Source organism: Xyrauchen texanus, chromosome 18 (genome assembly GCF_025860055.1).
Source record: "Xyrauchen texanus isolate HMW12.3.18 chromosome 18, RBS_HiC_50CHRs, whole genome shotgun sequence".
Taxonomy (NCBI): domain Eukaryota; kingdom Metazoa; phylum Chordata; class Actinopteri; order Cypriniformes; family Catostomidae; genus Xyrauchen; species Xyrauchen texanus.
The window spans coordinates 14,834,380-15,339,901 of record NC_068293.1 but is presented as its reverse complement, the minus strand read 5'-3'; the positions used below and the strand labels follow the sequence as shown (position 1 = coordinate 15,339,901).

The 505,522-nt window shown below is 38.1% G+C and overlaps 11 protein-coding genes and 2 pseudogenes across 37 annotated transcripts; 9 read left to right on the top strand and 4 right to left on the bottom strand.

Annotated features, from left to right (window-relative positions):
• Positions 1-28,321: 28,321 nt before the first annotated feature.
• On the bottom strand, positions 28,322-45,463 carry LOC127658628 (peroxisome proliferator-activated receptor gamma coactivator-related protein 1-like; annotated as a pseudogene).
• A 13,963-nt stretch (positions 45,464-59,426) lies between these two features.
• On the top strand, positions 59,427-88,911 carry LOC127658758 (alsin-like). The gene is made up of 33 exons (XM_052148245.1): positions 59,427-59,514; positions 60,095-60,243; positions 61,980-63,311; positions 63,733-63,901; positions 64,008-64,104; positions 64,979-65,056; positions 65,359-65,547; positions 65,943-66,114; positions 66,408-66,597; positions 66,765-66,830; positions 67,146-67,308; positions 67,401-67,532; positions 68,745-68,873; positions 68,979-69,002; positions 69,522-69,592; positions 69,853-69,919; positions 70,050-70,249; positions 70,487-70,552; positions 70,648-70,746; positions 70,847-71,014; positions 73,885-73,996; positions 76,444-76,521; positions 76,647-76,774; positions 77,170-77,334; positions 77,420-77,537; positions 79,575-79,732; positions 80,560-80,676; positions 82,294-82,470; positions 82,619-82,664; positions 82,975-83,036; positions 83,133-83,282; positions 83,529-83,625; positions 83,861-88,911. Exons 1-33 carry the CDS (start codon positions 59,492-59,494, stop codon positions 83,897-83,899), a joined length of 5,031 nt encoding a protein of 1,676 aa, XP_052004205.1. The 5' UTR covers positions 59,427-59,491; the 3' UTR covers positions 83,900-88,911.
• A 1,483-nt stretch (positions 88,912-90,394) lies between these two features.
• LOC127658627 (MAGUK p55 subfamily member 4-like) lies at positions 90,395-103,130 on the top strand. Its single transcript, XM_052148004.1, has 20 exons — positions 90,395-90,422; positions 90,727-90,854; positions 90,986-91,063; positions 91,634-91,717; positions 91,883-92,014; positions 96,064-96,145; positions 96,649-96,734; positions 96,861-96,932; positions 97,570-97,766; positions 97,862-97,920; positions 98,264-98,281; positions 98,699-98,740; positions 98,856-98,876; positions 99,262-99,309; positions 99,392-99,568; positions 99,735-99,815; positions 100,206-100,299; positions 100,420-100,528; positions 100,628-100,762; positions 102,042-103,130. Exons 1-20 carry the CDS (start codon positions 90,395-90,397, stop codon positions 102,228-102,230), a joined length of 1,860 nt encoding a protein of 619 aa, XP_052003964.1. The 3' UTR covers positions 102,231-103,130.
• A 217-nt stretch (positions 103,131-103,347) lies between these two features.
• LOC127658619 (transmembrane protein 237A-like) lies at positions 103,348-112,180 on the top strand. 8 transcript variants are annotated; one of them, XM_052147997.1, is made up of 14 exons: positions 103,348-103,485; positions 103,897-104,045; positions 104,136-104,204; positions 104,949-104,984; positions 105,186-105,257; positions 106,289-106,423; positions 106,526-106,622; positions 107,111-107,265; positions 108,656-108,773; positions 109,004-109,195; positions 110,022-110,095; positions 110,213-110,300; positions 110,492-110,613; positions 110,768-112,180. In XM_052147997.1, the coding sequence occupies exons 5-14, from the start codon at positions 105,191-105,193 to the stop codon at positions 110,833-110,835; spliced, it is 1,116 nt and encodes a 371-aa protein (XP_052003957.1). In that variant the 5' UTR covers positions 103,348-103,485; positions 103,897-104,045; positions 104,136-104,204; positions 104,949-104,984; positions 105,186-105,190; the 3' UTR covers positions 110,836-112,180. The 8 variants fall into 8 exon arrangements, with proteins under 8 accessions (XP_052003957.1, XP_052003958.1, XP_052003952.1 ...); XM_052147998.1 differs by lacking the exon at positions 104,136-104,204; XM_052147992.1 differs by having other exon boundaries at positions 104,949-105,257.
• A 1,209-nt stretch (positions 112,181-113,389) lies between these two features.
• On the top strand, positions 113,390-168,064 carry LOC127658657 (abl interactor 2-like). 11 transcript variants are annotated; one of them, XM_052148049.1, is made up of 13 exons: positions 113,390-113,521; positions 141,404-141,571; positions 147,321-147,497; positions 147,711-147,728; positions 149,317-149,414; positions 152,375-152,524; positions 157,060-157,181; positions 158,051-158,071; positions 158,412-158,642; positions 161,960-162,118; positions 163,742-163,822; positions 164,555-164,731; positions 167,666-168,064. In XM_052148049.1, the coding sequence occupies exons 1-13, from the start codon at positions 113,405-113,407 to the stop codon at positions 167,839-167,841; spliced, it is 1,695 nt and encodes a 564-aa protein (XP_052004009.1). In that variant the 5' UTR covers positions 113,390-113,404; the 3' UTR covers positions 167,842-168,064. The 11 variants fall into 11 exon arrangements, with proteins under 11 accessions (XP_052004009.1, XP_052004008.1, XP_052004010.1 ...); XM_052148048.1 differs by having other exon boundaries at positions 157,057-157,181; XM_052148050.1 differs by lacking the exon at positions 147,711-147,728 and having other exon boundaries at positions 157,057-157,181.
• Positions 128,661-302,342, bottom strand: LOC127658656 (ras-associated and pleckstrin homology domains-containing protein 1-like). 5 transcript variants are annotated; one of them, XM_052148044.1, is made up of 16 exons: positions 239,636-240,219; positions 230,610-230,729; positions 229,324-229,426; positions 225,690-226,321; positions 220,577-220,651; positions 213,389-213,466; positions 205,750-205,909; positions 200,664-200,785; positions 200,139-200,204; positions 199,853-199,996; positions 197,517-197,627; positions 196,656-196,754; positions 196,432-196,552; positions 195,837-195,976; positions 191,892-194,052; positions 128,661-128,778 (listed from the first exon to the last, which is right to left on the bottom strand). In XM_052148044.1, the coding sequence occupies exons 1-16, from the start codon at positions 239,702-239,704 to the stop codon at positions 128,762-128,764; spliced, it is 4,218 nt and encodes a 1,405-aa protein (XP_052004004.1). In that variant the 5' UTR covers positions 239,705-240,219; the 3' UTR covers positions 128,661-128,761. The 5 variants fall into 5 exon arrangements, with proteins under 5 accessions (XP_052004004.1, XP_052004005.1, XP_052004003.1 ...); XM_052148045.1 differs by lacking the exons at positions 128,661-128,778; positions 239,636-240,219 and adding exons at positions 157,124-157,281; positions 302,072-302,342; XM_052148043.1 differs by lacking the exon at positions 128,661-128,778 and adding an exon at positions 157,124-157,281.
• Positions 302,343-306,006: 3,664 nt separating this feature from the next.
• Positions 306,007-308,571, top strand: LOC127659243 (uncharacterized). 2 transcript variants are annotated; one of them, XM_052148975.1, is made up of 4 exons: positions 306,007-306,139; positions 306,453-306,746; positions 307,087-307,202; positions 308,056-308,571. In XM_052148975.1, exons 1-4 carry the CDS (start codon positions 306,025-306,027, stop codon positions 308,131-308,133), a joined length of 603 nt encoding a protein of 200 aa, XP_052004935.1. In that variant the 5' UTR covers positions 306,007-306,024; the 3' UTR covers positions 308,134-308,571. The 2 variants fall into 2 exon arrangements, with proteins under 2 accessions (XP_052004935.1, XP_052004934.1); XM_052148974.1 differs by lacking the exon at positions 308,056-308,571 and having other exon boundaries at positions 307,087-308,010.
• Positions 308,572-309,185: 614 nt separating this feature from the next.
• LOC127659360 (cytotoxic T-lymphocyte protein 4-like) lies at positions 309,186-311,479 on the top strand. The gene is made up of 4 exons (XM_052149146.1): positions 309,186-309,234; positions 309,766-310,110; positions 310,816-310,958; positions 311,135-311,479. The coding sequence occupies exons 1-4, from the start codon at positions 309,186-309,188 to the stop codon at positions 311,216-311,218; spliced, it is 621 nt and encodes a 206-aa protein (XP_052005106.1). The 3' UTR covers positions 311,219-311,479.
• Positions 311,480-313,686: 2,207 nt separating this feature from the next.
• LOC127659135 (uncharacterized) lies at positions 313,687-319,792 on the top strand. The gene is made up of 5 exons (XM_052148802.1): positions 313,687-313,754; positions 314,071-314,406; positions 315,717-315,913; positions 316,970-317,008; positions 317,123-319,792. The coding sequence occupies exons 1-5, from the start codon at positions 313,700-313,702 to the stop codon at positions 317,243-317,245; spliced, it is 750 nt and encodes a 249-aa protein (XP_052004762.1). The 5' UTR covers positions 313,687-313,699; the 3' UTR covers positions 317,246-319,792.
• Positions 319,793-320,164: 372 nt separating this feature from the next.
• LOC127659023 (uncharacterized) lies at positions 320,165-337,467 on the top strand. Of its 3 annotated transcripts, XM_052148636.1 has the most exons (6): positions 320,165-320,906; positions 326,013-326,450; positions 332,209-332,265; positions 332,354-332,565; positions 332,659-332,818; positions 333,900-335,888. In XM_052148636.1, exons 1-6 carry the CDS (start codon positions 320,390-320,392, stop codon positions 334,001-334,003), a joined length of 1,488 nt encoding a protein of 495 aa, XP_052004596.1. In that variant the 5' UTR covers positions 320,165-320,389; the 3' UTR covers positions 334,004-335,888. The 3 variants fall into 3 exon arrangements, with proteins under 3 accessions (XP_052004596.1, XP_052004597.1, XP_052004598.1); XM_052148637.1 differs by lacking the exons at positions 332,209-332,265; positions 332,354-332,565; positions 332,659-332,818; positions 333,900-335,888 and adding an exon at positions 335,897-337,467; XM_052148638.1 differs by lacking the exons at positions 332,209-332,265; positions 332,354-332,565; positions 332,659-332,818; positions 333,900-335,888 and adding an exon at positions 329,531-332,170.
• Positions 337,468-337,531: 64 nt separating this feature from the next.
• Positions 337,532-364,035, bottom strand: LOC127658626 (fer-1-like protein 6; annotated as a pseudogene).
• An 8,699-nt stretch (positions 364,036-372,734) lies between these two features.
• Positions 372,735-388,825, bottom strand: LOC127658565 (tubulin monoglutamylase TTLL4-like). Of its 2 annotated transcripts, XM_052147923.1 has the most exons (19): positions 388,751-388,825; positions 385,511-386,877; positions 383,330-383,400; positions 383,138-383,189; positions 378,353-378,471; positions 378,074-378,184; positions 377,831-377,907; positions 377,445-377,639; positions 377,272-377,354; positions 377,057-377,185; positions 376,522-376,644; positions 376,202-376,300; positions 375,981-376,115; positions 374,431-374,556; positions 374,109-374,205; positions 373,746-373,956; positions 373,547-373,617; positions 373,079-373,152; positions 372,735-372,965 (listed from the first exon to the last, which is right to left on the bottom strand). In XM_052147923.1, the coding sequence occupies exons 2-19, from the start codon at positions 386,812-386,814 to the stop codon at positions 372,788-372,790; spliced, it is 3,255 nt and encodes a 1,084-aa protein (XP_052003883.1). In that variant the 5' UTR covers positions 386,815-386,877; positions 388,751-388,825; the 3' UTR covers positions 372,735-372,787. The 2 variants fall into 2 exon arrangements, with proteins under 2 accessions (XP_052003883.1, XP_052003884.1); XM_052147924.1 differs by lacking the exons at positions 383,138-383,189; positions 383,330-383,400; positions 385,511-386,877; positions 388,751-388,825 and adding an exon at positions 379,664-379,853.
• Positions 388,826-402,327: 13,502 nt separating this feature from the next.
• On the top strand, positions 402,328-413,046 carry LOC127658567 (uncharacterized). 2 transcript variants are annotated; one of them, XM_052147927.1, is made up of 7 exons: positions 402,328-402,988; positions 406,197-406,409; positions 408,152-408,322; positions 408,537-408,668; positions 408,800-408,969; positions 410,614-410,850; positions 410,972-413,046. In XM_052147927.1, the coding sequence occupies exons 1-7, from the start codon at positions 402,523-402,525 to the stop codon at positions 411,158-411,160; spliced, it is 1,578 nt and encodes a 525-aa protein (XP_052003887.1). In that variant the 5' UTR covers positions 402,328-402,522; the 3' UTR covers positions 411,161-413,046. The 2 variants fall into 2 exon arrangements, with proteins under 2 accessions (XP_052003887.1, XP_052003886.1); XM_052147926.1 differs by having other exon boundaries at positions 410,969-413,046.
• The last annotated feature ends 92,476 nt before the right edge of the window (positions 413,047-505,522 follow it).

Here is a 505,522-nt window from a genome sequence, read left to right as displayed (position 1 = left end):
AGACAATAGGACTTGTATCATGTGTTAAGCTGTTGTCTTATGAGAACATTTCCACCGTGTTCGCACTCGTTCTCCATTATAGCCCTGCCAAGTTCACATCTCTGCGCTCTTCCTTTGAATCACAGAGAAAGATCGGCGCTCTCACATAACACGCTTCTCTCACTATGTGAGGACACACCGACGTGCAGCTCAGTTTAATGAGGTGCTTCTTTCCTCTGAGGCTGCTGCCGATGAGTGTCGGCTGATTCTCTCTTTAAACAACATTATCTGGCACCATTTGATGTGAGCCAGCCTGTCAAACCACAATCCCACAGCAATCTGCATCCGAGCACAGAGCAGAATACTTATGGAGAGAAAAGGGCTCATCATTTGCTCTCTCTCTCTTTCTTCCTCTATCTCATGCATGCACACATCCACCAAACACACACATGTGATACTTATAAAGCTATTTTCACACTTGCATTTGCATACAGATTAAAATTCCATCTAGCCTAAATTAAGAACTGTGAATATATTATTACTTACTCATATATTATTACCTTTTACTCATAAAGGGTAAGAAACCAGACCATACCCTAGTCTAGAAACCAGAAATAGACCAAACCCCTGGGGAGAAAATCATCAAGCAGTTATCATGTGACCAACTGGTGGGGCACTTTCATCCCCAGCAGTGCCCATTAAAACACCCCAACACACACACACACTCCCACCCTCACACTGGTTTGTCATATTCAGAGTTTAGATTGGTTCCATCACACCCGTGGTGATTGTGAAGGCAAAACATGGAGTGCAAAGCTGTTTCACACCTTCTATCAAACAGGATTACTGGGAGGTGGTGGTTTGTGTGTGTGTGGGGGGGCTGTATGTAAATGTGTGCATACTGTTAAATTGAATTAACCACAAAAAGATCCATCATTGATATAGCAGGATTTGCCTTAAGCTGCATTCTGAATTCATTGTTAAATAAATAAATTTCTTATGATGGATGTCATGGGTTTCTGCATGTTAATTATCTAAAGGAACTTCAGCCTAATTGGACATCACCAGTGTTTCACCATTGTTTGATGTATTTTCAGGCTTTTTATTAGCTAACAGAGAATATTAGCATCCAGTGTGGCCCTCTGAATGAGAGGGAATCTTATCACCACAGGGATTCTTGAAAGCCACTGACTTGATTTGAGTTTTATCTAATTTTAGCTTTTGGAGCCACGCACTTTTATCCCAGAATAGCAACATTTAACTCATGTTAAAAAACAATTCTTAAGATGTCAAGCAGCTAATAACCATAATTATTGAAGGTTTGATGGTTAAATCAATAATTTGATGGTGTGGTCTATAAATAAGCTACATTAATATTGTTAGTACTATGCCTGTTTTTATTGGCATGATCAGTTTTAGAATTTACAATATAATAGAATTTCTTAGTTACTGCATAGTTCATATCCTTGAGATTTGTAAGCTTATTTTGTTATAGGGCAAATTTTGACTTCAGAAAGATTTTTATTTTAGCACATTTTGCATTGAAGTGACTATTGTGTGACTTTAGCCAGCTGTGCCAATCAAAATGCAACCAAAGAGTAGTGTTAGCTACTGGTAGGTGTTGTTTTTACCATTTTTAATTAAAAAAACATTTGCATTGTTTTACTGCTGTAAACAAACTTTGTAATTCTGCTACACTGGGTCTTGAAGGGATTATCAGCAGATAAAGCAAACTAAGACATGAATCTAGTCCCTTGTAAACCAGGAAGTAATCATGTTCACATAAACAATGGTGAGCAAAATTCAGAGGTTGGATTTTTTATCTGAAATATAATTTTTACTCAATTGACAGTTAGGTTTAGATTTGGTTGACTGTACTACATCATTCATAAAAAAATACTACATCTAAATTTTGGTGCTACCCTGTGGACATTTGACCTCAACTACACTTCCAGCTTTGGAAAAATGGGGGCAGTGGTTCAAATTTCTGTAAGCACAGACCGATTTCAGCAACAGAACTTTTTGATCTCCTGTCGCCGAATTCTTCATCATAATAAAAATTCCTTAATAAAAAGTCCTTTAGTATTGTCTAAGTAAGAAAGAAAAAAACATATTCTAAATCTTACAAAGTTAATTAAAGTTCTTTGAATAATCCATAACTTTTTCATCTTGCCCATTGCAGGCTGATAACATATGTGGAAAATATAAGTATGTGAGTATCTCTGGGCGTGTGCTTGTATCTGTTGCCATGAATGTGTGTCAATGAGAGACAGATAGAGTAAATGAGAATGAATACATATGAGTGCATGCTTTCATTTTCTGAAAATTAATTAGGCTTGCACTTTTTCCAGACTGTAGTGGTGACAGGGCCTGCCTGAGTCACGACACCCACTTCAAAGTCATGCCAGAGTGACGGAATATCCCTCACACTTCTCTCCTCATCTTCCTCTCTTGCTGTCTCACTGTCAAACAGACTCAAAAATATAATCAGAAAAACAGAGGAATAAGATTTCTCCTCATTAGCAGACTCAAAGTTTCCCAAAGACAGTAATAAAAGTGACTGAAAACTAACTGTTGCATAGTTAATGCATAACATGTGCATGAGTTTTTTTACCAACATCAAGATTTTGGGTTAAAATGTGCTTGAATATAGAAGGTAAAGTGTACATCCAAGAAAGGTACAATAACTGACAATATTTCTTTAAAGTTTTTCCAGTTCTTAAATAACCTTTTGCCTTCATAAACTTTCCATGTAGTCTATCAATTAATGTAAGGTCATAAAAGCTGCTTGCATATTTATGAAAATGATCAAAATGTTGTTTATGATAGTTTTAGATGTTATAAATGTATAATAGTAACAATAATTACTATATTTTCAACAACCATATTACAGACTATTACAGATTTACAGTATACAGGCCTTCTAAACTTGTTTCGCTCACATGCTTTCACTCACACAGATCTGTGCAAACAGATGAGTTAGGGGCTGTTCACACCAAAAAAAACATTTTGTGCATCTGCTCAGTTTTATTACTGTTCTCCTAATGCTCTGGACGAACGTCCTTGACTGCTGCTCCGTGTCTTGGTGTTTCTTCAGTGTCTCACACACTGACCGACACATTTGTAGACACTGTTTCAAATAACAAGAACACTGTTTCAAAAACACATGTCGAGACAGAAATATATTATCATATAATAAGTCATCAAAGTAATAATAATGCTGTATCATACAGTCTGGACAACAATAAATAGTTGTTGGGTTATAATATTAATATATACTGTAACAACAGAATTCCAAAATATTTCTGGGTGAAGTAGTTTTGAACACCCTGTTCACAAAAAAGAAAAAAAATATATATGTAGGTAAACCTTGCTTTTTTATCACTGTTTTGTGGAGAAATTGGAAAATATGCATTAATTATCTTGAACTAGATTTTTTTTTTTCATTAAACATTTTGAACGGCTGATAGGATGAATTTAAAGTTATGATTTAAAATCTATTTTATGTCATTTTTAAAGCAAAATATTTCGAAATTGGGCCCAGATTGGTCGGTTGCTTGGGGCCTCAAAAATCGTAAACTCGCCCCTGTCTGTTTTCTTGCACTCTCTCATATCTCTCCTCCTCCAATGTCATCTCCTCCTCTTCTGAGCAATCATTAATTTCAGATCTTATTTTGAGCAGAAATGCACTGTAAAATGCCCTTATATGGTATTGTATATAGCATACTAGACTAAGAAAGATGAAGATATGAATACTATGTGACTGTTCCTGCATGTAAAAAATGTTTCACTTTTAAAACCAAAGTCTAAGAGTAAACTTTTCAACTGTTCTTCATAAACTAAAATTAACAGTGTATTTTGAAATAATTTTTAATCTTATGGAGTGGTTTTTACAGCAGTTTTAAAATATGAATGTTTCATTTTTAATTAATGAACAAGTTCCACATTACTGTCAAAATACACACTAATTACAGCATCAAAAGTGGTAGCTTATACTTTGAAGGAAAGATCTACATGCCATAGAGACTGAGTGGATTTGCATTATCTCTCTGACATCACTGAAAGGATAAAGACTTAGATACATACACAAACATCAATATAGTACCCAGTGGTTTTGGTGATGATAATTGTGAAGAAGATAAAGAAAGAGAGACATACACGTCCCCTGCTCCTAAATAATTGTCCTCCTAATCTCTTTCAACTGGAACCAATTTGGCTAATAATCCTGTTAGAGCAGGCAAACACTTGGGATCCAATCCCCCGACAGGGGAGCACAATGAGATCTTCATATAGGGTCTTTATTAGGAAGACAATGTATGGAAGCTGCACTTGGAATATATAGAGTATATTAGTAAATTAAAGACTGCAATATTGACAACTAACATCCAGCTATTGACATAATTGTTTTGATAAAGCTTTATAGGAAAAGTTCACTCAAAGTACTGCCATTATTTACTTACCCTTAAGTCGTTCCAAGCTCATGTCACTTTCTTCCTTCTGTGAAACACAAAATCAGATATTTTTAATATCCAATTCATTTTAAAGGGATACTTCACTCAAAAATGAAAATTCTTTCATTATTTACTTAACCTCATGATATCCCAGGTGTGTATGACTTACTTTACACATTTGAAGAAAAATAGAAAAATATTTGACCTCAGTAGGTCCTTTAAATGCAAGTGGATGGAGATTTCTGTTTTGAAGCTCCAAAAATCACAGACAGTCAGCATAAACGTCATCCATACGACACCAGCTGTTAAAATAATGTCTTCTAAAGTGACACTGTCTATTTTGGTGTGGAAAAGTACTGTGAATAAGTACTTTTTAAACTCTAAATCATGCTTCCGTTCTGCAGCTGTATATGAATGTGATGTAATCGAATTGGCATTTGAACCACATGAGAACTGACACACATGCCTCACAAACTTAATGACAGCACTGTTTACAATTGAGGATGAATGCTGTACTGTAGCTTGGTTGGTTTTGGATTAGATCTGTATTTATCTGTTTATTTACTCACAATGGTGCGTTTGTGTGCTCATCCTGGATGTCTCAACCGAGAGGAGAGCATGAGATTACATCTGTATCATGCCAACAGAATACGTCACACGAGAGACTGCTTGGACTCCACCCTCTCGTGAAGCGATGGTTTATAGTTAAAAAGTACTGGGATCGTATTACTTTAGAAGACATTGTTATAACAGCTGGTGTTGTATGGATGACGTTTATGCTGACTGTCTGTGATTTTTGGAGCTTCAAATGAGAAATCTCCATTTTAAGGACCTACTGAGGTCAAATATTTTTCTATTTTTCTTCAAATGTGTTCTGCTGAAGAAAGTAAGTCATACACACCTGGGATATCTTGAGTGTTCCCCATCGGGGAATTAAGATCATTATTCAGGCATGTCATGAATATGTCATGGGTCTCATCACTCCTCTCAAGATATCCCTGTTTTGTTGGTCGATTTTTGCTCAAAATCATGTAGTGGGTGAATTTCAATACAAGGCATCATCACCATGCCCTACTCACTACGAAAGACAGAGCTCATGATGTGGGCACTCTGAAGGGAGCATGGCATCACAGTTTAAATATAGCCTTCTCTAAAGTCTTGTGAAAGTGTCCTTCATGAAAAAATTTACTTCTTTTGTTCGGTACAACATTTTGAGCAGTGTTCCCTTCCCGAGCGCCTTCAAGGGCACATTAATGCCGCTTTGGAAAATGCAGTGCTGGACAATTACAGTATGTGCTTGTTTATATAGAGCGGACACTACAGAATTGCTGAAAAGTGTTCTTGTAGAAACTTTATAACAGGGCTCAAGCACATTAAGCATATGCTTAAATCCTGTATTCTCAACGACTGAGTATGGTCGCATATCTGCAGCAGTATATACTCCTAAGGTGTTCATTATCGCTTTAACCCTGTCTGAGCTTTCACTGAGAGGCTGCTTGAACGGCTGTTATTGCTGTGGATAAAATCAGAAAAACTGTACTTAAGTAAACCTTATGCAGAGGGTAAAATGGTACAAAACGATATCTCTGTCACTTTAACATTTCATTTTCACATGATAAATAGACATTGACGGTAGTATTAAGATGTGTTTCGGGTGATCCAATCACAAGAGGTCCAATACAGGTCTAAACAGGTCTTAAATGGGGTCTAAAAAGTTATGTGATCGGATCACTAAAACCACATAAGAAGGTAATCAAAAACACATGTGACCACACTGCAGTCATCCTTCCTAAATGTCACCCTTTACCTGTCAATCAACCACTGCACAAAAAAAAGAGATTAAACTTGGCCAGATATGAACGGCTTTATAAGGAAATAACTGTCCAATCAGAAAATTTGAAAAAGCAGATACATACACAAGCATGAGAACTTCACAGATTTTCACACAGATGAGAAGCACGAACATCTGAAGCTCAGGTTAATACAGGAAATTCACTAAAATAATGGAAAATTCTGCTCGACATTTTGCGTTTGTGCTTAGATTCAATTCCATCTGTATCTGGGATAAACAGTGCACTTTTTCTGTGCTTTATTTGTCTTTTCTGTCATTATTGTGCTTTAATATCGTACAGTAACATAGTGATTGATGTATGTTATCATGAAATCAGAGACCCTCCCCTCAAAATATGAACACAAGTGGTAAGAGGAGATGCATTTAAGAGACCAGGTGTAAATACTGACTACTTTTACATGGACACAAGAAAGCGGCTATTTTGAGAAAGTGGGCCATTGCGAAAAAACAGCATTCAAGTTTACATGGATTGTTTAAGTGGCGTATTCTTTACACCAGTGCACATGCGGCTCAGTCAGTAGCAGCTTTCTCCACAGCAATGTAATTTTCCATATTAATAATAACCATATTAAGCCGCATTCTCAGAGAGAAACCTAAGTGTGTTCAACCGCTTTCTCTTAATCGTTTAAAAAGCCTAAGGAAATCAGTGTTCTTGTTTGCATGACGTTTCAGAGTGCCACTGTCTGCAAAACCCTGGAATAAACAGTTTTCTTAAGTGCATGTAAGCATGGCTAGTGATGTGTCTCTCCTAACCACATGTGACCGGATCACCCGAGACACATCTTAATACTAGGTGTAAACAGGGTCATTGACACATCCTCAATTAATTTAACTAAGTTTGAAGCAACAGGACTTTTAATTTCTATACCTTTGTTTTGTCTCTTGTAATGTGATGCTTCTTTTCAAAGCACCTCCTCCATCATCTCTCTGACCTCTGAGCTGGAGTGTCAGCAGAGGGACATTAGCAAAGAAGGCAGAATGATTTAGTCACCCTGTATAGTCTGATTCTATTAAAGAAGCAATGTGAAAATAGGTTTTAGTATCAGTGAAAATAGCTGTACTGAGAACCGTCTGGTGGTGGCTATGGTTCACAGCAGCTTTCCCTCTGGCTAAAAATTGTATGTGTGAAAGGAACTGCCCTTGCAATTTATCAGACAACTGACCACACTATTTAGCCACTAGGCCACCAACACAGGCCTAATCTAATGAGACAGAAAGCAGGCTTTCTTTGGACTGAGAGCTTTGTTGTCAGGGATGGTCAACAGATGTTGATTGGCAAGATTGTATCTATACTCAAAGCGCAAAGCACCATTTTCAAAAAATTCCACACCGTTTGAAGTCATGGGACATCTACTTTTTCAAACAAACAAGGTAAAAGCAGTTCACGGTATGGAGGGTGTAATACCAGGGAGGGAATTGCAATGAATCTGTCAGCTTATGATTTCACAAATATGTGTGTGCATACAGTATGTATATATTTGTTATCTGTCATTGCAGTCAAAATGTAAAAAATGCAGCTTAAGTTTGTTAGCATGGCTCCTCAGTTCAGTGTACAGGAGATGAGTGGTTTCTGGCTGCTGGAGACATTAGTATTCCTGTCTACAGATTCCACAACAAAGAAAAGTACCGCTTGTGGTTTTACCAAGGTACCTCTCCCCCACGCTATGATACCCCTCTTAACTCAAACCAGTTGGGGGAGAGGGAGAGAGAGAGAGAGAGAGAGAGAGAGATAGAGAGAATGATATGAGGACAGAATGAGTTGGTTTGAAAAAACTATTACTGTGAAGTGCTGCCAAATTTACAAGAGTAGTAAGAGATATCTTGATGTTAAGTAAACAAAATTAAATCTGACTATATTTAATTTAATCTAAAGTGAGACTTGATCACTTTATCAGGATCAACCAAGCTTGAAGTACAATCTGATTGGCTGACTTTACACAAAATTGGAATAATCAGTGCTAATTACTTAAGTGCAGAAGGAAATTCTTACTACACTACACACATTTTCCATTAAATTATTTGGTATTGTTTGTACAACCGTTTGACTGCAGCACCACTATTTGGACGAGCTGTGATTTTTTTATTGTGGTACTATTGATTTTAAATTTACCCATACATTTCACATAAAAAAACCTAAATGAACTGTTTTTGCTTGAAGTACATGTCAGCCCATTTTCTTTCTTTAGGTGGTTCTTAGCCAGAAAACACTAAAAAAGACTTTATAGTGATTGTGCCCAGTATGTACATTTTCTGTTTAAAATTTTCATTGCTAATATATAATGTGCTGCATGTCATCTCTATACTGAGACTACAATATATCAGTACTGAGAATCTACTGAAAAGTGGCTTTGCACAACATTTGCAGAGATCTCTCTGTCTCTAACTGAGTGGTATCTGTTTTAGTCTTTTTGCTAATATTGAGATTCATTATGTCCACAGAGGCTCAGTTACTAAATTCCAGGCTCAGGGAAAACATCAGTGAATATCGCAGGATAGTAATAAAGCCAAACAAAATGAGCTCAAACAAAGGATTTGCCGGTTATAATATAAATGATAGGCCCCCCCCCATGACCAACGAGGCCCTGCGCTTTTCCTCATTAGCCAAAGCTTTGCTTGTACAGTATGCATCCTCTCTGAAAGCCCTTCAGAGTGTAAAAAAGTCATGGGATGGAGAAAGTGTTGGAAAAGCAAGCATGATAGAAAGCAGAGTGCCTGCTAATTAGTAAAAGTAAGACCCAGTGCAGGCTGCTGGGGTGAGTGCAGGTTGAATGATTGCATATGCTCAAATGGCCTCCCTGTTGAAAAGACCAGCTTAATCAGCATGCGATTCCCATGCTGGTCTAAGCTGGTTAGAGCTTGTCTAGTGCTGGCCTAGCTGGTGGACAGCATAGACATGCTTTTGATCAGTATTTCCTTTCAGGTGAAGCTGGCTAAGCTTTTTAGGAGCCTGGTGATGATACAAGCGCACCAGCATCCCATGCTGGGGGACCAGCACACAAAACACAACATAAGATGGTGATCAGCGATGTTGGTCTTGTCAACAGGGTTCATTGAGTCTTAGGCTTTGACACAGGCATGACCCCCCCTCCCCTCGTGGGCTTCAAGCATTCCAAGACGGTGAGGAGACCATGTACCCTCTGAGTGACCATGTACACTCTGTGACTTTCTGCCCTGGATGTTCTCCAGAACTACTGAGGTGCTTATGAGCAGATCTCCTCTTCCTCCCTCCCTCCCTCCTTCTCTCTCTCTCTCTCTCTCTCTCTCTCTCTCTCTCTCTCTCTCTCTCTCTCTCTTCTGTTATGGCTCTGATGAAACTTTGCACAGATATGGCTGCAAAAAAACCCCTGGGAAACAAATATAGTTCTACACCAGTCCTACCCCCAAACTGAACTGATATGTCCAGTTTCCATGTGAGTATTTTCTGTAGCCTACATGTATGTGTGTGTGTTTTCCTCTGAGGCTATTCCCCGTTACATTCACAGAGTGTTTCATTTTTACAGAACAAAGGCACATGGAATAAATTGCATCCCTCCTGTTCCCATGTTCTAATGAATGACATGCTTGTTAAAAGAAAAAATCTGCATCCTTCCCTGTGTGCCATGATCACACTTATATATCTCAGGTGATGGAGTGGTGGTGGTGTAGTGGTCTAAGCACATAACTGGTAATCTGGTAATCAGAAGGACACTGGTTCGAACCCCACAGCCACCACCATTGTGTCCTTGAGCAAGGCAGGTTGCTCCAGGGGGACTGGACCTGTAATAAGGGCTCTGTAAGTCACTTTGGATAAAAGCGTCTGCCAAATGCATAAATGTAAATGTCCAGAGGGGGACGCTAGGTTTTAACATTAACATACGACTTCTGAAACATCTTAGTGCAATGACCTATTTCTCAGGAAAATAGAAAATTGCGCTTTGCACCACTTCATACGATACACCCACAGTTTGTGCACATGGACCTACAATAGTGCAAACGCTCCCACTCATGCTCACTTGTTCTTTGTGCTGGCACAAAAATTGCTATTAGAATTAGCGCTCTCACGAAAATTGGTTAAGATGTTGCGCACAGTCTTAGCATGTAGCGCACTCACGAAAATCGAGCCCGTAGTTTGAAACATTTGGACCCCATATATGATTATTTTTATTGATTGTGATATGGCTTCAGGTCTAACCATGAGAAGAGAGAGGGAAAAGTAAGAAGAATAGAGGGAGGCCAACAGGGGGTCCTCACCATGTTGTCTGTGTGGGTCCTAATACCCCAATATAGTGACAGGGACACTAATGTAAAAAGGCACGTCTTTTGGATGAGATGTTAAACCAGTGTTAAACCGAGGTACTGACTCTCTGTGGTCATTAAAATCCCAGGACACATCTCGTAAAAAGTAGGGGTGTAACCCTGGTGTCCCGGCCAAATTCCCCCCATTGGCACTTCTCAATCATGGCCTCCTAATAATCCCTATCAATTCATTGGCTCTATAACTCTACACTCTCCTCTCTACCAATAGCTGGTGTGTGGTGACCGTTCTGGTGCACAATGGCTGCCGTCAAATCATTCAGGTGGATGCTGCACACTGGTGGTGTTTGAGGAGATTCCCATTATACTATGTAAAGCACTTTGAGTGCCTAGAAAAGCACTATATAAATGTAAGGAATTCTTATTGTTAATTATAAAACAGATGACAATGAAAGACTGCTGGAGAAAGGAATGATGGAGAGAAAATAAGGATGAAAAATGACAAAATCTGAAATCTCCTTCTGTAAACTTGCAGCAAATTCATTACTGATTACAGTATTTTCACAGACAAATGAGCTTTGCTTTGTTGCCAAATGTTTGCCAAGTGTTTCCCAGTAGTGGCAAATTGTCCATTGTTGCTAAAGGTTGCTGCAGGTTCACCATTACCAGTGAAAAGCTGCAAACTATTGGCAAACATTCACATTAAATCACAGTAATGTGAAAATTATGAGTGGCAAATTTGCAGCAAGTTTGTGGCTAGTCTGCCAGAGCTCTAGATTTTTTGTAAGGGACATAGCAAAAGAAAAACATACGAGTCTGATTCTGATAAAGAGAGAGAGAGAGAGAGAGAGAGAGAGAGAGAGAGATGTTCACTTGATGTCTCTGGCAGGCTGTACACACACACACACACGCAGCTGTGATAATGAGATCTCATTAATATCTACCTTCTCCCTGCTGTCCTCTGCTCATTATCATAAATATGCTTACACTTATTTCTCCCAACTACAGAGATCTCAGACTCTCTCTCTCCATCTGTAATGATGGATTCATTATCCTTAGAGATACAGTCTACAGCATCTGATGAGCCTGCCATGTGAAATAAGCTGCTGTCACTTAGACACATCTAAGTGTCTGTGTGTGTGTGTCTTATTGCTTAATGTATATACACACAAACCACACAAACATGAAATGTCAACTCAAGTCAACTCAAGCATTTTGGGGCAATTGTAACAGCCGGCAGTGTGGGTAGCACTTCAAGAACACCAGCATATAGAAACCACTTGAAAACGGGGTAGATGGCAAAAGCATAGAGGTGCTGAAAAGGGTCTTATTCCCAATTCAGTAAAAATTCAGATTTGCTGTTACTTTGGAAACTTATAATGAATAAAACAAATATAAGTTGCAATTTTAGCCTAGTCAGAGTTTTAAAAATATTTGCTGAAGCTCATTAATGAAGGACTGATATTTTATTTATTTAAAGAAAGGCATATTGGCAACTATTTCACCATCAATATTATCATTAGCTTTCGTTGCAGTCTTTCTTAATCTGTGTTTGAATAGAGTACACTTGATGTTATTCAAATATCCTATTTCCTACAGAGGATTGCATGTGTTGAAACAGCCAATTATACATTTTGCCATGTAATGTATTTGTAATGCAGTCCACTGTGTTTTTGCAGGGAAAGTAGGTCTGTGTCCTCAGAAAGCCTGAAAAATTTAATTATCCTCCCAATAATCAGAACACATTTCGGCTGCATTTCTTTTAAGACAGAGCCCTTTTCCACCGACATGGTTTGGGTGCGGGTTCCTTGGCCGGTGCGAACTTTTGAACTGTTCCGTGCATTTGCACGTTCTGCATTCCACTGCAGAAATGATCGTTCCGGGCCTGAAACCCTGGTTCCGCACCAGCCCCAAAAGCTTGCTGGTCTCTACGCAGTCACTGATTTTGTCAGGGGATGGAGGGCGGGATAATGTTTTGCCTAACAACAACAGTAGCTACCATCTGGAGCAAGAAGTACTTCTTCGCTCTGTATCAACAATAAAAAACCCACAAAATTATTTGACACTAAAAGCATTCAGATAACACAACGAAACGAGTGCTCTAATTTCGATATGGTATTTAAGAATATCCAAGATAAATTAGAGAGATCGCAAAGGAAAAAAATACTCTACAAGAATGAAAATACAGCACAAAATGATGCACACCACCTTCAATCGGACAATTGATCAAATCATAAGCAAATTGAAAAACACTTAAGGGAGTACAGGCACGATAAGAAGGACAAAAGCGTCAGTGGACGAAGCAATAATGTTTTGGACTTGGAGACCGACCAACCTACTAACTGGGGCATTGAATTCAGCCAGTAACGCTCATGATAAACAGTGAATCTCAGTTGTCCTCTGAAGCTGAATGTTATTATATTTGCCAACTTTGTTGGGTTTTCTTACACTTTTGTCATCTTATTTTGTGCATTGTTTTGTTCTGTAAGGAGATTTTTACAGCTGCTAATAAGATGCATTTAAGATGATCTGATTGAAAATGGTCAGAGCTAAATATAGTTGTAAATGGGGATCAAAGTGTTTTGTGATTGGATCACAAAAAACACATATAGAGGTAGTCAAAAACCACATCGCATTTGAGGTTTAAAACACTGCACTGATGCATCCACATTGTTTCCCACAGGATTTTGTGAGACTGTGGTGGGTGGACCTCAGACTCTCTAGAGGGTCCGGGGGCATGCTCCCTCATAAGATTTCTTTGTAAATTTTAAAGTTAAATGCATCAATCTGGTGCACTTTGAGAGCAAAATTAAGAGGCTAGATCTATGAAGAACTTTGTGCTCTTGTAAACAATTTTGTGATCTAGTAGTAATTTAATTATAAACACATTGGTTGTAGAGATATGAATGGTGATGACATGGCAAAAAAGTCACACCCACAAAGCATAAACAAGATGGTGTTTAACACAGTTCACAAATGGTCAAAACACAAAATTGACTAAAGCATACATTTGAGCCAGGGCTTGATTTTCAGCATTGTCATGTGCTTCTCCTCCGGACAAGAAAATTAGTCATTCACTTGTCCGAGTAAAAAAGGAAATTGTCCGGAGAGAAACATTTACATTTAAGTTACATGCTCAAATAACGTGTCAAAGTTTATGTTGTATATTCTCTAAAATGATGACCGATGCCCAACCTAATAGTGTACCTATGCAATCAACTCAATTCTCTGTGACAGAAATGTAAACTCCACTTGGTAGGGGAGGAGGCTATTGTCATATGATAATTATTTTAGGTTACATATGGTAGTCAAATAAAGAAAATCCTCCATCACCACCCTTAACAGCAGGGATGCACATAGTTCTATGGAATGAGATCTTCTTTGTCATCATATTATTGCAGCAAGATCTACCAAGTACAATAAAGGGTATACATTATCACAATATCAATATTTAAGTGTTCGATAGTGACATTTGATTCTCAATACCAGCTTTAATACCACAACAAATAATAACACTAACTAATATGTTAATTATGGAAGAATCGGGCAGATTTGTCTTTGCAAAGGAAATCAAGCCATGTACAATGTTCTCCTGGAAGAAAACTTGCTTCTTTCTGCTCTGACACTTTTTCCCAAGTCTGAGGATTGGTGTTTCCAGCAGGACAATGCTCCGTGCCACACAGCCAGGTCAATCAAGGTGTGGATGCAGGAGCACCAGATTAAGACCCTGTCATGGCTAGCCCAATCTCCAGACCTGAACCTCATTGAAAACCTCTGGAATGTGATGAAGAGAAATATGGATGACCACAAGCCATCAAACAAAGGAGTGGCATAAATTCTCCAAACAGCAATGTGAAAGACTGGTAGAGAGCATGCCAAGATGCATGAAAGCTGTTATAGAAAATCAGGATTATTCCACCAAATATTGATTTCTGAACTCTTTCTTAGTTAAAATATTAGTATTGTGTTGTTTAAAAATAATTATAAAATTGTTTTCTTTGCATTATTGAAGGTCTGAAAACACTGCATCTTTTTTGTTATTTTGACCAGTTGTCATTATCTGTAAATAAATGCTCTAAATGACAATATTTTTATTTGGAATTTGGGATAAATGTTGTCAGTACTTTAAAGAATAATTCAAAAATGTTCATTTTACTCAAACACATACCTAAATCCAGAGAAACTGATAATTTTGCAGTGGTCTCTTAATTTTTGTCCTCATGAAATTAGACATGCTATCCTCAAAATCCCAACACGAAAAGAATGAATGGACCTACTCTGCATCAACAGCTGTGTTTACTTGACAATGGAAGTAATGCCCACATTTCGCGCTATACTTCACAGGACGTAGGAAAAAGGTGGATAATAAAAGTTTAAATGCTACATATGTGGGGGGTCATTTATATAGTAAATCTTAATATATTACTAAAATTAAAACTAAAAAGTAGTACTGACTTTTGTCTTAGCCTTAGATTCCCAAAGATCAGAAATGTTGTGCTTTTAACACTTTGTACTTTAAAACGTAATTTAGTTATTTATTTATTTATTCCTTTTGGCTTTCCGTAGTTCAATGTACATTGTGTACAATTGACAGTTTTATTAATTCACTGTGTATTTTAAATTAGTTTATAAGATAGAAGGTTTAGAAGGCTGTGAATAGCTTAAAAGAAGTGCTTATGAGATAAAATAGTTGATAGATTCGACAAAGTTTGCAAGGTTCGAGACATCATTTCTTAAAAAGAGTTTTGCGAAATGTCCTTACATATCAGTGGGGATTTCTTTAAGACTGCAAGGGAAGCTCAGCTTCCCCTATAATGTCAAAAAAATAATGGTCAAATATGTACCATTGTGTAAACAATTTATTGACTAAAAATGCGTTAGAACACGTTCATCTCGAAGACGAGTTCGTTCAGAATCAGCTACATTACATATAGCAGGTCGGCTGACTCGATTTACTTCTCATACATTCCCGTAGCGTCAGTGCATTTCCCTGTTGAAGCCGAGCGTCCATTGACTTCAATGGGGCCGCTATGAACAGTTTTTTCAGTGCTCCGAAAATAGACGGTCATTGGATAAATGCTGCGATTATGTCCCGCCCACGGACGCTCAGCGTCTCTGGGGGTGAATGAGGAGTGGGCTGGCCGGACTCCGGGCTTCAGCGTGATGATTGGAGGATCTGTCGAAAGACTGCATCTCCTTTTGATTGACAGCGAATCTGTACTATAAGAAGTCACTGAAGCTATTTGCGCTCAGTCCCATCGCGGATTTCTCAAGTGTAGTCGAAAGACAAACTGCTGCAACCTATTTCTTTATATTTGTTTGGCGAAATTGCTAGTCAATTTGCATAATACATTCACACAATTATACACCACATTCCTTGTTTCAGTTTTACCAAGTTTAATATATTTTGTTTTAGAGCGTTAGTTCGTTCGTTCGTTCATTCATTCATTCATACAGTAGGCTAGGCTAGCGTCGTACGGGTGAAACTGCGCACGATGGCAGACGGTGCTAATATTGTCGACCTGATTTTGGCGAAGCCATTTGAAAGTCTTCCTTACGAGGAAAAAATTAGAATTAAACAGCAGGGCAGATCAACACCTAAGATTGATTTAGTGCAAAAAATAGGGTAAATAAGTTTATAATGTAGGCCGAAAATGAGCTTCCCCTCTTTGAAAGACCAGCAGCCGCCACTGTTACATATGTCCTGGCTCGTGAAAGTTTGCAAATTCGTCAAGCACATCTGTAGCCTATATATTTCTCTTAGTTTTAAAGTTATTAAGTTGTCCAATATTTGTTACTTGCTGCGTCTTGATAGATCAACTCAAACCATTTTCCAATATCTCACCAATACAGGCATTTTGACCGGTCATACCCAGCCACCAACAAGACAAGTGTGTGGGTAGTGAACTGAGTCAGTATTTAGTATTATCAATAGTGTAGAAACACAGTCCTCCTGATATTACAACGATATTTATTACTGTGTTATTGGCTGTGTTAATCCCTTTTTTCTTAGAAAGAAATGTTTACTGCAGAACAGCTGTGTCTGACATGTCATTTGTTTTCCTATGAACACAAAATTAGCAGGTGAAAGGTAGGGATGTGCAAAACTACCAGTTTTCATAGTAGTATGTGTAGCCTGAGCAATTAGTTTGCTAGTCAGTGCTAATGAACACATTTATAATAGGGTTGCATTACATCCATGCAACTCTGATTAGATGCAATTGGATGCTATGCTCAGTCATTTAACTGTGTAACTAATGGATATTAATCAAATAAATAGACTAAATAACTATTTATAATATATTTATAACAATATCAATACAAGAAAAGTAAGAAAAAAGCCTGTATTCACCAGAAGAGGGTTTTTGGCCACAAAGAAACATGGATGAATATAAAAATGGTAACTATCAACTTTGAAGTTTAGCAGGTTTAACAATGTCAAACGTGACTGGTTCTTGTGTGTCTCACCATTGACATCCAGCCTGGTGTGATGCATCTTGATGCACCAATTTGGCAGCTGTTTTATAGGGGAACATTTTTCATCATAAATGTTTTTATTTCAGTCTGTCCCTCACATACTGTAAAGCTACAAGCTTTATGACAAGCATTTAAGATGCTTTTATGCCATTCTTGGAGCCAAACATTCACAATCCAGAATTAGATGGAAGATAGAAAATCAGATTTCGAAAAACACGATTAATTCTATTTTTGAGTGAACTAGCCTTTTAATGTTTCTCCTGGTGCAATGCCTTGCCCCACAGACATCCATTGAAAGTCCATTGCCGTAAACACACTTTTTCTTCCTTTTTAAAACTGGCGGATGATATTCATATTTGGAGCGCTGATGCAGAGGCCCGAACATCAAAGCAGAGCAACTGTGTATACCCAGCTGTAGCAAGTGTGTGAGTGAGTATGTGTGTCGTAGACAGATGCACTTTGCAGCGGGGTGCCAGCTGAGTGCTATGAATGACACAAGTTTCTCTGTCATCATTGAGTTAATGTTAACTTCATCAAAGTGTCAGCTGGTCAGAGATATGGTTGTCGCTTGCCTCTGAAGACCTGATGTTTTTATTTTTTAACAGTGTGGTGAATAAGGACAGAATTAGTGAGTATTCTGCAAACGCTTGTAATTATGAAAACTTTTCAGATATTTGAGTGTGAATAAAACTGAACAATAAAACCTGAGCTGTGTTGAAAAGTGAAACTGACGTTTATTTCAGCAACAAATAACTTAATTTCTGCAAATTCTAAGCTCAGCATTGCCGTGTTCAATCAGGTATCAAATATTAGTCATTCTTATTGTAATTGGACACTTATGGCATTGGCCCATATTCATAATTCAAGAATTTAACACAGATTAACACTCAATTTTGTGAATTGTTGCTTTCCAAAATGTGTCAGACCACAATTCATGACACAATGAAAGTATGAGTTGCAATCTCAGTGTTGTAGCAAGGTGCGCTATAGTGGACATTGATTGAACTGTCTGCTTCGATATTGAGTTTTCTCTTTCAAGTTAACTAGGCATAGGTGAACTAGGCGGCAGTGTTGTAGTACTCAAGACTTTTTGAAGCTATCGTCTCGGAATCAACCGCATTTTTACTCGGTCTTGTCTCGGTCTCAGACAAAGAGGACTCAGGATTTTATTTCAAGACCAGTCAAAACCACAACTGCTGGGATATCACTAAATTGCCTGTGCATTGTCTGATTTATATGTTAACATCATTACTGTGATTGGATGTAAATCTTCCTGCTTTCAAATGCAAGCAATAACTTGACTCATTTCTAATTTGAATTTTTTTCTTAATGGCTGTCACCCTTCTCCGACCCCCTTCACATGCACTCCAAGAAAGTGAATGCGGGAGACAGGAGAAGTGTGACTCTCTGAGAGATGTCAGACAAATCTTCTGTAATACAAATTGCCTACCTAAACCAGTGTTTTCCAACCACTGTGCCCACTAGTGTGCCATGAATGATCGTCAGGTGTGCCATGGAAAATTATCAAATTCCTCAAAATAAATAAATCGCTTTTTCCCGGTATTTTAGTGAAGGCATAGAGATGTAGAAGAGATTTAAAGTTTCCAATTCAGTATTTTTTCCATTACATTGTATTTTATGCAAACAGTTGAAATTTTTTGTCCATCATAACATTATTGTTATAACAAATTCTAGTCTGCTGTCAAATGCAACTCCTCACCTGCCCACAAATGACGCTTCATCATCACTCTTGTAAATACATTCAGTCAGTGAACCGTGGCAGAAAAAAGGTTAGGAAACCCTTACCTAAACCACAAAGAGTTCATCTGCAAAATAACATCCAAAAGAAAACACACAGCAGTATGTAAATTCTGCAATGCCATGCTAACCGAGACGGCTGGGACCATGTCAAAATTTAATTGGCACTTAGAAAGGTAAGCTAAGTGTAAGGGGTGCTAGCAAAGCTAGTTAGCTAATATTAGCAATCTGCCTCTTGCTACATTCCATTCAACTCGGAAAGTCAGATTTTCCAACTTCCTTCTGGGAAAAGTGCAATGGAATGCCACTTGAAGTCATAATTACAACTTGGAAAGTTGTGCGGAAATTTTTAACTCCGATTTCAACGCAGGTAAGTGACATCACACAATCTTGTCGGCACCCAGGAAGATGTACAAAATAAGTGATAAACATTCACTTTTATTCAATAAAATCTATAAATTAGTCAAAGTTCCTACATTTCATGATATTAAAACTGGTGTTCAAAACACAGTAAATTATACTCTTATTTACTTTTGATAATCATACACCTGTAGCACAAATGCTAGTGTTTCTGAATTGGGTTGATGGGAGAAAACGTATCGGTTACCTAACGTAACCTCGGTTCTCTCTAGATGAGGGAACGAGTATTGCGTAAGCTAGCTTACGCTACGGAAAGATTCATCTTTTCTGAGATATTGAAGCCAAAAAATTATCCTTAATTTTTGTATCCATTGTCAACGCAGTGCGGCAGCTGCAGACCTTGAGCGGGCTATCTAGCGAGCTCATAGGTTGCTCTGCGGCAACTGCTGCAGCCTATAGACGAGCTTGGGCGAACTCGCATCCAATGAGAGGCGTCCGCGCGCTCACTGCATCAAAGCCCGCCAAAATGGGCGTGACTAGAGTGCATATAAGCGTAGTTCGTAGGCTGGAACCCTGGTTTTCATTGACTGAAGCGAAAAGTCGCTCGTGGCGCGAGCACGGCCGGCTACGCAATACTCGTTCCCTCATCTAGAGAGAACCGAGGTTACGTTAGGTAACCGATACGTTCTCTTACAAGAGGTTCTCTCGTATTGCGTAAGCTAGCTTACGCTATGGGAACCCATTGTCAACGCCGTGCGCGCCAAGCATCCACTGTATGAGCCCCAGGGAATTAAGGGGGGACCTGGGGGAGCCCTTATGAGTGGGGAAATAATATTTGGCCGGCAAGAATGCGGGTCATTGATTGTGTAATACATAAGCACATAGTGGGAAGGGAACGACAGAGCGGCGGTGCCGGTCTGTGTGGAATGTGACCCATCAGTGCAGGTCACCAGGGGAGCTGTAGCGTATTAAACCGCTAGTAGTTTTGCCTGCAGAGCGGGCACTTCCATATTGTAAAATCTGACAAAGGTGGAGGGGAAGTCCATCCCGCTGCCACACATATGTCGTGAATGGAAATCCCGCTGGACCATGCCCACGAGGATGCCATGCCTCTAGTGGAGTGAGCCCTAATGCCCAACGGGCATGGCAGGTCTTTTGACGCGTATGTAGCAGCAATAGCGTCCACTATCCATCTAGATAGTGTCTGTTTCGAGCGGCGAGACCTTTGGTGCGCCCTCGAGCGAAACAAAATGCTGCTCAGAGCGTCTGAAAGCGGCGGAGCGCGCAGTATACAATCTCAGTGCTCTGCCCGGGCAAAGGAGATTGGCGTCGCGTTCAGCTATCGGGTGCTGGCAGCGCCGATAGGGAAATGACCTGTGCTCTGAAAAGGAGTACCGATCACCTTGGGAACATAGCCGTGTCTAGGCTTTAAAATGACCTTGGAGTCACTTGGTCCAAACTCAAGACACGCAGCGCTGACAGACAGCGCGTGAAGGTCTCCCACACGTTTGACTGATGACAGGGCAGTCAGAAAAGCGGTTTTGAGTGAAAGGTATTTCAAATCCACGGATTGAAGTGGTTCGAAAGGGGGCTTTCATAGTTTCGAGAACTATAGAAAGATCCCAGATAGGAACCGATGGGGCGCGGGGGTTCATCCTTCTAGCTCCCCTGAGGAAGCGGATGACCAGCTCGTTTTTACCCCATGACTGGCCGTGCAGGGGTTCAGCTGAACGCCGCAACGGCCGCCACATACACTTTGAGCGTGGATGGGGATCTGCCCTTATCCAGCAGCTCTTGTAGGAATACTGAGCAGCGACGACACCCCACATGTCCGCGGGTCCAGGTCTCTGTCGGTGCACCAATTTGAGAACACAGACCATTTTGACGCATAGAGTCTTCTCGTGGAAGGGGCTCTAGCGTGTATGATGGTGTTTATTACTCCTTCTGGCAGTGCGACGGGTAGTCGTTGATCACCCACGCATGCAGCGCCCAGCGCTCTGGGTGGGGATGCCAGATTGTGCCATGAGCTTGAGAGAGGAGATCTGCTCTCACTGGGATGGGCCACGGCGCTGTCAGTGACAGCTGCGTAAGCTCCGGGAACCATGTCTGATTCTCCCAATGCGGGGCTATGAGGAGCACCGAGTTACGCGTTTCCCTGATCCTCTGCATTACCTGTGGCAATAGCGAGATGGGAGGGAAGGCGTAAAGCAGGCGTCTGGGCCAGTCCTGGGCCAGCGCGTCCTCGCTTTTCGAGAAAAATATTGGGCAGTGAGAGTTCTCTTTGGACGCAAAGAGGTCTATCTCTGCTCTGCCGAATAGGTGCCATAACGTCTGGACTGTTTGAGCGTGCAGGGACCATTCCCCTGGGGAATATTGTCTCTGGACAGTCTGTCCGGGCCGTCGTTCAGGTGGCCTGGCACGCGCGTCGCCCTCAGCGAGCGCAGGTGGCACTGGGACCAACTCAGTATGCGTTTCAGTCAGATGGAAGAGGTTCCTGGATCTGACACCGCCCTGACGGTTTAGGTAGGATACCACAGATCTGTTGTCCGAACGGACCAGGACGTGGTGACCCTGAATGACCGGGAGAAAGCGCACGAGCGCGTACTCGACCGCTATCATTTCCAGACAGTTTATGTGAAGGAGCTTTTCCTGAACTGACCATAGGCCGAAAACCGGAGAGCCCTCGCAGACCGCGCCCCAACCCGTGTTGGACGCGTCTGTCGAGATGACTTTTCGGCGAGATACATGCAGTAAACCCAGCTGAAGTACTGCTGCGGCTGAGGCCATGTAACCTAGCACTCTCTGGAATTTCTTCAGAGGCGTGAGGCTGTTCATCTGAAAAGATGCGGCTAGTCGCTGAACACGGCGCGCGTGCTGTGTAGATAAGCGAGCCGTCATTGCCACGGAGTCTAGTTCTATTCCAAGGAAGGAAATTGTCTGACTGGGCTGTAGTGAGCTCTTGGTCCAATTGACTGCAAGACCCAAACTGTTCAGATGGCTGAGGAGAACTGCTCTGTGAGACAGAATCTCCATATGTGATTGTGCCATAATCAGCCAGTCGTCCAAATAGTTCAAAATTCGCAAACCCTGACTCCACAGGGTGCGAGCGCCGCGATCCATGCACTTCGTGAAAGTACGGGGTGCTAAGGACAGGCCGAACGGGAGGACGGTGTATTGATAAACCTGGCCGTCGGGCGAATCTCAAGAATGGCCTGTGACGGGATTTATCTGAATCTGAAAGTATGCATCTTTCAGATCGAGAGAAATAAACCAGTCCCTCTGGCGCACATGCGCGAGGAGTTTCCTGATTGTAAGCATTTTGAACGGTCTTTTGCAAGCACCTTGTTCAAAACCCTGAGATCTAATATTGGTCTGAGGCCGCCGTCTTTCTTGGGAACAAGAAAATAACGGCTGTAAAGCCCCGACTCGCTCAGAGAGGGTGGCACTTTCTATGGCCCTTTTGCACAGAAGGTTTGCTATTTCTGAACGAAGCATGCACGCTGCTTCCGTGTTCACAGTGGTTTTGAGCCGCGCTCTGAAGCGAGGAGGGCGGCGATCGAACTGTAGCAAATAGCCCTGTTGTATTGTGCTTAACACCCACTTGGATATCCCTGGAATAGCTTCCCACGCTTTGAAGCGTAACGCTAGAGGGTGAATGGCCAATTCGCTCTGATTGCCGCACACAGAGCGCTGAACAAAATGTGTGAGCGCGTTTAGTGTGTTCATGCATGATTGCTCGCAGACAGCATGAACAGGCTGTTTTGTGAGTGACTTCCCGATTGGAATGAATGGGGAAAGAGTCACATCTGTTACGTGATGCGTAAGCATAGTCATGGGCACGGGACTTACACACAGAGGAATGTTTGATGGCCGTGTAACAGAGCGGGCAGAGAATGGGCGCCGCGACGTATTCGTGGGCGCATTTATTGACTCTAGCGCCGAGCGGTTCAGTAATCGCTTTATGTGAGCGTGCTCTGGTGGGGACACGAGACATGCAGTGCTTGTGTGCAGAAGTGAACACTGGATTGTGGGCACATTTTCTACACATAGGGCTGGTCGTGGTGACAGAGCTGCCAGAGAATGGGCGCACGACGCATTTGTAGACGCTTTCATTGACTCTGACGCTCGAGCGGTTCAGTAATCGCTTTATGAGAGCGTGCTCTGATAGGGGCACGGGATGTGTTATGCTTGTGTGTAGGGGCTGAACACTGGGTTGTGGGCACATTTTCTACACATAAGACATGTTTGCTCTTTACAAGATTTATTTGGGTCGCCGTGAAAACGGCGTTTGAGTGCAGGCAAGCGGGCAGTGTCACCGGCTTGTTGGCTGCTAAATTCACCACTGTAGTAGCCTGAGAGAAGGGGACTGACAGGGGCAAAGCTTTGACGGTGGTCCGCCGCGGCGGACTGAGCCGTCGCTTGATCAACAAAGTTAGGAAGACTTCGGTTGCTCTGGTTTCAGCGCTACCTTAAATCGAGGCCCGCTGGGGCGGCGGTCTGCGGCGGCTGTCTGAGCGCTGATCGAGGGCGGCCGCCCTGTCGACGCTGAGAAGTCTGGAGATTGTTGAGCTGGGCGCTGTGAAAAGGCTCGTGCAGGAAGCTGATCATGTGAGCGGCCTGCAGAGGAGCTAGCGCGACGAGGCAGAAAGAGATTCATGGCTTGTGTGGCTTTTGGACCTCTGAAAACCGGTCAATGATACCACTTACCGCGGAGCCGAAGAGACCGGATGGAGAGAGCGGTGCGTTGAGGAACGTAGACGCTCTGCTTCTCCCATGTCGGCTAGCGTTAACCACAGATGTCTCTCGGTCACAGTCAGCGCAGCCATGCACTTCCCTATAGCTTGGGCTGCAGCTTTGGTAGCCGGAGGGCGAGGTCCGTAGCACTCCGTATGTCTGCAACCACCTCTGGATGCCTACTTTCCTCATCCCACTCCCGCAGAAGGTCCGCTTGGAGGATCTGTAGGACGGCCATAGAGTGCAGAGCAGATGCAGCTTGGCCGGGCGGCGGAATAGGCGCGCCAACACAGGCGGAAGTTGTTCTGCAGGCCTTAGACGGGAGCACTGGTTTAGACCGCCATCTCGCGGAGGGCGGGCAAAGGTGTGCTGCTACCGCGATCCTCGACCGGAGGGATGGAAGAGTAGCCCTTCTCAGTGGCGCCGCCCACCGAAGCAAGAGAGGTGGAGACGTGGGATCGGACCCTGGTCGAGAAAGGCGCTGCTCCATGATTTGGAAAGCTCGGCGTGGAGTTCCGGCAGGAAGGGAGCGCCCGGTAGCGGGTGCTGCGCGGGCGGCTCTGTAGAAAGCAGCCGCCAAGTCTGTTGGGTGCCTGCTCAAGGGCGGTGACCACTCGAGCCCGAGGCGGTCGACGGCCTGTGTGAGGAGGCGTGTTAGTTCCCCTTCGACTCGGCGCGGGTCCTGCTGGATTCCTGGGCCAAGGAGGAGGCGCGTGAGCCTGACCACTCCTCGCTGTCCGAAGCCATGATGGAACAGCCCTTATCCTCCGCTTCTCGTCCGAGATGGCAGCAGAGCAGCCGCCGGCGGCAACTGCGCGTCCCGGTGGGCGGGAGGGTGAAGGCGATGCTCGAGGGATGGGCTCCGGCGAGGCAATCGCTTCTACCATTGTTTCCGGCAGCCTTTGAGAGCGGCGCTTTTTCTGCACGGCTGAACGGAAGGCGCGCGGCGGCTTCGGTCCTGAGCGCTTCGAGTCGAGCCCGCAGGGTCGACATCGGCAGCTCCTCGCAGAGATCACATCCGCCGGGCGAGGGCGAGCTCTGCATGCCCCAGTCCCAGGCAGAGAGCGCAGATGATGTGGCGGTCTCCGGTGCTGAGAAGAGCGCGCATGAGGCGCAAGTGGAGCGAGGCATCTTAAAAAGACGCTCGATACTCTTTTGTGAAGTTCTTAAGAACTAGCTTGCTTTTAAAAGGATACGCCGCCGGATGGCGTAGCTCGCAGGACGGCTGAAGGTGGCGAAGACGGCCGGCTTCTTCGAGCGCTGTCCACGCTTGCTTGATGCTCCTCGAACGGCGACGCGGCTTCCAGTTCAGTGATGCGAAGAGCTTCGCTGAAGAGATGAAAATCAGGGTTCCAGCCTACGAACTACGCTTATATGCACTCTAGTCACGCCCATTTTGGCGGGATTTGATGCAGTGAGCGCGCGGACGCCTCTCATTGGATGCGAGTTCGCCCAAGCTCGTCTATAGGCTGCAGCAGTTGCCGCAGAGCAACCTATGAGCTCGCTAGATAGCCCGCTCAAGGTCTGCAGCTGCCGCACTGCGTTGACAATGGATACAAAAATTAAGGATAATTTTTTGGCTTCAATATCTCAGAAAAGATGAATCTTTCCGTAGCGTAAGCTAGCTTACGCAATACGAGAGAACCTCTCGTAAGAGAACTCTAGTGACAGTCAAACACCTGCTAAGCTAATGGGAGCGTTGCAGTTTTGTTTCCTTTAACGTCATATTCTGAGCATCATTGAAATGCCTTTAGTCGGAGATCGGATATATCAAGTGATATATACCACATCCTTTTAAATGGAATGCAGCATCTGTACCTAAACTCACCCAAAGATATTTAGCGAGAACTAGCTATACATATTGGCTACCTATGTATTTACTGTTTTTTTAGTGTGCTAGTTTCAGTTGCTTGCCAGATATTTGCCATCTAGCTTGGTTTGCAAGCTATGTAATTTAGTTAACATATATTGAGGGATGTAGCTAATGCAGATTGAGGGGACAGGGCATGTATTGACAAATTGTTGTTCCCAAGTTACATTTTTGCTTGTGATAAACAATGACGAGACAGGCCACATAAAGCTATGTAGCTAATGTATATAAAGTTACGTTACTTCAATGTTAGCAAATGTCAGCTCCGACATAAACGCTACATGCCATGGTAAGGCTCCCTCACTTGGGTGAGAGTCCCAGAGAAGTGACAACAGAGAGTGGAGACCGAGTAATGCGTCTCCACTTCTATGAAAAATGTACATTTTAAATAGGCAGCTGTGCTTATGTTTTCATACTTTGTTTTTTTTTGCTATGTGGTTAGCAAATTGCACACATTTATACATGGCTTGTTGCTGCTAAAAAGCTATAAAAAAATTGCTATATTATTTAAGACAGAAAAGTGAAGACTTAATTATTGAATAATTGTTCAATATTGAATATTCTGTACATAATGATGGTTATAGGGGACGAAATGGTTGGTCTAGGGGAAAAGATGGTTTCAGCAGAAAGCATGATGTGATGCTTGCACAAAAATTGTATTGTTTTGGGTGGATGGTAAAACTTGAAAAAGGTGTGTTGATGTGTGTGTGTGTGTGTGTGCGTGCGTGTGTGCCTGTGTGCCTGTGTGCGTGTGTGTGTGTGTGTGTGTGCGTGTGTGTGTGTGTGCGTGCATTATACAGAAAGTATTAGTAACTGTATTACACTGCAGTTACAAATGAAATAATTGGTAATAGTATACAGTCACATTCAAAAGTTATTTTGATTTCTGAAGAGATTACTTTGCATTTTATTGTAATTTGTTTCATTAAATATTTATTCCTTTCAGATGGAAAATATTTATACATATAAATGATTCGATCCAAAGTGCATTTGAACAGCGGTGAAACACTTTCTTATGATGTGTTACATTCATACGAGCAGACAGAGAAGTTAGTTTGACGTAAGTTTGGAGCAGAAGAAATAAAAATAAACCTTGTGTAAATTGTCAGCTATACGCTAAGCTAATATGCTATTTCTAGCCATTTTACATGGACATGTCATCAGCCACGATCATATTTTTTTATCAAGAAAATTCACGTTAGATCATAATTTCTTTTTTTCTAGTAAGAGCTTTTATATTAGGGCATAAATCTTATTCTTGATAATAATTTTTGTATTGTTTTCCTGTAAAAATATCTAAAATTCTTAAAACAAGATCAATTTGATTAATCTTGTTTTATAACTGCGTAAGATATTTAGGTTTTTCAGAGAATTAATTTTTAACATGTGTATTTTGTCTTACTGTACTGGCAGAGTTTTTATAGTCAAAACAAATTAAAAAATCTACTTGTGCTGAAGAAGTAATCCAAAGTATTTAAAATACGTTACTGACTTTGAGTAATTTAATGGAATACATTACAAATTTCATTTTACAGCATGTATTCTGTAATCTGTAGTGGAATATATTTCAAAAGTAACCCTCCCAACCCTGTATAAATGGCAATGAAGAGGAATCTTCATTTGTTTTCTGTGGGTGTTTTTATGGGAATGTGGATCTTTCAGATCAATTTGAGGAGTGCCTATGGTTTGCACATTCCACATTTTATCGTAAGTGTGTCATGAGTGTGGGAATTGCACTGGTCTGGTCTTAGTCTTGACTCAGTCTCGCCCTGTCTTGTTCTTTGTCTTGACTTGGTCTTAACCCCTCAAAGTCTTGGTCTTGTCTCGGTCTCAATACACTCTGGTCTCGGTTTAGGTGGTCTTGACTGTAACATTGCTAGGTGGTGTCAACTTACCTAAATAAAAACACATCACACGTGTTTATATAGAAAGATTTTCACAGGTAAGTTAGGGTGACCATATTCTGGTTTTCCAAAAAGAGGCCACCTTTTTTTTTTTTTTTTATAGGAATAATAGGGTTCAACACAGTGTTACTCTGAATGCAAATTTTAATACAGTGAAAAATACTCTATTAGCATAACATAAATATATATAAATAAATACAAATTATTTTGAATGTCCATGTACTAAAATCAAATATTTGATGCCATGAGTGTACCTTCATTTACTATTACTATTATTTTGAATGGACATGGAAAATTAAGCAATGTGATAATTTTACTGGTCGCAAAAAGTACTCCGTTAATTTACCTGATGAACTTTCACCTTTTGTTGACCCTTTTTCGTCGCAGAGCTAATGTGTGCATCTAAATCACTTGAACCTTTATTAGCAACTGACACATAAGTGCCATCTTTACATGTCATACATTCTGCTTCCCACGGATATCGATCTGGATGAAAGCATGGGAATATTTTGTGCAAATCTTCTGTAAATTTGCACTTTTGTTTGGCCATTGTTTCCACTTGTTTGACGTGGGAACTTTAAAGAGATTAAAAATGTAAATTATCTCATCATTTACTCACTGTCATGCCACTTAAGATGTGTATGTCTTTCTGTTTTCTGCAGAGCACAAAAATATTTTATTTTTTTTTTTTTTTTTTTACCACTGAAATGTTTGACATTTATTCTAAAATTCATTTACAGCTGCACAAGGGAGAAAAGACAAAGATAACACCACAAATTTTAAACACCTCATGAGAACCAGATAGTATTGCCAAAAAAAAAAAAAAAGATTACAAAACTTAAGACAGTTTAAGTCAAAATGTATCCTACATTTGCAATCAGATGTCCTGAGTGAATCAAGGGAGCAAGCGTCGCAGGGGACGTGGACTTGAACCTGTTGGGGCTCCCATATGAAGGCTCTTAAGTGAAGGCGGTGGTGCCCTTGGACCACGGGAGCCATTCTGCAGTGGGGTTGTACAGAGCATTGGTCTTTGCACTGAATGAGACCCCGGATGCGGCAACAGCCCTTGAGGGGAGTGGAAACCACGAGGTACATGGTCAAGAAGAGGGCTACGAGTCGGGGCTGAACCGCGTGGAGATGCTGGGCCTAGAAGTGGTTGTGGTTTGTCAAGAGCATGAGGGGCAGATAGCCCTCTACATGGTTGGGAAACAAATGAAGGTCCATGAGAAACTGCGGGTGCACGTGTGGGCAAAGGACCTTGGGGGGCAGTTGATCTGTGAGAAGATGGCTTAAGAGTGTGCAAGGAAAGCAGAGGTGGTGGTTTTGTCTTGGGATATGAGCCTTGTGATCCCATGTGATGGCCAGGAGGTACATCTCCTGAGGCTGAGGTTGGTTTTGTCCGCTCTCTTGGTGGTGGTCCAAAGCCAGCAGGTAGCAGTGGTGGGGGCTTTCCTAAACCTGGAGGAAGACTGTTTATCACAGGGGTCACCTCACTGTCCACTTCAGTGGAAGTTGCTTGCAGATGGTCCTGCCGGTTTTGAAGGTACTCTGCCAGTGTGCTGAACTCCTCTGGGTACAGGTGCAAACCTTCGGCCAGGAGAAAGAGCAGGTGGCGTGTGGCAGAGGGAACAGTGTGGCGCTCCAGCTTGGTGCGCACCAGGTAGTCCTCTGTGAGCTCAGCCGCCCGTGCCGCTGCCTCCGTTGGGTCAGTCTCCCGGCGTGAGCCACTCACGCGCCCAAACTCCGCCATCACAAACTCCATAGCCTGTTCTTTGGGCATGTTTCGATGAAATTAGTCTGCTCGACGAGAATACATAAGGGGGAACCGTCGGAGCGGACATCTTGTAGGGCCCGGGTCAGGCCTGATTCCGCCTGCAGGTAAAGCATTTCCACTGAGAGGCCACGTTCCTGCAAACACTGGCCTATTGATTTGGGGTAATCCAAATTCTGGTTGTTCACAGACAGGACGACACAGTCTGCAGGTCGTCTCGCACCATCTCCATGTAGCTGTTGATAGAACCACCCGTAAACAGCAGAGCGTTGATCTGATAGATCATAATCTTCAGAAGAAATCGCTGATAAAAAAAACACATTTACATTAAAGTGATACTCTGATAAGTGCTCACATTTGATTTAGGGATGTAGGTAGTTTAAAACATATCTCAGGATATTTAAAAAAAAAAAAAAAAAAGAGAAAAAAAAAGAAAAAGTCACATTTAAAAAATATTTTTTTTGATGTATATGTCAGCTCTGTAGGTCCATTCCATGTGAGTGAATAGTGGCCAGAACACTGAATGTCCAAAAAGGCAGATAAAGGCAGTATTAAAATAATCCTTCACACTCTAGTGGTTTAATCGATGTCATCTGAACAGATCCAATCTGTTTTGTGTGAGAACAGACCAAAATGTAACTCCTTTTTCACCATAAACCTTAGCACTCTCCTTGGCGATCACACTTCCTATAGCGCCATCTAGCCCATGGCACTAATGAGTGTATAACGATGGCTAAATGAAATAATTGACTGTTATAATTCTGCATTGCTGTACTAGTTTCTTGTCTGTCATATCACTCAGTCTTCTCTGTCTTCTTACATAATTAAATCATTTAAACTCAGATAAGTATTTCATGTCCATTTATTTGGCATCCTTTGCATAGCAACCTATTCATTTCCAATACAACCAATCACTGGTATGTTATATATTTATCATGTTAATACACAACAGTAATGAAATTTGCCAAAGCTTATACAGTTCATAAATCTGAATCATGATTATATGAATCAGAATTTCCTTCTTTTTTGTTCTGTAGTCCTGACCCCTAACCAGGCCATTGCTATCACTGGAACCTAGATTATTAATGTTGCAGTCATAAAGGAAAGATCCCTTGAAACATGAATCACTTGTAATGGAATTTACATCTTTGTAAGCTTTTGATATATTGCTCAGCAGCTGGAGAAACATTCTGCAAAGAATTAAGCCACAAAAAGAAGCCGTACTTAAATAATCCCCTTAAAGTGATAGTTCATCCAAGAAAGTTTTGTTTTCATTTACTGTCTTTCTTAAGTGGAACACAAAACGAGATTTGAAGCAGAATGTTAGGTACTGACAACCTCAGTCCCCATGTGACTAATATGTGAGCAATGCAATCTGTTCTTCACATTCTCATTTTAAATTCAGAATAAAAAAATAAATGTTTTAGAGAGCACAGTTCACAGTGCTCAGTGGCGGTATTCACTGTGAACTGAGCAAAGTGAATCTGAAACCTGTTTTTTCTCTGCTTTTCACCTACGCTTATTCATCCCTCCATCCTGCTCTTTCTTACTGCCCTGCTTTCCCAAAGGAGCATGAACTGAACACGTATTTTCTCATCTTGTTAGAGCAAGGGGAAAAAGAGCAATGGAGAGAGATGAGAGATTGTGCTTTAATTAGCAGGGGGAGGGGTTTACTGTGGTCTGGTATCAGGGAATGGTAGAAAGCCTCTCTGATGATCACATGACCATAAACCCAACTACTGATATTGCTTCATGCGGTAATGATTTTGCCAGTAATGCCGGTAATCCTTGTTTTCAGACCTCCAAAGTAATAAAAGAAAGTAGTAATATTTCATGCTGGGTCACTTCACATATAATCATGAGAAGGTGTAGGGTAAGAAACTAATTACTATTAACGATGTGTAATCACATGAATCATATGGACCATATTAACTTTCTTTCCTCTTAAACTTTTGTTAGAAACAGTTTTGTGAATGTTCTGATCCTTGAGCCTTTTGATTGAATGTGAAGATTTCAGAGTTTCGGTGGAGGAGAAGATTATCAGTGAATGACAATTTTGGTCTATTTCTTACACTAAATAACTTGAATATAGCTCACAAGTTGTATGGACTAATATGATGCTGTTATGGTGCTTTTTTGTCCTTTGGGGAGCTTGAAAGTTGTGCTGTCATTGTATAGAAAAGAGGTTCATAAAATTCTTCAAGATTTCTCCTTTTGTGTTCTGCTGAAAAATAAAAGCCTACAGATTTGGACCAGCATGAGGAAATTATGGCAGAATTTTCCTTTTTGGGTGAACTATTTATATAAATATGTTAATTTAAAGTTTTTGTTGGAGGAAAACACCATTCCAGTGAGGATGAGAGGTGTAAACTTAGCAAATTCAATGCATTTTCCACCAAAATCATATTACTGTGGACATGGCCTTAGAGCTCATTAATTGGGCAGGCAAGGTGTCTTTTCGTGTTCCTTTGTGAGCTCTGTTATATTTACATTTCTGAAACTGACTGCCTTTCTCTTCAGTAGTGATGTCTGTCAGGGTATGCAATGTTCCCTCTGCAGGGGGTCCCTTTAATTAAAACTGTGGATACAAAAACAGGGAGAAAACATCCTATTAATCAAAATCAAAGCGACCTGTATTAAAAATCTGAAACTGTCCCTCTCCCTTCTCTCTTCCCCCTTCCTATTTATTCCTTCATTCTCTTGTTCTGTCTTTCTTTCTTAGCCCTCCAACTCTTGCTACCTCTGAGCAGTCAGAAGAGCTTTGATGGCCACACAATATGCTGCGTACTTTCTCTCTCTCTCTCACTCTCTCTCTCTCTCTCTCTCTCTCTCTCTCTCTCTATTTCTCTGTTGAAAATGCATACAAATACAATACGAACACACACATTCACGTACTGTCAAACAACGTGCCATCTGGTTGTGTTGGGATTTTACTCACCATTCGAGCTGCCACTGAAGTAACTAAAATGAAAGCGATTTGAATTTCTCTGCCCCAAAGGATAGTCATGATGAATTTTTGAATGTTAACACAGCATTTCAAACACTAGTGGCATGTTTGTGAGAGTTTCTGCCCTCTTGATATTCATATAATTCAGCCAGTGAAGGAATATTGGTTTGTTTTTTACCATGTAGCAAGAAATGGAAAACTTGTGAATTCTATCCATAGGTGTGAAAGATACTGTATGTAAGACTAAAATCAACAATGCTGGTCATTACCTCATATTGTGTTTTGGGTGCTGGTCCCCCAGCATGAGATTTTTAATCTCTGTGATTGTTATGTATACCTTGTCTTGTTTCACTGTTGCCCTTTTGTTTGCCATTTTTGTCACTTTTGCACTCCTTAGTTTTCACTTTTGTCCCTTGTTTAACTCCATAGTCTCCTTTCGTTCGTGTTCTCTGTCATTGTTTTCACCTGCCCCTGTTAATTTGCCTTTGGTTTCTGTTAATCACCTTGTCATCTAGTTTGTGTTCTGTTTGTTCATTGGCCCCTTTGTCCCATGTTTTTGTATTTAAACACTGTCTGTCTGTTCAGTCTCTGTCAGTCGTTGAATGTTTGTGATGTTGTTACCCTGGTCTGTGTTCCCTGCCCGAGTTCTCTATCTATGTTTATTTCCCCACTGAGGGTTTTCCTTTGTTTTTGTTAACAATAAAGTAAGCTGCATTTGGATCCTCAACCTTCGTCTGCCTTCATTGCCTTACATTCGTGACAGTGATTTCCAATCCCTAAGGTTATGATTGGTCAGACTTTTTCAGTTGGACACTTTTGATGGAAGTGACACTTTTCACCTTGTTCCTTGTTAATGAGACCTTTTGTTTGACTAATTTTCCTCTTAAAGGAATAGTTCACTCAAAAATGAATGTGTATGACTGTCTTCAGAACACAATGAAGATTTTAGATACATGGGGCACAAAATTTTGTTTTGCATACATGCTCGGAAATGTGTAGATGCACCCCTGAAAATTGGCATTCTTCAAGCACATCACCACCTGCTAGGCAGGAAGGATAATTTATTGTAAAAAGGACTTAAATAATTATCTGTTTCTCATCCAGACCTATCATATCGCTTCTGAAGACATGCATTTAACCACTAGATTTATTTTGTGCTGCCTTTATGTGCTTTTTGGACCTTTAAAGTTCTGGTAACCATTCACTTGCATTTGTATGCACCAACAGAGCTGAGATATTCTTAAAACATTTTTTGTTTGTTTTCAGCAGAAGAAAGAACATACAGAACTTGGATGGCATGAGGGTGAGTAAATGATGAGAGAATTTTTGTTTTTGGGTGAACTATCCCTTTAAAGCATTTTCATGAAAGATGAACAGGGCATGATAGACATCCTAGCTGCAAAACTTGGTTCAGGTTAGGACAAAGAGAAGTTGCCCAATGAGTAACTTACCATACCCAGTGGGGAAAGAGATCAACAAATGTTTCATAACAAGATGGGTATTTCATACTGTATATTAGCTTTGGATCATTCAGTGGGTTAACATGAGCTCTATTAGGTGGTCATTTGTAAACAAAATCAAATCACCATCTGCCAAAAAATACATGTTGTAATTTGTAGTTACAGGAGGGTCATGATGAAGTAAATGGTTGGAAATTTCATCCCTTGAACTTTCTAATAAAGTTTCCATTACCACACTCGGATCTCTGGATGTGGGCTTACATAAGCAGAGTTTATAGAGTCACAGGACACTGCCTTTATTGATATGTAAAAATAAGAGTTTCGGGTGAATTTAGGGTGATGTTCGGACCTAGGCTCGGGCTTGCTGACTCCCTGCATAGGCCATGACAGTGAATTTGGGATTGTAGAGTTGTACTAAGTAATTTCCCCTCCATGTTCCCTCAGCTTCGTTCCTGGAGTCTTAAAGGAGCCCCATTGTGAGAGGTTGGATGTCACAGCACTTGGAGCACGGAATGCCCTGGTGCTTCACAAAGACGGCGCTGTTCATTCCAACCCCCCACTTTTCCTCTCTCTCTCTCCTTTACTCTCCATATGCTCAGAGTGGAGGCCTGCACAAATACAGACTAAGTGATAGATGTGCTCTGTTACATGATCCACGCTACACTCTGTTCCCTCTAATTCCAGCAGTATAGCACATTCCCAAATACAAAGAGAAATTGGGAAAGATAAAGTACATGCATCCAGACATACATAGAGACCATATACATGTCCAGAGAAGCATTGCTCAGCGGTTGCTCTTTCATAGCTCAGGAGTAGTTTAAATAAAATTCTGTACTTTACTAACCCTCGTGTTGTTCTTTTTTTTCTCCTGTGGTACACAATAAGCATTTTTAAAGAATATTTACACAGCTCTTTTTATACAATGACAGTTCACAGTGACAGCTTCTGTCAAGGTCTAAAAGGAAAAAAGCACCATCAAAATCAGTCCACCTTGTGCTACATTACAAATTGTCAAATTGTGTGAAAGCCATACGATAGCTTTAACAGAATTAAATTAATTCATTATTCACTGAAAATATTTCTCTTTCTGCTGAAACTCACTAATTTGTCTAAAATAAAAAAAATTGTGCATTACTGTACATCCAAGAACAAGTTTTGAACAGATTTTTCCCCCTAATCAACATTTTCTCAGATGTTTCTCCTAAAATTGCTTAGGAAAAGTGCAAATGCATTCAAATTATTTACATTCAGCAATAGAATAAAGATTTCAAATTACAGCTATGTAAATAGCACAGCCCAGATCATTTGGTCTTGGGAAAATGGTTGGATAATGGGTGAATTTCCTTTTTTTTTTTTTTTTACAACCGGATAAATCAAGAATGAAATATGAAGTAGCCCTCTGATAAACCCAGAACATTTTTTGAGAAGACAGATTAATATCTGCTTTGCAGAAATAACTATGTTTAAAAAGGAGACAAAATAATTTGGTTAAGATAATGGTGAATCTGCAATGCAGAGCTATGACAAACAATGCAGAAAATATTTCTGCCATTAATCAAGTTAATCCCACAAAACTGTGGTAAACCACTAGACACAAAACAAGCAATTAGCCATCAGGCAGTAATGAGAGGAAAAACACCCACTATTTGATGATTAATGTCATGGCAATGCTGTCCTATCCGAGAAACAGGGAGGAGACACAAGTGGTTGATTTTCCGTAATGCCTCTGTGGTAACTTTCACTCAAACTTTTTTTTTACTCGTTCTAGATTTGTCCACACAGGCCAGAATAGTGGAGTCCATCCTATATACATCAGAAAAGCTGACCCAATTTATATTAGGTGTCTTTAACTACTATGTAACTGATACAGTGTACTTATTATATACATGTGTTGTTGCATTGTACCTACATGTGAAGTACCTGCAATTAAGTACACTGTTAACCTCTCCCCTAACCGTAAACCCTAACCTAACCCTGCATCTAAATTAGTTTCAGTAATTCTAAGTAAACAAAACATTTTTAGTTTTGTAAAGATATCTTACCTATGTGAATAATCAGAAATACTCATGAGCAGTAACTATTTTATTCACGTGGAACACTTTAAAGGGGTTAAAAAGTCTTAGATGGTTGATATTTGGTTGACATTGCTGGGGGCATCAAAAGACAATTGGATTGGACCCCGAAAATTTTCTTTAGAATTTCACTCCATTACACTCCATATTGAGTCTATGTCATAGCAGGTGTTGGAAAACCACATTCACAGCTCATTTCTGATTAAGATAATTGATGTGAAGGTTTGCTAATTTATTTTGTACATCAACGTTTTCCAATGTTAAACATTCTCTTATTCATTTGCACATTTTCACACATACTATCCAGCCACACTCATAAGAAAATCACAAACACCAAACCACACGCAAACACATCTAAATGCTCTTGTGTACACAGTCACTCAATGTGTCAACTTTTCCATCCAATGGCCAGACAACCTCCTTCGATGAGATGTGGTCAGACTGAACTTAATTCAAATCATGTGTGCAGATAGAGTGAGTGACAGACAGAGAGAGAGAGAGAGAGAGAGAGAGAGAGAGAGAGAGAGAGACGGGCAGTGAAAGACATCAGAGTTAGTGAGAGCAAGGAAGAGCTTAACTCTAACCCTTGAAAAGTATCCAGTTTTTTTATTTTCTCTTTTGGATGATATCCTGAGCCCTCTGCGTTTGTGTCTCTGGGAGAGAAAGAGAGAGACAGAGAGAGCATTAGAGCGCTGGTTTGTTTGTGTGTGTCTGAGAGGTGTAAAGTCTTCTCCACCCTCTGCTCAGCTGGACAGGAACTGTGAGGCGTCTACACCAGGACTCCAGCTGTACGACACAAACAGCTTTGCTTCTTTTACACACACACTCAATTTACCATCACAAAATGTGTAGAAAGATATTTACAGATTATACACAGAGTGTCTTATGTTGAGGTGAAACACAGGCCAGACCCTACTGACTGATTCTTTATTGTTAAATGTTTGATTATCGTCCATCCGGAGGCCATGCATTGTTTTGTATATGCGTTTTGTGTGTGTGTGTATATATATGTGCCTCAAAGACAGTGTTTGGGCCTTTGCATCCATTGATTTTTCTGATGTAAACCTTTAGGCTAGACTTTTGATGTGTGATGAATGGCAAAACCTTTGTAGCTTAAAGAAACATGAAATTGCATTCGCAATAAACAAAGGTGAGAGTTTGGTGGGTGCCAGAGGTGGCCAAAGCTAAGATTGTTCAGCATTGCAGATAAGAAACATTTTTTGGAGATGGAGGAAGTACATTTTAATTAACGTGATAACCTTTTTTCTTTGGGATTTTATGCACTGATAAATTGTCTATGGTAGGAACAGGAATACACTGGTGGCCAGAAGTTTGGAATAATGTTCAGAATTTGCTCTAAAGGAAAGAAATTGGTACTTTTATTCACAAAATTGGCATCCAACTGATCACAATGTATAGTTAGGACATTGATAATGTGAACAATTACTATAAAAATTTGGGGAATTTTAACTACTTAAACTACTTCAAAGAGTTCTCATCAAAAAATCCTCCACGTGCAGCAATGACAACTTTGCAGATCCTTGACATTCTATCTGTCAATCTGTCCAGATACTCTTGTGACATTTCACCCCACTCTTCCTGTAGCACTTGCCATAGATGAGGCTGTCTTATCGGGCACTTCTCACACATCTTACAGTCTAGCTGATCTATAATCCCACAAATGCTCAATGGGGTTAAGATCCACAGCACTCTTTTCCAATTATCTGTTGTCTAATATCTGTGTTTCTTTGCCCACTCAAACCATTTCTTTTTGTTTTTCTGTTTCAAAAGTGGCTTTTTCTTTGCAATTTGTCCCTTAAGTTCCTGATTCTTCTCTTTACTGTTGAATATGAAACTGGTGTTGAGCATGTAGAATTCAATGAAGCTGTCAGCTGAGGACATGTGAGGTGTCTATTTCTCAAACTAGAGACTCTGATGTATGTTTAGTTGTACATCTGGACATCCACATCTCTTTCTATCTTTGTTAGAGCCAGTTGTCCTTTGTCTTTGAACACTTTAGTTTACACCTTTGTATGAAATCTTAATCTCTTTTAGCATTTTCAAGAATTGTATAGCCTTTGTTCCTCAAAACAATGATTGAGTGATGAGTTTCTAGAGAAAGCAATTTCATTTTTGCCATTTTGACCTAATATTGACTTTAAGACATGCAACTCAAACACAAATACAAAGACAATGTTAAGCTTCATTTAATGATCCAAATAGCTTTCAACTGTGTTTTATATAATGTAAAGTGATTTTCTAGTACCATATTAGCAATTTAACATGATTACTCGAGGATAAAGTGTTGGAGTGATGGCTGCTGGAAATGGGGCCTGTCTAGATTTGATCAAAAATGACTTTTTTCAAAAAGTGATGGTGCTGTTTTTTACATCAATAATATCCTGACTATACTTTGTGATCAGTTGAATGGCATTTTGGTGAATTAAAATACACATTTCCTTCCGAAACAGCAAAATCTGAACATTATTTCAAACTTTTGGCCGCCAGTGTATTAAGAGTGAATAGGGTACATTTTCATTTCATTTTGTCTTTGGGATTGTATGAACATCTAAATGCATAATGCATAACATACTCACAGTAAATGTGTATATTTATATTGTGTGTTTGTGGATATATTTATGTATTGTGTATTTACTGAATGCATGTGTGTACCTGTCCCTCAATAACAGACTGGGGAGCTGTTTTCCTGCCATCTCACCTTCTCCAAGTTCCCATGCCAGCTGTGAGTGAAACAATTTCCTGCCTTGTGTGCTTGAGTCCTTTCTACCCTACCTGGTTACTCTTAAATCTCTGTGGCCTGCTGTTAATGCTAATGCTTTGTGATGATTATAGACACATAACTCCCTAAGACACCAAACCCAAATTCTGTTAGCTTCTGTTTGAGAAACTGATACCTGAGCTATAAAAATAGACTTCTCTGATATCTTCTCCCACAAGAATTTATTCTTACTCAGTGGAAGATTCTAGGAACTTGTAGCTTTGACACCTTACTGAATAACATAGAACAACTCTATCAAAATAAAGCAAACTGGCTAGCATGCAGCTTAGTAGCTAAGTTAGTGGCCAACCTTTGTGTTGCATGGTCAAATGTACATACTATACAGCCCCCCTCCCCTCCCCCTCCCAAGCTTCTGTATTTTTAAGCAGTTTTACGTTTTAATTTAAGTCTTCCAATTTACAGTGACGAACGTTGGACTGTTCAATGTTTGGTCTGTTTTTGAAAGAGTGTAATTACCATTTGATGAATTTCATTTCAGCAGGATATCATTATATGTCAAACCCAGTTGCTCTTCATATATCCCCACCTCCCCAGACTTCATCTGCTCTTATGGCAATCGTGATGTCATGGGGAATAAAATGGAAAGCATGTGTGGCCCAGATCAAGTCCATGTGAGACAATGCAGGGGCAAGATATGGACAAGCGTGAGTTTGTGAATGTGTGTGCCATGTCGGGGGTTTGCGTGCCAAGTGAACGCTCTGTGTTTTGTGGTATGCGGAGTCCTTATGCATTTTTACAGAGCAAGCAGTTTGAAACGGCGGATGTGTGAACTGGCATGCAATGAGAATGGAACGCCTGTATAAAATTACACACATGCTTATGGCTGTGCCAAGCTCCTTCATAGCCTCGCTGGCCTGCCAGACGCCCTGAAAGAGAGGGGGCATAGAGAGGCATAGAGAGTGTGTGTGTGTGTGCACAAATGGATTACTTCTGTCTCTGAAGATTACAGAAACCAGAACAGTGGCTTTCTCCCACAAACACACAACCGTGACATGATACACGCAGTATGTTGAAGTAGTACACATTCATAAACCATAGCATGCTTGTTTTCATCACTTTCATGGTGTGCATTTGGCCTATGCAAGGTCTGTGTCATATTCATAACTTACCGTTTGATCTGTGTCATCATTTATGGAGAAAGCTGTATTTTCTCGAACAGCATTTTTTTTCTTTCTTCTTGTTTCTTTTTTTTTAGTCCTGTTGGTGTTTCATTATATATGAATGTACTCAGTCAACTTAGACCCATCCTCTGTGGTTACAGGAACAGCAAAACACATGACAGAATTTCCCCACAAAAAAAAGCATAAGCTGGTTTTCTGCTCTCACAGCCTGGTTCAGCTAGTTAGGTATGTTGGTTTTTAGAGGGGTTTTGAACACTTTTCTGTTGGCCAGGCTGGGAAACTAGTTTGCTGACTAATTTGCTGACTTGGTAATCAACTAGACTAGTTAATTACCAGTTTGGCCAGGCTGGGAGAACATCTAGAAAACTGTGGTGACATTTTTGCAAAATTATATTATGCATTTTATGCATTGTAATTATATCAAATCCAATAACTTTACTGTCACACGACCATATGCACAAGTGCAACAGTGGGTGAAAGTCTTGTGTGCAGTTCCAACATAGCAGTCATAACAGTGACGAGACATTTACAATAAACAACATATTTACACAACACAATTTACATATCTAATGTATCACTGCATATATAGTGGCAGTTTCAAGGTAAATGTCCACTGTGTGGTGCTAAAAGCTAAGTTTTTATGGTTAATACTCAAATGAATTTCAAATCAACAAAACATACCCTAAACCTAATCAATAGTGACATTAAAAGCAAATGTGAGATGAAAAACCAGAAGAGGTTTTTAATGTTAATGCTTTATCAGATTTAATAAATAAAACTGAACTCCCTACCCCAAACTGTAAAATTAAATGTAACCGATCCTGCTCGCCTCGCTCCGAACGGGACTCCAAACTTTGTCTCCGGCGTGGGAGGCAGGTGCGCTTACAAGGAGGCTAATGGCTACAGCCTGTAGCGTCAATCGCTAGTGCACCTCTTGACGTTAGGAGAGTGAGGTTTCCACACTGCACAGCTATCTACCAGCTGGCTTCCGTTACACTTACCCCCCTAAACCTCACTCCCATCCGGGTCACGGCACCAATGTGACGGTCTTGCCAGAGTGGTCTATTTACTGCATAATGGAGATACAAAAATGAAAATAATGGTTTCGTGGCACAGAGAATGAATCAGTCCCACAGCATGTCTCATTAGCTCTGCTCTGTTTTAATTAAAACAGTTATGTTTCCTTCTTAATCCTTTTAAATCTTTTAACTTTGTGATCATACAGTGATTCAATTCTTAACAAATCTTTGTACAATTTTAGCAAATTGACAGTTACAATAAACATTTTCACAAAATTCTTTCTAGAGTTCAAATGAATTCAATATGGAACAAAACGTCCCCACACAGGCAATTCAAATCTCTGCTCCTTTACATCGCAATTGCAGCACAATTGTTGTGTTCAAAAGCTGAAAAAGTCTGCCATCGGAGGCTGTAGACCAGTTTCCTAAGAGGTTGCTGGTTAAGCCATTAACTGATTAGGCAGCAAGGCAGCTGCCTTTGCTTTGGAAGGAAGCCTTGCTCAATTTGATCATGCAGCTTGATCGGGCAACCTGATCATGCTCGAACAAGCTTGTAAAAGTAGTTGGTTGTGTAATGCAAACGTAAAAGTGTTCTGTTGTCATAAAAAAGCATTGTGTGAGGAACAGGGAAAAAGTGTTTATGAACTGATGACTTTAATGATTTATGTGAAAGTGAATAAAAGTCTTTGTTGTAATGCCTCTAGTGTCCACTAGGAAACTGCTTTGATATATACAACTAGGCACTTACAGATAAGTTTGCCAAAAATAGGTATAGTAGTGTGATTCTATGAGACCAGGTTGCTTAAAAAAACAACTAAGACCAGCAAATCAGCAGCTTTGGGCTTTTTTTTAAGCAGGGCTGGCAAGGGAATACAATAAAATCAGACCTTGTTTTCTCTACCATTAAGAAAAACGAGTGTCTCTGTGTTGTTGAGGTTTCTCCATGTCATCACGCAGAATTGTAAACAGCAGAACTGCACACAGTATGATTAATGTGGTGCTCTCACACACAGAAATGTAAATGACAGGTTCTCATAAGCTGCATTTCCATCGAATTATTTTAGAAATACTGAATGGAAATGCTTGATATGCAAATAAACTAAAAAAATTTGAATAAGATTGAATGTGGAGGTTGATTTTGTAGAGTTTAGCATTAGTTAAAATGCTAATTTAAGTGATGGAAACGCCTTATTCGCACAAACGATGACGTGTCATGACCTTTTGTAAAGCGTGATGGCAATGCACTCATTGGATGGTATAGGTGTGCAAGAGCTTGGTTATTCGAAAGTGCTTCCTCAAAAAATCTTAGTTAAAGTGGGTCCTCACAATCCACCAGAACTGTTGAGTGCGCGCGGCAGTTAGAATCTAGGATGTACTAAGTGACTCCAGCCAGGTCTCCTAAGCAAACAAATTGGCCCGGTTGCTAGGGAGGGTAGAGTCACATGGGAAAACCTCCTTGCGGTCGCAATTAGTGGTTCTCGCTCAATGGGGCACGTGGTAAGTTATGTGTGGATCACAGAGAGTAGCATGAGCCTCCACATGCTGCGAGTCTCCGCGGTGTCATGCACAGTGAGCCACATGTGCAGATTGACGGTCTCAGGAATGGAGGCAACTGAGACTTGTCCTCCACTACCCGGATTGAGGTGAGTAACTGCACCACCACGAGGACCTACTAAGTAGTGGGAATAGGGCATTCCATATTGGGGAGAAAAAGAGGATAAAATAAAAAATGTATTAATTAAAAAACATTACAGCAGCACTTTAAAACAGTTGTTCTGTTGTACACTTTCAGAAATTAGAATGTATGCATTTTTTAAACAGCTTTATAAGTATATATTTGAAGTCAAAGAATAATCTGTAATATCCTGGGTATATAATGTCCAGGCCCACCCTGGCCCACCCTTAGCTACGCCACTGCCCCGAAGCAAAGAGGTCTTTCAGCTGCTCCATCACAAAAAGGTGGGCTCCCTCAAGATAATGCGCATTTACAGCTCATGGAAATGTGCAATGTTTCACATTTTCTTTAGTCAAATGTTCAGAAATGTGCATATAAAATGCTAAATATTTTGATGGAAACCCAGCTATAGAGAGGGAGAGAGAGACACAGAGAAAAAGGGAACAAGCTAACACAAGTGTTCTGAACTGAAACCAAAGAGAAAACAGTGCTTTACTACAATCCTGATTTCCTTTCAACAGTGGTTAAATTTAAATTTGTATTACTGTACTGAGCTGATGGTTGGGTTTGAGATGAACTGTAATTTAATCTCAGTTTTGGTTTGCCCAGGCAAAAAAAAAAAAAAAAAAAACATTGGCCATCTATGTGAAAAAAGTAACTGCACTTGGCTGAGGTTCTTGTGTTAACCGTCTCTAAGGGCACGATTGCTGCATTTCTAACGGAAAATAAATGCAAAACTGCAAGCAGGCCAAAACTGGAGAAAGGCTAGGGACATAAAATCCTGCTCCAATGATGTGTATATCTTCTGTCATCAAGGAAATATAACTGCTGTTGCTGCTGCTGAGTGGTCATAAATAAACTACCCGAAAACCTCAGAACTTTCACATTCAAAAGCAGCCGAGCCAAATGTCCAATAATGTAGAATTGTCTGTTGAGTCGTATATTTCCACGGAATATCATGTACTGAGGCTGTGAAGGCTCTTTTTCGACCAGTGCTCAGTAGGGGGCTCAATCACAACTCCAACAGACAGCTACAGCTGCCAACTGTATCCAATGGAAATCCACTCTCTGACCTCTGCTGTTCAATTGCAGAATTACACCAATAGCAAACATTATTTTCTTCTTCTTCTTCTTCTTCTTCTTCTTCTTCTTCTTCTTCTTCTTCTTCTTCTTCTTCTTCTTCTTCTTCTTTTTGTCTCTTTTTCCCCCATTTTCACTTTAGTACTATTTATAAATTTGTAAATTTCTTGCATATTAATTTTACAAAGAAAGGAAGACAATACTCCCTGGATGTGCTGACAGTTTGCAGTAAGTCAGAAAAGGCATTGATTTATTTGCAGAAGATTTGATAAATATTCTGCAAATAAAGTCATCCAAAAAAACATAAAGCACCTTGAACTTGCTTTTTGCTGTACAAATGGCAATGGTCATATAAATGATTGGTCATTTCATGACACCTTCAAATGCACGAGACTCAAAGGCAGACTTCAACTGGGGTCCATGGCAGTACTGTAGGGGGTCCACCAACTATAGTTTCATCTCAAAATAATTTTTGTGAGAAAAAATAAAATAAAAATATATATATACATATATTATTGAACAAAAATGCAATGTTAAGGGTAAATTCAGCTAAATGTTTCATTGGCTTTTCTACTATGTAACATGTGTTAAATAAAATTTAAACGTAATCTACAAGTAATATACATCAATACTTTTGTGTTTTACAAAATTACTTAATATTTCTCTTGTTTTCAAGTAAAAATATCTATACATCTTTAAAAGCAAGACACATTTACATGAGAAGCAAAATGACACAATAAGTGTTACCAAGTTTTGCTTAAAATAAGGAAAACTATTTGCCAATGGGGGAAAAATAAACATCCCATATGTGTATGACTTTCTTTCTTCTGCTGAACACAAATGAAGATTTTTAGAAGAATATTTCAGCTCTATAGTTCCATACGATGCAAGTGAATGGTGATCAGTAAACAGATCTCAAGTAATTATTTATTTATTTTTTTCCCAGAAATTCTCCTTCCTGCCCAGCAGGGGGCGATATGCACGAAGAATGTAAATCACCAAAAGCAGAAGGAGAAAGACAAAGTGAAGGAAAAAGGACTTAGACATTAATCTGTTCCTCACCCACACCTATCATATCACTTCAGAAGGGCCGGATTTGCACCAGAGTCGTCTGGAGTACTTTTATGTTGCCCTTATGTGGATTTTGGAGCATCAAAATTGTGTCACCCATTCACTTGAATTGTAAGGACCTACAGAGCTAAAATATTCTTCTAAAAATCTTATTTTGTGTTCAGCAGTAAGTCAAACACTTCTTGGATAGCATGAAGATGAGTAAATTATGAGATAATTAAAATTTTTGGGTGAACTAACCCTATTATTTAAAGGAAAAACAAGTTTATTTTTTGGCCAATACTATTGGCATTTTTATTTATTTTTTTTAAGCATAAAGCACAACACATTTTCTTAGATTGCTCTGAAAGCAAGACATAACATCTTATGTAACTTTGCTTGTCAGGTAAAAATATCTTGTTCTAAAAGAATATTTCAAGTTCAATACTGTCACAGTCCTGTTATCTGTCAGTTTGGTTTTTTTCTGACAGGACCGTGGCATCATTGTCCCATGTTCTGTCTTGTGTTTCTCTTCGGTCTGTCTAATTTCATGTCCAGAGCATGGTGACTGGATTCTGACTTCCTGTCTGTTTCGGTTTAGGTCTGTGTTGGGTTCCGGACACTCATGCTCCATGTTCTGTCTGTTATTGACGTGGGTGCATCACAATTATGTCATCTTGGCGGCATACACTTGCGTCAATAGTTTATGTCCGTCTCTCGCGAACACTGGTGCACCTCGCAATGTGCCCGGGTCGCGAGCTGTCTTGTGTTTCATGTCCACAGCAAGGAGTCTGGATCCCTGTCTGGTTCGGTTTCGTTCTATGTTGGGATTCAGACACTCATGCTCCATGTTCCGTGTCTGTCTCTCGCGGACGCGGGGTCATGAGGTGTTTTCACGTTGTGCTGAGGTTTTGGGTTTGTGTGTGGCCGAACTCTCGCACAGGTGTCCTGTCTTGTTTTTGCATGCTGTTTGCCTCGTGATGTACTCTCAAGTTTTGTTTAGTGTGAGAATGTGTGGCGTCGCTTTGTTTGCCGTTGCTATGTGTCCTCTCTCCTTGTTTGTCAGTTGGCATGAGCGTATATTGCATTATTGTCTTGGCGATGTGCGCTTATGCCATTCTGGTGTTTAGTTGTCTTGTGAGAGCACGTGGCTTTGTTTTTTGTTTCTGCATTGTCACATGTCTCTCTGCCTTGTGTCATACCCCGCCTCCTTGTTTGCTTATTATTAGTTCATTTGCATTACCTCTCCCTGTTAACCCGGTTGATTTCACTTCCTATTTTAGCCTCCTCGTGTGTGCTGTCCAGTGCCAGTTTGTCTTGTTTTCCAGTCAGTCTGTCATACTTTTTTTATCCGTACCTTGCCCAGTCCTGTTCCCTGCTGCCTTCTGCCTCAGCCCTGGATTAAACTTTTCCCCTATGGGGTAGTTTATATTAGTTTTTTCCCCCTTGTGGGAGGTTTGGTTTGTTTTTGCCCTTTTTGTGTTATTATTAAATCCTTTGTTTTTTAACTCAGCTCTTGGGTCCTGAGCCTCATTCTCTGATCCTAAAAAATAGTTTAGCACAATCAACAGCATTTGTTGCATAATACTGATTACCACTGTGATAGGATGGAGGGCAGGGCCGGGTCATGACCACGAGGGGAGAAGGGGCTCCTAACCGACCGGCTGGAGCAGTCAGGGCCATTGCCAGGGGCGGAGGAGTGACCTACCCGTGTCTGAGACCGCTGACTGCGAGTGGGGAGGGGCTCACTGCCGACCGCCTGGAGCGGGAGAACCGCTGCCAGGGGCGGGCGACACCCCTTCTGTTCCCCAAGAACGCGGAGGGGCGTTCCATCCGCCAGGGGCTGAAGGACTGCCTCCACCCGGGGTGGCGCGGCTGTCGTCCGTTAGAGGGTGGAGGAGTGGCCGAGGACCAAGCTACAGCGTATCGGAGAACCGGCAAGTAAGTGTTTTTTTTTTTTCTTTCTCTCTCTCTCTCCTCTCTCCCTTCCACTGCCATTCCTCGTTGGCCTTTTCCCTCTTGTTTAAATGTTACTGTTTTTGGGGGGGGGGTACTGCACTGTTACAGGTAGTACCCCCCTATTTTTCATTATTGTTTCCCTACCCCTGTCCCCTCCCAGATTCAGGAAGGCGGGGATGACTTGCCGGCAGACAGGGCATAAGGCGCGCCCTCCCCCATGGAAAGGGGGGGGGTGTACGTCATACCGGGGGCTTCCCAGCCTGAGGGAATGAGGGAGGAATGTGACAGGGTGGAGGGTGGGGTCGGGTCATGATTTTACACACCTGGCACCTTATCAGGCCGACTGCGGACAGTGGTGCGACAGAGAGAGAACGTTTACAGGCAGCTGTCCGTCCTATGTGTGTGTTTGTGTCTTTTGGTTTATTTCTTCATTAAACTATTATTTATATTGTCAAGCCGGTTCTCGCCTCCTCCTTTCCCTTAACCCGCTTTACAACCACAAAAAAAAATCTGGGTTTCAGTTAGGCACTTACAATGGAAGTGAATGGGGGCCAATTCGTAAGTGTTAAAATACTCACTGTTTGTTAAGTATAGCTACAAGACATAAACAATATGCATGTTAACATGATTTCAGTGTGATAAAATAACATACTAACCCATTCTGTGTAAAGTTATAGTTGATTTTACATTTGCTTTTATAAAATTATAAGCTTCACATTTCTTTCTTTAAAGCCTCCAAAAATTGGCCCACTGAATTGGCCCAAAATCATCCACTGAAAGTTGCCTTTATGTAATTAACATTATGACTATTATATATGATTTTATATATATATATATATATATATGATTATTACAAGAACAAAATGCTAAATAAAATGTTTTTTGTTTGTTTTGTTCTTTCAGTAAATACATTAATATAGTACTATAAGCATTGTAATAAGCCAGGCTTAAAATGCAATGCTGATTTTTTAACAAAATGTAACATGGGTTACCCCTGGTCAGACCCCTGCTCTGTGGTAAAGGTTGTTGAAGGAAGTTTCACAAAAAAGTGAAAACTCAAACTCAATCATACTTATATCTTTATACCCTGCAACAACAAAAAATGTCTTTCACACCCAAAGCTGCTAGTTCAAGTGCATTGCTACATAACATGCAGACAGATATAATACTGTATGTGCCAAGGCAAATAGAGGCCAGCTATATTGTGTGCTGGTGTCTTTGGACTTATAAGGAAATAAATGAGAGGAACAAAATCCGACTTTGGGAAGCCAACAGTAAAAGTACACAGTGTTTAATGTAGGCTATGAAAGCGTGTGCTTTGCAGTTTTGAAAATGACCGGAGGTATTTCTTTCTGTGGACCAAAATTCTTGCTGATTTATGGAGTGTAACTGAGATGTGCTTGGTTAACAGCATAGCTGTCATTAGGATGGACACTCACAGACCCAGTATAAGAGCACTGGAGGAATAAATTGAATGCAGGCCATGTATTTGCTTATCTTCATCATTTGTTCTATCGTCGTACATCAGTCATTCGGCCAAGTATTTGAAAGGCTCATAAATACGCAGTTGCTGGAGAGGTCATGATACAGATATCCAAATAAGATGAATGTGCTTGATGTCATTGCTGCAGTGCTTAGTCCATTAATTTATAAATGTGTGTGGATGCATGGTTTCTGCCAATTTATGGAGGAAAAGTGTGTCTTTTATCAGCTTCCAAACATATGTTTTCAATGTACTTGAAAGCACAGAGAACAAGTGTACTCGTGCCAAAAGCAGCCTCTTTATTTGAGCAGCAAGATTATTTGTAACAAAAGAGCTACTTTAACCTTTTGTGCATGTATCCTTATATATGGAAAGGACTTTGTCAAAAGTTACTGATTTGATTTTTGATCATGTGAATGGTCTTCTTTGAATTGTCAGGTTTCACCCCATGCAATTCTTAAGCAAACTTTGAGTTTGAGTTTGGAAATTAATATTAACTACTGCAGAAACACACTACCAGTTTTGTTCTTATTCTTAGAAATCTCTCATATGACTTGCATTTTGCTGTGAAAGGACTAGGCCTATATCATGTAACATTTGCATATATGCCTTCATGAATCTATCTGATGGATTTTAAAGTATATTTTAGTTCCAAGAGTGCTGATATTTTGAATATTATCACTGTGTATATGTTCTGAGAGTTCCAGACAAGCCATCTGCTATTACTCAATATTAACTTCTTGTTTACAGAAATGTTGTGTTAATGCAATGTCATACTCGCAATCACGGTTCGGTAGCATAGTTGTGATTTCCTGCAGCACTCAGCCTGCAACTTCGTGCCTAGGGCCAAATCACAGCCATGCTGATATTTAGTAAAACAACATGATTATGAGTATGATATCCATGGCATGGCTGAGCACTGTCCCATCTGTGTTTTTGTCGCATGCCTAATGACTAGCCGTGGGAAGACTGTTCCCTGCTGGGATGGGTTCAATCCCTGCTGGCACATTACTGCTCTCACACAGCACACACACACCACCTGACAACCTCGTAAAGCCCCTGCACTCAGGCGAAAGAGGGTTTGGACCAGCAGTTTACAAGTTTGGATGGAATTCTCAGGCATTGTGGGTCACTGGAAGAGAGAGAGAGAACGAGGAGAGAATGAAGGTTGTTCTGTTCATACAACCTCAGCTTTAATCAGCTCTAAATGTCATATAAATCACAGATGTGCATTCCAAATGTGAAAATAATGAGGTGGACAGAACAGAAACTTTTTTTTTACCTCTCTGAGCGATCTTGCTAAAACTCGTTTTTACTATTTTGTTATGTGTCTATACAGACCTTACATTGCTCAAAAATAAAAAAATATTTTTTGCATAAAGAAAATGAAGACTATTTTTATGACTATTGTATTGTGCCTTTATTTTCACTATCCAAAACATCACTACTGGAATATATCTGGACATTTTACCTTAAAGTTTCATATTCATATTATTTTCAGTGGTGATTCTCATTACTCTAACATAGTAGTTATTCTATTCTACTTTACAGTCATTTCTTATGATTCTGTTTATTTAAATATTTTTTTTTTTTTTTTTGCATATATATTAAAGGCAGCAAAACAAATACTAACATGATTTATAAATTCTTTACAATTTAAATTATATATATATATATATATATATATATATATATATATATATATATATATATATATATATATATATATATATATATAAATCCCTTTCCATTACATGACCGTACACATGTTCACCTACTTATTCATGTAATTGTCTAATCAGCCAATTGTGTTGAAGCAGTGCAATGCATAAATTCATGCAAATACGGGTCCGGAGCTTCAGTTAATATTAATATAAAAGAAAAGTACTGTGCAAAAGTTGTAGGCAGTTGTGAAAAATGTTGTATAGTTATGATGTTTTCAAATAATAACATAACTTTTTTATCAATTAACTATACAAAAGTGCAGTAAATATAAAAACTAAATCAATATTTGGTGTGACCACCCTAAAAACAGCACCAATTTTCCTAGGTAGACAGTATACTTGCAGTATTTCTTGGTTGTTGTTGCAAATGGGATGTTCCAAGCTCCTTGGAGAACTTGCCACAGTTCTTCTGTCTATTTAGTCTTTCTCAATTGCTTTTGTCTCTTCAAGTGATCCCTCCCTGACTGACTCAATGATGTTGAGATCCGGATCTGTTGGGACCATATCATCTGTTGTGGCCGTCCTTGTTCAACTTCTATTTTATTTTATTTGCAAAATACATTATAACAGAAGATATAATATTACCATCTTAAGACAAATGTTTTTGCACAGCACATGAGATTCTGTGTTCCGTGAGATTCACCCACTTACAACTACATCATATCTAAATGTTCTTTCAATTTATGACCATGTGATTTCACATTTCATTACCAGAACTAAAAAGGTCATGTGCTGAGTGCCTGATAGTAATTTATGACAGCTGGGCAATGAGATAAGACTAAAGCATGACCAAACTACTAACTGCTTTATGACAGGAATCTCTGGCAGGAAGTGGTGATTTATGATGGATTATTTAACCTCTGAAGTATGACTGTGCCTCAAGCACAAGTATAATTAAGAGAACATATGTCATGAATAAAAAAGAAACTCATATAGCCAAAGCAGGTAGAGAAGATGGCAATAGGAGACAGGAAGTTTTATAGGTGGAAAATCTAGCAACATCTAATAAAAATGACCAATATATGGGGCATCAATCGGTGTCCTCAGATTATACATCATTTCAGCAAATGAGACATAGTGTGAATGACAGGTGATTTTACATGGCCAAGTGAGACAGGGTCTGTGTGTTTGAGGGTGAAAGAGTGAGCGAGAGATAGGGCAGAGGCTCCCTGTTTTCAGGCCCCCTCTGTAGATTCTCTTCTTTCATCTGTGCACCTGTTTCTCATTTCCTGGTTAGGCATGTGAGGGCTGCACAGCTCGCCACACAGGGTCATCCAGCACAGCTGTCAGAATTCATCAGGAGATGATCACTTCGCCTTACACCAAGAAAATAGAGCAGCCCCATATGCTCTTAAAGGTGATGTGTGTAATGTGGCACCAAAAAGGACTGCAACACAATGGTTGAGCCAATGTTGTTATGGCTGGCCATGTGAGGCCACTCAAACAGATTACAATTCCCTTTGATGCCACTTTCTGAATGTTAAAGTGTACTTTCTCCAGTCCCTGTTTGATATGACAAGACAATTAAAAAGAAGCCTTTTGTAGGTTGATTTCCCTAAAACTATAAATGTTGTGACTGTCAGCATCATGATCAGTCTAATATAGCAACATTGGCTCAACTGATCGCATTAGTTTTGGGCGGGACTCTTTTTATATGACCAATGTTAGATGGAGGAAGTATAGAGCAAATCTAAAGTCACTATTTGTGCACTTCTGTTTGTGCAAACAAACTTTTTCATACAAAAATACTTTTTCATAAAAGTACTGATAAAAAAGTTCAAATCTGAACATCTGCTTTCTTCTTAATTGAAAAACTGCCCCAACCTATGCTCATTACATTTAACACTTTTGTGTCTCTCTCTTGCACACACACACACACATACACACCCTTGCCTTTACACACGTTAAAGCAATTAACACAGCAGCAGCCGTCTCTACGCATTTGTCCCCTCAATGTTGCCCTGAGGCCCCTGTTTCATCCTCCACCCCTCCACTCTCGTCCCTCGCCTGGCTTCACTACCTCCCCACAAAGCCCTTTCTCAATTCAGGTCCTATTGGAGTTCATCACCCTCCACCCATCTGCACCATGCAACCCAACTCAATTTCCCTCTGCCCATCACTCCAGCTCCACATGTCTGGCCTCAGCTTTGATCACTGATCCACCACTATGGGACTGTGATGGGTGTAGAGGTCTGGATCTCTCTCCCTGGTTTGCAAAGAGACCTCAGCGCACTTCTGAGCCCAGCTGCTTCCTCTGCCTGCAGGATGATGGAAACGAGCTGGATCAGAGTGTTCCATGCATCAGTCAGGAGCACCGTCTCTGATTTGCTTATTACAATGCTTTGTGAAATGATGTCTCCCATGGCTATTGCATCATGGAACTTCTAAATGCTTTGCACACCAGAGAATATGAATTGGAGTCGATTGTAGTGATAAATGTGCCATGAATCTATTGCTGTAAATAATACTGTGTTTTAGTCATTATTGAAATTGATTTGGTCCATCGTGTAATGTGAAATGTTGATTACATGTATTACACAATTATAAATTGTGGTTGTAAGTAAGATTATCCACAGTTTTCCTAGCCAAACAATCGGCGGCGGCATGGTGATTCTGATTGCCACTGGACTGTTTTCATGTTGGCCATGGCCACCAAACTGGCCACCCCACTCGCAAAAAACAACTAAAATGACTGTTCCAGATGGAGAGCAACAGCCATTTTAAGTGTTAGTAAGTTGGAGTTCAAACTCAACTTGTGCAGTCGTTAAGTAGTTAATGATATCAACGTAACTAATATCGCTTTATGTTATCTACCTATTACTTAAATCTTGACAGGTGAGGCACTGTCAAAAGAAATTAATTTGCAATTGGCACTCTGGAGAAACATGATTTTTTATTTGGCAATTTTTTACAGATTTAACATGCTAAACATCACATTCACTGCTAAGAACAAATGGTGATGTAAGTGAAAACACTGGAGACCATAAAACAAAAAAACAGGCTTCCATTATGAATCGTGAAACACTTTAGTGTTTAGGAAAAAGTACTGACAAAAATAGCTGTGTAATAAAAACAAAAAATTATTGTTATGCTGATTTGTGTATCACAGTGCTAGCTTACAAACATGCTAACACCAAACTGGAATCCATTGTGAGCATAATCTCCAATGTGCTTTGCATGAGGAGCACAATTTGTATTGCACACAGGGTTGCTGCCTATGTGGGGCATTCGAAATCAGTTAATTATGAGGTTCAGTTTTGGTAAGAATTCCATCTTAGATTGCAAGTATTTAGCATGCCAAAAACTGTATGCCAATGGAGTAGTATGCCTGAATACTCAGTACACATAAAAGAGTAAGCGAGAAATACCTGGATAACCTACTGTTTACTGGTTGGATTTAAAAGAAAGGCGGTGAACTGCAAGTCGGACAGCACTTTTCAACTATAAGTGCTATGTATACCAAGAAAGTTGTTCCTTGTGCTAAAACGGTGCTTGTTGAACAAAACGCAGATTATTTTAGCAGTTGTTGTTATTACATCATTTATTAGAGTCACAGGTCAAGACATAGGTCACCGGATTACGTATGCCTGAAATCTATACATACAACCCGCGAGCAAACCTAAAAGAATTTACTTTTTTCCTGGCCTAGAAGTGCATCCATCGTCGAATACATTTCATAATATGACAGTATGATTTCAGACACGGGGTAGGTTTTTATTATCACAGTTAAAATTAAAACTAAAACTCTTTTTTTTGTTTTTTTGTTGTGAGTTTGTGGGTGTCTTGGTCACTGCTGTCATGTCTGGGCTCTGCTGTCTAGAAGCTCTGTAATAAACAACAGCTGTTTCTTTTATGGACAATGTGCAATCTCTCCTGTTTTGCTTCCAAATCACTTCACCTACTCAGTGCACCATTCATCTAGCCTTCACCTACTCAGTGGACCTTATCTCTAATTATGAATGAAAAAAGAACTGTTTCTGTTTTTAGATAAGAAGACTAACAAAGACCTCCAGTAACCACCAATGAAAGAGCACAGGTTGGCTTTAGTGTTGGTTAAAGGTGCCCTTTTTATGTATGTTGTCTTGGACAGGGGCGCAAATACAATATGCAATATATGCAACACAAATGGGGACCAATGAAAGAGGGCACTTTGTGGAAACCCCCCTGGTTGGACTAAAAGGAAAGAGTTTACCAATGCTGATTTTGCATACCCACCTGTAAATGGGTAGTTACACCCCTGGACTTGGACTTACACTGACACCTTGTGTGGATGCAGTCATGCAAATGCAATAGTTTTCTGTTAAATATGCCATTGTAGAAATTCACTATTCACAGTCAGCCATGATTAATTTAACCCATGTGTGAAAGTGTCCAATAACAAACCAATTACTGAGATAAAGCAACTAGTATTCAGCTGGCGTTGTGATCCTAACATGGCAGAGTAAATGAGGGGACGCTCTTCATGTAGAATAAAACAGCTTTTATGAGGTTACTTATATTACTGGAGTCTTCATCTAATGTACGTGCTCATGATTTTATACATATGTTTCAAAACAGCTATTAAATTATTTGGGAGTAAAACTTTCTTTGATGAAGAAAAACAATTACTGAGCACACCTTTAAGTGTTTTAAATTGATTCACTCAATGTCATTGGTTCAAGTCTTTGTCAGTTTGGACCACAGTCAGTGCATTCATTACTGCAGTTCATTTAGTTATTAATGCCGAAACACTTTGAACACACATTCTGTTCCCAACACAGAAGAACAACGCGGCACAGGAGACCAGCTGCAGATAAGCCCCATTACAGTGGCTGTATTAGAACCACATGCTGGGGGTATAAAGGAGCTTGAAAAGCTGTGGGATAGCATAACAACAGTATGCAGTAAATGACTCAATGACTGTATAGTGGCAGAAGAGCGGCCTCACCCACAGCATGAAGCAGAAAATGATGTGACATTGATGAGTGTATTTAAAATGGCATGAAGGGTCTTCTGACCATTTCAGATGTCCACAGCACCCTTGTGTTCACGTTATATTCACTTTGGTGTAATTCCAAATGTTTTAGCCAAGTCATACTCACAGAGAAATCGTACTTAATTGTACAAGTTGGGTTGTAGGCTACGAATTCGTACAAGTTTTACAACAGCCAATCAGGTGACTCTCCTGTTCATAACGAGCTTTGTGGGTGCACACGCAAACACCGTTAACATCCCCATTCACTCTCTCTCACACACACACACACACACAACACTTCTTAACACAAGGAAAATAGCGTCAACACGTACCGAACACAGAACACGCACACATATTATATTTGGTTTACGTTATGTTTATTGTTAGTTTAGTAAGTTAATTTTGTTGTTGTTATAACTGTTTGTCTAGCGTGTCATGACTTGTCTGTTCATCTGTGTTATCCGGGTCTGCAGCGCCATCAGTCAAACGGGGCATCTTCTTCTTGCTGTTTTACGGCGGTTTGCAAACCCATTGGTGCATTACCGCCACCAAACGGTGCGTCAGCAGGCGGGCGGCTAAAGAGATGCCTGATCCGTTCGGCGCGTGCGCGTTGGGGCTGCAGCCGGTTAATCCGTTGTGTTATTGATGCAAACATTTATAACTGATATAACTGATATTGGAGAATAATGAGATGTATACAGATTTAAAATGTCTGTCATTATTATATGTATGCTTTTGCAAGAATGTGGCTTCAAAATGCATGTTTTAATTACCTGATGGGTGGTATGATCCGAAGTGGGCAGGGCCTTGGATGACAAAAAGCGCTCCGTTCGCTGAGACGGATATAGGGATGGGCGATACCACTTATTTTCTTTCTGATCCGATACCAAGTACTTTTAGGCCAGTGTCGCCGATATCGATATCAATACCAATACTGATACCTCTAATAAATTGAATTTTTAAGAATTATTTGGATGAAATTAGTAACTTCAAATATTACTTACATTTGTATATATATTTATAGACTTAAATAGACAATTGTTAGGCTCCTTTTTTTACCCTTTAAAAATGTGTAAGTATAAGCATCATATAAAACCACAAAATTAACCATAGATATTATTATATGGTTACTATTACTAAAACCAAGTTACAATATGAATACTACAGTAATGCTGTAGCAAAACCATACTTAATTGTATTAAACCTCGGTTACTGCCGAAAACAAAAAAAATATATGCGAGTGAAGCATCTGTGTTCTGCAACTGCTTTTGGGTCCTTGAATAACGTATAACGTGCAAGTAAGGGCAGCCGGTGGACTTTCTGGTGCCCTCCTATGGTAAGATGGTGCCCCCCTAGGGAGTTGGTGCCCTACGCATACCGTAGTAAGTGTGTAGGGAGCGGCAGTGTTGGAATAACTCCAGATGCTGTTTTTCTGATATTACCTTAAAAATAATGCTCCCTCTTTGAACGAGCACTATTACTGAAAGGGTGAGCATTGTCTGCTGGTGTATTTTAGCATTTCTGTGCATCAAGATAAATAATAAGAAAAAAAATTGTTCCAGAAGAAAAAAATTGTTCCAGTGCCATGCAACAATTCTCTAATATAATTATTCTTTTCCACTTCGAAGCTTATGAGATACTTTAATATTCATGTTATCTAAATAATAAGATGACCAGTTAAAAAAAACGTCAGAATTGATATTTTTGTGAGGATCGATATTCTTGGAAGTAGGCCCTATTGATATTTTAGTATCTTGTGTATTCTCGTGAGCCTTGATGTGGAAGGAACTCAGTGTGTACACAGAAGCATATCAAAGTTGGAATTATTTTAATGTATATATATATATATTTTTTTTTTTTTTTTTTTTGTTTAAATTATTTACTTACCTTTCTTTTATTCCTTTATGTATATACATGTTTTATGTTGTAAATAGTTCCGTGTCCTTTCGACTTTTCACTGAGCACTGAAATAAACACAATTGCACTTACGTGCTACTGTGGACTGAGCCATAATTTTCTAAGAACTGGAACTCATGTTCTATTACATATGATTTAATAAGAAATAGCCACCTCGTACAAATTTGTACAACTTTTTATGAGATTGGTTGATATTGCATTCAGCTACATTGGGATCTACAGTATAGAACAAGAAGTCATATGGTCTTTGAATAATTGAAATAATAATTATTATTATTTTCTTACAGAGGGAGGTTCTAATTAACTTATACAGGCATTTCTTAAAAGACTTGTTGTATAAACACTTGGCAATGTGTGTGGAATATTCCTAAATTTTCCATCAAATGCTTGTATTGTTAAATCAATGCTGAATTAACTAATTTCCCCCCATGTCTCCATAGAGCACAGATGCAGGAGTCAAACAAGGCCCAACACATGTTGAAAGTGACAGACAAACTTGACTAATTGGTCCAAACAGAGCGAGTGACCATCTGATGGGAGCACTTACAGAACCAGGACAGATGTGTTACAATGTTCAACTTACAAGCCCCCACCCCCCTTCTCTCTCTCACTTCAGCACTCCCCTTTCTTCTCCCAACATTTCGTGTTTGTGTTTATGACCACACACACTTAAATGTAGGGCCAAGTTCCACAGGGCAAAGTTTTGCGTTTTATATAGAAAACACTAAAAGTGAAAACAAGCAGAGATCACGAACGAGAGGTTGAGGAAGAGATGTGGAGGGTGTGCGTGTGAGAGTCTGTGCTCCTGCAGGTGTCCTGCAGAGATATCGTATACCTGCCAATCCTTCGCTGTTTTTTTAATACTGCTCGTGTTTTATCCTCCCCAAACCCAAGACTTTCTTTTCTTTTTTTACTGTTTTATGTTGCTTGCTGTTGACCTTTTTCCCCTTCAAACCAATTTTTATGTAATATTATGGTTTTTAATAATGTGGTTGTCTAAGGCTTGTTTTGTGAGTTTCCTTAATGGTAACTTGAGCCAAAACTGTCTGAGGTAATTTAGAAGCCATGACATTGGTAGGTCAGTGTATTATGTGAAGTATATGTAGAATATGTAGAAGTTTAATTTCCCCATTTCAAGTGAGGTGCTGTTGCCTCTTGACCTACCAAATCACAGTGGAGTAACTGTCACTACTTGAACCACTGCAGAATAAATAGTCCATGGTCAACTTCCATGTGAAGGAGATTCCAGCAAATATGATTAAACCAGTAATGTTCTTGTGCCCTCTTCTGGTTAGGGGAGCACATTGTTTTTCCACACCAAACTCTCACACATTCTTAAGCCAATTTGAAGACAATCCAAGTCTCACAATTTTGACACTTTGCTCCATTTTATTGACCATACCATGCTATTTATAGTAAGATAAATATAGGCTAGTTTTATTCAACGACTCTGTCCTGGATTGTCCTTGCACCATGTGTACAGAGTTTGCACTCTTTTGTGATCACAGGGTCTCTAATGGAATGTGAAGTGTAGAACATGGATGTTAAAAGCACAGAGGGCCTCAGAAACATACAGAATGTGGAGAATGTTGTGAGACTTAGAGAGTCAATATTTCAGTTTCAAAGACAGAAAGAAAAATACTTGCCAAAATATTTTGTGTTTTAAAATATTTTTTTGATCAATGATCATTATAAATGACGTTTTATTCTTGGTGTAATTACACATCTATCTATAATCTTTGAAACTTTAATGTAATGCTAATTATTAAATCTGACTGTAAAATAGGATGTACTTTATGTATACAAAATATGAAGGTTGATATTTGATATTCAACATACCCACTGATATGCATTATTATCTCTCTCTCTCTCTCTCTCTCTCTCTCTCTCTCTGTCTCTCTCTCTCTCTCTCTCTCTCTCTCTCACTCTCTCTCTCTCTCTCTCTCTCTCTCTCTCACTCTCTCTCTCTCTCTCTCACTCTCTCTCTCTCTCTCTCTCTCTCTCTCTCTCTCTCTCTCTCTCTCTCAAAGTGGGTGAATTTACACACGCTATGAAACTATACATTAACGTTGTTATATAGGTTGCTTTTTTTACATAACGCTATATAACCTGTTACGTTTCACATCATATAATCTAGGTCTCTATGTTCTTTACCCCTGACACATACTGTATACTGTATCTGCATGTGATATCTTTGTACAGTTTCTGAACTTAATACCAAATAATCTGTTAATTAAACCCATTGCCATCAATCAATTATCATTGTCTGCCGATTCAACATGCATCACTAATGTTAAAGCACTTCTAATGATGGAGAGATAATTAGAGACTTATCGGAGTCCTCCGCGTTACATAAATCTGTACAGTGAGTCTGTTTTTGACCCTCCGCACGCTCCATCCATACCAAAATAAACTTCACTCGGGTCGTGTCGGGTATGGGCGCGTCTGCTACTGTCCCGTCAAGTTGAGTTGCGAGGTTATTTGCGCATTTACGGACATCAAAATCAGACAGCGGTTCTCTTGTAACTCACTTCATAATGTCACGCTGTTAACGAATAAATGTGCGCAACGGTTTGTTAGTTCAGTTAACTAACCGCATTCGAACTTAACTTCTTTCTGTTTGCTCGAATGGGCGGTTTTAAAGACGAGAATGCTTGAATTGGAAAGATATTGACTTATTCTGGGTTTGCATTTGCGTGCAGATAAGCTCATGTGGGTGTCGGATTTGTGAGAGAGATCTCGCATCATGTGGCTGTTACTTTCGCTTGTGAAGTAGGTTCCGTTGATTTCATGTAGACGCTGAAGTGGCTGTTACAACGCCAGTCTAACATGGATTAAATCATGCTGATGGACGAACAGAGCAGGTGTGTACTCCTTTCTGTTAGTTATTTATTTTTTATAAAGTGTTACTTTCGTTTTAAAAGAATAGTTTACCTAAAATTGAAATTTACTCACCCTCACGCCGTCCTGAACCTGTGGTGTTGTTTTCTTTTTCTGTGCTAATGTTTTCTCGGGGGCTGCAACAGGAGAATTTTTGAAGACTCTTCACAAAGCTGTCAAATTGCATTTAGAATAACACTGATAAACTACTATAAAAGTCTCCATATGACTTGTTTACTGTATCTCAAGTCTTCAGAAGTCTTACCTTAGCTATGTGTAATGAACAGACGGTATTTTGTGTGTTCAATGGAAGAAATAAAAGCATGAGTGAGTAAATATGTGAGTAATGACAGGTATTATTGGGTGTACTATTTATTTAAAGTTCTAGTCACGCATTTGTTAATGTTTGATTGTAAGAACTAATGTTCTCTCATGCATTGCATAATGTTTGTTTATGTTATTAATGAACTAATAAAGTGTTACCTGGAACACACATTGTTCAAATATAATGACTACATTAGATGATGAATAAACAACATTTAAAATGTAATGTGTTCATTCCAGTTCTGGAGGAGAGGAGGGCTCTAGAAAGAAAGGTGTGCTCTATCGATGGCAGGGGTATTCCTGCAGTGTTACCCCAGAGAGATTGGTCCTGTCTAGACCAGTGATTCATGCTGCATTGGGGACGTCACATGGACTTCTGCTGACGGAAGGTCAGAAAAGGTTTTCATTATGTCAGGGCTGTGGGGCTAAAGTCATGTCAACTATTAGAAAAGTAAAGAAGTAAACCTCATTCATGTGATGGCAGTAGTATTTTGACATTTAAATATTTTGTACTACTAATAACAAGATATTGTCATAAAAACAACATCTTTTCTCGTAATAATGATATATTATGTCATATAAACAACATCCTTTCTTGTAATAACATCTTCTGTCATTTTAGTGTTTTATAATAATAATAATAATAATACATTTTATTTAAAGGCGCCTTTCTCGGCACTCAAGGACACCGTACAGGAATACATAAGACATTTAAAAGCACCAAAATTAAATAAACAACAACATTAAAAACAAAAAGAGGTAGAGCAATTGATATCATGTGAGATAGGCATTTTTGAACAGATGTGTTTTGAGTTGCGATTTGAAGTGGAAAAATGAATCGATGTTTCTAAGTTCGGGTGGTAAGGAGTTCCAGAGACGGGGAGCAGAGTGGCTAAATGCTCTGCTCCCCATAGTGGTGAGATGGGCAGGGGGGACAGACAGGTGTATGAAGGAAGAGGATCTAAGGGAGCGGGTGGATGTTGGACCATGGAGAAGATCAGACAGATATGGGGGGGCAAGTTTGTGGATGGCCTTGAATGTTAGCAGAAGGATTTTGTATTGAATACGGAACTGGACCGGGAGCCAGTGAAGCTGTTGAAGAACAGGAGTGATGTGGTGAATAGAGGGGTTCGAAGTTATGATGCGGGCAGCTGAATTCTGGACCAGTTGAAGCTTATGAAGGGATTTGTGAGGGAGGCAGAAAAGGAGAGAGTTGCAGTAGTCCAAATGGGAAGTGACAAGACTATGGACAAGAACGGCGGCAGTGTGTGGTGTAAGGGAGGGGCGAAGGAGAATAATGTTTCGTAAATGGAAGTAGGCAGACTGGGTAATGTTATTGATGTGGGACTGAAAAGATAATGTGGTGTCAAGGATGACACCCAAACTCCTAACCTGGGGGGAGGGTGAAACGGAGGAATTATCAATAGTGAGTGAAAAACTGTCTGTTTTGGATAAATTAGATTTAGTGCCAATGAGGAGAACCTCAGTTTTATCACTGTTTAATTTGAGAAAATTTTGGGAAAAACAGGTTTTTATTTCTGTAATACAATCAGTGAGGGAGGTGGGCGGGGAAGTGAATGAAGGTTTGGTCGAGAGGTAGAGCTGGGTGTCATCAGCATAACAGTGGACTTGAATGTTAAATTTTTGAGCATCTGACAATTAACTTGTATCACATTTTATGTCCCAGCCCACCTGTGCTTAAGAGTATAGTGTAGGCCACTCAGTGGTAAATGAGTCCTATACTTAATACATTTTTATTATTACAAGAAAAAAAATATTTTTATGACATATCCCATTATTACGAGAAAGATGACGTCTTTAAGACATAACTGAGTGAAAACATTGTGTCACCGTAGCATAGAGTTACATGGTCAGATGGCTGTTCCCGGATTCTAATGCATGCTGTATGCAACCTCTGTTAGTGCATCTTATACAGAGATGTGATTTTTGTGTGTTTTTTTTTTTCTTCTCTCAACACTATTCTGACCAAATTTGATTTATATTCATGTGCGACTTTATTTCCGGAAGAAACAGCATTTATTACTTCAAAAGATCAAGGAAAAGTCAGTTTCTCATTCAATGACCCCTTTAATGATTTGGCCTATCAAATATGTTTCTCTTTCAGATGGGGATGTTTATAGTTTTGGTGAGCAGCCATGGAAAGGAGCCAATTCTCAGCCTGTCAACCCTGTTTTAGAGAGCTCCCTGAGCGGTCAGCGTGTGATAGCTGTGTCGGCAGGCAGCTATCATTGTTCTGCTGTAACTGAAGATGGCCTCGTTCACATGTGGGGGGAGAATTCCCATGGCCAGTGTGGCATCTCTGGAATGGACCAGGTACCTAATCCCACTCCTGTTAGTGTGGTGGATGGTGAGAACCATCCTCCACAACTGGTCAGAATCCTGAATGTGGCTTGCGGAGCGCAACACACTCTGGCCTTGTCAGGGAAGCACGAGGTCTGGGCCTGGGGAAGTGGCTGCCAGCTGGGACTTGTCACCAATGTGTTCCCGGTATGGAAACCTCAGAAGGTGGAACACCTAGTGGGAAGATACGTGGTTCAGATAGCATGTGGTGGATTTCATAGTCTGGCTTTGGTTCAGTTTCTTCCTCCCCCTGAGTCCTCTCAGCAGTCTCTGGATAAATGTGGACAGTGCAAACAGAGCCTCTACACTATGACTGACAAGGATGACCATGTTATTATTTCTGATGACCATTACTGCCCACTTGGGGTGGAACTGGCTAATTCTAAACAAGATCTAAGATCAGGACAAAGCTCTCCAGCTCAGACACCACAAAACAAAAACATTGTGTCCGACTTCCAAGTATCCCCATTGACCTTTGAGAACATCTGTGTAGCACTGGAATCCTCAGACAGTTCTCTGCAAAATGATACAAAGCTAGAACATCAACCAGGCCCTGCAGAGCAAGTACCTCTACGACGAACAAAAAGCAATCCATACCCTGATGAGCAGGCTCTAAAAGACTACCTCAAAAGAATTTCAGACCAGACCCTCGCTGAGCAGACCGAGGCCGCCTTAGTGGGATGTTCCCATCCTCCGAGCCGTCAGACATCACTTACATGCCCTTTCAGATCTGACCAAAGTGAAGAGCTTACACTACTTCCTTCTTCACTAGCACTGAGTAGAACTGATGGTAATACACCTGCTGTCAGACAACAAAGTGCATCAAATTCGATTACAGACCAACAGTGTTCTCTCAGTTTATTACCAATAGTGGATTCTACTTCTGATGACACTTCACAGCACTCTAGTGTTGATGGAGGTATTTGTCTCAGTGACCTCGTAATGAGCAGTGGTTGTTCATTTGAGTCCTGTGAGGAGGGCAGAGTAACTGCCAATTCTCTCCAAAGCAAGAAGAGCACGAGTTTGACTGACATCAAGTTAGAGGACAGTGATGCACATGATAGCAGAGAGTCTTTAACTGGCCTTTTCTCTCCAGGTATTTCAAACCTCAAGGCTAATTTGTAAATAATATTAATTATATAAATAGTAATATTCTTAAAATTATGTACATTCATGTGAGATGAAGACTTCAGTCATATCAGTGGTCTAAAAAGGCTGATTTATTCAAATTAGGTCGCCTCATGGGGGCTGACATATAAAGATCATGTGACCAAATTAAACTTTCTTCATTTCCCCCCTTTTATTGGACATTAAATGAGTCATGGCTGACCATAAATATTTCTACAATGGTCACTGTAACTGCAAACAAGCTTTTTCAAAAGGGCAATTCCAAAAATGTATCAATGCACTTTTAAAGAACTGAAACTGTTATTTTGCTTGAGTAAAATGTTTTTTGGCTAAATGCATATTTGAGTTAATAACTTTTTTTTAATATGCTGTCACTCATTTCATTTTAGTTTCACCATCTGACAGTCATGGAACTGACCACATAAGAGCTGTAGTAGGTTCCGTGACAACAACCTCCACCTCTGAATCGAAAAATCTCCTCCCCTCCCTCTGCACTGAGGTGTGGAGTTGGGGGAGGGGCCAGGAAGGTCAACTAGGTCATGGAGACTATTTGCCCAGGTACAATAGAGCCCTCATAAACACAAGGTCTTTTATGTATGTTTAACTGTTGTGTTCTTGACCGCAGTGCATGGCTGGAAACACTTACTTTGTTTTCTCCTTTCAGGTTACAGCCTCTTTGCATCAAGAGCTTAAGAAAAAAGGAAGTTGTCAAGATCACTGCTGGAGCAAATCACTCCTTGGCACTGACAGCTCAATGTCAGGTAGAAAGGGACTTTTAAATATGTCACCATTTGATTTTAGACTGTGACTTAAGAATTCTTCAATAAAGAAGCCTTGAACAAAACCACTTACAACATTTGATTCAGAACAAAAAAAGTATCCAAAAATCTGTGTGTGCGTGCGTGCATATGCATGCGTGCCTGTGTGTTTAATGTATTTTCTTAACAAAAATCATTACAACATCCCAAATAAACAATTACCATTAGTTAGTGAATGTTGTCTAATTTAAAGGGGTCATGACATGCCTTTTTCTTCTTATTTGAATATGTTCCTTGAGGTTCACTTCTAATATTTGTCAGTCATGTATTTGTAAAACATAATAATTTTCCATCTTCATCAGAAACACTTGGTTTTGGTGCTTCTTCTCTGTTGTGATTTGCTGTGTGCTCTTGATTGACCTGCTCTCTTCTCTTGCCATCTCACTTTTTGGCTCAGAAGGGATGAGGGGAAAGTGAGTGTTGATGTGTTGTTGTGGAGGTGGTCAGATGCAAATGTCTACCATAGCCTGACATCACAATGTGGAGGAAGTAGAGAACAAGTAATTTTGCATGCATTCTTTTTGCACGATGAGGAAGTTTTGAGATGTGGAATGTCCAGTATGTTTTTATAGTACATTCACCTCTTATAAGTCAAAAGGTCATGGGAAATTTGATTCCTCATGTCATAACCCCTTTAAAAAAGGTAGCTTATGGTAGGTCTGTCTTGTAAAATGTATTAATTATTGCTAAATATCAACTTCTCTTTTGAAAGATTGTGAATGAGATGTTTATTTCTGGATCCCCACATGGTCTATTCTCTTTTCTTACAGTACCTCTTCTTGATAACAATCAGTGTGTATTACTCCTTCTCTCACAGGTGTATTCCTGGGGAAGTGACAAATTTGGACAGTTGGGTCATATGAACGCTCCCAGCACAGTTCCTAATCTTGCTAAGGTGTACTGTACACACTTCATGTTTTTAGTCAACTAACTGTATACCTTCCCTTTTAAGATCCTTGTGTAGAGAACAAATGGTATCTCATTGAAAGATTTATGCTTATATATTTTGTATAAGCATTTTGCTAAGAAAATTACTTTTTACTTAAAACAAAAAGGTGGAGTTGAGTTAGCCCAAAAGAATAAGGGAGTAGAAACCGAGCTCATGTTACAAAATGCTCTTAATTTCCACTTTTTAATACTTTAGGCTGTTGTTTAACATGTGAATGTTAGTCAGTGTTCCTGTGTATGTGGTGATAGATTTCCGACGGTATCCATGTGTGGGACGTGGCAGCAGGGCAAACTCACACTTTGCTGCTAGCTGATGGAGACTGTTATCAGCCCATACTTTACTACAGCGGAGAACAAGTGCTGGAGAACACCAACAGCTCTCATCCCCTCTCTGGGACATACACTCAGACGCCCACCCTACTGCCCTTCTGCATGAATGTTCGTAAAGTCTGATATTACCATTTTAGTTCTGAGTTTGTACAGTTGTTGGTCCTTTATAGTGAGAGTAAGCTGTGAGGATTAACCAATAGACTCAAGTTAACTAATGAGATTCTGTTTACCCACTGTCATTGTGTCTTAAAAAATGCATTTGGCCACCCTGCTTTTAAAGTTGCCATGCTTTGAGCTTTAGATAGGCAAGTCAGCTCTTTGGTACTGCTAATATTTTTTCATTAACTGGCTGCATAAGTTTGCCAATAAGTATCAGTGATTGGTTGATTTGTATGATACTCTGGAAGGTAGTTGCATTAATTTCAAAGTTTGTATTTTATTGTTTTATTTAAATACGGCAAATTGTATTGCCTTACACTAATTTGTCTATGTCCCTTGTTTAGATTGGGTATGTAAGCAGTGTGTTTGGAGGAGGGCTGAATTGTTTGGCTTTGGCTGATCAAAACGCTATGGGTTTCATAGCCACAATCCATGAGCTAGCTTCAGCCGAGAGAAAATTTTACTGCACTCTCAGCAAAGTGAAGAGCCAAATACTGGGCCCCCTACTGTCCCGTGGTACGTAACAGATTATTTTTAGGCAGGACCTGGAGAGTTTGGGTGGTGTCAGGAAAGATAAAGAGCATTTACAGTGTACACACATAGTAGTTTTGGGGGCATCTCACAATTTGTATCAAGTAATATTACTGACAGTGAAACAAGCTGTTATGCCATTTCACTTGTGAGATGTACATAATATTTTTTTTCTGTTTTTGCATTAAACTCGTTGAAAAAAATTTTCATTGGAATGTGTAGAATGTTATTGAGTTTTAGAATTAAGTACTGTTTGTATTTGTCCTGTCATTTTGTAGAGAGTTTGGCCGTGTCTCTGGGTCAGTCATCCACGTTGCTGTTTCAGGAGATGGCTGGTAGTTTCAGCAAGCTTTGCCATCTGACAGGACAGCACTCAAGATCCCTCATTGAATTCCTGCAGCAAGGCAAAGTGATAAAAACACTGGCCTTGATCAAGAACACAGCCATTTTCATAGACACCTATAAAGAGCAAGTATACAATTCTTACTTAATGACAACAGCAAGATTGATGGTCAGAGATGTACCACCCTAATGGGTCTTTAAATGATAGAATTTTCCATTAATCACTTTTATACATACTTTCCATCTCTATAATTAAACCAATTATGCTTTTTAACTCGACCCATTTAACCCAGGTACAGCGATCCAGTAGCAAACTTCCTTGTCATGGGAGGGTTCCAGGCATTGCTGAAGCCCTTACAGTACGTTGTTATGAGCAGTGTTTATGTATACAGTGTTTCTCAACTGGTTTTGCTTCAGGACTGACAAGTGGTGATAAACCTACAGTATTTATTTTATATCCTAATTTGATTATATGGTTAGTTGAGTTTTATGATTTAGCATTTTATGCATTTTTATTACCCAATTAAAACAGACCTGCAAACCATTTTTCAAAAACCACTATTTTAGAACCCCTGCATTAACACAATCTATGGGCATCATAATAACACATTACCAGTTATTTGAGGTTATAGTTGTGCAGTGAAATTTTCATAATGTGTGATATGTTCCTTCAGAGGATGCTTTGGGAAAAAATTGGAGTTGTTACAGGCATTGATGGAGTCAAAGGAGAAAAATCTGTCACCCTGTGACCTCTTAGTGAACTTGTTCTACATGCCTTTGCAGCATCTGCATGGGTATAACAGATTACTTCTGAAACTGGCTAATTGCTTTGAAGTGGTAAGAAAATGATCTATTTTCTCATTGTCCTTGGCTGCTCAATAATGGAAATTTGAAAGAAAACGCATAATATAATATTTTAATTTTTTTAGAACACTGCGGAATACCAGTGTATTCAAGAGGGCTGCTCTAAATATGAAGATGTAGCTCGTATTCTCAGCAAACAGAGAAAAGATGCTGAGACCACTTTCATTTTCTGGAAAAACTTTAAAGGAAAGAATTCGGTATGTTGCAGAATGTAATCTTATATTTATGTCACATATTCTAAAAGGGGCAGTGGTGGCTCAGCAGTTGAGGCTCTGGGTTACTGACCAGAAGGTCAGGGTCGCCACAAAGATGCCTTTGCCAAGATGCCACTTGGGCCCTTGAGCAAGGCCCTTGACCCTATCTGCTCCAGTGGCTCCATATCATGACTTAACCTGCGCTCTGTCCCCAGCTTAGTTAGGATATGGGGAAAAAAAAGAGTTTCACTGTATATGTTCAAAATGAATAATGTGTGACAAAAATAAAGGCTTCTTTAAAAAAGGCTTCTAAAAGAAAATAAATATGTTAATGGGTCTCTTCCAAAACCTAGTGAGTTGCCTTGCAGCCTCCTGCCCTCATAGGCTGCTGTTGACTATGGCAACATTCTAACTGAAATAGAGCATTATAAGAGTAGTCAGTTTATTATTATTATTATTATTTTTGATTGAATTATATTTGTAATCAAAAGGTATCTCGATTCGTCTGCTGTCTTTTTTTCAGAGCTCATCAGATTGCATTCTAGGAGAGGAAGGATATGTGCAATGCTACCTTAGATTCTGGCAAAAAATTGGTATCTTAGAAGGCAGCATAATTAAAGTACCTACCATTTGGAACAGCCTTTGTGTTGCGACGTGCCTATGGTGTCATAAAATGTTGGCACAGGAGATAGCTCACTAGGTTTTGTGTTACAAAATGCTGCAGTCAGTGTGAGAAATGAACTTTAATAAAATAATGTGCAAATATGCATTGTTATTACTTAACAGCAATTCTTTTCAAAGGCCAATTTTAGACAATTTCTGAGACAGTATAAAGAAAAATTCTATTCATAATTATTAGAAAATTCTTACAGGTTGTATGCCATAGTGACTGACAATTAAAGTAAAATAACTCTCCATTGCGAAGAAATATCCTCATTTTGATGATATTCATTTATCACCTTGGCTGTTGTACTTGTGAATGTAAATGACTGGCATTGTACAATGTGGTTAAGTTGACCGATATGCTATTTCCTTTGCATGCTGCAAGGCTAAATGGTGTCAGATGTGACCCCAGAATCTGCTGTTACATTTCTCTTTTGTTTGAATGTTTGTAAGTCTGTGGGTGGTCTGGTGGGTGCATGTGCACATGATGTATCTATGTGTTTGTATGTATGTGTTTAAGTAATCCTGTTTACGAGTCCTTCTCTTTCTCAGGAATCCCTGCGAAAGCCGTCTCGTCGTCTGGTTTGTGAGAGCGGTAATAAAGCTCTGACATTACAGTACGCTGGAAGATTCTCTGTCAGCTGGTTTATCCTCTTCAATGACGTGTTGGTTCATGCACAGGTTAATAAAGTTATTTAATGCACAATTTAACCACTCGATTGTTTTCAGTTCCCTGATTTTGTTTATTTAAATTATTTTATTTTTGTATTGTCTTTACTCATTTAGGGCACTATTCCATCAAAGAAGCTTGTGAGTATTCTTTGTTTTATTTCCTGCCTAAACAGAATTACACAAGCCCAAGGCTATGTTTGGAAAATCATACTAGCCTACAAGTCTTACTATTGCTGCTATATTTCTAAACTGGGCACAGTATGCAGTTCTTTTGCATGCATGGAATCCCTGGATGACCTACTTCATTTGCCAAAATGTGCAGTATTCAACAGAGCTTACTGTGTTAAATACTGTATCTCACAATCCATTACTGAAGTAATATCCACTTGAGTCTCTTTCTTGATTCAGTGTTTGATCAGACTGCCAAATTTAAGACCTTTATACAGAAAATTTGAATTAAAAAAAAAAGATAATATATCCAGGATAACTGGACGCCACTCCCTAAATTAAACATGCAACATGTTGAGGTCATGTGACAAACATTGCGACAACAGACTTTGCTAATTGCAAAACAGGAACAATATTTTTCCATATTTAAACAAGATAGTGGTTAATGTAACTTAATAAATTCTGTCTGTCCTCTCTATGTCTCTGTAGTTCTCATCTCACTATATCTACCCTCTCGCAACTTTATGGGTGGAGCCCATCTCAGATGAAAGTGTGGGCCTGTAAGTGACTCATCTGAACATCCTGTAATTCATTATATTTTATCTTTCATTTGGGTAGTTCTATAGACCCTGAATTTTACCAAATACTTTGTACATTTGAGTGTAAGGACACTATTCCCTAAATATTAAGCCATCAGGAATGCTGATGTGCTTCCTAACAAGTTGTGGGGGAGTTTCAATACTGTTGATATTTTTACCAAATATTATCAATCAAATAAAAAACATTTCTGTCTCTATTCTGTTCCAAATGTCATTGCTAGACTTGGCCTTAAGCTGACCACCCCTGAAGATAGCTTTGTTGTTCTGGCGTCCTCACCTTTAGAAAAGGTAATATGCTCCTTTATTTTTTTAAACATTCACTGTCGGTTCTTCTTACTTGTGTTCTGAGTCATCTAACAGAGTTTGGTTGAGTTGTTGGTATAGTTCAGTTCATTATTTGACTCTGCCCATCTGTTAGGGGAAGTGGCTGAGAGCCATTAACCAGGCCATTGATGACTTGCTTGCTGTGGGTCTGAACGGAAGGACTCATGTGTCCAGAGGCAGTCAGAAAGGTGAACCTCCTGTGTCCCGTACTGCCACCTACACTTTCAACAAAGAGGGCAGACTCAAAGATGCCTCATATGTGGGCCGCTGGCTGTTAGGCAAACCTCATGGCAAGTGAGTGATTGCATATACGTATCAATAGCAGACAGGGAGGAGTGTTTGGGAAACCTGTTTATTTTTGCAATTGGTGTTGCTATTGGTTACTGAAATTACACACATCTGCTTTAACCTAACAACTTAACCTTGTTTAACGTGGTTCGTGCATGATTGAATTCACTGTTGCAACTTGTTCTTAACTTCTTTACTGTGGTTCACATGCACGTACTTTCTGTTCTTCTTTTCCTCCAATAGAGGGACTCTGAGGTGGCCAGATGAGACAGTTTACTGTGGCACATTCAAGAACGGGCTAGAGGATGGGTGAGTACACACGGTGAATGATGGACATACTTGTGCTATCAGTTCCTTTGGCATTATATTATATACTTAGTAGTTTCTCTTTTCTGTGTCTGTAGATTTGGAGATTATATGGTGCCCAGCAAAACCGTAAACAAGTTTGAGCGTTACCAGGGGCACTGGAAAGAAGGGAAAATGCATGGCTTTGGCACATATTGGTAATGTGTGTGTGTGTGTGTGTGTGTGTGTGTGTGTATTTGTCGATATTGAACTGACTTTTAGTACCTTGATCATGGTTTCCCTGGTCTGTCTTTGCAGGTATGCATCAGGTGAGGTGTACGAGGGCTCATTTAGGGACAACATGCGTCATGGACATGGCATGTTACGCAGTGGGAAGATGGCATCTCCTTCCTCCAGTAGTGTGTTTGTGGGTCAGTGGTTCCAAGGGAGGAGAACAGGCTATGGGGTGTGTGATGACTTTAACAGGTATGCAAATTTCAGTTACCAAATAAGTAAGATATTATGTACAGTCACTGTCGCAGAATAAGCACTGACAGGTTGAACACAAAGTCAAGTCATTTTTATTTGTATAGCGCTTTTCACAACACACATTGTTTCAAAGCAGTATTACAGAAAATCATACTTATCAGAAAATTAAGCTGTGATGTCTGTCGTGTTTTAAAGTCATCATTGTGCTCATTTAAATGAGTAACGTGATTGTAGGTTATGCCTTAAAAAATTATTTGTCTTTTTGCTCTCAGTGAGCAAACCAAAGGTGACTGTGGCAAGGAACACAACTCCATCAGATTTTAGTTTACGGAGAAAAATAACCTTGGGAGAATCCAGGCTCACTGTGGTGCCAGTTCCCAGTGAGCCTTTTGTTTGGATTTTGTGTGAACTGTAGGATTAATGATTAAGTGTATTTGAAGTCCATCCTGAATGAACTGCGAAAGTGCACAAAGATGCCTTGTCCTTTGTTATTTGGAGGATGCAGGCTCTAGTTACATTAAGTTGTTGTCTATGTATTCCATTTTGAAGAAAGAGTAGTCCATCATTCTATGACCAAGATGTCGCAGGCAGTGGTTAGTGAGATCACAGTTCAGCTGGAAGTCCAAGGTACAGGAAATGGCCAGAGAAGTGGCCCATTTCTTACGATTGAGCATGGCGTCAGCAGTTCATCCCCTGTGATGTCTATCTTAGTAGATTGAAGTGATGTCTGGCTAGCATAGGCAGCAGTTAGTAGTCATCACTCAACAACACATATTAGTGGAAGTGAGAAGTATTTCCAATTTTCTGGTTCTAGTAAAACCCTAGCTGCTGAATTTTGAACCAAATGAAGCATAATTATTGAACCTGTGGGACCACCTCCCAGTAAAGCATTATAATAATCTATTTTTGAGGCCAGGAAAGCATGAATTAGTGTTTCTGCATCAGAAACAGAGAGCATGTGTCATAACTTAGCAATATTTCTGAGGTGAAAGAATGCTGTTCTGCAAACATTGGAAATGTGATTTTCAAAGGACAGATTGGTATCAAACATAACACCCATGTTCTCTACTGTAGAATACGACATGACAGTATAACTATCGAGAGTCAAATTATATTCTAGCATCTTATTTTTAGAAGTTTTTGGTCCCATAATTAAAGGTGTACTCCGTAAGGTTTTTCTCATTAAAAACTTTTATTCCTAAAGAAATTAACATAGAGCAGTGTAGTAAACAAAACGAATGACTACTGTGCATTCTTAAAGGAATAGGTCACCCTTCCTAACCTGTGACTTTCTTTGTGGAACATAGATGGAGATTTTAGGTAAGATGCCTCAGTCACCACTCACTTTCAATTTATTGAAAAAAGATGGAATAAACTTTCTGCCTAACATCTCATTTTGTGTTCAATAGAAAAAAATAAGCCATGCTAAATTGAAACGACAAGAATGTGAGTGAATGATGACAGAATTTTCATGTTTGGGTGAACTATCCCTTTAATGTTTAATGCTGTCTTAAAAAAAGAAAAAGAAAAAAAAGACAGACATAAAATGTTGACTATTTTGTGTCTACAGTGTAGACCAGTAATGGTAAGTTCATCTTGATAAAAGATATACACAAAATGTTATAAACATAATTTCCACATACACAGTAGGCTAAAGTTTGGAATAATGTACAGATTTTTCTGTTTCTGCTGTTTCGGAAGGAAATTGGTACTTTAATTCACCAAAGTGACATTCAACTGATCACAAAGTATAGTTAGGACATTAATGATGTAAAAAAACAAGCACATCACTATTTAAAAAAAGTCATTTTTGATCAAATCTAGACAGGCCCCATTTCCAGCAGCCATCACTCCAACACCTTATCCTTGAGTAATCATGCTAAATTGCTTATTTGGGACTAGAAAATCACTTGCATCAAACTCAGTTGAAAGCTATTTGGTTCGGTTTGGTAAATGATGCTTAACATTGTCTTTGTGTTTGTTTTGAGTTGCCACAGTATGCAGTAGACTGGCAATATTCAATATTAGGTCAAAAATGGCATAAAAGAAACTGCTTTCTCTAGAAACTCATCACTCAATCATTGTTTTGAGGAATGAAGGCTATACAATGCTTGAAATTGATTTCTGAGATTTCTTACAAAGGTGTACACTACAGTCTTCAAAGACAAAGGACAACTGGCTCTAACAAGGACATAAAGAGATGTGGAAGGCAGATGTACAACTAAACAAGAGGATAAGTACATCAAGTCTCTAGTTTGAGAAATAGTCACCTCACATGTCCTCAGCTGACAGCTTCATTGAATTCTACCAGCTCAACACCAGTTTCATGTACAACAGTAAAGAGAAGACTCAGGGGTGCAAGCCTTATGGGAAGAATTGTAAAGAAAAAGCCACTTTTGAAACCGAAAAAAAGGTTAGAGTGGGCAAAGAAACATTGACATTAAACAACAGATAATTGGAAAAGAGTGTTGTGGATCTTAACCCCATTGAGCTTTTGTGGGATCAGCTAAACTGTAAGGTGTGTGAGAAGTGCCCGATAAGACAGCCACATCTATGGCAAGTGCTACAGGAAGCATGAGGTGAAATGTCACCTGAGAATCTGGACAAAATGACAGCTAGAATGTCAAGGATCTGCAAAGCTGTCATCTTTGAAGTAGTTTAAGAAGTTCTGAAAATTTTAGTTAATTATTTGTTATTTTTTCAAATTGTAATAGTAATTGTTCACATTATTAATGTCCTGACTATACATTGTGATCAGTTGAATGCCACTTTGGTGAATAAAAGTCATCAATTTCTTTCCATAAGAGCAAAAATCTTTTAAAAAATTACATTTTATAAACATGCTTTCTAATTTTATCTCTCTCCAGAGGCGAGAAATACATGGGAATGTGGCTTGATGACCAGCGTCATGGAGATGGGGTTGTTATCACTCAGTTTGGATTGTATTATGAAGGAAACTTCTCTAATAGCAAAATGATGGTAAGTTGAGCTGGGGTCACTATCATGTAGGCTTAGCTAATTTAGAAGTAATAAACATTATATGCCTTCTATTACTTAAAGAATAGTTTATTGCATCTTAATTTACTCACCCTTATGCCATCCCAGATGTGTATGACTTTTTTTCTTCTACAGAACACAAATGAAAAACTAGAATATCTCAGCTCTGTAGGTCCATATAATGCAAGTGAATGGTGACCAAAATATATATGAGCTTCAAAAAGAACAAAGGCAGCATGAAAGTAATCTGTAAGAAAACATTGGTTTAATAAATGTCTTCTGAAGCGATCCAATTGATTTTGGATGAGATCAGACCAAAATGTAGCTACTTTTTCACGATAAATCTTGACTGCAGTCTCCTTGGCGATCATGATTTCAAGCTTGATTATATTTCTTAGTGCCATCTAGCACTCTACCCATGTGTGAGGCACTAGGAAGTGTAATCCATCTTGAAATCATTCAAATTCATTCAATCAATATTTTGGTCTGTTCCACACCCCCCCCAAAAAATCTCACCCAAAATTGGATTTTAACAACATGGATTTTACCACTGGAGTCGTATGGATTACCTTTATGATGCCGTTATGTGATATTTGGCCACTATTCAATTGCATTGTGTGGACATACAGAGCCAAAATATTCTTATAAAACATTTTGTTTGTGTTCAGCAGAAGAAATAAAGTCATGCTCATCTGAGATGGCATGAGGGTGAGTAAATGATGAGAGATTTTTGGGTAGGGCTGCAACTAACGATTATTTTGATAATCGATTAATCGAACGACTGGCGACCTGTCCAGGGTGTCCCCCGCCTTTCGCCCAATGTTAGCTGGGATAGGCTCCAGCCCCCCGCGACCCTGTACACAGGATAAGCGGTTGACGATGGATGGATGGATGGATTAATCGAACGATTATTTGACTGTTCTGTGGTTATTGCAATGATGAATCATTAGCTCTTAACCGATTATTCAGCTTGTGGCCTGGCTTAAAAGGTTGTATTAAATGTGATTACTAACAATAAAGAGGACAAACCATCTTTTAAAAATACTTCTAAATGACATTCACTGAATTAAAGGGAAAAATACTTTTTATAAGTTTAATTCAATAAAGAAATTCACTGCAAAATCCTATTTCTATCAAGTGTTTTTGTCTTGTTTTCCATTTAAAATAGTCTAAAAATCCTTAAAACCTGATACATTTACTTGAGAAGCAGCATATAAGATATTAAGACTTGCTTTAAGAGAATGTATCTTAAATATACATTAAGTGAATTTGTATAAAAGTAAATTTTTTTCACATGGTTATATTCTGCAAGTGCAGTAAAGACAAAATATACTTATATTCAAGATCTACTCCCTAAAAGCTAGTCTGAATATCTCATATGCTGCTTCTCAGGTGAATGCATCTTTTTTAAAGGATTTTTGATATTTTAAAATATTCGTATTTTTAATATTCTATTCAACATTCCCAGATAACAATTGTTTCTTCTGCAGTATAGTTCCTAAAGTAAATGTACATTATTTTAAATGAGTTTTATATATTTTTATTGGAAAACAAGGCAAAACAAATCATTAACATATTTTGTTGCAGTGTATAATGGGGCGAAGACTACCCTATGTCACCTTTCTGCTCACTTCAATCCATCTTTAACTCACAAAATAACAAACTCTCTCTTATTAATAAAGATGCGTATTGCCAATTTTCTTCATGATAAGAAATGCACAGTGACATATATATTATGATTCAATAAGTCGAGAGCCATCACATTATAATCTAGCTGAATTAAGCGTGCACGCTCGAGGGATGAGAATCTCCACTACAGAGTGTACATCAGCATGATGCAGTTTCAATCTCTCCCCCTCAGATCGGGACATTCGTGCAACTCATAGAAGAGGCGCTGACCGCACAGAGAAATTACAGTTTCTTGACTTTAATAAATCTATAACGCATTAAAACTTCATTAAAGATGTAACAACAGGATGTTTCCTTTAAAGAACTCGGACTCCACTTATTCCACAATGAGAGTGCTTCTGTGTTTACTTATTAATTCCCTCATACTTTGCAATCTACATCACTTGAAGCTGTTTGGAAAGTTTAGAGTGCATCTGGTCTGTGAGTTGTGTAATTCTTTCCTCAGTCAGACGTGAACTGCAGTGCTGCTCTCGTGCGTCATCAGAGTTTAATGTGATCTCATGTTATGAGATCAAACGACTATTTGACCACGAAAATTTTGTCGACGATTTTTTATTGTCGACGTTGTCATAATCGTTTCAGCCCTATTTTTGGGTGAACTATCCCTTTAACTATTCCCATTTCTTGTTTCTTCATTTCAATTCCTGAAATGAAATTCTCTCTACACTTGAATAGCTCTTTAAGTAAAGGCAAAATATGTACCATCATCTGAGCGATTTACTTTCTTTTGTCTGATACAGGGCAACGGGACTCTTTTTTGTGATGATGACACAGTTTTTGAGGGCGAGTTTTCAGAAGACTGGACTCTCTGTGGAAAGGTGATGAAATTACTGTTACCTGAGACAATACATTTTAGAAAACACATTTGTGGTTTTTGCTCAACATATATTCTATCTGAAGAATTAAACTGAAATTTATGTTCTGTGGTTTTATGTACGTAAAGGGTGTTCTGTCCATGCCTAACGGTGACTCTTTGGATGGGATCTTTGATGGTCACTGGGGTGCCGGACTGAGAGTGGCCGGAATTTTTACAAAACCCTTTGAAACATTGAGGAGAGAAATCAAGATGCCGTGAGTGTGTCAGTGACAAATAATGGATAGATAGAGGGCATAGAGGTGGACAGACAGAGATAGATAGATAGATAGATAGATAGATGGATGGATGGATAAAAAGTACGGATGGATAGATAGATAGATAGATAAAAAGGATGGATGGTTAGATAGATAGATAGAAAAAAGGAAGGAAGGACGGATGGATGACCAGATAGATAGATAGATAGATAGATAGATAGATAGATAGATAGTTAAGGATGGATGGTTATATAGACAGACAGATACTGTAGATAGAACAGACATATATGTATATGTATGTATATACTATAGATAGATAATGGTTTATTTATTTGTATTTTGTATAAATAAACTTGTAAAATAGTTTTTACTGTTGTTTTACAATCTTTGTGTAGTGTGGCTGGTCACAATGCAGTTCCTGCAGAGGAAAAGTGGAAAGCCGTGTTTGAGGAATGCTGGGGTCGACTGGGCTGTGAAACTCCATGTCAGGGAATGTACAACAAAGCCTGGGAGAACATTGCCATCTCCCTCACTGCCAGACGCAGACTGCAGAGAGATCAGTATGTGCACATACACACACACACACACTCACACATTAATGATTAATGCATTAAAAAAAGTCTTCAGTGATTTATGTTTATGTAGTCCAGAGGAGCTGAGCCGATCTCAGAATATGATGCTGGAGAGTCTTGAGGTGATACCTCAACATTTATGTCCTATTACTGCAGACTCTTTCAACAGCATACGACGATATCTTATAAAGGTGAGACTTTAAAAGGGTTAATTACACTTAGTAAATTTATTTTTGTTTTTTGTGGGAAAAACATGCACAATAATATTTCTCATAACTGTACAGCCATGGCCAAAAGTATTGGCAGTGACGTAAATTGTGTGTTTTGCAAAGTTTTCTGTTTCAGTTGTTGTGGTGTTGATTCACATTGTTTATAGATTATTGTGCAGAGTGATCAGATGCATTTTAAGTAATTGAAAAAAGCTTCATTGGCCAAAAAAATTAACTATCACAAAAACCCAAATTTCACAGTTTTTTGGCCCTGGCACAAAATGACCAGCTAACGTTTCACTAATCATATCAACGAGTACTAGTCAGGTGTAATCACTCATTCTGATTGGTTTATAAGAGCAGACTGTTTGCTATAAAAGGAGGAAAGAAGTGCTTCCAATCATTGTGTTCTTATTAGCAATGTTACCTCTAAAGATATACGTGCAGCCATCTTTGCTTTGCATCAGTATATTGCACCTGAAAGAACCATTTACCAGATCATCAAGAACTTCAAGGAGAGAGGTTCAACTGCAGTGAAGAAGGCTTCAGGACGTCCCAGAGTGTCCAGCAAGCACCAGGACCGTCTCCTCCTGAGGAGTCAGCTACGTAATCGTGTCACCACCAGTACAGTGCTTGCTCAATATAGGCAGCAGGTTGGTGTGAGTGCATCTGCACACACAGTGAGGCGAAGACTTTTGGACAATTGCCTGCTGTCAAGAAGGGCAGCAAAGAAGCCACTTCTCTCCAAGAAAAACATCAAGGATAGACTGAAATTCTGCAGGAATTACAAGGATTGGACAGCAGAAGACTGGTGCAAAGTTATTTTCTCTGAAGCCCCCTTCCGACTGTTTGGGACATCTGGAAAATTGATAGTCCAGAGAAGAAAATGTGAGCGCTACCATGAGTCCTGTGTCATGCTAACAGTGAAGCATCCTGAGACCTTCCATGTGTGGGGTTACTTTTCATCCAAGGGAGTGGGCTCTCTCACAATTCTGCCCAGAAACACTGCCATGAATAAAGAATGGTATCAAAACATCCTGCAAGAGCAACTTCTCCCAACGATCCAGGTGCAATTTGGTGATAATCCGAGCATTTTCCAGCATGATGGAGCACCATGTCACAGGGCAAGAGTGATAATGAAGTGGCTTGGAGATCATTACATTTGAAATTTTGGATCTGTGGCCAGGCAAATCCCCGGATCTTAATCCCATAGAGAACCTGTGGTCAATCCTCAAAAGGCAAGTGGTCAAGCAGAAGCCCACAAATTGTGATCAACTCCGAGCACTAATAAGGCAAGAATGGATCGCCATCAGTCAGGATTTGGCCAGAAGCTGATACCAGCATGCCAGAGCAAATTGCAGAGGTTATGAAGAACAAGGGGCAACATCGTAAATATTGACTCTTTGCATATATTGAATGTTTTTGCCAATAAAAGCCTTTAAAACTTGTGAAATACTTATCATTGTTTTCCAGTATACCATAGAAACGTGAAAAAATAATCTGCAAATTCTGAAGCATCAAATTTAGCAAAACACTAAATTCACTGCCAGTACTTTTGACCACAGCTGAACAGTGGCCATAAAAACGTTTTTGGACTCTTTAAGTCACACTTAAAGATGTATGAACTTTATTGCATTAGAATATCAAAACAATTGGAATCTGCAAATGAATGATGCTTAAACTTTTCTCAGAACATACATCACTTTTCAAAGCCATTTTTATTATTACTTTTAACCAACTGGTCCCGTGGTCATTTTGTTTTTAACTATGGGCATGTTCTACTAAGTTTGACAACCACATAGTGTCCTAATAGTGTAATGAACAGTATATCTGTTTTTTTTATCTACCTAACAAACTTATTTATATGAAATGTGCTTGAAAAATATGTTTGTGCTGTATTTCTTTCAAATGAATGCCAATTGATTTGATCTTATGTAATACAAAGACATTCATACATTATTAAGTGAGGCTTAAGTGTTGAAATGCTTTTTGTGACCACTGTAAAATAACTCCCTTCAGGCTTGTGATACCCCTCTGCACCCGCTGGGCTGGCTGCTGGAGACACTGGTCACTGTGTACAGGATGACCTATGTTGGTGTGGGCTCTAATAGACGGGTGTTACAGCAAGCAGTGGAGGAGATCCGGTCTTACCTAACACGCATATTCCAGATAGTCAGGTAGCACGTCCAGTAGGGATGGGAATCTTAAGGAATTTACCAATTCTATTTCTGATTACAACACCTCATCCGGTTTCCTTTAACAATTCCTTTTGTACTTTGAGGAATAAATATTTGGAAATAAGAAGTGCAATTCTTATGCCATTTACTGCCCTTAGTAGTCTGTTGCCAAATGTTGAGATCATTTCACAACAGATATAACAATTCAGAAATACATTTAAAACAACTCAGACTTCATAATGCAGCACATAAATGCAGTTAAAAAAATGAATCCTAATCCAACAAATAAAAACAAATTGGTAGCATATTTAAATGTGTTTTTTAAAAGAAGTGTTTTTATTAATTAGAAGTAACTTTTTAAGTACGTTTTTAAACTGACTACACTGGTCACATAGTATGTTTCGCTCTGTAGATTCAGTAGCAGCATCCCTGAATAAGAGACAGACTATTTTCGTACATTGTTCATTTGCATCAGTGGAGGAAAACATGTTTTAGAGCCAGTAACAACTGAAAGTAATGCTATCATCATGTGTTATGAATGTTATCATCGTGTCAATTCATTTGATTCTTTTATTCTTCAAAAATAGAGCCATTTCTTTAGAACTGGTTCTTGGTTCCCAACCTTAATATCCAGGCGTTTCCTGTGATTTGCAGTAGAATTAGTTCCCAAAAGCCACATTAAACAGTTTACAGGAACCAATTTTTATGTGAAGCTTTTTGTTCTTCTTTCCTTTTTACAACTTTGTGATGACATGAACTCTAGTGTAATGTAAAGATTAAGAAGTCTGTCAAGACCATTGGCTTACAAATAGAATTATTTGCCACAGGTTTCTGTTTCCTGGTCTCCCTGAGGAAGGAGGTTTCATCGTGGATTCATCCAGTTCCTCAGATGAGGGCACAGACTCTCTTAACAACAGTACACACTCAGAAACTCCCCAGCAGGGGTAAGGCAGCACCACTATGGCTGGACTTTTGTCTTGTTATTAGTATTGTTTTATTTAGTTGCTTTACTATTAGAAAAAAAAAGATGATGAACTATTATCTGAAAATAATAGATCTGTTCCAAAACCTTGTGAGCTGCCTATGTAGAAAGCATTTTAAGGCTGGTGTGTCCTTGATGCTTTCTCTCATTAATCTCTTTGACACAGTGTTTATATAGGGTAGGGCTGTAAGGATGAAAAGTGTGAGGCAGTGGGATTCCCTTGTGAGAGTATAAGATGAAGGTTCATCATCATCTTGGAATTTATTTAATTATTTATTTATTTTTGAGAACCTTGATTCACATTGTGTAATTTAGATGACTAATTTAGGTCTTAGGTCACTCAAAAACTACTAGCCAGTACAAAAATAGCTTCTGCTTTGTATAATACGGAATCGTCCTGTTTTTAAGCAAACAAAATTGCGTTCTGTAGTGAATCCATATGCGACGCTTTCTCTCATATGGCGTCTCGCCACCAAATTGCTGGGAACATTTCACATATCGAGAAAAATAGATCTGAAACAGACATCTTTCGCCTGAGTTGTGCGAGATATCAGCTGTTGCTTTAAGCGGACACTACATTTGACAGAGGCGGCCCGGGTAAAGTCACAATCAGCGCACGTCTTCTGACGTTTTTCCTTTAAAAGTATAAAACAAATATAGCATTCAAGTGCATGATATATGTTTCACTCTATTGTGATTCTAAAATACCTTGCATGCACTTATTCATCATGACATGGCATTACTTGGGATTGCATATGGCAGTGCTCGTTCTGGAAGAGAGACTGCAGCGCTTTTAATACAAAAGTACAATACATGTTTATTTAAAACACTTAATGTGATTTTCTTACATTTTCCTTGTGATAAGCACTATACACCACCAAAACGACGACTATGTGATCTAGGGAGAAACGGACAATGCTATTTTCATGATAAATGTTTTCTCTATTATAAAAACCCATTAAAATGCATGGTTGCATTAATGCAAGACATTACCAAGACTTGTAATAAGACTCTGGCTGTGAAAGGGAAAATGTATAGATATTTTTAAGCACACTAGGCATATACTATATACTGTACTATACTGTATTATGTATCATTTGTATACTGTTTACAAACTGATGAGCCCAATGTTAATTGGGAAACACGTTTTGTTGAGCTTTAAAAAATGAAAATACTTTTACAGGGAAGAAAATGCTTGACAGAAAATATTGTCTTTCTCCATTGATTGCGAATTGTTGCCTCAGTCTGTGCTATTTTTCAATTGTCTTCCTATGCAACTATGCTCTAGATGTACCTCTTTGATCGCTATGCTGCATTCATTACTTCAATTGTTAAAAATGCATGTCAAGACACCTGCGTTCTGCGTGTCTAGCTTTGTTTTAGGGTGTGGATGTGTTCTGTGTGAACGGCCCCTTAGAATGTCCTGTCAATGCAATTTTAAGGGGGGTTGTATGGTATTTGGCTGGTAGAAAGTTTGCAATCCTTCTTCTGCTGTCTAAATCCAAACCCCAGTGTATATATTCTCAGTCTGCAAGTTAAAACAATTTAAAGAGATGTTTGTTTGTGTGTTGTGCTGCAGTTGGATAGTGAGCAGCTCAAGTCTTCTACTGCCAGTCTTGTTGCCAAGGCTTTACCCCCCTCTCTTCACTCTCTACACACTGGAGAAAGAGAGAGAGGAGGAGGTGTACTGGAACTGTGTGTTACGACTCAACAAACAGCCTGATCTTGCCATCCTAGCCTTCCTTGGAGTACAACAGTAAGTCACAGAATAAAAAGTAACAAATACCAGTAATTTAATGAACAACCAAAGACCCAATCAGAATGTTCCAAACTCAGCCTTAATCGAAAGAGGTGTTTTTGTTAATTTTGAGATGTTTTGTTTTTTTGTTGTTGTTGTTTTCCAGAAAGTTTTGGCCAATTTCTATTTCTGTATTGGGAGAGAAAAAGCAGGTGACACTTCATGATTTCTAAGAAAATAATCAGTTGGCCCACATGGAATCTGAAGCTGCAGAACTCTGCAGTAAGCTTCACAGTTTTCTGTAGAATTTAAATACCAGTCAGTCACAAAGTTCCCCAAATCTTTGCCCCCATACATTTTTTTTTATTACGTATTTTGGATAATTTATGCTTTCAGCTACCAGAAAGTGATAATGCACAAAAATGCACTGCAGATTCCAGCGGAGCCTAATAATCAGTAATAGCAATGTTGCTAAGATATATAACTTTGTTTGTATTGCCCATGTTAATTTTCATTGGACAGGTCTTGCCTAACACTAAAGATGCCTGCTTTGCCACTGCTGTTGAAACCTTGCAACAGATCAGGTAAGACAGCTCTGTCTACAAGTGTAAAAGAAAGATGAAACACACCACCATTTTACCCACATTCTTATATTTGTATTTTTCGCTTTGATTCTGTAGCACAGCATTCGTTCCTTCAGACAAGTTGCAAGTGATACAGCTGACCTTCGAGGAAGTCACTCAGGAAGTGCAGGCTCTGCTTGGGCAGGAGTTTCTGTGGTGCATGGATGACCTCTTTCCAATCTTCCTCTACGTGGTGCTCCGTGCACGGTACTTTTCCAATCCTTTATACTATCATTCTGAGCTACTTTTCCCAAACTTTCAGTGCATATACACCTAATGGCAATAAAGTAATCAGTCAGAACATTCAATTTTGAGTCATCCAGCTTCTGCAAGCTTTGGAGAGGTGATCAAACAGCAACATTAGCTTTTTGTTCACAAACAACAGTTGTATCTGCAGTTCCTCTTTTTGTAATTCCTGCCTACATGAAGGATATATTGTTTGTGAATGTGCAGAATCAGAAACCTGGGTTCTGAAGTCAGTCTCATTGAGGACCTGACAGACTGCAGTCTACAGCTGGGACAGCTTGGATTCATGTTGACTACTCTCAAAGTAAGAATTAATTTACACGTGATCTTTTATCACACCACCAGCCTTCCACATCTACCGAGGCAAGAAATGATCTTATGTCTTGGGTTTCGAATATTGAGGACTGGTGTTATGAATCAAGGATTTAGTTTTATTTGGAAGGCTAACATTTATTGATATTTTAATGAATTTTAACAATATCTTCACTATCTCTATTTCTCTTTTTCCTTTACTGTTTTTCTTTTATCTCTGTCTGTAGGCCTGCTACAACCAAATTCAGCTTGAGAAGACTACATAGTGTGTTGTTTATAAGAAGTGCATTCACAGCTTTGCCAGGGAATGCCACAGGTTTATGGAGTAGGTGACATTTAAATAGATGAGGATTACAGGTCAAACCAAGATCCACTCATTTAATTCTGTTCTCAAAAGGGTGCTCAGTCTCTTCACATTCCACTCAAAGCTCATGTGCTATGCCGATAAAAACAATGACTCGTTTCAAATTTGTTTTATATATTTTCTAACAAAATGTATAACAGTAAAGTTAAAGAGAAAATTGTATTTAAACTGACTATATTCATTGAAAAGGCTGAAACAAACTTTTTTTTATATAGGAAGTCTTTCTACAACCAGAAATATTCAAGAAGTCAGCATGTTACAGTTCAGTAGGGGTGCATCAGTACTGATGCTGATACCAATATACTGTTATCTAGAGTTGCACTAATAAGGATATTTGAGGCTGATACCGATAGCAGGATTTATAACAATGCGATAGGCCAATACAGATCCTATTGCTGATCCAGTGTCCCAATACATTGTTATAAAAATGTAAAAACAATGTATTTTTGTATTATGATTAGCATTTAGAAAACTACTTTAAACTATAGCCCCAAGCTACTCTTTATTGAACTATATTGGTGGCCAAAAATATTGGCACTCTTGGTAAATATGAGCAAAGAAGACTCTGAAACAAAATCTGCATTGTTTATCATTTTGATCATTCATTCAAAAAATTCACAACAAATCTAACATTTAATTGAAGTAAACAATTGAAATAGGGGAAATTTTTCATTATTAAATATTGTTCTCCAAAACATGTTGACCATAATTATTGGCACCCCTAGAAATTCTAATGAATAAAGTATATTCCCAGTAAAGTAGTACCCAATGCCCACGGTTAAATGTGGTGCTGGATCTTTAATGTTATGGGGCTGTTTTTCTGCCAGAGGAACTGGACATCTTGTTTGGATACATGGCATCATGGACTTTATCAAGTACCAACATATAAAAAATCTAAACCTGGCTGCCTCTGCCAGAAAGCTTAAAATGGGCCCTAGTTGGATCTTCCAGCAGGACAATGATCCAAAACAAACATCAAAATCAACACACAAATGGTTCAATGACCACAAAATCAAAGTTCTGCCATGACCATCCCAGTCCCCTGACCTGAACCCCACAGAAGATTTTTGGGGTGAACTGAAGAGGAGAGTCCAGCAACATGGACCTCTGAATTTGAAGGATCTGTAGAGATTCTGTATGAAGGAAGGGTCTCAGATCCCTTGCCAAGTGTTCTTCAACCTCATTAGGCATTATAAGAGAAGACTCAGAGCTGTTATCTTGGCAAAGGGAGGTTGCAAAAAGTTTTGAATAAAAGGGAGCTAATAATTATGGCCAATGCGTTTTGGAGAAAAATATTTATTTAAACATGATATATTTACACTTAAAGGTTAGATTTTTAGATTTTTTTTTTAATGAAAGAACAAAAGGATAAACAATGCAGATTTTAATCAGAGCTGTATTCATCTGGTAAAGAAACAAGTGAGGGTCTTTAAATGAATTAACTTCTAAATTAGGGGGACAGGATTATAGACCCTCACTTGTTTCTTTAACAGATCAATACACCCCTGATATCATATGATAGATTTAAAATGGTCAATATGAACCGTTTGAACAAATTAATTCACTAAAATGACAAACTTTCCAATGCTACTTGTGAGAGCGAGGATAGTCGAGGAGATTATTTCCTCCACTGACTCTGTTATAAAGCTGTGTGTGCAACACAGTGCGACAAGTTTGACTGGAAAACATACACTGTTTTGAAAACAGAGTTACTGTAAAGAGCTAAGCTTCTGAAAAAAAGTTTCAAAAGTTGCTTTCGTACTTCGTTAAAGGGTCCTGTATTTGATGTTTAAAACATGATGCGACATGGCATTAAATGGTCATGAACAAACAAACTAACTAAAAACTGTCCTCGGATCATTATTTAACTGTACCATAAAAGTACCCCGATATTTCTTTTTGGAACTATCAGTTATTGGCACAAATCTATGTTGACAATTGTTGATAGTTTATAAAAAAAAAAAAGATTCCTCTTTATTTTTTTTTATATTCCTCATCAATAAACCAGATGAGGTAATTTATCACCTCTAATGTACTATACCTGAAAATTGCAGCTGTGCTTAAAATACTGGTATTGGTATTGTATACCAAAACTGAACTACTGGTAGTCAATGTTGTAATCAAAAAATGTTATTGAGGCATCCTTTGTTATAACCATCTTCTGGTTGTGTTACTGGTGTTGTGCTTGTTGCGATTTTGCACATTATAAAGGGCTGTACTGCCTAGGATTGAATATATACTTTTTAAATACATTTGGAAGTCTTGTGATACAGGTATTATAATCTGTAACTAGAGGTTTGTTACATAACAGTGTCACTTAATCTCCAACATTTGAACATGATTTGAAATGTTTTCTGTACCCTCTGCTGTGTATTCTGATATGGGCAGTTGTGAAGAAATAATGTAGTTTATTTGAAGTTATTTCATGACTTCTGGTTATGGTGCAGTGCTGAGTAGTAGTAGTATGGTTTCACTTTCAGAAAGGTGGCTTTATAATGTGTGTAACTCTGAAACATCCAGGATATTCTCAGAAGAATAGTTTGCATTTCAACATGAAAACACTGACAGCCCAATGAAACACTATTAAGTTTTGCTCGGTTTTAATTTGAAGAAATTATAACATTGTACTCCTACTGAAGTTTATCGAAGATTTAAGAGACATATTTTTATACAGCTATTACACTGGATGGTAAAGTAATATTTTATATTCATTTCTGCTTATTTAATTTTTAATCGACATTGACTGAAAAAGTGGCATTCAATACTATGCAATAAGGGAATAAATGACTAAACCAAATGTAAACTTTAAATGACGGTTCAGAATGGAATTTTTGTCCACTGGTTAATCTTTAGCAATAATATTAACATTTTGATAATTTCATGAATGCCCTTTAAATTTATTCAAGTTAAGTCTGACACAGGTCAGAGACTCGTGTAAAACTATTGTATTGATGCGTATGTGAGTGTTCCTCTAAACGTTTGATTTTTAATATTTTAACTTGCACTGAAAGAGTTTTGCTGATATGTTATAAAGTCTTAATGTTATGTCAAGTGGTCAACTGATAGTTTTTTTTTTTTTAATGGCTAATTCTGATCTAGTCAAATGGACTATTTACACAAGTTTAAATCAAAATGTATGAAAAACATTGAAAACTGGAAATGTTTATTATCCATTGATAAGACAAAATTAAAAATTATCGGCCGATGGTGAAAATCTCAAATTTCCCCTAATTGGCAAAATAATTGGTCTGCCCGTCATATTGGTTTATCAATTGATAGGTTATTTGCCAGGCAGGTTAAAAAGCATTACCTACAAAAATCATATAGAGAAATAAGACCCCAATTCCGAAATAGTTGGGACAGTATGAGAAAATGCTAATAACAAAAATGAGTGATTTGTAAATTATATTCACCCTATGCTGTATTGAAAGCACTACAACTACACATTATATGATGTTTTAACCTGTGAATTTCATTGTTTGTTTTTTAATGTAATTTCAAATCAGATGATTTCAACACACTCCAAAAAATCTGGGACAGTCGAGTGTTGTCCACTGTGAAACATCACCATTTGTTCTAATAACACTTATTAAGCATTTGGGCACTGAAGACTGTGGAATTTTTCCCCCCATCATCCAGTATGTAGGTCTTTAGCTGCACAATTGTACAGGGTTTTGTTTCTGTATTGCGTGCTCCATAATGCATCATACATTCTCAATTGGAGACCGGTCAGGACTGCAGGCAGGCCAATCCAGCACCCACACTCTCTACTTACACAGCCATGCACTTTTAATCTGGGCAGTATGTGGTTTGAAGTTGTCCTGCTGTCCTGTGTTCTCAAAGATGTGCGATTTACCCATGCCATGGGCACGGACCACCCCTGGCCCATACAGACACTTGGCTTTTGGACCGGACACTATCAACAGCTTGAATGGTCCTTTTCCTCTTTGGCCCGGATAACATGACAGCTACTCTTCGGACCAAAAAACAGTTCCACTGTTCTAATTTCCATCTAAGATGAGACCAAGCCCGGAGAAGTTGGCAGTGCTTCTGGACAGTGTTGATGTAGGGCTTCTGCTTTGCATAATAAATTCTTAATGTGCATCTGTGGATGCAGCGGTGAGTGTTGTTGACTAACAAAGGTTTACTAAAGTTATTCCATGCCCATGTTCATGATATCCATTACAGATGAATGATGTATTTTAAGACTGTGACGTCTGAGGGATCAGAGATCATGTGCATTCAGAAATGGTTTTCGTCTTGCCCTTTTTTGTACCGAGATTTGACCAGATTCCTTGAATCTTTTAACTATATTGTGCACTGTGGAGGGTGAAATGCCCAAAATCCTTCCAATTTGTGTTTGGGGAACATTGTCCTCAAGTGCTGGATTATTTGCTGAAGCATCTGTTGGCAAGTCGTGAACGATTCTTGTTCTTGAAGAACTAGGCTGTTTTTGGAGGTTCCTTATACAGTATACAGTACTATGACACCGTTGCCTCACCTGTTTAACATCACCTGTTTCACATCACCTGTTTCACATCACCTGTTTCACATCACCTGTTTAACATCACCTGTTTCACATCGCCTTGTTATTTCAACTCGTCAAATTGTTATTAGTCTTAAATTGCCCCTGTCTCAGCTTTTTTGGAGTGTGTTGCAATCAACTGATTTCAATTATACAGTTAATAAATAGTTTTGTTAAAAATAATTTGTTTTGTTTTCCTTTTACACTTTTCTAAGCTCTGATGGTTTTTATATTCACTGTACTGTCATTGTTGACAATTATTACTTTCACCTTGCAATTGAAAATGAATTTGTAAAAGACTTGTCAATAAAGTTCTATGTATGAGAAATTAATGATTGAAAAATGATTCTGAAAGACTACTTCACCTGCCTCAATAAATTTTGTTTAACTGGGACACTAAACTGATTATTTATCCTCTGTCTTCTGTGTATTTATGCATTCATAATAATGTAAATAATAGAGATTTTATGTACCATCTATAATTGCAGGAGTTCATGGATCTCAACCCTGTTCGCATAATACAGTAAAGCAATATGCAACAAATGAATATATATTAAACAAGTACATGTACTTGTATGCTGATCTGATTTTTATTCCCTTATTATTTATTGGTCTGTTCATTTACTGTCGTTAACTGCCATACATGGGTGCTTTTAAAGAGCTTTTAATCAGTGATTGTTGGCAAGTGCTCTGGCATAGTGAAATGTGTTTATCTTTGTCTATTGTGTAATGATAATGTCAGAGGAAAATCTGAGCTGCAGGACGAGTTAAATCCTTGGATTTATTGGTTGTTGTTTCATGTCTCTTATTTTCCATTTTGACTGTAAAGTGTGTGTGTGTGTGTGTGTGTGTGTGTGTGTGTGTGTGTACAGCAAACTCTAAAAGCAGAAAGAGGTAAGGAGCTTTGAGTGGCAGGCGGTCATATGGAAGTGCTCAGAGTGAGGCCGCCCCCTCGCAGGATTAAGTGGGATAGAAAGGGATTACAATCTGTGCTTCCAGAGACATTTAATAGTAAAATCACATACATGTTGGCAGGCCAGAGGCAGCACATCACCTTCATTTAAAACACAACTTACAAATGCTTCATGGCCACCTGGTCTAAACGTGGGATGTAGATAGTGTCTGTGGTTTGGAGGAACACAGCGACAGGAGTGTAAGGAGGTAAGAGAGAGATCATGATTTAATCTTGACATGCGGCCTCTTGACCTGCTTCTGCAGCACTGAATTAAGTCACACTCAGATTCAGGGATCGGAATCAGTTTGTCTGCTTTGATTTTTCGTTCTTAAAAGGGTGTTCACTACAATGTGGCGCTTTAATGTAAGGTTTTAAAAAATGTTGTTGTAGAAAACCTTTAAAAAAATGACTCTGGCCATCATATAGAGAAACAACAAGGTTAATACTTGTGTGCTAACAATCCTCGTTTTAAATTGCACATTTCTGAATTTGCTTTTTTCACATTAGGTAACAAAATTATTTATTCCATATTTGTGATTCTTCAGTTAAGGGTAATTTAAAAAATAAATAAAAAGGATCCATTTTGTAATCTATGTTGAAACATTTATCACATGTCTGGGAATAAAGATCTGATCATGGCCTTCATCATCCATTAAGTGTGTATTTGGTATTGTGTGTGCTGGTAATGACATTTTCTTAAGATTTTAGAGAAAAAGTTGGATAAACATGCCAAAGTAAGAAGTTGAATTTACAACAACAACAAAAAAGAAGTTGATTATTTCCTTTAAAAAAATATTCTCAAATACTTAATGCCTGTTATGTCCCTGAATTATTTACATTGGTTTCATTTTGATTGGATTGCAGTGATCTAATGAACAGAGAAGCTTGTCAAGCGGCAGTCAACGGAGGCGGAGCCAATGGCACAACCTGGCTATAATGACAATGGTGAGTTTTGGCAGAACATTGTCATGTTAACTTCAGTGGCATTTCAGACCGTCTGAGTAGTTCATATCTTGCCATAACATATGTTTTGAAAATATACTCAATTAGTTCAATGAATTTGTAGTTCTACAATGCACAAAGCTATATTGCACAAGACAAAACACAGTTACAGGACTTCAGTGAATAATGAATTTATGAAATGTAATATCAACTTTATTTTATTATATCAATAACCTCAAAAGGGTTCATTCATTACAGTTACGCATCTTTCCCATCCAGCTTTTAGTTCACTATTTTCCTTTCTCAGATGTAGGTCTGGCTCAGATCTTGGCAGAAGTGGTAGAGGAAGTGAGATTGTCCATAGACAGAGATGTTAATGGTGCTGATCTTCTGTATAGTCTGCTCAGTGCCCCCTGGCTGTACTCTCTGCTCAGGGTGAGACATAGTCTACACATTCAACTGTATTTCCAGTTCTGGCATTATGCCAAACTGATCATACGAATCTGATATGCAGTATTTAAAGATTGCATTTGTCTTGTGCATAAAGGATTTGTTTCTTTTCTCAGGTATATGAGTGTCTGGTGGAGCACTGTCGAGATGCCCCGACCCCATACATGCCTTATTCCTCAAGACTATCTCAGGAGGTTGGTGTCATGAGCTGATCAGCTGTTTCAGATATAATACGGACATTACTAGTAATAGTTCTCCCAGATATGAATATTCTTTCATCTTAACTCACCCTTATGTACAAACCTGTGCATAATTTGTTTATCTTCTGTGGAACACATAAGGAGTTTGTGAAGCTGTACTCCATCTATGGTGTGGTGCATTGCGCATCTGGCTGTGTGCAAACAATGACGTTTTCACATGTATTGTGAATGTGCTAGTTCTGATGGAAGGCAAGTTTTTCAGTGGATAATGACTTAAATTCAGTCTGTTCATTACCAAAATTATCAAACATCTTAAGAAAACTATATAGGAATATAGCACATGAATTGTATGGACCACTTTTATGTCATTTGTAGAGCATAACAGCACCAGTTCCCATTTTCTTGGAGCTTGGACATCTCCTTATATGTTCCACTGAAGAAAGAAAATCTTACAGGTTTGAAGCTAGGCCTATATGAGGGTGAGTAAATTATGACAGAATTGATGATTATGTGAGAGACCAATTCCAATCAACTTCTCATCAATTGTCTTCTTCTGTCTCCCAGATTATGGTCAGTGTGCGAGGACTGGCCGCCCCCTCTGCTGAGGCACAAGAATTATACATTTTGCTGAGAAGCCCTCATATGCAGGTTAGACTCTAAAGACTCCTTTCTCAGTAATGCTGTTTTGATGTAAAACATGAATTTGAGAATTCGGGTCGTGTGAATGTTAAGATATTAAATGCATTATTATTGGTGTAGATAATCTTGGTAGGCCTTTTTTTTTTTTACCTTTTATTATGCATTTCTCCCCAGGCTCTGCTCTCTTCCCATGATTCTGTGGCTCAAAAGGACTATGGTCCAGTGCTGCCCCCCATTCCTGATGACCTGCCTGAAGATGAGGAGGCCGTGAGAATTGTTTGCCTTGTGAAGAACAATCAGCCTCTGGTGAGAATCAGATCATTTTCAGCATTGCAATTTCATATATGTCATCAAACAGCTTTACTTTAATCCTGCTTACAGCTCCCTCATTGCACCTATAGTGCATATCACACTATATCATCTATAGTGGTGTAATGAAGATGGCTTTATTTAGAATAAATGGATATGGCAATTATTTTTGTGTCTCATCTATAGTAAGTGCTGTATTGTTACATAATAATGGGGTTTTGAAAGCTGCAGGACTTGAATGTGTGAGTCTCATATTGGTACATACATACAAATCCTATTGTACTTCAGTCAGGGTAAACACCACTTTTCATGACCTGAATTCAAACAAGACCATTAGGGGCCTGGGTAGCTCAGCGAGTATTGACACTGAATACGCTGAGTAACTCCAGCCAGGTCTCCTAAGGAACCAAATTGCCCCAGTTGCTAGGGAGGGTAGACACATGGGGTAGCCTCCTCGTGGTCACGATTAGTGGTTCTCGCTCTCAGTTGGGCATGTGGAAAGTTGTACATGGATCGCGGAGAGTAGCATTAGCCTCCACATGTGGAGTCTCTGGGGTGTCACGCATGATGAGCCACGTGATGAAATGCATGGATTGACGGTCTCAGAAGTGGAGGCAACTGAGACATGTCCTCCACCACCCAGATTGAAGTGAGTAACCAGGCCACTATGAGGACCTAGTAAGTTGTGGGAATTGGGCTTTCCAAATTGGGAGAAAAGAGGATATAAAAATAACAAGGCTGTTAGGGTTAGAAGCACAGTGTATGTAATGGGTTAAACTATTATGTAAGTTGGAACTGATCGATGAAACAACATGGTAAAAAGTGGGTTGCGAAAATTGTACCTTAAGGCAGTAAAACCTACGGAATGGACCCTAAGGTCCATCCATTGTGTTCATTAGTATTGTCACTTTGATGTGATTTACTATGCCACATATTTGTCCATTGACAGTTCAAAAAAAGTTTCCATCTACATGCATGACAAAACTGAAAACAAATTGCATTGCTTGACTCTTATTTTGCTTTCCGTTTAGCATTTTCTGTGTCATTGTTTGTTGATTAACACGTCCATTCCATTCTCTAACTTATACTGTAAGTGCGTTGGAGGGGGGAAGCCCAGTCGCTGGAACAGCCTTAGGAGACTCGCAGTGGAGAAATTGGCTTTAGCCAGGCATTCAGGCTCAGAAGTACCGAGCCTCCTGGGGGCTGCAGGAGGTCTGTGTTCATCCACAGGTCAGCTGTCCTCCATGCACCTAGGACAGCCATGCTCACTGCCCAGGTATCAGTCCACTGGGAGCTGCAAACACTGCTGCCAAACTTCCCTGCTCTCAAGGGGAGGGTTGAACCAGTCAGCTCCAGCGGTTTATGGCCCAGTGATTATGGGTAAGGGTACACATGTCTTGGAGACATCTACTGTTTGTCTGACGAGATCATGGGAACAATTTCCAGTGGGGTGACACAATAGCTTAATAATGTCTTACGGTACGATACCAGCTAAAGTATCACAATATTGTGTAGTATCACGATTCCACTCATGTTGTTGGAAGAACGTGTTGAAAGATGCAGCTATTCTTTTGTTGTATTAAAGGGATAGTTCACCCAAAAATGTATATTCTGTTATTATTTACTCATCCTCATGCCATCCCAGATGTGTATGACTTTATTCTTCTGCAGACACAAATGAAGATTTTTAGAAGAATATATCAGGTCTGTATGTCCACACAATGCAAGTGAATAGTGGCCAGAACTTTGAATCTCCAAAAATCATATAAAGCCAGCAGAAAAGTAATCTATAAGACTCCAGTGGTTAAATCCATGTCTTCTGAAGCGATATGATAGGTGTGGGTGGAAAACAGACAAATAATTAATATTTATAATTTAATAATAATTTTTACAATAAATTGGCTTCCCAGTATGCAAAAAAACAAAATAAGATTTTGGAAGATCTAGAAGTGTAAGTGGAGATTTAAATTAAAAAAGGACTTAAATATTGATCTGTTTCTCACCCACACTTATATTGCTTCATGGATTTAACCACTGGAGTCGTATGGATTACTTTTATGCTTAATGTGCTTTTGGAGCTTAAAAATTTTGGTATATTCACTTGCATTGAATGGAAATACAGAGCTAAAATATTCTTCTAAAAATCACTTTTGTGTTCTGAAGAAGAAAGTCATACACATCTGGGATGGCAAAATGAGAATTTAAATTTTTGTGTGAACTAACCTTTAATTGTTTACAGTTTCATACTGTTATTATTATTGTATGAGACATCACAATATTATTCTACAAAAATAATTTATAGTAACGTAATAATGTAGAAGTATTAGGCCATTGTGTCTTTCTCTTATATCAGCGTTTTCCACTATATGCACATCTCCAGAACCCTGCGTTCGGTTCCATTTTGTTTTGACCCATCTGCCATTCTGTTTGAACAGCTGCTATTGCTGTACTTGGCTCAGATACCTGCTGTTACCGCGGTTATATGGTTCTGCTGTTTAAAAAACACTGGGGTACCACTGTTATTTTGAAGCTTGAGTACCGCGATAGTAACATGGCACCTGTATACCATGCAAAACTACTTTCGAGTCATGCAACTATGCTACAGATTTCAGTCATACTGTCTTTAATTTTGACACCAAATAACCTGTCCTGTTTTTCTCCTTCATAACTTGAAGACAGCTGCACCAATGGCATAGACACTGTGATTGAAGACCAACAACGTAGATGGAATCAAAGTAGAACCCCAGCTTGCACCTCCAGACTCCATTCATCTCTTGCATACCCCTGCGCTTGCTGCCCACGTGAGTGTGGCTTCCGTTCCCAGACAGCCCCCTCCAGTCCTCTGCTTCAAAGGCACCACTCAATAGATGCAACCCACTCTCCTTATCCAGCTTTAGTGCTCACCAAGCAACACAGTCTGGATGAACTGAAGTTCACCGTCCATACTGTGGCCAGCAGTATGGAGCAGAGCACCAATGATGTCAGAGATCTCGGGCAGAAGATGGTAGCAGTAACCGAGAGAATAACGGATAGCGTTGGAGAAAACGCCCAGGCGTTGTGTCTGTTGGTGGAAGTGGTGGACAAACTGCAGGGTCTTATTGTAGCCAGCAAGTCTCCAGAAGTGACTCGTGCTGGCAGACCCCAAAATATATCAAAATCATCCAGTGTGCCCAACTCGCCAAAAGTGCCAGCCAAGAAATATGTCAGCAGTGTTTCTGCCACCCATCCCCGTGTTACATTCACCTTATCGTCTTCATCCTCAACATCATCATCGTTTTCCTCTTCTTCTCTCAGCTCCTACATGGATGCTGCTCATGTATCACCAAAAACTTCATGCAAGCCAACATTGAGTCTGACACGAAACAGGACAACAACACCAGAAAGTAAAAATGGACCTACTTCCCTCTCAAATGGCTTGACAGTTTCTAGACCAAATGATGACTATGGTACAGTCCTTTGCCTCTCTAGCAAGAAGAAAAAGTCAAAGTTGAGGAAATAAGTGTGACTGTGTTTCCCCTTCTCTCTCCTTATGTTACTTTTTGCTGACTTTGCTGGTTTTGTTTTTACCAAACATGGGAAAGACGTTTTTCACTTCCACGGCACTACACGACAAACAGGCAATTTCTTTATCTTTCTCATTGTATCCTCGCTTGTTCATTCATCAGTCATTGGTGGTAATAACTGTTGATCTTACCCTCATTGCCAAACAATTAATTCCTTGCCTTCAATGGTTTACCAATTCATTCTATCATTCTTTCTTCATCAGAAGCATATTCATCAATACTGTACAATCTGATCTGTCTTTCCACAGACTTTTTAAACATTAAGTTCCTCTTTGACCTCTGCTGCATTTTTAGTTAGGTTAGGGATTTTTCAGCTTGTGACAACTCTCATTACCTCTCATTTCATTACCGCAGTTTCCTTACTCCAATATTTCATCATAATGTGGATGTCCTTACAGTACCTCATGTGCAGAAGGAAGATGAGGTCAAGCCAATGATAATAATCTTGATGTTGATCATTTTGGTCTGCTTTCTCTCTTTTAGGGGGCAACTATTAAAAAGGATGAGAAAACAGGCAATATCTTGATTGCAAGGGTGATACATGGAGGACTGGCAGATCGCAGTGGTGAGTGTACTGTCAGAAGTCATAGTAGTAGTGTGTATTATTACTGTAGTAGTCGTTGTTCAATTCATGCAGACTGATTAGTTCAGTCATGTTAGTGTGCTTAATTAAAGGTGAAGTGTGTAATTTCTATGCCACTAACTGATTGTTTGAGCGGCCCAACTGGGCACAACATAAAAGTATTGGCTCAACTAATGGATTGTTGTTTTTATTGCAATTATGTTTGGCACCTTTAGTGGTGCAAAAACACTTCACGTTTTACACATCTTGTGATAATTTTTATGTTTTATAGAAGTATTATAGACTAACAATACTAGTCTCCAAGGCTGTTGGATGTATTCCCAGGGCCAGAGAAAAAAACATATATGGGTGGAGCCCCTGTTCCATGGACCCCTGAGTAGGCCATTCAATAGGAGACCTTAGTGGGATCCCCTTGTTAAAGGGCTCGGGACCCCACTCACCTTGCCCAGTCACTCAGATCAGTTGTATGTGTGTGTATGTTCCAGGACTCCTTCATCCTGGCGATAAGCTGGTGGAAGTGAATGGACACACAGTGCAGGGACTGCAGCCTGAGCACGTCATTCAGATTCTGGTGAACTCTAGATTAAAACAGCCTCTCAACTCTCAGCCCATTCCAAAATTTGAGACTTTCAAACTATTACTTATTTTTGTAATTCTAAAGGGTCCAACATGCAGTGTCCAACATTTATTGTCACAGGTGCGATCTCAGGGAAATATTCTTTTCAAAGTGATCCCTAATTCACCACAACCAGTCAACAGCCAAGCAACTGTAAGTGCACTTTAAATATCTGCATTCAATTTCGGTTAAACTGCATTAATGTCGAACCAGCAATTTTTCCAAAATATGAGTTTGAATAGACACTGGGGTCCAAAAGTCTCTAAGATTCAAAACCTTGTTAAACCTGTTTTAGGATTTTTAATACTGTAAATGTGACTAAGTTTTTTGTACAAAACATCAGATTTCCTTGCTTCCAGTGAAGTAGACATGGTGCTCTTTGTTTCATTCTCAAATCATGCTGGGATACATGGATCATCAGTTCTTGCACAAACTTGTGGAAACTTGGCTGGCATTAAAGCAAAATGGGAACATACCGAAAACTAAGAAATTTTAAACTCATTTTTAAGTTTTCCAATGAAATTGTTCACTTTTCAAGTTGTTATGATCATCTTGTTTATTATTAAAAAAATATATTAAATGAGAAAATTGCTAAATGAAAGCATTTCCTCAAGTGGTCTCAGGCTTTTGATTTCCACTGTGTGTAACACAAATATTAAGAGTTCCAGTCCATAACTAGCCTTCGAGCAGGCATTTCCCATTTTGAAATGAGTGAACAAAGACTTCTCTTGTGCATTAAAGGTAAGGTTGACTAACATCATGAAATTATTTTCTCTCTGTGTTTCATTAGTTATATATGAGAGCCATGGTGGATTACAGTCCCCATCAGGACCCTGCAATCCCCTGTCCAGATGCAGGCATGGCCTTCGGTAAAGGAGACCTGCTGGAGATTGTAGACCAAAGGGACACCCACTGGTGGCAGGCCAGAAAACTCCATAGTGCCTCATCCTGTTGTGGCCTCATCCCCTCCACTAACCACTTCAAATAGTCAGTTTTCATTTCTATCCCAAATTGAGTTCTTTGTAAATTACACCCTTCATCTATTTCTCATCAAGATCTAAATTATCTTTTTCATTCTGCAGCAAGCAAAGGGAGTTGTGGTGGTCACAACCTTATCATGCTCACACCTGCATCAGACCCTGTAAGTTAATAACAAACACACAAAGTAATGTATGAACTTTAGTCCACTCTTTAAGATGTTGATTGGCACCATAAGTATGAGTCCTCTCACCCTCCTGATCTAATTACTTTGAAGAAGCTTTAAAAGAATGAGCTGTTCTTGGCACAGACTAGGCACAAAAAGGTGGTTTGACTAGTCCTATCCATCTTATGCTCAACCAGTAAGGTGTACTGAAGGTTTTAATGCAGTAATTGCAATCTAATCAAATAAATACCCAGTAGCATTAATACTGTTTATACTACCTTTGTTTCATACTTGTAGTCTAATACTTTGTTTTCTTTGCTTTATTTGTGCATATTTATAGTGAGTGCAGCTGATGTTGGTATGTATCTCAGGCATGAAAGAGTTCATCTTGTTCTGTTTTTTGCTGTGTTAGTCGATATGTAAAGATAAAGAATTAGGCCCATGTGTGCTATATGTATACTTGCAAAAACTGTCAAAATGTGGCACATATTAGTTTTGCTTTCTTAAATACATATCTTCAATACTGAGCAACTAAAACACAAATTGCAACCCATTTTACTTCTGTAATGTGATGTCTGTCCGAGTGAAACATGATATTCCACATAACTGGAGCAAGTTATTACTATTTTTATTTTATTACTGTTTGTTTTATTGAAGGTTTTAATAACCACACACTGGTTATGAAATACATGCACAAATTAATTGTACACCTTAAATATAATGGCTAACTACTTGCATATTACATATGTTGAGTGTATCTCTCTTTGTTCTGAAGGAGAAGAAGAGGGAGCTGATGAGGACAAATGCATTGAAGCAGGTGATTATCTACACATTGATTCATTTTATTTAACTCCCCATGATATAGGGATGCAATTTTATGGGTTGTATGAAACATTTTGCACAGTGTTTAATTAATTAATATGTTTCCACAGATGAAGAAGAGTTTGAGTCTGGTAGGTAAGTCTTTTTTTGAGGAAAGATCATTTCAGTGAATGACAGAACAATTTATTTGTGATTTGATGATTTAAAGATTTGCTGTTAAAACATTAAAGGAGTGGATCATTTCAAGGCACAGACAATTATTCGAGTAGTAAAGGTACCTAAATATATCCATAGAACTGTCGGTGTTTCCATCGATTGTTAGGTTTTAGCTGCCAGCAAGGGTTTCATGTATATTTAATCACCTCTGGCACAGTAGATGATAATACTTTTAAATAATAAATTTAGGTTATAATGACAACATCATTTTTAAAAAAGTTTTTTTTGTGCTTATCATCTGTTATTATATATAGTCCTCGTCTTTTGTCTTAACATGAAACAACTGTTTGTTTTGTACAGTTTCAAAGGAGGTTGAGAACGGTGAACACATGCATGGCTTATACATAGGTATAGATTCTGAACGATTCACTTGATCAATTTTGTCTCACATTAATGAAGATCTCAAAAGTGAATTGATTGTTTCAATCAGCGGGGTTCCGGCACAGTCTGCGCGTGTGGAGGAGGAAATCCTACAGTAAACGAAAGCAGTCGTGCCATTCCTGCAGTGTCAGCAGCAGCTGCCGGAGCACCTCAGCCAACCTTTATGAAGAGGTGGTGAACTACCAGCGCCACATAGATGATCCCCCACGCCTCATAGTGCTCTTTGGTATGGTCCTCCATGTGTAGGGTTATATACCTCCTTGAAGGTCAATTCACAGTAATGAGATGTACTGTAATCATTTTTTATATATTGTGTTGAACTTAATTTGATTTAGCAAGTTGAATGTGTCTGACACATTTATACTCTGTTGGTTGTTCCATGTTTGCCACAGGTCCATCAGGAGTTGGAGTAAATGAACTACGGAGGAGGCTTATCAAAATCAACCCTAATACATTCCAGGGACCATTATCTCGTATGTGGTCTATTTAAGTTCTTTAATCTCTCACTTAAACTTCCTGTAATTTATTTTATTAACATGTACTTTACTACCTGACAGATATAATTGAAATAGGTGTCCTGAGATATCTCACCTGTCTCAGTGATAGCCCTACATGTTTTTAACTGCTTTGTAAAAGATTCAGGCGAGTGGCCCATGCCTCCAATCAAAGGACTTGCCAATCAGAAACTCTCTGTTTGTGAATCATTTTGCACATTCAGGTTTGCTGACATGTCTTTGGGGTTTTGGAGAAAGGGTGTGTGGTTAAAGTTAGTGCTTAAAGCACCTTAAATTTTCCATTTTGTAATTCACTGGTTGATTCACCTAATGTTTCTGTTGTTACAACGTTTATCTTTCTATCTCCAGACACAACACGGCCACTGAAAAATGATGAGATGAATGGACGTCAATATCACTTTGTTACCAAGGAAGTGTTTGAACACATGGTGGTTAATCACAAGTAATCTTATGTCTTATATTTTAAATTGTTTTAAAAGATTTTATTCTTCATCACTATATATAGTCATGTGTTATTCTGCTTTCTCTAGAATGTTTTAATCTGTGTTTTAAAAATGTCCAGATTTCTAGAGTATGGAGTGCATAAAGGTTACATGTACGGCACCAGCTTAAACTCGGTCAAAGATGTTTTGGACTGTGGCAAAATTTGTGTTATTGACATTGAACCTCATGTAAGTTTCTTTGTGTTTATTAAAATCAAGCTTTTTAATCCTAATCTTTAGTAAGGTTGCAAACAGTGATGTACATATATGTGTATTTCCATATCCCAGAGCATTCAATCAGTGAGAACCAAGAAGCTGAAGCCCTACATCATATTTGTGAAGCCTCCATCCCCTGAATACATGAAGCAAACAAGAAACGACTCAAATTTTGTTGCCAACAGCTACATTAAGCGATCATTCAAAGTAAGATATTGGCTGTGTTTGGAATAGTACACAACTTACTACTGTTACTATTTATACAATACTTCATGCATACTGTGTTAAGTATGCAAAATTTCTATATGCATAGAGCTACTATAGTATATTCAAAATATTGCAAATCAAAATAAATGATGAACCATATTGAGGCAAAATAGATATTTCAAAATTTGCAACGTTGTTTTCTGTCCATGACCATAAATGAAATGACCCATTAAACTTAAAAGGGTTCACTCAAAGTCCTTAAAGTGCTTGAATTTAGCTTTTAGAAATTGAAGTACTGGAAAACCTAGGAAATCACCTTGTTTTGTTGAAAAGTGCTTGAAATTAAAACAGGACGTTTCTTCCATGTAATGTGTGTCCATCAAAGATGAGATCCTGCACTACACTTTCATTTATGTGTATTTGAATATCCTTTCTGTTCTTTACAGTCAGTTGTTGATTAAAAAGTAAATTAAACATATTAATCACACATTGCTTGGATGCAGTAAAAAAAAAAAATATGTGTGCTTCTCTCTGATTCTGTGCTCAGCCGAAACTAATCTGTGATGCTCTTTGAACTGGCGGCATTCTTAAAGAGACAATACGTTTCAGTCCTTGTTACAGAAATGAATTTAAACTCAATGTAAATACTTGTAAATTGTACACATTATTCAAAACAGTGACTGGTCTTTGATAATATATACGCAGTTTCCTCATATCTTACATTAAACCAAATCTTGAGATAACCATATCGTCCCACACCTACAGGGTTCTGTATCTCAATGCAATGAACTTGACGTTACCTTCTGTTTCCAGTGTGACGGAAGCGATATCAGCTATAATTTTTAACGTTTTTTTCTTGATTTATTACATGATCGAATTGTGAAGAATTAAGACATTTTATATAAAATTGGGTTAAAAATACAAAATAACCACATTTATTTCATAGATGATAAATTATTAAATGAACACGCAACACGATTAATTTGTGTGACAATGTATTATAATGTTTGAAACATTTATCATTGTAAAATGCGTTCTGTTTCACATACTATTTTTTTAAATAGTAGGCATAATATAGTATATACTTTACAGTATATAGTTTGTTGTAAGCTGGTATTCCATTCTGAAAATATCCATTCATAATCTATGCTGTTAGAGTTGTACATTCCTTGCAATACAATCGTTGGATAATAGATTGTTGAGCAACTAAAAGAAGGAAAGTATTTTCGTGAATTTTAATTATAAATTTTTCCTAATATTTTCCCACTGATTTTCTCAGGAGAAGGACTTTGAAGAGATTGAGGAAGCAAGCAGGACTATGGAGGCCAAGTTCCGGCAGTTCTTTGACTGTGTGATAGTGAACGATGATCTACAGGATTCATGCATGTATCTATTCACAGCCATACAACATGCTCAAGAGGAACCACAGTGGATTCCGGCTAGCTGGCTTGCTCCTGATGAACACTGACATGCACACAGTGCTTGGTATAAGAACAAAGGCTCATAGAAGTGGAAGGGAATTGTTTGAATTGTTAGAATGAATATAAAGGGTTGACTTAATCTACCTAACATTGCTGTAAAAAAAAAAACAAAGAGACCGAACTCTGCAGGAAGTTTAGAACAAATTGAGGCATTTTGAAAGAGAATTAGTTATCAGAAACTCCCCCAAATGTGTACCTTGAGTGACATACAGTTTATGGCATTTCATTGTCAACATTTGGTAAATGTATAAATATATTTAGGCCATGAGAGTTTACACTAGTTGTCTTTTGGTAGGTTTTAGATCAATTGGTTTATTTCTTATAATTTGCATTGCCTGCATCCTACATGTTTACATTGACTTTGAAGTAGTTTTTAGAAACATAATTTAATAAAAGGCATTTGTTATATGAATAAATGTCATTTATATCTAATCAATAATAGTCACATTTACATTCAGTGATATTTCTGTCTCCACAATTTATATTTAGATTAATCTGATTGAACATTCCCTGTTAAACTGACATATTTTGTTGACTAATTGCATGTGTTGTTGAATTTTTAGATTATCTGCAGATTTTGGTTTATTATAAGAAGCCTTGCTATTTATTTATTTATTAATGTTCTTAACCAGTGGAAAGAGGGGAAAGTAATGTGTTTTTCTTGCAAAAGGACTGCAGAATATACCAAAGACATTTTAAATACATATTTAAACATTTAATACACTTTTCTAAGTCAGATCTTTCTGTCACTGATGTTAAATGCTCAGGGTATGTCAACTAGATTACTGTTAGTCACATTCAGTCTCATCTAAATAATAGATTATTACATTTCTGGAAGCATACTCTCATATTGTGATTATTATATACACTTGGCATGCCACCTGTACTAGGCCTATATGTAGTGGAAATGTATCACTAAAAAATAAAGCAAAATATATTTTTAAACCGAGCACTAGGTATCCTTATTTGTTTTACTTGGTGTTTTCTATTGGAATTAATTTAGCATGCCGAATAAATATTATGTAACCGCTGTGATTAATGGAGTGTGTGTGTGTTTCTCTCAGGGTGTCCTCACTCACCGATCTATGCCACACTAATTCCCTACTTGGCAGATGCACATCTGTGAGGATTAGGCCAAGGATTAGACAGGATGATGACAAAGCCAAGACTTCTTCCCTCCTCTCACACTATTAGCTCCTGCACCGTGACTCCAACCTGACAATAATGAGAGGAAAACAAACGGTAAGTCATCACACTCAGGATTATATTCGAATAAGAACCCAAAGAGCACTAAATAATATATGTGTGTGCTGTACTAGGCCTTATACTTAATCTAATGTCACATTTTTATTTATTTATTTTTGCTTTGATTAAAGCAAGCTGTATAAGATTTATTTGTAAATGTATATTATTTCAAATGCAGACTTGAAAAATAAGACCTGAATACAAAAGTTTTTGTGTATGTGGTACATGGCCTATGTTTTGACATTCCTCTTGTGTGACCATGTGACCTGATTATATTCTGCTATAATCAGATTGTAGTTGGATTGTGATCACAAATCACCTGTTTACCTGATGTAGCCTGGATGTTTTATTTTAAAATTGGATCAGAGAAGTGGTGACTTGCCACTGAGATTTTTCTTTTAAATATAGGGGAGACTGGAGCCATTGTTATGTGCTTCATAACTATTTTACTGTTCACTTGCATTGGATGAAGCTAAAAACCAGGGATACTTTCCTAAAAATGTTAAATCTTGTTCTGATGAAGAAAGAAGGTCATATACATCTTGGATGGCCTGAGGGTGAGTAAATTATCAGCAAATTTTCATTTTTCTGTGAACTTTTCCTTTAAATGTGACTGAAATGTTTATTAAAAAGTTATTTAATAGCAGGTATCCACAACTTACCCTGCTGTTGGTTTCCCTGGGTAATAATGTTGGAAACAATTTTTTGCCTTTAAGGTATGTGCCTATATAGAAATTAACTTTCTAAAATTCACTTAATTCATGAAATATTCACTGGAGTAAAAAACGAACTTGTCGTGCTCTCCCTTATATTATTAGGTGTTGATCTTAACCCATTTATTCTCTATCTGTTCAGTGTGGAATTCCTCTCATTGCATTGTCAGACACTCAATGAATTATTAAGGTCATATAAGGTCAATAAACAGAAGTATGATGCCACTTTAATGTTAATAGAGAGGGAGAAAGAGAGAGATTTATAGAGATAGATATAATGTAGGCCTACTCAAGGGTGTCTTATACATTTTTAGAGTGACATTCACACAGTGCCCTAACATGTCCAGTCAAACATTATTTTGAATATTTCATTAACAGATCCAGTAAATATTTACATTAATTTTGGCTTACATTAATATTATGAACATCTTTGTCATAAGCAAACAGACTTTGAGACCAAACCAATTATATTTACCTTCCCTGTCAAAGACTTGCTAATTACTTAAAAAGCTTAAGTCGGGCAGAAAGAGGCAGTTCAGTGACCTTTACCCTTGTTCGAATAATCCTCTCTCAGGAAAATAACTATATCCACTATGGGTTTAATTTAAAGCAACATACATACACTCTACACTCAACACTTTAGTCACACAATAACACCAGACTGCATACTCAATTAACTTAAAAAGATGAACTGAAAGAATTAAATGTTATCTGAATTTTATGAATTCTTTTTTCTGATTCCAACAGTGCTGATTTTGGGTGAATGAATTCAAGACATCAGAGGTCAGATTCTGTGCTTAAATCTGCTGAACACACAAACGGAAGGTTTAGCAAGTAGTAAATCTTGAAGCCCTTACTTGTGTATAGATTCTGTACTGCTTGAGCCCTGTAGATACTGTACCTAATCTAATGACTATATACACTAGATGGGACTGGTGTAACTGTGCACAAAACAGCTTGACCTATTTCTCCATAATACTGTAGCCAAAATGCCAAGTGTCAAACACAAGAAAAAGAAAGTCAAGAAGGAGATCAATGAAGCGGAGGAAACAGAAGGTAATGAAAGACTCTCATAAATTCCCTTTCTAGTGCAGGTCTTTGAACTATTCTCATTAATTACTTGGTACTCCTCTGTCATTGTAACTAAATCATTATTTCTGAATGACCATAAAAAGAAACTGTCCTTGTTGAAATTATTGATTTGTCTACTTAAAACAGAAACCTATTTGGGACATGTTAGGATGTAAGGTAACTGAGAAAATCAGGCTAACACGCAAGATGAGCAAATGAATGAATGAGATTACAGTAATAGATAGATAGATAGATAGATAGATAGATAGATAGATAGATAGATGTAATGTACTAATTATCTTAATTGAAAGTCAGTAACTTATTTGATTACAAGAGTTTAATGTGTTGCTCTACTTTTTGACTAACAAAGTAATTAGATTACAGTAATTTATTACTTCAGCAAAAACTATTTTCCCCACTTGGGCCAGTTGATCAGAGTTTTAAATTAAAACTCTGATTCACATGATAAATTTAATTTTTCTTTAAAAACACAAACCCATTTTCTTAAACATTATGTAGATTATTTGTTAAGAAAATAATGTAACTTCATGACAGCTTTAATTCCATTTTAACACACTTTACAGAATGGTGAATAGTGCAAATGGTATACAGTGCACAAAGGTATACTTGGCAAAACATAACTGATTTGTTTATCATTTTCATGCTAACTCATAATTTTCATGTTAACCATGTATAGATAAGGTTACCTTGGAGACATCTTTTTTGTTGGGCCCTTTCATACCATTCCATGTATCCACTGCTGAGCAATTGTAGTTCATTGGTGTAAGAGTAACCTCTGCTGGTAGAGATATATATATATATATATATATATATATATATATATATATATATATATATATATATATATATATATATATATATTTCAGCTCATAATTCAAAACAAAAATGTTATTATTCAAGTCTTACTGTTTCTTTTCTTGTAAAAACATGTGTGATCTTCTCCTCCAAATTTCTTTCTTTTCTTTTAAAATTCGATACTACTCATAAAATACCAGCTGGGCCAGAGCCAGCTGTAGAAATGGAGGGTCTTGAGAGTCACAGACAGTCTGATAGCAGAGAGCCACTGACCCCTGAACCTCAGGAGAATCCACCACTGAAAAAGAAGAAGAAAAAGAAGGCTCCTGCTTTAGGTCATCAATTTATCATAATGCAATTCACTTTTGCTTTGTGCAATTGGTGTTAATTTTCTGTTTTCAGACTAATGGTAATTTTGCTAATAACTGTTTTAAAAGATCATGTCAGTGAACAACAACAAGACCTTGCTAATGGAGATGTTCAAGAGACCCATATAGATGGTGAGGAAGTTACCAAAAAAACAAAGAGGAAACGGTAAGAGGCATAACATTTTAATAGAATATAATGCGAATAAAACTGGACAGGTGCATTATGGAGTTTGATTACGGTATCTAATGCCATCATTGATATTCATACTTAAAGGGATAGCTAACCCAAAAATAAATTCTCTCATCATGTACTTGCCCTCATACCATTCCAGATGTGTATGACTTTCTTTCTTCTGCAGAACACAAAGATTTGTTTTAAATATCTCAGCTCTGTTTGTCCCCAAACCCTTCATTTGTGTTCTGTAGAAGAAAAAAGTAATACACATCTGGGATTGCATGGGGCTGAATAAAATGGTTATTTTTGGGTGAACTATTCCTTTAACACAGGATACTATTTGTGTTTATTGGATGTAATATTTTCTTATATCTTCGAGTGGCTAAGAGTCAAAGTTTACTTGGTGAGCCGTAGTTTCATAGCAGTTGTGATTACTTTTTTTTTGTAGGAAAAGTAATGGCCTCCTCTATTTTATGAAGGAAGGCCAAGATGTTGGAGAACCACTCCCATAATGAGCTAGGTGTGGAAGATGACATCATCACTGATGTGCACGCACCGATTTCCCAATGTTCTCTATTCTCTGCGCCTCTGTATCACAGCCATCCAATCAGAAAAGCGTTTGTAGAAAAGAACCGTAAGTTTCATCTCAAGAAAGAATGGAAACATATACTTTAAGAGAGATATCATTAATTAAGGGATTATGTGTGAGCTTAGCTATTCATGCTTTTTGGAAAGTTCACGTTCCAAGTCCTAGTGTGACACGCTAAACCAAAGACCGTTTAGCCCAAGACAAATCACTGGCATTAAAATTAATCTGAGAAACTGGAACACCCAAAGTGGCAGATGTAGAAAAGGTAGTCCTGCCTTACAGGTAAAAGAGCCGATCATCTTTTAGATACAGACATCGCCTGTCAGTCAACACGAGAATGGGCATGCACATTAGCTGAACCAGCATGAAAAATACATTTTCAGTGTGATCTGAGCTAAAGATCACAATTCATGTTGCCAGTGTTAACCGCTGATTTGAAATATGTTCTTTGATTGCAATCTTGACCAACTGTTTTGGAGATTTTGGTCTTTCCCCATTCAAGTAGATAGAAGTTGCACTTGTATGCTGCTTGTTTACATAGAAAAATAACTGCCGGAAGTGCTTTAAAGACTCTATGTATACAGTGTGTGTGTGTGTGTGTGTGTGTGTGTGTGTGTGTGTGTGTGTGTGTGTGTGTGTGTGTGTACAAAACTGCAAAAGTCTTAGGTTGTTAAGGTGTTTCACAAAAGCATTTGTCTTAAGATGGTTATTTATATCTTCATCTTTAGTGTCAATAGGAAATATAAATGTTAGACTCACAAACATTACTTTTACAAATAGAAAAGATTAGAACAGAAGAACAGGGAGCTCTGCAGCAGATGACATGGGCCCCCCACAGACCCCCTACTGAACATTGTGCCAGTCTGTGATTACATAAATGGACAGAAGCAATTGAGACCTAATTAGATAGAAAAACTGTGGTGAATTCTCCAAGAAGCTTGGAACATCCTAACTGCCAACAACCAAGAAAAATCACCTGTGGTCAGGTGTTCCTAGGAGAATTGGTGCTGTTTTATTAGCAAAAGTGGTCACACCGAATATTGGTTTAGCTTTTATATGTTTACTGGACGTTGTGTGACATTAATGAATAATTAAAACTATTTATGTCATAATTTTTTAAGATATCCTCACTATGCAACATTTTTCACAAGTGCCTAAAACTTTTGCACTGTTCTGTTCATATACAGTACATTTTCCTTTTTCCATGGACAAGTTATGTGCCAACTACCCATTTATGGATTCAGATTATTGTGTGATAGTGAAATACCTTTATATTAGTTCTACTTATCTATTTTGTAATTCTTTGATAATACTGCACAGTGACGATTCAATATTATAAATGTTGCCAATACAATACAATACAATAGGAAAAAAGAACAATGAGAGTTTTAGACCACTGTTAAGATGACCTCATAAAATAATATCTCTAATGCAGGCCGGTTCCAGGCCAAAGATCATTTGGACTTATCCCATGACCAGCTGGAGGAGTACATGGAGGCCAGACCCATGTTGAATACACGAGATGTTGCCATGATGGTCCACAGTGGCTTCAGGTGAATTTAGTGTGGGAGATCACCTTGTCACAAACAGCCTAACATATATCTTCTCAACTACAATTCAATCAAATATGATAAAAAAGAAACCTTTCCGTTTCAAAACAGTCCTTAGTTTCTATGAATAATGAACATAATGAAATTGTGCCAATTAAATTCAATGGTTGCTTCAAATCAATCAATAACATTTTATCCTGAAATAGTGTTTTTCCTTTGTGTGGTTCCTGTAGGATCATTGGACTCTTCTCGCATGGATTTCTGGCAGGATATGCTGTGTGGAATATCATTGTTGTGTATGTGTTGGCTGGAGAGCAGCTGACCACACTACCCAAACTTCTCCAGCAGTTTAATAGACTGGCTTACCCAGCACAGTCTCTGCTCTACCTCCTGCTGGCTATCAGCACTGTGTCTGCCTTTGACAGGTGTGTGGAAATGGGTTGTAAAACCCCCAAAATGTTTATTCTCTCATGATTTACTCACCCTCATGGCATCCCAGATGTTTATGACTTTCTTTCATCTGCTGAACACAAATTAAGATTTTTAGAAGTATATTTCAGCTCTGTAGGTTAATACAATGCAAGTGAATGGGTGGCAACATTTTGAAGCTCCAAAATCCACATAAAGGGAACATTAAAGTAATCCATATGACACCAGTGTTTAAATCCATGTGTTCAGACATGATATGATGGGTGTAGTTGAGAAACAGATAAATATTTAAGTCCTTTTTTTAATAATAAATTCTCCCCAGCAGGGTCGATGTGCATGAAGAATGTGAATCACCAAAAACAAAAGGAGAAAGTAAAAGTGAAGGGAAAAGGACTTAAATTTTGATCTGTTTCTCACCTACACTTAACATATTGCTTCAGAAGATATGGATTTAACCACCAGGGTCATCTGGATTACTTAATGTTGCCCTTGAGAATTTTCATTTTTGGGTGAACTAACCCTTTAAGTATGAATATCAATGATTGCAATAGATACTACACAAAATAGCTGTAGTTAATCCTTTTGCTGACATGTAAACATTAACAGTACTATTGCTAATGCACATACTGTAGAACGATGGGACAACAGGTGTTTCATGTCAAAGCTGTTACTACATCATATATATTTCTATGGCTTGAACGCTGTATTGACTATTCAGCATTCAGGCTCAGAACTATATCTAAACCTATTATGCATTATATGCCATGGCATTTTACAGAATGCATGTATAGAGTCAGTTGTCTGTACCATCTTTTACATCAGGGTGAATCTGGCTAAAGCCTCCATGGCTCTACGAGGAGTTCTCAGTCTTGATCCAGTGGCTCTCGCTTCCTTCTGTAAGTAAAAATAAAAATCAATACAGCACAGCACTTGAGACAGCACAAGAGATATTAATGACTCAGTGTTTTTGAACATTTTGAGCAGTTCCTCAACTTTCTGTATTTTTGTTCTAGTGTACTTTGCTGCCCTTATTCTGTCTCTAAGTCAGCAGATGACCAGTGATCGTATACATCTCTACCCCACAGACAATGAGACACTTTGGTGAGTTTGCCAAACTATAGGCGTTATATAATACACTGTCATCTCCATAAAACATTACTGCCAGAATCATCACATCAATCTGTAAACTGAGTGATAGTCAGATCTGTATCATAATTGCTATATGAAGTTACCATACTTTGATAAATCACATGCAGCAAATCTATTCTGGTTAAATGCTGGATGTTTTTTAGGCCACCTGGTTCAGAACATCAGATTCTACAGCCCTGGATCGTAGTAAACCTGGTTGTAGCTCTGCTGGTTGGATTGGCCTGGGTGTTTGTTGCTACACGGCCAGACATGGACTACACTGAAGGTAAGCGCTCATAAAGTGTGTGTGTGTGTGTGCGCGTGCGTGTGTGTGTGTGTGTGTGTGTGCGTGCATGTGTGAGAGAGAGATACTCCAAGTAAGTGGATATTATACATTTCCATACTAATAAATGCTCATATTATTTTATCTTTACTGTCAGAGTTTTTAATGGCAATGGAAGTAGAGGAGTTTCCACGTCATGATGAGAAAATTGAGATCGCTGCCTGAGACTGATCGATGCTTTTCATTTATCAATGATAAAAAAAATATATATATATTTCAGATATTGACATGGACTGTATTAATAAGACATTAAACAGTTTTGTGTTAAACTATTTGAAGTAAATATTTTGCATTGTACTATATTTTTGAGCTTGCTATAGCTGTATTGATACTTATTGTGTTAACGGATAAGTAAAAATGTTTGTAAAGTTTCATGTTGCTCTTTGATCATGGTCTTTTACATTTTATTTACTGTGAATCTAAACTGTCTTGCAAAATTTGCCATTTTTATAATAGGAGTCATGAACCTGTCTTGAGACTATTATGTTTTTCTGGGTAGCTGACAAATAACATTTGTCAAACAACTATTTTTAACATCAAGATTTTAGGTTAGGATATACAGCATAAGGCACAGTGTATATTTTTAGAAGTTTAACTGGTCACTTTTTTAGTCAGCTTTTAACTTTAAACAGTAGTTCTGTAGTGTGACAAATTAATACTGACAAACATTTTTTAGAGCACAAACATTCCATGTATTCTCAAAATGCATCTGAGGTAATAAAAATATATGGATAATAAATATAGAAATATTTTAAAGATATTCAAGTTTTAGATGGAGGCTATAGCATGTCAATGCTTGAAATGTACAAAAGAGTCATTATTTTAGAGCACAGGTAACATACACATAAACACAACACAAATCTGCCATATTAGTCCAGGTGAAATTCTGTGATTAACTGTGCCGTTGAAATAACACAGGGGGCGCAATTTCCAAATAAAAGTTAATGTGATGATCTCACAATGTAATTACTTAATTACCTAAGACTCTTCTCAGTTTTGCTTTCTTGCAGAAATGTGCATCACGCCATTAATACAAATTAATTTGATAAGAAGACTAATTAATTCTGAGAGGGGTAAATTATGATTAAATCAAGGGATTATATTATATGATATCATATTATAATATATTATATACACACACAATGTAGCGTAGAAAATTATGTCTTCTATAAAATAACGGCTCGTTTGCAATGCAATTCATTTATATGTGTAGAGCATTGAACTCTACATCACCACTCCGCTTCTTTGAATGAGAAATTACGACTCCTACTATGGCGAAGTCTAAACTCATTAATATTAATCATTTGACGTATCTGGATGCTTCAGCAAAGCTACCGAAATATGCCAAGCGTGTTTAGAAAAAGTTATATATGGTTTTACTAATATCCTCTCAAATAAAAGGAAAGAATAATATATTATAAATGTAATTTATTTTCTTTGCTAAATTTAATATAAATGTAAGTACAGAAAACCCAACCTTTTGTTTTTGGTTGTTGAAAAATAAATTCAAATATATTTCAAAACTGTTTTTCATTCAAATAATAAGAAAGCAATTAAAACTGTTTTTGCAATTAAAAATGTTTCTTTATGTGATCCTTTAATATTTTTACATAATGTTTATCCTACCCCCTGGCTGTATGTTTGTCTCTCTCACTCTCTCTCTCTTTTATATATATATATATATATATATATATATATATATATATATATATATATATATATATATATATATATATATATATATATTGTGCAGTTTTGTATGTTTGAAGTTTAATTAATAATAAAAAAGAAAGAAATAGGACAAGCGTCGTCAGTCGATCCAATTAATGTCTATTAGCCAATCCTTCGTCATAGTATTATTCGTTAACGCGCTTCCCTGGTTATCGGTCGTGTCTAAAAGATATCCCTCTTTCGTCAAACACGCGAGATTCTACAGATTGTACACGGCGGTTGAAGTCGCACAGCAACGATGAGCGCTAGTAAAATGTTATTTTAAATAGACTGTTTTGAGAAGTAGTCATTCTTTATGATCAATTCAAGCTCTAAAATAAATATTTCACTAATAAATATGAAAACTTCATCTCTATGTGCGCTATTGTCTGTCATGGGATTGTCAGTGGAAAAGTAGCCTACATCAATCAGCATCGGTAGAAGTCTGACTGGTTGGTGATCTAGTTGTAATTAATTTGCCCATTGCATAGGAGGTTACATGTTCTAATCTGGCCATATTAAACTTTTTAAATTTTAATTTAAAAAATGGCATCTGTACCTCATTGGATGTATAGTTTGAGTAGGGGACACATTTGTTTGCATTTTTCTATGGGATTGGAGTGGAAACGAGCGCAAACTGCGGAACTCACAGCAACGAGGAGCGCTCGCCACCCATTCTCGATTCCTTAAGTACATCACGTCACTGCGGCAGATATGTTGCTATCCTCTACTGTATAATCAACGCTTATGTTGTTTAAAATAAAAAGCAGTTCATGAGCATGCCCTTGTTATTTGCTAACCATCTTGAACGGATGTTTAACTTTATATGACGTTCTTTTGATAAGCACAGTTAATTGATGAACGTAGTTACATATACTTAGACATACATAACAGACTGCACATGTGCGAGAAGTTGACGAAAGAGGGATCCCTTCTAGACTCTCCCCAAAACTCAGCGGGAGGTGAGGCCGCCTTACCACTTCCTGTCGCTCGTTGCGCGCGTGGACTGTGGAGGGATGTAAAGATGGCGGAGCTGCAGATGCTGCTGGAGGAGGAAATTCCAGCGGGTCGCAGAGCGTTACTGGATAGTTATACAAACCTCGAAAGAGTCGCCGAATACTGTGAAAGTAACTACGTGCAGGTGAGTAGGCCAAGCGTTTGAGAGGAATGCACATTGGATATGAAGTTTATGTGGGCAGCAGAAGTGTCAGCTATAAGTGTCTACACCGTATATGCTGTCTGTTGGTCATCTGTTGAGGCAGAGCACAAACTACATGCATGCAACTACGGCTTCCCAGCATTGAGATATGCTGTAAAAAGTTTACAACACTTGTTTGCGAGGTTGTAAAGTAAGGCGATGGCTACTTTTGCAGGAGATGGTTTGAGCAGCACAGATTTGTGATGAATCGCAGCACGCTGACAGTAACGCGTACACGATAATCTCGCGCAGTGGTAACTTCTGCTGTTCTGTCCCCCCGTGCGGGTGCAATATGCTTACATTAGAGTACAATACCGTACGAAACAAAAGGTTGCTTTTGCAGACCGATAACACTTGCTGTCGATGTTAGAAACGATCATGCCGATTTGAGAAACAGGTGGTGGAGAAATCTATATCGCTAAAAGTATATAGTGAATCTCCCTTATTGATACAGGTTGTATTGTGCATTATAAAACGTAAAAACCCATTTCATTTTAGTGTTGAATGTGTAACCATCGAAACAGGTTCACCTAAGGAATTTGCATTGTGTTTGAACACTGTCAAGTAATAAGCACTTGTGGGAAGTTTGCATGTCTTGCAGTGTGACTTGTTTTACTTCATCTAAAAAAATTATATGTTTTAACCTGATGGTAATTGAGAGACTTCATGAAATAGGCCTATTTGTACTTTAAAAAAAAGTATCACAATTAACCATATGGGGGCTGAAATATAATAAAACTTGTAATTAAAATAGAATCTTGTAATTATCCAAATGGTGACCAGTTACAGCACCTGTAAATTGTATATATTCTTTCCTCTATACACATCATGTTCAAATTGAAAATCTTGATGTTGATTTAAAAAAAAAGCTCTAGAACCTGCTGTCAACTAGCCATATGGCACTCTTAAGAAACTCAATATGTCATGTCTTTTGATATAGGCATTGGTTCCCAAACATTTGCCGTGACTTTCCTCCCACTGCACACTAACCACAAAAAATTCAATAAAATAATTAAACCAATATGCTATTGAAAACACTTAAAAAAAAAGGTTTAATATTAACAAATTAAATTAAAACAATGTATCCTTCAAGTCAATATTGCTTCAAGCATTTAACCTGTTTATACGCACACCCTTTTAGAGCACAAACCATGAAAATGACATACCTGAACTTAAATGGTTGTATTTTCTGAACCCTTTGGAGTATGGACACAGTTGTAGTATCTTTTGAAAGAAGACACTTTGGGCTTTATTTCCCAAGTTTCAGAATTAATGTTGTTATTTCTTAATGTTAGAGAAGCTGAAGTTTATAGTAATGGAAATATTTTGTTCCAAACATGATTTTATAATCTAAAAAACAATAATAAATGTGCCAAGACATCCCAGCAATACAATGTTCTCAAAACCACAAGTCTAAAGAAGTTTTGTTTCAAATTTGAAGATGATCTAACAAAAAAATTTGCTTCCTGCAAGCTTTTTTTCTCTGAAAATCACTGCCAGTATACAGAGTAAAATTAAGGCTCTGGCTTTCAAGACGGCACAAAATCTGACTGCACTGCTTGGCTATTATGAATAAAACTACAACGCATTTAAAAAAAATAGACTTTAGAGACAGACTCGTTTTGTATACGAGACTCTAATATGTAAGATCATATACAGTTTTACAACATGAATGTTGCTCAGATTGCATATTTTGTTGTAGAACGATGACAAAGGGTAATTCTTTCAGGCGAGATCTCATGTAAACAATGGAGAATATATCAATATTTCTCAGATTTATCACTTTAATGGACAAAAAGTCTATTGGATGTTTTCCAATGAACGCTTGTCATGGACAATAGACCCAAGTGTGGCAAACTGTATTCATCTGGTGATCGCGTTTTCATAACAAGGGTATCAAGTCCCATTTTGATATTGCATGTTTTCAATTGTACCCTGGCACAAATAACTAAATTGCTGTTTCTGGAGCATTGCTAACGTGAAACAGAGATTTGATATCAGTGTTGAACCCTTAGAGCTTTGAAAAGATGTATAATTTGTTAACATAAAATTTATTTACGTTAAATTATATATTAAATGTAAACAGAGTGACGTCACTCCCGAGTGCGAGCGATTGCAAATCAACATGTTAAAGTAATTATTCAAGAGCCAGTAATAAAATAGAGAACAGAGTAAATAGTGCTTTAGAGTTTTCTGTAACAGCAATTTGTTTTTCTTTGCAAACGTGCGCTAGAAGAACATCTTTGTTTTTGTTTATTTAGCATCTCGTGCAGGAGCGCTGTTTTAGATGCCGTGTCTAATTAAAAAAAATATTTAAAAAGTATATCGAGGCACCTGCTTTCTGTTAAACTGTATTTGTTTGTGCTGTGTCTAGCCTTTTTCAGTGCAAGAATTTGATCAATCTGAAGACATCGTCAGTTCTTGACACGCATCCAAAATTCTAATGCACAGTTTCAGCATTAGAATGTGCATATTTTTCTTAAATTCTACAAATATTCAAATTTTAAATTTTAATTTGACAGCCCTACTATGCTTATAGCATTGTACTGTAACTAATGTATGAGGGCAAGTACATAAATGGGTTTAAAGTCTGGACCTCCAAGACTCATCAACAATTATAGACAAGGTTTTCCTCCTGTCAAATATATGTTCTGTTTGAATTATATTTTATATATGGAAATAAGCTGGCCTTGTTTGCCTTCAAATATTCCTAAAGATTGCTTAATTAGAATAGATTCTGATGAAAGGAAAACAATATCTTTTATGGAGTCAGAAAAAAGCAATATCTTTTATGGAGTCAGAAAAAAACAATATCTTTTATGGAGTCAGAAAAAAAACAAAAGATTTTCACTAGCACAGTCCCAACTCGGTAAAATGTTCTATATGGGAACAGTCATATTATAACTAGTCTTGCTGTATTTATTTATGAAAATATTTGTTTACAGTACAGGCATTTAGTTGTGTGTTTGTGGCAGGGTATCCTATATCCATTCCAGATTGTTCCAGCTTGTTTTGATTATCTCTTGCTGAGGAGAGTTCCACTTGTAATTGGAACCATGTTCCAGCTTGTTTTGATTCTCTTGCTGAGGAGAGTTCCACTTGTTATTGGAACCATGTTTGATTGATGTGAGCTGACTCAGTGGGCTGCTCAGAATAATGGAATCTTGGAAGGTGGGATCACCATTCCAAAATGTTTGTTTTGAAGGCAGCCATGGAGACAATATAATGATGCACACATTTCTCAGACCTTTTGGTTTTTAAGTTGAGAAAGTATTGGAATATTCCCTCAAGGAGAAGGGTTTGTAGATGAAAGAGCAGGAGGAACTCATTAGATTGAGATTTTTTTAGGGTAAAAAGCATAGTAAAACAACTTTAGTATTAAATTCTAGTCCTGGATCACTGAGATTATAAAGACCTGGGTTGAAGAAGCTGTAGACTCCGTTGCAAGACTTTTGACTATCAGCATCCAGTTTGCAGCTTACCATACGTGTTCAATGGCGCAGAAAAAATCAGCTCAATTACGCTTGAAAGCTGCTGCTTTGGGGGATGTTTGCAATATGTAAAGCAAATGTGTATTGTCTATTATTTTCAGTAAGTAATCCAGCAGATAATTTGCATTAAAGGCATATTTTGAAGCACTTATTACAGACGTCCCGGCTACAGCTGTGAGTGGCTGCTGCCCAGCATTTTCTGCTTCTCATTTGCATAATGGTGTTGAGTATTTCTCAACTTTTTTGACTCCCTTGGCTGTTCTCAACGCTTCGATCTGCTGTCAATCCCAAAATTAGTAGCCTTTTTATCCTAGGTATATGGCCATGGTTACCAAGGGTCCTTTTGGAGTATCCAAAAGGCACTTGTAAAACGCCTGGGTGTACCCTTAGAAAAACAAGTGTAAAATATTCATTTTTTGTTGTATTGTTATGAAATTTGAACTTGGACAAGGTAAGGCTTCATGCTGTGATCCCATCAAGCTAATAGCTAAATTATAGTCATTTGCAGGCATCTGTATGCAAAAAAAATTCAGGTGGAAAAACAAACTTCTATTTCATTGTGTTCAAACTTCTATTACTCAAAATCAGTAGCACTTACAGTAATTCTGACTGCTGGGTAAAAAACTTCAGAGTATCACCTTTCAAAAGTGACCAAAAACATGCATGTACTCCAAAATGTTCAAGAACAGCTTTAAATTTACTTTGGGTATGCCTTGAGTTTTAGGATAATTTTACAGGATTGGGATGAAGTTAAACTTATACACATACAACACTGAGCTTTGATACATCAGTAATAAGCCATAACCAAACCCCCCACACCTCCCTTAAAGTGCTTAAGAGGAAATCCACTTTGTGCCCATACAGATAGCTCACTCTAGGGGGGTGGCAATTGATGTGTCTGTAATGAACCCTCTGCTTTATTTTCTTAATTGTGTGATTGTGACAGTTACCTCTATACTGATCTGGTGATTTAAATTATTATTCTTATTTCAATCACAGAATAGTTTAGTAGTATGTTGAATTAAAGCCCAGGCAGAAGAAAGTTTGGAGAGTTGATGCCAGCGTGAGTCTTTGTGAAGAATGCCTCTCCTTTTATGGGCAGAATGGCAGTTGGATTCTTTCATCTGGCACCAGGAGTCTTTTCTGTAAGGGCAAACTCTGAGACTGCTTACTGGAGAATAAATTTTTTCTTTTATGCGCTGCTTGAAGTTTGTGTATGCTGGGTATATAAATGGCTTTGCCATATTCTAAACTATAAATTTCCATTTATTTTTTTTGCTTCAAATCCAGTGAAATGTCATTAAAATGCTAATGTAATCACACCTTTTGTGATAATTTCTATCAAATTTGATCTCATAATTTTGCAACAGGTTGGGGCAGTAAATCTCCTTTTTTCCCCAAATGGTTCTTCCTCAAAAGTATTAAAATAATTGTTTATAGAACCTGAAATGAGGAGTCAGAACAAGAATTGTTAAATTAGTTAAGATTTCTTAATGAGCAAGATAATTAACAATTAGCTGATCATAATTGCAAAATTAAACTTCAAGGTAGGGTTGGGCAATATAGTGAAAATGAATTAATCATGATGTATTCGCAATGATCTTGCTCAAAGACTATTTAGCCCAAGACAAAGCACATGTATTAAAATTTAACTGGAGAAATTGGGATGCCCAATATTGTATGCAGATGTAGAAAAGGAAGTCTAAAAGAGCCAATAACCTTCTAGATACAGTCATTGCCAGTGTATCAACCCAGGAAAGTGCAAGCATGTTAAAAATAGCGTGTTAAAAAAATTAAGGGGAAGCTGTCTAATAAACATGCTGACGATTGAGACATTACTGCGAATCAAACAAAAAAAGGCAAAGAGAAAATCACTTACAGCTCTTGAATGAATAACTTCTGCATTAATAAGCATTAATCTAGCTATGATAAACTATGCAGTGTTATTTTACAATTGATTACTTTATTAGATTTCTTTTTAGACCACACCTGAACAGTAATGTTAGTAGACCTTCTACTAACATTTTTAATTTTTTTTATTTTCTTGTCCTCCTCCTCCACAATCTGTCTCTCACCCCTCTGCATATTTATATCTCACTAAATCAAAAGTCTTTCTAGCAAGTCAATCCACTGTCAGACATTTTTGGAATGACAGTGTAAATGAAAAAATTAAAAATACTGGAAAAAAAGGATTTTCATGTCTTTCGGTTTCATTTAGCAATTCTCCAACAAATATTCTCTAAAGAACATTCCTGCGCCTATGCGGACGGAAGACCATATTAAAATACACTGTCAATGTATCCTGCATTGATGCACTCTGCATGCGTTGATGATCCTGCAGCAGCATACAGTGTGAAACATACTGTAGATGTGCACAACCTGATTTCTGAACAAATGACTCATATGAGCCAGTCCTTTGAAATCTACAGTGCGGAATTTATAGCATGAACGGGGTAGCCAGATTCCCAGAGGAATGACTGATGTAAGCTGATTCTTTTGACTCCACAAAGCATGCAACACTTCCTCCTATTAATTGATTGATCATGACCTTCATTTGATCGATCTCTATATCGATTCTTAAATCCCAAGATCAATCTTTCACTCAATGCGCAACCAAAATCACTCGCATTTGCAAACAAATAACGTGCGATGTGACTGAAGTGAATATATTTGGCAACTGGCTGGTAAATGTTTACATTTTACTCACCAGTAACTGTGTAGTTTAGTTTTGAAGTGTTCAGCATCAAGATCCTTTCACTACATTTTGAGAATAAAAGTTGTTCCACGCAACCCATTTGTCATTGAATAATGTCTCTTTATATACCCTTTCTGTTCTTTACAGTCAGTTGTTTATCAAAAGCAGCTGCAAAAAAAAAAAAACATTTAAATCAAATCAAGCGTCGCACAGATGAGGTAAAGCCATTCAAGTCCTCTCATTATCATTTATATAATTGTATAAATTTTTTTTAAAGACACCGTAGTGGTTTTAGCATGTGTTCAATACAATTTAACAATAAATATGTAACAAACAAAAAAAAAGAAATATAAAATCTTATTTGTTGTTTGAATACATTGGAATCAGATTGAATCTAGAGCTTGTGAATTGGAATCGAATTAAAACAGAAAATCTATATCAATACCCAGCCTTACCACCTCCTGAATGAATTAGTCTTAACAGCTGCTTCGTTTTAGAGAATCAAACGCTTACTGAATTGTAAGTCATTAATTTCACCATGTCCAGCTCATAAATTCTTAAATCAGAGAAATGTTTGACAAGATGTTTATGACTGTGGCTACGTTTACATGGACACCAGAAAGTGGCCCATTGCAATAAAACAGCATTCCCATTTACATGGACCATTTAAGTGGTGTGCTCTTTACTCCCGTATACATGTGGCTCCATCAGTAAGCAGCTTTATTCACAACAATGTTATCTTTCCAGGGCACTTGTGTAAACATGGCACAGTGCATCTGAATAAGACTTCACTATTTTACTTTCTTTTGATTTGCTTTATTTCCAGATAATCCAGAGTTGTTGCTGTGTTTGTTTCCTTAACTTACTATTGCGATCTGCATCTGATTTGCGAGGCAGTATTGGGGGATTCCCTCTTACATAAAACTCTGGGATTCCTCATGTACAAGCGCATATTTGCGAATGTTAGACAGTCGATATTTTGCATTCGTGTATATAAATAGGTATAGTTTATAGTATGTGTGAGGTTTTTTTCACACTGTACTCCCAGAAATTATTATTAGAACTTTATTAATTGCCCCACGGGGATTAATATAGTGCTTCACACAATAACTAAACAAGAATTCAGCATACCAGATCACACATTCAGAATAAATATTACAAATAAATACATTAATAATAAGAAACTTTGATATCAACCATTATTTAGTCGAATAGCCACAGGCACAATTTATATTGATTTGTAAGGCGCCTTACACCACGTAAACACCTCACAATGGGCAAAAGCTCGAACTGAGAGTGCAAGGGATGTGTTTCATCTCCCATGATGCTATAAGGCCTTCTTATCACCTGTTGCTCATAAAATACATTTAAACTACTTAAGGTATATCTGTTATTTTTGAGCATATTTTAACAATGGCTTGAAGGTGGTTTTTGTTTTTGATATACAGTGAGGGAAACCAACAAATGAAAGCGAAACATAAAATACTCTCATTAAAGGAACTCTAAAAAGTTATAAAATAGGCCTTTGAACATCAGATGAGTTCAATTTCCTCAGTACATGTAGTCATTGCTGTGACTTTTTAATAATAGCCTCAGTGTTCTGTTCAAGCTTGAATGTTTTATCAAACATTGTCCCCAAGTGCTTGTATTCATCCACTGTGTCAACCTATACCCCATTGATGTGAACCAGTTCTGGCACAGGAGAATTTTTTTCTAAAATCGACCACCAACTCCTTGGTCTTTGAGACATTCAATTCCAATTTAATACGGTCACACAATGTAATAAATTCCTGCAGAGCAGAACCATGATTCTGCTCAGTGTCTGAACGGTTTACATGTTTACTTTGGCAATCATTTGTGTACAGAATAAACAAAATTGGTGAGAGTACACTTCCTTGGGGTGAAGTGTATAGTGTATCTGATAAAAGTCTGTTTGCCCTGACCTTCTGCTTTCTTCCTGTTAAAAAAAATCCATAAAACAAGTCATTGATTAAGATTAAACTCACTAATACTTTTTTCCCTAAAATATCAGGTTGCATTGTATTAAATGCTGATGAAAAGTCTAGCAAAGACCCCACCCTTATCCAAATGATGGTGAAGAGTATTTAACAAAAACAGTTATGCATCATCCATGCCTCTTCTAGCACGATATGCGAACTGCAACGGATCCAGAGCAGCACTAGTTAATGACATAACATTTTGAATTCTTTCTGTTGTTGGGCTTCATCCTTTGTCATTTGTTATGCCTGTCCATTCCACACATGCAAGCACACACTGCAAAAACCCTTCAGATTGACGCTCATGTATTTGTGACCACAATAAGCTGTGTTCTCCGGGAAAACCTTGGTGTGTTAAACCACTTTTTTCTTAATCCCTTAAACGCCATGAGGAAATCAGCGTTCTTGTTTACATGACGTTTCAGAACGCCGCTTTCTGTTAACATCTTAACATTAGTGAACAACGTTAGTTAACACGAACTAACAATAAACGATACTTGTCTTTTTCAGTGTTTATTAAAGGAGACCTATTATGCCCCTTTTTAGAAGATGCAATAAAAGTCCCCAGAATGTGTCTGTGAAGTTTCAGCTCAAAATACACGACAGATGCTGCTCCCCGCCCCTGTGCCTTTACAGCTCGTGCTTCAGATTCTGCAGCAGCAACAAATAAGAACCAATATGACTGACTGCTTAAAAACCAGAGTTCAGCCAGATATGTATGAAAATATATATTGGATATATGGATGGATGGATGGATGGATGGAACACGAACAGTTGGTAGTGATCCATGCATGAGAATCACATTTTTGGAAAATCCTGCTTAATATTGACACTCATTCACAAAGCAGTCTGGGGTAAAATGATTTGCACAAACATACACACATTTTTTTTATGTTTTGGGGCACATTACCTTCAAAAACAAAACTTTTCCACTGCGTCTTCAGTGACTCTGATGCCAGGAGTACATGAAGACTCTTATCTTCACTTTTACAGCCAACAACAGAACACTTATGACACTTACAAAGCTGAGACATTTTTCTTACTGTGTCTGCTCCAGTGAGGAAAACAATGCCAGACTGTGCGTAGTAGATCACTCAGGGGATCTATGATAATAGGGTGGAGTCCTTCACCAGTCGTGGGCGAGGCCTGATCTAACGTGACGTCACTTTAGAGCAGAAACGAAAACCATTCATTTTGACACACTGTTTTTGATTAATAGAAATATAAGAAAGGTGGACTTTTAACATTGTAGGGTGGTTGTGTACGGTACACACTGCTGACTCACATTTATGTACAAACACCATGTAAAAGTGAATTTTGCATAATAGGTCTCCTTTAATCCTGATTAATGTTAATTTCAACATTTACTAATGCAATTTTAAATTAAAATATGCAGATGTTAATGCACTATGAACTAACAGTGAACAATATATTTTTTTTTAATTAACTAACATGGAGAAGAAAAAAAAATGTTAATTGTTATTTCATGATACTTAATGCATTAACTAATGTACAAATGTAAAATTATTATAAAAAAAAAAAAAACTACCAAATGTTTATTAAAAAAATTATCATGAAATGACTTAATTTAAAAATCTTGTTTAATATTTTCTATTAAAATATGAATAATTTTGGTAATGTGCTGCTTAGGTCAGTAGGTCTGCATTTTTTCATTTTTAAATATTTCATCCTCCAAAAGTACTAAAAGAATTTGGAATGGAATCTTTATAGATACCGGAATTGTTAAACTGTCATTCCTATCCCTAACAATCAGGCATTTTATGCTGGCCCTTCTAAGACAAACTGACAGTTGAGCACTGGTCTGAGTATGTATGTAGCTGTTTCATCAACTGTCCCAAAACCAATCACACTGGTCCCTAGTTGTTAGATTAGATAAAATGTAACACAAATAATTACTTAAGATAGACAATTTCTCAACAAATACATTTATTGAACACTTGACCAATCTGCACTTGTACACTTAAATTAAAAATGTATAATGTAAAAACATATTGTATAAATAATGTATAACAAATATATTAAATAAAGCAGGTGTTACGAACTGCTCCGAGACACGAAGGTTGAGATCCAAATGCAGCTTTAATTAAATGGCAATCCAGACACGTGTATGTGTATATATATATATATTACACAAAGATAAACGTTATATAGGCACAGTGATTTAATTTCAGGAAGGTCTACTAACGTTACTGTTCAGGTGTGGTCTAAAAAGAAATCTAATAAAGTAATCAATTGTAAAATAACACTGCATAGTTTATCATAGCTAGATTAATGCTTATTAATGCAGAAGTTATTCATTCAAGAGCTGTAAGTGATTTTCTCTTTGCCTTTTTGTTGTTTGATTCGCAGTAATGGCTCAATCGTCAGCATGTTTATTAGACTGCTTCCCCTTTAAGACCGAGTTCAGATCTAATAGGCTCCTGATGCAGCATATTTTCTCCCAAATATTTCCATAACTCCATCCATTTAAGACATAAACTGTGTTTAAGTGAATCTCCAAGCTGGTCATTTTGACATATTTGTGTATATTTGATCGTTTAGACGCGCACATGAAACCCAAAGTAGCCTATACTTTGCTTGTCTCTTTGCGGTGTGTTTTGGAGCACGCGCCGCCTTAGGAACGGTATCTCTTGCGCTCTTTTTATTATTAAACACGTCCCGCAATTTTGCAACAGTAGCTAGACTGCATTTTACAACAATCACCGATCGTGCTGATTCTGACGTTAAGTTTGAATTTTAGGGAGAAATGTCAGTGCACCGCTGTGAAGGGAAGGAAGTTGTGCTAGACAGAATGCGGCTTATGTATAAATATTCTTTTTATAATCTTTGGAAGGCGAAATATAAAATAAAATCAGACTAATATCACAGATCTAAACCAGGCTATGTTTGGATGTTTAGTTCTGTCACTCATTATGCAGGGCTCATTTTGTGCTCGCTGTGGCACCGCGTGAGAGAGCTCTCTCTCTCTCTGACTGCGAATAGCTAAATTGCATCACAGACAAATGGTTTCATATTATTATACATAGAAATGGCTGGCGAGATAAAATAACTTTCTCTTTATAGCAATAAAGAATGTATTTTCTTAATTTCTCCAGTACCGACAGCAGAACCGGTAATGTCCGAGCTTACCAAAGCCAGTCCTTCACTAGCCTATAGTGCGTTGGTATCTTTTGTATTACTTATTTCTCTGCATTGAGTGACAACCCTCTCAAATATAAGACACACAAACAGAACAAATAAAAGTCTCAGATTCACTGTCTGTAATTGCAAAATTCTTGCTTACTTATTGTGACATGATAGCAACCCTTCTGCTGTGATAATGCAACTTCAACTACGTTATCAATATCCAAAGTAGCCGAATGTCATGTCACATTTTTTCTCGAAGTTGGCAGTAAAATATCAAAGGTTTTTAATTAAATATAAAGAAGTTATACAAATTTAATCCTTACCGTTTTCTCCAAGGAACTTAGCACTGGAGTCTGCTCACTCTGCTGGAAAATGACTCTAGGGGCAGCGTGCGTCGAACACGTGTTCCACAACAGCACACGGCTGCCCACAGATGCGCCTGCCTAATAATCGGCTTGATATACTTGGATATTTGCCGATTATGTTAAAAAATCGGCCGATTAATCGGCCAGCCTCTAGTATTGTCCATATAGTTCCCTTTATCTGTCTCTGAACCTGCTTGCTGTTCCCCAGGTTGCCACAGTTATTTCAAATGACACCCATAAATTTTACCTGCTCAAATCACTCTTACGTGCCATATTCAGTGACCGTATTACTCTCTGTGAGGAAGTCTTTGTCATCTAGACCAGCACTTGTCTTTTTTTTTTTTTTTTTTTTTTTGTGCTTGTGGGACAGGCAGCATTTATGGTTTCAAGATCCAGAGTTCTCTTACAGAATCGAGAGAACATCTGATTGAGGTAGAGACTGCTTCTTCTCAAATTCACCTCTGTGTTCATATGCTGGTGAAGATGAAAGGGTGACTAATATCTCTGTGTAGGAGGAGAGACGTGTGGGCTGCTTGATTTTCAGTTAAGTGTTCCACATCTGCGATACATCCTCGACCATGGTCACGTGACAACACACCAGTGTTGGGGGCTCTACTTTTAAACTGTTTGCTTGGCTAGTGACAAGCTACTTATTTCAAAGTTAAACAACAGTCAAGCTAGCCTTTTGGAAGAGTGGTATGCATGTTAAAACTATTTATGGGAGCTTTATCTTCCAAGTAATACAATTATCTGATTCATTGTTTTAATTTATATTTAGAAAAAAAAGAGAAATTAATCTGGCACAAAAACAATAAGGATCTTTATTAGCATAACAACATCAAGCTTCCAGTGAGTGCTGGCCTGTTCAAATCCGCCATGATGCTACAGTGTTTTGGATGCTTGTTACGGTTATCACTTTGTCAACCATCACTTTTGCTATAAATTTTAATCATGATTATTAATCAAGATTATTCTGCCCTTTTGAGGTTTCATTTAAATGAAAAAAAAAATTCATTTTCAGCAGGGCTGCACGATATGGACAAACAAAAAAAAACAAATACTGTTGCTATTGATTCTAAAATGTAAAAAAAATTACATTAAACAGCAACTCATGTTGAAAAAGATCAAGTTAAAACTGCAAACTAGTAAACGATTCCTTTTGACCAAAATGAAGTATTGTTTTGCCCATGCTTCCAGTATAATGGTTTTCACACTGACACCGATCAACCACAACATTAAAACCACCTGCCTAATATTGTGTAGGTCCCCCTCATGATGCCAAAACAGCGCCAACAACCCGCATCTCAGAATAGCATTCTGAGATGATATTCTTCTCACCACAATTGTAAAGAGCCGTTATCTGAGAGCCCATAGACTTTGTCCGTTTGAACCAGTCTGGCCATTCTTTGTTTACCACCTCTCTCATCAAAAAGGCATTTCGGTCCGCAGAACTGGCACTCACTGGATGTTGTTTTTTTTTTTTTTTTTTTTTTTTACACCATATCATCTCAGAAAGCTATTCAGAGATGCATGTTGGTGCTGTTTTGGCAGCTCGAGGGGGGCCTACACAGTATTAGGTAAGTGATTTTAATGTCGTGTCTGATTGGTGGAAGTTCTCTTTAAATTATTTAAATATATTATTGAAATAATAATAGTAATAATATTATATGTAATAATTTAGCAGGTGGCAATACCAAATGGTCTCCAGACTTTTTGATGTAAAAAATAAAACAGAAGTTTGAATGTTTCTGTTGACAACAGTTTTGACAGGCTATGGTGCTCCATTTAAACATGGTGAAATGCTCCCATCTACTCCTTGACCCACAAAACCCTTGTGCTTAAGTTTTTTAGACACTTGTAAATTAATGGCCAAACATAGCTGAAATTAAGCAAATGTTTAATGAGGTAAATCTGGAGTACTTTTTACACTGTCAACACACGTTAGCGATGCGCATGAACTGAACCGAACTTGTAGCACAGCTGTTCTGTGTATAATATATAATGAGAGCACGAGATGGAATTCATGCCTATTGAGCACAGAACCGTTCTAAAACAACTAACACCATGCTGCAACCGAAGTTTATTCAGCTGACTTGCTGCATAGTCAGTTGCTGCATAGTCAGTAAATTCTTAAGGAAACAGTTTGAAAGGTACCTGATTTTCATCATACCTCAGTATATAGTCTACAAAGGCAGCATGTTCCAGCTTTCTGATGCGAGCCTCATGTAAATCAATTAAAGAAATGCACAAACGAAACATACTTGTAAACATCTGGTGCTCCATGTTTCAGCACATGCCCTAAAGTGATTGGTTAGTGGCGAACTTCTTAAGAGCACGATTGGTGAGGTGAAAATAGACTTCAGAAGCGCTTGTGATTTGGTCTGGCATCTGGAGACGCAGACTATTATAAAAATGAGCAACAATTTGCAACTTTACCTCACTGATAATTTCCATTTGCTAGCTCACTAATATTGGAGACGGATATGTTTAATTAACCTTGAGGTAGAAATCGTGATTGGCCTAGGGCTGCACAATTAATCGTATTTTAATCGCAAAATATATTTAGATTTTCCACGTGCTACCACCACTTCTCGTACTCCGTGGGCTTAACACAAATTTGATCATTAGTACAGTATGCATGGACCAGTTTTTCCATTCACTAAAAAGAACTGGCAGATAAGAGTCATTCTTTTAGGATGTAGCATTGTATGTTTTGCTGGGTAAATTCAAAAGAACCAACTCAAAGTGTTTGTTAATTGGACTACACTGGTCACACACTGTATGTTTCATGCTGCTGATTCAATTGCACTGTTTCAGAGCTTCTGGATGTTGGTGCAGGAAACACTGTCAAGAGTGTTTTAGCTTGGTGTCTCATCCGCATCAGCGAAATAATTCACACTGAAGAATCATTAAGACTTTTTGCTTTGAAAACAGCTGAGCTACTGTCACACTTCGGAGAGAGAAAAAAAAAGACAAATAAGGAGCATCACTGCTTTGTTACTCCCCAACACACATGCACAAACCAGTCTGACACAGTGTTTCGGAGGCTGTTACTGTGAAAAGAGGCCTTTTTGAGAGGTTTCTGTTATGCTGAAAAAGAGCTGTGATATCTGTGTATTTACACGAGGAACAAAAGTGTCATTAGCATCTCTTGTTCTTGCCACCTGTTCATTTTCAGAGTGTAATTATTTGAGTCATTCTCTGGAAGATCAGTCAGAGTGTTTTCGTCTGATGTGGTCAGTGCTGTGAGAATTTTGCTGAACAGTCATTAGTGGCTTCAGTACTGTGTAATTACCCATGAGCCCTGCATCCATTTGTAAAGGAGAGATGTACGCTGTATGTGTCTATCAAGGAAGGATGGGCTGTAAATTACCTGCTCTTCTATTCTGTAGTGCTGTTCTCATTCAGTCCCATTTATTTCAAAGAAAAGAGCTCAAACAATGCAGTCATCAGTCAGTGCTGGACATAACCTCTCCCAGACTTGCCCTTCAGACCAGTTTCAGTCCTGTGGAGAGGTCAAGGAGAGCCTATATTATTAGACAACACCTGTTTGAGTCTGGTCTAAATACTTTCCTCAAAAACTCACCTTGGCTGCATTGCAAATGTAATAACAATGGTTAAAACCTTTTAAGATTTCATTTCCATTACTTTTATTACTGATCGTTGTATATAGCCCAATTTCTCACTTATAAATAACAAAGCAGTCCTCCCCTCTTACAGTATATAGCCATACAAATACACCCAGTACACCCAGCCCTAAGGGGGCCCCCGAGTTTAACCCTCTGGGGTCTGAGGGTGTTTTGGGCCCTTGAAAAGTTTTGACATGCCTTGACATTTGTGCTTTTTTCAGTTGCTTAAAAACATATTAATGGCTAAAGTCTAATAACACTGTATTCAGCAAAAACTGGGCTACAATAATATGTGAGCAACATGTTTACATATTTGTATTTTTGAGAAAATAAGGTTTATGTATGTTTTTTGAAAAAACTAAATGTTTAAGTCATTGAAATAAGGCCATATAACACATACTTTTGAGAACTGGATCTTGTAGCCTAGAGTTTTTGCTCCAAAATGATGTGAAAACCATCCTGATCACTCATTCATACAAAACAATATAGTAATTTAACTTTTGTAAGACACTTTTAGTGTTAGAAAGGTAATATGCTAGGAGGCGTGAACTACCATGAATATTGATTGTAATTCACACCTGAGGAGACAAAAGCCCCTCCCTGGGCCTATCAATGAGGAATGTGACAAAGAGAATGAATGTGAGGAGACTCAATGATCAAAATCAAGTTTTAAGTTAAAAGAAGTAATCTGACTACATTTTCTTTACATAAAGACTTAATTTTAGACCTACACTACCGTTTAAAAGAAGTCTCTTCTCGCCAAGGCTGTATTTATTTGATCCAAAATAAATTTATATTTTGAAGAACAGTTTTCTATTTGAATATATTGTAAAATGCAATTTGTGATCAAAGCTGAATTTTCAGCATCATTACTGCAGTCTTCAGTGTCACATGATCCTTCAGAAATCGTTATAAGATGATGATTTTCTAATATGGGCATATTTAAAGTGAATTTTACTCATTTAACCTGAACACATATTTGCAAGCACAAGCTTTGTTGATGATAATGAGGCAGCATAAACACTAGTTAAAATATAATCTAAACATTCATATTATTTTTAGATCATATTACATACCATATTTATATTATACAGCATACAATTTAAATACCTGCTTTAACCAAAACAGCATTTAAATGTAACTAAAACTTACTTATTAAGACATATTTCAAATTTCAATACTCTGAATTCTGGCTGGCAATCAAAAATACAAAAAATGTTTTTGCCTTACCATAATAAATATTATTACAATATAAAATACAATACCATATAATGCTTAAGAGATGCTTAAAAGAAACTGGAGTGCAGCTCATATCCACCATTGAAATTTGCTACTCTGAAGAACCACACAATTGCTTGCTTTGTGAAGTCACGGTAATTTAATATTTTAATCGACATAAATAATTGCGACTATAATATCAAGGGCAATAATCATACATTTGGATTTTTTGCTATAATTTGCAGCCCTATCGCAATATGCATTGCACAAATGTAAATATTGCGATAAGTATATCGCAAGGTTTGCGGTAACAGAATGATTTTAATATAGTAACACTCATGGTGATGCAGATAGCAGAGAACAGACTGGGCGTGAGTTTGTCATTTTAGTAGGGTAGGAAGGGGGGGTTCACCTGCACCCGAAAGGTATATTTTTTTAACCTAGTTTTTTGTAATCCTTAAGGTGTCTAGAAAAGGAATTTTGATGTTCCCCACGCAAATTGTTGTCCCATATGTGATTTTTTGTATCATCTTTTGTGTCCGTGCTTGATTTTTGGCTGCGGAAAATTAAAATTTTTGGCTACATAGAATCTGAACAATACATCCTACAGACACAATCTACCCCATTTTCTCTTCGTCTTTGCATGAGGAATTGATAGATATGAGGATTGTAATGATTAGATGATGTATAGTGCATAAAAACTAAAATAAACACCAAAAAATAAAAAAAAAATGGTGACATTGGATCACTGCAACTCCTCCCCTATGGACCCTATTGATATATGTTTTCTAACTTTTGTATTTTTACAGTCTTTAAGATGTCTAAGAAGCAAATGTTGATGATCCCCACCTGAAATATTGTCACATGTTGGTCCAAATGAACATCTCCCATAATAAGGAGTTACTATTCAAACCGTTATATTGGTATTATATTTATTGAAACAAAACAGAAAACCACTCATATAGTCAAATATGTGTACAGTATATATAGGGTATAACAAATCCCCATTATAATAAACTGAAATAGAAAAAAGTGATTCTAATCAAAGGTCAAAAGGTCAAGGGCAATGATGTCTATTCATCATAGAGCAGGTCTTCATAATCAATCTCTTGCTCCTCATCTTCTTCACCATCTCCATCCATCTCCTCGACTGTTTCCTTCAGCAAGTCAGTGAGTGAAGTAGGGAGGATAGGTCCACAAGACCACACTGGTTCCAGGGTACCCTCATCAGTCTTTTCCCAGCCTTGGCCAGGATCATGGGGCTTGGGACACAAGAATATTGGTGTGGCTGCTCTCTTGTAGATGGCCAGACGGTGGTTGACACGGTTGATGTGTGGGACCAGGTTGTCTCTGCAGGGCGGAAGCCGTGACAGATCCACCTTGGATCTGGTGGTAAGCGTATTATCCTCTCCAATCATTTTTTTCAGCATGATGCTGCGCACGTTGTTCACAGATTTTTCGCGGGCCTGGCCATACATTACACATGTAAATGCCTCGATGTCCTCCACTATATCTGGCTCCACTGATCACCAAGTTTTCTGAGGACATAAATAATTATAGTATTACAAAGTCACAATGTATCAATACCTATGTTCAGCATTAATACTAAGACTTTGTTGTTTGCTGTGGGCGGAGTAAAAACTGCTCCCTCAGGAAATTTGGGGCCGACTCGGCTATAGATATGGACGGTGTTTAGGGTCTCAGGTATGTCTACCTTAAGAGAGCATGTCTTGTTCCGCTCGTAGAGTGGGAGCATTCGTGGAATTTCCAGAGAGTTGGGGGCATCAAATCCAGGTTTCACCTCCTGTATCATGTTCTCACCGGTCCAGTTCAACACATTTGAGCCATGAATGTTTGTCGTTATTTTGTTCAGATTGTCCCACTCGAGATGAAACACATAGTTTCCCTCACCAGTAATAATTTGTGGGCCGAGAGAGATGGAAACCTCATTGAGAGCCTTGGTTAGAGCGGTCTCAAGTTCCAAGCCAAAGTCGTTAGTTTCACAGTGACCTAGCCTACTAAGAATAGTAGTCAGTAGTTTACTGCGATAAAGGTGACGTATAGTGGTACAGAGGAGGATATGCTTAGGCAACTTCCACTCTCCCTTTGTCACAGCACGGCAGATGTCCTAAAATAATAAAGAAAGCAATTATCATTGAAGTGTTCAAGCAACTATAGTGTACACAAAATAAAACATATGCAATATTGAAAAACAAAAAATATACCAAAGTGGAGAGTTGTCATACCTGACTTATAGACAGCACAAGGCGTCTTGTCTTCTCACTCTTCTCCAAGTCAGCATCACCAGAAATCATGAGGGTCAGGAACCTCATGAGATTAGATGGGAGGAGGTCATCCAAGGACATGACCAGATCATCAGCTGTGGGAGGCCAAGGAAGAGAATTTGACTTTCTGTATGTCTTCTTGATTGTACCACGAAGAAGAAGGGCCACATCTTCATACTTGTCCGTGCTCCCCATCTCATATGCATTTCTCACTGCATCTGAGATGGATAAGCTAGCACTGAATATCAAGCTATGGGTGATACAACCCTTCAAATCTGCTGTGACCATAGAAATGCCAATCCCCTCATGCTTCTCAATCCCCTCATGCTTCTCTTCAGTTTCTCACTTCTGTACTCGGGATTGGGGAAGCCATTTCTCTCCAACTCTTGGGTGTAGACAAGACGCAGTGATGCAAGCCGTACAATCTTGTTCTGTCTTATCACTTGATCTTGAATGACATCAAGTACAGCATTAAATGACATCTGATGTGCAGCAGCCATGGTAGTCTGCTCTGTTTCACTGACAGGGTTGGTAGCAAGGGCTTTACCTCGGGATGTGTTATGGTTTGCATATTTCAGGTTGAATGACTTGCGACATGACTGATGGTAATTTGCTTCTCTCGCAAAAAGGTCCTCACCTTGCACCATGCGATGTAGACGGTGAAGTCCAAGTTCATAGGCTTGAGGCATAATCTGTTTCCATGTAGGCTCCTTCAATACTCCGTCCTTAGCCTTATATACTGGGAACTTGATGCATCGTTCGGTCTTTCCCAATACTTTCACTTCCAGCTTTCCACAGAAGACACACTCTGGGGGGAACAGCTGCTTAGCTGAGGAGGACCCACATTTACGCGGTGAGCGTGATGTTGAAGCTTGCTGAGATGTCACAGTAGGTCTTTCCTGTAAGCGTCCCTGGTTCTTTGTAAACTTTTGGTAGCAGGCTCGATGATAGCCAGTTGTTTCTAAATTGGCACCTACAAGACTCTCTGGAATGAGATTACAGACATCATCCATGCAAAACGGCAAATCAAGAGCTTCTTGGAGACGTCTATCACGAATGCTATGTAGCAGAGCCAGCTTGTCAGTAGCAGACCCTTTAATCTTACTAAGTGGTGTGAAATCTGCATGCTCAAAGCCATGTACATGTAAAATACAATTTTCAGGACCATGGTCTTTTGATTTGACACCATCATCTCTTGGATTTCTTTGTAGCAGGATTGAACTCTTCAGACTCACTATCATTTTCTTCCTTGGGTTTCTTTGACTTAGACTTTGACTTGGGCATGATTAGCAATGATCACCAACTAGCCAATTAGCTATTATAGTATAACAGTGTTGACTTTCTTTTTCCCTAATGTCTTCAAGGCAGCTTCAAACTTGGTAGAGGAGTATATTTTTCAGACTCACCATCGATATCTCCCTTCTCTTTTTTGAGGATGATTAGCATGCACATTTGTAGGACTACTAAATCGTAGAGTCAGAAAACGTAAACAAATCACCCGTCTCCTTGACAACCTGTCACATCTCCCTGACAACCAACATAGTTGATACCGTAACGTTGCTCTCTTGATAACGAAATCCTGCTATTAAAATATGCTTTATATACTTTTTGTCTACACAAACTATACTATACATTGTGCACTTACCGTCAGAAGACCTCTTTTGTCACCTAATTTATTTACATACACTGCATAACAACAAAGCGGGATGCGATTGACAGTGGGTTGGCGACAATATGAAGTGCTGTATACATGTTGCTTCTAAGGCAAAAAGCCCAATAACCTTATTTTCTCAAACAAGTTGGGCATCATTTGTTCAGTGTGCCCAGAAATGGGTTAACATCAACACTGCTGAGAGTTTAATAGCTGAAAAAGCCATAGCAACATTTAACTTGGTTTACTCCAGATTTGGCAAATGCTTTACATGAGAGGAACTTAGCGTGGACGAAAGCAAGAAAAACTGGTTTAAAATGCGATTGGGATAATTTCAGAAAATTAAGAAATAAAAGTTCCTCTCAAATTAAAAATGCCAAGTCTAAATTCTACTTGTCAACTACAACTGATAGTCTTAATGACCCTAAAAGATTTTGGAAAACAATAAAATCTCTCACTGTAGAAAATAACTCACAGGTCTTGCCAAATTACATTGTCTATAACTCACCAAATATTTATGATAAAGTTGAAATGGTAAATTGTTTCAACCAATATTTTATTTTATCTACACCCTCCATAAATTTAAGCAACACTGGGACTGTTCCGGAACAACCCTCTGATGCATCAACATTTAGTTTTCAGCCTTTTACTTTGTGTCAAGTCCGCAAAGCACTACAATCATTGGATGCACGTAAACCACAAGGACCTGATTTAATTGATCCGTATTTTTAAAAAATTGCAGCAGATTTAATAGCAAAACCTTTGACTGATATTTTTAACTTAAGTTTGACTACTATGCACATTCCCAAAATTTGGAAATCAGCTTTTGTCACACCATTATTCAAAGGTGGTGATCGAAAAATTGTTAATAACTATAGGCCAATTTCAAAACTTTGCATCTTATCAAAAATTTTGGAATCTTTACTAAATGAACAGTTGAAAGAATTTTTGTATTCCAACAACATTTTATGCAAATTCCAGTCAGGCTTTAGGAAAGGTCATAGTACCATAACAGCAACATTGAAGGTGATCAACGATATCTCAACAGCTCTTGACAATAAGCAACATTGTGCAGCGCTTTTTATTGATTTGTCAAAAGCCTTTGACTCTGTAAACCACAGTTTACTCAAAGAGAGACTGATCAATATTGGATTATCTAAAAAGGCAGTTGGATGGATCTGTAATTATCTCACTGACAGGTCCCAATGTGTTAAATCAGATAATACCTGCTCTAATATTCTTTCCTTAACTAAAGGAGTGCCCCAAGGCTCTGTTTTGGGGCCACTTTTATTTACTATCTATGTGAACAATGTTGGCAAGGATCTTGTGGACACCAATTACCATTTTTATGCTGATGATATGGTTATCTACAGCTTTGCAAAAACTCTTAGTGCCTGTGTTCCTACATTACAAAATGCTTTTAACAAAGTTCAGAATATGTTTCTACAACTGGATCTTGCTTTAAATGCAAATAAGAGCAAGTTGATGTTATTCACAAATGCAAAGAGCAATCTGCACATAAGTCCTCCAATTGTCACTCTTCAAGGGGCAGAAATTGAAAGAGTTAAATCTTTTAAATATTTAGGTATTTTAGTTGATGACAGTCTTAGTTTTAAAGGACATGTTGAACATTTGGTTAGGAAACTGAGACTGAAAATTGGTTTTTATTTTAGAAATAGGCTATGTTTTTCTTTCAATGCAAAAAAGAAACTTGTAGCTGCAACATTTACACCCATTCCGGATTATGGTGACCTCATTTATATGAATGCCCCGACCCAAGTATTGAAACCACTGGACTCTGTTTACCATGCCGCATTGAGGTTTATCACAAACTGTAAGCCTCGCACACACCACTGTGAACTTTACACACGTGTGGGCTGGACAGCACTGGAGAATGGTAGACTCAGTCATTGGTGTATGTTTATTTATAAGGGTATTCTGCGTCTGCTCCCCTCATATCTGTGTGAATATATTCAACCAAAAGGAGCTGGACTGTATTCTTTACGTTCACAAGACTCACTGCTAATGTCTGTACCAAGTGTCCGCACTGAAGCGGACTGAAGGATATCTATCAAATCGAAAACTAAAGGAGAAAAACAGACTGCCTATGTAAATGTTCTTTTTTGCTTTTTTGGATATCCAGGGTGGCAACCAATATAGCCAGAAAAGACGTACATGTGACAATATTTCAGGTGGGGATCATCAACATTTGCTTCTTAGACATCTTAAAGACTGTAAAAATACAAAAGTTAGAAAACATATATCAATAGGGTCCATAGGGGAGGAGTTCCAGTGATCCAATGTCACCATTTTTTTTTAATATTTTGGTGTTTATTTGAGGTTTTATGCACTATACATCATCTAATCATGACAATCGTCATATCTATCAATTCCTCATGCAAAGACGAAGACAAAATGGGGTAGATTGTGTCTGTAGGATGTATTGTTCAGATTCTATGTAGATTTAAAATTTTCATTTTCCGCAGCCAAAAATCAAGCACGGACACAAAAGATGATACAAAAAATCACATATGGGACAATAATTTGCGTGGGGAACATCAAAATTCCTTTTCTAGACACCTTAACGTCGGTTTCACACTGCACGCGTAAGCAGCGCGTATTTTATTCGGCGCCCATGTTAACAGATTAGAGCATTTACACCGCACGCAGAGGCGGCGCGGCAGCGCGTAGCAGGAGCAGCAGTGCCGCGATCGTTTCGGCGTCCTGTCTATTTTTGACGCGCGGCTTACGCTGAATTAAAGTGACAATGCATTGATCATGGCAAAAATACACAGCAGTTACCAAAAGCGCATTGATGATATCTATTGTGTTTTAAACAGTCAATCAAATGACCTTCATCAATTTAAAAAGATAACAAATGTCCAAAAACAAACTTGTTGCCCAAACTACAAAAACAAGTTTAAATAATTTATACTGCCAGTTTAGTTTAAGTTAGATTAATTTAATGTATAAATGTATATACACATAACTAATATATATATATATATATATATATATATATATATATATATATATTTGTCATAAGGATGTCATGCTGACAATCATAAACAAAAGCACGTGGTGGCATGGTCGAGTGCACCTGAAAATATAATAATGGACGACACTCGTCTCATTGTGGAGGTTGAGAAACGTTCAGTTATTTATGATCCACGAAATATGCTTTATAAAGACTCACAGGCAAAGGAAAAGGCATGGGATGAAGTTGCAGTAGCTCTTGGTAAGTAATTTAAAAGTGTTTTTGACAACCTTTCCCTGGCCCAAACAACTTAACTCAATATAGAAAGTGAAATAGAATAGACATGTTATTATAGCACACATTCAGTATGCATGATTTTGTTGAATTTTCGAGAAACTGTGCTGTTTGTTATTACACACATTTATGAATTATCTTTAAGATGTTCATGATGGGTAATGTTTGTAAATTAGATGTGTATCAGACATTTCAACAATCTAAATAAAAAATCTTTCTCCAAGAAACAACAAATGTAAGCATTTATTTACATTTTGCACACAGTAAGCACACATAAATAAGAGAAGCAGATGTAACTGCAAGTCGCTGCTTGGGTTCAATGGACTGCCTGTAGTTTGTTGTTTGCCTTTAGTTGGCCTCCAATCAGGGAAAGAATGTGATCCACTTGCTCTGCATTCATCCTGAAGTAGTTTAGGTGTCGGTCACGGTCAAGACGGAGTTCGGCGACAAGATGGTAATATGCACCATATTCTCTCCTTCGTCAGTTCATGGAGTGAACCCAAAATCTGCGTCTTTTCCTTAGTCTTCGTGATAGCAAATACAGCGCGATGGCCTTCCTTCTATCAACAACTCGCACTACACGGTCAACAAAAACAAAGATGAACCAAAAGTTATATAATATTATATTAATATTATTATAATAATATAATATAAATGTATTTGAAAACGAAATAAAGCAATGCCAACATTATAGAGTAGCCTACTTTGTCTGTAAACACGCCGCACGCGTCAAACGCTGCCAGTATGAAAGCAAAACGCGCGTGTCCTGCTTCCGCTCACCGTACGCACTGCTCCTGCGCTGCTTACGCGCTGCTAACGCGTGCAGTGTGAAACCGGCGTTAAGGATTACAAAAAACTAGGTTAAAAAAATATACCTTTCGGGTGCAGGTGAACCCCCCCTTCCTACCAGACTATTTGGTGTGCGAGCAGAGAACAGACTGGGCGCGAGTTTGTCATTTGGTGTGCGAGCAATGTGCGTATGCGCTGATGAAGTTAGTACTTCTGGGCATTTTAAGGACCGACTGAGCCAAGATATTTTTAAATTTTTCTTCAGATGTATTCTGGTTAAGAAAAAAAATCATACACACCTGGGTTATCATGGGTAAATAATGAGAGAATTTTGTATCCCTTTAAGGCCCCGGAACACTTCATACAAAATCGAAGATTGAACAAGTGTGATGTCTTTTAGAAGATAGTCTGGCCAAAACAAAGGTGTTTTGGTGTTAGTTTCATCGGTAGGTGTGACCTGGAGCTCCATCTACTTTGAGACAACAACTAATTTTGTTTACGTTTATCAGTTACTATCAGTCAACATGAACACACAGGTGTGCAATAGCAATCTGATGCAAATGTACCTACATCTGTAGGATTGATAAGCTGCTTCACTCGTGGATCTGCACTGAAAACCATTCACACATCTGCCCAAAGTGAGATATGTCTATCGTCATTCTTTTGTCTGTATTCTGAACATTAACACTCAGTTATGCACCCATGTTTGCAGTAGTATCATATCAGTGTCATCCTAAATTACAATAACAGAGTATAACGGTGCATATAGTTGTGCATAGGATGTAGGTGCCTTAACGCCATGAATAGAGAATGTAAACATGACAAATTACACACAACCATCTGCATTTATATTTCTTTAAATCATTATCGAGTGGTTAAAACGGCATCTTTTACTGATCTCATGTGAATTCTACTCGTAGTGGGCATGACCAAAACAATTTGAGAATCACGGAGTTAAGGTTTTACATGTGATCTTATGTATCCTCATATTTACAGTAAATGCTCCTCTAAATGCCTCTCCCCCCCAAAGGTGTAGCCGGTGTCTGAATGTTCGCAAATGGTATGTCTTTGCTCAGTTGTTTCAAGCGTCTTTTTGACTGAGTGAAGAACAAGAAAGACCCATCAAATTTTAAAAACATGTCTTCAGACACCTATTTACGGTTCTATTTGTTGTGCTGAGTCTAGCTTTTTAGTGCAAGTATATGTTCAGTCTGAACGGTCCTTTTAGGTTCCACAAGATCTGTTGTCATTTGGAGTTAGCTGAATGTGTGTTACAGTAGCTTAACATCTACAATATAGACCATAGTCAGAAGTATGTGAGAGGTGACTGTTCCCTCCTGGCACTGCCCTGGGACAAAGACAGAAATTGCACGTACACGCACACACACACACACACACACACACACACACACTTTCTCTCTGTCAGCTTAGGGATCAAAGCCCATGTGACTGTGCAGCCTAATGTCACAGAAGAAGAAATGCTTAGATCCTGACATTCCACACACTCGACTGGCCTATCCAAACGTCCAGTTGATAATACAGTCAGTTTTTCATTGGCCTGTATCAGCAGTTCAAGTTTCAGAAGACCTCAGATGAATGGACCGATTCAATTTGACTTTTACAATGTTCAATGTCCTTCTGAAAATACAGAAAACAAAGAAATCTGTTTTTGAAATAGTTTTTGCAAACATCCTTATTGTGAGCATTTTCTACTACTTTTGTAAAAAATCTGCTTAAATATTGACGTATCGTACTTGTCAGTTCAATTTCATTCTGGTTTGATAAAATGTCTACTTATTCTGAGTGAATTAATGTTGTTCATTTATTAAAAAGAAGTGAACTGGGTTTCTGTAGAAAATTGTTCATCAAAGTCATAGCACATCCACATTGCGCAAGCAATGCTGGAAATATTTAGTGAAAATCTTTACTTATCCACTGAGACAAGGAATAGATTAAAAGATAAATATTGAGATTTTAAGAAATAATATATTTCAAAATATGTGTGTGTGTGTATTAGGGCTGTCAACGAATATTCTAAATTCGAATATATATTCGAATAGTTTTAAAAACAGAAATTCGAAGGTGAAAATTAATATTCGAATGTGGAAAAAAACAGCGCCCGTGGTAGCAGATGTCGCGGCTGTCTGCTTTGCGAGTGGGCGTGCTGCCTGAGGGGTCTTTGTTGTCACATTTCTCGGATTGTGTGCCTCATTTTATTTAACGTTAAACAGAAACATGACTAAAATGTAAGGCTACTGTACTGACTGAATAGATGTTGCATGAATAAGGTAGGTTAGATACAGCAGTTTCATGCACTGCAGGCTTCCACTGGTTTGATTATTTACCGTTTCATGTCAAGGAAAAGTTCCATGTTTACCACAGCACAGCTCGCTCGGAGCGTTCAATGTCGGTTCTATATACTGTAAAACTTCAATTAATGTTAATAATTTGTTTTAATCACTGAATGAAGCCTGCTATATTTGGGACAAGAGTCGCGACCTTATATTGCTTGCACAAAACTCTTGATCAGCACTCAACATTTGTTTATTGTTGTTGTTCTTTTAAACCGTTATGCTAGAGAGCGTGAGGGCGAGAGAGAGAGAAAGAGTGCCTGCGCGTGCGAGCGAGAGTGAGGTCTTGGCCATTAGTTGATTTACTTGTTTTTGTGTAGGTAATACGTTGTCAAATATGTTTAAACTTAAATAAACTACCTATACAAATAGTTATGTCTCTTTGTATTAATTTGTCCTGTTATTGACGTAATGCGCGTCATTGACCAAATGCGCAACCAGATATTCGAATAGTTCGAATATATGTGTTTTTTTTAGAGGGAATATTCGAATGTCATTTTTGAGCAATTTTGACAGCCCTAGTGTGTATATGTATGTGTGTGTGTGTGTATGTATATATATATGTATATATATATATATATATATATATATATAATATAATATAATATAATAAAAATATATATATAATATAATAAATATATGTATGTATGTATGTATGTATGTGTGTATATATATATATATATATATATATATATATATATATATATATATATATATCATATATATGTATATATATATATATATATATGTATATATGTATATATGTATATATGTGTATATATATATATATGTGTATATATATGTGTATGTATATATATATATATGTCATATTTTGAGTGTTTTTAGTTGATAAGGGTACTCTCATTCTTAAGCTGCTTTGATTGGCTGGACAGACTTTATAGTGTGCTAACTTAACTTTTTTTTCCCCTCCATCAGTCTCAAGATAAACATATCGCTCTAGAGGAAACCAAGAACTACACAACTCAGTCCCTGGCCAGCGTGGCCTACCTGATCAACACACTCGCCAACAATGTGCTCCAAATGCTCGATATTCAGGCATCCCAGCTACGCCGCATGGAGTCCTCCATCAACCACATCTCTCAGGTAACCTAGCCACACACCCACACCATTAACACTGTTTCACACTATGGGATCTTTTTACTTAAGGGAATAGAAGTTTAAAAAGTATGTTGGGGGCCTGGGTAGTTCAGCGAGTATTGATGCTGACTACCACCCCTGGAGTCACGAGTTCGAATCCAGGGCATGCTGAGTGACTCCAGCTAGGTCTCCTAAGCAACCAAATTGGCCCGGTTAACCTCCTTGTGGTCGCGATTAGTGTTTCTCACTCTCATAGGGGCATGTGGTTAGTTGTGCATGGATTGCAGAGGGTAGCATGAGCCTCCGTATGTGTTGTCTCTGTGATGTCATGCATAGCGAGCCACGTGATAAAATGGGCGGATTGACTGTCTCAGAAGCAGAGACAACTGAGACTTGTCCTCCGCCCCCAGATTGAGATGAGTAAAAGTGCCACCACAAGGACCAACTAAGTAGTGGGAAAATTGGTAGAAAGGGGATTAAAAAAAAAAGAGTATGTTGGGGGATAATAGGACTAATACTGATAAATGGAAAACAATTAACAGATTATGACTCTAAAATCTGATTGGAGGAGCCACATTCAAATTGGATAAACGTACACCAGTGCCTACAAAAATATATAATCTACAGTTAAAGGAATAGTTCACCCAAAAATGAAAATTCTCTCATCATTTTCTCATCCTCATGCTATACCAGATATGTATGACTTTCTTTCATCTGCTGAACACAAATGAAGATATTTAGAAGAATATTTAAGCTCTGTAGGTCCATACAATTTAAATGGACCTACAGAATAGTGAATAGTGGCCAGAACTTTGAATCTCAAAAGCACATAAAGGCTGTGTAGTTCAATAAATGTCTTCTGAAGAGATATGATATGTGTGGGTGAGAAACAGATAATTATTTAAGTCTTTTTTTTTTTACAGTAAAATCTCCTCCCTGCCCAGTAGGCGGCGACATGCGCGAAAAATGCAAATCGCCAAAAACAAAAAAGAAGAATGTGAAACTGGAGATTTATAGTAATAAAAAAGAAAGAAATACTTATTAATCTGTTTCTCACCCACACATATCATATCACTTCAGAAGATATAGATTTAACCACTGGAGTCTTATAGTTTATGTTGCCTTTAAAGCGTTTAATGTTTATTTTGACCCTGTTGACTTGAAATGTATGGACCTACAGAGGTGAAATATTCTTCTTAAAATCTTTGTTTGTGTTCTGCAGAAGAGAGAAAGTCATACAGATCTGTGAGTAAATGATGAGAGAATTTTCATTTTTGAATTAACTATTATTTTAAAGATGCACACTCGATTATGCCTGTAAGTGTAAAAGATTTTTCTTTGTTAAAATCAGCCGTCTTGAATTGTTTTTAGTCTCATTATTTTTGCTATCCCTTCACATTATTATTGTATCAATAATGCAATATTTAAAGTTAGTTTATTTAACAATGGTGACTTATTGCTTCAATAAAAGCTTGTCCAGTCACTTGGAGTAGCTGGATATTATTGAGTCTGTAAATAAACAGCATCTTGTAGTGCAACCATGTGCATGAAGGAGAAGAGATGTGAGCTTAAGTTCATCTGCACTGTAACTGTATGTTCTGTTGAAACTGCTTTTATAGTCTGTGCCAGCCAAATATATGACCAAAACACACACACTCTTTCTCTCTCTCTCTTTCTCTCTGGAAAATTCCTTGCTGTGTCTACACATCTGGATTGTTACATTACACACAAACATTGAGTTTGAACATCTTCCGGGCCTCTGGATACCACTGTAAACTGGACAAGGGACCACACACATGCGCCTTGTTCTATGACCTCATGTTGCTTTGTGAGGAGTTTAGGGTGACCGCTAAAAATGTAGTTTCTCAAAAATGATGTTTTAATTCTAGGGCTGTCAATCGATTAATTACATGACGTGCCGATTAATTAATCATAAATCAATATTTGCTGAGAGCTCTCCAAATAAAGATGATTCTGTTTAAATAATACATAATTGATATTCAGATTGCAGTGTATTGCAGTAATGTGGCAGACAAGTTATACATTTACTTCTAGCCACTTTTAGTATTGTCTAATAAATGCTTGTATTATTCTCATATAATCAATATGTCCTGTTCTCACAGGATGTATTTGGACATTCTGTCTGCATTATCTATTTATTTATTTATTTATTTTACGTAGTCTCGCAGCTCGCACCGCGTCAGATTCCTGCTATCACATAAATTGTATATGTACCTACCAATATTTTACTAAAACATTTTATTAAATGGAAAATACCACATAGGGACTTTCATGAATGTTTTTGGTATGAATCAGTAAATCAGAGCTATGAATAAATGTATCAATCAGTTTGAACTGTTGCATTGAATTGAACTTGCCAACTTTGACGCCATTTTTGGCACTGAATTTTAAACGAGACATGAATAAAACTTTAACGCTCTTACACACTTGAGGTGGGACACAAGGATTTCAAAATTAATCTAATGAGATGCTTTAGGAAACATAATAGACTATATTCAGTGTTGCTAACCGCTAAAGTGTGAAACCATTTTGGTGTTAAAAGACTTCTTCCCATGCCAGCATAATATGCCAAGATAACAAAGCCATTTGCAAGATAATTTTCTCAAAACTGTAAACACTGTCTCTGTAGTGCTTTAAAAATTCCTTTTTGTTTTGAGCCTCAGCTTAAATATTACATTGCCTTTGAGTATTTTATACAGACCCAACACTCAGCCTTAGAGAAGATGTGCCTTGGAAAAATCTACTTTTGTTCCACAGCATCTGCTCAAAAGAAAGCTTTTCCCATCATTTCACTTTTTAAAGCACTCTTTGTTTCCTTTTTTGCCATTCTCCCCTCCGTCTCTTCCTGTATTATTACCATATCACTGTAACTTTATGCTGAAAAACATTTATTTATGGGGGTTTATTTCCCTTGTTCTTTTTTCCTTTTAAATGTTTTATTTTTTTATTCAACAGCCGTCATTATACAGACAACATTAAACACACTAGCACAGCAGATCCTGCAGTAATCGGTCCTTCAATCCTTGTAAAATGCTTTTTACATGAAAATTGTTGTGTGAAATGAACCAGTACTCGGCCAATAGGGATTTACAGGCCTCTCACAGCTTCACTCTGGTTCACAGCATAGCATACTGAGTTTTGTGTGGCTTTCTTCCTTAAATATGAAGGGGCCATATTCTACACATTTTATATTGCATTTTGTTTTTTCCTCAAGTCCATTTATGTTGGTCAAGGGGTCTTGCGCCAAAATCAATATTTTCCTAACCAGGTGAAGTTTTCAGCGTCAGGTAATTTGTCACGTTAGGCAGCAGTTTCACTTCCAAAGAGGACAGACAGACAGACAGTCAGTAATGAGGAGCAGGATTTTGGACTAGTGAGATTTCACTGTGGCCGGTGCTACTCAGTGCAAATCCCTTAAAGGATTAGTTCACCCAAAAATTATTTATTCTCGTGATTTACAGTACTGATTTCTATATAAATATAATATAATATAATATAATATAATATAATATAATATTATTATTTTTTTTTTTTTTATTGAAGCAAAAAATGTATCCAACACCTATATCACCCATGTGAAAACTGCCCCTAAATTTAATAGCTGGTTGTGCCATCTTCAGCAGCAACAACTGCAACCAAACACTACCGATAACTGGAGATCAGTCTTTCACAACACTATGGTGGAAATTGGGCCCACTCTTCTATGCAGAACTGCTTTAGTTCAGCCACATTGGAGAGTTTTCGTGCATAAACTGCCCATTTAAGGTCCTGCAACAGCATCTCTGTTGGGTTCAAATCAGGACTCTGACTTGGCCACTCCAAAACTTTAATTTAGCTTCTTTTGAGCCATTCAGAGGTGGACTTACTCCTATGGTTTGAATCATTATCTTGCTGCATAATCCAGTTGTGCTTGAGCTTCAACTCACGGACTAAGGTCCGGACGTGCTCCTTTAGGATTTTCTGGTAGAGAGCAGAATTAATGTTTCACTCAATTATTGCAAGTCGACCTGGCCCTGAAGCAGCAATGCATCCCCACACCGTCACACTACCACCACTATGCTTGACTGTAGGTATGATGTTCTTTTTGCGGAATTATGGGTTTGATTTACGCCAGATGTAACAGGACCCCTGTCTTCCAAAAGTTCCTTTTGTGGTTAGTCTTGCAACTCCTCCATGAATGGCATTTTTGGCCAGTGTCTTTCTGATAGTTGAGTCATGAATAGTGACCTTTGATGCAAGAGAGGCCTGCAGTTCCTTTGATGTTGTCCTTGGCTTTTTTGTGACTTCCTGGATGAGTAGTCGCTGTGCTCCTTGGAGGACTTTTGGAAGTTCGGCCACTTCTGGGAAGGTTCACTACTGTGCCAAGTTTTCTCCATTTGGAGATAATGGCTCTCACTGTTGTTCTCTGAAGTCCCAGAGCTTTTGAAATAGCTTTGTATCCCTTCCCAGACTGATGTATTTTTCTCATAATTTCTGGAATTTCTTTTGACCTTGGCATAGTGTGCTACTGGGTTAGATCTTTTAGCCAACTACAAGCTGCTGAAAAGTTCTATTTAGGTGTTGATTTGATTGAACATGACCGGCAGTAATCAGGCCTGGATGTGTCTAGTCCAGCTGCATCCCATTATGAATTCAGTTTCATAGATTTGGAGAATCATTAATTAAGAGGTCAAATACTTTTTCACACAGGCCCAGTTGGTATTGGATATTTTTTTTTGCTTAAAATAACATTTATAATTTAAAAAGTGTATTTTGTGTTTACTCCAACTGCCTTTGTTTTATGTTAGAATGTTTTTGAGATATACACAAAACAGATGAAATCTGGATGGGGCCAATTACTTTTCCACAGCACTGTACTTCCCTTTAAGCCATCCCAGATGTGGATGACTTTCCTTCCTCAGCAGAACCGAAGTGAAGATTTTTATAAGCAGGTTTCAGCTCAGTTTGCCAATACAATGCAAGCAAATGGGTGCCATCAGGCTGCTGGCTGTTTGATGTCCAAAAGGCATATTTAGGCAGCACAAAAGTAATATACATGACTCCAGTCAATCAATTAATGTCTTCTGAAGCAAATCTATAGGTTTATGCAAAAAATTAATTGATAATTAAAACTTTATTAACTTAAAATATTGCTCCCTGCCAACAGTCGACGCATCAGTAACATAAGTGCAATGGCATGTTCATGCAAGAAGTCGGAAGCGTGAGCTTTGTATACAACAGAGGAACGAACATCATGCGAGAGTTAGTTCATTTCAACCAGAAAAAACGCTCTGGGCGGAAGCAATGATTTAAAACTAAAAGATTTGTAATTATCTATTTGTTTCTTACACCAAGCTAGTGTTTTGCTACAAAGGTTGATCGACTGGAGTTGTGTGAATTACTTTTATGCTGCTTAAATTGAGTTGAAATAGCTTATAAAAATCTTCACTATGGTTCTGCTGAAGGAAAGTCATACACATCTAGGATGGCTTAAAGGTAACTAAATCATGAGGGGATTTTCATTTCTGGGTGAAGTAACCCTTTAAATGTTAAAATCAATGGTTAAAATGGTCTGTTCATTTCAATGAATTGGCCAAATGAGTTTACAAATCTGTAACATACCGATCTGATTGAAATGTTATCCAGTGAACAAAAATAGATAGACAGATCATTGAAAATGCCCTATGTGGAATGTGAAAATTGGTCAAATATGGGAACACTGTGAATGTTTTCTGTTTCTTCTCCTCAAATCCAGACAGTGGACATCCATAAAGAAAAAGTGGCAAGGCGGGAGATCGGTATCCTGACAACCAATAAGAACACCTCCCGCACCCATAAAATCATAGCTCCTGCCAATCCAGAGAGGCCGGTGCGGTACATTCGAAAATCTATCGACTACAGTGTCATGGATGATATTGGCCATGGTGTGAAGGTAGGATACAGGCTTCTTAAGTTTTGGAAATGCGACTCTGAGACAATACACAGAGGCTTTGCATGTTGGAATGATTTTTTTCCAACTAACATTATTGCCGTTTTGCTTTTAACATGTCAATTTGTGACGTGGGTTTTCTATGACTCTGAAATCTGTCACTAACCTCTCTGTGCTTCCTCCTCACCTTGTTTTCGGCTTCGTTCTTGGTATAAGTGGTTGCTTAGGTTCAAGGTAAGGGCTTTTGTCTTGTGATCAGGTAAGATGAATGGAGAAAGAATAAGGTATGATTCCTTAGTTCCGACCGAAATACTGTCTGACAGTATTTGATTCATTTTAGGTTTATATTTTTGAAGGGTCATATCATATAATATTTTTTCTCCTGAGGTTCATTTGTCAGGGTTCCCATGCGTCATGTAAAAACTGGAAATTTGAAATTTGGATGAAAATAATGTTTGATTACACAATTATTAAAATTAAAATCATGATATGTCCTAGTGTTGATTTATTAAAACATAATAAATATGTAATCTGAATGTTTTGCGCACTTCAAAATTAATGTATGAAACCGGCAGCCCATACACTGAAAACACCCCCATCGTGTGTGTGTGTGTGTGTGTGTGTGTGTGTGGTAGATGACAGCGCACTCTGAAGTGCACAGCACATACAGACTATGTATTTATTGAATTAAATCACAGCTTTATGGGGATTAATCACACTGGGCCATGTAGCCAACTGCTTATCTGGAGGTGAGAAACTGCCATCAAAAAAGCAGAAAAGGCAAAATAAAAGCTCAAACTAAATGGATGTGTTTTGGCTTAAATATTAAAATTTTTGGGCACATAAAATGTCCTGGAAAATTGTGCCTTTAAAAGAGTGGGAATCCTGCTTGTATATAGTGAATTAGTGTCTTTAGTGTGTAATTTGGGTTTTAATTCCTCATCTATCATTAACAGCCTCTTTGCAAATCCTGCATTACATTGTGATAATCTAAGCTGAAATGTCACATTAATGAAAAGATCCGACTGAAATGAACAGGGATCTTGTTGGAAATGAGCTTTAGCCACTCAATTGTCAAAAGAATATTTAGAGCGGCATGTGTTACAAATATCACTGTTCTTGGGGTGCAATAATAAAAGTCATAATAATAGCATTTATCCAGCAGCTGCTTTCTCCTTATTACTTCATTGTATTGATTATTGATCTGTGTAACATCAGAAAGCTGCAGAAGTTCAAAACTAGTAATTTTTGCTGCTTAGTTTCAATAAATTGGGAGAAAGTTGAGTTTTGAAAGTGTGTGCATATACATGTGTGCGTGTATGGATGTGTGTGTATATATATATATATATATATATATATATATATATATATATATATATGGATGTATTAGCATGTCTGTGCAGCTCTTATCTCAAAAGAAAGGAAAATGTAATTTCTCATGCTATGACCCCTTTGAGATGAATCAAGCTGAAATAATACAATTTTGATTCCACAATTTATCAAGTCAGCAATTTGGAACAACTATTTAGAAATCATCCCTGTTTCTTCTTTCATCCTTACCATATTGTATTTGCATTTATCATCATTGCATATTGCTCAAATGTTTAAGCTTGTCAGTATAGATAGATAATATAGTTAAACTGGCCTCTCTCTCTCTCTCTCTCTCTCTCTCTCTCATTCACTGTCACTGTTTCTGTTAGTGTAAATTCAGATGGCATTGTCAACATTGAAAGTTTTTTTTAAATTTGTATTATTTCTATGAAAACTACTCCGCTAAAGGCTGTTTTTGGATCTGTTGATTGAGAAGTTGTCATTCTCACAGGTCAGCACCCAGAACATGAAGATGGGTGGCCTTCCTCGCACCACACCGCCCACACAGAAACCACCCAGCCCCCCAATGCCAAGCAAGGGCACCATAGGGTATGTATATGAACGGAGCCTTGTAGCATAATGGTTTTAGCTGAGGGTTTGTCCTGCCCTGTTCTGAACACTTGCTGGGCATGTTTCCTGTGTCCTCTGTGTTGGCTGGTCATTGCAGTCCAGATTGTGTTCTGCTTAGTGGACTGTCCAGCAACACTGCTAAAGATCATTCACACATGAGATGCACTGAATGTGTATTCAATGAGAAATTGTATGTTAAAATTGTGTACACACATTATTTGTTAATCTCACAAAGCCTGTCAAGACAATGTTAGAGTAATACTTCATCCCAAAATCAAAAGGGAAAAAATGTAATTCTGAACAAAATCAAAAGTTAAATGACCAGACGCTTTACAATAATGACAGTTTGGGGGGAAAATGTGCTTAAGGTCCATGCAAATACAGTCATATTGCATAAAGTCTTTGTCCTAAAATAGGCTTCATTTTCTTTAGGTAGAATCTTTATTGGTATTGTTGCCTGTTGAATTTGGGGTGTTAAATGACCTGGACCTGTCATTGTGTTAACTTGTTAATATCTTCTCTATGAGGATGTCTGTGCTGTTCTGTCTTTTTAAATTTTTTATTTTTTATTTTTTTTGTAATCTCAAACGTTTGTTGTTATGCTTATGGCTTAGCACCATAAACATTGAAGGGGACACCAATTCAGATCAGTGAACCGAAATATTTTTGTTTTTTATTATTTTTGGTTCCTAGGACTGGGCAAAAATATACATATTCCAATGCGTCATGATCTTCATTCGAACGATGTTGATATCGATTCTTAAATCCTAAGATTGATGTTTTACTACATACGCAACTCTCTTGAATGTGAGTAAATCACTTGCATTTGAGACGAGTTTTGCACTGTGCAACTAAAAATGCAAATTACTCACCAGTAACTGAGTAGTATATTGATGTAGAAGTTCAGAACCAAGATCCTTTCACTGCGTATTGAGTTCAAGTTTAATTCAACTTGTTCCATGTTATGTATCCAAAGAGCTCTATGCAATCTATTTGTCATAAAATTATGTCTCTTAAAATCCACTCTTTTCTATAGTCAAATGTTGATCAAAAAGAGTTGAATATAAATACAAAATATTTAAATTCGAATCACGAATAACACGGGTGAGGGAAAGAAACCGTTTGATTCTGCTCTCATTAATATGAGCTCATTTACAGAGGCTCTTTACAGAACTGCAAGTTTTCGTAAAGGGTTAATTCATCCAAAAATGAAAATTCTCTCATCATTTACTTACCCTCATGACAAAAGTCACCCTCATGACTTTTATTCTGCAGAACACAAATAATTTTTTTTAGCAGAATTTCTCAGCTCTGTAGGTCCACATAATGCAAGTGAATGAGTGTCAAAATATTGAAGCTCCAAAATCCACATAAGGGAACATAAAAGTAATCCATATGACTCCAGTGGTTAAATCCATATCTTCTGAAGTGATATGATAGGTGTGAGTGAGAAACCTCCTTTTCCTTTTTCCTTCACTTTCACTTTCTTCTGTTTTCGCTGATTCACATTCCTTGTGCATATCGCCCCCTGCTGGGCAGGGAGGAGAATTTATGACAAAAAAACGACTTCAATATTGATCTATTACTCACCCACACCTATTATATAGTGTCTGAACACATGGATTTAGCCACTGGTGTCTTGCAGATTACTTTTATTCTCCTTTTATATGGATTTTGGAATTTCAAAATGTTGGCACCCATTCACTTGTATTTTATGGACCTATAGATCTGAAAAATTCAACAAATCTTAATTTGTGTTCCGCAGAAGAAAGTCATTCACATCTGGGATGTCATGAGATTGAGTAACTGATTATACAATCTTTATTTTTGAGTGAACTACTCCTTTAAAGAGACAGTACTGATTTTTAGCATGTGTTCTTCCAATCAGTACAATTAATTGTAAATAGTACATATTATGCACATAAACAATAAACATGTAACAAAATATAATATATGCAATGCAATAACTTTTATTGATGGAATACATTGATTTGTAAATTTTTAAACTGCTAAAATGTGACAAAATATGAAAAACGAATACAATTTGTAAAATTAAATGTTTCATCAAGTAATTAGTTAGAAGGTTCCCTTTTTAATTAACAGCATTAGCTGGGTGAGAATTTCTTTCATATGTAAGAAAATTGACAATATACCTAAAATATACCCATATGAAACAATATCGAAATTGGTTTGAGAGATTGTATATTGGAATCGAATCAAGACATCTTTATTAATACCCAGCCCTATTGGTTCCCTTAAATCCTGAATATGTGGTGACATACTTTGTTTATGGCATACCTGAGAAGCACAGCCTTGTGGTAAAGCAGTAGTGTCCCATGTGTCGTTCAGGAGAAGGAAAGCAAGATTAAGCACTTTTCTCCCAAGTTTATTCAGGTAAAAAAAATGTACTTATTACTTGAAGTTGAAGAGACTGTTTAGCTGATAAAATTATGATCAATTGTCTTATTAATTATTTAATTAATGTTTGTAAATTCTGGTTTCCTCAAGCAATACATGTTTCCTTTTTAGATCAAGGAAGCAAGAAGGCACTGACATTTATATTTCCACCATATTTATCATGTGCACTTTCTTGACCTCTACACCAACGTGCTTTATTTTTGGTTATTTAAGTAGTTCTTATCCGCATTGTCTGCAAAATTCTGTACCAAATCTCATCCTTTCTTTTCAAGGAAAACGTCTAGTCTCTAGGTCTCCTAAAACTGGTTTACGATGAATAATAATTCTGGTTTGTTCTGTACTGTGTGTATACTACAACTCCTTAATGTAATAATGAGAACTGTATATAATTGTGAGGATTACTGGCAGTAAAAGTTTTGGCAATTTACATTGGCAGCTATCCTATTGCTATTTTAAATTAAATTTTTTTGAAGTTATAACAAGAATTCCCAAGGTTTTTAAACTGCTGTCACTCCTGACAGGAGGCACTCCCCCTACAGAACACTTGAACCCGTGCGTCCTCCTGTGGTTCCTAATGATTATGTCCAAAGCCCTCTGCGCAATATGGCGCCCATGCAGCTGCCAAGTCCTGTGCACACTGCGTCAGTTAATCAGAGGAATCGTACTTACAGGTACCAGTACCCACATCCTCTCCTCTCTGTCAGGGCAGAGCTCATCCTTTTCTTACTCTGCTCTCCATGTTTCTGTATCTCCTCTCTGCATTTTACTGACTTCAAAAGTGCTAGAAGCCTCATTTATAGCTATTTAAATATTGATTAGTTGGTTTAAACTTTAGTGGTTTGATTTGCAGTTATACCACCACAAACCTTTCACAGCTATTGGTTTCTCAATGGCACTTCCAAAAAAGCATCACTGATGGTCTGCACAATAGACCTTTTTCACACTCCACGTTTTGGGATGTGAAAGTAAAAGTTTGCAGGGTAAACTTTGACAGCAGTGAATGGGAGATCACAGCAAATATTATTTTCACTTGTATACCCATTTGCTCCAAGTCCAAAAGAAATAATCCACTATTGCTTTTGAATGACCTTTCAGAAGAGGAAAAAAATAGAGAGCGGTGGATTAAGACAAATTTACTGTCACTCTCTCAGCAGTTAGAAACCCCCTCACAGCTGTGGTAATTCATTTTTTAAAACAAATTCCAGGGTAATTCCGTTAGCAATGATAAACCGATCTTTGGTTATTGAGAATCGAGACGGCTGAATATGCTCTCAGATAACTGCAGAGCCTCTCTTTAAGAGATGCAGGGTTTTTCTATGACATCTCCCATCTAAAACTTTCCTTTCATCTTGTTTGTCTGGGATTTTTAGAATTTTAAAGAATTACAGACGTTTCTCTCTCTTTCCTTCTGAAGTTAATTGCTGTCCAACTGAGTCTGAGTTTATGTAGCAGCTCTCGCTTTTCTCTTTAGATATCTGTGCTGTCTATGAGTATGGTTTTAACTAGGGCTAATTTACTTGTTATTTTAGGGTGATTAAATGCATAAATAACTTCAAGCTTTAAACGTAATTTAATTAACGAGCATGTCATGTAATTAATTCAGTAAAAAAAATTTAATCGACTGGCCTACTTTTACATTTATGCAGATGCTTTTATCCAAAGTGACTTACAGTCATGCATTTAATCAGTATGCATGTGGATGTCGAGCCCATGACATTGCTGTTATTAGTGACATTTACTTCCAGTTGTTTCAGGAACAGTCTTTAATACTCTGTATGAAGAAACACTGAAATGAGAAACATTCAGGAGAGATTGTCAGGTTTTCACCCACAGCAGTGAATGTATGCAGAAATCCTCCCACATGCTCTGGATGACTGCCTCTTGTCAGTTAGCACGGGATCAGAAAAGAGCATTTGATGATATTTTTCCCAGCCCTCTTCCATCTGTCTGCCAGTTTGAAATGTTCTTGAACATCTTTCACATAAATGGCAATGGTTGTACTCTCCTTACGTTCAGATTGAAATATGTATATTATAAAAACGTTAAATTTGAGAACACTGCATGCTATTATCAGACATATATTTTGATATACATTCCCAGTTCATCTTTAGTTTTGTTCAGTTTAGTCTGACCCAGACATATCTTCACCCCCACCCCAATTGTTAGTGTGATTAGATCTTAAATATGCATTGCACAGCCCTTGAAGAACTAGCTAGATGCTAAGCAGAATTTATTTTCTTTGATTATTAGAGCCTCGGATATGTCAATGATGAACAACAACATTCATTTTGATGCTTTCATATTTTTTATGCAGTATCAGATTTAAAAAAAGCTACCACTTAGGTCCATAATGGACAAAAATGGCCATGTCAAAAAGTGTCATAAAAATATTATAGAATAATATTTTTTCTACTTTCACTGACTTATATTTTAACCAGCATCAGTTCTAATCATAGTTACCAAACATTCATTTATTTTCAGAATTTTAACACTTTAAACACTGGTTTGTTTACATAATGCCACTGTTGTTTTTTATAAAAAAATATAATAATTATAATTATTTTCAATTTAATAAATGCTAAACAGAAATTTTTTTATTTTTATTATTAGAGCCTCAGACACATACAAACCACACTCTGAAATCCATACCAACACACTCACACAATTATATATTCATAATGTATCTAATTGGCTCTATAATATGCATAAGCCAAAAACAGCAGAAAACAACAACAAAAGCGATGATATGCCAAACCTGAAAAAATGGCACGATCTGATAAAAAAATATTTAAAATGTACATTTTGAAGCCTTGCCAACATAATGAAAGCATGTTAAACAAGATTGCATAATTTTATAGTTAAATGGCACTGGGATTAAAAATCGCAGTTTTAATGGGTTTCAATGTGCCATTTTTGTCCAAAACGACGCAAAGAGGGAGTATTTTGTGTAACTAGTGCAAAAATTTTTTTTAAAGAAAATAGGGTGAAATATTAAAATTCCAATAAAAATTCACACCTGTGGAAAATTTTATGCAGTTAGCATTAACACAGACAAAGTTATCAAAAAAAAACAAAAACTGAAAAAGCCAAAAATGTCCACAAGGATGCACAAGGGTTAAAAGAGGTTGACGTTTTTCTTCTCCAACCATTTAAAAAGTGTCTCACTTGCTCCTTTTCATTTCCAACTGCTTCAGCTCTTTCTCTGCCTTTCTCCCTTTTCCATCTCTGCTGCAAAAGTGTGTTGCTCAGAAACCTTTATCTCATTGCTGATTGACTTGCGTGCTGCTTCCTGCTCTTTCTCTGTCTCTTAAACTCATGCTCTCATGCAGTCTGTGCTCAGTGTGGAGTTTCACCTATTCACTAGGACTTTTTTAGGTGTTTTTATTTTTTCTAGATGGAGAGATGGATGGATTGATTGAGAGATACATTATATACAGAGAAAGACAGGTTTTGTAGATAAAGGATGGATAAATAGATGATTTTGTTTTTTCTTTTTTTTATCTTGTCAAGGTCTTATTTCCCCCTTAATTTCACATAATCCATTCCCTGATTCTTGATGTGAGGGACAAAACTTGTTTCAAATCTTAGTATTTATTTGATAAAACTAAGTTAACTTGAAATGGATATATTTGTTGACAAAATGTCTCCACTAACGAACCATGTTAGGGAACAGGTTTTTATAAAACAAAATTAATCTTGAAAATGTACATTTATTCACTTAATAACTTATCTAATAATATATCTTACTGTCATGTGTGTCAACTCCGTCAGACACACAAAAAGCATGCTATTTTAATTTGATATTTACTTATATTACTTATATTTTTTATACAATAAATAGTAGTAGTAGGCAACAAAAAGTTAGATTTAGTCCTCCAAATTTAAGTACCTAGGCGCAATCATGATGGATGCCCGAAGTAATATCCATAATTGCTCAGGTAAAACTGAGGACAGTCAAAAATAAGACTGATGCACTCCTTGGTCAACTCAACATTCATCTACGCATGCGAGTCGTGGACCCTGACCGCTGAAATTGAAAAGCAAATACAGGCAACCGAGATTAGATGCTTATGCGTTCTTGGATCACATCACAAACGAAGAAGTGAAGAACCGAATCCGGCAATCCATCGCGCCTTACAAAGTACTCCTGACCGATTTTTATGTAGTGATTTTTCTTTTTTTATAGAAAATATAATTTAAAGTTTACTTTATTTATTGTTTGATATCTTACAGATCCCTGCCTTTAATTAAATTTTTATATTTATGAATTTGTTGAATTTTTTTAACACTTCGTTTGGCAGTTTAACATTGTGACCTCTTGCTGAGGACAGGTTAAGTTACATGAGCTTCCAAGTATAGTGCATGCATTTAAAATGTATTAAGTTATTTAATAATATAAGTAATGAATGCCTTGAGTATACATATATTTAACTTTTCCATTTATTTATTGTTATTTTTTTAATTTCTTGATTTTTAACATGGAGGACGTTTTGTTTTGTCACTTATCTCAAGAATCAGTGAATTATTTAATTCACCCCATTTATTTTCTGTATTGTCTGTTTTGGTAATGTAATCCCTGTACACTATGAACTTTGCCAATATAAATGCTGACAATCATGCCAGTAAAGCTTTGTTGACTTTAAGATAGATAGTAAAGAGTTGATGTAGATAGAGAGCAATAGAGTGGATACAGAGTTTGTCTGTAGATTTGTGAGCCAACATAAAGATGGAACTACTTTGTTTAATCTACCAAAATTTGCCTCTAACCAATAATCTTAAAATCCTCACATATTGGCCAATCAGTTGGTCTGGCCGATGTATTGATATAACACTACATATTTTAGTATTTCTCTCTTCAGTGGTTGTTTATTAGGTAAATTGTAAAATGAGGGAGCGTCCACCATGAGCGCATACTGTCTCTGCTGTTCCTTCTCAGTTTGCATTCATGCGGTCATCTCATAGAGACTGAAACAACTGATGTGTTTTCCTCTCCTGTCTTCTGTGAGCTGTTGTCCAGTCTAACAAGCTGTCTGCATGATGTTTATCTGGGAGCACTCCGATGATATGTCTCTTTGTTTTGTTATCGCTGTGTTTCAAGTCGATGGTTTTGTGTTTGGATGTCAGTAGTGTGTGTGTGTGTGTGTGTGTGTGTGTGTGTGTGTGGTAACATGAGGCACATGTTTAATATGTAGTGTATGTTCAGCAGTGGGAGCAGTGGCAGCAGTCACCCCAGCAGCAGTCACAGTAGCAGTCGGGAAAACAGCGGCAGTGGCACTGTAGGCATTCCCATCGCTGTGCCCACACCCTCTCCACCCAGCGCCTTCCCAGGTGAGATCTTAATCTCTGACACAAATCTGAGATGCGGTACATCAGTGGTTCTTAACTGGTTTGGCTTCAGTACCCAGATTGCTTTGGTCATTTAGGCAACCTAACAGAATACCAACAAAAGTATAGTCAAAGTAAAAATGTCCTCTAAAAAAACAATGTATTAATATATCTTTTAGATTGAGTGGTTTTGTTTATTTTTGTAAAGGAGGAGGACTTGTCATGTAACCTGTCCCTGCTGGCAACTGCCTAATTTGAGTAGCTTCTACCAAGAGACAGAAGAATTTGTCCCAAAATATCACAGAGTTTGATTGGTGACAAACTTGGATGCACACAATTTTTTATACAATTATATTTTTATATGCATTCATTTTATTTTATTTATTTATTTGCATGTAGCAATGTTTATCCCTTCTGTCTGCAACTGAATCAGAACAGACCTTGTAAATCACCACTAAAGAACCACTGGCTCTCTGGCTGCAACATACTGAACTGATTTGTTTTTAGACAGTTTGTAGGCAATGCTTGTTTTAAGAACTGTTTAGTTCACCCTAAAATGGCTCATGTAGTTTCCAACCCCTATAAATTTTATTTTTTCATGGAACACAAAGAGTTTTTAAGTTGATGCCATTGACTCTAAATCTTTCTTTTTGGTCCTAATACTCAAACATAATCCATGCTTTTATGATACACCTGAGATGCAATTAAATTAGCTGCTTCTCCTATGGTGTGGAATGCTCTGTAAGATGTTCTCTTCTGTAGCGTATAAATTCCAGATATGAATGCCCGGAAGTCAAAATTTTCATTGAATAAAGACTTAAGAAATGGCTTGACAGCCGTCGTTACTGTTCACTTTTGTTGCATTTTCACAGAACAGCTTGGACAACTTGAGGGTGAGTAGATGATAACATAGTTTTGATTATTGTGGCAGATTATTGTGAATTATTTCAGAATGGGTGAAACTCCGATTTCACTTTCCCCTCAAACAGCCGGTACTATTATACAAAATTCCTTATCATTTTTATGCTGTACTGTATGTTTACTTGTACATGATCTGCCCAAAAGATGAATTGGGAATAAATGTTTAGGACAGTCTTAGTTCAATTATGTAAAATGCTCTCTGAGACTAAAACAAGACTTCTGCATGACACGTCTCCCATTAGCTCCCTTTATCCAAAATGCTACAGCATTCCTCATTTGGTTTCCTCCCTCTCTCCTCTTTTTACTCTCAAGCTGCTGGTGCTGGTCTTTCCAGCACACCCTCAGCTCCAACTAACTCCACTGAGCCCTCTGTCACTTCCTCTAGTTTAACCCCCACCCAACCCTCACTCAGCCCCACTGCAGTCCCTGAGTCTCTCCTCAATCACCCTGACACCACTGAAATCTCTCTGGCCCCAGCTGAGGGCCCTCCACCCCTCACTTCAGATGCAGCTAGTGCTATATCCAACACCAACCCTGAAACAGGTGAGTCTGACACTGGCCAGCTATCTCCAACTCACCAGTCACACCTTCCACTCTTATCATGCTATTCCATTACTCCATTACTAGGAAATGTAACTATTACTTCATGAACAATTATTACACACTTATTACATTATTGATCATCGAGAATGCAAAAATAATGATTTATTCAGATTATTATTAATACAGTTAACTGCTTATTAAAAATTGGTGTCTTCAAATAGCTTTTGCAGAAGTTTTATAAAAGCTCTGTGCGTCATGCAGAATCGGTGTAACCCACGGCCTCTAAACGATTCACAAGGAGCATTGTTGTTGTTCATTTTGCTGTTTGTTGTAGTAAAACCAAAGGGGGTTTTGCATGCACAATGTCTTTGTCGGATAAATTGTCATGCAATTCCCTGGAAATGTCAGGGAATTTTAAAACTGTGGTTTCCAAGCTTGAAAAATTCATAAAATCTTGAAGCCATGGAAATTTCTGCAGTAAATGTAATTGTCTAATACAGTAGAAATACAATTGAAGTCAGAAAACATACACCATAGCCAAATACACAGTTTTTCACAATTCCTGACATTTAATCATAGAATACATTTTCTGTCTAAGGTCAGTTACGATCACTACTTTATTTTAAGATTTTGAAATGTCTGAATAATAGTAGAGAGAATTATTTAATTTAGCTTTTATTTCATTCATCATATTGCCAGTGGGTCAGAAGTTACAATTTGTTAGTATTTGGTAGCATTGCCTTTAAATTGTTTAACTTGGGTCAAACATTAAGTTGCTGGAATTTTGACCCTTTCCCCAGAAAGTTCTGCCCACACATTTTCTATAGTATTGAGGTCAGGGCTTTGTGATGGCCACTCCAATACATTGACTTTGTTGTCCTTGAGCCATTTTGTTACAACTTTGGAGGTATGCTTGCGGACATTGTCCATTTGGAAGACTCATTTGCAACTGAGCTTTAACTTTCTGGCTGATGTCTTGAGATGTTGCTTCAATATATCCACATAATTTTCCTTCCATATGATCCCATCTATTTTGTGAAGTGCACCAGTCCCTGTTGCAGCAAAGCACCCCACAACATGATGCTGCCATCCCCATGCTTCATGGTTGTGATGGTGTTCTTCGGCTTGCAAGCCTTACCCTTTGTCCTCCCAAACATAACAATGATCATTATGGCCAAATTCAATTGTTGTTTCATTAGACCAGAGGACTTTCTCCAAAAAGTAAGATCTTTGTGCCCATTTACACTTGCAAAGACTACAGTCCCATTTACTGTAGTCTTACTTTTTTATGTCGGTTTTGGAGAAGTGGCTTCTTCCTTGCTGAGCAGCCTTTCAGGTTGTGTGGATATAGGACTCGTTTTACTGTGGATATAGATACTTGCCTACCTGTTTCATCCAGGATCTTCACATGGTCATTTGCTGTTCTGAGATTGATTTGCACTTTTTGCACCAAACTACGTTCATCTCCAGGAGGTAGAATGCGTCTTCTTCCTGAGCGATATGATGGCTGTGTGGTCCCATGGTGTTTACTTATACAATTGTTTGTACAGATGAGTGTGGTACCTTCAGACATTTGGAAATTTTTCCCAAGGATGAACCAGACTTGTGGAGGTCCACAGTTTTTTTTATCTGAGGTCTTGGCTGATTTGATTTTCCCATAATGTTAAGCAAAAGGCACTGAGTTTGAATGTAGGCCTTAAAATATATTCACAGGTACACCTCCAGTTCAGTACACCTTCTATCGGAAGCTAATTGTCTAAAGGCTTGACATCATTTTCTGGAATTTTCCAAGATGCTTAAAGGCACAGTTAACTAACTTGTGTAGGTAAATTTCTGACCCACTGGACTTACAGAGCACTTATTACAGGGACAATCCCCCCGGAGCAACCTGAAGTTAATTGCCTTGCTCAAGGACACAATGGTGGTGGATGTGGGGCTCGAACCAGCTTCCTTCTGATAACCAGATTTCCAGTTATGGTGCTTAGACCACTACACCACAACCACTGTGGAGTGGTTAAAAAATGAATTTGAGTGACAACCTAAGTGTATGTAAACTTCTGATTGAGGTGTGTGTGTGTGTGTGTGTGTGTGAGCGTGTATTTATCACTTTGTGGGGACCGAATGTCCCCATAAGGATAGTAAAACCCGAAATTTTTGACCTTGTGGGGACATTTTGTCAGTCCCCATGAGGAAAACAGCTTATAAATCATACTAAATGATGTTTTTTGAAAATGTAAAAATGCAGAAAGTTTTCTGTGAGGGTTAGGTTTAGGGGTAGGGTTAGGTTTAGGGGATAGAATATAAAGTTTGTACAGTATAAAAACCATTATGTCTATGGGAAGTCCCCATAAAACATGGAAACACAACGTGTGTGTGTGTGTGTGTGTGTGTGTGTGTGTAATACACTTTATTTATTTATTCTTAGGTTAGTCTCAGCGCTAAAATATTTTGAAAGCTAAAATATGATCTTTGTGAAAGTGGCCTTTAAAACATTACAAATAAATCCTTATCCAGCTATCACAAATTAGTTTTAGTCCAAAATTCACTCATCAAATGTTACCTTACAACCCTGAATATACTATAATAAGCTAATTAAAAAAAGTCTTCAATGGCAGTTCACTTCTGCAAATTTAGCCAGATATTTTGGTAAATGCGAACTGTATTACATTCCTGATGAACCGTGCATCAGAACCCCTTTTTCGATGAGAAAAAAAGGCTTCCACACCAACTAAATGAATCAAACCCTGATGTCAAACGTACTCTTGTCCACACCAGGTGCCCTAATGTAAAAAAAAAAAACTCCCAGTGTAACTGCAGTATAAATACTTTTTATAAATACTCTGTGTGCTGCAGCATCTCGAACACACGTATGACGCAGATTTTTTTCTCCGCAATGTATGCGGAGGACAGGTTTTTCAAGACAGGTGTACAGTCTGCATTGATTTCACTGTGCTAAAGAGTGTACAGTACTTTGAAAGGCTTGGAGCGCTCCGCTGTACGCAAGGCATAACGGCATGTGAAAAAATGGAAGTATACCTAGGTTTACATCAGCATAACTGACATTTTCATGATATTCACACTTTCAGATCATTAATCCATTCATTATAGACACAAAATGCTTGAATGCATATCCTTAAATGGTCTGATTATGGACTTACATTCCTTTTCATTCAAGGCAATTTAATATAAACCGTTTTTGGGAGTTAAGATGGTATGTGTTGCAGGGAAGAAATTCTGGTATAGATTAACCACAGATAATTCTGGATGTTCATGTTAGTCATTATTTTCTCTCTCATTGCTTTGTGATATCCTCACAGGCGGTCCTCAGTTCTACAGCATGAACAGGCCCATCCCAAGACAGATCACACCCATAGTGGGCGGGTCTCTACCGTATCGCCGGCCTCCTTCAATCATGGGCCAGACTTCCATGCCTCCAAGCCAGCAGAACGGAGGACTTTATTACAATCAGAACCAAGGTACTATTCTTACTATACATGTCAGACCACAGAGGGAGTACAAAAAAAACACCAGGGACTGAACTATTATTTTCTAGTTTTTATACAAGCACAAGGTTTAGTATGTTCCCTTAGATTATGAGAACATCATAGACCCCCAACCTTGTGTATTACTTTATTTTTTTATTTTTTAAAGAAAGCTCTAAATGAGTCAGTAACATTTCTCTCATATTTCTAAAGGAATCTCCGCCAATTTTCCCTCTAATTTGTTTTCCTATTTTTGTGCAGATCTTTTGTCCACATGAGCAAAACATTTGTTTATACGTTTATGTCAAAGTCAATGAAATGGAAAAAAAATCCTGCTCACTTTCGTGGCTTGCAAAAAGTATAAAAATGTATTAAGCAATGTTTCAGTCACTCGACCTTCATCGGGAATTTCAAGTGACTGAAACGTTGCTTAATACATTTTGATACTCTAAGCAAGCCAAGATAGTGTGCAGGATTTTTTTTCTATTTCATTGACTTTGCCACAGCTTGTGTCCGACACACCTATCAATTACTTCTCAGGTGCGTGAGGTTAGTTGTTCATTGATTTATGTTTATAAAATAAATTTTGATTGCAAATTCAATTAGTACAAATAAATGAATGATTATACTTGTTATATGTTATATGTATAATATCAAAGGATTATATAAACATAATTAATTGATATTATTTAATTAATAAAAGGCCACTTGTTTTCTTTTGGAAGAAGAGTGACATACAGAAAAATAACTTTGCATGGCCTCTATGGGCTTTCATTTGTGTTGAAATGCCATCTAGTCATTTGCAAGGCCTTCTGCGCTTCTTTTTTGTTTGTTTTTTGTCTTTTTCCCCATCTGTATGGGAGCAACAGCAGAAATACGCAGTTGTCATATGAACAACTTAAGGCCCAAACATACTCTTATGTAAGTGCGTGATCGCAGACGCAACTTGTGTCAGAGCGCAATTCATAACCTAACACAAGTATGCTCTGTATTATCAGTGTTGCCGATTTGTTTTTTTTGTTTTTTTCTCAATCAACAACTGTCATTGTGGAGCAGCAATTTGAGGAGAGTCTTGCCGAGAAAGTTAGATTATACAAACATATTTTTCTGTCGTCTTTTCAGCAAATACAAAAGCACACACTCCTCAACTGACGACACGTTAACTCCACCACATTAGGTTTCATGGTGCCTAAACTCTTTCACCCCCTTGTGGGGTCCGAGGTTTGTAACTGCCAGAGCAATGCACGTGTGCACGTAATGTATGTACCATGGGAACACACGTTGGCCATGTGTTGGCAAAGCGCTCACGTCTGCTTTTGCGAACTTGCGTGAAGTATGTTTGGGCCCTTAGAGGGAACATCGATCTCCAGTTAAAGTAGGTGGGTGGTTTGTTCATGCATAAATGTATTAGTCTTTGAACTCTAGCTGGTGTAGGTCCACCTTTCATGCTTTCATTCTGATGTCACTTCCTGTTTGTCTCAAAGTGTTTGCACATTAAACTAACTGCCTACTTTCTTTTCCCTTTTCACATTTACTTTCTTTTGACCTTTCATTGCCCACTACACTTCCCCTTGTTTTCTCTTTCTCTCTGTGCTTTTTGTGGTGTTGTGGACTTAGTCGCCCCCCCTCCCCCTTCCATTCTGCAGATCACACCTCAGCTTCCACTGACGGGTTTTGTGGCTCGTGTACAGGAAACCAGTAAGTGGCTTTGAGCTTCTCTGATAAGCCCCTGCTGCCTTCAGACCACTCACACACATACACACTCACACATAACTTTGTGCGCCTTGCTTTGTGTCATAACACAATGACTCAAAATGTATGTATGCACTTTAGTTTGAATTCAAACGAACCACTTTTTTATTATATAATGGCCACAAAAAAGTATTTGGACACTGAAGCCACACTTAAATATGTACGAATTTCATTACATGACCGTTAACAAAAAATCAAACCAAGTTGCACCAACAAAAAAAATTATGCTACAACTTTCTTTGTACTACATTCACCTCTTTTTACCAACTGGTCCCATGGTAATTTTTAGTGGTTGTATGAAATAACCACAAGTGTAATTCATCACGTTATACGATTTTTTTTTAACAATACATATATATATATCTAATGTGATGACATTCAGACACAAGTGTGTTTGAGTCCAAAAGCTTTTTGGAGTTGCACTATATTTATGACGGCATGCAATTTTCAGTGTCCTGTTTCTATACAGGAGCACTTATTTGTGTATATGTGTCTCTCTGAGAATATTTGGAGTTAAAGCTAATCACTGTTCCTGTTTCACAGTAAAGCATTCAAACATCCATATCATTATTCTCATCTTGTGCTTCGTGCATGAATCCATGAGCTTGCTTGGCCATCCCATCTGAAGCATTCCTTGTTAGCTCTGAGTCTCCTGTTCATTTCTCTGCTCTCTCGTAGTTTCAGATGCACCTCCCCCACCTCCCCCTGCAGAAGAGTCTGTGTTTGAGGAGACTGCACAGCATCCTCCTCCTCCTGCTGAGGACTATGAGGAAGAGGAGTCTGCCGTGGTGGAGTACAGTGACCCGTATGCTGAAGAAGACCCACCCTGGGCTCCTCAAACCTACCTTGAAAAAGGTACTCTGAAGATGTCTTGACACTGGTTAAATTTATTTCACTTTATTATTTAGATATTTCATAAATATTTCAGTGCATTATTAAAGGTCCCAGGACTCAAAAAGTTAGTCACAGTTTCTTGCACATAAAATGTTATGTCCTTTTATGGGACTGTTCAACCTCTGTCTGACCCTTACAAAATTATTTTTACTGGTGTACCTTTGACTTGTTTTGATTGACTAGCCTCTGCATACCAGCATACACTGATCACCAACATTAAAACCACCTGCCTAATATTGTGTAGGTCCCCCTTGTGCTACCAAAACATTGCCAACCCGAATCTAAGTAAATTCTAGAGACTGTGTTGTGTGTGAAAATCCCAGTATATCAGCAGTTACAGAAATACTCAAACCAGCCCATCTGGCACCAACAATCATGCCATGCAATTATCTAATCAGCCAATCATGTGGCAGCAGTGCAGTACATAAATTCATGCGGGTACGAGTCAGGAGATTCAGTTAATGTTCACATCAACCATCAGAATGGGGAAAAATTTGATCTCAGGGATTTGGAGCATGGCATGATTGTTGGTGCCAGATGGGCTGGTTTGAGTTTTTCTGTAACTGCTGATATCCTGGGATTTTCACCCACAACAGTTACTCAGAATGCCCTGTACACTTGTGGTGAAGAATATAATCGCTGGTTGGTGATGTTTTGGCAGCACGAGGGGGACCTACACAATATTAGGCAGATGATTGTAATGTTTTGTGGCTAATCGTTGTATTTCATCAGGCTGGGCCAGTTTGCTGAATTCTGAATTGCCATTTAAATATAAAAATGAGTGATGTGCTATGTGCTTATACTTGTGACATCAATAAGGGCTGTCAATTTAACACCTTAATTCAGTGCAATTTAATTACATAAAAATAATGTGGTAAAAAGTGAACGCAATTGATTATGTCAGTGGACTTTAATAAGGAATATTCCTAGCATTGGTGTAATTTAAGCTTGAAGTACCATGTGTTTTCAGTAGGGGGCATTAAGCGAATCTCCAGCTGTATAGGCAATGCACAGCTATACAGACAATAAACCAGCAACAGCACAAGATGAGAATGCATTCTTGTGTTCAAACACAGCTGGATGGCGTACAATACCAAATGCTGGGATCTCAAGACATGTTTTTCCAAGTTTCAAACTATGTTTAACTTGACACAGCAGCCTAAAAAGCCTTTGCATTGTCTTATCAATGCTTTACTTCTGCTACAACAATGTAATGCAATTTAATTATCTATTTATATATACATGTATGTGTGTATCATACTGGCGGCCAAAAAGTTTGGAATAATGTACAGATTTTTCTGTTTCGGAATTAAATTGGTACTTGAATTCACCAAAGTGGCATTCAACTGATCACAAAGTATAGTCAGGACATTACTGATGTAAAAAAACAGCACCATCACTATTTGAAAAAAGTCATTTTTGATGAAATCTAGACTGGCCCCATTTCCAGCAGCCATCACTCCAACACCTTATCCTTGAGTAATCATGCTAAATTGCTAATTTGGTACTAATAAAATCACTTACCATTATAGCAAACACAGTTAAAAGGTATTTTTACATTGTCTTTGTGTTTGTTTTTGAGTTGGCACAGTTTGCAATAGGCTGGCATGTCTTAAGGTCAATATTAGGTCAAAATGGCAAAAAATAAACTGCTTTCTCTAGAAACTCATCAGTCAATCATTGACCTAACACATCTCTTTCTGTCCTTGTTGGAGCCTCTAGTTTGAGAAATAGATGCCTCACATGTCCTCAGCTGACAGCTTCATTAAATTCTACCCGCTCAACACCAGTTTCATGTAAAACAGTAAAGAGAAGCTCGGGGTGCAGCCTTATGGGAAGAATTGTAAAGAAAAAGACACTTTTGAAACAGAAAAACAAAAAGGTTAGAGTGGGCAAAACAAAAAACAGACATTTTACAACAGATAATTGGAAAAGAGTGTTATGGATCTTAACCCCATTTAATTTTTGTGGGATCAGCTAGACTGTAAGATGTGTGAGAATTTGCCCGATAAGACAGCCACACCTATGGCAAGTGCTACAGGAAGAGTGGGGTGAAATGTCACCTGAGAATCTGCACAAACTGACAGCTAGAATGTCAAGGATCTGCAAAGCTGTCATTGCTGCATGTGGAGGATGTTTTGATGAAAACTCTTTGAAGTAGTTTTAAGAAATTCTGAGCATTTTTTTCTAATTGTAATAGTAATTTTCCACATTATTTATGTCCTGACTATACATTGTGATCAGTTGAATGCCACTTTGCTGAATACATTTACCAATTTCTTTCCATAAGAACAAAATCTGAACATTATTCCAAACTTTTGAATACCAGTGTACATACATACATTTTTATATTATTTAGACATTTTATATTTAATTATTTTTTAGGGCCTTTCTCAGCAAATATTTATATATGCGATTAATTTATTATTTTAATTAATTGATTGACAGCCTTAGTCAAAATAGTACATAAAACTGTTTCATTTCAAAACAGCAAGGGAAGTCATTTTACATTTAAGTATCTAAATTTAAAGCTAAATATCAATGTCCTTACGCAATTAAAACGTATGGTATGTTTTGCTAACAGCAACAGGAGATAAAGAAGTACAAAGTAAAATCAGATTCATTCATCAGTCATTGATAGTCCAGAGGGAATCTGCAGACCCTTTTCACATAATCTGGGCTGATTTCAGCTGAAAATCTGTGGAAATTAATACTGTTGAATGGATTTAAACATGGTAAAATGTGTTAAAAAGAGCTTACCACATCTTATTAGGAGCTGAAAGCATAATCAAATTAGCAAAGACACATTAGCCAAGAGTTCTGCAGGCACAGATTCCATGTGGGCCTGGTCATTAGTGTACAAATATACAAGTCTCTATCTTTGTTTTTCCTCAGTGGTGGCAATCTACGATTACACGCGAGACAAGGAAGATGAGTTGTCTTTCCAGGAAGGGGCCATCATATACGTCATTAAGAAGAATGATGATGGCTGGTATGAAGGCATGATGAATGGCACTACAGGACTCTTCCCTGGAAACTACGTTGAGTCCATTATGCACTACACAGAATGAGAGTGTCCTCTGCTCTAACCCCCTGAACATCAGCGCTAATCTTGCCATGCATAAGAGTGTATGCATAATGGCAACCATGCTAATAACAGACCGTGTTCAGAGATGAGTGGTGCTGTCATGAAGCTGAACATTCAGACTATAAAGACTGAGGGCTTTACACTAAGGATATTGAGAAAATATATAGTACTAGATAAAGTATGTGTATATATATATATATATATATATATATATATATATATATATATATATACCAATCAGCCATAACATTAAAACCACCTGCCTAATATTGTGTAGGTCCCCCTTGTGCCACCAAAACAGCCCCAACCCGCATCTCAGAATAGCATTCTGAGATGATATTCTTCTCACCACAATTGTACAGAGCAGTTATCTGATTTACTGTAGACTTTGTCAGTTTGAACCAGTCTGGTCATTCTCTGTTGACCTCTCTCATCAACAAGACATTTCTGTCCACACAACTGCAGCTCACTGGGTGTTTTTTTGTTTTTGGCACCATTCTGAGTAAATTCTAGAGACGGTTTTGTGTGAAAATCCCAGGAGATCAGCAGTTACAGAAATACTCAAACCTCCTGACTCGTATCTGCATGATTTTATGCACATCCCTGCTGCCACACGATTGGCTGATTAGATAATTGCATGGATGATTGTTGGTGCCAGAGAGGCTGGTTTGAGTATTTCTGGAACTGCTGATCTCCAGGGATTGTAACACACAATGGTGCTATAAAAAAAAAAACACATCCAGTCAGCGGCAGTTCTGCAGATTGAAATGCATTGTTGATGAGAGAGGTCAACAGAGAATGGCCAGACTGGTTCAAACTGACAAAGTCTACTGTAACTCTGATAACCTCCCTGTACAATTGAGGTGAGAAGAATATCATCTCAGAACGCTGTTCTGAGTTACAGGTTGGCGCTGTTTTGGCGGCACGTGGGGGACCTACACAATATTAGGCAGGTGGTTTTAAAGTTGTGGCTGATCGATGTATACAGGTCCTTCTCAAAAAATTAGCATATTGTGATAAAGGTCATTATTTTCCATAATGTAATGATAAAAATTAAACTTTCATATATTTTAGGTTCGTTGCACACCAACTGAAATATTTCAGGTCTTTTATTGTTTTAATACTGATGATTTTGGCATACAGCTCATGAAAACCCAAAATTCCTATCTCAAAAAATTAGCATATCATGAAAAGGGTCTCTAAACGAGCTATTAACCTAATCATCTGAATCAACTAATTAACTCTAAACACCTGCAAAAGATTCCTGAGGCTTTTAAAAACTCCCAGCCTGTTTCATTACTCAAAACTGCAATCATGGGTAAGACTGCCGACCTGACTGCTGTCCAGAAGGCCATCATTGACACCCTCAAGCAAGATGGTAAGACACAGAAAGAAATTTCTGAACAAATAGGCTGTTCCCAGAGTGCTGTATCAAGGCACCTTAGTGGGAAGTCTGTGGGAAGGAAAAAGTGTGGCAAAAAACGCTGCACAACGAGAAGAGGTGACCGGACCCTGAGGAAGATTGTGGAGAAGGACCGATTCCAGACCTTGGGGACCTCGCGGAAGCAGTGGACTGAGTCTGGAGTAGAAACATCCCGCGTTCCCCAGGTCAAGCCACTTTTGAACCAGAAACAGCGGCAGAAGCGCCTGACCTGGGCTACAGAGAAGCAGCACTGGACTGTTGCTCAGTGGTCCAAAGTACTTTTTTCGGATGAAAGCAAATTTTGCATGTCATTCGAAATCAAGGTGCCAGAGTCTGGAGGAAGACTGGGGAGAAGGAAATGCCAAAATGCCTGAAGTCCAGTGTCAAGTACCCACAGTCAGTGATGGTCTGGGGTGCCATGTCAGCTGCTGGTGTTGGTCCACTGTGTTTTATCAAGGGCAGGGTCAATGCAGCTAGCTATCAGGAGATTTTGGAGCACTTCATGCTTCCATCTGCTGAAAAGCTTTATGGAGATGAAGATTTCATTTTTCAGCACGACCTGGCACCTGCTCACAATGCCAAAACCACTGGTAAATGGTTTACTGACCATGGTATTACTGTGCTCAATTGGCCTGCCAACTCTCCTGACCTGAACCCCATAGAGAATCTGTGGGATATTGTGAAGAGAAAGTTGAGAGACGTAAGACCCAACACTCTGGATGAGCTTAAGGCCGCTATCGAAGCATCCTGGGCCTCCATAACACCTCAGCAGTGCCACAGGCTGATTGCCTCCATGCCACGCCGCATTGAAGCAGTCATTTCTGCAAAAGGTTTCCCGACCAAGTATTGAGTGCATAACTGAACATAATTATTTGAAGGTTGACTTTTTTGTATTAAAAACACTTCTTTTATTGGTCGGATGAAATATGCAAATTTTTTGAGATAGGAATTTTGGGTTTTCATGAGCTGTATGCCAAAATCATCAGTATTAAAACAATAAAAGACCTGAAATATTTCAGTTGGTGTGCAATGAATCTAAAATATATGAAAGTTTAATTTTTATCATTACATTATGGAAAATAATGACCTTTATCACAATATGCTAATTTTTTGAGAAGGACCTGTATGTATATATTAGTGATAACAATAAAAAACATTAATGAGTTTACTGTTACTTCAGATGAAGGATAGGATGTCTATAAGCTAGAATTATGTGGGCACCATTATTGTTGTTTTTATTTTCTCGTATTTCATAACCTTTGCTTATTCCACATTGCAGAGTTTTGGGAGGTTGGAGAACTGGGGCTGACCGAAATGGATTATATATATATATATATATATATTTTTTCTTTTTTTTTCTTTTTTGTTGAATGGCCTGAAGTTGGTTCATGGTGTGTTAACAGTGAGGTTCAAAAAGGGAATTCATTACAATCATATTGTACTGGAGGCTGTGAGCCTTCATGAGGAACAGAGAAAGTGTGGAATTGAACATCTACAATGTTTTATTTATTTTGTGTTGTGACAAATTACTTGTTTTCTAAGTCTCCGTAAAGTATTGTCTGTTTTCTCTGGATATCTTTTCTTCCTAATTAATCAGCTTTAGCCAGAGATTTTACATTTTTATTTTTATAGTTTATATTTGTAAGACCAAAGTGCAAAAGGGTAAGTCATGGTGTCTGCATTGGGACGGACTCATTTGCACAAAAATCCCCCTTTGGTTACCTGTTTATAAATTGTGATATGGGTTGTCATTTTGGTGTTATCTTAAGATCCGGTCAGCCGCAACACACACACATGCAGTACTTCGTACCTAATTACCACTTGAACTGTATTTTTTTCTGTTGTTGTTGTACTTTTTACTTTTAAATATTGTGTTGTGACGTTAACCAAATGGGCAATGGTTAATATTTGCTATGTGGATGTAGTGCTACATAGACTGCATGCTTAATAAAAAACTTTATTCATTTACATTTCAATTTACACCCCCACACACACTTTTATCTACAGGGTTCCCACAATCATAGAAAACCTGGTAATATCAGGGAATCTTTAAATAATTTTCCACACTTGGAAAAGATTTGGAAATGAGAAAAATCCTAAATCATGGAACTTTTTAGACAAAATATTTTTCTAATTTTGCTGCTTTTTTTTTAAAGATATTTTATTGGCTATATATTGCTCTTTATGAATGATTGTGTAGAATAAAACTTACTCATTATACAGGATGTTTTGAGTGTCTTATTAGTGTAGAAGTGTCTTATATAAGTAGTAATTTAGTGGATGTTGTTTCAAAATATTGCTGCCTGGTATACAAATAAAAATTTCCTCTCAATATGTGTAAAATTATTTATAAAAAAAATCCTCATCCAATAATTATGAAGGACTTAAAATGTCTCCAAGTTGTGGAAAATGTATTTTTCAAAAAATGCAGGAACCCTGTATGTAATTACAACCCCCATTCTGAAAAAGTTTTGACCGTTTGGAAAATGCTAATAAAAAACAAAATTGTGGTGGTGGTGGTGTAGTGGCTAAAGCACAGGGCTGTTAATCAGAAGGTCACAGGTTCTAACCCCATGGCCACCACCATTGTGTCCTTGAGCAAGGCACTTAACTCCAGGTTGCTCTGGGGGGATTGTCCCTGTAATAATTGCACTGTAAGTCGCTTTGGATAAAAGCGTCTGCCAAATGCATAAATGTAAATGTAAATGTAAATGTTTTCAAAACAATTGTTTTTGAACAAAAGCATGGTGGTAAACACTCGACTGTCCCAACTTTTTTGGAGCATGTTGTTATCATCTGATTTGAAATGAGTGTATATTAAAAATAATAATAATTAAATTCACAAGGTAAAACATAAAATCTAGCACAGGATGAATAGGATTTACAAACCACTTTTTTTTTTCTTAACACTTTGTGGTTATAGTTTCTCATTACTAGATTGTTGTTGATGCTTGTTTTACCCATTTAATGGGATAGTTCACCCAAAAATGAAAATTCTCTTATTTACTCATCCTCAGGTCATAAGATGTGTATGGCTTTTTCATCTGCAGAACACAAAGATTATTGATGAATATTTCAGCTCTGTTGGTCCTTTCAATGCAAATGAATGGTGGCCAGAAAATTTAAGCTCCAAAAAACAGAGCAAGTCAACATGAAAGTAATCCGTAAGTCTCCAGTGGTTTATTAATCCATGTCTTCTGAAGCGAATCTGTTTTGTGTGAAAACCGACCAAAATGTAACTCCTATTTCACTACAAATCTTGATATCAGTGGTATCCTTGGCAATCATGATTTCAAGTTTGATTACACTTTCTAAAGTCCCATCTAGCGCTCTAATCGAGCTTGAAATCATGATTTTGCCCAGAGACTGTAATGGCAAGTTGTACTGTCTGTTCTCACCTAAAACCAATTGGATCACTTCAGAAGACATGGATTAAACCACTGGAGTCTTACGGATTACTTTATGTGCTTTTTGGAGCTTCAAAGTTCTGGCCACCATTCACCTGCATTGAATTGACCTACAGAGCTTGCTTTGAGTCCTGGAGAAGAAAGTCATACACATCTGCGATGGCATGAGTGATTAAATGAGAATTAACATTTTTGGGTGAACAATTCCTTTAAGACGTGATGTGGAAACTAAGTCCGAACATTACAACCTTACTATGAGTATTAATTTGGTTCTCTTGAAGTGTTTAAATATTTTGTTGTACAATTATGTAATGTTATTGAAATCTTTATATAAGATACTCTTTGACAATCACTCCACCTCCATTATGAACTTAAATTTGAATCCATTGTACAAAACATAGAGGTTCTCTATCAGGGTAGAATGAGGTGCTTAGGTATTCCTCGCTCTACCTTACAATAATACCTGACAAAATGTGACATTCAGAGGTTTTAGTGTCACTATTACCACTGTCTGAGGAAACCACCACATAGAAATGAAGAATATTTTTATTTTATCATTAAAAGTGATTTTTGTAAACGTAAGAAATATGATTATGGTTGAATTAACTTTTATTCTTGTGTGCAAAAACGTATACTTAATAAAAAAAATGTGGACATAAAGATTGTTACGTGTCAAAGTGAAACTATGAAGATAAATCCATTTACGTGTTAATCTTATCCTTTCCAGTACTCCATTAGCAGACTTATTTTGTTCATCTGAATGCTCTTTTTCCAAATGTTCTCGCTCCTTAAGGTGTTTCAGACCTCAGGTGTACAGGTCCAGATGGAAAATTGGTTTGATGTTATGTTGTTGGTTTTTCCCCACATTGTATATTAAAAGTGCTGTATGGGTGCACAAGCTGTCTGCAAAATTCTGTGCCATCTTATCAGACACATAGGCTATCATCTTAAGCTAAAGCATCCATTGCATTGAAAGAAAACATGTTCCTTCTGAGAGACAAGCAGTAGTGAATTAATACAGAAAGAAAGAAAATGGCATCAGTCCTCATTCGACTGATCTGCTTGCAATGCTGTGTCTCAGATAGGCAAACTCTTCATGACTTAACCAAGTGAAGCATCAAAATAGATTAATGTGACTGTTATTGCTTTTAATGTGGATATGGATTCGTAAGTGACAAGAAACCTCGTTCTTTGCAATGCATAATCTTTAATAATTGTCAAGCATGTTAATGCTTAAAAATGAGATAATTAGAGGTGACGTTGAAAAGTAAATGTCATGAAACTTCACACATTTTCACGTTATCATATTTGAATTGAACTGTTCGTTAATGATTAATTAAAAGTTATGAGTGATATCAATTGTCCTCATTAAACAGGACAGCCTCTGTTAGGCTACAAATTCAGACCTCTAGCTCAGTGGTTTTCAAACCCTGGGTCGCGACCCAATTAAAAAATGGGTCGCCAGTGATTTAAAATTTAAAAAAAAAAAATAAAAAAAAATTATTTCGTTTTTTTAATAATATTAATAATAATAGCTTGGATTAGAAGTACACTAAAAAAAAAACATTCAAATTCATGCAAAATAAATAATCCGCATGTCACCTGACCGGCTGACCGACCTACTCGTAGCCCTAGGCAACACAAAACAAAACAAAAAACCTTGTGCCAGTGTTGTTGATATGCAGCCATTTATTTTATTTTCCCATGAGATGATGAAAATATTCGGTACCGTGAAATTAGTAGCCCGTAATGAATTTATTTTATGCTGAACATGAGCAAACCAAAGTCAAAAACCATTTGTGATTTTTTTCACAAGAAAAAGAGGGTCAGAGACCGAGACCCCTTTAAATGAAGCAGCAGAAAACGCGGTTAACCATCAAACCCTGCCACGAACAGCGGAGATCAGCAGGGAAGATAATGAAGGCGATGCATGTCAACAGAGTAGCAGTACTTTCCCAGCAAAGAAAAAGCAGAAACCCGGAGTAAGGCAATATAAAGATGATTTTTTGAAGTTTGGGTTTGTCAACTGTTCGGACGCAGTCCATGCAGCAATACCAATGTGCGTAATATGCGGTGAAAAGTTGGCAAAATATGATAATAAAATAGTCAACTAATATAAAAATCACACTGCTCTGGTAAAATAGTCAGTAGTAGGCCTACAATTCGTAGCCTACTATTCAGCGTAAGCACGTACCGCTCCACGTGATGTTTCCAAGCACATTTTTTGCGCATGTGAAAAGGATGATTTTTTTTCCTGTTGATATTGCAACGTGATTCTAATGAGAGAGTTACGTGAGCATAATGCCCCTTACTTTTACTTTCGCTTTAAATTATTTCGTTTTGGCTTGTTTAAAGTTATTATTATTTTTTAATTCTTGTTCTGTTCTGTATATAATGAATATTACATTTAAAGAGTTTGTTGTGGAATATGTTTTGTGTATTTTTTAAGCATGCAGCAAACGATAGGCTATTAATTGGTTAACATTCCTGTATGTAGGCCTATAGCTTGATCAAATTATTTCAGAATCGACTTTGCGTTCCAATCGCGTCAAGGATCAGCAAGTGCACGTGCATCATCAAAAGTGGTTAAAAAAAGTGCTTTTTGTTCTGCGCACAAGCCTATGGGTCGCGTCAAAAAAAAAAAAAAAAAAAAAAAAAGGGTCCCTCTTGAAAAAGTTTGAAAACCACTGCTCTAGCTGATGTGACATTGAGGGTTTCTGTTAATGAAGTCAACAGTCAGTCCAGCTGTCTCAACCTGTACAGAGCAACCAGCAGAGGCGTTGCCTTTTTAACCCTTGTGCATGCTTGTGGACATTTTTGGCTTTTTCAGTTTTGTTTTTTTGATAACTTTGTCTGTGTTAATGCTAACTGCATAAAATTTTCCACAGGTGTGAATTTGTATTGGAATTTTAATATTTCACCCTATTTTCTTTAAAAAAAAATTTTTGCACTAGTTACACAAAATACTCCCTCTTTGCGTCGTTTTGGACAAAAATGGCACATTGAAACCCATTAAAACTGCGATTTTTAATCCCAGTGCCATTTAACTATAAAATTATGCAATCTTGTTTAACATGCTTTCATTATGTTGGTAAGGCTTCAGAATTTACATTTTAAATATTTTTTACCAGATCGTGCCATTTTTTCAGGTTTGGCATATCATCGCTTTTGTTGTTGTTTTCTGCTGTTTTTGGCTTATGCATATTATAGAGCCAATTAGATACATTATGAATATATAATTGTGTGAGTGTGTTGGTATGGATTTCAGAGTGTGGTTTGTATGTGTCTGAGGCTCTAATAATAAAAATAAAAAAAAATCTGTTTAGAATTTATTAAATTGAAAATAATTATAATTATTATATTTTTTATAAAAAACAACAGTGGTATTATGTAAACAAACCAGTGTTTAAAGTGTTAAAATTCTGAAAATAAATGAATGTTTGGTAATTATGATTAGAACTGATGCTGGTTAAAATATAAGTCAGTGAAAGTGGAAAAAAATATTATTCTATAATATTTTTATGACACTTTTTTGACATGGCCATTTTTGTCCATTATGTATGGAAGCCGGTTTCCGCCACAGTTAAATAAAAAAAGGTGATTTTGTAAGTCAATATAATGAGATACTAAGTCATTATTATGAGAAACTTTCTCATAATAATGACTTAGTATCTCGTAATAATGACTTAGTATCTCATAATAATGACTTAGTATCTCGTAATAATGACTTAGTATCTCATAATAATGACTTAGTATCTCGTAATAATGACTTAGTATCTCATAATAATGACTTAGTATCTCGTAATAATGACTTAGTATCTCGTAATAATGACTTAGTATCTCGTAATAATGACTTAGTATCTCGTAATAATGACTTAGTATCTCATAATAATGACTTAGTATCTCATAATAATGACTTAGTATCTCGTAATAATGACTTAGTATCTCATAATAATGACTTAGTATCTCGTAATAATGACTTAGTATCTCGTAATAATGACTTAGTATCTCGTAATAATGACTTAGTATCTCATAATAATGAGAAACTTTCTCATAATAATGACTTAGCATCTCGTAATAATGACTTAGCATCTCGTAATAATGACTTAGCATCTCGTAATAATGACTTAGCATCTCGTAATAATGACTTAGCATCTCGTAATAATGACTTAGTATCTCGTAATAATGACTTAGTATCTCGTAATAATGACTTAGTATCTCGTAATAATGACTTAGTATCTCATAATAATGACTTAGTATCTCGTAATAATGACTTAGTATCTCATAATAATGACTTAGTATCTCGTAATAATGACTTAGTATCTCATAATAATGACTTAGTATCTCATAATAATGACTTAGTATCTCATAATAATGACTTAGTATCTCGTAATAATGACTTAGTATCTCGTAATAATGACTTAGTATCTCATAATAATGAGAAACTTTCTCATAATAATGACTTAGTATCTCGTAATAATGACTTAGTATCTCGTAATAATGACTTAGTATCTCGTAATAATGACTTAGTATCTCGTAATAATGACTTAGTATCTCGTAATAATGAGAAACTTTCTCATAATAATGACTTACTGTGCGCATGCGCAATGTGCTCAGTCAGACGAATTGTGCGTTTCAGATTGAGACGGATCACACAAATGACAACAGCACAACTCTTTTGAAAGTAAGTGTAGTTTTATAGCAAGAGGTTTGCAAATAACAACAATTTAGCGCGATGTAAGTGCAGGGCAAGTGTGTTGACACGGTTTCACACCGCAAGCGAGGTGTGCATTATTAAAATAAATATATAATAATCTCGTTTGTAATACCACAGTGGTACACCTCAAGGCATTTTCAGGTTTTAATTCCTAAAACGCTCTTGTGAGTATAACTACACGTTCTTACGCCAGGGATTCAGGGAGTGAACCTCATTGCGCGCTGTTTTTAGTTCTTCACCTAGGGTCTTGCGTACAAAGTCTCCGTTACGGATTCGAAAGCGTCACTTTAGACCTACTAACGGAGGTTTATTGGAGTAACGTGTGTGTGCGTGCGTATGAGCGCTGGAAAGAAAGTGTTCAGACCTGCGTGTGTACCTGTGGGTTCGAGCTGTTCTGAATCAACTGGGGATCGTTTTAACTGTGGATGTGCGCTTGCACACTGTGGTAAAGTTATTTTTACGTATACTGTTACAATGTGATATGTAAATAAATAATAAAACAATGTGACAAGAAATACATCTTGGAAAAATGAACCTAACATTTATATACTTGCACTGTTTTAAAAAGATGCCCATCCAAAAACGTAGGTTTACATTCCATGTTTAAAAAAAAGTTACTCTGGGTGCTTTTGGATGTTATTTAAATAAAATACTTGATTTTAAATTTGTTATTTAGGTGATGGCTTAAATTTCATAACTGACATATGTTTGTCTACAGGATGGAAGATCTAAAGGGATTCTTGAGACAGAGGAACGTCCCTGAGGAAACAATAGAGACACTGGAACATGAAACGGTGAAACAGATACAGATTAACACAGATAATGTTCATAAAAGTTTAAAAGTATTGTGTTAGAGATTAACATTTTAGCTCCAAACTCAAATATAAGCCGCCAAATCCATTCTTGCACTGACATTGGTAGTATTACAACATGTTGCACAAGTAATTGATTAATCGAGTACTCGTTCAGCTTTAAACATTTGACTAGAAAAACTTGATTTTCATTTGTGCCAGCTGTGGGCAACAATGAAACTGCTTTTCTCACTAAAATCTTGCAGTTACAACTAAATGTTTTGGCTGGCACTGTACACTCCTGAGCACAAAAAAAATGGGTCAAGCCCAAAATGTCAAAACATTAAGTGAGGAATATTAGCAAGACTTAAACAAATGCTCTCCTGAGACCTTCTGTGCCACCATTTGCTCATTAACTGTTTGGGGGAAAAAGCTGGAAACGGGGAAATGCACTTGTTTTTTTTACCAAATTTGGGGGAAAAAAAAATTCTATTTCTTGTTGCTTAGTATCTCAAAAATATTATCGGTGAAGAAAAAACATATGTGTGAAAAACACTTTGTTGTCAAGTCACTTCATAGACTTCAATGTATTCTGCAGTGCTGATGCAAGTCATGTGAAAGATTCTTAATGTGTATAAATATCACTCACTTTTGCACATTAATCATTGTTCTTCACAATCACAAAAGTGACAGATTGTGGTTTCATAATGGCGAATTTCTCTGAAAGGTGAGCAGTTTAGATCCCTGAAATTATTATTATTTTCATGCATTTATTTATTTTGTGGAATTTGATCATTTTCCACGGCACACCTGACAATCTTTCACAGCACGTGGCACAGTGGTTGGGAAACACTGACTTAAGACAATTCAACTTTGAAAACATCAACATCAGACATCAAACAACATCAGCAAGATGGACAGTGCTGTTTTGTCACAGTATAAGCTTACATTAAGCAAAAAAAATAAACGGTAGAAAGGAATAAAGGTAAATCGTCCTCCACCTGCAGCCTTGATCTGTATTTGCTTTTAAGCAGGGTCAAAGCTGAAAACCCGCACTCACATAAGTAAGAGGAGGGAAGGGGATGAGGAATTTCATAGCCTTTCGAGAGAGCCTGCTGGAGATACGTCACAATATTTATTTCACAAAAATGTAACCTGAAAAATTTAATGAAATACAGAAATAAAGAAAGAAAATCTTAAAGAAAGCCCAAATGTTAGTTTGGGATTTTTTTGAAGCATTTACCTAACTGCAACAAGAAATATTAAAAAAACTATTTTGAATGTCTCAATTTACATGCTCATTTAATTGCAATTAATTTAAGTAATTTTTTGTACAATTAATCGCACTGAATTAATGCAATTAATCGCATGCCCACGGACCATAATAAGGAAGATTCCTGAGAAATGCAAGCTTGTAGTACCACCTAGTAAGTGAAATTTCAGCTGTATGAGCAACGCACAGTTTATACAGTGAAGAAAACACTTTAGTAGGCAGAACAACATGCGTTAAGTTCTTGCGTTCAAAACACTTGGAGCGCAAATGCAATCTAAGGGATCTCAAGATGTGTTTAAAGATTGAGTATTAAACTATATTTAACTTGACACAGTGACCTAAACATTTTATGTTTATGATGCAACACACCCGAGACATCTGATGTAGGTGTAAATTGAAAATTTTGTATGGTCTTATCTATGATTAACTCTTCTGCTACAGGAATGTAATGCATTTTAATTATCTGAATATTTGTTTATTTTATATATATATATATATATATATATATATATATATATATATATATATATATATTGTTTTTTTTGTTTATATTTAAAGATAACTATGTATCATTATTTCATCATTATTTTAATCAATTGACAGCCCTACTTTATTTACATCGTTACTGATTTGGAGTGCACACAAGTTAGTTTCGTTGTGTCTGTTATTTATATTTGTTTCAATTTGAGTTTAAGTTTACCGGTGATGAGTGGCGATGGTCTTCAGACAAGGATGGCAGAAGCAGCATATTGTGGTGACGAAAATTAGAGTCCGGGCAGGATTAAGAATTTAAGCATTATTGGTTCCGTCCGCACATACCATTTTGCTCAGATTGCATGGGGAGGAGGAAAAACTGATATCTTTATTAATTGACTTCTTTAGTTCTATATTTATGGTATCTTTATAAAATTTGCTTTTCTTCAATTTTTATTTCATAAATGTATTTGTTGATTTGATCATGATTTAAGTAGAGTTAATTGTTAAATGTAAAGTTACTTTGTTTTCCCTTCTTGTGATGTAATGGGCCCATCCTTTCCTTTATAAGCTGTTGCTTTGTTCATTACAGGGGACAGCTTTAGTTTGTTAGTTGTTTTCTATTGAATGTTGTGTTATCTTATTTTCTTTTTGTTTGTGGATTTTGTTATGTTGTAAGAAATGTATGAGTTTGTAAGTCCTTTTTTATTTGGGTTCAAATAAAGACCAATCTTTTCAGTTAAGAGCTTGTGTTCTTTGTTTCTGACCCTCTGTCCCTCACAGTAGGCAAGTTCACAGTAGTTTAATTTGCTTCTTATCATTCAAATTCTGTTAAAATTCACCTCTGGTGCCGTTCTAAATGCATGAATGTGAACCGAACTATTGAGCATCTACATCTGAGATGCTGTTCTTGAGTAGCGCCCAAATATTGCACACCACTGTGAAGGCTAAGTGACATTTTTGGAAAATGTTATCAAGGTTTTACATTTGCCTATAGTAAGACTATATAAGTGCATTTCCCCGTTTCCAGCTTTTCCCCCAAACAGTTAATGAGCAAATGGTGGCACAGAAGGTCTCAGGAGAGCATTTGTTTAAGTCTTGCTAATATTCCTCACTTAATGTTTTGACATTTTGGGCTTGACCCGTTTTTTTTGTGCTCAGGAGTGTACAGTGCCAGCCAAAACATTTAGTTGTAACTGCAAGATTTTAGTGAGAAAAGCAGTTTCATTGTTGCCCACAGCTGGCACAAATGAAAATCAAGTTTTTCTAGTCAAATGTTTAAAGCTGAACGAGTACTCGATTAATCAATTACTTGTGCAACATGTTGTAATACTACCAATGTCAGTGCAAGAATGGATTTGGCGGCTTATATTTGAGTTTGGAGCTAAAATGTTAATCTCTAACACAATACTTTTAAACTTTTATGAACATTATCTGTGTTAATCTGTATCTGTTTCACCGTTTCATGTTCCAGTGTCTCTATTGTTTCCTCAGGGACGTTCCTCTGTCTCAAGAATCCCTTTAGATCTTCCATCCTGTAGACAAACATATGTCAGTTATGAAATTTAAGCCATCACCTAAATAACAAATTTAAAATCAAGTATTTTATTGAAATAACATCCAAAAGCACCCAGCCTAACTTTTTTTTAAACATGGAATGTAAACCTACGTTTTTGGATGGGCATCTTTTTAAAACAGTGCAAGTATATAAATGTTAGGTTCATTTTTCCAAGATGTATTGCTTGTCACATTGTTTTATTATTTATTTACATATCACATTGTAACAGTATACGTAAAACTAACTTTACCACAGTGTGCAAGCGCACATCCACAGTTAAAACGATCCCCAGTTGATTCAGAACAGCTCGAACCCACAGGTACACACGCAGGTCTGAACACTTTCTTTCCAGCGCTCATACGCACGCACACACACGTTACTCCAATAAACCTCCGTTAGTAGGTCTAAAGTGACGCTTTCGAATCCGTAACGGAGACTTTGTACGCAAGACCCTAGGTGAAGAACTAAAAACAGCGCGCAATGAGGTTCACTCCCTGAATCCCTGGCGTAAGAACGTAGTTATACTCACAAGAGCGTTTTAGGAATTAAAACCTGAAAATGTCTTGAGGTGTACCACTGTGGTATTACAAACGAGATTATTATATATTTATTTTAATAATGCACACCTCGCTTGCGGTGTGAAACCGTGTCAACACACTTGCCCTGCACTTACATCGCGCTAAATTGTTGTTATTTGCAAACCTCTTGCTATAAAACTACACTTACTTTCAAAAGAGTTGTGCTGTTGTCATTTGTGTGATCCGTCTCAATCTGAAACGCACAATTCGTCTGACTGAGCACATTGCGCATGCGCACAGTAAGTCATTACAATGAGAAAGTTTCTCATTATTACGAGATACTAAGTCATTATTACGAGATACTAAGTCATTATTACGAGATACTAAGTCATTATTATGAGATACTAAGTCATTATTATGAGATACTAAGTCATTATTATGAGATACTAAGTCATTATTATGAGATACTAAGTCATTATTATGAGATACTAAGTCATTATTATGAGAAACTAAGTCATTATTATGAGATACTAAGTCATTATTATGAGAAAGTTTCTCATTATTACGAGATACTAAGTCATTATTACGAGATACTAAGTCATTATTATGAGATACTAAGTCATTATTATGAGATACTAAGTCATTATTACGAGATACTAAGTCATTATTATGAGAAAGTTTCTCATTATTATGAGATACTAAGTCATTATTACGAGATACTAAGTCATTATTATGAGATACTAAGTCATTATTATGAGATACTAAGTCATTATTATGAGAAAGTTTCTCATTATTACGAGATACTAAGTCATTATTACGAGATACTAAGTCATTATTACGAGATACTAAGTCATTATTATGAGATACTAAGTCATTATTATGAGATACTAAGTCATTATTACGAGATACTAAGTCATTATTATGAGAAAGTTTCTCATTATTATGAGATACTAAGTCATTATTATGAGATACTAAGTCATTATTACGAGATACTAAGTCATTATTATGAGAAAGTTTCTCGTTATTATGAGATACTAAGTCATTATTATGAGATACTAAGTCATTATTATGAGATACTAAGTCATTATTACGAGATACTAAGTCATTATTATGAGAAAGTTTCTCATTATTATGAGATACTAAGTCATTATTATGAGATACTAAGTCATTATTATGAGAAAGTTTCTCATTATTATGAGATACTAAGTCATTATTATGAGATACTAAGTCATTATTACGAGATACTAAGTCATTATTATGAGAAAGTGTCTCGTTATTATGAGATACTAAGTCATTATTATGAGATACTAAGTCATTATTATGAGATACTAAGTCATTATTACGAGATACTAAGTCATTATTATGAGAAAGTTTCTCATTATTATGAGATACTAAGTCATTATTATGAGATACTAAGTCATTATTATGAGAAAGTTTCGTCATTATTATGAGATACTAAGTCATTATTATGAGATACTAAGTCATTATTATGAGATACTAAGTCATTATTATGAGAAAGTTTCTCATTATTATGAGATACTAAGTCATTATTATGAGATACTAAGTCATTATTATGAGATACTAAGTCATTATTATGAGATACTAAGTCATTATTATGAGAAAGTTTCTCATTATTATGAGATACTAAGTCATTATTATGAGATACTAAGTCATTATTATGAGATACTAAGTCATTATTATGAGAAAGTTTCTCATTATTATGAGATACTAAGTCATTATTATGAGATACTAAGTCATTATTATGAGATACTAAGTCATTATTATGAGAAAGTTTCTCATTATTATGAGATACTAAGTCATTATTATGAGATACTAAGTCATTATTATGAGAAAGTTTCTCATTATTATGAGATACTAAGTCATTATTATGAGATACTAAGTCATTATTATGAGATACTAAGTCATTATTACGAGATACTAAGTCATTATTATGAGAAAGTTTCTCATTATTATGAGATACTAAGTCATTATTATGAGAAAGTTTCTCATTATTATGAGATACTAAGTCATTATTATGAGATACTAAGTCATTATTATGAGAAAGTTTCTCATTATTATGAGATACTAAGTCATTATTATGAGAAAGTTTCTCATTATTATGAGATACTAAGTCATTATTACGAGATACTAAGTCATTATTATGAGAAAGTTTCTCATTATTATGAGATACTAAGTCATTATTATGAGATACTAAGTCATTATTATGAGATACTAAGTCATTATTATGAGATACTAAGTCATTATTACGAGATACTAAGTCATTATTATGAGAAAGTTTCTCATTATTATGAGATACTAAGTCATTATTATGAGATACTAAGTCATTATTATGAGAAAGTTTCTCATTATTATGAGATACTAAGTCATTATTATGAGATACTAAGTCATTATTATGAGATACTAAGTCATTATTATGAGAAAGTTTCTCATTATTATGAGATACTAAGTCATTATTATGAGATACTAAGTCATTATTATGAGATACTAAGTCATTATTATGAGATACTAAGTCATTATTACGAGATACTAAGTCATTATTATGAGAAAGTTTCTCATTATTATGAGATACTAAGTCATTATTATGAGAAAGTTTCTCATTATTATGAGATACTAAGTCATTATTATGAGATACTAAGTCATTATTATGAGATACTAAGTCATTATTACGAGATACTAAGTCATTATTACGAGATACTAAGTCATTATTATGAGAAAGTTTCTCATTATTATGAGATACTAAGTCATTATTATGAGAAAGTTTCTCATTATTATGAGATACTAAGTCATTATTATGAGATACTAAGTCATTATTATGAGAAAGTTTCTCATTATTATGAGATACTAAGTCATTATTATGAGATACTAAGTCATTATTATGAGATACTAAGTCATTATTATGAGAAAGTTTCTCATTATTATGAGATACTAAGTCATTATTACGAGATACTAAGTCATTATTATGAGAAAGTTTCTCATTATTACGAGATACTAAGTCATTATTACGAGATACTAAGTCATTATTACGAGATACTAAGTCATTATTATGAGATACTAAGTCATTATTATGAGATACTAAGTCATTATTACGAGATACTAAGTCATTATTACGAGATACTAAGTCATTATTACGAGATACTAAGTCATTATTACGAGATACTAAGTCATTATTATGAGATACTAAGTCATTATTATGAGATACTAAGTCATTATTACGAGATACTAAGTCATTATTATGAGAAAGTTTCTCATAATAATGACTTAGTATCTCATTATATTGACTTACAAAATCACCTTTTTTTATTTAACTGTGGCGGAAACCGGCTTCCATAATTATGGACCTGAGTGGTAGCTTTTTTTTAAATCTGATACTGCATAAGCATCAAAATGAATGTTGTTGTTAAAGTGTTAAAATTCTGAAAATAAATGAATGTTTGGTAACTATGATTAGAACTGATTCTGGTTAAAATATAAGTCAGTGAAAGTAGAAAAAAATATTATTCTATAATATTTTTATGACACTTTTTTGACAAGGCCATTTTTGTCCATTATGGACCTAAGTGGTAGCTTTTTTTTTTAAATCTGATACTGCATAAAAAATATGAAAGCATCAACATGAATGTTGTTGTTAATCATTGACATATCCGAGGCTCTAATAATCAAAGAAAATAAATTCTGCTTAGCATCTATTAAATTGAAAATAATTACTATTTTTAATGTTTTCCTAAAAAAACAACAGTGGCATTATGTAAACAAACCGGCGTTTAAAGGGTTAAAATTCTAAAAATGAATGAATGTTTGGTCATTATGATTAGAGCTGATGCTGGTTAAAAAAATTATGTCAGTGAAAGTGGAAAAAAATATAAATCTATAATATTTTTATGACAGTTTTTGGACATGGCCATGAACCTATGTGAAACTTTTTTTAATTGATGCACAAGGGTTAAATTAGTTCTAATGGGAATGCCCAGGGGAGAACCGTCCAACAGGCGGCCAACGTGCATGAAGTGACCCCTAAAAATATGAACACATGGAAAGTTTATGAACAAGTTATGAGATTAAGATACAACGATAAATTTAAAACACGTTAGATTTCACAACGCAGTGACATAATTTTGTACAACGTGCGTGGACCTGATAATCACAATGATGGTGAAAAATAAAAACAGCATATTAAGCATAAAATGAGCTCTGAATAATCACTAAAAGACAATTAACTGAGTTACATCAAATAAAATAGCAGTATATCTAAAATCGGTAAGAAGTAAAGCTAGGCACACGCTAATCTGCATAATTTATTCATAACATAAAGCACTGGGGGAAACGGAGCACGACTTTTTATAACAGTATTATTAGACACAGGTCACACACCTTGCTGAATAATGCTCACGTCTGAAAAATTTAGGAAATAAGTTATGAAAAAATATTGCTTTTTGGCTATTTGAGTTATTTTGTGTAAAGGATAACAGAAACAGTGCTTGTCCAATCATTGGGACTTTTCATGGTCAATCGGTTGGGGAAGGAATGACACTGCCGATATAGGCACAAAAAAACAAGAAAATATGAGCAGTTAATCTGTAAAGACCTCTGTTCTCTAAGAGGTATGTGTTTTTTTCTTTACATTTGTAAACTTAAAATATGTAATTTTATTTATAATAATTTCTACAAATACTAGTCCATTTTTACCATTAAAAATTGTACAAGTTAACATTAGTTAATACAATATGAACTGAACAAACAACTGTATTTGTATATATTGACATTAGCCAAGATTAATAAATGCTGATTAAAAAAGCTTTATTATACACTGTTAATGATACCTAATGCAAATATTATTTTGTAGGTATCATACTTTTGTAGTTTGCATGACCTCATATTAAGGAATTGGTGTATTTGTACTTCTAGAAAAAAAATTGAAAGGCAATCAAAATATGGAGATAAAATGGTGACTTGTCACGTTATTTGGCATATATTGAGCATATATGAGAGAGAGAGAGAGAGAGAGAGAGAGAGAGAGAGAGAGAGAGAGAGAGAGAGAGAGAGAGAATTGCTTCTTTTTTTGGCCATTTCCATGATTTTGCCCAGGGCCCCACAATCCCATGGGCCGGCCCTGGGAATGCCATCGTAAACTGCAGTCTCAGCAACAGGAGACCTTTAGTCAATATTGTCATGCTGTTCCACAGTCAGTCTCACAGGACAATAACACCCTCTAGTGGATCTGGACATGTTTGTCAACTAATCCAACATAGTAATTTTGTCATTATTTACTCCCTTACATCTGTATGCTGTTTTTTCATGGAACAAACACACAGAACATTTATACAGCTCTTTTCAATACAATGACAATTCAGAGATCATGTCTGTCAAGCTCCGATAGACACCATAAAGCCCGATAAAAGTATTTGACTCTTGTGCTATATGACTACAGTCTCCTGAAGCCATCGAATAGGCTCTTATATCAAATCTGGCTCCATGTTTTATGTTTGGTCCTTGTCATATGTGTTTTCTGCTCTACATTTTAGAATGTGTAAATTTGTTTTTAAAAAAATCATTATTCCTGATACCAATGAAACAACATAATTCATCCAGTAAATATTTGCTTATATTCTTAATGAAAGATAATAGTAAGCCTAATGCAATTAGCACTACTGATTACTTTAATACATTTTCAGCTAGTAATTAGGTTCATTTTTAGAATAATTACATTAATAATTTAAGAAAGGATTATGTAATGTATTTTTGCAATTTTATCTCGTGTAGTAATAGTGTAATCAAACATAGCTAAAGAAATACATTTGCTGCCTTAATGACAAATTCTTTTGATATGTATTCCTACAAGATCACACTGATAGCAGATAATACTTCTGATATCCTGCTTGATTTCAGGTTAAAGGACAGTCTGTTTGAAATATCATGGGAGAACATATGCGGATAGATGCATTTTCAAACGGGGACCTTTCGCGGTAAGACAAAGCTTAAATGTTTACAGATTTCCTGTGGTTGTTGCAAAATCGTTGTTTTTGCAGGTGTATATCGGAATAATAGGGTACCTAAATCGTATTATCTTACACATTTGGGATGGCATAAAAGGTGAGTAAATGATGAAGCGATATGATGTTTGATGGTGTGGTTAAGAAACAGATCAATATTTATGTCCTTTTTTTACTAAAATTTCTTCTCCCTGCCCTGTAGGTGGTGATATGCCACCTACAGGGCAGAATGCCAATCGCCAAAAACAAAAGAAGTGAAAATGAAAGGGGAGATTTACAGTTCACAGCTCCTCTGGGTGTCAGCTGTATTGCTGATCTAGCTGCACTAGAGTCCAGCTCAGAGTCCAGCAGTGAGGACATTTTTATCCGGAGGACAAGACGAGCCCCACTGGGCTTTTTCTCACATGGAGTCATTCTATGTCAAAGAGCTTTAGACTGTTCAAGATTACTGCTGTGATTTCAAATAATGATTTAAAACAAACAAACAGATTACTCTATTTTTTGTTATTTTTCAAATAATTCCCAATTGCTGTTTAAAGGAGCAAAGACTTTTTCAACATAGCATTTCTAAACATAAGTTTATTTAGGCAACTTAAGAGTGTTTATAGTACAAATAGAAACAAAATTATAACCAAGAATAAAAAAAATCTACAGGTCAAAATGATTAGCCCTCTGATGTTAATAGTCAATAGTGTATTCCTTTTGCTTGATAACAGCCTTTAGTCATTTGTTGTAGTTCTCAACTAGTTTTAGGCATTTCTCCCGAAGTGTCGCAGCCCATTCCTCCTTAACAAATCTCTCAAGCTCCTCCAGATTTGTTTGTATCCTGGCATGGACTCTAGTCTTCAGTGTGGCCCACAGATTGTCTATGGGATTCAAGTCTGGGCTTTGTGCAAGCCAGTCAAGGACGTTCACTTTTCTCGTTTGGAGGTAGTTCTTCACCAGAAGTGAGGTATGCTTTGGGTCGTTATCATGCTGGAAGATGAAATGTCGACCCAAACCAAGTTTTGTTGCAGATTGCCGGAGGTTGTTTTTCAAAATCTTCTCGAAGTCTTCCTTTTTCATGATTCCTTCAACCCTGATGAGATTCCCAGTTCCAGACGCACTGAAACATCCCCACAGCATTATACTCCCACCTCCATGTTTCACAGTGGTAACGGAGTTCTTTGGGTTGAGCGTCTCTCCCTTCTTTCTCCAAACATAGGCAACATCTCTATAGCCAAAGAGCTCTAGTTTTGTCTCATCTTACCAAAGGACACATTTCCAGTATGCATCCTTTTTCTCTAGGTTGTCCTTGGCAAACTTCAGTTTAGCTTGGAGGTGTCTGTTCTTCAGAAGTGGAGTTTTTCTTGGCCTGCAACCTCACAGTCCATTCCTGTGCAGGGATCTAGTGACTGTCTTCGTTGAGACATCAATCCCAGACTTGGCTAAATCATTCACTAGTGTCTTGGCAGATGATCGTGGGTCTTTAGAAAGCTCTCGCACCAGTTTTCTTTCCAAGGTTTTTGAAATCTTTCGATTCCTGCCTCTGCCAGTCTTGTTCTCCACTGTGTGGGTCTCTTCAATCTTCTTGATAATACTTCTCACGGCAGTTCTTGACTCCTGAAAACGCTTTGAAAACGTGTATATCCTTCTCCTGCTTTGTGAGCATTAACAATCCATTTTCTCAAGTCTAAACAAATTTATTTTGTCTTTTCCATGATGAGAGTTTTATATTACTTCACTACTTGATTTGCACGACACTAATCCTCAGTTTTAAGTGTAACTTAAAGGCTTGGGGGATTAATTAGGTTAATTAGGCGAGTCATAGGATAACAGTAGTTGGTTCTGTAGCCAATCAAACAGATCATTTCTTAAGGGGGCTAATAATATTGACCTTGAAAGTTTTTAAATTTCTTTAAATCATTATTTTATTCCAGGCAAATTGAAATAAATAAGGCTTTCTCCAGAGGAAAAATATAATAAGAAATACTGTGTTAAAATCCCCTTGGTCTGTTAAACATCACTTGGGAAATATTTGAAAAATAATTCAAATTTCATAGGGGGCTAATAATTTTATAACAATTCTTAACTGTATGATAATTAAGATTTGGAAATCTAAAACTGTAGACATTTCTGTGGTAAACCATGACTTGTGACATTTTTCATTTAGGGTTAATTGCTGGGGTATTGTTGTAGACTATTGATCAGTGTTCTACCCAAGGCACATTATTTTTTAGTTTAAACATGATCATGATCAGGATAGTGTTTAATACTGCCCAAGCACATACATTTAAGAGATTAAGGTCTATTTTAAAACTAAGCATTTACAACTGTAAATCACATAATAATTCATAAGAAGCTTACAATTGTACTAAGAGTATGATGCTAAATAATAAAAAGAATAAAAACGTGGACAACATTGTGATTTACACATTTATATTGTTAAGTTTAAATGTAACAGACATTTAATTTCCCATTTAACTAACTATAATGTTCCTGACTTTAAGCAGCACCATTAGCTCTGTACATCTTCCTAGAAGAGGGCTCTGTTTGTGCTTACATTTTTGCATTCAGATTTCCAATTTCGATTTTCTTTTATTTTTATTTGGAGATGCAAAACGATCATGTAAATGCTTTGTCAACCTACGCATTCAAGTTCGATAGATGGATGACAATGACATTAGGCACACAGTGAATTTTTTGCATTTTAAGTCAAGTAAACTTGACACTTTATTTTTTGGCTATGATCCTAAAATTCTAAAGTGTGTAACAATGCTATGGAAGCATGCATGCAAGATTAATGTCAGTGAATGTTTTGGCATTGCCATGACATGAGAGATGTTCCTGACATGTGACACCTACACAGCACTGAGATAGAGGTCATCATGGGAGCATAGCAAGTGGTCAAAATGGGCAGAATGACAACTTCCTAGTGTGTGTATCACTCATACAGAGCTAATGCATGTTGATAAAGTCAGGAACTGCAGCTGTATTTACAGATAGATAGTAATGTAACCAACATAGACAGAGCACATCCCATCCCAGACACTGCCCAGATACACACAGAGATATACTCAACTGGTAATGGGCTCATTTGTTTTAATCTTCATCTAACATTTGAACATCTTCATGAAAATTAAGGATCCACAGGAACACAACAGAACATATTTATCAATCACAATGGTAATAGTTTTTTTCTTTCTTGACATTTTACTGAAAGGTTCTAAACCATTTAAATTAAATTTGGAAAATTTGGTAGAATACTTCATTTAAAATGTATGCTACATAAGTGCAATCCCCAAATACAGGATTTACACATTTAATGATGAGCAAGGGCGGCATTATAACCAGGCTCTCTCTTTTTTTTTCTGAGACTGGATCAACCAAATCACTCAGTCAAAATGCACGCACACACATACAAGCATCGGTTCAACAACCCTGATTTTCTATTCACGTTAAATGCTTACAGCCAAGGGTTTCAAAACTAAACTTTAAAATAAGAATATATTTCAGGTATTAAATAATTTCATATAAAAAAGGTACAAGTTCCCTCCCACCCCAGAGTTTCACATATATATTTTATGATACATGTACGTTATACCCTTTCCTTACAGCAGTGTCCATGCAGTACCTACTGTATAATAATAATGTCACTCTTTTTCTTAGTGCTTTTGTATTTCTGCTTGATACTTAATAGCAAATCGGCACAAACACGCAGAGAAGCTATGTTATAGATGGTTTGGCTTTTTCATATTGTGATTATAATCTGGTGTTAAAATGAGTATTATTTTAATGCAGTCATGTTTCAGCCATCAAAGATAAACAGAGTGGAAAAGGAAAGTAGCATATCTGTAATCGGCATGTGTGCCAACTACCACTCACTTGTCAGTTTAGTGTTTTGGTCCCGTTTGGGTGGAGCCGGTGGAGGTCCTCGCCGTAATGTTGCATAGCCTGAGATGTTGGTGGCCACGTAGCCGCCCTTTTTCTGCTGGCCCAGCAGCAGCTCTGGAGGAGGGGGAGGGAGAGCCATATCGTCCATGGTGGCTACTGGCTCCAGCTTGGCTGAGATTCGGGAGGAGGTGAGGGAGCCAGGTCGGGTCATGGACTTCCTTTTCAGAGTTCTATTCAGATCTTCCAGGAAGTTGGTCTGGATGGACAGATTGCCCTTGGGGGAAGTTGGAGGGATCTGAGAGTTAAAAGATGATATAGGGATTTGTTGTGGAGGTGGAGAAAGGGCAAGCGGCTCGGGTGGGCCACTACTACGGCAGTGCACAGCCACAGGTGGTGTTTTCTTCAATGAGCTCTGCTTCCAGGAGGATGTGCTGGAGGAGAGTTGGGGTTGGGGGTTCACCACGGCCACTCTGGGAGCCCCGGTGTGCAGTTCTGATTGGAGAGGTGGGGGAGGAAGGAGCTCTGAGTCTGGAGGAGGTGGTGGGAAGTCACAGTCCAGGGGGAGAGAGGGAAAGTCTGAGCTGGGCTGGCGATACTGACTTGGCTTCCCTTGGAGAGCCAGAGGCAGATTTACCAAGTTGATCTTACCTGGTTTTGCTGCCCGAGGTCCTGCAGAGGAGTCCTTGGAAGGTGATCCTGTTGTAGAAGATGGAGTTGAGAGGGAGTTGGATGTGGGTTGACTGGTTTGAGCAAACATGCTCACCAGATCCTCCACTTTCTTGGACTCCTGGTACTCGATGGAAGAGTTTGACTTTGCGCTGGAGTTTCGATGTGGGGTCGGAGGGGGCTTCTTCCCAACTGAACCAGTAGAGGAATTTGATGATGTTGATGGGGATTTCTTCATTGGTGACACCATTTTCCCAGAAGGGGCAGGAGGTGGACTTGGAGCAGGAGGTGGAGGGAATTCAAGGCTACTCTCCGGTGGAGGTGGAGGAAATTCAGGCGATTGGGGTTGAGCCTGCTCACCTGGCTGCCATTTTGGTTTGATTTTTACCACAGGAGGAGAAATAGGACCTTTGGATCCATCAGGGGTGTCGGGAAACTGGTTTACAATCTGCTTTACAAGAAATTGGGTTGGAGAGATGGGGGCAGATACAGGTGGAGCTTTGGAAGAAAGGCTATATTGCTTAGGAAGTGTGGGTGGAGGTTGATTGGGACTGTGGCCACTGGAGAGGCTCTGCTGTTTCCTTATGGTTGCTGGAGGGGTTGGAGACAGAGTCGGCGGCACAGGGGAAACAGGGGAAATGCTGTGACTAAGTTTCGGAGTAGTTTGTGGCGGAAACCCAACAGTGAATGTTTTTGGTGGGGCAGGTGGAGGACCTGCAAACTGCTGAGGAGGTGGAGAGAAACACACTGGAGGCTGTGAGGGTAGAGGAGGCGGAGGAAGCGGTGGAGGCTCATCATCTGGCTGGACAGGTGAAAAGTCATAGGTCATATTAGGGAACTTCTGAGCTAAGAACTGCTGCAGCCCGTTGGAGCTGAGGGGAGGTGGGTATTTTAACAGCTCTGAGGCTGGTGGTGGAGGCAGGATGCCATTACGGTGTAGGTTACTGGTTACTGCCATTACTGGGGCTGGCAGCTCATCTTCTTCTGGAGGTGGAGGGGGAGTATACTGGGGGCTGAGGGGGGCATGCTTCAACACCGCCATGGCTGACCCAGGCACTGGCATCTCTGGAGGAGGAGGGGGTGGTGGGGGTGGAGGGGAACTGATGTCAGGTTCTACAATATTATTCATCACAGGTTTGTGACACTGTGGAGGTGGGGTTGGTGGCACAAGTAGTTGTTGCTGCAGCTGTGCTGCCAACAAGGGGGTAAGTTTGTAATGGTTTGGTGCCTGGGAGATGTTTTGCAGCCTAGCAATGGTACTGTATTTGGTAAACATAACTGAGGTGGAGTGGTGGGTGGGGTTGGGGAGTGGCGGAGGTGGAGGAGGCAGAGGTGGTGGAGATGGAGGTGAGGGGGAGGACATTGGGGACACACCAGAGTAGCTGCTACGAGACTGGATAGACTGTGGCATCTGGGGTATTTGGGGAAGCTGCAGAGGGTATGAAGCTCTAGCAGGCTGTGTTGGTGGGGCAGAGTCCATTCTCATCTGTGAAAATGAACAAACCTAATGAATGAATGAGACCAAAAAAACAGCAGTGTCACACAAGTGTACAATATTCAAATTAGTTAAGTGCAAGAAGATATCCGGCAGCCAGTGCAATTAAACAAGTGACATGAAATGGCATGAACTATTATACAAAGTCTTAATGGAAGAACTATTAGTACAAACAAATACAAAGATCTGTTCTTCCAAAATCAGGACACTTTAGGGACCCTTTCTTATATCATAAAGTGCTTTTGAACTACCGGGCCAAACGCTTCTAAGCACAGTTAAGTAATGGTTTAAGAAGCATTTCTACTTGAGCACGATACGTGGTACGATACGATTACAAATCTTGGAAACACTTTACAATAAGGTTCCATTTGTTAACAACATTAGTTAATGAACAAACAATGAACAATACTTATTAAGCATTTATTAATCATTGTTAATGTTAATTACAACATATAGTAATACATGTTTAAAATCAAAAGTTGTTCTTGTTAACATTAGTTAATGCACTATGAACTAACATGAACAAACCATGAACAAGAGTATTTGTATTAACTAACATTAAGAAAGATAAATCAATTATGTACAAACATTGTTTGTTCAATATACCCAATGCATTAACAAAAACTTTATTGTAAAGTGTTACCGAAATGGTTCCCAAAACAAGAGCTGTCCTATGAGTGGTGCTTACCTTATCTGGGAATATCTCCCATTAACAGCACAGAACAAACCAATTAACACTCCAACCATTATGAAATGGGTTAATCAAACTACAACAACCGTGCATTGTCTGTTAAATAAAAGCTAACACAAACCAACACAACAGGTGTCCAACACCAGTCCCCAGTTACCCTGCATTCATGAAAACGACCATAAGATGAACCGCTACACACATATATCAGTGGTTAGTTGCTTTTGAGATTCACATGATATCAAATATAAAGGACTAGGGTGTGACAGTTTTCTACACTCCTAACCTCGATCACCACCCGTGCATAAGGGCAAAGACTTTCCAGACTTGACTTTCACATCCTGGGTAGACAAACAGAGAGGGGGTATAGGAAGACATAAGTTTAATGTCCCACAATCATTCTGACACAGATGGTCCTTGTCCTCTGGGATTGACCAATACACTGAGAAAAAGCATTCAGAAAAACTTTCTATTCAGACAGCTGTATGTGATGTCATATCCTGTTTTGCTAATTCTATTCACAGGCAATGGACATAACTTCGAACTACAATTAAAACACTAACACTATAAAACCGCACATATATCTTAGTTTCTTTCTGTTTGGTGTATAATAACATTTAATTATTTTCAAGTTGAAGTTACTATTACAACTATTATAGAATGGATTTTACCAATCATTGATGCTGATTGGTCATTACCATGTTAAAATATAGTAACAGCTACAATGTGAAACACCTGTTCACCAAGCTACTATGCAGCACCAATAAATATCTTCTAGCGGAAGGATGGTAATTAACGACTTAACAAAACAAGGTTTTATTGAAAAATTGGGTCTGAGATATTTTTACTATGGAGTAACAGCTTTATAAAAGCAAGCAGGCTTCTATGTTGTAAATGTAGTCACTGCCTCTCGTACGTTATTGCTTAAAAACAGTCCTACACAACAAGATATTTTAGAATGGATTTGGATAAAGCAGCCATCACAGAAAAAAAAGCTAAGGAGTAATGAAATGGCACTAGGATGAAGAATAAGAGGTGGAATGTAAAGCAGAGCATGAGATGACAAGTACAATTCTCTAATGGTTACCTTGGTGTCATCTGACTGATTGCCTCTCTTCCAGGCCTCAGAAAATATGGAGCTGACCACGCTCTGAGAACGCACATGACCGGAGGATGTGGTCTCTGACACACCGCTGTCTGATTGGCTGGAGTGGTTGGATTGAGATTCTGTTGGCATGAAAGAGTTAAACTTTATCAAAAATCACACTTGACTCATCTATTCAAGAGAATTGCTTACTAAAATGAATGTCCAAATTAAGAGACTAATATTGGGCAATGGGGTCTGGCTTGCATTCTATTTCTGAAACATCCCAAAGGTGTTTGGTGGGGCTTTGTGCCGGCCAGTCAAGTTATTCTATACCAGACTCACTATTTCTCTACAGATCTAGATTTGTGCACAAGTACATTGTCATTTTGGAAAAAAGGCCCACCCCAAACTGTTGTCACATTGTTAAAAGTACACAATTCTCTACAAAGCCATTGTATGTCTTCAATGGAATTAATGGAATAGCTAAACATGCTAAATAAAGGGGGTGTTCACAGACATTTGGCCATATAGTAAATAGAAGACTGTCTCATGTGGAAGTTTACCTGTGTTTCTACTGCTTTACTGTTGAACTCACCTGGCAGACTGGAAGAGCTGGAACCAGACTTCATACTGGAGCTGGACAGGGAGGACCAATCATGAGCCGCCTCTGTGCGCCTCATAGCCTCCTGGTAGTTCACATACAGCTGCTTGCCATACTGCATTTAAAATCACATAGATTCAGCCATTGCCACTTTAAAGCACCAAGCAATAGTCAATTTACACAAGGCAGGGTGATGTCATCAGTCAAAGAGTTGTTACCTTGGCAATGCGTAATCCGTTGACCCATTGATGCAGTGTTCTGACATCATCACAGCACAGGTACTTGATGTACTGTGATTTCTTCTGAATCTGAGGGTGCTAAATGAGGAAATCAGATGACATGTTACATGTATTGATGCATTTTATTGTCTGTGTGTGAAGCATAGACTCAAAATTCAGATTGTATGAGCCATGTTTGAATAACTGGAAATGGCCATTCTATATCAATACGCCAAGTACACACACAGTATATGTTTTGGTTAAACTAATTATACTTTTATTCCTGGTAACCTACATTTTAACCTCAAGAGTTTCATAGCCTCCAACAAGTAGAAAACTGAAATATTAGATAATGAGAAAATATAAATACAGATCAAGTTTATACTTGTGTCAAATGTTTTTCTTGTGCTTTGCGGTGTCAGCATAAACTCATTAAATATTTTTACAACAATGTTCAGACCCGAATAATACAATTTAGACTACAAAAATGTCAAGCAGACTGGGATCTGTCTTTTATAGGCTCAACTGCATCAAAATTCCTCTGGCAAAAGCCCTCTCTTCTGTCTGCTTTTACCGCAGAGGAATGGAAATCTGGAAAGTGCACGCATCTTATGACAAACACTAGAGATATGCAGAGTCACAGACATGTTTTACTGATTCCACAACTTATAAATGATTGTTTTAGTCATGTGAGGGCATTTTCAGACCATAAGACTTTAAAGAGCACAACAAAATGTGTGTCTTAAGTAATTGTGACTGATGTCTGATAATGACAGATGAGAATTTTAAAGCTTTACAGATAATAATTATAAATAGTTTACATGAAACATGAAAGTGGAAAAGCTGATAATTGTTCCTCACCTTCAGGACCATGCAGTAGTCAGTCGGTGCTTTATACTTGCTGCGATAGTCCTGACCCAAATACACATTAACATGATCCAGCTGCAGGAAGCAAACCAGGTCTCTAGAGGCCTACAAATGATCACAGATGAGAAAAAGGCAAAAGATTGCATTTTAGAACTTAAACAAGAAAAATCTGTCATAGTTTAAATGAGACTTTAATCTTTGGGAATGCACTTGTATAAAGCAATGCAAGACCATTGGAATACAATTCATCTTTAATTATTAGTAATCAATGTAGAACTGTGCAGGTCTTACTGCAGCAATAAAGACTTCTGAAATGCAGGTGCATAAAGTAGAGACATGCGATTTCTTTTCTAAGCAAATCAGACTTCATATTTTTGCTTGGCAAATAATAATATTCCAGGCATAAAACAAATCCATAGAGTTACAAAGTAAGAACTTGATCCATAACTACGGATCAGAATATAGTGACTTGGGTCAGCAAACAACCACCAAGAGCTCCCTTGCAACCACCTAGCAACAATCAAGAACACTCTAGCAACAGCACAGGAATACCCTAGGAACCACTCAAAACACCCTGCATATTGCATGGGCAAACACTACGTTCTTCAGAAAAGTAAAAACTAGTTATTATATTTCTATTATGAGAATATTTGAGGAATTTACATTTATTCATTTAGCAGACGCTTTTATCTAATGCGACTTACAAATGAGGAGAACAACAGAAGTGATTCATCCTAAGGGAGAGGGTAGGTAGCAATGTGCTGTTTTTTTTGGTTGCACTTACAGTATGTGTACTTTCAGTATACTTACAGTGTACCTGCCCAAGAAAGTACTGAGTAAAATTAGGTAACGACATCTACTTAATATGGGTTAAGGTTAGGGTTGGGTTTAGGGTTAGTACCTAGTAATTACTGCAGCTGTTGTAATTATATAGTAAGTAAATAAAAACAGTACTGTAAAATACGTTTTTACTATGACAACTTGGCCCAAAATAAAATTTTGTATTAAAAAAAATCAAAACTCCCTTATCTCAAGAATCAGTGATTTATAATATTCCATTATTTAATACAGTACTGTGGATCTGTTCTAATAGCCTTGTTTGCTTGTTTATATTGTCTTTGTGACAATTAACCTTAGAAATTTAATTCAGCCATTATTTTCACATAAATATTGTTTACTGATGAATCCACTAGGGGGAGCACTACATTTGAGGAAAATTACATGGAATAGTGGAAACGGACGTGAATGTTCTTGGATGGATTGCAGCAGGACTGAATTCTGTACACTGTCTGCTTTCAAGTCTGGCTGGTCAGATGTGCTATCAATGTTAGGTGTGAAACATCAATGCAGATGACCAACAGCTGTAAAGCCAGAGCGATGGCTTGAGGATGTGCAGCAGCTGCTCTTTTATCTCTCTCTCTCTCTCTCTCTCTCTCTCTCTCTCTCTCTCTCTCTCTCTCTCTCTCTCTCTTCATCACCCTCTGCTTCCCTGTTGTCTGTGGGTAATGAGCAGTCACTGGCTCATTCCTCCTCTAAACTTGCCCTCATTAGCGTATCTCTAAACAGGGAATTTGTTTGTGTCAGCAGAGAGGGTGAACTGAGCCAACATCTCTTGAAAAGCACAGAAATGATTTGATAGCAGCTGATAGCAAGTGTGTTCTTGCTAAAACAATTAATTGATCATGATCTCCCTTTGCTCTGTCGAAATGTAGAGACAGTATAGTAGTAGACGGACCACTCACATAAAAATGAAAGGGTATTTTTGTATGAGAACTACTGTGTCAGCTTTGTGTGTGTGTGTGTGTGTGTGTGTGTATCCACTCCTAAACGTGTTTACACTTAATGAGTATTCGATACGAGCATATGTGCACTCATGCACATAAAATCTCTCTCATGTGAGAACATAATCCCAGAATCTCTTTTTATATTGTTAATAGAGATCTCTCAGTCATGGAGAGGAATCTTAGGAAGATTATAGTGCACATGTGCATTCATTTATAGTAAATCTGACACCATACATGCTCACAGACAATAGACTAGTGCATTAGAGAGCGTTACTCATGTCTTGTGCGATTCTTATAATGGGCACGTTTTAAGTGGCATGCATTCTAACTAAAATGTAATATGTTAAAGTGGTATATAGTATGAGAGTGATTATGCATCGGTCAGCAAGTTTATGTGTGTGTTTATGCTTGTGTCAGTCACTGAGTGTGTGAGAAATTGAAAAGAGCATGAATTTCAAAATTATACAAACAAAGAGAGAGAGAGACAGACAGGTTATGAGATAAAGCATGTGAATGACAGAAGGAAAGAGACACACATTAACTGACCTTGGCTTTCCCCTTTGGCACATAATATATTCCAGAGGCTCGTAACAGAAAGTAGCGCTTCTTCCAGGATTTTTTGCCGTCATCTTTGAGCCAGAGCACCCCTTCCATCTCAGGCACACTGATAGAGCTACCACAAAAACACTCCTGCACACACACACACACAACTATTTATCAGCGACCTGAGAGAGCATAACATTTCTGACGTGACCTAAATAAGTCATGATGTTTAAAGCATTCAGGGAGAATGTGTGTATTTGTGTGCAAGTAGGTTCATAGTCTGTCTCACCTCCAGAAGAGCCTCTTTATTTCTGTCTGCCATCTCACACGTCTCCTTCCGCCCCAGCAAATAGTTCTGAGGAAACACATGATTTAGGGAGATAATGAAGTGTCTGGTGTAAGCAAATGATGTGTGACTGACACATAAACTGACAAAACACACTGATTTACAGATTTACTTTGGCATTAATCGCAACAAAACTTTTGAAAAAGATGGAAAAGTCAGTGCAGCAGTCTGGCCAGAGAACACCCAGAGACACAGCCTCCGCTCAGATCAATTATTCAGCTCAGTTCAACATTTGCATGACACTGACCTACATCACACACAACCCAATGAAACTACTGATCCATTGAGTATTTCACTACCAGAACATCCATACCAAACAAACATATATTTCTGTCACTCTCCAACTCTCTTTTATACCTAATACAAATAATTACAATACTATTCTGAAATAAACGCATGCACATGACCGATACTGATTGAACTTACACCAATTAGTGCCGAGTGTGTCAGAGATCATGTGTGTGTCACCTGAGGGTTCTTGAAAAGTGCATATTTCTCAATACGTTCAATGAACATCAGTCTGTTGGTGCTGTCCCTGGTCCAGTTCAGCAAGTTCTCCACCAGGTTCTCATGATCCTCAAAAATTCTCTCTGGAAAAACAAGGAAGAGGACAAAATGAGATGGGCACACAGCAGAAAAGAATGACCAGTTTAATTTCAAACCGAAATGCCGACAAGACAAGTCAGGTCAAGTCAAGATGCCGAGGACTTGATAACTCCCTGTCATCAAGGTTATGGCCTCCTTCTACCATTAACATTGTTGACCAGAAGTCACAAGACTTTTCTATAAGTGGTAGACTGTCAGAAAATGTATAGCCACAGATAAATTATCACATTTTAATTAAAAGCAATTTATATATATATTGGATTTAGTGTGAATGAGCAAAAAACATTTTATCATTTTATCAAATTTTTTTAACCATCTCAATACAATTTGTAACAAAAAAAATATTTTAAAAAATATTTTAAATAGAATTTCTATGACTGGCTAAATGTATATGCTGCATATGGTATAAATGTATCTACTGTACTACTACAAAATATTAATAATGTATTATTTTGAATTAACATTTTTGACAGATTTGTTGTTTGGCAGATTTGTTTGTTTAGTGCACATCCATCAAAACATTTTGACACAATTGGTACTCATTTGGATGGAATAATGGTTTGACTCATATGACATAATATTGCAGTAATTTTATTAAGTCAGTTCCATGCTGATCAAATACTGTACCTGAGTACAATCAGCACTTATTTTTCTTTCCTCATTTATTAAGGCCATCTCAGCACTACTAGTTTGAAACCTCTGTTTTTACTTTCCTAACGCTATTGTTTTCCAAAGTATGCAGATGTTGTGGACTGGGTTTTTGAAAGTCTCCATTTTTGGTGGAGGAAAACGCCATTCTAATGTAGAACACAAAAAGGATCAACTACACAATATACTGCATTTACAGAATACTTTGCCATTTCATTGAGCACTCTTATTCTGATTAGATTACACTTCATTTGTCCTATCACTGGGAAATTGATCTTGAACTAACACTTGTGTTGCAAAAACCGCATAAACATAAACATCACAATTAACTGATGAGGAAGAACACATGATTACAATCTAAGGGTAGGTTATTGGTCTGTGTCTGAATCCCCATGTAACAGCAGTAACACAGCATACAGGAGATCCCACAGTCAGTGATGCAAAGTGACATTTATCCAAATAACTATATGGGTTACTGGCCCTGCCTTGCTCTCTTCACAGACCACAAAGATACACGGGTCCATCTCTGAGGGAGGAAGTTCCCTGTAGCCATTTTGGACAAGAATTTATGTATAATTGTTTTGTATAATTGTGAGCACTACACAAATTTAAAATAAGTCAAAATGTCAAACCACTGAGGTAAATCAAATTGATACACTTAAAGATGATTTAGCAAAATGTGGGCCATAAGATCCATGAAAAATATTAAGTATTATTTCAAAAGACATTTAAAATACAGAGAAATGTTGGCCCAAAACTAAGTGGAAGTACACAGCATGTCTCAACTCGACAACACAATAATGTGCCCATTTTAATGAGCAACACATACTATAAGTGAACTGATGACTGTATGTGCATGTAAAAAGCTTCATTGACTATAATGGGGATGATCATGTTGTTCTGTAGCGTTGCTCAAGAAGCCCCGCTCTTTCGTCCTCGTACATTTTTAAACATCTGCACGGATGGCGAGCAGCAATATTTGCATGAAAGGTCATTTTATTGATTTTATTCTGTCAGCAAGGCCTATTTTTTATAAATAACTTATATCATTTTAGTATTGTTTGATGTTAATTTTATCAAGGAGCATCGCAATATAATTAATATAATAGAAAAATTATATGAAAATAAAACCACAAATAATTTTCAATAACACTGCCTGCAACAACTAAGATTGCGAATTGTATTCAGTAATTGCTTTTGTAATTTAGTTCGATTCAAAACGCGTAGCCTACCTTCCTAAAAATAAAGAAAACTAACTACACGGACAAGATAAAAATATGCTTTTTTCTTTAGACCCTTTTTGAGGGTATCGGCTCTGCCTTTTGTTCACACGGGATTGGTCCCAGCAATGTTTCAAGGTTCTGATCCAGGGAACAAATTTTCCTGCTTGCGTTCACACAGAAGGGTCCCCAACATTGATATTGGAATATCCCGGGATCAGAGCCCGGTGCGAATGAGGTTTTAGTGATATTCCTGAAGAAAAATTAAAATAATTAAATCCCTAATCTGTCAGATTACACGGGTCAGTCTATTAGGTGATTAAAAGTACTTGAAGAATTAACAATCCCTTACACTCTTGATCCTTATACCAGGATTAAGCCTGATTCAGTCACATCCCAACACTAAATGAGTGATCTTTAACCTGGACACATTCAGCACCCTAAAACAAACAATGAATAAAAACCTACTAGCTGCCAACAGCAAGAAATGTTTAATTTAAGAACAATATTAAAATTAAACACAAGAAAATTCACTTCAAGACATACTTTATTATTACATATGAAATCTCTTGTGTACAGTATATATGCACTCACTCTGAACAGAGGGACAGAAGCCACTCACAGACTAAGGATATTTATAAACTATAAACTGCAATAATTCATCAAAACAAAATACCTCTGTAAAAGATTCTGCTCTTGTTATTATATTAGTAGTATAGCTGTTTTAAGAATTTTTAGATATTTCTACAGAAAATAAAAATAAAATTAAGAATACGATTTTTTTGCAGTATATCTTAGCCCTAATATCAAAGGTCTTAGTAGACAAAAAAGTTATGCTTCAACATGGATTTTCATCATAGAATTAGTTATAAAATATAATTGTGTCTGCAAGTCATAGCAGACAGATAAATGCTAAAATATAAACTCTTCAAAACAGTTATATCCTATCTTTCAACACCTCTCATGACAAGTTAAAGCCAGTGAACCCAGTAAGTTTAGCATAATATGCACAAGGACACTTGGGTGAACAAAACATCTGACAGACTGCATATTCAAATTTGAAATGCAGAGGTTAGGGGTTCAGATCAGGTCTTAAAAATCCCTAATTTATCAAACCAGATTTCCCATAATTCCCCTAAATTCCCCCATTCCATCCACAACTGTCCGAGCACATCATTAATTCCACTGCCTTCTAGTAAAATATTATTGTCCTAATATATTTGGATTCATGAAATATTTACTGTATATAGTAATATGTCATCTACCTAGTCTCATGCTGCCCCTCCCCCAGACTGCACATGATTGCATGGGGTAATCCTATTGGGATTTCAGACATACACTTTGCTAATCTAAACTCATTGCTACTCTGCAGCAGTAATCAAATAAATCGAATAGGACCAATGTTATCTTTTTGAAGACCAGCGAAAAATAAAAAAGATGTGCATTATGATCCAGCTATCATTGAGCTTGATCTGATCTGCCATTAATCCACTTTTTTATTTGTCTTAATGTTGTAGCTCTCTTTGGATGATACTTAGAGTGGTAGAGGAAAGAAGATTTAGACTAGTCAGTAATGGCATAGTCTCATCAAGGGGCTTTGGCACTCTTTCCACCTGGTGATAAAATGCATTTTTGGTGATCTGATGGTTGGTTAGCACCAAATACAGGTGGAAACTGGGTCGATAACATTTTTTTGATCGGATTATTGGAACCACATATGGCGGTAGTTAAAAACGCATGTGATATAGAATTTCAGGTGTGAAACGCAATCCATTCTAAATGCATCCTGTGGAGTGCCTCCCCTCACCTGTCAATCAACCACTACATAAATAAAAGTGTTTAAACTTATGTGCGGCTTTAAAAGGAAATTACCATCTGATCGTAAAATTAAGATAAGCAAGATAGCAACATGGATTGTATTTAGTGTGTCTGATATCAATATGCTGAGACACAGATCACTAGATCACACATCTGAAGCTAATAACAGAGAATTCTACTCAAAATATAGCATTTGTGCTTAATCAAATTTCAGCGTCATCTGGGAGAAACATTCCCTGTATCTTTCTTTGTCTTTTATGACTTTATAATCATGCAGTAACACACTGACATAGTGACTGATGAATGTCATCCTGAAATCAGAGATCCTCCCCTCGAAATCCGAACACAAGTGGTCACAGGAGACACATTTGAGACGCATGGTAATATCGATTGGAAACAGCGATGTGTCTCAGCTGATCACTTGTGATCAATGCTGTATGATGCATATAGCACACAAAATTGACAAGCTTTTCAAATTTGCAAGCTTCAATCTGGCTGGCTGCCACGCAAATTCCGAGAGTGAGGGTGCAATGGTTTCTCATTATTATTATTTGTATGGGGTTTTGCCTTAATATATAGGATGGTGGAAAGGTGACAGGAAGGATGGGAAAATGACTGAGCTGGAAACAGATTGGGGTTGGATGCAGAATATGTGCTATTGTGAAAGCCGGCAGGTCATGACTCCACCAGCGCACAGGTTTTTATCATTCTGCTGGGAAGTTGTATACAAAGTATCAAGCTGATACAATGAGCAAATCCAAGGAAAGTCACTTGGTTAGCCAATTTTAGTGATGTTCACGGTGTGGCATTTCAAATCTTAAGACTTTCAAGAGTTCCAGTTAGCAGCTAGTAAACAAGATATCCACTAGCTCAAATGTATATGTATAAGATTTATGTCTGTTTATAATCAGTAATCATAACTTTGGGATAAATGGAAATTCTGACCACAAGTCTACATTTTTTCCCAGTTCATTTCTTCTGCATTGTCTGTTCAACCCTTTGCTGAGATTTCTGCACCATTATTTGAACGAATGACCACTTTGTTTAATATCTGATCCAATATTAAGAGATCATCAAATCCAGATTTCCCACCCCTTAAATGTCACAAAAAAAAACAAAAACTGTAGTTAGTCACCTAACATGATACTCAGAGACTCTTCTTCCTGTCTAAGTGGGTGGTTCTTGGCCAAAATAAGCTACAGTGTGGACCAGACTCTGGCTCTGTGAGAAAGGAAAGTATGGACCTTTCTACAGGCTCTTACCTATCTGGAGTTCAGAGAGGATTTCAACCAGAGACCAGTCCAGGCTGTAACCACAGTGGGATTTGTCTAGCAGGCTGTCCAGCACTTGACGCACCGTCTGTCTCTCGTCCACCATCATAGTCTTCGAGCTCTCGTCTGATAGGTGCACCCGGATTACCAACTGAAGGGAGAGATAAGACATGACAACAGCTATGAACTGTATGTTTGTAGGTTTTTTGGGTGCTTGAGATTAGGGCTGGGTGGTATGACAGTATATACTGTACAGTGCAATGGTAGAAATGTGTAAACCGGCTATCCAGTTTATACGGTGGTATGCTCGCTGTGTGAATTTAAAAATCTATCACCAAGCAGACAGCTGGTCTACTCTGCAAACTGTGTTGCATACAAGCACTTCAGTGCAGATTTTTTTTGTTTAGTACTATTATAAATTGAGTGATGTTGTTTTGAAGCATTGGTTTATGGTTGCCAAGCAACGTTTCAACTTGCTGTATTAATGTTGAATTTATTTGATATGCAGTCTAAGGTGCACTCTTAATTTTTCTGAATAATAATATATTTTGGAATGTGTCCATCAGGCTCTAAATAAAAAGTTATATCTATCTATATATTTGTTACCACAATATAACATAAATTGCAAATAAATTGAATAAATTACTAAGTCCTAACCCAGACTTTTCTCTCTCATCTCTGGGTCATGTCTTGACATCTGTTTTTATGACATTTCACTGGGGATTTTGATCTTTTGAAAGCCCCCAGGTATCCCTTCACCTCAGCTCTGAGATCATCATCAACAACAACAACAACAACAACATCTACATCCCACAGATGAGATGAAATGATCTAACCCTTCCACATCTGCATTTCCACATGCATATCATCTATTTAAGTTTCTATTTATGTCAAATAAAAGTCCTAGCAACAATAATCCTGTGAACACACATAAACCCCTCTCTCTCTTTCTGACCTACATTTTACCATACGGATGATCAAAGGCCAGATTCCAATCCAGTAAAAATGGTGCCCAGAATTCCAAGCATACATAGAAACACATACAAATGAGAAGGAAATCATGAATGCACCCCCAATGCTCTATAACCCGACAGCAATCATACAGTATTAACCTACACAGGTCATTAATCTACCATAATCTACTGCAGACAAGTTAAACCTCTACAATAAAATCTCATTTTTTCGCTCCTCCATGGATACATGTCTCTGTTATTAAATCCTGTACTTACAACTGAACCGAAACCTCTTTACAACACATTTGAAAAAAACTTTAACGTAAAATATTGTAAATAAAACACATTTTTAGATGTACAAAGTATGATTTCACCTTATAGTTAAGAGTAACAATGTATTTTTATAACAAGAAAATACATGTACTTTTACGATTAACTACTGTTAAAATTACGTTATGTACATTGTGTTTTTTATGTTACAGTTTATATTGTTTAGTTCATGTTTACTGCATTTTTTTAATGTCAAATGTGTTGTCCTGATGGTGTTTTGTGTTTGTGTGGTATGTGTATTGGTCTTTGACCACGTTTACATACACTTAAGAAAACTGATTATTCCAGGGTTTTTGCAGAAAGTGGCGTTCTGAAACGTCATGTAAACAAGAACACAGATTTCCTTACGCTGTTTAAGGGTTTAACACACCCAGGTTTCATGTAAACACATAAGCAGTTTTGTTTTAGGTTTTTCCAACATTTCTGGGAGTACAGTGGGAAAAGTGCATACACTATAAACTATAGTAAAGTAGTAAAATATTGTAAAACATCGACTGTCCCTCACGTTCACGTATATGTACTCATACATGTGGAAGTTTTACGTAAGAGGGAAACCATATTACAGCAAGTTGCGATTAAAACAAACACATCAACAACTCTGGTATATCTGGAAATAAAGAGTAACAACAGAGAATATAATAGCGAAGTCTTCATTAGATGCAATGTTTGTTATTTACACAAGTGTCGTGGGGAAATTACATGCTGTGGAGAACGCTGCTTACTGAACGAGCCGCATGTATATGGGAGTAAAGAGAAAGCTGCAAAGCTCATGTAAACGCATACACCAATTTATGAGCCTTAAGCAGCTTTCTGGTGTCCATGTAAACATGGTCACTGCACCTGCAAGGGTCACTCCTGCTGATCTTTAAGAGATCATGTGGCCTTCTGTGGCTTTTACAGTGATTAACAATATTTCTAAAGGAAAAGCACATTTTGGTAGTTCCAGTAGGTTCGTATTTTTACATTATATAATTGAATATGTAACACTTTACAACATTTGTTAATGTTAGTTAACTTAAAAATTATTGTTCATCGTTAGTTCAAGCATTTATCAATGCTGTTTAATGTGAATTTCAACATACACTAAAACATCTTTACAATGAAAAGTTGTATTTGCTATCATTAGTTAAAGCACTATGAACTAACAATGAACAATTGCATTTTTGTAAACTAACATGAACAAATATTAATATATGCTGTAAAAGTATTGTTCATTGTCATTTAAACGCATTAACCAATGTTAACAAATGGAACATTATTGTAAAGTGTTACCATTTAATGATTTGGCAGATAACCGTAAAATATACAGGCAACAAAATGACATTACGTGATGCCAGAGTTTTACCGTAAATTCAACAGATTTGCAGATTTTACTGCGTAGGGATAGGCAATATCAAATATTTAGAATAAATTCAATATTATTTTGTTGACAATATAAAATTAACCAATATCATGAACATGCTTTTAATTGGCCATGAAATGCCAAATATTTTGATAGGTTTGATTTATTCAGTGAATCATTTTGATCCTTTTGAACTGTCTGTTTCAACAAATCTCTTTAAAGCACAAATGTTCATTAATTAGTTTAAGCCATCATTAAGAAATTTGTAATTTTACGTGCTTTAAAATATATTTAGTAAAAATGTAAACAAAAATATATGTACATTCATATATATTATATTAAAAAATAATATTTTGGTAAATTATGTCACTTATTGGTCAATTTTAACTTTTATTGCTATGTATTCATATATTAAAGCATTTAAATGAAAATTATTCAATAAAATTCTTCCATGTCTGTGTTCATTTAGTGAAAAACACTATATTTTTACTTCTATACTTTATTTTTAATAGACCAGGCAACAATAGCTACTTGTTTAATCAGTATTTCCTTTGATTAAAAAAAGTTGAGACATATAGAATCAAAAAGTTTCTAAAGATATCATTATTTAGCTATATCATTCAGTTCTAAAAATATAGCTTCTCTCTTATTTCAAATCTTTCCTATGTTTTCTCTCTCCGTACATCATATTTGTTAACAATTTTGGGAGATTCTTTGAGCGATATCTCTGGTCACGTGACATCATTCTTCCTGAGCACTGCCGTTAATCCAGCAGCTTGTTAAATTTCTACATTCTCTCATTCCAGCTTAACTCTGAATTTTAAGAGCACATTTACAGAGATTTTACTCAGAGGAATATTCCAGAGCAGCATCTAAGAGTCACTGGTTCAGTTTGTGTGTATCGTGACCTGACCCAGAAAACATTTCATCAGGGCTGCTGACACACACACACACACACACACACACACACACACACACACACACAGAGAGAGAGAGAGAGAGAGCAGACACACACAAACACACTGAGAGAGCAGACACACGTGCATACAGCCAAATGCCTAATCCCCTCAATGTGTTTAAGTTGTTTTGATGATCCCATCTTGGCTGTTAGCATTAAAACAGCCTTGTTGCACTTCCCCAGATAACATCACTGAAACCTCACTGACAATGTCCTGACACAAGACAACCATTTATGATTACACTATAATGATTACACAACTATTTGGACACTTAATTAACACTTCAAAATGTTGAAATATCACTGCATTAGATACAAAATATCAAACCAAGCAGTGTTTGCAATCAATTGACGCTAGAACTTTTCTCAGAACTAATGTCACATTTCAGAGTCATTTTCTGCAATTACTTTTAACCAACTGGTCTCAAGGTGATTTTCAGTAGAAGACAGTTCCCCTCAAGTTCACACAGGTGTCCTAGCACAGAAACCACAGGTGTTGCTCATCGCATTAAATATATACATGCTCCACTAACTTTGACAACCTGAAAGTGTCCAAATACTTTCTCAATTTTGAACAATATACCAGCCACAACATTAAAACCACCTGCAAAATATTGTGTAGGTCTCACTCGTGCCACCAAAACAGCACAAACCCGCATCTCAGAATAGCATTCTGAGATGATATTCTTCTCACAACAATTGTACAAAGCGGTTATCGGAGTTACCGTAGACTTTGTCAGTTTGAACCAGTCTGGCCACTATACGTTGACCTCTCACGTCAACAAGGCATTTCCATCCGCAGAACTGCGGCTCACTGGATGTGTTTTGTTTTTAGCACAATTGTGAGTCAATTCTAGAGACTGTGGTGTGTGAAAATCCCTGGAAATCAGCAGTTACAGAAATACTCAAACCAGCCCATCTGGCACCAACAATCATCCATGCGATTATCTAATCAGCCAATCATGCAGCAGCAGTGCAGTACATAAAATCATGCAGATACGGGTCAGTTAATGTTCACATCAACCATCAGAATGGGGAAAGAATAAATAATCTAAGTGATTTGGACCGTGGCATGATTGTTGGTGCCAGACAGGCTGGTTTGAGTATTTCTGTAACTGCTGATATCCTGGGAACAGTCTCTAGAATTTAAACCATATGGTTACATATATGGTTTACAAAAAACCATCCAATGAGGGGCAGTTCTGCAGATGGAAATGCCTTGTTATTGAGAGAGGTCAACAGAGAATGGCCAGACTGGTTCAAACAGACAAAGTCTACTGTAACTCAGATAACCTCTCTGTACAATTGTGGTGAGAAGAATATCAGCTCAGAATGCTGTTCTGACATGCGGGTTGGACCTGTTTTGGCTGCATGAGGGGGACTTACACAATGGCAGATCGGTGTATCTATGATTTATAATTTGAAACCTATTTATATACTTTTTTTTTTTTTGGTGCAATACTTTGCTTAATTGTGTTTGTGCTATACTTTAAAAAATAAAAAAAATAAAAAAAAAATCCACTAGGGTTGATGGTTTGTACATAATATAATTCATTCATGCATACATTTTATGTGAGGCCAAATACTTCTTGGGGGCCCTGTACATCTAAACCTGCCAACATAGACTTAAACATCCACTAAACATCTGAAGTCAACAATCAGGACAAAACAAGAAAACATTTATCCTCCAAAGATTAAATACTTGCATTACTCTGTTAATATGTGCTACAAAATCATTCCGAGGTCACAGGAGACCTTAATTCAGCAGTGTAAATGTGCTGCATTACACTGCAATGACCCACTTCTACATTACACATATTAAAGTTGGAAATAAAATTACAAATGTTGTAGTATAAACTAGGAGTGGGTAAAAATATTGTTTTTCCAATGCATCACGATCTTCATTTGAACTATCTCTATTCTTAAATCCTAAGATCGATCCTTTACTCAATGCGCAAGCCTCCACTACAATGAGAGGAAATCACTTGCATTTGCAACCAAATTTCATGTGATACGACTAAAGTGAATATATTTGGCAACTGGCTGTTATACGTTTACAATTCACTCACCAGTAATTGTGTGGGTTAGTCCTGAATTGTTCAGCAGTGATATCCTTCACAGTGTGTTGAGAGTAAATGTTGTTCCGTGTAATGTGTGTCCAAGACGAGATTCACGCAACCCATTTGTCATTGAATACTGTCTGTTTAAAATCTTATCAGTTATTTTCATTCAGTTGTTGCTCAAAAACAATTACAAAAACATTATTTCTAATCATGCATCGCACAGATGAGGTAAAGCCATTCGAGTCCTCACTAGTTAACATGCACTCATTTAAAAACGCCGTTTACAGAAATGCAATTATTTGTTAAAGCTGTTTTACGTAACTTTGTGCTCTCTAGCGACATCTGTGGTTGAAACTTAAAATTGCACAATTTGCGGAAAAATACATTACATCAGTCATGTTCTGGTGCTGATCTTCAGGGGATGAATCTCCCAATTTGAGCTTACCTGGAAATCTGTGATCATGACTGAAGCCAGAGTCGTAATGTGCTATTTTCATGTTGATATTATGTTATACGATTTAACATTTGAAACGGAAATATTACTTGCTTTGATGAAGACAAACAACACTCTTATTTACATATATGCTATTCTGACACTACACTAAAAACACTTAAATAGAGAAAAAGGGACTATCCTCAGCCAACACCAGTAGACCTTAATAGGATTATTCAAGTGTTTTATATACTATTAATGTTTGAATTGTACTACAATTTTCAATTTAAGAGGTTAAATTTGTGATATGGTTGATACAAGTTCAATAGAAGATAAATAAATTTTATACTATATAGTTCAGCCTCAGTTGCTACAATAGTATATCTATGCAATGCATACAATAACACTATAAACTAAAAACATAAAACGAGGATTCAGTAATGATGAGTATAAAGTATACTTTATTCAACCTAAAAATAATATGATTAAATATGCAATATAACAATTACAAGAAGTACATTTCTGAAGTCATACATTTTAAACATGTAACAGTAACTTCACCGGACAACATAGATACATCGCGATCGGTTAACATATGAGTAATGTTTGATTTAGAAAAGCATAACAAGCAATATAAGCTTCAACAACCTAACCAGAAAACACATCCAATCATTATAATAGGTAAACAACTTCGTCAAATGGATAACAGATAAACATCCATCTAGACGGCAACGATGCTGTCCTGAACTGTGAGTGTTACTGAATAGCGCAGTTAGTTTCTCCAGCCAGAACACGAGACTGCTGGCACTTCTTTCCCGTGCGTGCGGAAATGACATAATGACGCAAAGATGAACGCCATAAGTCAGCGCCATATTGAACCCGGCAGCTCAAAATACAAATCATTTTTATAGGCTTACCATAGTGAATCAGTGTAAGGTAAAGGACATTGTTTTGAACACTGATTCTTTATGTACTCAATAATGGCAGTTTGTTCATTTTTAACAAAAAAATCTAACCTAGTGCAGATTAAAAGAGACAGTACTGTTTTTTTTGCATGTGTTTAACAAATCAATGTAAATACGTGTGAATGGTGCAAATTATGCTATTTAACAATAAATATGTAACAAAAATAATATATGAAATATATCTTATTTATTGATTGAATATATTTATTTGTTCATTTTTAAACAGCCAAAATGTGACCAAAATGATGAAAAAGTAATAAAATATTATTAGTCAAATTAATATTTTCCTTATGAGCCTAGTTAAAAGTCCCCCATATAATTAAATGCATTAGCTGGGAGTGAATCTCTTTTATACATAAGCAAAAGGGACATTATAACTGAAATAAACCCATATGAATCGATGTTGACTCGAACTGAATCGAAAGTGGAATTAAATCAAGAGCTTGTGAATTGGAATCTAATTGAATCAGGAAATATGTAATAATACCCAGTCCAAGTATAAACTGTAATGTACTACAGCTAACACACTAGAAAACATTTATTTCCAGGGTTGTGTTTGCACGTTCTGGTACAATTTTTATCATACCTTTTTAACCTGTGCTTCCTTTATCTTCTCCAGAGCCACTCGAATCTTCTCAGCTTTATATTTGGCAGCTTGTTCCTCCTAAATGCACACATAAAAACATGATTACCACATAAAAATAACACATTAATAAGTGCACCGTTATGCTTGGAGTGGGGCTCCTCGTGGCTTCCTGTGGTTAAACATTTGGACATATGATAATCTATGACAGTGTTTCCCAATCTTTTTGTCTTATGTACCACAGGCCCATCAGTAAAGGCCAAAGTAAACTTGGCGAGTCTGCATTGCTGATCGCTCTGCGCACAGTATGTGTGATGTACATTTCGTCATAATCCAGCGATCGTCGCCGCATGCACCAGCCATTGACTCTACTAAAAGAGTATCACAAAGAAATTGTAGTGGGTATGGGTCAAAAGCATTCGGATTCACTTGCGGTCTGAAGAGTATACGCACAAATGTAACGCTGTCAACTGGAACACGCAAAAACGAAGTATAACTTTGCCTTAAGGCTCCAGTTACTGCCCCTTTACTGACACCAAACCAGAAATGTGATCCTTTTACACATTTGCAATTATTAGACATATTAGTATTCATTCCTTAAAAATAAAAAGGAAGAAATCATGAGATTAATCATGATTAGTCATTTTAATCTTCAGACAGTCAAAGTATTTTTTAATAATTTCAGTTTGACAGGTTTAAGTGGCAAAATCGAAATCCACCCCAAGTACCCCCTGGGTGGTAATCAATATAACATCCAAACACATCACTCATGCATTTACCTGACTTTTCCAGCAAGATGCCATTGTAATAGTTTATTTTTGACCTCGCGGTAGAACACAAGCTTTGATTCTTTGGTCCAAAGGTTATAGGTGAAGCAGAACTAAGACATCTGTTGGTAAAAACAATCTGAATGCTTTTCCTCTGGATTTTGCCCCATTTGCAGTCCCTCATACAGATTCACCTGAACAGGTTATAGAAAGCTTATTTTCAATAGTCACATCTGGAATTACAGGTCCGGTCGCAGAGAATGACAAAATCCCTCAAATAAAAAGGCTTTCAGAACGGAAATTTTAAACAAAACAACCGCAGGGAAAACACAAATATATCCCATAGTATCCCATAGTGTGAAGCTGGTCTATGTCTGTCCATCACTGTTCTGATGATCCTTGAGGTGTGCAAACCCATGCTGAGAGCAGTTCAAGCACTGTACATTTAAAGACATAATAACCAAAATCCACCTCTAAGTCTCCACAGCACAGATAATTCCAGTAGAGAAGCTATTTTGCCCAGTGAGCATAAAACACATCTGCCACAACCACATAAGAGGTGGAGGATGGGTAGAACTAGCTACACTCTACTACCTCTCGTCTAATTGCTAATCTCTCTCTCTCTTTCTCTAAAACAAAGGGATTGGACCTCCCCTTTTTCTGTCAGACATGCTTCTGTCAAGCCCTCCCCATCTCGGTTTCTGTGTGTGTGTGTGTTTGTGTGCAATACATTTTGTGTTGGCTTTAGTTTGTATCGAGTCAGAGTGTATTATCCTCTCCACACTGCAGTGAAAAAAGCACATTAACACACATGAGAAAACAGCCACAAAAGGGAAGAGAAAGACAGACTCCTAGCTACATAGAATGACACAAAAATATGGTCACACATCTCATCATTTTAACTAATAAAAAGTAATTGAGGGAATTGTTGCGCAAGTCTCATAAGAGCATCCATCATCTCCAAACTAATGCGTTGTATGAGCACTAATGGTAGTAACATGCAAATACCATAACATTCATAATCAGAGCCATACGTTTTACTCAGCTTTGGGATTAATTCATATTTAGTCAGATTTAGACCAGTATTACAACTGAAATTGTCACTTACTGTATCTGTACTGAAATTTTAGGTCTTGATGACATTTTAACATCCACAGCATTTTCTGATTAAGATCAATTTTCTGATGTATACTCTTTTATTTTATTGTCTCCTACTCACTACAATGTATGCTTTACATATCACAACTGCTTTTTTTTTTTACATGCACAGATGTAAACTAATATTCCATTACATTGGATATTCCGAATATGTTTTTGACCCATAATTCCAAGAAACTGGAATACTGGCTTAATTGGGTTATGTGGTAGTCTAGTTAACATTTACATGATACATACAGTTCATAATTTGAAAACGATCAATTCAGAAAAATATCTGAATATTCCTGTGCATACAAATGCATGCAATCTATGGTCTGTTTTGGCAGAAACTATGGTAAACTCTGTCATTTAGATTTAAAAGGAATTGTCTTTTTCACTTTCAGTGAAACACAAATTAAAAAGAAGTATATGACCACATCTTCTTGTATAGAAATAACTGATCAAGGCTCAGAACTCAGAGATTGGCTGATGTTAGCCATTTAATTTTGTCTCAATGTAAAAAGAAAAACAAATCCTCAATGACTATATAAAAATAAAGAAAAATTGGTTTAACAGAGTAAACAAAACTGAGCTGATTACTAATTGCAGCAAGTGATCAGCAGCTGTTCTCCTGACCCATTATTTGACATTACAAAACACCTGGCCACAGATTAAAACTATAATTAACCTTATTACTAGGAAGTCAGAAATGTTTTTGGGAAATTGGAAGAGCCACATCAGTTTGTTCAGGGAAAGGAGACAGATAGATGCCTCTGTAAGCAGGTGTGGCCCCTGAGGTCAGGGATGAACAATGTTTCAGTTATCAGTGATTCAAATAAAAGTGAAGAGTGGGAGTATGACGAGAGACACCTCACAAACCAATGAGCAGATGTAATGACCTTACAGGCTGAACCTGAACAGAACCTCTGAAACATTTTCACAATACATGTTAATTCAAATATAAAGGTAAGACGTGCGCTACCAGAAAAAACTGAAACCTAGTAATTCTAACGGGGAGAAATATCCGATAAATTTGACTATTTAACAATGGAAAACATGAGGAAAAGCTGTTATATAGTTTTTTGCATTTCAGACAAAGTAAAATAACATTTGATTGTTTATCACCTTCCAACTGACAAACATGGAGGCCAAAAGAAGACCACTGTGGCTGCAGTTGATCATATGCTGGACATACTGTTCAGTGTGTTAAAACATCCGAGCAAATTCAAAGTGGTGAGTGGTGGCGGTGTAGTGGGCTAAAGCACATAACTGTTAAACAGAAGGTTGATGGTTCGATCCCCACAGCCACCACCATTGTGTCCTTGAGCAAGGCACTTAACTCCAGGTTGCTCCGGGGAATTGTCCCTGTAATAAGTGCACTGTAAATCACTTTGGATAAAAGAGTCTGCCAAATGCATAAATGTAAATGAGAAAAATCTATCAGATATTTCTCCCCTTTTTTTCCCCATAGAAATGAATGAGTTACTATGGTAACAGGGCTTTGCTTTCCCCCACGAGTGATTGGGGCTTCCTTGCCGACTGTATCAAGTTGGTTGAGAGAATTCCAAAAGAATGCAGAGCTGTAATCTAGGCAAAGGGTGTCTTTAATCTAGCTGTAATCTACAGTAGGTAATTAATCAAAATAAAAAAAATTCAAACAACTTTTAATTTGTCACTATAAAACTTCAATTCTTGTTATTTGTTTTGATCATTTTTAATCTAGGTTCTTCTAGCCACAAGCTAGAAAATGGTAATAGGCCTAAAAAGGAATGAGTAGGTGTGTTCAAACTTTTGACCTGCACAATATTTTGACCAAACCCTTCTGTTTCCACTCACTGCTTATTAATTTGCACGCTAATAAATAGGCATTGAAAGATTAAGGAATGAAGATCTGGGAGATGAATCTTCCCAATAATAAAGAGGATTATCAGACTGTGCCCATTCCCTCAGCTTGAGATCCTGCAACCAATCAGATCACCTCAAACCATCCAAGCCTTCCTAATGCCAACAGCACAACGTAACTGACGCAATTTACCCATAGCAAACATTGAGGCTCAGCATTAGTCCAATACATGAACAGTAAATAAACAAACACAAAAGACATAAATGGACAATTTAACTGTCGGCACATCAGTAAACATATTTCGTAAATATGTATATGGGTTACAAAAACTGCCGTGCTGCTGATTCAGTGATCTCCACCCTGATGACTCAACATGATATGCTTAGTCTGAGAGCAACTACAGTAAATGGATGAACACTCCCAATTCAGGGCTGTAGGCAACATCACAGGTCAGAGAGGGCAGGCTGCTGCGGGTCTCTGGGTCTGTGGACCATGGCAAAGTTTAACAGTATGAGCTGATCTGTGCTAAAAATGCTTAAGACATAAACATGGTCTATTGAATTTGATGGCTGTTTGGTTCACAGACAGCTTTTGCTGTACTTTTATCTTTCAAGGCTGAGTATAAGCTAAAAAAGGCAAGGAAAAAATGCATTATGTTTGAAAGTGCCGTATAGTTCAGTGGTTCTCAACTGGTGGTTTGTGACCCAAAAATTGACAGCAGGAAAAAACAATGCTAAATGCAAATAGCCATATAATTATGTATAGTTTGAATAGCAAAATAAATAGACTTCTCAACTTTTAACAGGAATGAGAAATGCTTCCTGTATCTATTGTTGTTGATGTTAAATGTCTTGCATCCAATCAAATTCTATAGTCCTTTGGCAACAGTCAAATTAGGTAGATGCCAAAATGGACAAGTTGCACCACATGCCCTTATCCCCATAAACCATAAACTATGCAAGATATAGGACAATATGACCCAGACTACATATTAAGTGTTCACTTGTTCAGCTGGTAAATCACATTTCTGTTGTTTTAAGCATTTAAAAAACTGTCAATTTTCCAATTCAGCCTATGAAACGTTTATAATTTTGCAAACTATTGGGCTTCTGCTAACATACATTTCTATGTTCCAAGATTCTTAGTACATCTTTAAACAATCTTTGTCCAATATTGGGTCACCACATTATGTCCAATGTAAAATCTAAGTCCTGAAGTAAAACCATTTGAAAACCACTGCTTTCGTTGTCTCTGTGGAAGCCCATCACTTTTTTGCAATGAGTCTACAACCTGTTGTTACCCAAGAAACTTGATCACTTCCTGAAATCCATCTTTTGTGCTGATGATTATGCCACTTGCTATATTGTGGGTTTTTCTGCCACCTGTCCTCAGCTAACAGATCTGGAGGTGTACCTCTCTAATGAACAGGTAAGTACAAACCCTGAGGGATCACACATTCAAGCATCACTTACAGTCACAGATGTTGTGTTATGTAACCAGTACAACCCAACTAATCAATCAAGTGCCAGCTTTCAAGAATGTATTGTAACACTAACTCAATGTTGATATATGATAAGTAGAATATTACCCTGTTGAAATCATGTCCAAATGTTTAACCCTCTGCATGTAAGACCCCATGATGTACACCAAAATACACTCACATATACAGTACCCATTTAATAGCATTTGGACATGCAGTCCTTAAGAGCTGCCGATACCACAAGGCTCAAAATATCAAAGCATGCATACATGTATGGTACATACTCTCCAGATACATTTTAAGCCAATAGTCATAGTGCATACTGTTCTGTAAACAGCCTTCACCGATGATGCGTTAATTGCAAAGTGAATTAAATAAAGTAAATTCACATAAATAGTCAAATAAATAAGACAACTAAAGGTCTATTCACACAAAGTCTGAATTTATTTGGGGAAAGAAAAACACAATCTGTGTTGAAATGACACAATCTATATAAGCTCTATAATTCATTATTCTCTATAATATTATCCAATACTCTTTAAGTTTTGAAATATTGTACTGAATTTGTAGCAATTATTTTTTTAATTCAGAGTCAGTGTAATTTTTATATTGTTAGAAAGCTATTAATTCTAATAATTACTATTATTATTATTCTCTGCTTTTGACGTAAAAACTCAACCTGGTCTCATAGTAAAAATTTTACTGTATAGATTTTTGCAAATCTTGTTGCATGTGTCTCAAGGTACAATTCCCTGCAGTTTCCAGGTGAAATGAACACTAGAGGAGCTACAACAACTGTGTGTTTTATTCACTTACACTCAAATCATGACTTTAATTGCTGATTATGATTAATACTTATTTTTCTCTCTATTACTCAGACCCTGCTATTTTATGCATCTTTCGAAAAACTACACATTTTAATGCTTGTATTACTGACCCACCTACATAAGTATATACACTTGATAGGGCGTTGGACTTTGAGTTGAAGACCGCGGTTTAAATACAGCCATGAACTCAAGCTAACACTCGACATTACAGAGTCAAAGAAGCAGCATGATATGACTGGTTCAGAAAATTAGATTTTTCATTTTGCGTCTGAATTTTAAAACACTATTGTTTAGATTAAGGCATTGATAAGGGTAAGGATGTCTTTTTTTTAAGTCTCATTTATATTTTAAAACACTTATGTTTAGGTTCAGCCAAAGGTTTTCCATTAGAGAGGTATGTTTTAAAAACATCCATCTAAAATTCCCCTTAAAACCGATTCTGAATACGAAATTCAGAACTTGAGAACTTGCTTTTGGCGCCCCCAGCTGGACATTTAACTGGAAACCTGCAGCCAAACGTGTTATGCATCACATCAATTTTGAATTGCAAAAAGGTTGTCATGTTTATGTAAATTTCATAAGATCAGGCTGCCAAAACTTAAACAGCCATGCGCACAACCCTTGTGCACTCTGGATAAGCAGGTAAGACCGGCGGTAAAGGTGTTTACATGTGATACGAAATCTAGAATTGGACTTCGTGTGAAGAGGCCTTAAAACTGCATAGCACCAAAAATGGAGAGCTCAAGTTAATACAGGGCTGGGCATTCCTGTTGTGTTATGAAACACCACAAACACAGTACACGATGTGAAGTAACCATGCACAATGCTGCACAACAGTGTCAGCTTATTTGTTGGTACACTGCAAATTCAGATATTCTTTGATTTACTGAATTGACTGGGGACAGGCCGAGAGTTAGCATGATCCCTGGGGCCAAGCAAAGATTATAAACCAGTATGAAATTAACAGAAATGCAATGAGATATAAGTAACAAGGTTATACAATCTCAACAACTTTATTTCAATCTCGTAATGAAAGAAAACAGGAAGTGATGAAAAATGAATCACGCTGGCATGCACAGATGGGTTAAGAAGCCAACAGGTGAAACTCATCTCATCCAGAGAGGGAAAGAGTGTCACCTTGGTCAGCAAGTGAGAGGGCTTTCCTGCAATGCTTTGCAGAATGAGAGAGGTCTCCCTGTCCAGATACGAATGCTTTGTGCAGAGAACGAGAGAAACAAGAGTCATTAGTGCTTTGATTAATAAACATATATGATTTTACATGTGGGAAATCAGCATGGGGAAAAAACAATAAATCACTGAAAATAGAAGGTACCATTTTACATATGTTGAATTTTGATGTAAATTGTTCCACATGAACAGTCTTGAAAACTAAAGCAATGTGGTTTAAGAAGAACTTACCAGTGAGATTTATATCTCACGTGTGTGTGTGTGTGTGTGTGCGCATGTTGGACTGTATTTTATTTGTTAGGGAGAAACAAACAAACAGAAAGACAGCTGTCTATCAAACATGTGTAGGTCAATCATGTTTGTCAGTGAGGGTAGAAGGATGGATTAGTGAAATCGCTCTACATCAGTCAGTCAGAGACTGTTCTACTGCACAGTCAAAATAAAGCATGCGATTAATTGACTTTACTGCAGCTAAAGTAAAGGGTAGGTTTAGAAGAATGGTTAAGAGTTAGGGTTTAGGGTCAGGTTTAGGTTAACAGTGTAACCACATATGTACAGTGCATCCGGAAAGTATTCACAGCGCTTCAGTTTTTCCACATTTTGTTATGTTACAGCCTTATTCCAAAAGGGATTAAATTAATAATTTTCCTCAAAATTCTACAAACAATACCCCATAATGACAATGTGAAAGAAGTTTGTTTGAAATCTTTGCAAATTTATTAAAAATAAAAAATAAAATCACATGTACATAAGTATTCACAGCCTTTGCCATGACACTCAAAATAAGGCTAGGTGCATCCTGTTTCCACTGATCATCCTTGAGATGTTTCTACAACTTGATTGGAGTCCACCTGTGGTAAATTCAGTTGATTGGACATGATTTGGAAAGGCACACCACCTGTCTATATAAGGTCCCACAGTTAACAGTGCATGTCAGAGCACAGACCAAGCCATGAAGTCCAAGGAATTGTCTGTAGACCTCCGAGACAGGATTGTATCGAGGCACAGATCTGGGGAAGGGTACAGAACAAATGTCTGCAGCATTGAAGGTCCCAATGAGCACAGTGGCCACCATCATCCATAAATGGAAGTTTGGAACCACCAGGACACTTCCTAGAGCAGGCCGCCCGGCCAAACTGAGCGATCAGGGGAGAAGGGCCTTAGTCAGGGAGGTGACCAAGAACCCGATGGTCAATCTGACAGAGCTCCAGCATTTATCTGTGGTGAGAGGAGAACCTTCCAGAAGAACAACCATCTCTGCAGCACTCCACCAATCAGGCCTGTATGGTAGAGTGGCCAGACGGAAGCCACTCCTCAGTAAAAGGCACATGACAGCCCGTCTGGAGTTTGCAAAAAAAGGCACCTGAAGGACTCTCAGACAATGATAAACAAAATTCTCTGGTCTGATAAAAAAAATTTGAACTCTTTGGCCTGAATGGCAAGCGTCATGTCTGGAGGAAACCAGGCACCGCTCATCACCTGGCCAATACATCCCTAGAGTGAAGCATGGTGGTGGCAGCATCATGCTGTGGGGATGTTTTTCAGTGGCAGGAACTGGGAGACTAGTCAGGATCGAGGGAAAGATGAATGCAGCATTTACAGAGACATCCTTGATGAAAACCTGCTCCAGAGCGCTCTGGACCTCAGACTGGGGTGAAGGATCATCTTCCAACAGGACAACGACCCCAAACACACAGCCAAGATAACAAAGGAGTGGCTACGGGACAACTCTGTGAATGTCCTTGAATGTCCCAGACATGAACCCGATTGAACTTCTCTGGAGAGATCTGAAAATGGCTGTGCACCGACGCTCCCCTTCCAACCTGATTGAGCTTGAGAGGTTCTGCAAAGAATGGGAGAAACTGCCCAAAAATATGTGTGCCAAGCTTGTAGAATCATACACAAAAAATACTTGCGGCTGTAATTGGTGCCAAAGGTGCTTCAACAAACTATTGCGCAAAGGCTGTGAATACTTATGTACATGTGATGTTTTTCTTTTTTATTTTTAATAAATTTGCAAAGATTTCAAACAAACTTCTTTCACATTGTCATTATGGGGTATTGTTTGTAGAATTGTAAGGACAATTATTAATTTAATCCCTTTTGGAATAAGGCTGTAACATAACAAAATGTGGAAAAAGTGAAGCGCTGTGAATAATTTCTGGATGCACTGTAATTGAATGCAGGTACTTTAAATGCAAGTATGATGCAACAACAGACTGTACATATTATGTGCATTGTATCAAATTCTTAAATACATAGTAGTTAAAGACATTAATATAAAGTGGGTCCAATGGTACCTTACTGTCACACACATAATGCATGATAGCCTTCCTCTTATTTAAGGAAGTCAATGAAAAAGAATGACAAACTGTAACTTCTTTCATGCCAATTTGAGAAGTCTTCATTCATCTGAGCCAGGGCTCAGAGTTCATCGATTCAATATTTAGGTCATATTATGTCTAAATACAAATAACTCCCAACTTAAAACAACAAAAACTGCTGTAAAAACACAAATCTGTTTGATTAAGTCTGCCATGAGGGTAAGAGGAGCTTTTATTTACTCTTTAATTCAAGGGCAAATCCCTAATGTTTAATCTGCTCTGCTAGAGACCTGTTGAACTGGATTTATGAAAACCTAGTTAGCTGCCTACATAGGCTGCATTTTAAGGCACATGCACACTCCTTTTTTCTAACTCACTAGCTCATTCATTACTGGGCTCACTAATTTATTTACCCTTATAATAGTTTTGTGTCATTAGATATAGCCACATGCTAATGCCAAACTCAATTAAAATTAAATGGTAAATTGAGTCTCGGGGTACAGTTCTGTGCAAAACTTTAGGCACTTTTCATTAATCAATTAACATCACAAAGTCAGACACATAAAAGCTAAACCAATATTTGGTGTGACCACCTTTGCCTTCAAAACAGCACCAATTCTCATACTTACAACTGGACACAGTTTTTCTTGGTTGTTGGCAGTTAGGATGTTCCAAGCGTCTTGGAGAATTTGCCACAGTTCTTTTATCTAATTAGGTTGTCTCAATTGCTTCTGTCTCTTTATGTAATCTCAGACTGACTTGATGTTCAGTGGAGGGTCTGTGAGGGCCATGCCATCTGCTGCAGGGCTCCCTGTTCTTCCACTCTATTCTATTTGCAAAATGTAAGGCAGGTGCCAGCAAGTCTGGACTACCCCTCGAGAAAACAAAAGGCTCTCATGAGAATTAACATTTGAACTCTCTCTTGCATATGTAACAGCAACATACGAGACGCAGCACACAGTGCAGCTCACACCTCACTTCTACAGTCTCATCATCTCCCCCTATTCCCCCCTTCTCCTCCTCACTTAAAGCTCACTGAAAACCTATGCAATGTTAAGTGTTTACAAAAAAGTAACTATACATGTTTGGTATCATTTAAATTGTCTCAGTGCACCTGGTAAACTGGTCTCATTCTCCCAGCCATAATGAAAAGCTAAAAGAAGTTATAATATATGAGAAATGTAGTGTGCCCCTTAAAGGTGTGCCCTCCCCAGATCCTCCATACAAACTACCTCCTATATGTAAATCTACAGGAATCAAGCCCCCATTCAATTACAAATTCTGATCCCACAGTTGTGAACCCCTCAATAGAGGACCAAAATCGAATTATAATGACAGACACCACCATTTGGTAAGCATAATGAATTATCTGGGTTTATAAGGAAAATGGGCAAAAGGTTCGGGGAGTCTGTAGGTAGACTTCCCACACGATCGCTGTGTGTAGTTTTCGTTGCCAGGTAAATATTTCTATAAATTCCTTGATTTCTGAATTGTTGTTATTATATTTGATTGATCGATGATTTTACTCTATGAATTCGATTTTGAATTATTGTTCTATTAGCTGGTCAATAAATGGTAAACATCTGATTTTATTCTGACTGAGTCTGAAATTGTTTTCCCAAGTAGATTAAATGATTCCTATGTTACCGCAAGTCTGCGTCAGATTAGTGACGACTAATATTTGGTATCAATTCAAGTGTACTTGGTTTGCAAAGAAAAAAAGGGAATTTCCGTTTAGAACAGCAAATGACCAATTTGCTTGACCAATCTAAATTCGGGTGTGTCTTACTTCTGTTTTAATTTAATGTTTCTCCAGGTAAGTGTACGTGGGAAACCACGCATGGCCAATCCAAAGCTATTATAAGAGAAGTTATGTTGGTCAACTTACATCTGTAATAGTGGCCGTGACCTCTACTGAAGAAAACGTTAAGTTAAATTCAAGTGTATGCAATTCCATGGGGGCTACACTTAAGTATCTTTGATTGTGTAAATGTGACCAATCTTAGGTATATAGCAATTACCTCTGTTTGATGATCAAAGACTGACTGATGAGCTTGTGATCGTGAGACCCGCGTAAAAGAGAAAAACACGCTAGGACCTCAAGCGACATAATTTCCTAATCTGACCGGGTAAAATATAATTAAAGAGTTAAAAAGAATAATCAGTTAGATGAAATAACGATGTAATACATAAGTGAAAATGTATTTCATTTGATCTTGTTGTGCTGCGTAAAAGGAAAGACAGTAATGCGCAGAGACCTTCACCCGTATTATTGGACACCGCCAACGGGCTTACAAAAAGGAATGTTTGGGAGTATAAAATGTATATTTCCTATTGACACACTAAAATAGCAGATATAAATAAACATCTGAAGACAAAAGTTTTTTGTGAAACATCTTGTGCCTAAGACTTTTGCACAGTACTGTGCTTTGCCTGAGGAGCACTCTTTCAATGTCACCGCCTTCGGTAACTTATTTTGGTTCTATTTCAGACAGGATCCTACTTTCTAAGCTAGCTGCCTATTTAGGCAGTAAAGAGCAGGGCAGCGTACTAGATTTGGAACAGAATCATGTCTCTGTCTTTTTTTCTGTATTATATTCATCACGTTCAGCCTAGCACCTGCTCTGTTCTACTACTATTTATCCCATTGACTTAACTTTAAAGAGAGTGCTCCTCTCAGACATCCTTATTGTTCTAAAGAGAACCTAAGCAGTACTATGCTATTAAGCATCGTTTACCTCCGAACTCTGTTGGTCCTGTCCATCCTGTAACCCGTCCTGATCCTTGGGTTTCTCAATGTCCAGTGAGTCCATGCTGGATGCAGAGGCTGAGTTAATGCTTGAGCAAGAGGAATGGACAAAGGGTCGCACCTCATGCTCGGTGACTGTACCCACAGACCCCGTCCTGCGATGATGATGATGATGGGAGGTCGTCCGTCGCACTGTGGAGGAAGAGTACGCTGTGGAGGGTGTAGAACCGAAAGATGTGGAGCTCTGCTGGGCTGCTTCGTCCATGCTCTGGGAGGCTTTCTCCAGCTGGGCAGTGATGTCATCTAGAGAGAAGTTGGATGCCAATGGGGGTCTGCTGCCGGTGCTGCCTACCCTGACTGTAGAAGCTGGCGAGGCGCGGGTGCTGCTGCTGGTGCTGCCTCCACTGCTGCTCGCCCCTCCACTGCTGCTGCTGCTGCCCGTGTGTTTAGTGCTGTGACTGCGGCCTGCCGGTGGTTTCTGACGCACTTTGGGTTCCCCGGACAGGCCAAGACGAGATGAACCGCTGCTGGGCTTACCGATGGTGCTGAGCTCCTGCTCGATGGAGCACAGGTCTGCCATTAGAGCATCTAGATCCACTGCTTCACCCTGATTCAGAGCCTCTGTACGAAAACCCAAATGTACACACGTGTAATCAGTCAAATAAACAAGCTTATTTAAGCACGTTAAACATTTACTATGACAGTACCATGTATGACATTTAATATGAACAGTAATATGTTTATGTCCCTGTGATCAAGTTTCTTGAGTTCCTTGCATATGCAATCAGCCCTTAAAGCCCTTTAAGACTCAGTCTTAAAGATTACGTATGTAATTTTTTTTTGTTAAATACTTTCTTGTATCCCAGCTTAATAAGAAGAGACAAGCATAATAAATGTTTTTTAATGTTGATTTCTCTGAAAAGTGAAAATAATTAGGCTTTGTGATGCTGTCAGATCATTGCTCTGTTTAAGAGGCCAGTCCAGCCTGGCACAGCAACTTTGGCTCATCCAATTGTGTGAGACATTGGGACGAGACTGTTTGATGACCAATGGAAGACGAGGGAATGTTTGTGAAACATGTTTGAAAACAATAATTTTTTGTGGTAATCAACATAATGCTACAATAATTATTGAGCTTAACCCTAGTGTGGTGTTCATATTTTTGTTATTCAGCCGGTGTTCGTGGGTCTGGTAGACCCGCTGCATTTGTAGGTTTTTAATTCAACACAATCAAACAATTATATGTTAAAATATTTATTTCATCCCAATTACAAGCGATATAAACTGCATGTATGGTTAATCTTTGCCCTTTACCTTTGTTAGATCACATTTATTAATTAAAGTGCTACTCGTTTTTTGTTCGTTTTTTAATAAAATGTAATAAAAAAAAGGAAAATCAATAATAATCAAGATATGAGTGGATAAAATTCAATACATTTCAAAATGAAGCAAGGTTTCTCATAACTATTGATTTTTATTTATTTTAACTTCAATAGAAATTTTACCTATTCAGGTCAGTTTACACAATACAAGCTGAACACATACCATGTCAGTCTAGGTGACACATCAGCCCCATTGAACAGATTGCCTTTCATACCAGCCTATACAACACATGAAGTTTTACTGTGTGTGTGTGTGTTGCATATGTACTTCTTGTAGTCAGACTTGTTTTTCCGTATCGTTCCCACCATGGTCAGCTTCCTCTTTAGGAGCTCCTGTCCCAGCCTGTGTGAGGTAAAATTGTCGCATGTGATGTTGTGTCCACTGAGTCCCTGAGTCATGTCCAGGACAACTCTCATTCCTTGATTTTTCTCTGGAGCTCCTCCATCAGGTTTCCCTGTGACTTGTAAGTTCCAAGCATATGAGGAAGTGGCATCACAGGCAGCCCAGATCTTTATACCATGCTATATACTGTCTAAAGTGGCAGTGGCCCCTAAATGGCATCAGCTGCTCATCAATGGTGACATTAGGCCCAGGGTTGTAAAACAGGGGGAGGCGGTGCACCCACTTGTCCCACACTGTCCTGATGGCAGCTAACTTGTCTCTCTGCCGTAGAGCTGGTCTGTCATCTCGGTTATCCAAGCGGATCATCCTGGAAATTATGTGGAAGTTTTCCAGAGACATTGTTGCATGGAAAAGTTCTCTGCATCCCACATAGATTCTTTGGACCGGAAAACTCCAACAAGGATAAGAACCCCAAAGTGGGCATGTAAATGGGTTTGGTCTATCTCCTACCACCTCTCTCCAAAAACATGCGTCCTTCTAAATTAGTGCAATCCAGAAATGTTTATGGACTGAATCTGGGATGAAAAGCTCAAAAGAAGACCTGATGTCCTGCATATGAGTAATTGCCATTCATTTTGGCACTGGTTGCATCCTTATTACATTGGCAGCCATGCGGGGTGGTTCCTTTCTTGGGCAAGAAGACCATTCAATTTCACAATATTTGACATCCATTTTTTTTCACTTGCGAGCTGCTGGCGGGCTTGTTTTGGTCGTGGAGCTGGCTGCTGACGGGCTGGTCCTGGAGCTGGCTGCTGACGGGCTGGTCCTGTGGCTCGTCTTCATTTTGGAACTAGCTGATGCTCAATCTCAACCTCTTCTTCAAAGTCATTGTCGGACTCTGAATTTTCAGAAATGTGATCCTCACATTCTGAAACCTCTTCCTCTACATCATCAAAAGCTTCTCTCTCTTCCAAAAATCAATTGCAAGGCCTGCTGAGCATCGAATCGTTTGGCCATCTTGATCAGTTGTGATAAGGAACAACACTGGCTAAGCTAAATTTATTGTGTCCCACCCCAAATTGCTGCTGGGATTGAGTATGAGAAAAAAAAGATCGGTTCCAGCAAGACAGAGGGTAAAATGTGCGGGAATGTGAGAGTAGGATGTAGGAGAATGTGGGAGTGTTGGTGCTTGAATTTTGCAACAATGTTGCAACCTTGTGCGGGAACGGCAGGGGCAGAAACACAAAACTCAAACACATACTCTCACACACACAGCAAGCCCAAACAGGAGGACAGAGTGAAGGTACACAGGACCTACACTTTCCACACTTTTATTAGCCCCCGGTCCAGTGGACCCGAACATCCTGTATGTAATATAAATGTGTAGGGGGGTGTACGGTGTGTGTGGTCATTGAAAATGTGTTCTGATATATGTTCTTCACAGAAAGCCAAGGCCAATGAGAAAAAATAGAAAAAATAATTAATCGTATAATTTTTCTTTTAAACAAAAATGTAAATGGGTCCCACAGACCCAAAAACCATACAAGGGTTAACTTGTCTTGAACTCGGAATATTCCTTTAAGGGTCTGTTTCATCACATGTCGGGCCTGTTGTCTTTTCAATCGTACCCTTTAGGCCGGCTGGTGTGGTTCAATGTGGTGGGGAATGTGTAGAAGTATGTGAATGATGGGCATTCCAATTCTGTTAAAAGCAGCAGGGCTTTCTGCAGAGTTCTGCACGTGCACATTCAATGTGACCTGCTAATGAGGTCATATTGATTATGGAATTGACCCCCATGAAGTCATAACTATTGCAGAATGTATGTTCCCCAAATGATGCCATGATGATATTATGAATTATAATAGATTTTTGGTCTCTTGATAAAGAGAAGCACTCACCGTTGATGTTATAAACTGAGAAGCGGTAGGCCGTGTTGGCCATGCTTGTTTCTTGTCTGAGAGGGGCTTTCTGTACCTTCTCTGGTCTCCCATCATCCAGACTCTAAAGATAATACAGACACACAGGGTGGCAAGACTGTACACATGTAGTCGCACCTGTGTCGGTACTGAAAATACTGACTACGTATTTAAAATACAAAATATATGTAACTGTATTCCACTACAGTTAAAATTTTAATAATTGGTAATTAGAATACAATTACATTCAAAAAGTATTTTGATTACTGAAGAGATTATTTAGCATTTTATTGTCATTTGTTTCATTTAATATTTAGTCCTTTCAGAAGGAAAATATTTATACATATAAATGATGTGATCCAAAGTGCATTTGAACAGCGGTGAAACAGTTTCTTATGATGTGTTACATTCATACGAGCAGACAGAGAAGTAAGTTTGAAGTTTGGAGCAGAAGAAATAGAAATAAAACTTGTGTAAATTGTCAGCTTTACACTAAACTAAAATGCTATTTCTAGCCATTTTACATGCACGTTACCAGCCACGATCATATTTTATTTTTTTAAGAAAATTCACGTTACATCATAATTAATTTTTTTCTAGGAAGACCTTTGTATATTCTTGATAATAATTTTTGTATTGTTTTCCTGTAAAAATATCTAAAAATCCTTAAAACAAGATCAATCTGATTAATCTTGTTTTAAAAACAACACTGCGTAATATATTTAGGTTTTTCAGAGAATGTATTTTTAACATGTGTATTTTGTCTTACTGTACTGGCAGAGTTTTTATAGTCAAAACAAATGAAACAAATCTACTAGTGCTGAAGTAATCCAAAGTATTTAAAATACGTTACCGACCTTGAGTAATCTAATGAAACAAGTTACAAATTTCATTTTACAGCATGTATTTTGTAATCTATAGTGGAATACACTTAAAACGTAACCCTCCCAACCCTGGCCCTCATCCCTCGTCCTAATCCCACCTGCCCCCTACCACCTCAAGTAACAAATCATGATTCTTGGCTGTGATGTAAAGCCTATAGGCAATTTAAAATAAAGGATTGAGCCCTTTGTTAGTGTACATTCCACCTCAACTTCATTTTTCAATAAAACAATGCATCAAAGAGAGTGATATCATGGGGTTTTTAAAGCCTCATGGGTTATGAAATAACAGAACTAATCTTTATTGACAGTCATGACAGGTAATTATTACATCACTGTGACAACAGAATACAGTATTTATTAAAGGACATCATCTCTCTGTCATACCTTTGTTAGTTTGTCCAGCTCTCCAAGCCAAGCTCCAAACATTTTGTCAAGGTCCTGGTCCTCTTTATCACTGTCCTCCTCTGCTGCATGATCAAGTTCATCATCTGAAAACTGTTCCATCTGAAACACAAGAAAATAGGACTGATCAGAAATCATGTGACATTAAACTTTATTGTTAAAATATAAATGGGAGTGTTTCCCATACAAAAGTCATGTTTTATTCAATTGTTAGTCTGATCACTAAAAACATTCCTAAATTAGCCACAAAAAATTGAGATGTCATTCACATCTGTTTCAGAAATGGTGCAGGTCAAATTATGTGCTTCAGTTTATATGAGTTACATGTTGAAAATACTTAGGGAATTGAACAACACCTAACCCCGAGTATACACAATATATCAAAGTATTAGCAATATTAATAGTGATGCTTGCCTTAATCATAATGTACAAAACTTTAGTTACAGCAGTACAACTTTATCAAAAGTACCAGACTGTTTTTCATTTAAATAAATGACATTCTTTTGCTGTTTAATTATAACACTTGGCCATATTGAGATTTTAATTTGATGAATTGTCCTTGATGTCATCTCAAAAATGTCACATCCCTTACCATTTTGCTAATAGCACCATACTGTAGTAAGGTAACGAATTTAGCCACAAGATGAAATCGTGCCATTTTTAAATATTTGGTATCACGATATTTCATTATTACCAGTAATGGTGTAAGATACATAAAACCATTTAATTTGAATTTTAGATATACATTTTCTATTTTATATATATATACACAAACAGGACACCAATGTTTTCTGATGTTGAAACATTTGAAAAGACAACACATGAACCTCAAATGTATGGCACTTAACTTTATTGCAAAAGCATTACTAAGGCATTTGACCTCAGATGTCATAATCACTGGCCAGAAATTGTGTATCATATACTGCCCTCTGGTGACAATGTAGGACACACCTTGCCTGATATCGTATGTTACAGAGGCTGAACAAACTATTGTTTGTCACTGCCAATGTTGTCACATTATAAATTATGAAGGGCTTTGTATTATAACAAGCCTAAATGATTAATTCATAACAAGGAATTCATCCTGAAGAATTTAACACACTGAGCAGGACAGATGGAGACCTGGTGTGTGTGTGTTTTACACATCCGTGTATATCGGTGTCTTATCTGTGTAAATATCAGATGGCTTGGAAATCATCCCTTCCAGTTGTAAATGGTTTTGGCAAGCTCAGCATAAACACATCTGAATCACCATTACAACAGAGCCAGTAATGCTCTCCAGTGTCTAATGTTCCTACTGCACGCACCAACACTCAAATATCAAATGGAAAATTCACACTTTAGCAATTAACAATAGTTTATCATTTGGTTTGTTATTTAGTTTCTAAAAGAATGAAATGCACATATCTGAAGTGTGCCTAAAGTGTCCAAATACATTTTGAGAACAGTCTATGTGCTACAGCCTCACTGAACAAAATTCACAGCAATTTAACTATACTGCGCGGAGCACAATGAAAGTAATCCTCTTAGATTATTAAAATTCTTCTCAGGTACTTTGGTCTGAAAATGGCTACTTCCAGTCACTGGTGAGGAAACCTCAGATAAAGGCTGTACCAGGCCACAGAACTCCCCACCATACAGATCAACCATGTTATGGAAAGAAAAGCTAGGCACAACAAAGTCATTATTTACAGTTGGTTCTGATGGATCTGTTGGAACGGGTTCCAGCCTAGTACTTGTGAAACCACCATTCCATAGGTTATGTTCGATACGGGGGATCATTTAAAATCTGGCAACCTTGTAACTGTGGGTCAATCCCTCTCAATCAAGCAGAAAGGAAACTGGACAGTGAGATGATGAAGTGCTGGCCAGATGTTCCACAGTTCAGTTCTTCATCAAAACAGCCGGTATGGTCATTAGAAATGCCACAGAAACCACTGCAAATCACTTCTACTCACTAGCACAGCTGAGGAATTATCAACATCAACTACAAGACCCTAACAAAAATACATGTGGTGGTACCATTGTACAGTAAAGGTATCAAATGATAATACTACGGCACTTTGATATCTCCCATGGTACTAAATGATAACCATATTCATACATCATCATATTTAAATGGCACTCCACAGCAAAATGGTACATGCCCAAAAATCCATGGTACCATGTCCAAAAAAACAAACAAACAAACAAAGCTAAACAAAGGTAATACCATGGTACATTTCGGTACTTTTCTATTAGTGCATGTATATTTACATAAATATTTTTAGGTCAAATGTTTTAAATATGATCAAATGTGCTCTGAGCTGAGAGTAACACTATAATTGGTAGCTGAAAGAATCATCAAATTAGCTAAAATATTTAATAACTAAGGGGCCATTTGCACCAAGTATGTTTTGGCATCCATCTGTGCTGTATTTCAATAATTTTTTCTGTGTAAACATGCACTAGATGGACGTTTTTGACCGTTGCACCACATCTTGTAGTTTTATTTTAATGTCTTGCACAGGAGTACAGCATTTTTAGATGACATGTCAAGTTTAAAAGAACTTCAGCTGTTAAAAACATCTTGAGACACCTACATACTGTGCCGCTGCATCTAGTTTTTTAGCACAAGGTGTGAATGCTCATTAGATTACCCTTTGTAGCAGACATGTCACCCTGTAGCTCAAGACCGGTTGCCCACTGAAGCAAAGCAGGATTGAGCCAAGTCAGTAACTGGATGGGAGACCTCCTGGGGAAAACTATTGGCACTTTTCCACTGCACGTTACAACTCGCCTCAACTCTACTCGCTTAACTTTTCTGAGCATACATTTCCATTGCAGTTTAATGCCACCTCAACATAGGTGGAATTATAGGCTGATCGTCATAGTTGCGCCGTCTCTACTGCAGTGACATCATCTGTGTCACACGACACAAACTGACCAAAATAATAACACAACCGCTAGCTGTTAGCTACTAGCTCATTGTGCTGCATAAACCAGCTGTTGCATGGTGATTTTACAGAAGTGTAACAGTTAAATTGACCTGGTTGTTTAGAAGCAAGCAGTCCAGGGCACTCTCCCTCCCATTGCTCGCCGGTTTAGATAGCATCCATTTGGTCTTACCACTTCCACTTTTAAGTTTTTATTTTTTTACATTTCCCTACACTGTTGGTATGTCCGGTGGAAGCCGTGTACGGCCAACAGCTGAGACACTTCCTGAGAGACTTTTTTGTTTTGCTCATCGCTAACGAGTGGACCATCTGCACCTCGTTTATTGACCATGGCGTGGCTTTGCGCACATCCATTTCCTTTTTCACAATTCGAAAGTCGCGTGAACAAATGATACCGTTATCGCTGTTGCTAACTTTAAAGCTAGCAGGTTGATGTTGCATGTCGGAAATCCAGTGATGCTGTTAGTGACGATTCTCCCTGACCAATCAGTGATCTGCAGGATTTTGACGTCACATTTAGTATTGGCTCACTTGGAACCTCAACCGAGGTGGTACTAAAAAAAGTATCAGGTACCAGGTACTATCCACAGTGGAAAACCCAAAAAAAGCGAGCCGAGTCGAGTTCAGTTGAGCTGTACCATGCAGTGGAAAAGCCACATAAGGTTGCTGCTGAAAGAGGTATTAGGGAGGCTAGCAGGGGGTGCTCAACCTGTGGTATGTGTTGGTCCAAATGCCCCAGTATAGTGAGGGGGACACTATACTGTAAAAAGGCGCAGTCCTTCGGATGAGACGTTAAAACAAGGTGCTGACTCCTGTGGTCATTAAACATCCCAGGGCAATTCTCGTAAAGAGTAGGGGTGTAACCCCAGTGTCCTGGCTAAATTCCCCCCATTGGCCCTTCTCAATAAGGGCCTCCTAATAATACCCATCCACTAATTGGCTCTATAACTCTACTCTCTCCTCTCCACCAATAGCTGGTGTGTGGTGAGCGTACTGGCACACTATGGCTGCTGTCGCATCATCCAGGTGGATGCTGCACACTTGGTGTGTTTGAGGAGAGTCCCCTGTTCATTGTGTAAAGCCCTTTGAATGTAGTGTCAGAAAAGCACCATATAACCTATGCGTTCTGAGCTATTTCAGCAATTGTTTGTTTTATCTGAGGAGAGAGTGAGCAAAACCTTGGAAAGAATTAAAGAGAAGCTTTGAGGAGCTGTGCTTCAATTAGCTTCATGCGTTCGCAGCCCTGTGCATATTTGTGACAAATGGCACAAGTAATCATATAGAGCAGCATCATATACCAGCTAGTCACTGTCTTTTGATAAAACTGCACCTCATACAGAAATGTGAAGACAAATGCTGATTTTCTTCATCATACTATTGTTTTCATTTCCTTTTCTACATAAACCTCTTATGGTAAATTTTGAACTGATGTAAATATAGTTTGAAGTAAATTATTAGATGGTTTGTTTACCTTTGATTCACTAACATCACTTACATCAGCAAGGGTTAGACTATCATTCTTACTGCTAAACTTATGCCATACATTTTGTCATAGTTTATGAAGTTACCAGTCACTGGGGAGTAATTTAATTTTATTTCTATCAGAAAGACTCGAGATTATTGGAATTATGTGAACAAAGAGATACTTCTATCATTTGGCATAAGCCCTGTCCTACAGTTCAGTGCTCCGATGCTACTTGAACTATCAGATCCTGTCAGAGGCGGTGACGGCAGAGGGGCGGAGTTTACCCCCACCCAGGACGGGATTTAAACTGGTGGAGATGGGGTGGGATGGGGGTGAAAACATGGAAGCATACGAACAATGAGAGGCAGCTGCCAGCCTTATAAATGGAGGCTGTATTTTGATTGGATGAGATGACTGATAGAATGAATCCAGAGATCTTCCTGCTAGAACTACGCTTACACGGAAAAGCTAGCTTTACTCACATTTGCCACAGTGTGTTAGTTTTGGGTCCTGGGCATAGAAGAGCAAGTGAATGTGCAGGAGTACATGTGACAATGACAACATCACCAAATGCTCTGTGATCGGAACTTTACACGTGCTGCAATGTCATGCCACGGCAGTCCAGACTAATAGAACCTGGACAGGGATTGCTTGGCTCACACTTTCTTTGCTTTATGCAGATTCAGTCTGGAGAGACAGTGGACACGTGCAGCATCAAGCCTGCAGAGGAGGCATCTGTTTCAAATCACTGCTTTACACATTCCAAACACAGCAAGCACTTCACTCTGATAAAGCAGGCAGTCCTGTTGCCTCTTCTACAGAAGAACCAGCAGTGTTAATATATATTAAACACATTATTTGTCCACATTCAGTGGATTTTGCTGAGATGTTTTGGCATTGTTTCATACTTTATCAACGTATCAACATAATTATCTTGTCATAGGAGACTCTAAATCATGGTAGTGCAAGCTTACCGATACTTTGATGCATCAGCTCATAAAACTAGTTGCTACTTGTTGAACAAAAGCCAAGGATTACTGTAGAAGTATACTCCTATGGCATAGTGGTTACGAACATATATTCTGACGAATACTTGTGAGCTGCTTGCCCATGCATGGCACACTGCCACAATGCTTGGTTGTCAGAACGTTGCTATGTGGTTGCTAAGGTGTTCTGAGTGGTTGCTAGGGTGTTTCTATTGTGTTTTGAGGGGTTCTTTACAAACCCGACTAACTGGGGCATTGAATTCAGTCAGTCAGGCTCACGAAAAACACAGAATCGCCAAACTCTTTTGTAGCTGATCCCGCTATTATTTTTGCCAACTTTGTTAGCTTTACATTCACTCTACTCCTCTTATTTTGTGCATTGTTTGTTCTGTAAGAGGAATAACTAATATCACATGCAAATGGCAAAAATCTAAATATTACCATCTGCAACACCAGCGATAAAAATTCCAATGTTAAAGATAATAGTATTACAAGTTACGCAACATTAAAAGGTTCATACAAAATAATGTATTTACTTAATCTGTCATCTTGAGCATAGATTTAATCTCTGGAAATAGTGTTAAGCAATGTAATAACGTTGAATTCCATTCTCCTCAAAAACAGGAGTTAAAGCTATACACAAACACTGTGACATGACATGTTCGCGGGCAGGTGAGGTAGTCACTCAAAATTAAGTAGTTAAGCAACACGTAATATCACTGTTCGGTTCTCAAGTCAATAGAAAAGCGTGGCTGGTTTGCGATAGCCCTGGCCGTGAACCAGCCGAGCACAAGCACCCGCACGAGAACCAGCATCATTTTGGTGGAAAGGGGCTATGTTATTCTTGTCCCATTCTGGTACCTAGATGTGGACTGGGTTCTCCCTTAATTCCAAATCAATAAGATTTTTTAACTTTTTTATAATTGTCCACCAAGGAAAGCAACAACACATTCTCCAAAACATTATCACATGGAAAGTTAACATGTCGGTACCAGAACATTCAGTAGCAACTGCATTCAGCCTTATTACTTACAAGCTCCATCCCCCTCCGTTCACCTTTTTCTGTAGTGCTAATGGCACAGCTTCAGAGAAACAACCTCTGGTCCCATGAAAATCAGTATGTTTTTCAGAGTTTTCATTTTCCCTCTAAGATTAAAATTTTACTCCACTGATAGTTAGGTTAGGGTTGAGGTTTGGGTGTAATATGCATTCCTGTTGACTTAACATTATTACATCCTTTACAAAAAAAAAAACAACAACACAGAAAATGCTTTTGGCACCACTTTTGACATTTCACTGGAGCTCACACAAGCCCATATGTTCAACAACACTTCCAGCTTTAGCCACTGGGGGTAGTAATTTCAACTTAATTAAGCACATACCGAGTGGAAAAATAAAATAAGCAGTTTTAATGAATGCCAGTTTGGAAGACAAGTAATTTACATTTGTACTGATAACAAACCACAAGAGGAAACAAATTTGAGGGCATTGTAGCAGTGTATGCGAGTAGGAGGACAGTCTGACATGAACAGGAACCGTGCAGGATGTAATAGATTCTTTCTCCCCCTCACGGCTTCTTGTGCAAGAAGATGATCATCCTTCAAGATGAGAGACATGCCAAATTTTTACAGTCACAACAAACATACACACCCAAAAGCAGTTAATCAAAAGAGATGATTCATTCCCCTCAATGATATATTAGATTATGTAACAAATTGCCCATCAAATCCTTAACTGATCCTGAGTCCGAATGTAGCATCATAATCAAGAACAACCCTACGTCTCCAACTATGGATGGCATTTCTTTCTCAACCAGGATAGAGTGCCAGAGGAAACAAAACTCTTCCTGAGACAAGTCAAGGAGTGTTTCTCTCTAATCCAAAAGAGCCAGATACACCCTAATAAATATGCACCTAAATCTGAAGAATGAATTATAAGAGTGATAGCCATTAGGCTTCTCCAAATGTTGTGTTGTAACACACGCTAGAAATACCAGTTTACTTACTCAGTGATGAAGTCTAAAACCAAGGATGGTATAAAACCGTCTGACCACTCAAAAGACCAACGAGATGATCTAGTAGTTGCAACAGAGTGTGAGTAGACACCTGGAACAGTGAGGCTGTATTCCCAGATATTCTGTGGTTCCTATGATGGCAACTTCATGCTGTTTGCAAATTAAGAACAACTGTGTGAATTGTGCATCCCACAGCTTGACCTTTTGATCTTTGATCTCAGGGTAAGAGGTCATGGGGCATTTGTGTAATGGAGGAATTGATCTCCAAGTACATCTGTCTGGCATATCTGTTAAACATTTACCTCTTTGCACAGACAGGGTGCCGGTGCAGACTATGTAGCAACATCAACTTAAATCAGTGGAAACCCTTATCTGAGCGCCAGCACCATTACAATGGAAAAGAGGTATGAGTATTCAAAATAATTTCTACAATAAGCACCAATTTATTATATGGTTAGTTACCAAATGCCACAGAAGAAGCTAAATAATGTAATTTAAAGTGGACTGATTGGATAAATGGGCCTATAGAGGCATTTAACTCAACGCGAATATGTTCTCATGCAAGCTGTTAAAAATGGAAATAAGCTTTGAAGTGGGGTTGTGACCCCTGTACATTCTTCACACAACACATGGCCTAGAACGAGTGTGTGTGTGTGTGTGTGTGTGTTGTGTGTGTGTAATGGGAGCATGGTAAAGCCCAAAAAATAGCAGACACACTAAGACAAACCACAAACCTCAGAGGTCTTTTCAAAGCCCAGCTGGTCTGCGGGAAGCAGCACATCAACACACTCATCAACTGTGAGCGCATTAAATTACCTGTAATACATCAATTGAGCCCTCAAAATATGATTATATTAAATGAAAAAATATCAACAGGCTAATCACGGCCCTGTGACAAATGGCAACATCAGTCCTCGCGGTCAGTCATCATTTAACAACATTGGCTGTTCGGCAACGAGATTTTCACACCACTGTGGGTTCAAAAAAGGGTGCATAGTGAATACCAAGAGAAGCGAACCCTTCTAAAAACGAAATGGAATATAGGATACCTTACAAACTCATGTCCTTTACGGACACAGATGGGCAAAGGCTACAAGACTGAAAGTCCACAACAAGTGCACCATTTGGGAGAACATTAAAGTCTTTTTTTCAGTCATGCTTGGATGCCTTTTACACAATTGTAAAAAACAAGAACATAGTATCTAGTTACACTGATAAATAAAAATGCTGAGTTTAATTAACTGCATGATCTTTCAATCACATGGCCTGAAGATTTGATTTCGGGGGAAAAGGTGGCAAAGAACCACTTCTGACTCTGCAACTCCTCAAATAATATGCAAACATCAAATTAATTTATTGAAATCTGTATTTGGCAGCAGACTCATGGTCTGCTTTATGAAACTGTGAACACATGGCTTAATCCAAGCAGTTCTGAATGATTTGCATTTATGTAACTCTTATCCAATTCCAACTACTGAAGCACAGAATGAGGAGAGGTAAATGGGGACAAGAAAGAAAAATAATTAAGCAAAACAAAAACAAGACATTTGCAGGAACTGCCACTTGCTAGCAAGATTGCTAAAATACCAATTATATTTGACAGTTACCTTGGATATTGAAGTTTCCTTTGTAAATTCATACTCATTGTTGTGATGGTAAGATCTGATCAGAAACATAAGGGTAGTAGGAACCAACAGAAAAAGTTATAATAATAAGATCAGTTCATTTAGGAAGGATTTTACAAGTCCTTTGCAAGTCCATTATTCTTCTAATACAGATGTGGTCCATTACAATGTCATTGAGGCTGCTTCAGTTGGCACATTTCTGGTTTATTCAGCCTCCACTTCAAGAGCAATAAAGATATCAAGACGGATTTGGCTTGTTTCTGGAGTAAAGAACAGTCTCCCTCCGATGCCTGGCCATCCTTAAAAAGAACTTTGGTTGTGTGAGAAAGTCCGTTGTGGACAATCAGTGACAAAATTACTCCGACCACATAACCAGTTGAAGTTCAATGACTCTCAGTGAAACAGAGGGAAGCATTGAGGAGCCTTTTCCCATGACTGTGACTATAGCGCAGCTGTCAAGCTCAGAGGTGGGTGACTCCGTTCACGACTGCAGTAAGAGTTCCTCGCACGAGGCAGATTCCAGCTGAGCTGTGGTGAGGATACAAGCAGAACATCAGGCAGAAAGAAACGGCCTCAAATCAAATAATAATTTACCTCCCCTTTGCCTTTGTTTCAAAGAGAAAAACAAATGTAGTCCTGGTGAGGATGAGCTGGCTTCAGCCGTCGAAGGAAAAAATGAAAATGAATCAACAAGAGAGTCCAACTCTCAACTTAGAAATCCAGATGTGAGTGAGGGAGCACGGAAACACACAAACACATAATGTCCTATCTTTCTTTCGGTTGCCTACAAAACCAAGTTTAAAATAGGCTGAAAACGATCAAAACAAGGGGCAAAATGGTTGACGAACAAGAAAGTTATTGGAACTTCTATGCACGTTCAAGGCAATTCATAATAAAATAATATTTTACCCCAAAAATTATAATTCAGCTGGGTGAAATATCACTTTAAGCTTGAATAACAGTTTCCTCCCTGCATACTTCTCTTTTCCTCCCTGTTTGTCTCTCTTCTTCATTGCAATCTGATTGAGATTACTCCCCAGACAGCCATCCACATAGTCAATATAAACAAAACCAGGCCAGGGTTTAGTTCAGGGCACAGTGACTTTGCGATTAAACTGTCTGTATCTCAATATAGATGGGGACCAAAATAGCTAAACAAATTTTAAGAGGGGTTTGTGGTTCTTACAGATAAAAATCAAGTGACTGCTCCGCAAAAGGTCATTACCAACTATAATGGATGAGCTGACTTATTAAACTTATAAGATAACATTCTCCACTTTCAACAAATGCAAGAAAGTTAAGGTCTTGACTGGCATCAAGGAACTTGTTTCAAGGTGTCCCAACAATGTGAAAATCAGTCTGGTGCTCAACAGATGGTCCAGTATAACATAAATCGTCATATTGAGGTGCAAGGATGCTGGTGCTCAGACAATGCCACTGTTTCTGGCACAATGCCTACACATGGGAGTAATCACAGACCGTATTCCAACCGATCCAAAACCACTGCTATGGCACTGAGATCCTTAAAAATGATTAAAACAGTCAGTTATCTCCAAGAGAGGCTGACAAAAAGCAAAGTCTGCAGAGAGTGCCATGTTAAGTTTTGGAAAAACAGATTGAATATATGAAGAGAGAGACTGTGGAAAAACTAAATAGCAAGAGTCCTTCTGAGGACATGTGGTAGAAATGTCAAGACATCTACAATGGGAGTATTTGCCAAAAAGTGATGGACTATGTCCTACTGAACAGGTTTGAAAAACAAAGTCATGATTGCTTTTCCATTTAATTCTGGAGCCCTGGATGGTTATTTCCATGAGCTGTTATTTTTTTTCTCATCATGAATATATGTTTACATTTAATTGCTCGTTCTTCTGAGCTCTACATTACAATCCATGAAAGCAGCTCCAAGCAAAGTCCCAATACATTTACATTTATGCATTTGGCAGATGCTTTTATCCAAAGCGACTTACAGAGCCCTTATTACAGGGACAATCCCCCTGGAGCAACCTGGAGTTAAGTGCCTTGCTCAAGGACACAATGGTGGTGGCTGTGGGGCTTGAACCAGAGTCCTTCTGATTACCAGATTACCAGTTATGTACTTTAGACCACTACACCACCACCACACTTCTATCAAAGATTATATTAATATAATAAATACCAACTTTTACAGGGTTCTGATACATGAAATCTAAAGTGAACATATTTTCTTTGTTAATCTGTCATCAAAATGTATTAACTAACTCCAACACTGAAACAACTTTTCTTTTTGGCAGATATAACCAAGGCTACACAGGAATTTGGTTGATATTGGTTAATGCTGTCTTGGGCATCTGCTGTAGGCAATGAAATGATGCCTGAAATCTTGCTAATAGTTGCCAGCAGTAAATTAAAACCAGTAACGGTTATGGGAATTGTATATAAAAAATAAATAAATAAATGGAATATGTCAAAATGGTCTTAAACGTTGAAAATGACCTTCAACCTTCATGTCCCAGTCAAAAAGCCTGTTTCTGTTATAAACTTTTCACAATCCAGTCAATTCTCAATAAATAAAATCCAACCCAACAATTTTTTCATGTTGAACATTCTGCATAAATGCCACATTACGGAAGTAAACTGGGTTGCGCAGGCAGTTTCATATTGATGATAAGTTAGCACTCCTTGCTCTATCACTTCTCTCTCAACACCTCAGTGGTTTTCCATAGTCACATTTACATTTATGCATTTGGCAGACGCTTTTATACAAAGTGACTTACAGTGCACTTATTACAGGAACAATTCCCCCGGAGTAACTTGGATTAAGTGTCTTGCTCAAGGACACAATGGTGGTGGCCGTAGGGATCGAACTGGCGACCTTCTGATTAACAGTTTTGTGCTGTAGCCCACTACACCACCACCACTCCATAGTCTCGTTAATCTACCATTGTGAGTCAAATTTGTTGAGCCAATTAGATGACAGAACTTCCTCCTTTCAGCACAAGGGAATGGGTATTGTGGAAGAGATTAAGAAAGCTGGTCCAATGTCTGCTTATCAAGTGCTGAAGGCAGAAATATAGACAAACCAAGTGTACAATATTTCCCAAATATTGGAAAATAGTTTCCAAATTAATTTTACCATTGGTAAAGACAGATCAGTGAAATAACATTTACAGACAACTCTGGCTAATAATTTCCCATGATCAATACTGTAAACACCATGCACTGTAATTGCGGTGTCATACCACCAGCCTCTGATTAGCTCCAGCAAATATCAAATCATGTGATGTAAACTAAGTGCAACTGGCAATTTAAACAAAAATGGGAAAAGCTCATTGATATGTCCAACAAGAAACGCATCATTACAGGAAAAAATGCGCACTTATCCAAACATATGTAACGAATGCAGACAAATGCTCAACATTTGTAAACAGATGTTCTAAAACAAAGCACGTTGTGGTACATTCATTCAGTGTCCCTTAAAAAAAAAGGTGAGTTCTGGCTTGCTGCAACTCTGCCACAAATTCGTCACTCAAGATTTTCACTAGCAAATAAGCTTTGCGGCAAACTCTTCATTGTCGACAAAGGTTTTCTGCAGGTTCACCACTACTGATGAAGAGCTGCAAACTTCTGATAAACATTTACTGCGAATTGAAAGCTCAATTGCAAGTGAAAATAACAAGTGGGAAATTTGAGGCAAGTTTGTCAGAACTTTTCTAAGGGGTGTCAACATAAGAAATATTTGTATTTTATTTAACCAAAAAGTCTCTTAAAATTAAATCTCTTTTTCAAGAGAGACCTGGCCAAGAAAGCACACCATTACAAAGTAACAAAATAATAAAATCAAACACGACAAAAACAGACATAGGACAAAAATGAAAACATTAATACAAACAAAGGACTAAAAATAAATAATACAAATCCATCTTCTGAATCGTAATTGCACTCTTCAGTTACACAGTTTATCATCAAAGCTTTGAACTCTATCAAGGAGACCAAAGGATTAAACTGTTGAGTGTTCTGAAGGTTATTCCACGACCTGGGCGCAAAATAAGAGGAAGCCATTCTACCAACTTCTGAGCAAATCCTGGGTACCCTGTAGAGTAGTACCCTCTAGAGGAGTGAGAATCATAACAGCTATTGCTAAGCAATTGAAGATTACACAGATAAAAAGTGAGTTCACAGTATGGCTTCGTAAATAAAAATATACCAATGCTGCTGTCTCCTTAAACTTAATGAAGGCCAAGAGACCAAATCATAAAGTACACAATGATGTATACTAGACAACGAATTGGTTAGAAAACATAGAGAACTATGATACACAGAGTCTAGGCAGCGAAGTATAGAGGAGGCAGCTTGCATGCAAATAATATTCCCATAGTCTAGAGCAGGGGTTTTCAAATTGGGTGAAAGTGAGCCTCCCCCGAGAGAACTTGAAGACAGCTGTGCCCCCCCCCCCCAACACCTCCACAACCACTAATTAGGCTATTATTAGTAGTACTACAAGGCTCCTACTATTAGTAGTAGTTATACTTTTATTAGTATTGCTTTAGGCTATGTTCCACCCAAAATTAATTTTATAAATATACATGATTTCTTTTTATTAAGAAATTTTTTATCAAGCTATCAACATTCCATTTTAAATGATTAGATTATATTTTTTCAAAAACATTTAAATACACATTTGTCTTTCTTTTTACAACATATTGTGAACACATACTTTGCAACACATTTTTAATACATTCAAGCAATTGGAAAACAGTTAAAAACAGCCTTCTGAACAGAATCCTCCACAGTCAAAAAAACTAAACTAAGTATTCTCAACAGCCCTATAACCAAAGAGCCAACAAAATCAGACATAGAACGAAATCTGCATGATGGACAGCTCTATTTACTGATCCCTGAACAGATAACTCTCAAATAACTAAACTGGAAACATGTTCATTAACAGCCAAAGTCTACTAACGTTATCTCAACTGAATAAGAGCTATTTTGTATATTTTAGGCTACTTAAGCCAATTCAACTTTGAAAACATCAACATCAGCGAGATGGACAGCGCTGTTTTGTCACAGTATCAAATGCGTAAAAATCTTTTCCATATAGGCCTATGTTAAGCAAAAACAAAAGAAAGAAAATGAAAAAAATAAAAAAATGAAAAAAATCTGTAGGCCGAATTTGGCTCTTCATTTTCATTGGCCCTACATCAGTGGGAACAATGAGTCTGACCTTTTGATGCACACAGGTGATCGATGCAGGGCTGCACGGTAGAAAATAATAAACGTAAATTGTCCTCCACCTGCAGACTTGATCTGTATTTTCTTTTAAGCAGGGTCAAAGCGGAAAACCCGCACTCACCGATGTTGTGGGGTTTACCTGCCTTCACTATACGTAAAGCAACGCGATAGGCTATGATGCTTCAGTCGCCTTAGTATTAACAGAGCTAAATGTCTGGATTACTCTCTTTTGTGTTTGCAATTCTTTTAGCTTTCTGTCAAAAAATTCCAGTCACTTGGGCACCAGGCTAGAGTGCTTGGCCTCAATGTGATGCCGGAGCTTACAAGATTTCATACTATCATTTGCTATTACCTCTCTGCAAATAACACACTGTGGCAGTGGCGCATCATTGTGACCGATAAACGAAAATCCCAACTTTAAATATTCTTTATCATACTTCCTCAGTTTTTTTGCTTGGCCCAGATTCTGCCTCCTCTCCTGTAGACTTTTGTATTGTAGACACTACAAAGCGATCCATTTTGCAACATGCATAACACACACTTTAACACGCAAGCTAACAGGACAGATGTGTACAGAAGTGAACCATTCTGTCCCCCCCCCCCACGCTGCGCCTCCCCTGGGGCTCTCTGGAGCCCCCCAAGGGGACACCTCACCAATTGAAAACCTCTGGTCTAGAGCACTTAAGAATGTAGCCTGTACAAGCCTTTTCCTAAATGCTAAATTAAGACCGGCCCTATTTGGATTAAACAAAAACCCAAGCCTAATCTTCAGCTTCTTCACTAGGTGCTCAATATGCACTCTAAAAGAGAGATTCTCATCCACCCAGATACCCAAGTACTTATAGGATGATACTTTTCAATTGAGTCCCCTCCCAAAGTATGAATGCATACATTTCTGAGGTATTTGGCTTTCTTGGCATTAAGTACCAACTTAATGTCATAGAATGAGACTTGCAGCTTTTGAAAAGCAGTCTGGAGCTCATCAACTGCCTGGGTCAGAGAACAAGCAACTAGCCTTGGCCCAGAAGGTGTTCCTTTCCCTGATCAGGTTAGATAATTTAACTGTGAACCAAGGGTTGTCCGTCGCAAAGATCCTACATTTCTTTATAGTGGCATGCTTATTGCAAATCGACATTAAATAATTATAAAAAATTTCCCATGCACAATCCACATCATAGATTTCACTGACTCTGCCAACACCACTATTGTACAGATCATGCAGAAAATGATAGTTCTTCAAATCTTTTAAAATACCTTTAAAAAACAATGAGGTTTTATCTTGGGTAATTTGAAATTTCTTACACAGGCAATGGCACAATGATCACTGACATCATTACAGAATACTGTAGTCAAGGTATATTTGTGGGGCACATTTGTGAGAATGAGATCCAGTATTGTAGATTTATTTAGATAGTAGTAGCATTAATAAATTGCATGAGATTTAAAGAATCACACAATTCCTTTGATGCAGAAGAAAGCCAATCCCAATTTAGATAGCACATGAGAATGAATTCAGAATAATTTAGACTGTTTAACGCATCAGAAAGAGAGAAGGCTTCTTTTGTAGCTGACAGCAGTCTATAACAGCCAACGACAGTAAAGTGAAATTCTTTGTGATATATTTAAGAAGCCTTTATTTTGCCTCACAGTATACATTTTGCATATTTTTTCCTCGCATATCCCAACTAAGCTGGGGTCAGAGCTCAAACTGTCTGGTTTTAGTCATAGACCATGACATGGAGCTACAAAGTTTGGATTTAACATAAATCACAACTGCACCACATTTACCAATTCGATCAGATTTATAAACATTGTAACCATCAATCACAATCAAATTGTCAGGTATTGATTTGTTTAACCAAGTTTCTGATAAAACCATAATATCCATGTCCGTTGTGACAGCCCAGAGCTTTATCATGTCCATTTTGGGGAGAAGACTTCTAACATTAAAATGCACAAGGCCAAGCCCAGATCTACTTTTAAAGTCTGCTGGCGTGAGTATATACAGCACAGCAGAATATCCAGGAATATCCTGTTACACTCAACCATGTGTGGTCACAGATGAACCAATAGCAATCCAGCAGGCAGGTTAGGTAATTAAATCAGGCCTCCGCCAGCTCATATACAGTAGGTCTTCTAAAACCCAAAAGCAATAACTTCAACTCACTTTTGGATTGTTGAAAAAAAAAAAAACAGAAGATGCATCTCTCTTGAGTAGATGTAAAAAGTAAATATCCTTAGCTGGATTGTCAGTATAAAACACAGAATGCACAAATACAATTTCAAATAAATATCTTAAATATATACTCTTTAAAGATGTGGAGAGTTTTTCTTTTACCCCAAGAAATGTAATGGATTAAAGTTTATAAAACTAAAGTCAAATAATATCTCAGCACAAACACAAAAAGTCCCAAATTGTTTATTACCTCCAGGTCAACTCTTCCAATGAAAAAGCATAATCCAACTGGAGCCAAACAAACAATCTAACACTGACAAGACATACGGTTGAGCTGACCAGAAAGAATATATGAACAAATCATTCAGACTATTTGTCTCACTCTCTTCGTAAAACCCATGATTAAACGTCAAGTTTGAAAGTTGCAATATGAAGCAGGAATCTGCCATATCCTGGCTTTCACAATAGAAGCATAAAGAAAACCATGTGTCAGCTAATTTGGACCAGGATTTTGACTACATCTTAACAAGAAATTTGCTGCAGACTTACACAAAATGCCCCATTTGCTACACATTAAAACAAGAAATGTAGTGTTTCTTTCCCCAAGTGAAAAACACATCCGTGCTGTTACCTCCTCTTAATTCACATTATTGCAACACTATCGTCAATCTTTCCCCGTCTGCAGATTTCCAGAGCACTTCAGACTGTGCTTAAATAATCATGCGAGTTAATAATCAAGATGACGTGTATTTATTCAGACAGATCTGCCATGCTTCCATTGCCTGCCATTTCCAAATAATCCAACCTGAATAAACAAAAAGCCATCCAAAACTCTCTCCTTTTAAGCGCCTCTGTGACACTCAGGACAGATGATGTTCCAACCATGATGTCAGAAGCATGCACGGAAAAGCACATAGCGACATCACCATGCAACCAACAGAAACCAAACTGAAAATTTATATCAGGCCATAATTTGTCTAAACGACTCAATGAAACAAGGGGGCGGCACCAGCAAAGAGTTGCTAAATCATTGACAGAGGAAGCTGAGCTTTGGTCACTAAATATGTGCAAAACCCGGCATGGCCAAGCGATTTTATTAATATCAGTTTGCACATGCAGCTTTTTACAGTATTGTCTGAAGCCCAGGTACAGCAAAACAGTGTACACTTATTAGAGGTCTGGGGACATGCTCCCTCAGGAGAAACTTTTAGCAAAAACAACACTAAACCATTTAATTCTGGTAACTTCAGGAGCAGCATTTTTTATATATCTTGTGTAGCATTAATGTAACTGCGGGCTACAAAGCATTGCTAAAAGACTTATTCAAACAGCACATCCAGCACAAGTTAAAGTTTCTCAAAATCAGCTATCTTTAAAACAAATAGAATGATGTGGCAGGACCATGGCATTGTGATGGTATCAGATGGTAATACTGCTGTACATTGATGTGCACCATGGTATTTACATAGTAAATAATGTACATGTAAAAAAACAAAACAAAGAAATAGGCAACGATACTTTTTTATACCAGTTTGGTTGGAAAAATGGCTTCACCTTGAGTTGTTCAAAAGCTGTGCATGCAAGACATTATTCATTGCTGTCAAACAAAGGATGCATTTGCAGGTTTTGATTCAAAATATTGCCGTCACCATATGAATGGGGAGACCCGTAAACTGACACCTACATGTTGCAAAATTGTCCATGACTGCTCTTAAAAAACAGCCATTTTTATCGTAATAAACACCACACATTTTTCATTCCAATAGGATTGATGAGTGTAAAACAAGTTGAAGATTAGTGGACAGGCAGCCAATTAATTATGTGCGGTTTCCTCAGAAAAGCAGTTTAGTGGTCTCTTGCCTCCTCGCCAGTGAACCACCATAAGAATGTCTATGGGACCCCTGTGTTATGCTTTTGCTAACGTTGCAGGCTCTCTTGGTAGAAGGGTATCAGGTTGTCCGGGGTCCAGGGTTGATAGGTTATGGAGGCTGCTCCGCCATTACTGAGAGTTGTATTGAGACATGCAGTTGGACTGCGCTTAATAAAGTTTCAACAGTAAAGTTTACCTTGTGTATCATGACAGTACATATTCCACTTGATTGTTTTTCTGTTCTGTTTATTTCATTTCTGTTTTTACGGAGTGAGAAATGCTCCAAACAATACAGTGCATGAGCTGTCTGAACAATACGGACCATTTTGCTAAACCGTTTGACTTATTCTTTAAAGGAATCGACTCAAATTACTAATTCATTCATAAATCGGTCATCATTAGTTCAGATTCTAAGCAGGCGACAGAAATACAGGACACACTGAGATTTCCAGTCCTGAAAAAACAACATAGAAAATTATCTGATTATCCACTTACCCTCATGCTATCCCAGATATGTATGACTGACTGTCTGGCTCTATTAATCTAACTCTAGGCTACATGATCCAGTTCTCAACAGTCTTGTGGATAAATGTTTAGTATGTGTTATATGGCATAAACATTATTTTCTCAAAAATACAGACCTGTACATACATGTTGCTCACATATTATTGTAGCCCAGTTTGTGCTGAATACAGTGTTATTAGACTTTAGCCATTAATATGTTTTTAAGCAACTGAAAAAAGCACAAATGTCAAGGCATGTCAAAACTTCTCTAGGGCCCAAAACACCCTCAGACCACAGAGGGTTAATCTTTGCCGGTTTTCTGATTGGAAACGTAAAAAAGCAGATCCTTACACAAACACAAGTACATCACGGACCTTCTTAAGTGTGTCTGATATCAATATGCAGGGACACTTATGAGAAGCACGACATATGAAGCTCCTTTAATAAAGGTAATCCATTTAAGTAACAGATAATTCTGCTCAAAATGTTCCATTTTTTGCCCTTTTTTTTTAATTGTCGTGCTTTAACCTTTCCATGAGTTGGGTCTAAATTCCTCTGCAGTGCCCCCCAGTGTGTGTGTGTGTGTGTGTGTGTGTGTGTGTGTGTGACAAGCACTAATGTAAACAGACTTGGCTGTGTGCATCGGTTAATCATACTCGATCAGCATGTTTCACTGCGAGTATACAAGTTTTAAACTGTTATCGTGGTGCTTTTGTGATTGTGTGGCTGTCTGTTTCAGAATACAACATATTATATGCCTGAGAAGACTGTTTTAGTTGCTGTTTGTGTGAATGAGTAGACGTGGCTGCGTGCATGGGAAGATCAGATTAGATATGATGGCTGTGCATATTCAAGCTGTGAACTGTTATCGTGGTACTTTGTTTGTTACATAAAATAAACATATTTTGTGCTTGAAGACTCAAGTAGCTGTCTGTTTTATGAATGACAACCACTACTAATGTAAACAAATGGAAGCACATATCAGAGGGAGATCGCATTTGATGTTTGACTTGTGCGTATAAGAGCTGTAAACTTTTTATCATAGTATTTTGGTGACGAGTTAGATGTAAATGAAATATACTTTAAATAAACACTCAGTGGTTTAAAAGACTGTATGAGTAACTATTTGAGCGAATAAAAATAACAGACGCTTGTCCAGCGCAGCCTGTTGCAGAAACACATATGTGACACTACTCTGCAGTGCCCAGTTATTAACCGTCACATACTGTATGTATGATGGTACGTATGAAAGGGTTAATGCCATGCAGTAACACGCTGACATAGTTATTGATATATCTTGTTATGCAACAGAAACCCTCCCCTCAAAATCCAAACAAGTGGTTACAGGAGACACATTTATGCAACCAGGTGTAAACAGCGACGTGTCTCACCTAACCACATGTGATTGGATCACCCGATATGCATCTGGGGTCAATGACTAGTCGGTTGTTAGATGTCAGGTTGATTAGTCAACCCTAGTGACCTCGCCTTACTTAAGAAACAATGGATGAAGAGATTGTTGTTTGGGAGGGAGCTTGTACAGCTGGTTCATTTTCCAGAAGAAGACCATAAATAACAGAACGATCCTCTCAAACAGAAGCTAAGCAGAAATAAAAAAAAGGTTGTTTCCAGTGTCTCCACAAACAGAACAAAGGTCATAAACCACTTGTGTGTGTGTGTATGTGTATAGGAGAGCAACAATGTTGATTTGCATGTCACCTCAACACCCTGTACCTGTGTCAAGAGCTTTTGTCACTTCACGAAAAATCGATGAAATACAGCAATTTTTTTTATATATGTGAAAAATGCTTCTAAGCAAGCAAGCAAATGACAAGTATAAAATTTCATAGGTCTATAGTTACTTCAGATGCAAGGATACTTAACACCCAATCTACCTGAAGTGAGCAATGAATTATGGCAATACGAGGACATTCACATCAATTGTGACAACCAAAAACATCAAGTAAAAGAGGAGCTCTGATAGCAACCAAAAAACAGGAGCCCATTTTCAGAATTGCCTAGTTCCAGGGTTGGGAGGGCTACTTTTGAAACATATTCCACTACAGATTACAGAATACATGCTGTATTGGGTTTAATCATAGAGCCTTAAAATAATGTGAAAAGGTGAAGAATACTGCACAGTGCATAATGTAATGCAGTAATTAACAGGTCGGCTGGGTTCCCCAAACAACAGTGTAAATGTAAAATGGACCAAGACAAAATTTGGCCCAAAAGAAAGACATATTTTAAGTATTTGTAAATATATTAAAATGTAAAATTACAATGGTTTTCATGCCATTCATATGATTTTAAAGCCTATATTTTCCCTAAAGGAAAATGTATCCCTATTTCATATTATAATTCCAAGTTAAATATTAATAAAATACTTTGTATGGTACAATAAATAAAAAATTGATTTATGTATTTCAAAGTAATGAGTAAATATCAACAAATTGAATTGAGTAATCTTTAATAAAATAAACAAAATAAATATGTATTTTAAGTTTTAGTAATTTAATTTAGTTAAAGATTGTTATGAAGCCAAAATATTTTTTGGTGAGTGTATGAAGCACACATACTCCTTTAGTATGACAATTACGAATGACAATTTATCATCATAAATCACAATTTCTTGTTTGAAAATTAATCATTGGCCATATTTCATAATCGTGACAGCACTACCCAAAACCATCCTTATAAAACAAAAATCTCCCTATCAATCCAACCTCATTCATATAAATGAAAATCCTGAAAAACCCATAGTGAAGATACTAAATATGGTAATTCATTGGAGTGAGGATAGATGAAGTTCTTTGGTCCTAGAACAGCTGCCTCTTCACGACCAAATTAAACACTGGAACCAAAGCTTGGCCAAGCACTCCAGCCACTTGTCTCTTATCAATCACAGTCAATTCACATTATTGAGGTTTGAAAAGTCAGGAGCAAAAAAGAGTTTCAAGACGTGAGATGTCCCAATATACTGCCTAGCATCACTAATGTCATCGTTCATGTGCATCTTAAGTGCAGTCAGCTGGAGACTTGCATGTAGACTCCCCAAGAAGGCGTGGCAACACACACACTAGGAGAGAGACTTAACAAGCGTCTCTGTCAAAAAGAAACTGGAGAGGAAAGAGCAGGAATCCAAAACAAACTCCAAATTAACACATTTGTTTCCAAATTATCTATTCTGCAATCATTAACAGAGAGAGGTTAGATGCGCAAGCTACATTCAGTTTAACTCATCTGAATGTTAAAGAGCATCTATTATGGTTTTTAAACATGCCTAATTTTGTCCCAATCCTGCTCTTTCCTCTCCAGTTTCTTTTTGACAGAGAGGCTTGTTAAGTCTCTCTCCTAGTGTGTGTGTTGCCACACCTTCTTGGAGAGTCTACATGCATGTCAACATGTATGTACAGGTTTGTATTTTTCAGAAAATAACATTTATGCGCGCTTTTTGAAAAAACAAAAATATTAAGTCATTGAAATTAGGCCATATATCACACTCAACATTTGTCCACAAGCCTTTTGAGAACTGGATCTTGTAGCCTATAATTTTTGCTACAAAATTATGTGAAAACCATCCTGATCACTCATTCATACAAAACAATATAGTAATTGAACTTTTATAAGACACTTTTAGTGTTGAAATGTCATGTGAGAGGAGGCGTGAATGATCATGAATATTTACACCTGAGAAGACAAACCCTGGGCCTATCAATGAGGGATAGAGAATGAATGTGAGGAGTCTTAAATGATCAAACTCAAGTTAAGTTAAAAGAAGTAATCTGACTATACATTTTCTTTAAATAAATACTTTACTTAATTTTAGACCTACACTACCATTAAAAGAAGTCTCTTCTGCTCACCAAGACTGGATTTATTTGATCCAAAATACAGTAAAAACATTGATGTTTTGAACTATTTTTACAATGTAAAAGAACAGTTTTCTATTTGAATATATTGTAAAATGCAATTTGTGATCAAAGCTGAATTTTCTTTCATTACTGCAGTCTTCAGTGTCACATGATCCTTCAGAAATCATTATAAGATGCTGATTTTCTAATATGGGCATATTTACTAATTTACACCTGAACAGATATTTGCAAGCACATGCTTTGTTGATGATAATGATGTTGTTGATGATAATGAGGCAGCATAAACACTATAAACACTAGCGCATGTCGGAAAGGAAAATCCCACTACCATATCAGAGTTTCAGCTCCGTCTGAAAAATTGTCTATTTTATCTTACCAATTTGAGCGATAGAAATACATCGGAAGATCCACCCGAACCACCATCGCAAGCAAGACGAGAACAGGACGTTTCACAGTGGTAAGTTTATATGTAGTTTTACAATAATGTGAGTTAGCCAGTTTGCAGAGGCTAATAGCGTGCACTGGCTGTACACGTATACAGACCAGAGGCCGGTTTTTTGTTACCATATTACATAGGTTAGTACAGGAAGAATGTCTGGAATTACTAACAACTCTATTCAGGTATTCATAAATGGTTCTTTCTTTTGGGAGTCAATAACTCCATTTATCGTGCACTTTGATTTTTGAAACTTTGCTGACTTTTTTACATTCACAAACAGCAATATAACACGCTACGTACATGAAAGGTAATATTTGAAAAACCATTATAGGTGCTCTTTAATTACTTGTTCAAATCGCAAACAATGGCAGACCGCTCTCAAATAGGCTGATCTGATGGATACGATCTCAAATTTTGAGTGCAAATGCAGCTCTTAAACATTCTGGATGACATGCAATGCATCTTCTCTCTTACTCCTTTATACATGGAAATCCCAGAAGGGCGTGGTGTCTGCCGATGACAGACATTAGCAATTCCCCAGACATAGTAACCAGCACAAATGCTCCAGTTTTTCAGTCCCAGCTTCACAGTAACAGGGTCACACCTGATAATGCACAGTACAAAGCAAGTGATTCAAAATAAAATATTTAAAAAAAACAAAAAAAAAAAAACACTAAACTAATACTAGGGCTGTCAATTTAACATGTTAGTTAATTGTATCAAATAATGAGTAAACAAATATGTACATTAAAAAAGAGACATAGGGACAAGGGATAAATATACAAGGGATTTCACTACCATATAAGGGATATAATACATATTAATAAGGGACATAATAAGGGATTTAACATAACAGCAAATCAAGTCATCCAAGGTAGCACCTAAATTATGTTTTGGTGGGTCTGCAGTCACCAAATACCCCAACCCACATACCTATTCACACAGGATGTGTGAACAATATTTCAATTCATCTTATGGTATCGATATCCTAATATATTCATATTAAATAATTGGTCAATACTAACGGCAAGTGTGTGAAAGAAAAACATTCCTTACATCAACGCACTAATATTGTAACGCCAGGTCACTGCTGATTCCCACCCCTACAGGCAAGATTCTATAATTTCACAGCTATCTAAGACGTGAAATATATTTATGACAAAGTCATCTAAAGGGTGTAGAGAGAGAGAGAGAGAGAGAGAGAGAGAGAAGGCTACGTGACGTGAGCATGCGCGAAGACTAGGCATGCCGGATAACGCCAGTCTCCGACAAATTTGACGAAAACTGTGGTAATGACAAATGATTTTCTGATGTAGCATGAAATTTGTTTAAAACCTGAGGTTCGTCGTATGCTATGCCCCCAAAGAAGAGAAAAGCACAAACAAAGCACGGAGAAGTGGACCTTGCTCAGCAGGTGATCGCTACAGACATGGCAGCTAAAGAGGCTAACATGGAAGAATTAACCTCTCTGATTCGCAGGATAATGCGAGAGGAACTTGATGAGGCGATTAATAGACTTCAACCGCAGCTTAATGCTGTTAAGGAGCAGGTGCTTGTTTGTGCTACAAAAATTGGTGAAATAGAGGCTTCATTGTGTAGCTTCGACAGCCGTATAACTAAACTGGAGGGCGTAAATGAAAGTTTACGTAAAGATAATGATGAACTTAAGGAGAAAACTGAGCGCTTGGAGAGTTACTATCGTAAATATAATGTCCGTGTTATGGGCCTGACCTCTGATGTCGAGAAGGGATATCCTACAAGTTATATGTCTCAACTGCTAAAAGAGTTGTTCAGTGATAAGCTCCAGCTTGAGCCAGGGGTGGAGGTGGCGCATCGTGTTGGATCTAAGAGTAAATCTGGGCAACGGGTAATGATAGTAAGACTGCAGAGGCTGGTGGTGAGAGATGAGATTGCGAAAGAAGAAAGGGTACTAGAGGTTCGCGGAATGAAACTTCGCTTATTTCCAGATATCTCGACGGAGATGGCTAAAATACGAGCGAGTTTTCGGGACGTGAGGAAGAAACTATGGAGTGCGGGAGTTAAGCATGGCATAATTCACCCTGCCACCTTGATTCTGACTTTCAAAGGAGATACGAAAAAGTTTCCCAACCATCTAGCTGCAGAGACATATCTAAAGACGGTCATAGAGCCTGAGTTGGAAAAACAAGACAAGGAAGAGGCTCGATAAGAGGTAGCAGGAAGAATTTTGTGAGACTGTAGAATGGAATGTTTCATAATAACTAAATGATTATAAGTTTGTTTATGTGTTCGTTACAGCAGAGTAATGTAAAAATAATTTATGTTTATGTCAGGAGATGGCGTGGCTGCCAATTGGTTTTACTCATAAATGTTGACAAGTGGGGTGTGTATAAGTGTGGGTGTGTATGTTTGTATGTTGTTTTGGTTGTTTGTATGTTTCTATGTGGTTTTGTTTGTATGTTTTTCTGTTAGATGTTATTTTTTGTTGTTGTACAGCTCTACTATTGACAGATGTTCTATCAGATACAACGGTTATGGTAAAAGATGGATTAAATATTAAAGGGTTACGCATAGCACATTTAAATGTCTGTAGTCTGAGAAATAAGATTCAGGATATTTCGGAAACACTAATAAATAATAATCTGCATATTCTGGCAATATCAGAAACTCATTTAGATACAAATATAGACAATTCATTATTGCATATAAATAGGTACAATCTGTATAGATATGATAGAAATGCATATGGTGGTGGGGTTGCAATTTACGTTCAAAATCAAATACCTGCAAAAATTAGAAATGATTTTAGTTGTGTGGGTGTAGAAGCTTTGTGGTTACAAGTACAGTTACCACATCTTCGGCCTGTTCTAATCGGTGTTTGTTATCGACCACCTATACCCATAGTTTATTTAGATAAGATTTGTACTATGTTAGACAAAGTTTGTGATACAAAATATGAAAAATATTTTTTAGAAGATTTGAATATTGATTGGCATTTCATTAGCAGAGATCTGTAATTTATCACAAGTTGTTAAAAAATCAACTAGAGTTTCTTATAGATCTGATGGCTCAAAAATAGCTACATGTATTGATCTAATTTTTACAAATGCTGCAGACTTATGTTCAAAAGCAATTTCTAGGCCGGTAGGCTTTAGTGATCATAATTTAGTTTCAATTAATAGGAAAATTAAGGTTCCCAAATCAGGGCAGAAAATGATTGTTAAAAGGATATTTAAACATTTTAATGAAAATGAATATTGTGAAGAAGTTAGAAATGTTGATTGGTTAAAGATATTAGTTGAGGATGATCCTAATAGAGCCTTAGAGGCTTTTACTAGTTCAATAATGCCAATCATGGATAAATATGCGCCATTGACACGAATTACTGTGAGAACTATTGCTGCTCCTTGGGTAGATTTAGAACTTAAGGATCACATTAAGCTGAGAAATGAATTAAAGACTGAAGCTATCGCATCAGGAAACAGTATCCTGTGGAATAAGTATAGGAAATTAAGAAATTTTGTTACTAAATTAAACAGAACAAAAAAAAGAAATTATTATGAAAATAAGATCAAAGAGGCAAAATCTGATAGTAATAAAATTTGGAGTATGCTTAATACAATAATGGGAAGAAAAACTAAAATAGTGCCATCTTTTATTGAAGTTGCCGGATCCTTTTTGACTAAACCCAGTGATATTGCAAATCATTAAGTTCTTATTTCAAGAATAAAGTTTCAACTTTAAGACAAGGTATGAATCTGAAACAAAAAAGTTATTTAAATAATAGAACAATATGTAATAAAATAATGGGAAATAAAACATGCAAATTTGACTTTGAAAGAGTAAGTACTACTACTGTTGAGAATTTATTAAAAGTAATTAAAGAGAAACCATCAGGTGCTGATAACCTTCATGCAAAATTATTGAAATTAGTAGCTGATGTAATTGCTAGGCCTATAAGTTATATAATAAATCTAAGTTTAGAGAAAGGTATTTGTCCTACTAGTTGGAAAGTAGCTAAAATTATGCCACTTATAAAGAATAATAAAGAACCACTGTCGGGAAAAAATAGTAGACCTATTAGTATTTTATCTATTCTGAGTAAGATTACGGAAAGAATTGTTTTTGATCAAATCAGTGTGTATTTTAGTATAAATGATTTAAATTCTGTTTATCAGCATGCATATAGGAAGGAACATTCTACAACAACAGATTTGGCTCAGATAACTGAGGACTGGATAAAAGATACTGAAAATAAAAAGATTGTTAGAACAGTATTGTTAGATCTGAGTGCTGCTTTTGATGTACTTGATCATGAAATTTTGTTGGAAAAGTTAATTTGTTATGGTTTTGAAAAATCTGCTACTGAATGGATTAAAAGTTATCTTGCCAATAGGGAATTTACTGTAACATTTAATGGGAGTAATTCTGATATACAGACTCTTGATCGTGGTGTGGCACAAGGGAGTTGCCTTGGGCCACTCTTATTCTCTATCTTTACAAATGATCTGCCTTTTGTTTTAGAGAATTCCACCATGGCTCTATATGCAGATGATTCTACAATTTATATGTCCGCGCAAACCCTTGTTGAACTTAATACAATTTTACAAGTTGAACTGAGACTAATTGAAAATTGGATTAGGGACAATAAAATGGTGATTAATGCAGAGAAAAGTAAATGTATGGTGCTAGGATCCAAGTATTTGTTAAAAGATCCGCTTGTGTTGAGTCTGACTGTGGGGGGTATTGTAATAGAACAGGTCATGGAGGTAAAGCTACTCGGTGTGACTGCTGACAATGTTAAATTGGAATAGTCATATAAATCAAATATTATTGAAAATGGGCAGGAGTCTGGCAGTTGTTAACCATTGTAGAAAATGTATTCCAAATCGAGTGATGAAAATACTAGTAGAATCATTAGTTCTATCACATTTGGATTATTGTTCAATTATCTGGTCAAGTAAACTGAAATGAATTTAAGAAAATTGCATGTTGCTCAAAATAAAGCAGCTCTGGTAGTTTTAATTTGCCCTTTCAGGACAAGTGTTAGAGACCTGAATACTAGGTTAGTTTGGCTAAGTGTAAAAAGTAGAATTATTTATTGCATTGTTAACTTTGTTAGGAAAATCATTGTTACAAAAATGCCAGAAATACTATATAGCAGACTGTCTTTTTTTAGTGCTGTGCATCAATATTCCACTCGTCAGTCAACAGAGAGTCGCTTTTTGTTACCTCCGTGTCGAACTAACCTTATACAAAAGATGGTGCTGTATAGAGCAATGGTGGTATGGAATTCTCTTCCGCAGTTTTTGATTTTGGGAATGAATGCAATGAATTTTCGTAAAAGATTAAGACTTTATTTATTTACATTTGAATAATTGTAATTATTTTATTTGTGTTGTTTTTTTGATATGATGGTTGAAAAGAGGAAAAACATTGTGAAAATTATGAACCCTATAGTAGTAGGGCTGTAACTGTGTATTGTGATTTTTTTTTTATTGTTATGTATGAATGTGTACACTCCTTTTTTGTCTATATAATGTATGGTTTTATGTTAAAAGACATTTTTTTTTATGTGTTGAAGTCTATAGACCCCAGTAAGAATAGCTACTGCATTTGCACTGTCTGCCTTCGGGCACTTAGGGAAATGAGGGGCCCTGAATTTGTTTCACCAGTGACAGTGCAGAGACCGATCAGAAGCAGTCCAGCCGCGATGTTACCATTACATTTAATGACTCAAAAGAAACAGGGATTTTCAAAGCAGACAGTGAATGTAATAATGAATGATGATTCCGGTGTAGGACGGTCCAGCTGAGACCCCATTTACACACATCATGGGGGTCAGTGTGCATCCACAAAGAGATAATTCACCACACTATAAATCAAAAATGTTGCCCATTCTCTTTTCAAGCAATCCCACAGGCCTTGAACTTGGGCCAGGCTGGCAGAAGTGACTGTTTATGTGTACACACCATAATGACCTGCAGTTCATTGAAGACTAATATGAGTTAATGCAAACACAGCTTGGAGCTAGTTCTCAAATGTAGATCATGTTCTAAGCAAATACTTCTAAGCAAGCAAATTACAAGAAAAGCAAGTTAAAAAGCAAGCATCTTGGTACAAGAACACCTAGTAAATGTAATATAGGTGGATGCCCATGGCCCTGTCTTGCTGTGGGGGCTCCGCAAGATGGCCCTCTCTGGAAAGCTAAAGCAAATAAATCACTGTCAGTGTAAACGCACCAAATTATTAGGGTGTACAATGCAAGTAAATGTGTGGATTATAGATATAAATGGAAAGAAACAGTTCTATTAATGTGGTAATGGATGGAGGAAGACAGGAGAAACTATTGAATGGGTAGATGAAAGCACACAGTAATCCTCCATTACACACCTTCCTGTGGGTGCAATGACATCACTCCATCACTTCCTGTACCCACTTGCTCTTTTCTTATCTCCAAGAACCCAGCACAATCATAACACTAATTTCGTATGCCTCTGAAAGGTCAATGTGAAACAGTATTCAGTATAAGTAGTCTGCTAAGGTCAACAACACTTCAGGAACTCCACCTGAAACAGATTATGAGCCAGCCAAAGGCCATTCTTCCCAACAAAAACAAAGATCCTGATTTGCACAGGAATAGGATCAAAAGTAGTCTTCAGAGCGACATTAGAGGGAGACACTTGGTCACCACAGCAATTGGTCCTTGACCAAATTTTCCATGAAATGTTCCATTGTGTGTGTTGTGTTGGAAGGTGTTGCTTAACCTTAAGAAAATGTCTGTCCACCAAAGGAGGTCAAACTAAATTATACAAGACATTTTATTTCCCATGTACTTACATGAGGGTTTTCAGATTGGGACAAAACAAAACAAGAATGGTTAACAGGGTAGCGCATTTAGCCTAAATAAAACTTTCACTCAGTAGGGACTAGCTAGTTTTGGACAAGAGGCCGGTTGCATAAACATATTCATTATCTTAATACTGCGTCTAACCATTAGTTTGACTAGCTAAAGATGCCATAGAAAGCCTATTGGATAAAACAAGCTCACAGTTATCTTTAGTAAAACAGTCTAATTTGCATTGCATTGTGAGACATGTAAGACACTGAACTGCTTTAAAAAATGGCCGACAGTGTATGCACAACACAGTTTTCATTCGCTAAAAATATTTGCTTATTAGAGGATTACAGTGCTCCAAAATTGATTCTAATGAAGAAATTTAGTGATTTTAACCCAAATAATAAAAAACACATGACATTTTGTTACCATCGTTGAAGTCAAAATCTTCTTCAAAGTCTCAACTCAAGCCACTTTCAGCCCTCAACTGAAGCCAACTGGTTCAGCTGACAGTTATTTTCCATGGCAACATAGAATGTCAATGAAAGTTAGCCTGAGGGTGTGCTGTCTTACATTTTGGTCTTAAATTAGACTGATCTAAGTTTTTATGCAACTGACCGAAAAAATGTAAGACCAACAGTTTAAACAACTAACTAGTAAGACTAGTCTAAAACAGTTTTATGCAACCGGCCCCAGATGTTGGTTTTTGGTTATTGATGAAAGATATATTTCCGATAAATTAGAGAACTATATCTGATTGTCAATTTTTCTTCCAATATCTTTGGTAACAAGGTTGTATTGTTGAGTGAAAAAATTGAGACTGGAATGATTTAATAATCATGAAAATTCTACAATGATTATACAATAATACAAATATTCTACAATGGCTGGAAAATCAGGTGGATTATGTCAAAATTATGACACGTATGTATGTTGTGTGGTTTTTATTGTTTTATACAGTTGTGAAGATCAAGACCAATGAGCAGGGACAAGCCTTTTTTTGGACATTTGATGTGTTAAACTAGCTAATTTACATGCTGTGCTAACTGTATGTTAGATTCATTTATGTAATAAACCTAATAGTATGCCTAATTCATTCAAATAAAATAATAACGAGATGCCAATTTGCAACCTATTTGTGGAAAGTGCTAAATGTGCTTGAAGCAGTTATTTGAGGTAGGCCTGTGTAATGCATGCGACTAGGTCATGTCAGCATTAGGTAGCAGCTGAACTCAAAAGTTGCTGCAGATGACAAACACAATATCACACAGAAGAAAAGCAAGAACTTTGGCTGCCAGGAGCTGCACATAGTTTCAGATTGTGTTTCAATCTAAACCATAACAATTAGAAAATAATCACCTCTGCACAGGCTGCGTGGAAAGCTGCTTCTTTGGCATGTGGAGAACTAAAAACATTCTGATTTCATCATGTCATCTCCCCTGATGCCTGTATGACTGAATCGTGTAATTATAATGGAAACAAACAACAATATTCTTTTACATTCTGGAAACGAGCACAGAATTCAATCAAGTCGAGTCTGGTAATTTGATCAAATACCAAATTATCTCAACTCAAAGGGTCAGAAACAGCAGGGAAAATACAATGCTAAATGTAATAACCATATAATGGTGCATAGTTAGGAAGGCAAAATGAATAGGCTAATCCATTTTTAAAAGGGTGGAAACACATTTCTCATATTTATTTATTTTTGACGCTGTACATTAAATAAAACTGTAAGACATTTTGCCACAAAGTCATCTGCCACTTTGTATAAACTAGCCAAATCAGGCAGATGCTAACATGGACAGATTGCTTGATATGTCCTCATCTCTAAAAGTAAAAGAAAATATGACCAAGAGTATATTAAAATGCATGTTTACTTGCAACAAGTATAAATATGGTTTGTGAGGTCCACAATGTGTTTTGTGAAATTAATTACAGCTGCCAAGAACATGAAACCATAAATATTTGAGAAACATTCTGAATCCAAACACTCAAACCATGAGGACAAGTAAAAAAAAAAAAATAATTTCAGAGTAATATTAAAGAATTACCATTACTAATATTTTATTATAAGGATATTTAATTTACTTTTGTACAATAAACAATTTTGATACTGTGTTGGGATGCCACTTGATCTGGATTTGACAGGAAAACCATTTAAAAACAATGGTATAGAAATCTAATCCAGAACCAAAACTCAACTCTTTCACACTTTCCCCCTCCACCACACTGATGGGAAAAATGACACTTTGTGTAATTATTGTTCCAAGAAACATGAGACTGTAAAACCTTTGCTCGAGCCCAAGGGCTTAACGTCCTCTCCTACTGCCACCTTCTCATTAGCACAGAGCTAAAACATTGATGAGATGACCACACTTCTGCACCTCCCACTGAAAGCGAGGAATCAAGAGGCACAAACTGAGAGGGCGGATAGGGGATCGGGGCACAGAAGTTTCTTCAAGGCAGAGTTTAGGGGTTAATGATAGTGTGGCTATGTGGACACGTGTGGTGGAATGTATGGCAGATAGCAGGTCTCGGACCTGATAAAAGGGCAGACGACACACAGGGATGTAATTCAGGAATATCAGAGTCCCTGTGGAGAGCAGTCGTAAAGCCTGGGTGTACTGTTTTCATTTAGCCCCACATGCTCACATTTAAAATGGAATTACTAACAAAGCCAGACTCTCTGGCGAGCACACAGGAGGATCTGAGCCTTCAACCAGCAATATTTAAGATTTTGCTAACTTCTGGAAGATTTTACTTGTTGAGTCTGTCCACAGGCATTATGTTCTTTTAAAAATAGTCATCTTGTGTCTATGGAAATATTTAGAGTATTATTAAAAATAAAAAGGAATGTTTAGAGAAAAAAGCCAATGAAACTTTTTCGGCAAAGCATGTATTTTGTGTATTACTAGCGGGACTAAATGGAACTGCAAATTAATGAGTGCTTTCAAACATGTTTACAAAGACTCCACCTGTTTGCCATTGGTCGGGTAGTTACTCCCCAAACCTACGCCATTGGTTGAATCAGTGTTGCTATTTGGGGGTTGCTCAAACAAACACAGCAATGTTTAGATTGAGCCACCTAGCCACAGTTTACACATTTTGGGGGAAATTGAACTATTAGTGGCTTCTTTTAAGCTGCCTCTGCACATTAAACTGGGATGGGATAAAGGACTCAATATGTGAATATTCAAGATGTAGCAAAGTTAAAATAGCATTACCTACTCCCTTGTTGTACTGATTGATATGGGTCCAATAGGTGCTGTGTGGTTAAAATAATATATGTTTTTTAATAAACCTTTCAAAGCACTAAAACACCAGGGAAGTTAGGGCAATAGGACGATAATCATATAGTTCCACAGGTTTGGAAATCTTGGGAACAAGTATAATGTATTGGAAAAATTGGAAAAGTAAAAAAACAGGAGATATTTGCTCACCACAATATTTCAACACATGACCACAGAAAATATCAGGCTCCGGGCACTTATGTATATCACAATTCTGAAACAATTTCCAACGTCTGACTCTTTAATAATATTACGTGTCGATAAGATTAACATCCCCAGAGCAAAAAAACAGGAAAAAGAAAAACGTGCAAATTTACACTGTGCACGACAGCGCCAACTGGAGTCCATCCCTCTAAACTCAAACAGTCCATGTATGCCTACGAGAGCCCCTGTGACGACTTTTCCATTGGACTACTCAAGTCCGTTGCTTCTGTACAAATTTTGTGAGACAGAATTACACCACAGAAAATAATCTATAGAACAAACTCCAGCCAATAGGAGGCATATGCACAAAGAGCACGTAGATTCGTCCACATAACTGTCCTGAAGGTGTGTTCCTCCACAAAACAAGCTCCAGCTGGTAGTGGAAACAGCACAACAAAAAAAAGCGGTTCAGTTTCCTCTGGCAGTCAAACGAATGTTCAGTGAGGCTGTTACATGAGTGCAACAAATTACCTAAATCACTCTAATGTCCTGCAAGAAATATTACACAAAACAAACTCCAGCCAATAGGAGGCATATGCACAAAGAACGTGCAGATTCATCCACAAACTGTCCCGAAGGAATGTTATTCCACAAAACATCAACCTTCCGTTGATGTAAGTGTTTCTTGCATTCCTTGAATCAATCATTTTTCACGTCACTCGTCAAATTCGCAAAGTCTGTGAACAATAAAATGCTGTGGTTCTTCCAAGAAAGCCTTCTTTTACACCTTGCCTCGCATAACACGAGATCTTTATTGGATGATCTCAGAAATTTGGCCAGAATTGATCGGGCCTGTCTCCCTCCGAAGATCTCCAAGACAGAACTCTGTGAGTTCGCTCCATTTACAGCTTATGGACTGCCTATGTCGCGCAGACTCGGGAAGAGCCCGTCTAGGAATTTCACCAAAGCTCGGCCTTCTTCGTCCTCAGGAATTTCAACAATTCAGACATTGTTTCGCCGATTACGATTCTCCAAGTCTTCCAACTTTTCCCAGATGCCCTCCAAATCTGCCTTGTCACTAGCAGGTTAGCAGCTAATTCCCTCTCTGATGACTCCACATAATCGATCCGTTTTTCGACATCCCCCACTCTCGTAACTAGGGATGTCCCGATCCGATACCTAGATCGGTATCGCATCGATACTGACGTTTTTAGACGGATCGGGTATCGGTCCGACGAGCCCGACCCAAATCCGATACTCTGTGTTAGTCATGTTCGTTACTGTCAAGCTTAAAAAATGACATAAAAGAACTGTTAAAACACCATTAAAGCGGTTCATATGACTAGTGCATTTTATTCAAAGCCACTTGAAGCCACGTGATAGCTCTGTGAATTGCAATAGGCTGTGTTTAATAAGTAAACATATATGTTCTTGCACGCGCAGCTTCAGCGCGGTAGTGAATGGTGCTTTTACACACACGCAGCACGGCTATTTATAGCCTTCACCCGTGCACAATATTTGTGCGCTACAAACGAACATCTCAGATGTAGATGCTCAGCAGTTCGGTTCACTTATAATATGGACTTAGAAAGGCACTGGAGGTGCATTTAACCAGAACTTAATTAAGAAGCGAATTAAACTGTGAATAAAAAGGGTGAGGGTTTAAAAGTTAAAGCTGTCACGGGAGACTCACGGAGAGGCAGAGATATGAACTCAGTAGCAGGGTTTATTGAGCAGAGAATTGAAACAGTGATGTAAATATTGTGAGTAAATTCAGTTAAGCAGAGTGGCAAACAGCAGGTAAGTAATATCCAGACAGTGTATAGATATGATGAAAGAGATAACTCAAAACAATTTTATGATACATGCAGGCAACAATGAAGACACATGATTGACATAGTAGAAAGTTCTGGATTCTCAGAAATACTATCGATGAGAACAGGCACAGAGTGAGAAAGTGAGTGTGTGTGTGTGTGTGTGTGTGTGTGTGTGTGTGTGTAGAGAGAGAGAGAGAGAGAGAGAGAGAGAGTGTGTGTGTGAGCACGTGCGAAAGCGGGGTATTTATTTATGCAGTCATTGATTAGCCACTAATGATATGCAGGTGCGTGTAATCAGAACTCAGGGAGTGCCAGTATGCTAGTTAATAATAAAGTGTTTCTTAAGCTATACATTTATATTGAAATAATGTGTAGTTAACAGTTTGTTTTTCTTTACATAGCCTATTAAAGAGTACACCCAATTATTTCCACACAATACTGTAAAGATATTATAAACTGATTATGTAAAAAACAACACTGTATCGGATCGGGATCGGCCAATACTGAGATTTCCGATATCGGAATCGGAAGTGGAAAAAGTGGTATCGGGACATCCCTACTCGTAACCATCTCGGTGAATTTCATCTCCATGGCAGTGATCGATCGATGTATTACAGCAAGATCCTCCAAGTCAGCAACGACCTTCGTCAGTATTGCCGACATGTTCATCAATTGACACAGAATGTCCGTCACCATCAAAATTGTCACCTCCCGGGCTTTCGGTCTGCTGCTGAGGGGCTTCAGCTTAATCACGCAAGTGTTTTAATAACTCCAGACCCTGAAGATTTTTAATTCTTTGGCATAATGCTTTCCTAGAAAAGTTAAGAATCAGGGTGTATCGAATCTCACTGGTTTATGACACAAAAGAATTCAAACTAGCAAGTTGCAGAGAGCTCACCGTTCACACATCGCACAGCGCCATGCTACTCCAGAACCTCTTCTTAATATATTTAACTTCTCGCTATCCCTAGGATATGTCCCAAGAAACTTAAAATGGCAGTTATCAAACCGCTTATTAAGAAGCCACAGCTTGATCCTGGAGAACTGGCTAATTATAGATTGATTTCTACAGAGAAATGGTATATATGAACAATTTCAGGCCTCATCACAGTACAGAGACTGCACTTAGAGTTACAAATAATTTGCTCTCATCATCTTGGCTGCATTTCACTTCTAGTGATCTTAGTGCAGTCTTCGACACCATAGATCACAACATACACTTGTATAGGCTAGAGAATTATGTTGGCATTTGTGGACTTGCATTAGTATGGTTTAGGTCCTATTTAGCAGACCACTACCACTTTGTCTATGTAAATGATGAAATGTCAAATCAAACATAAGTTAAAGAGTTACAGTTTCATTTTCTGTTAATGCATGATTTTCTGTAAATCTGTTATGAAACTGCTTTGAGCATGTTTGATTTGACTTGTCTAAATTTGAATATTCAAAGGTTTCCCATAAAGTACAAGGCATTCCTGCAGACACAGGATACTGTCGCAGTCCCAGATTGTAACAGTCTTGACCACAGGTTCTCTCTTTCTAAAAGTCTTTGGTATATTGTTCGGAGGTTGACCACACTGTGGTCCCACGCTTTTAACGGAGGCAAGGGAGAAGCAGAAAATGCACCTTTTAACAGTGCCATAACACATATTCAGTGTCTTATTCCTCCCTGTATAACAGTTCACATACTGATAGTATATCCATAGACAGTTTTTCAAAAGAACAGTTATAAAATCCCCTAAAACAAATTTAGGTGCATCGGGGGAAAGCATTTCAAGCCTTTGTGAAAGTTGATATAGCACCTCTGATGTTTTAACTGAGTTTGCTTGGGGATAAATATAAACAACGGTGAAAGACAGTTGTGGAAACTCCCTGGGAAGGTAGAATGGACATAGTGACACACAAAGTAGTTCAGAGGTGCCTTTGTATACCTTAAACATAGAAGTTTCTCCTCAAAATTATTAGTTCTGTGCAATTGTTAATAGTCGTTAACAACTATCATTGGCAAATATTAAAGTATCTAATAATAGGTCAGACTGAAGATGGTTTTGTTGGGTGAGGTGTTGTTTCTTGCATTACAAAAGGTATTTAAATGTTGTCATATTTAATTAGTAAAATGTTTTGAACAAATGTAGATACACTTATAATAATGCTGCCTTCATGTGCTATCGGCATTATCCTACTTCCCACTTCCCAGTACTTCACGTTCAAGTGATTTGTTGTAGGAAAGATTTTTATATTTTATTTTGACACCATAAAAAATACTTCTACGATTGTGGACTATAATGGAATTTGTGTCAAATATAAGCTATTTTTACGTTGTAAAAATGTACATGCATGAAATGTTTGCTGATATACATACAGTAATATGACCAAAACGGTAAGCTCTAACAATTAGCTGTATTTAGAAAAATTTATAAAACTTGTCATTAACTAAAGAAACTGTAATCTCCTCTGCCATGTTGAAAGTTTGGACTCCTTCAATCTCTGCATCTCTGGTATCATCTATAATTCAGAGTTTCCGACTTTCGACTTATGTGTCGACTTCACTTTCAATTATGTTCTTGGAGCTTGAAATTACGATATTTCCAAGTCTACTTGAAGGGAACATTATCTCAGAATTTCCCAGTCATAATTACAACTTGAGGGCTAGTTCATGTGCAACTTCCAATATGGAAACTCGTATTTATGATAATTCCGATAGCACGTGAAGGCAGCATAAGATAAAATCAGTAGTTCAAATTAACAATATCTGTTACACCAGTCATTATGTGTGCATTACACAGTGATTAAATTTTTTTTAATCATACATCCATGGCAGTGGCATATAATTACTCTTATTTCAAATGATAACTGTTAATATTGTTTTTTTTTTCACTTAATTATTTTCTAATCACTCCTCAGACTGTCTACACATGATAATACTGCCAAACAACTTGTCCAGCAGTTGAACTGAAATAATTTGTGAAGTGTCTCAAATGTTTTATATCTTGTTGAGCATAAAATGAATTATCATTTAGCGGCACCTATTGCAAAGTCGTGAATGTGCAGGTTTTCTATGCGTTTCTCTTAATCGCGTCACCTATGGAGTGAAAAAGCCTTAACACCTTGAATATGTCTAAAACATCATACAGGAAAATGTTTATCTGTAAGAATACATGGTATAAAACACAGTAAGAAACTTCCTGGTAATTGTTACCATAAGAGAAAATGCTTAGTGATTCAAATAAACCACAAATGTTCTTTTAAGTTGTTGAGTGAAATAAGCACCATTTCAACTATAAATAAACAATGAACTGTAGAGGTGTGTGTGGGTCAGTGGGTCAGGCTATTTATACATAGAATGGGGCTGAAACAATTTGATACACACACACACACACACACACACACACACACACACACACACACACACACACACACACCTCTTCATGCCTCCTAAGCAGCTGTTCACTAGACAACTGTGCTGTGCGTACATACTATTTAGGGAAATTGATAGACACAGCCAGTCTTTGTGTGTATGCTCGTGTTCCAGCAATCAGTATTCACACTTTGTCTTCAAAGAGGACAGCAACTAAATATACTGATATAGTTAATCCAACTCTTAAAGGTGAAGTGTGTAATATTTCAATGTTAAGATTCTCTCTCCTATTTCAAATACTTCTTTCTGAACCATTGCAGATTGAGTCTGCATACAGTACACAGTCAGCTAGTCTAACCTGTTCACCTATGAGCATGAGAAGTGCACAGATTTACAAACACAATACTGCACCCCCAAGTGAGGAAAATCACAACCATTTGCAATTCAAATGGTAGGTCTGCTCTCTTGATGCAGGAAGCCTAATGTTATGAGTTTGTTACGTCTTGTTCATACCGATGACACTACAAACAAAGAGCAATTATCAGTGTTGCCGCCTCCTCCTCCAGTGGCCTGCATCCCCGTGTCCATGCAGAGATAGCCAATTCACTTACCTTTTGCTAATGATTAATAGGCGAGTGTTACATGGTCCTACTCATATTTGTGTCGTTTCATGTTTTTTTTTTGTCTGATATTTATCTTAGTTTCTAGGTGACATGGTGAAAAGGGGATTCACCCCTATTTCTGAGCTTTCTGACGTCACTGAGGGATTCTGTATAAAACCACAAGGTTAATGGCAGATGCTCTCTCCGCTTCTCATATGACTCTCGTCTCTCTTGGGCGTCCTTCAGCATTCCCTCGTGGCAGCATTACTTGCTTTGTTCCTAGGACAAGGAGCAGATAGGGATTTATATATTTATTTTGAGCACGTTTGTTTAATCAGTGGAGACCATGCTAGGGAAGCAGTGGCCCGGAAGATTCACCAGTGTTTTTCCCTTTTCCCCTTCTTTGGGAGCGAGGTAATATCTTTTGAGGAGAACAGGGGTAGTTAGGGGATTTTGTTTTGGTTAAGTCTATCTGCTCACTAAGTTAAACATATCAATTTTCTTGTTTGATTTATGTTGTTATTTTTTGTAAATAAAACCAAAGACGTTGGACATCACAAACCCAAACCTCAAGCCTCTGAGATTTATAATACGTTTAAGGCCATTACCTTTAGGTGATTATAAAAGAACGAGCAAAGGGGTTTGCCATAACATTGAGCAAGAGAGCACAACCTCTCCCTCAACGTCAGAAAGACCAAGGAGCTTGTGGTGGACTTCAGGAGAAAAGCCAGAGAACACAGCCCCATCACCATTAATGGAGCACCGGTGGAGTGTGTCAGCAGTTTCAAGTTCCTTGGTGTCTACATTACTGAGGAACTCACATGGTCCGTCCACACTGAGGCTGTTGTGAAGGCTCACCAGCACCTCTTCTTTCTGAGAGGGCTGAGGAAGTTTGGAATGAACCACCACATCCTCACACGGTTCTACACCAGTACTGTAGAGAGCATCCTGACTGGCTGCATCACTGCCTGGTATGGCAATAGCACTACCCTCAACCGCAAAGCCCTGCAAAGGGTGGTTCGAACAGCCAGACAAATCATTGGAGGTGAGCTTCTCTCCCTCCAGGACATATATACCAGGCGGTGTGTGAAAAAAACTCGGAGGATCATCAGAGACTCCAGCCACCATAGTCATGGGCTGCTCTCACTGCTACCATCAGGCAGGCGGTATCGCAGCATCAGGACCCGCACCAGCCGATTACATGACAGCTTCTTCCCCCAAGCAATCAGACTTTTGAACTCTTGATCTCTCACGATCAATATACATCAGCACTGCACTTTCTTAATCTCACACTGGACTGTCATAAATTATATTCACTCTTAACAACACAACGGCAACTGACTATCAACTGGCAACCTGAATGTTAGTATAGAGTCACTATACAACCTACTGTACAATCTGATGTTTATTTTAGATTGGTGTCTCATCAATGTCACAGGGTTTTTTTCCCGATGAATCGTGATCTTCATTTGAACAATCTTGATATCAATTCTTAAATCCCAAGATCGATCTTTTACTCTATGCACAACCCTTCACAACAATGAGGAGATCACTGGTATTTGCAACCACATGTGACTATGTGGCAAATGGCTGGTAAATGTTCATATTTCACTCAAAAGTAATTGAGTAGTATAGTGGTGGAGTATTCAGCATCGAAATCCTTTCTCTGTGTTGAGTATAAAAGCTGTTGATATAAAAATAAATATTCTAATCAACCATAGCAGAGATGATGCAGATGCTCTTTACAGAAATACTGGTTTTGTTAAAGAGACAGTACCAGTTTTAGAACGTGTTCAACAAATCACTGTATATGCTTAATAAATAGTACAAATTAAGCAATTAAACAATAATAATTTAACAAAAATCATATATGAAATTTAATATACTATTTATAGATTGAATAACAGCCAAATCCCCAAACAGCCAAAATGTGACCAAAATGATGAAAAACTAATAAAATATAATTAGTCAAATTAATATTTTCATAACGTGCATAGTTACCAGGTCCCGTTTATAACTAACAGCATTAGCTGGGAGAGAATTTCTTTCATATGTAAGCAAAAGGGACTGAAATATAACTGAAATAAACCCATATGAATAGATTTCTAATCGAATTCGGAAACAACAAAACTTAAATCAACTTAAACACATAGACACACATGCATGTGGCTCTCTCGCTCTCAAATTGGCACTTCCGGCTCGTCTTTATCTCCCTCTGGGCTGAGGAGCCTGATTCAGGGCAAGGTGTGTGTGTGTGTGTGTGTGTCCTCATGGCCCAGCCCTGCCCTCCTCCTTGTCACACTCATCCCAATCAGAATTGAGTTGGAACGATTGTGACATTACAAACAAACAAACTACATTTACTCAGTGCCTACACTGAACCAAAGCAGTGTGTTGCAACTCAATCGCTCCAATTAGTCTAAGAAGCTGTCTCCACTTGAATCTATATATATGTGATGGTACGCAAAGCAGAATATCCTATAGTATTCCACTTGGTGTCAGATTTTTGTTTTTAAATCATGCTGTAATATATCATGCTATAAACTTTGAAACTTTTCTATAATCAAACAGTATGTATCGTTATACCGTCCAGACACAGGTATCCAGAACTGTGGCATACGGAGCCCAAAAGGGCCGATAGAGCTATCACCCAGCATCAGAGCAGGCAGGGATCACATGCATGCACTGAGCTAAAACTGCAGCTCTACTCACATGCTACTGCACTAGTGGAAGAATCTGTGCCACCATGAACTTTCCATTCAGAAAATAACAGGCAAACATGCTTGTTTTCTGTGCAGCAATGCTTTTGTCATGCTTTTGATGCGACAAAACCGAAAAACAAAAAACGCATTCTGTAAATGTAAGTTTTAATTAAAATATCAGTAAGTGGTATGGCGGGGCGGAATTACATTATACACCAGGTAATTTGAAAGTTTTAGAATTAAGCGTTGAAGTTATATTGCAATTTATACGTGTCATTTACCCGTACCATGATATGTAAAATCACAATGCGTAAAAAATACTCATACAGTGGTATAAGATTTGTCAAATTTCTCATCCCTAGCAGGTAAACAAACATGCTTGTGCCACAGAATCTTTGATCAGGTCATTCAGCTTCGCTGTTAATGCTTTCTTTTGCAGACGAGGCAGGCAGCTGTGTGTATTTGTTTTGTGTGCGTGTGCGTGTGTGTGCGTGCCTATCTGTGCACTTCTCTGTCCATACAGCTCATTTCAAAGTCAGAGCAGTGAAGAGGAAGCACCTCTCCCCCTCCGGACAGGCACAGAATAAAACGGGAAAGTAGGGCGCTGCAGACAGCATCTGACTGCAATACCAGGGGTTTTAGTGTGTCACCTGTCTTCTCGAGCTAGAGGACTCCTTTTCAAATTGAAATAATTAACCTGGCAGAACCTGTGCACAGCAGAAGAGCTGCTGGTCTTGCGGAGAGAGGCAGTGGAGGCTAAGGGCAATTATTAGGTCAGTAGGACTCACAGAAGGAAGAGAGGCCAGACTATGTCTTTGATATGTAATGGGTGTGTAACAGCGATATCAACTGTGCTATCTGTCTCTGAAGCCTGAGAGAAGAATTAACATCACCCATTGAAGAAAACACTCAGCATATAGCTAGTGGCGGTAATTAGAACAGAAGCATCTCACAAGAGAGAAAGGCAGGAGGAAAGTAGTGTACCGAAACAACTGGGTCATGCAAATGGTTGGAGGCACACTACCCTAATCTTCCAGGCAATTTTTTCAAATACCTCTTTTCAAGGTCTTATGATTCCGATGTGAGTCATTGAGTTCAGGAGAACAAATAACAGGAATGAGGCAATCTGCAGTTATTTTATTGACAACCAGTGAAACTGGGGCAGCAAGAGAGGATCTTATGCAATCCCCAAAAGCAATATTCATAAGTTGAAATATAAACAGTGTTTAAAGAGATAATTCACCCAAAAAGGAATGTTCTGTAATCATATATTTGCCCTCATGCTTTCCCAAACCCATAGGACTAATTTTGAGAGTCCATTCACTTTCACTGTATATATAAAAAAAGATGCATTAATTGTGACAAACTTCTCCTTTTGAGTTCCACACAAGAAACAATGTCATAGTTTCGAAAAACACCAGGTTGTGTAAATGAATTTTCATTTTCAGGTGAATTATCCCTTTAAGGTCTCAATCGGTGCACCTGAAGAATTCTAAATCTAAGCACGTTTTTGTTAAGTGGTATGAGCGAAATGATAAAAAAGTGTGCAACTTTGTTCTACAGGCATAAATGATGCATCATATTGTTTGGCTTCTTAAGGAGCCACACAATATATGTAAGAGCTTAAGGTGTGTTTTTACTTTTCTAAGTGATCTGACTTATGATATTGACTGAATGACATAAGGCACTTTCTTCCACCATCAGGCCGAACTGTTATAGTTGCCGAGTTGTGCCATTGCATATCAATCTGGACTAGTTGGCACAGTTACGGTTTCTTTTTCCATTGCGTTGCTAAGAAATCAGGATTAAAAAGGACGGACTGAGCAAGTGACCAATTGTGAGTCGCTCCACCAGCACAGTTAAGTTTGGTTGGCTAACCGTGCTCAGAAATCTGGACCAAGAATGGTTTGTCATACTCGTTTGGTTATCGTATTAGAGGTAGACCGATATCGGTTTTACCAATTAATCAGTGAAATAGTGGACTTTTGAAACTATCGATTATCTGCAAAAATGTGTGCCAATAGTTGCAAGTAAACTTTTACCCCCTCCATGTTGCTCTGTGACCGGCAGTGAAGGATTCTACAGTTAGAAATGCACAAATGCGTACTTCCGCTTCCGCACGCATGGAGCGAGCAGCTCCACAAATAAATAAGTGATTATTGCTCAATAGGCTAGTCAGCCATGTAAATTATTATAATTTTTGTCAAAGAATTGTAGCTACGTACCTTTCGACATGAAACCAAGCTCGTGCAAAAAGGTTATATCGATGATCCAGCGTAATATGAAGACAGAAAGCGGTGAAAGAAAAATGGACGAACATATGCAAGACGATGATTAGCCTATTTCATTGAGTGCACTCAGAACAGAACTACATACACACAGAGAAGCTATGATTAAAAGATTAAAAAAGTCGCAAATTGAAAACCTACATTTGGAGATGCAAAAGAATAGAGAGGAGGTGAAAGAGGACCTGCGAGCGGAAATCTTTCCCGAGCTGGCCGCCCTACGGCGCAGGCCGAATCGCCAAACGAGTGCAAGGAGATGGGGAAAGCGATGAGTGACACGATGGACAGGGTGGCAGTACTAGAAGTCTCACAAACTCATGGCCAAAGAGCACAAGAAAATGCATTAAAAAAGTATGGATTTGGAGAATCGTAACCGAAGACAGAATTTAAGATTCGTTGTGGTTCCAGAGTAAGTAGAGGCGGGAAGGCCGGTTCAATTCAAAGACCTGCTATTGGAGTTATTCGGAGCTGATGACTTGGGAGATTCCAGTATGATGATAAATCGGACCAAAACCGAAGCCGGGAGAGATGTCCCGAGCAATAATTGCTCATTTTCATTACTATTCTGGCAAGAAAAAAAATCCTTAAGTTGTCTAGAAATAAAGGCCGTCTCTACTACAAAGGATCCCCTGTGTACATCTTCCCCGATGTGAGTCCAGAGGTTGGCAAACTTCACGCTGCGTTCAATCCAGTGAAGGCCAAGCTGCGAACCACCGGGATAAACTATAGTTTGTTCTAGCCAGCAAAACTGGCAATCACCGTTAATGGAATTAGATACATGTTTGAACACCCTCGAGAAGCTGAGAAATGTATTGAGAAGAAAACTCAAACCTAGCTGTCCGAACTGTATGTCTAGACTATCTGCTAAGCTGAAATGCTGTGTGTTATCATTTACAGTACATATGCAAAGGCTCAATTTAAACACACTTTTGGACTCTTATAGCGATTAAGTATATATTAGTCAAGTTCACAGGGAAAAGAACTGTAACTTAATCACCAACAATGTTAAAATGAAAGAAATACAAGTGTAAATAGGTCTATCGAGCATTTATTTTCTTTAATGTTTTTAGTGAAGTCAAATTGTTTGCCAACCTATTTGTTGATATGATGGGTAAGAAGGGTTTCTAAATTTGCTCTGTTCTTTTTTGTGTGTAAGGTAAATGGAGCTATTGTTTAAATTGTTCAAGTTGTTTGAAATTGTTAAGGAAAACGAATTGGCACTTTTTCCGCTTTCCCCCTCCCTCTACAAATGCCGTTCGAGTCTTTGACCATGGCTAGAAGGAAAGTAAATGCTGTTAAGAAAAAAAAAAGAAAAAAGAAATGCATTGTCTCTCCAATTTCATTATCTTTTGAAAAATAATATAAAATTATATTATTTTAAATTATATTTGAATTATCATTCAGATCAAAATCATAATTGCTGCATGAACCTTACACTTCTGTCTGCTGTGTTCTAGCAATTAAAGTATCTTACTTCACAAAGCTACTGAAGAAGCACATGTAATGTGCTTGCAACTTGATGTTGAGTCTACTTCCACATACGAGACGTACATGAAGTAATGAGGAAAGAACGCATCTAGACTCAGAAACTATTCAGGCTGATGACATGGATGAGTGTTCACCCACAACCCACAAGGACCTCCAACAAATCTCACACAAAAGCCCCTCTGTGTGCTTCTGTTTTATGGGAGACTTATGTTTTGAGTGGCCCAGCTCCCATGACCACATGTCAGGCTTTTTTTACCCTGGGTATCTTAAACTGGGCCACATAAACTTACACAGCAGTCACCCACCTTCACTCTGAGTATACAAAAAGAAACCAGTGGATGTGTTGTGTTAGCATGGCCACTGACTAAAATAGCGAGGGTCAATAAGGATACTCTGGAGACAATTGATACAACATTAGATCATAGCAGGAAAACACAGCAACCAGAAAGAATGGTGTTAAAATGGTGCTGGAGGAGAAACAACACAAAGGAACAATATTGGTTGAAGCCATTTCCTGCTATACTAAAATAGAAACTTCTCCCGGAGGTTGAAGTGATGCTACTCATAAACTAGCAAGCATGTACAGACGGGAAGTGCTACTAATGGGCATGAGCAGAATGTTCGAACTTGTCTGAGTAAAAACGTTTTCCTCTGAATTAGATTTCTGCATCAATTCAACACAAAATCAGCAATTGAAAGACATTATGGCCAGAGGGAAGTCTTCCTCTCTGTCCCTATGGGTGGGAGCGTACTCTGAAAATACTCATCCTTATCGATTTCTCTGCAGGCTGCTAGCCTTTCCAGTAAAACTGCAGCTCTGTGCATTGGGATCAACCAGTAGACGTAGAATGGCGGTACAATTACGGAATTATTAAATGAATACATCACCAACATCTCCCAAACCACTGTCTCGTCATTATTTTCTTTATTTTCACCCGTTGTGTGCAAATCAGTGCAATTATGGGTGCAAGCTCATCTTTCATGTTGTTTGTTGGCTTCATATCACGAATAAACTCTGCCGTTAATATGTGCTTGGGTTTGTGAAAGAATGGTCATATTTTTGATACAGCTGGTCCGCAAACAGTTATGTTTGGTCACTTGACTTTAGTGTATGCACTTAACACGCATCTTTGTTTCCACATCTGTCTTTGGCCCGCACCACTGCTCTGCCGTGATTCTGATTCTTTTGAGAATTGATTCAGAATCGCGATACATTGCTAAAACGATTTTTTGCAACAGCTCTACTGTATACATCTGTATATAATGGACAATTTCAGTGTTACATCTGTTAATAAATATGGTTATCAATCCCAAACATTGTGTGAACATGGTAGGCCATTAGGTAGGTAATCTACTAAACATGATAAAATTAAAAGGACTGCAAGTCAATTAAGAATGTGCATTATTCATAAAGAAACATGATGATTTCCCAATATCTTATTTGAAAATGAAAGAGAGAAACAATGATGGGCTTTTTCAAAAGGAGGGAGTTAAAGAAATGCCATAGGCAAAAGTCTGGTGGAAACACATCAAATGAACTCCTCTCAACCTGCTTTGAAATTCTACACCATTGCCAGGAGGATTGAGCACAAATCCACTTTCACACCACAGTAGCAGTCTTTATCACATTTACACACACAACAGTGTGTGTGTGTGTGTGTGTATATGTGTATACGCATGTCAAGGTTCATCACAGGGTAGTTGATTACTTTCTGCGCACCATGGTCGGCGCTATTGGAGGGTCAGTGCGATCCAATTAGAAGACAGACATGGTGAGTATTAAGAAGCACGCAATGGTGGGAATTTTTCACTACATGTTAAAAGTATATGTAGTTAACAGTAATAAATGCCATTCGAACACTGTCTGTATGAACAATTAACTGAAGACAAGCCCCTCTATTCTTCCAATTGCTGTGACAGACTTCAGTTCAGTGACTTGGGCCACTCTAAGACAGAGATCATATATAGTTACATTTGCGTTGCTTTAAACACGGTCAACTTTGATTTTGGTTAAACTTTTCCACAAAATTATGCATTTAACTGCTTTGAATAAATGTTTCTTTTAATATAATTTATGTTATTTACAGTCAGCTGGTGCTCTACATTTAAAAAGATTTACTGGCACATGCGGACCTGAATTGAATTCTTCAGTGGATCTCTTCTGTGTTCATTTTAATTGTGATGGGATATCACATTATTCAGTAAATTTAAATATTACTGTAATTTATTATTACTAATAATAAAGTTATGTTTACAATAATAAAATTTCAGTCGTAATTTCTCAACTTTAAAACCCTCTACCTTTTATTTTGGTGGAACATACCAGAAAACAACAGTAGTGCTTCACAAGCCGTGCATGCCACAACGAGTATGTCAGCAACATTCACTGAAGTGTGCTGTGCATGCAGCCTATATATTTACTTAAACGCATCTTTTGAATATAATGCACAAGTCATATGGACTACTTTAACGGTGTCTTTGTGATTCTTTAATGTCATATTGGAGCAATAACAGCTATGATACAAAATAACACACATTATAAGAGTTCTGGAAAACCCTCTTCATTAATGATCAAATGATCAAGAGAGCAATCAATTCACTTCTGGGGATGTGGACTTTAATGAGCAATATAAACTATGCTTTTTCTCCATGTGAGCATTTTTTTTACCGGATTTTAAAGTAACAGTTTCTGTTCAAATTTTCGGCTAAGATTTTCAGCCTTTTTTCTCTTTCGGCCAAAAACCTTTTTTTTTTTTTGCCATTTCTCTGCATCCCTAATTAATTGAAATCACATATAGCAAGTGTATTTGGCTCTTCCTCATTAAGGAATGCACTCAACCAAAACACTTCTGTGAAACAAAAAAAGAATGTGGAATTTGTACATTTTTACAAAGCTAAAATGTGATGAATAAAAAAAATAATAAAAAAACGTTCAAATACTAACGCTTATATACATATAGCAAACTTTAAGTCTTATATGAATACTTTATAATAAATGCAATAAAAAAATACAAGCAATTTATATTGGAACTTTTAGATTTTAAATCTTTTTTTACTAAATGTACAGCATACAAACATTTATGTTTTTTAATTAATAAAACTGAAAACACAGAATGTCTCGTATTGATGAGTTCAGTTGGGCATAGGTCGCTTTTACTACACACTGGTTTTGACAAAGGTTTCCTCTTAATGGCAATATCCCGAAAAAAGAAAAAAAAAAAAAAAAACAGCTTTCTCCACACCGTTTGGGTTACACCAATTCGTGACACTTCCGTTCGGTTTGTTCAGGGCCCCGGCTACGTTTCAGTGCCTTATGGTCCAAGTCCTCAGACCACACACTGCTTACTGCCTATTTGGATGACATAATCAAATACAATAACAATTGGCAGCGGCACATGCAGAATCTGAGGGCTGTTCTGAGGTCCCTGCGATGAGTGGGACTCACAATAAACCCTAAGATGTGTGCAATTGGACTGGTGGAGGTACGGTATCTGGGGTTCCACTTGGGTCATGGGCAGGTGCGTCCCCAAATTGATAAGACTGCAGCGATTGTGACCTGCCCAAGACCAAAAAGGAGGTGAGAGAGTTCCTGGGGATGGCTGGCAACTACAGAAGTTTTGTGCTCAATTATTTGGACATCACCAGCATGTTGACTGATCTCATTAGAAAGGGAAGTCCAGACATGTGGACAGAGCGGTGTCAACAGGTGTTTACGCAGCTTTTACATTCACATGATTTATCTTCTTTTATTTTACAGGCAGACGCTTCAGACAGGGGGCTGGGGGCAGTGCTCTCGCAGATGGTGGAGGTGGAGGAGCAGCCAGTGTTGTACATTAGTCACAAGCTCTCTTTGAAGGAGAGTAAGAACAGAAGTATTGAAAAAAAGTGTCTTGCCATCAAGTGGGCCATCCTCACTCTCTGGTACTCTCTGTTGTGGTGGGCCTTCACCCTCTGTTCAGATCACGCCCCGCTCCAATGGCTCCACCACATGAAAGATGCCAACGCACAGGTCACCTGGTGGTATCTGGCTTTTCAGCCTTTTAAGTTCGAGTCTATATATTTAAGTCCCATTCCTTGGACTTCATGGCTTGGTTTGTGCTCTGACATGCACTTTTAACTGTGGGACTTTATATAGACAGGTGTGTGCCTTTCCAAATCATGTCCAATCAACTGAATTTACCACAGGTGGACTCCAATCAAATTGTAGAAACATCTCAAGGATGATCAGTGGAAGCAGGATGCACCTGAGCTCAATTTTGAGTGTCATGGCAAAGGCTGTGAATACTTATGTACATGTAATTTTTTTGCTTTTTATTTTTAATAAATTTGCAAAAAAACTAACTTCTTTCTTGTTGTCATTATGGGGTATTGTTTGTGGAAAATAATGAATTTAATCCATTGTGGAATAAGGTTGTAACATAACAAAATGTGGAAAAAGTGAAGCGCTGTGAATACTTTCCGGATGCACTGTATGTTGGGTCACCAACTTGGACTTGATGTCCAAAGTAAAATCTGGGGCCAGCAGCAAAATCAGTAGAGATTCACTAGGTTAAATTTCAACATTATATACACTCAATAGAAAGCTTTTCTGTTCATATTTTATTTACTTTTATTAAGTCTCATCTACCTGGCTCTATTGTTGTGATTTCACTGCAAAGAAACTGCCATCTTTTCTTTCTTCTCTATAAAACCAATAACAAATGTTTTTACAAGGCTACAACATACTAGATTCATTTGAAGCTGCCTGAAGTCTTGGTTTTGGAGAGCGTGCCCCTCTGGTGCCTGAGTCACCTTCCCTTACTAAACACACACACACACACACACACACACACACACACACACACACACACACACAATCTATCTGCCCCAACATGTAATTTCTTCATTACAATCTTCAGACATTTCTGCTGAACAGTCAACTAAATCTTGAACTTATCTCAGAGTTTCAAAAGAATTTCCATGGTAAAATTTCAAAATAGCTGTAAAATCAACAAAAATGAACTCTGTCAGAAGAGGCGAAACTTAAATTTTTATTCAAGGATTATAAATGAAATTGTATAAAGGTGTCAAAAGGAATAAGGCAAGACAAATTTTGAATTTCTTATGGCAATACAGGAACATTTGCCTCTCCTTCACCCATTCAGTGCCAGATGTGTCAGAGAGAAAAACAGCTAGGATGCAATTCTGTTTCTCCTTGCATTGTAACAGCTGTTCTAGGCATGTCAAAACGCGAGAGGCACGAAAGCCTGTAATGACGATCAAATGATTTTCTGAGCTCTCTGCACAGTAAGGAGTTTTCTCTTAGAGCTGGATATACTGAGGATACAGTTACTACTATGAAAAATGACTGATATGTCAATCTCTCTCCATCTTGATCTCTTTCTCAGACAAAAACAACACCAGAGTGAGAGTGTTCCGATCTTGATTCGCTCCCCCTACATACTCTCTCCAGCATGCGGTGAATGGTACTTAAAATCAGATTCAATGTCAACTGAAATTTTGATTCATAGCCCTCTTTACTGTGGTCTGAGTCAGCTGACAAACTGATATGATTCTGGCAATGCCTCTAGATTTCTCATTCACCTAATAAGAATTTGTTCTACCAAAAACGTATTTTCATTTAATGTTCCTGCACACTTCCTATGAAATCAAAGAAAGAACGAGTGTGACATCATTTAGAACAAAATCTGGCTAAAAAGGTGTTTTTTAGTTCGTTTTGGTGGTTTACAACAGCTCACCATAGCAAACTTTCAGGAAAATTTCATACAGGCTGCTAAAAACCTTACTGTCATTGGTCCACCTCATTGGTAGGTGTGACCTGAAACTCCGCCTACTTTGAAGCGAACACCTAATTCCCATTCTGTCAGATAAAATCAGTCAACATGAGCACACCAGCATGTAGAGTTTTAAGCAAGCTGGTGCAAATTTACCTACAGTACATCTGTACGATCGTTCATGTAGAGACATTTTTAAGAATGCGGCATGGGATTGTTTTGTTTAAGTACTCTTTAAAAAAGGAATCAAATCTACTCAAATACTCTCAAGAGCCCATTCACTCTGCTATTTGATGAGTGTCTGACGTTCACAAACATTTTACTCATTGCTCACATGTTTCGAAAGTCTATTTGGCTCTGAGCGAAGACCATAGAAGCACTTCGCCATGAGTGTGCAAGGAAATGTATTTACTCAACCATAGGGCTGTGTGCAAAATATCGATAAGACGATATATTTGCACAGCCCATAATCTGTGACTCTTCCTGTATAGTTATAAATGTGGCCTAAAATATGGGCTATAGATAATTTCAAGCATGTAAACAATAACAAGGAATTAAAATGCTAATTTTCCTGAAGCACCTCCGGTATCATTAACGGATCCTTTAAATAAGGCTCTGAGTTAAAACATTTTCCACAAATAACATCAAACGTTTACCTGAAGTTACTTATCCAGACATTTTTTTGATACTGAGCATCTATGCGAGAGAGGTGATGTAAATGTATCGTAGTTTAAATGCTCAACATTATTTCCTCAGCAGACAACTCTGGAATGATTGCTCCTGTTGTATAAAGTATATTCAGGCATGTCAGGTCACTCGGTGGACATCTTTGGAACACTCTCTGGCAGCTATTTTCTATGTAAACAAGCAGCATACAAGTGCAGCGCCGATCTACTTGAATTGGAAATGACCACAATTCCCAAAAAGATTCTTCAAGATTACCATCAAAGAATGTATTTCAAATCAGCATTAAAAACTGACAACACTGGTATCATAAATAGGGCCTCTTTACCTCAGATTACGCATATGCGTTCTCGAGTTGATTGACAGATGATGTCTATATCTAAAAGGTGATTGGCTCTTTTACCTGTAAGGCAGAACTAACTTTCTACATATGTTGACCGTAGAGCATTCCAATTTCTCCCACTCATTTTAATAGAATTGACCCATCTCTGTTAAATAGTCTCTGGTTGTAAATACTCATAGCCTGTGGACAAGGTAAGGATTTCTTTTTTTAATGATTAAAATACTTTTCTTGTCCCTTTCTTCTGGATAAGCGTCTGATGAATGACTAAATGTCAAAGTAAATGACTTGCCAGGCTAAGTAATCGTGTTCAAAACGGTTTCAAAAGTGCCTCAAGCTGTTGTTTTGAATGAGGGTGCGTTCTATTCAGAAGTAATCATCCCTATGAAATTTGAAGACAAACATTCACTGTGAGAGCTTTGAAAGGCTCAAATTTGTGGTGCTCAAAAATAAGGATCAATCGAAACTAATAAAGTAATTTTTATTGAGGGAAAAAAGGTAAAATGTTATTAAAATTATCAAAAGACAAATATAATCAAATGTACAATGTCGTATGATATATTGCGTGAAGTCATATGTATGAATACTATAGATATGAAGAAGCCCACTTCATGGTTTACTTGATATCTTTTTCAGTTTTCAGTTGCATTATGCTTACATGTCATCAAAAGTCTGGCAAGTATAAACAAATTTAATAGCCAATTGCGGTCCTTTCTTCAACTTGTCCATAGAAGGTTGCATAAACCATAGTGTTTGAAATGACATGAGGGTGAGTAAATGATGAAAGAATTTTCATTTTTAGGTGAACTATCAGTTTAACCAGCTGACAGTGCTCTTGGAAATTAAGCCAGTAAAACAAAAAGCTGAAAAAAATCCATCTTCTCATTCTTTCCCCAGTACACCACACAGTGAACAGAGCAGCACGCTTGGCATGCCAAGAACCAAAAATATTAACAGAAAGAACACTGAACTAATAGAAAATGAGGTTAGATTTTCCAAACATGGACTTCAACATTATATCAACAAGCCATTATTCTTATTTCATTCTTTTTTAACAATCTGGCTTTGGTAAGTCTGCAATTTTACTGCTTTGAAATTGGCATCTTTATTAAATATTCACAAAACCAATAACACTCTGGATTGCATGGTTACATCAAGGTAAAACTTCAGAGATTAGCCCTCTGAAATGACCCTTTATGGAGTGAAACAAACAGGTCAAGACAGAACAACTTGCGACACTCTGATTATCCTGTCAAGGTCATGCAGAGATTTGGTTTGAGCTGAGATTTGGGAACACAGATAACTCGGCAGTAATCATGAAGTCACAGATATATCTGCCACTATTTGAGCTGGCAGAGAGACAGAAAGCAGCAGTGATAGTTTAACATGAACTCTACATGTATTCTCAGTCTGTCGCATTTGCTCTCTCTGTCTCACATCCCAAACACACACTTGGATACTTTGAGATTGGTCAGGCCAAGCAACAGCTGCTAAGACAGAATTGGTTAGAAATGCGTTTAAGGCGGGCCTTAGTGAAGTTCTGTTCATGTTCTGTCGCTGGCCAGCAATTCCAAGTAAAATACCTGTCACCTTTGAAGGAATGTAATGTGTAGGTTGTGTACAAAAGAACATAAATCTTAAACAACACCATCAAAGTGGATAGCAGCCACAACAACACAATCTTGTTCTTGGGTCAAGAATTTCAGGAATGTGCGCAAACAGGGGAAATATCACCAAACAAACGCCATAGGCGGCATATAACATGCATTTCATCATAATTTTTGGTAAAAGAAGACTGTTTACACAACAGGTACAAACCCTAGGCCTAGCCTTTATTGTGGCAAATCAAAGTCTACCGTCAAACCTCATGCCCCTACACATGGCTCGGAACCCACCTTCATTGCAGGTTTATGGAATTGTTTTGCGTATTTTATCGTTCATCTTGTGAAAATCGTAAGTGCAACAACTTCGAAAAGTAATCATACACCTCTCCTAAACAAGCCGTATGATGTGAGGTATCATTCATGTCCATAGACCAAACTATTTTGGATGAGTTACTTGCTGAAATAATAATACATTAAAAAGCCTAAACCTAGCAAGCATCACTAATAATGTTTTCCAGCAGGTTTCCCCAAACACCCCAACCACCAATTCCACCCTACACCCTGTCTTTTGTCTGCTAATGGTGCAGAAATTTTACACTTCAGCTTCAACAGAGCCATACCTATGGCATTTTACGAAACTGTACAGCTTAACCCTCTGGGGTCAATGGACGCTCCAGCGCATCTTGCTGGATATTTTCATCATTACAGCAGAAACAACTTAAAAAACTCCGTCATTTTTGGGTATAAAGTTAAGTATAAGACATCATTAGAGACTATAAAGGGTAAACTTTTATTTGTGTACACTCACAATAACAACAAAATCTTGTGCTTTTGTAAAATAAAGAAAATAAAAAGTGTGAGCTTTCAGCAGTCTCTGTGTTCACGAGCATATTTCAGAAACACACGCCATTCATACAGTAATGTGCTGAGACGATCAAGGGAAATGGTAAACGCCCCCGACAGTGAGGATGTAAACACATTTCATTAATTTTTCTGCGCGTTTGCAACGATACAAAGGCGAGAAAGCTCCTGGATAGTATGGAAGAGTTAACATTTTCCGGGACTCTGATGAACGTTTGTATTTTGACGAGAGACTTGATCCAGCCGAGGATATACATATTTTACTAGTGGGACTCCTAATAAGCAAGTTTTAGTTACATTTAAATGCTGTTTCAGCTAAAGCAGGTATTTAAATTGTAAGCTGTATGATATAAAAATAATATGAATGTCTAGAATATATATTATCTAGTGTTTCTGCTGCCTCATTATCATCAACATCAACAACATCATCATCATCATCAACAAAGCTTGTGCTTGCAAATATGTATTCAGGTTAAATGAGTAAAATGCACTTTAAATATGCCCATATTAGAAAATCACCATATTATAATGATTTCTGAAGGATCATGTGACACTGAAGACTGCAGTAATGAAAGAAAATTCAGCTTTGATCACAAATTGCATTTTACAATATATTCAAATAGAAAACTATTCTTTTAAATTGTAAAAATAGTTCAAAATATCACTGTTTTTACTATATTTTGGATCAAATAAATCCAGTCTTGGTGAGCAGAAGAGACTTCTTTTAAATGGTAGTGTAGGTCTAAAATTAAGTATTTATTTAAAGAAAATGTATAGTCAGATTACTTCTTTTAACTTAAAACTTGATTTTGATCATTTAAGTCTCTTCCCATTCATTCTCTATCCCTCATTGATAGGCCCAGGGGAGGGGTCTTTGTCTCTCAGGTGTAAATCACCTCAATATTCATGATCATTCACGCTTCCTCTCACATGACATTACAAAAGGTAAATTACTATATTGTTTTGTATGAATGAGTGATCAGGATGGTTTTCACATCATTTTGTAGCAAATCCTCTAGGCTACAAGATCCAGTTCTCAAAAGTCTTGTGGACAAATGTTGAGTATGTGTTATATGACCTTATTTCAGTGACTTAAAATCTTTGTTTTTTCAAAAACCACGCATAAACATTATTTTCTCAAAAATACAAACCTGTACATACATGTTGCTCACATATTATTGTAGCCCAGTTTGTGCTGAATACAGTGTTATCAGACTTTAGCCATTAATGTGTTTTTAAGCAACTGAAAAAAATCACAAATGTCAAGGCATGTCAAAACTTCACCAGGGACCAAAACACCCTCAGACACCAGAGGGTTAACCAAATACTAACGGCTGTGCACTCTCAGAATCAAAGACGAAAGTTGATTGGCTTAAACATGCAGACTATTTACATAGGGTGTGCCATTGTTCCACAAAAACAAAAACAGCTCACACAGCAACAGAATGAATCAACAAAATATTATCATGGAATACAAGCTACCTAGATATATATTAATTTTTTTACATTTAAACAGGCAAACTTTTCACCACCTTCATTAATATAATCGATGGAACCTTCCCCAAAGAGATTTCTCAGAGATTTACGGCAGTATGACAGACACATTTACAACAACCAATCCTCTCAGCACTCTCAACAGTATTAGAAAGCACCACAGGCAAAATGGCCTCACAACAAAACATTTAAAGCCATAAATACTTAATACTAAGAGCAAATCACTTGATTCTGATCGGTCAATTTACAAATTCTGCAGTTAAAGGTGCACTCAGTAATTTTTTCCACTTTAAAATAGGTTTACTCCAAAATAAATTAATTGTAGAATAAGATCTGTTGGAGCATGGTCACTTGTTCATTGCTGCACATATGGTCTGAGCTAATGAAAATGAAAACTTCAAACACAAACAACACATTTTAGTAAAAATGCCTCACAGAATCATCCCGATTTATGAAAACGCACCAGAAAAAAAATAAATAATAATAATTATAATAAGAAGCTGCATTACCAGCAGCAAGAGTTTCCAAGATGTGAGAGGACGTTAGCAGTCGTAATCTTTTACCCAACAAAGAACTGTCATGTGCAGTCCTGTTGAAGGGGGGGACAATGCAAGGGGGCAATGCTAATTTTTCATAACGTTTGCGGTTTTCTAGTAAAGCTGTGCTTGCCTATCGAGAGGTCTCTCCTATTGCGCAAGTAGCTTACGCTATGGGAAAACTCAGTTTCCCGAGAAATATTGAAGTCTTTATGTAAAACGCATTGCAGCTGCACAGCAGACAGTAATGAGCGAGGCAGCTCGGTCATTGGCTGTGCTGCGGCAACTGCTCGAACCAATGACGGGGCAACTCTGAACGCGCGCCCATTGGTCGCGCGCCTCGCGTTCGCGTGCTCAGAGCCCGCCGAAATTAGCATAGCCAGGCTATATAATGGGCACCCCGTCATACAAGTTCCTTTAGATTTAATCTCCTTCAGCGAAGACCTCCTCTTCGCTGGATCCTCCGGATTGTTGGAGACAAGCCTACAGCAGGACTGCTAAGAGGACGCCGGCGCCTTCAGCCGCCTTCGAAGCCTTCTGCTACGCCATCCGGCGCGCATCACTATATCCTTTTTACTAAGCTACTTTGCAAGTGTTCACCTTTGCGACACTTTTTGTACTTAGTAAAAGAGCAAATTCGAGGCGTTGTTCCAAATGCCTTCGACCTGCGCCTCGTGCAGAGGCCTTCTTCCTGACAGGGACCGTCACATTATCTGCACTCGCTGCCTGGGACCTGACCATGCAGAAGCTGCTTTCACTCGAGGTGGATGCCCCGAATGTGACTCCCTGGGCCTCAACGAGCCGCGCGCTCGCTTCGCCGCCTTCGCCGCGAACGAGCCTGCTACCACCGTGCTGCCGTCCCCTCTGTTCGAGCCGCGCAAGAAAAAGCGCCGCTCACGGAGGCCGCCAGAGCACACGGACTTCAGTGACGTCACACCGGGCCAGTCCCCGCGTGCTTCACCACCACCCGAGAACTCCAGTCCAATTCACGCAGACGGACCAGCACCCCTCCAACAGAGCGGTGGGTCTCATCTCGTTCAGCGCGCCAGGGGACGACGGTGAAAAGGATGACAGCCTTTCCAATTGGCGCTGCATCCGACGACTGGCCGGGCTCGGCCTTCGACCCCGCGCCGTCGACATTAGCGGACAGGAGCACGGGCACCAGCACGGTAAGAGAGTTCGCTGAACGCTTCACTGCAGCGAGCAAAACATGTAAAACATTACCCAGTCCCCTTACAGGCGGCTGGAAATGTCTGTACAGCAGTCAATGGGCCAGTCACAGAACTCGCTCACCTGCAATCAAACACCGTTTTCACGGCAACACACAGAAATCACAAAGAGAGTCATTTTCTGCCTGTGTCACTAAGGGGTCACGTGTCCACACTAAAGTGCGCACTCCCACATATCAATACTGTCCAAACAGTGCCGAATACTTTCCCAGCTCGAGCTGGACGCCCCATAAATGTAGATCGTGTGCCTATTGTCATGTATGCACCACTACACACAAGCACTGTTCCCACAGTTATAAACACTCCCCCAGTAAAAGCGGGAAATACTATAAATGTAGTGCGCGTGCCTGCTGCCTTGCACGCACCCCTACACACAAACACTGTATGCATGGCCAAAAACCCCGCCGCTAGCGGGAGGCTTTATGAAAGTGGCGCGCGTGCCTACCACAGTAGATGCACCCCCATCCATAAGCGCTGCCCATACAGTTTCAAACAATTCTCTGGCTCATGTCGCGAGCATCACAGATGTGACGCGCGAGCCAAGAAACTCCCCGCTAAGAGCGGGAAGCTTTATGAAAGTGGCGCGCGTGCCTATTACAATGAATGCACCCCCACCTGTAAACACTGTCTATACAGTTTCAAACATTTCTCCGGCTGCGAGCATTACGGAGATAGCGCGCGTGCCTGTAATCTCACACGCACCCCTGCACTCGGCAATCAACACAGCTGCTCAGCGTGCGCCCGCGCCTCTGAGAGCTGTAAGCTCAGTGTTAGCACATTTTCTGCCTGTGTTACTAAGGGGTCACGTGTCCACACTAAAGTGCGCATTCCCGCAGTTACAAACACTGTATGCATGGCCAAAAACACCCACTGTCTATACTGTCTATACAGTTTCAAACATTTATCCAGCTCACGATGCAAGCATTACGGAGATAGCGTGCGTGCCTGTAAGCTCACACGCACCCCTGCACTCGACACTCAACACGGCTGCTCAGCGCGCACCTGCGCCTCTGGGAGCTGTAAACTCAGTGTTAGCACAAGGTAATTTGCCGGTGGGGCCCATACGTCACTGCTACATGCCCCCAGCCAACATTCAGCCCATATCTGTGCGAGCAAAATCCTGGGAAAAAATCCCTGACATGCCAAAATGGGTTTTGAACATAATAAAACACGGTTACTCACTTCAATTCGCTCGCAGACCACCCCGCTTTTCAGCGGTGGTCGAGACGAAAGTGAGGAAAGATGTGTCACATGTTCTACGCACCGAGGTGCTCAAACTGATAGAGAAGGGCGCTATAGAAACTGTTCCTCCCTCTATGAGTGAGGCGGGTTTTTACAGCCGCTATTTTCTCATCCCGAAAAAGGACGGTGGCCTCCGCCCCATCCTAGATCTCAGACATCTGAACAAAGCTTTAATGATTCGCTCGTTCAGAATGTTAACAACTAAACATATCCTCGCGCAAGTTCGCCCCGGGGATTGGTTTCTATCAGTGGATTTGAAAGACGCTTACTTTCACATTCCGATAGCGCCTCATCACAGATTCTGAGATTCGCTTTCGAGGGACAGTCATACCAGTACACAGTACTACCATTCGGCCTATCATTGGCCCCCCGTACATTCACGAAATGTATGGACGCGGCACTTTCCCCCCTGAGACAGCGGGGAGTGCGAATACTGAATTACCTCGATGATTGGCTAATCATAGCACAATCAGAGGGTCAGTTAACGACGCACAGATCTTGGATTATCAGCCATCTAGAATGCCTGGGTCTGAGAAACAATTTTGCAAAGAGCGTGCTATCCCCCAGCCAGAATATCTCTTTTCTGGGAATAGTGCTAGACTCAGTGCAGATGACAGCGCGCCTCTCATCAGAGCGCGCACTCTCTATTCAACGCCTTGCAACATCATTCAGAACGGGCGCACACGCCCCCGTCAAACGATTTCAAAGACTGCTCGGTCTCATGGCCTCGGCATCAGCGGTACTCCAGCTAGGATTGTTGCACATGCGTCCTCTCCAGCGCTGGCTCAAGAGCCGTGTCCCCACTCACGCGTGGCGCTCGGGCCACTTTTTGATCAGAGCGAATCACGGCTGTATAAAAGCCCTGATGCCCTGGAAAGCCATCAACTGGTATCAAACCGGCGTGAGTCTGGGCGTGAATACGTGGAGAAAAATGATCACGACAGATGCCTCCAAAATAGGATGGGGGGGCCCTTTACGAGGGCAGGCCTGTATCCGGCTTTTGGTCAAACCCGGAAAAGCGCCTACATATAAACTGTCTGGAAATGAAAGCGGTCGCCTTGGCTCTCAGAGCCCTGCTTGCGTACCTGAAAAACGAACACGTCCTGGTCCGAACGGACAACATGACGGTAGTTTCGTATATAAATCGCCAGGGTGGACTCAGGTCGAGCTCCCTGCACTCTATGGCCAGGGAGCTCATCTTATGGTCACAGCACCACCTGCGCTCGCTGAGAGCAGCGCATGTGCCAGGCGCCCTGAACCAGGGAGCAGACATGCTGTCCAGAGACAAGGTTCTCCCAGGAGAATGGTCTCTCCACCCCCTGACGGTTCAGTGGTTATGGCAAAACTTTGGCGAGGCAGAGGTCGACCTCTTCGCCTCCAGGGAAAACGCGCAATGCCCCCTTTTCTTCTCAAAGAGCACGGATGCGCTCGCCCAAGTCTGGCCGAGCCGCCCCTTGTATGCTTTTCCCCCGATCACGATGCTACCTCAGGTCATCAGTCGGATCAGGGAAGTGAGATGTGCAGTGCTCCTGGTAGCCCCACTCTGGAACAACCAAACGTGGTTTCCAGAACTGATGCAGATGATGCAATCTGCCCCATGGCCGATTCCGTTGAGGCTAGACCTCCTCAGGCAGGCCAACGGGATGATTCTTCATCCCCGCCCCGATCTGTGGGCCCTCCATGCATGGCCCCTCAACGGGTTCCCGAGAACCTCCCCAGTGGAGTTTTGAGAACCATCACTGAGGCGCGAGCGCCCTCTACGAGGCGCTTATATGCCCAAAAGTGGAAAGTGTTCAGTGACTGGTGTGATACCAAGAGCTTGAACCCCAAATCGTGCGAGATACCAAGTGTACTCGCCGTTTTGCAAGAGCTGCTGGAGGCAGGCCGCACACCCTCCACGCTCAAAGTCTATGTGGCTGCCATAGCGGCATCACACAATCCTGATAAAGGACGTTCATTAGGGAAAAACGACCTAATCATTAGTTTCCTAAGAGGCGCTAGGAGGATGAACCCTCCTCGCCCTCCCTCGGTGCCGATCTGGGACCTGGCCACGGTCCTGGACGCACTCAAGAGTGCCCTGTTCGAACCTCTCCGAACCGTGCACCTTAAACAGCTCTCGCTCAAAACTGCGCTCTTGCTGGCGCTCGCCTCAGTCAAGAGAGTGGGCGACCTGCACGCGCTGTCATCAAGCACTGCTTGCCTGGAATTTGGACCTAACGACTGCAGAGTTGTCCTTAGGCCAAAGCACGGGTATATTCCTAAAGTGCTCTCCACACCCTTCAGAGCACAGGTGATATCACTGGCAGCACTATCGTCCCCAGCAGACGAAAGCGACGCTAATTTACTCTGCCCGGTCAGGGCGCTCAGAGTATATTTGGAACGTTCTGCCTTGTTCAGACAGACGGAACAATTATTCGTATGCTTTGGCGGCCGCACTAAAGGTCTCGCAGTCTCAAAGCAAAGAATATCGCGCTGGATAGTGGATGCTATAGCGCTAGCTTATGAAGCCAAGGGCCTTCAATGCCCCTTAGGCGTCAGAGCTCACTCTACGAGGAGCATGGCCTCCTCGTGGGCTTGGTCGAGTGGGATACCCATTGAAGATATTTGTGCGGCAGCGGGCTGGGCCTCGCCTTCGACATTTATCAGGTTTTATAACCTACAGGTCCCCTCATTGCATTCCAACATTCTATCAGCCTGACTGTAGAATGGACTGGAGTATGTATATGCTGAGCATTATCTCCTCCCTTATAAGGTCCGTCTCTGACTGACTTAGAGGATTTTTTATGCATATCAGTACATAGAAAACTCAGTACATAAGATATGTGCTTGTGTTTGTACTATGAGCGCCCCACCATGGACCACCTTGGAAGGGCGCTCTATACTATCCCATTATGTAGCTCGCCGTTGGCCGGCTCGTGGAATAATCACTTTGCTTTAAGGCTCAGGCATCTGCCTCTGGCTTTATAGAGCAAAGTCAGCACGCACGGCGTTTTACATGGCGTTCCCATAGCGTAAGCTACTTACGCAATAGGAGAGACCTCTCGATAGGGAACGACTCGGTTACTAACGTAACCTCGGTTCCCTGAGAGGAGGGAACGAGTATTGCGTAAGCTGCCGTGCTTGTGCTTGGTCAGTTCAGCTTCAGTCGATTGAACCTAAAGGAACTTCGTATGACGGGGTGCCCATTATATAGCCTGGCTATGCTAATTTCGGCGGGCTCTGAGCGCTGGACGCGGTAGCGCGCCCATTGGTCGCACGTTCAGAGTCGCCCCGTCATTGGTTCGAGCAGTTGCCGCAGCACAGCCAATGACCGAGCTGCCTCGCTCATTGCTGTCTGCTGTGCAGCTGCAATGCGTTTTACATAAAGACTTCAATATTTCTCGAGAAACTGAGTTTTCCCATAGCGTAAGCTACTTACGCAATACTCGTTCCCTCCTCTCAGGGAACCGAGGTTACGTTAGTAACAGAGTCGTTTTAATTCGCACTGAGTGTTTTTGTTTTGTTTCATTATTATAGAGTGCAGGCCTTTTTTCTTTTTTTGCCTATTTGTATTTCCGTGGCCTATGCACCTAGCCATTTTGGACATCAAATAATGTGCAGTGAGTTTTTGGATATTTTTTCCATAACTAAATCTACCATTATGTCATCACAGTTTGAGATTTATGTGAAATTAATACACTTTGAAACACACCTAAATAAAACTTCTTTGGATCACAATGCAAAAGGTCAACAAAACGTAGGTCAACAAGCCATTTACAAACACTCTCGCATGAGTCACCTCTTTCTACCTTTACATGTTTGCAATACCTTTGTTAGTGACAAATCAATCTGATGACAAATCAGGCTTTGGTCTAAGGTCTGTTATATACAAGGGAGCAAACATCTGTATAGAAACAGAGGAGTGCCATTCATGAGTGAAACAACACTGATGACAGACCACAGACACCTGGCACTACATTAGAACTGTTATGCAGCAAATTTCACCTAAATGAGCGGATTAAAATAGCTGTGAAGTTGCTCACGAAACATTAGTAATATCGCACTAGTGCTGCTACAGTGAAGATTGATGCAAATAGTGATCTGTTACTGCACTAACAAAGGATGTTCTTCCGTACACGACTCATGCAGCACTATTCATTTAAATCACTTTACTGCTTCTGATCCTGCCGGTTTCCTCTTTGCCTCCATTTTTTCTCCCTTTCTCCATCCTGAAGTGCATTATGGTTGTTTCCAGTTTCAGTCCTGAGTCGAGGGATAGCTGGTCTTCCTGCAAAAGTCAGCTCTATTGAGATCCTACTGGATCTTTATCAGGACCATGTTTAAAGGGATAGTACACCAGTTCTCTCAACTTCATGCCATTCTTTACCTGATTCAAACACACACACACACAAGCACACAGGTTTGCGTGTGTGTGTTTGAATCCGGTAAAGACACACACGCAAGCACACAGGTTTGTTTGACTATTATTGACTTCACATCAGGCTAACAATATTTTCTATTCCCAAACTGTACCAGTACACCTAACAATCACACAAACATGTGCACATCACTAGATTTGAAGATCAACATCATTTGATCAATTTAAGTTTTTTTTTTTTTTTTTTTTTTCTGATGAGGATATATTGCCCTCAAAAGTGTAGACAAACTGTTGAAATATACCAAACATACCACACAGGTCAAAGTCGGAGTCTGAATTTTGAATTCTAAATGACCGGTGAGAAAATAATAACTGTGGCAGCATGCTTAGATTTTACAGCATATTGGAGCATCATTGCAAAACCTAACACAAGTACTTTAGAATTTTTTTTACAATTTGACAAATAATAGTTTTTTTTTTATAATGTCGAAATATATATCCAATGCATAACTTGTGATAATATCTAGAAATTAAGTTTGTTAGAACAGTTTTTTTTTTCAGCAGATTTCACCAGAGACCCCAAATGCTTGACAAATTGTGATGTTTTGAAAATTTCAATTTACTGAAATGAAGTTTTTTGTTTATTTTTTTTTATTGAAGTAAACATAAAAATGTACTTGTTTTATATGAAAATAAATGGTGTAATTTAGAGCTAAATAAGGTCTAAATAAGAGTATAAAAAAAAAAAAAAAAAAGGAAAACATTACACATATCTGTTCGGGTGATTTTTGACCCGCAAATATCACAAGTGTGACTCACCAATGAAAAGTGCACAAGGGTTAATACTAGAGCAGCTTGTGCAGAATAAGTACTCAATTCCTTGTGACATCCCCAAAAAACATAACTGAACTATTTCAATTTAGTCTATTTTGCACACAAAACTAACATGTATCTTCTGAACACTTGGAATATAGAGTACAAGTCATATGTACTAATTTAATGATACTTTAATTGTGCTTTTTTTAGCATCCTTCTTGAAGCTTTAACGTTTCAGTACTCATTCATTGTAATTGCATAGAAAAAAGAAAAAGTAAATTGTGCAAAATGTCTCCCTTTGTGTTCCAAGTAAGAAAAAACTGCATACGGGTCTGGGACAGCATGAGGGTGAATAAATGATGACAATTTTCATTTTGGTGGTAATTATTCCTTTAAGATCCCTTATTACAAAGAATCTGCTGAACAGGAAAAGTTTCAGGCTGCTAGACTCTGCATCTGGACCTAAGGGTCCACACAGGCAACATCCACCCTAATTTCACAATCAATTGATGTCACTTTAGTAAGGGAGGCCAGCTCTAGAAAGATCTGTTGGCGCATGGTTCATTGCTGCACATGTGGTCTGAGCTAATGAAAATGAAAACTGCAAACACAAACAACAAAAATGCCTCACAGAATCATCCTGATTTATGAAAATGCACCAGAAAAAAATAAAACATTATAATAAGAAGCAAAACGGTTTCATTGTTTTACATCCAGATATTCTACTGCTCCCACTAGACTAAAATGAGGTAAGAAGAAAAGCCTGCACAGAAAAATTATATAAAATGTAATTCAATGCATTATCAGCAGCAATAGTTTCCAAGATCTGAGCAAGCTTGTTAAAATACCAATAATATATATTAGAATCAATGTTTTGTGATTAAGATGCAAAATGTTGCCCTTCCATTCTGACTTAAACCTCTATTCATAATGCAGCCATTTAATTCAGTAATTTATCTGCAAGATTATCTACAATTAAGCACATTTTTATTAGATTGTCATTTATTAAGGTAGGACCTTATCACTTAAAGGTACAAAAAAAAAAAAAAAAAGAGCCATTAAAGGAATAGTTCACCCAAAAATGTATATTCTCTCATCATTTCCTCACCCTCATGCCATCCCAGATGTGTACGACTTTCTTCTGCAGAACAAAAAAGAAGATTTTAAGAAGAATATCACCGCTCTGATGGTCATCACACTGCAAGTGAATGGTGACCAGAATTCAGAAGGTCCAAAAAGACATGAAGGCAGCATTAAAGGTGTTGGTGAGAAACAGATAAATATTTAAGTCCTTTTTTACTATAAATCTCCACTTTTGACCAGCCCCAACCAGTAGGTGTCACTTGAAAGAAAGTCACTTCAATACCAGACTGCTGAAGTGAATATGAAGTAAACGAAGGACTTAAATATTGATCGGCTTCTCACCCACACCTACCATATCAAGTCAAGTGGTTTTTATTGTCGTTTCAACCATATACAGTTAGTACAGTACACAGTGAAACGAGACAACGTTCCTCCAGGACCATGGTGCTACATAAAACAACATAGGACAAACACAGAACCACATGAGACTACACAGATTAAATAACATACCTCTATAAAGTGCACGTGCAAATGTGTGCAAAAAGTACGGGACAGTACAATAAATTAACAGGACAATAGGCACAGTGAGAGACATTGCCGCGTGACCAGTACACAGTAGTGCAAAAGATGACAGTTTCTTAAAATGCCAAATGTAAACATAACATACTATGAGATAGTGTTCTATGCACATAGCGGTTATTGAGGTAGCAGCCAATTATAAAGTGACAAAATTAAAGTGCAACTCAGAACACGTGAGAGTGTGTGTGTGAGAGTGAGTGTGTGTGAGTCCAATCTCTGAGTATTGAGGAGTAGGATGGCTTGGGGGAAGAAGCTGTTACACAGTCTGGCCGTGAGGGCCCGAAATGCTTCCGTACCTCTTGCCAGACGGCAGGAGTGTGAAGAGTTTGTGTGAGGGGTGTGTGGGGTCGTCCACAATGCTGGTTGCTTAGCGAATGCAGTGCATATCATATCACTTCAGAAGACATGGCTTTAACCACTGGAGTCGTATGGATTACTTTTATTCTGTCGTTATGTGCTTTTTGGACCTTTCACCATTCACTTGCATTGTATGGACCTAAAGAGCTGAAAAATTCACCAATAAATCCTCGTTTGTGTTCTGCAGAAGAAAGTCATACACATCTGGGATGGTGTGAGGGTGAGTAAATTATGAAAAAATTTTCATTTTTGGGTTAACTCTTCCTTTAAGGTGTGATGATTGCAGCTAAACAGCTTTTGTGTTTCACGTAACAGATGCACCTATGCCGTTTTGAATCTTTTTTAACAAATTTACTGTTTTCCAAAAGAAGAACAGAATCAAGACTGATCTATCAAAATGAGAAAGGCTCTTGCCAGTCGATACACATACTCAACCAAGCAGTACAAATATCGGAGCAAATAGGCCTCCACTGCACAGGCACCAACACTGGCACTAAAACCAAAGCTGTCATGGCATAGGGTGGACTCTGGAGACTCAAAACGTGTGTGTGTGTGTGTGTGTGTGTGTGTGTGTGTGTGTGTGTGTGCTTACAGTATTTTCTACTGCAGAATATGCTCTACCTGGTAAGATGAATGAAAAAGATAAACATCAATAACAGTCAATAAAAAATAAATCACAGATGCAAAGGTCCTGGAAACCATAATGTCTTATCACAAATGAAACAATCTGAAAAAGGCATTCTTTGCCACCAAGAGCCTGAATAAAAACATTATGACGTTTAGAGCTGCATGATTAATTTTTAAAAGGTCACTATCTTGATTCAGACACCCACGTGATCTCATTTCTAAATGACAATGATTCTGTAATATACATTAACATTCCAGTGGCATGGTTTTGTTAGGCGATCAAATTTAAATAGAAAATTCACTTCAAGACATATATTTAAATGTTGATAAAATGTATATGGCATCTACAAAACGCAATGATCCTGCACGAGATGCTGAATAATCCAAAACGCAAAAGCCAACAACGTTTGTCCAGTACAGTGGTTTACAATCTGCAGCGTGCAGCCATGATTAGCTAGGAGTGTGACATAATCTCGGTTTAGTTCAACATTTTAATAGCCACTGACCGATGCTAAAAAAATACAGGTGTTCTGTCGCCTATATTTCGCCTTAAGTTAGTGTCGAAGTCTGTTCCCCCTTAACATTAGGGTCAAAGTCTGTTCCCCCAATGTTTCCCCTTAGGTTAGTGTTGAGGTCTGTTCCCCTATGTTTCACCTTAGGTTAGTGTTGAAGTCTGTTCCCCCTAAGGTTAGTGTCGAAGTCTGTTCCCCCTATGTTTCCCCTTAGGTTAGTGTCGAAGTCTGTTCCCCCTATGTTTCACCTTAGGTTAGTGTTGAAGTCTGTTCCCCCTAAGGTTAGTGTCGAAGTCTGTTCTCCCTATGTTTCCCCTTAGGTTAGTGTCGACGTCTGTTCCCCCTATGTTTCCCCTTAGGTTAATGTCGAAGTCTGTTCCCCCTAAGGTTAGTGTCGAAGTCTGTTCCCCCTATGTTTCACCTTAGGTTAGTGTTGAAGTCTGTTCCCCCTAAGGTTAGTGTCGAAGTCTGTTCCCCCTATGTTTCACCTTAGGTTAGTGTTGAAGTCTGTTCCCCCTAAGGTTAGTGTCGAAGTCTGTTCCCCCTATGTTTCCCCTTAGGTTAGTGTTGAAGTCTGTTCCCCCTATGTTTCACCTTAGGTTAGTGTTGAAGTCTGTTCCCCCTAAGGTTAGTGTCGAAGTCTGTTCCCCCTATGTTTCCCCTTAGGTTAGTGTCGAAGTCTGTTCCCCCTATGTTTCCCCTTAGGTTAGTGTCGAAGTCTGTTCCCCCTATGTTTCTCCTTAGGTTAGTGTCGAAGTCTGTTCCCCCTATGTTTCCCCTTAGGTTAGTGTCGAAGTCTGTTCCCCCTATGTTTCCCCTTAGGTTAGTGTTGAAGTCTGTTCCCCCTATGTTTCCCCTTAGGATAGTGTCGAAGTCTGTTCCCCCTATGTTTCCCCTTAGGTTAGTGTCGAAGTCTGTTCCCCCTATGTTTCCCCTTAGGTTAGTGTCGAAGTCTGTTCCCCCTATGTTTCACCTTAGGTTAGTGTTGAAGTCTGTTCCCCCTATGTTTCCCCTTAGGATAGTGTCGAAGTCTGTTCCCCCTATGTTTCCCCTTAGGATAGTGTCGAAGTCTGTTCCCCCTAAGGTTAGTGTCGAAGTCTGTTCCCCCTATGTTTCTCCTTAGGTTAGTGTCGAAGTCTGTTCCCCCTATGTTTCTCCTTAGGTTAGTGTCGAAGTCTGTTCCCCCTATGTTTCACCTTAGGTTAGTGTCGAAGTTTGTTTTCCCTTAACATTAGGGTCGAAGTCTGTTCCCCCTATGTTTCCCCTTAGGTTAGTGTCGAAGTCTTTTCCCCCTATGTTTCACCTTAGGTTAGTGTTGAAGTCTGTTCCCCCTATGTTTCCCCTTAGGATAGTGTCGAAGTCTGTTCCCCCTATGTTTCCCCTTAGGTTAGTGTCGAAGTCTGTTCCCCCTATGTTTCACCTTAGGTTAGTGTTGAAGTCTGTTCCCCCTATGTTTCCCCTTAGGTTAGTGTCGAAGTCTGTTCCCCCTATGTTTCCCCTTAGGTTAGTGTCGAAGTCTGTTCCCCCTATGTTTCTCCTTAGGTTAGTGTTGAAGTCTGTTCCCCCTATGTTCCCCCTAAGGTTAGTGTCGAAGTCTGTTCCCCCTATGTTTCCCCTTAGGTTAGTGTCGAAATCTGTTCCCCCTATGTTTCTCCTTAGGTTAGTGTTGAAGTCTGTTCCCCCTATGTTCCCCCTAAGGTTAGTGTCGAAGTCTGTTCCCCCTATGTTTCCCCTTAGGTTAGTGTCGAAGTCTGTTCCCCCTAAGGTTAGTGTCGAAGTCTGTTCCCCCTATGTTTCCCCTTAGGTTAGTGTTGAAGTCTGTTCCCCCTATGTTTCACCTTAGGTTAGTGTTGAAGTCTGTTCCCCCTAAGGTTAGTGTCGAAGTCTGTTCCCCCTATGTTTCCCCTTAGGTTAGTGTTGAAGTCTGTTCCCCCTATGTTTCCCCTTAGGTTAGTGTTGAAGTCTGTTCCCCCTATGTTTCCCCTTAGGTTAGTGTTGAAGTCTGTTCCCCCTATGTTTCACCTTGGGTTAGTGTTGAAGTCTGTTCCCCCTATGTTTCCCCTTAGGATAGTGTCGAAGTCTGTTCCCCTTAAGGTTAGTGTCGAAGTCTGTTCCCCCTAAGGTTAGTGTCGAAGTCTGTTCCCCCTACGTTTCACCTTAGGTTAGTGTTGAAGTCTGTTCCCCCTATGTTTAATTTTTAACCGTGCTACGGGAAACACTAACCTAAGGATAAACATAGGGGGAACAGACTTCGATAGAACATCGGCATTACCAAGATCTGAATAAATTTGCTGCCTATTCGCTGTTTGATTACAGCCGGCTGATTTCCAACGCTCACGTGCATGAGTCTGCCCATGCACTTGTGATGAATGCAGTGCTCCTTTATGAGACTGTTTTTAATAAAAAATACCCCTATTTAGGTGATATTAATGTAAACACAGCTGTTAATGAATTACAAGTGTAAACAGATGGGATTAAATCTCAGCTTGATGAGATATTAAAGCAAACACAGATGTTAATGTACCAGCAGACAGGATAAATTCTTCAAAATGTTAGATTTGTGTGATGTCTAAATGTATATAAGCTGCATGCTGTCTGTTATAGCCATTCAGGCATTCTTACTACATCAAATCAGCATTAATGTAGATATATCCCACAGTTAAGAGTGTCAAGTATTTAAGTATTTTCATTTTGCATTAAATTACTTTTTTTAATGTTTTATATATTATAATTTCTTTATGTTTAGTTGCTACTGTTGCTAAAAAAAACTCAAAGTACTGTTTACTCTGTTCTCTATTTAATTACTAGCTTTTGAATAATTCCTTTATAAGCTTGAAGCAATTTTTACAAGAGACACTGAAGGCCACATTGTTTTAATAAAATTATTATAATTTTTTTTACTTTTGTAAATGAATAGTGCTTTAGTGTATATTTGCTTACCAGTGGAACAATAGGTTAACATAGAACTGTTAATGAAGCTTTTTCCTGCTCGTTTTGCTTTTTTACTGAATTTTGTGCAGTTTTTTTAATAGTTTTGTTTTTGTTGCAATAACAAGGTGCTGTTTGGTTTATTATGTATTCGTTGCGCCCTCTTGTGGACTTAGGAGATTTTAAATGTATATATTTGATTTACAACTTGATTGCATTTTTGCATAGATTGAAGCAGAGAACATTTAATTCAGAATCTCTAGTACATTACAAGTTACTTTGTTTAGTACTCTTGCGTCCAGGTTTTGTATATCACTGAAATAAGCATTTTTTCTTTATAAAAATGATCTTTATTCTAAGCAAATAAATCGTTTTATAAATCGTCTCAATTTATCCAGAATCGTGCAGCTCTAATAGAGATGCACCTCGTCATATGTGACAGACTGATTAATCTGATTAATTCAAAATTCACTGATTCCTTATTCTCGCAGCAATTCCTGCAGCAAAAAGCAGGCAAGTCAGCATCTTCACAGGACCTCTCTAATCATTCCTTTATCGAATGAAACACAATACGGTTTTTACACATGAAAAAACATGGAGCAGCCCTGTAATTCAGACCTGAAGAAGGCACCGCACAGCTTTCTGAATTTCAGGGCTGCTCCTTCGATTTTCCTTAATCTCTCCCTGACTAATGAGCTAATAATTCCTCGCCAACGTGAAATACACAAGATCAATTCATCAATGTCTTTTTTTATTTCAAAGAGGGGTTGCAATTATCACCAGCAGCGAGTATAAATAAAGAGAAGCCGCTTACTGTCGCAAACCAAGCCGACGGTTCTGCGGCGTGTCTTTACCGAAGAAAACCGTAACAATGGGGAAAAACCACCGACGTGTTGCGCAAATCCAGAGCTCGAATCCTGGGTCTTCTTTGAAATAGATCGGGTTCTCTCCGCCCGAACCGACTCCTTATTTTTAATGATGACGAGACGAGCGAGCCTCCCGTTTCTCTCCTGCTTCCATTCCCGTTGTTAGTGTGGCTGCTGGCAGCTGCGGAGCGGACAGATGCGCGTTCCTGCCGTCTCCGTTTCCTGTCCAGCCCCGAAATCCATGTGATTGCGCCCTACCCATTGTGACGTCACAGAAAGCATGGAAATTCGATTCAGTTGGATTTTGACACTACAATAGCTTCTTTCCCATCGGAAAAAAACAGTATTTGCGGCTGACAACATTCAAAGAAAATAACAGTGATGCCAGTTATCAGTTGCCAGTGTTTGGTGGGGTCATACAGATGCCAAATGGAAATTTGGTTTTTGTGTGTCTGGTGTGGCGAAAGATAAAAAGACCATTGTCTCCCCACGATATTATCTCATTTTGATCAATTTCAGACATGATAGTAATAAAGCAAAACTGCATTGAATTCCCTGTTTCTGATTTGCTCAAATTGATTCCGGATTTTCTTAGATTTACATCATGCTTTATAATGGAGCCTGAATTTGGAATCATTCAATTGAAATGAACAGCAAAATCCCTCCTTCAGTAACATTTTTTTTTTTAGGTTTATTTGTATTTTGGGGCATTTACACCTATTAAAACTAATTTCTTTACACAGCCGAGTAGTTCGTAATGGCATTCTAGCATACTACTCTACTCTGCACTTACTATTAGTAAAGCCATCTTTACACTGCAAAGGTGGCACAGAAGCTGCATCTGAAGTGCATAGTGCTAAGAAAAGGTGTATTTACACATACCGTTTAATGCTGCACAGAGGTGGCATAAATATTCATTAATATTATGAGATTAATGTTTTAAATATAAAAGTATGAATTTGGAAATATGAAATGAATGCAAATATGGAATCGTATTTTTAAATCAGAGCTGCATTGGATACTAGCAGATGAGGTGGGTCAGAGCAGGCATAGTCTGGTTTATATGGGGCACTCAGTGCTGGGGAGTAGATAACAACAATTTAAATAAATATATAAAATGTATTTAATAAATGCATTATTTTGTTATTATTATTGTTGGTTTGACAGTAAAATTATCATTAAAAGAAAATAATAAAAAAATATGCCTCATTAATTGGATTCAATGTAGCTTGCTACTTTTTGATAGTAACTTGTGGTGAAGTCAACTTCTTTTTCAAAACGGTAACTTGACTGAAGCTTAACTACTTTAAATTATGAGTAGCTTGTAGCTTGTCAAACTACAGTTTCAAAGTAGCTTCCCCAAAACCTGGGCAGTGCAGAATTTTGACAACAATATATTCTGAAAATCTGAGGGTCTGCACATCTGCACATAATGACTGTAAACAGACTTGTAAATGCACTATTTCTTATATATGCCCTTTCGAATTAGCTTCTGTGCTGCATTTGCAGCTGTAAAGATGGTATTTAATAGCACTTTCTTGTATTTGTAGCAGTAACTTTCTAAACTGACTGCTTGCCATCTGTTGACCACAACAGTCTCACGTAAACCTTCCTACAACACTTTTTGTTAGTCACTCTGGATAAGAGCATCTGTACAATCATTCAGTAACTTTTTGTTCATGTCATCTTGGACTTACAGTGACACCTAGTGGTGTGGATGCAGCATCATTCAAACTCAATAGTTTTCAGTTAAAGATGCCATTGTAGAAATTTACTATTCACAATCAGCCATGATTAATTTAATCCAAGAGTCAAAGTGTCCAATAAAAAAACGTCCCTGCCCCATGTAGAATAAAACAGCTTAAGGTTACTGATATGACTACAGCCCTCATCTCATGTGTGTGGACAATATTACAATTCATTTCATTAGGAGTAAAACTTTTTAATGGGGAAAAATGTACACCTCACTTTTGGATGCAAATGTAAATAGTGAGGAAAATTAAATTACAGTAGTCATTCAAAGAAAGTGCCATATTCTAACCTGTCCAGGAAAACTGTACTTATTCCAATGCTACAACACATGTTTCTAGGTGACTCCACATGTGGACATATAGATAATGATGTTCGCTGGGGGCTTCAAAAGTGTATGAAAGGGGAGTAGATGAGTTTGAATATGAAAAGTCCCGAAGTCTAACCACATCAAACACGTGCGAGTCAATGACTCATCAATACTATGTGAAACTGAGACCACTAACCTCAGCAAGACCATATATCTGTGGTCTAGATTATCCTCTAATATTCTTAGTGAGGAGACTCCAGTATGTATGTAAAAGTGCATTGTATCATAAGTCCTTTGCATTGTGTGCGGTATAAAATCGGAGGAAATAATGTTTAGAAAATGTGTTCAAAAAGAAAAGGGTAATAATAGTACTAAGAAAAAATTATGCTTTAACACATGTATCACAGAAAGTAAAAATTGGATTTCACAGCCCCGTCACAGTAAACCGAGCAACAAGTGCTATAGTCTGTCAGATGCCATGTGTATTCTGCTATTTAGTGGCAATATCTGTTACTGCTCGTGAATTTCACATCTTGGTTTAATGCAAATATAAACAAGTAGCAATGATCTATATTTAAATGCAAGAATCATTTAGGAAGTCTGACATTATGAAGCCAGCATGCAACACACACACACACACACACACACACTCTCTCTCACACACACACACACACACATGTTGTGTTTCCATGTTTTATGAGGACTTTCCATAGACATAATGGTTTTTATACTGTACAAACTTTATATTCTATCCCCTAAACCTAACCCTACCCCTAAACCTAACCCTCACAGAAAACATTCTGCATTTTTACATTTTCAAAAAACATAATTTAGTATGATTTATAAGCTGTTTTCCTCATGGGGACCGACAAAATGTCCCCACAAGGTCAAAAATTTCAGGTTTTACTATCCTTATGGGGACATTTGGTACCCACAAAGCGATAAATACACGCTCACACACACACACACACACACACACACACACACACACACGCACACACTCTCTCTCACGCTCACACACACAAACATTGTTCAGAAATTGATTAAGCAATTTGAGTTACCACAAGTAATTCGTACTTGGAGACTGTGATGGCAGTGCCTTTTCTTATGAGGTTTATTTGTGTAGGCTAACACTAATCAGATATATACTATTTCTACATACATGTTTTATGCACATTCAATAAACAATTCATGATGCCAACAAACCACAACACTGCTGATAACACCTCTTCTTTCCTCTTGTTATCGTTCACTTCCTCTTACCGCTGCAATACTGCACTGCAGGCAATATGTATTTGCAGGTGTGTCAAGCAGAGGAGTGTCGAGAAGTTTCATTGCACAAAGAGAAAAAAAATAACGAACAAATATTCTCTCAATTATGTGTAAAGCCACAGCAGGGAAAATGACTCACTGCCGGAATGACTTCAGACAGTTTTCAGCCTTACACTAAAAGATCACGTTACACTTGAAGGATGGAAAATATCTAGTCTTTTTTTTTGTTTGTTTGTTTGTTTAGAAAAAAAAAATGTATTTGGTTATGTTGGAATGATGTCCATTCTAAGGAAATTTGGCCTTTTCGTCTACTGCCTGTTTACATTACAGCGAGGACTAAAGAAAATAAAAAAGAAATGGAAAACTCATAATTTTAACTTAATGCTTGCTGCAAATATTTCAGTTCCCTGTCATAGTTTAGGCTGCTTTCGTCAGTCCTGCATAGTATAGAATTGTGACGCAGGTAGGTGTCAGCCCCCACCCCCTCAGCAAACTGCCTGTCCCATGCGTCTGTGAAACCTCCGAAGTCATAATCCTGTGTTTTCACGTGCTCGGTGCAGCAGTGCAGAAATGTTTGAGCAGTGGATCATAGCAATGACTGTTCTCCTTACTCTCTTTCATCCAAAACTTACGGAATCCTCCTCAAACTGTGAGGATAATAAAATGTGTGACTGCCTCATCGAAGGTTTGCAAATTTCTGATGCTTCTTTATTATGTTTTTTTTTTTTTATTTAAACACACAAGTATTTTTGAAGTGCAACATGTGAATTTGTGTACTTGTTTATATTTATAACTGATTTATCCAGAATAGTTTTAAAAGAGATGTGTTGAAGTATATATACATTTATACTACAAAACACAACTTTGCATTATAATAACGAAACCAACCTGATAAAAACCAAAGGAGGAAACTGCTGGCTCCACTCCAAGTGCACCACATCCTACATCATACAGTTTTTCTCAAAAACAAAATGTACAATGCATCTTTTGTCTTTCAGACAGGAACATACCAATAAAAACAGTGGATAAAAATGCAACAGTCTTCTGCCCGGACTTGGAAGAGGATGAAGAACTCATATCTACCAGTTTACACAAGGGAGAGACTGAACTGCACTTTGTTGACATAAGAAACAAGAGTTACCAATCATGGCAGCGGTTTCAGATGTCCTTCCAAAACTCCACTGTCTTCTATATGATTCAGGGAACTGTAGATAATGATACAGGAATCTACAGCTGCACAATACACACTAAGATCAGGACAAAAACGAAACAGACTGTACTGCTCATTAAAGGTACAATGCAATTTTTAACTTAATACTTTAAAATTCACATTAAAATCTGCATAATCCCAGAGTTTATTATGATTTTACATTATGATATAATTCTTAATGTCATTGCTGTCTTGTAGTGATGGTCACTAAATGAAAATGAAGGCAACATCCTGAGAAATGTACTTAAATGTGAAATGTAAACAATATCTTTACAAATTATGAATGACTATTGTTTTTTGTTTTATTAGTTTGTGTTTTGTGCTTTGTTATGTTTTGCTTTGTTTTGCTTCACTTCTTCCTGGACACCTATATTTTGTTTGTTAATTTTGTTTGTTTATATTCTGTATGTGTATAATTTCAGATGCTCAGCAGCCCTCAGAACCATCACCCACCTGTCATACACTGCCATTGAGTGTTGGCTGTGGGGTTGTTATTTTATACAACCTGTTAATTACAGCTGTTGTCTTTTTTCTTAGTGTGAGTATCCATATCTGCAATCACACACACCCACACACACCCACACATGTTGGTGCGGCTATCCTTATGACGACTCTCCATAGACATAATGATTTTTATACTGTACAAATGATAGATTCTGTCCCATAACCCTCACAAAAAACTTTCTGCATTTTTACATTTTCAATAAAACATAGTTTAGTATGTTTTTTAAGTGATATAAATTACAGGGACACAAGAAATGTCCTCATAAACCACATTTATAGACTAAACCCTTGTAATTACCAGTTTGTATCCTAAAAAACAACTGGTAATTACCCCCACACACACGCCTATTGAAAAAACCAGCATAGCCTGTCACCAGTATATGTAGAGTATTGGAAGCTGGTTTTCATGGTGTGCCCAGCATGCTTCTTAACTATCTTAATAAGCATGCTTCACCGGAAAGAATATACTAGTTGTCCACCCTCACCAGCTAAGATTTCCTGTTGACCAGCATCAAACCAGCATAAACCAGCATGGAAAACTATGCTGATCTAAACAGTTTTTTCAGCAGGGACAACATGTCCTATATAATTAATACAAAGCATGTATTCTGCAACATGGTTCTATTAAAGTTTTGGCTATTAGTCCAAGTTTATTAGCTTTGAATCTAAATGCTAGAGAACTCCTGAAAGTTGACAAATGCAACCTTTGGTAGATTGATAATCTAAAAAGATTGTTTTCATGAAGATATACTATTTAAAAACTGCACATTCATTATATCTAATCATGTAAATTCATGTTCAGCTCTCATGTATCAAGATTTGACAAGACTGACTTTTTCAAGCAAATGTTGCACTATGAAATTGTTTAAAATGTGTTTTTATTTTAGTATAAAATCAAGAACCAGGAGCCACCTGAGAATCCCTACATAAACTCAAGACCAGAAGGATTCAGGCGATGCAGATGAGCTCAGCATTCAGTGAAGAGATTCCACAAAGAAATACATGCCATATTTCATGCACTGCTACCTTTGTACTGTGCTGGGTATCAATTGGCCACTTACTGTATAGTTTGTTGAATAGATCTTCTAATTGCTCTTGAATTACTGTAGGTTTTGTTTGTATTTTTTATTTTTTTTTACACTGAAACACTATGAAACTCTTTTATTGAAACCTGTGTTTTTATGATGCAAATGTCTCCCATTCCTACATTTCTACAAGGACAGGATGTGAATTCAGTGATTTATCAAAATGTTTCTAAAGAGTATATCTCTGGAATAATTACTGCTCTCTTCAATAAGAGTGGATAGATGTGTCATTTTCTCAAAATATATCATTTTGTGGGAAAATATTGTAAATTATTGCATTCTTGTTTTGAAGTAAAACTGTATTAAAATAAACTACATTAAAACAATAAGACATGTTTTCCTTTTGTGATCTAATAATTGATGCATCAGAGGGCTTCACATTGTGTCGAGCTAATCAAGATTCTCTTTTACGAGAATGAATGAATGTTATGTTGTACAACTGCATTACCACTATAAAATGTAATAAAACCTTGATACAATTAATAAAAGTCAGATTGAAAATTCAGAACTAAAAGCAGACAATATGCTGACATATTGCAAAACACAAAGTGTTTATCTATAACTAATTCTGTAATGCTTCAAATAGAGCGCATCTGATTTCTAATATTTTCCACTAATTCATAAAAATTATTATCTCTTGACCATTGGGCTATAATTGAGAGCAAGTCATACCCCACCCTAACCAAGTTTTCCAGTTCCATGTTACTGCTGTTTTTGCACAAGTCTCATTCTACTCATTCAATATTTTCCCCTTGATTACACATATTGTGCAAATTTGCTACATTACATGCAAAATTTTGAGCACTTTACGGGCATTTGCACTCAGCTTGAGGTTTCCTGCCTCGTTACTGATGTCACCAAGCTTTCCAGAACTCACTCAAGAATAAAAAGTATATAAAGACAAGGGGATCTTTGTGTTCTCACATGACACAATGATTATCATCCTTATTACAACCATTATATATCTCCCGCTGGGAATCGGTAAGTACCTGCTGGGCTTCAAATGTTTATTTGAGTGTCTTTGGATTTCAGGCAGATATAGTCTAGATGGCAACAGCTTACATCAGTAGGCTGGGTGACAGAAGATCTTGAAATATAAAGATCTGTAATCTAAACACCTTTATTTGAATGTATGGTTAGGTTTGTGTTCTCTGACAGTTCAGATGTTGCTATTAATCTGCAGCAAATGAAGTGAAGTGATCCAAGCTTTGGCCTACATTTAGAACTTGGAAAAGAGTTGGAACAAGTTCAGAGAGAATTCAGAGGCCCATTTTGGAGACGTTTAGTGAAACTTGTGTAGTTTTATGATAAATGCAATACTTGTAGATCAAAACTTGATCATGTCCTGTACTTAAAATATGCCACACACACAAAAAACTAAATTATTGTTATTGTTTTATTATAGTAATAATATTTGGTCATTAAATATCTATGGAAAGTTACTGATGTTCCATTTATCTTTAAATGATTTGTCCTAATGCAAACCTGTCACCCACTTCTTTTTGTCTCTAGCTCTGAGTGTGTCTCAGCCTTATCGTGTAGAAGGGAAAATGGGACAAGCCCCGCTGCACTGCTCCTTTAGTTCAAAGTTTAAACCAGAGGAATTACAGGTATCTCTGTATAAGGGCTTGCATGGCCAAGAGAGGATCTGTACTGCCTATGTCAACCTCTCTGAGCCCTACTTTATAACAGATGGTTCAGTCCATTGTAGAGGGAATATAAGCTCTGGAAAAGTGGAAATCATCATCAATGGACTCAATGGGGAAGACACAGACATCTATCGCTGTGAAATAGAGATTCTGTTCCCACCTCCATATCTCAGGAGGGTTGGAAATGGCACGGTTGTTTACATACAAGGTGAGACATATCAAATATTCTGCCTCATTCTCTGTCTGTCGATAAGTCTAATACATTTATTTTCCCTCTTTTTCAAGTAGTTTAATTGGAAATCCTGATACACACACACACACACACACACACACACACACACACACACACACACATATATATATATGGCCAAGAGAGGTATATATATACAGATATTTATTGTGTTGTTCAAATGTACTGTACAATATGAAATTTGATGTAAGTAGTTATGGAAGACTTGCGTACGATTCATTGTCAATACTATAGAGGGAGCCAGAGAGATCATTATATAATAGGATGAATGTTGTGGTCACCTCTGAACATGTGTGGGTGGAACTGGGGCCACCCCGGCACAGCACAATAGACTTTTCAGCGCTTTTTACCCTATAATTTGATATCGCATTACGCTGTGGAAACTTTGAATTTACGTGTGAATGATGTTTTTCTTTGAAAATGTAATTTTCTTTGTGACGCAAGTATGCAAAAGCAACCTTTAAAAAAACTGAAAGTTACACTACTAGCATCCTGTTTTCAAAAAGAACAAGGCTGTATTCACTAAATTATGTGAAAAGAAAACTACCATTAAATACAATAAATGGGTCACATGCAGTATATTTTTTCCGTGCAATTAAATAGTGGTGTGTGTGTGTTCCCATCCAGAGAGCATGTATAATAAATGGTCTTGCTGTTTCATAGAAACCCCAAACTGCCCTACTGCATTCACCCAGAGTCAGAGCCAGAGCCAAACTGCACAGCGGGCATCTGTCATCAGTGATGTGGGTCCACTTCCTCTGCTATATGCCATTCTAATTATTACTTCCTTTAGCTTTCTTCTACAGGTGAGAAACAAATTTCCATTAATAATTATTTTACTCCACTCGCTGTATGGCCATTTGTTTAGATCTGTTTTTTTCTACAACGGTTTACTCAAGTATTTTTTTTTTCCATATGATAATATTTAGGTTTTTGAGTGACTAGAATGTGAATGACCCAAATGTCACTTTCTATTGTACAGATCATGAAGAACATATGCAAATGGAGGGACACTGGATCCATGGCACCAAAGGTTTCTCAAAAAGAGAGCTATAGACAATTCTAGTGGCGTAATCTTCAAATGTTTGCATATACATGTACTCACATGTAATTTCCACCTAAATGTAATCACATGTACAGTATTCTAACCACATGTAATCACATGTAAGTTCCACCTGCATGTAATCACGTGTATTCTTATCTGCATGTACTCACATGCATTCTCATCTGCATGTATTCACATGTATTTGTATATTTGATTGTTTTTGTGTTTTTATTTCATTGTATTTAAATACAGTGTTTGACTAACTGCTTCTTCAAGGTTAAATAACGGGAATAAATAAATAATTATTCTAACAATTCTAACAACTGTTACATTGTAACATACTTGAGATGTTTTTTTTCTTATCAGTTTCATCAGCTATAATAATGGCTTGTGGATATAACACTGTACAGCAAAATCAGAATTGCACATTGCAAACTTTTTTCTCTTATAATTTAGCTCAACGGATTGGTATCAGAAAATTATGTACTCTAAATTCTGTATTTAAAAAAATAAAACTATTCTGTCACTGAAAATACCATTACAGTAAACATTATAGGCTTTTAAGCAAATGTAATCAACATGATCATGAAACACAAAACAATTACATAATTAAGCATAAAAAAAATATTGAACCATTTTTTGCCATAAAACATGTGGCAAATTGCCACAACCTGGCATTTATGAAAAATACCCATTTTGGGGAGTAACAGAATACATGTAACGGGAATATGTATTTAAAATATAAAATATAAGTAACTGTATTCCACTACAGTTACAAATTAAATCATTGGCATTTAGTTACAAAAAGTATTTTGATTACTGAAGAGATTATTTTGCATTTTATTGTAATTTGTTTCATTAAATATTTATTCCTTTCAGATGGAAAACATTTATTACATATAAATGATGCGATGCGAAGTGCATTTGAACAGCGGTGAAACACTTTCTTATGATGTGTTACATTCATACGAGCAGACAGAGAAGTAAGTTTGATGTAAGTTTGAAGCAGAAGAAATAAAAATATACCTTGTGTATATTGTCAGCTTTACGCTAAGCTAAAATGCTATTTCTAGCCATTTTACATGCACATGTCACCAGCCACGATCATATTTTATTATCAAGAAAATTCATGTTAGATCATAATTTCTTTTTTCTAGTAAGACCTTTGATATTAGGGCAAAAATCCTATTCTTGATAATAATATTTGTATTGTTTTCCTGTAAAAATATCTAAAAACCCTTAAAACTAGATCAATTTGATTAATCTTGTTTTAGAAACAACACTGCGTAATATATTTAGGTTTTGTTAAAACCCTTTCTTTAACTTTCAGTTAAAATGTAGCTTCATTATATATTTGACATTTGGCTGAATGAATGCCAGTGTGGTTTCATTGTGTTCACTTATAGCAAATATTTTATGATGTTGGTATTTTAGAGTATAAGTGGATTATTTAAGAGGATTTCTCCAAACCTCCAATGATGTACGAATCTCCACAGATGCCAACTCCTTTTAAAGAATAAAGTCACCTGATTGAACATCGCTCATAGTAATGCAGTTGGAAAAATGGTATTGATGTGTAATCAATAAAAACAAGTCAAGCATATGACACGTGTCAGTATGCCTGTGTTGTCTATCTTTGCCATCACCTAGAAAAAAACAGTTAATGAAATTGTGTCTCAAACCTGTGAACCTCAGCTGTTCATAAAAAAAGGACATGAGAATCCGATAAGTTGCTAAGCATTCATTTTTGCACCGCTTCAACATACTTCACAGGATGTGGAATGAAAATGGTCTAGTTTACTATAAGGATATCTGAATCACAAACGCTTACCACAACTAGGACATTAACTGTGATAAGTGCAGATTTCAGAGATTTAACTTTATTTATTTGCCTTATTGGTGGTGAAGATTATAAAATGTTGCTAACAGATGTAAAGAACAAACAAGATTTCCTTTACACACAATACTGCTAGAAAATATTCTGGTCACAACTAGTGTGAACTGGTGTTATTCTTTTATGCTGGACATGCCTATATACTTTGTAAATGTAGTATAAACCTAACTTGCATTTAAAAGCAAATAGATCAACATTACTTTATTGCTCATTTGATAGGATATGGGGTTTTCCATGGTTCAAAACATTTCCTTTCAACAATTTCATTTTACAAGAAAGCTACCCACTCACTCCCTCGCTGACAGATGTGTTTCTCAGATTCTCAGCTGGGACACCTTAAGCAAAAGGTGAAAAATATATCACAGTATTTAAATAATATCACACATTATTTATTTATTTCCACAGTAGAGAACAATCTTTTAAACATGTTAAATGCTGCTGTTTGCTACTATCACAAATTCTCACACCAGACTGAGAGACAAATATGATGTCTGTGGGTGATATTGATCACTTAGCACCCCACACACTTCCTGTGTTTTCTCTCTCCACCAAAAACAAACTGAAGAGCTTATGCCATCATCATGTCAAACGGACGAGGAAATGTTAACATGACTGACAGGTTTACTCTGCTCACCCTCTTCGTTTCTCTAATACTTCAGAATGGTAAGAGTCTAAAGACCTTTATCCTTTCTCATGTTGTTTCCAGTTACTCTTCTGCGTGCATGCCATGCCAACCATTGTTGGGCAAAACAATTTAGACCAGATTAGACCATTTAAGTATCAAGTGTGGTGTGGTGTTGGAATGGTGTGGTGTTGGAATGAGGTTTCCTTTTAATCGGCTATTTAAAGGATATTTCATCCCAAAAGGACAGTTTTCTCATTATTTACTCACCCTCATTTGTTGTCTCACATAATATACAGTAATATATTTGAACTATAAATATCTGTTTTCTAAATGGAGTTTCTTGTTTTACCTCAGTTTGTTGTTCAGATAATAAACTTGCCGTGAGTGAACCTCTCAATCACACGCTGAATGAAGATGGGTCAGTATCTGTCATATGCAAGTACGATGGACCAGGCACGGAATGGGGTGCTAAGCTGAAAATGAACAATGAAATTATTTGTGAGGTTTACAAAAAAAAAGAACAAAAAGAAGATAAAATGTGTGATTGGGATCATGAAAACAACACATTCAAGTTTACCTTAAAGAAGCTGGAGGCCAGGCACATAGATCAACTGTTTTCATGTGAGATAACCATAATATTACCATATCCAATAAGAACAAGTGAAGGAAATAAAACAAAGCTTTTCCCAGGTGAGTTTGCAAAATGGTCTTGGGGGATTAGAAATGAAATGTTTTGTGTGTTATGTACAGAAAGATAATTTTTACATTCCGGCTCTGCTGTTCCATGTACTCCTGTCCCATTGTTAATGGGTTACAGTGATAAAGAATGGTTCAAAATAGTCTGATTAAAATGAAAGTACACCGTGCTTATACATTTTCAAATGAAACAACAATACTAAAACAACTGCTGAATCTATTTAGAAACAGAAGCAGTTGTTTTATCTGATGCTAAAAATTTAATTACAAATTCTTAGTCTACAAAACATTTAAATAGTCAAGAAAAAAAAAGAAGATGAAAAAAAAAAAACACAGGCTACATGGCATCTACAAGCACCTTTTTTTTTTAATCCCATTTTCTCCAAATGTGGAATTCCCAATTCCCACTACTTAGTAGGTCCTCATGGTGGTGCAGTTACTCACCTCAATCTGGGTGATGGAGGACAAGCCTCAGTTGCCTCCGTTTCTGAGACCGTCAATCCACACATTTTATCATGTGGCTCATTGTGAATCCTTAACCCTTAATTGCGACCACGAAGAGGTTTCCCCATGCGACTGTACTCTCCCCGTAGCAACCGGGCCAATTCGATTGCTTAGGAGACCTGGCCGGAGTCACTCAGCACACCCCTGGATTCACGACTCCAGGGGTGGTAGTCAGCGTCAATACTCACCGAGCTACAATGCCCCCCTGCATTCCAGCACCTTAAAAAAAGTGTCCAAATCAGCAGTTTGCTGAAAATATACAGGCCTAATTATTCCTGTTTCTTAGCAGTTACTGTAAAAAAACAAACAAACAAAAAAAAAAACACCTTTGGGCATACGATTTGTGAAACAGTTGTCACACTTTGCTTGTAAGCATCAAGGAATACATTCTGATTGGATAAATTTTTTAGTTTTTTGCTATTCGGTTGTAGATTAATTAGGAGTGGAAAATGATTGAAAATACATGTGTAAAAAAGTCAATGAGAATGAGAAAAAAATATTTATTTATTAGGCATGTTAGGCCAGCAGATGTTTGCAGGCCCTGAGAAATCGTCACTCTTGGGAGACATCCAAAATGTGGGAAAAGTCTAAACTCTGGAGAATGGATTTAAATGGCCTTGAATAGCTTAAATCATTTTGATATACCTAGAAATGAAAGTATTTAGCAAGGAATTCTGGAATAGGCTACCTTTAGATATGTATTTTTTGTAGCCATTTAAAAATTGTACGGTTGTAGATTGATGTACAATATAAAACAATAACCATTATATAAATGTTTTTATTTTTTGGTTATTTCTAAGGAGTCAATATTCCTTTTCCTCCGCCAAGGAGCAACTGTTCAAGCATTAGGTATTCAGCTGAACTGATGAATTACACATCTCCGAACATTACCTCACCTGAAAACACCTATAATATTGTGATCTTGGGACTGAGTGTGGTGGTGGGACTGCTCTCTCTCTATAGCATTATTCTTACCTGCATCTACATCAGATTGAGGGTAATTCTTATTTATTTACTTTTTTTTTATAATTTTATTTGACATTTATTATTAATATCTCAACTAATTAGCATCATGTTATACATTATTATCTTGTTATTAACAAACGCAGTGTTACCTGCAAAAAAACATAACCTAAATATATAGGGTACAATGGGCTAAAGGCACCCCTTTCAGAAATTTTTATTTCTTTCTGGTCACAAAATGTATCAAGAAAAATTTTTTTATTATTTATTGAATATTGATAGAGCAACATCATTTGTGAAAAGAAATAATAACGGAAGGCTGTTTCAATTCAAATTCAGTGTAAAAAAAGTAAAAGTGGTATGGGAGCCATTTACAACACATGGGGTAAAAGGCCCATAAAGGGGTTTAAAGTGATATCATGTAGAAAACCGGGTCAATAGTTATAGGGCACATTAATGCAAATAACTTTTTTGAGTAATAAATTAAGATGATGCTTTCTCAAAATAAACACTTCCATGTCTCAATGTGAGCCCAGTTTTAAAAATTTTAATAACAAATCTATTCACCCCACTTAAAAAAAAACAACTGTGTTTAATACAGGTCTTTAGCCCCTACAACAGGGGCTTTTTACCCCAAATACAATCCAAACACTTATTGAACATTTAATGGAAAATGTTTGATTCAATAGTTAAATTTCAATGATTTTCATTATCTACAAAAAAAAAAAAAAAACATAAAAAAAAAAAAATACCTTGCCTCAGAATCAAACTTTAGATGCAAAGATTTCATGGATCAGGAAAATCTTGCAGTATAGTGTCAAACAGGTGTTTAGGAAAGTGCTATGGTAGATTTGTTGCTATTAAGTGTTTTGTGAGAAAATTAAATCAATGGAGCCTTTTGCCCCATTGTACCCTATCTATAGGCTGCTGTTATGTACATTTTTGTAAACTTTTGTAGGCTGGCTGAAAACAGATAGAAACATAGGAATCAAATATTTGTCACTCAAATCATGATACAAATACATAAATCATAATTTTATGCTTCATACTTACATTTATTTTGGTGTTTATTTATTTTTATGTCACAAAGCTTGATTCACCTGACACATTGACATTTGTGCCAGTGCAGGTAAGAACCCATATTCCCAATCTTTTAGCATTGGCTGAATATTCTGAAGATGATTATGAAGAAAAAAATAATGTATGAAATACTTAACATACAATTGCTTTTACTGTATTCCAGAGAGGAGTTAAACGGCATGATGTAGACAACACAGAATACATGGACATGCGTGAGGTGCAGAAACAGGGAAGATCCATCAGAGATATGAACCACAACTCTCATCCGATTGCAAATCGCAAATAGCATATCTCCATTGGCATGATCACGTTGGCAAATCAGAGCATACACTTTTCCTGAGACTCCCACAGCTGGATGAGATATAGTTCAATTACACTAAAGAAAATCACAGGACAAAATTATTGCCTTATACTGTACTTAATTGCCAGACAAAATAGTAATACGTGCCTTAATGCCAGAACATCTGCATATTGCTGTACCATCTCTGTACAAATATATTTGTAGAGCCTCGTGCTAATTATTATATTCAGTCATTATAGCTATGCAAAGCTGAAAGTATATAATGCATCATTTCATAATGTTTCTATCTTGGGCATTTTTCAACATTATTTTTATGTATTCAATTGACCATTAATCAGGGTTCGGAGGGTTACATTTGAAATGTATTCCACTACAGATTACAGAATACATGCTGTAAAATTTAATTTGTAACATATTTCATTAGATTACTCAAGATCAGTAACGTATTTTAAATACTTTGGATTACTTCAGCACTAGTAGATTTTATTCATTTGTTTTGACTATAAAAACTCTGCCAGTACAGTAAGACAAAATACACATGTTAAAAATACATTCTCTAAAAAACCTAAATATATTATTTAATGTTGTTTCTAAAACAAGATCAATCAAATTGATCTTGTTTTAAGGATTTTGAATATTTTTTACAGGAAAACAATACAAAAAATTATCATCAAGAATATGATTTTTGCCCTAATATCAAAGATCTTCCAAGAAAATAAAGAAATTATTATCTACTGTAACATGAATTTTCTTGATTAACTATTAAATTAGCATTTTAGTTTAGTGTAAAGCTGACAATTTACACAAGGTTTATTTTTATTTCTTCTGCTCCAAACTTCAAACTTACTTCTCTGTCTGCTCGTATGAATGTAACACATCATAAGAAAGTGTTTCACCGCTGTTCAAATGCACTTTGGATCGAATCATTTATATGTATAAATATTTTCCATCTGAAAGGAATAAATATTAAATGAAACAAATGACAATAAAATGCAAAGTAATCTCTTCAGCAATCAAAATACTATATTCTGATTACCAATTATATAAATTGTAACTGTAGTGGAATAGTTATATTTTTTTTCTCCAAAGATAATGTTTATCAGAAGCGTTGTGTATTTGAACTGCTTTGTTATTAAATATACTGAGACTACATGTATTTGTTCTTAAACTGACTAATTAGAATTTGTTCCAGAGATTTACAGATAAACTCAGGATATGAATGGGAGACCAGGGTTTGGTTGGCACACATTTCATACTTTGTTGAATGGCTCTGGTGGAACGAATGATAAAGGTACCCCAAGTATGTGCAAATGAAAGCTTAAGGTCTTAGGTTACAACAAACCCATTCAATGTCATCGAATATTTACTGCCTTTTGTTAATTAAGGGTCAAAGTCATGTTGTGCATCTGTGCCAACCAACCACATATTGGGGTTCATTGGCACAGGCAGCACACAGAAAAACAAACAACAGTTTATTATAAACCAGGACACCAGAACAACGCATGTTTGTCTTCTATCATTAATATGAGTTATGTTTACGTAATTAATATAGTATTTTATAAATATAATTATGATTAATAAATACAAATGTAGTTTGAAATTAATATGAACAGTTTTTCTAAATATAAACTTGTATAAATAGATAAATCTTTACTTAAATACAGTAAACTTGTTTTATATACTGTAAATGTAAAACATTTCAATCAAAGGAACTAATTGTATAATTTGCTGCAGTTGAACCATATGTGTACTAGGCCAAATAATAATAATAATGTATTATTATACATTTTTTATGTTATATATGTGTGTACTTAGAGGTATCAAATTGGTAAATATTGTGTGAAGGTTATGAATAATTCTTTTTTTTATACACAGTGTGATAACCCACCCAAAATTAATGTGCCAACCAACACCACTCACACTCTTTTGATGAAATATATAAGCCAGCTAGCATAGCTTATCACACTCTTACAGATGTTATATCAAAACATAGCTGATACTTACCACTGTTAACTGAAAAAAAAAATTTTTTTGGTATTATTTCTAACATTTTCAGCAGATGAGTTTATTTTTTGTTTTGACATAGATACAATGAAAAGTTGTCTTCACAATCACAGATTTTAAAATTCAGATGCCCTGACAGACTCAATCAGTGTAGATTAAGAACGTGAACATTTAGATGTTTCTTTTGTAAACATACCAGAATTACCAGAAATGAACTCTGTGCCAAACAAACCCTGTCTCCCCTACCTTTCAGGTCATGAGGTTATAACAAGAATAGTTTGATCTTTCTAAGAAATAGCAATTTGCTTCATCTATAGCTGGAAATAAATCATAATGAAAGCATAACAACTGCCTACAAGTACAAATGTGTGAGGTCACAACACAAGTGTGTCAGATCCCAATTTTCTACATAAACCATACAATCACAATTTCTATTTTACATTCACTAATCTTCATTTTGGAATAATGTTATTATCATGACACGTTCAACAATCAAGCTCCACATGAATAATATCAAGTGTTTGTATTTGTCCTAATTTTGAATTCCAAATCAATAAATTAATCATGCAGCTTTAATCTGCTTGTAAAGTACTCACATATCCCGTTGTAAAATAATTTTTATTTTAGTAATTTTTTAATCTCTAACATTGATTACCATGGTAGGCTCCCAAAATAAAAACAAAACAAATAATAACATTGTTCTATTATAGCGCTGATTTAAGTTTACAAGACACACAAATGTATCTGCCCTCACCCCATACTTTTGTGAACGTTTTATTTATTTAGCAACTACATAATTTGTGTGTTAAAAGTAGCACAGCAGCACTCAAGCATGCTTGCTTCCCACATGGGGTTAACGCTCCATGTGAACCGGATGCGATTCCTGCTTCGTCCGTCTCTGTGTGTGTTGTCGTTGCATTGCTCATGGCGGATTGAGCCTGGGCATTGTCTTGCAAACGTACTTTTGCACAAATATATTCGAATACCGACCGATCACTCTAAACTCTTTAAATTGCACTGTTGTCATCGACTCAGAAGCTGATCAGATTCCGGTCAGTCAACTCGCCGATCAGCCTGTTTGAGACGCGAGCGCCCATCATCATCATCATCATCATCATCATCATCATGGATGTGAATTTGACCATCTCCCTGATGCGGGGCCAGATGGGCGCCGTCATAGAGAAAGCCGTGAACGCCGCGGTGGAGACCGTTTTAGGAGAGATGATCCGAGTGGTCGGGCTCAAATTCGAGGAGATCAAACACGAGATGACCGCAAAAGAAAAGGAGAACGAAAACATCAGGAAGATTTTGGAGACGCACCGCTGCCAGATGAAAACCATGCGCAAGTACATCAGCGTCCTGGCTGCTAAAGACCCTAATAGTCATAGAATTCCGGAGGGAGATGAAGAAATGGCATTGCATTGCAGAGGGCCAACAAGCACTATATCGATGTGTGCAAAATCCCCAAACCCCTGTCCCAGACCAAGAGTCAAGGAACCTGCCCCTGTTGCTGGACCCTCATGGGCAAGACAGCAGATGCACACGTTCAAAGCTCAAAATATAGGCCAAGAGCCATTAAGAACTGAACATCAGCTTGCTGATCTGCACATTGAAGAGATTCAAGGATCATCAGTCCATAAAGGTATGAAAAATCTCAAGTTTGATGACAAAAAAAAGCATACTGATTAACATACCTTGAATGCAATGTACAGCACTCTGGATGAGGAGCCCCCCCTACCTACAGGTACACCTAAACAAACTCACCCATCATAAATAAATAACTCTTTATTATCAGTCATAACTGCTTCATAATTACAAAATGAAAGATGTTTTTTTTTTTAAACATTCATATATGCATCAATCACACACATAAATTAATAAATATCTTTAATGAAATTCTAAGACAGTGCAAATTAATAAGAATTAATACAATTACGGCAACATTTCTAGTACCAATATCTTAGCATTTATCTGTCAAATTCACATAATTATGATTTTTTCTTTTTTCATAGTTTTGACAGGTGCTAGCATACATATTTCCAGGCTGTGTGGCCATTGCTGTTTACAATTAGTGCAAATAATAATTTGTCTATGCTAGTTTCTTGGTAGGGTGCTCTCTGGTGGTACTCATCAATTATAGGAATTACAGCTATTCATGCCTTGCATACAGTATACAACCAGTGAAAAGTTTGAAAAACTTTCATTATTTGATATTGTAACCTACTCTTACAAATTAATAAATCAAAGCTGTGCAATAACATTTGAAGTATGTGAATGAAGTAATGATTAAAAGTTTATAAAAATAATTTAAAATACACAAATTAATAATTTTATTTGAATAATAATAAAACAAACCTTGTATGTTTTAGCTTCTTCAAAAACTGTAAAAATGTGTTGGATTTTCATAATTTATAGGCATATTTTGCATCACAAATCAACTCCTGGTCAGTTTATGTCAGCACAACTAGAAAATCTTTGTTAGATGTTCACTTTTGGTGTTAAAAAAAAAAGATCAAAATTTAAGTACTTTTTTTTAAACTCTAAATCGTGCTTCCAGTGAGCAGCCGTATGCATGTGTGACGTAATCGCATTTGAAACAAAGTACGTGTGTTGTTCATCGGAAGTTTCACCGTGTACCTCAAAAATGGCTAATTTCCCAATTTATCATTAAACAGTAAAACAATGTATTTTGGTGTAACATTCGTTTACTCTAATATGAACATCTAAGTCAGTCATACACACTATTTTCCATACAGTCTTTGCCCTGTTCACCTCGCTACATCAGATGATTCCAGGAAAAAAACTGTATTTAATGTTAACATTAAGTTTTTGAAACATTACATTTTCAGTTACTCCTACACAGTTTTCATATATAGTCACTACCTTGTTCTCCTTTCCATAATCTGGTGCTGTCTCTCTGCTCTATCTTTTGGCAAGCTTTATGCATGCGCTTGAGCACTTAATTTATATTTTATATGTTAGCAATGTTACATATAATATTCTGTCTCAGTCCTGGAACTCATACCATTTTCCGATGCCCTCCCCCACCCCCCGGTATATATTTAAGTAGTTAAATTAATATAATAAACGTGCGACTAGTCGACTAATGGCTTAAATGAAGGACTACTAGTCGACTAGGAATATCTTTGTTTGGGGCCAGCCCTAAAAATTATAAAAACAAAAGGGTTATGCAAACTTATGCACTTAAATGTATAGGCTATATAGTTTGTGAAAATTTATAAATATTTTATTTTAGATTTTGTTTTTTCACGATTTAACCACAATTTTAGCTTTTTTTTAAATGTACAAATTCCATGTACCCTATCCTATCCATATGATATCATATTGCATGTGTAATTATGAAATGACTTCTCAAAAATTCACAACATTGTAATAAAACATTCTAAATACAACCCCCACATCTGAACATATAAGTGTATGACATCATTGAAATGGTATCCAGATACATTTCAGTAGATTTTCAGAAAGACTAGAATGAAAGTATCGTCAAATCAACGTTGCAACGCTTCGAAATTGCTTCTCTTCTCTGCAAATTATACCAAAGTCAATAGCGAGAAGGAAAACGAGTATATCAAATGTAAGTAGAAAAAAAATCAGTGAGCCTTCCAACTGAAACCAGGACATAATTACAATGTTTAGAGAATTGTCAGGACACTGGGACATATCTCTTCAAAACGGGACGTCTGGTCACGCAACAAGAAAACAATACCTCATACAACATTTAATGCCATGACCTTATGAATTAAAGACTTGACCTTTTTAAGGCCTTTTTAAGACCCGTGGAAACATTGCCTACACATTTTTCATATACAGTCAAATTCAAAGGAGCTTTTTTGGCATGGATGTAAACAATACAATATTGCCAAAGCAGAGGTTGTGTAAAAACAGAACTACACCTTAATCTATAATTAAATTATAATAGTATAATTATAATTAATTATAATAATCTAATTACGTCCCTACCTTGCTCTCTCCATCATCATCATCACCTGTTGCTGTCTCTCTCCTCTCTCCATCTTTTGCCGCTCTCTCTCTCCCCTCTCTCCATCTTTTGCCGCTCTCTCTCTCCCCTCTCTCCATCTTTTGCCGCTCTCTCTCTCCTCTCTCTCCATTTTCTGCTGTTGCCATCTCTCTCTCCTTCTGCTTCCATCTCTATATCTCCTCTCTCCATTTTTTGCGGCTCTCTCTCTCCTCTCTCTCCATTTTCTGCTGTTGCCATCTCTCTCTCCTTCTGCTTCCATCTCTATATCTCCTCTCTCCATTTTTTGCGTCTCTCTCTCTCCTCTGTCCACCTTATGCTGCTGTCTGTCTCTTCTGTCCATCAGTCTATCTGTCAGTCAGTCTCTTTGTCTGTCAGTTAATACTGATAATACTGATCCACCAAAATAAATGTGTACCAAATTCTCAACTAGTGTTGTCAAAAGTACCATTACTTTGGTACCAAGTCGATATTAAAATAAAATTATGTAATGATTCCAGTGTTTCTGCAGTACCGGTAGTATTGAGTACCAACTCAATCCGGTATCAGCGTGTAGTACGATTGACACGTGACCGTTTTAAAATGCTAATTTTCAGCACATGCTCTGTTACTCCATACAATGAAATGGACAATTAATCAAATAAAAATTGTGACATGTCCTAGTGTGCTTTATTAAACCGCTAAAGGCTGCAATCTTAGCGTGGAAGAGATGCGTACTTTGAATAAATGCATAAATCTGACCGCTCATACTCTGTAAACTCCACAGACATTGAGAATCATTCACGTTGTATCAGATGGCTGAGCAGAGCACTAATCTTCTGTGAATCACGCAGCACATGTAAACTATATATTTCTATAAATAAATCACAGCATTTGTGCTTTCATCTCAACTTATCTTTATTTATAAAGCATTTAAATCAACAGAGTTAACCAGTGCTTCACATTAATACAACTTAAAACATAACTTTTAAAAATTACTACATACTCAAACACCAGTAATCTAAAACACAAAAACAAACACTCCAAAACGGTGTCCTACATTTCATTGGTCAGACTCAAAGACCAGCGACAAAATAAAAAGGGAAACGTGATTTGGTAAATAATAATTTCAGTAGGGCACTACTTAACACTTAAGCAATGCATCCTTGATTGAGAAAAACTTGAAGGAAATATGGATTTCTTTTAATTTATTATTTACATTGAAAAGTAACTTTTTAAATAGGCTAAACTGGTGTGTTCAATAGCACATTGTCATATTAGCATATTTATGCTGTGTTACCAAAATTGGTATCGAGAAGCGTGAAATTTCACTGGTATCGTACCGACTGCAAAATTTCTGTACCGTGACAACACTATTCTCAACATGTGTACTTTGCTTTTGATGATACAATATTTTATTCCATTTTATTTATGAATCAGAAATGCATTTTCTCAATACACTACTATTTTGGCTTGTTACCATAAGTACTCATACAGTCAGAAGTTTGCATACACATAGGTTGAATTCATTAAAACAAATTTTTGAACCACTCCACAGATTTTTTTTTTAGCAAACAATAGTTTTGGCAAGTCGTTTAGGACATCTACATTGACGAGTACATTTTCCAACAATTGTTTACAGACAGATTGTTTCACTTTTTCACAATTTCAGTGGGTTACAAGTTTACATACACCAAGTTAACTGTGCCTTTAAGCAGCTTGGAAAATTCCAGAAAATTAAGTCAAGCCTTTAGACAATTAGCCAATTAGCTTCTGATAGGAGGTGTACTGAACTGGAGGTGTACCTGTGGATGTATTTTAAGGCCTACATTCAAATTCCGTGTCACTTTGCTTGACCTCATGGGAAAATCAAAAGAAATCAGCCAAGACCTTATAAAAAAGACTGTGGACCTCCACAAGTCTGGTTCATCCTTGAGAGCAATTTCCAAATGCCTGAAGGTACCATGTTTATCTGTACAAACAATAGTTTGCAAGTATATACATCATGGGACCATGCAGCCATCATACTGCTCAGGAAGGAGACGCATTCTATTTCCTAGAGATGAACATAGTTTGGTGTGAAAAGTGCAAATCAATATCAGAACAACAGCAAAGGACCATGTGAAGATGCTGGAGGAAACAGGTAGACAAGTATCTATATCCACAGTAAAATGAGCCCTATATCAACATAACCTGAAAGGCTTCTAATCAAAGAAGAAACCATTGCTCCAAAACAGCCATAAAAAAGACGCATGGGGACAAAGATCTTACTTTTTGGAGAAATGTCCTCTGGTCTAATGGAACAAAAATTGAACTGTTTGGCCATAATGACCATCATTATGTTTTGTAGGAAAAAGGGTGAGGCTTGTTAACCGAAGAACACCATCCCAACCATGAAGGGTTTTCCTAGCTTAAGGGGTTTTCTGCAACTGGGCCCTGGCTTTTTTGTTAGTGAAAAGGATTTTATAAAAGACTAACAGGATGACAAGTGATATTGAGTACATACAAAACCTACAAATTAATTAGAATTAAAACAATATTACAATAAACAAGCTTTGTTTGAAACATTGTGATTAGAGAAAGTATATTTTAGAAGTTACTACAACATACAACATATGATATAGACAAGAAAATGTACTGCATAATACATTTAAATGGCACTTTTACACAATATTTTCTCAATTCACTAAAATATTTGAAAACTGGAAATAAAATGATTGTCACCAATGTTTTTCAACAGAAAGGCATTTTTTGTTGTTGTTTTCATAGTTGATAATTCAAGCCGTCATCTGGTGGACAATCAAGGCCTACTGTGTGAGACCAGTGACCCAATTTGGGGACAAAACCCTCTGATCCCTGCAGTGGCTGTGCCAACAGAAATGCCAGACACCAGTGTCCTCTCAGCACCCATGATGACCTTTGACCCAACCCAAACTACAACCACCCAAACAGTGGACTTTGGAGAAGCATCACTTAAGATCAAACAGGAGGAAGCAGAGGTTGAAATTGTCTGTATTAAAGATGAAGACTCAGAAGCAGCCAGCACATCTAGATTTGACTATTCCAACCCTGAACTTCACCAGCCATTGGTGGTGCCAGAGTTCGGGGGCTCACTAGATCTACCTGGATCCTTTCAAGCTCTTCAGAGTTCAGGCACTTCAGCAGAACTTGCTATCCCAGCCTACATCAATGTGGACCCGACCTCCTGTAAGTATTCACCCAAAGTCTTTAACACAATGCTCACATCACTGACTTAATTTCTCTGTTTATTTGGGTAATTAAGATCATGTAGACATCATTAATGTCTTTTCTAGTGCTTAGTCCCAAATAACAGACATACGTGTGCCAAGATGTGATGTGATGTCATAATTGTGGCATAAAATCATATATTTTTTTTAAAAAACAATTTGATTAACATTTTAAGATTAAATCTTTAGTTTTTTTTCCTCAAATAATTTTCGCTACAAAATGCTGAACAAGGGAATCAGAGTGACAAAATAAAGACCGCTTTTTACAAACTGGTTTACTGTCTTGTGATATTTTACAATACAGTAAAATATCAACCATTTAATTTATGTTGATTTAAGTTCACTCTTGAAAGTCCCAAACAGTAAAATGTTAAATAGGCAAATGGCAATTTCCACATTAAAACAGTAATAATAAACACCGGAAACTTGGACCAAAGCACTGCATTAAATGACCGTTGGATCAAATGTTTAATAATTTCATTACATGTTGTGTGGATTCCTCTTTGTTTTTGATCTGCAATATGTTCAGGAATCAAAAAGACATCGGAGTATACAGCATGTAGTCTATTTTTGTTGTTGTCTTTTTAAACTTAAAATGAACAGGCATTTTGAATGTTCTATAGAGCTCAATGCAAATTAAGCTATCAACGGTGTTTGTGGCATAATGTCGATTATCACAGAAATTTTGACTCGTCCCTCAGTTAAAAAAGAAAATTGGTTATAGAATGCAATTATAAATACATCTGGCAAGGCAATAAAGAGTATATTACTAATATTATAGTCTTATACATTATACATATATAGACTTAAACATTATACATGTTGGCATGAGAGAAGTATGACCAAGGATTTGTTGCCCTTTTGAGTCTCCATGATTTACTACAGATTACATAAAATAAAAGATACCGAAATATTCTGTTTTCACCTTTGTTAAATGTGTAACGCTAAAGAAACTTTAAATGAAACTTCAAAAATAATGGGTTGATCTTTGTGACATCAGATTTGAGAGAGTGACATCTAGGGTTGCAGCGGTATATCGGTTTCACGGTATACCCCAGTATGAAAAATGACGGTTATCATACCATGTAAAAACAAAATGCAACCGGACGGAGAATCTCACCTGCACGTGTGCATCTCCTTTCCTTCTGGACTGCCTGTCAGACACGTCAACTTGCACCACACACACACACACACACACACACACAGCAGAGAAAATGTCAGAGACAGGGGGTCTGACATAAGTGTGTGTGTTAAAGCAGTGTTTCTCAACTGGTGGGTCGCGCCCAAAAGTGGGTCGCAGTTCAATTCGGACTGGGTTGCGTGCGGACAGCAGGGAGATCTCACATTTTGGCAGCCGTCCAAGTGATAGCCTATTTAGGACTGCCGAGGAGAATTAATGATAATCTCGCAATCAGCTGAAGGCTTCTCATCTGCACTTTTGCACGAGTGAAACGGAACCAGCTCACGCTAATGATCTGCTCTTCTTTCAGCACTGAGGAGGAAAAGAGCAACACTGTGTTATGCGCTAAAACATTTAATTATTACACATCACCTTTACAAAATTGTTTCATGATTTTACATGAGTAAAAGTAACTGTTATATTTTCATATTAAATAATCTAAAGGTAGGGCTGGGTATTGTTAAAAAAACAAACTATATCAATACTGATATCTTGATAACGGCTCCTAAACTATACATTTTTCGATACCAATTTTATGAAATCCATTTTAACAAGATTACAAACTTTGGGTTCATTTTTTCAGTTTGTTGGCTTTTTTTTTACAGACTCAAATACTCATCTCCTGAGCCTTCTGGTCTCCTCATGCCAGGGTCAGCAGAGGCTATAACATTAAAGCTAGCTTTACTAAGGATAAAGTATGGTTTAGCACGATAACTAGTTTAATGTACGTAAAACTTGATCAGTTACTGTCACCCTTTAAAGCATTTTTAGCATTGATTTAGCTAGCTCTTTATATCCATGCATCCAAACAGTATCTAACTTTACGTAGGTTCCGTGATAATCTCATACCGTTGCAACCCTAGTGACATCCAGTCTTTTTGACAACATCAACTTACCTCTTGGTTTAAATAGAGGTAAGTTTCTCTTTGGCTGTTTTTCCCTTTTGGTTTAATTGCTTGGTCCGAACCTGAATTTGATGCCATCTCTGCTGCTACATTCACATTGTATTATATTGTTCTTAACTGTTGTACATTTGCATCAACCATTTGAGCACTAGCAGCACTTGTTTAGCAGTGTAGCTAGGAAACGACTCGAGAGGAGAAGGCAGCAAAAACTGAAAATGTATTGCCTTGTTTTTACAACCAAAATGTAACACACTCATCAGCTCTTGAGGATGTCTGCCATGGATGCATTTCAAGAGATGCGAAGAATGGAAGTCACTGACTGAAGACACCATTATATTTGCTTGTTATAGTTTAATGCAGTGAGAAATGCATCCAAATTTAATAGGCAAAGTATAAGTCATCAATCGTGGTTTCTTTTTCAGCAAATTAGACTGGATTGCTTTCATGCCAATTGTAAATTGTACTGTAGTCCACATGAATTCATGAACTGCCTGGCCCATGTTTGCTTTGTCAAATCAATATTCCCAACCACATACTCTGATTTGTGGAACAATCAGAGCGGTCTTTTTTTTATCTTGGCACAAAGTACAAAAATATTGATTGAATTGTGTGGTGTTGTGCCATGATATTTGGTAGATCAGGCCATTATATGCCATTTTCGCTCCAAACTTCAACCCTGTACCGTTCGGTTCTGAAACTTTAAATATAACAGGGTTGAATGGTCGTTACGTGGTTAAAGTTATTAAAAATTATAACATCTATATTCATAACAGGATCAATACTGATAAGTGGCCCTGTGGTTGTATATATATAATTATTCAACTCAATCTCAAAATTGCAAATAGCTTGTGACTGTACATATTATTCATTAAGTCATGCTAAGTTTTAAAAGCATCTATTCTTTTCGAACATGGAGAAGCTGAGCAAGTCTTCCTATTGGATTCCTTTTTTCAGACACCGTAATGGCAAAAACAGCTGCTGAAAGACAGAGAGAGTACAGGGCCAGAAGGAATGCTGATCCTGTACGCAGGGAAAAGTACCTCAGGAGTGAGAGAGAGAGATGGAAAAGGGATATTGATACAGGGAAAAAGAAGAGAATTGGTGACCTGGGTGAGAAGGATCAAAGGTGGAGGCGCAAGAAGTGGAGAGATGCAAAAGAACGGCAAAAGAAAAGTGAACCAATTTTTAAAATAATTGCCTCCCCAACAAACAACCCCGAATCCAGTCTTATGGTGTGGCTGCAACCCTGAAAAGGACACAGACATGCTGTTAAGCCAGAATACAGATATCCCAGGTGCATGGGAACTCGTCAGGGCACGTACACAGACCAGCATAGTCTGGGGAGATGGTTGATAAAGCCCTTTAAAGGATGCCATTGAACCTACCGGCGGGTCCATCAACAGTGAGGCTCTACCAGGTGGTATCCAATAAAAGTACTTGCCAATGCTGAAACGGCTGTGGACTTTAAAGCTGAAATATTGTGTATTGAAACACTTAAATGAAAGAGGGGTAGTACAGAAGAGTACAGTATGTGTGGGACATGGTGTTTGATAATACAATTCAGGAATCATCTTTGCCTCCGATGATACCCAAGTGCAGAGTCTGGCCAAGCATGTTCTTATGGCCAGGTTGTAAGGATGTGCTGGAACATATTCTTTCCCCCAACAATGTTATATTTTGACAGTATTTGTGGGCCATGCTAAATAAATATAGTTGCGTCCCAAAAGACGCACTATACACTGCAGTTACACTATGCACTTGGCCATCTAGTGAATGGATTTTCAAAGTGAAGTATCGTCTCAAATGCAGCACTAACGTTTTTTTATTACTCTGAAGCATTTGCCGTTCTTGCTGATGGAAGTGACATTGCACAAGCACACAATGTGTTCCTGGTCAGGCAACCTTTAGTCCAACACTTGTATCTCAAATAACAAACACACGCCTTTGATTACAATGTCAGGCCAATATTGCAGCCAGTAATATTGCACTCCACCCCTTCCACTAAATTGGGCAAGCTGCAAGCGCTAAAGTACATAAAGGGTCCAACATTCTGCAATGTGTTATTTTAGATACTCGTACACTTCTTTTTGTTGCATTTTTTACGTGAACACTGCTCACAACATTTGCACTATAAAATGGCGTAGAATAGTGCAGAAGTATGCAATTTGTTTATTCTTTGTATTGTATGTATGTAAATGTTTTACAAGTTAGTATGTATGAAAAGTAGTTGTATGTAAAAATCTTTTAACAAAATAAATTATTTAGCTGATTAATGTGTTTCACAAAAAAGCAGTCTCTTCAACCCTGTTATCATTTTTATCCCTGTTAAACTGCATTCAACCCTGTTACGTAGTTGTTTTTTATGCACACATTAATAAGAAAGGTGTAAAAATACTACTACATTATATATATGTATGTGATTGATCCAGTGGTGTACTACATTCTCTAGTCTATAAATTCTAAACATATTCTAAACATACTAAACATAAAAAAATTAAGATTTTGTTCACTCTTCTAAAACTTGGAGGTTTCATCATGATGCAGAATTTTTACCAAACCATAAGCCAGAACTGAACACTGAATACTCTGAAAGCTCCATATTTGAAGGCAGTTTGGAGTTTCTGTACAAAATTTTACATTCATGAATCTGACTGATTGAGTAAGAAACTAGAAGATTTATTTTCCCCCTACAAGGACGTGTATGATTTTTTTTTTAAGTGCATTGCCTTTATCTCAAGCCATTCCATGATGAGGATCACAAGAGACATGCATGAACAGGTGAGTCTAGCTGTTTTACTTAATCCTTAAAATGTATAATGTCAACCTAGTCTCGTATGCAGGCTATTTACCTTTTATTTATAAGGTGTTTTTAATTTATTTACTTTACATTTAATTAAACCGATAATGTCTCAACCAGACAGAATGTTAATAAATTGCATTGTGCTCAATCTCAAGCTAAATGATTGTGTATTGGAATATAAATGTGCCTTCAGAATGGTAACAGGGTTGACAGTTCAGTTAGACTTAATTAGCCTTTTGCTCAAGGTCATAACATACAGGACATACAGGGTGCTTATTAGAAAGAAAGTTTAATGCAGATATTTCTACAGATATTCACTTTTCAATTAGTTGTTTATTATTAAAAATCATGGTTACAGGGTTTAAGGGGCAAAACAATAAGATAAAGTAGAAATGTCCTTGCAGAGTTCACTTCCTGAAAAAATGAATTTGATGATTTTTATGACTTCTATTTATAGTATATAAATAAGAGATACAGTAGTTGTGATGGTAACAGGGTTGACACAAACTGGGGAAACCATTTCTTCAATATATAGAGTGCAATATTCAATATACATTTGCGTATAGTTTTTTGTTTTAAATCTTTTGTGTATTTGCAAATGCAGTAGGAAGAGAAACAGAAAATGTCAAAAAGGCATGAAAAAAAGTAATGGAATTTTGTTGAAGTGTTTGAATAAATGCCACAGTAAAATTCACGAGGGACACCAAATTCTAGGAAGTTTTATCGTTTACTATTTTCTCATAGAAAGTTATCAACAGTTGATATCCCTTATTCTTTATGGTGTTACACTTCTAAAATTCATCACATTTTAATTTGTGTATTTGTTTTACAGCTATGATTGATGGGAGACAGCTGAGTCCAGAACGTTTTGAAACAAATCAATTTACACGTAAGTTTAATTGCCTAATTACAATAAACAATTTAATTTGTTCATTTTACAGGTTGCAGTCTGAACTAAATGAACTGTGGTATTGCAGGTGTTGAGAGGGCTATTCTTGAGTCGCAAGGAGAGCTGGATATGAAAATCAACCACCTTACTGCATTGGTTCAGTCTTTTTTGGGTAATAGATTTGCACCCCCAATGCTGGTGGAGGATGGAGTAGGGGAATGTGTCTTGCCTCTCACATCAATGGAGGATCTTGACAGGTTGGAACGAAGACTCATAGATAGAGGCTTGATGCAAAAATTGGTAAGACTTATTAAATAATATAAATGAAGTTACAATTGCCAGTGTAATTTTTTTTTTAATCAGTTATTTATATTTATCTGTCTGTTGTTATAGGTGAACAGATTGTCTATTAGTGGAGGACAAACTATGAAAAAAACCATATGGAGAATTTGCAACAAGGTCTTTTCGTCCAGTGTGGCTAAACAGCTCAACTGGTGTGGAAGGGGAGACAAGCGAGGTATAAGAAGAACAAATATTGGGATACTAATAATAGGTATGTCTAAAATGTTGTACTACATTCATTGAATAGTAATTCAGAATTAAATGGTGCTTGGCCAACACGGAGACTGGTAGAACATACTTGAACACTACTGTGGTGGTAACAAACCTCAGAACTCAAGGGGGCGATAAAGTTAAGGGGTCATGAATTACTCTTTATTAGATTTTATTCCCTGAGGACTACTTATGATATTAGTATAGTTTTTTTTGCACCAAAACAGTTATAATTTAGTAATATATAATAATTCCCCACCCTGTCTCTGGCCCTTTGTCTGAAACGCCCAGTTTTAAGCTCTCTGGCCCTTTAAAACGTCAATGTAAATGGTCACTGTTCTGATTGGCTAACATCGTGCAGCCCCTCAATACAGACATATCTGAAACGCATTCCGAAGAAAATGTACAAACTCCACAAGACCACAACATTTATATAACTACATTTCATCTAACATATTTTATTAGAACATATTAAACTGTTCACGCAGCATCAGAAACTATCAAACAGTCATGACATATGGAATATTCATGAATTAAATTGTTTATTTACATTTTTTTCAGTCCAATACTGTTTTAACTGTCCCATCTTTCAATAAAAGCGACGAATGGCTTTGATGTCTTGCTGGAGACAGTTAAATGCAGATGTATTTGGTCCTTTTGACGTCACAAGTTCCACAAATTCTAAAAGGACCGTTTCTAGACCCTGTTTTAAATAAATGCTATTTTTCTAGTAAGGAAGTTTTCAGTTCTGCAACTTACAGTATGTTTTTATAGTACAATGACCTCTTTACATGCCAAAAGATCAAGGACAATTGTATTCCTCATGTCATGACCCCTTAACTAAAAATGGCAACATTAAACAGTACTTTTGAATGACACTTTTATTTGCATGTTGGGACAGTATTGTTGTTATTTAATGGTTTTGTTGTTTGATAGAAATGTCCTTGTTCCAGTGATTTATATGCAAACTAGAAGACTAAATATAATTTAATTGCCTTTTTATTATAAGTGAAATAAGAGTGTTGGTCTGTTATAAACTACTTTATCTTTTAACTATTATCTACTGTCTTTACAACATGCAGCTGCTGCTCTGAGGAACAATGTCCTTCTGGCTCCTAATGAAGCAGAGGCGGAGAAATGTATAAAAGATTACCTGCGTTTGGCCCCAGGGAGGGCATCGTCCTAGTCAGTTGTAAAAAATGTTAGTTATGCCTTATTCTTTAAAATGTGTTTGTCAAAAATATGACTGTATTGCATGCTCCTTATCCACTGTTAAATAAATCATTTTGTATCTAATTGTTTTCTTGTTCAGAAGTTGAAATGATTAAGTATTCAGTTTGGTTATTGCATGGTTTAATAGGCTCATATTTAGGACTTATTATTAATATTGTAAATTTTATTCTTATATTATTAAAAGATTTATCTACTTGTAATTGACACTATTTCAATAAAATCATTTACGACATCAAGCAGGAGGGATCGGAATACAATGGTGATATACAGGTATGAGCTACATAAATCAAATGCCTCATGAAAAGGCACATCTAGACTTTAAAAAGTAGGTTGTTACCATGTAGACACATCAGTCATCTTTCAAACAATAGAAAGAAAAAAAATGCATATTAAACTATATAAGAAATTGTCAGTTAAATTCATCTGCAGGCCTGTTTTAACATGCCAGCTAAGCTGACACAGGGCAAGGATTGGCATAATGTGACTAACTAACATGCGTCATCTCCTATCAGACATTTTTGGCAGTTTTTCGAAGTTTGGTAAGTACAGACAAATTTAAGGTTAAGGAAAGTCAACCTACTGTTTCCAGTTTAACTGTGAGATGGTAAAACTTTTGGATACACTCTGTGTTGTATAAAATGTCTTCTAAAATCCAGGAACGCCAAGAAAAGTATGTAAAGCAAAGTTACGAATCTTCTGTTTTTCAAAAAGATTAGAACATTGTATGACAAACTACTGATAATGTAGACCCAAAAACATTGATAAGAACATTCTTGTGGTCAGCAGTTATCAGGAGTTTCTGATAAAAACAAATTGGCAGTTAGCAAATAAAACTATTTTCAGGAAACCATTGTGCTACCCACATGTAGAAACTCCATTACCGGTACACACTGAATCACAACTGATCTGCTATTTCATGGGTTTAATATGAGGTGCTTCACAGTGAACTTTTGTGCCACTCTATGACTTGGCACAACTATAGTATGGTCTCTATAAGTAAATGCTGTCTATTGTTTGTTGTATATTGTTTTAGTTCACACCGACTTATATTCTGTTGTGTACTTCTCATAAAGTGTATATTAAAACCTGTTTGGGGGTGTTATGACATGGTTATAAGATAGCAGACACAATTTCTGGATTCATGTAATGTATTATCTGGCAAGGCTTGTCAGATATATTTGCTTTATATAGCTCTTACTCAAAATCATATTGAAATTATTGTAGTTTAGAGAGTGGCCACCTTCGGACTAAGCAAATTATTGAGTAATTATGAGTACAAATTCATTCATGAACATGAGACGCCTAATATCATTAAAGCTGAAGTGTGTATTAATTTGAACCATTTTTAAATACTTTTTCCTTTACCATCTTAATATCTAGTGACAACTGTAAGACATTTATTTGTTGATTTCCCAGAAGACAATTCTCTGGTTATCCAGATCAGCCAGACATGGCAACATTAGCTCAACCAATGGCATGAGTTTGGGGCAGGGCTATTTGTTTGAATTACAAAAAGAAAAAGAGAGACGCCGTGCTTGTTTGGGAAACCTGTTTAAAAATCTTTTTTGCAATTCCATTTAGTTACACTGGAGGCACAGAAATAACAAATTAAAGGGATAGTTCACTCCAAAAATTTAAATTCAGTTTTAGGTTCTTATACAATTAAAGGATCTTAGAAAAACATGAACCTAAGTAAATAATGCAAATATTTTTATAATCGCTTTGAGCATAAAATAAAAAACAAAATATTTGTAAAATGTGTTTTAACAGTTACCGGTACTATCTACTTATATATGCTGCCATTGTTTGAATGTATCTCATCTCTCTCCTGTCTGCTCGTATTTAGATGATGAATCTCAGATATCTATGGCAGGGGTGCAAAAACAGTTACGTCCAAAGCGTAAGGATCTGAACCTGTATGAAGAGTACAAACGTGGCCGGACTGATCTGAAACGTCGTAACACAAACCGACGGCATGAGCTGGAACAAACACTACCACAGGCTCTGATAGCAGACCTGGTAAGGGAGCGAAGGGAGAAAACCAGACTTCGAGTGGCCCGCTGGCGTGCCAAACGCAAATTGCAAGCCTGTTTAATGGCCTCACAGGCTGCACAGTTCAATGGCGCTCCCATTCAGGGTATACCTGCCCAGCGTGGTGGCATGATGCCTGTCAGCAGGCGAGGTGGGGCAACAGTGCAGCGTGGTGGGCATGGATTCAAAAGGACTGGAACATACAACCTGCTGTTGCAACTGGGCACTAATCCTTCCCAGTCAGTGCAAACACATGGCATAAATGACAGTCTGCTGCAGTCTGGTTCTGCAGCTCTGTCCCAGCACAGAACTTCTGGAACTAAATCAATTTACCAATAATACTGCATGTGAAAAAAGGGCAGTGTATTTATTTAGGGAAACTGACATGAATTAATGGAGAAAGGTAATTGGGTTTCAAAAGATCAAATGTAAAGGTCAATAAAGTTTGATATTTGGCAAAGAAATACCACTTTATTATTGAGTCATAATTTTTCTTTAACAGATGACATTTTTGGCTATAACCATGCATTTGTTGATTACTATTGAATGGCAGTACTTTCTAAATGAGAATGTTGTGCCGTGCAAAATGTGCTGTATGTGCAGAGTTGTGTTAGATTTTGACAAGATTGGTAGAGTTTTGCAAATGTGGTTGAACAGTCACTTGTGTGAAAGGTAGCGAATGCTGTTTATAGTTTCGGGAAATTAGTGTTTTGATTTTTTATTTTTTTTTGGTGGCTGAAGTGTAATGGGTTGGAATATTTTGCTGATATAACGTTTAGAATAGAAATGAATATAATTGGTGTCTCAGCAAATAAGAAAACTACCAAGAGTTGTAGCAGTTTTGATATTGGTTCACGTGTACCTTTTTTTTTTTCTTTTTTTTTTCAAAGTGACTTTCAAAATGAGTGCAAATAAGGTATTGTGACAGATTCTTTCATGATTCATGACAGGATTTGGCACATTGAGGATACGTATAAAATACAAATATTAGCTTCTTTCAAACTTGAGCTTGCTTGTTTTATGTAATTGTATTAAAACACGTTAATGTTTTATAATCTTCAATTGCATTTATATTATCATGTTTCAAAGCTCTACATTAGAGTAGGTTTATAATAAATTCCAAACGTTTACACTAGGTAGAACATTTGCTTCCTACAGTTATAAATTGATCATTTGAATATTCTATGTAGTGTTTTTATGATGTTTAATGGTTATTAACTATTAACGTCAACTGTTCACATACAGTGGTGGGTGGATATATATAACGTAAAATATAGGATTGTTCCTAAAATCAACAAAGCGAGATATGCTATGTTCCTGAGTAGTCCAATTACCAGCATTGAGAGTTTAATTGTGTGCTACAAGCTTTCATTGCATTAAAGCAACAACAAAACCAAATTAATTTGTGCTGCTTCATTGTGTCCAGTCACTTTATATTGGTGTGATATGCTCAACCATTGACTATCTTACTGCTGATTGCCCCTGGTAGGGTGTAGAAGAGAAGAACCAGGAACAAGGCCTGCAATGATGCATTTTTTTGTAGGTCCCCCAGATTAAGTGAAAGAAGCACTTAAAAGGATTCATAAACCAGGAGAAAGATGTGTCTGGCCGACTAGAGAAAAGTTAAAATTTGGTATTAGAAGTATTTCTTTCACAGAACAACCCACACAACACAAATTTTCGACTTAAGTAGGCAAATGTCAGCACAACATCAGCACTGTCTGAACTAGTGGATTTCAACTGGTTTTGCTTCAGATTTTACTTAAGACAGAACAAAACAATCTGTTATATACTGTAAAAGTAAATCAAAGATATATAAAACAAATATTGAATACATTTAGATTCAAAATATTAATAGAATTTATGAATATTAGGGTTTTCAAGGATGAGGGCATATCAAGCAACCTGTAAGTGTTGGCATTTGACTATCTTCAACCAAGTAACAGATGAGTTTGACTAGATGCATGGCATTTGATCAACAACTAAAGATATGGAAAGCATTTTCAACAACCTGGTTAATAATAGGTCCACTTATTTAGCTATCCTAACAATGTATGACTTCATGCTGAATTGTGCTTCATTTGCGTTTAGCATTGATGTGATTTTTCCTCCGTCTCTAACTGTCAGAACAGACCTGCAACCCATTTTTGGATCAAACACTGGTCTACACCACATCCTTCTGTCATACAAACTATAAAAACATGCAGTCTGCTACAATGAGGCCATGTATAATAATGTGAATACCCATTTTCAGACATTTTAACAAGTGTATTTGTTACATTACTTTGGCTTCTCCAGAGGCTCTGGCTCCTTGCGTGCATGGCCGACTGGATTTTTCTCTGCCTCTTCAGCCGTCCCCTAAATTAAAAAGAAATCAGTCAAATTTTCATTGCTAATTTATTTTATTTTAAGTGGAATCTGCTGATACATTGTTCAAAACCAAATCTAGTATTGTTTTGTATAGCACAAATGTGTATGGACAATTTTAATTGCATTTATTATTTACATAATTATCAATCTACTTATTAATCTAATCTAAGTGTCCATTAATTAAAAGAGATTAGCACATTTTGCCATGGAGAAAAGATGACAAGTTTCAAAGGTAAAATCCATAATTCTTGCAACTGTCTGGAATCAACTATGACAACAATAGATGGGCATACACTGTACATTCATACAAAGATACTTGTGTGTTTACCTCGATACTATGTTTTCAAACATAAAATGATGGAGCTTCATATTGGCAGTTTAATTCACACTTTTTCTTCAATCAAAATAATACAATAAACACACTGTGAGTTCTCCAGCTTTAATGAAGGGCCACCAGCCTTTGGAGTATTTCTGCTGGAAGATAGAAATGTTCTCAGTGTTTTCTGTCAGCATCTCCATCTTACAGGCTTTAGCTGATTTAGCACCATGTGGAAAACCATGCAGGTCCAACTCCACTGAGAACACAAAAATGACCATTATCATTTCCTTTTATATGTCAAAAAATTTCAGCTAGATTTTCCAGGTACAGTACAATTTTCTTCTAGCAATTCTAATGGCAGGTCTTTAAAAGCAATGGTGAAATCCCATCAGGAGAGGCTACCGAGCTGTCCTAGGGTGGACATTTTACATATAAACAGATGTAAAGGTAAGCACTTGTTGATGACACAACTGTCTTACCCAGGAAGTCATCAGAAGAGAGCCTCCCAAAGTCCCACACCTGCATAACAAGGACTGAAGGGTTCTTCTGCTCAGTTTTGTCCAGAGAGTAGATGTTTTCTCGTTTCTATACCACCACCACTTTCTCAGCCGGCAAGTAGTTGAAGGGGAACACAAAGCGCCAGTTGAAGTTGCCTTCCCCAGTCAGAGAATTGTAATGGACATCTGTCTCCTGACCATCATCTTCAAGACCCTTTAACCACCTGAAGACAAAAAAACATGACATGAAACATCAGTCATGGGCCACTCTTTACAACAACATTTCCATCTTTCATAATTTACTGTTAATTCTGATGTTGGGAAAACTGTTCTTAAAACACAATATTACGCATCTAAGGAATGTTAGAATGCACTAATTTTAGAAAACATATTCAGTGCTCTTATAAGCGTTTTTGATTTTTGAAGGCTGTATCCTAGATCAGTTTCTACATTAGGATATTTAAAATGAACACCTTAAAAGAAAATTAAACCTTTTTCTATGTTTATTGATATCCTTTAATGTTACACTTTGACGTAAATGTCGCTTGACTGTTGTCCTGTTATGAATTTGTGTCCTCCAGTATTATATCTTCAGTGTTCCAGATAATAATTCTCAGTTCATACCTGGATAAAAAGACAGAACAACTGCGCAACTCAGTAAAAGGGTTTTGTGGGTCTTTAACTTGCCCTTTGGGTTTGCGAGGGGAGATGTCCACAGGAGGACCAGAATGTGGCATATCCATTGGAAAAATGTCAACCCACATCTGCAATTGGCCCCGAGGAACATTCACACATAACATTCTAGGAATCACTCCAACAGAATTTCTCATAATTTTCTTATGATACTATATAATATATATTCTAATTGCTATACATTACCTGGTCCATTCCTGGTTTGTCTTTGAGGTAGAGGGTCCGTGTTTCAGTGTGCTCTGGGACAAGTTTACAGCCCACATTTTGCATCTCAGACCACCTGTGCAGCACCTTTAAAGCCAGGTGTTCGTATGACTCCACCATCTGATCTGTAAAGGGACAGCAAACACTCTTAGCACATTTCCCTCAGTTACTAATCAACAATCAACAGTTGTGTCATGATGTAAGAAGCAAAAAAAAAAAAAGTATTTACCTTCATCAGGAAATACGGTTTTACCCGTGAAGACTTTGTTTCCGATGGTAATTCGTCCATGAGTGAAGTGAGGGTTGTCCAGTCTGTTTTCCTTGCAAAGCTTAATCAGCAGGTCAGTTGGCTTGATGGAGTCCCTCCATGAGATACAACCCTCACTAAGTGACATGTGTGAGTGTCACATGAAAACATCAAGTGTCAAAAGGCATAAAACTATTTTTTAACTGTAAAATAAATGTTACCATATAACTCACATGACATACCCAGTAGGCAGACCACAGGTGGCACTATGCCTGCTGTAAAAACGGTTCTCCAAATCAATTTGCGTTTCTCCAACAAATCATCTCCACCAACAGTGTCATAGTCATAGATTAGAATAGATAGCAGGGACTCCTTAGGGAATGTGGCTTGAATTTCAAAGGATCTGATAAGAAGAGGGATATGGAGAGTGAATGAACCAATTCACTAAAAGAAATGTGCAGTTAGCTCAATTTTAAAATGAATATCTCTCAACACCCTGTCATGACACAAATCAATCTTTGTGCTTGTTCACCTGCCAAACACTGGGTTGAGCTGGTTTGGGATGTAGTTGACTCTGTCTTTGAATTCAGTTTTCCCAAGTTTCAGTACTATGTAAGGGTCTGCTGGGTGCAAGTTGAAGGCCTTAAAATACATAAGAGAGTGTCAAACTTCAGTATAATGTGGTGGTTTGTGTCAGCCTCTCTGTGATTGTAATAGTTTAGTCAGTGAAACTGGATCCAATGAAATGCATGGCTAAGCAAGAACTGTGTTTACAAGTGCAAATATATTTAGATATTAATCAGAATTTGGTTGTCATGTTTTTGCTTATTATATAAGTGTCATTTAAATGCATTTTCCAGATGCTATAACTAGATTTAGCCAATATTCTGTATTGTATCGTTTTTTATATGCATGTCATGAGACTTTTATATAACATTTTAAAACATTAAGTGAAACGTTGTGACCTTCATTTGTAAGAGTCTCATGAACTAGATTTTGTAATCCCTCACGCTCTTGAGTGTTATTAAAAGGGATACCCTTAAAGGGTTAGTTCACCCAAAAATGAATATTCTCTCATTATTTACTCACTCTCATGATATCTCAGGTGTGTATGACTTTCTTTAACAGAACTAATTTGAAGAAAAACAGATAAATATCTTAGCTCAGTGGGTCCTTAAAATACAAGTGGATGGTGATTCGACTTTTGAAACTCCGAAAAGAACAGATAGTCAGCATAAATGTCATCGATATGACTCCAGCAGGTTAAATGAATGTCTTCTAAAGCAATTTGATGTGAAAAAATATCAATATTTAAGTACTTTTTAACTATAAACCATTCCAGTAAGCTTCACTAGAGGGCGGAGTTCACACAGTCTCTTGTGTGATGTGCCATGCGTTCGCCATGATACTGAAGTAATCTCACGTTTTCCTCTCAGTTGAGATATCCAGGATAAGCACACAACTGCATCATTGAGAGTAAAGAAACAGATAAATACAGATCTAACCAAAATCAATGAAGCTTCTGTACAGTGTTCCTCCTACTCACTTTTAAACATCGCTGCTCTACAATGTGTGTCGCATATGCCAATGCAATTACGTCACATGCGCGTACTGCTGATGACCGGAAGGATGATGTAAAGTTAAAAAAAAGTTCTTAAATGTTGTTTTTTTCACACCAAAAGTGATCGTGTCACTTTAGAAAGACATTAATTTAACAGTCGGTCATGTGGATGATAATTATGCTGGCTTTCTGTTCTTTTGGAGCTTTAAATGTCCAATCACCATCCACTTGCATTTTAAGGACCTAGTGAGCTAAGATATTTTTCTTCAAATGTGTGCTGGTGAAGATAGAAAGTCATACACACATGGGATATCATGAGGATGAGTAAATGATGAGAGAATTTTCATTTTGGGGTGAACTATACCTTTAAGGAAATGGGTGAGAATTAATGAGTTGACTAAATTACAGTCCAAATTTACCAAAATGCAATCAAATAAATGGAAAGAGCAAGCATCTCCAGTATTTCCAGAGGAAAATACTTTGAAAAGAACACACATCTTTTTTTATTGGAATTATGCTGATAACATGTACTGTATACAGGGATATTCCAATAGCTATTGAGCAGGTAAATGTATTTTTCAGAATAAAGGCTTAACCAGAATATGGACCTTAATCAGAAAAAGATTTACATGTAAGTGTGACCAATAAGTAACAATCTAGGTCTGGGCGATAAAATGATATCGTTCACGATAAGCTTTTAAGGAATTTTCTATATTTACTGTGTGTCGCTAAAACACAAGCAGTTTGGTTTTCTCAGGCTGTGTTTCTACTGGGGCGGACGAAATCTGCTCAAAGGCACTCACAGCACTAGGAGAGAGCTTCCTCCGCACCGCTGCCAATCCTATGATCCACCTTGCGAGTATGACGCTCGGCTTTCATACACATGAATTGAAAACGCTCTCAGCTTCGCTCACAATGTGCCAGTGGTAATGTAGGGTCAGACTGGATGAACTTGCTAATGCTAGCTGCCTTGCTAACAATTAGGTTACGTCGGACATCAGATTGATTCCATCCGCACTGCACGACTTCATGGCAATGGTTGCGCCCTCTCATTGTCTCAAGTGAAGAGCACGACAGAACAACAGTGATGTGGACAACAGCTCTGATCTTTCTGCGCTGTAATCTTGAATATTGTTCTCTAGCAACAAACATGCATCATTTCTGCCCTGTCCCGCTCCGCACGTGTTGCCTGTTTTCCCTGCATGTGTGTAAACATGTAGACATCAAGCGCCGCATGAGTAAACGTGGTTTACTCAGCCACCACCATTGTGTCCTTGAGCAAGACACTTAACTCCAGGTTGCTCCGGGGGGATTGTCCCTGTAACAAGGGCACTGTAAGTCGCTTTGGATAAAAGCGTCTGCCAAATGCATAAATGTAAATGTCTTTTTGTTTCGTTTTTCATAAAAATATTATTTATATTGTCAAGCCGGTTCTCGCCCGCTCCTTTCCCTTTAACCCCTGTACACTATATCTTAATTTTTATTCTCCCTAATTTGGCATGTCCTATTCCCAATTCTCTCTACTTCCTCATGGTGGAGCAGTTACTCGTCGATCTGGGAGACTGAGGACGAATGTCAGTTGCCTCCACTTCTGAGATAGTCTTGATAGCCTTGGTGTTCATGCACAACTCACCATGATCCCCAAGGAAAGCGAGTTTTTAAGCTAGTTTGAGTGCAATCAAACGAGAGTTGATGATACAACTGATACTTAATTTAGTAATTACGCTTTTCATTTTACATTTGTTTTTTATGACACAATCAGTTAGGTTTAGGTTTAAAGTTTAGAGTAGGGAGGTTGTTTTATTTATTTAAAAGTCTGTTTGGGAGAAACTTCAACTCACCACAAATTTTAATTTAGCACCACTCAGTGGACATTTCATCCTGGATCTGCCGAGATACGTGTAAGTTGCCACGAAATATCATTTAGTCACCACAGCACGTAATTTTCACTAGATCAGATGCTAATATTTTCCCAAGAAATTAATTATTTGGTTGTAGTGGCATAAGTTTTTGTTCATTAGAATTTATGTTGTAGTAATTTGTTGTGAAGAAATTAATTTGGTGTTGAAAACCTTCATTGTTTTAAGAAAATGATGTGATGTGATTACAACCACTACTAGCAAGTTCTTTACCTGCTGAGTTTCTGGGCTCTGGTTGGGGCTGCTGAGTTAATGTGGGGATGTGTTTGAATAAGGCCAAGTTGTTAATCATGTTACTCCCCACAAGTGTGCTGTGCCCAAAGGCCCTCCAATCCACCACAGTGATGGTGAGAGGTGGGAGCAGGTGTTCGTCTTCTGGCAGCTCCTACAGAGACAATAGCAGCAATAGACATGCTGAGATTAGCAGAACACTATGGAACACACACATAAACAGTAAATACATGACTCTGTTTTTGTAGCAATTGACTTACCACATCAAAGACATCTAAGAGCATTGTGAAGTTTGGTTTTTTTTGTAACGCTGTATCACTGAGGAGTTGACGCCTGCTCCTACACACTTGATGAAAACTTGAGGCCGATCAACAGAAAAGAGTTGAAATTTCGTAAGCTCTCTCAGTCCCCAGAACAAAACCTGCAGTGAACATACAGTAAATACAAACTCAAAGTACAGAAAAAATGCCAATAGTGTCCAATTAAAAAGCTAATTCTATATACCAGTGAGATAAGATGGAAGATGCATGCAACTACACATTACAATTTTAAAACAATTTTGAGCACAAATTTAATAGTATGTTGAAGCATGTAAATATAGTTCAAGGAATAGTTCACACAAAAATGATCATTCTCTCATCATTTACTCTCAAACTCATACGACTAACCTCAAGCTCATTTTACTTTCGTTCTTATGCAGAACACAAACAAGATTTTTTTTTTTAAGAATGTATGAGGTATTTTTGTCTATACAATGTACATTAAAGTGGTCCGACACTTTCAAGCTCCAAAAAGGACAACAAGGCAGAAAACCACCTCATATCTCCTTTAAAATATCTTTGATTGTGTTCCACAGAAGAAAGAAAGTTATGCAAGTTTGAGCGTGAGTAAATGTGGAGAATTCTATTTTTTGGTTGAGATAAGCAGAATTCACAAGGCTTTTGGTAAATGAGAAAGAGATGTTAATATACTATGTTTAGTGTTGTTTAGTGGTTTGTCGTACATGTCAAATATGTGTACATTTAGCAGAAAGCCACTTTTTTAACCGGCAAACAAATCAACTTAGCAACTGTGAAAAGTGGTTTGTGACTTTTTTTTTTTTTTTTAACAATTTCTCTTAAATTTCCATATCCATATTCTCATGTGTTGTATTTGTAGGAATTGGCCTGGATCAGATTTACAGGGAAATGCACAATCTCAGCATTATATAGAGTATTATACAGTAGCCTATAAGAAATTTCATATTGTGGATTAACCAAAAAGTATTGATGCTATTGATGCCTAGAAATGCTTGGCTCAGCTTGGCAGTGACATACTATATTTCCAATTGTGTGTAAGAACTTCTATATGCATACACATTAAGTCAAAATTTGTTTACCTCAATTCTGTACATGCAGAGCACAGGCCGGATGTATGAAGGTACTGGAGAAACCCCTCAATCTGGCTCATCTACATCAGGGAGTGTGTCCTCTCCTGACTGTGAGACCTACAAGATCATGGGTAAGACAAGCAACAGAACGAAAATTTAATATTATATTATTACAATAATTATAAATGTATATGTTCTATATACAGTAAGTAGATCAAACCACTATGTTGCTTTGACAAAGGCAAAAACATACTATTAGTTTTAAACAACAAAAATACTGTACACATTTTAAAATTCCTGAGATCAAATTCAAAGTTTTCAAGATATGTCCACCAAACTTGGCACAATCCTTGTGACTTCCTTCTGACTCTATAATTTCCTTTTTTTTTTTAATTTATTTTTTTTTTGCTATACAGTGTCTTTTATAACTGATCAGATTTATGGAATACAATTTGTTTCAGAACATTTGTGAATTCAAATTTTGTCAAACTGTCAAACAATCTTTCTGTCTATCTTTGTTTCTGTCTATCTGTCTACATAAAGCCTGTACAACCTTTATACTTCAAGGATTTTTCTTTCTTTAAACATTCAGTTTTCTTAAATTTGTCTTGGCAAACTTGCCTTTTATAGTTATTATCTATTTTCTACATATTCTCATGTGTTGTGTTCATTTCAATTGACCTGAAGGAGTTCAAAAGGCTCCCAGTATGTCTCCTCCTGACAGGCTTCCACAGAACGGTGGGCTGTACTGCAGCTGAGGAGGGGAGTATCGCTCCTCTGACAGGCTGACCACTGGAAGAGCCACTGTCGACCCCAGGTATTCTGTACCCTGGAGGTGCAAACTATTGCTTTAGGTCACATACATAAATTTAAAGACCTCATTAAATCGTAATTGAAGTTTTGTGGCTTTTAATACATGTCTGTTAGCTTTGAGGCTATCTATATGCTTGTGTAATCCTAAAAGTTGCCAAAAGTAACTTTTCTAGGACTATATATATTTAAAATTTACAGTCTTTCTCTTTCAGGAAAACAGACCAGAAACAGATTCATATTGCACTTCACAGACTTCCCCTTCAACCAAATAGCTAGTAGCAAAACATGTTTGTGACATAAATATTGGCTCTTTTGTAAAGAAAAAACAGCCCTTTATCAGTCCCACACACATATCCTGTTTCAATTGGAAATAGGTCAATAACACAGGACTGAAAACTGCTTGTTTAGTAATTTAATGTGGTCTTTTAGGCAAATTGAGCTATATTGCAAAAGGAGAACAGAGAGTGGGAAAAAGAACTTAAAGCTGTACAACATGAACACAATTAAAGAACTAAACAAGCACAGGTTTATGTCCTGTGTTGTTGACCTATTTCCTATTGAAACAGGAAATGTGGGTGGGACTGATAAAGGGCTGGTTTGTTCTTTACAAGAGCCAATAGCAACGTCACAAACATGTTTTGCTACTAGCTATTCGGTTGAAGGGGAAGGGACATTCTAATTCTAGAGAGCATTTGATTGGACAGAAGTCTGTGAAGTGCAATATGAATCTGTTTTTGGTCTGTTTACCAGTACTTTATCAGTCCCACCCACATTTCCTGTTTCAAAAGGAAATAGGTCAACAACACAGGACTGAAAACTGTGCTTGTTTAGTAATTGAATGTGGTCTTTTAGGTAAATTGAGCTATACAGCAAAAGCAGAACAGAGAGGGGGGGAAAGAACTTACAGCTGTACAACATGAACACAATTAAAGAACTACACACACTAGGAGAAGAACTGCATATGTGGTTTGTTTACAATGCATTTTGTCATAATAAATTCAGTTTCATGAAACACTCACATCAATGTGACCGTTTTAATGAATGTGTTTTCCTCACCACTGCATCGTCATCGTACACTTCAATTACAACTGTTGGAGGCTCCTGGACTATTTCATGAAGCCCTCCACACAGAGACACATTACTGAACAGGAGCATGTGGTTCCAAGTGGGTGTCAGATTTGCTTGACAATCTGCAAAAGGTATTAATTTTAAGAACAATCCTTATGTGAATTACCTCAACAGAGCTTTTCACGTTACAATGTTTTTTGCTTTATGAGAAGCTTAACTAAAATATGTCTTTCTAAGGGCTTTAAATATGAAAAATTATCTAGATTCAAAAAGAGCAGGTATATGCAAAGTGCTCTCACTACAGTAAAACTTAACTAGTCTCTTTACCAATCAAAATGTATTTTGACTGATGATTCAGTAAAGAAAGGAAACTACTTTCGGTGGTGCTGTCAACAGCGCCATCTATATGATTTTTGTCAAGAATGGCCTTTGGTGTCACATAAACTCATGCTTAAACCAGTGCTTTGGCTACTGGACAGAAAAGACACCCAGGCAAAGGTATCTGAGAGGCCTGTTGCTGCTGCGATGAGACCATGAGCCTGGTACATATGAGCCCTCAGCTGGAACATGTGATGCTCTGCAAAACATTAAAATCTTACAGATAAGAAGAATAGGAATTAATGATGTGTATAAATCTCCCACTATCCGACTTGCAATTCAAAGACAATTATAACTTATAAGTAGTTACACTTATAATTAACCATATGTAGAGGGATTCCCCCAAAAAGTGTAAAAAATGTGGCACTATTAAAACATTGCTTTATATGTTTGAGCATCCAACCAGACTGATGTGGCAATATTAGCTCAACCTCAGGAGTGAGTTTTGGGGCAGGACTATCCTTTTTTTGAGGAATGGGAAATGGGGGAATTGTTTGGGAAACCTGTTTCCAATTCCATTTGGTGCCATTAGTGGTGTAGAAATTACAAACTTCATCTTTTAAAAATGTACAATAAAACCCCTCAGAGGTTAAAACTCACCAGTTTTACATTAACACACTTAAAAAAAGAAAGAAAGAAAGAAAAGAACACAGCATTTCTGTTGTACAGTTTTTTAGCAACACATAGTGCTGAGCTGCATTACCTGTGTAGAGTAAATTCTCAGGTGGAGGACCGCTCCTGTCCTCAGATGACACTCTTTCCAGCTCAAAGCCTGATGGGCGAATTTACAACATGTGGGATGAATCCTTGCAAGTTCCCAGCCAATCAAGTTTAGCCTGGACTGTCCAACCTGGTACACGTTTCCCTGGAGGCTGAAAGATCCCAAGAATTTGTATTTATCGCTGATGAATGTTACACGACGACTGGAAACAAAATGCATTAAAACATGTCAAATTGCCATCTACAGCTCATTTGATAAGGTCTTACTGTCCTTTCATCCTTGTACATAATAATTAATTAATCCATCTAGTCCTTACACTCAACACTTTTTTATTTTTTAAGATTTAAGCATTTCAATTTCATTGTAAAATTCCATCAAATTGAATTAAGTAAACTTAATTTGTATTTTTGTATTATTCAGTGTTTTATTTATTGTTTATTGTTTTTCTCCTACCCTGTATTAATTTCTACTGCTGTTAATACCTCAGTTTCACAGTACCATCCCATCCAACTGAGGTTTAGTTATCTTCAATCTTTTTGGAGAATTTATGTAAAAGCCAGATGGTTAGATTTGTATATTAGATTTCCCACCTTGAAGAACAGGGTCTTGATCTTTCCACAGTCTCTTCCTCTCTGTTCTGAGCTTTCTGAGAAGAGCAGGTGACAATCAGTGATTCTGGCATATGCCAAACGCTTGTTATTGCTGACCATGCACACAAACACATCTGGTAATGTGTGTTGAGCCTGAGGCAGGTGTGAGATGGAAATAATTTTAGTAATAACAGAAAATTACAATACATGCATTAGCATGTAACAACATGAAACACAATAATCACCTCTTCCACCAGAAATCTGTTTCTTTTTAATTTTCTGGACTTCCTGCAGCATCTCTTTGACTGTCAAAGATCTCCTCTTGGGCTCAAGTATTCCTCCTGCTACTTCAGTCTTGCTCTCCTTAAGAGCAGCATATCAAACAATATGTTAGCAAAATTTACATTTATTCAGTGTAAACGTCTGCTGCCTGTAGTAAAGAACAACAATTCAAAGTAAAAGCAATATAATCTATTTCCCTTAATGCAATGTGGTAACAATTCACAAGAATAGAAAAAGAATGAGTCCTGATGGTATAGGTGAAATATTACAGATAGGGGCCAACTATACAGTGCATCCGGAAAGTTATCACAGCACTTCACTTTTTCCACATTTTGTTATGTTACAGCCTTATTTCAAAATTGATTAAATTCATTATTTTCCATAATGAATTAAATTCTACAAACAATACCCCATAATGACAATGTGAAAGAAGCTTGTTTGAAATATTTGCAAATTTATTACAAACAAAAAAAATCACATGTACATAAGTATTCACAGCCTTTACCATGACACACAAAATTGAGCTCAGGTGCATCCTGTTTCCGTTGATCATCCTTGAGATGTTTGTACAACTTGATTGGAGTCCACCTGTTGTAAATTCAGTTGATTGGACATGATTTGGAAAGTCACACACCTGTCTATATAAGGTCCCACAGTTAACAGTGCATGTCAGAGCACAGACCAAGCCATGAAGTCCAAGGAATTGTCTGTAGACCTCAGAGACAGGATTGTATCGAGGCACAGATCTGGGGAAGGGTACAGAAACATTTCTGCAGTATTGAAGGTCCCAATGTGCACATCATCCGTAAATGGAAGAAGTTTGGAACCACCAGGACTCTTCCTAGAGCTGGCCGCCTGGCAAAACGTCTAGGTTATGGATGTTACCTCCGTTCCCTGATGGAGGGAACGAGGCGTTGTGTCCTCCCAGCCACTGTAGTGGCCGGACCATTTCCGGCTCCTGAATGAACTCCTGAAAATGAAATAGTATTTCCTCGCCTTTATACCCATATGTCTGGGGGCGGAGTATGCAAATACTATCTGCCAACTTCTCATTGGCCTTTTTTCATAGATCAGAGGCATGTTCGGCGCTCAAGAGAGACCCCTAGTGTCGCTTCTCCCACAGACAGGGAACTGAGTGATCGGGGGAGAAGGGCCTTAGACAGGGAGGTGACCAAGAACCCGATGGTCATTCTGACAGTTCCAACGTTTCTCTTTGGAGAGAGGAGAACTTTCCAGAAGAACAACCATCTCTGCAGCACTCCACCAATCAGGCCTGTATAGTAGAGCGGCCAGACGGAAGCCACTCCTCAGTAAAAGGCACATGACAGCCTGCCTGGAGTTTGCCAAAAGGCACCTGAAGGACTCTCAGACCATGAGAAACAAATTATTGAACTCTTTGGCCTGAATAGCAAGCGTCATGTCTGGAGGAAACCAGGCACAGCTCATCACCTGGCCAATACCATCCCTACAGTGAAGCATGGTGGTGGCAGCATCATGCTGTGGGGTTGTTTTTCAGCGGCAGGAACTGGGAGACTAGTCAGGATTGAGGGAAGATGAATGCCGCAATGTACAGAGACATCCTTGATGAAAACCTGCTCCAGAGCGCTCTGGACCTCAGACTGGGGCAAAGGTTCATCTTCCAATGGGACAATGACCCTAAGCACAGAGCCAAGTTGCTACGGGACAACTCTATGAATGTCCTTGAGTGGCCCAGCCAGAGCCCAGACTTGAACCCGACTGAACATTTCTGGAGAGAACTGAAAATGGCTGTGCATCGACGCTCCCATTCCAACCTGATGGAGCTTGAGAGGTCCTGCATGAAGAATGGGAGAAACTGCCCAAAAAATAGGTGTGCTAAGCTTGTAGCATCATACACAAAAAGACTTGTAGCATCATACACAAAAAGACTTGAGGCTGTAATTGGTGCCAAAGGTGCTTCAACAAAGTATTGAGCAAAGGCTGTGAATACTTATGTACATGTGATGTTTTTCGTTTTTTATTTTTAATACATGTGCAAAGATTTCAAACAAACTTCTTTCACATTGTCATTATGGGGCATTGTTTGTAGAATTTAGAGGGAAAAATGAATTTAATCCATTTTGGAATAAGGCTGTAACATGACAAAATGTGGAAAAAGTGAAACGCTGTGAATACTTTCCGGATGCACTGTACCTATTTATCAGCATACTATAGCATGCATAAGATTGACTCACCAGTTCTTGCTTGCATAGAGTAAGTCTCTTTTTGTCCAGTAAGGTCAAGTTGGTTCCCTTCACCTTTTCAGCAAAAGCAATAAACTCCCTGTAGTAAATCACACATATCATACCGTTACATCCAAACCAGCTCTATTATCATCTGATACAGATGTGTCATTTCTATAATGATATGACATGGTTAGATGTCAAAAATTTAATAGGTTCTTGTATTACTTAAACATCTCCTTTTGTCCCTGGAGAGGTCCCACTGGCTGTTGGCCTACCTGGCAGAACTCTTGAAGAACATGTAGCATGAGAGTCTCTGCCTCTGGATCCAACATTTTATTCAGTTCTGACACCTTAGCAACTCTTTCCTCCTGCATCGAACCTACATTAAGTAAAAATAACCACACAAACAATGAACTCTTCACATGGTGATGTTATAAACACATTCTGTGCTGAAGGATCTCATACAAACATCAGGGCAATTGTGTCCAGCATGTTGGAGTAATGGAGCTGGTATGCTTGATCTTCCCAGCTGCTATAAACATAAATGCAGGGCTTTCGCGGTGAAATGGGCAGGTACATGTAGTGCCTGCACAGACCAGATTGTGTGTCTAATTTTGTTCAAAACAAAGTATTTCCATTATTTAATGAAGGTCTAAGCCTAAATAATATTAGTGTTTGTTGTTTTGAGCACCTCTGCGGATCTCCAAAGAGGGGCTTCTCTGGTGCTGTAGTCGATTTGCTTGGCATTGTTGCTATAGTGTCTAGAAGAGGAGTGGCAACTGACACATCTTCTAACTTTTTCTTAGAAGGGAGTGGTGCAGCACCATCTATTAAGTTCCCAAAGTTACCTAAATAAAAGAGCACACATTTTAACATTCTTGCTTAATTTATAAAATTGTGTTGTTGAATCTAAATCCTACTTACCAATGGTGAACTCAAGCTGATTGGTCTGTCACCGATTCTTCCGTCAATTATAGAGGCCTCGAAAACAGAGCCAAAGAGCAGGTAGGTTTCCATGTCTTCATCAGCCATCTATATATAATGACAGTTAAAGTGATAGTTCCCCAAATTGGCATTATTTACTTACCCTCATGTCACTCCAAACCCATATTACATCCTTTCTTCTGCAGGAATATTTCATTTAAAGTCTTCTGAATCCATAAAATAACTTTGTGCCACGAACAGAACAAAATGTTATGCTGCAAGAGGTTTGATGTTAAAATATTTGATGTACATAATTTATTAATGATTTAATTTGATTTCAAAATACTTGGAATAGAGTACATGAGCCACATCGATTAATTTTACTGTAGTTTTAAAGTGTTTGTGTGTGTGTCCCTTTTAGAGCTTGACAGAATTGCATTAAATGGCAAATAAACTTTTAAAGACTTTTTTTGACAGAAGTCATACGAGTTTTAAACTAATTTGGAGTGAGTAAATAATGCAAAATTTTTATTTTGGGTGAACTAATCCTTTCAACAATGGTTGGTTGCCTTTGAAGTGGAATGAGAATGAAAGGACAATACCCTACAGTGTTGGTTTGCTGCTGGTCTAACTGGTCGGTCAGACTGATCTCACAGTGAAATGAGAAACAGTAGGTTGACTTTTATTTACTCTAGATTTTTTTTAAGGGATGGGAGATGGTGCTTGTCAGTGAGTGGCCGATCCTAGGCTGATCCTAGGGTACTGAAACTCGCAGAAACAACATGCCAACTTCCTGTGTGATCATGTTGGGTGGGTTAAGCTTCTTAAGAATCCTAGTAAGCACACAAATATCCAAGGCATCCTATACTAGGGACCAGCATCCAAAACACAACATATGATTGAGACTAGTAATCCTGTTCCTGTCAACAGGGGAGACAGAAAGAAAACTAAAAGGAAACTAAGGAAGAAACTAAGCAGGAAAAGGAGATAGTATTACAGAATGGGTTTACTTTAGTTTAGACACAACAATTCAATTTTACACATCCCATACTCTGGGAGGTAGGATGGAGTTTACCTGCCCAGATACAAGCAAAAGTGTGTGTGTGCGATGCCCTGGGAAGAGACGCAGGGAAAATCTCAGACATGTTGTGTGGTTGAGAATGCAGAACTGTCTTTTAGTTGCTCACTGAACCATTTGATTTTGGACTGTGTTTACCCATTTCACCCACCTTTCGGAACAAACCTCTGTCAAGGACTGAGCTAGCCTGGTGCCTCAGAGAAAACTCAGCCCAACAGCTACACATTTTCTAGCTAGGTATCCTTGAGCGAGGTAAGCAAAGAGAAACACACTATCAACCATGTTAAATGCACACATAGTTTATTAATAGAACTAGCTGTAGTTTAATGATCCCTAGACAAACGATAGTTTGAGTGGAATTATGTTTAAATGTTCTAGTTTACCGTTAGTGTTCGTAACAGTTGAGAGGTTCATCCGGGATTTGTTTGTTTTGTTTAACATTGGAATTTAGCATGTGTTGTGCTTAACATTATCTAGCAGTGTGGAGGTGTGTTGAAATAGTTGCATTGCTGTGGAAACTAGTAGAAGTGTTTGTGTTAGCTATTTAACGATCACTTTGAGTTTGTCCGGTTTATTGTATGTGACTGTTTGTCGCTAAAACTATTGTGTGTTTGCATGGCTCGCAAACATGGTTTGAGTATAGGTAGCAGTCGGTTGCGGGTTATCAAGTTGGCATGTGTTAACAGGGCTACTGTGTAAGTGGTATCACTAGCTAGCTAGCCAGATGTGTAACTGGGGTTGCATGCATACTGTGTGTGATTATTCACATTCTAATTGTAGTTACAGTAATAGGGAGATTTGAGAAGGTTTTGGTAGTGTGAAGTGTCTAGAATTTTGTCCATAATCAAAACAATGTTGAAATTTGATCCCTGTACATTTTTCAGGAAAGACTTGGTTCATGCTGATTTTGTCCAACTTACTGTTGGTCAGTTGAAAGTGCTTGCTATCTTTAGTGAACTTGATTTACCCCCCCAATTTAAGAAAATTGGAAATACTAAAAGCTGCCAGAGGTTAAGCCCAGTGAAGTCAGTTGGCCTGGTGACAACTAGGCAGGAACCTTCTGTGATTTTAGAAGGTATGGCTGAGTCAGTTTCAGTGGAGGCTAACATGATGTGTTTAAGAGTTTAGGAGTTGTGCAGTCACTAGCTGTAGAGGGTGTTACACTGCTTTTGGTAAATAATGTGGCATGAAATAAGGTTCAGGTGATCCCTGTAATTAGCCAGACCCCTTGTGTAGTTCCAGAGATCAAAGCCCTTGAACAAGACCACAAGGCCTATTTCCAGCTTGTGTCTACACCCATTCTCAACCTCAATTGGGCATCCCAAAGACAGAGGTGACAATTCCTTAGGCAGTAGCCCCAAACACCTCTGTTCAGTAAGACTTTTCTTGGTGGCTTGTGGGGGTGTTGGAAAAGCCTTTTCAATTCACTATGGAAGTCCTTGTAAAACAGCAGCGAGAAGACCCTGAGTTAACTCCCCTGTTGGAGACAGCAGTGTCTGTAGATGAGAATGATGAGATGGCTGAATGTTTTTATTTGGACCAAGAAGTGCTGATGAGGAAGGCGAGGTCTCCTAGGCCTACCTCTTTTTCTATGTGTGGAAATAGATTGTGTGGGAACACTGTCATGCACGTGGAAGGGTAATGAGTTTCTGTAAACAATCATGGATGGTCCAGTTCAGGAGGAGAGATGGTAGTATACATAGATCACAATCTTTTGACCTTCCTGGAGAAATTTGAGCTGACTAACAAACAAATATTTAAGTGGGGCCTAGTTTTACAGCCATTTAATCTGATGATTCAGCATATTGCCGGACAAGAGAATGTAATAGCAGATACACTCTAGAGTTACAGCTGGTAGTAGCACAGGATTTTTTTGGGGCCTTTGTTTATTTGTGTAATTCCAATCTCACGTTTCCCCTGATTTATGGATGCCAGGAGATGGTTTGAAAATAACATTTATTTAGTAAATATTTTAGTTTTTAATACTGAACAAAAAACAAAAAAACATTGTACTGTCATTTTTTGTTTCTTTTCTTCTTTGAGGTGAGAGAATTTTAGGGAAAAGGTTTACCTTAGATTAGACACCACACTTCCATTTTCCACATACATTGGGGGGCAGGGTGAAGCTTACCTGCCTGGAAAAAGGTAAAGCCCTGTGTAGAAGTGCGGTAGTGTGTGTGGTGGAGAACGCCAAACTATATTTTAGTTGTACATTGAACCACTGGATTTTAGACAGTGTTTACCCTTTTCACCCCCTTTCTGAACAAATGTATATCAAGGACTGAGCTAGCCCATTGGAAAACTCGGCCTGACAGCTACACGAGATGGCCAGGTGTTATGGAGCATGGTAATCTCACTGTTCCACAGTGTCACACACACAAACAAGAAGAACATATTGACCACCACATTACATGCACATTAAGTTTATGAATGGAACTAGCAGTAGTGTAATGATTCCTAGACAAACAACAGGCAGGTATGTTGAATGGAATTGTGTTTACTTGTTCTAGTGTACTTTTTGCATCTGTTTGTAACCATAGAGTAAAAAAACAAAAGATTGTTGCAAACACTACCTTCTCTTGGGGCTCCACTGGCAGGACCTCAGGTCCTATGGCCTTGGTCTTCTCCTCCTCACCTACTGCCCCTGCTCCAGTTTTGGTATCTTTGGCCACAGCTCTTCCTCCCTTTACATTTCAGATTGATCTTTGTCGAGTGCATGGATTTAGATTCAGCAGCACCTTCAGAAAGGATCTCCACACTTAGCTCTATGTAAACCCTGCCTCGGTAGGACACACCTTCCCCAACACCCTCATTCAGCTCTTGACTGTCATCCACCAGTGCAGAATTGCAAAGTGAGCCGTAGATGTTGATCCAGTCCGAATGTGGGCAGGAATCCTTGGGAGGTGCAATGAATGATGAACAAATGTGTTACTGACTAGCCACTGCTAGTGGAGAGAAATCTACTGAAGTGTTGACATTTATGGTACATGTGAAAGAATGTGTAGCTATGGATATTTTACAACAGAAGATGATTAGTTGGATTCTTCTGAATATACACTACATGTCCAAATATGTGCCTTTTGATCATTTAATTTCAAGGCACTGGCATTAACAAGGAATTGGTCCTCTTTAGCAGCTATCAGGCTTTCTACCAAATGTTGGAACATGGCTGCATGGATTTGCTCCCATTTAGACACAAGTGCATCAGTGAGTTCAGGTAATGATGTTGGATGATTGGGTCTGGCTCACAATTGGGAATCCAATTCATCCCATAGGTGTTAATTTGGGTTTAGGTCTGAGGCAAACTGTTGCCACAAAATTAGAAGCACAGAATTCTAGAATGTATTTGTATGTTATAGCGCTAAAATTTGTTTTCAATTGTTTGTCAAATGAAGATGCAGGAGTGCACATACTTTTGGCCATGTGGTGTATTTTAAAACCTCTTATTTCTTTTGGTTAAACAATGCTTTGAAATGACAAACCATTGTCTCCATCATTGTCATTTGAAATGGTGTGCAGATCAATGTAATGATTCCCAATGGCCACATCAATCATGCTTCCCTCATCCAGAACATGAATCTTCAGTCTTTGACACAGTGGAGAAAACATCTCCTTAAACACTAGCTGCTCGTTCCACTCTGGGTCTGATGTGCTCCTTTGAGTAGACGTCCTGCCCTTTCATGTAGGAAAGAAAGTAAGTATCAAACAGAAACAGAAGCACATTCATTTGGTATTTTTTACCAAGTAAACACTGGATTGTGAGCTTATGAAGGACACCTCTACATATGGATCTATGAGGGCTGTGGTGTCTCCAACAAAGGCTTTGGTCACATTGGCCATAATACTGGAGTTTATTCTAGGAAGACATTCTGCTCGGTATACTATCACATAAAATCTAGCCCACAGCCACACAGGGTTTAAGCCTTCAGGAAGCAAGAGGTTCCTGGAGGCATATAAAGGCAGAGTAATAGAGTCGCAATGAGATGTAGTGGAAACACAAAGTCTTTAATCTAACATGATATTAGTTTCAGTTTTTTCCCCAAAATTTTGGAGAAGTGCCACCATGGGACAAATAGTCCTTTAACATCACATCCCTTTATATCCCTAGTAATTGAGGTACTATATTCACAAAGAAGTGAAAGAACACTGTTATGTTTCACTATGTGCTGTTATGGAAAGGGTTAGGTTTAGGGTTTGGCTAGGGTAAGGAGTATATTAAAGTATATACTCAGTAATAAGTACTTAAATGTTTCCAAAAATCAAAAGCGTTGTGTTTTTCACCTCATATCTAATCAAAGATGTAAGTGAAAAAACAGTTTTGGTCTCAGTACTATTGCACATGTGCACAAGTTCCAGCCTCGGCCACTCAGGGGCAGTTCTGATTCAACATGATCACACCAGAAGGTGGCATGTTGTTTCCGAGAGTTCCTGTACCCTAGGATTACGCCACATTATGCCGACTCACGGACAAATGCCATCTCCTATCAGACATTTTAGCATCGGCTCCAGCATGTTTACCCCCCTTGTGGCGCAAAAGGAAACACGTTGTTTCTGCAGCGGGGAGATCCGTGGGATCCACCAGGAAGTAATCGTGTTCGCATAATCACTGACAAGCGTGATTCGGAGGATGCAATTTTTTTTACTGACGGTAAGGTTTATGTTTGGGGGTACAATTGATAAAATATGCATTCCTCTTCACAGCTGAAAAGAACTCACCTCACAACTCACATTTGGCACCTTTCCCTGGACATTTCACCCAAAAAATGGAGCTCACAAGTGCCCATACACCCAACAACACTCACCGCTTTGGCCACTGGGGGCAGTGTTTTGAATTTTGGTAAGGCCCATTTTAACCAAAGAAAAGTCAATCTACTGCTTCTGATTTCACTGTGAGATCAGCCTAAATGAATTTATCAGAAAATGATTGACCTCCTATCGCTTTAATAATTCACCTATCTTTTCTGTTTGTCTTGAAATATGAATGGCTTCAACTGTATGTCTATTTATGTCAAGCCAGCAAAATAATCATATCAGAGAATAGTAGGATAATTGTATTTCATTCAGTGCATTCAATGACCAATAAAGACCACAACAAAGGATTTATCATGCTATTATGCCACTGAGATCTTACATTTCTATCTGCTCCTCAGCATCACTGAACTTCTGGGATGGTGTCGCAACATCTCCCTTTCCTGAAATGCTAATGTCACACTTCAGGTGACCTTTCACTCCTGTATGAATGTCAGCTGGATCTGTGAGTGTGGCCCACTTGTTGATGAACTGATGGCCTGGCACAGCAAGGACAGCTTTAGTTGTGTACTAGCAGAATGTCAAGCAGACCAATAATGCAAATCTGAGATCAGATTCATAAACTTTTATCACACCATACCCAAAGGTTGAGGAAGAAATGGCAAGCAGCTGCAAACTAAAGTGTTTACCAGGTTGGGCATAAACAGTTCCAACATCAATCTTGAATGTACCCACACAGTAACTTTTCATGATCTTTGAGTGCATTACCTTTGGGAGAAGTCCATCAGTTTGTTAATGTCAGCTCTGCAGGTACCATCAAGACTATGATTATTTTCATACAGTACATAATTACTGAAAATTCAATGATTTTGTCAAAAAAGATATCTCAATGGCAAAAGAAGTCAAACACAAAAAACTGTTGAGAAGCGAGAAGACCACACTTATGAAATATTCTTGCCATTATAAATGAAAGCCATTATTTCAAAGTTTTGAAAAGATGGCATTTTCTCACCTCATTGTAAAAGGGATAATTTGTTCATTCTTTAACAGAGTTTTTTCTCATCTTCAAATTCAATCACAACACTCGGGTCTATATTGTCCCCAACCAGCTGCTTAGCCTCTGTTATATTGATGGAAATCTTAGGAAGAAGACAGCAGCAAATTTTATTTGACTATGCTTTCAACACTTAGCATGAACATTTCACCTTAAAACAAGAATGGACTAATTTTGTTTAAAGCTCAAGTTTGGCATAGATTCTACCTGGAAATGTTGTGGTTTGCTTTCACTTTCCAATATGGTTTAGACCTTGTAAGTACAAACATTTTATATATATCTACACACACACACACACACACACACACACACACACACACACACACACACATGTTGTGTTTCCATGTTTTATGGGGACTTTCCATAGACATAATGGTTTTTATACTGTACAAACTTTATATTCTATCCCCTAAACCTAACCCTACCCCTAAACCTAACCCTCACAGAAAACTTTCTGCATTTTTACATTTTCAAAAAACATAATTTAGTATGATTTATAAGCTGTTTTCCTCATGGGGACCGACAAAATGTCCCCACAAGGTCAAAAATTTCGGGTTTTACTATCCTTATGGGGACAGTTGGTCCCCACAAAGTGATAAATACACGCCACACACACACACACACACACACACACACACACACACACACACACACATGCATGAGTGAAAAGAAATACAACATTTGAGTGGAAAAGAAAGATATAATTTGAGATAAAAGCATTTTCAGGGTGTGGTACATCTAACACATCTGGGTCATTAGGATTTTTTCCAAACTCAGCCTCTATAGTGGAAAGATTAAACAAGATCAGGCAGAAGGCATTGATTTACAAGCATTTCAAACTTTGGGTAAAGTTTAAGCATAGCTGTTGCATGTCTGAATTTATGGATTAATGAAACCACCAAATTTAGATAGAACCACACTACTTAATCACATATTTGCTTTCATAGTCTTACCTAGAGCACCTTTGTTAGATGTTACAATACCCTTGTTTCCTTTTCTTTGTTTCTTCTTCACTTTTATTCCAAATACCTTTTTACTGCAAAAACACATTGGAATTTCAGACCACCTAAAATCACTCATAAATCAGATTACTAAAACTTTTTGGGTGTCGTGGCATATTGGTTACATCTGGGATAGGAATGAAAAGAATGGAGGTTCAAGCCCAGCAAAAGGCAATCTATGAACTGTCACCATTGTACCTATGAACAAGATAACTCCCAAATTCAAAAGTGTATTGTATTTTTATGGTAAAAAAGCATCTGATGATGACTACATATTTGTACATTTATATTCAATTTATAATTTGCTTGTAATACATTATTTTGCTTTAATCTTTGCTATTCAGCATGCCAGTAAACAAGCACAATCTTGAGAAAGTTCTGCCAGAAAAGCTTACCCAAGTGGTCCAGAGCATTCTTTATCTCGCTCCATTCTTTCAGAAAGTATTTAGTCAAGAGTTCCACATTCAGTTTATTCAGAAATTCCTGAAAACTTCCAGTTAAAAAATGGTTGCCGAAGTCAAATTCGTCACCGGGAAAAATAAATGTGGGGCCACAATACCCTGATGATGTCGTAAGTGACTGTAACCCACTCCATTCAAGGAGACATAGAAGACGAGGCAGTGAATTTACCTTCCTGAATGTGTTTGACTTTCTATTGCTGAGTGATTGCATTACAAACAAGGGTGGAAGACAGTACGTGTGTTTTTACGATGACTCAAAAAAGACCATGTACATCATTTTAAGTTTCAGAAATGTAAACAAGATTGTAAATACTTAACATTCACACTGTCAAATGTAACTTGTATCCTAGTGTTTAACATTTAGACCTCCTTTATCAGAATATCATGAGGCTATAAAACAACATTTGACACATGGCAATCGAGCACCGTGACATGTAATCTGGTTTCTTTTGGCTATGCTTATCAAAAATCAAACAAAGCAAGACACCAATAAAACAACAACAACAAAAAAAAAAGAATAAAAACAGAATTCACTTGAATTACTTGTGCACATGTCTTAATGGGATCGTTCATCTCAAAATGAAATTTCTGTCTTAATTTACTCACCCTCATTTGTTGCAAAAATGTATGACTTTCTTTGAGAGATGTCAGGCAGAATGACAGTCTCAGTCACCATTCACGTTTATTATATGGAGAAAATAAAACTGCATTGAAAGTGAATTATTACAGATGATGACATACTGCCTAAAAACTCATTTTGTGTTCCACAGAATAACAAAAGTAGTATGGTTTGGAACAACAAGAGGGTGAGTAAATATTGACAGAATTTTTAATTTTGGGTGAACTACCCCATTAGGACATTAGTAATTGAACCAGTTTGTTGTAAGTGCTTAAAACATTAGTCTTACCTTATCGCTTTTTGATAATGAGATATTTTATTACAGTGTTCAGTTTCTAAATATAGAAATATTTGAAAGTGTTCAAACTGGTTTGAAGTGCAAATTATGCTAATTAGGGTATTAAACTCCCACTTAGTAAGTCACTGTTTGCTGACTTAAAGTGAAAGCAGGATGTACAAGGATACACATCTGCTAAATATAGGCACCACAACAACTCAAACATTGAACTCTGTATTTGCCATTTGCATATATATATATATAAACTGTGAAATATTACTAATAATATTAAGCAATTTTACAAAATTCTTAATATAAATTATGCTGAAGTAAAAAATTTAAAAGCCAAGTAAAATGTAATATAAATGTATTCAAAGAGAACTGAAACTTAATGACAGTCAAATATTTCTCATTTTAGTATAGTAAGTAGCTCGTCCTCGGTAGATGTGGTTTCAACTGGAACATGCAACAGGAAAACTGCAGTAGGTATATGTGCCATCCTACCGCAAAGGCAGCTACTTTCGTATAAGAACAGCAGTTATTCAGGAGTTCTTTAATTTTTTAGAATAACTTAATATGGTTTAATTAAATGAAAAACACTATATGGAAAGTAAATTATATATCAGTTTATTTACAATATGAAGATGAGTCACGGTTTTCACAGAGAAGTTTTTATAGACTCATGTATACATTTTTGCAAAAAGGGATTAGCATTGTTAATGGTATGTAATAAAATGGCTAAATTGTAGACTGACTTAGAGATAGCACACTTAAATAATTAAGTGATAATTGTTTGATAAATTATTCAAATATAAAAGTAAAATAAAAAAATGTTTTAAGTGGTACATGAAATCCCAAAATGTCAGCGAAATTACTTCACATCTTCAAGTCTCAAGGTTTGCTTTGCGACTAATTTCTGGAAAACAGAATAACGCGGCACAAAAACTATTCTTTGTATGCGTTCATTAAGAAACTTTCTTGCACTCACATAAAAACTTATATCTACACTAATATCCATTCAGACACAAACAACTATCTGTCTTCTCTAACAAAGAATAAAAATAGATACAAGTACAAGCACTAGAGAAACATGACTACCATGCAGCAAAAGGATCATAAGATGGGCTGCCTAGCTGGTATGAGAAGGGACTTAAATTAGGACAGTTATGGAGAGGGGAGCCCTCCACTGGTATTAAGAAAAAGTGCATCCACGCCTGCAGGGGTCAAGAGAGCCAGACAATACCACATCCTCTTTGTCCACAAGCACAAGCCGGTGAACCTGACAGAATTATGATGTTCATGAGATTACTGAAATATATCACCTGTCATTAAAATCAAATGTGACCTCTGGAACAAACACATTTGTAAAAATCCTGAAGCCGATACTAGGAAAATATTCTTTTTTTTTTTTTTAAAAGGTTAATGAATAGTTTCTGTGCCTCTATAGTGACACCAAACAGAATTGCTAAAATAAGGTGGCACCCCCCGCCCCCGGTCAACAATTTTGGGGCGTTCATTTAGAATCACGGCGTGCTGAAGCGGGTTTCGGCCAGGGCGCCAGACAAGCTAGAACCGCTACTGTGTACAATGACCTCAAACCTGGAGTGAAGTGCCACAACTTTCCCTTAAGAGAATGAACTCAAAATATACAGTAAATATGTGGGGTGCAATGTCCAAACTTAAACTCTTTGGCATGGGCGCCTGTAGGATTTTATCTCAGGGTACGCACAGAAATCTACCCAAGAGGTCTGCACAGGCCTTAAAATGAAACCCGACCTGAGACTGTGTGGCCCGACCCTACCCAGCTCGAATGTTTAAGGACCAAGGTTTGAACTAGACTGTGAAGGCTGAATGTAGGAGAAGGCGGAGGACCCATGTTCCAAAGAGTCAAATAGAAAAATTATAAAGTAATTTATAAGTAATTATAAAGTCCCAAAATGTCAATGCAAAAATGGTTAAGTAATTCCAAAATATAAACTCCAAATAGTTCCAAGGAGTCAATACAAAAAGCCAAAAAAGGCCTAGAAACCTCAAAGTGTAAATGAGTGAAACTTTGTCTCTTAAACTGTGTGCCCATGCAGAAGCTTGGTTTGGTTTGATCTTCATCACCACTCTCTTTAAAAACTCAAAAGAGTACTTCATAGCTGCTAGGTACTCAAGTTTTACACAATAGATGATGCCCATAAGGCATGACACATCACTGAGGCTGTGTAAAACAATGGTCTCCACCACAACTGCCACATTGAAAACCTCCTCTGGAAGGGCGTTCTCCAGTGCACCTTCATTGTCTATCAGGATGTCGACTTGCATTCCCTTCATGGCCATATCTAGCGTCTCACCATGAGCCTTCAAAATCAGGAAAAACCAAACAAACACCCAAATAACATTATATCAGTGACTATTTTTGGTGTTTAAAAATTGTCTGGATCTACAGATCAAGGCTTTCCTTCTAAAAAATCTTAATTTGTGTTCTGCTGAAGAAAAACAGTCATACACATCTGGGATGTAAGTAATTAATAATAGAAATTTTATTTTTGGGTGTACTAATCCTTTAATGTTCTTGACGCAACGCAACACTTGCTAGCCCCAGTTTGCTGCACGCTTTCTACACTGCGCAGTTGAATAAGGCTGGTATGAAACGAAAGGGACCCCACCACACACAAATACATGTACAAACTCACAGTGGCATCACCCTAGAAGTTCAACAAAGGCTGTTCACAAGTGTGTATGCACAACAGAGAAGCAGGATACCTAATAAGAACTGTTGTATACAAATAATATCACACTCGCAATCGTTCTGTTGTAATGAATATCAGCATGGCTGTGATTACCTACAGCACTCTTGCCGAATCAAACATACTAATATTTAGAACAATAACCTGATTATGAATATGATATTGCTTAATTACATTTTTCCAGTTATATTTGGATTAAAGGGCAGTTCTGCAGATGGAAACTCCTTGTTGATGAGAGAGGTCAACAGAGAATGGCCAGACAGGTTAAAACTAACAAAGTCTATGGTAATTCATATAGCTGCTCTGTACAATTGTGGTGAGAAGAATAACATCTCAGAATGATATTCTGAGATGCGGGTTGTCGCTGTTTTGGCGGCACGAGGGGGACCTACACAATATTAGGCAGGTGGTTTTAATGTTGTGGCTGATTGGTGTAAACAGTATTCCACGTCTTCTGAAGCAATACGATAGCTTTAGGTGAAACAAAACAAAAAAAATGTAAGCACTAATTCACTTTAAATGTTGACATCCAGCCAAATCTAAAGAGTGATTTATTTTTTTATGCTGTGTTTAAATCCTTTTTGAAGCTTGAACGTTTTGGACCACATTAACTTGTATGTAACAAATTGTATTTAAAAAAAACAGCTGAGACATTTTGCAAAATATCTTCTTTTGTGTTCCAGAAAGTCATACAAATTTGAGACAAAATAGTGCATAAATGATGAGAGAATTATAATTTTTTTGGTGAACAATTTATTTAATCCGACCCCACATCACATCCAAACAAAATCATAGAGATTGTAGAATTAGGAAATATCATTATTTTTGGATTGCATATGTACTATTAAAGTATTTTAACAAATGTAAATCATGCATGGTTCATCCTTACATGGGTTTATGGGTTAGGATGCTGTAGTGGCATTATAAGATTTCAGTAATAGTAACTAGTTTGTGACTGGCCTGCAGTGTTGTATCAAAAATCACCAGTTTGGAACTTGTTGGAATGGCATCAAGTGACTCAACTTCAAGTGAAAAACGGAGTCGGGGTCTTGGAGAGGTTCTTTAAAGAGGGACAGAGAGGGAGACCCCTGCTGCAGGTTGGTCAGTCAGCAGTATGCATATGTTAGCATCTACACAACCAGAAAATATGGACACACCCACTTCTTTATTATTTCTATTTTCCACATTTAAGAATAATAATAGTCATAAAAATTAGGAAATAACACAAATGGAAGTATGGGAATTATATAGTGACTAAGAAATGTTAAACCAATCAAAGCTCTCATATTTGAACTCCTTCAAAGTAGACATGCTTTTTTCTAGAATACAGCTCTGCACCAACTTCATGAGGTATCCACCTGGGATGCTTTTTAAACAGCACTGAAGTTTCCATATATGCTGAACAAATGGTTGCTTTTTAGTTTTGTTTAGAAATTCATAGAAAATGTCATCACAATTAACTATTTAAATTTGTTCAGAAACCACTTTTAAGCATTTAAGCATACATTTTAAATCACAAGATCTTTTAGATAAGAAACATAAATTCAGTCATTCTGTCCACACGTTTGGCTGGTAGTGTATGTATAATCTTATGTAAATCAAACTATAAAAATCCATTAACACTCATATCATTGCAGTTTTACATTCTTAATTCTTTATTTCTTAATTCACAAGTCACTACTGAAAGCAGGACACAGTAGATGTTTACATTAAGAAACACACTTTATCATCAAATAGAAGATACTTGATAGGTTTTCTTAACTTAACCTGTTTTCTACACGGTGAACCTATCATCCTCCATAAAGGAGACCTAGACACAGAATAAATGATCTTTTACTATAATGGAAATTATGTTCAAACAACGTATAATAACTTGCCTGTTCCTTTGACATTATCAAAGGAAAATCTCAGCATCAGCTGGCTCATATGTTTATCCACCCCTATATAAGGACTTTCCTTCAAAACGGTTAATGACTATAGCAATACATCTTTCTATGTCAGTATCTATTAGCAGCATTGTTTATTCTGCACACTGTGTATGTTATGACTACACACCAAGCTTACACTTGTGTATATGGCACAGTGACAACAAAGTGATTTAATTTGACCATTTTGTATATACAGTGGTTACGGAAAGTATTCAGACCCCCTTACAATTTTTCACTCTTTGTTATATTGCAGCCATTTGCTAAAATCATTTAAGTTCATTTTTTTTTTTCCTCATTATTGTACACACAGCACCCCATATTGACAGAAAAACACAGAATTGTTGACATTTTTGCACATTTATTAAAAAAGAAAAACTGAAATATCACATGGTCCTAAGTATTCAGACCCTTTGTTCAGTATTTAGTAGAAGCACCCTTTTGATCTAATACAGCCATGAGTCTTTTTGGGAAAGATGCAACAAGTTTTTCACATCTGGATTTGGGTATCCTCTGCCATTCCTCCTTGCAGATCCTCTCCAGTTCTGTCAGGTTGGATGGTAAACGTTGGTGGACAGCCATTTTCAGGTCTCTCCAGAGATGCTCAATTGGGTTTAAGTCAGGGCTCAGAGTTAAGTCAGGGTCACAGAGTTGTTGTGAAGCCACTCCTTCGTTATTTTAGCGGTGTGCTTAGGGTCATTGTCTTGTTGGAAGGTGAACCTTCGGCCCAGTCTGAGGTCCAGAGCACTCTGGAGAAGGTTTTCGTCCAGGATATCCCTGTACTTGGCCGCATTCATCTTTCCCTCGATTGCAACCAGTCGTCCTGTCCCTGCAGCTGAAAAACACCCCCACAGCATGATGCTGCCACCACCATGCTTCACTGTTGAGACTGTATTGGACAGGTGATGAGCAGTGCCTGGTTTTCTCCACACATACCGCTTAGAATTAAGGCCAAAAAGTTCTATCTTGGTCTCAGACCAGATAATCTTATTTATCACCATCTTGGAGTCCTTCAGGTGTTTTTTAGCAAACTCCATGCAGACTTTCATGTGTCTTGCACTAAGGAGAGGCTTCCGTCGGGCCACTCTGCCATAAAGCCCCGACTGGTGGATGGCTGCAGTGATGGTTGACTTACTACAACTTTCTCCCATCTCCCGACTGCATCTCTGTAGCTCAGCCACAGTGATCTTTGGGTTCTTCTTTACCTCTCTCACCAAGGCTCTTCTCCCCCGATAGCTCAGTTTGGCCGGGCGGCCAGCTCTAGGAAGGGTTCTGGTCGTCCCAAACGTCTTCCATTTAAGGATTATGGAGGCCACTGTGCTCTTATGAACCTTAAGGGCAGCAGAAATGTTTTTGTAACCTTGGCCAGATCTGTGCCTTGCCACAATTCTGTCTCTGAGCTCTTCAGGCAGTTCCTTTGACCTCATGATTCTCATTTGCTCTGACATGCACTGTGAGCTGTAAGGTCTTATATAGACAGGTGTGTGGCTTTCCTAATCAAGTCCAATCAGTATAATCAAACACAGCTGGACTCAGTTGAAGGTGTAGAACCATCTCAAGGATGATCAGAAGAAATGGACAGCACCTGAGTTAAATATATGAGTGTCACAGCAAAGGGTCTGAATACTTAGGACCATGTGATATTTCAGTTTTTCTTTTTTAATAAATGTGCAAAAATGTCAACAATTCTGTGTTTTTCTGTCAATATGGGATGCTGTGTGTACAATAATGAGGAAAAAAAATTAACTTAAATGATTTTAGCAAATATAACTAAAGAGTGAAAAATTTAAGGGGGTCTGAATACTTTCCGTACCCACTGTAGATACTCACAGGCTGAAGAACTGATATCCCTGACAGCACCTGCCACAGTGACCTGCATAAGAGGGTTCATTATCTCAACAATATGAAATATTGATCTGTTTCTCACATCACTTCTTAAGATAGAGATTTAACCACTGGAGTCATATGGACTACTTTTATACAGCCTTTATGTGACTGTTTGAGCTTCAAATTTCTGGCCAACAATCACTTGCATTGTATGGACATACAGAGCTGAAATATTCTTCTAAAACTTCATGTGTTCTGCAGAAGAAAGACATACACATCTGGGATGGCATGAGGGTGAGTAATTGATGTGAATTTTCAACTTTGAGTGAACTATCCCTTTAAGGGTTCTAAACCACTATCACGAAGAATAAAACTAATTTTTAAGAAAATTTCAATTAATTTTGAAAATCTCCCATAATCTTTGGCAAAATATCAAAATGTTTGGCAATCAAAATGTAACTGAAATCAATGATACCATTGTCATTTTTGTGTATGGAATTCAGATTGATCTTAAGTACTAAATTGTGATTGGAATTTTCTTTGCAAATATTTATCCATGTAGACGTGTTTTTGCATTGAAAGAAATAAAATAAGATGCATACTGAATATCATAACGGTGAAGCAACTCTGATGCAGCAATTTATTTACTCAGAACCAAAGACTAAAACCTACAAATCAAAAATCACGTTCTCCAAACTAGTACTGGTTTTGGTTAGCATGAATATGGGTCATATAGCATTAATCAGGACCTCAATTAACGTAATAGTTGGATAAGAAGTACAGGTTTAAGATGACATGATCTTTACCTCTATTAGGGATTCTACCAGAATTTAAGACCGTTATGACTCGCTAACTTGAAAATAGCAGTCAGCAGTAAAGAATACTGTTGACATTAGACAACTGTTACTGCACTGAGTGTTAAACAGTGGTCACACCAGTAATAGATACAGCAACTAATCATCCAAAACCATCAGTATTAAACATTTCAAGACTTGTTTGCAGACTGTTTTGCCTCCTGTGACCAGATGATGCCTTTGGACCACTTGTGTTCACAATTTCGTGGAAATGTGTAATTAGGAGAGTGGAGGTAAAAAGAGGGGGAATGGGATCACGGTTTGGAAATCCAAACTTAAACCTGAGAGCCTATGTACATGTGCACTGCCCACTGCACCATGCCAAGATGGTGTTTTCTTGATTACAGTATTATGGAATGAAATATGTGCCATTGGGACTTGGACTTGAATTTGAACACGTTTACTTGAAATTGAATTTGCAGTTCTGAATTGAATTTCATCAAACTTGAAAATGTGGCAGAAATTCAGATTGTTAAATGTTAAAAACATTGTTAAAAACTGTTATACTGATTCAGGCTTTATATACAGATTCGGGTAGATTTGACATCCGTGGTACTCAGAAAGAGCAATCGAACTCCTTTTTTTCATCCCCTTTTCTCCCCAATTTGGAATGCCTTACTCGCCTCAATCCGGGTGGCATCAATCTGTCAAGCCACGCATCTTATCACGTGGCACGTTGTGCATGACTCCTCGCAGACTCACAGCATGTGGAAGATCATGCTACTCTCCAGGATCCACGCACCACATTGAAAGCGAGAACCTATACTAAATCGCGACAACAAGGTTGAATCTAACCTCCCTAGCAACCGGGCCAATTTAGTTGCTTAGAAGACCTGGCTGGAGTCACTCAGCATGCCCTGGATTCAAACTAGCGACTCCAGAGGTGGTAGTCAGTGTCGATCAAACTCCTTCTTGACCAATCATAACGTAGCTCACATTTCACATTTGGAAGAGTAAGGGTCCACTGTGGAATAGAGCCAACGTGGGATCATGGCTGAATGAGAGCCACCAACTCTCTCTAGCTTAAGTTACTTAATCTGCCCTGATGCAAACTCCAGATGTAATTAGTGTGATTGATAAACAGGCTGTTAGATACATTAAATAAATGTTTAATGCTTGCCATAGGTTCTAAAAGGCAGTAATATTTGCTATGTTTCACAAGCTAACCACCTTCTGTGTAATGTCATGCTTGCTAGAATCTACTCTACTTTTAATTTTTCGATGGCAAGTTGGACATGCCCCAAGTGCAGGTGTACAAATTGTAGCAACTATGAAGCTAACATTCATTTAACATAAGTAAGGTCTGGATTGGAAGATCAGCCAACAAAGATGAGTGTTTGTAAAGCATTATTAAAAAGTTAATAAAATAGCAGCAAAGATTAGCTTACTGCCTTGTAGTTACAACACTGGTGGCAAACGTTGATCTGATAATGAAAAGTAAACACTACAGATATCAGAAACATTTATTTAATGTATCTAACAGCCTGTTTATCAATCACACTAATTACATCTGGAGTTTGCATCAGGGCAGAACAAGTAACTTACACTTGAGAGTGGTGGCGGCTCTCGTTCAGCCATGATCCCACATTGGCACTATTTCACAGCAGACCCTTCCTCTTCCAAATGTGAAATTTGAGCTACGTTCGATTACATGCATGCTAGATTTCTCTTTCGGAGTACCCCGGATGTCTTTGTCAAATTTACATGAACCTGAATATAAAACCTGAATCAGTAATAAAAAAAACTTTAAGCTGAATATGTGCTACGTCCATTTGAATTTCAAGTTTGATGTAATTAAAGTTCAAAACTGCAAATTCAACTCCTCAAAATCAAATCAAAGTGGCACATATTTAATTCCATAAAGTTTACGTGTGTGTCTAAACATGCTATTTTAGCACTAGATTTCCACATTTTCTGAGTGGTATTTGCCACTTTACTGGCCACTGCTTGCATCACTTAATTCCCTTAAAATAGAACATACAATAAATCACTTCCAACTAGTTATAAACATTGCCTACCCGTTACATATCTTAATCTACTTAATACCTTCTATTACACAGAGCAAACTGCTGTATGCATTATATTCATGCTGTATACACAGAGAAGAACTGGCTCCCCCAGCTGGTCCTGGTTTCTCCCAAGTTTTTTTTTCTTCTTCATAAAATCTTTTTTATTACTTGCCACAGTCCCCTTTGGCTTGCTCACTTGAGGCTTAAAGACAAAAAAGTTAAAGCATGTTTTTCAATAAAAAAATGTTAATGAAGTATTCACAGGGGACTTAACATTTATTAGATTATTGACAAAATATTGTTTTCTGTAAAGAAGCTTTAAAACTGTTTATTTTGTAAAGAGTGCTTAATACAAATTAAAATGACTGGACTGGCAGGAAACGCAATCGCTTATACCAAGTATTAGCATGCCTCTTAATTTAAAACTACACGATTTAAGTCATCATTTACATTAGCTAAATATTAAGGGGGTTAAGAGTTTGTTCAAATCCCCATGAGCAATAGTAATAATGACACTTGCCTTAGCAAGCATCACTGATTATAATATTTCCCTAAACATGCATTTTCAGTATTCAGGGGTGACTAAATACACACAATGCCTCTATGCAACACTATTTTTATAGCCTATCCATGCCCTTGAAATGCCAGACTGCCAAAGTAGTTGTCAAACAGTTGTGACACTCCAAATAACCAAAATGCACAAGTGAGATTTTAAGTTTCTGTTGAGCAGAGGAACATCCTGGTCCACATGGTACAGTATTCATTGAACACTCCTAATATTCAACCTATAGATTCTGCTTTTAATGAGACACTCAAAAACATGGAACAAAACCACCATCTTATTTGAAACAGCAATTTTAATTTAAAATTCTTAACCCAAGCATGTTAATTCCCTTCAACAGGGCATGCAAATGTCATTAAAATACTTCTTAATTTCTATTCTCACAATGGTATCTCTTTTCCAAACTTCAAATTTTTCATTTCACACGTTTAAATACAACCAGCCAAACAGAAGCCTGAACCAACCCCAAGTTTGTGCAATGACCTGTGATGTAAACAAAGCAGAAGTATCCTACAGGCTCATACGGAAACAACATTTGTCCCAAACAAAAAGAGCTCTTTTCACCTGCCACCCACTGCTCCACATAAGGCAAACTTCCATGTATGAATACTCTGTATGTCTGGTCCAGAATTAAAAGTACTTAATTTAGCATTTAACGGAATAGTTCACCCAAAAATGAAAATTCTGTCATCATTTACTCACTTTTATGTTGTTCCAACCTGTATGACTTTCCATTCACCATTCACTTCCATTATATGGAAAAACAATGCAATGCAAGTGAATGGTGACTGAGGCTAACAATCTGCCCAACATCTCCTTTTCTGTTTCATGAAAGAAAGCCCTATGGGTGGGAACAACATGAGCAAATTACAGAATTTTCTTTTTTGGTTTAACTATCCCCTTTAACACACATCCAGTTGGCAATTTATTTCAGTCTGCTTTTTCACTGTTCTCTCCCTTCACAAGCAGACAATTATACAACAATGACATTTTTACTAGGTGCTTCAGCTGAGACATGACATATGCACACACCGATGTGTGAGTATATATATATATATATATATATATATATATATATATATATATATATATATATATATATATATAACACACATGTGTACATATACTTGTGCATTGTTTGAAAGCCAGCGTTTAATGGTCAAGCTCAAAGGTCATCGTGGCGAGGCAGACTATCACTGGCTAGACTGGAGCTGGAGGTGGGACTGGGGCTCAGGCAAATGGTACTCAACAAGCTAATGTCTGGAAGACTTGCAGATACTGACTGAACCTCATGATCAGACCAGTCATCATCTTCAGCATCAGATCTCTGACTGACCACCACTCTGAGGAGGAACAAGAGAGAGTGAGAAAGGAAAAATAAGGTAAAATCTAAGATGTTCAAGGCCTAAGGAACATCCTTAGCCAGAGTGAGATGGTTTTAGGTGTGTGTACATACCCAGACAGCTGACATCTGGAGGATGTTAAACTGTGGGTGTCAGATCTGTGTCCATGGTAAGACTTGGAAGACCACTATGAATACAACACACATATGTGCGACATTTAATAAAATAATTCAAACTTGAGACAATCTGAAAATATTTGAATGCAAGGAGTGAGGGATGTGTAAAACTTTATAAATGATAGGTGTTCATATTTTGTGGAAAGCTGCAGAGCTTAAATAATATTAACTAAATATATAATAGCCTAACTATCTAATAAAATTCCAGAGGGATAAAATTAAGAACAGTCTTGCATTATTTCCAGCCAAATGTTTTGCTTCATTCTGAAATGCGTTAGGTTACAGAACAGATGTTGTTTCATGGTTAAGTACATTTCTGTAGGCACTGTCGCTAATCACTGAACACAGTAATTTGACTCTTAACAGTGCAGACTCTGGAGCCGCTTTGCTCACTTCAATACTTACGTGATGAACAGAATCTGCAAGGTTACCCAGGTGCACCTTCTTCTCACACAGATCCTTTAATAGACTAATACCTAAACACAGCAAGACAAGATTCAACCTCAGTTACACAAACAGGGACAGTGGTAGGAAAAGCAACATGGCAAACACAAGCTGACAGTCTTCACAAAATATAGACTATGAGAGAAGTCGCATTACACACCTTTGCTCCTGGTGAGCCAGTATTTCTGCTCCCATTGGTTGAGGAGAATGTTGAGGTAGCGCGGTTGCTCAAAGAAGCGGAGGTAGCGGGAGGAAGCGTGAGAGGGAAAAACTCGCTCAAAATCTCCTTTACGACTCAACTCGTCCTCACTCTCTGCCAGGACACGCACATCATCAGGTGTCAGCACGTCCAGAACTGTGGCAAAGAAATCCTACACACACAAAAATACATATCAAGGACATAGAAAGTTTTCATTGAAATATTTCCAAATGTGCATGATATTGAAGGCAGTCATCAGTGAGCACCATGCCATCAGTCGTAAATATTTCAATATATAATTAAAGATGGGGTGTGTTTGAGTACCTGGTCTCGTAAGCGCTGAGTCAGATAAAAGGCTCTCTTTACTTTCTCGTCAACTGAAATGACTGATCTACATTTCTCTTGTGCTTCTCCACATAAACTGACCAAAAACAGTAAAACTTCCATTAGAAGGAGAAAAGATTTAGAAAATGAAATGTACTTACATGTGTACTGTGCATATATAAATATACAGCAATTAAGTCATAAAATAAATAAAATAATTTGAATAACCTGAAAAAATTCAAAGAAATAAATAATATTAATACTTAAAATGTTTTACTTTGACTTGTTTAACTGTGCATTACAGTGTAATACCAGAACTGACCTGCTGGCAGTGGAACTGGATGGAGCAACGTCTTCTCTCAATGGCAACACAAAGCCAGCAAGGTTCAGTAGGTCCCGTATCATCTGACCCTTAATACTGACATCCAGCGGTGTGTTAGAATGCAGGCTAGAGAGAGTTAAAGATATATAAGAAACAGAGGAAACTCTATGATAAAAATGATTGGTAAAGAAGGCAGGGTTTCATTGGAACAGAACAGCTAGGGAAAACTCTTTCATACATACATTAAGTGTGCAGCTGTTGTGGGACAAATTCTCAGGTTCAGTGAATTTACGATCCCATCACTGAAGAACATCATGATCTTATCGTATTGACAGTGTCTAGGAGTAACTAACTAAAAGTTGTAGACTTCACTTAATTTTTCAGCAGCATGACAACAGTTCAGCTGTTTCAATGTTTCCCAATAGTAACATAATAGAATTTCAGAGTAGTTCACTAGTTTGTTAAAAACATGAAGTCTAGAAATGACTTTTCAAAATAGTCATTTGACTGTTGTCTACCTATTCTTCATTAGCTTGTAGCTTGGCAAACTAACACTGAGAACTGGATTGTTTCAAAGTTGAGCTTATGCTTAAAGGATCTCTTTTACTAATATACTAGTATACTAAAGACAAAAAAAAATTGAAACAGCTGAGCAACTGTGCGAACATTCAGACACCGGCCATGCTGCTTGGGGAGGTGTTTAGAGTAACAATTAAAGGGCACACAAGACTACATGTAAAACATAAAATAATATAACATTAAAATGTGTCATCAATTAATTCATACCTCATTCTTGGAGTAGAATTCACACGAGATTAGTAAAAGAAGCCGTTTAACTGCTCGATAATGATATATAGTAATGTATATGCAGTAGATAATGTGTAATTTATGTTTACATTCTGTATTCAAGGCACTAATGTGCTATACCATAATATTATTTATGTAATGTATACCATCATTTTAGCTGACTTCAATCTGTTATTGTAATTTATGATGACTGATACTTCTGCAAAGATGCGAGAATAAAAGAGTGTGTTAATGGGCAGAACACAGACAAAAGAATGACCATAGACATATCTCACTTTGGGCAGATGTGTGAATGGCTTTCGGCTGCAGACAGCCCAAGAGTGAAGCAGCATGTGAAAAAATAGTGTGAATGGGCACTTAAGAGCATATGTAGACTAACTAAAAAATATAACATGACATGTTATAGGAAAATGTCTTAACGCAAATGACCATACAGATGTAGGTAAGTTTGCATCAGCTCATTAATAACTGTGCAGCAGTGTGTTCATATTGACTGAGCTCCAGGTCACACCTAACGAAGATGTGGACCAATGATGTGGGCAGAAAGGTGTTTAGCAGCTGGTATGAAGTTTTCCTGAAAGTTCTTGCTAGCGAGCTGTTACAAACAGCCAAAACAAACTTAAAAACACCTTCCTTTTGGCCCGTTTTTTTTTTTTTAAAAGACGTCACACCCCCTGTTTTTTGATTTTGTATGAAGAATGCCAGGGCTTTAAGAAGTGAAGGGCAGTCCTTGTATGATTTACCTGGGTGAGATATTCACCTCCAGCACCCACGGCTTTAGATTCTCATCCAGCATGATATCAAAGCCAAATAGCTCATGACAGCTATAGGGAGAACTGACATGCATCTTCACCAGCGAGTTCACATATGGGTCTGACCTGCCATGGGAATAGAGACATAAATGTGCACATACAAGGAAAGTTAAATAAATCATCTAAAAACACTAAAACTGAATGACACTTACGCAATGATGGTCTTGATGACCATATCTTTGATCTTCTCCCATATGAGAGTGGTGTTGATTCCCTGAGAGCCCAGGTACTGCCAAAGTGCCTTCAAAGCCCTGCATTAAATAACATTCACTTAATCAGAGTCTGATTAACAAACACTCCCAGTAGCATTATTTAATACTATCCTGAAACCAGTTTTACTATTTCACTTATAATGGTTATTATGAGGTCAATAGAGGGGCAAGCTGGCTGTTGATTATCATAAAAGGTCCATATCTAACCAGTACAGAACAGGCCCACCCTTAATTCCAAAATATTATCGATTTATTCTTACCATTTATGGCCTTGACAGGCCTTGTCATCGCTGTTACTCTGATACTCAGAGTTCTTCTTATTTACACTGTAGTTGGTAAGGTGCATAAACTTGTTGCTGAGGGTTTTCATAGAAGGGGAGTACCTGTGTCAAGTCAGAAGACACCTTAAATGAAATTTGAATTTCAAAATTTTCCCCTAAAATTAAAGAGAAATTTCTCCACAAAATGAGAACTCTTTCAGAGTTCAGATTCTTCACATCTAACTTCTCCATTAAATGACAGTTCATAGCGACCATGAGCTGACAAGCTCCAAAAATGACAATAAAGCAAGACAAGGTGACTCGTGCACTACATTCCAAGTCATCTGAAACCAATTGATAGCTTTCTGCATTGTAGTAAAAAAAAAATATTTAGTGCACAGAAATCATCAGCACAGGGTTTGGAACAACATAAGGGTGAGTAAATAAAGAGAGAATTTTCATTTTTGGGTTAGCTCTAAGTCCTATTTGTAAATGTTTAAATGCCATCACTTTTAGTGCAATTGAATATACTCACTTGCAGCTTGCAAAACGGACTAGTCCATCGTTAAAGATGTAAACACGGAGTGGGTCGTAAGCGGTCACATACACATAGATGCGTAGATCAAACTTATTCCCACTGATGAGGTAGGGCTTGTGAAGATATCTGCAGAAATACAGATCAGCCAGTTTAACAGTTAAAAACATACACGGTTGTCTCTCTCAACAAGAAATCTTCCTTTATCAACATACTTCTGCACAAGGAGTGGTCTCTTGCGTGGCATTTGGTTCCACTTGTGAATGACCTGAATGCCAATTCCACGTGCAGATGCAGGCTAAAAAGAAAATGGCAGAACATCAATGACAAGAATCTCAGAGAGCAATTTCACAACAGTTCTTGTGGTGTCTTGTTATTCTGATGGTACCGGTTTGACAATCCATTTCTGCTTGCTGCCTCCATCCTCCCAGGCCTTCCTCAGAAGCTTGATATCCTGTGGGAGAATGAAAGAGCGTGGGAAGAAGCCAAACTCTCTCCTGCCAAAGCGTGCCTGCATATTGGATAGGTTCCTCCACAGTCTGTCCTTCCGCCCGATCTGAAATGAGCCTGGAAAGTGGTTCAGCTGCCAAACAGAAACGCAAGCTTGTTGTCACTCATTTGAGAGGAAATATTAAGCAATTATGAAAAGCATCAAATTAACACCAGTAACTTGATGGAATAATTTTTTAGGTCATATAAAAATACACAACAAAATAATGTTAGTAGAAAGATGGAAAAACATCCCCATCTGATAGCAAAAATAATTTTACATACCTTCTGGTACTCTCTAATGGCCTTAAACCCTGGTGACTTCATATGGTGACCCCAGCAGCCCAGCCAATCATGACTCTCTAGAATAAAAAAACATCATATGATAACAGATTGCAGACTAAAGCAAGCAGTGTAAACTATGGCAGTATTGTAAATTACAAAATAGCTAACACAATGTTTTCAATACTCTCCCACAGTTTACCATCTCTAACAAAACAACATGAAATAAAAAAACTGTTAATTTACTTTTAGTGGCTTTAAAGTGTGATCTAGAGATGGTGTTTTTCACTACATTGGGAGTGACTGTGGTTATCTTCCATTTGAGTAGCTTCCTCTGTTCAAGAGGCAACGGCTCCACTGTAAAATGGGGAGAAAATATTACAATAATAAGTGTTTAAAATACAAGGGTTGTAATCTAAAATAGAATGACTTAAGGAATCATACTATAAATTAATCAAAAGATCCACTGAATTCATAGCTTTCAAGGTAATGGCCTGAATGGCTTGTGTGTATGCGTGTGCCAACCTCTTTCATTGGAAGTGCTGAAGTACAGGGTGGGGGGCATGTGGGGGAAGAGACTGGGCACAAGAGCGGATCTCTCCACCAGATCCCCCTCCACATCAGGACTCATAGGATCCTCAACACTAGAAAACGCAAGCACTAATTAGCTTCAACATTTTAGCACCCATTCACTTGCATAAAGCTGAAATATTCTTCTAAAAATCTTCATTTGTGTTTTGCAGAATAAAGTCACACACATCTGGAATGGCATCAGGGGGAGTAAATTATGAGAATTGTCATTTTTGGGTGAACTATACCTTTAAGGAAGCCCTGTATAATTTGGATCCACCAGAGCACAAAAGATACATTTCTACAGGCTAGGATTTATTTATTTATTTATTTTTTTTTCCACATGTGTCGTTCTGTCTCATGCAGTCAATCGCTCAGCCTTTCAAAGCATACTGTTTATCGTGAGCCCATACAGATGTGCTGGATGCCTGCACACATGACTGTTTTGTGATTGTCTTTAGTAGTCAACAGCAGGTGCAGACATCGCACACAGACTGTCCATGTTTCTAGAAAAAACAAGCTTCAAACAGACGATCCACACAGACTGTGCTGATGATGAAATTTGCATCATGTGCACTGTGTGTGAGATGTACCAGCAAGCAGAAAACTTTAGACTTTAGGGAGTGTTCACACATGACCCGTTCTTGCATAAAAAATAAAAAAAACTGGTCGGACTGTAAGACAGTGGAAATAAAGCAGGCATTTTGTGACAATTTTTAAAAGTAAAAATAACAAATCAAAAGTCTAAATAGTGAAAACTTAGTGCACATCATAGTTCTATTAAAAAAGGGAGACCTTCAGATAATGTATACAAACAGGAACATTAGGATTTGAGTCTGACAATAATTGTCTTTAAAATTAAAATCAGTAGATTTGTTAACCTAGGAGCACAACTATACTCTTGAGAGCTTTTAAAGTTAATAAGGCAACCATTTTTGCTCATCCCTCCAATACACTGCTTAAATTACAAAATAATTCAGAGCTTAGAAATATGATCAGAATTGGCTTGAGAACAAAATGGATAAGAGTCGCCGCAAACTAGTTTATAATTCTTATTTAAAAATATGTGTATACGCGGATGTTGTAGCCTTAAAACACAGTACAAGAAGAGTGTTGAAGCCAGTCATGTAAAACCCAATGATAATCATTTAGAAATAGATTCAAATAAGAAACTTAGATTTAACATCAACACATAATATATTGTGATAAGGCAACCTGATTACTTGGTTTAAGACAGCATACTGATATATGAACAACATAACTCACATGACAGTCATGTAGCCTGCTGAGGTCCTCCTATTAAAACTTTGGATACTCCTGGCACTAAATCTCAGAGTTTGAGGTTACACTCACTAACCTCATAAATGAAACCAGAAAACACCAACTAAAACAAACCCATCAGCTGGACGTCACCTCATGACAATGGTTCCACAGACCTGAAACAATTCACTACTGACTCATTTTCCTGTTATACTGGGACAGTTCTACCTTCTATTACACAAGCACAATTGAGGGATCTTTCTACTGGCCTCTGGCTTTAAAAGCTTTTCTTTGACAGCAACCGCCAGAACAAAATCAGGTACTCCTGTGTTCATGGTACTGTTACCATAGTAATGTCAGGTGATCAGAAGAAAGAAGCATGGAAAGTTATTAACTCTACCACTGTAATTTAACTTAAATAGTTAGTCTTCGTCTATATTGTACTAAAAAAAGTGTGACAAGAGTAGTGGTTGACCGATATATTGCCGAGGCCGATAAATTGGTTGATATTCTGAATTTTTGTATTTATGGGCATTGGCTGATAATTTTTCCCATTTGGCCGATTTATATGGTCCGCATATCACAGCCGTGGCAGACGCATTTGAGCTCAAAGTTGTTTCATTGTTCCTCTCTCTCATCAACTGTTCCCTGTAACTTTTAACTGTCTTGTCTAATGGTAAAAAAGCAAATATCAATAAAACTAACATCATATACAGTCTGTAAATATGCACATATCTCATAAACAGATGTAATAAACCAACAACAAAAAAACTGAGCCTATCCAGCATAATTTAATTACAGTGCATCCGGAAAGTATTTACAGCGCTTCACATTTGTAACATTGTGTTATGTTACAGCCTTATTCCAAAATGGATTAAAATAAATTATTTTCTTAAAAATTCTACAAACAATACCCCCATAATGACAATGTGAAAGAAGTTTGTTTGAAATCTTTGCAAATTTATCAAAAATAAAAAAACAAAAAAAAATCATATGTACATAAGTATTCACAGCCTTTGCTCAATAGTTTGTTGAAGCACCTTTGGCACCAATTACAGCCTCAAGTATTTTTGTGTATAATGCTACAAGCTTGTAGCATTATACACAATGCTACAACATATTTTTTTGGGCAGTTTCTCCCATTCTTCTTTGCAGGACCTCTCAAGCTCCATCAGGTTGGATGGGGAGTGTCGATGCACAGCCATTTTCAGATCTCTCCAGAGATGTTCAATCGGGTTCAAGTCTGGGCTCTTGCTGGGCCACTCAAGGACATTCACAGAGTTGTCCCGTAGCCACTCCTTTGTTATCTTGGCTGTGCTTAAGGTAGTTGTCTTGATGAAAGATGAACCTTCACCCCAGTCTGAGGTCCAGAGCGCTCTGGAGCAGGTTTTCATCAAGGATGTCTCTGTACATTGCTGCATTCATCTTTCCCTCAATCCTGACTAGTCCACCAGTTCCTGCCGTTGAAAAACATCCCCACAGCATGATGCTGCCACCACCATGCTTCACTCTAGGGATGGTATTGGCCAGGTGATGAGCGGTGCCTGGTTTCCTCCAGACATGACGCTTTCCATTTAGGCCAAAGAGTAAAAAATTTGTTTTATCAGACCAGAGAATTTATTTTCTCATGGTCAGAGTCCTTCAGGTGCCTTTTGGCAAACTCCAGACGGGCTGTCATGTGCCTTTTACTGAGGAGTGGCTTCCATCTGGCCACTCTACCATACAGGCCTGATTGGTGGAGTGCTGCAGAGATGGTTGTTCTTCTGAAAGGTTCTCCTCTCTCCACAGAGAAATGCTGGAGCTCTGTCACAGTAATCATCGGGTTCTTAGTCACCTCCCTGACTAAGGCCCTTCTCCCCCGATCGCTCAGTTTGGCCAGGCGGCCAGCTCTAGGAAGAGTCCTGGTGGTTCCAAACTTCTTCCATTTTACGGATGATGGAGGCCACTGTGCTCATTGGGACCTTCAATGCTGCAGAAATTTGTTCTGTACCCTTCCCCAGATCTGTGCCTCGATACAATCCTGTCTTGGAGATCTACAGACAATTCCTTGGACTTCATGGCTTGGTTTGTGCTCTGACCTGCACTTTTAACTGTGGGACCTTATATAGACAGGTGTGTGAATTTCCAAATCATGTCCAATCAACTGAATTTACAACAGGTGGACTCCAATCAAGTTGTACAAACATCTCAAGGATGATCAACGGAAACAGGATGCACCTGAGCTCAATTTTGAGTGTCATGGCAAAGGTAACGTGATTTTTTTTATTTTTTATTTTTAATACATTTTCAAAGATTTCAAAACAAACTACTTTCACGTTGTCATTATGGGGTATTGTTTGTAGAATTTTGAGGAAAATAATGAATTTAATAAATTTTGGAATAAGGCTGTAACGTAACAAAATTTGGAAAAAGTGAAGCGCTGTGAATACTTTGCGGATGCACTGTACCTCTAAAGCATGTATTATATCAGCCTCTCAACAGTTCCCGGTCACCATTCACCTTTATCTTTTCTAATGATAAAAGGCAAATATCAATACAACTTTTATTATATACCGTTTGCAAATATGTAGATATCTCATTTAAAGAGATGTAATTCACGAACCTCACAAAAATCCAAAGTCTTCTTCCTGGGAGCGCTCATCTACTATTTTTCTCTGAAGAGCATATTCAGAACTTCAGGAACAGGATAAAAAGTTCCTTTGATTCACAAAATCATGATGGGCACACCGTGACAATACAAGCAGGCGATCCAGGCTGTTTAAACTGTCATGAGATTGCTACTTACACTGGATCCGCATGAGCGCAAATTCAAAGTAAAAGTGCTTCACGTGTGATGTGTGTAAATTTCTTATTCACCATGTACTGTATGTACAATTGGTTTGATGCAGTATTTTTTGCGAAAATGCGATTGCTAATGTGGACATAGCATTGATGGTTGCTGGACTACGTGTGCAAACAAATTATTAAAATTTGATGACTACCGGTAAACAGAAATAAGAAGAAACAGCTATCAACCATTTAAAATACAATATAATTTTTTAGATCATAATTTTTTACAAAGTTAAAGTTTAGTATGACATTTTGTAAATATAGTGCAAAATAAGAGTTAATTTTAGCCATTTTATTTTTTATGTTATTTACTGTATTCATTTGTGTGATTCATCTGCATTGTATCGGCCTATTGGCCACCCTGCTCTCTGGATTTTGGCCATTAACAAAACCATATCGGTCGATTACTAGTCAAGAGTAAACCCTCGGCAATCGAGACAAAACCAGGATTAGCTAATAAAAAGATCTTTGAAAAAGCAAAAAGATGAAATAAATGGGGAATTGAAACATAGCTGAACATAGAAAAACTTAAAACCCTGTGTATTAGTATCAAGGAAATGCATTCATAATTTAAAACTCAAAAAACATCATATATAACACTGAGATTCTTGCAAGATTAAATGTTTTGAAGATAAGAGAATAATTGATTACTTTGACAAGGCTGCCATGGACGTTGTCGAGGAGATATCACAATCAGAGTCATCTGAAAAGCAAATAAAGCAACATTGGCTTTAATGAAACACAGTCAGACAAAGGCAAAGGGTAACCAAGGTTGACACTAATTAAGTTCTAGGTTTCCAAGCTTGCTGAGGTTTAAGTAACAGTAAGAGGCAGTTCTGTTACCATCGCCACTGAAGTTATTCTCCAGCTTATCCGGAAGCTCCTCCTCATCACCATCTATTAGCATTTCTTGTCTGAAAGTAAATGCAAGAAACATTTCAGACAGACATGTACAAAATTTGGGAGTTCTAGTAGTGATGTCCAAATTGCAAACCTTTTTTTCAGTTAAAGGGATAGTTCACTTAAACATGAAAATTCCATCATCATTTACTCCCCTCATGTTGTTCCACACCCGTATTATTATTTTTTTCTTTTATGGGACTCAAAAGGAGACACAACTTGTAAAGCCTTTGTAAACTACTCCACTGAAACTGAGAACTTTGAAAGAAAATGTAGGAATCACAAACAACTAAAAATAAAAGGCCAAATGTATCATTTACTAGCTATTAGTGGCATCAAACAGAATTAAAAAAATAAAGTATGTTTTCAAACAAACTTTGCCATTACCCCTCAGACTCATGCCATTCTGCACTCTTTGATTTCCTTTGAACAATTAGGCTATCCTAAAATAAAGGTGATAAAAACGTTGCAAATGCATACATATAATAATGTATATGTTAAATATGTGATAAATCTACCAGAAGTTGAATAAGGAAAAGAAAAAATATTCTCAGCACTTATCTTAATGTCGCTCTCGATCTGATCAGCTGCACATGTGTACGCTCCAAATGAATGTGACATGTTATCAACACGGAGACTGATTTAAAAGACAGCAGTATTCCCAATACGATTGTACACTATACGATTGTAGCTCAACTTCGTCCATCATGCATGTATACACCGGCTAAAGACCATAACTGGCCTTGGCGTGCGCATGTTGATGAACGGTCTCCATTCATTTTACCCATAAAAAAAGCGTTAGTTACATGACAGTTACAGGCGCTTCAATTCAAATCATATGGATAGGCTATTGCTTTGTTCTGTGATATGTTTCAATTGTACTGCATCCAAGCCAATATTTGGCAAGCGATAATTTTGACAAACTTTGTAATGATAAATTATTTCATGTTGCTGTGCTGCTCAGTGTGATCCCGTCTCTATCTGCAGGGATTTATGAATATACCGGTACACAAATTGTTTCATATACAAGGAGTACTTTCTAGATAAACATGATAATTTATAGATATTGATTTCTAGATTACATTTTTGATAGACTTGGTTTAGATATAATGATACCTACACTGGCTAAGAAGTATTTAGCAGTTTTCTCATTCTATTATTTCTGAACATCTGGGTTTATCTGAGCAGCATTACATTCATTCATTTATTTTACATTTGCACTCTGTTGACAACTTCGCCCTGTGGTGCATCTGTAAATTTTTCTTTCACTCCTTTGTTTCCTTTAATGAAAAGATTTCTCTAAACAGGTTGCCTTGCATTCTAATAAAGAACAAACAATGTGAATCATGTTGGAGTACATTTAAACATAGAAAAATATCTATCGTGAATAGTCCATAAGTAGGGCTGGGCAATATGGATCAAAAATCATATCTCTGTATTTTTAGGCTAAATGGGGATACATGATATATACCTCTGGATTTTCTACAAAGTGGGCTAAATGTACAGTTGTAAATTAAATGAAGCTTGCAACATGCTTTTTTTAGGGGCAGAAGACTTTGCGGCCAGGGTTGCAGCAGCAGAACAAAGTTTAACACACTCTTCAGTTTACGCCGCTGTTGTAAATGGTGGATGAGATTTGAAATGCTTCCACTTTTGGATGCAACCTGTTCATGGCATTCTCTACAGATGACATGGTTTTGCTGTTCATCTGATCTTTAAAAACCGAACCATCTCCAAATAATTCAACCCACTGTTTTCTTTTTACTAACCATGTCGTCTTTGGCAGTGTGGACTGGCACTGTGTCTCCCTCTATGTTGCAGGAGAACTCATGAGCAAGTGGGACCAGGTTTGCATACAGACGTAGAGGGAGAGTGAGGGCTGGGTTGCTCGGAGAGTGTGGGAGAGGAGAGATGCAAACACTGGCACGGCTTTATGAAAGTACTGGGTTATGTAATGCAATATCAAACTATATAGATATAAACGGTTTTGTCTCATCCTCCATCTCGTTTGAAAATATACTGATATACCACCCAGCCCAAGCATAAGCTTCATCAAAATCAAGATATTAATTTTTTGCAATATCGCCCAGCCCTATAGTGAAGTTAAATAATAAATGCACAAACCTCTGAACATCAGCATCATCCTGCTCGCCTATAAGTTCCATGGGGCATAGACTAGCGTCCTCATGAGATAACCCCTCCTTTGTGAGGTGAATGGCAGATATCTGGTTTGTCACCGTGTACACAGACAGTGACTGAGGAGAGGCCATATTGTGGCCTGTTATCTGTGGAATGGCACCATGGGCACTGTTGGTTTCAATGGGTGCAAAACATGATTCCTTATCTTCAGTAGTAAGGCAGATGGTTGCAGTACTACCTGTGGTTATTTCACCACCTAAACTGCTGAAAAGTTTCATGTTGGTTTCTGGTTGCTTGTTCAGGCCATTGAGTGTCCTGTGTCTTGAATGTACATTGTTTCTGGCGAGTTTTAGCACAGCAGCTTGACCGGTGTCGGGCACCGAACTGCATTCAAGGGTATGCACTTTTTCTCTGCAATTTTCCGGTAATATCTTCTCAAGCTGAAGCAAATCCTTGGCCGCCTTGCTATGATTCAAAAGCACATCTGTGCATTTATCTTTCAAATGCAAAGTTGGTTGGGTAAGTTTTGCTGCATCAGCTATGAGGCCTCTACAAATGGTTCCATTGCAGTGAGAGCCAGATTTAATAGTGGCAGTGCTGTGCAAGTCACAGGTCTCTTGTTTGGAGTATGAAGGAATTTTGGCATTGGGGGACTGTACAACTCCATTGGTGTTATCCCTGAGCTGATTGCTCGTCCAAGGCAAAGACTGATTAGCAGGCATGGTTTTATCAATTACTACCGAGGCTCTTTGAGAGAAGGACTTAGGTGGAGAGGGACAGGCAGGACAAACAGAAAGCTGAGGTGAAAAAGCCCGTTTTCCTAGCAGTCCTGTCTTTAACCTAAATGAAGCAAGGTTCCAGTGAGGTTGACAGTTGTAGGTAGTCGGCTCTGTTTGACTGAAGCTATGGCATGCAGTGGGAGCAGCATTAATATGTGGCAAGCTCTTAGATAAAAGATGGTATGCCCTTAAACCGTTACTAGCACCATTTAAAGAATTAGCACTTGTACTCTGTGCTCGGTTGACTATTACGCCTGAGGCGGAAGAGGCTATAGGCACATGTGGATAGGCACGTTGTGAGGGGATCCCTGAGACACAATAGGGCTGATCATACAGAACTCTCACATTAGGCTGAGACACCGAATCACCCGCAGCACCTTGCGATCTCTTTCTTTCAGTGTTGGAGGACCCTCGAACATTGGGTGAATGGACTACAGCAGACTTGGCTTGAACGATGAGGGTTGGCCGTGATGCCCCATTCCTCAAGTCTTCAACTCCACTGGAGGCCATTAATTGCCATCTCACACCCCCCTGGCATGGGCTCAGGCACACACATAGATGAAGAATCTGCAACTGTAATTGAGAGAAATTATTGGTCATTGATTAAATAGTCACTGATGCTCATGCGGAGTCTCTCACATTTGATTTCAACATGTAACCAATAGATGAAGTGACTATTTACAAATAAACGCTCCGTGGCAGCACTTCTGGGTTCATTTGGCACCCAAATAAATGTATGCTTTGAATGGGAGATTCACTCAAACTCAGCTGCAAATGGCTGGAAAAAATGTTGGGGTTGAAACAGATTTGGAGATTTGGGCTTCTTTACATTTTTATCAGGGTTAGTGGATCAGGACAAAATCAGGATTTGACAATTTATTATATTTCATAAATTCACATCGTTATATATATCTGCAGCTAGTGTTAATGTTTTTGAACTTTCTATAAGGGATCGTCCAACACCGATCGCAAACAGCTGTTATTAATTTCAAAGTGCAATCAATATGACAGATAAGAGGCTTCATATGATCCAATAATGATCTTATACCACTATTTAAGATCTAATAAGATGAATGGGACCTCGTGTCCACCACTGTGGCACATATGCTGCTGTTTGCGAAACGATATCCCAATATAATGTAATACTTCGAAAATGAACTTGAATTAACTTGTAAAGTAACTTGTTCAATAGAAACAGGCTGCTATTAAGTTTGAATATTGAAGAAATCAAATATTATTATTTACTCCAAGTAGACCAATAAAGTAAAGATGCATATTGCATGGCTGATGGGAGTTTTCATTTCAATATGCCACATTTCTCAGGTTTTAGAAGTGTGTTAAATGTGTATTCATCTACCATCATTACATGTATGACATATTTATACAGGCAATTTAAACCAAGTTAAAATGGTTTTGCCGACAAGTTCAGAAAGAACCAAAACATATTTCTTCACTGTAAACGAAAAATGTCCAATTATATAAGCTACTATTAACATGAACATTATTACATTAAATAACACTTATTAAAACTGCTCATATCCATCATTCAATTCTGCTGCTCAAAAGAACCCAGAAGCGCAGTTGCCTGCTGTGAGACAAATTAATCTGATATATTTTAAATAAAGGTTCCCACACTTTTGACCTGTGAATTCCACGTGGGACCATGAAATGTGGAGACCAAAACAGAGGTTGAATTACTAGGATGTCAATGATATCTGGCATCACTTTTTATTTTTTTAAAAATAATTCTGCTTCTGAAATTGGACAAATACTCTTTAATCGCCACTGCATTCGTATTAACTATGGTGATCAGTAAATTGGTGAACACTATATGGACATATATGAGATCTATGAGATATATTTGGTCAGCCAATGAAATGTAGTGCGACGAGGATGATCGATGAGCACCTAAAAAGCCCAAAAACGCTTTTAGGTGGGTAGCTCGTAAGGTTTAAGGCAGCCGCTGTTCTCAGGATATTCAAGGCTATCAGACATGCCAATACATTCAAATAGAATCCCATGAGACTAGCAAACACCAAAAACTTCCCTCAAGAAACAGCTTTGTATAGTTTTAGGCTTTCTGTATGGCTGGGACTGAGCAAGCTTACACACATCAACATGCGATTTTTCTTTTTTGTTTTGAAAGAAGTCACAGCAGACATAAAAACAGTGTATCAATATTTTGTGAGTTGCCTCCCTAGACAGCATTTCTGGGCAACGTATGCGCGTTATAAGCCATCTATGTAAACAGCGCTCTAGATTTTGAGCCACAGCCAAAGTGAGGCTAACTGTTAGCTGACCGTACAACACGTTCTATTAACATATACGATATTACCAGCACCCTTCTGTAGGGACAAACACGTATTTTTAACCCTATTATTTGGTAAAATACAAAGCCCGAAGTCTATTTTTGGTTAGACAACGGTTTAAATAAAAGGCGTCTTACCGGCTCGGTATGACGGTGATTTCTACTGTTGTCTCGCGCTCGAGAAACCCGCCTCGTGCTGCCTGCCTATCTGCCATATACACACTACATAATAAAAGTTTAATTTGTTCATAACATTTTGACATTTTAATTGGGTGAAGTGAATAATTTTAAATTTACACAAATGAATACATAAATGCATACATTCATGTATCTGCATAGTTCTTTCAACTATGCAGATAAATGCACAACGTATGTTTTAAAAACATACATTTAGTATAAATTCTGCAGATACATCTTTATACTATGACTATAATTATAATAATTATGAATTGAATCAAATCAAACATGAAAATATAAATATGTACACACACATATTAAGTTCTAAAAAAGCAGAATTTGTCCCCAAGATAGTAATCAAAAAGTCACTATAGTCACTTGCTTTGTGTGAAGGTTTAAGAATTTGATACCTTTATATATTAAACTACATTATCTCCCAATAAAATAGAGGACAGCCACTCCTTACAAACAAGGGAAGCTTTCTGTGTCCAAACCTGAGCTACTTAGTAGCTAAACAAATTCAATATCCTTTCCAGCTATTGAAAACTCCTTTACAGAATGAAGTAACCCAGTAGGGCTATCGCCATCTCACCTGCACTTAAAATTAAACATGCATTGTGACAAACCACCTGCAATTCAAACTCCCAGCAGGTCATCATGCTGTGCCCTTAACAACTGACATACTTACAGAACAAAGCAAACAAAGTTGCTAGAGAACCCACACTCTGTTAAACTATAGGTTGTGATGGCTTTACATTCAGCTCTGTAGTACCTTTCAGACAGAGTGAAGATGACTGAGGTTATGCCCTTCAGCGACCCTATTTGAAGTCCAATACTGTAAAGTAAGATATGGCTTAAATTCTCAGGTGAGAGAGGGACTGATCAGATATTTTCTTTAATGGGACTTAGACTGACATGTTATTGGATAGGGTTACATTTGCAGAACTGAAGTTGTGGTTACATCACTATGGAAAGTCAAGTTGCCAGTTCACACCCAGTAACTAGGCCATGGATGAAGTACAGTGGTCAGGCGAAAATATTTGAGAATAAAAACAGGGAGTCAAGAATGTTGGGTGTATTCTTCAGAACAAATTAAGCTGACATTAATATGTAAATGTGTTAATAAGTTAGTATTACTATAGACTGTAAAATGTGGTGCTTTTTTCCCAGCAGTATACAATGTGATACAAGCTTCCAAAATAGAAGAGTTGTGACCTTACAAGTACAACTGAATCCAGATTGTGTTTCTAATTAAGTATAATTCATGTCACAAGGCCCTATAATCAAGTTGAGAAACTTGTAGAGAATATGCACAGTCATGCAAGAGGTGTCAAACTACCAATCAATACTGTGCCGACACTGAACTCTTTATAATTAAGCGGCTTGGAAATGTCTGACAGAATTATGTGAAACACAAGACCAAGTGCCTCTATTCTTTTTAATGGATTTTAAAATATATATATTACAATATTTCATATATTTATTTAAATAAATAAAAAATCTATATACATTGAAAAGATTATTATTTTTGTAAACATATCTCAGCATTCAAGTCCAAAATAAATTCCTATTTCAATTCCAGTTGACATTTAAATAGCTTTAAGGTTAAACCCATACAAATCTGAAATCTGATATATCACAACACATGATATGAAAACGTAGCCCTGCATAAAAATATATAATATCAAAGTCACATATTTTGCTTATAAAGGCAACAAAGTAAAGCTGTTGTTTTACATGTAACATATACAGTATTTTCCTTGAATCAGTTTATCATCAAATTTGTATAGTCTAGGTACAGTTGAAGTCAGAAGTTTACATACACCCAGGGGTGGAAAGAGTACTGAAAAATAACACTGAAGTAAATGTACTGTTACTTCTTAAAAATGTAGTTTGAGTAGAGTAAAAGTACCTGTCCTAAAAACTACTCAAGTAAGAGTAAAAGAGTTGCTCATTGTGACAGGGCGGAGGGCGGGGACGGGTTGTGATTATACACACCCGGTCCCTTATCAGGCTAATTAAGCCTCCAAGAAGGATAAAGGCCGACTGCGGACGGTGGTGCGACGAGAGAGAGATCGTTTACGGAAATGTCCGTCATGTGTGTTTGTTTGTCTTTTGTTTAAGTTTATCATTAAAATCTTATTTATATTGCCAAGCCGGTTCTCGCCTCCTCCTTTCCATCAGACTGCTTTACACTCATTTACAAGACTCATGAGTAGTGGGTATTGCGTACTGAGATGTGAAAGCTATGCCCCTTTATAATAGAAACTGTACGCTGCAATTTAAAAATTTAGCACACATACCGTAATTAACATTCCCTTCTATGGCAGTTTGCCAGAAAGAATAACAAAATAGGAATTTTATAGGAGTTTGTGATTGACAACTTTTAAAATACATCACTTATCTATGATACCGTAGACACTACATGAATCTGATGGACAAAATAAAAATAAAAGGGCGACATGATAACAGAAATGAAAAGATGAAAAAGTTATTTTCAGTACAATGATCCCCATTTTATATCGTAATGTATGAAACAATTACATTAAAATCAGTTTATGTGTAGTGTCTAAATAAAAAATCTCAGCTCTTTTGGTTCATACAATGCAAGTGAATGGGTGCCAAGAATTTTAAGATCCAAAAATCACACAAGTCAGCATAAAAGTTGCCTAATCCATGTGACTCCAGAGGTTAAATCCGTCTTCAGAAGAGATATGATAGATTGGGTGAGAAACAGTCAAGAGCAATATTTAAGTACATTTTTACTATAAATTCTCCTCCTTGCTCAGTCAATCTCCACTTTAACTTTCTTCTTCTTTTGTTTTTTGTGATTCACATTGTTTATGCATTTCGCCATCTACTGGGGAGGGAACATTGATCTTTTTCTCACCCACACCTATCATATCACTTCTGAAGACATGGATTAATCCACTGGAATCTTGTGGATAACTTTTGTGCTGCCATTATGTGCTTTTTGGAGCATCTAAATTTTGGCATTGTATGGACCAAAAGAGCTGAGATATTCTTCAAAAATTCTTAATTTGTGTTCTGAAGAAGAGTACATACACATTCGGGATGGCATAAGGGTGACTAAATTATGCGAGAATTTTCATTTTTTGGGTGAACTATTTCTTTAAGTAGGCTAGCACACTGGAATTGTGATATAGTCAATTAAAAGTGAAACAATCTGTCTATAAATCTTGTTGGAAAATTACTTGTGTCATTGATGCAAGTGGCTAGAGACATTCCTATATTTTATACTTTTGCTTGATATTATACAAGCATATTCATGTATCCACATTTATGTACTCAACTATATTCAGAATATAATCATAAATGTCACATTCATAAAACCAGCTTATATGGCATTATCATTGTATCCTCCATGTATTCCTTATATGTCCATCCTTGCTGTGTTGTATACATGTTACCAGACACAAGCCATATATTTTCAATGTGTGTGTGTTAGAAGATTACTTCATGATCGTTCTCTATCCTTGTAAATGGTTTGTTAAATGGTTTGTGCTTTTTGTGCCCAACATTCCTGTGAGAAACTGGAGCGCTGTTTGGGACAAAGTATATACATTTTAGACTCTTAGTATATGAACTTGTTGCCCTTTTGACCTGATGAGGTTTCAGATCTGAATTCAGAGAGCTTGGTGCTAAACTTATAGATGTTATTGTTTCAAGCAATGTGCAGATGGGATTCTTGCACATACGCACATACAGGATAGGGCTGGGCGATAAAAATGATATCGATATATATCACGATAAAGAAAATCCATGATAAGCTTTTGAGGAATTTTCGATATTTACAGCGTGTCACTAAAACACAAGCAGCTCGGCTTTCTCAGGCTGTGTCTCCACTGGGGCAGGCGAAATCTGCTCAAAGGCGCTCACCGCTGCCAATCCTATGATCCACCTTGCGAGCATGACGGTCGGCTTTCATAAGAATGAATTGAAAACGCTCTCAGCTTCGCTCACAATGTGCCAGTTGTAACGTAGGGTCAGACTGGATGAACTTGCTAATGCTAACTGCCTTGCTAACAATTAGGTTATGTCGGACACCGGATTGATTCCATCTGCACCTCATCGTCTCTAGTGAAGAGCGCGACAGAACAACAGTGATGTGGACAACAGCTCTGATTTTTCTGCGCTGTAATCTTGAATATTGTTCTCTAGCAACAAACATGCATCATTTCTGCCCTGTCCCGCTCCGTACGCGCTTCCTCTTTTCCCTGCATGTGTGTAGACATGATGCGCCGCATGAGTTAACGTGGTTTCAAAGCACCTTTTAGACCATAACGTTTTTCCCTTGTAAATGTATCTTTATTAATCAGCATGTTATGAGTCTTTAATAATAAACAAATCGAATAAAGAAATCGATTTCTGTTCTAATTTTGTGAAAATTAATAGGATGTCTGGAATGGATGAGGAAAGACTAAAATTACTAGTTGGTAGACTAGTCTCTCACTTTAATGAAAATATACAATTTGTTTTTTATTTTTTAAAAAACGTTTTCAAAATTTCTCTCGGGACACCCCTGAACCCACATTCAGCATCATTCCACAGTCACAAGGGCTTCTATGCCCCATACTTGGGTATCTGAATATAAAGAAATATAACAAATTAAAATTTAATGTAAAAATATTCCAACAAATACTGGACTTCAGAACAAACAGATGATCTTTTAACTTTCATTTTCAATTGATAAACTATAAAATATTTTAATATTTTGGTAAAAGATCCCGCAGACCCCACTGCTTTGGCCGTCTCTGGACCCCTGTGCAGTTTTGTAGAGACTATTTTGACTGGTTAGAATTTATTTTTTCTTCTTTTCTTCTGTCAACTTTGAAATAAAAAAGAAAGTGCAATGTGTAAATGTATATTGTGATAAATATCGATATTGAACAATATGAAAAAGATTATCATGATAACAATTTTGGCCATATCGCCCAGCCCTAATACAGGATAAGACACACTTGTGTAAGGGCTGGTGTATCCGCCCGGTGCGTCAACATACAAGGCCACCGCAGCCTTCGCACTTCAGTGGGTCATAACAATATGTCCTGACACCTTTGAGTTAACTTCATACTGTGCAAGAGGGTATAAAGACCTTAAACTTAACTTTTGGTGGTCAGAGATACTAACAGCTCAGTTCTCTGGCTCTCTGCATCTGAATTCCAGCTTTGAGGCCTCATCGTACTATCCATACTTTAACTTTCACTTCTTTCATTTAATTACTTAGTTCATTAAACAAAGACGAGACATAGTATTGTTAGATTAATTCCAGGACTTAGTCCTTGGATATATCCTTAAGATATATCTACTATACATTAAAGAACTAAACGTACGTTTTCTTTATTATTACATTTATTCTCAGTAATTCAAATCTTATTAATTTGACTAATTTCTGTACAAATAAAATGTGTTATTCCTTTTACAAATCATCTGATTTATTGAAGTAATTTTCCATCTGATGGATCTCACTTCATCAATCATGCTCAAAGTTGATGTCCTAAACGACTTGCCAAAACTATAGTTTGCTAATATGAAATCTGTGGCATGGTTAAAAAAATTGTTTTAATGACCTATGTGTATGTAAATACTAGTGAGGTGTTTTTTCTGACACACGCAGAAGTAAATTGGACCTGGCAGATCACATTTAGACAGCTATGATTAAGTTCCAACTTGTGAATAATTTGTTCACATGTGTAGCTGATATGAAATTTCAAACAGTGACAGCTCATATTATTAAACATGCAAGTTTAAAATGAATATGTCACCCTACATTTTTAGAGGCTTAAATGTGATTAAAATAGTTGTTAAATGGAATATATATATAATAAAACATACACTTTCAAGTATGTGTGTGTGTGTGTAAATATATTTGGACCCCTCCCCGTCCCTGTTTAACGCTAAACAAATCTGTTTACCTTAACTATAAAATGATGGGTGAATGACATGAGAACATGGTCAAAGGTGTGGTATGGGATATTTTATGTTGTCTTTTGTTGTCTGTTGGAGTTTGATGAGCACAGAGGCACATCAGTACATCCACAGCTTGAAGGTAGAATCTTGTGTATTTAGAATGCAGTACTCTTGTTTTAATCTCACTGCTCTGCTTTCTGTTATTATGACATCACCTGAATACTTTAAAATACTCACTAGCTAATTACAATTTGACATCAACACCATAAATATCTTCATAGAACCGCTAGAACGGAAGTTCCGAGACAAAATGGTCAAGATGGCCGCGTGATGGGTTCTCTCAAGCATAAGGTGATCTGAATAAGAAAACAATGAGCTGAAGGGAGGCGTGAGAGACGCTGCCTCGCACTGAAACTTTATCCACTAGATGTCGCTGTTTGACAGAATGACTGCAGAAAGATGACAACTGAACACATTGCATGAGTTCACATTTCGTAACATTTTATTTGTTTATGTACAGTCGTTTATTTTGCTCACCCGAAATTTTGAGGAGACATTGCCTCCCTTGCCTACACACACACACACACACACACACACACACACACACACACACACACACACACACACACACACACACACACACACACACACACACACGTTGTGTTTCCATGTTTTATGGGGACTTTCCATAGACATAATGGTTTTTATACTGTACAAACTTTATATTCTATCCCCTAAACCTAACCCTACCCCTAAACCTAACCCTCACAGAAAACTTTCTGCATTTTTACATTTTCAAAAAACATAATTTAGTATGATTTATAAGCTGTTGTCCTCATGGGGACTGATAAAATGTCCCCACAAGGTCAAAACTTTCGGGTTTTACTATCCTTATGGGGACATTTGGTCCCCACAAAGTGATAAATACACGCTCACACACACACACACACACACACACACACACACACACACACCCTCATTTCATGCTTAAAAATACTGTAAGTTTGATGGCTTCATTCTTTAACAATGTACTTCCCATGGCCACAAAATAATGCTAAATCAGCTTTAGCAGTTTAAATGTATTTTAGTCATAAGAATGAACAACAATTAATGCATGATTAAATATAAGAAATAATTATTGTAAAACAAAAAATTTCACACTTGTTGTTGTTATTATATTTACCACAAATACCACAAAGTATAACTATTTTTCTGGTACGCTTAAAAATATATATAACATTTTATCGACATAGGCCTACAGCATTAGGATGCGCTCAAGTGATTTATAAATTAGAAAACAGCGCCCCTCTCTGGTCAAATAAGAAAATCACCGTACTAAATGATCTACTGTATGTCAACACAGAAAAATAACTTTTGTTGGGGAAACCTAATTTATCATGTACATTTAGTCATATATTATATGAATAAAAAAACATCAGATGTTACCTTATGAAGCACATTTTAGATTACCTCACAGAAAGTTTTTTTTTACTGCGAATGTAGCAGGTATTCAATCTAATCTATTTAACTTTACTCAATATCCCTACATTCATCTGCAACATACTGATTTATATGTGTGGTAAAGAAAAGGAGGAAATTGTTTTGTGGAAGAAAAATATAAATATATTTGTTACAGTTTATTTGAGTTTTATGCATGTCGCAGTTGCAAGCCAGGCTCCAGATCAAAATCACAGAGGGTGCTTCTGAAAATAGTGGGGGTGCTCTGTATAAAGTGGAGTATCGTAATGACAATTTTTTTTAAATAGAGTAAATCACATAGAAATGCTACTAAAACAAGGTAGAATATTTTTTACATTTTTTATTATATTGCTTAGTTTTTTTCACATGATCTGTCATTGAAAATGACAGCAAATGCTTCACCTGCAGATTATGACATAATGATTTGCAAAAAATTTCATGCATGTTTATAAATTTATGCAGCATTTTGTGTGTTCACAAAATGCAGGGATGTTTGTGTGTTTGCTGGGATTCAAGGAAATCTGCTTGTTAATTTACAGTATTAGTCTTACGTGTTTAACTGAGCAGGGGTGTGCTGTTATTTTGGTACAGGGCCCACATCTGCCGTTAAGTAGAAAACTGAAGATCAAATATTCTGCATAGTTGTATACTTTAAGCCTTTTAAATCAAACTCAATGAATGATGCACCATTTTCTGAAGTGTATACAGACTGATGGGACCATTCTGTGATTGCTTAAAGTTTTGCTGCTACTTTTCTATCATGTGTTAGTAAAGCTGAATAAAATTAATAATTGTTTATTTTACCATACTTCAATGCAGTGGTAATTTAGTACTCAATTTAACACTCAGGACTCTGGTTTAATAGTAAAAAAAATACTCATAAATTATAGATCCTTAAAATTTATTTTAACATTTGCCGCAAAGTGGACAATGTTTACACGCTCATGGGTCATGATGTGGTTCTTGTCAATGATTTGTTTGGCACCCCATTCAGCAAACAACTGAACAAAACTGGCTGCATGACACTGATTAATGATTACTGTGAGGGACTTCAGCATTTCACAAATAACAAACATATTCCTCTCTCACTTGGTTTTGCTCGCGTGTGTGAATGATACAAAGATCCATTGGGATTTTACTGAAGTTCATCACTGAAAATGTTTGTTCGTAGACTTGCCACTAAACAGCACACGCAGCCTCAGTTTATGACAATAGGAAAATTATTATTTTATATTTATATATATATATATATATATATATATATATATATATATATATATATATATATATATATATATATAAATATAAAATAATAATTTTCCTATTGTCATAAACTGAGGCTACGTGTGCTGTTTAGTGGCAAGTCTACTAACAAACATTTTATTTGTATATTATATTTTCATATTATTTGTAACAATGTTATATATGAATGCTGAGGAACATGTCCAGGATGAGGATGACTTTGGTGTTGGGAGAGGGAAGTTCTTTTAAGATATCGCTAGCATGCCTGGAGTCACAGTTGACTATGAGTGGTCTAAAGTTATTGATGCAGTCCAGTGTGAAAGAGCCGCCAAGCTTTCATGGTGATGGGACAAACTATCTATCCACGAGTGGGAAGAGCAAATCAGTGTCTACTTAAGAAAGAGAGGTGTGCCCACAGGATAGAAGGCTCAGGAAATTATGTCAAGACTTGGAGGGAGGTCTAGAGACATAATCAAAGTCACATTATGCAGTAACCCGTCCCTAAGACCTGGCAAAGACCTGAGAGTTATTATTGATATACTAAAGCAGCACTTTAGTGAAATGACATATTTCAGTAAAAACCACTTGACTTGACTTGACTACTTGACTTGACTACAATGCCACTTGCTGACTTTTATAATACACTACCTACAGTATGAGAGAATGAGATGGACTACTGGATTCGCTTAAACAAAAATGTTGATGTGGCGGAGGAGTGTTTGAAGAGGCAGGGCCGAAACCTTGAAGATCCGAGTAAGGAGGTAACTATGATGTTTGTTAAGCACTGCCCAGATCCTGCTCTTTCTCTTTGTGCTCCCCCAGTGTTTTAAAGCCAAGGTGCTCAGTGGTATCCATGGCCTCGCTGGACACCAATGGCAAGCAAGAACATTTAATTTAACAAGGCAGAGGTTTTATTGGCCAAGGATAGTACAAGACACCAAGTTCTATGTCAAGTGTTGTCAAAGATGCATTCTTGCAAAATCTCCTGAACCATCAGCTAGAGCTCCATTAGAGAGTATCAGTACTTCAGCACCCATGGAGTTATTGTGCTTAGACTTCTGGAGTGCGGAAGACATTAAGAAAAACTCAGTTGACTTGTTAGTGGTCACAGACCTTTTTACAAAATTAGCTCATGCATTCCCATGTCCGAATCAGATGGCAAAACAAGTGGCCAAAAAGTTGTGGGATCATATTTTCTGAGTTTACGGCTTCTCAGAACGCATACACACCAATCAAGGAGACAATTTCAAGAGTGGTTTGATCGCTGAGCTACTTAAATTGTAAGGAATTGCTAACTCGCATACCACAGCATATCATCCAATGGGAAATGGAGGAACCAAACGATTTAACAGGACTCTAGGAAATATGTTGCGTTCCTTGCCGTTAAAAGTTAAACATCAGTGGCCCCAACAAATCAAGACACTGAGATATGCCTACAATGCCATTGTACATGAAACAACCGGTTATTCACCATTTTATCTCATGTTCGGCCGCGTACTGAGACTCCCTGTAGACGTGATGTTCAAGCAGGTGCTCCAAGATCTTGTGGTGGTTGATTAGTCACGTAAGACACTCCTTTCCCACCTCCATGAAACAGCCACCATTGCACAACAGCATACTGTCAAAGAGCAACAGAAACAAGTTCAGGGATATAACAAAAGTGTTAATCTGCTCATTGCAAACAAAGGAGAGAGAGGAAAGAGGAAACTTGTGGATAAGAGGGAAGCAACTGTCTTCGTAGTAATCAAACATAATCCTCAGACACACACCTATGTAGTACAGGATGAGAAAGAAGTTAAGAGAGTGGTACATCGAAATCTCTTGTTGAATATCAGTTTCTTACCTGATCAAACTAAACTTGGAGTAAACAGCAATCCATGCCTTGATGAATATGACGCAGAGCAATCTGTAGTTGCCTCACAATCCAAGGATCTTGTGGATTGTCTAGAAATTGAAAGTTCAGAGTGCCAAACAAGTCTTTGGGTGTTGAATGAACCAGAAAATTCTCAGGATCAATGCTCACAAAATGAGGATGAATCTGTGAAGTTTCCTACAGAGGCAAACCAGCGAAGTCAGGATGGTGGTTCCTCTGAAGAATTCAGTTTTGTTGACAATCTTGCTACAGAGCACTGTAGACGTCAGACTGACTCAAATAGTGACAGAGCCCCTCCTACTATAGAAGAAAGAGACACATCCAATATACAGGTAGAACACCCTTGTTATGGTACTGCTGACCGAGACATTCAGGGTGTAGGAAATACCTGAGTAACACACACTGGTAGACTGGTCAAGAATGTCAGTCATCTCATTGAGACTATAGCACAAAGACAGTTAAAAATGAAATCAATAAAAAATTCCCGGTCACTACTCACTTTGTTTTACAGATTTTTCTAGTGTGTATTCTAAGACTCAAAGATTCATATATTTGTTACATAATGAGTCACAGATGTTGGGCTAAGGTTTGGCATGGTGTAAAAGGCACCATCTTATTCTGGGAGTTCCTTAAGGCTTGATCACCCTTAGATTTCCCTCAAACTTTTAAGCATTTTCAAGCTGAAGTAAGTGAAGAGACATTCTAGAAACCTGAGCAAAGTGTATGAATGAATTTTGTTGTCTTTGGTGTACCATAGGTATTTTGGTGAATGTATCAAGTATTAATTCTAATCTATTTAACTTCAAAATCCTTATCATCTACTACAAACTTATTTATATGTGTAGAACAGAAATGTACACTGGCAGCCAAAGGTTTGGAATAATGTTCAGATTTTGCGAAGAAATTTGTACTTTTATTCACCAAAGTGGCATTCAGCTGATCACAATTTATAGTCAGGACATTAATAACGTGAAAAATTACATTACAATTTGAAAAAAAAAAAAATACTTAAAAGAGTTCTCATCAAAAAATCCTCCATGTGCAGCAATGACAGCTTTGCAGATCCTTGGCATTCTAGCTGTCAGTTTGTCCAGATACTCAGGTGACATTTCAACCCACACTTCCTGTTGCACTTCCCATAGATGAGGTTGTCTCTTCAGTTTTTTGCAATTTCAAGCATTGTATAGCATTCATTCCTCAAAACAAATATTGACTGACAAGTTTCTAGTGGAAGCTGTTTATGTTTTGCCATTTTTGACCAAATATTGACCTTAAGACATGCCAGTCTATTGCAAACTGTGCCAACTCAAAAACAAACACAAAGTCAATGTTAAGCTTCATTTAATGAACCAAATAACTTTCAGCTATGTTTGATATAATGGTAAATGATTTTCTAGTACCAAATTAGCAATTTAGCATGATTACTCAAGGATAAGGTATTAAAGTGATGGCTGCTGGAAATGGGGCCTGTCTAGATTTGACCAAAATGTACTTTTTTCAAATAGTGATGGTGGTGTTATTTTTTTTTTATATATATATCAGAATGGTACTTTGGTGAATTAAAGTTCCAATTTCCTTCTGAAACAACAAAATCCTGCAGCTTTCACCTGCACCGCTCTTCGCGGCATTCACCATGAGAGAAAGAAATATTAAATATTTTTCTGGTTGGCTGTGGCAGCCGCGTTCGCCTTAGCCAATAAGTGAATGCTTTATTCACAGCCAATCATACAACATTTTACTGAGTTCATAGCAGACTTTTGAAAACATGGAAGAGTTATATTATGCCTCCAAAATATTGTAGAGATTTGAAAAAGCATGAGTTGTATTGACAGTTAAAAAAAAAAAAAAGGACATTAACAGAACTCAGTAGGTATCATGAAGCTCTATGCTAGTCATAAATCTTACACAAAGTATTTTACTCAATTATAATGAAATTATAAATAACAAAAAATAAAACATGATCAAGATGAGCAAAATAATGCTCTTGTAAGCAGATCACAGGCATGCACATATCAACAATAAACACAAACGTCATTTTTACTTTATCATTCGTTTATCTCATGTTTAATCAAGTTTCATGTTCTCAACTGATTATGACTTAACTGAACAACTAATGATTTGATAAAACATCTAAATGACTCTATACACAGTTAAAGAAACAATGTGAGCCCAGTTTAAAATCTGTTTTGTGCATCTAAATTTTACAATAGTGTGTTGCCAGGGCACTTCTCAATCAGGTGAGGTAAACTAAATGCAGAATATTTCTATCACATGCAAGTCTGCTGCCGCTGCTGTTGGTGTGCGTGTAGGTAACCTCGCGGGTTCTTGTTGGTTGTAGCCTAATTAGCAACAGCCGACCCTGAAATCGGGACACTAGCACCGCCTTGACCGCGCAAAACGATTCCTCAACGAGAGAAAGCGGCAGCCCCCTGCTTGTTTAGTCCGCATGAGGTTTGAGTGGAGAGAGCAGGAACAGGCAAATTGTCATTGCAACATTCATCAACTACATGTTTTTCATCATACACAGCCTCCTCCAATAAAGACCCATGAACAAGCAGTTCTTTATTAATTGAACACAACACAGCGCATAGTGGTAGACGTGACGGTGGCAGCCCGAGACCGGCTACATGAACAGCCCCTAAAAGGATGTTGGTCTATGTGCGAAGTTTTAACCTTTTTTTCTCAATTCAATTTGTTATTTTATTATAACATTATTTTGACGACGCCGAAAATTATTTTGCATGAGTCTATATCGCTCTCAATTCAAAGTACTTTTGACCACAGCAAATAGCCTAATATGATGCTGATAAAAAGCCTACAGCAGTACCTGACGTCAAATGCAATAATAATATGTAATAGGCTACTTATAATTAAATTTAGAATATAACGTGTTTTAATAACATTTGGAAAAACAAATCGAATGGATTATGGGATTTAAATGTCAGGCAATTTCATCCTCAGAGAGTTCTCTCTCTCCTCCCTCCCTCCTTTCCCTGTTCAACAGCATTTCAGAGCCTGTGGGACGATGCATCTGGATGCTGCTGTGAGCACCACAAAGACAGAAGCATATCTTCAAACTTTAAAAGAAACATCGCCCATTATGACGGTCACATAGACCTCCTGTAGACTTCATTATCGGAATAAAACTCATTTAAAAGTAAGTTTATTTACAAAAAAGGACAAAATATATCGTTTAAAGAGCCAAAGCATGAAGTTCATGTGCGTTTCACTTGTCATTTGTGCTGCACTTATTGGAAAGGTTTGCTCATCTCGTCTGGATCGATGGGTGAGAACTGGATTTCACTACCTGAAGCTGAACCTGTGCCTGAGAGTCTCACTGCCCGAGAGCGAGTGCAAGAAACTGTCTCACCTCCACCTGAGCGGGGTGGCGGTGTACGTTTCTGAGTCCAGCGCGGGAAAAGTATTCGCGATTCTACCTGATCCATACAACACCGGGGCTGCACGGGCAAAGCAGATAGGCTATTCTGTGGACTCGAGTTTGGATGATGAGAGCAGGACAAATGAAGAGTTCTATCCCGGAGCGAGTGGGCATGACGCTGTGCTGCTTCTGGACCTCAGTCTCGGAGAGAGCTCCGGACACCCGTTGGTCACGTTCTATGTCGACTTCAACATAACCGAGAAGAAATGTTCTCATATGCATGGCATTTATCTTGGTAAGTGGACTGAATCGGCTAAAGATGTCGATATTTGAGATAGTCAGTGAGTCTAAAGAAGTGAGTAGAACTTCAACATTATTACATTTATTAAGAATTATTGATCACACAAGGAACGTGAAATGTATAATTTTCAGTAATATGCCTACCTTGTATTAAAGTGTCCATCCCAACATTTACCAAAGTACACACAGTTGTTGTTACTAATAAATGCATTATAAATTAACATGGGATCTCCTTTGAATTGTAACTGAAGCTTTTTGTCATTATGCCATCACCCCTCCCTTCTTTTTCGATGACAGTGTTTGTGGCTAATTAATATAGCCACCAAATTACCACAGTATTTGTAAAAATCAACTGTTTTTTGGAGACAACTAACTATAACATGACATATTACATGTCATTAGCATTAATTGTAGGCTAGTAATAATCATAATAACCGTGTTAATTAAAAGCTGCACAAAATACACACTGCTTGAGTATTTAGTAATTGTGTCTCTTAAGACTAAAGTATACTTTGGTTGTCTGCATTGCTGATCTGAACCATATAGGATGGGTTCCCTGTTACTTTAGGACACATAATTATTTTCATAAAGCTCAAACATCATAAATGTAAAAAGCAACACAAAAAGACAATGAACAAGGAAGTCTCCAGTGATTTGTAAACGCAAAGGCCCAGATTTTTAGGAAATGTGTTAATTTAATCTTTAGTGTCTTAGATTGAAGAGATTGAATGTTGAATATACAGTACTGTGCTCTTTAGAAGGGAGGTTAGACATTGAGCTGTTTCTGAAAACGTTTAAAAAAATGTAGGTGAAAGTCTTACTAAATTATTTCAATATACTGAACTTCTAAATTAAGTTTAATGTGTGAACAATCCCTTTAGATCTTTCAAGATTAAGCTTTTTAACAGCCAGTTTAGGTGGCTTTTCAACACTACAGGACATGTGACATGTTGCATAAAGTTGTGTGTGAGATGTGTGTTTTTATACGTGTGACAGAGAGACAGAGAGCTCTGCACAAGGATTTACTCTTAGGAATACTCAGGTCATGGACCCCGGCAGGGAAAGTGGAAGGCAGCCTCACAACTGAGCTGAGAGTCATGCATTCACAATAAAAGTGGTCAATAATTTATCCTTGAGTGTGTGCATAGTCCTTAGCACTGGTGTTCAGTGACTAGCCCAGCTTGGCCCACAGTTTGCTGCAATACAAAGCCAAATGCAGTAATTACACATACACTAAAACTAAGAAAAATGCCTTCAAAGTTTTTGATTGTCCCTTTTCTCCCCAATTTGGTATGCCCAATTCCCAATGCGCGTAGTGACTCGCCTCAATCCGGGTGGCGGAGGACGAATCTCAGTTGCCTCCACATCTTCTATCTTATCACGTGGCTTGTTGAGCGCGTTACTGCTGAGACCTAGTTATGTGGAGGCTTCATGCTATTCTCCACGGCATCCACAGACAACTCACCACGCACCCCACCGAGAGCGAGAACCACACAATCCAACGTGACTCTACCCACCATAGCAAGCGGGCCAATTGGTTTCTTAGGAAGCCTGACTGGAGTCACTCGGCATGCCCTGGATTCAGACATGCAACTCCAGGTGTGGTAATCGACTTCTTTACATTTAAAATGTATTTTCTCTGAATCTATGCATGGTTGAGCAAAACCTATCTGTCACAGGACAGACCATAGTCTAAAGCAGTGGTTACGTGAATACGAATTAGTTTGACGCATGCATACAATGATTGCTTTTTATACTCTTTTAGTACAGTCAATGGCAGGTACATGTGCTACAGACCGCACAGACTGTGATGATGACAAAATGTGCGTGTTCAGATCAGCTACGCAGACAACCAAACTATACTTTAGTCTTAAGAGACACAATTACTGCATTTAGCCTTTGTAGGGGAGATTAGCGAAGGACAAGTCGGCCTCTCAACTTTGAACTCAACTTTTGCACTTTGAACATTTGCACTGTAACTAGTAAAAGAGAGAAGCAAAAACATTTTAAGAGTGTGATGACAACTTCATTAAATCATTAAAGATTGTATTAGTTTTCACAGTAACAGCTGATGTTCAAATATTGTCTAGAACGTTGTAATTTAATATCTATACTCATTTTAAATTACAGACAATTTCAACCTCATTTCATACGATATTAATTTATATGATTCAGTATTCAAGATACACACATCCTGCCTCAAGCCTTTAATACATCAAGATGCTTCAAATTATATTTTTATTGTTACGTCAAGTGACGTAATGTTGAGTGTATGCAAGTTGCTGTGATGTACTGTTATTTCTTTTCTCTCCTTCTCTCTCTTTCTTCTGTCTCACCACCTTTCACTGGATTGATCCCCACCTGTGACTGGTGTAAGACAAGAGTATAAAACAGACTGCTTCAAATCTAGGGGTGCAGAAAATGAGGCTTGGAAAGTGTAATAATGACTGAAAACAATATGATAAAAATGCTCTGGTTCATGGCAGAAAGGCTTGTAACTTTGTGTGACTCAATTCAAATCTGCAACCACTTTTGAGCTTGTATGATTCCAAGACTGACTGTCTCATCTGAAAATGTGGTGAGAGTCAGAGATCTGTATGAAAGCTGGGTTTAGTTGTGGCCACATTTGAAATCATCCCAGCTCTCTTTGGTTTTTGTAATTGATCCTCAGATATGATTGACCACAGAGAGAGAGATTAGTTTGGGCCACTGATCTGTTTACCCACACATTCTCAGAGCATTGGCCAGCCAAGGAACATTTAATTGTAAGGAGGCAATTTTACTTGTTGAGTAAAATGGATTATTATTGGATTGTGATTACACCTTGTGTGCTACTGTCTATTCAAAGCCTTCTCAGTGTGAAACTGATAGAGTTTGCTTGGCATCGGTAGCCCAGCGTTCTTGTCTATTCTGCAGCTGCAATGTGTTTGATAACAGTTTGGAACAGAGGAATGAATAGATAGCAGTTATGGCACATTCCTGAAATAATGTGCACTATTGTGCCCAATATTAGGCTACGCATGTTTAAAAGGCATTATATGATTGCTTTTGTTAGAGCATTTTCTTGGATAAAATGTTTTGATAAACTCTAATTGTATAACCCAAGGTAAAAATAACATTGAAAGCTGAACTACAAGCTGGGCTGATCACTGCAGGTCATATTTTGATATCTTTTGCTTAAAGCAATATGTGTTGATGTGCAGGTGAGGAGTGCTTGACGATGGCTGTAAAAACCTACTGCCAAAACCAGTTGAAGTGGAGGCGGAGTCGCAGTGATCGTATGGCGAGCCGAGCAAGGCGAACGATGGGCAGAACCGGCCGTGTGCAGCATAGCAGCGGCCTCTGTGAGATTCACTTTCTCCCCCTGGTGGTCGGAGTGAAGGACATCAACCGAACCCAACGCCTGCGCTGTGTGGGTGAGTCAATGAATTGTGAAGATGAACAGGTTTAATTATATTTGGAATGTCATTGCAAAACTGTGGATGAGTTTTGGACTGGATGAATGGAAGCAGTGTCGAGTGAATGAAGCTGAAGTGTGTAATTTCTGTAGCACTAGTATCAACAAATACACTTGGGAAAGATTTTCAGAACAGATTCTCTGAACACACCCCTGTCTTCCATAGGGTGAACAAACCTGCGCAAAACTCATGCCATTGATTGAACCAATTTGCGAAGTCATGCAGGTCGAGATTCTAAAAGAGTAATGTCTTGAGAGCACCACAGTGTTTACCCTTTTTGGGAAATCAGCTAACAAATTTCTTACTTGTAGTTTTCTCTGCACATTAATTTGGGATAGGAAAAATAACACTTCAGCTTTAACAAACGAAGATGTGCCAGCCAACTTGCTGTGATTGTGAGAATTTTGGGATACTGCATTAAAATGCTGGATGGAAACACCAAGATGTAAATAAAATCTCCAAATTAACATAAAAAAACATGCTTGCTTGAGGTAGATACATTTTAAATTGAAAAAGAAGACAAGCACATAAAATACTATGGAAATAGAAGCCTAAGGTACAGTGCTATCAGGAAGACTAGTAGTAAGCATCACGTCATTCAATTTAGGCATGTCATCCAATCATAATCTAGTCTGCTTTATAAGCCCCACCAGTGGTCCTCCATCGCTTCGTTATTGCGCCTTTTTTAGAGGTGTAAATTGATCAATGGAAAAGAGGAGGCGAGAACCGGCTTGACAATATAAATAATATTTTAATAATAAACTGAAACAAAGGACAAACACACACGACGGACATGTCCGTAAACTATCTCTCTCTCCCGCACGATCCTCTAAAGTCAACCTTTATCCCTCTCGAAGGCTTGATTAGCCTAATACGGGACCGGGTGTGTAGGATCACGACCCAGCCCTGCCCTCCGCCCTGCCACAAGAGGCACTACATCAACATGCATTTTATTGACATTCACACAAATCACGACTACACTGTCTGTTATGATTTTATAAACACTTATTTTTCAAACTATTACTATTACTCACACACTGATATGTTATGGTAGCAAAACACTTTTACTATAACGCATTATTTGAAAAATTATGCACTTTAAAGCTTGTATTACAGACTAATCTACATTTACACACTTATTCCAATGTGATTAGCTTTCACGATAGCTCACCTCATAGAGTTTTGGACATTGTACTCGGAAGTCTGAGCGCAGCAAAGCACACAAACTGACACGTGAGATGAATGTGTTATTGAAATGACATGAAATTAAGTGGTTGCTTCTGAAAATGTGCATTACATTTCTAATTTTGTTTTTGGACACTAGTGGTTTGGTTTAGGTGTTGTTTATTAAGTATGTCTGTTTTGTTTACCTCTCATTTGATTTTAGAACACTTTAGGTAAGGCTTAGGTTAAAAATAAAGATAAAGGTTAGGGTGGTATGTTTTAATATCTAATATTCACCTAAAAAACCTTGTCTGATTACAACACCTTTTCACTCACATTTGGCGCCACCCTCTGGACATTTCACTGGGAAACTGCAGCCAAACGTGAAGTAAGGCATGCAATTTCTTTTTGCAAAAATATTGCCTTGGTCATGTAATGTTAATGATATCAGGCAAAAATGAGTCAAAAATGTTCGTACTGTCGCACTGTCAAAACACTACTGTGTGTCCAAAGTTATGTGCTTGTTGCTATGACAGATCACCCAGACTTTGCCAGATGCCCACAGCCTTTGCCCATGACTAGCCCCAGTTTGCCTATCTCCAGCTGTGAGCTCAGTACAAACAGCCACCGGTGCCAACAGCAACGCTTTGCCACACACCTGTCTTGCCGCCTCTACCAGACATGTGATCATGCTGTTCTCTTGTCAGGTATAAAAACATTGATTCAAAGAACACCTTAAATGGGTGTTGAACTCATATATACATATATATATATATATATATATATATATATATATATAAACTGACCACAGATCCTCCTATTGATGTTTAAAATTCCGGACAAATACTTGGACTTATCAGCTGTCTCAGTCATGCTTACTCTTACAGGTATGCACATGACCTTTAACATATGCATCTGCAGGTGGCTGGCAGGAGCAGATAACACATCAGCACCATGTGCAGAACCTACAACTCTTTTACCAGATGCTGAGGAACAACGGCTTCCATAAGGACCACATAAAGACATTCTTTGCTGGGAATGGACAGGTAGCAGGTCAGAGGATATTTTAAGTCAAGCTTTTATTAAGGCATTTGTAATATGTTCTTCACCCTGAGTAATAGGTTAACTAGTCTGCGTTTTTAACAGCTGCATGTATCTTGTTTCCATTCACTTTATTTTCATAGCAAAAGACACAGAGGGGATGTATCCAGCCACAGAAAAAGACGTGATCAGGAAACACATTTCCTATATCTGCCGAAAGCAGCACTGTGCAGATTCTCTGGTTCTGTACCTGAACAGCCCTACACGTAATGACGGAACCATGTTGCTCTGGGACCGCAATAACAATGGCATTGTGAGTGTGTGGCTCTGGTGAAACATTCTGATGCATGCATAGTATATCTGCATTTGGACTAGATACACAACAGTTAAAATTCAAAACGACTATAGAGCGCAACAGCGATCACTCACTTTTTCAGGGGCCTTGGTTTCCGAAGCATTTTTCCCATTTATTTTCTACATAAGGATTGAAAAAAGATTCTTTAAAAAAAAAAGAGTTCTGTGACTCCAGCCAGGTCTCCTAACCAACCAAAGTGGCCCGGTTGTTAGGGTGGGTAGAGTCACATGGGATAACCTCCTCGTGGTCGTGATTAGGGGTTCTCAGTTTCAATGGGGCACGTGGTAATTTGTGCGTGGACCGCGTAGAGTAGCATGATCCTCCACATGATATGAGTCTCCGCGGTGTCATGCACAGTGAACAACCTGATAAAATGCATGGATTGACTTTCTCAGAAGTGGAGGCAACTGAGACTTGTCCTCTGCCACCCGGATTGAGGTGAGTACCGTGCCACCACAAGGACCTACTAAGTAGTGGAAATTGGCCATTCCAAATTGGGAGAAAAGGGGGTAAAAAAAAAAGAAGTGTTCTAAGCCATGAACCAAACCAATCAGCTTCAAGATGAATCACAAAAATACTAACCTTGATCTAAAGCAAAAAAGTATTTGAAAATAGGAAAAGTACAAGATTATGTGGACTTAAATTATTTTAAAATTATATTTAATTTGTCTATCAGTTGGAGATATATTATGAGGGCTTGTTTAAGGACCCGTCAATTTACACCTGTGTCAGTCATGCTTGTGTAGCGTCTTGGGTGCGTTGCATCATAAACATAAAATGTTTAGGTCACTGTGTCAAGTTAAATATAGTTTAATAATCTTAGTTCGCATTTGCACTCCTTCAAGTGTTTTGAACGCAAGAACGGAACACATGTTTGTGTCGTTCTGCCTACTGAAGTGTTGTTTTCGTCACTGTATATAGCACTCATACAGCTGAAGTTTCACTTACTGCCCTCTGGAGTAAACAGGTGGTACTACAAGCTTGCATTTCTCAGGAATCTTCCTTATTACGGTCTGGGGGCATTGCGATTAATTGCGTTTATTTTTTTAACACGTTATTTTTTGTAAAATGAATCGTACTGAATTAACGCGTTAAATCGACAGCCCTAATATATATTATTAACAAGTTTACAGCAAAATATTCATCCATACAAATATAAGTAGTTTGAAAGTGTAGGGAGATTAAGTCGTTCGCAGTGCTTCATGGGAATGGCCGGTCGCTGCTGAGCTCTTTTGTGGCTAGTCTACATAGTTGCAGTATCAGCTACAGTGAGGCTAATTAACTATATTACTTTATGGAAGAATTGTTTAATACTATTATTGATAATACATGAAATTATGTATTGAACATTGGTGTCTTTTATCATTATGCTGGTACCACTGCTTTATAACAACATAATCACAATAATCTGAGTTCTTGCATCACAGTGGTTTTACTTCATGCTGTGCCTACTTACCTGGGGTAAAATAGCTAACACAGCCTCACATGGCTTCTTGCTTTTATAAAATTGCATTTTAAGACAAAATCTACATAAAAAATTCATTGTGTATTACAGAAACTCTCTATATAACATTTCAGGGAAATATTGTCTTGTTTCTCCAGGCTGATCTGAAAGAGCGTTACTCTGTGAGGGAACTTTTGGCAGATCTGGCAGGGTGCAGGGCCAGTCGAGTGCTGCTGTTTGTGGAGCAGAGCTACTGTGGGGCACTCAGCAGGAGACTGATGAGGTCTCTCAAAGACGTCAATGTCGTGCTGCTGAATGGGCTGCCTTGGGTGAAGACAGCTGAGTTTTGGGCATCTCTGCACCCATCCCAGTGCCTCATAGACCATCTCAGTAAGGTGAGAAGAAAAACTGTATGACTTAACAAAGCATTTCCCAGTTATGTATAGTCATAGCCAAAAATTATGAATATAGGTTATTGATTTTTAAAAATTCTTTCTTTTATTAAACAAATAGCAGAGTTCTATGATACTACAATTGGGTGATGCTGCTCTGGGCCTGCTGAATGTCACTCTGGCAGGTGCTCCGTGTAACTCTACCCCACCCTTCACTGAGGCTGAAATGCGGAAGGAGTACATGGGCTGTCAAAACCTGCCTACAGCCCTGTGGTACCAAAAACGGCCTAAGTCTGACAACAACAGGAATTGAGGGGAAAAACATAATGCCAAAAACATCTTTGACTACTTTCAGGACTTTAAAATGGACCAATGCTACAGATTTCCAGTCACCTAATTCGGACACATCAATGTTCAGTTCGATCCCAGTTTGGGACACTTCAGTTATGGAGTACTTCCTTCTAAAAGAGAGGAAAACAAGTACCTACTAGTAGTCCTTGACTTTGTATAATCCACAACCTTTAAACCATGACCAACCATTTCCTCTTCCAATCAACCTGTTTGTGCACACTTAATTCACCAAGTGAAGCACATAGACCTTGACAAGCTGTTGAGGAATGGACAACTGTGTTCTTAAAGAACTGACAGAAGTGGGAGTAACGACAGAAAGAGACGTTGCTCATGTCCTCACTCTGAACTGCAGTTCCCCTGCTTGGCATCCCATGAGGTGTGTCCCATGCTCAACTTCTTCTCTCTCTGCCAGCCGTGGGAGTTCAACCCAGGGGCAACCGCACTCCTTTACCAGAGTTTTTTCCTTGGGTCAATGCACAGGGCTCGCCTGGAACAAAACACTGGTGACAATGCCACTCTGATACACACCTCACACTCACTTTAACCTGGTGATACGCAATCCCCCCGCACGCGGTGGTGACGTCACTCTGATTGCATTTAATATATAATTTACCGTCTATAAATGTAATTAATGTTAACGAATTATACATCTTTTCAAAGGTCTAAGGGTTCAAAATGTATATCCAATCTCTGTTTCACGATAGCAATGCTCCAGAAACAGCAATTTAGTTATTTGTGTCAGGGTACAAATGAAAACATGCAATATCAAAACAGGACTGTGGCAGGGCGGAGGGCGGGGCCATTTTACAGAGAAAAAAGCTTGCAGGAACCAAATTTTTTGTTAGATCATCTTAAATTTGAAACATAACTCCTTTAGAACATTGTATTTCTGGGTTGTCTTATTATTGTTTTTTTAGATTATAAAAACATGTTCAGCACAAAATATTTCCATTACTATAAACTTCAGCTTCTCTAACTTAAAAAAATAACAACATATATTAATTCTGAAACTTGGAAAATAAAGCCCAAAGTGTCTTCTTTCAAAAGATACTACAACTGTGTCCATACTCCAAAGGGTTCAGAAAATACAACCATTTAAGTTTAGATATGTCATTTTCATGGTTTGTGCTCCAAAAGGGGGTGCATATCAACAGGTTAACATTTCAGGACAAAACTACATGCACCTCCTCCTTCAAGCTTAATATGGGACAGAGCGGTCCAGCATGATTTAGTAATGAGAAATGTTTTTCACTGCATCTAGACCCTAGCAGACATTGGGCTCTGCAAGCATGTATTTAAGGAAGAACTCTTACTCCCTTTTTCCACTCTGTTCTAACCACTCTGTCTGCAGCATTTCCTAATCTTATCAACCATTAAAAAACTAGTAACAGATAATGATGACAGTGACGAGAATAGATTTCAGGCTACATGCCATTCCAAGCACATTGAACATACACATACACATTCTTTATAAATTACCAACAGTCTGATGACATTTTTCTGTAACATTTTTTCTCACTAATTTACATTAAAAGTTTTGACTGCCTAAAAGTTCACAGCAGTGAAACCAGCAAATGAGCCACAAACCACATGGAGTCCCACTCCTTCCTGATTTTCCTATACTGTTGATGTAGATTGTCCAACCCCTCTCAAAACAAACATCAGTGCATTTAAGCAAATCTTTAACTATAAGTCTGAGCCTAAATCATTAAAGACAAATACCAGTTTTTGTAGTTCAGAAATGTGTTATTCTGTAAATATTTCTGTCATGTTCTGCTTAATGTGTTTTATTGTCAGTAGTTCTTACACTTGAGTGAAAAGATGTAAATAATCTAAATAAATTAACTTTTGTACATAGTCAGGGTTGTATTTATTTACAGACTTTTTCTATTTTTAAAACTCCCTAAAAAAAATATTAAAATGATTACACAGAGAATAAAAATACAAAAAGTAGGTTATAAAAGTTTTGTTCCAGAACAGAACATCCAGCTTATGTTATTATAACAAAGCAAAAACTCAATAACAGGTTATGATAGGCTATAGGCTACTTTTCCCTTTTTGGTATTTCTGTGAATGTCTTCATGTCCCTTTATAACCTACCAGCTTTGGAAAAAAAGATTTATCTTTTAAAATGAATTAATTTTATCATACTGAAACTCATAATTTTATTCTGGATTTTTAAATCACCCTTCCCTTTTTGTTAAACTGCATTCAAACCACATTGCAAAGCATGTAATTGATATTAACATTTTTGTTGAAATGTAGATGATGAGTGTTTCCAAGTACCAACAATTCCCAACAGTAGAACACAAGGATCAGTATGACGGAGATACTTCCACATCTCCTCAGTCTACACAATTCACTGAATGGGAATGTAAACAAACCAACCGATCTGACGAAGTGTAAATGTGCATATATATATATATATATATATATATATATATATATATATATACATACATATATATAAAATGTAACAGAAAGAACTAAACACAGTCACCATGTGATAGTATTGTTTACACTAGTGCTGTGTCTAAAACGTTAACTTATGGAAAGTTGGTAGGATACCCAAATCATTTAATTGATTTGCTGAATTTCACCAGTGCAAATGGTCCCTGAGAAACATTTCCCAATGTTCATTACATTTGTGCAGTATGGTTTGGAGTTCCAGTGGGCTCTTTTCCTTATTGATATTATCCATCTTCATTCATCATCATCATCATCATCATTACTCCATCACCTTCAGCCACTCTGCTGTGGCTCCAGTGGTTGATCCTCTGACTCTGGGCTCTGCTGTTGTTTTAGCCACATGCCAACAATTAGCAACTTGTTTTATTGGTAAAGGGTTACTAGTTTTACGATAATGAAATCTAATTTACCACATTAACATTGAAATAGTAATTATTTTGCACAGAACCTAGAACTGCAGTGTGAACATATGTGTGCCAGTCATTGCATGTGTAACTTGCTAAATAACTAGCTAAATATGAATCTCTTTTTTGAAACAGTGTGTAAATAGTTCATTTCAGTATTTTGAAATGCTTCACAAATGCTAGTAATGCAAAAGATTGTGTTGATAAATTAGTTTAAATATAAACAGTGCTTACACCTGCCGACTTGTCGGCCAGATTTCAAGCAGGTTTAAAATCCGTCGTAACATCTGCAACTTGTCGAGCAATGGTTGTGTAATCTGAGACTACTAGTCACAGACCAGTCACCGACTGGACAAGCTGGAGTCGAGTAGTCTGCATTAGGCTTGATGCAGTACCTTAATGTTCACATCACGTGCCCAGTGTGAATGCTATAACCTGTTAATTTGGCCACTGAAATGAATATGCGCCACTCAGGTCATAAAGGAGCAGTTATCCTTACAAGGGGTTGGAGAAGCCAAGCGATGGCTGACTCCAGAAATCACTTCAGGGCGAGGGAGTCCTCAGGACCTCTCCATTTCCTTTCACTGTTTCTCAGATTGGCAAAAACACAGAATTAGGAGGTTCGGTCTAGGGCCAAGTTTGCTGAGGCATCAATTACTCAGAAGTATGACTTCAAAAGCAGACACCATACGGTGCTTCAAGCTCTAAGAGTGAGAACGTGGAAAACACTCATCTTGTAATGGAATAACACACCAAAATGTATTTCAAGTGGTCCTGAGTAAAAAAAAAACAATTTTCGTATTGCATATAACTAACATTAACCAAGATTATTAAATGCTATAAATATATTACTCATTGTTAGTTAACATTAACTATTGTGATAACTAATATAAATACATACTAATGAATACATAAAAGTGTTACAGTTTCCTGTATATATAAATTAAACAACAAGTGCTTATCCTCAGTGTGTGAATATACAGTATACTGTATATTGTGAAACATGTCATGTTTTCTTGATGTACTTACTCTCCAATACCAATACGAACACCGATAACATATGTGCAACTTTAAAGGAAATCTCTCTATCTGTTCGGAAACAGTGCATTACATGACTTCACAGATCTTCTTCAGACTGCCTGGTATCCATATGCAATGACACAGATCATGTAGAGCATGTAGACTACATCCCAAGCTCAGTTAATACAGTTACTTCTTAATTGGGAGAAACGGTGCATTATTTATTAGGGCCCAAGCACTGAAAGTGCGGAGAACCTATTGTTCTTCTAAGGATTATTATTAGGGCCCAAGCACTGAAAGTGTGGAGACCCTATTGCTCCTCTAAGGATTATTATTAGGGCTCAAGCACTGAAAGTTCGGAGACCCTATTGTTCTTCTAAGGATTATTATTAGGGCTCAAGCACTGAAAGTGCAGATAACCTATTGCTCCTCTTAGGATTATTATTAGGGCTCAAGCACTGGAAGTTCGGAGACCCTATTGTTCTTCTAAGGATTATTAGGGCCCAAGCACTGAAAGTGTGAAGACCCTATTGCTCCTCTAAGGATTATTATTAGGGCTCAAGCACTGAAAGTGTGGAGAACCTATTGCTCCTCTAAGGATTATTATTAGGGCTCAAGCACTGAAAGTGTGAAGAACCTATTGCTCCTCTAAGGATTATTATTAGGGCCCAAGCACTGAAAGTGTGAAGACCCTATTGCTCCTCTAAGGATTATTATTAGGGCTCAAGCACTGAAAGTGTGGAGAACCTATTGCTCCTCTAAGGATTATTATTAGGGCTCAAGCACTGGAAGTTCGGAGACCCTATTGTTCTTCTAAGGACTATTAGGGCCCAAGCACTGAAAGTGTGGAGAACCTATTGCTCCTCTAAGGATTATTATTAGGGCTCAAGCACTGAAAGTGCAGAGAACCTATTGCTCCTCTAAGGATTATTATTAGGGCTCAAGCACTGAAAGTGTGAAGAACCTATTGCTCCTCTAAGGATTATTATTAGGGCTCAAGCACTGAAAGTGCGGAGAACCTAATGTTCTTCTAAGGATTATTAGGGCCCAAGCACTCAAAGTGTGGAGACCCTATTGCTTCTCTAAGGATTATTATTAGGGCTCAAGCACTGAAAGTGCGGAGACCCTATTGTTCTTCTAAGGATTCTTCTTCAAGGTTTTCGGTACATTTGGGGTACTTAACATGCATGAAAACACTTCAAATTTTGCACACACATCTTCCCGTGTGAGTGTGATACCCTGTTCCTGTGGGTTAAAAACCTGTGTGTTTACATTACAGTGCCAGTAAGGGCTGATTGGTCAAGGTGTAGAGTTACGTACATCCCTGATGGCTGTATGTGTGACTAAGTGTGTATTGCCGACTGTCTGTTGGCTGTAGCTCATATATCAAAGGACAAAAGGAAAGGACAGTGCACACAGGTTTAACACCAGGGCTGAACGGTCAGGATGAATAGAGATGTCCATTTGTTTTGTCACTGCAAATGTGTATGTGTGTGTCAGGTTTTACCCTCAGACACCCAAGCATTGATATTTTTGATATATTTTCCTCCTCTAAAGTGTTGTTAGAAAGCAACTGATTATTGATTACTGAAAAAATCTTGTAAGCATATTTTATTTTGGTTAGCATTTTGTGTGACTTAAGCAAGCTGAGACCAATTTATTAATCAATTGAAAGTTTCGAATACCACGAAACAAGCAAGTTGTCTTGGGCTGGATTTGTAATCTCAACATGTTGGTGCCAGTGAAAGTGCACCCAGCTCCACAAAGAATAAAACTTATTGTTTTCTGGAGTTTTGATCTCATGTCATTGTACATCATTTTAAACATAAAAAACTATTAATTTCTTTGTGTAATCCATTTGAATTGGCTGAAAATTACTGAATGCACGGTTAATTGCTCTTAACAAACATTGCAATTCTCCTACAGTGAGTCTACAAGGGTTACAGAAGGAACTGTATGTGTGTGCAGCACCCGAGGGCCTGCGGTGAGACAGAACACACAGATCAGGCAGGGTGTGGACCGCTCGGACACTGAGAGACTATTTCCTGTCTCTGGGAAGATAAGCACACACACTCAGGTTAAGACCACAGATCTACTAATAACAAGAACACCACCTCTGGGACACACACACTGTTCTTAGGTTTCCTAAGGATGATGAAGACCATGTCTGTCCCAACATGTCTTCTACAGTTCACTCTCCAATGAGCCAAAGGAATTTTAGTCAATCAGGACAGAGAGGGTGTCACATTTCTTCTTTTATACTGGCTGGGATCTGGCCATTTGAGGGGGAAAACAGCCACGCAGGGTGTGCTGCCTAAATCTTTACAGTAGGGGATTCTCTCTATAACCACACGAACACCCAAACAGATTAATGACCTTCCTTGTTCTGCAATCCTGCCATCTTGAAGAACGAGGATCTGATCGGAGTTAATGATGGTGCTTAACCTGAAAATACAAGCATTATTATTATGATAATGCAAACATAGTGGTCACAAGCTGTATTTGGATGCTCAAAAATGGATGAATACAACTGCATTAGTAACAAAACATGAAACAAAGTGGCATCTGCAACAAATGATGCAAGACCTATTACAAGCTTTACTTTTATTTTGTAATTACTTTTAACCAATTGTTCGAGAGGTAATTTCAGTGTATATATGAAGTCAGTTCCCCTGAAGTTCATACTAGTGTCTGAGAAGAGTAACCACAGTGTAGTGATTCTACTACTACTAAAAGTGCACTATTGTTTAATCCAAGATATTAGAATCATTTAATTGTATATAAACTGTTATCAGTGACTGATTTTTTTTAAATCTTTTATACTCATTTTTAAATATGCTTTTATACATTGCAATTTTAAGTAATTTAATGCTATGTGGATGCCAGGTTGTGACCTTTCTTTGCCAGGTCTCACTTTCAACTGAGATTTAAATTTAAATGGGACTAACATGGTTAATAAAGGCTTAATAATTATTAATAAATAACTATAGACAATGTTGTACTATGTTTGACAACCAGAAGTTTTCCAAATACTTTTTTTTTTAAAAACCTTGAACAGTATATCTACTGTTCTATAATTTAAAAATTAACAAACTTAAAATGTTTAACTTCATGATTTGAAGTTCGATGGCAATACCTCACACTTGACGCACGGGCAGTGTAGGTTTGCTCTGCAAGTCATACAAGTTTGAGATGCCATAAGGGTGAGTAAATGATGAGAGAATCATAATTTTTTGGTTAACTATTGTCCAAATCTGATCAGTCATCATTAGAAATCAGAAAACATATTTCCTTCAAATGCCAATTGTGCAAACAGCATGTTGATGAGTGAGAGTGAAAAGACTCTGATAAAATGATATTATCACTAATTTTGTGTATGGCTGTACTTCTCTCAATAAAGCTTAAAGGGCCATGACAGACAGGAAACAGATGACTTACTCTTAAGCCTATTTTTATTACCGAATCACATCAGCACATAATCCTTGTTTTTACCCCTTTACTGTAAATGCATTACCTAATTTAAAGCAGCACAATCTTTAAGCACAAGATCCCCCTTAATCTATTCCACACACATACGCATCTTCTTTAATTCAATCCCTTTTGCAGGTCATCCTCAGCTGCCCTTCATCTTCAAACAAAAGAGCAGAGACTTCTTTATTGATTGCTAACCCTAGAACCACCACCCCAAAACAGATCAAAGTGACAGTAATGTCTCAGGGGCTGGACAGGATCAAAGCTTGCAGAATCTGATCCTGAAGTGTTTATAATTTTCTGAGAGAGCAATGAGAGACAGAGGGAAAAACATAAGACAGACAAAAAAGAGAGCAAATGAAGGAAACGGAGACACTGTACAGGCAGAAACTGCAAGATTTTGTGACAGAGGGAGTGGTGGAATGTGACAGAGCAAGACAAGAAGGTGATTAGAGGAGAGGAAAAGAGAGAGGCATCTGAGTCAAAGTCAAACATGTTCACCAGTCTCATAAAACACCAATAAAAAATAATTCCATACTAATAACTAACAGGCACACACATGTTTTCTGTTGAGGATTTAGTAAACCTTTATTGAACTGTGGACTAGGAGTGAAACGGTTCATGTTGAAAAAACTTCCTGTTAAGTACGTATGCATCACAGTTCATCTCAAGTTTTTATGACACCTCTTAAAATTTAAGTATTGAATGTGAATTGTAAATATAAATTGTGCGGTATCCATTTTCAAGACAAAGGAAAAGAAACAGAAAGCAGATGTAACAACAAACTGAATAACGAAAACAAATCTGAGTCTAATGAAGACGGGTGCCCTTTAAGATTTTTGACTTCCTTATCCATTATACACCATGTTCCAAATTATTATGCACATGCCATTTTTGTTTGTTTTTCCAAAACAGTCAGTATATTTAATATTTTATCCTCAACAATTATTTTACAATGTGGTTGTTATTACATGTGAAAGAACTGAAAATGTCAACAGCTTTATTGATATTTTGACCCCCCCAAATAATTATGCAGAATGCACTTTGAAAACATTCAATGGGTTATAATGATCTCAAAAACAGAAATCTGTCATAGGTGCTGGATGGACAGACCATTTTTTTTTTTTTTTTTTAAATAAACACAATTTAAAACAAAAAAACATATTTACAGTTCAAGTTGCATATTAATATATGAGCCCTTCTTTGAGATGACTTCAACAACTCTCATCCATTGAACTTGTAAGTCCATGTATAGTTTCTTCCAGCATTTCATTTGAGGTTGCCAGTATTGCCTCCCAGATCTGTTGTTTGGAGGAATACTGCTGTTCACCCTCATAGATCTTCCTTTTAAGGATGCCCCACAGGTTCTCAATAGGCTTGAGGTCAGGGGATGCCACACCATGATTTATTCTCTTTTTATGCCCATAGCAATCAAAGAGTCAATGGTATTTTTTGCAGCATGGGATGGTGCGTTGTCCTGCATGAAAATAATTTTATTTCGGAAGGCACGATTCTTCTTTTTATACCATAGCAGAAAATGGTCTGGAAAATGGCACTCCACACATCTTGCAGAGGTCATTTTGACATTGTCAGGGACCTACCATCTCACTTCCCAATATTCCAGCCCAAATCATCACTCCACCACCTCCTTGCTGATGTCTCAGTCTTGTTGGAACAGGGTGGCCATTCACCAACCATCCAGAACTCCATCCATCTGGACCATCCAGTGTAGCACGACATTCGTCAGTGAATAAAACTGTTTGAAAATTAGTCTTCATGTAATTCTGAGCCCACTGCAAATGTTTCTCTTTGTGAGCTCTGGTTAGGGGTGGCCTAAATGCAGCTTTATGCAAGCCATTGCACTATTTCACGCTTTTCATCTTAAGAAAGATCTTTATTCCTCCCTATATTGCATGAGAACTGTGACTTGCTTAATAATGTGGAACAACCTCTTTAAGTAGGTTTCCCTTTAATTAAGATCACCTGGCAAACTAATTAACTAACCTGTCTGAGATTAGACAGGTTAATTACAGTTATCTTTAAAACATATAAGAAATAAAACAAACAAACACTTTCTTTGAAAAACTAAAACCTGAGTGTTTATTTTAATGAAATCCTCCTGATATGTTACTTGCATAATAATTTAGAACTTTAATTAATTTAATTAAGCAACAGTCAGTCTATGCAGTCTATTAATAGGACATATTGTCATGAAAATGAGTGATTTGAGTGATTTCCTCTGGTTGTAGTAGAGGGTTGCACCAAAGACCTTTTAGCAAGTCAAGTCACCACATTTGGAATGCTCCTGGGCAGCTATTTTTCAGTGTATCTAAGCGGCATACAAGTGCAGCTCCTATGTACTTGAATGGGGAAAGACAGAATTCACCAAAACGGTAATTGAAGAAAATACTTCAAATCATCAAGACAACACAGGTATCAAAAATTGTGCTTCTTTACCTCAGATTACACGAAAAAATAAATAAATGTCATGGCTTGTACAGCTAATGGGCATGCATATATTTGAGTTGATTGAGAGGAGATGTCTGTGTCTAAAAGGTGATTGTCTTTTTTACCTGTAAGGTGGGACTTCCTTTCTACATCTGTTGACTGTTGGGCATTCCAATTTCTCCCATTCATTTTAATAGAAGTGACCTGTCTCTTCTAAATAGTCTCTGGTTGAGCATAGAGAAAAAAAATAGATCTTAGGATTTAAGAATAAATTTCGAGACCGTTCAAATGAAGCTAGAATTTGGGTTCAAGAATCTGAATGTTTGAAATTCATTGCTGAAGGAAAAAAGACAAGCAGGGCACATGTACATTAATGAAAAAAAAGGTAAAAATTCCTTGAGGATGAGCTTATGCTGATTCACAAAAGTAACAGTGACAGCAGTCACAGGGAATACTTCAAATATGCGGGGTTAGGTCAACATTGCCAAAGTCAGATCAAAGTCAGAAAGTAGATCCAAACTCAGTGCTGTGAAAAAGTATTTGCCCTGATTTCTTCTGTTTTTGTGTATTTCTCATACTAAATTGTTAAAAAAAAATTAAAACATAAAATCTAACATAAAAAAAGTCAGTCTGAGTAAACACAAAATACAGTTTTTAAATGATAATGTTATTTACTGAAGCAAAAACGTTATCCAATACCATCTGGGCATGTGTGAAAAAGTATTTGCCCCCATTAGTGACTAAATCCCCAAATCTATGAAACGGCATTCATAATGAGGTTCATCTGGACAAGACATACGCAGGCCTGATTACTGTCAGACCTGTTCAATCAAATCAACACCTAAATAGAACTATTACATCAGCATGAAGTTGGCTGAAAGGTCTCACCCAGTAGCACAATATGCCAAGGTTGAAAGAAATTTCAGAAAGGTGATTGAAATACATCAGTCTATTTCAAAGGCTTTGGGACTCCAAAGAACCACAGTGAGAGCCATTATCTCCAAATGGCAAAAACCTGGCAAAGTTGTGAACCTTCCCAGCAGTGGCCAACCTTCCAAAATTCCTCCAAGAGCACAGCAACTCATCCAAGAATTCAGAAAAAAGCCAAGGACAACATCCAAGGAACTGCAGGCCTCTCTCGCATCGATAAATGTCACTGTTCATGACTCCACTATCAGAAAGACACAAAAGGCCAAAATGCCATCCATGGAAGAGTGGCAAGGTGAAACCACTGCTAACCCAGATGAACATTACGGCTTGTCTGAGTTTTGCCAAAACACACCTTCATTTGTGTTCTGCATAAGAAAGTCATTCACAACTGGGATGGCATGAGAGTAAATGATGAGAGAATTTTCATTTTTGGGTGAACTAACCATTTAAGTGGTCTCATAATTGTGCGTGTTTGAAAATGCAAAACATCTCTTGAGCACTGCCCCTGTTCTGACTGTGCTTCGGTGGGATCGGCTCTTCCAAATGAGATGCCAAGCCAGGTCGGTGCAGTGTTGCTACAGAAAGAATGGTACTGAGAGACCAGTAAGTTTCTTTTCAAAGAAATTTAGCAAATACCAATTTAACTATTCAACAATTGAAAAAGTAAAGTTGCAACTGATTTGGGTCCATGCCCGTGGTGTTGGTTTCCGACCCCAATCTACAATTATACATTCTATGCATTGCTCAAATCAGCACTCTTATTTCCCTCTTTGTTTGTGCACTCTGGTTGTTAGTGCTATTTTTGTCCACAGGGTGGAGTCAATGAACAGGTGTAACAAGTTACCTGAGAACTGGATGGAGAAGCTTGTAAAAAGGCCCTTTTCCTCAGTGTGTTTGCCTCCCCTGAACCGCACACTGATAAGCTTTCGTTTTCTTTCTTTACATTTCCTGATTATTTTGGTCTAATTTTTTAAAGCTTTGATTGTTACTTTTAAATGACAAAATAAACGATTATATTTTGCTTAATTACAACAATGTGTGACCTCTCTATTCATGTTACTCTACCTTAAACCAGTTGGTTACTTAATCCAAACCCTAAAGAAGGTAATCATAGATACTATTGATCTATCTTGTTTTGTTGTATCTCTGCTGTGTGATGTTGAACCCTGACTGCAATGGAAGTGTGTAACAATGATCTTTGCCAATGACAACAACTGTTCATGTAAATGTTCTATATATTACAATAGATGTTGCCATTTCAGATAATGTAAAATTTTGTTTGTAATTTTACATCAGCCAATAACAGCAACTTACCAGGTATTGACTTAATGACAGTTTGAGAAAGCTGAGAAACAAAACAATTAGAAATTTTAACCGTTACACTCCAAATGTGTATCGTGCCGTATCTTTACAAAATACTAATATACTCTCTTTTATAACACAAACATGCAGGTGTAAACAAAGAGATATACTAGTATGTCATACACCGCTTTAGCGATCTGGTGACCGAAGATTGCTATTGTTGAAATTGACCTTCATACACCTTCTTTGTCTCTCGACAAGAGTTTAGGACAAATAGATCAATTTAATTAATGCTGGCGATCTTCCCCAGACGGACCAGCAAAAGCTTTCATCAATACATGATGCTATCTCAGGGTTAAAGCTTTGAATTTGGAGTGGTTGACAAAAGGATTGGTGAAATATCTATATTTCTGGACCTGGACATTGGGGAAAATCAGGCTAGATATAAACATTTGGATGCTGCCAATGTTTTCCATCATCAGTATGAGTTGCAATAGGACCTCTGTTTTCATATGAAACAGGCCTACCTGTGTGCCATGACAAGAGTGGTGTGATTTGCGCACACCTTGGCGAGACTCCTGAATGTTACACTCTGTTTCACTGTCTAATGCAGATGTGGCCTAAAAGTATAAGGGAGAAACAGGACTGAATACATGACCACACTTCATAAACTGTAAAACTTCAAAAAAGACTTCACTCACTTCATCAAGCAAAATTATGTAAGGGGATATAAGTGTTGTACGAGCGATGGCCCCTCTTTGTTTCTCACCCCCACTCAACTTCAGACCCCTTTCACCCACTTCAGTGTCATATCCTGTCAATTATAATAAGAAACAGAATGAGACCACAACATTTTTATTTTTAATTTTTTTATAAATTCAGCCAAAAATAAGAATTTGGTCATCATTGACTCATACTCATCCAACCCAATTTGATTTTCTTTCTTCACATACAAAAGGAGATGTTTAGAAGAAAAAAGGAGATGTTTAGAAGAACAAAGAAGCACCATAAAACCACCTTAAAAGCTACGCATACCACTCAGGGTTGGGGATTAATGGAATACATGTAATGGGATTACATATTCAAAATACATAAAGTAACTTTTCCAATACAGTTACAATTTAAATCATTAATAATCAGAATACAGTTATATTCAAAAAGTATTTTGATTACTGAAGAGATTACTTTGCATTTTATTGTAATTTGTTTCATTTAATATTTAGTCCTTTCAGATGGAAAACATTTATACATATAAATGATGTGATCCAAAGTGCATTTGAACAGCAGTGAAACATTTTCTTATGATGTGTTACATTCATACAAGCAGACAGAGAAGTAAGTTTGAAGTATGTTTGGATCAGAAGAAATAGAAATAAACCTTGTGTAAATTGTCAGCTATACGCTAGGCTAAATTGCTATTTCTAGCAATTTTACATGCACATGTTACCAGGCAAGATAATATTTTTTATCAAAAAAATTCAATTTAAATCATAATTTTTTTTCTAGTATGATCTTTGATATTAGAGCAAAAATCGCATTCTTGATAATAATTAAATTTTCCTGTAAAAATACCTACAAATCCTTAATACAACAATGTTGATATTTCAGCTTGTTTCCCACACAAAGCTGACATAATTTAAGAAGACTCTGAATATAGTTTGAGAGTGTACTTCATGGTGTACTGTAGAGCTAGAAAATCAATCATCACTGTATGCCTTCATTGTATGGAAAAGAATAACTGGAACATCATAAAGATTGAAAATGTCCTGCCAAATTCTGCTTATCAAAAATGTCTAAACATAGCTAGGAAAAGTCAGCACTCCCCTACTGTCTGCAAGGGACAATTTCTTATCATGGATGTCAGCAGCCTTTGCAGCCTCTTCTATTTCATGGTCACTTGCAGAGATGCGTCCATAGTGAACATTTTCACGGATATGGTAATTGAAAAGGACAGTGTCCAGAGGAACGACACCAATGTAGGATCAGAGGGAGTTCTGCTTTACCTGTGTGTTTGAAGATAAACATACCATGAAAGGTAAGCCAGTCATATAAAAAGAAACGGCCAAATAACTCCTTAAACATTTACAATCTCTTCATGTTTGTGCAGTGTTGTATACCATTTTAAAAAATTATTCTTTTAGTAATTTTGTCATGCAGTCCATATTTTCTCTGCAATTTGGAACTTCACAAGAAGACTATCTAGCTCTATACTATAGCCAACATCATAACAACAGGTAAATCTTGGACAGGTGTGCCTTGAACTTTAAAGTACTTCACAACTTGAGGGGTTGAATATCTCCATTGCCTTTGAAACCAGGTGCTGATGGGCAATGAAGGGGTCTCAATCTCTAAAGATCTGAAAACCCAACTAAAAAGCAGGGTGACAATCTTCACATGCTGCCTGTTGTTGGGAGGGGTGTGGAGATAGACCCCTGCCGAGATCCAAAGCCTGGCAAATCCTGTGACGCAGTGCCAGCTAACATCAAGGCTTTCCAACAGCATAAAGAGGAGCAGAGAGAAGACAAAGTAGGCACAACTTTTAAGGAAGAGTTCAGCTGTACATTGTAAGCCATATATCAAGACTGTAAATGGAGTTAGAGGGCCCCATAGCAAGAAAGACAGTCTACTGTGTTTCAGTCCAGAGTTCCACTTCTGGTATGTTTCTACTTTAGAATAAAGAACTATATTAAGGTTAATTCGATTTTGTGTCTTGGCAAAGGTGATGACATTTTATATCCTAACAAATTACAACCATAATCCATAACACTGGAGATAAAATTACCAAAAAGCATGAAGATTAAGATGCCTTCTTTGCCAACACAAAACCAGATAAGAATAGAATTTCCTCTAGAACAGTATGTTTACATCAGCAGTTTTAATCAAACTACAGGGAGATTTTGTGTTGTCGAGCAACAGCCTTCATCTGTCTGTCCAAATATACATGACACAATGTGTAATTAAATATTTGAAAGAAGGACTAGTGGTCAACCGATATATCACAGAGGCCGATAAATCGGCCAATATTTACCATTTTCAAATTAATAGTCTCTGCCAAAAGCTTTTCGCGTTTGGGTGATTAATTGTGCTGAAGGAGCCGTCTGATACATGTAGACGACCTGTGACAAAAGCAGGTGGTGATCCAGGCTGTGTAAACTGGAAGCGGTCAGGAGATTGCTGTTCTTGCTGGATTCGCACAATTGGAAGTGATAGAGCAATTTATACTAATGTTTAGCCCAGTTCAATATGTTAGGCTGGTTGTTTATGGCTTTATAAAATTATTACTTTCCTAATCTGCATCATTATAATCTGTTTGCATATTGCTGGGCCTACACAGTTCCTGGTAATTTTGGATCTGGCACTGTGTTGGGTTGCAACCACTTGATATACAATGTGAAATCCTTAAGCAAAACCTGTTGAAAACCACTGGTTTATTGTGCACAATCATTTCTCATACCAAATGTCCCTATATTTAGCCTTACATATTTCACTGCATTATCTATCATTTCTGTTAGACCGCAGAGATTCCATTCCTAAATGGGACAGTCTGACTAATCAGCATAGACATTCTAATTATCCAAATCACCATCATCCAGATAAACACTGTCTCTTCATCAGCACTAAGACCAGCTTTTTGAGGTTAACATGCCTCTTTCCTTTCACTGAGTACAGGCCACAAGATTAACTCTAATCAGAATCTGAGGCACTGTTAAAGGAATAGTTGACAGAAAAATAAAATCCAGTCATCATTTACTCACCTTCAAGTTGACTTTTTCTTCTGTGTAACCTAAAAGGAGAAGTTTAAAAAGAATCTTAAATGAGCTCATTTACATACTTTAAAAGTCAAAAGGGATGGACACTGCCAAACTACAAAAATGATATAAAACCCCTATAAAGTAGTCTAAATGACTTGTGTAATATTCTAAGGCTTCTGAAGCCATACAATATGTGTGAGGAATAGACAACCATTTAATAAACTATTTGCTGATAATCCTACCCTCATCAGCTCTCAAATCTCATTTTGAGATTTGAAAAGAGCAATAAGAGCATGTCGATGCACCAGGTTAGATGTCAATGATGCCAAATGGTATTAGTTGTCATGTGTACAGATTGTGTCAGACTAAATTTCACGTTGTAGCGTGAATTGGGAAGATTATCTGTCAGTAATTAATTCTGATCTGTTTCTTGCATAAAGTAAAGCATAGTCATATTAACTACTTCTCCTATGTTTCTTTAATGGTGCTTTTTGGTCATATTTGAAGTTTGCATGCCTCCCTACCCATTTACTTTCACTTTATGTACAAACAAAAACCTCTGAGATTCTGCTAAACATCTCCTTTCATTTTGCAGAAGAGGCCGGAGACTGGGCTTTGATGACAACACTATTACAGGGAATGTGTCTTTTCTAAAATCTGAACAGAAATGTTGCAATCAAGTCCAGACATAAAGTCTGTACAAATCAATATTTAATTAAGGAAGATTGTCTATAAAGATTAGAGCTTGTGTCAATGAGGTCATAGCACAGGTATTCCCAGTCTGGCATTACCAGTCTCAGGACTGTCTCAGCTTGATAAAGACAAGAACAGTGATACATCTAATATGTTCTCTTTGTCCTAATGTCCCATAAGACCAATGGTATGTTTTGCCGCAGTTAACCAAAAATAGTGTCTTTTTACCTAATTCAATACACAAAACCTTTCATGCTACTTTAGATACTGATAGTGCCGCTCCTAACTCTCTGGTTGAGCCAATTTTACTATGTTGTTCTGGTTGGGATACTCAACAAAATGATTGTTTTTAGGGAAATTAACCTACTAATCGATGACTTAAAGTTGTCCCTTCATATTAAGGAGAGTAATTGTTGGTAATTTGGAGCTGCTCTTTTGCACTCAACTTAGGAAAACTGATCCAACTAATTTAGACCTCAACCATGTCAAAAACAGTTACCTCTGTAAAAAAAATACTGAGTTTAACCTTATCCTCAGTAAGAAAAACAAATCCTAATCTTACCCACAACAAGAAAAACTCAAAATAAGTTTTTAAAGAAAAGCCCCCATATATGAGCACCGATAATGACAGGGCAAGAGCAAGAGAAAGAGCAAAGAGCGTCTTGCTCAGGGTGTTCAGTCTACTATTAATCCATGTGGCGAGTGGAACCAGCCTCAGTCTTTTGACTTCAAACGCCTGACGAATTAGATCCCTCCTTTGAAGTCTTCTTTTATGCTATTTTCTTTTGTTTATTTTCTATAGTTTTTTTCTAGTGTGCTTAATTTGACATCTATTCATTCATTCTTCCCATTCATTTAAAAAAAGTCAATGTCCTTAATTTATGAACTAATTAACATCAGACTGGGCAGAATGAGAGAGGGCTTTCTGCAGCCATGTGAAACACAAATGGCTTCCCAGGTCTTTATGAGAGTGCAGCATCTGTTCCCTCACAATGCAACTTTTATTCTAAGAGACAGGAATTTCACTGTTTCCAGTCCTGTTTGCAACAGCATTCACACTGATTTTGAGCAGACAGACTTAAAGTGCATACATGTGGTAACTTCTGTTCATAATGTTTTGGACAAGCGCACACTTTCAGTAAAACTGGTAAGAAAAAGCATGGATGACCATCCTCTCAACAAGTATGATTCAGACAGTTATCTTCAGTTTTACAAAATTCTATTTACATGAGAAGAGTACTTTTTCCTTCTAGAGATCATAAACTACACCATCTGGGACTAATTGACCAGGCTAAAAAGCACAGTTCCCATCAGTGAGGGCCATTAGAGTAGTCCTGGGGTCTTTCTTCTCACGTTCTCTCTTTCTCAGAAGGCATATACTCCATAGGGGTTGAAACAACTAGTCCTTTAGTCCCACTAGTAAGTGTTTTGGGCCTGTGTTGACTAGTTGTGGATCACATATCAGTTGCACTCGTTCTATATGGTGACACCAGGAGGAATATACCTCTGTCCACAAACTGTGTCCTGGTGTATTTGTGTCTATTTTTTATCATCTGGAAACCTGTAATGCCCAAATATAGCACATCTGGAATTACAATAATAATTAAAAAAAAGGAAGTGCATTGCGTTCACAAAGCAAGTTAAGTCAAATAAACTACTTTTAAGATGGACTGAGTTCAATCTATTCACATAAAAGCCAAAACCGAGAACTGCGCCAATAAGGCCCCTGAAACTAAATGCCATTCAGAGTCATCCAGAGTCATCTTAGAGTCTAAAACAACAACAACAACAACAAAAAAAAAAAAAAACTAGTGGGAAATTATTACATTTTAACTGATCATGGCAGAAGACAAAGGACCAATATTTAAAGGGTCATGATGTGCCATTTTTTATTATTTTTATTATGTTTCTTGAGGTTCACTTATAATATAAGTAAAGTTTCTTGCACAAAAAAGTAACATATTTGTAAACCATGCTCATTTTCCACACTCATTCTGACCTTCTGTCAGAATTGTTCGGTTTTGGTGCTGCTTCTTCTTTAAGACTTGGCAGTAAACACCCACAGTTATGATTGGCTTATGATTGGATCTTTTTGCAGTGATGAGGAAGTTTTGAGTTCTGAAACTTACTGTATGTTTTATAGCGCAATGAACTCTTACATGTCAAAAGATCAAGGAACATTTGATTCCTCATGCTATGACCCCTTTAAATGGCACTTAAAATAATAGTTCATGCAAAAATGAAAATTCTTTCATTATTCACTTACCCTGATGCCATTCCAGATGTGTATAACTGTCTTTCTTCAGCAGAACACAAATTAAGATTTTTAGAAAAACGTTGAAGCTCTGTAGGTCTTTATAATGTAAGTAAACGGACACCATCACGTGCTGGCTATTTGACAGTCCAAAAGGCATATTTAAGCAGTATAAAAGTGATCCACTTGACTCCAGTTGATCAATGAATGTCTTCTGAAGCAAATCGATAGGTTGGTGTAAGAAACAAATCGATAATTAAAACTTTATTATCAAAAAAATCACTTCCTGCCAGCAGTCGATGCAACAGTGATGTAAACGCTATCACGCGTTCACATAAGAAGTTGGAAGCGCAAGCTTTGTATACAACAGAGGAACGAATGTCATGTGAGAGTTGGTTAATTTCAAACAGCAATACAGTGCTGGGCGGAAGCAACGATTTAAAGATAAAAACATTAGAATTATCAATTTGTTTCTTACACCAACCTATCAGTTTGCTTCAGAAGACATTAACTGATCGACTGGAGTCATGTGGATTAGTTTTATGCTGCCTCTATATGCTTTTGGACCGTCAAATAGCCAGCAGCCTGATGGCATCCATTTACTTACATTATAAAGACCTACAGAGCTTCAACATTTTCTAAAAATCTTAATTTGTGTTCTGCTAAAGAAAGACAGTCAAACACATCTGGTATGGCATCAGGGTAAGTGAATAATGAGAGAATTTTAATTTTTGGGTGAAATATTACTTTAAATGTTGTCTTTTATTTAAATCGTTCCAAATAAGAAACAGATAATGGTTTTACATGTATACTTCGATTTCATAATGTGGTGGTACTGTATATTCAATTTACTAACATACATGTCAAATTAAGTGTAATATATATTCAAAGTAATGTACATGCCAATGCAGTTTAATAACTTTTATTAAAAACTATCCTGGCCTGAAAACCTGATGGTTTATATAACAGAGTTCAGCCATTTCATGTCTAATCAGTATAGGTATGCAATTTTCTAGTTCAACAACTTTATGACATGTCCGTGACACTAAATCAATTGATCACGTTTTTAAAATCGAGCTACCTGAGCACTTTCACATGTGCGCACAGCACAATACCTCTAGACCCTTCGTTGGGGAAAACAAGCCATATCAGATGACAAATTAAGCAAAAAAAATAATAAATATACAAAATATGAAACATGCTAAAATTAAATCCACTTGGCGAGAACAAAGCGCGGTCATTGCTCTGTATATCCGACCCAATGTGCACCCAAATAGGGGCTGCAACCATTTATTTGAAAGGCAAAAAAAGGTTTGGAGGGAACTACCCTTGTGCAACTAACCTGGACCAAATGTACGCAAAACATCTCGTTTACACAAACCTCCGCATGCTGCTCTGTTTAACACTTCACAGGCTTTTTATAGACTGCAGTCTCTTCTCCTCAGCACTCTACTAAATTAGACGCAACATCAATAAATCACAGTGCCTCTGTAAACAGAAAGATTCAGAGGGAACAAGGGGTTATTCGCTTGATTATTCTCCATCCCCTCTTCTTGTTCCCTCTTTTTGTTCTGACATTTTTACATGTTATTATGTCTGTTGTGTAAAGAGAAGACAATGTCACATTCAGAGAGATTGATTCAGAAGAGAAAGTGTCTCTGGTGACCACTTGCCTTGTGTCAATAAACAGCAACTGAATCACAGCCACTACACATGTATACATGCCACAGAGCAACAGACAGTTTTCAAAACACTGCTCTGTTTGAGCATCCCAACCAGCCAGACACAGCAACATCAGCTCATCCAAGGGTTCGAGTTTGGGCTGGCCTGATGTTTGCCTGACAAAATGTCCACACTTAAAAAAAAACTTTGAAATATACCTTTTCTAAAATTACACAAGTTAGTTTTGAACCCAAATACCTTTCCTAACTCCAACCCAGACTTTGTTAAGCAAATCTCATTAACACTCACATAGAATGTAACCTATAGAAATTAACCTTCCTCTTTCGGTACATTGGCAGGACAGAAACAGGCTTTAAGTGTTAGTGCTGTCTGTGAGATACAAGATATACAAGTGTGTGTGTGTGTGTGTGTGTGTGTGTGTGTGTGTGTGTGTGTGTGTGTGTGTGTGTGTGTGTGTGTGTGTGTGAGTGCAATAGAAAATGTGGCTTGTTCAGTGTGGTTGCATGTGTTCCTCCGCTCCAATCTCTTATGAGATCAATGAGCCCCAGCAGGCCCCCAGCCAACCCACCCGTCCGTAGAACATGCTGGCAAACGACTTACATTTTCTATCATCAAAAGGTGGGGACAAAACATTTACAACCCTCAAAAGTTTCTTATTTGAAAATGTCAGATATTTCACAAAGCTTTCGTGTTAGTTGTAGTTGGCATACTATGTCCCATACTGTCCCTTGGCCTTTCACCCAAAAACAATTTTTCAAATTAACCAATTAATTTCCATAACTTTTCATGACCTTTCTAGTTGTTTGTGATAACTGGATAAGTATAGTTAAAAAAATCAACCAATTCCAATTTCTGAATCGGTTTGACTGATTCATTGAACAGAACCATTGTTATGGCTTTACTCGAAACAAGTGCAACATCTAGCCACTGTAATTATATAGAGCAGAGCATAAATAGAAAAATATCACAGGAATTTCTATAACTTCAAAGATTTTATTATTACTACTAATAATTATTACTTTCATGACATGTAAAGGCCTAAAAACCACAAAATTAAAATTCCAGAAAGTTCAAGGTTTTCCATGATCATGAGAACCCTGTTTACACCATCTTGCTTGCGTCTGGGCAGCTCGTTTGTTTTATGAGAGTCTGTAAACTCATAGAGCAAGAATGCACTTGTGCATTTCTTTTTGGTGACAACATTCATAAAGCAACACTCATTCTGCTGTGAAGTGAATGAGAAATATGAAAATATGAGTCATATTTTCCCCTCTCCATCTGACAGATATGTTCAAAGCAGACACGAAGGTGTCAATATTGCATGGAGAAGGTGAAATCAGTGACCATAACTAGAATGAAAACAGCCTCAAGGCGTCTGCACCATCAAAGGCTTTGCAATTCAAATGTTGATCTATTATTTCCTTGGGAGCTCTTACCTGAAAAAATTAGCAAAAAGAAAGACCAACAGATGTTTCTTGCAAGAATGTGTGTTAATGCATGTGTCTGTATCCTAAGACTGATGTCTACAATCTGACATAGTTGTGCAACCACTTGGTCATGATGACAACTTAATGGATTTTTGCTTTTAAAGTTATGTGGCATCCATGTAAAATTACCTAATATGCTGTAAAACTAAATAAAAGCAGGACACCAAAAAATGACCATAAAATCTAGGGATGGGTCATGGTGGTCGACTAGTTGTCCATTAACCAAATAGTTGATTAGTTAGGGGAGATTCAAATTAATTAGATTTTCTTGTTTTGGGGAGTTTGGATATTTTTAGCACTGTACTTTTGCATGGGAAAATCTCTTGGCTTTTAAAAAAAACTGTGCCGTTTAAAGGCCACTATAGCCAGATGTACACATTCATATGTATGTCTTTAGCCATTGTGTCACAACCCTCTACAGAGAAGTTGGAGAAAGAATCACCATTGCCTAGTACATTTTAGTTCCTCGTCTGTTGCTCACTTCGATGTTTTGTCAAGTGAAGCGACACTAGGGGACTTCTTTGAAGGCCTCGGTTACATCTGAACTTGAGAAAAGGCCAATGAGAAATTGGCAGACAGAATTTGCATGTCCCTCCCCTGGACATACGGGTATAAAAGGAGGAATCATGCATCCTGTTTTCTTCTTCGGAGCCGAGCGGTTGTGCGATCAGCGAGCTGAGATCACTTAATGTTTCACTCACCTCTTCAGACCTTATGCTGTTGGATCTATGGCGCATATCAGAGGCTTTCTCCTTCTCTGCATGGCAGTGCAGCTTTGCCCCTAGGCACTTCGACAGTGCTGCTAAAAGAGAGTTTTTTTTTTTAAAAGAGTTTATTTCTCTGAAAGAACAATACACAGGTGGCATTGAACGTCCTTTTAAGGACATGTCTTTATATAGATGCCCTTCAGGCCCCTGTGTAGTTCCTGGATACGGTAGATTTCTCGCCGCTCCTGACAGTTACAGGCGCTGCCTCTTGTGTCTTGGCAGCGATCACACCGAGGCAGTGTTTGTGGATGGTTTGTTTTTGAGCATTCCTGAAACGGACGACCCAGGAAATGGGACGTTTGCTCCGGAGCTGGTAAGCAGACTACTCCGTCCCCCGGTGAAGCGCCGGAAGTATAATCTTCATTTAAATGGTATTTTCTTTGCTGCACCCCCTTCGGGCTGCGGTACCCAAATTCTCAATAATAGAGCAATTACCTCTTTCCCTGGGTCACCTGTCCCGCATATGCCGTACTCACGGCAACCCGGTGCCACACTCCAGCAGTCCCGGCACCCCAACCGTGGACCTCTTGCCACCGGACCCACGACTGCTGCCCCCGGCCAGCCGGTTCTGACGAGTCCAGAGGATGCCTACGCGGGACCTCCTCAGTCACTAACATTACACATAATATAACTTCTCAAATATGACAGTTCTCCAAATGTACACAAAAGTAAACATCCACAAATGGTATTTATCAAGATTATAATCACAAAACATTGTATTTACCCGTGGATGATCTCTTAATACTCCACAATTTCCAGAGAGTGCGTCTCTCTCTCCCGCACTGCTGGGGTGGCTGTGGCTCAGTTGGTAGAGCGGGTCAGCAACTAATTGCAGTGTTGGTGGTTTGAATCCTGGCCCACATGACTCCACATGCCAAAGTGTCCTTGGGCAAGACACTGAACCCCAAGTTGCTCCCAAGTTGTTAGCGCCTTGCATGGTGTATGAATGTGTGTGTGAATTGGTGAATGAGTCACAGTGTAAAGTGCTTTGAATACTGTTAAGGTTAAAAAGGTGCTATATAAGTGCAGACCATTTACTGCTCATTGCACGTCTAACAAAAAAATGACCGAGGTGAGAATGCATGCACATAGTCTCGTATGCAACACACATTGTGCCACCTGTTGACAACTCCAGGGAAATACAGTTCCCTAACATATATCAGTTTTAAACATGCAAGGAGAAAAAACAAACTTTAAGGGGTATTAACCACCTGGTTACATTCTCCCTGCAATAAGTCAGCGTCCTCGATGACTCACTAAATCCCTAATTTCGGCATTCATGGCACCCTGTAATGCCTTCTCAAACAATGCAGTGCCAATACTGGCCAATACTTTAGACACCATATCTGTGCTGATGCTCATTGCATGACAAGCAGACCTGGGTGCATGAAAAGGATTTGTGTGAACACCCTCAGTTGCTCGCTTGCTTCTGCGCACAGCTGGAACTGGTACTTCTCTCCGGACTGTGTTATGCATTCCACCAGTCTCTAGCTCCTGAGACTGGTCACACTCATCTTTAGCCTCTTCAGAGTCATCACCTCCCAGCTCTGAAGTACCCAGTGCCTCTGAGTTCATTGGAGTGTTTGCGGCAACCCTGACAGAGGGTTGCACAACCTCCTCTACTACCACAAAATCTGGCTCAGAAGCCTCGTTCCCATCCATGATGACAGGCTTTGGATCTGGCCGAGATTTCTCCTTACTCCTAGGCCTAGGAGTGGGTATGGCACCTGGACGCAACTCTGACCTGTGAACCCTTGTGAGGGCCCGATCTGCCTCCCCTCTTTGAATCTGCCCCTTTGGCAGGAGACAGGAAAGAAGAGGAAGAGGACTCTGACAATGATCGTCTTTTGGAGGACAATGGCGAGGAGGACGAGGATGATGCTATTCTCCCTGCTCATTCTTGGCCGGGCAGCGCAATGAAAGTGTCCCTCTCTCCTGTCTAGGGAGAGCTGGACCTGGTTGAAATGTGTAGACGGGCAGCAGCCAAACTCTCCATCGACTGACTGTCACAGAAGGTGGGCCTTGGTGCAGAGAGAGACATGTATGATGGTAAATGGCTGCCGTTTTGTGCTGCCCTGGTAAAGCAATTATCTTATTATTTTGTCAATGAGATGCAACGTTTTTGGGAAAAGCCGTTTTCTCACAGAGTGCCTGTTAAAAGTTTCTCTAGGCTGGATGTGCATGGGATGGATGATCTTGGGATGTCCAGCCCCCCACCCCCAGTTGAAGCATTGGTGGCAAATCTCCTCCACCCTGATTTGAAATTGGCCTTCCCTGAAAAGTCACTGCTTGAGCTCCACAGCCATCACATTCTGGGTTCCCAATCCATTTTAGAGGTGGGCAATCTGGATTCAGGATCCAGACAGGACAACAGCTGTTTGTCCCTTTTTCAGAGAGGGAAAAAGTCTCATTCAGACTGTGTCTATGCCTATTGGGTCTGATGGCCTCGGCGGTGTCAGTCATTCCACTGGGACTATTGTGAATGAGAGTATCAGCACTGCAGTGCAGCACTTGTGTCCTCTCCATCACTAAAATCACTGGGTGACAGTGACATCAGAGAGGTTGCTTGCTCTCCATCACTGGAGAATCCCCTCTTTCCTTCCTTTTTTATTTTTTTCTTACACATTGGTAGATTGAATACCCACACCAATGTCTGAATGAGCCTGTAACATCCAGTCTTTAATCCAATGTTATTGCATTGCTTCACACGTTTGTCAGAGATGACATCTACGCTAAAGACAACAGGTAATATAATTACATTATTTTGTATAAACTATGGCTTAACTTGCTAAATTCTGTAAATTGTTAACATTGGTGTAGCAGATGGGTATATTTGGAGTTTTGCCATAGCATATAATATTATGTTTACATATTAATTGAGAATCCCTAAGTTTGCTTAACAGATAGCCGCAATCTTCCGAAGTTAGAGTAGCTGGTCAAAAATGCCCTTAATGAACAAAACAATGCACAAAAAAATTAGACAACAGTATAAAGAAAGCTAACAAAGTTGACAATATAATAACTTAATGAGATCAACAGCAGAGGACACCAGTGATTTGGTGTGAATTTAATGTCCCGTTTAGATAGTAGGGTGGTCGGTGTCCAAAACATTGTTGCTCCATCCATCCACTATCGCTTTTGTTTAGGGCCTTCTCATGGTCCATGCACTGCCTTAAGTGTTTTTCAATTAGTTTATTATTTGGTCAATTGTCTGATCATTTCGTGCTGGATCTTCTTGTAGATGAGTTTTCTCCCCTTTGTGATCCATATCGCAAGTAGAATGTTCGTTTCGCCTGCGTTACCTGAACGCTTTTGATGTCTGATAATTTTGTGAGTTTTTTATAGAATGAAGAAGTACTCTTTGCTGCAGATGGTAGCTACTTTTGTTGTTTGTGAAAAAATGTGTTGACAAAACGTTGTCCCAACCTCTGCCCCCTGACATAATCGGTTCCTGCGTGGAGCAGCAAGCTTTTGGGGCCGGTGTGACCTTTTCTGCTGTGGAAACCCATGAAACAGTTCAATAATTCGCACCAGCCCAGGAACCCGCCCCTGAACCATGTCGGTGAAAAAGAGTTAAGTGTGGATAAGATTTTTAGCTCTTTAATTGTTCAAACCATTTTCTTTCATACAGAAAGAAAATTTCTTTGCATGAATTTTATTTGGGGGCTATTTACGGACAAATGGCAGGTCTTATCGCATTGGCAAGGTAATCAGGATTGATAGGGTAATCCACCAATCACAGTGACATGGACTTAGGGCGGCTGTGGCTCAGGTGGTAGAGCAGGTTGGCTGCTAATCGCAGGGTTGGCAGGCCCACATGACTCCACATGCCGAAGTGTCTTTGGGCAAGACACTGAACCCCAAGTTGCTCCCAATGGCAGGCTAGCGCCAAGCATGGCAGCTCTGCCGCCATTGGTGTATGAATGTGTGTGTGAATGCGTGATTGGGAAACAGTGTAAAGTGCTTTGTTAACCTCTAAGGTTAAAAAAGAGATATATAAGTGCATTTAACATTTACATTGGCTGACTCCTCTCATGTGACTTTACACCTTGTATTCGCCTTCTGAACCAATCTGCTGGTGTCAATAGTGTGGATGAGACGATAAAAAAGAGAGGGAGCGAGGGCACTTTTCAACTGAAATTGAAAAACATTTAGGATATTATAAACACTGTTAATCATTCTTATCCGGTTTACTTAGCCAATGTGTTTGTATTAACTGATAATTTTCCTGTGGTAGTCTGTACAGTTCTTTGAAATATCTGAAAAAATTAGGAGAAGTGATATGGAACTGTTATTGGGTCAAGACCTAACCGTTTAAGTCTTGACCCAATAACAGTAAATATATATATTTACATTTATGCATTTGGCAGACGCTTTTATCCAAAGCGACTTACAGTGCACTTATTACAGGGACAATCCCCCCAGACACAATGGTGGTGGCTGTGGGGTTAGAACCTGTGACCTTCTGATTAACAGCCCTGTGCTTTAACCACTACGCCACCACCACTCCATATATATATACCACTACGCCACCACCACTTCATATATATATATAAAAGAAACGTCCTCTAACTTTCAACTGCTTTTATTTTCAGCAAACATAACATGTGTAAATATTTGTATGAACATAAAAAGATTCAACAACCAAGACATAAACAGAACAAGTTTCACAGACATGTGACTAACAGAACTGGAACAATGTGTCCCTGAACAAAGTGTGTGTGTGGGAGGGGGTCAAAAGCAACAGTCAGTATCTGGTGTGGCCGCCTGCTGCATTAAGTACTGCAGTGCATTTCCTCCTAATGGACTGCACCAGATTTGCCAGTTCTTGCTGTGAGATGTTACCCCACTCTTCTACCAAGGCACTTGCAAGTTCCCGGACATTTCTGGGGGGAATGGCCCCAGCCCTCACCCTCCAATCCAACAGGTCCTAGACGTGCTCAATGGGATTGAGATCCGGGCTCTTCGCTGGCCATCGCAGAACACTGAAGTTCCTGTCTCGCAGGAAATCACATACAGAACGAGCAGCATGGCTGGTGGCATTGTCATGCTGGAGGGTCATGTCAGGTTTATCTCAGGGGTGACTCAGGGGTGCAAGCCTTATGGGAAGAATTGCAAAGAAAAAGCCACTTTTGAAACAGACAAACAACAACAACAAAAAGAAATAGTTAGAGTGGGCAAAACACAGACATTGGACAACAGATAATTGGAAAATAGTGTTATGGATCTTAACCCAACGAAATGAAGAGTATGAGATATTTATTTGGCCAGGCCCTGTATATACATACATACATACTCACCGACCACTTTATTAGGTACACCTGCACACCTTATTATTCCTATGATTATCTAATCAGCCAGTTGTGTGGCAGCAGTGCAATGCATAAAATCATGCAGATATGGCTGCGTATTGTTCGCATCAAACACCTCTTTTCCAACATCAGCCCTTTCCCTATTCAAACTTAACATTGTATGTCTCCAATACCTCTTTTTAACCCCTCCCCTACAACCACCTGACTTCACTGTGGTTTGTAACAGCCACTTTTCATGATCCAATCAATTCCTGATGGATAAAATCAAGAACCTTCCTACTTGTTTTTGTTGAATATCTTGTTTAGCTCAGAAATATGTCAGCTTATGGAAGTAAAATAGGTTGAGAAATCTTGTATTTAATGTTGAACTGGCCTTTGACCCCATCTCATCTAACAAAAACAGATCCAAAGATGGCAATTTTACAAAACTTCCCAAAGAAACCTTATCTCCTGATCATGAGAGTGTGTCATTTCTGCACAACTTCAACAACTGCACAACTGTATTCTAAACTGAATTGCAAATTAATGATTGCTTCCAAACAAGTTCTCCAAACAGGTAGTCCTGCCCCAAACTCATACCATTGGTCAGACCAATTACAAAGCTGGAATATATCTATATACTATCTCTCTCTCTCTCTATATATATATAATCTAATTAAAACAATGGCATGTAGCCTTACATGTTCACACACATGAGCACTGAAATGCATAAAGCCAACCTCACCCATAAACTGCCAAAATACAGACAGCACATCACATGCCCCAAAGGAGACAGAAATATACTGGATCACTACTACACAACATTAAAGGACTCATATTGCTCTGTCCCTAGAGCATATTTTGGACTCTCTGATCACTGTCTGGTTCATCTTCTTCCGACCTATAGGCAGAAACTAAAATGAGCTAAACCTGTAGTAAGAACTGTAAAGAAAAGGACCAATGAAGCAGAGCTGGAACTACAAGCCTGAATTGACCGCACTGATTGGAGCATTTTTGAAGCTGCAGACAGCAATCTGGATGAGCTCACAGATCCTGTGACATCATATATCAGTTTCTCTGAGGATATTTGCATTCCTACTAGGCCTTTTTAAAATTTAACAATGACAAACCATGGTTTACAGCAAAACTCAGGTAGCTTTGTCAGGCCAAAGAAGATGCTTAAAGAAGTGTGTTTCTGGGCTGGGGACAATCAGGCCAGAAACACAATGACAAAAGACATTAGAGTGGCTAAAAGAAGCTGAGAAAACTAATTGGAAAGAAAAGAGTGCGAGATCTTGCTGAGGAGTCGGCTGTCATCACTGCTGTTATTGCAGTTGAGAAGGAGATTCTTATGGATTTAAAAACACAAGATGTTCTGTATGACTGTGTGATTGCTAAATTTATTAAACAGGAAAGGAGGACTGATTTTCACTTCGAGTAAATTGGTAAGTGGTTTTTGCATTGTTATAGCAACATCAGGAGTTTTCTAAGTGTAAATTATAGGCTTGCTGGAGCATTCAGTGTCAGATCAAGTTTTGAAAAGAAGAGCTGAGTTCCATTCAACTCGGAATGTCAGATTTGACAACTTCCTACTAGGAAAAGTGCAATGAAATGCATCTTTAAGTCAGAATTACAACTTGTAGGCTCGTGCAGAAATTCTCAACTCTGATTTTGCGAAAATGCAAGTGCATGATGTCACACAAACATGTCAACACTCAGGGAGATATACAAAGTAAGTGATAAACATTCACTTTATTAAGTAATATCGATAAATGAGTTTGTTTCCACATTACATGACTTTAAAGCTTGTTTAACAAATGCCTGCAGAAACAGGTGTATAAAATATTATAATCTCTTTTGATATTTGTACACCTGAAGCACAAATGCTAGCGCTGCAGCATTGTTTATCGGTTGCTAAGAGACATCTCTAATAAGAGTCAAACCCCTGCAAAGCTAACAGGAGCATTGCAGTTTTGTTTTCATTGCAGTCATCTTCTGAATATCGGGGAATGGAATGCATTATCAAGTGCATTATCTTGAATGAGAAATGGAGAAGGAATATCTCACATCCGATTTGAATGGAACGCAGCATAACCATGTACCCGGAAGAAACAACATTTATTGCAAGCTACATTTAAATCGCCAATATTATTAGATAGATTTTTTCAAGTAAATATAGACCTCCTTGGTAGATTCATATGAAAAATTATGATTTTCTAATGTCTGTTCGGGAGACGTTAATTTCACAAAACAGTCATGCTGCAGTTAAAATTAGGCTTTCTTGAGCATTAAGTGTCATTTTAAGTTTTGGCTTTCATGAGTGGCCATCTTTTTAAATGTCAATTGGTATTATTAGTTAGCTGCAACATAATGTATGATGCCCAAAGGCATAGGGTGTCTTATTCATTGCGAAAACTGTGTTTTTAAATGGCATGAATAACACTGAAGGCCTAGACTTTAAATGCACGGCCCACCACTGATTTCTATATATACTTATATTACCTTTTTATCTTGTTGTTGTATTGTTTGTGCACTGGAAGCTTCTGTCACAAAGACAAATTCCTTGTACGTGTAACCATACTTGGCAATAAAGCTTATTCTGATTTAGCCACTGGAGTCTTATGGATTACTTTTATGATGACTCATGTGATTTTTGGAACTTTCATTGCATTGTATGGTCCAGAAGAGCCGAGAAATTCTTCTAAAAATCTTAATTTAAATTCAGCAGATGAAAGCCAGTCATAAATATCTGGGATGGCATAAGTGTTAGTAAATTATGAGAGAATATTCATTTTTGGGTAAACTATCTCTTTAAAGAATATTTTGTGAATAATCTTAATGAAGCTACTTCTTTCAATGTCTGTCAAGCTCAGAAAATGATAAAAAACAACATACAACTTGTGCCCTATATTCCATGTCTTCTGAAGCCATATGATGAATTTGTGTGAAAAACAAAATTTACCCTTAGTTTCACCACAGTTTTCCAAACAATATGGTGGCTATTCACAGGTTGGACATCAGTGACATGTCAAATGTCTTTGGTTCTTGTGTGTCTCATGATCAAATGTCATTGACCACTAAAGATCAAAGATACCTCTAACAGTGCCATCTTTGACTTGATCCCTATGAATTTACAGCATACAGTTTTGTGTCAGAATATACATTTTTGGGTGAATTATTTTAATTGTATGACAAATTTCCAAAGGGCTCTAAAGGAGTAAACACACTGTGTACACATTATCCTGGTTCGTTTTCATAGTTATGAGTGCACGCAGTGCATCTTCACTTAAATCACATGGAAGCAATAAAACTGCAACATCCTGAGTCATACACGACAACATGATGTCATTTCAATTTACCAAAATTTAATAGCTGCACAAAACTACCATATCAATCACTTTTATGAGAATCTGGAACAAAATATCAGCCAAAGGGATGCAGTCTGCGCCAGGGGCCTCAGTATAATGTATCTTAAATGCGAACACATTAGACTTTCCTGGGAGAAGAGAAAGATCCACAATCCAATTAATTTAAATTCATAGCTGTTTTGATTGTGCACTCAGAACCAAATGATGTGAGAAAAGATGGAGAGTTCAAGCAAAGAAGAAGAAAAAAAAACAATAAAAGAAAATGCCCAGGGTGAGAGCAAAAACTCTCTTCCACTCTCTTGTGGATGGTGAGTGCACTGATTTTCTTCCTTGACATGGGGCAGAGAGATCTATGGACAAAAAGGCCCTTGTACCAGCATATTATCACTTTTCTCCCAGTATGGCTCCAAATGCAGAGCTGTTATTCATCTCTGATGATGAAGCACAGACAGATCACCAACGTCACTCAGGAAATGATCAAATGAACAACGCACACTTAAAGGACAAGGATGATAAGAGAGGCAATGAATAAATTAATCAAGACTTTGAATTTCAAAAACAGGGGTGAAAGAATGTAAGAAAAATAAATAGTGCCAGAGAAAGAAGGGTGAAACAAATTCTTGAGCCTCTGAAGAGTTTAGCATAGTTGAGGTTTGTCCCACGTTTCTTTTGTAAAAGTTTGATGCTTTTTGGCTTTTTTGAACCAAGTGCTTTGACTTCTCTGAGAGGTTTTGGGGGCTTCTTACCCATCCAGCGGGCCCTCAACAACAAGGTGCTGAGAATACTGGAAAGGGAGTGGCTATACCACTTCACATCCATAAGCATGCTCCTGCATATATATGTACATTTCCAACACATACGTACATACTGTACATAGTTTAAAGGGTTAGTTCACCCAAATAAGTAAATTCTCTCATCATTTACTTACCCTCATGCCATCCCATATTTGTATGACTCCCTTTTCTTCCGCAGAACACAAATTAAGATTTTTAGAAAAATATTTTAGCTCTGGTGGTCCATACAATATGGTGGCCAGAAATTTGAAGCTCCAAAAAGCACATAAAGCCAGCATAAAAGTAATCCATACAACTCCAATGGTTAAATCCATAAATTCAGAATATTGATAGAAATCAATATTTAAGTAAATTTTAACTATAAATCACCACATTCACTTTCTTCTTTTCTTTTTGTCAATTTGCATTCTTCACGCATATTGCCAACTACTGGGCCGGAAGGAGAATTTATAGTAAAAAAGGACTTAAATATCAATCTGTTTCTCACCCACTCTTATCATATCCCATCAGAAGACATGGAATAAACCACCAAAGTCGAATTTATTACTTTTATGCCTTTACTTTTTTGGCCACCATTCACTTGCAGTGTATGGACCTACAGAGCTGAGATATTTTTCTAAAACTCTTTGTTTATGTTCTACAGAAGTCTTTCTAATGAAAGTCATATGCATCTAGGATGGCATGAGGGTGAGTAAATAAGAGCATTGTCATTTTTCGGTGAATTATCTCTTTAACTTATTTCAAAGCTAACTTAATATTTAACCCTTTATTAACAATATTCCCTGTTTTAGCTATATAGTATATTGATGATGATGAGTTGAGCAGCTTCCCCTTCTCAAGCAACAGGGGAAATGTTGAAATATGCTGTTCTCTACTGGTCACGTATGGTAATACAACAAAATGGAAAGGATTTACTCTGGCTCTTGGCTGTTACATGCTGTGTGGAGAGTGTGATGCATAATAGATCTGTATGTATTCAATTGATACAGACTTTGAAATTAATTCTAAAAGCACAGCGTATGCACCTAGTAGTCTCCCCTATATTCCTTGTTAATGGGCACAAACACATTGATGAGCTGCTCTAGACCTTGAAGCCCAACACACATAATCACCAGATCGTACAGTAGCACACTTACCCTCGGCCACATGTAGGCAGTACCTGCAATTAGAAAATCTTTAAATTAATGTATAGATTCAGATGGGAAAAATTTATTTATGTGCATATATATATATATATATATATATATATATATATATATATATATATATATATATATATATATATATATATATATTAGGGTTGTCAATCGATTAAAATTTTTAAACTAATTAATTACATGATGTCCCAATTAATTAATCGTGATTAAGCCCCTCATATAACAATAATTCAATATATAATGATGAAATAATTATACATAATTATCTTTAAATATAAATTTTATATATATATATATATATATATATATATATATATATATATATATATATATATATATATATATTCAGATAATTAAAATGCATTACATTCTTGTGGCAGAAGAGTTAATCATTGATAAGACAATACAAAAAGCGCCTTTAGAATACAATGTATTGTTTACTACCATATTATGATCATAAGTCAATCATTGGCATACAGTTCACAGCAATCCATTTTGCAAGTGAATTTATCAGTCAGTTTGAGATTTATTATGAGGTCTTGTTTAAGGACCCGTCAATTTCAACAAGCGTCAAACATGCTTGTGTAGTGTCTCGGGTGCGTTAAGTCATAAACATACATTTTTAGGTCACATCTTGAGATCCCTTAGTTTGAATTTGCACTCCATCAAGTGTTTGAACGCAAGAATGTGATGCATGTTTGTGTTCTTCTGTCTGCTGCCAAAGTGTTTTTTTGCTGCATGTTGCCACACAGCTGAAATTTCAATTACTGCCCTCTGGAGTAAACAGGTGGTACTAAAAGCATGCATTTTTGTAAAATTGTATTACAATCAGGGAGCATTGTGATTAATTGCGTAAAAAATGTTTTACGCGTTCTTTTTAATACAATTAATCGCACTGAATTAACGCATTAAATCGACAGCCCTAATATATATATATATATATATATATATATATATATATATATATATATATATATATATATATATATATATATAATCCCCTATTAGTAGGTTCTCGTGGTAGCACGGTTACTCACCTCAATCGACTTCTGAGCCAGTCAATCTGCACATCATATCACGTGGCTCGATGTGCATGACACGCAGAGACTCACAGTACGTGGAGGCTCATGCTACTCTCCGTGGTCTCCTTGGAGAGCGAGAACCCCTAATCGCGACCACGAGGAGGTTATCCCATGTGACTATACCCTCCCTACCAACTGGGCAAATTTGTTTACTTAGGAGACATGGCTGTAGTACACCCTGGAATCAAACTTGCGACACCCTGGAATCGAACTTGCAAACTAACCCTAACCCTAACCCTAACTTGCGACTGACGGAGTGGTAGTCAGCGTAAATACTCGCTGAGCTACCCAGGCCCCCCAAATTATTTGTATTTTAAGTGTTATTAATTTACTTAATTTTATTTTATGTACTCTTAATTTGTTCACCCACCACCTATGTATATAGCCTATAGAAAAAGATGTGATTCCATGAACATTATTAAATGATATGCTTAGAATATGAAAACATGAGAGGCAGTGAAAATGGAGGTTAGATCCAGTGTTCACTAGACCTCCCTCTCCATCAGACGATATCCATATATCAGAGTTCTGTCTGATATCCAAAACCATTCAACATCAACAGCTTGTTATGTAACTTACTCTCCTACCAGCCCAAGAGTCAACAGAGTCAGCATGGGGAATATAGCAGAAAGCAGGAGACGAAGTGATGGTAAAAATGATCAGTTTATTGAATAATCTTAATTTCGTCTTTCTAAATGCTCTGTTTGACTTTGTCTTACCAGCACAAATTCAACAAGTGTTACTCTACCATGCAAAGTCAATGGACAATTACTTCTTTACAACATCGTCCCATGACATTGAAGACCTTGAAATTGAAACTATTTATCTCTAACAATATAGCACACAAACTATAATTAAACAATTTGACAAATAACAATATAAAAAATTAGTTAAACAAAAGTGTACACCCCTCACATTTTTGTAAATATTTGATTATATCTTTTCATGTGACAACACTGAAGAAATGACACTTTGCTACAATGTAAAGTAGTGAGTATACAGCTTGTATAACAGTGTACATTTGCTGTCCCCTCAAAATAACTCAACACACAGCCATTAATGTCTAAACCTCTGGCAACAAAAGTGAGTACACCCCTAAGGGAAAATGTCCAAATTAGGCCCAAAGTGTCAATAGTTTGTGTGGCCACCATTATTTTCCAGCACTGCTTTAACCCTCCTGGGCATGGAGTTTACCAGAGCTTCACAGGTTGCCACTGGAGTCCTCATCCACTCCTCCATGATGACATCACAGAGCTGGTGGATGTTAGAGAACTTGTGCTCCTCCACCTTCCATTTGAGAATGCCCCACAGATACTCAATAGGGTTTAGGTCTGGAGACATGCTTTGCCAGTCCATCACCTTCACCCTCAGCTTCTTTAGCAAGGTAGTGGTCGTCTTGGAGGTGTGTTTGGGGTCGTTATCATGCTGGAATACTGCCCTGCGGCCCAGTCTCCGAAGGGAGGGGATCATGCTCTGCTATAGTATGTAACAGTACATGTTGGCATTCATGGTTCCCTCAATGAACTGTAGCTCCCCAGTGCCGGCAGCACTCATGCAGCCCCAGAACATGACACTCCCACCACCATGCTTGACTGTAGGCAAGACACACTTGTCTTTGTACTCCTCACCTGGTTTACGCCACACACTCTTGACACCATCTGAACCAAATACATTTATCTTGGTCTCGTCACACCACAGAACATGGTTCCAGTAATCCATGTCCTTAGTCTGCTTGTCTTCAGCAAACTGTTTGCAGGCTTTCTTGTGCATCATCTTTAGAAGAGGCTTCCTTCTGGGACGACAGCCATGCAGACCAATTTGATGCATTGTGCGGCGTATGGTCTGAGCACTGACAGGCTGACCCCCCCACCCCTTCAACCTCTGCAGCAATGCTGGCAGCACTCATAAGTCTATTTTCCAAAGACAACCTCTGGATATGACGCTGAGCACGTGCGCTCAACTTCTTTGGTCGACCATGGCGAGGCCTGTTCTGAGTGGAACCTGTCCTGTTAAACCGCTGTATGGTCCTGGCCACTGTGCTGCAGCTCAGTGTCAGGGTCTTGGCAATCTTCTTATAGCCTAGGCCATCTTTATGCAGAGCAACAACTCTTTTCTCAGATCCTCAGAGAGTTCTTTGCCATGAGGAGCCATGTTGAACTTCCAGTTTGAGGGAGTGTGAGAGCGATGACACCAAATTTAACACACCTGCTCCCCATTTACACCTGAGACCTTGTAACAATAACGAGTCACATGACACCGGGGAGGGAAAATGGCTAATTGGGCCCAATTTGGATATTTTCACTTAGGGGTGTACTCACTTTTGTTGCCAGCGGTTTAGACATTAATGGCTGTGTGTTGAGTTATTTTGAGGGGACAGCAAATTTACACTGTTATACAAGCTGTACACTCACTACTTTACATTGTAGCAAAGTGTCATTTCTTCAGTGTTGTCACATGAAAAGTTATAATCAAATATTTACTAAAATGTAAGGGGTGTACTCACTTTTGTGAGATACTGTATGTATGAATAATAGAAAAAAAATAGAAAAACATGAATTACGACTTTGTATGTATGTATGTGTACAGTATGTTTGCTCTCTTTAAGTAACACACACACAAGTACACAAACGTGTGTGTTGCCTTTGAAAAATTTAAATAGAAATTTAGATACTTCTGCCATTGAATGTGGTGTGTAAGTTTCTTTCAAAATGATCATAGAAAGTCATGATAGACTGGTGGTAGCTTCAATCAAATCAAAATCAAATCCCTTTATTGTCACTTAGCCATATACACAAGTGCAAAAGTGGGTGAAAGTCTTGGGTGCAGTTCCAAGCAACATAGCAGTCATGACAATTACAGTAAACATCTAATTTACATATAACACAATTTACACATCTTGTTTACCCAACACCAGGGGTGGAAAGAGTACAGAAAAATAATACTCAAGTAAAAGTACTGTTACTTCTTAAAAATTTAGTTTGAGTAGAGTAAAAGTAGCTGTCCTACAATCTACTCAAGTAAGAGTAAAAGAGTAGCTCATTTAAAAGTACGCATGAGTAGTGAGTATTGAGTACTGAGTTACAAAATCTATGCCCCTTTAAAATAAAAACTTGATGCTGCAATTTAAAAATGAAGCACACATACCGTAATTAATATTCCCTTTTATGGCTGTTTGCCAACACCTATAATATATATATTATAGGTGTTTGTGATTGACAACTTTTAAAATACATCACTTATCTATGATACTGTAAACACTATATGAATCTGATTTAAAATAATACATAAATGGGCGACATGATTACAGAAATGAAAAGAACGTTTTTTTAATATCATAATGTATGAAACAATTACATTAAAATCAGTTTATGTGTAGGATCTACAATTTCCTTAAAGCCAACTAAGAAAGTTATTGTTGCATATAAAACATGTTCAAAACAATGCAAGGAGTGCAAAAAACAACAACAAAAAAAAACACTATAAAAGCAGGAATTTCTAGCAAAAACCACCCACACCTATCATATCACTTCTGAAGTCATGGATTTAACCACCGGTGTCATATGGATTACTTTTCTGCTGCCTATATGTGCTTTTTAGAGCATCAAAATGTTGGCATCCATTCACTTGTGTTGAATGGACCTACAGAGCTGAAATATTCTTTTGAAAATCTTAATTTGTGTTCTGAAGGAAGGGAGTCACACACACATCTTGGATGGCATGATGGTGGGTAAATGATGAATCATTTTTGAGTGAAATATTTCTTTAAGTAGCACATGGGGGGCCACACTGCACTCTTTTTGAGAGACAGTTCCACATTGATTTATTTATTGTATCTTTTAAGCACAGCAATAGTTGTGTTCTCATTCTAATGCATGATGCACAATTTTCTGAAGTTTGTGACTGGTGGAATGATCTGCTGAAGTATTACGTTGCAAATGTTCATAATTTTCTATCTTGATAAAGGCTAATCTTAATTATTAATTATTTTATCATCACTGCTTTCCATGGTAATTTATTATACATATTAACACACTCTCTATCTGGGGTCGGTATTCTAAAAAAAAAAAACGAACAATATTATTTACAAATATTAGTATTAAAAATATCACTGTTTTATTCTATTACATTAATATTTTTAAAGCTACTCAAGTTATTCAGTCAATGTAATGAACACCCCTGTTCTAGATGTAGAACAGAGGCTAAATATAGAAAACTACTCAAATGTTTATCATTCATATCGAGGACATCTCTGGTCTCCAAACGGTTTGAAAAGTACCTTATTTTCATCCTGCCTCCATAGGCAGCATTTCCTGGTGTCGGACGCAGCCCATGTCTCCCTGAGGATCATGTACCGCATGCACGCGCACACAATGGAACGTCGTTCACCAACAAATAAGCCATTCAATAAGCCAGTCAAGGCATTAGTTACATTCTAGCATGTTCAAAACTGTTGTCGTGTTAGTGTGAATTAGAAATAACCAAAACAACACAATATAATTGTTCAGATAAAATAGCTATTACAATGAAACTCTATTCTAAAATAATAAGCTATTAAGAAATGTCCTACATGTTAATTAAGACCCCAAATATTGCCTTGCACTCAGAGGTGTTGCTAATAAATGTTTTCATGAGCTTTTCAATATCCAAGGTGTCAGTAATCTTGTATGTGCATTAATCTAACATGTGAGTCTTTGCTAGCTCATGCTACTTCGTAGTCAAGTCAGCCATCTCTATCGATTATACAAGGATGAATAAGTGAGGAATACAACAACACAAGCTATTCATTTTAAACACAAAATTACAGAGGCAGTCTGTTCCTCAGAGGTTTTAGTGCCATCTGCAGGGTGACAAAACACAAGATCACTAGTGGCGTTTTCACACCTGGCTCATTTGGAACGTTTGCTTCGGAACCTGGGGCGTTTTCTCCCTTGGTTCGGTTCTTTTAGGCATATATGAACACGGCAATCGCAATTGGATCCACACCAAAACAATCGGTCCAAGACCGCCTGAACAAGGTGGTATTGGACCCATTGCAAACAAACAATGGAGCGGTTTGCTTGTGGTGGAAATGAAAACCGACCCAGTGGACCAACGATCCAAAAAATAACCCTATTAACACTACACACTAACAGACATGCCAGAGGATCTTTGGAGAAGACATCTGTAGATCAGCATTTCTATGTAATTCATCATTAAAACGTGTATAGTCTTTTGGCAACTATATTAGATATAATTGCACATTTAAATATGAGCTGTTTTATAATTCCTGAGGTATTTTGAGTACGATCGTTTCATTAAATAGCGACAGAACACTGGTAGGACGGCGTTAACATCTTTTTGACAAAAAAAGTGGTCTTTTGTTCTTAAGTTGTAGGCCTATGATATTTTGATCTGATGTCGCTTAGGATGTGATTGTTTCCTGATTCAAATCACCTTTGTGTATTCAGCTTTTTGACTAAATTAAGCAAATCGTTACTGCATATCAGTGGATCTAAGAAACTGGTAAGCAGTTAATTCTATATTACACGATTTATATGAATCAGAGATCAAATCACAGCGCGTTACAGAACCAGAACGTGCGTCTATTGGCACTTTTCCACTGCACGTTACGGTTCGACTCACCTCAACTCGACTCGCTTTACTTTTCTGAGCTTGCATTTCCATTGCAGTTTACTGCCACATCAACGTAGGTGGGATTATAGGCTGATCGTCATAGTTGCGCCACCTCAACAGCCGTGACATCATCTTAAACATGACACAAACTGACCAAAACAGTAACACAACCGCTAGCTGTTGTGCTGCATAAAGCAGTTGTTGCATGGTGATTTTACACAAGTGTAACAGTTAAATTGGCCTGGTTGTTTTAGAAAAAAGCTTCCAGTATACTCTGCTTGAAAGCTTCACTTTAATTAGTTGACCAGCTAGAGTTAACATAACAAAACGTACCATCCTCCATCGTAGCTGCGTCTAGGGCACTCTCCCTCCCATTGCTCGCCAATTAGATAGCGTCCATTTGGTCGAACCACTTCCACTTTTCCTTGATGGTTCTGTAGTCACAAGTTTTTTTTTTTTTTTTTTACTTTTCCCTACACTGTTGGTAGGTCAGGTACCCGTGTGCGGCCAACAACTGAGACACTTCCTGAGAGACTTTCTCGTTTCACTCACTGCAAAAGAGTGGACCATCTGCACCTCGTTTATTGACCATGGCGAGGTTTTGCAAACAGCCATTTCTTTTTTCACAATTCAAAAGTTGCGTGAACAAATGATACTATTATCGCTGTTGCTAACTTTAAAACTAGCGGGTTGATGTTGCGTGTCGAAAATCCAGTGATAGTGACTGGTAGTGCCGATTATCCCTGACCAATCAGTGATCTGCAGGATTTTGACGTCACATTTAGTATCGGCTCAGCTCGCTTGGAACCTCGACCGAGGTGGTACTAAAAAAAGTATCAGGTACCAGGTACTATCCACAGTGGAAAACCCCCAAAAAGCGAGCTGAGTCGAGTTGAGTCGAGTTGTACCGTGCAGTGGAAAACACCCATAGGTGGGGGCGCGCTGCCTGGTGCCGCTCTCAAATATGCTGCCTCTACCAGTGTCTGCAACTGACTAGACCAAAGCATAATGAGTTTGAAATATTTTTGAACAAGTACACTCCAAATAGAGATGGTATGTGTCAAGGGTATCAAACAAAATCCGTAAAGGAGAATACAATACATGGGGTGAATAAAAAAAAAAGCTATTTTTAATTTTTATGGATTCAAAGTTGGCGGAACGCCTGTATATAAATACTGGCTGTACAGATGTACAAATCTTGCTCTTATGGAAAGAAATTGGTACTTTTTTGTAGTGCCATTCAACTGATCACAATGTATGGTCAGGACATTGATAACTTGAAAGAGTTCTCATCAAAAAAATCCTTGATGTGCAGCAATGACAGCTTTGCAAGTCCTTGGCATTCTAGCTGTCAGTTTGTCCAGATACTCGGGTGACATTCCACCCCACTCTTCCTGTAGCACTTACCATAGATGTGTCTTGTCAGGCACTTCTCACGCACCTTACAATCTAGCTGATCCCACAAAAGCTCCACGGGGTTAAGATCCATAACTTTCTTTTTCAATTATCTGTTATCCAATGTCTGTGTTTCTTTGCCCCCTCTAACCTTTTCTTTTTGTTTTTCTGTTTCAAAAGTGGCAAATCTTTGCAATTCTTCCCATAAGGCTGCACCCCTGAGTCTTCCCTTTACTGTTGTACATGAAACTGGTGTTGAGTGGGTAGAATTCAATGAAGCTGTCAGCTGAGGACATGTGAGGCGTCTATTTCTCAAACTAGAGACTCTGAGGTTCTTATCCTATTGTTTAGATGTACATCTGACCTTCCACATCTCTTTCTGTCCTTGTTAGAGCCAGTTGTCCTTTGTCTTGAAGAGTGAAATGTACACCTTTGTATGAAATCTTAATTTTTTTGGCAATTTTAAGCATTGTATAGCCTTCATTCCACAAAACAATGATTGACTGATGAGTTTCTAGAGAAAGCAGTTTCTTTTTTGCCATTTTTGACCAAATATTGACCTGAAGACATGCCAGTCTATTGAATACTGTGGCAACTCAAACACAAAGTTAATGTTAAGCTTCATTTAGCAAACCACATAGCTTTCAGTTGTGTTTGATATAATGGCAATTGATTTTCTAGGACCAAATTTTATTAATTAGCAATTTAACATGATTACTCAAGGATAAGGTGTTGGAGTGATGGCTGCTGGAAATGGGACCTGTCTAGAGTTGATAAAAAATGACTTTTTTCAAATAGTAATGTTGCTGTTTTTTTCACATAAGTAATGTCCAGACTATATTTTTGTGATCAGTTGAATGCAACTTTGATGAATTCAAGTACCAATTTCCTTCCAAAACTGTACAAAACTGCAAAATCTGTACATTATACCAAATATTTGGCCGCCAATGTATGACCAGCCCTGACCAGTAGGTGCCGATATACAAGAGGAATGCCATTCTATGTAGTAACATTATGATTTGTCTTCACAAGAATTAGTGGACTAACCAAACTCCTAATTAGAAGAGGGTATTCACTTATCTTATATCATATACTGTAGTGTATGTTGTGTGTGTTGTCTCATCAGCAGGACGAAAGAATGTGTGTGTACAGCATTGATACACCATCACATTGGGGAGTCCTTCTGGAGCATTTGCGGTTTTGTGATAGCAAAGAGCCTGACTTTTCCCCGTCCGAAGACTGCTCTCTTAACAGCCTAAGATGTTGAGCTCTGCATGATGCCCAATGATCATTAAGCCTAGCCAGAAAAAGTGAAAGAATCTCTTGTCTAGAAGGTAACACCCCTGGCAGCCTAAGTCTCACACGTCTCATTCACTGTTACTAAGGTTAGGTTTAGGGTTAGATTTATTAGTAGGTCTATGGTTAGGGTTATGTTTAGGGGTAGGTATAGGGTTTCTGTAGGACTCTAAGTAAATAGCGATAGACTGATATAGGGGCCAGGATGGTTAATCAGCTGACAATTGTCCACTTGGCACTGGCTAATAGGCACAATCTATTGGCTGATTAACAGAAGTGTTAACTTTCTCTTGTGTTAGTTCCAAAATATACCAATGGATTTGTCAATGGATATTCAACAATTTCTGTTTTAAAAATCTTATTTGCTGTTGTTAATTTTGTTTTATATATTTGGGCATTTATATCTGCTCTCAAGATTATTGGTAGCGACACTGGCCCTTGAAAAAACATCGGTCTACCATTTTAAATAAACACAATAAAAACAGTGTGTGAATGTAGTACGCAACCATTGCAAGACTTTAGATCAGCGGCAGGGCTGGACTGGTAATCTGGAATACCGGGCATTTTCCTGGTGGGCCGATGCACTTTGGAGCTGATCAGGGGCGGACTGGCCATCGGGAGAACCTTTTGGGCCAGATGCTATGTAAAATCCCAGGCCGATTTCTCTTCCCAGTCCAGCCCTGGTCAGTGGACTGTTACTGTCCAAACACAACCACCTTTTCTTTTATCTATCTTTGAGGTCAACCAGAAACATACATGAACATGTAGTCTGTCAAGATCAAATCCAAATCATTGCATGAAGAATATAGTCGACTCTCCCCTTCAGCAGTTACACATATGCCTTCCCTCACATCCTCCTCCTGACCCTGCAAAAAACAATACTCTGTCACAGATAATGTAGAGCAAACTCCTGACATCCATTTAGAGTTCACTTAAGTGTCTGCTGGTGCTTTATGGGCTCTGCCACATCATGCAATCTCATCACATCTTGTGGTGTTGCCCAGAACAATGGGCCATCCTGTCCAGAGTCTATAAAGTGTCCTACATCTTCCTGTGCTTCCTTTGTAGGACAGATAAGATCTCTTCTTATTAACACATTCAATTTGGAGTGCTTCAGAATGAAGAGAGGAAATGTATCTACCTCAGACAAATGGTCATTCAGTCGTGATTGTGATCGTACATCTGCAGTGCAAGAAACTGGCAGCACAGTTGTCCAATCTCAGATCACATTAGGTGATAAAAATAAACCACACTTATAAGAGTAGTTAAAAGGGTCATTCACTAGACCAAAGACATTTCCTTGGGGGTGTTTGATTGTTGTGGCATTGCTTTGAGGTTGAATGTCGGCCACACTGAAAAAGGTCTCTATTACAGTCATCTAATAGGCTATGTTTTTAGTTTATTCATGGAAGAACATTGAAGTATATACAGTTTACGTCACTGCTAGCCTTCACTAACCAGAGTTAATCAAGTTGCAGTTTGGAAAGTTCTTCCTGATATTGCCAAGAGTGGAAGAGTACTGTTTGTTCACCAATTATGTTTTTCGTCACTAAGGGGCAGCATAACTCTATGGATGAATTGGTTAGTAGGGAATATTCTGTAGTGTTTTGAAAAGGGGCTTGAAATTAGCAAAGCATTTGTACAAAGAACTCACAGTAAGCAATGGAAAATGTCAAGCATTGTCTTGCTACATATTCTTTCACGAAATCTTACTTGTGTCATTTGCTATAATGACTTAAAACAATGATTGTTTTCATTCTATATCCCTTTATCATGGAGTGTGTGCTTGATCACAAGTGAGCCATCTGACTCCATTCAGAACTCCACTTAAGTTAAGGCCAGAAACTTTTCTAGCAAAGTCAAAGAAATGCCTGGACACCATGAAAGAGATTTTCAGTCTAATTAATGGTTTATTCTTGATACTAGGCAGTAACTCCGATTGGGAGATTTTTAAATCAGCTATGGGCAAATCACATATCCCAAAGAAACTAGATTATTATACATTCTACTTTCTCATCATACATCTGTTTTTGTGAAGAAGCAGATATTGCTCATGAGAGTTTGACAATGAACTGTGAATAAGCCAGTTTTTCTCTAATGATATTACAAGGAGAGAAAAAAAAAAGAAAGGATGCAGCAGGTCATTCTTGGGATTCTGTAATATTTCAGTCCTCCAGACATTTCTTTAGGTGGTGGTTCACTAAAATGAAATGTTAAAATCTTTTTACAAGATGTTGATGATGTTTACAAGATATGTCTTCCCACACAGTGCTTGAAGTTGAAGAAAAAAAGTGCAGGTACTCTCATTGTTAGTATTAAACTTAATTTGGGTGGGCCAAACTTTTTTCAGTATTTACCTTACCTAACACATTTATTGTAACTAACATGTTAGCATGAAAAACAAAACTGTTAAAATAAAAATAGTATGTAATACATTAAATGATGTATTTAATTAACATTCGAGTCTGGCTGTAAATTCCTTCTTAAGATCTGGCTGAAGAACAAACATGACTTTCAACTAACAATTAGGTTTTGATTAACTTACTTTAAAATAAAAACATACAAACATACATACGTAGGGTTATTGTTTATAAAATCTGAGGAAGAATATTTAGATCTGCTGAAGCCTGTGTCTTTGACAGCATCAACCCACATAAGAGAACAATGACAATCTAATGTAGAACTCTATTTTTACACAAAATAATGTAGCATAAAACTGAAAAAAACAAACAAAAAAAAAATATATATAGTTTTTGTCTCTTTTTCCATTTGATTATTATTCAATGAGGGGACAGGAGACAGATACTTGTGCAGAGAATAAACGATAAACAAACTGATTTGATGATGCTCAGGTCAGGACTGTGAATGCTGACACACATCTGTATGTAGAACTAAACACTGTCAGGATTTATGCATATGCAGGTTAAGTGACACTTCAAAATCTTTTTATGAGCACTACAGAAAATAATTGAGATTAAAAAGCAAAATTTCCTGTGTATTTTTTTTGAAGCTTCATATAAGCTTTGACATTTTTTTTAAGTCTGTAATTTTGACTGCAGCAGCTAAACAATTTCCATAAATACATTTGATTGAATAAGACACAATAAACATTTCTCACCTAAAAGTTGTTGGTTCATGTTTTGGAAAAGCGTGTAAAAACTGAACTATGCCCAGACAAACTTAACCACTCGTGCTCTTCCGGAACTGGACCATGGATTGCTTGACGGCCGCCAATGCTTTTGCACGTGTCAAGTGTTGTTAAACTCACCGCTGAGTTTTGCGCAGAGAGGGCTCAGAGGTTTACCGCCACAATTTTATCAAAAATTATTTGGAAGGTCAGATAAAAGTGATTGGCTGGCCTCATCGAATCACTGACTTACATTAAATAAGGAAATTACATTGTTCTGGGAGACTTTGAGAAGTGATGGTATGCAAGAAAAAATGCCAGTATGATGTAGCCTAGAGTAAATTATAGAAGTGCAGGTACTGCCACTCTTTAAGCACTGCAAAATTAATTAAAAGAGTTATTCTGTTAAAATAATTTTTATTATAAAAGAATGTCTTCATTCTATCTTATACCAAGTATTTTGTCATGTCTCTGAGGCACTTTACTGAATTTGTACATAGAAAATATATAGCAATTAGCTCTGTTTTTTTTTTTTTATAAAATATGTTTTGTCCCTCAGCCTGAACTCAAATCACCAATCATTTTCAGCCCATAAAACGTCTCGGTTACATACGTTACCTCGGTTTCCTGTGACAAAGGGAACGAAACATTGCTTTTGCTTCAATTTGCTTATCGAGCAAACAGGTCTGTGGATGATGCAGTCAACATGGGATTGCATCATGTCCTGCAACATCTGGACAGACCGGGGACATACGCAATAATCCTTTTCGTGGACTTCAGCTCGGCTTTCAATACAATCATCCCAGCGATTCTCCGGACTAAGTTAAACCAACTCCCTGTTCCCATGTCTATCTGTCAGTGGATTACCAGCTTTCTGATGAACAGGCAGCAGCTTCTGAGGCCGGGAAAATTCCCTTCCACCACCTATACCATCAGCACTTGTGCCCCCCAGGGATGTGTGTATACCAATGACTGCACCACCAAGGATCCTTCTGTCAAGCTCCTGATGATTGCAGATGACACCACTGTCATCGGCCTCATCCGAGATGATGATGAGTCTGCATATAGAAAGGAGGTTGAATGGCTGGCCGTCTGGTGCATTCAAAACAACCTGGAGCTGAACACGCTCAAAACGGTGGAGATGATTGTGGACTTTAGGAGGAACACCTCAACATTGTCCCCCCTCACCATTCTAAACAGCACTGTGGCAGCAGTGGAGTCATTCAGGTTCCGGCTTACTTCCATCTCACAGGACCTGAAGTGGGAGACACACTTGACACCATTGTGAAAAAGGCGCAGCAGAAGTTGTACTTCCTTTGCCAGCTGAGGAAGTTCAACCTGCTACAGGCGCTGCTGATACACTTCTACTCAGCAGTCATTGAGTCTGTCCTCTGCACAATAACTGTCTGGTTTTGTGCAGCTACATCAGAAGACTACAGAGGACAGTTCGGAATGCTGAGAGGATTATTGGTTGCCCCCACCCCCCTTCAAGAACTATACACTTCCAGAGTGAGGAAAAAGGCTGGTAAAATCACTCTGGACCCCACTCACCAAGGCCTTCACTTTAGAGCTCTGAGCACCAGAACCATCAGGTACAGGAACAGTTTTTTTCCCTTAGGCTATCCATCTCATGAACAGTTAAATTGCACCATTGAGCAATAATTATGTGCATTACACAGTTTAAGTCTATTTCTATTATCCAACATATCCACTTCTGCCATTACATACATTGCACTGTACAAAATATACTGTATTTCTGTTTTTTATATAACGGATTTGTAGTAGATTTGCACTACGTGTGTGTATGTGGGTATGTTTGAAGGTGTGTGTCTGAGTGTATGTACATATATGTATAATTATTTATTTTTATTATTCTTTATTTAGGTATTTTTGTTTTTGTTTTAATTATCTATGTCTTGCTGCTGTTTTTGTATTGTTGTACACTGGAAGCTCCTGTCACCAAGACAAATTCCTTGTATGTGTAAGCATACTTGGCAATAAAACTGATTCTGATTCTGATTTTATTAACACATATGGGGAGTGCCTTCCACATGACCAAAGTTGAAACCTCTCTACAATACCGCCAATATTCTAACATTGACTATGGTGGGGGGCCAGGGTAGCTCAGCGAATATTGATGCTGACTACCACCCCAGAAGTCAGGGTGTGCTGAGTGACTCCAGCCGGGTCTCCTAAGCAACCAAATTGGCCCAATTGCAAGGGAGGTAGTCACATGGGTAAACTCCTCGAGGTCGCGATTAGTGGTTCTCGCTCTAAATGGCGTGCATGGTAAGTTGTGCATGGATCACGGAGAGTAGCATGAGCCTCCACATGCTGGAAGTCTCTGAGGTGTCATGCACAACGAGACACATGATAAGGTGCGTGGATTGACTGTCTCATAATTGAAGGCAACTGAGACTTGTCCCCTGCCACCCAGTTTGAGGTGAGTAACCATGCCACCATGAGGACCTACTAAGTAGTGGGAATTGGGCATTCCAAATTGGGGAGAAAAGGGGATAAAAAATAAATAAAATATTGGCTATGGTATTTGAGCCCCGCCCATTTTGGCATTAAGCTGTCTGCTACAAAAGCAGGTGCACAAACGCAATTTTCTCAAAATTTCTGACTGAGAACTAGGAGCGCATCTCTCATACCTCAAGAACCTGGAAATGGAATACACAGAGTCTTGTAGTGAGGCTAGTGTTCGCAATGTCTCGTTCCCTTCGTCTCAGGGAACCGAGGTTACTTACATAACCGAGACGTTCCCTTACGACTTTTGACATTGTGTATACTTGACATTTATATTACACTTGGCGTGTATATTAACGCATATGTGACCCTATTTTGGGCCAGGAGGGGACCACTCGGGACGAATATATGAATTATAGTCATATAGTATGAATTAACTGCTTCATGAACCCACTCAGTAAGGGAGTTTAATTATAATGTATGTGCTTGTGACTTATAGTAAATTACAATGGCATAATGCAGGTGGTTGAGTAAAAGATGGAAAGCTCATCCTAAAAGGGAGGAGCATAAGTATATATATTTGGCCAATGGATAGCAAGCACTTTAAACATAGAAGACTTGTGAAGTTACGTCTAGGTTGTAAAACCTTGCAAATGTTTTTTTGAGAGGACCATCCTGCTGCAAAACATATGTCTTGTAAGGACACACCATTCATCCATTCCCATGAGGAGGCCATGTCTCTTGTTGAATGTGCTTTAACCAATTGGCCAAGTCCTGTGACTCATAAGCCAGGGCAATTGCATCAACAATCCAGTGAGAAAGTCTTTGCTTGGAGACGGACATTCCTTTTGTGCGTCCTCCATAGCACACAAAGAGCAGATCAGACAGTCTGAACTGGCCTGTATGCTCAGCGTATGCATTTAGTGCCCGCACAGGGCATAACAAATGCAATAATTGTTCCTCATCTAAATTAAATGGAGGAGGGAAGAAGGCCTGAAGGTGAACCACCTGCGCTCCGAAGGGTGTGGTTAGGACCTTAGGCACATAGCCTTTTCTGGGTTTGACAGTGGCTCTTGAAAGACCGGGGCCAAACTCCAGACATGAATTGCCAAATGATAGAGCATGTAAGTCACCGACCCATTTTACTGAGGCCAGAGCCAGCAGTGGTGTGGCCTTAATGGAGAGCATGTGCAAAGGCTTGAAAGGGGGCCCTGCAAGAGCTTTTAGGACTAAAGTTAAGTCCCAAGTAGGGACTGTAGCCGGCAAAGGTGGGTTTAAAAGTCTTGCTCCTTTAAGGATCTTTATGATTAAATCATGATTGCCTATAGAGGCACCGGCTTCATGTGCGTGATATGCATAGATTGTTGCCATATACTCTTTGAGTGTGAACAGAGTGAGTCCTGTGTCTAATCACTCTTGAAGAAATATGAGAATTTCATGTATGGGCCAGTTTACTGGATCTTTTCTATGTGAGAGACACCAATCAGTGAACACTTTCAATTTTAGTGCATAGAGGCGTCTCGTGGATGGTGCTCTGGCCTGTAAAATTATGTTCATGACTAAATGTGTCAGTGCTGGCTCATTTAGCTTGCTCCATTCAGGGGCCACACATGCAGGTTCCACTGCTGGGACTGATTGTGCCTTGCATTGATCCCTCCTCAGCGGTATTTCCCATGGCGAGCTGTACAGCATCTCTAACATTTCCGGAAACTGTGACTAGTTGGACCATTTCGGCGCAACCAATAGAATCATTTCCTTGCTCTCTAGAGAGCAGCTCGGAAAATGGAGCGTAAGTGGAAGAATACAAAATTAGAGGTATTTCACGGTGCATGGAACGATAGAGTCTGTAGCTACAGACAGGCAACAAAAGCTGCCAGGTCAGCATATTTTAGCAAACTCATAGAAAATGTCAACAACAATCCTAGGTGTTTATTCAGTACTGTGGCAATATTGGTTAGGAATAAAGCCTCAACTGAACCAGATATTCCATTGCACCACAATAGTTGTCATGTCTAGATGTGTTTTTGTTCATGTTTTGTTCGTGATTTTATGTTTCCCTCAATGTTCATGTGTCTTGTTTTCATTGGTTTATTGTCTTATCAGTTCTAGTTTGTCATTAGTTTAAGGTTATTAGTCTTGTTATCTTGTTTATAGTTCTGTCTTTTCATTGGTTATCTTGTTTGTCTTGTTCTCCCATGTCTTGTATTTAAGCCTCATGATTGCCTTTGTCCATTGTCAAGTATTGTTTGTGAATGTAACTTTGTTGGTGTACAGCATTTCATGTTTTTGTTTCATTGTCAAGCCAAGTTTAGTCTAGTCAATCATGTTTATGTTTTGTTCACGTTAATGAATAAACTGAACTTTGGTTCTACACTTCATCATCATCATCTGCTTGCCAGCCTGCCAGCCAACATTACAGAATACTTTACTGAACAAATTGAACCCAGCGGATATCCTTACATGTCTACGTCAAGGAAAGCAATCTATAGAAGATTACGTGGAAGACTTCTGTATTCTGGCAGACGAGGTAGGCTTCAATGAGATCACTCTCAAACACTTCTTTTGTGCAGGCTTGAATGAGCAGGTGCACTCCTGAATGCCTGGCATTTGGAGTAACTTCAATCTGGCTCAATATATTGACCTTGCCCTGCGGATAGGTGGTTCAACTTTCACTGTGGGGGAGGCGATTCAGAGGTCCACACCATGGTCGATGAGCCAGCGTCTCACGTCATGGTCGTCGAGCCAGCGTCATATGTCATGGCCAATGCCCACGCCTGCCACGGCCAATGAGTCAAGTTTCCACTGTTATGCCAATGATAACCAACTTGTCATGGTCCATAACAAGTTCATGGACCATTTCTTAACAATGGAACGGACTCGCCTTCTATGTTAACTGCCTCTCCCATCCCGACAATTGTTCACCGATGCTGTCCCCTCCACCAGCTTCAGAGAATATTACCAAGGTCGCTGGTTTGCATCCACTTGGCCACCTGAGCTCTCGAGTTTCCCACAATCCACAGCTTTCTCTGTCCTGTTCACATTGTATCCTCTCATAGATGCAGCTTATCTGTGGGGGAAGAATTGACTTCAGAAAGCATTTTAGTCCACTGTGATAACCAAGCTACAGTTCAGAGCATCAATAAAGGTCATTCCCATTCCCCTGAATTGATGGCTTTCCTAAGGTGCTTAATTTAGATCTCCGTCTGTAATCAACTAAGTATTACAGCCAAGCACATTCCAGGAGCTAAGAACCAAATAGCTGACTCACTTTCTCTCTTTTCTTTACAGAAATTCAGAGCATTGGTGCCTGAGGTGGACCTGACTCCAACCTCGGTACCTCCTTATTCACAGCTGATATTCCTGTAAATCATCCCCTCAAACGGTTCTTGGATTAACATAAAATGTCTTAGTATGAGAGTCGTGCAAATCTGATGGTCTTTTGGAAACCTTTCAAAGAAAAGTCTGCTTTAACTCTATGTGGATGTTCAGAAGGTCATGCTGAGGGGGCCTTGCTCGGGCTGTTGATGCCTGGGCCATTTAATTTATGACGTTGAAGAGTTCCAGGATTGCAAAGGTTGGGTTTTCCTAGATTCAAATCATGTTGCTGCTATCCTTCTGCATGTATAATATTACACCAATTTTAAACACAGTGAGAGCTCTCCCGTTCGAAGGTCATGTGAGCTAACTTATGTTTTTCTGTATCATGGGCTCTCCTTTTCGAAGTACTGAGTGGGCTCTCCCGATCGAAATCTGTGTGGGTCCCCCATTTGACCGCTCGCTGGGCTTGCCTGTTCGAATGCTGTGAACCCATACCCATATATATCGTGAGCTCCCATTCAGATCGCAACACGAGCACTCCCGTTCAAACTGTTTGCGCATGACTGTATAGGCGTGCATACTCATAAATGCATCTGTAGCCAGTATTAAACAACCATCGAAGCAGCCCCTCGCAGGAGCTCCCATTTCAGAACAGCCGTCATCGCCTATACTTCGACAAGCACTCTATCTCTAAAGTCTGTCAGCCCCAAAGCGTTTATCACCATCCAACATTACATACTTCATTATCATGTAGTGTGTAGCACACTACAGACACACATAGACCAAAACCAACAAAAGAAAGGGCAGTCCAGACAGGATTCTGACACATAACACATATTTCCATATTGCCTTTTCTGAACAGAATAAAAACACCTCATACATGTTTGTCAGTAATATAGTTGAAAGAAGATGTATTCAGTGCGGCTGGCAAAAATCATAAACCCAGTGAGGTCCAGTGAGGTCCTCTCTAACAGCACTATCATTGCTATACCGATGATATACAAATATATAAATCTTGACAGCCAGATTATATTCACCAGACTGACTCGTTATCCTCATGTGTCAATGAATTAAAGGCTTAACTCCAACTTTCTCAGATTAAACTTGAACAAAAACGAGATCATAATTACTGGTCCATCAACTCTAACAAAAAATCTAACTAATGTCCCTAGCTGTGACATTGATGCTATTTTAATTTTCCCATCTGCCACAGTAATAACTTAGGTATCATTCTTGTCCCTTCATTGACCCTAGATTCATATATTAACAAACTCTCTAAAGCAGCATTTTTCCATCTTCATAGTATCGCCCAACTTCGACCCTACTTTAGCCCGAAAGATCCTGAATCATTCGTCCATGCATATATTTCATCTCACCTTGACTACTGTAATGCCCTTTTTTTCTGGACTACCGGCACACTATCTCCCACTTGCAATATATTCAAAATTCTGCTGCAAGAATACTAACTTACACTTCTTGTTCCTAGATTCTGCCTTTCATCAATGGGTGGCAAGTCTTTTTCTGTTGTGGCATCTAAGCTATGGAACTCACTCACCCTGGTTCTACCTCTATCTCTGCTTTCAAATCTCAGCTCAAAACCTATTTGTTCTTGCAATATTATAAGTCATAATATGTGTATATGCTTCCTGTAATGCGCATTATTGTGTATACAAGGACATGTGTAACCACATGACATAAACAACCAATGACAAGACTGAACTAATAACAAGATAACTAGATACTAAAACATGAACCAATTACATGACAAGACTGATAGGAAAAAAACTGATAATGAGTTAACAAGACAAAAAAAAAAACAAGACGCATGAACATGGAGGGAAAACAGGACATCACTTGACCAGGAAACCACATGACAGGAACAGGAACTAAATATTCTAAATAAAAGACATGAACACAAAAATGAACAAAACACATAAACGTGACATATCTCCTCCACAAGGGGTGGCTCCCGACGGCTAAACAAAAACACATGGAATTCAAAAGGGAGCTGGGGGGGTGGGGTTCTTGAAGCCTGGCCTGGCGAGACAGGGCGTGGGGCGTGGCCTGGTGAGACAGAGCGTGGGGCACGTCCTAATGAAAACTTGGCATGGAGCATGAAACCGGGTCAGAGCTAGTGGAAGGTGGAGCCATGAGAGGCTCGAGGGGTGGAGCCATGGAATGTGGAGCAGACTCAGGCATGGCATGGCATTAAAGTCCACCCTGCAGGCCAGAGCGCAGAAGTCCTCTACATATTTCTCCAGGTGACGATTCCCCTGACATTGGCATAGGAGCTGAACTGCTGGGTTCATAGTAGGTCAGATATTCTGTAATGAAGCTGGCAAGCAATGACAGGCATACGAAGATGATGGTGATGTGAAGAACCCAAGTGCAGTTTATTCCTAAACGTGAGATCCAAAAATCTTGAACAGAAACATAAACATGAACTAAACTTGACTTGACTTGACATCCAAACAACATTTCATAAACAATACCATACATAGGACCATGGCAAACAGGAGGGTTTAAATACAAGGACATGGGTAACCACATGCTATAAACAACCAATGACGAGACTGAATCTTTTCTTGTATTGTAACTTACAGGCCTGCAGAGACTAGATGAAAGTATATCTGGTGTGGAAATTATGTATTTGATGTCAGATGCTCCTCTTAGTGAAAATGAGAGAGTGTACTAATTATGGGTCTGAAATAAGGTAGAAATTCATGACATCGCTCTCTTAATTGAGCTCTTTGAGAGTTTTTTTGTGCTCACAGATGAACCGGTCACATTATTTACAGTAGAACTAACATGAAAAGAAGCTCAAATGCTTAATTTCCACATGAACTGCCCCCGGTTTCCCCTGGGATAGACTCCAGAAGCCAGTCAATGCATTTGTGTCACAGGTCCATTGGGTTTGGCTGCCACCATGCCATCATGAACCTCCAGCTGCTTTCGTGCCAACCCCACACAGCTCCCTGTCTGAGTGATTGACAGCTGATCCCCCCGTGTGATGCTGATTGGCGAGCTGCTGTGAGCACCCTTCCTGCACTTCAGCGCTGTCATTCCATCCACCAAAATGACGACGCTGTTGAATCCTGTCTGTTAATAACAAAGTAATACACAATGGGCCAATTCATCCATATATTCAGATGAATTGTTTATTTATCTGTTGACATCTTTAAAACTAAGGTGATTTTAAAAGATCAAGGTGACATTTGAGGAGCACAATACAATATGTCAAAACACATAACTTTGCTTTGGCAGTCCTGGCATAGATTGGGCTTTTGAGCTTTATGTTAGCCTTAGTTACTGTCTAAGTAATGAATATTCACAAATACGGACAGACAGTGCTGTGTATGCAGAAGAAATTGAAATTTTCGGCTTTCCTATGCAGTTGTAAATGTGAGGTGAAAGTAGAACTCTGGCCTAATTTTATTTGGGTAATGTAACATGTAAGTACAGGCTAAAGACTGGAACGGATGAGGACGATGATGATGTGAGAACCCAAGTGCAGTTTGTTTACAAATACAAAGAGAATAAAAACAAAGGCAATAATAAAGCAAAAGACTAGACTATACCTGACTATGACTTGACAAATCTATGATGTGAATCCATGAACGAGAACAGGAAAAATAACATGACTTTGAACAAGATGTATGGAATGTCACACAAACAATAATTGACAAAGGACAATGGCAAACATGAGGGCTAGTTGTTCTAACAGTCTAACATTACTAATGTAATTTCAATGTTTTTGTTTGTTTGTTTATTTTGCATGTAATTCACTGCAGAGCATCAGATAAGTAGGCCCAGAATCTGTGCACTATTCAGCACCAAAATAATTTCTGTGTAATGGATTTAATGGATTTAATGGTAAAACATGTTAAACATAGAATACTACACTCCTATTAGTACAGTAGCTGAAATCGTTTTCAAGCCAACATATTTAATAAATAAGCATGGTTGTGTAGAAATTATAATTTTTATACATTTATTTTAAATTCTTAAATATTTTCAACGAAGTACAGGAGGTACAGAACCAGAGCCCTACAAAAATCTGACATCCCCACCAGACTGACAGCGAAACAATCAACAGGGAACCCACAGCTCCAGACTGCAACTATTTTTCATGCTGGTGTGATGAAATTTTGTGAGAGATCGCACTGGTGCAATTAAAAAGTTGGTTAACTATCTTTGACTATGCTCTGCCCTGTTGTTTATAAGAAATAGCAAATGGCGTAATGAAATAGCACTACCCGGCCCAATTATCATCACGGCCCAATAGGTACATTTACTTGTAGTACGGTATCAACTGTGCATAACCATGACAACCACTGAGAAGAATGGTGCAGGTCATGAAACCCATTTGAATCTGGTACAGAATTCTCTGCAGCGAAACCCTTATTACAAACCCCAAATGTACTGGTAATTAAACAAGTTTAAAAGCTAATTTAAAGGCCCAGCATTCTAAAAAGTGTTGACATTGAAAACGGGAGAAAAATATGAGTTAGTAGCAACTGTTTTTTGCACAAATGTGTTACATTCATACTAAATATTATTATATTTTCATATAGTTCTATTCAATTAACAATTAGGGATTGATAGAAAATAATTTGTTGTTGTTACACCAATGCCCATTTCAAAATGTTAATATTAATTATATTTATAGTTTAAATGTCTCTAAAGTTTCTAAATGTTTTTATTACAATAAAACAACATATTTAGTTTTATAGTAGTTACTGTTAATGATGAGCACATGCTTGGCAATCTGTACTTATTATGTTCTTAATAAAAATAGCATTGTTAAATACCACTGTTGAAACTATGAATACTTTGAAATATCTATGGTGAATTTTCAAAGACTGCATCCAAGAAAAGGGCTGTACCAGCCCTGTTCTGCATAGCTTTCTGTGGTCCCAGATTCCACGTGGGCCTGCTTATGAAGTAACATACTGTAACAACATGATAATGTGCAATAATTAAAAAAAATTTCCCAATGTGAGAATTAGAATTAATATGTCCTTCAACAATCCTACAGGAAAGGGATTCAGCCACTGTGTCTGTGCCGTCCTGCTCTGACTCGTTGTTTTCCAGAAGGTAATACAAACAAAATGAAGTCATGCACCAAGTCTGATCACTAGTTTTTCTCTGAATTAGTTCAAGGCAGAATTCTATCTTTAGATCAGAGGTCTTGTAGAGGATATTCCTACAGTGTCTGTATGATATCAGTGTCTCTGAGCACCTACTGTACTGTAAGCATACATCTGTGTTTGAACCACAAAAACAGACAAAATCTTGTATGAGACAGACAGGATTTCACTCAGACTTAGCTGCTAACCTAACAGCCCATGAGGTGCTAACAGCAGGACAGTGGTTGTGATGATTAGATGCTGACATTTCTATTGTGTTAAAGATAGATCCCAGCATGTTGTTGCTTTAGAGACAAGCAACTGCCATTCTTCTTTCTGTGCTTGGCTCACTCATATCCTCCTTGAGCATAGTGCTAACAAATTTTATATAATTGTGATTTTTCAATTTGCTATAAAACACTGTTGAAACTCATAGAAGCGTTTTCGCTCCAAGCTGAGGGCTCTCACATTACACAGTTCTAGGATGAGCTCCTCGAGTACAAATCCCAACCGTATGAGGAAAACAGCAAAAAGATGAATGTAAAACAAAGGGCTCCTACCCACACCATGCTTTTTCCTGGTATATTCTTCATCTGTGACAAAATGGTTACCAGCTTCTGTTTCCATAACAACCATCAATGAGCGTTGATTACCTATAAGACAGGGAGATGAGAGGAGCTGCAGGCTTATTGCTGGTCATTTGATGTGACAATTCAACAGTTTAGAGTAGGAGATAACTAGAGATATGATGGATTTTATAATGTATTTATGAAGAGCTCATTATTGTGCAACACCAACTTTCCGATAATTTGACCCGTAATAAGCTTAAACAACATAAATGTCTCCTCAATTTTACCAGAAGCCATTAACAGTGATTGTTGATGGCTCACAGAGATGCTTATTCTCCACATTTATTACTATAATATAACTTTAAAAAGGAGAGAGACATTTTTTATATTGACACAGTCAGTATGAGTTATGGGTGATATTATGGTCTGTGTCACCCACAGCCAGGGTTATTTATAAAAAAGCTGAGACCCGGCTGTGGCACAAATGAGATTTAAATGCACTAAAAATGACAGAAGTCTAAGAGAAATATGAAAGACTGAGTAAAATCCCTCCTGTCTGCATGCCTTTCCTTGGGCAAGGATTAACAGTCTTTAATAATATCCATATTCTGTAAAAAAGGCAGATCTGAAACCTCTTCTCTGCCTTTCTAATGCAATTTCTCCTCAGGTGCACAGCATGTAGTAAAAAACTATTATTCATTTTAAATTAGATAAGCCCCATGTGGACACGTGTATTGACCTGTCTCATTTGTAGACTCTCAGTGAACTTTCTCTGAATTTAATATGGAATGAAAAGATAAAAAAGGAATTCTTAGTCCAAGACATCATGTATGGGCAATGTACAGTGCAAACACAGAGTGCAAGTAGGTCTTCATTGCTGTATGTATCAGGTTGTGAATTTGTCCAGGACTCTATAGCAAAGCGAAGGGTTTGTATGTTTCTTCTATAGGTTGTGTTGGAAATGCATGAAGTGGTAAGAGGATGAATAAGTTTCAACTCCCTGTTAGAATGACCAGCATCATGGTTTGGATGCTGGACTTTAATATGGGATTTTTCATGTCATGTGATTTTCTGTTTTATGGTCATGTATTTCCTGGTCATGTGATATCCTGTTTCCCTCCATGTTCACGGGTCTTGTTTTCATTGGTTTATTGTCTTGTTAACAAGTTATCAGTTCTAGCTTGTCATTGGTTTAAGTTCATTAGTCTTGATATCTTATTTATAGTTCTGTCTGTTCATTGGTTGTCTTGTTACCCTTTTCCATGTTTTTAAACCCTGTTTGCCAACCAGGTTGGGTTTAATGGGATCGCCCTCAAACACTACTTCTGGGCAGGCTTGAATGAACCGGTGTTCTCTCTAACCCCTGGTGGTCGGATTACCTTCGGTCTGGCGCAATATATTGAATTCGCCCTGTGGATGAGTGGTTCTTCTTTCACTGTAGGAGAGGCTGATGAGGAACTATGCACTCCTACAATGGTCGCAGATCCAGAGCTCCCCATCACGGGGAGCCTAGCCAGAGTTCCCCATTATGGTCGCCAAGCCAGGGTCCCACTTCATGGCCACCGAGCCAGGGTCTCAGATCATGGTTGCCGAGCTTACACTATCTTCTGCCGTGGATCCTGAGTCTACTCCATGCCATGTCACAGCAACACCTGAGTCTGCTCCATGCCATATCACAGCCATGCCTCAGTCTGCTCTATGCCATGTCACAGCCATGCCTCAGCCAGCTCCATGCCATGTCACAGCCACTCCGGAGTCTGCTCCATGCCATGTCACAGCCATGGCTCAGCCTGCTCTATGCCATGTCACAGCCATGCCTCAGCCAGCTCCATGCCATGTCACAGCCAAGCCACAGCCTGCTCCATGCCATGTTACAGCCACGCCTGAGTCTGCTACATACCATGTCACAGTCACTCCTGAGTCTGCTCCATGCCATGTCACAGCTACATCTGAGTCTGCCCCATGCCATGTCACAGCCACACCGCGGCCTGCTCCATGCCATGTTACAGCCACGCCTGAGTCTGCTACATACCATGTCACAGCCACGCCTGAGTCTGCTCCACGCCATGTCACAGCTACATCTGAGTCTGCTCCATGCCATGTCACAGCTACATCTGATTCTGCTCCATGCCATGTCCCAGGCAAGCCTCAATCTGCTCCATGCCATGTCACAGGCCAAGCGTCAGTCTGCTCCATGCCCTGTCACAGCCAAGCCTCAGTCTGCTCCATGCCCTGTCACAGCCAAGCCTCAGTCTGCTCCATGCCATGTCACAGGCCTGCCTCTTGCCCATGGTACAGGCCCACCTCTGCTCCATGGTCCAGGCCTGCCTCTGCTCCACGATTCTGGCCCGCCTCTTCTCTATGGTCCAGGCCTGCCTCTGATCCTCGGTCCTGGCCCACACCTGCCACATTCTATGAACCAGCACTAACGCTTTCCATGACCAACGAGCCAGTGCCCAAGCCTTCCACGGCCATCGAGCCAGAATTGCAAGCCTTGTTCATCACAGAGTCAGTGTTGCAAGCCTCGTCTGTCCCAGAGGCAGTGTCACAAGTCTTGTTCGTCCCAGAGCCAGCGTTTCAAGCCGCTTCCGTCCCAGAACCAACGTTGCAAGCCTCAGCGGCCATGTTGCCATTCCTACCTCGTCATGCTATGTAACCATGTCTGCCACATCAAGTGGACTTGCCTTGGTCCTCCGAGCCCATGGCTCCACCCCTTCGGCTATGCTCCTGGTTCCCAGTTCTCCAGTTTCACCCCCCGAGCCTCTCATGGCTCCACATTCCACTGGCTCTGTTCTGGTCTCATGCTCCACAACCTTTTTTTGCTAGGCCATGCTCCACGCCCTGTCTTGCCAGGCCACACCCCACACCCTATCTCGCCAGGCCACACCTAAAGCATGTCACTTTTAATGTATTATTGTTCATGTTTTGTGTTCATGTTTTTTTTTTTAAAACATTTTTTTTTTTTTAAATCTAGTTCCCATTCTATAGTCATTTCTTTCATGTCATGTGATTTTCTGTTTTATAGTCATGTGTTTCCTGGTCATGTGATATCCTGTTTCCCTCCATGTTCATGTACATGTGTTTTGTTTTAATTGGTTTATTGTCTTGTTAACTCATTATCAGTTCTATTTTGTCATTGGTATTTTATAGTTCTGTCTGTTCATTGGTCTTGTTACCCTTGTCCATGTTTTTAAACCCTCATGTTTGCCATGGTCCTTGGTCAGGTATTGTTAATTTTACATTTTTTGGTTGTCAAGTCAAGTCAAGTCTAGTCAAGTCCATGTTTATATTCTTGTTTACGTTTTTTTGGATTTCACGTTTATGAATAAAATGCACTTGGGTTATTCACATCATCATCATCTTCGTCTGCCTGTCATTGCTGAGCCACATGACAAAATTTGAATGGCATAGAACTTTGTGTTGGTCTAAGCTGGTCTTGTAAGCAGGGATGTTTAACTGTTTAAGTCATTAAAGCTTGCTCAAACATAATATGCTTTATTAATAACCCAAATATCTGCTAACATTCTAGAACATTACCACAGATCTTTCTGTTTTTGATCGCATCCTGGTTAGAATATTTAAAGAGAAAATATTGCTGAAGTGTTATGCTAAATTCTTAAAAGTATGGAAGTATGCTTATTTTCATTGGTGGTTTCAGTTGAGCTTGACAGCAAAGTCCCAGTTGCATGTTTTGCAAAGCTGCCAGACATGGCAATAAGTTGAGTTTCACACATGAACACCATCCAAACAATTAGAAAAGTCCCATGAGGGTGATGTGTTTGTGCTGCATATTGTATGACAAACAGGATATCATATGGTCAAAACTATCAAGAGGGTGTTTGTAGTGATCAGAACATTTCTTCAGGACACCACACCCTCCTTACAGTCTCATACTCCAGTGCAAAGCAATTCTCTTAAATTCCTCTACATCCAGAGTATAAGAAAGTCCACAAGTGAAAACATGGACATGCAAAATCACGAGCCAAATCCGTCCTAATTTTCCAGGAATGTGGATTCACCAGTCCTTCCATAATCCATTCACCTCTGAGGTATGTCCCTATTCCTACCCTGACCATCTGCAGGTGTATGAAACACCTTAGAATAAAAGATTAACCAGATAATAAATTTAATGTGGATATATATGTGGTCAACTTACAGTTAAGCTCCACTATAAAATCATTAATTTGTTGGACATTATGTTGAAAGAGGATGTGCACTGACCTCAGCAAATCTCCATGGGAAACAATTGTTTTTCCAAATTCACAAACAGGTCTGCTGGCAGAACAAACTGGTCAAATAGCTGCTCAAAGTAAAATACGTGGAATGGCCACAAAGTGTTCTAGCGAAACCTTGCTTTTAATGGAAGGCCGAATCCTTTTCTGGTCTGGCCATCTGCTAAGAATGGTGGTTGGTGGACAATATAAAAGGGCAGGTGCATTGGCCGTCTGGGAAGGATAATGAGGAGAGGAAGAGAGAGAGATAGAGAGAGAGCAGCTGGGCCTTTTTATCTGGCCTTTTGTGCAGGGCATATCATTGGGAACTCCAAGCCAGACCACACTAAACAAAATACACTACAAAGTTCCCTGCTCCTTCTGTTTGCTTCTTCAAAAGTCTTGAAAATTTGTTTTATGAAGAGGAGTTGAAAATGGCATGATTCTTTATCTTTTGTTCTAGGGATCCATAGCAGCGTTTCCATGAACATGAAAATCCCTTTGAGAGTGAACACCATGGTAAGAAGTGAGGAGAAAGGGGGGCGGAGATGCTGGAATCAACAGAGCTGAAGAACTGCCATGCCGGAACAGTGAATTATTCCCACCATCCCGATCGGCCTGAGAAAAGTCTGCTCTCTCTCTCTCTCTCTCTCTCTCTCTCTCTCTCTCTCTCTCTCTCTCTCTACACACACACACACACACACACACACACACACACACACACACACAGGCCTGTACCAGCCCTCTTTGGCCTGCTGAAATAAATATTTAAAAAGCAACTGCACTGTCTCATCAATCTACGAGTCAGTTGCCATTACACTGAGCTGCATGTGGATTTCACTAATGGACAACTAAACAGGCAAGAAGCTTCAGGGTCTCCCTCTGCTTTTCACACATACAGTACACTCACAAATTCTCTATTTGTGTGCACAGACACACACACACTGTCTGCTGTCAAATTAAGACCTATAGCTCCATTGCTTTTAATCCTTCCTCCCGCACAGTTGCATGTGGTGCCATTGTAGTGTGTAGACCTTAATAAATGGGCCGATGGTGAGCTGCAGTGAAATGTTGAGCACATAAGAAACCAAAGAGTCTAATAAATCAGGCGCCATGTGGTTTTAGTGTACAGCACACAGCGCAATGGGATTGAACAGCCACATATTGAAAATACCAAGAAAATTGTTCAAATCCATCAGAGAAAGCACGTGAGATAGAGATAACGGAGGAAGAAACAATAAATATGGGAATAAGAACCTTATTAGATATAATACAAATAAAATATTACATTCTTATTTGCGCGTACGGAAAGTCATTATGTTATCATAGACAAAATGTAAAAGTAAGCCACACAGATTGATTTCAGATCACTGAATTGATGATATGGTACCTCTGTACTGTGAAAGAGGTTCTGTTAATAGTATTACAGCCTTATTAAGAGAGCGAGAGCAAAATAATGAATCGTAAGGAAATGAGATGTCCTTACACAACTTTAAGATCAATGAGGAGCAAAACCTTAAGTTTTTGCCTGTTGCTCTGGGCAGAAGAGTGGAAAGACAAAATCTATATTTCCATATGGAATCTCATGACACAGGGCTGACAAGACAACTTGAAATATGCTCTCACATTCACATGACCACCTGCAGGCAGCATAGGCATCAGTGGAGGAGTTGTACATTTCTGCAGTACTTTATCTAACATCTATCCATCATCATCATTGTTGTCACCATCATTGCCATCTTCATCAACATCCTCATTACCATCATCATCATAACAGTTATCGTCATTATTTCTGTTACCATTGTCATCATATCATCATGACCATCATCAACATCATCATCAGAATCATCACCACCACCACCACCACCACCACCACCACCACCACCACCACCACGTGCATCAACATTATCATTACCATTACCATCATTGTCCTCATCACCATCAATATCATCATCATAATGGTTATGGTTTGACATTAGAGAAAGAGAATCTGCCCAAGATGAGCCCTGTTTGATCAGGATGAATGATAGATGACAAGAGCTTGTTTAAATGGTTAGCCAACATTTTAGTGATTAACTTTCTATCAAAGTTCTGGAGTGCAATGGGCCTATAGCTGGCCGGGTTTATTTCCTCTTTACCTTTCTTTAAGATGAGGGAGATATTGGCCTCATGCTTGGCCTCATACATTGTATCACAGAATTTCTTATAGAATTCACAGCCGAAGAATGTTATCTATCTCTAATAATTGCCCCTCTCTCTCCTTCTTGGCGGCGGATTCATATAATGACAACTTTTAATGTCTCCCAGAGTGTTGAATCTGACACCTTGCCATTATGACTGATTTCTATGAAGTCTTTTTATCTGGTGGTAATGTTTTCTATGAATTACTTATCAGTGAGTAAGGAAGGGTTGAATCGCCAGGAATAAGTTTGTTTAGGAAGGAAAAAATTTAGGCACATGGTCAGGGGGCTATGGTCAGAGATGAATATGTTATATATTTTGTATCAGTGATGTGGGAGATTAAATGGGAATCAACCAAAAAAATAGTCCATTCTACTATAGGATTTGTGAACATGATAATAATAAGAATAATCCCTATTGGTGGGGTATTGAACTCTGCAGTTGTCTACTAAATAGTCATGGAAAATCAGGACCTTGTTTCCCTTGTACTCCATGGATTGTAGTCTGCCGCAACACAAGATCAGCTCTTTCACTTGAAAGTGGTGAATGTGTGCCAGGATTGTGCACGGCTTGGCACCGATGGCTGGCTTCGGCTGGAGAGATTGATGTACTTGGTCAACTTTGACCGAGTGCGGTAAATGTAAGCGCAGAATAGATTTAGCAGGAAAACTAGCAGCTGTACATCATCGCACCTTTAGCTAAGTAACTCCTAGCCAATCACATGTAAGCCATTCCTTTATAAGTCTGCTCACATTGCTGTTTTAGTGTGCTAACACAGCAACATCGTTCTTTAGCACTGTCTGACATCGAGTCCAATTCGCTTCCCAACTAAATAACGTCCAGCTATGGATGTAATCCAGAATCAGCAGATGGATCTCTCAATTAGCAGTCTTTTTTTAGGTGAAATATTGCCCAAGATGGAATAATGCAGATGATGCTAATGCCCTCTCTAGGCAGCCATTAGCAGGGGAGCCTGCCACTCCTGAGGAGGCAGAATATGATGACTGTATTGCCATCTGCATTACAATAAACAAAGGAACAGCCTTAGAGCCTAACTTAGTGATGGCTGGTGAAAAGTGCTGTAGGTTTAGACAGATTTGTGATTTAGAAGGTGTAGAAGAGGAAGGCAGAACGCTCACGGAAGTACACCTACTCTGCCAGGTTACATAACTGCTGATCTGAAGGATTTTTAAATGAAAGATCCCACTCTCAGTTCTTTCAGAAACATTTGGGAACATAAACAAAAGCCCATCACTAGTGAGTGATCTGGCCTATCAAAGTCTGTATTGTCACTGATAAAGCAATGAAAGTCTGCTGGATGGCTTGCTTTATCACATTGTGAATGACCAACATCATGGTAAATGTCAACAGCTGCTCTTCCCCTTGTCTAAAAGAACAGGTCCTTGAAAGTGTTCATGACAGTATGGACATCAGGGGAAAGGGGATCACCTTGAAAGGGGAAAGGCGCATATGCAAGCGATATGCGGCTGCCTGGCATTCCCGTTGTTACCCCATAACACTCGGGTCATAACCGGTTCTATGCGGAGGTTGCAGAACCTCGCAAAAGTATTGGGTGTAGCCCAACCCGCTCTGAGTATATCTGTAAGAGAAGTGCCCCTCACCAGTGCCCAGGAGGACACAACAGCTCTAGTGGAGTGCTCCCGAACTCCCAAGGGACACGGCAGGACTTGTGATTGGAAAGTCAAAGAAATGGTATCCACAATCCAATGGACCAGCCTCTGTTTGGAGACAGCTTTCCCTTCTGCTGCCCTCCAAAACAGACAAAGAGCTGCTCCGAGCATCTAAAGCTCTGCATGCGGTCCAGATAGATGCGCAGGGTCAAAAACTGGACACAGCAATGACAAGGCTGGGTCTTCCTCCTCTGAAGGGAGCACTTGCACGTTCATTACCTGATCCTGAAAGAGAGTGGTGGGACCTTTGGGCACATAAGTGGGCAAGGGTCTCAAGATCATGTGAGAGAATGCCGGTCCGAACTCTAGGTATTCACTGGTGAAAGAGAGCGCCTGCAGGTCCCCAACCCTCTTGATAGAAGTGAGCGCCACTAGGAGGGTCGTCTTCAGAGACAAAGTGCTGAGATCAGCCTGCTCAAGGGGCTCAACCTCTATAAGGCAGGTAGGACCACCGAGAGAGCCCAAGAAGGAATCAGGCGCGGCCTAGGAGGATTCAATCTCCTCGCGCCCTTGAGGAACCTGGTGATCAGGTCGTGTTGCCATGACGGTCTCCCATCATCCGTCGCTCCAGCCCCTCCTGTAGGAAGGACAACACAGACCTGACCGTGAAACTCTGTGGATCTTCTCCACTGGAAGAACACTAATTTGCGAAGAGACGCCACTTCAAAGCATACAGCCACCTCATATAGGGGGCTCTGGCCTGAGTGATTGTTTCTCTCATCACTGGCGGAAGGCCTGCTAGGTCTTCCGCATACCATCCAGAAGCCAGACTTGGAGGTTCCAGAGGTCTGGCCGCTGGTGCCGGAGCAGGCCCTGCCCTGAGTGAGAAGGTCCTGCCTCAGGGGAATGTGCCTGGGAGAGGCTACTGCCAGGAGCATCAGGTCTGAGAACAAAGTCTGGTTGGGCCAGTATGGTGCAGCCATCAGGACTTGCTGCCCATTCTCTCTGATTTTGCACAATGTCTGTGCAACGAGGCTCAATGGGGGAAACGTGTATTTGCGCAGCCCCTGAGGCAAGCTGTGCACCAGGCATCCATGCCGAGGAGAGCCTTGGACAGGGAGTACCAAAGAGGGCAATGAGAGGACTCTTGGGAGGCGAACAGGTCCACCTGTGCCACCCCGAATCTCTCCCAAATCAGCTGGACTGCGTGGGGGTGGAGTCTCCACTCTCTGCGAAGCATTACCTATTGTGAGCGTTCAACGCGGACCAACAAGTGCTTGCCCAGAATCAACAACTGAAGCCTCCGTGGGGCCAGTGATACTGCCAGTAACTCTAGGCAGTTGATGTGCCATTTCAGGCGGGACCCTGTCCAGAGCCCCGATACTGCCCGCCCGTTGTACACGGCACCCCAGCCCGAATTCAAGGAATCTGTCATGACCATTACATGCCTCGAGACCTGCTCTAGGGAAACCCCTGCCCGTAGAAATGGCAGATCTGACCAAGGGCTGAAATTATGGTGCCACCGTGCCGTAATAGTCACACGCCATGCCCACCTCAGGACTCGAGTTTGTAGCCAGTGCTGGAGCAGCCTCATATGCATCAACCCATGGGGAGTACCGCCACAGAGGATGCCATATGCCCCAAGAGCCCCTGAAATAGTTTGAAGGCCAGCACCGACTGTGCATGCTCGTTTGTAAGGCGTGCCATCATGGTGACCGAGTACAACTCCATACAGAGTAAAGTGATGCTCTGAGCTGGGGAGAGCCTTCTCTTTTCCCAGTTGACCTGAAGCCCCAGTCGGCAAAGGTGTGCTTCCCCGCAAGCCCGCAATGGTGGCCGGTGGCTGGGGCGGGAACCTCCGAATTTACCTGTTTGTAAATTCAACAGAGCTTTCATTCAACAGAGAACAAGGGAATGGGAGATACTCACATCCCACTCATTGACCGTAAGGGCTGAGTATTGGAGAATGATCCAGGGAATGAAGAAACTGCTCTTTTATTGACAAATTGTGTGCCGGCGTCCAGAAGGCACCCGGCGATGTTGCAAGGGTAGTCACCTTGTACTGCTCTCAGTCCAGTCAGTCGCCTCATCCCTGGGTTGCCTGTCTCAGGGGCACTTTGAAGCCCGTCCAGGGTTCTTGGTGGTGCTGCCTTCCTGTGGGAGGATCTTCTTCTCAGAGACTGGTGTGCGGGCTCCGGTGGTGGGGGAGCAGGGGCCAACACTGCAGGAGGATGGCCCTAGTGAGAGGCATACTGGGCGCGGGACTTCGGAGGCCTGTAGGCAGAATGTGTTTGATGGCCTCCATCTGTTTCTTCATCATCAAGAACTGATGGACAAAGTCCTCGATGGTGTAGTCAAAGAGCCCCCCTTGGGAGATGGGCACTTCGAGAAAGAGATCCTTCTCGGCACCATGCATCTCCGCAATGTTGAGCCACATGTGCTGCTCTTGGACCAACATGGTGGACATTGTCCAGCCCATGGCACGCTGTGACTGTCGTTGCCCGTAGAGCGAGGTCCCTTGTGCAAATCTTTAAATTCCTTGTCCTGGTGGACCTTCAGGATAGCCATGGCGTGCAGAGTGGAGGCAGCCTGACGCACAGTATTGTAAGCCTTTGCCAATAACGATGAAGAAAATGTACATGCCTTGGAAGGGAGCCTTGGTTGGTTCCTCCAGGTTACTGCGGCCTGCGGGCATAGATGCAATGCCACAGAGTGCTCTACCTGGAGAAGCACGACATATCTCTTTGCTGCTCCGCCGTCAAGGGTAGTTAGGGTGAACGAGCCAACGAAGCGTGTACTGGCAGAGAAAGTTGCCTTCTACGACTTCCTGAGCTCCTCGTGCACTTCCGCAAAGAAGGGCACCGGAGTGGGGCGCAGCCGTGAGTCACGCTCCGAGCAAAGAAACCAATCATCCAGCCGTGAACGCTCAGGGCAGGGCAGAGTATTCCACTCAAGCATGATGTTCGCAGCCACCTGGGCAAGCACAGCTGCCAACTCAGTGTCTGCCTCATCCTGAACTCGTGAACTCTACTGGGCAGAACGAGTGTGCTGGAGGGTGGGAGGGCTGCGGGGACTGAGCCGGTAGAAACGCTCCCAAATTCATATCCAGATCTTCTGCGGTGCTCGCCGTCACTGCCGTCGGAGATTCAACCAAAGACAGACTGGGTTGGGAAGCAGCTGCGGTGGCTCTCTGCTTCACAAAGAAGGAAGAGAGCCGCGACCGCATTTGTTCTAATGGGCATGTTCTCGCAGTGAGAACATGACCCTTCCACAAAAGCTGCCTGATGACCCAAGCACTCAAGACCGGTGGGGAGAGATAATGACCACACCCAGTAGCACAAAGGCGAAAGGACATCTTTAAAAAGATGCCAATCATTTATGAAAGCTCTTTTCGAGGAAATATACTCTTTTAGAATATACACTTTTACACCTGTGGACTCAGCCGCCAAAGCGCCCAGGGGAAGCACAACATTCGACTGTGTGAAGTTGACGTTGATGTGCGGCGTAATTCAGGCAGACTGCAAGGTGACGGGACGAACACACACATGTGCTCGGCTCCGAAGAACAAATCTGAATGAGTGGTGCACGCCATCTCCTTTTATACCCGTATGTCCGGGGTGGAGAGCGGCATGCAAATTCCACTCGCCAATTTTCATTGGCCTTTTCTGAATATAGCAAAGGTGATTAGGGCTCTCAAGAGTGAACCGCTAGTGTCACTACATCAACACAATATTGATATACTTATGGATAATTTTTGAAGGACGCATATGGATTGCAAGTGTGGAGTTTGGCCATGTTTTGGTTCACATGAGAGGACTGGGTATGTAAATTTTTTATTAATCATCTTATTTAATGATTTATAGAGTGTTTTCCAGTTTATTGAATAAGTGTTAAACGTGTTATGTGTGAAAATATGTGTAATGAGAATTTTATTGTTTAAACTGTTATACGTGTCCTTAAAGCCTGGTTAGAAATGCATAATATTCTTTCAGTGATTTAAGTATGTGTTAATTGCATAATATGCTTTGGGTGTTTTAAACAAGTACTTAAGTGCATAGGGTGCTGTGAATGATATAAGCATGTATTAAGTATGTGCTGAGGCATGTGGGTAGGCTAATGCCCTGTTTGTATTTTAATTTGATTACACAGATGTGTATTCCAGTTTTGAGGTACAGCTAATGAGGATCGACATTGTGGGTCCTGTAATATGTGCACTGGAGTTCCTCTCAAATTTTGTGTCTTGCTGTGATAGACTGTTGATTCTTGGGGACTTTAATATTCAACTTTATTGTCCATCCAATCCTTTGGTGAAATATATATTATGCCTTATGTCACAATTAGTTTGTAGCCTGACTCATAATTTGGGGCATACACTAGATCTGGTGTTGTCACATGGCTTTCCTGTAATCTACCTGAGGGTGATTGATCCTGCTATTTCAGACTATTTGCCAACTATGTTTGAACCTGTGTGTTCTTCTCCCACTCCTACTAGTTCACAGCCTGTGAGCTATTTTCGTTTCTTTCACTCATCCTCTGCCAGTTTATTCTCAGAGTATTATCAAGCTAATTTTACAGATGCTGTTTTTAATGGTATGGGCACTGAAGAGATGGAGGTTTTTACTAAATAATTTTCTGTTTCTTTTGACTCTGTTGCTCCCATTAATCCCAGGAAAGTTAAGGAAAAGGGCATTGCTCAGCCTTGGTTAAATTATTATACCCGTTGTCTCAGACAAGAGTGCCGTAAGGCTGAGCAAAAGTGGAAAAAAGATAAACTCCAGGTCTCATATGAATCACTAATTGCATGCTTAACCAGTTTTCAAAGTTCAGTGAAAGAGGCCTGCAGTCACATTTCCTCTCCAAATGTATCACTGAAAATGCAAACAGGCCTAGAGTATTGTTTAAGACAATTGACTTTGTGGTAAATCCCCTCCATAACAGTTCCTTGTTCTGTTCTGTCTCAGGAAACCTGTGAGAACTTTCTACAATTTTTTGATAATAAAATATTGCTGATCAAGGCTTCTATTAAGCCATCAAAATTGGATCCCCCTATGATATGTTCACAACTGGTTTGTTAACTTGTTTTCAACCAGTCACCTCTGCCCAGCTAGCTGATCTTGCTTCTAAGGCTAAATGTTCCAGCTGTGAGACTGACGTTATTCCAGCTTGTCTTGTCAAGGAAGTGTTTGAAACCATGAGCTCAGCTGTAACAGCTATTATTAACAGCTCTCTAGTAAATGGAGTTGTACCTGCCAGTTTTAAACATGCTGTTGTTCACCCTTTGCTTAAGAAACCTCAATTTGATCCATCTGTCCTTAGTAATTTTAGACCTATTTCCAAACTGCCTTTTATCTCAGTGCTCTTGGAGAGAGTTGTGTATTGTCAGTTGAATTCTTATCTTAGCATGTTTAATATTTTGGATACATTTCAGTCTGGTTTCAGATCTTGGCAGAGTACTGAAACTGCACTGCTGAAGGTCAGTAATGACCTGTTACAAGCACTTGATACTGGATAGCATGTTGTGCTTTTTTGTTGGATGTCCTCGCTGTATTAGATACAATTGATTATAACATTCTGTCAAATCATTTGGATAGTGTGGTGGGCATTCGGGGTGTCGCCCCGCAGTGGTTGGCCTCCTACCTCAAAGACAGAACTTTCTCAGTGAGCTTTGGGAAGTAATCTTCTTCGTCAGCTTCATTATCGTGCGGTGTGCTTCAGGAGTCCATTTTGGGCCATATCCCCTTTTCGCTATGCATGCTCCCCTTGGGTGCTATTTTTCAGAAATACAAGATTTCTTACCATTGCTATGCTGATGACACACAATTGTACTGCTTAAAACTGACAGTGGTTGTCCTTTTGAAGTGCTTTGTGACTGTTTTGAGAATATGAAATGTTGGATGGCAAATAATTTTTTGCAAATAAACGAAAGTAAAAGTGAAATTTTGGATCATATTTCTCCCATTTTAGCAACTTTACATTGGCTTCCCATTAATTATAGAACTGATTTCTATGTGTACAAGGCTTTATCAGGTATCGCACCTAAGTACCTCAGTGACATTTTGAATCCTTACTCTCCCCAAAGAGCACTTAGATTGTGTAATCAACTTCTCTTATCTGTCCCTTGTTGTCACTGTATAGCTTAGCGTGGTCGGGCCTTCTCCGGTGCAGCTCCCAAACTTTGGAACAGCCTGCCTTTTCACATGAGTTCTGCTTCTTCAGTCCCAGTCCTGTGGCCACCTCCCAGGCCTCCTGATTATCATCCTGGGATCCTCCTTCTGCGTTTCCCTACCATCTTGGGGCGCCAGGAGTCGCCCTTTATAAGAGAGTGGGGGATAATGTCACAGTTTGTTTCCACGCGTTCAAGGACTCTTATTTTGAAATTTTGTCCTGCACTATATTTCCCAGAATCCACTGCCCTAATCACTTCCTTGTTATCCTCACCTGTATACCATTCCCTCATTAAGTTCCCTGTGTATATATACCTTCTAGTTTTGATCATTAGTTGTCCTCTCTCTTAGATTCACCTCTCTCTATCTAATCCAGCACTCTCAGGACACTCACTCTGCAACCAGTGTGTTAATGAAAACATATTTGGGGCCGAATGAAGGGCAGAATATATATTTTTTCCTAAAGGTAGAGACACCGAGCGTGTTTAATAGATTGCATACAACTTGGACAAATAAGATGCACACACAAACATGCACAGTTGTTTGCTTTCACATGCATGCATGCATACTGGTATAATATTAATGTAGTCCTCAGTATCCATCTAATTTGATTAATTTAGAGAATCCTGCACTGGGCACACAGTGAGACAATGTGCAAGTTATGGCTGTAGATGCTCACTGAGGTGCCACTGTTTATTAGATGTGATGACATTATTGTTCAGACAGTTTAATGGAACTGCCTGCAGGCAGCCCTGTCTCAACCAGTGGATCGCTAACAAGCCACTGTTAGTCATGTTACTCTTTGAATACTAAATTGTCCTGCATAGCACAACAGAGCCTAATTTTAATACCCAGACCCAGTCCTCTACTAAAAGGCTCATGTAATAGGTAAGGGATGGACAAGGAGGAGGTGGGAACTGGCAGAACAGTCAATGTAAACTTTAATGACATAAACTCAACTTAAAACAACATAAAACAAACATAAACACACACACAGCGTGTATCTCTCTCTTGAACTGATGTCTCCCCTTATCTCCCCTTAATCTCCCTTTCCATCTGATTAGTTGACTCAGCACTAGCCGTGCACCCTCGTCACACTCCTCCCCCACCCGATTCAGTCTGGGGATTCATCTGGACTGACCTACCACCCCACCCCCATCTCTGGAGGAGAGACGCTGTCCTTCCGGCCATTTCACCTGCCGATGGTCCACCCTACCTCCTGGGAACCTGGGGAGAGGGGAGGGGAGGGAGAGGGAACAGGGAAAGGGCGAGCAGGAGAGAGAGAGAGATAGGGGAAAAAAATTTGCTCGACGGTCCCCGGACACATCGTCGCCTGGTCCTCAGCCACTCCTCCGCCCTCTGGCGGATGATAGCCGCTCCTCCCAGAGCTGAAGGCAGTGAGTCCTCTGACCCTTGGTGGGCGTAATGGCTCCTCCCCTTCCTGGTGGACTGCAGTGGTTCCTCCGACACTGGAAACCGGCAGAGCAGTCAAACATAAACACACACAGCGGCCACATCTCTCTCTCTCTCTCTCTCTCTCTCTCGAACTCCCCTTTATCTCCTTCTCCCGCTGATTAGTTGACTCAGCACCGGCAGTACACCCTCATGGCACAGCCACGCCCTCCTCCTCTTCACAGCATGGTAGATACTTTTCTGTAAGAATTTTTTGGTGTCGAGTCATGTAGACATGAGAAACAATATTTCTGGTAGAAAACCATATTTCTGGTAGACCTTAGTTGAACTTAAATGCTGGTTTGTGCCTAGACAAATTATAAACAGTACACCAATTAAATACCAATACCAATTATACATACTTGGTATAATTGGGCGACAAGTTATAATTTTTCCTACTATAATTTTTAGTATAATTTTTCCTACTAAAGTAACCACTTTAGTAGGAAAACCCGTGTAGGATTATTACATATATATAATTTAGAAATAGGTGTAGACGGGAACATTTAGTTACTCTTGAAATATGTGAGCTATGAACTAAATAAAACTGTCCTTATTCTACATTATTATGTAATTAAATATATAATGGAATTAGTCACGTTCGACAATCATTATAAATTAATAAATTACAAATAACTAGATTATTTGTCATTATAAAATTCTCCACCATCGAAACCATAATATAATGATTTCAAATAATTCTAGTTTTATCCGCTCACACTTTCTATTGTAAGGAATTAGCGAATTATGATTAATTCACTTCAAGTCAAGTGGTTTTTATTGTCGTTCAACCATATACAGTTAGTACAGTACACAGTGAAACAAGACAACGTTCCTCCAGGACCATGGTGCTACATAAAACAACATAGGACAAACACAAAACCACATGAGACTACACAGACTATATAACATACCTATATAACGCGCACATGCAAACGTGTGCAAAAAGTACAGGACAGTACAATAATTACCAAAAAATTAACTGGAAAATAGGCACAGCGAGAGACAGTGCAGCGCCGACCAGTACACAGTAGTGCAACAAGATGACAGTATCTAAATGACAAATGTAAACATAACATATTTTGAGATAGTGTTCTATGTACATAGCAGTTATTGCCAGGTATAAAGTGACAATAATTAAAGTGCAACTCAGGACACGTGTGTGTGTGTGTGTGTGTGTGTGTGTGTGTGTGTGTGTGTGTGTGTGTGTGTGTGTGTCAGTCCAGTCTCTGTTACACAGTCTGGCCCTGACGGCCCGAATGCTTCGGTACCTCTTGCCAGACGGCAGGAGGGTGAAGACTTTGTGTGAGGGGTGTGTGGGGTCGTCCACAATGCTGGTTGCTTTGCGGATGCAGTGTTTTTCGTAAATGTCTTTGATGGAGGGAAGAGAGACCCCGATGATCTTCTCAGCTGTCCTCACTATCCTCTGCAGGGCTTTGCGGTCCGAAATGGTGCAAGTCCCAAACCAGGCAGTGATGCAGCTGCTCAGGATGCTCTCAATAATCCCTCTATAGAATGTTGTGAGGATGGGGGGTGGGAGATATGCTTTCCTCAGCTTTCTAAGAAAGTAGAGACGCTGATGGGCTTTCGTGGTAATAGAGTTGGTGTTGAGGTACCAGGTGAGGTTCTCCGCCAAGTGAACACCAAGGAATTTGGTGCTTTTGACGATCTCCACAGAGGAGCCGTCGATGTTCAGCGGAGAGCGTTCTCTCTGTGCTCTCCTAAAGTCAACAACCATCTATTTTGTTTTGTCGACATTCAGAGACAGGTTGTTGGCTCTACACCAGTCCGTTAGCCGCTGCACCTCCTCTCTGTATGCTGACTCGTCGTTCTTGCTGATGAGACCCACCACGGTCGTGTCATCGGTGAACTTAATGATGTGGTTCGAGCTGTGCATTGCTGCAGTCGTGAGTCAGTAGAGTGAACACCAGTGGACTGAGCACACAGCCCTGGGGGCCCCAGTGCTCAGTGTGGTGGTGGTAGAGATGCTGTTACCGATCCGGACTGACTGAGATCTCCCAGTCAGGAAGTCCAGGATCCAGTTGCAGAGGGAGGTGTCCAGGCCCAGCAGGTTCAGCTTTCCAATCAGGTGCTGAGGAATTATTGTGTTGACTGCTGAGCTGAAGTCTATGAACCTTTCATCTAGGAGGATGAGGGCCAGATGGAGGGTGGTGGCGATGGCGTCATCTGTTGAACGGTTTGGACGATACGCAAACTGCAGTGGGTCTAGTGAGGGGGGCTCATGACGAGCCTCTCAAAGCACTTCATGATGATGGGTGTGAGTGCGACGGGATGGTAGTCGTTGAGGCAGGACACAGAAGAATTCTTTGGCATGGGAACGATGGTGGTGGCCTTGAAGCACGTTGGAACGACGGCGCTGCTCAGATAGATGTTGAAGATGTCGGTAAGAACATCTGCCAGTTGGTCTGCACATCCTCTGAGCACTATGCCAGGAATGTTGTCTGGTCCAGCAGCCTTCCGTGGATTGACTCTACGTAAAGTTTTCCTCACATCAGCCGTGGTAAGACAGAGCACCTGGTTGTCGGGAGGAGGGGTGGTCTTCCTCGCCACCACGTCGTTCTGTGCTTCAAACCTAGCATAGAAGTCGTTCAGCGCATCTGGAAGGGAGGCATCTTTGTCACAGGATGTTGTCCTGTAGTTGGTGATGGCCTGGATGCCCTGCCACATGCGCCACGTGTCGGCGCTGTCCTGGAAGTGACTGTGGATTCTCTGGGCGTGTGTGCGCTTTGCCTCTCTGATGGCCCGGGACAGTTTGGGCCTCGCTGTTCTTAGGGCAGCCTTGTCGCCTGCTCTGAAGGCGGAGTCTTGGGTCCTCAGCAGCACATGCACCTCTGCAGTCATCCACAGCTTCTGGTTGGAGCTTGTGGTGATGGTCTTCGAGAAGGTGACATCATCAATGCACTTGCTGATGTAGCTGGTCACTGATGCTGCGTATTCCTCCAAGTTGGTAGAGTCACCATATGTTGCAGCCTCCCTGAACATGTGCCAGTCAGTACACTCAAAACAGTCCTGAATAGCAGATATGACTCCTGCTGGCCAGGTTTTCACCTGCTTCTGAAGCGGTTTTGTGCATCTGACGAGCAGTCTGTATGCTGGATTAAGAGTGTGTTTACGGGCATGTCCGTCATGTGTGTGTTTGTGACTTTTGTTTAAGTTTTTCATTAAAATATTATTTATATTGTCAAGTCGGCTCTCGCCTCCTCCTTGCCCGTCTAAATCCCTTTACAGAGCGGTATGCACGCCCCCTTCTGTATACCCATTTGTCTTTTGTATATATATATATTTGTCAATATATATATATATATATTGTATTTAATGAATACATTTATTAATAAATGTTATTAGTGTAAATGTTGTTATTATTATTTTTTTATAGTAACATTGCAAAAATATTTCCTCTTTAAGTAGTTTCAATGCAGCTAAATACTTTTTGAATACTTTTTCAACAGGGTAGCTTGACTGTAGCTTAATTATTTTAAATTATGAGTAGCTTGTAGCTTGTCAAACTACAGTTTCAAAGTAGCTTCCCTAACACTGCTCCCCAGTTGCATTTATATTGGGGCACTTTGAATTTCTTTTTTTAATGATTTCATGCTATAGGTTATGTCTTTTCTAATTTGTTTTGTATGACACATTTTTACATTCTTATTTTTTTTAAACTTTGAATTCTTTTTTTTTTTTTTAAGCAATTTGTATTTTCTTGCTTTTGAGTAACTTTTTCTCATTTGTAATTTGTGTTTACATATGCCCTAACTGCTGCTTTTGCACTACATCTGCTAAAGACTTGCTTGATATTTATGACAAGGGCCTACTTGGATGGTGCCAACTCGTTTTGTCAATTTATTTATTTTCTGTTTGTTTTGTCTATTGCAGGAGCTATGTGCCCAATCCGACTTCCTGGTGTGAGTGTATTTGTGAGCACAGTTGTGTGGTGGAGTGTGCTTTCTAGGAATCCATTGTTCCCTTATTCTAGCCTGCCTATTGCAATTAAGCCTCAGCCCTGTATGTATAATTTGAGTTGGACACTTATAACTTCCACATCAGTATAACATTAATACTTTACTAGACTATACCAGATGTGCCATATGTATCACGCTGTAGTTTCAAAAGAACCAGCTTATTAAGAGTAGAATCATTGTTAGTTTTACATTGTAGATTTAAAAGAACTGTGGTATAGTCTGAATCTGACTATACTGAAACACCTGCATGTTTCACACTGTAGATTAAGAAGAACCGGCTCATAAGAGTAATTTGTTCAGCAATCAAAAGACACTGGCAATGCTGTGTGTTTTACGCTGTGGACCAGTAGGTAGCAGTGCTCCTGGTGAAATGCACTGCTGGAAAATCTGTCAGAGTATTTTAGTACAGTGTTCCATCAAAATCTGCTTAAAATTGCACATAGGAGAAACATTAACAGAACCGAAAATCATGAAGATCAAACTGTTCCGGTATTTTTTCTGAACAAGAACTGGTTCTCGGTTCCCAACCCTACCTATCTAGACTCAATACTTCAAGTCTGTGTGTATATCTGCGTGTATATCATGATTCAACATGATCACACTTTATATCGACATGTTGCTTCCGAAAGGCCGTGTATTCAGATTCAATTCAGATGAATCTCCCATGAGACATTATTGCATCAATTCAAATGTGTTCACCTATCCCACTAACACTACTGATAATGAGTGAGCAATTTGTTATATGTGAAGCATAGTTTGGTTTAGGGTTAGAGCGAATGATTCATAAATTATGCATTCCCGTTGACTGTATTTCATCATTTACAACTAAAAATACAACCAGCTTTTAGCACCACACTATGGACATTGCTCCTGAAAACTGGAGCTCACACATGCTCAATAACGCTATCAGCTTTGGCTTCAAATTTCAGAACTTTCATCCTACTTTTTTCTGAATAATTAAAACCTATTTTCATAGATGTGACTGAAGGATTTTATTTCTATAGGCTAAATATCTATTCACCCCTACACCCACTGAATACTTTCATGAGCATTCTGTAATCTGCTTGGCTCTTAAAATTATTTTCTGGGAATATACAAGTTAAACTCAATTGATAGCATTTATGGTATAATGTTGATTACCACAAAAATTAAGTTTTTACTAGTTTTTCCTTTGTTTAAAGAAAAGGAGGGACAAGACGAAAATAGTTTTTGTTGACATTATGACACAAATGCTGTCGATTGAGCTTTGTAAGTCTTCCACTAGACCTATCTCTCTTCAGAATATATTGATGTATTTTGTGTTTAAACTAGCTAGTAATCACCTTCCCTGATGAAAAAGGCGCATATAAAAATAAATGTAGGCTACAACACAAGTTAAACCATCCTAATAAAATCATAAAGATACTAAACAAAACTAAACGAGTCGCCATGTACTAAAGCCATTATTCCGACAGAGTTGAGCACGGTTGAGTACTGTTAGCTAGCCATGCCAAGAATTCCGGCCAAAAACAGTCTATAATAGTGGATTTAGATTCTTCAGCTTAAAAGTGCAAAAAAGTAGTACTCCTTAGAAAATGTATTGTAATTTTGAAACATATGTATAAAATCATGAGCATTAGATGACAAATCGGTAACTTTATACAGCTGTTTTATTATACATGAATGTATGTACTGTACGGATGTAATGAAAACGTCCTGGTTACTTATGTAACCTCCGTTCCCTGATGGAGGGAACGAGACGTTGTGTCGATGTAGTGACACTAGGGGTCACACTTGGGAGCTCGAGACACCTTCTGATCTTTTATAAAACGCCAATGGGAATTGGCGAGTTGTATTTGCATGCCGTATACGACTGATTAAATATATATATATATATATATATATTTAATCAAATACATAAAATGTATTTAATACATTTGAATGAATAGTAACATTAATGTATTTTATAATGGCCATAACATTTTTTTTTTAAAACCCAGAAAAGATCATTAAAAATGACATAAAAAAAAATATATACAGTATATATTATTCCACAGGTATACTTCACAATTTTTAGACCACCTGTACAGGTGTAGCCTACTTCCCTAAAGATGAAATTGTTATGACAAACTCCCCTTGGCCTGATATTTTTGTCACATAATATTTTGTATTGATAATATAATAAATTGAGACTCTGGGCTTGTTTCTGCCCTCACCTGTGTTCTTGGTTTTTTTTTTGCCATTGACACACAAGTGCAAGCTTTATAGGTCAAATACAGAGGTTGCGTTACAAATATCTGATGGACGAAGTTGTAAAATTTCCATCATGGTCTATTTTCATCCATCTTATTTGTTTAAATATCACTGATATGTACAGTAGTAAAGGCTATTGATGTTGTCTCAATATAGTAAACATTTTCAGTTAAAAGTGATATTGCTTAGTATGCGTGAGTCTGATAAAAACAGGTGTTCTATTTAATAATTTGTAAATAATAACTAATATTGGCATTATGCTCATGCTGTGTAGCCAGAAGGGAACTGGCCCCCACAGTGAGCCTGGATTCTCCCAAGGTTATTTTTCTCCATTAACCATTAATCTTATGGAGTTTTGTGTTCCTTGCCACAGTCGACTTCAGCTTGCTCACTGGAATTATTAATACAATTATTATTTACTTATTTATTTAATTATTTATTTTAAGACACAGTGATACAGGAAAAACTAAGTTACATCTCAGAATGTCCAGCAGTACCAAGACCTCCATATTTCCACACGCACTTACTATATTCCAGTTTTATGATGGAAAACCACATCTATTCACATTGTGTACAATAAATCAGCTTCCCTCTATCTGAGCCACTGAAGATGGCTTTCACAGACCAGCTGTTGGCATCTGCTTGTACCTTGCTGAATACCCAGGAGTTTAATTAGCATTAGATCCACCTGGATCTCTCTGTGGAGTGAACATCTGAAACAAAAACAAATTCAGGTAGAAAAACAACCTGTTACTGCCTGCCGCTTTATCACGCAGGAAACACGAGGGAGGAAAGGAGGGAGATGATGGTACACATCTGGTAGAGTTTAATAATACCTTTGCTACACAGATCTGTTTCAGCTAACATTCATGGCTTTAGCTTTCTGCAACACACACACACTTCTTCCTCCTACACAGTATGTACATTTATGTTTACAGTAACAGCAGGTCTCTATGCTGTAGGTGAAGATGTATGCGTGAGTGCATTTGTAATGGGTTGGATAAAGATACAGGAGCAGGAATGTGTGTGTTCACCCTGAGGCTTTGTGTACTGTCAGCCAATAACAGGGTGAAATTTATGGATGCGGAAATGAATTATGTCTTGAAACGATTGCCAAGACTTTACAGAAAGATTACCAGAGACTGCAAGAGTCTTCCCATCATGTAAAAACACACAAAAAGACACTTGTACGTACATACTGACTGACAGTTACCATAATAACAGGAGAGGAGAAATTTGTTGGTTTACACCCTCTATCTAAGAAGCCGTGAGACCATTTTTTATGGCAAATTGATGTCTCTCTCTCTCTCTCTCTCTTTCACACTTTCTGACAGTGTACAAATTGGAAAGGTGTTATAGTGTATGTGTGTGAAAACACCTTTCTCGTTCTCTCCCTTTGCTGATAAGTGTTTTGTGTGTGAACGCAACTGTGGTAAGTCATGGCAGTGTATTCTGCAAATCAACAGGAAAATCTGATTTTAACTCTGTCAATCCAGTGGCCCCCAAAAGCATTTGGACACTTAAGCCACACTTTCGTGAGATGTATGAAATGCCATTATTATATAATAATATCAAATGTGTCTTTCACTGTAAATTCTTGAGTTTGCATATTAATATACATTTACTCATCTTATTCCATGAGTATGATGAAGGTAAACAGATTTGAGTTGATGTTCAAAATAGAAGAAATCATCTTGAGCTCTAAATGTAGTTAGTTATAAATGAATAGATATAAGGCTGGAGTTGGGGTGGTGGAGTGATAACAGAAGAACTGTCACTGTAGTGAACCAAGCAGCTGTATCATATTTGAACTTGTGCGTAATGATGGACAGTTTTAGATGAATAAGCTCTTCCCAAGCCAAGATTTTAGAACTCCATGAAAGAGAGCAGAAACATTAAAACATCTCACAATATGAAGTTTGCCTGGTCTTAAATTTTAAAGCAATAGATATGCTGTTCAGAGTAGTATGGTTTATATATACTCTTATACAAAATTATGTCAACATTTAATCACCCATATGTTGTTCCAAACCCATGAGATATTTTTTACTTCTGCTTAACATAAAATGAGATAATTTAATGAATGTCCCATTGGCTGAATTCAGTGCAATGACAGTGGTTACTAACATTTAATAAAGCACTCAAAAGTGTCAGAAAATGAGTCTAAGTGGTTTTTTTGTTCAGACATTTGCTCATGGTTGCCATGTGTCAGGTCAGACTGCTGAGACAGATGCAAGTGCAGGTTAAGTGATTTTAATGAAGAGAGGCAAACAATCCATGGAAATGTAGTGCAAGAATTGAAACAGGCAATGGTAAGGTGACCAGCAAACGAAGATACTTGGACTCAAAAACCAGAAACAAAGTCAAAGTCAAAAAACTGTTAAAATCAGGCAGAGAATATACAGGCTTGGTAACATCTAGCACACAAGGAATAGGGTGTATACTTCGCCGAATGACTGTGACTGAATGTCTCTTACAAAGGGTGTTTGTAATTGCATGCAAGTGTGTGTAATTAGAAGTCTTGTGATTGAGAGCGCTGCATTGTGTTATGGGAAATGGAGTCTGTAGACTGGGTTGACCTAATACTGTGGCAATCTTGGGAGGAGTTTCTTTATCAAATGGCTTTATCAGTCATGTGATGAGTTAAGTTGCATGTTTATCTGATCCAGGTGGAGGATGATTTACTATTGAAGAGGCAAAATCGGCAAACAGATTTTTTTTTGCTTAACGTAGGCAATATATGGATTACTATATGGAATTGATATTTACGCATTTTATACTGTGACAAAACAGCGCTGTCCATCTCGCTGATGTTGTTTGATGTCTGATTGTTTCCCAAACACCGTACCACGTGCCTTGAAAGATTATCAGGTGTGCCGTGGAAAATTATCAAATTCCACAAAATAAATAAATGCATGAAAATAATAATAATAATAATTTCAGGGATCTAAACTCCTCACATTTTGGAGAAATTCGCCGTTTTGAAACCACAATTGGTCACTTTTGTGATTGTGAAGAGCAATGATTAATGTGCAAACATTTATACGCATTAAGGGTCTCACATACGACTTGCGTCAGCGCTGCAGAATACATTGAAGTCTATGAAGTGATGCCACTTTACACAAGTGTTTTTCACACACAAGTTTTTGCTTCACCAATAATGTCTTTGAGATACTAAGCAACAAGAAATATTTAAAAAATGTGAGGAGACATTGAATGTCTCATAATTTATTTTAATTAAATATGACCTTATCATTTATGAATTTCAGAGACTCCAGTTATTGAACTCATTTAAATTCACCAAGAAAACGCTTAGACCTAAACATAAACAAGTCCTTTTATTACTTTCTGCTATCAAATCAACTGCAAGCTTTTTATTCTCTCTTCCAAATACATGTTTTCAATGTTTATTGTGCATAGCTCCCGCTTTTTTATGTGGCAAACTGATAAAAACACCCCTCTGTGATGCTTTCTGCAACTCTTGTCATGTGGAGGGCGATGCGGCGCTTGTTGCTGGGTTCAGCCTCCAGAACCAAATTAACACTGCCACGAGAAGGCAAAGACACAAAATCTAATAACAATCTAGTCTCCCTTGATGCGTTTGATTACACACTGGCGAGCACCCAGTTTAAGTCAATGCGGTCCAGGAGGAAGGTTTGAGTTGTCGATTGAGTAATGTTCAGTTAATTTTTTACGTGTTTTGTTCAAATTTTAATCGTTTTTGTTTTGGTAATATTGCGTTGTTCATATGTCATGTTTTAGAGGCCTCCGCTGTCACTGTGGGGGAAAAAATTTTTGGCTTCGTGTCTCTGTTTTTCATCTGTTCTCTTCATAAATAAGTAAATGCATAATCTGCTAAATGATCGTTCATGATTAAGAATGAAAATGTGAACAAAAATAAAAGTTATTAAATGACTTATTATCATTAAAATGTGACAATTAAAATGAAAGTTTATGACAGAATTTTTAGGACCCTGAGAAAGTCTAATGCAAGCACTGTATGCATCTTTTTTTATTTTTTTTTTATAAATTTTTATCTTTTTTGCATAGCCGAATTTCAAACATTTTAAGTAATCACGCTACTAAGACAGACAGAAAACATGGACAAGTTCTTGAAAAGGAAAAATATTGACAATGGTTAGCCTATGTGGGATAGTGGGTTAAAAAGTGTGCCGTGGAAGAAAAAAGGTTGGGAAACACTGGCTCAAGTAGACTAAAATCTCCAAAATAGCTCTTATTCAATTGAGATAACGTTAGTAGCATGTGGCTGTTAATTAACATGTTTTCAGTTTAGTTTCTTGACTGTCGAGGATTATCTGTTCAGGGATCTGTAAATAGAGCTGTCCATCATGCTGATTTCGTGCTATGTCTGATTTTGTTGGCTCTTTGGTTATAGGGCTGTTGAGAATACTTAGTTTAGTTTTTTTTTTACTGTGGAGGATTCTGTTCAGAAGGCTAATTTTAACACGGCTGTCTTCAACAAGTTTCAAGGGCTTGGAAGAGTGTCATAGGTGGATCTTATTAGAAAATGTAGCCTGGCCTAGAGTATCATCCACAAGTCATCCCAGCCCATCAGACTCTATCAGATGTACCCTCCCTTACTGCCCAGTGCCTTTGCTGCTGCTGGCTGACTGCTCTAATCATATACCTTTCCACTTCCATCTTAGATACCTCCATCACTATTATCACTTTCCTCGGTTGTCTAGAGGCTGCTGACCACAGTTAGGGAGGCACCCCTCATCCAAGGCCTGCTCTACCTGATTGGGTTCTTCCAACAATATATTATGAAATATATTAAGATATTTATATGCAGTATTTATACGAGATATTTTGTCTTTTAAGCTGCTCTACTTTGACAATTCTAAAATTATTTCAGACCCAGCACCTAAAGATATAATGTCACGCTCTAGGGCTTCTGTTTTTAATTAATAATAAAACACAAAAAACAAATCATATTCAATTAAAAATCTTTAAAAAATACAATATACTCCACTTTCTCACAACAATAAAAAATAATGCAGCTTTTAAGTTTGTATTCTTTGTATTAAGTCAAGAGGTCAATCTGAGATGTTTAGATCCTCCATTTGCCACACATCTTTTCACCATACAAATTTGCAGGTCAGAGTTCACCAAACTTGAATTTTGCAGATAGCACTTGATTTAATATTTTGACATTCTTTAATTTACAACTGTGGCTTAAGTGTCTGAGGACCACTTTATATAATGTGCATATGCACTTGCAAATTTGATAGTAAACATTATTGCAAGTTCATGGGTTGGTGTGCATGTAATTTATTGTCCACATGTATGAGTGTGTGGGCTGTAGTGTGAGCAGCTGAGGTTCTCAGTAATTCCTGCTCCTTGAGAAATTGTTAATGTACAGTTTATAGGAGCATGCAGAGCTCCATTCCCTGTCTGAAATACCACCACAGAGATTGAGGCAGAGGCAGAGGCAGAAAGAAGAAAACTGAAACACAGAGCTCATATACCAGTCCAGACCCTCTAATAATCACACACACTTTCACACACAGGTTCTTCACTTTGAATTTTGTGAGTTTTCTCCCATCAAGATCATCATGTTTCACTATCACACACAAGCATAAAACACACATGCTACACACCACCTGCAAAACAGATATATGGATACTCACTAGTGTGTACACACACACACACACACACACACACACACACACACACACACACACACACACAGGCAAAGCTAATGATCTGTGATTGATAAAACATGTCTTACTCACTGAATAAACTTGAGAGCAATAAGAGGGAATGTAATGATACCCTTCTATACCCACTGGAAGTGGCTAAACCACCCTCTGGGTAACAATAATGCTTTCCTCTTGTATTCTCATGGCCTTGCTGAAGCAGTGGAATGTTAAAAAGAAGCCCATTAAAGGAAGGGGAAAGTGCTGTGCTTAGGGTGGGTTTGTGTATGCATGTACATATACTATGAAGAACAAGAGCAGTAATAAGTTAATAGGTATACTGAGTAGAATCCATACTCTTAGAAACCTGTCGCAGCTGCTGTCTATAAATATACACAAACAGCCAAATCATTCAGTCAAGTCATTCTGGTGGCTGGGGCTACAAGATGTTTAAATACGATATGTGATAAATTGCTGGACAAATCAATATGCCATGCGATAATACTATGATGACATCATATGAGTGTTCTGCACTTCTGAAATCCCCACTACCCAAATAAATGGAAGTTTATTGTGGAAAAAGCAAAGTCTATCCCAGAGATCACAAACATAGTTGTCTTTTGTTCCAAATTGGATATAAACTGCATGTAATATATAAGTAATATCACACGAGCAAGAGTGTGATATGGCCCTACATCAGCACTGCTGTGATTCGGCCACAGTCACGAGGCCGCAGATAATGACAGCAGTGCTGATGTAGGGCCATATTGCACAATTGCAAGTGTGACATTGCTTACATACAACAGTTCAATGAACAAGTACATTTTAAAACATTATTAAAAACCAAGTACAGTCATAAAACCGCATTTGTGCATGGAAGTATTTTATTATGCGACGGATCAGAATTTGCCATTCTGGTTCAAAACAAATTATGCGTCCAAGCCTTCATTAGTAATTCAAAAATGTCACTTCAGAAATAGTATCATGGCTTGTGCTGTTTTTAACAAGTCATTGGATAAACAAGGATAGATGTGTGTGTGTGTGTGTGTGTGTGTGTGAGAGAGAGAGATATATGTGTGATCACCTGTTGCAATACCCAAGCAGAGATGCTGTCAGCTTTCTGATAGTTAGCTTTCTCAATGGAAAATATATGTTCAAGCAGGGGTATTCCTCTCTATTTCGGGGTAGCCGGTCGATAAAATATGCATTCCTCTTCATTGTATTACATCCTGTACAGCTGAAAGGAACTTGCTTCACAACTAGCTTTTAGCAACCTCTCCTGGACATAAACAGAGCTCACAAGTGCCTATGCACCCTCCAACACTTACAGCTTTGGCCATTGGGGGCAGTGGTTTAAATTTCCTTAAGCATATACAGATTTTTGCTAAAGAAAGGTCAACCTACTCTTTATGATTATACTGTGAGATGTGGATGTATATGCAAAGCCATAACCTTTTTTTTTTTAAGTATTAAAATCATTCTGTTATTGTAAGCCCTTATGCATGCATATTAATATGTATATAAATCTGCAATATTTTTTAAAATACTATACATCATGCATCTCTACTGGTGGATTTATGACACGGTAAAGCCCTTTGAAAATTCTGTTAACAACACTGTGCGCAAATGTGTGTCATTAGGGGCTATCAGAACTAAAACAATATCTGTCCCTCTAGAATACCTCAAAATAATCACATGGGATATCGACAAGTTGCTTTTGAATGTTCATGTACAATGAAATTGACCCCATACTGCCGAATTACAACAAGTTCCATATCATTTACATTTACATTTAGGCATTTGGCAGACGCTTTTATCCAAAGTGACTTCCAGAGCACTTATTACAGGGACAATTCCCCGGAGCAACCTGGAGTTAAGTGCCTTGCTCAAGGACACAATGGTGGTGGCTGTGGGGATCGAACCAGCAACCTTCTGATTAACAGTTATGTGCTTAAGCTCACTAAGCCACCACCACTCCCATCTCAAATTATGACTGACTTTCTTCTGCAGAACACATTCTATTTTCATAGATATATAATGTTTTTAAACCTTCCAAGTTTCCAGGAGTCAAATGGTTTAATCCAAGTCTTCTGAACTGATATGGTCTTTATTTATTTATTTTGTCGTAGTCGTATTTATGCTGCCTTTATGTCCCTTTTTGAAACTTTAGTTTTGGACCCCATTGAATGGCATTACACGGACAAACAGCCATCATATCTCCATCTAAATATCTTTGTGTTCCGTAGAAGAAAGGAAGTCATGCAATTTTGAGATGTCATAAGGGTGAGTTATCGATGAGAGAATTATCATTTTTGGGTGAACTATTCCTTTAAGGTACTAATATGTACCCTTTAGGAACAGATAAATTACAAAAACATACAGACTGACATTTAGAGGGTAGAGTGTGTGTGCAGTTGAGGGAACGGCCCCAGTGACAAGCTATTGTACCCCTAAAGGTAGAGGTGTTGCAATTTTTTTCTGACAGTGTTCACAATGGCATGTGTTTGTGTATTTTCACTTTAATACATCTCCTTTTGTGTTCTGCATAAGAAAGAATGTCATGGATTTGCAACAACATGAGAATTAATTACATGTAATTATTACAGAATTTATTTTCCTTGAAATACAGTATATAATAGGTCTTTATAGTAAATGTGTTATTATTATTAAGATTCATACACAAGTAAAAAAATAATTTAATTCTAAATGAAAAAAAATTTCAGCTGAACATTAAGCAAAACGCAAAAACAATGTGTGCGTGTGTTTGTGCCATCTCATGTCTCAGCATCCCTTGTTCAGCTCTGACAAGAATCTTTTTCCCTCACCACCAACACAGATCAAAGATGTTACACATGCTGTACACACTCTATACACTCCACACACACACACTGAATATACAACAGCACTGTCTGTTTGTTTCTTGTTCAGTTACAAAAACAAACAACATCAGCATTCACAAAAAAAAAAAAAAAAACACACTCTGCCTTTAAAGGATTTTCTTTCTATGTCATAAGTAAAATTTCAAAATAAGATAAATTCTTTGTTGGTTCTGTTTGGGAAATAATTGATAATCTCTTTTTTGCAGAGTCAAATATCTGTCTCCTTTCCCTCTAGCCATTCTGAGTAAATTCTTCACTATTCTTCACTGAAAAGTATGTGCACAGACCCAATGTCCAATCCAACTATCTCAAGGTAACATTAACAAAACAAAGCATTGCATTATTGATGCTTCAATTAAGAAACTGATCTAAAATTTGATATAGTTCACACACAAGCACTCCCGTCTTCCTCCTTTCACTCTGTTACACAAACACGCTCACGTATTTGTATGCACACAAACCTTATCATTACTCTCTGTGAGACGTGAATTTGATTATCTTCTGAATAGATAATAATCACAGAAAATGATTTATAACATCATTATCGATGAAGGCATTTTCACAGCATCAATATAACCATATTTCATAACGTGCGTACCCCCACAACAACCGAACCTCCAACTTTCACCAACAATATAAAACAATAAAACATCCCAAATAATTATTCTCAAAACAATCATTGTGTAGAAAGAAGGAGAGAAAACCTTTTCACAGAAATGTAATCTGATTTTGCTGCAGGCGGATGAGTCATACACTTTTGTAGCATGGCAGGGAAAAGACTGACTGCAAACAGCCAGCAAAAGACATCTCTAATTTTCTGACAGTTATATGACTGGACATTTTTAACCTGTTCCCAACCACATCTCTTCATTTACATACTTTGGAATAATATCCCAGAGATGTGAAGCTTCAGAAAGAGTTTGACTGTTGATTTGAATTTGGCTATGAAACATTACAGCACAAAGTGAGATGCAAGACTGTCCCGCCTGATCTCAGCAGTAGTTTGAATTCTGTTGCCAAATAGCTCAACGGCGGCAAGGCTAAAACCAGCTTTCATCAACCCAAACATGCCATTTATGGTGTTTAAACAACCTTAATGTCAAATTGCAACAACTGTCCCCTCGCTCTGAGAGAACCACAGTTGTTTATTGCACACTACCATTAATCAATGCTGTAAAACATATATTGTTCCTCGTTTGTTCACTATACCTAATGCATTAACTAATGATAATGAATGGAACCTTATTGCAAAGTTTTTCAAATCTTTTATTTCAAAACTATGAAATAACACAAATGGAAGAATGAGACCTATTAAACAAATCAAAACGTTTCTGTATATTTTAGAGACTTTAAATTTGTCATGCAGCTTTGTCGAGATTAAAGTTCTGCACGATCCGAGCTTTCTCTCAGTCAACTTCACGAGGGAAACAACCTGGGATGCTTTGTAAACACTATTGAAGTTCCCATGCATGCTAGACATGTAATGGCTGCTTTTCTTTAACTATCCGGTACAATATACATTTTTGCTTTGTAAATAATTATTTATGTAGGCAGAATTTCAATTTGTCCACAAAACTAATTTCAAGCATTTAAGCATAATACGCCATTAGATCAAAAGGTTTTTAAGATTATGAGAAGCATAAATTCAGTCAAGCCTGGCCGAACTTTCACAGTATTTAAACATTTATAAAAAATAAAAATGGAAGAAAATAAAGCAAAGTTTGTTCCTTCATTTTGTTAAACTTGTCTGTAAACCTGTTATTGGTTAGATATTTACATGAGATGAAACAAACAGTGTTGTGTTGACAGTTTCAGAAAATTGAATATAATAGCCGTGGCTGCTATATACACTCACCTAAAGGATTATTAGGAACACCATACTAATACTGTGTTTGACCCCTTTAGCCTTCAGAACTGCCTTAATTCTACGTGGCATTGATTCAACAAGGTGCTGAAAGCATTCTTTAGAAATGTTGGCCCCATATTGATAGGATAGCATCTTGCAGTTGATGGAGATTTGTGGGATGCACATCCAGGGCACGAAGCTCCCATTCCACCACATCCCAAAGATGCTCTATTGGGTTGAGATCTGGTGACTGTGGGGGCCATTTTAGTACAGTGAACTCATTGACATGTTCAAGAAACCAATTTGAAATGATTCAAGCTTTGTGACATGGTGCATTATCCTGCTGGAAGTAGCCATCGGAGGATGGGTACATGGTGGCCATAAAGGGATGGACATGGTCAGAAACAATGCTCAGGTAGGCCGTGGCATTTAAACGATGCCCAATTGGCACTAAGGGGCCTAAGGTGTGCCAAGAAAACATCCCCCACACCATTAAACCACCACCACCAGCCTGCACAGTGGTAACAAGGCATGATGGATCCATGTTCTCATTCTGTTTATGCCAAATTCTGACTTTACCATCTGAATGTCTCAACAGAAATCGAGACTCATCAGACCAGGCAACATTTTTCCAGTCTTCAACTGTCCATTTTTGGTGAGCTCTTGCATATTGTAGCCTCTTTTTCCTATTTGTAGTGGAAATGAGTGGTACCCGGTGGGGTCTTCTGCTGTTGTAGCCCATCCGCCTCAAGGTTGTGCATGTTGTGGCTTCACAAATGCTTTGCTGCATACCTCGGTTGTAACGAGTGATTATTTAAGGCAAAGTTGCTCTTCTATCAGCTTGAATCAGTCGGCCCATTCTCCTCTGACCTCTAGCATCAACAAGGCATTTTCGCCCACAGGACTGCCGCATACTGGATGTTTTTCCCTTTTCACACCATTCTTTGTAAACCCTAGAAATGGTTGTGCGTGAAAATTCTGTAACTGAGCAGATTGTGAAATACTCAGACCGGCCCGTCTGGCACCAACAACCATGCCAAGCTCAAAATTGCTTAAATCACCTTTCTTTCCCATTCTGACATTCAGTTTAGAGTTCAGGAGATTGTCTTGACCAGGACCACACCCCTAAATGCATTGAAGCAACTGCCATGTGATTGGTTGATTAGATAATTGCATTAATGAGAAATTGAACAGGTGTTCCTAATAATCCTTTAGGTGAGTGTATATAGTGATGATTAGCAAGCACATGATCACAATATGAGGAGAACCGTTGATGGAGCTCTCATACCTCATGAAGGAAGTCAAAGACACCCCCCTTCATGACACCCTTAAGAACATTCCGTAACAGTTTTGTCATGGAACCTGATCAAATTAAATATCTGAAAGCAGATGTGAAATCTTTTTAACAAACATTACATGGTCTGACGCCATATCATCACATTTTCCAATCCAAATAATTTCAGTGTGAAGATAGACAATGAGAGTGAGACATATTTCCTTTTAAAAAGTTTAGTTTTTACATTAATAAGGATATAAAATAGGACATAAAAGGTACACGCAGTATTTTTTCCCCCAGGTACAGGATGGCAACAACTTCTTCCCGAGTTACACCGAGAATGCACAATCCCTCCATCAGTGCTCAAACTGTCTGCAATAGGCTGATAGAGGATGGAATGAGGGCTTAATGTCCTTACCAGACATCACCGGCAACAATGTCGCCTATGGGCATAAACCCACCTTCGCTGGACCAGACAGGACTGGCAAAGAGTGCTCTTCACTGGCAAGTCGTGGTTTTATCTCACCAGGGGTGATGGTCAGACTCACGTTTATCGTCAAAGGAATGAGCATTACACCGAGGCCTGTACTCTGGAGTGGGATCGATTTGGAGGTGGAGGCTCCGTCATGGTCTGGGGCGGTGTGTCACAGCATCATCGGACTGAGCGTGTTGTCATTGCAGGCAATCTCAACGCTGTGAGTCCAGCATGACAATGCCACCAGCCATACTGCTCCTTCTGTGCGTGATTTCCTGCAAGACAGGAACCTCAGTGTTCTGTGATGGCCAGCGAAGAGCCCGGATCTCAATCCCATTGAGCATGTTTAGGAACTGTTGGATCGGAGAGTGAGGGCTAGGACCATTCCCCCCAGAAATGTCTAGGAACTTGCAAGTGCCTTGGTGGAAGAATGGGGTAACACCTCACAGCAAGAACTGGTAAATCTGGTGCAGTCCATGAGGAGGAGATGCACTGCAGTACTTAATGCAGCTGGTGGCCAGACCAGACACTGACTGTTACTTTCTGTTAGTCACATGTCTGTGAAACTTGTTCAGTTTATGTCTGAGTTGAGTCGTTTTAGGTTCATTCAAATATTTACACGTTAAGTTTGATGAAAATAAATGTAATTGAAAGTGAGATGAGGACTCTAGACTCTAGAGGACTTTGCTGAGTTTATGTATAAAATCATGACCACTCACATGAGATGAGGACTCTAGTCATATCAGTAACCTTATAAAAGCTGTGTTATTCTACATGGGGTAGGGACCCCCTCATAAGACGTCAATCCGTGCATCTTATCACTTGTTGAGGGCATTACCGTGAAGACATAGTGCATGTGGAGGCTTGACGCTATTCCCCACGGCATCCAAGCACAACTCACCAGGCGCCCCACCTAGAGTGAGAACCACATTAAAGTGACCATGAGGAGGCAACCCCATGTGACGATTTGGAGACCTGGCTGGAGTCACTCAGCACACCCTGGATTCGAACTTACGACTCCAGGGGTGGTAGTCAGCATCTTTACTTGCTGAGCTACCCAGGTCCTGTATTCTGCCCACTATTTTATATATATATATATATATATATATATCTTTGCAATCATATCAGGGTCATCATGAATAAATTATAATAAAAATTGCAACCAGCGAATATTATGGTATACATTACATAAATAATATTATGGCATAGAGCATTAGCACCATGAATACAGAATGTAAACATTACAAATGACACATTATCTACTGCATATACTGTATATTACTTTAAATCCTCATCGAGTAGTTAAAACAGCTTCTTTTACTGACCTTGTGTAAGGCATGAAGTCATTGATAAAACAATTAAATGTCACATTAGTTAAAGTTGTACATGTAGTCTTGAGCTTCTTCATATTTAAATGTGCCTCTATATGCCTCCCCCGGCAGGGAACCAGGTGTCTGAATGTTCGCAAACAATATGCCATTGCTCAGCTGTTTCAACTCCTGTTTGGCTCTGAGTGAATTGCGAAAAAGCACATTGCTGTGAGTGTGCCGGGGCCTTTACAGTAATAAATATGTTAAATAAACAAATATGCAGGATCATTATTTGTCCTGAATAAATCTCAATCGTAAACATTAACTTTTTGAGTTCCGTAAGCATATTTACCATTCATTTTATTTATAATCATATCAGAATATTGTTCACTTCCCAGCCTTGAGTACAACCAGCTAGCTCCGAGATGAATCACAGCCACAACATCTGTATTGAAGCAGAAAATTATTTGAAAATCTGAAAACAAAAGAAAGAGACAAAGGTTCAAGACTCCACTTATCACAAAAAGCTTGGTTAATGATGAATTAAATCAGTCTAATGTTTTGTGTGCTTTTTTTTTACTTTAATTTCTTATCAGAAAATGCTACAAAAACCCATATAAACTAACATTAGGTAGAAAGCTAACTAATGTTAGCTAACATTACCTCTGTAGCTTCAAATGGCTTGCAAAACCATGTCCATGGTAACAGCTTGGAATGTGCATGAGTAATCAACTAAACGAGTAGCCTACTTATTCTGCACCAGCTAGTTGACTACTTGAATGTCGAAAATTGATTTGCTTTGTGCATTTGCCTACAATGAGCAACACTGAATTATACTGTACTAAGATGTATTGCTGTCCTCATTCCCTGAGGATGGCACTCCAAAGGTGATCCTTGACTTAAGCATCCACCTGGACATACCTCAAATGGCTGAATTTGTAGCTCTTTTGACCTTGTTTGACCTTACAAGATTGCACACCCCTGCAACACACAGAGCAGGAAAGTCTCACCCTCACCTGTAACTGTACTGTATCTACAATAATCCTCTTGTTACGCTACATATCTCTGACCATTTCTTCATCCAGTTCTCTGTTACTCTCCCTTTTTCCTTACCTCTCACCCCACTATCTCTCTCTCACACACACACACACACGCACGCACGCACGCACTTTATTCTCTTCTATGGTCTCTGCATCCCTTACTACCACTAACCACTTCTATTCACTTGATTTTAACATGGGTTAGGCTTTGATAGTGTATGTCCTCTTCCTTGCCAGCATGTGCCACACCCTCTAGCCACTGGTTGTTCATGACCACTGCACTGAACTCTGGGCTATGGAGAGGATGTGCCGCAAGTCAAAAGACCCTGCTGACCTGAGCAAGCATCAATCTCTTTTCTTTTTTCTCTGTTTCTGCTGCTAAGGTTGATTATTATCAGAATAAGATCAGTAGCACTTCAGATTCATGTAAACTGTTTTCATCTTTATCTTCTCTTCTCCATCCTCCTCAACCTTCTCACACTTCTTCTCTGACTGCTGATGACTTTGCTGTGTTTTTTACTGACAAATTAGCGAGCACCAGCAGCCAAGACTCTACACCACACACCCACAACTGCTTTCTTCCCCCATCTTCTCCAAGCTGCCTCTTACCCACACTCACATGTCTCTTAAAACTGGAAACTTTCCCAACACACTCAAGCTGGCTTGAGTAACAACTGCTAAAAAAAAAAACACCTAACC

What these genes read in the sequence shown, in the direction of transcription:
- LOC127658758 (XM_052148245.1), top strand. Translation starts at nt 59,492, where the DNA reads ATGCTGATGGACGAACAGAGCAG. An exon ending in CTATTCCATCAAAGAAGCTT is followed by an intron (nt 69,003 to 69,521) that starts GTGAGTATTCTT and finishes ATGTCTCTGTAG; the next exon opens with TTCTCATCTCACTATATCTA. An exon ending in CGTCCTCACCTTTAGAAAAG is followed by an intron (nt 69,920 to 70,049) that starts GTAATATGCTCC and finishes CCCATCTGTTAG; the next exon opens with GGGAAGTGGCTGAGAGCCAT.
- LOC127658627 (XM_052148004.1), top strand. Translation starts at nt 90,395, where the DNA reads ATGGCACAACCTGGCTATAATGACAATG. An exon ending in TGAGAAGCCCTCATATGCAG is followed by an intron (nt 91,718 to 91,882) that starts GTTAGACTCTAA and finishes ATTTCTCCCCAG; the next exon opens with GCTCTGCTCTCTTCCCATGA. An exon ending in CAGTCAACAGCCAAGCAACT is followed by an intron (nt 96,933 to 97,569) that starts GTAAGTGCACTT and finishes GTGTTTCATTAG; the next exon opens with TTATATATGAGAGCCATGGT.
- LOC127658619 (XM_052147998.1), top strand. Translation starts at nt 105,191, where the DNA reads ATGCCAAGTGTCAAACACAAGAAAAAGAAAGTCAAGAAGGAGATCAAT. An exon ending in AGCGTTTGTAGAAAAGAACC is followed by an intron (nt 107,266 to 108,655) that starts GTAAGTTTCATC and finishes TCTCTAATGCAG; the next exon opens with GCCGGTTCCAGGCCAAAGAT. An exon ending in AGTGGCTCTCGCTTCCTTCT is followed by an intron (nt 110,096 to 110,212) that starts GTAAGTAAAAAT and finishes TTTTTGTTCTAG; the next exon opens with TGTACTTTGCTGCCCTTATT.
- LOC127658657 (XM_052148048.1), top strand. Translation starts at nt 113,405, where the DNA reads ATGGCGGAGCTGCAGATGCTGCTGGAGGAGGAAATTCCAGCGGGTCGC. An exon ending in GTGAAAGTAACTACGTGCAG is followed by an intron (nt 113,522 to 141,403) that starts GTGAGTAGGCCA and finishes CCCCTCCATCAG; the next exon opens with TCTCAAGATAAACATATCGC. An exon ending in CCAAGCAAGGGCACCATAGG is followed by an intron (nt 149,415 to 152,374) that starts GTATGTATATGA and finishes CACTCCTGACAG; the next exon opens with GAGGCACTCCCCCTACAGAA.
- LOC127658656 (XM_052148043.1), bottom strand. Translation starts at nt 239,704, where the DNA reads ATGTTTCTGATCAGATCTTACCATCACAACAATGAGTATGAATTTACA. An exon ending in CACTTTTCAAGAACCCTCAG is followed by an intron (nt 200,205 to 200,663) that starts GTGACACACACA and finishes GTGTTTCCTCAG; the next exon opens with AACTATTTGCTGGGGCGGAA. An exon ending in ATCAGTCAGATGACACCAAG is followed by an intron (nt 194,053 to 195,836) that starts GTAACCATTAGA and finishes TCATTTTCACAG; the next exon opens with ATGAGAATGGACTCTGCCCC.
- LOC127659243 (XM_052148974.1), top strand. Translation starts at nt 306,025, where the DNA reads ATGTTTGAGCAGTGGATCATAGCAATGACTGTTCTCCTTACTCTCTTT. An exon ending in GTGTGACTGCCTCATCGAAG is followed by an intron (nt 306,140 to 306,452) that starts GTTTGCAAATTT and finishes TTTGTCTTTCAG; the next exon opens with ACAGGAACATACCAATAAAA. An exon ending in GACTGTACTGCTCATTAAAG is followed by an intron (nt 306,747 to 307,086) that starts GTACAATGCAAT and finishes GTATAATTTCAG; the next exon opens with ATGCTCAGCAGCCCTCAGAA.
- LOC127659360 (XM_052149146.1), top strand. Translation starts at nt 309,186, where the DNA reads ATGATTATCATCCTTATTACAACCATTATATATCTCCCGCTGGGAATC. An exon ending in ATATCTCCCGCTGGGAATCG is followed by an intron (nt 309,235 to 309,765) that starts GTAAGTACCTGC and finishes TTTTGTCTCTAG; the next exon opens with CTCTGAGTGTGTCTCAGCCT. An exon ending in CCTTTAGCTTTCTTCTACAG is followed by an intron (nt 310,959 to 311,134) that starts GTGAGAAACAAA and finishes TCTATTGTACAG; the next exon opens with ATCATGAAGAACATATGCAA.
- LOC127659135 (XM_052148802.1), top strand. Translation starts at nt 313,700, where the DNA reads ATGACTGACAGGTTTACTCTGCTCACCCTCTTCGTTTCTCTAATACTT. An exon ending in TAAAACAAAGCTTTTCCCAG is followed by an intron (nt 314,407 to 315,716) that starts GTGAGTTTGCAA and finishes GTTATTTCTAAG; the next exon opens with GAGTCAATATTCCTTTTCCT. An exon ending in TGACATTTGTGCCAGTGCAG is followed by an intron (nt 317,009 to 317,122) that starts GTAAGAACCCAT and finishes ACTGTATTCCAG; the next exon opens with AGAGGAGTTAAACGGCATGA.
- LOC127659023 (XM_052148636.1), top strand. Translation starts at nt 320,390, where the DNA reads ATGGATGTGAATTTGACCATCTCCCTGATGCGGGGCCAGATGGGCGCC. An exon ending in AGGATCATCAGTCCATAAAG is followed by an intron (nt 320,907 to 326,012) that starts GTATGAAAAATC and finishes TTGTTTTCATAG; the next exon opens with TTGATAATTCAAGCCGTCAT. An exon ending in GAGGCTTGATGCAAAAATTG is followed by an intron (nt 332,566 to 332,658) that starts GTAAGACTTATT and finishes CTGTTGTTATAG; the next exon opens with GTGAACAGATTGTCTATTAG.
- LOC127658565 (XM_052147923.1), bottom strand. Translation starts at nt 386,814, where the DNA reads ATGGCCTCCAGTGGAGTTGAAGACTTGAGGAATGGGGCATCACGGCCA. An exon ending in GATGATGCTGATGTTCAGAG is followed by an intron (nt 383,401 to 385,510) that starts GTTTGTGCATTT and finishes ATTTACTTTCAG; the next exon opens with ACAAGAAATGCTAATAGATG. An exon ending in GTCATCAAGACCATCATTGC is followed by an intron (nt 376,116 to 376,201) that starts GTAAGTGTCATT and finishes TTCCCATGGCAG; the next exon opens with GTCAGACCCATATGTGAACT.
- LOC127658567 (XM_052147926.1), top strand. Translation starts at nt 402,523, where the DNA reads ATGAAGTTCATGTGCGTTTCACTTGTCATTTGTGCTGCACTTATTGGA. An exon ending in CCAACGCCTGCGCTGTGTGG is followed by an intron (nt 406,410 to 408,151) that starts GTGAGTCAATGA and finishes TTGCTATGACAG; the next exon opens with ATCACCCAGACTTTGCCAGA. An exon ending in TCATGCTGTTCTCTTGTCAG is followed by an intron (nt 408,323 to 408,536) that starts GTATAAAAACAT and finishes ATGCATCTGCAG; the next exon opens with GTGGCTGGCAGGAGCAGATA.